The sequence below is a fragment of the Mobula birostris genome, chromosome 4 (assembly GCF_030028105.1).
Source record: "Mobula birostris isolate sMobBir1 chromosome 4, sMobBir1.hap1, whole genome shotgun sequence".
In the NCBI taxonomy this organism is placed as follows: domain Eukaryota; kingdom Metazoa; phylum Chordata; class Chondrichthyes; order Myliobatiformes; family Myliobatidae; genus Mobula; species Mobula birostris.
In genome coordinates, this window is record NC_092373.1 from 46,903,280 (window position 1) to 47,479,995 (window position 576,716).

General features: G+C 40.2%; 1 long non-coding RNA gene and 1 pseudogene across 2 annotated transcripts; both read right to left on the reverse strand.

The window, feature by feature from the left end:
• Positions 1-5,149: 5,149 nt before the first annotated feature.
• Positions 5,150-13,254, reverse strand: LOC140197020 (ubiquinol-cytochrome-c reductase complex assembly factor 1-like; annotated as a pseudogene).
• Positions 13,255-113,014: 99,760 nt separating this feature from the next.
• LOC140195900 (uncharacterized) lies at positions 113,015-345,546 on the reverse strand. Of its 2 annotated transcripts, none has more exons than XR_011885567.1 (3): positions 345,484-345,546; positions 206,349-206,500; positions 113,015-113,522 (listed from the first exon to the last, which is right to left on the reverse strand). It is a non-coding gene; the product is annotated as an uncharacterized lncRNA (long non-coding RNA). The 2 variants fall into 2 exon arrangements; XR_011885566.1 differs by lacking the exon at positions 113,015-113,522 and adding an exon at positions 128,027-128,518.
• Between the last annotated feature and the right edge of the window lie 231,170 nt (positions 345,547-576,716).

Genomic DNA, 576,716 nt, shown 5'->3' on the forward strand with positions numbered 1-576,716 from the left:
TAGACAAGTACAGGCAGGGAATGGAGGGATTTGGATCATGTGCAGTGAGAGAAGATTAGCTTAATTTGACATCATGGTCGGCCCAGCCATCTTGGACCGAAGTGTGTGTTTCCTGTACTGTTCTCTGTTCTATGATCAGAGTATATTACACCATTAATACCCATGATCAAAGTGCTCTACTTAAGGGGTTTTCGAAAAGGAAATGCAAACAATAGCAGTTCTTCAGAGAACTTAGTTCAAAATGGGAGATGTTTAATGGGCCTGATCTCTAGCCTTAGGGCTGCATTAACCTTTTGCAGTGGCACAACTTCCAAAGAACTCTAGGCCTTAGTTCCACAGCTGTCCCATGAGTGGAGGTGGCTGAAATCACGAGCAGGCCCCGAGATGTCACTGCCAGTACTGACAGACAGCATTTCACAAGGAGCTGCCAAAGACCTACTACCCTGATAAAGTTTGGAGAAAATGTTGAAACTGACTTATGTACTATTAATTATTATTTAATATTAATTCATTTGATTCCTTATTGTTAAAGTAAGGCATTTATTTAAATCTATGTTGAGCCTTCATCAATTACAAAAATAAGTTAAAATAAAACATAATTAGCTAATCTTACTTTATTTAAAGATAAGCAAATGAACAGTGCTGAGTTAGAAGTATGAGCTATGAGTGTTATAAAACTCTAGGGACAAATATATAGTGTAAGCTGTTCCCTTGGTCTCAATGGTGGCCTATATGTGCCCACATCTGCCATTCAGCATGAGTATGTAGGTGTGGGAATCTGGACTACTCTGACATTCACACTGCAGTTTGCCCTCATTTCTCAGCTGGCTGTGTTGGGAGGGGAAACAAGCTTTTAGATATCATCAACATCCTGTGAGACTTCACTGACCAAAGCCAACCTACACCAGGCACAGAAAAATATTATGATCACAGGGGTAAGTCAGAGGCTGAGTTTACCATACTTAAGTATTTTAATATCCAAAATGAAAATTATAAAACAAGACTTCTATGTTAACACCAGCTTCTCTGGATATTAGACATGTAATTGCTTACAAAGTAAGGAATAATATTTCTGAGGCCTTACTAGATATCCTGATAATACAATTGCTCAAAATATTGCCATTAATCTTCATGGATCTAAAATCACAACAAAAAAGTCTTTGTTTTTGGAATACCTGCATATCATACTGAAAGGTCTGAATGAAAGCAATCACAGATGTAAAGACTGCTAGATGAATCCTGAAGGAGATTTATAAGATATACAAAAGGAATAAATTGTTTCACTTCCTGTTAGGACCAGGGGCAAGACAAAACATCTTACAAGCAGATGTGCAAACTGGATCTGGATTAGTCTTAAATTTTAGAGTTCACAGACAGTGATGAGAAGAAACATATCATCTTCCTTATTTTGATTTGATTCTCCAGCCAGCTCACTTTACAATGCTAACTTTATCAAACATGAGAAGGCCTATGCTCATCTAATACTGCTCAGTGGTATGAAAATACTGACAGGCAGACTAACACAGAAATGGAGAGTAAGTTTTCAAGAAGTGTTTTAATTATAGGAGTAGCTATATCACAGTACAGGTTTCCCCCGCCATCCGAAGGTAGAGCGTTCCTCTGAAACAGTTCGTAAGCCGGAATGTTGTAAAGCGAAGAGGCAATTACCATTTATTTATATGGGAAAAATTTGTGAGTGTTCACAGACCCAAAAATAGCCTAACAAATCATGCCAAATAACACATAAAACCTAAAATAACTGTAACATATAGTAAAATCAGGAATGATATGATAAGTACACAGCCTATATAAATTAGAAATATTTCTCTACGATGATTGCCTGCACTGTTCTCCATAGCGAAAATCTCACGCAAGCGCTTTTGGCAGAAACACGGCGCAAGCACTCTCAGCAGAAACACTTTATCCAGTAACCTTTAAGCTATGAAGCTGCCAAATCATACCAAATAACATGTAAAAATACACAGCCTATATAAAGTAGAAATAATGTATGTACAGTGTAGTATCAGTTACCGGAATTGGGACAGCACCGAGCATACTGATAATGGTGTGTTAGGCTGAGTCATCAGAGGTTGGGGTGGTGCAGTGGCCCCCACCCTCCGGGCAGCGACCCGATACTGATTCGTGAAGCATGCAGGGGTGCAGCGGTAGCCGGGACACATCCAGCACATCTTTAAGAAAAAAGCCGAAATAAACAAACCAATTAATTAGGTGCCACCCGGCATATAACTGTCGGCCCAGATCAGAGGCGACTCAATTGCTGCATTCTCCGCGAATCGGTATCTGTCCGCGGCCCGGAGGGTGGGGTGGTGGGACACTGAGGTTTTGATTGTTATTCTTTCCTCTTCCAATTGCATCAGCTCTTCATCTATCAGTTCTTGGCCATGGGATGCCAAAACCTCTTCAACATCTTCTTCGTCAGCTTCCACAAGCCAAATTCACTTTGTCCTTACTTGGTTCACTACGATCGAAACGCTTAATTATGTCTAGTTTTACGCTAAGTGTGACACCCTTACGAGCTCTTTTAGGCTTTTCCGATACCTTAAACTCATCTTGCTAATGGCTGCTCACAGGCACGTGTTTAAGCAATGCCGGTGAGAATGCAGTTCTGAATCCGGGGGAGAGCGGCTGCTCGGGGCGCATGCTGATTTTTTTCGCGTGCTGCCTTTTATCGCACGCTGTTGTTTTTCTGCGCGCTGCTTTTTTCGTAACAGTGAAAACACCTTCTGTTAGCGAAAACAGGGGACTAATGTAGGTCTTTCGTAACAGTGAGGTTTTGTAAAGTGAACGTTCGAAAAGCGGGGGACACCTGCATTGTTTATTGATAGTCCAGTCCTGCTTAGTCTGACAATGGCTTCTAGGGTATCAAAAGTTAACATTGCTGAACTAATGAACACTTGTAAACTACTACAGGGAACAATATGGCAAACTGATGGGCCTGGTATAATGGGAACAGTTGCAGTATGCGGAGAGAGGCTGCCAACGGGTGGCAGAGATTTTTTTTACAACATGTTGTTAAAGCCACTTAAACATGCCTAGGATATCCAGGTTTCCTGACAAACTCAGCCGAGTGCATGTGATGGCGATACACACAACACAATTTTTCACCTACTATTTAAGCACACAGTACAAGTATCACACCTAATGAACTCTGGGATTAGCTGTACAGCAAAATCAATACAGGTAAAACAGTTTGCAGATAAACAAAGGTTACCCTAAGCCTTTCAGATACCTTAGTGTGAGCTGTAAGGACCTGTGGGAATATCATGTCCCGGGTGAATAGAAAGCAGAGTCCGGCAATTGACACAGGAAGTAATCACTATAGATAGCAGGATTGTGGGGCCTGCTGCTGGGTTCACCAAGGTGAAGTGTGTAGTAACTTCTACTTTGAAAAAGGCACACTCAACAACTTCATGCCAAAGAAGCAACTTTATGACAAACTTCAAAACTGGTATGTATATACACAGGCTTTCACAACCCGTACGGCATGGCAGGAACACTATATAAAGAGCCCACCGGATTTAAAAAAAATTGGAAGTAGAACCCCCCATTATCCTAATTAGTATTAACTTACTTTTAATAATGCTCACATTACAACACTTCTCCCCCCTTTAAAATCCAACATCTCAAATGTAAAAACGAGAAAATAAAAACAGTGGTGTTATTAACTTGCGTACCCCTGAAAACTTATACTAGTATCTCAGCAACAGTTTATCAATACAACACATTGGAAAATGTGACAGATTCAACATTCAATCTAACAACAACAGAAAAAAAAAGAACTGTCCCGTCAAAGATTCAGTTTGTCAGGAGGTTTACGAGTGCGCTGTGATGTGTGCAATACCCCCGGTGACCCAGCAGGCACCACTGGTGATGGTGTTTTGGGTGGGTCTGGTGTTGGGCGCATGAGAGGGGTCTGTTTGTCTGCTTGAGAATGTCCATCCTCCTCAGAGGACCCCAACTCCCCGCCAGCGGCAAAGTCACTGGTGGACATGCTTCCACCGTAGTCTGTCTCACAAATGGAAACTCCATGGAACTATCTGCCTCTGAGCCGGTATCATGACGTAGGCGCACATGGTCCTAATGCCTGCGGAAAACACGCCCATCAGTCAGCTAAACAACATAGGAGACGGGACCACTCTGCTTCAGAATAACCCCAGGCAGCCATTGCTGATTGTTTCTCACATAGACATGGTCATCCGGTTTTAACCGTCTCTCTCGTGCATGTTGATCATGTCCCTCCTTCTGCTTCTTCTGCTTTCTCTTTACATTTGCCTTCATGTCCGGGCGCAGCAGGTCCAATCTTAACTTGGGCCTACGCCCCATCAGCATCTCTGCTGGAGTACGGGCAGTCGTAGTCTGTGGCATGAGGTGGTATTTAAACAGGAAACGTGAAAGCCGTATGATAAGAGAGTCCCCTGTCATCCACTTCAGGCTTTCCTTCACTGTCAGCTAAACCATTGGAGGCTGGGTGGAAAGGGGCCGTCCGAATGTGACGAATGCCATTCTGCTGCATGAACTCACTGAACAGCTCACTGGTGAACGTCGGGCCATTATCAGTGACCAGAATGTCAGGCAACCCGTGGTCTGCAAACACTTGCCTGAGTTTGTCTATGGTTGAGGGGGCTGTGATGTTGCTCATGATGTGAGCTTCAATCCATTTAGAATGCGCATCTACCATTACAAGAAACATCTGCCCCATAAAAGGGCCAGCAAAGTCCAAATGTAGCCTAGACCAGGGGTGGTCTGGCCACTTCCATGGGTGCAAAGGAGCTGGTGGTGGCATATTCTGATTAGTCTGACATTGCACGCATGATTTTACCTTGTCCTCCAGATCCTGATCCATTCCTGGCCACCAAGCATAGGATCTTGGAAAGCTTTTCATTCGAGACATTCTTGGGTGAGTCTCATGAACTTCCTCCACAATCTGTGAACAGCCAGGGGGAGGCATGATGACCCTCACCCCCGCCCCCAGACAATGCAGCCATTCTGCAGGTTGAGCTCTATCTTGCATTTGACATAAGGCCTCAGTTCCTCTCCTTCCACGACTCTGGGCCAACCTTGTAAAAGAAAAGTCTTGACTTGGGACAGGACTGGGTCCCTCTCTGTCCACTGCCTGATCTGGGTCGCCTTAACAGGTGTCTCTGACAGCCTCTCCATTCATCAAGTTCAGGTACTGGATCTGTTTGCGGACATAATCGACCATCAGCTCCAGCTGCCTTGGGTCTTCACGTTGTTTGTTGAAGAAGAGTCTCCACAAAGATGCAGCCAAGACATGACCATCTGACAATATTCCCTCATCATACCCAAATATAACAGCATAGAAGTTTTCGGTCATAGCTCGTATGTGCTGCTTCAACACAATCGATTCGATCCCCATTGCTGCAAGTCCTCCCACATGGAGTGCACAATGTATCTGCACATATATTTGCCCTCACGACCTTCCTGTTTCATATGCAGCAGGAATATCCAGACATGAAGCTGGGTGACCAGAAACCACGAGCTCAGTGTGCCTGACAAATTGCATCCTTCAAAGAGTTCTTCGTTGTCTATTTTCCCCACACAGCACATGTACATGCGTAGACCAGCAATCTTAATTTTCCATTTGCTGTGCTTCAGAGGTCCAGTGAATCCTAACGCTTCTATTAGTTTGGTGAAGGGTCCAACTTCTTCCTCAACAGGCTGGGCTGTATCTTTCACATTGAAAAACCTTGGTGTGGAGTAACCAGCCCAGAATGGCAGCAGCTGCCCCCTATAGGTCCTAAGTTTGAGCTTTGACGGTCTAATGGGAGGCAGGTTGGACCCCCATGACCTCCTGTAGGTCTCCTCACTGATGACCGATGCAGTAGCCCCTGAATCAATCTCAAATTCAATTTTCTTTCCCCTGACAGTGACGGTGGCATAATATGGTTCAGGTGATTCACTGCATACATGCTGCAGGCACACTCTGCCTCTTCTAGATGGTCTGTGGCTGCCTGAGCCTGTTGAGCTTTCCCCTGCACAGGCTTAATCTTACCCTTTGAATTTCTGCACTTTTTAGTGAAATGTCCCTTTTTGCTACAAGCATGGCAGACAGTGTCTTTGAATTTGCAATCATTTGCATAGTGCGCCCCTCCACACCGGAAACATTCCACCCGCTTTGCCTGTTTACCAGTCTCCCTCTTGACTTGGTGCACTGTCACCGACTGCAACCCCCCATGTCCTTTCTGGATATCCTTGACATTATTAGCAGCCATCTCCATGCCTTGGGCAATCTCTAAGGCTTTCTTGAAAGTCAGCAGTAGGGTTTCCCCTAACAGCCAGCGTTGTATGGTGTCATTATTAATGCCGCATACCAATCTATCACGAAGCATGTCTTCCAATACCACTCTGAAATCACAATACTCCGACAGCTGCCGAAGCTTAACCACAAAATTGGCCACAGACTGACCTGGCTTCCTGAAACAGCTGTGAAACTTACACAGTTGGACTATCACAGAAGTTTTCGGATTGTACTGGTTCCCCACGAGCTTGACCAGTTCGTTATATGGAATGTCCCCCCTGTTTCCGCAGTGCGGCTAAATTCCTTACTAGCTTGTAAGCCTTTGCCTCACACACACTCAGGAGAATAGAACGCTTCTTAGCCTCCTCAGTAATTCCATTGGCACAGAAAAAGTGTCCCAATCTTTCTTCATACTCCAGCCAGTCCTCGAAACCTTCGAGAAATTCACCAATAGTTCCAAACATAGCCACCTGAAACGCAATGCTCCCGTTTGAAAAACGTGCTGATATGTTCTCTAAACCAGCTCTCCTCATCCCCCAAAATATATAGTAACTTCTACTTTGAAAAAGGCACACTTGACAATTTCATGCCATTGAAACAACTTTATGTCAAACTTCAAAACTGACATCCAGAGGCTTTCACAACCCGTACGGCATGGCAAGAGCACTATATACAGAGCCCACCGGAAGTAAAAAAAGAATGGAAGTAGAACCCCCCTCCCCATTATCCTAACTAGTATTAACTTACTTTTAATAATGCTCACATTACAACAAAATGTTCTATGCCTTATATGGAATATGGAAAGGCAAATACATTTATATAGTTACCTATGCCTTGATATAAATGTGATTTCAAGTCCTCTCAGATATCTTTCTTGCACTTGTTCCAGTGTAGCACTTTAAATGTCAAATTACTTTGCAAACATACTTATCCTTTTCCATCTAAATACGTTCTTATTTGCTAGCTTCTTACCTGCTGCCCCTTACATTCAATCCCTTCTTTACATAATATCATGCTGGCCTCTCATGGTCACCACTATCAATATCAAGTGACAGATATGCAAAGATAAACTTTAGCTCTTCTGGCTTTCAGAGATCATTCACATCTTTGAGCTCCCACAGGAGATTCACCTTGGCAATAGGCAGATAATGACAGCTCCTCTTAGAGCAGGTCACTTGTTAACCATGCACCAGCTCAAACATTCTCAGCTTTTAAGGGCCAGTAAAAGAGATGTTTAATTTACCATTTATAAAATCACACATCCGATGAGGAGGAGTATACGACGGAGGTGGCACGGAGGCAGAATTACCATTCTGGAGGTTGCAGGATGCTCCAAGATCTACTCAGTTGAATGCAGAATTGTCAATCAGTGGCAGCACTCAATGTATCAGGTGTTTTCATGCATCATAACAGGAATCCATCCTCTCAGAGAGTTTGGAGCAAGTGGCATAATTTTGTTTTAATAAGCAATTGGACAATTGCTAGCCATCAGACCCTCCCTGAGGACAAACTGCAAATGCCACCTCGACTGGGATGCATGATATTCATGTCTTATCTTTACATGCCCTTTCTGATCTGCGGATGATTGTGAGTAATAAAGTTTGGTAGGTCCATAACATTTATAATATATACTGGTCCATTGAAGTCAGTGAATTTATCAAAATACAAACCCTCTTTCTGCCCTGATCACTATTCGTTGTTCTGCAACTGATGCTTTTCCCTACAGATATGCAGCTGTATGTGGCAGGGACATCCCGGCAGCTCCCAAACCCAGATGATGGCAGACAAGAGCATCTCAGCTGTCAGAGAAGGGATCTGTGCTGCTGGTCCTGGTGGAACTCAGAGGGACTGAACCAGGTAGGAGCTTTAAGGAAGATAATGGCTGCCTATTACTTGTTGTGCAAAGGACTCTAAAAGGGGGCTTCATACAAGAATGAATTGTAATTTTTCAGCCCATTCAGCTCACATAAGAAAATTATTTGTTTCTATTATTTCCCTTCTAGTGCATTAATGGCTTTCAAATATCAATAGAGATTAGACAGTGAGTTATGGTGGGTGAAGAAGCAGGCTTGGACCGTGCATGGAACTTGTTGCAACTGGGCAAAGGCAAATCTGGTTGCATTTTGGCAGATGGATGAATACCTTGAGGCTCAATAAATCTTGGAGGACTCAGGACACCTCTGGACACACCTATATTGTGTGTGATTTAGTGTGCATCTTTTTCATTAGTTTCAATGGTTCAATATTTGCATTTAATGTCAGAGAAATGTACATCCTGATATCCTTTTTCTTTGCAAACATCCACAAAAACAGAGTACCCCAAAGAAAGAATGACAGTTAAATGGTAGAACCCTAAAGCCCCCCCCCAGCTCCCCCCTCCCACACACAAACATCAGCAAGGCAATAACCCCTCCACACCAGCAAAAAAAAGCAAGTATTAGTGTCCACCGAGCACTCCAGCATGCAGCACAGCATCAATAAAGACACAGAACTGTAGTTCCCCAAAGATTACTCATTCACCTGGTATTTCAACATACCACAGGCTCTCTCTCTCTTTCTAATAAGGGGAAAAGAGGTGTCCCCATTTCACAGCGAGAGGGGAGACATAACTAACAACTCGCTGAGCCATGATTTTAAAAGTCTGTTGCATCGCTTCTTCCGAGCTCCACGCCCAGAGAATCAGCCCCAATCCCAGGTCCCTGCACACACAGCTGGCAGCTAACCCGCTGCTCTTGATGTTCCGCTTTCTTCTGCCATACCCCAGTCAGGGACACCAGCCTTGAATCTGCCCATCTCCAGAGCCGCGAAAATCTGGCACCCTGAAGTTTCACTAATCTTCAAGCTACATCCTTGGTATATTAAAAAGCAGCCGGTCGTGGGACCCTGAGGGCGGTCCCATTCCCGCAGAGAACCGAAGTCAAAGTGTACCTCCTGGTCAGGGTCTTCAAAAGAACCTTGAAAAGGAAAAGAAAGAGAGATCAAAGATAGAAATAGATCTTTTTAATGCTTTCCTTCCTCCTCCTGTCATCCAAGTAGGCTGCTTCCAATCTGCACTACTGCATAATATTATAAACACAAAATAATTTGCAGATGCTGGGATCAAAGCAACACTCACAGCACGCTGGAGGAACTCAGCAGGTCCGGCAGCATCAGTGGAAACGATGAGTTGACGTTTCGGGCTGGAACCCTTCGTCAGGACTGAACAAAGAAGGAGGGGGGAGGATTTGAAGAATGCTTGTAGGTTCAGTTGAAAGTCCAGTAATTTGAAGGATAAAGGGGTGGGGGAGGGGAAGCAGGGACGTCATAGGCAGGAAAACAATGGGTAGTAGAAGAAGGAGGCAGAACCATGAGGGAGGTGATAGGCAGCTGGGGGAGGGGGCAGAGTGAAATAGGGATAGAGGAAGGGAGGGGGAGGTAATTACCGGAAGTTGGAGAACTCTATGTTCATACCAAAGGGCTGGAGACTACCTGGACGGTATATGAGGTATATTGCGGGACCGTTTCGTCGAGCACCTCTACTCCGTCTGCCAAACCCAACGCAGATTGAGGGACCACTTCATCAAGCACCTCCACTCCGTCCGCCACTACAGACAGGATCTCCCAGTAGCCACCCACTTCAACTCTGCTTCCCACTCCCATTCAGATATGTCCATACATGGCCTCCTCTACTGCCATGACAAGGCTAAACTCAGGTTGGAGGAGCAACACCTCATATACCGTCTAGGTAGTCTCCAGCCCCTTGGTATGAACATAGAATTCTCCAACTTCCAGTAATTCCTCCCCCCCTTCCTCTATCCCTATTTCACTCTGCCCCCTCCCCCAGCTGCCTATCACCTCCCTCATGGTTCCGTCTCCTTCTTCTACTATCCATTGTTTTCCTGCCTATGATGTCCCTGCTTCCCCTCCCCCACCTCTTTGTCTTTCAAATTACTGGTCAACTGAACCTACAAGCATTCTTCAAATCCTTCCTCCTCCTTCTTTGTTCAGTCCTGACGAAGGGTTCCGGCCCGAAAAGTTGACTCATCGTTTTCACTGATGTTGCCCGACCTGCTGATTTCCTCCAGCGTGCTGTGAGTGTTGCATAATATTATGCTGAGTGCAGCATATTGTGATTCTCATTCAAAAGCTGCATATTGAAAATAACTGCAATCTTCAACCTGAACTGAAAAGGCAGTGTGCCAATAGCTTATTTGGTGAGTATGTCTGTGGGTGGGTTTAAACTAAACCTGACCTGTTGCTTAAAGTTATTAGTCTTGTCTTAACGTGTAACTCTTGTTTCCAAGCAGACAGCCTTGAAATATGCTTGGTGGATGAATAGATCAGAAATAGGGGATTGCCACAGGATGAATGAATATATGAAGCTATGCATGTATTTTGGGCATTTTTGTATGTAACGCGCTGCAAGGTTTCACTGCTACTCTAATGTTTTTTTTTGTAATGTTCACTTCTGAAGTAACGGTTTCTCTGTAGCAACAATGTTTGGGTTATGGCTGGAGATAACAGGTCTGTGGATGCATGTTAGCCAATCAGGATTTTGTTGCCCTGTCTTGTGCTTCTGGAAGCAATTGATTTCGTGGGCTTTTGCCAGAGGGAGAGAGAAAGGGAGAGATGAAGAGAGAAGACACGAATGGAGAGATTTGGTAGACCGCCAGACAAGTGGAATCGGAGCGAGGGTCTGAAGGGCAGCAATGATCGGAGGAGGTCAATGGGGACCGATCGGCCTATGAGTGAGCTCCAACTTTGTGCACAGACTGTTTAATAAGATCTGGGCCCTTTTTCTTTTATATTTTGTTTCTCTACTAACCATATAGTCAAAGTAAGAGTTAGAAAGCTTAACCGTTTAATCGATATTGTGTACTGTTTGTTATTTCAGGGTACTGATTTGTAACAGGAGACACATCGCGCAGCATCCACCCAAACGAGATTTCTTAAGTTTGGCCGGGCTGAAATTGAGTGTTACAGTAGAAAGAGTGCAAACAGACCACCAGAATTTTCTTGGTGTCAATATTAAGTCTTCCTAGTTGATGTCGAGGGTACCTTGAGAGCTCATGCAGTCTCCTTCACCTGAGACATTAGCTCTAGCTCACTGATCTCAATAATGACATACTTTCGTTAGCAAGCCATCTATCACCTGCCATTCTATTTTTGGGTGGACACTTTTGGGATTCTTCAGATCTCAGTAGCAGAGCTATGAAAGGATCTCAAGGCTCAGGACTTAGGGCATTATCCACTTTCACAGCTACTGGTATGAGTTAGTCACTAGCTCCAGGAGATTGCAGCTCCTCCTCTCAAAGTCCGCAGAGACCTGCTACCATCTGCTATGATACCCTGCGCTCCCTTGGACATGTCATGGACACAGCTGCAACCTGTAAATCCTTTATACTATTTCTTACATGCTGCTGATGCTCTCTCCCTTGTCCATCTGCAGGTAGATTAGGACCGGTCTGCTTGTTGTCCTTCATGGTTCTCCTCTGGATACCTACACATAAAGTGAGCTGAAAAGTACAATAACTAGTTTTAAAATTGTGAAGTTTATTAAGTGGGATGAAATCCTACAAAAGTTTCCAAAATTTTCTTAAACAAAGGACTAACTTATTTTCTACAAATAAATGCTTCCTCAGAGTCACTCAAGATAATAGTTGAGGGGTCTCACTTGTTTCACAGGCAAATTCCAGAACAATCTGGAAATGCATGGAGCCACTGAAATTTTAGACCTGCTTTTAGCATTGTGTCCAATATGTAAGATTAAGTTTGCCAACATACATATTTCTAAAGTGTGTTTCTCTGAATCTGACATATTCAGGTTAAATCCCAAATTTTGTTTGTTTCGCACAGCTTTATAATGCAGCAACACCTTCTGGAGATTTAACAACCGTAAAGTCAGAGAGGGGAACAACAGAGAGACTTAGGCTCTGTCTCACTGAGTCCACATTGACCATCAACCACTCACCTACACTAACCTGATTCTAATCCCACGTTTGCCAAGCTAAAGAACCTCCACACTCCCACCCCCATCCCAGTTGACCCTCTCAGAGTAGTTAACGTTTCCAGTCCTTTCTATCCCAGTTCCAAACCTACTTTCTTCATAAGACTGATTTCAAACTACAGCATCTGCTCATTTTCTATTTTTGGGCTTCAGTGGAAATGAATGAACTGGAGGATTTGATAAGCATGGGTACATTACCTTTAGGTTTTCCCTATCACCAGTTAATGAATTTGCAAACAAAATACCATAGATTATTCTTCAAGGTACTGGATTACTTTACATTCCATTGATCAGGCAGATGAAATTCACATTAATGAGCCAATCAAAAGAAGAGAACTCCAAAAATTCAATTCATGTTCTGTGTCTGGAGCATCAGTCTGTGTATTACTTAGAGAAAGACCCCTGGTCAAAATATAATCAACTCTTGAAGTAGAACTTGAACGCACAATCTTCAGTCAAAAGGCCAAGGAGCTTTTAAGTATGCTACAAAAAGTTCTGCAGATGCTGAAAATCTTGAGCAACACATACAGAATACTGGGTAAGCTCAGCGGGTCAGGCAGTATCAATGGAGGAAAATGAAGAGTCAACATTACAGCCAAAGACCCTTTGTCTGGACTGGAAATTATGACGGTGGAAATCAAAATAACAAGGTAGAGGGAGTGGGAGTAGCCGAAGCTAGCAGGTAATAGCTGAGTCCAGGTATGGGGGGGGGCGCGGGTAGGTGGGTGGAGGACGGAGGTTGAAAGGGAACAATGTGAGAAGCTGGAAGGTGATGGCTGGAAAGGGCAAAGGGCTGAAGAAGAAGGAATCTGATGGAAGAGGACAGTAGACCATGGAATAATGGGAAGGAGGTAGGAAGTGATGGGCAGGGGAGGGGAAGCAAAGTGAAAAGGCCATAGGAATGAGGGAAAACAAAAGAGAATTGTTACCTGAAGTCAGAAAAGTCAATATCGATGTTAATTGAGCCTGCTTTGTTGATGGTCGGCATGTCTAAGCTGTGTAGTTTCAAAATGCATGAAAACCTGGTTGTATCTAAGGACCCAGCTTACACTTTGTAGGAGAGCCTCTTATGCACTGACTGGAAGCTTCGACAATGAACAAAGATGTAGCTAACCAAGTGCTTTTGAACTAGAATGATGCAAACAGGAGTAGCCAGTGCACTCAGACAACTTCAGCCATTCACTTGCCTCAATCCCTCCCCAAGGGAGCAGCCTGGTGGTACAGCATGAAGCAGAGTGGTAGTGCAACAGTTAGTACTACTACCTCACAGTCTTGGGCACCTGGGTTTTAATGTGCCCTCAGGTTGTCTTCCCTAAGTTTGCACTGTTCCAACTACATGGTTTTCTACTTAGCACTTTGGTTTCCTAATGTATCTTAATGATAATCTGGCTGTTAATTTATTTAGCTACTATAAATTACCCCTACTGTAGCTCATAGAGTTGTACAGCATGGATGCAGGCCCTTTGGCCTAACTGGTCCATGCCACCCAAGATACCCTATCCATACTAATGCTATTTGCCAGCCTTTGGCCTATAACATTCTGAATCCTTCCAATCCATGGACCTATTTCAATGCTGTATTTCAACTCACCTTAACCACATCTCCTGGCTGCTCATTCTACATACTATATGTACCACTTTCTGAGTAAAATAACTTGCCCCTCAAATTCCTATTAAATGTTTCCCCTCTCTACTTAAACCAATGTCCTCTAGTTTTTGATTTCCCAATCGTGGGGAAAGGATGAATGCATTCACCCTAACAATGCTCCTCATGATTTTAACTGCACCTATCAAGTCACCTCTTAGTCCCCCGCACTCCAAGTAATAAAGTCCCAGCCAGTATAGCCTTTCCTTATATCTCAGTTCCTCAAGTCCTGCAGCATCTTTGTATGTCTTTTCTGCACTGCTTCCAGTTTACTCACATCTTTCCTGTAAGTGGATGGGAGCTGATGGTTGTGACAATAGGTTGTAGGCAGATAAGTGGAGAATGATATTACTCCAAAAGCTGCGTAGACTTGTTTAGCTAAATGATCTCTTCTATGTCATAAGGAAATATGAGAGAGTGGAACAGATCTAATGCTTTAGGTAAAAAAAATCCTTCTTCAGAGTTGGAAACTGAGGAATGACAAAATTGTTCTCTCACTTTCTAATTCTGTTAAAAGGTCTTTGATTGGAATCATTAAATCTTTTTTCATTTCAATTTATGTTGCCTGACCTGCAGAGACGTTACAGCGTTTTCTTGTAGGTTAGTTGACTGCTATAACTTGCCATTTTTAGGATATAAGTGGTAAAAGAATCGATGGGGAGTTATTGAGTAAGTAAGGTAGAATAAGTTGCAGAACCTCAGCAAAATAAAAAGAGCAAGAAAGGGACAAGTGTGTTTACTCCACTGAGAACTGGCATAGGCCTGATGTGCCAGATAGTCTCATCTTCTGTTATAATAAGCTAGGAAGGTAACATTTGCTGCTCATATACATACCCAATAGTGACTTTATTGTGTACACCTGTACACACACTTGTTAATGCAAATATCTAATCAGACAATGACGTAGCAGCAACTCAATGCGTAAAAGTATGCAGACATGATAAGACATTCAGTTGCTGTTCAGACCAAACATCGGAAGGAGAAAGAAATATGATCTAAGTGACTTTAACCATGGAATGATTGTTGGTGCCAGAAGGTACAATTTGATATCTCAAAAACTGCTGATCGTCTAGGATTTTCATGCACAACAGTGCCTAGAGTTTACAGATAATGATGTGGAAAGCAAAAGACATCCAGTGAGTAGCAGTTTTGCGGGTGAAAATGTCTTGTGAATTGCGGAGGTCTGGTTCAAGCTGACAGGAATGTGACTGTAACACAAATAATCAGGTGTTGCCAGCAGTGGTGTGCAGAAGAGCATCTCTGAATGCTCAAACAAGAGAAAATCTGGAGATATTGGAAATCCAAGCAACACAACACAAAATCCTAAGGACTCAGCAGGCTAGGCAGCATCTATGGAAAAGGTTATAGGAACTTAACACATCAAACATGCTCAACACATCAAACCTTGGGCTATAACAGCATGGGCTACAAAAGCAGAAGACATGGATATGCACTTAGTGGCCATTTACTAAGTACAGGAGGTACCTAATAAAGTGATCACTGGGTTTATCTGATTGAGTGAAAGAGAAGTAGAGAAGTAGATAAGTAGGTTGTAGTTAACCTAACAGAAGTAAACATTTATTTTCTCATTCTTCTGTCACAACCTCATATCTTGTAGCATATAGTAGTGAAATTAATAATTTTAATGGATGGTTTAGATAGGTTAGGACAATAATTAACTATTGCATTATGCTGCCACTATTGTTAAGAAATGAGGGTGAAATTATAATTTTTATTTCCATTGATTTTTCTTCAAGTGAGTAATTCAATAGCAAATGAAAAATATCTACTGCCACATTCCTTCATTTCCCCTCTGGCTCTTGTCTCAATTTGCATTGCATTCTCCCAATTAATAGCTAATACACCAAATAGTTAGAACTGTACCACCATCTCCAAGTATATCAGCTGTAGTGATGGTCAAACCCCAAACTAAAGCCTGCGCTTAATAAAGAAAGATTGTGCAGCCACTTTATAGTGTGCACACATAAAACTTACATAAATTTACAAAAATCCAAAGTGAAAAGATTTATATTTCATTTTCTGCAATCCCTGCAATTGTACAAGTGTTGAAAGGCATGATCTGCAGAAATATTGTTTGATGAATGGTTTATGCTTTATACATAATTCTGCTGTACCTCACGTTTCAATTGTCATCAGCATACATTTCCATGGCTTAAATGCATTAATTAAAATGGAATTGGAATTTTGAGGTTTTGTGGGTGGAGTGGGGAAGGCGTTCTATTAATTCACCATGACTCTCTATTATGGTTATACTAGACCTTCATGATACTGTAGGTCACTGCTGAATGTGAGGTTAATTCAATTCTGCATTCTCATGATCTTGAAGTCATAATCCACCTACAGAATATTTTCACTTCTATCAACGTTCTCCTTTGGTCCCACTTCTAATAAGTCCATTGAATCCCACACACTGAACCTTTCCCTAGTTATTAAATGTGTGTTTTACATTGATATTATTTTGTTTTCTAGTATTGAAAAATAAGTGTATCAGAAGAATCTTAGATATTTTCCCAGTGTTAGTACCAGCAGGAATGAAGACCACTATTGTGGCATTTAGAACTTTGCCCAGGAAATTGCTTGTGCTGCTCCAGGGTGCACTTAAAGAAAAACTATGTTTTAATAATGCTCTCTGTTCTATTCTGAATATCAAAAACCTCGAAGACCTTGGTCTCAATACTTACCTGTGCAATTGGATCCTCAATTTCCTCACTTGCAGACCCCAGTCAGTTCAGATTAGCAACAACATCTCCTCCACAATCACCATCAGCACATGTGCACCACAAGGCTGTATGTTTAGCTCCCTGTTCTTCTCAATTTGTACTTGTGTCTGTGAGGCTAAGCACAGCTCCAATTGCATATTTAAGTTTGATAACAACACTACTGCTGTTGGCTGAATCAAAGGTGGTGACAAATCAACGTATAGGAGGGAGATTAAAAATCTGGCTGAGTGGTGCCACAACGCCAACCTGTCACTCAGCACCAGCAAAACTGAAGTGATAATTATTGATTACAATTCTAGGAGACCAGAGATCCGTCAGCCAATTCTCATCAGCAGATCAGGGGTGAAATAGGTCAGAAATTTTCAATTCATCAGCATTATCATTTCAGAGGATCTGTCCTCTGTGTCATTACAAATAAGGCACAGCAGTGCCTCTACTTTCTTAGAAGTTTGTGAAGATTTGGCATGTCATCTGAAAGATTTACAAACTTCTATAGATGTATAGTGGAGAATGTATTGACTGGTTGCACTATGGCTTGTATGGATACACCAGTGCTCTTGAACAGAAGCCTCCAAAAAGTAATATTTATAGCCCAATCCATCACGGGTAAAGCCCTTCTACAAGGAATGCTACCACAGGAAATCAGCATCCATCACCAAGGACCCCCACCAACAATGCTCTAGTCTTGCTGCTGCCGTCAAGAAGGAGGTACAGGAACCTTAGGTCCCATACCACTAGGCTGAGGAATAGTAATTACCCCTCTACCATCAAGCTCTTGAACCAAAGTGGATAACTTCACTCACCCCAACACTGAATTGATTCCACAACCTATGAACTCACTTTCAAGGACGCCACATCTTTTCAATATTTATTGCTTATTTATTATTATTTTTTCTGTATTTGCACAACTTGCTGTCTTTTGCACATTGGTTGTTTGTCATAGTTGTGTGAAGCATTTTCATTGATGCTATTGTGTTTCTTTGTTTCTACTGTAAATGCCTGCAAGAAAATGAATCTCAGGGTAACATATGGTGACGTAAAATTACTTAGAACTTTGATCTCCACCTTAGGTTGCAATAAGTTTCTGAACATGACTACTGGTCTCCTTCATTTAGACATCTAATGTGTCCACTCCAGATGAACTTCCAAAGCATCCTAAGCATTTACTAGATTTATAGATGTTACTCAAGCTACATCAATAACCAACTACTTGCCATCTACACAATCCTTTTCACCCACCTTTTCACTACCTGGACCCACTCCTGACTTTTCAGAAATCACTGGCTAATTTTCTTTGAACACTCTGAGAAGGCATCTTACTTGAAGCCAGATGTGGCTGCACCTTTCAGCTGCACCCAACTCCTTAGTCACGGCTAAATTTTGCTGTGAGGGTTCACAACCAAAAGTAATTGTTGGTGCCATGTAGCAACCCTTCAGCAATACCTCTCCAGAAAAATTGAGTTACTAGGCCAATTAGTTTTCTGTCAGAGCAATGGGTGGGAGTGAGAATTTGGAACTTGGATTATGCTTGAAGACATTTGTCTTCTTCCAATGTTTAAGGAGAGGAAATTGTAAGCTATAGTGCTATAGTAATGATGGGTGTCTGTGGGGAAAGAATAATAGAAAAATTGCTTCAATTATTAGATATTAGGATCCTTACAGCAAGGAAATGTTTACTGTGGTAGTAAAAAAATCTTTTTAATAGGAGGAATTACACTTAAAACAGATTAAGCTATTAAAACTGGATGCTATAATCCATATAACAGAGCGAATTTTAATAACAGGTTAAAACCAGAACATTGGACATCAGTATTGTACAATCTCATCAAAATTAAGTGGAAGAATGATGGATATATACACAGAAAGTCAGTCCTCATTTATACAAGCAACTCAAGCTTGACACTGGCAGCCGATCTCAAGTTTCTCAGAAACCAAGACAGCCTCTGTTTGATGCAGATGCCATTCATGTGCATATTCAGAACTTGGAGGACCTCATGCATGATTGACTTAACCCTGCAATGCAGATGTTACGTTAATTCACTTTGTGAGGGTGTGAAGCTAGAGTCCATCAAGCTCTAATAAAAATGAATTGCAATTTTGACAATTCATGCAGCCAGGGCACTGGGCTGAATTTTACAATGGTTGAGTGCATGAGTTTGGCAATAATTGGTGTGGGAAGGAGGAATGCGAGAGGACGAGGAGATGTTAGGCTTTAAATGTGCTGTTAGGGATCCACCTCAACACAGTTGCTTCTGTAGTTGCCAAAACCTGTCAGGTCAGGAGTGAGTATGCCCTTTTTGAGGAGTGGCCACTTACAATGTGTTAGAAGGTCAAATAAGGCTAGATTAATCATGTTTAGATTGGGTCCATGACTTTTGCATGCACCAGTGAAATCAGAGTGTGAACAAACAGCAATGAAAAGAACTGAAAAGCTAACAGTGAAACCTGTCACTCACCAGTATAACTTCATATAGCTTTCTGGGGCATTTCTAAAAGGCTTTGTTCACACAACTTGTACAGACAGTTATCTTTTAAAACTTTGGAGAGGAATTTCTAAACTCTGGCATCCCCCCTATGTGATCTTCACTTTGAAGCTCTTTCACAATACTACATGTGCAACTTGTGCTTTCTTGTTTCCAGCTGCAGCTTCCTACAGGCTGAGTTAGGCAACTGGATGAACTCCCAATCATTTGGAAGGCTGAGGGTTGATTGACAAGAGATGCAGGGAAGAAGTTACACCAAAGGTACAGGACACAGGTAACTGAGTGATTATCGGGAGAGGAAGCAAGGATAGGCAATCAGTACAGGGTATCCCTGGGACCTCTTCCCTCAAAAACAAGCTTATTGTTTTGGATACTATTGGGGGAGTGTCAGTCTAGCACAGGAAAGCTACAGCATTCAGGTGTCTTGCACTAAGAGAAGAGAAGTAGGGAGAAGAGGTGAGCAGTAGTGATAGGCGATTCATTGATTAAGGGGACAGACTGAAGATTATGTGGACAAGAATAAGATTCCTGGGTGGTAATGTTGTCTCCCTGGTGCCTGGGTCAGGGACATCTCAGATCAAGTCCATAGAATTCTTAATTGGGAGGGAGAGTAGCCAGAGGTAATGGTGCACATCAGTACCAATGACATAGGTAGGAAGGGTAATGAGATCCTGCAGAGTTAGATCCAGAGTTAGGTGCTAAGTTGGACATGACAACCAGGTAGTGATCTCAGGATTGCTGCCTGTGGCATGTGCTAGAGAGGCTAGAAATAGGAAGATAATACAGTTTTACAGGAGACTAAGGAGATGATGCAAGATGGAGAAGCTTCAGGTATTTGAATCATTGGACTCTCTTCCAGAGAAGCGGGACCTGTACAAACAAGACCGTTCGCACCTGAACTGGAGGGGAAACAATATCCTGCAGGGAAGTTTGATAGCACTGCTCTGGGGAGTTTAAACTAGTATTGCAGGGGGATAGGAACCTGAGAGCCAGAGTGCCAGGGCAGCTAGAGGGGTGGTTGTGGGGAAAGTGGATGTTAAGCCTATGTTTAGTAACAGGAACTGAAATGTTGAGCACAGTGGAGAAAATGTTCTGAGCTCTGTCTAGTTCAATGCAAGGAATATTGTAAGTAATGGGTAGTGGGATGGAGATACGAGTCTATCAAAGGAGGTGTAAGGAGCCCTTCCCCTCCGTTAACTTTCAGAACACCCTTGGGCAAAGTGTAGCACCTGCTTAGCACCACCAGCCCCCTTCCCGATCGGTGTCACATGAAGCCTTGGGAATAGGTGGTGAGTAGTTGGATGAGCAGCTGGTGCATATGACAAATCCTGTTTTTGCGGCCATTGATGCCAGGCAGACAATCTCTGAAGAATATTAATAATGGCCGGGGTTACCCATCTTGTAAAGACAATGCCCAGGAGAGGGCAATGGCAAACCACTTCTGTAGAAAAATTTCCAAGAACAAACCTGGTCATGGTAAGACTATAATCACCCACATCATATGACACAGCACGTAATGAACTAACGATTGTCAGTAAGGCAAGTGAGCTTAGAGAAAGAATCAGCTTGAGAAATTATGATATTGGAGCCATTAGCGAGACTTGGTTGCAGGAGGGGCAGGACTAGCAACTCAGTGTTCTGGGGTTCCTTTGCTTTAGGAATTGATTGATTGAGGCAGAAATATTAAAGGGAAAGTAGTGGCATTTCTATTCAGGGAAAATGTCACAACAGTGCTCAGATAAGACAAACTGGAGGGCTCATCTTCTGAAGCTGTAGATGACAGTGAGGAAGGCTATCAAAGATTTCAGCAAGATCTAGACCAGCTGGAAAAAATGGGCTGAAAATTGGCAGATTAAATTTAAAGCAGGAAAGTCTAATGTGTTGCACTTTGGGAGAACAAAGCAGTGTAGAACATATACAGTGAAGAGTAGGGCACTGAGTCACATGGTGGAACAAAGGAATCAGAACAGATCTTTAATTACTTGAAAGAGTTGTCACATGTAGATAGAGTCATAAAGAGAGCTTTGGACCTTCATAAATCAACATCCTGAGAACAGGAGTTGGGATGTTATGTTGAAGTTGTATAAGACAATATTGATGAAACCAAGTTTGGAATATTGTGAGCAGTTCTGGTCACCTACCTACAGGAAAGAAGATATCAAAAGAATTGAAAGAATGCAGAGAAAACTTACAAGGGCGTTGCCATGACTTGAACACCTGAGTTAAAGGAAAAGAGTGAATAAGTTAGGTCTTAATTCTTTGGAGCTTGGAAGAATGAAGGAGATCTGACAGAGGTGTACAAAGTTATGAGGGTTATAGATAGAGTAAATACAAATAGGCTCTTTCCACTGAGGTTGGGTGTGACTAGAACTAATAGTCATTGGTTAAGGGTAAATAGTGAAATATTTAAAGGGAACCTGAGGAGAAGCTTTACTCAAAGGGTGTTGTGAGTGTGGAGCAAGCTGTAAACGGAAGTGATGGTTGCAGGTTCAATTGCAACATTTAAGAAAAATTTGGTTAAGAACATGGATGGGAGGGTTATGGAGTGCTACGGCCCTGGTGCAGGCCGATGGGACGAGGCAAAATAACAATCTGGCACAGACTAGATGGGCCAAAATGCCTGTTTATGTGCTATAGTGTTCTATGATTCTACGCAGTTGAAGACAAAAGGGAACTATTGGCAGGACAAGCAATAGCAGGGACAGAAACAGCCTGCTCATCATAGACTGCCTAGAAAGGGGGTGCCAGAAGATATGCAAATATGAGATGTACAAACTGAACATAAAATACCCCCTCTCAACCAAATGCAAGTGCCTGAAGATGCTCATATTGCTGTGTCAGTTGATGGGAAATGCCTTCAGCCTCCAGGCATCAGGCACACTGAACCTGGAGATCTGATTTTATAAATTGTTGTGAAAATTCACAGTATCTTTTACATTGGGAATCCTTCCAAGGACGCTTACAGGATTGAACAGTTCCCTGCCAAAAATTATTACAAAACTTATGATTTCTTTGTCAGTGTGATCGATAATAGTGATTTTCACCGCTTTGATGTCAGTCATAATGAATGGACACTTAGTCTGGAAGTTTGGTGTGGGTCTTCTTGGATAGCATTCTGTGAGCAAATGAAGAGAAACCCCATCATTCAATCTCAGAAGCCTTCTGTCTATATGCATGGAACATTCTTTCTAAAAATGTACACAAGGTTTCTGGAAGCTAACTTGATGCTTCTATCCAGTGGCAGTTTACCCACTTTGATATTGCCTTTGATAGCTGACATGAGGACCATATTAATTAAGAGTAATATGGAGTGTGGGTGGATAAAGTTTAACACATCCACCACGTGCTCAGTAGCCCTTTATTCTATCTCAGAAGACTAAGCAGTCTGACATTCCATTGAGTTGCACAATTCAATCATCTGCACAATGTTTTGAAGGACCATTTCTTATTCTCAGGCTCTTCCTGACATTCTTTGATTCTTCCTCATGCAATAAAAAAAATGAGTCTCAGAGCAATGACTTTGTTTTATATGGATGAATAGAGGGCACTTGCTCTAAATGACACAAATGTATGGTCAGGACATAGCATAAAGATATGGTTGAATATTATGAGTGGATTGTGTGGGTCAAAATGATAAGGGTGTAATAAAAAATAAATGTAAAGAGAGTGATGTGTGTTAAGATATTAAAGGGTAGGTGGGACAATATACATGTCCACTCATCCAATATGCCAGGAACCCAAGAAATATAATATGATGTCATGGGAAGGGGGAAAAACATTGCAATATAACTACCACAGAACCATTTGGGTTTCCTGCTGTCACCAAACCCCCATAACAACACTTCCAATACTTGCATACAAAGTGAGAGTGCAGTTCTAGTAACACACATAAAAGTTGCTGGTGAACGCAGCAGGCCAGGCAGCATCTATAGGAAGAGGTACAGTCGACGTTTCGGGCCAAGACCCTTCATCAGGACTAACTGAAAGAAGAGATCGTAAGAGATTAGAAAGTGGGAGGGGTAGGGGGAGATCCGAAATGATAGGAGAAGACAGGAGGGGGAGGAATGCAGCTAGGAGTGGAACATTGATTCGCAAAAGGGATATGAGAGGATCATGGGATGGGAGGCCTAGGGAGAAAGAAAGGGGGAGGGGGGAAGCCCAGAGGATGGGCAAAGAGTATAGTGAGAGGGACAGAGGGAGAAAAAGGAGAGAGAGAGAGAGAGAGAGAGAGAAAATAAATAAGTAAATAAATAACGGATGGGGTACGAGTGGGGGGGTGGAGCATTTTTGGAAGTTAGAGAAGTCAATGTTCATGCCATCAGGTTGGAGGCTACCCAGACGGAATATAAGGTGTTGTTCCTCCAACCTGAGTGTGGATTCAACTTGACAGTAGAGGAGGCCGTGGATAGACATATCAGATGGGAATGGGACGTGGAATTAAAATGTGTGGCCACTGGGAGATCCTGCTTTCTCTGGCGGACAGAGTGTAGGTGTTTAGCAAAACAGTCTCCCAGTCTGCGCCGGGTCTCGCCAATATATAGAAGGCCACATTGGGAGCACCAGACACAGTATATCACCCCAGCCGACTCACAGGTGAATTATCGCCTCACCTGGAAGGACTGTCTGGGGCTCTGAATGTTGGTGAGGGAGGAATTGTAAGGGCATGTGTAGCACTTGTTCTGCTTACAAGGATAAGTGCCGGGAGGGAGATCAGTGGGGAGGGATGGGGGGGATAAATGGACAAGGGAGTCGCGTAGGGAGCGATCCCTGCGGAAAGCAGAGGTGGGGGAGGGAAAGATGTGCTTAGTGGTGGGATCCCGTTGGAGGTGGCGGAAGTTATGGAGAATAATATGTTGGACCCGGAGGCTGGTGGAGTGGTAGGTGAGGACAAGGGGAACCCTATTCCTAGTGGGGTGGCAGGAGGATGGGGTGAGAGCAGATGTGCGTGAAATGGGGGAGATGCATTTGAGAGCAGAGTTAATGGTGAAGGAAGGGAAGCCCCTTTCTTTAGAAAGGGAGGATATCTCCTTTGTCCTGGAATGAAAAGTCTCATCCTGAGAGCAGATGTGGCGGAGACAGAGGAATTGCGAGAAGGGGATGGCATTTTTGCAAGAGACAGGGTGAGAAGAGGAATAGTCCAGAGAGCTGTGAGAGTCAGTAGGCTTATAGTAGACATCAGTAGATAAGCTGTCTCCAGAGACAGGGACAGAAAGATCAAGAAAGGGGTGGGAGGTGTTGGAAATGGACCAGGTAAACTTGAGGGCAGGGTGAAAGTTGAAGGGAAAGTTAATGAAGTCAACGAGCTCAGCATGCTTGCTGCGTTCACCAGCAATTTTTATGTGTGTTGTTTGAAGTTCCAGCATCTGCAGATTTCCTCGTGTGTGTAGCTCTAGTCTTGACCCAAGCACTTTGAAATCTCAATATGAGAGAGCTAAACTAGATTTAGTTGGTCTGTACCACAGATTGCATTCCAAAATAATTGTAGGAGTACACATTCAGCAAGTGTTGTGTATAACACAGGCATAACTTGCTTCTATTTGTTTTTTGCTACCCTTATGATTATGGTGATGATAACGGTTGTTATTCTTCCAAAGCAGGCATTTTGCAGCTTTCCATAATGAGATAGTTGTCAATGTCAATCACTTCACTTTTCATACAAAGCCCCAACATGTTGTAGTCTCCCAGCGGCCAAGAAGGCATCTTTGCTTTTATTAAATTCTTTTAAAACTATGCCAGGAATGTTATTAAACATGTATAAGTTGCAATGTGCCTCATGCTTTAGGGTTTTTCATAATTCAAGGTGGCATATTATAATGCCAAAAAGGTTTTTTTTAAACAATTAAAAGCTTAATGTGGCAGTATGATTCACAGCTGTCAAGGCTTTGCACGGCTGATTCTGTGCCACCCCATGGTGAGGTGAGGTGTGCCAGCTGGCTTCTGTAACCTTCAATCACAAAAAGCGGAGCACACTTGCAGCAGCTGATTAGATCTTCAGGGACTTTGCACATTAAAACTCAGTGCTCTTGTCTACCACTTCTCAGTTATTTCTCACAACCCAAGTGTTGGCTGAGTTTGTTCTAGCCGACGTGTTTGTACCTTAAATTACACATCGAAATGGATGACCTTGTTCACATTAAAAAAAAGGCTTGTGGATTCTTAGCAATGCATTGTTGTGCTTGTTTAAACACTGACATCAGAGGCACTTTTGAGAGCTATTCATATCCAGACTATGTGTTTCTCTTGGATATGTTCTCTCAGCATAGAAGTTATTTATTTCTTGAGAATCCTAAGTAAAGAGGTGAAGTCAATCGTGGCTATATATCATGAAAAATATCAAACAAACAATCTTAACTGAAATTTTGAAGATGTTGAATGAAGAAATTAATGTTGTTTAATCATAAACGATTTCCATAGCATTCACATTTAAAACAGTACCATGTCTACATTTTTCTATTGGGAATCCATAGATGAATTTTCTTCTCAGCAAAACACAAACACCTTCAGCGCACTTAGAAGCACAGACATCTGTGTTAGTGAAATGTATAACCTGTAATCTTGTTTATTCCATCCAGGGAGATGCGATTGTGGATCCTCCTGACACAGTATATGGACAAGATGACATAACCCGCTTATGTTCTGAAGCTGGACTGTAGAATTTCCACAGAAGCTTGGCTCACATGAAAAATAATAAACATCTGTTCATTCCATAGCCAGGTTTCTGTGGTGAAATGTTCAAACCATACTGCAAGAGCAAAAGAGCATTATCATAATATCATTCCATACAAGGTGAAAACCTTGCAGAGTAAATCTGCCAAAACAATAGCAATTTTTTAAAAGCATATTATCACTTCCTCTGTATTAAATGAATTCCAGAGGGAGCCAAATGCAAAGTCATAACAATCAGTGATATGTAAAAAAGTTCCATTCATAAAGAGACTTATTTCAATTTTAGGATACACAAAACATTTTGAAGCAGAGGAGGATTGTATGGAATGGTGCAGACAGAATCAATGGAAGGTAGAGTCTGGGGAAAATTGAGAGTATGCAGGATAGATAAGACCCTGACATTCAGCTTTTAAATTTATCTAGTGGACTAGAAGTCAATACTGATCAAAAATTATCGATAAATTTTGGAAAATTACTAAAAAAAATTACATGAGAGAAATGCTAAAGAATGTGGAATGTGGGAGGAAATATCATAGACAATTCAGAGGTGGATGATAGTTTCAGTGGTAGATGAGCTGATTAATCAGTGGGCTAGATACAGACAGCCTTTGTGCTGGAGATGATATCAGGTTTGAAGAGTAGTTTGCAGAACAAAACTGTAAAATTTGTTCAACGTTTGGCAATGTGGCAAAGCAATCAGAAGAATAGATGTCTGCAAAGAAACACCAGATTCTGTCTCTTCTATCAGAGTGCACATTCACTAGTTTGATGGGAATGATTTAGAAATGACGAATCATAAAAGCTACAGTATGTACCTTCCTGTTTGAAAGGCCATGACAATTTTAGTGAAAAGGTAACTTATTGGCATACTTGTGAAAGGCAAAGTGCAATAAACAAAAAATTGTGACTGTACGAACGCATGCAGGGTGAGAAGACTACAAGATATCCAGTATCTCGTCAACAAACGTGACATGCACATGTTCTTCAGTATGGTCAAGATTATATACACCTTAGCCACCCATGCACCCACAGTTTAAGAGATGAAAATGGTGGAAAGGTCATCAAGGACAACAAGGCGGTCATCAGAGAAGAGGAAAGTAAGCCAAGATATCTCAGCAATGTTGTAACTGTCAACATTTTTCTGAAAGAGAAATCCAGGTTATCCCTTCAGTATGTCACAGGGAAGTTATCACAAATGTTCTCCTTAACCATCTCCTCCCAATGACTAAAGAATTAATCCCAACATTACAATATTGAATCTTTGCGTCTAGATGGACAAGATTTTTGTTTCATGTGAAAGTGAAGACAATTGTAGGAAGCAGCATCAACCACTGTATATGATATTTGATCTCAGAAAAGCTTGTAACCATCTCCTGAGAGGGATTATGGAGGATTCTTTGCACATGTAGTTATCCTCAGGAAATCATCACTGTTCACTGCATGCTCTGGGTAACATGCAAACCATAAAACTCTAATAGATCCAAGAAAGGCTGCAGATAATGGAATCTGGAGAGAGATAAAAAAAAAACGAACTGCTGAAGGAACTCAGCAGCACAAGCAACATCTGTAAACGCAAAAGGATGATCAATATTTAGAGTTAAAGCCAGCAACATATCTACCACAGAACCAATCCCAATACAGCCTGAGGTCAAAGAAGGCCTATCCTCCTTAGTCCTTCTCGCAGGACTATTACATGCACCACCATAAGATTGGAGTTGATTTACTGAATAATCAGGAAACTGATAGTCAAAGTTTGTCAGTTCCTCTCTGGAACCTAGATCCCTGCAACTTCCACTGGAGATAGAGTATGGAGATTGCAATAACACTTGTTCACATCTGGAATCAAAGCTCAAAGCTTTAATTCTTTCTTTCATTATTGTATACAAGAGAATGGCTTTTAGATTAAGAAATGAGAAAACAAATGTTCTCTGCACATCATACCACTATCTCAAAACACCATTCTTAAGCCAACTCTTTCGATCTCAACAATTAAAATCAAATATGGTCATTTCCCACCACTCAGGAGCAACATGTCATCAAAGGTGAATATCCATTAGCACAGCCTTCATCCACTTGAAAAGAAATGCTTAAACACTGAGATCCAGACTTACCACTAGGCTCATGTTTTAGTGAACAACAGCTTTCTAGATCCTCATTTTTGCTGCAATGACATGGACAAGATACATTAGAAAAGAGGAAGCACCAGGGAAGTGACACACATGAAATGCTGGAGGAACTCAGCAGACCAGGCAACAGCTATGGAAAAGAGTACAGTTGAAGTTTTGGGCCAAAACCATTCGGCAGGAAACTGACACTAAAGTTTCCTCTGCAATTTCCTTCATGTTAACAGGTAAGGTTGCTGAACTAATGTCAATATCTTCCCTCGCGTACTTAATCAAACACAACTAACATATTTACAAAGACAAGTGAGTAAAAGGGGCCCAAAAGATCATTGGGGACCCGTGTCACCTCAATCACAAACTACTCCAGCTGCTACCAACTGGAAAACAGTACGGCATCATTAAAGCCAGGACCAACAGGCTCTGGGCCAGCTCCTTCCACCAGGCCATCAGACTGATTGATTCACATTATTACAACTGTATTTCTAAGTGATATTGACTGTCCTGTTGTACATACTATTTATTACAAACTACTATAACTTGCCCATTGCACATCTAGTCGGAGATGTAATGTAAAGATTTTCACTTCTCGTGTATGTGAAGGATTTAAGAAATAAAGTCAATTCAATTCAACTCCAGTGACCAAGCCACATAGTCCACATACCCAACACCAAGCTCCTGAAGAGGGATTCCACACAAACTCTGTCCTGGTAAGTGAAGTTTTCAAAGCACTGCTCTAATCTTCCTTGAAAAATGTAAAAGCCTCACTTACTCAAGGGAATTAGATCCAAAACTGTTCAAGCTTTAAATATCCAAAAATGGACTAAGATCTGCAAATATTCTCATTGTATGTGCTTGATGCATACAATGGCAGACTGTCCACAGGTGACACCCACACTTCTGAGAGTGTAGGATGGGGATCCTGCTGTATTCCTAGAAAAGAAGGCCACATTGCTATTTTCAATAATGCGAAGTTACATCATCAGTGCATGTATCACAAAATGGTAGCTGATAAATTGTATCATGTTGATTTCTTTGCTGTTTCCTCACATAAAATTCATGAGAGTTAATTATACTCTGTATGCCCAATTTTTGGATGGAGATTTGTGAATACCGCAAGAATATATTTCTATATTCCAATCTGCTGCATATTACAGGGCTCCAGAAAGTGGGTGGGGGGGGGGGGGTGCACCTGTTAAACAAATGAAATAAGCAAATTATCCACTCACCCATCACATACTGTAAAGTACTACCTGTGTCAGAGTCTGCTAATACTACATTGCACTTAGAACTCAAAAATAGCCATAGAAGTGTAGTAAGTCACCCTTTATGTTGAAGAGCTATAAAACCATCTGTTAGCTAAACTTTAATACCTTGAGATATCGGAGCAGAATTATGCCATTTGGACCATCAAGAGTGCTCTGCCATTTCATCATGGCTGATCCATTTTCCCTCTCAGCCCCAATCTCCTACCTTCTCTCATTTCTCTTCATGCCCTGACTAATCAAGAATCTATCAGCCTCTGCTTTAAATATATTGAATGACTTAGCTTCCACAGCCACCCATGGCAATGAATTTCACAGATTTGCCACGCTCTCGCTAAAGAAATTCCTCTTCATCTCTATTCTAAAAGGATGCCTCGATTCTGAGGCTGTGTCCTCTGATTTTAGACTCCTCCACCATAAGAAGCATCCTCTCCACATCCACTCTATTGAGGCCTTTCAACATTTGATAAGTTTCAAGGAGGTCACCCCTCATTCTTCTAAATATTGATAAGGGTGGAAGAAAAGATTTCAACTAAGCTGAATATCACAGGAAAAATTAATAACATGGTAGATAAAGGGTTTTAAAAAGACAGGAAGGAATATGGATAGATAATGCATAGTGTACACAGAGGATGCCATTTTGGCTTTTGTCAGGCTTGCTTCAGTGCTGTGAACCTAACAAACATCTAACTGAAAAGACTCAACTGGGGAGCTGTAATATTGATTGACATGGATTCGGGAAGTCAGGATATCCTCGATAAGCCTTTAGAGGAAAGGGGCCAGAAATGGGCAATGGTCTGGAGGTCAAAAAGCATTTTAGCTTTTAGAGGTGTGAAAACCAGTGACAGTTTTGGAACAATGGGGAACAATAGCAGTAAAGCACATGCCATATGGTTGTAGCCTTAGAGACAAAGAGTTGCCATTATCTGAAGTCTGTCGAGAAAGAGTTGTCATTATTACTGAGAAGAATATTATTTAGAAATGCTCTTGGGAAGCTAACACAGAGGTTACACTCTGTCCACAATTGGAGGTTGGATACAACAATAGATGACCAACTGAAGCTCATTAAATAAAAGAAAGCTGCTGTGCCACTTTTTTAAGACAATCAATTCTTTAATAATTACTAAGACCCTCATGTAACCTCATGTATAGATAAACTACTGACAATCATTGCATTGACAAATGTAGTGTGAAAGGTAGACAGCATAGCTTTGTTTCTGTAATTAAACTGATACATCATCAGAAGAGTGTGTATTCTGCATACCCAAACTGATACCTCAAGTTGTTACAATTTGACAGCAAAAAAGGGCAGCCTTCCAGAATATTTCTGACAATAAGGGCAAAACTAAGGAAAAGTTACAATCTCAGAATAAGCAACATATTCATATTCCTTTCTAAATGAGGTTATATATTATGATTTTGTTTTTGAATTGAAGTCTTTTCTCTCTCCTCTCCCTACAGGTCATATCATTTTTTCTTATCAGCTTTTTGTTAGCTACATAGAATGTTCGATTTTCCAAGCCTACACTGATAAAGCTTCCCAAATCTTCCTCTGCTACGTTGCCAAATGCATTATTGCTGATCTCTGCACCCACGCTCGGCTCATCAATTGCATCAAGTTTGGCTCTAACTTCCACTCCACCCTCAAATTTGCTTGGTCCATCTCACAAACATTCTGTTTCAATCTCCAGAGCCAGATTATCTACTGACGTCCTTTACAAAGCCACCATCTCTCACGGTTACCTTGACTATACCTCTTCACACCTTGTCACTTATAAAAAGGCTATTCCCTTCTCTCAGTTACTCCATCTCTGCCTCATCTGTTCTTAGGATGAAACTTTCCATTCTAGAACGTTGAAGATGTGCTACTTTTTTTCAAAAAATGAGGGTACCCTTCCACCACCATCAATGCTGCACTCACCTATAACTCCTCAATTTCCTACACCCTCCTACAATAACAGGGATAGGGTTTCCTTGTCCTTACCACCCATCCTATAAGCCTCCACATCTTTTACATCATTCTTCATAACTTCTGCCATCTTCAACAGGATCCTAGCACTAGGCACATTTCACCACCCATGCCTACCACCATACCTCTCCACTTTCTGCAGCGATCTCTCAGTGACTTATTTATCTATTCGTCCCTCCCCATTGATTTCCTGCTTGACACTTATCGTATCCTGACAACTGAGACCAGTGCTTCACCCACCCCTAAACATATCCATCATCACTATTCAGGGCCAAGACAGTTCTTCCAAGTGAGGCGATGCTTTACATGCCTGTCTGTCGGTGTTACTTGCAGTATCAGGGGCTCCCTGTATGGCCTCTTGTATTTTGGTGAAACCTGACATATATTGGGTAATTGCTTCATTAAGTATGTTCACTCTCCCTGCTGCAAAGGCCAGGATTTCCTAGTGACCAACCCATTTTCAATTTGATTTCCAATTCACATTTCTACATGTCTATTCATGATCTCTTCTATGGCCATGATGAGGCTACCCTCAGGCTGGAGGAACAACAGCTCATATTCCATCTGGGTAACCTCCAACCTGATGGCATTAGCATTGATTTCTGTTTTTCCATTTCTCATTTTGCTTACCTTCTCATCCCGCGACAAAAACCTTCATCTCATTTCCAATTTCCATTCCTTCATTCCATGGTTCATAGAAGCATAGAAAACATACAGCACAATACAGGCCCTTTGGCCCACAAAGCTGTGCCAAACATGTCCCTACCATAGAACTACATAGGCTTTACCCATACCCCTCTATTTTTCTAAGCTCCATGTACCCATCCAGGAGTCTCTTAAAAGACCCTATCGCTTCCGCCTCCATCACTGACGCCGGCAGCCCAATCCACTCACTCACCACTCTCTGCGTAAAAGACTTACCCTTGACATCCCCTCTGTACCTGCTTATAAGCACCTTAAACCTCATGCTAGCCATTTCAGCCCTGGGGAAAAGCCTCTGACTATCCACGCGATCAATGCCTCTCATCATCTTATACACCTCTATCAAGTCACTGCTCATCCTCCGTCGGTCCAAGGAGAAAAGGCCGAGTTCACTCAACCTATCCTCATAAGGCATGCTCCCCAATCCAGGCAACATCCTTGTAAGTCTCCTCTGCACCTTTTCTATTGTTTCCATGTCCTTCCTATAGTAAGGTGACCAGAATTGAGCACAGTACTCCAAGTGGGGTCTATAGCTGCAACATTACCTCTCAGCTCTTAAACTCAATCCCACGATTGATGAAGGTGAATGCGCCATATGCCTCCTTAACCACAGAGTCAACCTTCATCTTCTTCTCCATCAACGTACCAACCACTGAAGTAAGACTCACTGGTCTATAATTTCCTGGGCTACCTCTACTCCCTTTCTTGAAGAAGGGAAGAACATCTGCAACCCTCCAATCCTCCTTAGCAGCTTTGAGTGTCCTATGGACTTGGACCCCAAGATCCCTCTGATCCTCCACACTGCCAAGAGTCTTACCATTAATAATATATTCTGACATCATATTTGACCTACCAAAATGAACCATCTCACACTTAGCTGGGTTGAACTCCATCTGCCACTTCTCAGCCCAGTTTTGCATCCTATCAATATCCCGCTGTAACCTCTGACAGTCCTCCACGCTATCCACAAAACTTCCAACCTTCGTGGCATCAGCAAATTTACTAACCCAGCCCTCCACTTCCTCATCCAGGTCATTTATAAAAATCATGATGTATAAGGCTCCCAGAACAGATCCCTGAGGCACACCATTGGTCACGGACCTCCATGCAGAATATGACCCATCTACAACCATTCTTTGCCTTCTGTGGGCAAGCCAGTTCTGGATCCACAAAGCAATGTCCCCTTTGATCCCATTCCTCCTTACTTTCTCAATAAGCCTGGCATGGGATACCTTATCAAATGCCTTGCTGAAATCCATATACACTACATTTACTGCTCTTCCTTCATCAATGTGTTTAGTCACATTCTCAAAAAGTTCAATCAGGCTTGTAAGGCACAACCTACCCTTGACAAAGCCATGCTGACTATTCCTAATCATATTATACCTCTCCAAATGTTCATAAATCCTGCCTCTCAGGATCTTCTCCATCAACGTACCAACCACTGAAGTAAGACTCACTGGTCTATAATTTCCTGGGCTACCTCTACTCCCTTTCTTGAAGAAGGGAAGAACATCTGCAACCCTCCAATCCTCCAGAACCTCTCCTGTCCCCATTGATGATGCAAAGAGCATTATCAGAGGCTCAGCAATCTCCTCCCTCGCCTCCCACAGTAGCCTGGGGTACATCTCATCTGGTCCCGGCGACTTATCCAACTTGATGTTTTCCAAAAGCTCCAGCACATCCTCTTTCTTAATATCTATATGCTCAAGCTTTTTAGTCCACTGCGAGCCATCACTACAATCACCAAGATCCTTTCCATAGTGAATACTGAAGTAAAGTATTCATTAAGTACCTCTGCTATTTCCTCTGGTTTAATACACATTTTCCCATTGTCACACTTGATAGGTCCTATTCTTTCACGTCTCATCCTCTTGCTCTTCACATACTTGTAGAATGCTTTGGGGTTTTCCTTAATCCTGCCCGCCAAGGCTTTCTCCTAATTTCCTTCTTGAGCTCCTTCCTGTTAGCTTTATAATCTTATAGATCTCTATCATTACCTAGCTCTGTGAACCTTACGTATGCTTTTCTTTTCTTCTTGACTAGATTTACTATAGCCTTTGTACACCACGCTTCCTGTACTCTACCATAACTTCCCTGTCTCATTGGAACGTACCTATACAGAACTCCACACAAATATCCCCTGAACATTTGCCACGTTTCTTCCATACCTTTTCCTGAGAACAGCTGTTCCCAATTTAAGCTTCCAAGTTACTACTTGATAGCCTCATAATTCCCCTTACTCCAATTAAACGCTTTTCTAACTTGTCTGTTCCTACCTCTGTCCAATGCTATTGTAAAGGAGATAGAATTATGATCACTATCTCCAAAATGCTCTCCCACTGAGAGTTCTGACAACTGACCAGGTTCACTGTCCTCTCCTATTAAGATTCCTTCTTCTACCTATCACTTCACAGCTTGTAGTCCTTCCTCCCCTCCCCACCTTCTGATTCTCGCTTCAGCATATTTCCTTTCCAGTTCTAATAAAGACTGGTGGCCCAAATTGTCAACTGCTTATTCCCCTCCATAGATGCTGCCTGACCTTCTGAGTTCCTCCAGCATTTTGTATGTGTTGCTCAAGATTTCCAGCATCTGCTGAATCTCTTGTGTCAACTTCCACTTCTCAGCTTCCTTACTTTGCTGATTGTAGTATTTTCAGCCTCCAGTGTCTCCAGGTATCACCTTCCACCTTCTCCCCTCCCCTACCTAGGTCTAATGGTGATTTTCTCAATTTCCTCAGCTGTCTCCAACAATCACCCACAGACACAGCCACCTAATTCACTTCTTCTCTCCCTCAACCTCCCTGTCAATTGCTTTATCACCTGGTTCCACCTATCACCCTACAGCACTTTATACCAGCCATCTCTCCTCTGCATTCTCCTCCTGATGCAGAGTCTCGTCCCCAAGCATTGACCATAACAAGAGGATTCGAGTACAGGAGCAGGGAGGTACTACTGCAGTTGTACAAGGCCTTGGTGAGACCACACCTGGAGTATTGTGTGCAGTTTTGGTCCCCTAATCTGAGGAAAGACATTCTTGCCATAGAGGGAGTACAAAGAAGGTTCACCAGATTGATTCCTGGGATGGCAGGACTTTCATATGATGAAAGACTGGATCGACTAGGCTTGTACTCTCTGGAATTTAGAAGATTGAGGGGGGATCTGATTGAAACGTATAAAATTCTAAAAGGATTGGACTGGCTAGATGCAGGAAGATTGCTCCCGATGTTGGGGAAGTCCAGAACAAGCGATCACAGTTTGAGGATAAAGGGGAAGCCTTTTAGGACCAAGACGAGGAAAAACTTCTTCACACAGAGAGTGATGAATCTGTGGAATTCTCTGCCACAGAAAACAGTTGAGGCCAGTTCATTGGCTATATTTAAGAGAGAGTTAGATTTGGCCCTTGTGGCTAAAGGTTTCAGGAGGTATGGAGAGAAAGCAGGTACAGGGTTCTGAGTTGGATGATCAGCCATGATCGTACTGAATTACGGTGCAGGCTCAAAGGGCCGAATGGCCTACTCCTGCACCTATTTTCTATGTTTCTATGTCTATGTTTCTATCTCCCTGGCTTGTCCTGCTGAGCTCCTCATGCAGTCTGATTCATGCTCCAGGTTACAGTATTTTACAGTCTGTCATGCCTCATTCACACCCGCTCTGCCTGCTCATCTCTGGCAACAGGGTATTCTTGGCAACAGTGAATACAGAGCCTCAGCGATGATCCTTGCTCAACAAGATGCAATAGCAATGTTTACGTGGCATTTAGACAGGCATGTTAACACACAGGGAATGTAGGGGTAAGACCTCATGCAGTTTAAATTAGTATCATGCTCGACACAGGCAGGGCGGGCCATATGGCCACATCCTGTTCTGTACTGTTCTATGTAACATGTTACAAACTACAATTTGCTGAAACATTCTCCAATAGATCAATGAAAGCCAGGGAGAGAAGATATAAATATTAGGCTGCTGCACAGTAGTGAGTCTCATGGTGGGGTGGATAGACAGAGGGGTCTAGTTTTTTTTCAACCAGCAGTTCAGTGTGAAGCTGTGTTGTCGGAGATAAGCTGATCTCTACAATGAAGTCAGTTCACTAAAGATCTTGAGATCATAAAACAACAATAGCCCAGTAATTCAATATTTCTTACAGCTAACCACAAAAGTAAGCAATAAATGTGTCACAGTCATAAATTAAAAATATATTGAAGAAAGGCTGTAACACTATTGTAAAGGTATTAGTGACCTTTGTATTAATTTGGATTGTAGGTACATTGTACATTATGAAAGGGTAACATCACATCGTTCATTTCCAACATCCACTGTAGATTATAAACAGAGAATATGAACAAAAAACAGAATGAAAAATAAAATGGTGGGGAGATTCTTTGGGCATTTATTGCCCAATGTTAAATTCTTTGAGCATTTATTTTCAAAGAGAGAATTATGTTTTCATTTTAAAGGTTTTTATAGTTGCTTCTAATTGCTAAAAGGAAGCAATTTATTTCTTTCCTAACTCTTTTATTTTGTTAACACCTGATGAAGCTTAAGGGCATGTCAGCCAAGATTGCTACCCTTCATTGAAAAAGCTTAAAATCCTCTCTAATGATGGAGATTTAGAATGTATAAATGGTTGTTGAGCTCCATCATACAGGTGTTCTCTGGTAGCTTTTGCAAGTAGCCATTGTTCACAATGGCAATGAGTGATTGCAGGTTACTCCAAGCCGCATATGACGTACTTCCCCCTCCCTGTAACCCACTAAATTCACACGCACAAGCACTTGGTGAAGTTTGTCAGTAATTCACTAAGATCAACATTGTTGGTTAAATTGTTCTTCGGGAAGCCTGAGGCCAATTCTAAACCTCCAACATAGGCCCAGATGAGATGAGTTATTTCACAGGAACGAGCAATCAGTCATGTTCCCATCCACATGATTCAAGTTAGTTCTTTAAAAAAACTGCTGCCGTTGAACCTCTTAAGGAATGTTTAAATCATCACGTGAATTTGAAAAAAATTCCTGTTCTTATTTCTCAAAAAAAAGACTACTGCTGTTTTGGTGATGTTTCCAGTTAATACTTTGACACTTGCAATGTTAGATCTGCTCAAAACGCTTATGGTATTTAAACATAGAGCTAATAATAGTTAGTCCAGAAGTGTCCAATCTGCTTTAGTCTCTGCAGGTACAATAGTCAGGTACTGGTTTAAAGATCCTGGTTATGAAATATATTGCCATTCTTTCATCATTATTTTATTTCAGATTTTGTGAGACATCACAGTAATAAGCTCTTCCAGCCCAATGAACCAGCATGTGGCCAATTAACCTGCTAACCTGCACCTCTTTCGAATGTGGGAGGAAACCCACATGGTGATGGAGACGACGTACAAATTCCTTACATAACAGTGGTGGAATTGAACACAAGTTTCTGACATTGTAATTGCATTATGATAACTGCTACACGATCATTATGCTTTGCATTGTGATACCAAAATCCAGGAGCGTCCTAATTTGGATCTCAAGGTGATACAATACTATCTTCTCAAGGATAGTTAAGCAAGGCCAATAAAACTAGACCTTGCCAATTCTGCTTAGTCATCTCTCCCTGTCCAGGAGTAGTAGGTCTGGTTTCCAGAAGGAATTCAGGAATAATGGACCAGAGAATCACTGAGGATGCAAAAGACTATTGTAATACAAATAACGCCACATAAGAGACATAAGGGAATGCACAGGCTAGAATCTGGAGCAACAAACAATCTGCTGGAGGAACTCAGCAGGTTAAGCAATATAAAAGCATAGAAACATAGAAAACCTACAGCACAATTCAGGCCCTTCGGCCTACAAAGTTGTGCTGAACATGTTCCTACCTTAGAAATTACTAGATTTCCCCATAGCCCTCTATTTTTCTAAGCTCCATGTACCTATCTAAAAGTCTCTTAAAAGACCCTATCATATCCGCCTCCACCACCTTTGCCGGCAGCCCATTCCACGCTCTCACCACTCTCTGAGTAAAAAACTTACCCCTGACATCTCCTCTGTACTTACTCCCCAGCACCTTAAGCCTGTGTCCTCTTGTGGCAACCATCTCAGCCCTGGGAAAAAGCCTCTGACTATCCACATGAACAATGCCTCTCATCATCTTATACACCTCTATCAGGTCACCTCTCATCCTCCGTCACTCCAAGGAGAAAAGGCCAAGTTCACTCAACCTGTTTTCTTAAGGCATGCTCCCCAATCCAGGCAACATCCTTGTAAATCTCCTCTGCACCCTTTCTATGACTTCCACATCCTTCCTGTAGTAAGGCGACCAGAACTGAGCACAGTACTCCTAGTGGGGTCTGACCTGGGTCCTATATAGCTGCAACATTACCTCTCGGCCCCTAATTTCAATTCCACGATTAGTGAAGGCCAATACACCATATGCTTTTTTAACCACAGCGTCAACCTGCGCAGTTGCTTTGAGTGTCCTATGGACTCGGACCCCAAGATCCCTCTGATCCTCCACACTGTCAAGAGTCTTACCATTAATACTATATACTGCCATCATATTTGACCTACCAAAATGAACAACTTTACACTTATCTGGGTTGAACTCCATCTGCCACTTCGCAGCCCAGTTTTGCATCCTCTCAGTGTCCTGCTGTAGCCTTTGACAGCCCTCCACACTATCCACAACACCTCCAACCTTTGTGTCATCAGCAAACTTACTAACCCATCCTTCCACTTCCGCATTCAGGTCATTTATAAAAATCACAAAGAGTAAGGGTCCCAGAATACATCCCTAAGGCACAGCACTGGTCACCGACCTCCATGCAGAATATGACCCATCTACAACCACTCTTTGCCTTCTGTGGGCAAGCCAGATCTGGATCCACAAAGCAATGTCCCCTTGGATCCCATTCCTCCTTACTTTCTCAATAAGCCTTGCATGGGGTACCTTATCAACACTACATCTACTGCTCTTCCTTCAACAGTGTGCTTAGTCACATCCTCAAAAAATTCAATCAGGCTCATAAGGCATGACCTGCCCTTGACAAAGCCATGCTGACTATTCCTAATCATATTATACCTCTCCAAATGTTCATAAATTCTGCCTCTCAGGATCTTCTCCATCAACTTGCCAACCACTGAAGTAAGATTCACTGGTCTATAATTTCCTGGGCTTTCTCTGCTCCCTTTCCTGAAGAAAGGAACAACATCCACAACCCTCCAATCCTCTGGAATCTCTCCCGTCCCCATTGATGATTCAAAGATCATCGCCAGAGGTTCAGCAATCTCCTCCCTCCCCTCCCACAGTAGCCTGGGGTATATCTCATCCGGTCCCAGTGACCTATCCAACTTGATGCTTTCCAAAAGCTCCAGCACATCCTTTTTCTTAATATCTACATGCTTAAGCTTTTCAGTCTGCTTCAAGTCAGCACTACAACCACCAAGATCCTTCTCCATGGTGAATACTGAAGTAAAGTATTCATTAAGTACCTCTGCTATTTCCTCCAGTTCCATACACGCTTTCCCACTGTCACACTTGATAGGTCCTATTCTTTCACGTCTTATCCTCTTGCTCTTCACATACTTACAGAATGTCTTGAGGTTTTCCTTAATCCTCCCCGCCAAGGTCTTCTCATGGCCCCTTCTGGCTCTCCTAATTTCCTTTTTAAGCTCCTTCCTGTTAGCCTTATAATCTTCTTGATCCCTAACATTACCTAATCCTCTGAACCTTTTGTAAACTTTTCTTTTCTTCTTGACTAGATTTATTACAGCCTTTATACACCATGGTTCCTGTACCCTACCATAACTTCCCTGTCTCATTGGAACATACCTGTACAGAACTCCACACAAATGTCCCCTGAACACTTGCCACATTTCTTCCATACTTTTCTCTGAGAACATCTGTTCCCAATTTAAGCTTCCAGTTTCCTGCCTGATAGCCTTATAATTCTCCTTACTCAAATTAAACGCTTTTCTAACTTGTCTGTTCCTATCTCTCGCCAATGCTGTTGTAAAGGAGATAGAATTATGTTGACTATCTCCAAAATGTTCTCTCAATGTGAGATCTGACACCTGACCAGGTTCATTTCCCAATACCAAATCAAGTACAGTCTCTCCACTTGTAGGCTTATCTACATATTGTGTCAAGAAACCTTCCTGAATACACCTAACAAACTCCACCCTATCTAAACCCCCTGCTCTACGGAGATGCTAATCGATATTTGGGAAATTAAAATCTCCCATCACAACAACTCTGTTATTGTTACACCTTTCCAGGATCTGTTTCCCTATCTGCTCCTCGATATCCCTGTTACTATTGGGTGGCTAATAAAAAACACCTAGTAAAGTTATTGACCCCTTCCTGTTCCTAACCTCCACCAATAGAGAATCCGTAGACAATCCCTCCATGTCGTCCACATTTTCTGCAGCCATGACACTATCTCTGATCAACAGTGTCACACCCCCACCTCTTTTGCCTCCCTCCCTGTCCTTTCTGAAACATCTAAAACCCGGCACTTGAAGTAACCATTTCTGTCCCTGAGCCATCCAAGATTCTGTAGTGACCACCACATCATAGCTCCAAGTACTGATCCACGCTCTAAGCTCATCTGCTTTGTTCACAATATTCTTTGCGTTAAAGTAGATACATCTCAAACTGTCCATCTGAGCGCGTCCCTTCTCTATCACCTGCCTATCCTCCCTCTTGCAGTGTCTACAAGCCTTTCCTATTTGTGAGCCAACTACCTCTTCTCCAGTTCAGTTCCCACACTCCAACAATTCTAGTTTAAACTCTCCCCAGTAGCCTTAGCAAACCTCCCCACCAGGATATTGGTCCCCCTCGGATTCAGGTGCAACCCATACTTTTTGTACAGGTCACACCTGCCTCAAAAGTGGTCCTAATGATCCAGAAATCTGAATCCCTGCCCCCTGCTCCAATCCCTCAGCCACACATTTATCCTCCACCTCATTCTATTCCTATACTCACTGTTGCGTAGCACAGGCAGTAATCCCGAGATGACTACCTTTGCGATCCTGCTTCTCAACTACGTTCCTAACTCCCTGTAGTCTGTTTTCAGGACCTCTTCCCTTTTCCTACCCATGTCTTTGGTACCAATATGTACCACGACCTCTGGCTGTTCTCCTTCCCACTTCAGGATATCGTGGATGCGGTCTGAAACATTCCGGATCCTGGCATCTGGGAGGTAAACTACCATCAGAGTTTCTTTCCTGCATCCACAGAATCGCCTGTCTGACCCCCTAACTATAGAGTCCCCTATCACTACTTCCTTCCTCTTCCTTTCCCTACCCTTCTGAGCCACAGGGCCGGACTCTGTGCCAGACCCACGGCCACTGTTTCTTCCCCCAGGTAGGCTGTCCCCCCCAACAGTACTCAAACATGAGTACTTATTGTCAAGGGGTACAGCACAGAGGTACTCTCTAGTACCTGACTCTTCCCCTTCCCTCTCCTGACTGTTACTCACTTGTCTGTCTCCCATGGCCCCGGTGTGATCACCCACCTATAACTCCTTTCTATCACCTCCTCGCTCTCCCTGACCGGACGAAGGTCATCAAGCTGCATCTCTAGTTCCCTAGCGCGGTCTCTTGGGAGCTGCAGCTCGACAAACCAGGTGCAGATATAGCCGTCCGGGAGGTTGGGAGGCTCCAGAACCTCCCACATCTGACACTCATTGAGCCAAAGCCCTATCACCCTGCTACCTCTCACTCCACTGCCTGCTGGATATGGCGGTCTTCTTTTTAAACTTTTCCCACTCTACTGGCTGACGTCACGCATCTGCGCAATCTTACCTCTTTTACTCCTAGTAGTAAAACTACTGCAGCTCTGGAAATTCTTAGCCATTCACCCACAGCCTTCTTGCTCCAATATGTGTGGAAAGAACCAATAACTCCTTCCCACACCTCATAATCTTTGTATTTTCATTCACTGGCTGACTTATTACAAACTTGACATTTTACAGCAGAGAAGTGGGCTCCTCAGTCCACTACATCCATGTTGATCTACCTTTATCCAATTTGCCTGCACTATCTTGGCAGCTAGCAAAGTTACAACAAGATGCTCGCTTGGTAGCCATAATGGCAGAATGAAAATATAAGTCCTGATGAAGAGCCAAGGATCAAAATATTGATTGTTTATTCCCCTCCAAAGATGTTTATTTTATTGAGTTTCTCCAGAATTTTATGTGTGTTGCTCTGGATTTCCAGCATCTGCTGAATCTCTTATGAAAATAAAGGTCTGACTTCTAAAGTACCAGTTAAAAAGAGTAAAGAGCAGGGTTATTTCAGCTATCAAGTGTTTCTCACCTTCTAACTACATTGTTCACTCTCAGATGTTAAACAATCCTCAACTTCGCACTTTAACCAAAAGTGCTGATTTACACTCTATATCAGCGGTCTCCAACCAACAGGCCGCAGACCGGTACCGGGCCGCAAAGCATGTGCTACTGGGCCGCAAGGAAACGATATGATTTGCCGATAGGAGTCAGCTGGACTTTTCCTCATTCCCAGTCACGGCCACTGTTGAGCCATTACGCACGCGGGGTCATTACCCGCGCGTCATCCATGTCAGCGCGGGAAAGAGATCAACTCCTCGAGCTTGCAAATGACGGTAAGCTGAGAAGTATGTTTGACATGACATCTCTGTTGGTATTCTGGATCAAAGTCAAGGTTAAATATCCTGAGGTAGCCACGAAAGCACTGAAAACGTTGCTTCCATTTCCAACATTTTTCTGAGAAGCGGAGTTTTCTGCAATGAATGCAAGGAAAACTAAATTGTGGAATAGACTGGACATAAGGAACCCCCTTCGAGTATCGCTGTCTCCAATCACCCCTCGATAGAACCGTCTTGTTGCCGGGAAACAAGCCCAGGGCTCCCACTGATTCAGCGATATTGGTGTGTTGCACTGATTTTATATGTTCATATGGGGAAAATATGCGCTGTGTATTTAATATCCAAACGTTACTTTAAATGTTATGATGATATTGACTTATATACAATTACAGCACGGAAACAGGCCATTTCTGCCCTTCTAGTCCGTGCCGAACGCTACTCTCACCTAGTCCCACCGACCTGCACTCAGCCCATAACCCTCCATTCCTTTTCTGTCCATATACCTGTACAATTTTTCTTCAAATGATAATATCGAACCTGCTTCTGCCACTTCTACTGGAAGTTCGTTCAACACTTACTTCAAGCTCCCCGTCCTCCCCTGATAATTGACTTATCACTATATTCATGCGAGGAAAATATGCGCTCTGTGTTTAATATTAACTTCGTTAGATAAACCCTTTCAGAAACGAAATTGAGCGTATTAGCCACTTATCACCTATATTCTGGTCGTGATTAATACCCCCCCCCCACCAAACAGAATCGCCAAAAAGGATTTGCAGGGGAAAGAAAATCGGCAGGTCACGACGCGCATGCGTACTGGTGCCCGCGCAAGGCTTCATGGTGATTGTAGTCTTTTTCGGTGTAAACACAACGTATTTGACTGCTACTCTTGTCCGTTGGCAACCCTACCCCTCCCCTCCACCCACCCGGGTCGGCCAGTCCACAAGAATGTTGTCAATATTAAACCGGTCCGCAGTGCAAAAAAGGTTGGGGACCCCTGCTCTATATTCAAGGAAGACGGGCATAACTTGTGGTCTTCTGGTTATTGGCCATCCGATGCAGACTCTTAGAAGGTGGCATGAGCTATCTTCTTAAACCAATACAGTCAGAGTGGTTAAAGTGCACCTATAAGCATAAAGGAGGGAGATTGATAATCTGGTTGCATGGTGCCACAATAACATCATCTTGCTCAATTGGGGAGCCCCATCACCCAAGTAATGCTCTCTTTTCCTGGTGAGGATGTCTTCCATGGAGCGTCATGCTCTTCCATTGGTTAACATTTTCTTCTATTGTGATAATTTCTTCATTTTTCTGGGTTGTGCTTTCATTTAAGTTTAGTGGTATGTACTTCTTATTGAAATTGCATCTACTGCCATTGAGTGCTGAATCCTGTTTTCATTGATAAAAATATTTCCTTCAAATTTTTATCTGATTGTTGTGTGAATTTTTTTATGTCAGCTATTCCTCTTCCTCCTTCTGAGGTAGTGTTAATGTAAGTGCATTAAAGTCTACAAAGTCTATAAAGTCTTACTTTACTTTGCAAATTTTCCAGATTAGACCAGGATATAATGCCAAAAGAATATGTTAACATGGGTTTAGCAGAAGTGTTTATTGCTTTTGTTATATTTTTACAATTAAGCTCTATTTGGCAGAATTTCTTAAAACTTAAGTAAAGTAAAATCTGTCGGAAATTTTCCCTTTATCGTACTGTGATCTATTTTCTTGGCTTGCTGGTATCCGAAATACATTATATTTCATTTTCATCCATCAGTTGTGTTATATCCTGCTGTTTTGATTTATATTCCACCAGATCTATTGCACCTTTCTTCATGTTTAATATTCTGCATGTTTCTAGTCCAGAGTTCATACTTACATCTTTAGAAAACAGTTCTATTATTATATTACCTTTAATGATGAAGAGGCATATATTTCAAATCTCCATATATAGGTGTCTCAAGGTGTAACTTGTCCAGTTGTTTCTGATTTAATACTGTATTTTCTTCTGATTCAGTAAATTTAAAGCTTGACAAAACCATTGTGGGCTTAGAGAGTCGCCCTGGAAAATGCTCCAGTTTATTTTAATAATGGTGGTTGTGAGAGAGAATCAAATGCTTTTTGGTTATGAATATAACAACATGAAAGATTTCTGCAATTCTGCTAAGCTTGATTTAGAATTACAGAATCCATTATCAGTTGTTCTTTACACCTTTTCATACCCTTACGTGGTTATCTAAGTGACTGGTGATTAATTGTGAGATGCATGATGTTAGAATTTTATATATCGCTTAATAGGATGATATTTTGATGGGTCGTTTGTGATTTCTCCTTTAGGTAAGAGATATGTTTTACCTTCTGTCAAAAACGTGGGCACTTTTTCAGGATTTTTAAGAAAATTGTTGATATGTAATAATAGGTATGGATGAAGGCACGTAAATTTTTAGACCAATTATTATGAATATTATCAGTACTGGTACATTTCTAGTCTGGGTATATTTTTAAAAAGTTTTAGCAGATAGTTTGTAACTTGGGTGTTTGCATTTCTTCAGTTATATGTGAGCGTGTTCTTTTTCCTCTCTAATCCAGCTGGCTTCTTGATTGTGCATAACCTTATTTAACCAGATATTAAATCAAAACTTCATTATCTCTGTGTTTGTTGGTAATTCTGTGCAAGGATTAGTGACATTTTGGTGCATCAAATTTAGTATCAATGTGCTGTATAAACCTTTTTGTTGTTTTTGAACTGATAACTCTGTTTTCTTCATCTGGTGCATTTTATGTGTATCTATTTGTTTTAGTGTATCTATCAATTCTACAATGCCTTTGTTAGATCAATTATATCTTGTATGGAACTTATATTTCCATAGCATTTCCTTAGCTTTTCACTGAACTTTCTTGCTCAGTTTCTCCATTTTATACTCCATTTCTGCTCTTAAAATTTCAATTCTGTTTCTTAATCTATTCTGCCATTTCGGTGTTCTCATTTCATTATGCAGTTTTTGGGTTTCTATTTATGTTCCCCTATTTCAAAGTCATTGCACTGTATTGCTTTTAATTCAGTGCTGTACTTTATTAAATGTAGTTCTTCAAATGTTTCAAGTTTTCCTAAATGTTGTGATAATATAATATTGTTGAGAGTATCAACAACCTTTGCAAATTTTGATTATGTGTTGTGTTTCCATTTATAGGGTCTTCTTGATTGGGTCATTGTCCATATATTCAGTTAGTGTGGTGATAAATGCTAAGACAATTTTGTCTATAAGCTCAAAATTGTTCTCTGGCAAAGATGTGATTGGTAGGTGGGAAGCCTTCAAAGGGGAAATTTTGAGAGTGCAGAGTTTGTATGTTCCTGTCAGGATGAAAGGCAAATTGAATAGGAATAAGGAACCTTGGTTCTCAAGGGATATTGCAATTCTGATAAAGAAGAAGAGGGAGTTGTATGAAATGTATAGGAAACCGGGGGTAAATCAGGTGCTTGAGGAGTATAAGAAGTGCAAGAAAATACTTAAGAAAGAAATCAGGAGGGCTAAAAGAAGACATGAGGTTGCCTTGGCAGTCAAAGTGAAGGATAATCCAAAGAGCTTTTACAAGTATACTAAGAGCAAAAGGATTGTAAGGGATAAAATTGGTCCTCTTGAAGATCAGAGTGGTCGGCTTTGTGCGGAACCAAAGGAAATGGGGGAGATCTTAAATAGGTTTTTTGCGTCTGTATTTATTAAGGAAGCTGGCATGAAATCTATGGAATTGAGGGAATCAAGTAGTGAGACCATGGAAACTGTACAGATTGAAAAGGAGGAGGTGCTTGCTGTCTTGAGGAAAATTAAAGTGGATAAATCCCCGGGACCTGACAGAGTGTTTCCTCAGACCTTGAAGGAGACGAGTGTTGAAATTGAGGGGGCCCTGGCAGAAATATTTAAAATGTCGCTGTCTACGGGTGAAGTGCCGGAGGATTGAAGAGTGGCTCATGTTGTTCCGTTGTTTAAAAAAGGATCGAAAAGTAATCCAGGAAATTATAGGCCGGTGAGTTTAACGTCAGTAGTAGGTAAGTTATTGGAGGGAGTACTAAGAGACAGAATCTACAAGCATTTGGATAGACAGGAACTTATTAGGGAGAGTCAACATGGTTTTGTGCGTGGTAGGTCATGTTTGACCAATCTGTTGGAGTTTTTCGAGGAGGTTACCAGGAAAGTGGATGAAGGGAAGGTAGTGGATATTGTCTACATGGACTTCAGTAAGGCCTTTGACAAGGTCCCGCATGGGAGGTTAGTTAGGAAAGTTCAGTCGCTAGGTATACATGGAGAGGTGGTAAATTGGATTAGACATTGGCTCGATGGAAGAAGCCAGAGAGTGGTGGTAGAGAATTGCTTCTCTGAGTGGAGGCCTGTGACTAGTGGTGTGCCACAGGGATCAGTGCTGGGTCCATTGTTATTTGTCATCTATGTCAATGATCTGGATGATAATGTGGTAAATTGGATCAGCAAGTTTGCTGATGATACAAAGATTGGAGGTGTAGTAGACAGTGAGGAAGGTTTTCAGAGCCTGCAGAGGGACTTGGACCAGCTGGAAAAATGGGCTGAAAAATGGCAGATGGAGTTTAATACTGACAAGTGTGAGGTATTGCACGTTGGAAGGACAAACCAACGTAGAACATATAGGGTTAATGGTAAGGCACTGAGGAGTGCAGTGGAACAGAGGGAGCTGGGAATACAGATACAAAATTCCCTAAAAATGTCGTCACAGGTAGATAGGGTCGTAAAGAGAGCTTTTGGTACATTGGCCTTTATTAATCGAAGTATTGAGTATAAGAGCTGGAATGTTATGATGAGGTTGTATAAGGCATTGATGAGGCCGAATCTGGAGTATTGTGTTCAGTTTTGGTCACCAAATTACAGGAAGGATATAAATAAGGTTGAAAGGGTGCAGAGAAGGTTTACAAGGATGTTACCGGGACTTGAGAAACTCAGTTACAGAGAAAGGTTGAATAGGTTAGGACTTTATTCCCTGGAGCGTAGAAGAATGAGGGGAGATTTGATAGAGGTATATAAAATTATGATGGGTATAGATAGAGTGAATGCAAGCAGACTTTTTCCACTGAGGCAAGGGGAGAAAAAAACCATAGGACATGGGTTATGGATGAGGGGGGAAAGGTTTAAAGGGAACATTAGGGGAGGCTTCTTCACACAGAGAGTGGTGGGAGTATGGAATGAGCTGCTAGACGAGGTGGTAAATGCGGGTTCTTTTTTAACATTTAAGAATAAATTGGACAGATACATGGATGGGAGGTGTATGGAGGGATATGTTCCGTGTGCAGGTCAGTGGGACTAGGCAGAAAATGGTTCGGCACAGCCAAGAAGGGCCAAAGAGCCTGTTTCTGTGCTGTAGTTTCTATGGTTCTATGGTTCTATTGTCATTAGCATTCTACAGAGGCTGTACATCTGTGTTGTTGCTGTTACAGTCAGGTTATGGAGCAGTTGTTGAAGTAATTCAATGTTTTTCAATGATTGGGGGAGGTGGCATCTTCATTATTTTCTTGTATAACAATGCTGTGTTCTTCAGGTTGGTTTCTTTCTGCTCTTGTTCAATTTCATGTTTTAGTTCATTTAACATGTCTATAAGGATTAGATTTTTTTTTATTTTCACTCTATGTTGATCTGCTACTTGTTGTGCATTTACTTGCATGAAGGGATATTGTGCTATAAACTGCTGAAGAAATTTATCCCTGTATGCTGTCATCAGTGTCAAGTTCCGTTACTTAATAATGCACACATATTATCAATATGTTTACTTCAAATGACCATTAGAATGGACTTCCACATTCTTGAAAGTCCAAAGTAAAGGATGCAGAAAATATCTGTCAGTTTCAACCAATCTATCTTCTGAACGTTGAGGAGAAAATCTTCTTCATTATAACAGCACAGAGGATGAAGGGAAACAAGTACATTGATACACTTGTACAGAAATCAGGAATTCCAGGGTCTCTGGGTGTTTGGAACATACAAGCATGATATGGCACCAGATCCAAGCAACTAGGAAGGACAAAAGAAATCTCAATGTGACCTCACCAATGCATTTGGCTCAATTCCCCATGCATTCCTCAGGGAAGCATTTGACCTCTTCCGGATACCACAGCCCATCACAACACTCTGCAGTTATGCTTCACAACAGCAGATTTTACCAGAACATGGCAGAGACTGGAAGTAGGCATTATAGCAAGTTGCACTATATCACCTCATTTATGAGCATTTGGAGAGACATAATCTGATTAGGGATAGTCAGCATGGCTTTGTCAAGGGTAGGTCGTGCATTACAAGCTTGGTTGAATTCTTTGAGAATGTAACAAAACACATTGATGAAGGTAAAGCAGTGGATGTAGTGTATATGGATTTCATCAGTAAGACATTTGGTAAGTTTCCCCATACAAGGTTCATTCAGAAAGTAAGGACACATGGAATACAAGGAGAGCTTGCTTTGTGGATCCAGAAATGTCTTGCCAACAGAAGGAGAAGTGTGGTTGTAGATGGTTCATATTCTGCATGGAGGTCAGTAGCCTGTGGTGTTCCATAAAGATCTGTTCAGGGACCCCTCCTCTTTGTGATTTTTTTAAATGATCTAAATGAAGAAGTAGAAGGGTGGGTTAATACTTTGATGCTGACACAAGTTTGGGAGTGTTGTGGATAGTCTGGAGGGTTATCAGAGCTTACAGCGGGACATTGATAGGATGCAGAACTGGACTAAGAAGAGGCAGATGAAGTTCAGACCAGATAAGTGTGAAGCGGTTCATTTTGATAGGTCAAGTTTGAAGACAGAACATAGTATTAATGGTAAGACTCTTGGGAGTGTGCAGAATCAGAGAGATCTTAGGGTCCATTTCCATAAGCCACTCAAAGCTGCCGTGTAGGTTGACAGTGTTGCTAAGAAGGCATATGGTGTGTTGGCATTCATCAACTGTGGGATGGACTTCAAGAGCCATGTGGTAATTTTACAGCTATATAAGACCTTGGTCAGACCCCACTTGGAGTACTGTGTTCAGTTCAGGAAGGTTGTGGATACTATAGAAAGAGTACAGAGGAGATTTAACAAGGATGTTGCCTGGATTGGAGAGCATGCCTTATGGGAATAGGTTGAGTGTACTTGGTCTTTTCTCCTTGGAGCAACGGAGGATGAGAGGTGACCTCTTCAAGATGTATAAGATGATGAGAGGCTTTGATCATGTGGATAGCCAGAGACTTTTTCCCAGGGCTGAAATGGATAACCTGGGGGGCAGGGAAGTAGTGGTTAAGGTGCTTGAAAGCCAGTACAGAGAAGATGTCAGGGGTGAGTTTTTCACACAGAGAGTGGTGGGTGCGTGGAATACACTGTCGACGGCAGTGATGGAGGAGGATACAATAGGATCTTTTAAGAGACTCTTGGATAGGGACATGAGCTGAAAAAAATAGAGGGTTATGCGGTAGGGTAATTCTAGGCAGTTCTAGGGTAAGATTACATAGTCGGCACAAGGCAGATACACATGGTATCGTGCTGTGCGTGTTGTGCGTGTTGCAAATACACATGGTGTGTTGTGCGGGTTGCTTTGACCCCAGCATCTGCAGAGTATTGTATATTTACACATGGTATCACAACTAGGTCTTGATGAATCTGGTAGCAGCAATCGAAACCAAAAGGATAGCAAACAATTCCTTGCCCCCTAGAATGGCTAATGCTCTGACACTAGCAGTATTCATCTGGGAAGGACAGAGAAGTCTAATAAATCTCCCTCCTAAGCCAGAAACAGGACAGATGAACATGGCTCGTGACTGGAAGATGCTGGTGGTTGTCAATAAACAGCTCATCTTTCCATCGGAGATTGCTAACACGAACCTTAGGCCATACTTGGTTTCCTGGACCAATACATTGCAGGTCATCTACATTGTGAAACTCACGGTCCCGTGGGAGGATTCAGTGGCTGAAGCATATGAGCTCAAGAGGCTACACTATGCAGATCTAGCAGCTGAAGCTCAGCGATGGGGCTAGAAAACTAAAGTTGAAGTGGGTTGTAGGGGATTTATAGCCACATCCACCATCAAATTGCTGAAGGAGCGAGGGATCCATGGTTAGACTCTATGACAAACCTTCAGAGCCACAACAGAGGCAGTGGAAAGAAGCAGTCACTGGCTTTGGATCAAGCGAAAAGACCTCTCCTGGGCTCCAAGATAGTATCAAGAGAGTGGTAAGACACAGTGGGGTGGGGGAGGTGACTCTGGGACGCCATACGTCACCATTGAGCCTTCCGGAGATGCAGTAGACTAATTGATGAAACATCGAGGAAAGAGGGTGCCCACTTGAAAGCCCCTGTGTGTGTGTCAAACCTGTGCCACTCCCAACATTAAGGCAGTCTTGAGCAAGTGCTCACAACCCATTGGCACGAGGGATATTAACACCTTATCCTGTGTTTTTTGGATTCCCTTTAATTATTAGTCATTATTATTATTATTATTTCTTTTCTCTTTCTTTTTGTATATGCACAGTTTGTCTTTTGCACATTGGTTGTCTATCTTGCTGGTGCGGTTTCTCATTGATTCTATTTTGATTATTGGTTTTATTGAGAATGCCCACAAGAAAATGAATCTCAGGCTTGTATGTGGTGTATACATACTTTGATAATAAATTTAATTTTATCCTTGAACTTTTCAACTTTAGTAGTCTTGGCTAGGGATTTTGAAGTCAGAAATTATCTTTATTCAAGCACCTGACTATTGAACCCAAACAGAGAAAAAAAAGATACTTCTAATGCCACCTCATTCAAATACTACAAATAAAGGTTGCAAAATTAATAATCAAATTAAATTAATTCCATATTTATTCTTCTTTAAAGATACATGTCAGTAAGCTAAACTTAAAATTGTTTATCCAAATGATCATTGAATGTTTACTAGTTTTTCCCATTTTGTCCTTCGTTCCCCTTTTGCTACTTTTGTTCTCTTACTCAATTTATGTTTAACAGCCTTGATTCCTTAATATGCTGAATTTGTTGTTCTTTTCACCCACTTTTTGGTTTCCAGCCTTTGTGCTGATTTGCACACAAACTTGTTTTCTTAATGATTTGCTATTTCTAATAACAATGTATAGATCTGGGTCTTAAAGACAGCTATTATCTCTGTAGTCACCTGAACAAAGGCACATTGGAAAATGCAAAGGAAAATTACCCTTAATTGGAGGCTGCTGATGTGGGGGAAGGTGAAGAGGAGATATATTTACTGGAGAATGGATTGACGATTGTAAATCGTTTTTTTTTGTGTAAATTCCTTTTCTTTCAGCACCATTCATTGATCTCATTTTGCCTGAAGAGTCTTTGGCTGATTAGCTAACAGCCTAATTCAAATGGATTAGGAAGAAGGCTTGTGGATGAAAAACCTTTGCTCATTTCCCCTCATTTCTATCTGTTACTGTTCTCACAACTTTCTACCTGAAGGCATTCTTCTGAATAGGACTATTTAACAGATTAGACAACAAGGAGTTTATCTAAAAAAATTACTTCTTGAAAATATCAGAATTAACAAGTTCTGTCAATGACCAGATGAAGTCCACAACAAATAAAATGATTTAAATAATTATATTGAAGCATCTAAAACGTGTTTGATTTAGTGCACATATAGCTTTTGACTTCAATTATATTATTATAGAGCAGATTTGCTTCCCAATAGGGATTACAAACAGAAAACACAATCTGCAAAAGGCAAAATTAAACTTTAGGAGAAAACAACTTGGTGAGAACTAACTTTTTATAATTGATATTGGGCTAATTTTCCTTCACAAACTGGCCTATAGTCAGTTCAGATCAAGTTATATTTATATCTTCTACCCATAAGAGAAAATTGCAAACAGCAAGTGTTTATTAATGATACAGAAATTAAGCAGAATATGTGTAGGATTTCAAGTATGCCCTTTATGCCCTTTATGCATTCCACTGCATCCTTAATAATGTGAGCTAGTACATGTGTGGATATCCATTGTTTTGTTTTGAGATTATTGTTGTTAGAGAGGTGTATTTATAGACTGCATGTATTGTGTTGAATGTAAGAAATACACGTTTGATACTGATGGCAAGTTTCATATGAACAAATAAGAACGTAAGAAAATAGAAAACTCCACAATAAGAAGAGGCAAACAAGAGAGGCAACCAGTTTTGCAGGTTCCTTCAGAGTACTACTTATGGGAAAACAACACCAGAATAGATATCTGTTGCTAACTTACCCCAGAATCTTTAGGACATTCTGAAGCTTAATGCACTTTCCTCTCCTCAATTCTCTTTGTCTTTCCCTTTCCGGGGTTCAGGCAACTCATGCCATGGAAACCATCAAATGCTTCTGTTTCACTCCGCTACAGCTGAGAACCATGACTTTATCTAAGGTCTGTACAGTCGGTCACATTGTTTTAATATGATTTAAAAATCTATCGCTACTTAAGATTGACAGAACTCAATTGGACACTGGTCACGGTTCCCCTTTAAGACAACTGAAAAGAGAATGCCAGAAAGGTTTAAAAGTCCATTTAAAGAAGCATGGCTTTTGACTCCCAATATCGACCATCTTGCTGACAAATGAACAGTCTCTGGTAAATAAAATCGAAGATCTCAGAGCAAGTTTGCTGAACCAGAGGGACATTAGGACCAGTTGCGTTTCTCGCTTCTTGGAATCTTGGTTAAACCTTGCCATTCCAGATGCAGCAATACTTCCTGATTTTTTTTTCAAAAATACTTTATTCAGAAATATTACAAAATAAAAATAATTACATACAAGCAAAGAAAACCATTCATTGACTGTGAGTCCTTATTCAATACAGTTATTAACAATAAAAATTTTGCATTGACTCTCTGTTCATTTACAAATGAAAGATGTTTACAGTAAATCATGCGTTTACTCTCAACCCTTGGTCAAGAGTTAAGACTTATTAACAATCAAATTTTTCAACAATAAAGGCACAATTCACCATCAAGATAGGACTGTTAAGTCTCTCAAAGGCAGAGAAGGTGGAGTATGCTTCCTGATCAACTCCTCATGGTGTACAAAGGTGGCAGTGCTGTCCCAGTCCTGCAGACCTGGAACGCATCCTGAGTATCGAGTATCATCCATTTTATCTGCTGTGGAAGATTTCAATGATCATCTTTGTAGCAGCGTACATCCCACCTCAGGCTTGTGTAAAACAGGCATGAAACAGCCTATCTTGATGCCTTCCCCATCATTTTGGGGGATTTTAACAAGGCCAGTTTGAAAAAGTTTCAAAATAATTATTACCAATAAGTGTTTTGTAGTACCAGAGGAACCAACACATTGGACCACTACTACACCACCATCGAGAGCGCATTCTGAGCTATTCTGTACCCTCACTTTGGATACTCTGATCACCTGGTTGTATTTTTGCTCCCTGAATACAGGCAGGGCCTGAAGACTGCAGCACCAGTAGCAAGGACCAAGAAGGTATGGACAAGGGAGGTGCAGGAGTGCTTACAGGACTGCTTTGAATTGTTGGATTGGACTGTATTCAGGGATTCGTCTTCGAGTCTGAATGAGTATGCCACTGCTGTCACTGACTTCATTAAAACCTGTGTGGATGAGTGTGTGCCTACAAGAACTTACATTACATACCCAAATCAAAAGCTGTGGAAGAACCAGGGGGTTCGTAGTCTGCCTGAGGGTTAGATTTGTGGCGTTCAAATCTGGCGATACAGGTCTGTACAAGAAAACCAAGTACGACTTGAGGAAGATTATTTCACGAGCCAAGGAACAATTCCAAGCGAGGCTGGAGGCGACTTCAGATGCACGTCAACTCTGGCAGGGTTTGCAGGCCATTACTTCCCACAAAGCAAAGCCAACACCATGAATAGAAGCGATGATTCACTACCAGATGAGCTCAACACCTTTTATGCTAGCTTTGAAAGGGAGAATAAAACCACAGCTATGAGGATCCCTGCAGCACACAGTGACCCCAGTGATCTGTGTCACAGAAGCCAACATTATGTTGTCTTCCTCCTGCAAAGCAACAGGCCTCAATGGAGAACCTGTTAAGGCTCTGAAAACCTGTGCCAACCAACTGGGGGGGATGTTCAAAGACACTTTCAATCTGTCATTGCTACAGTCTGAAATTCCCTTCTACTTCAAAAGGGCAACAATTATGCCAGTGCCCAAGAAGAGCAGAGTGAACTGACTTAATGACTATCGTCTAGTAGCACTCACATCTATGGTAATGAAGTGTTTTCAGAGGTTGATTATGACTGGAATTAACTCCTGTCTCAGTGAAGGCCTGGACCCACTGTAATTTGCCTGTTGCCACAAGAGGTCTAAGGTGGGCATGATCTCCTTGGCTCTTCATGAAGCGTTGGATCACCTGGATAATACAAATACTTGTGTCAGAATTGTGTTTATTGACTACAGCTTAGCATTTAACACAATAATTCCTGCAGTTATGATCAAAAGCTCCAAAACCTGGGCCTCTATACCTCCCTGTGCAACTAGATCCTCAACATCCTAGCCAGAAGACCATAATCTATATGGATTGGAAATAATATCTACACCTTGGTGACAGTCAACATTGGTGCACCTCAAAGATGTGTGCTTAGCCCACTGCTCTGCTCCCTCTACAGCTATGCATGGCTTGGCACAACCCAAGTGCCATCTATAAATTTTCTAATGATACAACCATTGTTGACAGAATTTCAGATGGTGAACAAGCAGATGTATAGGAGTGAGATTTATCAACTATTTGAGTGGTGTCAGAGCAACAACCTTGCACTTAATGTCAGTAAGACCAAAGAACTGATTGTGGACTTCAGAAAGGATAAGATGAGGGAACACAAACCAGTCCTCCTAGAGAGATCAGAAGAGGAGAGAGTGAGCAATTTCAAGACCCTGGGTGTCAAGATCTCTGAGGATCTAACCTGGGACCAACATATTGATGTGGCTACAAAAGAGTCATGACAGTAGCTATATTTCATTAGGAGTTTGAGGAGATTTAGTATGTCATCGAAGACACTCATACATTTCTACAGATGTACCATGCAGAGCATTCTAACTGGCTGTATCACCATCCAGAATTGGAAGTCTACTACACAGTTCTGAAGTAAGCTACAGAGAGTCGTAAACTTTGTCATCTTCACCATGGGTACTAGCCTTTATAGTAACCAGGACATCTTCAAGAAGCGATGTCTCAAAATGGCGGTGTCCATCTTTGAGGACACCCATCACCCAGAACATGCCCTCTTCTCATTGCTACCATCAGGAAGGAGGAACAGAATTCTGAAGGCACACACTCAGTGTTTCAGGAACAGCTTCTTTCCCCGCCATTCAATTTCTGAATGGATGTTGAACCCATGAAAACTACCTCACTACTTTTTTATTTCTGTTACTACGTATTTAATATAAAACTATTTAATATATATACTTACTGTAATCCACAGTTTTTTTTCTTTTCTATTATTATGTATTCCATGTAATGCTGATGCAAAGTTAACAGTATTCAGTGATATGCCGGTGATATTAAACCTGATCCTGTTTCTTCACTCCCTCATTATTAGTCTTCCATTTTGCTCCTTTCACTTTTCCCTGATGGATTTCAAAATATCCTAGAGATATTCTTTCCAATCAAACTTTCGTCCTTGCTATTATCACTGTTGCACTCCTGAAAAGTTACCATTGTTTATTTTGGTGAGTATGCTGTGTGGGGAGAGCTGCATGTGCATGTAAGTAAATGTCTTGAAGCTTCTGAAGAGTTTCTATGATATCGATGAACCAACCAGTTCCCCTCTACCTTCGCCCTCCTTTGTCTGGCAGAATAAATCCTCACCCTCAGCAATTTCTCCTTCAGCTCCTGCCACTTTTTTCAGACTTGATTTCCCTCACCTCTTCTTCCAACCCCCACTCTGGCCTCTAACCCCTTCTCTACCTCCATATCACCTTCCCCTGGTGCCTATCCTCCTTCTCTTTCTCCTCTGGTCCACTTTCTCCTATCAGATTCTTTCATCTCCAGCCCTTTACCTTTTCCACCCACCTGGCTTTACCTAATACCTTCAAACTACCCTACTTTCCCTCCTCCGAACTTTTTATTTTGGCATCCTCCCCCTTCCCTTCCAGTCCTGAAGAAGGTTCTTGGCCCAAAATATCGACTGTTTATTTTCATGAATTCTACCTGACCTGCTCAGTTCCTCCAACGTTTTGTATGTTACCTTAGATTTCTAGTACCTGCAGAACTTCTTGTTTTTATGACATCTGTAGCTTTACAATGGATACTCACTAACAGAAGCTCAAGACAGAGGATCATATTCAGTTGCTTTCTTTTTTTTTCCTGTCTCAATGGTTCTAGAAGAAAAATGAGTCACAGACCAAATGCCATTTTGGTTAAATATACAGGTCCACAATCCCTTATCCAAAATCCTTGGGGTCAGTTGCATTTCGGAATTCAGAATTTTTCAGATTTCAGACGCCCCCCCCCCCATAACAAAAAACACGTATGCTAAAGTCCCTTATTTAACTTGTCGCAGTGCGGTGGATTTTAAGACTCAGCGGCGCACCAAACCTACACACATCCTCCTGTATACTTTAGATCATCTCTAGATTACTTATAATACCTAATACAATGTAAATGCTATGTAAATAATTGTTATACTGTATTGTTGAGGGAATAATGACAAGAAGAAATTTTATTTCCAACAAAAACATTCAATAAAACATAAAAATATACAGCTTCAAATGAACCAAATCAAACTCATGGTAAAGGGACTTATTGGAATAAATGTAGAATGTCACTGTTACTGTCACTATAAAACTTCAGTAGCTTGTCTTTCTGTTTATTTAAATCATATACAGTGGTAGTTCCGACACTATTTTCTTCAGACAGACACACCACGATCAAGCTTCTGCAATATCTCCACTTTCTGCGTTACTGATAGAGAAGATTCCTTCTCTTTTTCTCATTTTTACCCATAGGGGTATCTGTTCTTTTTGACATTTTCACAGTGAAATTAAACACAAAGTCAACAGTGAACACAAAATATCAGCGAACAGCAAATGCACGTGTAACCAGTACGAGCGCTGAGCCACAACTGATGTCTGGCAGCCTCTGCTAGTGCTGCTATGTCACACCTGAGTGACGTCAGCTGTTGGCGAAAAAAACATTGGTTTTCGGAGTTTTTTGGATTTCAGAATTTCGGATAAAGGAATGTGCACCTGTATAATTTTGTTGGAAAATGTTCAGTTTATGTAAATGAATAGAACTTGTAAATGGATTGATCATGTGCGTAATGTATGTAATCTAAAAAGAATCTGAAATAAACCAGCCATAACTCTCTATATCTTCCACTATATTACTCAAAATATGAAGTCAAGTTGCCTTCATTGTCATATTCAAAAAAACAGTAAGCTACGGGTACACTGAAAATACTAAACACAAGATTTATCAGATACTGGAAGTCTTGAGCAACGCACAAAAATGCTGGAAAAACTGGGAAATTAGAGAGTGGGGAAGAGGAAAGAGAAATTACTGGAAGTTAGGGATCCTGCAAAGGGCAGAATCTTCTTGAATGAAATTGAATTGAATTGACATTATTTCTTACGTCCTTCACATGCATGAGTAAAAATCTATACGTTACGTCCATCTAAATATGTAATGTGCAATAATAGTAATTTATAATAATTTAATAAATAGAACAGACAAAGTAACATAAAATATACTCAAATCAGCATGAGTTAATCAGTCTGATGGCCTGGTGGAAGAAGCTGTCCCGGAGCCTGTTGGTCCTGGCTTTTATGCTACGGTACTGTTTCCTGGATGGTAGCAGCTGGAGTAGATGGTGGTTGGGGTGACTCAGGTCCCCAATGATCCTATGGCCCCTTTTTACACACCTGTCTTTGTATAAGTCCTGAATCATGGGAAGTTCACAACTACAGATGTGCTGGGCTGTCCACACCACTCTCCGCAGAGTCCTGCGATTAACGGATGTACAGTTATCATACCAGGCAGTGATGCAACCAGTCAGGAGGTTCTCAATTGTGCCCCTATAGAAAGTTCTTAGGGTTTGGGGGCCCATACCAAACTTCCTCGAACAGCCTTTTCCACCACACAGCTGGTGTGTACAGACCACGTGAGGTCCTCAGTGATGTGGATGCCAAAGACCTTAAAGCTGTTTACCATCTCAACCCCAGATCTATGGATGTCAATACGGGTAAACCCATCTCCATTCCTCCTGTAATCTACAAGCAGCTCCTTTGTTTTTGCGACATTGAAGGGAGATGTTATTTTCTTGACACCACTGTGTCACAGAGATGACTTCTTCCCTGTAGGCCACCTCATTATTGTTTGAGATAAGGCTAATCAATGTAGTGTCGTCAGCATATTTAGTTAGCAGATTAGAGCTGTGGGTGGCGACACAGATTTAGGTATATAGGGAGTAAGGTAAGTGACTTAGTACACAGCCCTGAGGAGCTCCTGTACTGAGAGTCAGAGGGGTGGAGGTGAGGGACCCCACTCTTACCACCTGCTGGCAACCTGACAGGAAGTGCAGGATCCAGCTGAACGAGGCAAGGTCAAGGCCGAGGTTTCTGAGCTTCTTGTCAAGCGTGGATGGAACTATGGTGTTGAATGTTGAACTTTAGTCCAAGAACAGCATTCTCATATAAGCATCATTCTTCTCCAGATGTGTAAGGATGGTCGAGCAGTGGCTATTGTGTCATCTGTCAATCGGTTGTGTCGGTAGGCAAATTGTAGGGAGTTTAGTTTGGGTGGTAGCAAGCTGCAGATGTAGTCCTCGAGCAGCCTCTCAAAGCATTTGCTTATAATTGAGGTGAGTGCGACGGGACAGCAGTCATTCAGATATGTCACCTTGGTCTTTTTTTGTACAGGGACAATGGTGGATAATTTGAAGCAAGAGGGCACTCTTACACTGGGAGAGGGAGAGATTAAAAATTTCAGTAAACACACCAGCCAGGTGTGCTGGACACTAGACACTAGACACTAGAATACTACAGCACAGTACAGGCTTTTCAGCCGTCGATGTGTGCTGACCCATATATTCCTAAAAAGAAAGTACTAAACCCACACTACCCTGTAACCCTCTATTTTTCTTTCATCCATATACCTGTCCAGTGCTGCGCATGTACTGAGTACTCTTGTAACTGGCCATTGAAATCGACTTTCCATTCTCATTGTGACATGCCTGTCCATGGCCTTCTCAACCGTTGTGATGAAGCCAAGCTCAGGTGGGAGAAGAAACACCTCATATTTTTTTCTGGGTAGCTTCCAACCTGATGGTATGAACATAGATTTCACTAACTTCTGGTGATTTCTCCTTCCTCTTCCCTCTTTTTTTTTTCCATTCACAAATCTGGTTACCCTCTGACCCCACCTCTTGACTTATCTGCCTGACATCTCTCCCTGGTTTCCCTCCCGCTTCCCTTCCTTCTTGGTCCACTGTTTTCTCTTATTAGATTCCTTCTTCTTCAAACCTGTAACTCGTCCAACTATCCCCATACAGATTTTTACTTCATCCCCACCTCTCCTGCCCACTGACTTCCCTCTCACCTGTTCTCCCCTATCACCTTCCAGCATGTAATCCTTCTCTTTACCCCACCTTCTTATTTTGGTTTCTGCCTCCTTCCTTTCCAGGGCTGATGAAGTATCTTGGCCTAAAACATTGACTGTTTATTCCCATTCATAGATGCTACCTGACCTGAGTTCCTTCACCATTTGTGTGCTACATACTGAAAATGCTTGCATGAAACTACAGTGGAGAGCAGGAGGCTACAGGGAATATACATTATAATTACTGCATAATATTTCCTCATTAAACAGGGGATTACCATTGAAAAACATTTCCGCTCTAATGGCGTCACCAGCCCTATAATCCTTATCGCACCCATCCTTCCTTTACATCTATTTAAAAAAACAACAAATATCACCGACTGCATAATTTAATAGTGAATGTTGAATTTGGCAACAAAAGGGTGACATGTTAGATTAGCAGTGAGAGTAATGCTATTACAATGCCAACGACCCAGCTTCAAAGCTGCCTACTCACTGTAAAGAGTTTATGCGTTCTACCGGTGACTACATTAGTTTCCTTTGGGAACTAAGACCACAAGACCACAAGACATAAAAGCAGAATTAGGTCATTTGGCCCATTGGGTCTGCTCCACCTTTCCATCATGGCTGATTTATTAACCCTCTCAACCGCATTCTCTTGCCTTCTCCCCGTAACCATTGACTCCCTGATTAATCAAGACCCTATCAACCTCCGCCATAAATATACTCAATGGCTTGGCCAATGCAGTTGCCTGTGGCAATGAGTTCCATAGATTCACCATCTCATCTCTGTTCTAAATGGACGTTCCTCTATTCTGAGCCTGTGCCCTCTGGCCCTAGACTCCCCCACTATAGGAAATATCCTCTCCACATCCACTCTATCTCAGCCTTTTAATATTTGATAGGGTTCAGTGAAATCCCTCCTCATTCTTCTAAACTCCAGTGAGTATAGGCCCTGAGCCATCAAATACTCCTCATAAATTAACCCTTTAATTCCCAGAATTATTCTTGTGAACCTCCTCTGGACTTTCTCCAATGCCAGCACACCTTTCTGAGACAAGGGGCCCAAAACTGTTCACAATACTCCAAGTGCTGTCTGACCAATGTTTTATAAAGCCTTAGTATTGCATTCTTGTTATTGTATTCTAGTCCTTACAAAATGAATGCTAACACTGCCTTTGCTTTTCTCACCACCAACTTAACCTGCAAGTTAACCTTTAGGGAATCTTGCATGAGGAATCTCAAGTCCCTTTGCACCCCTGATATTTGAAATTTCTCCCCATTTATAAAATAGTCCATACTTTCATACCTTCTACCAATGCTCATAGCCATGAACTTGCTTACACGATATTCCATCAGCCACTTCTTTGCCCATTCTTCCAATCTGTCAAAGTCCTTCTGTAGACACCCTGCTTCCTCAACAGTACCTGCCCCTCTCCTTCTTTTGCATTGTCTGCAAGCTTGACCACAAAGGCATTAATTCTTTCATTCAAATCATTGATATATAATGTGCAAAGAAACAGTCCCAACACTGACCCTTGTGGCATGTCACTAGTGACAGGCGTCCCATGTAGAAAATGCCCCTTTTTCTGACCCTTTGCCTCCTACCAGTCAACTAATTTCCTCTAATACCATGGCCTCTTATCTCCTTAAGCAGTCTCATCCTCATGTAACACCTTGTCAAAAGGTCTTCCAGAAATCTAAGTAAACAACATCCTCTGACTCTACTTTGTCTATTCTGCCTGTTATTTCCTCAAAGAATTCCAACAGATTTGTCAGGCAAGATTTCCCCTTAAGGAAACAATGTTGACTTTGTCCTACTTTATCATGTGCCTCCAAGTACCCTGAAACCTCATTCTTAATGAGGGACTCCAATACCTTCCCAACCACTGATGTCAGACTAATTGGCCTATAATTTCCTTTCTTCTGCCTTCATCTTATTGTAAAGAGTGGAGTGACATTTGCAAATTTCCAGTCCGAGGAACCATTCCAGAATCTTCTAATTCTTGAATAATAAATATTAACGCCTCCACAATCTCTTCAGCTACCTCTTACAGATTCCTAGAGTGTCATCCGTCTGGACCAGGTGACTTATCTGCCTTTAGACCTGTCAGCTTCCCAAGCATCTTTCTTGCTAGTAATAGCAACTACAATCATTTCAGCTCCCTGACACTCCTGAAAATACCTGGCATATTGCTAGCAACTTCTACAGTGAAAACTAATGCAAAATACTTAGTAACTTCATCTGCTATTTCTTCGTGCCACATTACTACTCATCCAGTGTAATTTTCCAGTAGTTCAATATCGATTCTTCCCTCTTTTTTACTCTTCATATTTCTGGAATTTTTTAAATGTTTTTTGAAATTATTAGTTAGCTTACCTTCATATTTCATCTTTTCTCTCTTATGCCTTTTTAGTTGCCATTTTTTTTTAATCTTCCCACTCAGTTTTGAAATATTATATGTCCTCACTTTTGCTTTTATAATGTCTTTGGCTTCCCTTGTTAGCACCAGTTGCTTCATCCTTCCAATAGAATACTTCTTCGTCTTTGGGATTTACCCTTCCCGCACCTTCCAAATTGCTCCCAGAAACTCTAACTATTGTTGTTTTGCCATCATCCCTGCTTGTGTCCCTTTCCAATCATCTTTGGCTAGCTCCTCTCTCATGCATCTGTCATTCTCTTTACTCCACTGCAGACCTGGTACATCTGATTTTAGCTTCTCCTTTTCAAACTCAAACCTCAAATGTGAATTCCATCACATTATGATCACTGTCTCCTAAAGGCTCCTTTACCTTAAGCTCCCTAATCAAATCTTGGTCATTACTTAACACCCTTTCCAGAATTGTCATTCTCCGAGTGGGTCCAACCAAAGATTGCTCTGAAAAATCATCTTGCAGCTATCAGTATGCTGAGATTTACATTATGGAAAAGTGGTCAGAAAGGCCAAGATGATGAGATAGCTTTGTAAGTACTGCATCGGTTTGTATAAACATGGTCTAGTCTTTATGTTCCCCTAGTGGCTATGGTGATATGTTGGTTAAATATAGGTAAAAGTCTACAAATTTCTTCCATTGGGATCCAGTTCCAACCTGATCTTCCCAATCTACTTGTATATTGAAGTCCCTCTTCACTATCAAAACATTTTCCTTCTTATAAGCCTTTTATATCTCCAATGGTGCATTGTACCCATCTCCTGGCTACGGTGCAGAGGCATGTATATATAACTCACATCAGCATCTATTTCCCCTTGTAGTTTCTTAACTCTAGCCACTAGGATTCTATATCTTACGATCCTTTGTCCTATTTTTTAAAGTATTTGATTTCATTTTTTACCAACAGAGCCTCCCCATCCCCTCTGCCTACCTGCCTGTCCTTCTGATACAATATTTGGACTTCAAGCTCCCAAATTTGATCTCCTTTCAGCGACAACTCAGTGATACCAACAACATCATACATGCCAATCTTTAACTGCGCTACAAGATCATCTTCCTTATTCCGTATACTGTGTGCATTCAAAATATGACACCTTCAGTACTGTATTCATCACCTTTTCTGATTTTACTCCATGTTATACTTCAACTCTACCCATTGACTGTAATTAGTTTAAACTCTCCCCAACAGCTCTAGCGAACCCATCTGCAAGGATATTGGTCTTGCACGGGTTCAGGTGTAACCCATTCTTTTGTACACATCATTAGTTCCCTGGAAGAGATCCCTGTGATCCAGAAATCATAAATCCCATCCCATGCTCCATCTTCTCAGCTACACATTCATCTGCTAAGTTATCCAATTCTTACCTTTGCTGGCACATGGTGCAGGTAGGAATCCAGACATCACTATCCTGGAGGTTCTGCTTTTCAGCTTTCTACCTAACTCCCTGTATTCTCTCTTCAGGACCTCCTCTCTTTTCCTAGTTATGTATTTCCTACTCTGGGTTCTTTCCACATTTCAAAAAGATACGGTCTGGCAGATTAATTTTTATAGGCATCAGTTAGTCTCATGAGACCATGGATTTGCACCTTGGAAGGTTTCCAGGACGTAGGCCTGGGCAAGTTGCCCATGCTGCAAGTTTCCCTTCTCCATGCCACCGATGTTGTCCAAGGGAAGGGCAAACACAAAGTGATCTGCAGATGCTGGGGTCAAAGCAAAACTCACAACATGCTGGACGAACTCAGCAGGTCGGGCAGCATCCACGGAAAAGATCGGTCGACGTTTCAGGCCGGAACCCTTCATCAGGACTGTAGAGGGAAGGGGCAGAGGCTCTATAAAGTAGGTGGGGAGAACACTCAATATAATAGACCTCACCAGTTCCCCACCACCACTACCCTCCTCCGAATGGCGGAACTGGTTCTCACACTTAATAACTTCTCTTTTAGTTCTTCCCACTTTCTTCAGACCAAGGGTGTAGCTCTGGGAACTCGTATGGGCCCTAGCTATGCCCGCGTCTTCGTTGGTTATGTGGAACAGTCTGTGCTCCAAACTTATTCTGGTACTACTCCCCAACTTTTCCTTTGGTACATTGACGACTACATTGGTGTTGCTTCCTGCACCCATGCTGAGCTCGTCAATTTCATCGACTTTACTTCTAACTTCCACCCAGCCCTCAAATTCACTTGGTCTATCTTGGACACTTCTCTCCCCTTTTTCGATCTCTTGGTCTCCATCTCCAGAGACAGACTGTCTACTAACATCTTCTACAAGCCCACTGACTCTCATAACTACCTCAACTATACCTCTTCCCACCCCACCACATGCAAAAATGTCATTTCCTATTCCCAGTTCCTCTGTCTCTGCCACATCTGCTCCGAGGATGAGGTTTTCCGTTCCAGGATATCTCAAATTTCTTCTTTCTTTTAGGATAGTGGTTTCCTTTCTGCTGTCATCAATGATGCCCTCACCCGCATCTCCTCCATTTCCCACACTTCGGTTCTCACCCCATCCTGCCGCCACTACAACAGGGACAGAGTTCCCCTTGCCCTCACCTACCACCCCACCAGCCTTCGGATCCAGCACGTTATCCTCCGCAACTTCCGCCACCTCCAACAGGACTCCACCACTAAGCACATCTTTCCCTCTCCGCCTTCCGCAGGGATCGGTCCCTCCCCACGGATCTCCCACCTGGCACTTATCCCTGTAAGCACAAGTGCTACACCTGTCCCTACACCTCCTCTCTTGCCACCAGTCAGGGCCTCAAACAGTCCTTCCAAGTGAGACAACACTTCACTTGTGAGTCTGTTGGGGTCATCTATTGCATCTGGTGCTCCCGGTGCGGCCTCCTCTACATCGGTGAAACCCGACGCAGATTGGGGGACCGCTTCGTCGAGCACCTCCGCTCCGTCCACCAAAACAGACAGGATCTCCCAGTAGCCACCCACTTCAACTCTGCTTCCCAGTCCCATTCAGATATGTCCATACATGGCCTCCTCTACTGCCATGATGAGGCTAAACTCAGGTTGGAGGAGCAACACCTCATATACAGTCTAGGTAGTCTCCAGCCCCTTGATATGAACATAGAATTCTCCAACTTCTGGTAATTCCCTCCCTTTCCCGACCCCTATCCCTATGTCACTCTGCCCCCTCTCCCAGCTGCCTATCACCTCCCTCATGGTCCCGCCTCCTTCTACTACACAATGTGTCTTCCCCTATTCCTTCTTCACCTTTCCTGCCTATCACCTCCCTGTTTCCCCTCCCCCACCCCTTTATCTTTCCCCTTACTGGTTTTTCACCTGGAACCTACCAGCCTTCTCCTTCCCACCCTCCCCCCACCTTCTTTATAGGGCCTCTGCCCCTTCCCTCTACAGTCCTGATGAAGGGTTCCGGCCCAAAACATCGACCGATCTTTTCCACGGATGCTGCCCAACCTGCTGAGTTCCTCCAGCGTGTTGTGAGTGTCACAGAGCAATGTGTGGTTAAGTGCCTTGCTCAAGGACCTACACGCTGCCTCAGCCAAAGGCTCGAGCTAGTGACCTTCAAATCACTAGACAGATGCCTTAACCACTTGACCATGTGCCAACGGCAGGTTAATTAATGGTTGAACAGGGTAGTGAAGACTCATTAGGCCAGAAAGGCCTGTTGCCATGTTGTTTCTCTGAATAAATAAATGAATTATGAAAAAAATATATAGATAAGTATGCACAGAATAATACCTATCAAATACATCAAAACTAGTTCCAGCAAAGCAAATCTTAGATTTAAACACAAAGATTTTTTTTCTTAAACAAGAATACCTTTAAATTTTCTTGTGCTTTTACCCCAGAGGGACGGAGGAAGGAAATGTTTTTACATGACGCCTTTCTCAGCTTCAAAATGTCCCGAAGCACTTCACAGTCAATTAAGTAGTTAAATCATTGAAGTGCTGTTACTTTTGTAAAACAAGAAAAACAGCGCCAATTTTCACACAGCTAGTTTCCACACAAAAAGAATTTAAATGATGATTAGAGAGTGTATTTATTTGTTGATTTTCATCAAAAATTAAACAAAAAGCAGCCCACAAGACAGAGCAGTTTGTTCTTCAGTTTATCATTGGTTCTGGAATATGGCTGCATATTTAGCAGCAGCACAGCCCCAGCCTTCAACATTTCCCAGCACTTAAGGATATTTATTAGCTCTGAGTACAATACATTACTAGTTTCAACATTTTATATATTGCTCTTGCACACATAAATTAGAAATTAGAGTCTGAGATGCTCTGTTTGAATTGTGTTAATCATTACTCTTAAATGGTTCTGAATATATTCCTTAGCATGTCTATGCCCAAATGTGGAATTTTGATTCTTTCAGATGTTGTCATGAAGTGTAAAACCCGTTTAAATGGTTAACCAACTTAAATGAACCTTGAAAACTTGTCAGAGCATGAAAAGGCATTGACTCTTTAAAACATTGCTGGGTGTTTCTATTTGAGGCTTATCATTCTGATTGTATCTTCCAATCCTCCAAATATTTTTGTGCAGAACCAAGTCACGTGAAAGGAAGAGGATTGTATAATATCAGCTGAAAGAGAGGTTTCATTGGAAACAATGCACAAATTTTAATCAGGTATGTAACATTTCTCATTTACTATATATTTGAGATGCTTGTGAGGCAGTCTGTCATAACTCAGGCATGACTGCTCAACAATCTGAATGACTGACCTTAATTGATATTATATACATAATTTGGCAAACTGGAAATGTGCCAGATGAAAATAAATGACAGCTTTTCTGGATAACTTTTCTCTGGTTCCTCTCAAATTTCTGTATGCTTACAGATGGTGGATAACATTTAATACATTACTTTGGCATGAAACTATGATGTATATATTGAAATTTCTGTCAATTCAACTATGTATTGCTCTCAATGTTTGATAGTTCACTTCTGTAAAATAGAAACAAGACTGTGTCTATGCAGACATTCATGTCATGATTTTCTGGGTCACAGGCTATAAAATCTAAAATTAATTACTAGAAAATGTGTATCTTTTTCTGATAGGTTAAAATGATATATTAATGCTCCATTATACCTTTGACAATATTAAATGATTCTTTTATAAATTGATCCTAGTCAGTGAACCTTGGAAACTGAGTGCATGTGCCCTTTCATACTTTTTTGTATATGCAAAAAGTGCAACATAGCAATCACATGCAAATCATGAAGTTCACAGGGGCAATTAATTTCTCATGTCAGATCCAAGAAAATCTGTACCATTCTTCCTGTCATGTACCAGGATTCATCAAAAGCAGTATTTTATAAATAATAAGCATATTGAGCAAGCAAACTGGATGGTTTTACTAGTTTTCATGGAAGGCAAGGTTCCTAGATACACAGAAAAAAATCTCCTCTTAAGGGAGATGGGACTGATTCTGGATGGAGGTCTGTGACTACTTGTGTTCCACATGGATGAATATTGGGTCCTCTGCTGTTTGTGATATGTATACAAATGACCTCAATTGAAATGTAGATGGGTGGGTTAGTAAGTTTGAAGAAGATTGATGGTGTTGTGGATAGCATAGAAGACTGCCAAATGATACAGTAGGATATAGTTTAGTTGCAGATATAGGTGGACAAATGGCAGATGGAGGTTAAACTGGCCAAATATGAAGTTTTGCACCAAAGGGTATCAAATGTAATGGGATAGTATACTGGTAATGGCAAGACCTTTAACATCACTGATGTGCGAAAGGATTTTAGGGTCCACGTTCATCATTCACTGAAGGTAGCTACATGAGTGGATAGGGTGGGAAGGAAGGCAAATGGCATGTTTGTCCTTATTCATCAAGGAATTGAGTTCAAAAGTTGGGAAGCTAGGTTGCACCATTATAAAACTGTACCTGAGCCTCGTCAGGAGTTTTAAATTCAACTCTTGATGCCCCATTATAGGAAAGATGTGGGGGATTTGAAGAGGGTGCAGAAGAGATTTATCAGGATGCTGCCTGAATTAGAGGGCATGTGCTATAAGGATACGTGGTCAAACTTAGATTGTTTTCTCTAGAATAGCGTCGCTGAAGGGAAATTTGATAGAGGCTCAACGACTATCACATGGTAGCATCACTCTACTGCGATGACGTGCTTTGAGAAGTTGCTCCTGGCTAGAATTATCAAAGATTCAAATTACATTTATTGTCAAAGAATATATACATTATACACCTTGAAATATGTTTGCTTATAGGTAGTCACAAAGCAAGAAACTCAAATAACCCAATTAAAAAAGCAAAAACCAAAACTCACTGTGCAGAGAAAAAGATAAAGAAAAGAAAACAGGTTGTGCAAACCAGAGAAGCAACACTGAGTCCCATATGCACTGCTGGAGCAGCTGGAGTAGTCCCAAGCCTTGGCCCCAGTTTTCACACCAGTGGGATATAAATGCACAGCAGCCGAATCAGTTCATAGCCTCCTCACCACGGAGAAAGGAAAGAACATTCGCAGGAAGGTGAGTGAAATCAGCTTGACCCTTGCCCCCGTACCCTTCATTTGGGCCACTAGTCCATGTAGGCCGACATTTAAATTGTCCGAGCACTGGGTAGTACCACATTCCAGGACCCAAACAGGCATCTCAATACACCTGGGCTGCCCTACCTGAAGTTGTGCTAGAGTGATCCAGACTCGCACCTAGGTTAGGTGGGTGGGCATCTGAACTCTTCCAAGATGACTCCTCTCCAAAATGCTCACGCCACCTCTAGCAGTGATACCACCAGCTCTGTCTGCAAACCCGACGGTCAGAACAAGTTGTGGCTCGTAGTGCCCCGGTACATCTCACCCCCTGATCCAGCCTTGCACCCACCTGCCTCCTCAGCAATAGTTCCCCACAATTTGTTTCATCAAAGGTGTTATAAGTAATGTTTTTAGTCAATTCTCTTGCTTATTTACCAATAAGCTGTCGCACATTTTCTGTAGCGCCACCTTAAACCAGACAACCACCACAACAGTACAATCTCATTTGCTCTCCACATGGCCTTGGACTATGCAGACCACAGCAATGCCTACATTCCTGTAAGGTGCTGTTTATTGACAGCACCTTGGCATTGAATAACATCATCCCCTGAATACTAATTGGTTATGGTTATGGTAACTCCCTGTAATTCTTGACTTCTTCATTTGGAGACCACAGATCAGTAATAGAAACATAGAAACATAGAAAATAGGTGCAGGAGTAGGCCATTCGGCCCTTCGAGCCTGAACCGCCATTCAGTATGATCATGGCTGATCATTCAACTCAGAACCCTGTATCTGCCTTCTCTCCATACCCCCGATCCCTTTAGCCACAAGGGCCATATCTAACTCCCCCTTAAACATAGCCAGTGAACTGACCTCAACTGTTTCCTGTGGCAGAGAATTCCACAGATTCACCACTCTGTGTGAAGAAGTTTTTCCTAATCTCGGTCCTAAAAGGTTTCCCCTTTATCCTTAAACTGTGACTCCTCGTTCTGGACTTCCCCAACATCTGGAACAATCTTCCTGTGTCTAGCCTGTCCAATCCCTTTAGAATTTTATACGTTTCAATAAGATCCCCCCTCAATCTTCTAAATTCCAGTGAGTATAAGCCTAGTCGATCCAGTCTTTCTTCATATGAAAGTCCTGCCATCCCAGGAATCAATCTGGTGAATTTTCTTTGTACTCCCTCTATGGCAAGAATGTCTTCCCTCAGATTAGGGGACCAAAATAACATCTCCTGCTTGCTGACAATCAACCACAGATACACCTCACACTGCTCTACTCTCTCTACACTCATGACTATGTGGCTAGACACAGCTCAAATTCCACCTATAAATTCACCAATGACACCACTGTGGTTGGCAAAATCTCAGATGGTGACGAGGAGATGTATAGGAACAAGGTAGATCTGCTGGTTGCACTCATCATCTGTAAGACCAACAAACTGATTTTGGGCTTCAGGAAGGGGAAATTAGGAAAACACACACCAATCCTCATTGAGGGGTCAGCAGTAAAAAGGATAAGCGGCTTCAAGTTCCTGCACATCATCATCTCAGAGGGTCTATCCCAGGCATAACACATTGATACAACCACAAAGAAGGCATGCCAGCAGCTGCACTTCATGACGAGTTGGGAAATTTGGTGCGTCACCAAAGACTTTTGCAAATTTCTACAGATGTACACTGAAGAGAATTGTGCCTGGTTGCATCACGGTCTGGTAATGCACAGGATCAAAAGAGGTACCAAAATGTTATACATTCAGACAGCTCCACACAGGCATAAGACATTTCACAATCAAGAAGATCTTCAATAGGTAGTGCCTCAAGAAAGTGGCATCCTTCATTAAGGACTGTTACCACCTGGGACATGCTCTCTTCTCGTTACTACCATCAGGGAGAAAGTATAGGAGCCTGAAGACCCACACTCGCCACCTTAGGAACAGCTTCTTCCGCTTGGCCATCAGATTTCAGAACAGTCCATGAACCCTTGGACAACATTACCTTATTATTCTTCTTCCTTTGTTTATTTATTTCTGTAAGGTATTGTAACTTTTTTATGTCTAGAACTATATGGCTGTCAGAAACCAACAAATTTCAATGATAATAAACCTGATTCTGATTCTGAGGTTTATAAGATTATGAGAGGCCTTGATAGAGTGGACAGCCAATATCTTTATCCCAGCTTTGAAGTGATCAATACCAGAGAGCATACATTTAAGGTGAGAGGAAGCAAGTTCAGAGGAGATGTAGAGGGCAAGTTTCTGTTGACACATGATGGTGAATGCCTGGGGCTGTAGTGGAGGCAACGCCAACAGCATCATTCGGGAGAGTCTTAGGTAAGCACATGAATGTGCAGGAAATGGGAGGATATGGACGTGGTGTGTGCAAACAGATTAGTTTAGTTGGACATTTTATTACTAATTTACTTAGCTGTGATCAACTTCGTTGGTTTAATGTCCTGTTCCTGTGTTGTACAGGTCTACATTGTATGTTCTAATAACATGAAACTATCTTTGCCCCTGAACTGGTAGGTCCACAAATTGATTTGAAACTGGGGTTCAGTCTTTTGGCTTCATCTGAATAACTGAGGAGAACAGGAGCAGCTGTTGTATCTCCAGAGGGTGTTCAACCACATGACAGTACATGACGAGTCCGCCACTCACAGACAGTAACTTGGAGCCATAAGCTGAGAACATGAAAACTTCAGTAATCTTTGTCCAGTACTTGATCCATACAGGCTGACCTATATATCCAAGGCATTATATTATACCTTGGAATTTTCAAAGATCTTGTTTAGGGCACCTGCCAAGGATCTTCAAATATAACCAGGAAGTTTACTCTGCTACTAGTTTTTCTTTCTTGGCATATTTTTCACCTGTTTCTACCTCTGCACTTTACATCTATCACAAAGGTGCAATGAAGCTTTCTTTGTTGGACTGTGGTATGTTTCAAACTTTAGAGGAGGATCTACATGTCACGGGCAATGTCTACATTTTTTTCTGCTCATTTCTAATTTTTGACAATAATTGAGAGGCTCAGCAATGATAATGCGACTGAATGTCCTGGCTTGATAGTTAGACTCCCTCTTGTTGGAATTGGCCATTGCCTAGCATATCTGTGGCACAGATACTACTTGGCACATATCAGTTCATGGCTGAATGAGGTCCTGGTCTTGCTGCATGCAGGAATGAGCTAAGGAGTGAAAATGGAATTGTACATTGTAGAAACCGCAGTGAAAATCCTTGTTACTTGTAATTCTACATCAGACCCAGTGGGTTAATAACATCTGAGCAGACTGATTACTAAACATGGGATCTAAGGCATATCTTGCAGATCTTGAAGGACACTGCCTGTTCAAAAGTTATTTGACTGAGAACATTAAATTGGTACAACATGAACGGTGACTTTGACATTCACATTTCATTAATGTAATGCACCTATGATACAATTTATTGGAGCAAATATTATGGTGCAAGTAATAGAAGTATTATCCATCGTGTCCAACGATAACAGGAAACCTGTGCAGGAGAGTTTTTTAAAGTGGAGAAGCCATTGCACTGTGGCAGTTCCACTCTCTCAACCATGGAAATCTAGGTCAAGTGGTACCAACGAGTATCTCACACTGGGGTTTTCCTCGGTTGCAGTGGATAACCATGATACCTTCTGTGCTTTGTCTGGTACTTCACTCTCCATGGAGTGTTGCAATACCTCCTTCCTGTTTGTTGGATTTCACTGTAGATCTTATCTGCCTGGTCTGCTGAAGCTGACCTTGCTTGCATAAAGGTATGTACAAATCAAATATAGTGTGAAATATATTTGTATTTTACAGAAACCTTCCAATAATTACAATTGAGTTATTTGATTGTTCAATAATTGAGCAGTTGTAAAGAACATTATTAATACTGTGTATGGCCTTAGGTGTCATTTCAAAAAGTTCTTGTTAAAATATACAAGTTCAGAGTGAAATATTAGTGTTCTCATTTTGATGTTTAATTAACAACCTTCTCAAAAATATCTGCGTTGTTTGCAATAGTTAACTACAAAACTGTGATACAATTTGACCAATGTTCCACTATTTTATTGCTTTTTTTTCTCAACACATAAAAATTCCCCAAACTTGTCACGTCAACTTAAACTGGTTTTTGAAAGAATAGATTTACTGCCATATTGTTTGCAATTTTTTTAACTCCCACATCTGCAGTGCGATGTAATTTAATATCACCCACTTTCTTTGCAGTGTGAGTTATTTCTTATCATCAGCAGGGTTAAAAATGGTTTATGTGATGTGTTCTGGCTATAATAAATGCTTTAACTGAATTTTAAACTATTCATTACCAAGTGTGAAAAAAAGCTCTATTACTTGTCAAATGCAGCAACCTTCCACATGAAAACCATTAGGAAGTGAGCAGAAAATCAAATGTTGCTTTTATGGTGATAAAGTCTATAACTCCCTACCTTGTGATCATTACATTACTTTAGAAAATTGAGAAAAATAGCAATTTTAAACAATTAATCAGCTATAATATTCATAAAGCAAATGAAAATATATATGCAACAGTGTGCAATGTCAGCAGATAATGAAGTAACACCCTAATTGAAAAAGAAATATCTTTTATATTTGCGTTTAAAAAAAAGTTACAACACATTTTCCAATTATTGTGATTAGCCATGATAATTTTTTAAATAAAATGGTTGTGGTTGAGAGAGGAAAGCACATGCAGCTTTGGAAACTGTTCCAAATGATCTCTTTTGCACATGGATTTTGATGATTGAGACTGCCACCCACTTCGATGCCAATTTGTAGAGCGTTTATCCAATTCAGATTTGCAAGGCTGAACTTGCTGTGCAAGTGTGCCCTGGGCTGCTTGATGAGGAACTGTGCTTCATGCAACATTGCTGGGATATGTGGCTGTTTCAGAACAACCTCTGACAATGAAGCAGCTGAGGAAACCTTTGTTTTGACAGATGGTAAAGTCAGGGGCATCAGACTTTTCTTTCAATAGCTCTAAATCTCTCTGACTTTCAGAAACTTTGAAAACCTATTACCAATAAATAAAGAAAGGATCTTATAAAAAACAATAAGATCACCTGAAACATTATGGCATATGCAAGGAACATAAAAATATAACTTTATTTTTACCATTTATCCCCATAGCTGTTAAGATTGTCAAGCTGAATAGGTGTGGAATCAATGATCAGATTTCCAGACATACAAAAGTTTCAAGCAAATTCATGCTCTGCTGTTTGACTCCATGCTGAGTGCAGTGATAGACTGAAGCAGCAGATTGTTAGCTGAAACCTGTCAACAAATGTGAGACATATGCATTCAAATACATGAGTGCAATCATTCCAAACCTGAAACTCATGCAGGTAAATGACAATAAGTGGCCTCAAAATTGCTACCACATACTGGCAAGATACACCCAACATTTTAATATTTGTGTAAGCTTCTAGTGAAGGCTTGTTTGAAGCATTGTTGAGCCTTTCTTGACACTCCAGGATGTGTTCTGGGGTCAAGAGATATTGTGTGTGGTGTGCACTTCTAGAAGTTTGAGATTTCTTGCAGCTTCCACTGCTGTGCTGCCGACATAAAGGGTAGGGGTGTGATTGGTGTGAGATATCCTGCATCTGATAACAATCTCCTTTGTCTTGCTGACATTGAGGAAGAGTTTATTTACTTGTCATCAGGTCTTGAGGTTCTCCACCTCCTCTCTGTAGGCTGCCTCATTGTTGTTAGTGACGACTTACACAACCACCATGTCCTTGGCAAAATTGATGATGTGTGTTCAAGTTCAATTATCAGTCAACCATGAATGAATACCTATGAATACAGCCAAATAAAATGATGCTACTCCAGAGCCAAGGTGTAAAACACAGTAGCAAAAGTCATACACAGCATAAGTCGCACACAGCACATATAAGATAGCAAATACATATAACAGAGCAGTAAAATATAGTCACACAAAAAATATATATAGTTCAAGTCCCTGAATCCATGAATGTTGCAACAGTTTGTACTTGAACACAATGCAGTTTGTCTTCTGCCAAGCAAACACTGGCGGGTATCTTCGACTCCAGCATGGACGCTGTGTCACCCTTCCAGCACTCCAGTAGAGCACCTGACTCCAACGCCTCCAGGGGCTGCTGCAAATAGGTGACATCATGGCTCGAGGCCTAGTCCTCATGATGACTGAGGCCATACACCTCCCCCTCCGCCTGTTCCAGCTACGTGCCAATAAACCAATGAATTGGATTTGCAGCTCCCCACACCATCAATATCTAACAGGGTCATATAATCACAAGAAAATGACTAATTTCCAATCTCAGTTAAGCTAAATACCTTCTTCATGCACCAATGCCTCTCTGTCACAGGCAGCATCAGGTACCACCAAGTCCAGCTCCTTTAGTTTCCCCACCAATGGACAACTCACTGATGGGGTAGGCATGCAGTACTTTAAGTTCTTAATGTCCACCAAGGGTTTGCAATCATAAAAAGAACAGATAAAAAAGAAAGTAGCATCTTTGGTTGACCCCATAGAAGCTGATGTATCCAATCAAGCTGCCATCTTTCATTTTTTTTGGATGTAAAGGGGGTGAGAGTATGGTGACCCTCAACTAGATTTCTGTAATGGCTATAATCCCAGTCCCATGTACCTACCTATTCCCCGAGTCTGCCTGCTCTTACTTGTGAGGATTCTTGCCTTAAAATCAGTTCACCCAACATCATGTTTATGTATCTTACATAATCCAATTTCTATAAAAGATAAAACAGGAATGAAAATCAAAATACAAAGAAGTGTTATGATTTAACACAGGTTTCTCTGCATATCTAATTCATGAAGCACACAGGATACTGGGCTTCCAACAACATACAATTCATACCTTCATTCTCTGTACATAACCTTGCTTTTTGTTGTGGTATTTGGCTCCTTGGAGTTAATTACCATCCAACCATCCATCAAACTCTCCCACATGGCAATAAACCCCCTCTCTCTTCAGTCAACCCATCCAACCCAATCCCTTCTCTCAGCAATTACCAACCTAAGCATTCAGACATAGGCCAATAAAATGGCAAATAACATTTGCACAACCATATTGCTAAGCAAAAATACTTAGCGCTTTGGTAGTGCGAAGGTAATTTAAAAGAAAAAACTCAGAGGATCAAATAGAATCTAAGAAAGCAACAGTTGCAGGCTGATGTATAGGGTCAAAACTCTGCACCAGAATGGGAAGGAAAGAGAAACATTTGTCTGTATATAGCATTACAAGAGTATGTGGGATAGAGACTATTTCCACCTTTCACCTACCAGCTAGTATCCTCAATGGCTATCTTTCCTCTTCTCTTTCACGGTCCTGATGATTGGCTTTAACACAAAATGTCAACTCACATTTTTCGTTTCCACAGCTGCTGCTTGACGTTTTCAGTTCATCCAGTGTTCCAGTTTTTGTTCTCGATGCCAGCATCTGCAGTTCTTTTTTTCTTCATAAAAGTGCTAGACAATCAGCACCTTACATAAGAGAAGTCTTAACTACCTTTCTTGACACTGAACAGCATTACCATTACCATGAATACTGCATGGGTGACCATTGATTAGAAAACGAACTATACAAGCTACATTAAAACAATGGCTACGAGTGCAGGATGGTGATTTTATACTGCGGCAAAAGACTAACTTTTTCATACCTTGAGGCCTTACCATCCACAAATATGTGATGAAATACTTTCTATTTGCCTTGGCAAATATGGTACTAGCAACTCTCCAGAAGCTTGATATCAAGAAGACTGCTTTGTCTTGTGAGATGAAAGCTTCAAAATCTCTCTAAATGTTCAATCCTTCCGTATCTGGCACCCACCCAATGATTGTAATGTACACCATCTACAAACTGTATCAATTACTCATGCAGGCTATTGAAGCTGCACTTCCCTCTGTCACCAAGAAGTATAGCAGCACTAGTGCCTTTCGGTTCCATTCCAAAACCCACATCATTGCTACTTGGAAGTATATCACTTATTGTTCACTGTTCCGGATTGAAATCCTGGAATTCCCTGACCAACAACACTGAGGGAGCACTCTATCCTGAAAGAAAATTTAATTCTTCATTCCAGCCAGCCCAAGGTGATCAATATCATCCAGATTATACAAAGTACATTTAAATACAGAGTTTGCATTTATCTTCAAGGCCCAATATTATTTCATTCTTAACCAAACTAATCCAATTTAGTTTTAGTTTTTGTATTTATGACTCCAATCTCCCATCTTATGTTTAGATCCTTGGTGATCCCTCCCCTGGCAGAGAATGTTATTTTTAACATATAGGCATCAGCAAAAGAAACAGCCCCTGAAAATTATAAACACAAGAGACCGTGCAGATGCTGGAATTCCAGAGTAACATATACAAAATGCTGGAGGAGTTCAGCACGTCAGGCAGCATCTACAGTATGGAAAGGAATAAACAGTTGACGTTTCTGGCTGAGGGCCTTCATCAGGACTGAAAATTGTGCTGCCAATTTCTTGTTACTTAGAAATATTTACAATATATGTCAATTTGAGGCCCCCCTGATTTATTGAAGCTTGTAAATGGCACAAATGAATAAAATGCAAATAAATAAAACAAATCGACTTTAATTTGAAAGATGATTAAAATTTGAGATATTTATCCATCATTCCTTGTTAATTAAAGGTATAATAATTTTTGGCACTAATAAAGTATATTTATTCAGCTGCATGTAGCTATTTTCTGCTAACACTCGGATGAAAACTCTGGAACAATCATTAAGTACTCCACACTAAAATAATGGTTAGAATTATGTTTTTAGCTGGACAATGAAAGTATCTAATATTGAAAAACGATTATTCATGATATATAATCTGCTGAGTAGCCTTTTGACCCAGTTATAAATAATTTACTAAACAGGGACATATTTGCAGATAAATGACTAGATAAAATTACAGAAATATCAATGTATTAATGAGTCCATTAATAAATAACACTTCAAATTTTACTCATGGAGACTTGATAGATTGGATTCAAAATAGTCTTGGCCATAGAAGACAGGGGGTTAATGGTTGAGGAGTGTTATTTTGACGGTGGTCTGTGACCAGTGATGTTTCACAAAAATCAGTGCTGGGACTGTTGGTGTTTGTGAAATATACATCAATGATTAGGACAAAAATGTAGGTGGGCAGCATTTTGACTAATATGTTAGTGGAATGATACTGAAGCTGGTGGATATAAAAGTCTTTATTCATTATGACACACTAGCTTTCTCTTGAACACCCTCTTGTGTTTCCCTGAACTCAAAAGTCCATCCTAAAAACAAAGGTAGTTCAGAACAATTTCAGTAACTACAATAACATTGTTTGCTTTGATATTTTGAGAATAACTAATGGTTACATTGAGCTACATATTTACAATGGGAACACGCTGTTAATGACAACTCTGAATGCTCTGTCCTGGTGAAGGGTCTCGACCCAAAACATCGAATATACTCTTTTCCATAGATGCTGTCTGGACTGCTGAGTTCCTACAGCATTGTGTATGTGTGTTGCCTGAATGTTCAAACATCTTTTGTAGTCTTAATGCTCTATGGAAAGGGAACCCAGCCACCCAATATTAGTGTTGCAAGGTTGATTTCTGGTATGCAACTCTAATTTATTGATAGAGCAGATATGTCTGTGATCATGTTTGATGTGTAAAGTGACAAATTAGCAGCTGGTTAAAGGTGCAAAATAAATGAGATAATGTTGGTTAGCTGGTTTGCCGTAGGCCAATTAACATACCAATTGTCTTTGATCTGGCTGATGCACATTCACTTGTAACTCTGTGGCAGGAAAGCAGTATCCATCGTCAAAGATTCTCACCACCTAGGCCATGCTTTTTTCTTACTGCTGCCATCAGGTAGGAGGTACAAGAGCCTCAGGACTTCCACTACCAGGTTCAAGAACAGTTACTAAAGCTCATCCATCAGGCTCTTGAGCAAAAAGGAATAACTACACTCACTTACCCATCCATTGAGATTTTCCCACAACCAGTGATCTCACATTCAGGACTCTTTCTCGTGTTATTTCATGTTCTTGATATTTATTGCTATTTATTTATATTTGCATTTGCAGAGTTTATTGTCTTCTGCACTCTACTTGAACTTTCACTGATGCTGTTATAGTTACTATTCTATAGATTTGCTGAGTATGCCCACGGGAAAATGAATCTCAGGTTTGTATGTACTCTGATAATAAAATTTACTTTGAACTTTGATGTCACGTTACACACTATGTTTCCTCAGTAAGCAGACTTCTCCTTCAGTTTAGTGGTCATGCTCTGGAATTAGTACTGTTAATTTACAAGTAACGCAGACTACTACTTGCAATTTATGTTAACAACTAAAGGGTGTGGTTCCTATTTGAATTAACTCAAATAATTCTGTAACTCCTGAATCCCTAAGAGGCTCACAGATAACACAATGTGGCTAGTGAGGAAGATTGTCAATAGATTATAAAGGTGCTATTAAGGACCAGGAGTCATTAATTTTCCATTGAGCTTAAAACCACATTTATCAATCTCTGTCTTTTAGTTTAATGGAAGGTGAAATCACAATTGTATTATTAGAGCTTTTTAAAGTGAATTAAATATTTTTCCTTCCAAACCTTAATGGTACAATATCCAATTGTACTAAGTTGAAATTTTATTTGCTGTACTCCCAGACTAAAGCTGCTGAACAATAAAGCTGATATTCTCAGATGTAGAATTAAATGAGTATTATAAATCTATTTGGCAAACAGCTTTTTATTTGGCAAATACAAGAGTCACACATTACTTTAGGAATACATTTGTTGTTCAGATAATATAATAAAATTTGTTTCATTATGATGCCTGTGTGTAAGCAAAATAATAAGAGGATGTTAAGCAGCATTTAATTAAGATAATATACCAGGGAGAGAAAAAAAATGTGTTTTTATAGAGGGTTTTATTTGGCCTTGGCTTCTATGTGTTATGACATGGTACATCAGGGATTTAAATGCCTATTCCAATCTTGGAAATCACTTTCCAGGTTAAGCTGGTGTATTTGTTTGCAACATGTAAGTCAATTTGTCTTTGATAGATGTTTGAGGAAAGATGAAGGGATATGGCAGGCTGGAGCTCAAACAGACCTGAAAGGATGATGGCAGAGTGCAGCAGAGGTGTCCCTGAAAAGGACATGGTAGGCATTTATTCCATCCAGTCTCCATTAGAATGTTCTGCATTTCCCTTGAGATCAACTCAGATTCTTCTAAACACGAATGACTGGAGACCTGCTTTGTTTAATCTCTCTCCTCCAACAAACTGTACCACGTCAGCAGTCATTTTGGGACCTCTTGCTGCAATTCCTTATTAACAAACATTGTAAGGGGACCAGAATTGTACCTAGCCTACCAGGTGCATTCTCACCATTGCTCTATATAATGAGAAACAGGCACCGTCACCCTTGTACCCAAATCCTCTTACAGCTTAAAGCCATTTGTATTCCTAATTGCCTCCATGTTAACATTCTGCTATTCATGCACAAATGCCCCTCCATTCCTTGAACGTCAACCTCGCAATCTTTCACCATTTAAATCTATCCTGTCTTTCTATGTTTTCTATGAATGCATTTGATCTCACCAGTTCCCCACATTATATTCCACCGACCATATTCCTGTCCGATCTTGTAGCCCATCTACATACGTTTCCAAAGACGTCTCTGCATCTTCCTCACAATCTATTCTGGCTATCTAAAATAATATTGTCAACATATGAAAAAATATCCTTATGCAATGATTTAAACACACCTGGTCTGACATTATTAGCAGTGCTAATAGGCCAGATTTCACAGGGAAATGTCAGCAATTCCCTATATATCTGCCAACATTTCCCAACATAACTACCCAAAAACTTGAGATTTTTGTGTGAATTTGCAAATATCCAAGTTGCAGGCATCTGCATGTGTTAGTATTTTCCCCTATCACCAGCTCATCATAAAGGAGGGGGCTGAAGTAGTCCTTTATCAGCTAGGTGGGGAATCGGCTCACACACTCTGCACCAGTGAGATCTGCTACTTGTGTCTTCTCATTGACTACAAATCATTAAAATAATATATTAAATATGTGCTTTTATTTTAAAATATTATTTTAAATTTTGATAAGTTTTATTGAATAGTGTTAAATGTTTTTAAACGTCAGCAACAAACAGAAATATTCAAAAGGTTTCTTTAACACCTGGCTTGGATGAGTTTTGCAGACAGGGCTTATCTTAACACATCAAACATGTGCTTCTGTTATTGCTATTGCCTTACTTATTGAGAAGAACTTACTGTAACAGATACAACTGACTACTTTCTGCATATTCTTCCTTGGCTATTGCAGAGTAACTATATTTGTAGTGCTGTGATAAACCATTGATCACAGATTCTGCAACAATATTCCAGGGTGAGTGACTTAATATTAGAAATGGACATATAATATGAATTCTACTTCTCTTTTCTTGGATGTTGATTAATATGAAGGTTATTTTCAGTTATTTCTGTTTTGTTGAAAACATCTGCAGGTTTCGGTTTGTGACACTTTTTTAAGGCTGTTTCTTCCCGGACGTTGGAGATAGACAGTTGGGTACATGAAGCTGAGGAGATTATACTTCAACATGAATGAGTTGGGCTTAAGCACCAATTTTCTTGTTTAACTTTATAACTCAGTAATTGGCTAGTCGAAGGTGAGGATAATGCTTGTACTATTAACAAGTTCAGGGTACCTTTAACAAACAGCTTGTATTACATGGTACAAATCTTGATATATTTTTGAGCCACTGCACACCAGTTCAGAGGACAGCGAGTGCCATCAGTGAAGGATATTCTACTTATAACTCCCAACAGCATCTATAAATTCGCTGATGACACCACTGATGTGGGCAGAACCTCAGATGGTGAAAAAGAGAGATACAGAGTTGAGACAGATGAGCTGGTTGAGTGGTGTTGCAACAACAACCTTACACTCAACATCAGTAAGACCAAGGAACTAATTGTGGACTTTCAGGAAAGGGAAGTCAGTCCTCATTGAGAGGTCAGTGCTGAAAAGGGTGAACAGCTTCAAGTTCTTGGGTGTCATCATTTCACAGGATCTGACTGGGCTCAACCTATTGATGTAATCATGAAGAAGGCCCGCCTGCAGCTCTGCTTCATCGGGAGTTTGAAGAGAATTTGTATGTCACTGAAGACCTTTCAGGATCTTATAGATGTGTGCTGGAGAGTGTTCTGGATGGTTGCATCAGTGCCTCATATGGAGGTTCTAAGGTGCAAGATCTAAACAGGCTGCAGAGAATTGTAAGTTCAGTCAGCGCCATCATGTGTATAAATGTCCACACCACTTTATGAGGCGGTGCCTCATGAAGACAGATCTGTTACTAAGGATCCTTCTCTTTGTCATTAGATTTATGAGTGGTTAATGAACACTTCCAGGCTATTCCTCTTCAGCATTATTTGTTTATTTATTTTTGTACAGTAACTGGTAGTAAACTTTGTGTTTTGCTTGTTCTGTTGCTTCAGAGCAACAAATTTCACAGCATATGTCATGATAATAACCTGATTCAGATTCTGATCCTGCATTGATCTGGTGGGAAGCAAACAGAGCTGAAGGCAATGCAAGTCAAAACTGAATGGCGGTTGAGTCCATTTGTACCAATGAGATACAAAGGGCCTTAGCCATTCATAATGTATGTGAAAAGACTGGAAAAGGTGCTGAAGGCAAATTATATCAAGATCCTGAGAGAAGACATAGGACAGAAAAATATAGGAGGTGAAAATTGGCATTGCAGCTGAAGGTAGGGCTGGAGATATGCGAGAAATTGTATTGACCATAAACTATATACTGTTGTTGTTGTTGTTCATCCATCGTTGTCGTCGATGAAGACCTTGACACCATAATGATGGTGTCGAGACCAGCGCTTGATTTGGATTTAAGTGAGGGAGAGTTGCGTAGCGTCAGCCTCACTCTCTCTTCTCAATTCCCATCTGGATCCAGCGGCAAGACAAAAGTCGAGACGGCTAGAGATGGGACTAGGCGCAGTGGATGACCAGGACATCTTCTGTGTCTTGTCCTGCTCTACATGTTCCACGACGCTTGCAGAGACCGCCTTCTTGACCGTTGGACCTTCCGTTGGTCTCGTCCGCTCAGTCTGCCGGAGTCTGTCTTCACATGCTGGGATAGACAACTCCCTATCTCACAGAGGGTTTGAGACCCGTCGGCTACCCTCACCTGGTTTAGCCGGCTTGTCGAAGCCGTTGCCCGGGGTGTGGCCGCTGTCACACGCAAACAGCTACGGGGAGCCATAGGTGAGAGCTGAGTGCCAGGTGGGGAGCAAAGGTGGACTAACCGCCCTGAAAAGGACGCGACATGTCCCCCCACCAGAGGTGCTACCCCTCCCTGACACCCCATACAACCCACTATATACTGTATTGGGATAATCTATATACAGTCCTATATAGGGATAAACTGAAAATAATCAAAAACATTTTAATAAAACACCACTAGAGATTTGAGAGCTACCTGACTGGCATGTGCAGCCAGGAACCACAGGGAATTGGTAGTGAACAGATGATCAGTATAAAGGCACTGGAGAATAACTGAGATTTCCAGATCAAATAGGTTTAGCAAGTGGATGAGAGAACTCAGGCAAAACTATTTTGATATGGTTGACCTACTATTTGAGGGGATGTGTGAGACAGCCATGTAGATGGAAATGGAAATTAAAATTGCAATGTTATTTTACCTGTGTGCTAGTATGGGACAAGCTCAAGGTGATGGTTATGTGACATGATCTTTTTCTCCACAGCCAAGTCACAAGAAATCCACAAGTAGGTTTGATGAGATCAATTGGACAGCGAGGAGATTCAGATGCTACTCATAGTCCTGGATACATTGACCCCAGAAGAACTACCCAATGGTTAGGAGAGGCTGTGATATGGCAATAAATCACCATTTAACACATTTGCAGCCTACAGTTTTAACTAAAGAACATGAGTGCTTAATGCGTACCGTTGTGATAGTGAGAGAAAATACATTGTGAGGTATCGCAGAAGGCAGGAGAATGTGGTTGAGAAGCCATGAGTGATAGCCAAGAAGACTCAATGGGCTGAATGGCCTAATTCTGCACTTACGTAATATGGTCTTGCAGAAAGAGGTATCTCCATCCAATATGGTGACTGTGCTACAGGTGACAACATAGGGAAGATAAATGGACTTTGACAATAATCCAGTCAATGGGCAATTGTGAGTTGAAAATAAAGCCAAGCAGTAGAATGCAGGATCTTCCTGAGAGGAGATAGTTGATAGAGACAAAATAAGTTGATCAGTTTCCCCACCATCAGAGAAGCAGTAAAAGAACCTGAAGATGTACAGTCAATGTTTTAGAAATAGCTTCTTCCCCTCCACCATCAGATTTCTGAATGGCCCATAAATGCTAACTCACTACCTTGCACTGTTTTTACATTATTTATTGACCTTTATATTTCTTATTGGAAGCTCAAGTCATTTTGTATGTGTTACACATTAGTATTGTCACAAAACAACAACTTTTCCAACGTATGGCTGTGCTCTATGAATGTAGTTCTCTGGGAAATTGAAAGAAAGTCATATGGCAACAAATGGAATGTAATGAATCCAGATGTTAGTTTGCCTTTAAAGCATAGAATATTAATAAAGGAAATTTTCTTTCAGAGATAGAAAGAAATGAAACACTGAAGATAGGCTTTGAGAATCATGGATTCACAATGCCAGCTGTTTGGATAGCAGACAGTCAAAGTTTGCCATATGTTTGTTCTCCAATGTATTGTTTCACAACAGCAAAATAAATGGAAAAAAATGCAGGCTACGTCAGTGCCCAAGAAGGATGTCATGAAATTGAGAAATCAACCTCTAGGATAAATCGATTAGGAGCAGAACTAGTTCCAAATCTAGGGCTAGTGAAAGACAGTTTATTACAGGTCATCCATGTCAAATGCATCTCAAGGACAACATAGCAATTTCAGAACAATAGATAAGTCACAAGCCTCAAAGGCAGGCTGTTCAGAGGAAGAATGAATAAACTCTTTCAACTACATAAGAGAGCCCATTCACAGAAGTTTTTGGAAAAGGGGCTGTGTTACCATGAAAGTCCACAACAAAGGCAAGGAGCAATAGGCTCAACAAAAGGTGATTCATTTAGTGGTCTCAATTTGGCCTGGCAAAGTTAATATAGACAGAAACACTGAGACTGAGTAAGTTCTGGTGAAGAGCTCAGTGTCTACATGACTCTTCCTAAATACAGAATTGTTGATTGTGTGCTTTCATATATAAATGGTTTTATTTGAAGAGCAAAATATATAGAGTACCTTTGAGGCCCCTCCACTGATCAGGGTCGACCATGGATATTGCATCCTATCTGTCTACATTGTTGGTGCAGTACCATTAGTTGAATGCAATCCAGTGCACAAGCCAGGGCAGTACTATATGGAGAGTAAATGCTGCCCATGTGACAGGCTCCACCTCTCCACGCAACTGGAGCACCAAAGGAACAGCAGAGACCGATACAGTTTAACACCAGTGGCACCGCAGGAGTTGCCAATCTGAGATAAACTCAGTGTAGGACTGACTTCAGGACTCCAGCTGTGAATTTTTCCTTAGGGTTTACTCCCGAAGCCTTCCCCATGAATGGATATAGCCACAAGGAAGCGGTGGTTTGAGATCAGAGATTTTCTTCTGCTACATAAGCTGCCAACCACGGCTAATGAGCTCCATCTGCCCAAAATGACTGGTTTTAAGGTGCCAGTAATATGCCCCTTTTCCTCTCAGTAGAAATGGTTCCACCAGGCTTATTAACTAAGCCCCTATTTGAGACGCACTGTATTTGGAGCATTTAATAGGTGGTGAGCATATCCCTAATAACACCTTGCACCACCACCCCCAACACTCAGCTATGACAACTTCAAGGTATTTTTAACATCTATTTTAAAAAAATCAATTATATACCTTTAAATATAATGTTGTAGCTTGCAAGATATTACAATTTAGTTGATAGTTACTGCAATTAGTGTAAAGGACATCCTACTTACCTATCTACCTCTATGTGCTCATGCTTGAAGCAGTACAATAAAACCCACTGATAGTAAATTATTGTCACATGAATGAAAAATGATGTATTCACTGTTTCGGTTAAAATAAATCAACATTTTGTTAAAACCAATGAAGCTGAGAGAAAATAGATACAAAGAGCAGATTTTACACACTGTTAGTGGCATGGTGGGATAGTACATTGATATTTGAAAGGACAACTCATTTCATGTTGCAGCAAGGCTTGATGAGTCCTAAACACTTCTATTTAAACAGTGTATTGTTGTTCCTTTCTGAGCCTTTGAGATGCATTGGGCAACAACCTTGCTGTTTCTTTAGCAGTTTTGTCTGTTTTTTTTTAAAAAGAGGCTGAGCTGCTAGCTTGATACTCAACCCAGCATGGATGGAAAGAGTGCAAGGAACCAGCCAGATTTGAACCCGCAAACACGAGGAAATCTGCAGATGCTGGAATTTCAAGCAACACACATAAAAGTTGCTGGTGAGTGCAGCAGGCCAGGCAGCATCTATAGGAAGAGGTACAGTCGTCGTTTCGGGCCGAGACCCTTCGTCAGGACTAACTGAAAGAAGAGCTAGTAAGAGATTTGAAGTCTGGTGCGGATGCCACCTTGCCAACAGCAGCTTGAACAGTGTATTGTAGAAAGGGTGAATAAGAAGTTTGAAGGAATAAACATGAGAAGCAGGGTTCAATAGACTGACAGTCCTCTAAATGAAATTTAATGCTCATAGTTCAAAGTTAATATATTATAAAAGTACACACTGTACATGCCACCATAAACAATCCTGAGATTAGTTTTCTTGTGTGCATACTCAATAAATCCATAATAGAATAATAACCATAATATAATCAGTGGAAGATCAGACCAACTTGGGATTCAATCCTTGTGCAAGACAAGAAACTGTGCAAATATAAAAAGAAAGAAATAGTAATAATAAATAGGCAATAAATATTGAGAACATGAGATGAAGGGTCCGTGAAAGTGAAGTTGAGTGAATTTATCCCCTTTGGTTCAATGGCCTGATGGTTGAGGAGTAATAACTGCTCCTGAACCTGGTGCTGTGAGTCCTAAGATTCCTGTACCTCCTTCCTGATGGCAGCTGTGAGAAGAGAGCATGCCCTGGGTGGTAGGGGTCCCTGATGATGGATGCTGCTTTCCTGCAACAGTGCTCTGTGTAGATCTGTTCTCAATGACAGGGAGACTTTACCCATGATGCACTGGGCCATATTCACTTCTCTCTGTAGGATTTTCCATTCAAGAGTATTGGTGTTTCCATTCCACGCTCTGCTGCAGCCAGTCAATATAATCCCTACTACATATCTATAGAAGTTTGTCAGAGCTTTAAATGTCATGCAGAGTCTTCGCAAACTCCTCAGGAAGAAGAAGTATTGTCATGCATTCTTCATAATGGCACTTACTTGCTGGGCCCAGGTACAGGTTTTCTGAAATAATAACACCAAGGAATTTAAAGTTACTGACCCCCTCCAACTCTGATCCCCTGGTGAGGACTGGCTCGTGGATCATTGGTTTACTCTTCCTGAAGTCAATAATCAGCTCCTTGGTTTTGTTGATGTTGAGTAAGAGATTGTTGTTGTGGCACCACTCAGCCAGATTTTCAATCCAGTTCATCACTACCTTTGATTTGGCTGGTGTTCATCAGCAAGCTTGCATATGGTATCCGATCTGTGATTAGCCACACAGGCAAAAGTGTAAAATGATAAGAACAGGAGGCTAAGCACACAGCCTTGTGGTGATCCTGTGCTGATAGAGATTATGGAGGAGACATTGTCACCAATCTGAACTGACTGGGGAACGGAGGATCCAATCACACAAGGAGATATTGATGCAAATGTCTTGAAGCTTATTGATTAGTTAGGGGATAATGGTATTGAATGTTTATCTGGAATCAATAAAGAGCATCATTATTTAGTTTAGAGCAAACAATGGATTTTAAGCCAATTAATCTCTATAAAAAGAGAGATAGCTCAACTCAAAATGTTCTAGTGTCTTTCTTCAAAGTTCAAAGTTCAAAGTAAATTTATTATCAAAGTACAGTACATGTAATGCCCTGGTAAAGGATTTACTGCTCACGTTGCAGGTTTTTCTGTAGAAGCAGTGTGTTCTGCTGACAGTGTTTGGATTACCATTGAAGATAAGGGATGCTTAGGAATATGTGTGTCATCCAGTCAGGAGGGTGGAACTGAGAGAAGGTGCTAGAGAATGCTGTGGGATAAACTTCTGTGATGTACACTGGTGTGGGTCGAGGTCTTTTGAGGTGGGAGTTGGAGAGAGAAGGGGTTTGAGAGAACCGGCCACAGGATTTGATCTCGTGGGAACATGTGATCCGATGGAGCCCAAGAGAGGATCTTCTATCAGGGAGCAGTGAATATGAGTTGGTGCAAAGAGTACACATCAGACACAACAGCATTTGGAAGATTTGAGCTCCACCTGTGCACATTTGACTGTTTAATTATAATGGACCCTTTTTTTATTTTTTTCTTTCTTTCCTTTAATAACTCTTTATCTAATTTAATGTTCATATATGTACACTCAGTATAATTGCATGCAATGTACAATCTGTTATTTCTTGCCAACAGACAATTGCAGGGCATGAAATCACACTGTTTTCACACAAACCAGTTTTGGGTGGGTGAGACATCCCAAGCTCATGGATTTGGCAGGGGAGAACCAAAGTCATATACATGCTTGACGTGCAGAGCCTGAGAAACGTGATTTTCTCACCATGGCATTGTGGCTGTTAGCGAGGAGCTAACGAGCCAGATTTCTAGAGACACCCAGTAAGAAGCGGTTTCATACATACGTGTCACTACATACAACCCTGAGATTCATTTTCTTGTGTGCTTTTACAATACAAAGAAACAACAAAAAAGCAAACGAAATAATAAGAAGAAAGAAATTGAACATAGAACATAGAACATAGAATAGTACAGCACATTACAGGTCCTTCAGCCCACAATGTTGTGCCGACTCTCAAACACTGCCTCCCATATAACTCCACACCTTAAACTCCTCCATATACCTGTCTAGAAGTCTCTTAAACTTCACTAGTGTATCTGCCTCCACCACTGACTCAGGCAGTGCATTCCACATGCCAACCACTGTCTGAGTAAAAAACCTTCCTCTAATATCCCCCTTGAACTTCCTACCCCTTACCTTAAAGCCATGTCCTCTTGTATTGAGCAGTGGTGCCCTGAGAAAGAGGCGCTGGCTATCCACTCTGTCTATTCCTCTTATTATCTTGTACACTTCTATCATGTCTCCTCTCATCCTTCTTCTCTCCAAAGAGTAAAGCCCTAGCTCCCTTAATCTCTGATCATAATGCATACTCTCTAAACCAGACAGTATCCTGGTAAAGGTCCTCCGTACCCTTTCCAATGCTTAGACATCCTTCCTATAGTGAGGTGACCAGAACTGGACACAGTACTCCAAGTGTGGCCTAACCAGAGTTTTATAGAGCTGCATCATTACATCGTGACTCTTAAACTCTATCCCTCGACTTATGAAAGCTAACACGCCATAAGTTTTCTTAACTACCATATCTACCTATGAGGCAACTTTCAGGGATTTGTGGACATGTACCCCCAGATCCCTCTGCTCCTCCACACTACCAAGTATCCTGCCATTTATTTTGTACTCTGCCTTGGAGTTTGTCTTTCCAAAGTGTACCTCCTCACACTTCTCTGGGTTGAACTCCGTCTGCCACTTCTCAGCCCACTTCTGCATCCTATCAATGTCTCTCTGCAATCTTTGACAATCTTCTACACTATCTACAACACCACCAGCCTTTGTGTCATCTGCAAACTTGCCAACCCAACCTTCTACCCCCACATCCAAGTCGTTAATAAAAATCACGAGAAGTAGAGGTCCTAGAACAGATCCTTATGGAACATCACTAGTCACAATCCTCCAATCTACAGCTTTTTTTTTTCCCCAGGGTGGCAATGGCTAATATGGCAGAACATACTTTTAAGATGATTGGAGGAACATATAGTTGGAGTGTTAGCGGAAAGATTTCTTACACTGAGAGAGGTAAATGTACTGTTCTATGTTTTATGTTTTGTTGCAATTCAACACTCAAGTTTCTGATTAACAGGAGCATCATTTGAGATAATTTTATAATCAAGGCACAACTATGGAACTGGTCTGATTTTCATATTATTAGATATGCAGTTAACAGCCAACTTGTAAAGTTTTAAAAACATTTCAGGCTAGTCTAAAAGAACGCAAAGTTACTGTTTTGCAAAGATCAACAATGTTACACAAAAATTAAACCAAAAGCAGTTGAAGATCAAATAACTTTAGCAAAACTTAAAGTACAGTACCAAACAGATGAAGCTCTTTTGTAACCTTTAGTTTGGTTATAATCATCTTGTGACATCAGACATATTCTACATACAAGTGTGCATGTAGACATATTCACCTTATTTGCATGCACTCATAGTCATGTTGAACTTTGTACTCTTATCTGATGTCAGGATATATGCACAATGAAATAAAGGCCATTTGTTTGTACAATGCAATACATTTGCTCTTTTGTTTGCATTACACTGATTTTTTTAATGTTTTGATTTTGGGCAAATGTTCAATTCAAACAGACTTCCTCTGCATATATGAAGCACTTACCTTTGTAAAATCTGAACTTCCAGCTACTATCTCCTATTTTATTCAGCAGGGAAATACTGGAGGAAAGTAAACCAAGCACTTTCTCTAACTATAAAACTATCAACTAAATAATAAGAGAGTAGTTTATTTCTTAAAAAGAAAATCCTAATCCTTTGGGCAACTAATCTTCAAGTATACCATGCTGAGCCCCACACAATGTGCATTATTAAACAATGTTCATGTTATTTGAACTGCTAATCTCCAGCACCTGATTTCCAACCTTTGTTTCAGAAGATGGCTTGGATTTCACATTCCCTTCCATTGCCATCGGCTACCATGGAGGACTGAGTGCCTTGTTAATTTGAAATGAAAGTTTCGCCAGTGAAATTCTTTTCTTTTGCTCAGCGTAAAATAAAACAATTTTAAAACAAGGATACAATGGGACTGGGGATTGAGGAGCAGAATCTAAATGATGGACATGGGTTTGCATGCTTCCAAATCAAAATGAACATTGTCACTTGTTTGATTTGATTTGACTTTAGTCAGCGCATCTATGTTTCTTTTAGTTGGGGAGCTGGAACTAATGTAATCCCTCTCAATGAAACGTTCTGTTCTTCAGTGTAGACTCAATGGCTATCACCCAGGAGATCTCACATCCACCATAAGTGCTTCCAGAGGTTGGTTATGATGAGAAGTAACTCCTGCCTGAGCAAGGATCTGGACTTGCTGCAATTTGCCTATTGCTGCCGAACAGGCCTACAGCAGATGCAATCTCACTAACTCTCCATTCTGCTTTGGAGCACCTAGATGACCACAAGGCACAAGTCAGGCTATGGTTTATCACCTACAGCTAGTTGTTCAACAGCATCATTACCTTGGTACTATAAACCAATCTTCAAAACCTGAACCTCCATACATCACTCTACAACGGGATCTTTAGAGCTACAAATACTATGTATAGGAGACAGTTAGACAGGCACTTAAATGGGCAAGACAAAGAAGGATATGGGCCCAAGTACAGTCAGATGGGATGAATGCAGATGTGGAGAAAAGGTCAGCATAAACATGGTAGAAAGAAATGTCCTTTTCTATACTGTAAAACTTTATTACTCTGTGACAAAACTGTCTAATTCTTTTGTTATTATTCTATGTCATTGATTTCTATTTGGTCTTGGCTAGTTCTGTAGCCAATAGAAAATTCTTTTAAAACTACATTTGGATCGTTGGTTTAAAAATCACACTTTAAATTGATGCCCGTCTCTGAACTAATAGCCATCAATTAAAAGCATGCATGTAATCCCCTTTGGACACGGTCAAGTTACTGCTTATAATATTTAAATTAGTCAATTCCAAGATGATTTTCAGTGTGATTTAAAATTAACAAGGTGTACCTGAGTTTCCCAGGCTTCTCAAGAGTTGGTGGGAAGATTGCATGGCAATTATGGTCTAATTAAAAGGCACAAATAGAAAAATCAATCAACTCCCAGTACTTAATGCTGCTTTCTAACCTCCTGCTGAGTATGGGGACTGTAAAATGTATGGGAATGAATTCAAAAGCCCCAAGTGTGAGGATGGGATTAATCTGAGTGAATGATGAATAAAAGCGAGCAGCACCTGATTTGGTGTTCCCTGCTCATTTTCTCAGATTGTAGTCAACTGGCTGGATGAATCAGCTGGGGACCAATTTTGTGAGTGTCTAGACCAGATAAAGCTTGGCTGCATTATTCAAAGCAAACATGCACCTCATAAAAGGTTGGCACAAATGGTTGGAATACATTTATTCCATGATTGTATGTCTGATTTCTGACCAATGATATACTGAAGACTGGCCAAGTGTGAGAGAGTTCAACATCCAGAATTTTCAGAGACTACCCTAGAGATCTTGTGGATAAAACTGGAAATTAGGAGCCTAGTATCTGTAACTGGCCCTCTAAATATGTGCTGCAGAGACAGAGGGAGCAGGTAACTCTTGAGTTTAATGGCAGGAGTCGAGTGCCAGGGAACAGGTTCAATGATTTTACATAAGTGTTCAAGTTCAGAAAACACATATTCAAAACATATTGCACACGCTTCACTGACATGCTTGCTTCTTTTTTTGGGTGTTATATTAGTGTAAAACCAGAAACAACAGGATCCTGGCAAACCTCCATTGAAAACCTTGTGGAGGAGATAGTGCCAGCCATCAATGGGTGGTCATTGTCATAGCTTTGACCAGTGGCAGCTCTGTCAGAATTCTTAAACCTAATTCTACTTTAATCGTTGCAGCTCCACCTCAGTGCAAATTCTCTTCCAACTTACAAGCAGGAGACAGTACTCGTGCACTTTTCAGAGAATCACAACCTTATCCTTGTTTCCCTCTCTTTTCTGGTAACCAGGAACTATAATGTAGTCCAAGCAATGAAAAAAAAGAGAGTAATGCAGTGGTAATAAATGTCCAATATCACCTGAACCTTCAACATGGTCATTAGAAAGGGAAATGTTAAAGAACAGAACGTCAATAAATCCTCAATATCCATTTCAGCATCTTTTTCTACCTCTCTTGAACATAGAAACAAGCTGTATCAGAATATGGATGGCCTGATAACCTCTAAGTGTTCTTTCCTCACCATTTTTATTTTGTTTGGATTAAAAGTTGTACTGAATATTCTTCTTTACTCTGTTAAACTACAAATGTTTTTTCACCTTACTGAAGCTCCTCTGTAACTTCTCACCAGAGATTTCATATTTCACATATCCTCTCTGCATCAGAGTTTCACATTTTCCTTTTATTTTCTGGTCTTTCTGCAATCTTCTGCTTTCTCTAAGCCTTTGCCTTTTCTAAGTACTTATCTGTCCTTTCAGCTTTGATCATATCTGTCACTATGGTGGTCTTTGACTTCTCTACAAATGAAAGCTATTACCATTAACATTACCTTCAACATTATCCGCAGGTCAACAGGAGTTGTTTATATAAAAGTGCAAGGCTACACCAGTCAGCTCTTCTTTTTGCTTAAGACTTCAAGATTAATATTTAAACATTACAAAATATTATTTTGAAAAATTATCCACTATAAAAAGTTTTCAAATATTTTACGGTATACATTGAATCTGCAGTTTATATAAAAGTCATGTTGATCTTCCTTTTTTTTCCCTAATTCTTGGCACTGGAATTGGCAGAAACAAGACTTGCAAATGAAGGTCAGTCATGACTGCATGCAAGATCTACAAGAGAGATTTAGCTCTACATTACAAGCATCACAGTTTAACAATGTGTGACTGCGAGTTTTAACGCTAAATTTTCAAAATGCAAAACAAGATTTACTTGAGTCCCTCAGAACTTAATGTAAAATTTATGAGTTTTTTTATGAATTATTTAACTGACCTACTTGATGTTATATTAAAGCTACAGCATTGTTCTTTCTTAATTTTTATGAGCAGTCTCAATTCTGTAATGATGCTTGGATCTGATCAACAATGGTTCTTGGATTGGATCAGACTTGGATCTGATCATATATGTTTCACATTTGGAGATTGCTCATATTCACATCATAGATTCTCTTGAATAATTCCAATTTTTATCATTGTTATTCTATTTTTAAAACCAACATTGAGAGAGAATTGTAACTGTAACTAATTCAGTTTTAGCAGATTGCTCCAGCATTTTGTGTGTATTATCAGACTGGACGCTGGGCAGTGGGTCAGGAAAGGGAATGTAAGTTTGTGTCCGATGGCCCTAGGTAATGTTGGACTTCATTGGAGCGTTTGTCACAGCATCCATAGCTACCACTTACTCAGAAGATCTTTGAGGATGTAGTTTTTCCTAAGATTCTATTTAACTAGTCACACCTCACATCTCCTCATCAGATAATTTCTTCACATTTACAAGAACTATCTGTTCTAAGCATTTACCCCGATTCTGTGCCTTCCATATTTCAGCCAAGCAGGTACTCCCACCTGGCTAAGAGCTGGTTGTTGAGATACAGATGAGCAAGAATGGTCGATATGAGACAGTTCACTGCCTTTAGAGAGTAATTGCGATTCCTTAGCACACAAGGTGTTACTGGGCATAGACATTCTGTAGCCAGGCAGAGGATGTTATTACAATCCAGTAATTTCTGTTCCAGTGTTTGCTTTTGAATGCTTCAATGTGATTCTATTTTAACTTCTGCTCCTACTCAATTTAATCCTTCACACAAAATACACTGCAGAAGCTGGGGTGAAAGCAACACTCACAACACGCTGGAGGAACTCAGCTGGTCGGGCAGCATCCGTGGAAATGATCAGTCAATGTTTCGGGCCGGAACCCCAAAGGGTCCTGATGGGTTCACATAGATGGAATGAGGATACACATTTGTTGTTAGAATTGCTCCCTAGTATTTAGTTTGAGATACTTTTTGTTTATATGACATACAATGTTGGAGAAACAAAATAATGAATTGGAAACTGTGGAAGAGCATTGTTGTTGAGGTAAGGTGAGACATGATGACATTTCACTAATGATGGGTGGCAACATGTTAATGCAAATCAGGAGATCATGGTTAAGTTCTTGCAGCCATTTGAGGGATGTTGAGGGGGAAGGAAAAAAATGCATTGCAGGCAAGTATTTATCTGGATGGCAGTGCAGGTGAATGCAAACAGGTTGAGAAGGATGTATGTCAATCTTGGAGAATTTGAAAGGCATTTGGTAATGTGGCTGATGGAGAAACTGATTCAGCAATTCAAAATGGATTTGCAGGCCCTGGGGCAAGGGAGAGAGCACTAGCACATTCCAGGGTTTTACGAATGAAAATAAGATTAGAGCTGGCATTATAGCTTGCCAAAATACAGCATCTCTTTTTTTTTATCTCCCTGGAAGGGATAATAGAAACATAGAAACATAGAAAATAAGTGCAGGAGTAGGCCATTCGGCCCTTCGAGTCTGCACCGCCATTTATTATGATCATGGCTGATCATCCAACTCAGAACCCCGCCCCAGCCTTCCCTCCATACCCCCTGATCCCCGTAGCCACAAGGGCTATATCTAACTCCCTCTTAAATATAGCCAATGTACTGGCCTCAACTGTTTCCTGTGGCAGAGAATTCCACAGATTCACCACTCTCTGAGTGAAGAAGTTTTTCCTAATCTCAGTCCTTAAAGGCTTCCCCTTTATCCTCAAACTGTGGCCCCTTGTTCTGGACTTCCCCAACATTGGGAACAATCTTCCTGCATCTAGCCTGTCCAATCCCTTTAGGATTTTATACGTTTCAATCAGATCCCCCCTCAATCTTCTAAATTTCAACGAGTACCAGCCCAGTTCATCCAGTCTTTCTTCATATGAAAGTCCTGCCATCCCAGGAATCAATCTGGTGAACCTTCTTTGTACTCCCTCTATGGCAAGGATGTCTTTCCTCAGATTAGGGGACCAAAACTGCACACAATACTCCAGGTGTGGTCTCACCAAGGCCTTGTACAACTGCAGTAGTACCTCCCTGCTCCTGTACTCAAATCCTCTTGCTATAAATGCCAGCATACCATTCGCCTTTTTCACCGCCTGCTGTACCTGCATGCCCACTTTCAATGACTGGTGTATAATGACACCCAGGTCTCGTTGCACCTCCCCTTTTCCTAATGGGCCACCATTCAGATAATAATCTGTTTTCCTATTTTTGCTACCAAAGTGGATAACTTCACATTTATCCACATTAAATTGCATCTGCCATGAATTTGCCCACTCACCCAACCTATCCAAGTCACTCTACATCCTCTTAGCATCCTCCTCACAGTTAACACTGCCACCCAGCTTCGTGTCATCCACAAACTTGGAGATGCTGCATTTAATTCCCTCATCCAAGTCATTATATATATTGTAAACAACTGAGGTCCCAGCACTGAGCCTTGCGGTACCCCACTAGTCACCGCCTGCCATTCTGAAAAGGTCCCGTTTATTCCCACTTTTTGCTTCCTGTCTACCAACCAATTCTCCATCCACATCAATACCTTACCCCCAATACCATGTGTTTTAAGTTTGCACACTAATCTCCTGTGTGGGACCTTGTCAAAAGCCTTTTGAAAATCCAAATATACCACATCCACTGGTTCTCCCCTATCCACTCTACTAGTTACATCCTCAAAAAATTCAATGAGATTCGTCAGATATGATTTTCCTTTCACAAATCCATGTTGACTTTGTCCGATGATTTCACTGCTTTCCAAATGTGCTGTTATCACATCTTTGATAACTGACTCCAGCAGTTTCCCCACCACCGACGTTAGGCTAACTGGTCTATAATTTCCCAGTTTCTCTCTCCCTCCTTTATTAAAAAGTGAGGTTACATTAACCACCCTCCAATCCTCAGGAACTAGTCCAGAATCTAACGAGTTTTGAAAAATTATCACTATTGCATCCACTATTTCTTGGGCTACTTCCTTAAGCACTCTAGGATGCAGACCATCTGGCCCTGGGGATTTATCTGCCTTCAATCCCTTCAATTTACCTAACACCACTTCCCTACTAACAAGTATTTCGCTCAGTTCCTCCATCTCACTGGACCCTCTGTCCCCTACTATTTCTGGAAGATTATTTATGTCCTCCTTAATGAAGACAGAACCAAAGTAATTATTCAATTGGTCTGCCATGTCCTTGCTCCCCATAATCAATTCACCTGTTTCTGTCTGTAGGGGACCTACATTTGTCTTTACCAGTCTTTTCCTTTTTACATACCTATAAAAGCTTTTACAGTCAGTTTTTATGTTCCTTGCCAGTTTTCTCTCATAATCTTTTTTCCCCTTCCTAATTAAGCCCTTTGTCCTCCTCTGCTGAACTCTGAATTTCTCCCAGTCCTCAGGTGAGCCACTTTCTCTGGCTAATTTGTATGCTTCTTCTTTGGAATTGATACTATCCCTAATTTCTCTTGTCAGCCATGGGTGCACTACCTTCCTTGATTTATTCTTTTGCCAAACTGGGATGAACAATTGTTGTAGTTCATCCATGCAACCTTTAAATGCTTGCCATTGTATATCCACCGCCAATCCTTTAAGTGTCATTTGCCAGTCTATCTTAGCTAATTCACGTCTCATACCTTCAAAGTTACCTCTCTTTAAGTTCAGAACCTTTGTTTCTGAATTAACTATGTCACTCTCCATCTTAATGAAGAATTCCACCATATTATGGTCACTCTTACCCAAAGGGCCTCTCACGACAAGATTGCTAATTAACCCTTCCTCATTGCTCAAAACCCAGTCCAGAATAGCCTGCTCTCTAGTTGGTTCCTCGACATGTTGGTTCAAAAAACCATCCTGCATACATTCCAAGAAATCCTCTTCCTCAGCACCTTTACCTTTTTGGTTCACCCAATCTACATGTAGATTGAAGTCACCCATTATAACTGCTGTTCCTTTATTGCACACATTTCTAATTTCCTGTTTAATACCATCTCCGACCTCACTACTACTGTTAGGTGGCCTGTACACAACTCCCACCAGCGTCTTCTGCCCCTTAGTGTTACGCAGATCTACCCATATCAATTCCACATCTTCCCGGCTTATGCCCTTCCTTTCTATTGCATTAGTCTCTTCTTTAACCAGCAACGCCACCCCATCTCCCCTTCCTTCATGTCTATCCCTCCTGAATATTGAATATCCCTGAACGTTGAGCTCCCATCCTTGGTCACCCTGGAGCCATATCTCTGTGATCCCAACTATATCATAATCATTAATAACAATCTGCACTTTCAATTCATCCACCTTATTACGAATGCTCCTTGCATTGACACACAAAGCCTTCAGGCGTTCTTTTACAGCTCTCTTAGCCCTTATACAATTATGTTGAAAAGTGGCCCTTTTTAATGCTTGCCCTGGATTTGTCAGCCTGCCACTTTTACTTTTCTCCTTAGTACTATTTGCTTCTACCCTCACTTTACACCTCCGTCTCTCTGCACTGGTTCCCATCCCCCTGTTGTGAACTAACCTCCTCACGCCTAGCCTCTTTAATTTAATTCCCACCCCCCAACCATTCTAGTTTAAAGTCACCTCATGTTGGAAGATTTTAAATAGAGATGACAATATCTGAGAAATACTAACATGAATAATATCAGGTAATGTAAAAGTCAGGTAAAGAATATGTATGTTCAGCACATAGGTGGAAGTAAATTGAGGGAGCAGGAGGAGGATCTCATTGCCATATAAGACAGAAGATCACACAAGGGAAGATAGGTTAGAGAACAATACAGGTGCTCATAAAGGGAGAATACAGGGAAATTTGGCTCAGCAAGCCAGCACAAGATGACAAGGTGACAGAGATAAGAAACTGGATTGTCTAAATCTCAGTGAGCTGCTCTCACATTGCAGGACATGAGGATGAAGGAAACAAGGGTATGGTTTAAGAAGATCGTTTTGTTATAAAAAGAGATGATGGATGCTTCTGGAATAGTGAGGAGTTTTGGCAGATACCATTGTGACACAAGCGATTTTTGTAAATCTAGCATAATGATTAAAGCAGCTGTCTCTGAGTTTAAGGCTGTATTCTTTGACGAAAGGGTATGAAGATAAGAGCTGTACCAGGAAGAATACTGATTTTAATGGGATGATGTTCATGAAATCTAAAGGAAATCATTTATTTGAGTAGATCAGTTGCTGCAGGAATGTCATAGTAAATGGATTGCAAAAGTTAAAGAGCAAAGAGATGGAAATTTTATAGGAAATTGTAGAGAACTTTTTTCAATTGACAAACGGATGTATGTGGTCCTAGAAAGGTAGAAAGAAATAGCGTAGAGACTGATAGAAAAAGATGATCAGAAATTGGCTTACTTGAATTGAGAATGTGGAAGTGCCAGGGTAACAAAAGATGGCAAGGTCAAGGTAATACTGAGGGAGAAAACAAAAGAGGGGAGAGCAAGTTGTGGAGCAAGAACTTGATAGATTAAGATGGAGGCTAATATTATTGAGGGTGAGACTGGTGAGTGCAGAGTCTGCAGGAAGAAAGTGTCGAAGACAACTTACGGAGAAAAATGAAGTTTTTACAAGCTTTCAAAAAATTACTCAACATAAAATGGAAAAGTAATATTGAATTTGAAACACACTTACATTGTTAAAGTTGATATTTCAAAATCAGATATCTGGGTAACAGCAAGCCCCAGGCCTTTAGTTGGCTGGGAAAGCAAAAATTGGTCCTGGAGCAGGTTTGATGCAGCACAGTAGTTAATCATGCTTTTTACTTTGAAGTCCAAGCTTGAAAAAAAACATGGGCTGCCTCCATAATTTTCCTAATAGAATAACTGTACTAATGAAAGCAGCATTGAAAAGAACAGACAGCTCAATCGGCTCTCCATTTAATGTTTATCAAACAGCATCTCTTATGCACTGAAATGACAGCTTTCCCTTTTCAGTTATTTGCTGGCATTGTAGAGGAGTTCATCTGTGAGTCAATTCATTGCATCAAGGTCAGCCTATACTCTTTGAAGCAACAATAATACATTAACTGAGATGTATTCTTAAAGAATGAGAAACATACCTGCCACCCAGCTGTCACCTGTGGGTCCAAGTAACTGTTTGCATGTGACAGTGGCCACATCCCGGTATACCACTTCAACAGGCAGGCTAAACCAGGTGAGGGTAGCTGGGAACTTCCAACCCTCAGTGAGACAGGGATATGCCTGCCCAAGTATGCAACACCAGTTCCAGTGGACTGGGTGAATGAGATCAACTACAAGATCCAACAGCCAGGCAGGCAGTGCTGCAATGTTTCTTGGAGAGTAAAGGGCATGACAAGGCACAGAAGGCATCATGGAATTCTACAGCAGCTGAGGAATTCTCCAGTCATGATGATTTTCTGTACCATTAAATCAAGATTTTTGAGGCTGAGTGAAACTGCCCTAGTGCAACGGCTTTTTCGCTATAGAGTGCCTCCTGCACAGGTTCACATCATCATCGGAAATGACGGACAACCAACACACATTGAAACATACAGTGAAATGCATTGTTTTTCATCAATGGCCAGCACAGTCCGAGAATCGCGCTGAGGACAGCCAAAAAGTGTTACCATGCTTCTGGCACCAACATAGCCTGCCCACTATCACTATTCACTATCACTAACTGTACATATTTGAAATGTAGGAGGAAACTTCAGCACTCACAGGAAACCTACATGGTCATGGAGAGAAAGTAAAACCCCTTACACTGCGTCTTTTGCTTTTGGATAGCCTACAAATGGAAATTAATTTTCTATGCATAAACTGCCTTGTTATTTTCAAAATGTATCACAAATTTCAACCTTTCCTGCACTATGCAGATCAATCCCAGTTCCTACCATTATCCCCTTAGACAAACCCATTTCCCCTGAACAATTCTGGTAAGCTCGCTCTGCATTTCCTTTGATGCCCTTGCATTTATGGTGACCAGAACTAGAGAGAAATCTTCATTAAACCAATCCTGGTTTAATAAAAGTCAATCATTGCTCCCTCCCTTCTGTACCCAGTGCAGCCACTTATGAAGCCCAATTTTAAAAACGTTTATCAGAACCTGCAAATGACTTAAAACAAATAAAAAGATGGGGAATATAAGAACAGGTTTTTTGGACCCAACATGTTATGCTCAGCTTGACCCTTCACCCATCCTTCACAAAATCATATTATAAATCCTTCTACTTATTTCTGCCTCACTTGAATGCTCCACTTTCCCATATATGCCTCCATGTTACTATATGTTAACTGCTCACTGATAGATATATTTTGACCATATTTTCCTCCTGTATTCATTTGTGAGTTATTTATATTTATCTCTTCTAAACCTGATTTTCATACAAACATGAACATATAATGTTCACCCTGTTAAATAATTTCCTAAACTTAAACATCTCTGTCAGGTCACTTCTTAGTAGGCTACTTTCCAGAGAAAAGAGCATAATATCTGGTTACTCCTATGGCCATTCTAATAAATCTTTCTTGGATCATTTCCAGTGCATTTTTATAAAACAAGGAATGGAATTATGTACAGAACCCCAGATTTGGTTTAATTAGCTTCCTGCACAAGTTTACGTATCTTTTCTAATATCCAGTTCTACTCCTTTAAGACATAACAAATAAAAATGGACTAAATACGATTAAATTCCACATTCTCCAGTTGTTGAGTTTCTGAACAATAAAATGAATATCCAGACAATTGTGAGCTGATGGGATTGAGTTTCACCAAATGTGCTCCCAGTGTGTGTCTGGAGCATTCGAAGACTGACCTATATCCGGATTCATTATGCATGTTCAGAGCACAGTCACATCACAGGATACTAAACCGAAACAAAGACCCATCTTCTGAACACTACCAGAGAAACACACAAAATTTATGACATACAAGGATAGTTATCCTATTCTGTTTGTGTTTCCTGAAAATATGCTACTCAGTTTAATTTCACTTTTGAGCACCATCCACAACTCTACAGTTATGGCTCTATATAAAAACACATCCAGGTACATTTCTGGTGAAGAGGACATGTGCCACTCTCATCTTCTCATGCAGTGAGTTCTATACCCCAACTACCCAACTATCTGCTCAGCAAATTATTTTTCTCTCACCTCCTTCCTAATCCTTCTACCAATTACTCTACAATCTCTGCCCTTCAGTCCCTGGCCTGTCTGTTAAGAGACAAGTTCCTTATTCAGTACTCTGTCCAGGACTTTTAAAACTTCATGCATCTCAATCAATCCTTCCTCAGCTCCAATCTGTTCCAAAGGGAACAATTCCAGCTTATCCAATCTTTCCTCATGACCTCAGTTTTCCAAGCCAGACTATATGTTGATAAATCACTTTTTCAGCTTTGATAAAGCAATCGTATTTTTCCTGTAGTGTGATTACTAGAACTGTGCACAATTCACAGTACACAGGTATAGGCCAAATATAATTGCATACATTTCTAACATTGATACTTCCTCCCACCACCAGCCTCCTCTTATATTATGTGTCTTAGCTAATAAGTGCTAGAATCCTATATATATTTTTAACAATCTTATTGTCCAGTACCGATATCCATGCACATACAATTCAGGAGTCCTCTGTTCTTGTAGACCAGTTATAATTGAACTATTTATTGCATATTTTCTTGACTTCTTGCCGTGCACAGTGCATTACTGCACAGTTCTCTAGGTTGAATTACAAATGCAATTTCTTCTGCCCAATTAGGCAGACAATCTGTTTTTATTCAGAATCATACAGCATGGAAACAGGCCTTCAGCCCAACTTCAGTCTATGCCAGCCAAGGTGCCAATCTATGCTAGTCCTGTTTGCCTGCCTCTGGCCTATAACCGTTTAAAATTTGCTCATCCATATACCGGTCCAAGTGTCTTTTCACTGCTATTAACATGTCTGCCTCAACAACTTCTGCTAGTAGTTGATTCCACATAGGGACCACCCTCTTCATGAAAAAGTTGTCCCTTGGGTTCCTAGTAAATCTTTCAAACCTATACCCTCTAGCTTTTCATTCCCCAAGTATAGGTAAAAAAATGTGCATTCAACCTATCAGTTCCACTCGTGATTTAATCCATCATCATAAGATCACCTGTCATTCTCTTAAGCTCCAATGAATAAAGTCTAAGGCTGCTCACCCTCTCTCCATAATGTACAACTGCAACAGAACATCCCATCTTCTGTACTCGGTGCCCTGACTAATGAAGGCCAGTATGCCACAAGCCTTCTGAGTTAATTATTTCTTCCATTCACTGTTACCTACAGAGAGAGTGAGTGAGGTGGGGTGAATGTGAAAGAGAGAGAGAGAGAGAGAGAGAGAGAGAGAGAGAGAGAGAGAGAGAGAGAGAGAGAGAGAGAGAGAGAGAGAGAGAGAGAGAGAGAGAGAGAGAGAGAGAAAGAAGAGAGAGAGAGAGGAGGGAGGAGAGGGGAGAGGGGAGAGGGGGGAGGGGGATGGGGAGGAGGATTCGAGGAGGTGGGTGAAGGGAGGGGGAGGGAGAGGGAGAGCGTGAGGTGGAGGGGGAGGGAGATTGCAATGTGGCTACAGAGATTTGAAGACTCAAGGAGTTCTAAGCAGTTCCTTCACAGGCAGACCCTTCTCCACCACTGAGAACATCTTCAAGACATGGTGCTTCAAGGAAGCTGCACCAATCATTGAAGACAATGCAAAACAAGTAATTCCATGGCATATATCAATGATAATAAAATTGATTCTGACTCTGAAAGTCGTAAACAAAGCAGTTTATGACTAAGGTGTGAATTGTAGACTGTTTTAACCCATTGGATCCTTTTAGATTATTCAAGAATCCTGGGGACCCATTGAGAAAACTCTTCATTAAATTTGATGCCTTTATATTTGCTTAACTGGATACTGGGCATGACCATTTCTCAGGTTCTTCAATGTTTTTTTTGCGTTAATCATTAAAGCTATATTTCAAGCAAAGTAATGCAGGCAAAGGATGATGTCACTTTCAAGGCTATTGAGATTCAAAAGATTTTACCATAGGCATAATGTGGAAAATCTGACAAAGTACAGACATTCTAAGTTTTTGAAACTTAATCATTTAGCAATTGGCTCAACTGGGATGTAATATAAAATGTAATCAAATATTTATCAAAATTTTGGTCGCCAAAAGAAACATCTGCAGTCTGCAGACATGATGTCCATTAGTTTGGAATTTCTGTTGCATTGGGTAAACCAGCCTATAATAAGTGAAATAACAGAAACAAAACTGCTCAACAGTAAAGCAACTATAGTCAGGTCCTGGTAATTTCAGTTGTTAGCACTGAGTGGAGCAGGAAAAGGAAGTTTTCTTTAATGATAAAAATAATTGTATTTTCCTTATATAGAATTATAATAATTTGTACAGAACAGGAAAAGGCCACATTGCTAAATAGGTCTGTACTGATGCCTGTGCTCCATCAAAACATTCTCTGCCTTTAAGCTGGAGTACAAACTTTTGGTAAAATTAGCAATTACAACAATAACTAGGCGGACAAACAAAAAATTCAAAAACATGCTCCCAAGAGATTCCACAGATGTTGAAAACCTTGAGAAATACACACAAAATACTGGAGGACCTCAGCAAGTCTGGCAGCATCTATGGAGGGGAATTAATAGTCAATGTTTAGGGCTGAGATCCTTCAACAAGCACTGATGTATTTGGCATTACCAGTGTCTTTCATGTCACATGGATCATTGCTACCCTTGACATAAGGGGGCAGCAGGGGGCTTCTGGACGCTGCTACTGTTGACAAGGGAGAGGATTCAAATTTTAGCAGAACATATTGGGAAGGTGATATAAAGAAACACCTAAAACAAAACAAAAAGAATACTTATATACTCAGCCACATATTAACTGGTAATAGTATGCTGATGGGAGCATTTGCTGTCCTCTGCAACCATTTTACATCTTTTTTACAGACACTTCCAGGGAGAGACCACGAACCTTGTTTTGATTTAAACTGAGCTCAGTTGCATCCTCGTGACAGGTGGAGTTCTCAGTTTGAACAAAAAGGTGTGACAGGAGTTTCATCAAAGAAAAGATTCCAGATGAGAAGTAGGTAAATATAACTGGTTCCCTGAGTTACAAGTTTAGGACAGTGGTGCGTGCTTCCCTGCTGGGACACACAATGTACAAACATATTCTGATCAGTTACCACCTTTAGCAAACAAATGTCAAACAAGTGGAAACTGGACCTTCAGAGGGGCATCGCCTTGGATTATCATGTTACATCTGGATATAAAACAGTAGAAAGTACATAAGTTTCATTTGGATTTAAATCACTGGAGTTGAATATCAGAGAGTTTAGATTATGCACAAAAGTTGGCCAAGTATTACAACCAGACAGAATATTGAGTACTTACCCCATAGTTTCACTACTAAAGTAATATGTTTTAGGTTCACATTACATATTACTTAAATCTTTGAGGTTACAAATGAAATCTAGCTTCTGATCACTTGTCAGGAGAAATGCCGAGAAGAGTTGATGAACATATATCAATCAGCCAACATACTGTATTCCAGGCATCAGATTTCACTTACTTATTCATGCACAATTCCTGTAGTCACTCAGCTCCAGTTTAGTGGCACTATATACATTCTGCATTCAGTCCATTATACCTCAAGCATTATCCCAATTCAGGCTTCTTCAAACAGAAGCCAGTTTCCAGATAATTCAGGCTTGTGATATCAGGAAATGGCTGAGAACACTGGTTACAGTGAAGAGTCAGACAACATCTGGTTACAGTACTGCAGACTTGGACAGTCAGACTGCTCCAGTCAAGTTTCAGAACGGGCAAATTGTCCAGATAACTCCTGTTCACAAAAAAAAGACTTATAATTAATTATTGGTGAGGTAATTGAAGGTAATATCAATAAAGGGCACATACCCTTTCATAACTTGTCCACTGAATTCCAGTTTGGGTTTCACTACATCTTTTCTACATCAGACCTCATTATAGCCATTGTCCAAAATGAAGTTAAAATCTGAATTTCAGAACTGAGGAAAGTCTTTGTATTAAGAGAGTATTTAACTGAATGTGGCAGGTAAACCAAAGTTAATTGACAGAAAGGAGAAAAAATGGCAATGGTTGGAATCATACTTCACACAAAGGAGATGGTAGCAGTGGTTCACGAATCATTCTCAGCCCTAGGAAGGATTTCAGGAGTTGCTCAGAAGAGTGTGTCTTACTCCTAACCATCTTCAGCTGCTTAATAAATTATCTTCCATCTAAGATACAGTGAGAGGTGGAAATATTTGTTGATAATTGCACATTGTTTAATTCTATTCACAGCACTCAATCAGAAAATGAAGCAGTCCATGCTTACAACAAGAGGTAGACCACATTCAGCCATGGGTTATTAACATTTACACCACTGAAGTTCCAGGGAGTGGGTGGCATGGTAGCATAGCAGCTGTAAGTTCGGGGTTCAATTCCTGCCACTATCCGTAAAGAGTTTGTATGTTCGCCCCATGACCACGTGGGTTTCTTCCAGGTACTCCAGTTTTGTCCAATGTTCCAAAGATGTACAGTTAAGGATAGTGAGTTGTATGTATGCTATGTTGGTGCTGGAAGTGTGGCCACACTTACAGTTTGCTCAGCACAATTCTTGTAGGTTTGACTTGATGTAAATTATACATTCACTGTAAGTTTCGATGCACAACCGATAAGATCCTGAGGTCCAGAATTTCAAGTCCATCAACCACGTTAAAACTGTAGTTTGGTCATAAACAGAGGAAGTTCTGCAGTTTCTGGAAATCCAAAGAAACACACACAAAATGCTACAAGAACTCAGTAGGCCTAGCAGCACCTATGGAAATTAATAAACAGTTGACGTTTTGAGCCAAGACCCTTTATCAGGACTGGAAAGGAAGGTGGAAAATGCCAGAATAAAGATGGGTATGTGAAGAATGACTCAACTCCAGGAACCCCAAAACATTCCCACAATCTAGAGAGTACAAATTAGGAGTATTGCTCCCAAAGATTCAAGCTTGTCACCAAACAGCCTATTTGATTAGAAGACCATGAAGCAGCAAAAACATTAATTGCTCACATACAGACTCCTACATGTACCACCTGTAAAATCCACTACATTTACCCCAAGGCCATTCCAGTATATATCCCAAACCCACAACCTCCACCGTCAAGGACAAGGGTAGAAAGGCATGGAACGATTTACCTTCCAATTCACATACAACATAGAAGGAGGCCATTTAGTCTAAAAGCTAGTTCCATGGGGAGCAATTAGGCACATTCATTCTCTATCTCCCTGAAACACTCAATTCCACGTCAATTTCCATGAACTGTTCTAAGGGATAATTTACAATAATGAAGCAACCCACCAGCACAACTTTTTGGATATAAAAGGAAACCAGAAAACCTGAAGGACCATATGGTCACAGTTAGAATGTGCAAGCTATTCCAAGACTGCACCTGTGGTCAGGATTGAAGTTGGGTCCTGAGACCTGTGAGGCAGTGTCACAGACTGCTGCACTTTCATTGTAGCTGGATCAAACTTTTTGGAAATCCATGTGCAACAGTTCACAAGAAGAATAGCACAATTTAAAAGCAAATAAAGATGAACAATAAATACTTGCTTTTCACATGCCACATAATGAACAAAATAAACCTGAATTATGTAAATTTCTGTATCTAACTTTCACTTGATCTATACTTACTCCTTCCCCAAAAAGCAGCAGTAAACTTGAGAATGTAAAGCAACAATGAAAATTTATTAATAATGCGAAGAATAAACTGAACCAATCAACATGTTCTGAAACAAAACTACTTTATTTGCAAACAAAAGTCATGTAGCATAGCAACCATTCAAAATAGATGCTCAGCCTTTGCCTAAGGATGTAGGACACCATTGACACTCCATCGAAATTCCCACCAGAATTCACTTCCATGCTAAAATATCTCAAAATTGTTACATCCTTTAGAGTATTCTCAGACTCATTTAAAGCCACACCGTAAGGCTGCTATAAACTAGCTGTTGATCCACCGAACCATAATCATTACATTCTTCCAACGATGCAACCTAAGTAGTGACAGGGTCATTTAGCATAAAAACTGTTGAATAAAATTACAAGCTGTCTCAATATAATTCTGGCAGTTTAGGTCTAGTAACTTGTGGAGAGTCACGACCCTACAGCTGCACTATAGCACCATGATTAATTAGAGCAAACTGCTTCCTCCACATGTTGCACAAGCTTGCTGGTTTTCAGCAATCCCATGGCAGCTCCTTTGACCAGCAGCCTGCAAGTGATTGTTAAACTCAGTTGGAAATCTTTCCCATCATTACCTCGGGCAATTTGCTTGGTTCCTAACAACTCGTGTTAATCAGATTGATCTTCCATTCTGAGCTGCTTGTTTAAATGGTTCATATGCTTTCTAATCATGTGTGTTGTGAAGTAAAAACATTATTTTACTGTGAGTGACGTTTTTAAATATTTTTTTATTATGTAACATATATTTGAAATCCCAAGTGAAATAAAGAATAAGAGGCATTGAACTAACAATACGGTGCAAACCTGCTTCATGTAAATGTGTCTGAAGTTTGATAAGAGACTATATGTATTTGTTCTCTATATTGTATGCAGTTATCTTGCAAGCAAATAAACCCACTGCTGTTTGTAAGGAGTTTGTACATTCTCCCTATGCCCGCATGAGTTCCCTATGAGTGCTCTGGTTTCTTTCCACATCCTAAAGATTTACATTTAGGGTTACTGAGTTGTAGTCATGCTATGTTGACACCAGAAGTGTGGTGATATTTGCAAGCTGCCCAGTACCATTCTTGCTGATTTGATTTGATGCTTCAATATACATGTGGCAAATAAAGCTAATCTTTAAAATCTTTAAATCATGCTTAAGTATAACTGAAACAAACAAGAGAGACTGGACAGTTTTGGTCTGTATTCCTTGCAGTCTGGAAGAAAGAGAAATACAAACGTACGAGGAAGAGGAATTCAAACATACGAGATCAACAGGGAGATGAGCAGGGTAGATGGTGAGAAGGTTTTACTAGCAGGAGGATCACGAACAACGGGTTTAGTTATAAAATAAGAGGCCAATCATTTAAACTGAGAAGTGTGGAATTTTCTTCAGGAATTCTCTGCATCTGAGAATAGTAGAGGACAGAACATTGAGTAAAATTAAGATGTAAATAAATAAATACTTGAAAGGTCAAGCAAGAACTGGCACACATGTTAAGGCTAGCATGGATGAGCCATGATCATACTAATGGTAGGGTAGGCTTGTGGGGCTAGATGGGCTTACTTTTGTTCCCATTTTCTTGTGTCTCACATATTCATCTATGCAGGATTTTAGTTAAGGGGACATCTAAATTATTTCTATATTCTTTGTATGCACAGATCTTTTTAAATATCTGGAAAGTTTAAGGTTCTTAGTAGAATATAAAAAAAAGCCAGGACCAATAGCCAATCACTTCTTCAAGTCCTAGTACAGAGCCTTATGCTTTCGAGCTGATACTCAGTATAAAACACAGAAGGTTGCACTGTAAGAGATGACAGGGAGTGTTTTAAATTACTGTCCTGAGAAATACGCAGTTCTATTCGGAACGTTGTATAACCATTGCTCACGTAGTTCAATTTTCCAGCAAGTCATTAAGTGAACACACAGAGCTTCCATTGAAAGCACTGACAGCTGTTTAAATTAACAAATCAGTATTTAATACCAATTGTAACATAGAAGTAGATATAGAATTTGTGTATCCTGGTCATTTTTTCTTAACCAATGAGTTAAACCAGCTGTTACAAGAAAGGAACTGTATGACATTTTGCTTTATACTGACCAATGATCTGTGCTTCAAATTCCAAAATGGCAGACAAACAGTATTTTTACATTAATTACATCACTCTAAAATTTTAAAAAAGTTACTTAAAAGGTTATGGAACTGCTAGATTGTTGTAAAATACTGATTCACTCATGCCCTTTGGGGAAAGAGCAACCACACCCTTTGCCTGGTCAGGCTTGTAGGTAACTACAAACTCTCAGAAAAGGGTTAATTAACCTGTGCAACAGCTTAGAAACCATTTAGCTGGTGATGAGCAATTCACAAGTTCAGTTTTATACAATTTCTTGATGATTGGCCTTGCAATATGCTCATATGATGAAGTCCAGGCAATATTCAGCAGGCTGATAAATGTCTAATAACATTCAAACCACGTAAGGGCCAGGCAAGAACTATCTCTGCAAGGTTAGTTTGGATGGAATCCAAGGAGAGTTAGTTAAATTGATACAGTTTGTTTGATGGGATAAGATTTAAAAACCTGAGGAGCATCTTTTTGCAACTTTTTTACACAAGGAGTAGTATCTATGCAAAGGTGGAATCACCTGCTAGAAAAAGATTTTGAGGCAGGTACAACAAAGACTTGTAAAATACATTTGGACAGGTACATGGATTGAAAAAGCTTAGAAGGTAATGGGAAACATTCTGGCAAAATCATTAGATTGGGTGGGGCATTTTGGTCAGCATGGAGCTTTTGGGCCAATAGGCCCTTTTCTGCACTTTATAACTTTGCTGGGAAAAGTCAAGCCATCTTCTATGATCACTATCATCAACATTCTGCATCAATACCACCCAGAAATATGACTGGATAAGTCACATAGAACTGTGGCTGGAAGAGACAGTCAGAGGCAATTACACTATAGTAAATAGCCCAGCAGACAACTTCCCAGAGTGGCAGATGGAGTTTAACTCAGATAAGTGTGAAGTGGTTCATTTTGGTAGGTCAAATATGTTGGCAGATTATAGTATTAATGGTAAGACACTTGGCAGTGTGGAGGATCAGAAGGATCTTGGGGTCTGAGTCCACAGGACGCTCAAAGCAGCTGTGCAGGTTGACTCTGTGGTTAAGAAGGCATACGGTGTATTGGCCGTCATCAATTGTAGAATTGAACTTAGGATCCAAGAGGTAATGCTGCAGCTATATAGGACCCTGGTCAGACACCACAGAGTACTGTGCTCAGTTCTGGTCACCTCACTACAGGAAGGATGTGGAAACCATAGAAATGGTGCAGAGGAGATCTACAAGGATGTTGCCTGGATTGGGGAGCATGCCTTATGAAAACAGGTTGAGAGAATTCGGCCTTTGTCTCCTTGGAGCAACAGAGGATGAGAGGTGACCTGATAGAGGTGTGTAAGATGATGAGAGGCATTGATCTTGTGGATAGTAGGAGGCTTTTTCCCAGGGCTGAAATGGCTGCCACAAGGGGGCACAGGTTTAAGGTGCTTGGGAGTAGGTACAGAGGAGATGTCAGGGGTAAGTTTTTTGCGCAGAGAGTGGTGAGTGCGTGGTATTGGCTGCCGGCAATGGTGGTGGAGGTGGATACGCTAGGATCTTTTAAGAAACTTTTGGATAGGTACATGGAGCTTAGAAAAATAAAGGGTTACAGGTAACCCTAGTAATTTCTAAGGTAGGGACATATTCGGCACAGCTTTGTGGGCCAAAGGGCCTGTATTGTGCTGTAGGTTTTCTATGTTTCTATGTTTCCTGAAGCCCATCCTCCAGCTACAGGTTCATGTCAGGAATGTGATACAGTACTATTCGCATGACCAGATGAATGCTATTTCAGCTATGTTATATTTTCTGGGACAAAACCAGCCTGGTTATATCTCATTTATTTATCCCCTTTTTATTGTTTTATGTCTAAAAGATTATTTATTTTAATAATCTATTCCGCTTAGCTCATATACACTCTTTGTCTTTCAATATGTTATTATATAAACCAATGCATTAAAAAAAATAAAATGAAATATATTATTTACTTATTTTAGTTCGAGATATATGTGGAATAGGCCCTTCTGGCCCTTCAAGCCGTGCTGCCCAGCGAACCCTAACAATCATGATTTCACGCTAATACAGTCACGGGACAATTTCCAATGACCAATTAACCTACCTGGTGTATCTTTAGACTGTGGGAGAAAACACGAGGACCCGGAGAAAACCCACGCATTCCACAGGGAGGATGTACAGAGACTCCTCACAGAGGATGCTGGGATTGAACTCTGATCTCTGACACCTTGAAATGTAAACGCTACAGCACCCCACTGTAGCATATTCTGATTTACCATAATTCTGTTCCAGTTTTCATACAGTACCTACTGGCTATTTTCATACATCATTCTTTTCTTATTCCAAAAGTATATAATGCAATCACATTCCCAAGTGGGTTATGATATGTGTTCAGAGGAACTGATCCAAAATAATCACAACTGCACTTCTTTGTGGTATGTGCTACTTGTTCAATAAATGTGGCAGGCCTTCTTAGCCATTTGCCATAGCATACAACTTGAGACAAGGACCACATAGAGTGAAAATCAATGCTATTGCAAATATTTTGTTTAAACAGGTTTATGTTTGCTTTTCATTTGCTCCAGTCTTTCTTCTTCCTTGTTCCAGCAGTTGTGTGGACTCTGGCAAATGTTGAGCAAAATATGGCATATGGCTGACACATTTATCCGATCAGATGGTGGTAATGGGGCAAAAAATAATTGCTTATTAATTATCATACCTGTGTGGATGAGAGCAAGCGTTTTAGATAGAGAGACAAAAGCAAAAAGAGCTCTACACTAGTTCCTTTCAGAATTATGTATCCAAGGAAAAAATAACAAAGTTTCCAAAAGGGTTATCACAATTGTTTTGTTATCTAACTTTACCCAAGTTGTATGGAGATTGAAAAGCCTGAATCTTACTTAGTTAACAGCTCCACAAAAAAATAATTTCAAAGGTTTCAAGGTTTCAAAGATGCATTTAACATCAATGAAATGTATACAATATACATCCCGAAATGCATTTTCTTGGCTACCATCCATGAAAACAGAGGAGTGCCCCCAAAGAATGAATGACAGGTAAATGTTAGAACCCCACAGACCCACCCCCCTGCTCTCCCCTCCCATGTGTAAGCAGTAGCAAAGCAACATTCCCCCCTCCGCCACCAGCAAAAAGAAAACATCGGCACACACCACTGTGCACTCAAGCGTGCAGCAAAGCAACAGCAAAGACACAGACTTGCAGTACCCCAAAGACTACTCGTTCACCCGGTATTCGACATACCACAGGCTCTCTCTCTCCTTAATAAGGGAGAAAGAGATGTCTCCATTTCACAGCGAGAGGGAAGACATAACAAACAATTTGCTGGTTTACGATGTTAAAAGTCTGTTACGTCGCTTTTTCCGAACTCTGTGCCCAAAGATCTCGGGTCTCTGGGCCCACAGCCAGAGATTTTCCGTCTCCCATGACACACCAATCTCCTGCCAGGACACCGACCTTCAGTCCGCCCGTCTCCAGAGCCACGAGATCCCCAAACTCGGTAGGCAAGCTAATCTCTTAGGCTGCATCTTTGGCATATCAAATAGCAACCAGTCATGAAATCCCAAGAGCAGATCCCATTCCCTCAATGAACCGAAGTCAGTGGGTAACTCCAAGTTATGGTCTTCAAAAGAACCCTGAAAGGGAAAAATAGAGATATTAAAGATGGAAATAGAGCTGTTTCTGAAGATGCAAGCAAAGGGTTCGCTGTCAGGTGCCATTGTCTCCTTTAATGTCTTTCTCGTGGGTCACCTTCTCTGAATTCAAGAAATGTATGTAACAAAGTGGAAGTTAGAAACCAGCAGAAGGCCAGACACCTGCACATCTGTCCTTCCATTCTGTTGCTGGTGCCCTCACTGACCTTAATAGTAGAGCCCAGCAGTTCTTGCACAAGGAAAAGAAAGCGCATAACCTACATGTAGTGACAGATGTACAGATATGTGCTTTGCTGACTCCTCATTATTTTACGTACTGTTTTCATTTATTTATTATTGTTGGAGATATTTAAAAACTGTTTAGTGACTTTAGCAGCAGTGAGCTATCCAAAAGCCTCCTGGACATTTTGGGGTTGGAGCCTCAGGTCTGTTTCATGAGGACTAGTTGTTGCTCATGATCCAGCTTTCGAAACTTCAAGTAAAGTCCGGTGATGAAACAAAGCAGGCTGCAGGATCTTGACTGGTGTCCCCCTCCCCTGAAAACCTTAAAATGATAGCAAAGCCCTCATATTCACTTAGCTGTTGAAGCAGTCACCTCTTTTTAATTTAGCACATGAATCTTGAGCCTATTCGTTAGAGCAGGAACTACAGTGTAGTGGGGGGAGAAAACAGGTTAGCAGCATAAAAAACCACACAACAGCCATTGTCAAAGTGTTCCTGGTGCTACTCAGTGGCAGTGGTTATAACTGCTATATTTCAAAGAAAACTTCATACTCAATTTGTATCACCTCATGTGAAGATTTAAGACACATCATTTAAAATATATGAACTCATTACCATTAAAAATAATTCCTTTCTAGTCCTGAAGAAGGGTCTCAGCTTGAAACCTTGACTGTTCACTCATTGCTGTAGATGATGTCTGACCTGCTGAGTTCCTCCAGCAGTTTGTTTGTGTTGCTTTGGGTTTCCAACATTTACAGGATTTCTCATGATTGTAATAACTGAAGCTATCAACGTTAACAAATGTTGATAGCTTCAGCAGTCAGCATGGTGGAGGTTGACATTACAGCCTCTCAAGGGTTTCCAATGGAATTCTGTGCATTGGACTTGTTCTGTCCCACCCACATCTCAAGACCCTTCTTTCACTCAATTTCACAATTCAACTCTTTGAATGTTTGGATCAGTGATCAGCTTTTGAGAATTAATTCTCCAGAAGAAGTTGAAAGGAATCTCAACAAACTTTTGCTCTGCCACTACACCCTATAGGGAGTTGACAAAGCTTGCCTAGGAAATTCTAGATCTTATGAATATTCAGCAGCTTTGATATTTTCCAGCACTTATGCTAAGAAGAAATATTTTAATGCAGAACTGCTGACAAAACTTAAAAGGTGGAGGCCTTAATGCAACATTTCCATCTGGATAAAAATTTGTGATGCTATACTCAAGCTCTCTAACACTGGTGTATATATGAATTTAGAAAAAAAGGTTCTTGCAGGATAAATGAGAATGAGTATAAACACAGCAATGTGATTTTAACCGGTGTCACTTGCTTCTAATACAAGCAGTATTTCAACTTCATGCCGCTCCTGAGTTAGTGATTACTGCATGCTGCTAGTGCAAATGATGTCGTCCACTTGGTGAGCTGGCAGAAGCAGGTCCACTGTTGTGGGTGGTGCATGGAAGAGAATGCTTGTTGTGGCAACAGCCATTGGCAACATGGTCTGGACCTGCTCTGTGGCAGTAATTGTAACTGTAGTGTTATGTTTCAAAGAGAATCTCAAATTGGCTCTTCATCCTCTGATGTATTACTGTTCCTCCTACAGGTGAGATAAATCCTGGAAAATCTCAATGGATACTGTCAGGATCTCTGTTCTTCTGCATTCCAGCAGACTCCCCTGGTCTATATTTCTCATTTTCCTTTTGGAGTAGAAACCCAAACAAGGAATAACATAGAATTTATCAAAGCCTTGAAATGAAAGTATAGAATTTGCTTTTGCTACTGGACACTCGACCGGCCCTGCACATTGTAGCAAGCTATGGATACACCAAACAATAATTTACTTCCACAAAACTTGCACAAAAGTCAATTGGCTTCAAAGGAACAACTTATAAACCTTTCAAATAGAGCAGGAACATTCCTTCTGCTGTTAAACTACAGATCTTCCAGTCGATTTGAACAAGTGGCATTAGCTGCTTTGGTGAACACCAGTTTTGGTTAGTTTTAATTTCAGAAATAATCTGTCAGTTGTGCATATTTCTGCAACACAGGAGCTTCCCAAGTGATAATACTCTTCTCAAAATGATGGTTCATGTGACTCAGGATATAAATATCAACAAGTGCAACACTTGCCAAATTGGCCTCAGATTGACATAATGCTGGCCAAGCAACTGGCACAATGCAAATGAATCACTCGAGTGTTGAACTGAAAAGGATCAATGTCTCCTGGAGTTTGCTCACTTAAATAAGCAAATAATAATAAGCTAACAGGAAGCCTCACTCACTTTACGGTTCTCATTTAACAAATTGGCAAGTTTTCATGAAATATTATTCAAATATGTCTTCCTAATAACTATAAACAGGAATATTTGAGCAACACACACAAATTGCTGGAGGAATTCAGCAGGCCAGGCAGCATCTAGGAAAAGAACGCAGTCGATGTTTTGGGCCGAAACCTTTCGGCAGGACTAGTTGATGTCTTGGGCCAAAAGCCTTCATGTGTGTTGCTCGGATTTCCAACGTCTGCAGATTTTCTCTTGGTAAATAGGAGTACAGTATTTAACCTTTCTCCCAAGAGCAAAGCACACATTTTCCAATAAGTGGCAATTTGAGTGGTTCATATATCCAAAAAGATCTAATGTAATTACTGAAAGCTCGCTTAATTACATGCCAAGTACTTTCTCAGCAGCTTTGCGAGTTTTCCCATTTTAAAATCATACAGAACAAAGGCATCTCTTTTCAAACTGGCAATGTGTTTTCCATGTTTCCTCAATGGAAATGTATTTCCAATTGGTCATGTGATCCCACAAGGATTGACTGCACATTCCTGGGAATTACACAGTTTTGGATACTGATGATGTTATGGGCGTGTGAAGGATGGCAATGAGGAGGAATAGGTTTGGGGATCAACAGCTCAGTACCTTTAATGCATGGTTCCCTGCTCCTGGATATTAAAAGTCCAAAGGATATTTTTACAAGGTTGTGCAATGTTGTTTCTCTTTTAGTATTGTATAACTTTATGCAGATACAGGAATTATTGTAATGCAGAATTATTCCTAGGTCATTTCAGAAATTGAGCCAGGTACAGGACATAGCTTTTGAGGCAGCCTTGACATGATTTCTGTATCAGCAGCACACAGGTCAATGAAACAGTCAACAGGACACTGCTTTGGAATGTATTCTCTGTTCTCTGGAGTGTGTATAATTGGACACAGGAGTGCCTGGTTACCCTAGCATATCATTGTACCGGAACACCTGACAATGACTTATTTTCATCCCATTTGTGTAAACTTGTAGAACGTGTGGTAACTGAGCAGTTGAATTACGTTTTGGGAAAAAGAGGTGATATAGAATTTTATCAGGGTGGATTTCAGAAGGGTAGAATGACATTAGATTCAGTTTTATGTTTGGAAGATGATATTAGGAAAGCACAGAAAAGTAAAGAAGATATAATAGCAGTATTTTTTGCTAGAGATGAATCATATGTTATGGAGGGGTGGTCTTTTGATTAAATGATGGAAATTATGTGCGAGAGGAAACCTGCATAATTTTTTTCTGTGTTTACTATTTGGATGGTCTATGCAGGTTAGGGTAGGAAAAGTACAATCAGGCTTCTATGAGCTAGAGAATGGGACTCCACAAGGCAGTATTTGTAGCTCTTTATTGTTTAATATTATGATTAATGATATTTTCTCTGAGATAGATACTGGGGTGGGAATATCACTTTTTGCAGATGATGGAGTTTTATGGATCAGAGGAAAATATTCAATTTAACTGTATACAGGATGCAATTAGCAATTAATAAGGTCAGACAGTGGGCAAATAGATGGGGTTTTAAGCTTTCAGTAGCTAAAACACGTTTTACAAAGAGGATCAATAGACGTCCACTTAATTTGAAATCATATAGTCAAACTCTTGAAGTGTCAGTGGTAAGATTTCTTGGCATGTGGCTGGATAATAAGCTGACATGGAAGCACCCATGTCATTAAGATAATTGACAAATGTATAGGGGCATTAAATATCCTTAGGTGTTTATGTGGGTATTCGTGTTTGCTACATGAAAATCGCTGTTGACCATATATATTTGTTTACTTAGATCAGCACTTGATTATATCTGTGTGGCTTATGGAAAGCATCATCTTCAAATTTAAAATGTTTGGATGTGAAACAAGCACAGACTTTAAGACTGTCTTGTGGCGTAGTAAGGTTATCTCCTGTTTCAGCTTTACTGGTTGAAATTGAACAATTACCCTTACAGTTGTGGAGGTTGAACATATCGGGTTAACTTGAGGGGGCACATCAATGATCACCCTGTTAAATGTACATTGGAAGACTGCTGGGAACATCACAAGATGAATGTATTCATTTTGGGGTGGCTGGGTTCTCATGACGCTAGGAATATGGGTTTGTTCAATTAATTTAATTTGTCCCACTGTAGCTTTTTCGATAACTGCACTGTTTTTTTTTCCAATGGCTTTAGTTGACTTTAGATTACATGATTTAATGAAATGCAAGGATCCTGATATGTTTGTTGGTTCATCAGTATGTTAAGAAAATTTATTGTAATATGTTAACCATTTTTAGTGATGGATCAAAAGATAATTTAACAGGGAATATTGGTGTGGCTGTTTTTGTACTTGAATGACAGGTAATGATAAAGAAATGGCTTTCTAATCACTTGTCGGCATATACTGCAGAACCTTTGGGCTTACAGTGGGTGAAGGAAATCTATCCTTGCAAAATTACAAATTGTTCAGATTTTTTTTCGGTTTTGACTAGTCTTAAAGTAGGTAATTCTACCAGTAGGTCAGATTTACTGCTGGAAGTTCTTCTAACATTATTTTGCATTCAAGGTATTGGTCTACATGTCTCCTTCTTATGATTCCCTGCACACAGAAGTGTTGAGGAGGAATGAGCGGGTTGTTTGCTTGGCCAAAAAAGCTGTTAAAAGATCATCTTAGCAAATCAGAAACTAAGGGATTGGTGGGGCTAAGAATTAGGAGATTATGGCAAACCGTGGAATAATTGGCATAAGGGAAGATATCTTTACAGGACACATGAAACTATTGGATTGATCAGAGAAGGGGGTAAGACAAGAATGGAAGGAATTATATTGACTCGAATTAGAATTGGGCATTCTGTGCTCAATTATTCTTTACAACTTTTTGAAAAACATCACTCTGGTGTGTGTGAGTTTTGTCATCATTATGAAACAGTTCAACACATTCTTTTACAATCTGAAGCATACAATGTTGTAAGAAAGCAAATGCACGCTGCTCTATAGCTTTAGGGTTGCCAGTTTTCATTTAAAAACTTTGCTAGGTTATGAAAGTGACTTTAATTTAATTCACAATAATGTCTTTCATTATGTAAAATCCATTAGACTTTCTAGGGTAATTTGTTTTTATTTGGTAAAGGATTAGTAGGGGTTTTATTTCCCATCTCTCTACATCACACTCCAGTCCAGCTGGTGGCAGTATTGGACCTTTAAGTTGGATTGCCAACCACCATTAAAAGTCAGAAGAAGAAGAAGAAGAAGAAGGAAGTTCAGTGCTCATTTGAAAGCCTACCAGCGATTTTGTCTAACATTTGCTTTGTGCTCAGTTTCTCAATCCCTTTTGAGACCATGTCTTAATCCCTGCCTCGGATACTCCAGAACTTGGGTCCAAGCCATCCTCATCAAGGACTCTCAGCACAGTGTCATTGGCAAAGTTAGCATTCTTCGACACATTCAGATTCAAGCTTCTGTTTCCCCATACACTCTAAAGATTTTTCTGGAACATCAGAAGTTGCTGGAAGACGAGCCAGTGGATTTGTCATGGAGTCAATAGGAGGGGAGGTCTGCTTCCCCTTGCCAGGTCTCAGAGTGTGGCCAATATTACAGTGGCCATCATCTGAGTGGACAGAGTCAGAGTGGTGATTTTCAGGCTTTAGCTCTTCAAGCCTTCAGGAAGAGAGGCTTCAGTCAGAGAAAGCAAAGGAAAAAAAAGCTCAAGGTTACATTTTTTATTCCTTCCCTTCTTTATATTGGTTCAGCAAGAGCAGTAGGGATGCCAGACAGGATAGTTGAATACTCCTCTTGTGAGATGTGGGAAGAAAGTGAGACCTCTAGTGCTCCTGATGACTACAACTGTGACAAGTGCAACCAGCTGCAGCTTCTAACACTCTGTGTTAAGGAGTTGGTGCTGGAAATGGATGAACTCAAGGATATTTGGGAGGCTGAAGGGTTGGTATATAGGAGAGGTAGTTACACTGAAGGTGCAGGATCACAGGAAACTGGGTGGCAATCAGGAAGGGGAAAGGGATTAAGGACCCAATACAGAGTACCCTTGTGACCATCCCCACTCAACAGCAGGTACATCACTCTGGATACCACTTGGGGTTGGTTGACCGAACAGGGGAAAGTCACAGTTGTCGGGTCTCTGCACTGAATATGCCTCTGTGACTCAGTGGAGACAAGAGGCATGCTGTGGTCAGAGGGAATTCGTTAGATAGGGGAACAGACAGGAAGTTCTGTGGGTGAGAATGAGATTCCAAGATGGTATGTTGCCTTCTGTGTACCAGAGACTGGGACATCTTGGATTGAGTCCTCAGCATTCTTATGTGGGAGGGTGAACAGCCAGAGGTTGTGGTCCATAAGACATAGAAGCAGAATTAGGCCATTCAGCCCATCGAGTTTGCTCCACCATTCTATCATGGCTGATCACAGATCCCACTCAACCCCATACACCTTCTTTCTCACCATATCCTTTGATGCCCAGACCGATCAGGAAACAATCAACTTCTTCCTTAAATATACGTACAGACTTGTCCTCCGCTACAGTTTGTGGCAGAGCATTCCACAGATTTACTACTCTCTGACTAAAAAAATTCCTCCTTACCTCTGTTCTAAAGGGTCGCCCTGCAATTTTGAGGCTGTGCTCTCTTGATCTCCCCACCCCTGCCACAGAAAACATCCTCTCCTCATCCAACCTATCTAGTCCTTTCAACATTCAAATGGTTTCAATGAGATCCTCCCACATTCTTCTAAATTTTAGTGAGTACAGGCCCAAAGCTGCAAAACACTCCTCATATGTTAACCCCTTCATTCCCGGAATTATCCTAGTGAACCTCCTCCGGACTGTCTCCAATGATGACACATCCTTTCTCAGATATGGGGCCTAAATTTGTTGACAAGACTACAAGTGCAGCCTGACTAGTGTCTTATAAAACCTCAGCATTAACTCCTTGCTTTTATATTTAACTCCCCTTAAAATAAATGCCAGCATTGCCTTCTTTACCACAGACTCAAACTGTAAATTAACCTTCTGGGAATCTTGCACAAGACTCCTAAGTCCCTCAGCATCTTTGATGTTTGAACCTTCTCCCCATTTAGATAATAGTCCGCACTACTATTCCTTTTACCAAAATGCATTATCATACATTTCCCAACACTCTATTCCGTCTGCCACTTTTATGTCCATTCTTCCAATTTGTCCAAGTCCTGCTGCAATTGTATTGCTTCCTCAGCACTACCTACTCCTCCACCAATCTTGGTATTATTCACAAATCCATCAATTCTATTGTCCAAATCAGTGACAAACAATGTGAAAAGTAACGGTCCCAATACTGACTCCTGAGGAAAACCACTAGTCACTGGCAGCCAACCAGAAAAAAACCCTTTTAATCCCACTCACTGCATCCTATATTTCAGCCATTCCTCTATCCATGCCAGTATCTTTCCAGCATCTGCCATAGGATCTTATCTTGTTAAGTAGCCTCATGTGTGGCACCTTTCCAAATGCCCTCTGAAAATACTAGTAAATGACATCCACTGCTTCTCCTTTGTCCACTCTGCTTGTTACTTCCCCAATTTCCCTTTACAGAAACCATACTGACTTAGACTTATTTTATCATTAGTCTCCAATTATCCCGAAACCTCATCCTTAATAATAGACTCCAACACTTTCCCAAGCACTGGGATTAGACTAACCATTCTATAATTTCTTTTCTATTGCCTTCCTCCATTCTTAAAGAGTGGAGTGACATTTGCAATCTTACAGTCCTCCGGGACCATGCCAGAATCAAGTGATTCTTGAAAGATCATGATCAATGCATCTGTTATCTCTTCAGCAACCTCTCTCAAGAGTTTGGGATGTAGTCCATCTAGTCCAGGTGACTTTTCCACCTTACGACCTTTGCGTTTACCTAGCACTTTTTCGTTTTCAATAGCAATGGCACTCACTCCTGCTCCCTGACACTGGTGGACCTCTGGCACCCTGCTCATGTCTTCCACAGTGAAGACAGATGCTAATTACCCATTAATTTAATCTGCCATTGTTTTCCCCTCACTACCTCACCAGCATCATTTTCCAATGGTTCAATATCAACTCCCACCTCCCTTTTATCCTTTATATGATCGAAAAACTTTTGATATCCTAATTTAGATTATTGATTATTTTTCCCTCATATTTATATTTTCCCTTCCTACATGGGGCTGCTTAACAAGCTACAAGACCATGGTATTACAGAAGAGATCCCAGCATCGATAAAGCAGTGGTTGCTTGGCAAAAGGCCAAGTGTGGGAATAAAGGGAGCATTTTCTGGTTGGCTGCAGGTGACTAGTATTTTTCCTCAAAAGTATGTGTTGGGATCAATTTTTTTCACATTAAATGTTAATAATTTTGAATGATGGCTTTATTGCAAAGTTTGTAGTTGCTACAAAGATTAGTGGAGGGGCAGGTAGTTTTGTGAGAAAATACAGAGGCTATAAAAGGACTTAGACAAATTAAGAGAAGGGGCAAAGAAATGGCAGATGGAATACGGTGTCAGGAAGTGTATGGTCATGCACCTTGGTAGAAGAAATAAAAGTGCTGAGTATTTCCTAAATGGAGAGAAAACACAAAAAACTGAGGCACAAGGGAACTTGGGAGCCCTTGTGCAGGATTCCCTAAAGGTTAATTTGCTGGTTGAGTCTGCTGATGACGGCAAAATCAATGTTGGCATTCATTTCAATAGGACTGGAATATAAAAACAAGGTTGTGATTTTGAGATTTTATAAAGTGCTGGTAAGGCCTCATAGAGTATTGTGAGCAGTTTTGGGCCTCTTTTTAGCAAGAATGTGTTGAAATTGGAGCGTGCTCACAAATTGTTCACAAAAATGATTCCAGGAATGAATGGCTTGTTATATGAAGAGCGTTTGATTGCTCTAGGCCTGCATTCAGAAGTATAAGAGGTGTCCTCATTGAAACCTATGGAATGGTGAAAGGCTGAAATAGAGTGTATGTGGGGAGGATAGTTCCTCTGGTGGGAGAGTCAAAGCCCAAAGGATACAGTCTCTGAATAGTGGGGCACCCTTTTAGAACAGAGATGAGGAGGAATTTCTTTTGCCAGAGAGTGGTGAATCTGTGGAATTCTTTGGCAGCATGCCTGAACAATTGGCGCCCTGTCATTCTCGCCTCAATTAAAAGCAAATGCTTTGAGACACTGGTTAAAGACTACACCTGCAGTATGCTACCATCCACACTGGACCCCCTACGATTCACCGACTGACGGAGTCGGTCTACCAATGACTCCATAGCTGGAGAAGAGAGATGTATAGGTTAGAATTCTGTTCCTGGACTACAGTTCAGCATTCAACATCATAATTCCCTCCAGACTTGAAAGGAAGCTCAGAGTCCTCGACCTGCACCCCACCTGGATCCTAGACATCCTATCAGATCGCCGACTGATGGTAAGGATGGGCTTCCTCACCTCTCCCCCTCTGACCCTCAAGACAGGTGCCCCACAGGGTTGTGTTCTGAGTTAATTTCTCTACTCCCTTTACACCCACAACTGTGTTGCCACACACAGCTCCAATCTGCTGATCAAATTTACAGATGCCACAACTTTGATTGGCCTTGTGAGACAGCCTACAGAGGAGACGTTGACACTCTGACAGAGTGGTGCCAGGATAACAACCTCTCCCTCAATGTCCAAAAAACAAAAGAGCTGATTTTGGTTTACAGAAGGGACGGAGACAGGCTCGCCCCGATCAACATCAATGGGTCTGCAGTTGAGAAGGTGAGTAGTTTCAAGTTCCTCGGTATACACATCACCGATGACCTCACCTGGACTGTACACACCGGCTTTGTGGTAAAAGTACCACAACTGTGTCTCTACCACCTCAGGTGACTAAAAAAGTTCAGCATAGGCCCCCAAATCCCCAAGGCTTTCTACAGGGACACCATTGAGAGCAAACGGACTGGTTGTATCACCACCCGTATGGGAACTGCACCAACCTTGATTGCTGGGCCCTGCAGAGAGTGGTATGGACAACCTAGTGCATTTGTGGATGTAAGTTTCCCTTCATTGTGGACATTTGCAGCAGTAAGTGCAGAAAGAAGGCCTGGAAGATCATTGGGGACACCAGTCACCCCAACTATAAACTGTTTCAGCTGCTTCTGTCTGGCAAAAACTACCGTAGCATTAAAGCCAGGATCAAAAGGTTACAGGACACTTTCTTTCTACAAGCCATTAGACTTTTAAATTCACATGCCTGTACATTGCAACAGAGTCATAACGCAAAGATTTTTACTCCCTCATGTTGTGCGATATATGTAAGATTTAAATAAATTCTAATTCTTGCTGTGGAGGCCAAGTCTATTTAAGGCAGAGATTGATAGATTCTTAATTGGTTAGGGCATGAAGGATTATGGGGAGAAGGCAGGAGATTTAGGCTCAGAGGAAAATTTGATCAGTCATGATGAAAAGTCAAAGCACACTCATTGGGCCAAATGGCCTAATTTTGGTCCTATATCTTATGATCTGATGAAATCCCAACTACTGAACCAGCATGGATCATTCACATTTTAAGGGCCAAGCTAACAAGATTCTCTCACTTGATTCTGCTGCTGATATTCTCCCGTTGCTTGGCAGAGACACCATCTGTGCACATAAAGTACATGAACAGTGCAATGGTCAGCACAACACACCTTATGCTCAATGACTGGACCTGGGTTGGGTCATCTTGGTTGAAGTCATCCTATCTCATCAGCCCACTGTCAGCAGGTTTAGGGCTAATATTATGGAGAGTAGACGTCCAAGTCATTTCAGACCCTGTGAGAGTATTGTCTGTATGAAAGGGAAGATTGTAGGTGAGCAAACCATGCACTCTAATGTACTTAAGTTTGCTCAACCAGACTTAGTGGTCTTCTGTTATCCGGAAGATGATTACAAACTGGCACCTTCCATCAAAGATGAGGTCTAGCTTCAAATTATGAACAAAGAATTTAGCAAAAATGACTCAGTTAAGTAGCTCTTCTTTCTTTTCGTTCTCGATGACAGCTCCTACCAAATAACAGGGAGAAGGCCCTTAGTCAACTCTTGTGCCTCAGTTGTACGTTGAGAAGGATACCAGAAATGAAGGACATTACACTGAGTTTTGGAGAGATTCCTCAAGGACAATTATTCTGAGTTAGCTCCACCAACTGATCCAAACAAAGAAGATCAATAATTGCCGAACTTTGATGTTTACCACCGACAGAAATCTACACAATTGGAATTGACTTTGATTCAAGTGCGCACTTAAAAGGCATATCACTGAAAAATATGTTCTTGCGGGGTCCAGACCTCAATAAAAGTTTGCTCAGGCTCTAATGCGCTTCAGAACTGAGTACATCACAATGATGTCAGACATTGAACAAACGTTCCACAACTTCCTAGTGAGAGAGGATTATTGAGATTACCCCTGATTCTTGTGGTTTCATGACAACCAACTTGACAACGGACTTTGGAGTACTGCAGGAGAGTTCATGTATTTGGTAAATGTCCTTCACAAGCTGTGGCAAACTCTGTCCTTAAGAGGATAACTAACGAGGGTGAGAAGGAATTTGGAACTGAAGTACAGAGATACTTAGAGAGGCATTTCTATGTTGATGATGGTCTTAACTCATTTGTCTAGTGCAGAAGAAGCAGTTAATGTGCTGAAAGAGCACAAGACGTTGGCCCAGTCTAATCTCAGACTGCATAAGATCATACCCAACAGTGCTTAGGTTATGCAACATTTCCCATCTGAAGCTACGGCCAACGTCGACGGAAATTGATCTTGTACAGGACCTCCCTCCAACGCAGCACAGTCTGGGCCTAAGATGGAACCTCATTACAGATATCTTTACTTTTCAATTCTTTCACACCCAAAGGCCCTTTACACATCATGGTGTGCAATCAACTATCAACAGTCAATTTGACGCTTTTGGATTTGCAGCCTCAGTCAGTATCCAGGGATGCTTCATTTCAAGAGCTTTAACTGCAGACACTTGTGGATGGGATGTCTCTCTCTCTCCAAAGAGAAACATGGGCTATGGCAGCAGTGTTCTTCTCTTCAAGATCTTAAATGTTTGAACATTCCAAGAACCTACACAATTCCACTATATGCGACCCAGTAGAATCAATGGAACTATGTTCCTACTGATCACAACCCAGCTGTTCATGGCACAAGAAAGCTCCAAGCTAATCGACTCACCCTCTTCATAATTATCTGGCCCAGCATTTCTTCCTGATCCCCACCAGGAGTACCGTTAAGGCTGGGGTATTTTTGAAGTCAGGATGGTTAATAACTGTATAATAAGACAGCTTTCAAGACTAGTCTCTGAGACTATCCTTCTTTTGCTAAAGACTTAATTAAATGATTATTTGACTTTTAGATTCAGTAATTAAGTTTAATATCGCTGAGGATTTATCTTGGGCCCAACATATTGATGCAATTACAAAAGGGCAAAAGAGTGGCTATATTTTATTTGGAGTCTGAGGAGATTTTGTATGTTACCAAAGACACTTGCACATTTCTACCGATGCAGCATGGATAGCATTCTAACTGGTTGCATTACCATCTTATGGAGGAGCCACTGCACAGGATCGGAAAGAACTGCAGAAAGTTGTAAACTCAGCCTCCTTCAAAATGAGATGCCTAGAAATACATCATTAAGGTCCCCTATCATCCAGGATATGCCCACCTCTCATTGCTACCATCAGGGACGAGGTACAGAGGAGTGAAGACACACACTCAATGCTTCAGGAACAGCTTCTCGTCCTCCACCACCAGATTCCTGAATGGACAATGAACCCATGAAGGCTATCCCAGTATTTTTTGCCCTACTTACTCCATTTATTTATTTTTATATACTTATTGTAATTTATAATTTTTATTATTTTGTATTGGAATGTACTGCTGCTGCAAAACAACAAATTTTCCGACATATGTCAGTGATGTTAACTTGATTCTGAATCTAACTCACCCCATGGATGCCAGACAGGGAGAGTTCTAACTTTTAAGAGGTTCCGTTCTTTTTGTATGAATATCACATTCTGTACATAAGCTATTTTTATGTCATTTCATATACAGGTTAATTTGGATTTGATTTGAAGCACACAGTAGAAAGACATCCATCTCCATCCCTTCCTTATTTGTCTTTGAAACACCAATATCTGTGAGTCTTAAGTTTTATTAATATTGGTAAACATTTAGTAGATGTATTTTGGAGGATGTATAATGTTCATTGCTTATTGTCATTAAGATGTAACCAGGTGACCACTGAATATCCATTTTTTATTGTTAAAGTGCATTTATATATTCACCTTGGTAATGCTAAAATAGCTGCCTGTGCCTTCAAGAGAAAACGGTGATATCATTTTGCATGGGTGGAATGGAACGAAGAGTTGCCATGTTCTAGAAAGAACGATGCTTGAATGTTTTAATGCTTTTCCCAGGTTTGGTGAGGAAAGATGAATAATATTTGATATTATCCATGTAAATTTGTTTATACTTGTTTGTAAATCTAGAATATCAGTAATTTGACATGTTTTACATGTGGATGCTTTAGATTTTCACAAGGAAGTTGATCAGCACTGGATAGCGTGATTGTGAAGTTCCTTTATTGGCCTACTAGTGTGAGCGAGGAGAACTCATTTCAAGGTCTAGCCTGTATGAGTTTGAAAGTTAAGCACGTGTGTATTTTTCCCCAGGCTACACAAAAGATATCGTTGTACCTCGAGTTTACTCTTGTTTACGTGGCATAGTTATGGAGAGCTGAATGTGTGCATTATCTTGGTTAAAACCATTTCAAAAGGTTCAAAGGCACAATTTAATGTCAGAGAATAGTATACAATACACATCCAGAAATGCTTTTTCTTTGCAACCATCCATGAAAACAGAGGAGTGCCCCAAAGAATGAATGACAATTAAATGTTAGAACCTCAAAGTCCCCTCCCTCCCACACGTAAGTGGCAGCGAACAACAATCCCCCTAGCCCCACCGTCAAAAATAAAGCGCACTCACTACCAGCACTCAAGCATGAGCAAAGCAGTAGCAAAGACATAGACCTGCAGTTACCTCAAAGACTACATTGTTCACCCGATAATTCGACATGATGCAGACTCTCTCTCTCTCCATTTTCCAACGAGCGGGGAGAGATAACAAACAACTCACTGGTTTACGATGTTAAAAGTCCGTTATGTCACTTTTTTCAAGCTCTATGCCTGAAGATCGCAAGGATCCCGGGTCCCCAGGCACATAGCAGATATTCCGACTCCCCCAACGATTCATGGGTCTCCTGTGGCGACGCCAACCCTTGATCCGCCCGTCTCCAGTTACTCGAGATCCCAGGCTTCTGAATCTGTGCTGAAATCTTAGGCCGAGACTTTGGCATGTGACTAGCAGCTGATTGTGGAACCCTGAGAGCGGGTCCCACTCCTGCAAAGAACTGTAGTCAGCATGTAACTCCAGGTCAGGGTCTTCAAAAGAACCCTGAAAGGGAGAAATAGAGATATTAGAGATGCAAATAGAACTGCTTTCAAAGATGCAAGCAAAGGAGTCACCGTTGGGCGCCATAACTACTTAGCTCCGTCTCCTCTATTTGTGAAATTAATTATAGTCATAGTCATACTTTATTGATCCCGGGGGAAATTGGTTTTTGTTACAGTTGCACCATAAATAATAAATAGTAATAGAACCATAAATAGTTAAATAGTAATATGTAAGTTATGTCAGTAAATTATGAAATAAGTCCAGGACCAGCCTATTGGCTCAGGGTGTCTGACCTCCAAGGGAGGAGTTGTAAAGTTTGAAGGCCTCAGGCAGAAATGACTTCCTATGATGCTCTGTGCTGCATCTCGGTGGAATGAGTCTCTGGCTGAATGCACTCCTGTGCCCACCCAGTACATTATGTAGTGGGTGGGAGACATTGACCAAGATGGCATGCAACTTAGGCAGCATCCTCTTTTCAGGCACCACTGTCAGAGAGTCCAGTTCCATCCCCACAACATCACTGGCCTTACGAATGAGTTTGTTGATTCTGCTAGTGTCTGCTACCCTCAGCCTGCTGCCCCAGCACACAACAGCAAACATGATAGCACTGCCCACCACAGACCCATAGAACATCCTCAGCATCGTCCGGCAGATGTTAAAGGGCCTCAGTCTCCTTAGGAAATAGAGACGGCTCTGACCCTTCTTGTAGACAGCCTCAGTGTTCTTTGACCAGTCCAGTTTATTGTCAATTCGTATCCCCAGGTATTTGTAATCCTCCACCATGTCCACACTGACCCCCTGGATGGAAACAGGGGTCACTGGTACCTTAGCTCTCCTCAGGTCTACCACCAGCTCCTTAGTCTTTTTCACATTAAGCTGCAGATAATTCTGCTCACACCATGTGACAAAGTTTCCTACCATAGCCCTGTACTCAGCCTCATTTCCCTTGCTGATGCATCCAGCTATGGCAGAGTAACAGTTGCAGAGAAAATGTGTATGGTGCACCCTTGAAGTTGAAACAACACCTGGGATCCTGCACAAACCCACGACTATTGGGGAACCTGAAGGTAAATGCCCATGGTGTGGGACACATTAATTGGCAGTATTAGTATATTAAGGCATCCAACAATTCCGTATCAAATTTAATACAAATTTTACTTAACTTGCTCAGTTTCACATTTAAGATCTCATTAAAACCCTAAAGGAACCTTCCATCTCGGGTGATTTTTGAGAAGGTGTTTAACTCACTGCATAGTTTTGTATATCATCACTCCAAGGGCAATCGGATTCTGTTTTAACTTATTGGCAGGGATGTGTCGCAGCTCCTTTTTGATCTCCTAATTTCCTTTTTAATGTAATACCATATCCTTTACACTCCTCAAGTATACCCCTACATCCCTTATTAATCGCATATTGTCAGAACAAATGAACTGTGGCAGTTTCCACACTGGCATGTTATTAGATGGTGTTTGATCTGGCTGCCAGCAATTTTTTAAAAGCATTCTAAAAGCAGAGAATTCTCTTGCAGTGATTAAATTTGTCTGTCTATTATCTAGACTGTTCAGGCCTCATGGATGGCATCAAGAAAACTAATTGATAAAACCCACCACTTGATGAAATTCCATTGCAGCAGACACACAAACAATGGTTCTCAGAGAAAGGAAATGAACTCAATGACCCACCTGAATAGGGCCTCTGTCACCATTATAATGGAGTGCTGCATGGTTGATTAAAAGATACCAGCATGAATGAAAGGTGGCTGAAGTGGGAAGCAAACAGCAGTGTAAGTGCCAACTAAGAACCTACTTGTGATTATTTGTGACATGTAGATCAGCTGTAGTTTCTTTTTAACAAATTGTTAATTTTTCATTTTTTTGATTGTTCACTGCTAATAGTTTATGTTCCAGAAGAAAGTGTTTTGCAGCCCATGATGAGGTCAGGACTATATGGGGATATTGATTGTTAACAGTAGGGAGGATCTTGTGTAGTGATTATAAAAAGCTTGTCCAGTTGACGCATTTGAAAACTCAAACAATTATGCAATTCCTTATTTAAAAATCATGATTAGAAAAATAAATGGGGAAGAGATTACATACCAGAAGATTTTTTTTTATTCTGATCACAATCAGAAAGTTTCACAGATGTAGAGGAAATCTCTCTTCAACAATAAAGTCAAAATATGCCATGCCAATGCCTATGTTGACACAAGTTGAAAACTGTTTTCTTTCTCAATGAGCTGTCAGCTCTGTTCATGATATGCACTCTAAATGCTCGTGGCTTGGGACACTTCAAAATCTGCTCTACTTTTAAAATTTCCCCTGTGAACATAATGTAGGTAACATTTCAACAGTTGCAGAGAAAATGTGTATGGTGTACCCTTGAAGCTGAAACACCTGCGATCCTGCACAAACCCAGCACTATTGGGGAACCTGAAGGTAAATGCCCATGGTGTGGGACACATTAAAATCTGTCCTACTTTTCAGTTTTCCCGTGTGAATATGGGCAACGTTTCTAGAGATTTGTAGAAAAAGTGTATGCTATATTCCTGAAGCTGAATCAACACTTAGGATCCTGCACTATCTCAGGACTGTAATGGAACATAAAGTTAAAGCCCTCCTTTACAGCCTTCCTCTCAGTTAAAGAATGAGTATTTTTAAATGCAGAGATTTATCCTTTCCAGTTTCTTCAATAAGTAAATTAATAATTTTTAATTAAGATTTTCATACTTTTAAATCTATAATTAATCTTTTAAACAAAAGTTTAAAGCAGTTTTGATTAAATTCTTCCTTAATACCAATCACATATTCAAGTTCAAGTTTATTGTCGTAGCAAACATACACAGAGTAGAATTGCCAGGAAGAATAGCTTATTGCAGCAGTTGTACAGCACTTTACAAACACAACAAACAGAAGTTAACAGATTTAATTTATGCATAATTTAGACAACAGAATTAACAGAAAAATGATGCAAACTGAAAAAAAAAGAAACAAGGTAGTGTTGGGGTCTTTCAGATTCGTTCAACAACCTGATGGCGAACCTTGATACGTGGGTCTTCATGTTCCATTATCTTCTAGCTAATGGCAGCATTGAGAAGAGGACATGACCTGGATGGAGGAATCCCTGATGTCGATGATGTCACTTTCCTGAGACATTGACCTCAATGTTGGGGATATCATTACCCAATGGAACTGACCAAGTCTATCACTCCCTACTGCCTCTTATGTTCTTGTGCATTGGGGGTTCCATACCAAGCTGTGATCCAAACAGGCAGTATGCTTTCCACTATATATCTTTAGAAATTTATCAGAGACATTGCAATTCTCCTTAAATTGGGTAGAGACGTTGACACATCATCTTCATGTGCTGAGCCCAGGGTAGATTCTCCAAGATGTTGACAGGAACTTGAAGTTGCTCGCCCTTTCCATAGCTAAACCCTTAATGATGACTGGTGTTTACCCAACTTCCACTCTCTAAAGTCCAAAGGAAACTGTTCTTTGGTTTTGCTGACATTGAATGCAAAGTTTTAATGACACCACTCAAACATGCTGACCTATCTCACTCTTGCATGCCTCCTCAGCACTACCCATGATTCTGCCAACAGTGGTGTCATTAACAAAATTGTAAATGGTGTTGGAGCTATGCTTAACCATACATTGATAGGTATTGAGAGAAGAGTAGGGGGCTAAGAACGAAGCCCTGAGGTATGCCTGTGTCGGCAGCCAGTGAGGAGGAGATTATGTTTCTGATCTTCACTTAATGCTGTCTCCCAGTGAAGGATCAAATTACAAAGGGAAATACAGAGGCCATGTCTTGGAGCTTGATACGTTGAGTGATTGATTGTGTTTTACTTATGGTGTTTTGCAAAGTTTTACATATTCCTGTTGTCCAGAGCAGGGTGGAGGAGCAGCAAGATAACACCTGCTATTTATTAAATTGAAGTGGAATGAGGACCAATGTCTTGAAGCACTTCATTATGGGGAGTGCAAGCACTCTCAGATACCAATTGTCAAGCTAAGTCACCCTGCTCTTCTTGAGTGTTGCAATTTTGAAATATGTGGGAACATCACACCATAGAAGGGGTTGGGCAGTACAGTTTTCTTTCAACATAAACACGAATAAGTATGCTATCAAGGCCTGATGCCTTGCAAGATTTCACCTTCCTGAGGGATGTTTCTATGAGAGCCTCCAAGACTGAGAATACAGGGCTGCTGGATACGGTGGTTGACTTGTGAAGGTACTGTATGTCATCATTCTCCCTCTGAAAATGTGCGAAAAAGGCATTAAGCTGGCCATACTCTTTATGAACATGTGCAAGCACCAATATCTCCCTGCCATTCGAAAGCAAACTCATGCCTTCTTTTCCTTGCTCCACATTGTTCATAAAGATCATGGCTGATCTATCACCTCAACTCTATCTTCTTGCCTGTCTGCATTTCCTCAGATATTAACATTCTATTGTTCTTAGTCTTGAACACACCACATTGATTTTGGATGCTCAAACAATAAAAAGAGTAAGGCACATATCCTACAGCCCAAATGATAATAAGGATACACTATATTTTGCCATAAATTATCCTGAGTCTAAGATTTCATTCTGATTTAAAAAGTCAACATTTTATTAATAATGATCATTTGAGGAAAAAACCCTCAGATCTATGAATGATCTAAAATGATACATGAAGCAAATCACATTAAAATGTGTATCCACTTACAGGTGGGAAGAACATGGAGACCAATTGCCTAAATGCTGGAGCTTTGATTTTTGGGTGATTATGCTTCTGAATAATTGTGTTTGGAACAGAATGAAGCTAGCAAACCATTATGCCATGGTTAGGTGATCAAAATCAATGCTTTGTAAGTTTTAACAGAGTGACCTCTGAAACCCCTTCATTAGCCAAGGAAATTTGTTGATTAACTAGGACATTATTTTAACATTAATGTTGCAAACATATAGCTTTTTGGAATATAATACAAGTATAATGAGCCCATTTTTTGGAAGCAGGTATTAGATAGTTCTAATAGGGACTGGTTATTTTGTCATACCAATTCTATTACTGTTTAATTATACAACTTATATTCAGGCATGGCCTAACACAGAAACCACAAAAAAAAGGATAGAAAAAGTTAAAAGAAGAAAAGAGTGCCTTGTATCTTTTGCATACACACTTTAAACTCCAAATAATTTGGACAAGTCAGAAGAGGAATGAGGTAAATAACAGCATGAGATAACTAAACGTGAATCAGTTGACTACATAACTGGTGCATTAGGAAAGCTCTTTATTTATGATCAGACTGTTACATGGAATGTTTACCATGCACTCTTGGTTTATCATCTTTCCTGGACAACGGCATATTCAACAACCAAGATGCTGAAGTGAAGGTAACACTATTGTATGCTTTGACTGAATTTGATACCAACTATATGGAATCAAATTTTTTGTCAGATTTCAATTGAAAGAAACACTGGTCCCCTAACACTGGTTTGAAGGAACCTGGAATATAGTATGGGTATCCATATTGTCACATCATGAAACATTATAAAGTAAGAAGTTTAGCCATAAATAAGCATTGTACATTTATAACAACTGAAAAATAATCATCACAGAGAATGTGGAAACCAATAGGTTTGGTTTGTTCTGTCAAAAAATGCTAACCCTCTCTGAAAGTACTGGACGAATTAGAGTTGTGCACTGAATGGAGAGAAGAATTCATGGGAATAATTAACTTTTATGTATTGGAAATACATTCATTCATGCTTTAAATTAAAGCTTTGTATTGTCAAGTTGCAAAATTCCAGAGCTGTCCTGTGCCTACAGATGGGGAAGCTGGCACTCAGCTAGAAATAACATCCTGGCAAAGTTAGCTTTCAAGTTTCCTGGCCTGGGAGCTTTTGTAGGTATTCCCATTGGCATGCAAATTCTGTTGGATATTGAATGTAGAATATGGAACAGAAAAAGGAGACCAAAAAGAGCTTTCGACAGGTCAAATTCACTTGGACTCTTCAAAGTTACACTGATAAGATTCTTATCAAGAAGCAACGTATGAAATAGCGATGTTTCAAAACAGAAATCTGTACTGAAATTTGCCACGTGCACAAACCACGACTGCAACAGAGTGCAGTGTGAAGAAGGGTATATTGTTAGGAACTTTGTGTATTGGGAGCCTTTCAAATTGTAGGTGACATATTTGCAACATCTTGCATGTTGATGCCCACCAGCTACATATGGGAAGTCACTGACTCTCTCAAATGAAGCAGATTTAGGTACATTTCATTCTCTTACCAGCTAGAGGCACGTGGAGGGAATGTATGTTTTTTCCAATAGATTGTTGGCTTCCCTAGGATGCAAGGTGCTTCTGAATGCAGGCAATATGTAGATCCTATATATGGATTCCGAGATGAACTGCAAATACGATGGATCTAGTCCATCACTGCCCAGTTGATGGGGAATATCTGTAAAATGTCAAGCTGGTCATGTATTCAGGAAATCAGGATGCTTTATTCTGCATTGGTGTATTTGGAAGGGGTACTCCTATGTGACAGTCTATTCACTATGATATGGGATTGCACCCTGTTACTCATTCTCGGGACTTGCATACAACATCTCTCACGTTGCCACAAAAACCGAGTTTATTACTGATATGACCAGGCAAAAATTCTAACATTAAGATATTTTGGAGGACTGAAATCCATTATATTTGCAGTTCTTTCCAGTATTCATGCACAGCGCAGTGCCCAGTAGAGATGTTAAAACTCCTAATGTGTGCACTATTCTTTTCTACTGTTGGATTCTGTAGTGTTTAATCCAAGGTTCTCTCAGAAGTCAAGAAAGAGGCATAAAATTTGTTGTTTCAAAATCATTTCACTAAGTGCGAATAGAACAAAGAGAATTGGAAATGGATGGTGCAGAGGTGCAGTAAGAGAAGTAAGAGAAGAAGCAAAGATGGCGAGGCAACATGGCCAGCTCTGTTTGTACCATAAACAAGAAAGTTTCCATTCAAATTTGTAGATAAGAGTTAATCAATTAGACAGCCCCCATTCATATAATGCAACACTGGAGAAGCTCCCAGAGCTTTCCAGAATATTACAAAGAACTGTAACTACTTTAGGACACACAGAACAACTGCATATACCTACTGCAACCACGAGGAAACATACTAAACAGTTCCACGTATGTAAGTAGCTATATAAAATACAAGCAGTAAATCAATTTTTAAGCTGCAAAGAAAAAAGCAATTAGTCTAATCCAACACTATCATCTCAGCAGGAAGGCCCACTATAAGCCATTAGCACTGTGCTGAGTGCTTAAGGAACAGGGAGGAAGAGGCATAAAAAGGACATGACAGGAGGAAGACAAACAAAACAGGCAGAAAAAATAAGACCATAAGATTGTAACACCATAAGAGATAAGAGCAGAATTAGGCCATTTGGCCCATCAAGTCCGCTCCACAATTTCATCATGGGTGATCCATTTTCCACTCAGCCCCAATCTCCTGTCTTACTCCCCGTATCTCTTCATACCCTGACCACTCAAGAAACTTATCAACCTCTGCTTTAAATATACATAAAGACTTAGCTTCCACAGCTTCTTGTGGCAATTAATTCCACAGATTCACTACTCTCTGGCTAAAGGAATTCCTCTCATCTCCCTTCTAAAAGGACACCCCTTTATTCTGAGGCTGTGTCCTGTAGTCGTAGACCCTCCCATCATAGGAAACATACTCTCCACATCTACTTTATCAAGGCCTTTCACCATCCGATAGGTTTCAATTAGGACTCCCCTTATTCTTCTGTATTCCAGTGAAAACAGGCCATTCATCAAACACTTTATATGACAAGCCATTCCGTCCTGGAAACATTTTAGTGAACCTCCTTTGAGCCCTCTCCAATTGCAGCAAATTCTTTCCAAGATGAGGGGCCCAAAAGTGAGGCTTCACCAGTGCTTTATGAAGTCTCAACATTACATCCTTGTTTTTATAGTCCACTCCTGTTGAATTGAATGCTAACATCACACTCGCCCTCCTCACCATAGATTCAACCTGCAAATTAACCTTTAGGAAGTCCCGCACAAAGACTTCCAAGTCCCTTTGCACCTCAGTTATTTTTGTTGTATATCCTCTCTATTTAGAAAATAGTCAACCCTTTCATTTCTGCTATCAAAATGCATGACTATACATTTCCCAACACTGTATTCCATCTGCCACTTCTTTACCCATTCTCCTAATCTGTCTGATTCCTTCTGTAGCCTCTCTACTTCCGCAAAACTGCCTGCCCCTCCACCTATCATCTGCAAACGTTGCAACAAAGTCATCAATTTCATCATCCAAATCATTGCTGGCAAACGTGCAGACTCTGGTGAATATAATCGATGATCTCAGAGCTCGGGTGCTGAATCAGAGGGACTTTAGTACCGTGTGTATCCTTTGTTTCACGGAATCCTGGTTAACACCTTCCGTACCAGATGTAGCTATTCAGATCGACGGGTTTACTGTACACCATCAGGATAGATCTATAGAGTCTCTCAAAAGCAGAGGTGGAAGAGTATGCCTCATGATCAACTCTTTTGGGTGCACAAATATATCAGTGCTGTCCCAATTCTGCTCACTAGACCTGGAATATCTGACAGTTAAGTGTCATCCCTTTTACCTACAACAGGAATTCTCTGGGGTCATTTTGGTAGCAGTATACATTCCACCTGAGGCCAATGTCAATCAGGCTTTAGATGATCTGAGAAAATGGATCAACATTCATGAAACAGCGCACCCTAATGCATTCACCATCATTTTGGGAGAGTTTAAGCAGGCCAGTCTGAAAAAAATCACTAAGCAATTACCATCAACAGATTACTTGCAATACTAGAGGAAACAACACACTGGACCATTGCTACATCACTATCAAGATTGTCTATCATGCTATTCCATGCACTCACCCAATAGCATGAATGGCAGCAATGTTTCACTACCAGATGATCTCAAAGCTGTCTATGCCCGCTTTGAAAGGGAGAATACAACCAACTACAGCTGTGAAGATCCCTGCTGCACCTGATGACCCTGTGATCTCTATCTCATAGGCCGATGTTAGGCTGTCTTTAAAGAGAATGAACCCTCACAAGGCAGAAGGTCCCGATGGAGTACCTAGTAAGGATCTGAAAATCTGTTCCAACCAACTGGCAGGAATATTAAAGGACATTTTCAACCTCTCACTGCTATGGGCAGAAGTTCCCACTTGCTTCAAAAAGGCAACAATTACACCAGTGCCTAAGAAGAACAATGTGAGCTACCTTAATGACTTTTGTCCGGTAGCACTCACGTCTACAGTGATGAAACACTTTGCGAGGTTGGTGATGACCAGTCTGAACTTCTGCCTCAGCAAGGACCTGGACCCACTGCAATTTGCCTATCACCACAATAGGTCAATGGCAGATGCAATCTCAATGGCTCTGCACAAGGCTTTAGACCATCTGGACAACACAAACACCTACAGTATGTCAGGATGCTGTTCATCGACTATAGCTCAGCATTTAATACCATCATTTCCATAATCTCAATTGAGAAGTTGCAGAACCTGGGCCTCTGTACCTCCCTCTACAATTGGATCCTTGACTTCCTAACCGGAAGACCACAGTCTGTGCTGATTGGCAATAACATCTCCTCGCTGACGATCAACACTGGTGTACCGCAGGGGTGTGTGCTTAACCTACTGCTCTACTCTCTATATACATATGACTGTGTGGCTAGGCATACCTCAAGTACCATCTATAAATTTGCTGATGATATAACCATTGTTGATAAAATTTCAGGTGGTGATGAGAGGGCGTTACAGGAGTGAGATATGCCAACTAGTGGTGTGGTGTCACAGTAACAACCTGGCACTCAACATCAGTAAGATTGTAGACTTCCGGAAGGGTAAAATGAAGGAACACATACTGATCCTCACAGAGGGATCAGAAGTGGAGAGAGTGAGCAGTTTCAAGCTCCTGTGTGTCAAGATCTCTGAGGATCTAACCTAGTCGCAACATATGGATGGAGTTATAAAAAGGCAATACAGTGGCTATACCTTGTTAGGAGTTTGAAGAGATTTGGTATGTCAACAAATACACTCAAAAACTTCTATAGATGTACCGTGGAGAGCATTCTGACAGGCTGTATCACTGTCTGGTTTGGGCGGGGGGGGGGGGGGGGGAGACTGCTGCACGGGACCGAAAGAAGCTGGAGAGGGTTGTAAATCTAGTCAGCTCCATCTTGGGTACTAGCCTACAAAGTACCCAGGACACCTTCAAGGACTGGTGTCTCAGGAAGTCAGCGTCCATTATTAAGAACCTCCAGCACTCAGGGCATGCCCTTTTCTCATTGTTACCATCAGGTAGAAGGTACAGAAGCCTAAAGGCACACACTCAGCAATTCAGGAACAGCTTCTTCCCCTCTGCCATCCGATTCCTAAATGGACATTGAACCCTTGAACACTACCTCACTTTTTTAATATATAGTATTTCTGTTTTTTTGCATAATTTTTAACCTATTCAATATACCTATACTGTAATTTATTTATTTATTATTATTTTTCTTCTATATTATGTATTGCATTGAATTGTTGCTGCTAAGTTAACAAATTTCACATCGCATGCCAGTGATAATAAACATAATTCTGATTCTGATTGACAAATAGACCCCTACCGAACAACAAAACTCATTGACAACTAACCAGAAATATGTCCCTTTACTCCCACCCTTTGCCTCCTTCCAGTTAGCCTCTGCCTTACCCATGCTAGAATCTTTCCTGTAATACCATGGGCTCGTAGCTTGTTTAGCAGCCTCATGGGTGGCAGCTTGTCAAAGGCCTTCTGAAAATCCAAGTACACAACATAGCTGATCAAGCTATCTTGAACAAGTCCTTTGAGAATGTTGTCAATACCCCATTCATTGACAGCTCCCTATCATCAACAACTGCATAATCTGCTTTCATACCAAGAGAGAAAATCAATAATTAATCTTGAGAAGCACAAGATATAAATTCTTACATTAATTATCATTTGCCAGAAGAATATGCATTGAGGAGACATTGGTGTGACAATAATGTCTTCTTCCATGGATGCTCCTGCAAAAGTCTCACAGGGGTACTCCAGCAACAACGAGAATTGTCCCTCCTTGTGATTGAGATGTTGACAGCTTCATTGATTACCTCTTGTCTAATGTGCTGTAATGCAGGGGGAAAAAACTGGAAATCTGCACAGCAAGCTCCCAAAAACAAAGTGATAATGACTGGAAAGTATGTGACTGACTATTCATAAATGTGTTTGGGTTATGTGTCTGTCATAGTGTAATATCTGGCTGCACTTATGACAGTGAAATTTGACTGCAAGATCTAGAACTGTGCTAATTCTATGAGCCCATTTTGGAGCACAATCTTGATAGGTTGTTGATAACCCAGGATGCTGTCAGTAGAAGAGGCATAAACATTTGGTCTTGCTAAGAAAATGCATCCTCAGATGGTCCTCCATGTTGGTCCATCACAAGAAGTCCACAAATACCTCTCTTCACTTCCTTTTCAGAAACAGAACCGTGTTCATATTCCACCCTTCCTCTATTGAAACCTTCAGTGATGAATATGAAATCTTTTATCATATTGTGGTATGTGGAAATGTCAGATCAGAATGATTTCCAAACATCTGACCAGCACCGTTGTTGCCAGTGCTCCTCCCCTTTAAGAGAAACAGCCTTGCCTTGAATGGCAACACACATAAAAGTTGCCGGTGAATGGACGAAGGGTCTCGGCCCAAAACGTTGATTGTACCTCTTCCTAGAGATGCTGCCTGGCCTGCTGTGTTCACCAGCAACTTTTATGTGTGTTGCTTGAAATTCCAGCATCTGCAGATTTCCTTGTGTTTGCTTTGAATGGAATGGGTTAGCTTTAAGGTTATGAGCTGCTCTTGAAATTAACCAATAGGTTTGCTGCATCTATCAGTCTTGAAATGAGCAGGCAACACAAATCTGATACGATACTTGCTCTGGAAGCAATGGACACAGCTTAATCATGAATTGTGTTTCTAGGGATCCACACAATTGAACACTTGCAGTCTCAATACCAATATAAAGTGGGATATGTAAACATGATTAAAATTGCACACAGAGAAAAAACAAAGATTAGAACATAAAAACAGGATTGAAAAGTAGATGAGACTTGTACCCAATTAAGACAAAGGAGGTAAATTTCAGATGCAGAGTACAAGATACCATTGACTTAGAACTATTGTTTAGGTGATGAGGAAAGAAAACATACTGCTTTCTTTTAGAATAGTTCTTAAATATCTGATCTATTTGCTCCTAACAGCAAAGCTTGAATTAATTTAAGATTTGATCCAAGAATTATAGTTTTGTAGGAAATGTTTTTGGTCTCGTGTTTTAAAGATTTACCTTCTTCAGAATAAAGCTGCCTGACTTTTCTGGAGTTTCCTTGGCATCAAACTTATGCCTGTAAATGAATTTCCAAGCCAAGTCTCTGAAGACATGCTGTTTGAAGTTCAAAGTTCAAATTTCAAAGTACAAAGTAAAATTTATTATCAGAGTACATACATGCCACTACATACAACCCTGAGATTCTTTTTCTGTGGGAATACTGAGCAAATCTATAGAACAGTAACTGTAAACAAGATCTGTAAACTGTAAACATCAGGAGCTGTAAACTATAAACAAACTGTGTAAATGCAGATACAAATAAATAGCAATAAGTATTGAGCATGAAATAACTAGATAAAAGAGTCTTCATATGCGTGTAGTTAAGCCCTTTTGTTCAAGAGCCTCATGGTTGACGGGGTAGTAACTGTTCTTGAACCTGGTGGTGCGAGTCCTAGGGCACCAGTACTTTCTGCCTGATGGCAGCAGCAAGAAAAGAACATGGCCTGAGTGGTGAGGATCTTTGATGATGGATGCTGCTTTTCCACATAACTTTTCATGTAGATGTGCTCAATGGTTGGGAGGAATTTACCCATGATGTACTGGGCTGAATCCACTACCTTTAGTTTGATTTTCTGCTCAAAGGCATTGGTGTTCCCATACCAGGCTGTATTGCAGCCAGTCAGCACACTTTCCACCACACATCTATAGAAGTTTGCCAAGATTTTTTTGATGACTGCTGAATCTCTGCATATTCCTGAGGAATTAGAGGTATTGTCATGGTTTCTTTGCAATTATATTTGTTTGATGGGTCCAGGACAGGTCCTTCGAGATGGTGACACCCAGAAATTTAAATTTACTCTGAACCTCTGATGATTAATGGCTCATGGACCTCTGGTTTCCCTCTCCTGAAGTTTACTATTAGTTCCTTAGTGTTATTGACATTGAGTGAGAGGCTGTTGTTATTTGACCACACAGTCAAATTTTCAATCTCCCTCCTATATGCTGATTTATCACCACCTTTGATACAGCCCAGAACAGTGGTGTCATCAGCAAACATGTATATGCTGTTGGAGCTGTACTTAGCTACACAGTCATTGGTGTTAAGTGAGTAGAGGGGGGGGGGCTATGTACACATCTCTGCGAATGCAGCCTATGCAGATTACGGGTCATCTGAACTCTATCATTCTCAATACTACTTGAAGGTGCTTTCTACTCTTTGGTAAGTGCAATTTCATCCACCATTGTTACCATAGGAATTTTGGGTCCTTGTCTTGCTTAGTAGCAGAACATGCAAAAACATATTGTCCCAGACTTTGAGGATATGACTGGAAATTGAGTGAACTTTCTACAGATAATTGCTGGCAAACGTAATACTTCCAAGTGAATGCACATGAATACTGAAGCTTTAAACTTGCTGGTATCTGTGCACTGGTGATATTTCACGAAGTGCATAAATGTCATAAATTGTCTGGGGTTGATATATATCTATAGTGCCATCAGTATAGATTTTCTTTTTTAAATGCTATTGCCTAGAAACTGAATGATGCTGGCACAGAAAGATGCACTGCATGTACGTTGAGCCAATGAATATTTTATAGTGGATACAATGCTGTGAAATTCAATAGCTCATGAGGCTTATGAATTATTGGTGCATGAACAGGCATTTTCTAAACAGTGTGCGACCCAGTGGCAATCAAGTTCAAGGGCAAAGTTCAAGGGGCAGAGCTGGGATAGTGGGTGAAATTTAGAGATTAATATATGCTTGGAACAAGCAACCAGTACAATTTGCCCGGCTCAGTTTGCACACTAAGCAATAAGAGCATGGTTGGAGTGCCTGTGGAAAAGTTGGTGTGCAGGTATGGATGCCAGGAAAGTTTGAAATCAGGGCACGGAGGATGATAGCTGTGAACTGAAGGAGTGCAAGAATTACAAATAGGAAGTTCAAGCCTAAGGGACAGCAGGTAATTACAGTACATTGATCCACAGAGATCTGCACAGATCTTTTCAAATTCCATCAGCAAGTGGAGCAGAAGTAGCCTTTCTTTGCCATGCATCAAAATCAAAGCTGATGTCACCTCTGTTTCCCTGTTTGTTTCTCACAGGTCTTGACTCTCCAGCAGCTAATAACTGGTCTTTCAGCCGAGAATGCAGGTTGTACTTAGTAACAAGCTGTTAAGGATGTTCTTCGAGTATAATGAGTTGTGTCAGCCAGGTCTTCTTCAATACAACTAGTCTGTTTTCATGGAATCCTGCAATATTGGATACTTACACTCACCAACAACAAAAAAAAAGTCTGTATCAGCAGGTCAGGCAGCAAAGATTGCATTTTGAATTGATACTGAAATTGCTTCTGATAGACTTAGATCTACAGGCTATTGAAATGATGACCTTTTAGGCAACAGAAACAGTTATTCAAAATTGATAGACAACTTTCATAATAATTACAATGGACTTACTGTTCTCACTAGTACATTTCATACTCAATATGGGCAAAAATAAGGTGCGCAGGAGTGAGATTAATGAGCTGATTTTGTGAGGTATTGGAACAATATCCTTGCAATTAACAGCAATAGGACCAAAGAATTGATTGCAGACTTCAGGAAGGGCAAATCTGGAGAACACACTAATCCTCAGTAAGGAGTTAGCAGTGGAATGCTTCAAGCTCCTGGGCACCAACATCTCAGAGGCCCTAATGTGTGCCCAACACATTGATGCAATCACAAAAAGACATGCCTTTGTTTCTTCTTTGGTGTTTGAGGAGATTTGGCATGTCACCAAAGACTTGCAAATCTCCACAGGTGTACAGTGGCGAGCATTCTGACTGGTTTCATTACAACCTAGAATGGAGTCACCAATGTGCAGAATCAAAAGAGGCTACAGAGTGTTGTAGACTTAGCCTACTCCATCACAGGTACAACCATGCCCCACCTTTGAGAGCCCTTTCAATAGCTGGTGCTTCATGAAGTTGACATTCATCATCTGGAACATATCTTCTTCTTATTCCAACCAGCAGGGAGGAGGTTAAAGAACTTGGAACAGCTTCTTCCCCTCTATCGTCAGATTTCTGAATGGTTCATGAACATCATGTTTTTCAACTTACAGTAATTTTACGTATGTACTGTACTACTGCCAAAATGTTCACAGCATACTGTATGTCAGTAATAATAAACCTGATTCTGGTATGGACAATGGAGTATATATTCAGTAAGTCAGGCCATATTTGTGGAAAGAGAAATAATCAACATTCCAGTTTGGAGACCTTTTGTCAGAATTGAAAGAGACCAGAGGAGTTTGTAGAGCTTTTGGGAGAGGAGATCTCGATAAAGCAAAACTGGAGTTCTGTAGGAGCTAAAGATGGCACCAGATGTTTTATAGACCTGGGCGACATCTTTCAGTTCATTCAAGAAACAGTTTAATTTCTTCTCTTTTAATGTCTCTTTTTTCCCTTTTTTAAGTGGCTGGGATCCTGCCTTAGCCCATGATCTACAACTGCACTCAAACAGCGGTTCCTCACAGCAGTGGGTTCTTGCTTTCGGAATTTAACAAGTGGTCTGGTATTTCCAATACGTAAGCGCGGCCTGGAAGATGTGCTCCTTCAGAGTGCGGCTCTGTGGAAGACCCAATTCCTTGCTGGTGTCACCAACTGAAGCATCGGGGAAAATGAAATATGGAGACTACAGTTTACACCGCTGCCGATAGATCATCCTTGAGTTGAGGGAACTCGTATAAGCAACGCTGCAGATTGTAACATTGAAACAGTGAGCTGTTGGTCTCCCTTTCACCTGTTGGAGGAATAACATCTCACTCTCTCCCACTCACTAGGGAGAGAAAGTGCCTGTCTCAAATATCAGGGTGTTATGATAGACAGTAGTTCTTGATGGACTCTGGATTATGGTCTCTGGGGGCTTTGCTATTGCTTGCATAGTGGGTGGTGAGGAGAGATGCATTTGCTGCTCTTGTTTGTGGGAGGAAGAGGGATGGCTTTGGCATTCTAACATTTTCTTGTCATTCGCACTTTGGGTTATTTTCCCTTCTGTTTAATGCATGTCTACAAAGAGTAAGGATTTAGGTTTTATACTGTATACACTCTCTAATATTAAATTGAACGATTGAACATTGGGGGATCTGTAAATGTGGTAATCTGGTCAAAGAGTGAGCTAGAGAGCTAGAAAGTGAGAACACGGTCAAAAGAATGTTAGACCTGTGAAATTCCGGAGAACCATCCCAGCAGAAAATACTCCACATGTAGAGAGCTAAAACAATCTGAACTAATATTACAGATGGATGACATGTACACACTGATAAATCAAGTTATCTGAAGATGTAGACTTCAAGATTATGCCCACACAGATCCAATATTTAATTCTACAACTTCAGATAACTTGATTTCTCAATATGCACCAGTCATCCATCTGTAGCATCAGCTCAGGCTATTTTCCTTCTCTCTGGGAGTGATGGTCATGCCCAGCTTTACCTGCTAAGTTTGTCCTCCCACTCTGTATTTCACAAATCCCACATTCCCTTGGCTTGCTTTTTGTCTACACAGACAGAGAGGTCAGACACTGAGTCCATTTGTACGTCCAAGGCATTCAATGCACACATCATGAGAAAAAGGACAACAAGGGAGAGTGTAGAACCACTCAATGATAAAGGGAGGAACATTTACTTGGATGCAGAAAGAGAGTGAGGTACTTAATGAGTACTTTGAATCAGTATTTACCATGGAACAGGATATGGAGGACCAGGAGATCAGTGCTGAGTGTATAAATATGTAGGGGCAATTAGAGGTCAAGGTAGAGGAAGTGTTGGATCTCCTAATGAGTATTGAGATAGATAAATCAAGTCAACAGGGCCTGATGGAATTTATCCCAGGTTAATGAAGGAGGCAAGAGATGAGATTACTCGACCTTTGTCCAGTATCTTTGTATTCTCTCTAGCCGATGGCAAGGATTGGCAAGTGACTAATGTTGTACATCTATTTAAGAAGGGAACAAGGGAAAATCCTCGGAACTATAGACGGGTGAGTCTTGCATAAATTGTAATGGAAATTGCTGGAGAAAACTCTTGGGGATTGGGTATATGAGCATTTGGAAATCCATGGGCTAATTAGGGAGAGTCAGCATGGCTTTGTGTGGGGCAGGTTGTGTCTTACTAAATTGATGGAATTTTTTGACAATGCTACGAGAGAGATTGATGAGGGTATGGCAGTGAATGTTGTCAACATGGATTTTAGTGAAGTGTTTGACAAAGTCCCTCATGGGAGGCTAATCCGGAAGACTGAGGTGCATGGGTCTGAGGCAAATTGGCTGTTTGAATTCAGAACTGGTTCGTGCATAGAGGGTTGTGGCTGAAGGGGCTTATTCAAGCTGGAGATCTGTAATTAGTGGATTTCGGCAGGGATCTGTGCTGGAACCTCTGCTGTTTGTAATGTATATAAATTACTTTGATAAAAATGTAGTTGGGTGGGTTAGTAAACATACGGATGATACCGATATTTGAAACATAGAAATATAGAAAACCTATGGCACAATGCAGGCCTTTTGGCCCACAAAGTTGTGCCGAACATGTCCCTACCTTAGAAATTATTAGGCTTTCCTATAGTTTTCTAAGCTCCATGTACCTATCCAAAAGTCTCTTAAAAGACTCTATCATATCCGCCTCCAGCACCGTTGCCAGCAGCCCATTCCACGCACTCACCACTCTCTGAGTAAAAAAAACTTAACTCTGACATCTCCTCTGTACCTACTCCCCTGCACCTTAAACCGGTGTCCTCTTGTGACAACTGTTTCAGCCCTGGGAAAAAGCCTTCAACTATCCACGTGATCAATGCCTCTCATCATCTTTGCACATCTATCAGGTCGCCTCTCATCCTCTGTCACTCCAAGGAGAAAAGGCTGAGTTCACTCAACCTATTCTCAATCCAGGCAACATGCTTGTAAGTCTCCTCTACACCCACTCTATGGCTTCCACATCCTTCCAGTAGTGAGGCGACCAGAACTGAGCACAGTACTCCAAGTGGGGTCTGACCAGGGTCCTATATAGCTGCAACATTATCTCTCAGCTCCTAAATTCAATTCCACGATTGATGAAGGCCAATACACCATATGCCTTCTTAACCACAGAGTCAACCTGCACAGCTGCTTTGAGCATCCTATAGACTCGGACCCCAAGGTCCCTCTGATTTTCCACACATCCAAGATTACCATTAATACTATATTCTGCCGTCATATTTGACCTACCAAAATGAACCACTTCACGCTTATCTGGGCTGAACTCCATCTGCCACTTCTCAGCCCAGTTTTGCATCCTATCAATATCCCGCTGTAACCTCTGACAGCCCTCCACACTATCCACAAAACCTTGAACCTTTGTGTCATCAGTAAACTTACTAACCCATCCTTCCACTTCCTCATCCAGGTTATTCATAAAAATCACAAAGAGTAAGGGTCCCAGAACAGATCCCTGAGGCACAACACTGGTCACTGACCTCCATGCAGAATATGACCCATCTACAACCACTCTTTGCCTTCTGTGGGCAAGCCAGTTCTGGATCTACAAAGCAATGTCCCCTTGGATCCCATGTCTCCTTACTTTCTCACTCAGCCTTGCATGGGGTACCTTATCAAATGCTTTGCTGAAATCCATATACACTACATCAACTGCTCTTCTTTCATCAATGTGTTTAGTCACATCCTCAAAAAATTCAATCAGGCTCATAAGGCACGACCTGCCCTTGACAAAGCCATGCTGACTATTCCTAATCATATTACACCTCTCCAAATGTTCATAAATCCTGCTTCTCAGGATCTTCTCCATCAACTTACCAACCACTGAAGTAAGACTCACTGGTCTATAATTTCCTGGGCTATCTCTACTCCCTTTCTTGAATAAAGGAGCAACATCCGCAGCCCTCCAATTCTCCAGAACCTCTCCTGTCCCCATTGATGATGCAAAGATCATCGCCAGAGGCTCAGCAATCTCCTCCCTCACCTCCCACAGTAGGCTGGGGTACATCTCATCTGGTCCCGGCGACTTACCCAACTTGATGCTTTCCAAATCTCCAGCACATTCTCTTTCTTAATATCTACATGCTCAAGTTTTTCAGTCTGCTGCAATTCATTACTACAATCACCAAGATCCTTTCCATAGTGAATACTGAAGTAAAGTATTCATTAAGTACCTCTGCTATTTCCTCTGGTTCCATACATACTTTACCGCTGTCACACCTGATAGGCCCTATTCTTTCACAACTTATCCTCTTGCTCTTCACATACTTGTAGAATGCCTTGGGGTTTTCCTTAATCCTGTCAGCAAGGGCTTTCTCATGGCCCCTTCTGGCTCTTCTAATTTCCTTCTTAAGCTCCTTCTTATTAGCCTTATAATCTTCCAGATATCTAAGATTACCTAGCTCTCTGAACCTTTTGTAAGCTTTTCTTTTCTTCTTGACTAGATATATTACAGCCTTTGTATACCTCGGTTCTTGTACTCTACCATAATTTCCCTGTCTCATTGGAACGTACCTATGCAGAACTCCACACAAATATCCCCTGAACATTTGCCACATTTCTTCTGCACTTTTCCCTGAGAACATCTGTTTCCAATTTAAGCTTCCAATTTCCTGCCTGATAGCCTTATAATTCCCCTTACTCCAATTAAGCACTTTTCTAACTTGTCTGTTCCTATCTCTCTCCAATGCTACTGTAAAGGAGATAGAATTATGATCATTATCTCTAAAATGCTACCCACTGAGATTGGTGGAGTTGTGCATAGTGTAGAAGACTGGCAAAGAGTACCACGTGATATAAATCAGTTGCAGATACGGGCTGAGAAATAGCCGATGGAGTTTCAACCAGATAGTTGTGAGGTGTTGAACATTGGTAGGATAAATGAAAACTGATGGACTACTGTTAAGGGCAAGGTCCTTAACAGTGTTACTGAGCAGAGAGTTCATAACCTCTTGAAAGAGGCTATGCAGGCCATGAGGTGTCTGAGAAGGCATATGGAATGCTTGTTTTTATTCATCAAGTTATTGAGTTCAAAAGTTGAGAAGTTATGTTGCAACTTTATAAAACTCTGGTAAGCCACATCAGGAGAACCTCATATACTTCTGGTCACTCCACTAGAGGAAGGATGTTGAGGTTCTGGAGAAGGTGCAGAAGAGGTTTACCAGGATGCTGCCTGATTTCGAGGGCATGTGCAATCATGAGAGGCTGGATAAACTTGGGTTGTGACTGAGGAGAGATCTAACAGAGGTTTATAAGATTATGAGAGGCATAAATAGAGTGGACAGAGTATCTGTTTCCCAAGATTGAGATATGTAATACCAGAAGGCATGTATTTAAGGCATTTTAAGAGATGTTTGGAAGATGGAGGGATATGAGCATAGTGCAGGTATGAGGAATTAGTGTTTGGGTGCATTTGATTTGCTTTTTAGCTGGTTTGTGGGTGAATGGCCTGATCCTGTGCTGTACTCTTCTATTTTCTAATATGTTCTCATTTCCTAACTGCTCCTATTCACTCATGTACCATATAACACTGTTTACAGCTAATCCTTATGAACACTTACCCTATCACAGACATCTCCCTCCCTCATCTTATCTGTAGCTTTGATCTTCCATTGCCACCTTTCTATTCCGACATGAAATGTTGACCATTTCCCTTCTCACAGATGCAGTCTGACCTGTTCTGCAGTTCCAGCATTTTCCATTTTTGGTTTGAGATTTCCAACATCTGCAGTTTTGCTATTGATTTGAACTTTGAACTAGTTCTGTAGCCTCAGATTTAGCTGTTCCTTTGACTGGACTGCAGCTCAGTCAGTTGCTTGTGTTGGGGAGATTTCCCTTTGATATTTGAATCCATTTCCATTAACACAGCAATTCTAAGTGCAAGCTTGAATGCCAGATTGCGTGCTCAGCAGCTTTGAATAAATCCATTAATCTACCAGTTCAAGCATTAACCAATTGTAGAAGGCATGGCATAATTATATTGCACCAAAAGTGCAAATGTATGTTATTTAATGAAAGATACTCATTACTAAGCAAAAATAAACTGCTGGTTGAACTCAGTGGTTCAAGCAGCATCTGTGGAGACTAAAGGGATGGTCAACATTTTCAGTCAAAGTCCTGTTTCAAGACAGGATATAGAGAGAAGATCACTATTATGAAAAGGTCAGAGGGAGGGGTGAGACAAGGGCTGGCAAGGTGATAGATGGTATAAGCCAAGATGGGAGATGATGAACAGATAGAGCTAGATGAGGGAGGGTGAGAGACACCTCAGAAGGTTGAGTGCAGAATTAGATTGGAAAAAGTCAGGGAGGGGAGGAGAAGTAGATGGACTGAGGGAGGGGAGAAACAAGGTAAAAGCAAACTAATGGTGGTAAGTGAGATTATGCAATAGAGGGAATGAGAACCTGGTGGACCACTGGGAGTGAGAAACAACACAAGCATTATGGGTTACTGAAATTGCAAAATCAAATGTTCATACCATTGGATTATTGGCTATGCAAGTGGAATGCAAGGCGTTCTTCATCTAATTTACATTTGGTCTCGCTATAGCAGTGGAAAATGCAGAGGACCTAAAAACATAAGTCCTTCCTTTACCTCCATAGATGCTGTTTAACAGACAGAATTCCTGTAACATAGCTTTTTGTTCCTGAATCCAGCACCTGTAATTTCTTTCATCTCCATGGTTCTCATTGCAATTTGACATTGCTTTTGGCTCATTGTCAAACACTAGTTTCTGTGATTTCAAGTAATTGAGTTTTAATTTGGATTAAAGTAATCCCCAGTTGCTGTATAATATTTTAGACAAATTGCCTTGCATGCCTTGAGAAAATTTGTCAGCATGTCATATGCTTTTAGGTTGATATATTAAATGTGCTTTTCTGAACATGCAAATCACATTCTGCATTGTCTCCTTTTCCTCCACCTATTCTCTGAAGGAAAATATTTATTCATTCATTTAATTCTTCTTTAAGGTCAGCTATACATTGTAGAGAAGCCAGTTGATTCCAGCAAGGTTAACCATGATGTCCCACTACAGATCTATAAAGATGATGGAAGATAGAGGAGTAATGAGGAAAGCCTAAAGAAACCACTCTCTTTTCCTATCAGAATTCCTCTTCAACCCTTTACCTTTTCCACCCATTACCTCCTAGCTTTTCACTTTATCCACACCCCCCAACTCCTCCACCCACCTACCTTCCCCCTTACTGGGCTTTGCCTATCACCTTCCAGCTCGTAGTCCTTCCTTTCACCCTACCTTTGTATTCTGCTTTCTCCTCCTTCATTTCCAGTCCTGATGAAGGATCTCAGCCTGAAATATTGACTCTTTATTCATTTGAATAAATCCTGGCTGAGTTCCCCCAGCATTTTTTTGTGTTTACAGCATCTGTATAATATCTTCTGTTTATGAAACTATAAATTAAATATTTTTGAATAGGCAAGTTGGCTGATGGAACCTAATGAAGGGAAATGTAAACTTATCTATTTGAGGGAAGAATGAAACTGCATGCTTTAATTGAGTTTACAATGCATTGCAGTACAAAGGAAACTGGGGGCCCCAGTGCCTGATTTTGGCTTGTTACCCAAATTCAGTACCCTGTTCCAACTTCTGTTGTCCCGTTAATCAAGAAAATAAAGTCAAAATACATTAAAGGAATTTGATTTGACCTCAAGTGTTTTTTATGCTGGAGATTGTTTGTAGTTTACTCTCTCATCTTTGTCCTAATTTCTCATTTTAGTCCTTACCACTTATCCTTAAGCTAGACTCCCTGTGACTGGGAACATCCTTATAAATGAAATCTATTCAAGTTTGTTACAAATTGTAGGCTTCCACGAGATCCACTCTCACTTTTTTTAAGCTCTGAGTAAAAGCCTAATTGAATCAAGTTATCTTTGTAGGTCAGTCCCATAGATCAGTCTGGTGAACTTGTGCCAAACTCCCTCCTTAGCAATAATGTGCTTCAGATAAGGAGGCCAAATGTGCACAGTATCCTCAAAGTACAAACTCACCAATATCGGATTTAATAGCTGAAAGACATTGCTTCTCCTGTACTTAAATCCTCCTGTTACAAAGGTTAGCCTACTATTTCATTCTTAATCATCTTTTTCACTTGAATGCTTATTTTCAACAATGGATGGAGAAGAATCAGGTCTTGTGCACCTCTTTTTCCAGCTGATTTAGATCATCTGTTTCTCTGTTACTTGTAGGCTAATAAAGAGCCTCACATTTATCTATGATGCACTGCCCAATCTTAGAACCTGGAACTCCTCTGCAAGGTTCGCGCACACACCGGGCATTACCTTTCTAAATTTTAAAGGCAAAGGGAGAAATGTAATAAGCTCCATTTGCCACATGTACAGTATATTAAAGCAGCAACGTAGTGAAGTGTGGTGTTTGCTTTAATTCAAATTAGTGAAGATTGTGTGAGGCTGCCCGGAAGTTCTGCCACATTTCTGGTGCCAGCATAGCATGCTCATAACTCACTAACCCTAACTTTACATCCTTGGAATGCTGGATGAAACTGGAGCACCTGGAGGAAACCCAGGTAGTAATGCGGAGAACATACAAACTCCTTACTGACAGCGGTGGGAATCAAGCTCTAATCTTACAACTGGTCCTGTAAACCATAGTGTTAACCACTACACTACTGTGTTACATCAGAAGACATTAGTTAATTCCTCTTCCAGATCATTGATACATATTTCAAGTAGTTGGGGTCCCAGCACTTACCAGTATGTTCCCTGGGTCACTGGGGAAAAGTCACATTCCAACTGTAGTTCTTGTTAGTCTGCTTTCCAGCAGCATCAGTACCTTAACCTCAATCCCTTTAATTCATGTAGGACCTTATTTAATAATCCAAATACACCATGTTCATTTCTATTCCCTCAACTATTCAGTGAGATATACCTGTAAATTTGTCAAGCATGATTTCTAAATCCATGTTGACCTCGTCCGATGATATCATTCATCTCCAAGTCCTCTGCTGTCACATTTTTAAGTGAAGAATTTAATTATTTTGCCCACTTCTGAAGTCCAGCTAACTGGTCTATAATTCTCCATTTTCCTTCTACCCCTAAAAACTAAATATGAATGTAAGAAGTTGAAAAACATGAGGAGCTTCTACAGAGGGAAAATTACTTCAGAATTCTCCATTCCAGAGTGCTGTGGAGATGAATCCATTAAATATGTTAAAGAGAGAGTTTGGCTTTTTTGAACAATAAGAGAGTCAAGTGATATGGAGTGAGAGCAAGAAGGTGTTGTTGAGGCCAAGGCTGAATCAGCCATAATCCAATTGAAAGGCAGAGGAAGACTGAGGATCTGATTGTCCTACTACTGCTGCAGTTTCCAATGTATTTATATTCCTAACAATAGTGACATTGTTGACTTTGGTGCAAGCTTCACCCAGTCATAGGTCAGTGTTTTCTCTTGCCTTGCTATGCACTCTCATGAAGACATGTGGTGACCTTACGCAACTGGGATTCCATTCTCAGAAAAGCACCACTCAAAAAATAATCCATTTTGCTGTGACAAAATTAACTCAAAGATATCAGGTAAAAATCATTGTAATTCAACAATACTTAAGGAAAACTATGAAACAACACATTGGATTCTAATGTCTTCATCAATGCAGAGAGTAACAGCATATGTTTATGCATGTAGAAAAAGAGGTAACAAATTATTTGCTAGGCAGCAGATTTAAACATTTGCAAGTTGGGTCTTTAAGCAGACATTTGTGTTTCTGCTTTCTGGTATTCTGTCTAGTATGATAACATTAAGAACGCACACTTGGGAACTAGGAGAACAGTATGTAAATGCATTATGTGGCAATAATAAACCCTCTCTGAAGTGCCTCCAATACAAACAAGGAGACAAAGATCTGTGCAATATTTTGGGCAATGACTATGTAGGGACCAACGATGTGGGTAGAAAGAGTGAAGGGGTACTGTGTAGTAAGTTCAGGGAGTTAGGTGCGAAGCTGAAGGGCAGAACCTCCAGGGTAACAATCTCAGGATTGCTACCTGTGCCACATGCAAGTGAGGCGAGGAAGAGAAGGATTATACGGATCAATACGTGGCTGAGAGGATGATGTAAGAGGGAGGGCTTCAGATTTTTAGATAATTGGGCTTTGTTCCAGGGAAGGTGGGATCTGTTCCGACCGGACGGTTTACGCCTGAACTGGAGGGGTACTAACTTTCTTGCAGGAAAGTTTGCTAGTGCTGCTTGGGGGGGTTTAAACTAAATTTGCAGGGGGCAGGGATCCAGAATGTGAGAGAGGATAGCGAGATGAAGTATAAAGGACAGGTGGGGACTACACGGTTCCGGAATACTAAGTGTGAAGTAGAGAAAGGTGAGGCGGAACAAGTGATAAGGAGGATACATGTGCAGAGGGATGGTCTGACGGAGCATGGAGTTAAATGTGCAGAAAGAGTAAGTAAATTTAAGAAGGACAACAAATTTCAAGGGGCGTATAGCCCGGTGAGAGTTTGGGGAGCTGGGTTATGCATAATAGGCAGCGATTTAAACAGAGGGAGGAGAAATGGGTTAAAAATTCTATATCTGAATGCGCCAAGTGTCAGAAATAGGGCGGATGAGCTTGAAGCTCAGGTGCGAATGGGTAACTATGATGTTGTTGGGATAACGGAGACATGGCTGCAGGGGGATCAGAGCTGGGAATTGAATGTACAAGGGTATACATGCTATCAAAGGGACAGAAAAGTGGGCAGAGGGGGTGGGGTGGCCCTGTTGGTGAGGAATGAGATTCAGTCCCTTGCAAGGGGGCACATAGAATCAAGAGAAGTAGAGTCAGTGTGGATAGAACTGAGGAACAGTAAGGGCAAAAAAACCCTAATAGGTGTTATCCACAGGCCCCCAAACAGTAGCATGGATATTGGGTGCAAGTTGAATAGGGAGTTAACAATGGCATGTGGCAAAGGAAATGTCGCAGTAGTTATGGGGGATTTCAACATACAGGTGAACTGGGAAAATCAGGTTGGTACTGGATCCCAGGATAGGGAGTTTGTAGAGTGCCTACGGGATGCATTTTTGGAGCAGCTTGTACGAGAGCCAACCAGGGATAAGGCTATCCTGGATTTAGTGTTGTGCAATGAACAGGATTTGATAAGTGATCTTGAAGTAAAGGAGCTATTAGGAGGTAGTGACCATAATATGATAAGTTTTTATCTGCAAGTTGAGAGGGATAAGGGCAGATCAGAAGTGTCAGTATTGCAGTTGAACAAAGGAGACTGTGGAGCCATGAGGGAGGAGCTGGCCAAAGCTGACTGGTCGGATATCCTAGCAGAAAAGACAGTGGAACAGCAATGGCAGGTATTCTTGGGAATTATGCACAAGGTGCAAAATCAGTTCATCCCCCGGAGAAGGAAGGATTCAAAGGGGGGGGGAAAGTGGCCACAGTGGTTGACAAAGGAGGTCAGAGATAGCACAGCATTAAAAAAGAAGTATAACAGAGCTAAGGTGAGTGGGAAGATGGATGATTGGGAAATTTTTAAGGAGCAACAGAACTTAACTAAAAAGGCAATACGGGGAGAAAAAATGAGGTATGAATGCAAGCTAGCTAGGAATATAAAGGAGGATAGCAAAAGTTTTTTTAGGTATGTGAAGAGAAGGAAGATAGTTAAGAACAATGTTGGGCCCTTGAAGAATGAATTGGGAGAAATTGTTATGGGAAACAGAGAAATGGCAGACAAATTTAATAAGTACTTTGGATCTGTCTTCACTAGGGAAGACACAAGCAATCTCCCAGATATATGGATGAGCCAAGGACATAGGGTAACAGAGGAACTGAAACGGATTGACATTAGGAAGGAAATGGTGATGAGTAGACTGATGGGACTGAAGGCTAACAAATCCCCAGGTCCAGATGGTCTGCATCCTAGGGTACTAAAGGAGGTGGCTCTGGAAATTGCGGATGCATTGGTGATCATTTTCCAATGTTCCTTAGATTCAGGATCAGTTCCTGAGGATTGGCAAATGGCTAATGTCATTCCACTTTTTAAGAAAGGAGGGAGGGAGAAAACAGAGAACTATCGCCCTGTTAGCCTAACGTCAGTAGTGGGGAAGATGCTACAGTCCATTATTAAAGATGAATTAGCAGCATATCTTGATAGCAGTGATAAGATTGGGCCGAGCCAGCATGGATTTACCAAGGGCAAATCATGCTTGACTAATCTATTGGAGTTTTTCGAGGATGTAACCAGGAAGATAGACACGGGAGATCCAGTGGATGTGGTGTACCTTGACTTTCAGAAGGCATTCGATAAGGTACCACATAGGAGATTGGTGGGTAAAATCAGAGCTCATGGCATTGGGGGAAGGATATTAACATGGATAGAAAACTGGCTGGCAGATAGAAAGCAAAGGGTAGCAGTGAATGGGTGTTTCTCGGAATGGCAGGTGGTGACTAGTGGGGTGCCACAGGGCTCGGTATTGGGACCACAGTTGTTTACGATTTACGTCAATGATTTAGAGGAAGGCATTGTTAATAACATCAGCAAGTTTGCTGATGATACTAAGCTGGGTGGCAGTGTGACATGTGATGAGGATGTTAGGAGAATTCAAGGTGACTTGGATAGGCTGGGTGAGTGGGCAGAAACTTGGCAGATGGCGTTTAATGTGAATAAGTGTGAGGTTATTCACTTTGAGCAAGAACAAGAAGGCAGATTATCTGAACGGTGTGGAGTTAGGTAAGGGAGAAATACAAAGAGATCTAGGAGTACTTGTTCATCAGTCTCTGAAGGTGAATGAGCAAGTGCAGCAGGCAATGAAGAAGGCTAATGGAATGTTGGCCTTTATTACAAAGGGAATTGAGTACAAGAGCAAGGAAATCCTTTTGCATTCGTACAGGGCCCTGGTGAGACCACACCTGGAGTATTGTGTGCAGTTTTGGTCTCCAGGGTTAAGGAAGGACATCCTGGCTGTGGAGGAGGTGCAGCGTAGGTTCACTTGGTTAATTCCTTGGATGTCCGGACTGTCTTACAGAGAGGTTAGAGAGACTGGGCTTGTACACGCTGGAATTAAGGAGATTGAGGGGGGATCTGATTGAGACATATAAGATTATTAAGGGATTGGACAAGATAGAGGCAGGAAATATGTTCCAGATTCTGGGAGAGTCCAGTACCAGAGGGCATGGTTTAAGAATAAGGGGTAGGTCATTTAGGACAGAGTTGAGGAGGAACTTCTTCTCCCAGAGAGCTGTGGAGGTGTGGAACGTGCTGCCTCAGAAGGCAGTGGAGGCCAATTCTCTGGATGCTTTCAAGAAGGAGCTAGATAGGTATCTTATGGATAGGGGAATCAAGGGTTATGGGGACAAGGCAGGAACCGGGTATTGATAGTAGATGATCAGCCATGATCTCAGAATGGCGGTGCAGGCTCGAAGGGCTGAATGGTCTACTTCTGCACCTGTTGTCTGTTGTCTATTGACTACCAGCAGAATTCAGTTCCAAAACTTACATTCTTTTGTGCAAAATCATCCCTAAAATAAGCTAAAATTGTGTTTACCTTCCCAATTGCTTGCACTTGTATAGGTTGGGGACTGCTTAAACATGTCTTCACTTAATGGTTGCTTCAGGATTGGATGTTATATACCATTTGTGTCTAGCACTGTGCAGTACTGTCTGGGTACCTCATAGACTAGTACTTCAGTCATTGAGATAACAGATGGAAAAAGCAAGGCTTTCTGTCCCTCTTGCTGAGTACTTCATCTTCAGAGTTTGATTCTTCATTAGTACACTGCAATGTAATTTCTAGTTCTGGTTTAACTTGATTCTGAAGGATAACATTTACTTTTTACTCATCACCATATTTCCCCACATATGAATTAGATCTCCACATTTGTTAGCATGAATAAAAGTTTTCTTAATCAATTTATTTTAATGTTTTCAGATATAAGATACACACATCCACACACAAGGACTAGTGAATACTTCCAGCATCTTCAAAAGATATGGAAAAAGACCTAGACTGTTTCAAATATTTAGTATTATTTTTCACCTTCTCTACTCGGGTGATAATGGGATAAAGTGCAAAGCTATTGGGAAAAAAAAGGCGTTACTTGCAATGCTGAAAATTGACCAATTTTTGTAGTTTAATGCATGTCATGTACTTTGCAGGAGAGAGAAAAAAAATCTGATTTCTACACAGATAAATTTGAGAATTTGATTGTGTTTCATAGACTGAACATCACTACCAATATTCTTTAAATTCTATTTGAAAATGTTCATGATATTCTTTTAAATAACAGATGGCACATATAAATGTTGGTCTCTGTTACCTTGATTACTCAATAAAAGATAAAAGAGAATCTTCAATAAAGGTAACATGATACAGAGCCCAGGTTCATTTGTTACTATTGGTTTCTCTTCAGTAGACTCTTAACTGTTCAGAGGAATTGTCAAGCAGCAATTACCTTGTAAAGCTGCTGGAAGCCTTTAGGGTTGACTCCTATAGACTTTTGCAATAAAACACATTTTAATCAATCATGGCTGAGAATTTAGTTTTTTGTAAAAAAATAGGCATTCAATAAATCATTTAAAGATAAACATTATTGACTGTTTCTTATTGAAAATCACTTTTGTGTAAAATATTCAGTATAACCTACCTCAATTTTTCCAGCAATATTGACACCATAATTGCATTTCATTATATCAAGTCTCAGGAAAGCATTGAAAAAAATCTATTAAGGTAGTAAGATAGCCATTCTATATTACACAATATGCTCATGGTAGAAGACTGTGAGGTGACAGACTATTGTTAACTACTAAACCTGAGCATGCACAATTGTAACAAAAAGTCCCACCAATCAGAATGAGGTAATAAATGATCACTTATTGAAGGTGGCTGAATAATGCATGGTAAGAAAAGTCAGTTTCTTAAAGGTTTAAAAAATGCAGCAATCATAAGGTTAAATTCTGCAACAAGAGTATGTTTTTTTTACAATTTTCAAATTTGAATTATATCTGAATGTGATTAACAAGTAAATTGCGGTCATTGAATAAGTGTACTTCAACAGATAAACTCAAGCCTATAATCTAATATGGCAGATGTACAACTTCCTCTTTATGTGTACCCATTTTCCTGAAGTCATTCCGTCAGAGAAATATTGGCTAATTCAAAAATCATTGAGGGAATTTAATGAGACATTACACAAATTGTGGCTCCATCAGAACATTAAGCTATTATACAGAAATGCTAATTGAAGCAACTGTGTTAACACCTGTTGAAATTCTGGCAGCTGGCTAAGGTGAGATTCATCGCTATATAAATTGCTTATCTTAATGTATGATATAGAAATGAATTTCACATAATATGAAGTGTGGCTGCAGCAATATTGTTGAGCTTGATAGGTTCGTAGTAGGTCGGGGTGTCAAAGGTTACTGGTGAAGGCAGGAGAATGGGGTTGAGAGAGATAATAAATCAATCACGATGGAATGGTGATGCAGACTTGGTGGTCCGAGAAGTCTAATTCTGCTCCTATGTCTTAAAGTCTTATATCTACTTGAAAAAATCTAAAATTTTATTTTGCCTTTCTCAAATGATAATGAATATAGAAAGACTTACCTCAATACACATAAGGTAGCAAGAGTAAACCATTAAATCCCTTTTTGCCCTCTCCTCTGCCCAGTAAGATATTTGCTAATTTTTAAACATGGCACCACTTCCCTATAGTAACCCTATATTCTTTTTATTTAAAATAAAATCTGAACAATATTTAATATTCTCAGTGAGTGAGTCTCTACAGCTCTCATATAGTGACTATTAATAAATTATCATCCTTTCAATGAAGATATTCCTTATCATGTCTGTCATGAATGGCCATCCCCTTATCTTGAGCAACCTGCTGAGTTCCTTTGCTGAAGGAACTCAGCAGGTTGAGTAGCATCTGTTGGCAGACAGGAGTTTTTGACATTTCAAGTTGAAATCTTTCATTAGTAAGAAATTTATTTAGTAGATGATATGCATTTCCATTCTGTGTTTGTGAAGGAGGAAATGAATGAGGTGCCAGTGAATGGGACTACTTTATTTTGGAGAGTGTCAAACTTCAAATGCAGTTGGAGCAAGTGTAGAGTATTCCATCTCACACCTAACTTTTATCCTTTAGAAGGTGGTAAGGTTTTAAAGCATTAAGTGGGGACACCCATTTTCTGATTTGCTCTTGTAGCCATGTAGTTATGGGATGGGGATCTCTCAATGTATAACTATTGGGGGAGGGAGGCGTGGCTTGACAATCATAATGCCATTGAACACCAAGGGCAGGAGAACAGATTCTTTAGGGTCATAGTTTAGAAACAGGCCCTTCAGCCCATCATTAGGGATTTCACAATGGTTCCATGTACTCTACCACCCTCAGAGTTCAGGAATGGTAGAAAGGATGAACCGAACAATCAAGAATGCCTCAGCCAAAGCTATAGCTGAGATAGAAAAGACACGGGCTGATGCATTACCAGGAATCCTGATGAGGTTGCGAGCCATGCCAAACCATACGCTTGTTCTCACCCCCTATGAACTATCGATGGACTGAGCAATGCAACACCTTTATGGGGTAAATACGGGATGTGATGAGCCTCAGGTTTAGAAGGACAGAATGACAGAGTATGTGAAAGATCGTTGTAACCAACTTAAAGTGTTGAAGAACCGAGCAAAACAGCAGCAGGTCATTGCTGATCAGAGGGAGCCAAGGGGAAAGGAGATAATCCTCCCACAGCCAGGTGACCATGCCATGGTGAGGGTGCTGCCTGAAAGGGCAGGGTTCGTCCCCAGATGGAGAGGACCACAGACAGTGCTTCTAACAAGTGACACTTGTGTCTGGGCAGATCCAGCAAGGCAGCCAGGGGAAACACTGTACTCGGGTTAAACAACTCACCTTATTGCTCCCACAGACAGAGTGGGGGAACAAATGTATCCAGTAACCATGTAATTACAGAGAATCTAAGAGATGAACACCAGCTGACCACACCAGACTTGACCACAGTTGATGGAAACACACCCACAGGAAATGCGAAGGCAGATGCTATGGAGAGTGTGACAGAAACCCTTGAATAGCATGCTAAAGTGTAATGGTAACAGTATTCTGTAATGAAGGCTAGTTGCTGAAGGTAAATAATTAGTTGAATAGCATGGAATCGAAAAGGTGTTGAAAAAAGTTGACGCGGAGTAATTTAAGTTAAAGCAGAGACAGCAGGTTCCACAACTTCGATAGCATGGCAGACTAAGAAAGATTGCACACGGCATTTGAAGGCAGTCACCCCCTGTCTGAATGAGGAGTGAATACAAATGAGCTGGGCTCTTTCAGCAGTTAGGCCAATGATCGACAGGACAGTTTGTAAGGGATGATACATGAGAGAGGTCCTTGCAGTCATTCAAATAGAGACCACCCCAACCCCTTCTTGTACATCGATGAGAGGGCCTGTGAGCCTCATGCACTTACCTTGCTGGTGCCCTTGGAAAGAAAGTTTTAGCTACCTGAGAATGAAGGGATGAAAACAAGGAAAACGATTAAGCTGCAATCGGCCAGCATCAGAAGAGCCAACAGGCATATGAATGAAGATGTATTTCTAAAGACTGTTGTTCAAATTCCTGCAACAATCTCTTTGCTTAGCATTTTGTAGGTAGCGATTAGGGATGATAGGGTAGATATAGATGTATATAAAATAATTAAAGGGGGCTCTGAGGCAGGGCATTTTTTCTGCCCTATTTGAGTAAATCCTCCTTTAAGTTGGCCTTTCCTGATACATATTTACTTTTGTCCAGGAGCGCCAAGAGGAGTGTAAGGTACAACAACCTTTGGGTTTAGCACAGTTACATTTAGCAAATGACTTTGGCAATCAGTCTTCACATCTGAATATGTATTGTGGAATTAATTTGGAATGCAGCTCTAAAAGCTGTGAATCCCAGACCAAACAATGCTGATTAAAATTCATTTGGATGTCTGTGGCGTGGGTGCAAATTGGGAGGTGCAAAGTTTCCATGTAGTTTCAAGGAAAGCATTGTGCACGCATTGTAAATATAGAATTGTCCTTTGATGTTTAGCACATAAATATCCAGCCCCACTTTGGGCCAGCAAGACCTTTTGACAGAAAGTGTCTCCATACAATGCCTGCTGTACCTTGTTTTGTCGAATAAAGAAGCTGCTTTGTATCTAACAGTACTTTTCTCCAGTGACTTCATTCATACAACAACACCCATCATGCCAGTTTAAACTAATCTTATTTGCCTGCTTTAATTCAGAACCATCTATGCCCAGTTTGAGAGATGATTTGATAAGAGCAATTGAAAGCCATAAAGATATATACAAAAATAACTTTACCTATTGGAACAGCTGAGAAACAGGAGAGAGAATTACTGAAAATGTATTAGAAACAACAGGAGTGTCACGGGAAAAAGCCTTTCATGCAATGAGTAATGATAAGCTGCAGTTCATTGTCTACAGAGTGACAGAAGCAGATTTATTCATCAATTTTTTAGGGGGACTGGACAAATAACTAAAGGAGAAAAACAATTGTAGGAATGCAAGGGAAGTGTCTGGGAATGTGACTATCTATATTTCCTTAGATATAAAGAGGTATAGCACAGGGGTAATGGACAGAAACCAATGCTCTCCCCACACTAATGCACCTTTGAACCACATGTGATAATCAGCTTTCATGAGTTAGGGTTAAAATCAGTTTTAAAGTGAATAGTGTATGCCAGTTATTCATACAGTCTTAGAATTCAAAGTGCAAGTTCTCGTCTATAGTGAGTGATAACACCTTGAAGATTTCCCAACCTTAGTGTGACTTTAGGTGATAGGGAAATGCACATGGAAACAGATCCTTCAGTACTCAGTTCATGCTGAACATCAGACATGCATTTACATTAATCCAATTTTCTTCCCATTACATTTGCATTGACCCTCCCCAGATTCTACCACCTACTTAGAAATTTGGGGCAACATACAGTAGCCGATTCACTTACCAAGCCACCAGTCTTTGGAAGGCAGAAAAAAATAGAATATCCAGAGGAAAAACATATGAACTCCATACATTAGAGATCAGGATTGAACACGGGTTATGGGAGCTGTTGGGCAGCAGTTCTTAACATTGCTGCCTTTTGTGTAAAAAATTAGCATTGAGCTGAGGCGGGAATTAGGATCTCATACTATCAGCAAGTTAAGGGTATCATTTCCATTTAACAATTCTCTTATGACAGTATTAATTATGGTGGCTAGAAAGAGCACTGAGGGATGAACATACAAATGACTGGGAACCACGGTGGTGTAGTGGTTAGCATGATGCTATTACAGCTTAGGGCAGCAGAGTTCAGAGTTTAGTCCCAGAGTTCCTGTATGTCCCCCCCACCCTCCCCCATGGAATGTGCAAGTTTTTTCCAGGTCCTCTGGTTTCTTCATACAGTCCAAAGACATACATTGCAGGTTAATTGGTCATTGTAAATTGTCCCATGATTAGGTCGGGGTTAAATCAGGGTTTTTGGGGGTTCCTGGGTGGGGAGGCTTGAAGGACTGGAAGAGCTTGTTCTGTGTTGTATCCTAAATAAATAATAAATAAATAAATCATTTGGGAGGCTTGACGAGGTAAAATGTTATGTGAAGTGCAGCTCACAGAATAACTTGTAGAACATGGATTGCAAAAATGGGGATGTATATTGTATACATTTCTCTGACATTAAATGTACCTATTGACCTATTTGTTCTCTTTAATCATTATAAAATATGTTTCTGTCATTGGGCAAAATGTTTTACTTAAGTCCCAGAAAATGAGGTAGCAATGGCTTGAATTTACAGTATTGAATGAATGAAATTACGCAGTGAAATATTGAGCTATGAACATTTAATGTACAAGGATTAATCTGTTTACTTTAAATAGGTTCACACATCAATCAAAGAGCAAAAAAAAGATATTTTATACAAGCATATGGCTTTTCATTGTCCTTCTGCTTCTAATTAGTCTGGTTACCTGAATACGTTATTGTAGCTAGTGTTTCCCGATCTTCTGGAAAAGGGAATGGAATACCTCCCTCTTATTGTTCCCATGAACAATATGATTGTTCTGAAAACTAAAACTGACTGCAGTCATTATTTTTTCTTTGACTGCATTTAGACAATGATTTGTGAGAAACTTAACTCTCCTTTCATCCTACATCATACGGTTTTCCAACCTGTTTATGTTCACTGCCTTGAATCATTCCCATCATTCTTTGAGAATGCAGCAATCACTGGTGTCCCACCATGCTTTATATTCAAACCATTGGCAGTGATATAGTCAAGATGGTAACTAAAAGATTGATTCCCATCCATCTGGATTTTCAGTTGAAGCTTGAAATGAAGGGACAGAATTTTCATTAAAATTCGGCGCAAACCAACAGATGCAAATTGGTCTCACAAGTTGCAACCTTATGCTCCACCTCTTTCTCCTCTTCCTCCACTCTAACCAACAGCTGCTGGCCCTGCCTGCAAACTTTGCGCTGTGCAGAATGGGAGCTGGGCAAGTGCAGCGATGCCACTGGTATTCACGTTGATTATATATCACTTCCTTGATTCTAAAAAATGCAGAGATAGCCAAGTGTCAGCTTACAATGTGTGTAAACGCCCATCACAGAAGTAGTTGCTTCACCGTAGTTTAAGGAGACCTGGCTATTAACTCAGGCACGGGGAGTCAACCCATATCTTCTCTCCCTCAAGTTCTATACTCTTACATTGGTTATTTCTACCCTATCACCCCAGACTGCCACACCTTTACCCTTGTCTACCAAATCAAATCTTATCACAGCCGCTCAACCTTAACTGCAGACCTGCTATCTGAACACTCTCACCTCAAACTCCACAACAACCATTTCTTACCCAATTCATTTCTGTAACGGGCTGGGTTAATCAGATCCAAACTAACTGGGTGTTCAGGAAATGTGGTAATAATCATACAAGCACGACAAAATAACTTAAGCTTAATTTATTATCATAAATCAGGCAGCACAAATAAACCATGCTAAGTACTAAGAAGTAAGCTCCAAAGATTTCAGGGCTCACGATTATCAGCCACCACTTGATTGTCGCTGTTGTCGGGGGAACCCCGAATTTCAATTTGTGAAACCACTCTGAGTCCGTCCTAGGCACCTATTGAATATGATCTTTGGTCTAGGTGATGTGGTAAGGACTAAGCGAGAGGTGCTTCAATAAATGGGGTTCAGTCCACAACACTGAGCGACATATAGAGACAGATAAATTCATGGTCTTTTGTTCTCATGCCACTAGTTCCTGAGGCTATTAACAAATCTACAGTGTAAGAATACAACCACTATTGACAAACATTTAATAAATCTACAGTGTTTTACTTGTACAGCAGCAGGCTCACAAAAAAGCTGAAGTGTCATTTGGAATTGTTCAGACTTTCATCTGATATATTGATAAAATTTAATACACCACAACACAATTTCCCCATCCCTTGAACTGAACTTTGTTTGAATCTCATGTGTAGACCCTTGCAGATGATTGCAAACACTACATCCCATATGATGCAACCAGATACTCCAGGTACTATCAGTGCACTAGCCATCCCCTCGCAGAGTTGCCATGAGATGATTAACCCAACCTCAGCACTACATGAATCTCGATATATCTAATATCTTCATCATGCTCCTTAACAGTAATTGAGAAAGCTTTTCCTTTTCATCAGCTGGTCAGAGGGCTGATTTTGAAATCTAGAGTCCATAGCTCGATCAGAAGTCCACAAGTCAAATCTCAATGGCCTGTCCTGAATTTGGAGAATAGTCTGTGTGTGTGGGTAGGTGGGAGGGAGGAAAGGGGCTTGTTATTTGCTGCTTTTTACGTTCTCTGTACTTCTACTGAGCTTTATGGGCATACTATGTTGGCACTGGAATATATGATGACATTTGCATGCTGCCCCAGCACATCCTTAGGTGTGTTAGCACCAAAGTTGCATTTTACTACTGTATGTGTTCAGGAATGAAAGGGTTATTATGTGAGGAACGTTTGATAGCTCTGGGTCTGTACTCACTAGAATTCAGAAGGATGAGGGGGGGATCTCATTGAAACCTTTCGAATGTTGAAAGGCCTAGACAGAGTAGATGTGGAAAGGATGTTTCCCATGGTGGGACAGTCTAGGGCAAGAGGGCACAGCCTCAGGATAGAGGGGCGTCCTTTCAAAACTGAGATGCAGAGAGGTTTCTTTAGCTGAAGGGTGGTGAATTTGTGGAATTTGTTGCCACATGAAGCTATGGAGGCCAAATCCATGGCTGCATGTGGATGTATTTAAGGCAGAGATTGATAGGTTTTTTATTCGACCTGGCATCGTTACGGGAAGAAGGCCGGAAACCGGGGTTGAGGAGGAGATTAAAAAAAAGATCAGCCATGATTGAAAAGCGGAGCAGACATGATGGGCCAGGTGGCCTAATTCTGCTCCTATGTCTTATGGTCTTATGTTTCAATGTACACATGGTAAATAAATTTGAATCTGAATCTAAATTTCCAAGTTGTTTTTCTCCCATACCCTCTTCAGAGCCCATCGTGTTGAAATTAAAAATTTGCTGTGGTCTCCAATTCTGTTTCTTTCAGAAAATCAAAAGCATGGAGATCTTTCATCCTAGAGATTTCAGGCTTCTGAATTTGAAGCTTTGCACTCATTTCAATTTTGCCTATAATTTTGTTTGAACTGTATATTATGAATTTTTGAAAGTTGTATTTCAGTTTTAAATTGTTTTTTAACATGTTTATACTGTTTAGTTACTATAGAAACATTGGAATTCCTATTATTCAGTGGATGTAGCAGAGTAAAACTCAATTACATTTTTTATGTGATAAAATCCAGAATTCAAATCATTAAACATAAAACAGTTCTAAAAGACTTCATGCCACTTTAAAGCAATAGGATTTGAATCATACATTTTCACAGTATAAAAATTGCAGAAATATGCAGGTTGAAAGGTAGAATTTCTGCATGATGATTTTTATGGTTAGAGAATAAATCAAAAATAATTAATATGTCATGTGCTTTCTTGACTGCAGTAATTTGGGTGGTAGCAGAAAAAGTTTGGTTCCCCATGTCAAAATAAATTCTAGAGAGACTGTTGATACAATGTAATCATAGATTTTAATATATTCAAGTAAAATTCCAATGTCTATACAAACTTCCTGACTACACCACTTAATTTCCTATTACCGCATTTCAGTCACATTTTTGTGTTAACATTTTCAATTATTAAGCTGTGCGTCTATGTTTATAACAGGAATTGCTTTTATAACTTGTCAGGTCTATTTTAAAATGACATTGCTCTGAAGACTAAGATTGCTCCAGCTATGTTGCCTTTTTAACTTCAATTTGCTTTTCTCCTTTGTCACATTCTTTGCACCTCAATCATTATGCAGCATTTTAACTTGTCTTGCTTTGTCCTGCAGTAGGTTAACAATGTGCACTGCAAGCTTCCTTCCATTTGGTATTACTTTATGTCATAGATGCCACTAGTGAGATCATAAGTAATAAGAGATGAACGGGGCCTTAAGGTCCCTCAAGCCTGCTCTGCACTCAGTAAGGTGTCTGCTGATTCTCTACTTCATCTCCTTCTTCGTAGTTATGGAAGGCATCTGTCAGCGTGGCAGAGAATACCATACTGAACAGAGTCGGGGCAAGAACACAGCCTTGTTTGACGCCATTTGTCACTGGGAAGGCCTCCGACTCGTCGCCGTCATCCAGAACTTTCACCATTATACCGTCGTGGAACTGCCGAACGATTGTGATGAACTTGCTGGGGCAGCCAAACTTCTCCATGATCTTCCATAAGCCTTCTCTGCTGACCGTATCGAAAGCCTTGGTTAGATCGACAAAGGTCACAAAGAGGTCGCTGTGTTGCTCCTGGCATTTTTCCTGGAGTTGGCGCGCAGCAAAAATCATGTCCGCGGTCCCACGTTCAGCACGGAAGCCGCACTGGCTTTCTGGGAGCAGACCTTGCTCAAGATGTTGGAGAAGGCGGTTGAGCAGGACGTGGGCCAGAATCTTCCCCGCAATGGACAAGAGGGAGATGCCTTGGTGGTTGTCGCAAGACTGGCGGTTGCCTTTCCTCTTGTAGATGTGGACTATGCTGGCATCCTTCAGCTGTTGCGGGACCTGTCCCTTTTTCCACATGGACTGGAAGAGTACAGTCAGCTTTTACACCATGACAGGGCCTCCTGCTTTGTATACCTCAGCAGGGATTGCATCGGGTCCTGGCGCTTTGCCACAGGAGAGTTGCTTCACTGCCTTCCTGACTTCATCTACTGTGGGGAGGGTGTCGAGGTTCTTGTTGATCTCTACCTGGGGCAGGCGGGCAACTACAAAGAAGGAATCCACGTCAGATACAGGACTGACGGCAGGTTGTTCAACCTTAGGCGCCTGCAGGCAGTTACAAAGGTGAAAGAGACTGTCATCAGAGACTTGTTGTTTGCTGATGACTGCGCACTCAACGCCAGCACAGAGCAGGAGATGCAGCATGAAATGGACTGCTTCTCACAAGCCTGCGACAACTTCGGTCTCACTATCAGCACCAAAAAGACCGAAGTTATGTATCAGCCTGCCCCAGGAAAGCCATACCAGGAGCCGCGCATCACGGTGAAGGACCAGAACCTCCAGGCAGCCGACAACTTCACCTACCTGGGCAGCATACTGTCTCGCGCAGTGAACATAGATGCTGAGGTCAACAACGGGATTGGCAAAGTCAGCGCGCCTTTGGGAGACTCCATGAGAACGTCTGGGAGCGGAGAGGACTTGGCCTTACCACCAAGCCGAAGGTCTACTGTGCAGTGGTCCTTACCACCCTCCTTTACGCCAGTGAGACCTGGATTGTCTACAGCAGACACGCCAAACAGCTCAACCATTTTCACCTGAGCTGTCTCCGCAGACTCCTCCACATCAGGTGGCAGGACAAAGTCCCCGACACGGAAATCCTGGAACAAGCTGGGCTGTGCAGCATCTACACCCTACTGCTGAAAGCCCAAGCCAGGTGGGCTGGACATGTGGTCAGAATGCCAGACAGCCGATTGCCTAAGCAACTGCTGTACGGAGAACTGTGTCAGGACAAGCGCTCAGTCGGGTGGCAGAAGAAACGTTACAAAGACTGCCTGAAAGCGTCCCTCAAAGGCCTGGGTGTCGACATCAACACGTGGGAGACGCTTGCCCTCGACCGTCCAGCTTGACGCAGCAAGATCAGCACAGGAGCCCGTGCAGCTGAAGTCAGGCGCATCATCGAGGCGTAACGAAAGCGTGCTGTGCGCAAGGCCCGAGCAGCATCCACTGCCACAACAGCACCCACCCACTTGTGTCCCACATGTGGGCGATCCTTCAGGGCCCGGATTGGCCTCATCAGTCACCTCCGGACCCACAGGCACCAATCTCCCATTTGACTTTGAAGCCATGGTCATCTTCGACTACGAAGGACAAACAACAACAACAACTTCATCTCCACTATCCTGGCCCAGGCATATTCTCCTGTGTATGATTAGCAAAAGGTAGACAACTTAAAAGATTCACAGTTCTCAGAGAAAAGTGTTTTCATCACATCAGTTTCAAATGACCAACTACTTAATCTGAATTATTACCCTTAATTCCAGGCTCTCAAGCTAGGGAAAACATGCATGATAAGGACTTTAAAAGATCTTACACTACTCATTCTCAATTTATTGGCTTCCTGGGAGAATCCAGAGAGTGGTACTTGATGGTTGCCTCTCTAACTAGAGGCATGTGGCTAGTGGTGTGCCATAAGCATCAGTGCTGTGTCCATTGATGTCTGTTATCTATGTCAATCATCTAGATAATAATGTGGTAAACTGGATCAGCAAATTTGTGAATGTCACCAAGATTGTGGGAGTATTGGACAGTGAGGAAGGCTATCAAATCTTCCAGTCGGATCTAAACCAATGGGAAAAATGGGCTGAAACATGGAAGATGGAATATAAACAAGTGTCAAATGTTGCACTTTAGGAAGACAAACTTTTGGGAGAACTTGCAGTGAACAGCAGAGCACTGAGGAATGTGGCAGGACAGAGGGATCTAGAAATACAGATTCATAATTCCTTGAAAGTGGTATCACGGGCAGATAGGATTGTCAAGAGAGCTTTTAGCACATTGGCTTTGTAATTTTGGCACTTTCAGAGTATTGAGTATAAGAGTTGGGGTGTCAAAATTGTATAAGATGTTGCTGAAGCCTAATCTGGAGTATTGTGTGCAGTTCTGGTCCCCCACCTATAGAAAAAAAAGCTATCTATAAGATTGAAAGAGCACAGATGAAATTTACTGGACCTTAACCTCAGTTATGGGGAAATTTTGAATAGTTTAGGGCTTCATTCCCAGAAACATAGGAGAATATGGGGAAATTCGCTACAGGTATATAAAATTGTGAGAGGTTTTGCTAGGGTAAATGCAGGAAGGCTTTTCCTACTGAGGTTGGGTGAGACTACAGGCTATGGGTTAAGGGTGAAAGGTGAAATTTTTGTGGTGAACTGAGACTGAACTTCATCTCAGAGGGTAGTAAGAGCATAGAATGAACTGCCAGTGGAAATGATGGATGCTGATTTGATTTCAATGCTACAGAGAAGTTTGGTTAAGTACATGGGTGGGGCAGTTATGGAGAGCTATGGTTCAGGTGCAGATTGATGAGACTAGGTAGAATAATAGTTTGACATGGATGAGATGGGCCAAAAAGCCTTTTTACTGTGCTATAGCACTCTAAGACTCTATGTCTCTAAGACAACTCTACCCAATTCCTTTTTAAAGATTACGTCTTCCCAGGAAACAATTCTCTAACTGAAGCTAAGTTTATCTTCTCAGGCAAAGAAACCAAATTACACTCCAGGAATGATCTCACTGGTGTACCACATCATTCCAGCTCATCTTCTCTGTTCTTATTCTAACCTCACAATAAATGCAAACATGTCTTCATAATTGATTATTTTGTTCAAATCTTAACTTTCTGTGCTCTACATAAAGACCATTCAAGTCCTTCTGAGTGCCAATATTTGCTGATCTAAAATCTGCATTCTAAAGTCATTTTGATTTGTATTCTTCCCATGGAAGAGAATGATTGTACATTTCAACAAATACTGTATTCATTGCTTACTTTCACACACAGTCAGTAAATCATAAAAGAAAACATTGGGTTTCTCTTTGATAGGAATTATATATAGAGGAGGTCCAAGGAATTGATCTATGCCATACAATAGCTGCAAATTGTTCATTCAAACGTCCAACTTCCATTTCTGTTTTCTGTATGTAAATCATACCTCAATCAATGTGTATGCTAATTCCAATCCCATGAGGCATAATTTTCTGTAACAACCCAAGACTGGGGCAATATAAGGTTTGATATAGCTAACCATATTGCATGCATTAGTTCTCTTTTATTTACCATCAAGCATATACTTGAAAAGCACTCTATAGGTTTATCTTTCTTACAAGCATATCAACTCTTCCTAATCACTCTAATTATAAACATTTTTTCCACTACAAATTCAGGATAACACACCCATATTTTTAATTTATTCCCCTTGCAATGTTTGTGTACTTAAATTTACTAACTTACAATCTGTGTAGCAGCATTCTAGAGTCTGGGAAATATTAGGAGACCAAAAACACCTTCAGTCACCATGTCAAAGCCTTACAATTTAAACCAAAAGTATCAATGTAGACTTTGGCATTATTAGTTTCTCCACTTATTTTCTTCATCAATATTAATTCCTTTTGTTCTGCCATTACAACCTTGTGTTTTCATTATTTTCTTTGAACTGTGAAGATTGATAGTTGTGCCAGTTCTCTGCTAGTCCATTATTCTATTTTGTATTTTTTTGTGTCCTTAAGAGGTTCAAATTTAAACTGATGAATTGCCCTGCATTTATAGCTCTCACAGTCTGTTCCTGATGACCACAGATATTCTCAATTCAAGTACTTGTAGCCCTATTCACATTCACATTCTGTAGTTGGTTTCGCTATCATTCTGTAATGAACAAGTGGTTGTTCTCTCACCTGAGTGCATGATTCATGTCAATCAGTCAGTTGCACTGTCACCTAAGAATACCCATTCTCGCCTTTTCAGGTCGTGAGCCAATCATCCATTTCAACTTCCGTTCCGTTTCTTTCACCTGGTTTCTAATGCTTTATATCTTATCTCTTATTAACAGTCTGTGCAACTTCTGATCCCAACCAAACTGTTCTTCTTCTTGTAAAGCTTAATGGCAGTTGGCAGTCCAACATAAGTTGCATTATTGTCATCTACTAAGTTGGAGTGTGGAAGAAAGAGACAGGAAATATACCCACCAAATCCCCACCCCTGAAAAACTCAAATAATATCAAAAAGTCCAATGGTTTTCAGAAAGTCAAACATGCGTTTGTACACATTAAGTTGGCAGTGATATTCTCACAAGCAATCCATGTTAAATTATGACTGTCTCAAAGATCTTAATTTAGCAATTAGACGCTTTTCTGGACCTCATAGGAAATACATTCAAACAATATATGCTGCACCTTTTCTTGAAAATGCACTCCTTACAAATGCCTGTATCATGCATTTTAATACTGAAGAAGGAATTATTCAGTAATATGTCCAATATGCAAATGGGTAAGTGTATCTTCTTCCCTCCTTTTATACCCATCTCCCAGTTGAGTTCCCACCTGGAGTGTACTCAATGCTTACGTAATATTTGAGTAATATTGTCAATATATAGTTTGTTAAGCATTCTTTGTATGTGCTCATAATTCATAATGTAAGAAATATGTGTAAGGCATATATCATTATGCCATTATGTCATATATGAGCGCATTATATAAAAAAAAGAAAAAAAAACTAAGTGGACAAGTATTCCTACTCCTCTGTTTTTCTTTCAATCAGTTTCTGGAGTTACAAACAATAACAGTGGTGATGAAGAAGTTTTAAAGTGAACCTAAGATGACTACTTACCTGTTAAAGTGTTGCATGTTTTTCTTTGGAAGGAGAGAAAGAGACATTTAAATAAAAAAGATAGAAAACAGATGAAATTAACAAGCAATGAGTATAGCCGTGGGTTCATAAACAGTAAGTACTGAGTGATGATAATAACAATAATAAACTAAAAAAGTAGAAATGGCTGAAAGAAAGAAAGACTCATTTGATTGCACAATAGATAACTGGATAATATATACTGAACAAATTGAGCAGCATTCTGGAGCAAATAAAATAGTCAATGAAAAATGAGTGCTGGAATTGCTGAGTACAATGTGTAGAAAAGTATACAGTTGCTTAGAAATTTAACTGCTCCAACCAAACCAGCTGAAATGAGCTTTGCTGATATCATGAACATAACGCAGGGACATTTGGAGCTGAAACCATTGAATGTTTTTGAACGCTTTAGGTTTCATAAGTAGAATCGAAGAGAAGGAGAGTCCATTTCAGCTTACTTGGGTGAATTGAAGAAATTGTCCGAGCAATGATGCTTAATGATGTCCTGAGAGATCATTTAGTTTGTGGGATCCTACATAAAAGCATTCAAAAATGGCCCCTTGCTGAAGCAAATTTACATTTCAAAGACAAGTTAAAATCACTGTATCAATGGAAACAGCTGACAGAGACACAATTGAGTAGCAGTCACGAATGAGTGTGTGTGAAGAAAATGGCAACATTTAAACAGAAACCTGCCTAGTAGAACAAATTGTGTTACCAGTATGGCAGAGGCTCACATACATCAGACCAATACAGGTTTAAAGGCAAAACTTGCAGAAAATGCAAGAAAGTAAGACACGTACAAAGAGCATTTTGGGCAGACAAAAATAAATGGACTGCCCAGGGAAGAGAAAAAATATGTAAAGTTAAGTTGCAGTTTCAAAAAGAGCACTAATCTGTATGTTGTTGATGAAAATTTTGATAATAATGACAGTGACATAGGACCAGGTTGGCCTGAGATTTACAGGAGACAAGTAATATGACTTACTCCAAAGTGAACGGCAAATTAATTAAAATGGAATTGGACACCGGTTCAGCAGTTTAAGTCATTTCACAAAATAAGTTTGAATGACATGTTAAAGATACTGAACTGAAGCCTGCAGATAGCAAACTAAGAACGTACAGTGTAGAGAGTACAACTCTTGTGAGAATGATGTTTGTAATAGTGAGATACAACAATCAAAAAGCCACATTGGGGTTTCAGATGGTAAGAATAGGAGGGCCAGCACTGTGGGGTGACAATAACAACTTGAGTCCCTGGGGCCTGATGGAATATTCCCCAGGCTGCTCCACGAGGCGAAGGAAGAGATTGCTGAGCCTCCAGCTAGGATCTTTATGTCCTCGTTGTCCACGGGAATGGTACCGGAGGACTGGAGGGAAGCGAATGTTGTCCCCTTGTTCAAAAAAGGTAGTAGGGATAGTCTGGGTAATTATAGACCAGTGAGCCTTACGTCTGTGGTGGAAACTGTTGGAAAAGATTCTTAGAAATAAGATCTCTGGGCATTTAAGAATCATGGTCTGATCAGGGACAGTCAGCATGTTTTGTGAAGGGCAGATCGTGTCTAACAAGCCTGATAGAGTTTTTCGAGGAGGTGACCAGGCATATAGATAAGGGTAGTGCAGTGGATGTGATCTATACGGATTTTAGTAAGGCATTTGACAAGGTACCACATGGTAGGCTTATTCAGAAAGTCAGAAGGCACGGGATCCAGGGAAGTTTGGCCAGGTGGATTCAGAATTAGCTTGCCTGCAGAAGGCAGAGAGTGGTGATGGAGGGAGTACATTCAGATTGGAGGATTGTGACTAGTGGTGTCCCACAAGGATCTGTTCTGGGACCTCGACTTTTCGTTATTTTTATTAATGACCTGGATGTGGGGGTAGAAGGGTGGGTTGGAAAGTTTGCAGATGACACAAAGGTTGGTGGTGTTGTAGATAGTGCAGAGGATTGTCAAAGATTGCAGAGAGACATTGATAGGATGCAGAAGTGGGCTGAGAAGTGGCAGATGGAGTTCAACCCAGAGAAGCGTGAGGTGGTACACTTTGGAAGGAGAAACTTCAAGGCAGAGTACAAAGTAAATGGCAGGATACTTGGTAGTGTGGAGGAGCAGAGGGATCTGGGGATACATGTCCACAGCTCCCTGAAAGTTGCCTCACAGGTGGATAGGGTAGTTAAGAAAGCTTATGGGCTGTTAGCTTTCATAAGTCGAGGGATAGAGATTAAGAGTCACGATGTAATGATGCAGCTCTATAAAACTCTGGTTAGGCCACACTTGGAGTACTGTGTCCAGTTCTGGTCGCCTCACTACAGGAAGGATGTGGAAACATTGGAAAGGGTACAGAGGAGATTTACCAGGATGCTGCCTGGTTTAGAGAGTATGCATTATGATCAGAGATTAAGGGAGCTAGGGCTTTACTCTTTGGAGGGAAGGAGGATGAGAGGAGACATGATAGAGGTGTACAAGATAATAAGAGGAATAGATAGAGTGGATAGCCAGCGCCTCTTCCCCAGGGCACCACTGCTCAATACAAGAGGACATGGGTTTAAGGTAAGGGGTGGGAAATTCAAGGAGGATATTAGAGGAAGGTTTTTTACTCAGAGAGTGGTTGGTGCGTGGAATGCACTGCCTGAGTCAGTGGTGGAGGCAGATACACTAGTAAAGTTTAAGAGACTACTAGACAGGTATATGGAGGAATTTAAGGTGGGGGCTTATATGGGAGGCAGGGTTTGAGGGTCAGCACAACATTGTGGGCCAAAGGGCCTGTACTGTGCTGTACTTTTCTATGTTCTATGTTGATTGGAGGTCCATCCACCATTTGCATGCATGCCATATTTCCTGGAAGATAGTCAATTGGAAGCAAATTAATAAAAGTATTGGATGATGCAACAGCAGTGTTCAAGGATGGCATGGAAAAACTCAAACATGTCAAAGGTAAAATAGTGTTAAATAGAAATACCTCATCCAAATTTTACAAAGCTCAGCCAGTTCCTTACACCACCTGTGATAAAGTAGCCGGCGAGCCAATAGATCACATGGAGGCTGGAAGAATTCTTTTCAAGGTTGAGTGGAGCCCATGGGTAATGCCAGTGATTCCACTAACTAAGAAGGATGGTCTGCCAGGACGTGTGGTGATCTTAAGGCCAGCATCAAACCAGTACTGAAAGTAAATCAATAAGCTCTGTCCAGGATAGAGAATATGTTTGCAAACCTTTCCGGAGTAAATCACTTCAGTGAAATTGACTTAACTGAGGCCTACTGACAAATGGAAATAGAAGAAGAGTCCAAGTGTTCCTCACCACAAACAGTCACAAGGGGCTGTATTGCTATAATGGCCCATTTGGGAGCAGCAGCTGCACCTACTGTCTGGCAAAATGCTAAGAACCAAGTGCTTCCCAGGCACTCCGTGTAACTGGATGACATCATTATTACCAGTGAGGAGGACAAGGAACATCTCCAAAATCTCAAGATAGTTTTAAAAAGATTAGAAGATTATGGGCTCACAGCACAATGCAGTAAGTGTGAATTATTTGAATGAAGCATCAATTACTGTGGTCTCACCATTGATGCATAAGCTTTACTCAAGTGTACTGAGAAAATTCAAGCAGTGCCAAAGGATGTGTCACAGTTAGAATCCTTTTAAGGGTTTGTTAATTACCATAACTGGTCCTTGCCAAACCTGGTTACTGTTCTCCTTCCCTTGAACACATTGCTACAGATCAGAAAGCAATAGCAATGGACAAACTAGTATGAGGTGGCTTTCCAAAGGGCAAAGGAAATGGTGATGTCAGGCACTGTACTCACACATTATGAACCACATTGTCCAGTGGAACTTGCCTGTGATGCCTTGCTTTATGGTACAGGTGCCGTCATGTCACATATTATGAGAGATGGAAATGAATGCCTCATAGCCTTTGCATCACATTCCCTTACTGCTGCAGAAAAAAATATGTACAGATTCACTGATAGGCCTTTGAATCTAGATTGGGGTGTAAAACATTTTAACCAGTACCTGTATGGGAGAGATTTTACCCTCATTACTGATCATCAAACACCTGTGTCCATTTTTAATCCACAGAAGAGTGTTCCACTAACTGCAGAAGCACAAATGCAAAGCTGGGCTCTGTTTCTTGGAGGATACAATTACAAGATCAAATTCAAGAGGACAACTAATCATGGAAATACTCAAACATGAGGAAATCTGCAGATGCTGGAAATTCAAGCAACTCACACAAAATGCTGGTGGAACGCAACAGGCCAGACAGCATCCTTAGGAAGAAGCACAGTCAACGTTTCAGGCCGAGACCCTTTGTCAGGACTAACTGAAAGAAGAGACAGTAAGAGATTTGGAAGTGGGAGGGAGAGGGGGAGATCCGAAATGATAGGAGAAGACAGGAAGGGGAGGGATATAGCTAAGAGCTAGAAAGTTGATTGGCAAAAGGGATACAAGGCTGGAGAAGGGAGAGGATCATGAGACAGGAGACCTAGGGAGTAAGAAAGGAGGAGGGGAGCGCCAGAGGAAGATGGAGAGCAGGCAAGGAGTTATTGTGAGAGGGACAGAGAGAGAAAAAAGAGAGAGAAAAAAAAAGGAAAAAAAAGAAATAAGGGATGGGGTAACAACGGGAGGAAGGGCATTAACAGAAGTTAGAGAAGTCGATGTTCATGCCATCAGGTTGGAGGCCACCCAGGCGGAGGATAAGGCGTTGTTCCTCCAACCTGAGTGTGGCTTCACCTTTACAGTAGAGGAGGCCGTGGATAGACATATCAGAATGGGAATGGGATGTGGAATTAAGATGTGTGGCCACTGGGAGAGCCTGCTTTCTCTGGCGGACAGAGCGTAGGTGTTCAGCGAAACGGTCTCCCAGTCTGCGTTGGGTCTTACCAATATATAGAAGGCCACACCGGGAGCACCAGACGCAGTATATCACCCTAGCCGACTCACAGGTGAAGTGTCGCCTCATCTGGAAGGACTGTCTGGGGCCCTGAATGGTGGTGAGGGAGGAAGTGTAAGGGCATGTGTAGCACTTGTTCCACTTACAAGGATAAGTGCCAGGAGGGAGATTAGTGTTAAGGGATGAGGGGACGAATGGACAAGGGAGTCACGTAGGGAGCGATCCCTGCAGAAAGCAGAAAGAGTGGAGGAGGGAAAGAGGGAAAGATGTGCTTGGTGGTGCGATCCCGTTGGAGGTGGCGGAAGTTATGTAGAATAATATGCTGGACCTGGAGGCTGGTGGGGTGGTAGGTGAGGACAAGGGGATCCCTATCCCTAGTGGAGTGGCAGGAGGATGGAGTGAGAGCAGATGTGAGTGAAGTGGGAGAGATGTTTTTGAGAGCGGAGTTGATAGTGGAGGAAGGGAAGCCCCTTTCTTTAAAAAAGGAAGACATCTCCTTCATCCTGGAATGAAAGGCCTCATCCTGAGAGCAGATGCGGTGGAGACGGAGGAATTATGAGAAGGGGATGGCAATTTTGCAAGATACAAGGTGGGAAGAGGAATAGTCCAGGTAACTGTGAGAGTCTGTAGGTTTATAGTAGACATCAGTAGATAAGCTGTCTCCAGAGATAGAGAGGGAAAGATCAAGAAAGGGGAGGAAGGTGTCAGAAATGGACCAGGTCAATCTGAGGGCAGGGTGAAGGTTGGAGGCAAAGTTAATGAAGTCAACGAGCTCAGCATGCATGCGAGAAGAAGCGCTAATGCAGTCATCGATGTAGGGAGTTGCCGCAGTGCCTCAGCAAGGTAGAGGTCAGTACGCCAGAAAACACCAGCGCCCCCCTTATCAGTGGGTTTTATAGTAAGGTTAGGATTGTGCGGTGGGAGTGGAGAGCATAGCGTTCGGAAGTAGTGAGGTTGGAATTGGAACAAGGTGTGGTGAAGTCGAGATGGTTGATGTCCCGTCGGCAGTTTGCAATAAAGAGATCCAGAGCAGGAGATACGTCCCAAGGAAGGATATATGGCTGTAGTAGCGGGTCTGGGTCAAAATGTGGTTGAAAAGTTGAAGGGCTGAAGAAATTATAGATGGGGAGCGGTGGGAGAGGGTTTCACTAAACTCCTGTCGAAGAGAAGACGTGGAAATACTGATGGATTGTCCTGTTTATCCATGAAATACTGGAAAAAGTTACATAAGAGGACACTCCTCCTGATACTTTCTCCAATGGGATCACATTCCACATTAAACAACTAAAGATTTTGTACCCATTCATTTCCTATCCACCCAAACCAGAAGACATTATGAATGCAGTACTCCCAATACTCTACTAATTTTGCCAATATTTGATGACCAACCTGTTGTCCTGTTACTTTAACCCATTAATAATCAATCTGTCCACAGCCTATCTTGTTCTTCAACGTTTAAAGTTCAAAGTAAATTTACTATCAAAGTACATATATGTAACCATATGCAACCCTGAACCATCAGTAAGCACTTACATTCAATTATATACTGCAATTATCAGGATACGTTTGAATAAAAAGAACTGCCTTTTCATCCAGGTATGATATCCAACCATCATGAGAAAGAAGGCTTTCAAGTAAAAGTTAGGCTTGAAGCTCCTGGAATTGAAAAAAAATGCTACATCATCTCCTTACAATGAATATTTTTGTTTTATAACTTGTTATTGATGAACTGTTTCTGAATAAAATTGTTGCATTATCACCATACTCCAACAGCTCTCTGTCAGTCAGACTCCCATTCCTGAGCAGTCATCTTCCTTTCCCCAGTAACATGTTGCTGTCATCTTCCACTTTTGCTTCCCTTCATCATCTCCTCTGTCAATTCTTGCCTATTCCTAAATCTTCATTCCATCAAAACTCTTCATTCTACTGAAACTCTGTCTTCCCCTGTTTAAATTGTTTACTGACTTATGTCCTTTTATCCATGTCCAATTAAACTTCATCCTTCAACCTTGGTTTCACCTGAAAGCTGCACCTGATCTTATAAAAGTACAGATGTATCACTGTACACCAAATACATTTTTCTGCATTACAGAGATTTGTAGATGTCGTTATTCCTGAATCTAACTATCTTGTGAATAAAGGGAGAGAATATTGGATTGTAAACAGAAAATAATCTGCAGATCCTGGAAATCTTGAGCTTCTGAGGAGGAAAATAAAGAGTCGATGTTTCAGGATCTGAAATGTGGACTGTTTATTACCCTTCAAAGATACTGCTTGACTTTATGAGTTACTCCAGCATTTTCTGCATATTGGATTGTAATTTCATGTTTGGTTATATTTTATACTAAGATTAGTGTAATTCCATTGAATTTTTTGAACACAATAAGATTTTTATGCAATAGTTTACAAAAATTTGAGTATGTCTTGGTCAGTGATTAATAACAAATCACAAACTGCCACAGGTTCTGACACTGACACTGCTTCTCCTTTCTCTGAAATTCCCAGACTGCCTGAACAGGTTATGGTATTTGATTGAATTTTTATTGAATATCTGTGGTGAAATTCACAAGGATACAGTTCTGGTCCACGTCAAATTGCACTCCCATATTGTGGACTGTGCATTAGGTACTATGAATAATTATTGAGTGTAGTTCTTTTGCATAAAGCTATGCACACAGATTTATGAATAGAAATATTTACAGTATGAAATTGCTTTTCACTTGGTAGCATGTTCATAGGCAAAAGATTTTTGCATAAAGTGGTGACCTGCTATATGAGTTTTGCTAGCTGATTTGAATGTACAAGATGATATGTTTTGGACACTTCTATTCTCTGCAATTCAGGCTTGAAGTACTACATGGTTCAGTGATAACCTTCCCCTCAACATGAGCTCTGTCACACATATTTATAAGCTCCTCTACAATTTTACCACATGACATGATCAGTCTCAGAATCAGATTTAATATCACTGGGAAATTTTCCGAAATTTGTTGCTTTGTGACAGTCATGCTTTCTTTGTAATTGCATCAATATGTCGGGCCCAGGACAGTTACTTCAAAGATGTTGACATCCAGAACTTGAAACTGCTCGTCCTTTCCAGTTCTAATCCCTTGATGAGTACTGTTGTGTGCCCCCTCGACGTCCCCTTTCTGGTCCACAATCAATTCCTCCATCTTACTGACATTGAATGCAATGTTGTTGGTGCAACATCATTCAACCAGCTGATTGATCTCACTCCTATTTGCCTCCTTGTCATCATCTGAAATTCTGCCAATTGTGGTTGCGTCTTTAGCAAATTTATAGATGGTGTTTAAGCAACACTTACAGCTGGGGAAGGGGGCAGAGTGAAATAGGGATAGGGGAAGGGAGGGGGAGGGAATTACCGGAAGTTGGAGAATTCTATATTCGTACCAAGGGGCTGGAGACTACCTAGACGGTATATGAGGTGTTGCCTATCACCTCCCTCATGGTTCTGCCTCCTTCTACAACCCATTGTGTTTTCCCCTATTCCTTCTTCACCTTTCCTGCCTATCACCTCCCTGCTTCTCCTCCCCCACCCCTTTATCTTTCCCCTTACTGGTTTTTCCACTGGAACCTACCAGCCTTCTCCTTCCCACCCTCCCCCCACCTTCTTTATAGGGCCTCTGCCCTTTCCCTCTTCAGTCCTGACGAAGGGTTCCGGCCCGAAACGTTGACTGATCATTTCCATGGATGCTGCCTGACCTGCTGAGTTCCTCCAGCGTGTTGTGAGTGTTGCTTTGACCCTGGCATCCGCCGAGTATTTTGTGTTATACATGGGGTTTGAACTCTGCCCAGCCACACAGCCATGGGTGTAGAGAGTAGAGCAGTGGGCTAAGCACACATCCTTGTGGTGTAGTAGTGCAGATCATGAGCGAGGAGGAGATGTTATTTCTGATCTGCACAGACTGTGGTCTCCTGGTGAGGAAGTTAAGATTCCAGATGCAGAGGAGTGTACGAACACCCGGGTTATGGAGTTTGTTGATTAGAACTGAGTGTATGGTTATGTTGGACACTGAGCTATAATCAATAGACAGCAGCTTGATGTAGATATTGCTATGGTCCATGTGATCGAAGGCCAAGTGGTGAGTCTGTAAGATTGCATCCACTGGAGGCAAATTGTGGCGATAGGCAAACAGCAGTGAGTCCAGGTCTTTGCTTAGGCAGGAGTTGATTTTAGCCATGACCAACCTCTCAAAGCACTTCATCACAGTAGATGTGAGTGTCACTGGATGATAGTTGTTGACACAGCTCACCCTGCCCTTTTGATTTTCACCCTTATGAAGTAGATGCAAGTCTCCAACTGCAGCAGTAAAAGATTGAAGGTGTCCTTGAACACTCCCACTTGTTTGGCACAAGTTTTCAGAGCCCTACCAGGTACACCATCAGGACCTGTTGACTGGCAGGGTCCACCCTCTCAAAAGGTGTTCTGATTTCGGCCTCTGAGACAGAGTTCACAGGGTCACCAGATGCTGCAGAGATTTGCGCAGGTGTAGTTTCATTCTCTTTTTCAAAGAATGCATAACAGGCATTGAGCTCATCTGGGAGTGAAGCATCACAGCCATTCAGGATGTTATATTTTTCCTTGTCGGAAGTAATGGCTTGCAAACCCTGTGGGAGCTGATGTGCATTCGATTCAGTCTCTAGCCTCAATCAGAATCGCATTTTTGCTCTTGAAGTCGCCTCCTGTAGGTCATACCTGGACTTCTTGTATGGTTGTGGATCACTGGTCTTGAATGCCATAAATCTAGCCCTCAGCAGGCAATGAATCTCCTGGTTTATCCATGGCTTTTGTTTTGGGTATGTCCAATAGGTTCTTGAAGGCAAACACCCATCCACACATGTCTTGATGAAGCCAATGACAACTGTGGCATATTCATTCTGATACAGAAATGAATCCCTAAATGTTGCCTATTTCACCAACTTAAGGCAGTCCTGTAAGTGCTTCTCCACCTCCCCTGACCATACTTTCTTGGTTCTCACCACTGGTGCTGCGGTCTTTATTCTCTACCTGTACTCAGGGAGGTGATTGAATTTTCCAAAAGGTAGGCATGGGATGGCATGGTAAACATTCTTGATAGTTGTATAAGAGTGGTCAAGTGTGTTGGCTCCTCTGGTTCCACAGGTGATATGTTGGTTGTAGTTGTTCAGAGACTTCTTCAGGTGGGCCTGGTTGAAATCTCTCACAATGATATGGAAGGCATCAGGGTGCACTGTTTTGTGCCTACAGATTATGATGCTCAGCTCCTCTGATGCCTGTGTGAAGTTGTCCTAAGGTAGAATGCACACCGCTGCCAGGATGATGGCAGAAAATTCTCTCAACTGATAAAAGGAATGACATTTGACCACTAAATGCTCCAGATCAGGTGAGCAGGATTGAGACAGAACCACCACATCTGTGCACCTTGATGAGTTAATCAAAAAGCATACTGCACTATATTTATTTTTTCACAGACTGAGCTGACTTGTCTTTGTGGGGAATCATGAACCATGGGCTACATCCACAATGGCGGGTGATAGCCATACAGTATTTCTGTGAAGGAAGGTATCGTCGTCGTGGCTATCCCTCGAGGACGAGGATGATGGTCTTCATTCTGTTGATCTACTTACGGGCTCTCAAGTGGCTTATGAGTCCAATCTTGCCTTTGAAAGTTCTTCCACATTCAGGACAGTTAGTTCCAGGTGGCAGACCGGGCTTTGGTTGTTGCTGCCTCTCTTTCCATTTTCTTCTCTTTTCTTCTAATTCTGCACATCTGTTGGCTTCGGAAGTTGCTGTTCCTTCTCGGATGATGGTTTGCCAGAGTTTCCTGTCCTTGGCATTGGGTTCCCAATTGTTGCTGTCGATGTTACATTTCTTCAAGTTGGCTTTTAAGACGTCTTTGAATCTATTCTGTTGTCTGCCTCTTTTACGTTTGCCATCTACTAAGCTAGCAGTGGAAGATTTGTTTCGGCAGACGTTCGTCTTTCATCCGAACAACATGACCGCTCCATCTTGGTTGGTTCTTGATGACGTAGGCTTCAATGCTTGTTGTTTTTGCTTCATTTAGCACACTGACGTTGTTTCTTCTATCTTCCCAGCTGATATTTAAGATGTTTCGAAGACAGCGTTGATAGAACTTTTCAAGTGCCTTCAGATGTCGTATACAGCAGTCCTTGACATCCTTCTGGTACAGCAATCTCTGAGATTTTCAGTTTTATTTTCCAGGGACTCTACATTCACCAGCGGTATGTTCGGGAGTGGGAGCTTAGTGCCTTGGTGTTTCAATTGTACTTGTAGAATAGCACGCCATCCCCACTTTTGTTTCTTTTTCTTAAAGGGGAACTGCACTCATGACCCAAGTCTGAGGTTCATTGATTTAAGTATCGATAAATATTTTAAACATCTTAAAGTGATGCTGCTTAGTGAAGTACCTATGGTTGTGACCAGGTTAGGTTACTCAGATCATTCCTATCACAGATACCAGAAGCTTTGGTCTTTTACTTCTTTTTTTCTCCAACAAAACCCTGTCCAATGCCTGATGAAGGGTCTCGGCCCTAAATGTTGATTGTGCTTCTTCCTATGGATGCTGTCTGGCCTGCTGTGTTCCACCAGCATTTTGTATGTGTTGCCAATGCCACCTGCTTCTGTGTATGTTCTTATCCCTTAAGTAGCACCTTCAAATTCCAGACTATCCAACCAATGTCTCATTCCATCCTGGCATTTCTCTTGTTCTTGCTTTGCATAATTAAGCTCCCTCTCAGGCCCTTGATACTCTTGTTCTTAGCAAAGCTATTACTCTCCTTTTCCCTAACATTGCCCTTTATCTCCACTCTCCTCCTTCCATGGGGCAGCAGTTTGAATGTTTTTGAGGACAACTGTTTTATATGTCCATTGTCAGACCTGATTGGATTGTGTAAAGGCCCAATCTCTCTGTGCTACAACTACTTTAAAGAACTTTCTGGGCTGTAAAATTAATAACCAGCTTCAAAATGTCACAGAAGATTTTCTATGATGACCTTCCCTACACCTCCAATTTCCATTCCAATAACAAGCAAAGATTTATTTGAATGTATTTGTCAGTCATGGTAATTAGAGAGTAGTACTGACCCTCGAGGACACAGCAGCACAATTAGGCCATTTGGCCTATTGAGTCTGCTTCACGATTCGATCATGGCTAATTTATTATCCCTCTCAAACCCATTCCCCTGCCTTCTCTGACACCCTTACTAATCAAGAACCTATCAAGCTTCACTTTAAATTTCTCCTATGACTTGACCTCCAGAGCTGTCTGCGGTAATGAATTCCACAGATTCACCACATTCTGGCTCAAGACATTCCTCCTTACCTCTGTTCTAATGGGACATCTTATATTCTGAGGCTGTGTCCTCTGGCCCTGGACTCCTCCCCTATCAGAAACATCCTCTCTACATCCACTCTATCTAAGCCTTTCAATATTCAGTAGGTATCAATGAGATCCCCCCCAATTCCTCTGAACTTCAGTGAGTACATGCCCAGAGCCATAAAATTGTCTGCATGTTAACCCTTTCATTTGCAATATCGTTCTTGTGAACCTCCTCTGGAGCCTCTCCAATGCCAGCACCCATACCACAAAAATGTCCCAACACTTCAGCTTTATGCCAAGAATGTGAATGCTTGTAAAGTGTAGAGTTATCCCATTGATTTGAATGAGTATGCCTTACCAAATTAAAGAAAATTAATGCAAGATTTTTAAAAATTTTTGCCTAATTCTTTAAAATTCATTCATTGCCACTTAACTCTGCTTACAAATGTATTTCTTTTACATTTTAAGTAATTTTACTTACTTCAGTTGCTTATGTCCATTTTAATTTTTTTTTGATATTTTTGATAATCAGAAACACAAACAAACAGGCTATAACACTTTGAGCAGCAAACCATCACAAAAATATTATGGGTATCTGGAGACAGGGCTTCTGTTTCTGCTGGATGAGGCTTGTTGTCGCATTTTACAGAACAGCCATGGCAGCTTGGCCAAGAGCTCTATTGGATGCATGGGCTGCAGAGATACCTGTGGCTCCAAGAACAGCACAGGTGGTGAGTGTGACAACCCAGTGGACTGAAAAATCAAATTCAGCTTTCCTCCTTTCCCTTTCCCCTAAGGGTGTCAAAGTTCTGCAAAGGTTCCCCTTTGTCCTGAACTCCAGATTCTTCTAGATTTTATTGCTCTCATTTCCTTTTTTTTCATTTGAACTTATCTTGCTCAATAGAATTTTTCTTCTCTTTAAAACCTGTTTTTAGCAACTGATAGTCATTTGACATTTCTTCTGGCTCCATTATGAGAGATTTCCTTTAGTGTTCCTCCTCATTAGGTACTGCAAATCCACAACCATCATTGCTTCATTCAAAAGATTAATACTCACTAATTGTTTCCAAATTTCCTGTCTCATCTTTCCCACTATTAATCTCATCCATAATTCTACTCATAACTCATCAGTTGGCTGGTGGGGTTAAAATAAGGGCTGTATGTTAGAATATCCAGGCCATCATTTGTAGACAGATGATGAACTTCTCACATTACAAATCATTGGCTGAAAATTGGCCACAGGGTAAAAGCAGGAAAAAGAAAATTAGAGCTGTGACGCTCCATGGTATACCCAAGCTTGAAGGGACTGAAAGCTTAGATAATCTAGCAATAGCTTAGAGCATGTATTTAGGTGCAAAGGAGCAGCATGAAGTGAAAATTGGTTTGGACTAGTGCAAAATGATTTCAGTCAGAGCCAGTGAGTTTATTACATTGTGCAAGTGTTGCCTAGGCAACAGTACTACCATCAAGCAGCATCTAATTATTTAAAAAATCAAAACAGAAAGTACTGGAAAAATTCAGCTGATCAGACAACATCCATGCAAGATAATTGGTTAATCTTTCATGTCCAGGACGTGCTGAGAAAGTATTTTCTGTTTTATTTTAGATCTTCTGCAACAGCAATTTAAAAAAAAAAATCAGATTTGTGATAGTTCAGTTTAAATGATCATTGTAACAGCACATGAGGATATAGACCTCATGTAGGTAAATGGGTTGATGGTGAGTGAAGAGCGTGAAAAAAGACACACGTCCTGGTCATCTGCTGCAACCAAGGAAGAGCCCAGTTTGTGATGACTACTCGTACCATTGGACTGGACTTCCGAGATCTAAAGAGTGGAACTGCTCCAGTGCAGTAGATTTTCTACTTTAAAATCTCTTCTTCCAGATTTCTTGTTGACTGTCATTCAACAGCTGCACAAATCTAACTGTCATTGCAGATATGCTGGACAAAGGGCCCACTTCTTTGCTCCATGACTTTACAATTAGCTATATTTCTTTACATATAATAATGAAATCATTTTTCCAAGAGTGGAGCAAAGAAGATCTAAAATATATTGAATGGAGGCCAGTATTGATCTCCTAGAGATACCTAGAGGGTCGAGCAGCATATGTTGGAAGGGAAGGAACTGTTGGTATTTTAGGTTGAAACCCTGGATCATTTCTGGTCACTGATCATGTCTGGTATTCAGAAAAGTGAGTTAATTTCTTCAGATTATTTTATTTTATTTAGCGATACAGTGCAGAGCAGCCCCTTCCAGCCACGTTGCCTTAGCAACCCTACAGCCCTGATCAACCCTAACCTAATTCTGGGACAATTTACAATGACCAATTTACCTATTCAGTAAGTCATTGGACTGTGAGAGGAAATAGAGCACTGGGAGAAATCTACACATTCCACAGAGACTCCTTATAGAATGAACTCCGAACTCCGGAATCCGGAATCCCCTGAGCTGTAATAGTGTAACACTAGCTGCTATATTAGCAATAGTGCCTAATCATTTTTTATTACATTTTAACATGAAAATATGTCGACAGGAATCTCCCATTCAGGTACATTGATGACTTGCTGAGTTCCTCCAGCATTTTGTGTGTGCTGCTTTGTATAATTTTGATGTTTTCACAGAAGGCTTCAGCAATATGACATGTCTTTATCAATCCCACAGCAGGTAAAGATGGCAAGAGATGACTATAAACCTGAGAAAGTCTGCAGATGCTGGAAATCTGGAGCAACACACACAAAATGCTGGAGGAACTCAGAAGGTCAGGCAGCATCTATGGAAATGAATAAACAGTTGACGTTCAGGTTGAGACCTTTCTTCAGGACTGGAAAGTAAAGGGAAGATGCCAGAATAAAAAGGAGGGGGGAGAGAAAGAGGTGATAGCTGAAGCCAAGTGGGTTTGAAGGGGCTGGAGAAGAAGAAATCTGATAGCAGAGGAGAGTTGACCATAGGAAAAAGGGAAGGAGGAGGAGGGGGACCCAGGGGGAGGTGTAGGCAGGTGAGAAGAGGTAAAATGCCATTATGGGGAATAGAAGAAGAGGGAAGGGGGCAGGAAAACTGTTTACCAGATCTTAGGGAGGAGGTAGAAGTGAGCTGTGGGGAGTAAGAGAACTATGAGTTTGGTGGCAGTGGATGGGAGTTCTCCAGAGTTGATGATGTTGGTGATGGTGTTGCAGATGGTTTACTGATTGTCCAGAGAGGGGTCCTCTTCAAGAGGTAGGTATGAGAAGTCTGAGAGTTGCCACCTGGCCTCAGGAAGGCAGTCAGTGTGCCACACTACCACAGCACCCCCTCTGTGCACTGGTTTGATGGTAAAGCTGGGTTGGGGCGGAGAGGGTGGAAGGCAGTGTGTCACAGGGCATAGGTTTGAGGGCGAGAGAGCAGTTGAATTTGAGACGGTTAATGACTATAGGTTACACAACACATACATAAAACAAGCAGCAATTTGCAATAAGTTACCAAGCAATTCCATGGTTAACTGAACAAAAAGAATTCATGACATTTGTACATCAACCATGTGAAGAGATTTCTACTTTTAGGTAATTGATAAAACAGGCATTTTATTTACCAAGTGGTTTATTGCATGATTCAACACAATGATCAGTTCAGAAGTCCTCTAGACAAGCTGTGTTTTCTTTAGACCAAAGTCAGCTTAGGTCATGATGACCGAACATAGAACATAGTCTCCCAGAGTTTTGTTAAAACATTGCTTGAAGATAGTCAATTCCTCTTTGATATATGTGCTGATTTTAGATTTATAAGTTAATGCTTCAGAAAGGCATAGTAGTCATTTATTACAACCTACTGTAATTCGCTAGATAATAACTTCTAAAAGGAGAATAGTAACTTCTTTTCACTTTTAAAAATACTGTAGGAAGAAGAAAGTCCTCAAGTTGTCCTTTAAGAACCTAAATTTGTGTTTTGAAATGTAATTATAGCCAAAGTGAATAGAGCCAACAAGCTCCCACTTCTACAACCTGGAGAGAGTTTCTGAATTAAGTCCAAAGACAAAATGCATTCAACAAGGTCTTCACAGGAGCTGGCCATTTGGCCCACAATATGCACCGAATATGATGCAAAATTAAACTCAATTTCTTATGCATCTACATGATCTGTATCCTTAAATCCCTATCATATTAGTGTGTCTATCCCAACAGCCTCTTAAATATGGTTATCATACCTGTTTCCACCACCACCCATAGCAGCCCGATCTAAACATGTCCAGGAAGTATAAAACTTGCCCACACATGTCCTTTATACTTTCCCTTCTCATATTAAATGCATGTCCTTTAGTACTGTTGGATCCGATTGCTTAATTCTTGGACCAGACTGTTTATTTTTTATTTTCTTTACAGTTTAACAATTAATTAGCTACTGGTATTTTATTTAATTACTCATATACAAGTAACTACTTACGAGGATTCCTAATGAATATAGTGTGCATAACAGTTTAATATGCCTCTAGTGTAGGGCTTCCCAACATTTTTTATGCCATGGACACCTACTATTAACGGAGTGGTCCGTGAAACCCAGATTGGGAACTCCAGTGCTTGTGGCTTATAATGTATAATTCTGGCAGCTTGTTCTGCACTAAGTGAATAAGTGTTTCCTCATTGGTTACTTTTTTCTGCTATATTGACTAAGTACTTTGTAATTGGGTTATTATTATCTATAGATTTGAATGGATTTTTCTTATTTCTGGGTATAAAATAGCTGCTTTGTGCTCGGCACCATATTTTTGAATCTTAGCTTTCCCTCTTACTGTCTGTTCAGTTTCCTCCAGTTCAAACAATTCTTAATAAAACAATAATGAAGCAACACATTTTATGCCTCTTTCCAGCCTTCTAAAAGAATTTTGGATTTAAACACCAGAATCCATCATTAGTTAACATTCCAGCTGTAGGAAGAATATTCTTAACTATCCTCCTGCCAGGCCTGTCATAATTTTACAAACTTCTATCAGTTCCTTCCTCAGGGTCCAGCACACTAGAGAAAACAACCCGAGTTTGACTAACCTCTCCTTATAGCTCATACCCTCTAATCCAGGCAGCATCCTTTCCAATTCCTCGGTAACATTAAACACTCCAAATGCCATGAATGGTGCTCTTTCTAGATGCTTTGGTTGTATTGCCTTTCTGAAGGATGAAGGGTCAGCCTGGCTTTCAGTTGTTTCTTCCAACAAGATTCCAGTTCATATTACAATTCTTACAAAAACAGATACAATCTACAGAAAACATGCTGGAAAAGCAATACTTCGGGTTCCTATTGGTCATGAGGAGAGAAACAAAAAAGTCCCTCCTCTGGTTTCTGAGGACATTGAATTGGATGGACCTGGAATCCTTGAGGCTGTTGTTGACATCAAGTTTTCTTCAGCAGGCCGGTTTGCAGTAACTGCTCATCCAAAGAATGAGATTCACCTTCAAGCCTGTATTCCTGTTGCAATTAGCTTAATGGTTGAGAAGCTACTTCTGATATGTATTGTTGGCGTTAAAGGAGAACGATTAAGAAAAAGTCCAGCTGATAAAGTTAAAAAGTCATTGCCATTTGTTCAAAACTTTGCGGTTCACTAGAGTTATAGAATTGTGGCATATTTATAAAACAAAAGTCAGTTTTAGAACTCAAAACTATATTGTCAGCAAAAGACTGCACAGTTCACTGATAACTCTGAATATACAAGTTACATTGTTTTATTGTAATTTTGAAAGGAAGCTAGTTACGTTATCAGCAGTGTCTGTGCTGTTAGTGTTGGAGTTGTGTACTTTTGACAAAAATGAGAATAAATGAATGCACAAAAAAAAATGAAACATGACTTGCTTATTCTTACAGTAAATGCCCCAACCAATGAAGACAACCATGCCATATACTTTCTTTATCACCCTATCTACTTGTGAGACCTCTTTCAGGGAGCTACAAATATGAACCCCAAGATCCCTGTGTGCATCAGTGTTGCTAAGGGTCCTACCATGAACTATATACTTTTCACTTCTATTTGATCGCTCAGTATTCAACACTTCACACTTGCTTGGATTAAACTTAATCTGCCACTTCCCTGCCCATATCTATAACTGATTTATATTTTGCACAATTATCCTTTGCACTCTATACTGTCCACAACTCCAATATTTGTGTTGTTTGTAAACTTACCATCATTAAAATCATGTATCATATGCAGCAGAGGCAATCAATCCCTTTGGAATACCAACTGTCATGTAATTCCTGCCAGAAATACACTCTTCTACCACACTCGTTGTCTTCATGGGCAAGTCAATTCAATTACTATTCAACTTAACAGCAGATTGCTTTCACTTAAATAAACAAGTCTACTTTGTTTTAATTAAGCATAGAAAACACATGATTTTTTAAAAACTTATTAATAGTCAAAAACACATAGAACCTTGCTATAGTATTGTATAGAGAAATTTTGAACTCACGGAGCAAGAATTACCAACATAAGCCTACCTCACGCCTTGCTCTTTTACTAATTTCCCTCACAAAGTGATTTGAAATGTCAAAATTTAAATGATTAATCTCAAGTTTCTATACTTTTATTAAGTACGAGACTCTTCAAATGTTTGCTGCCAATGCAGGTGAAGGATGAGTAGAACATGGTGAAAGGAGAAAAAGAGAGGATTTAAAGAAACACCAGAGCAAAGATAGACACTGGTGCAATGAGAACTAGATAGGAAGAGGTGAGGATTAAGAGTTTTGAATTGAATGCCTTGAGTGAAAGTGAAAGTAGAAAGCCAATGATTGTCATCAATGCAAGAGGAAAGATCTGTCATCACCTGAATAATTTGAACTTTACATACAATGTAGATTAATACTTAATAACCACATCTGCGCAAAGTCATCAAGGCAGCGAAACAATGCAGAGACAAGACTCAGACTCAACTTTCCACTAACAACACATGAAGCTTATGGCAAAGTCTGCACACCATCATAGACATCAAAGCTAAATGCAGCGGAGTTTACAACCTCGCTGCCTGTCTCCCAAGCAAGCTAAATCTTTTTTTACGCTCAATTCGATATCACGAATACTGAGCAACTGAGGAGACCCGTAGATGATACAACCAGCGGCTTTGTCATCTCGGAGGCTGAAGGGGACGCAGGTGTTTCCAATGAGTGGGCAGTCACAAGGCCGTGGGACCAGACGGCATCCCAGGGCGAGTACTCAGGATGTGCGCGTCAAAACTGATAGGTGTGTTTACAGACATTTTTAATCTCTCCCTCTACCAGCGTAGAGTACCCTCCTGCTTCAAAGCATCCACCATTGTCCCTGTACCTAAAAAGACCAAGGTAACATGCCTGTATGACTGGTATCCTGTCGCACTTACCTCAATAATAAGCAAATGCTTTGAGAGGCTGGTCAAGGACTACATCTGCAGCATGCCATCACCCAATCTGGTCCCCCTATAATTTGCCTACTGACACAATTGATCGACAGATGATGCAGTAGCCACTGCTCCACACATCATCCTTGCACATCTGGAGAAGAGGGATGCTGATGTGAGAATGCTGTTCTTGGACTGTAGTTCAGCATTCAACACTATAATTCCCTCTAGGGTCGACAAGAAGCTCAGAGACCTTGGCCTTCTCCCTGCCTTGTGTAGCTGGATCCTGGACTTACTGTCAGATCGCTGGCAGGTGGTAAGAGTGGGCTTCCTCACCTCTGCCCCTCTGACCCTCAACACAGATGCCCCTCAGGGCTGTGTACTAAGCCCCCTCCTTTACACACTGTATACCTATGACTGTGTCACCACCCACAGCTCCAATCTGCTAATTAAATTTTCTTACAACACCAAACTGATTGGCCTAATCTCAAATAATAATGAGGCAGCCTACAGAGAAGAAGTCATCACCCTGACACAGTGGTGTCAAGAAAACAACATCTCCCTCAATGTCGCTAAAACAAAGGAGCTGGTTGTGGACTACAGGAAGAATGAAGACAAGTTAATATCTATTGACATCAATGGACCTGGGGTTGAGAGGGTGAACAGCTTTAAGTTCCTCGGCATAAACCTCACTGAGGACCTCACGTGGTCTGTACAAAATGCATGTTTCACCTCAGACGGTTGAAGAAGTTTGGTATGGGCCCCCAAATTCTATGAACTTTCTATGGAGGCACAAATGAGAGCAGCCTGACTGGCTGAATCACTGCCTGATATGGTAACTGTACTTCCCTCAATCGCAGGATGAGGACAGCTCTGTGCATCTGTAGCTGTGAACTTCCCACTATTCAGGACATTTACAAAGATAAGTGTGTAAAAAGGGCCTGAAGGATCTTTGGGGACCCGAGTCACCCCAACCATGGTCTATTCCAGCTGCTACCATCCGGGAAACTGTATTGCAGCATAAAAGCCAGGACCAGCAGGTTCCGGGACAGGTTCTTCCACCAGGCCATCAGACTGCTTAATTCATGCTGATACAGCTGTATTTGTGTGTTATACTGACTATCCTGTTGTATGTAAATTACTATATTTGCACATTGCACATTTAGACAGAGACATAACATAACTATTTTTACTCATGTATATGAAGGATGTATGTAATAAAGTCAATACAATTCAATTCATTGTAGAAGTCAGCCTTACAGGTGATATGGTCAAGAATCAGGTTTTAACAGTGGTGTGATGAAACAGAAGGAAAATATTCTTGAATATATGTGCAACAGTTAGGACATGGTTTCTTAAAGTTGTTATAGCCAGGGGTGGTAGTTGGGATTAGCTTCCACTACCCATTGAAAGCTTCCGATGGCCTGTGTCTCAAATAGCCTCCGACGATTGAGTCCATTCCTGGCCTTCACGTGTGATTTAGCTATTAATCCCAGGGGAACTGTTTCTACTGACAGGAAAGGGGCAAAGGCACATTATTGGTGCCTTAAAACCAGTCAATTCGGGCAGATGGGTCTTATCAGCTGTGGTTAGCAGCTCATCTTGAAGGAAGTAAACTCTGACTTCAAATACCTACTGCCTTGTGGCTATACCCACTCATGGGAAAAGCTTCAGGAGTAAACCCTGAGGGAAAAAACCTGGAGCTGAAGTCCCTAAGGCAGTCCTACATTGAGTTCAATGTTGACTGACAACTCCTGCGACACCGCTGGTGCCAAACTGTATGGGTCAATGCTCTTCCTTTTGATCCATCAGCTACGTGGAGAGGGGGAGCCTGCTCCATGGGCAACAGCTTGTTCTTCATATCATACTGCCCTGGCTTGTTTACGACCTAAACAGCTGGGATGCAACATCCATGGTTGACCCCGATCAATCGAGGGCCTCAGTTGTAACATATGTTTGTCATTTAGGCTTCACTCTACAGCAGGAGTTCCCAACCTATTTCACGTCATGGGCAATATCATTAAGCAAGGAGTCTGTGGTCCCCAGCTATGCAACAATTTTGAAATCATTATTCGTATTATTTAACAAGTTCTCAACAAATTATGTCTCAGAGAAAATTAGCTTCACATACACAGCCAGGTAAAGCCTTCATTGCAATATCTTATCATGGGATCTTTGAAGAGCTGCAGGCATCCATCACAGTACATCTTCAAGTCTTGGCTCAGATTTCTTATGAATAGCCGTATAAGATCTTAAAGATCAAAATCTTCATTAATGTAAAAATACAATCTATTCCAAAAACTATTCAGATACTTTTACATATACATACTTGTTAGCAGGAGGTATCATGTTTAAAGAGTTCTGGACACAGCAGACCCCGGATGCCTCAAACTCAAGAAATATTCACATGAATTATGTGTTTTGTGGATGTAAATATAAACCTCTGTCTCCCAAGCTCTCTCTGTTGAACCTCTGCAAAAAAAAAAGCATTCTCATGGATAAAGAAGTTTTCATTCCTGTTCTACCACTGCCTAATATTCCAGTGCGTTCAACTCAGAGCAAATGAGTGTTCAATTGCTGATTCTCACTGCAAATTTCATTTGTGTTGGATGAGACTGATTGCAAATTCACATTGAAAGTGTGCTGTACAAGAGTGAGGCAGGTGGTAGCAAGGAGAATGGAGGGACATTGGTTGTAGGTTGATCAGAGCCTGTGTTTGTGCTGTTGAACTGGTGATGTGGGAAAAGAGAATTAACCTGCCATGATCCATTCTTATGTGCATAGCATGGGTCTGCAGGAATCTGTGCCTGATATCAGGAAAGGAATTAGTCATTCAAGGAGGGACAAATATTGGGTAGTGTGAATTTTTGGGAGCATAATTCAAAGGATCAAATTAATGTGGTTGCCTTACTAGAGTCCCAATTACAGCAATGTGTTATTTAAATATGATTATCCAGGAGGAGCTACTGATAATAGGTTCTCAGTGGATAAAAGTCAAATTTTCAATAGGCTTCAATAGGTATGTTTCATGTCAGAGAAATATATATGATATACATCCTGAAACTCTTTCTCTTCACTTGTAATTTTGCTTGTAATTTTCCAAACATGGGTACAGAAAATGAGATGACTAATATTAAATCAGTGTCAAGTATGCAAGGGTAACCCATGGTAGAAGCATCAATTGAAACTTTCAGAATGACAGGGAGCAACTAAATATGGTTCTTATTTTATTTCATCATGAGATTAATCAATTTTTAATCATATGATGCTTATGTAAGCAGTGTGGTGTTATTGACTACCTAACCAACATCTGAGTCTTCTTGAAACAGAGAATTAAAGATTTAAGTACTTTGTACGATTTTGCAGTATTTCCCGAATAATCTACATTTGGTCCAGTTCTATGATTATTTATAGATATCTCCTCGCTTTAAATGTATTGCGTAGCAGCTGCATAAACAGCTGGTCTTAAGTATGCACATGATCGTGAGGAAAGAAAACAGTCCGTGCAGGTGCAAGTAGCAACACTTCAAAGGATTAATCACACAGAATCAAGGTTGTTTAACTTGTTAAGGGAGTTAGACTACACTTGCATTCTTTCAACCACTCCCCTATATCCACCCTCACCAATATTCTGTTCTCAATTCATGATTTTGCTAAATCATACCATGGTACCAAAGATACCAGTCCTAGTAAAGGCTCTCAGCCTGAAACGTCAGCTTTTTATTCCTTTCCTTCGATGCTACCTGACCTGCTGAGTTCCTCCAGCATTTTGTATGTGTTACTATGGATTTCCATAATCTGCAGAATCTTTTGGTTTCTGGTTCCACTGATAATTCTATTTGCTCTTCTGAACCTTTCTTTCCACTTCCTTCACTCCCTGTCGTTATGTCTACACGGCTGCTTCATTTCTCCCAAATCTACTTCCCCCGAAATTGACAGGTCTTGGTACCATTATCATCTATACTCAGCCTAAACTGAAGATGCAATCAAAGTTTAAAAATCAAAATAAATTTATTATCAAAGAACATGTATGTCACGAGATACTGCATAACCCTGAGATTTGTTTTCCTGTGAGCATACTCAGTGAGTCCAAGAAATGTAATAGAATCAATGAAAGACTACGCCCAACATTATAGACAAACTGTGCAAATACAAAAGTAAAAAAAGAAATAATAATAAATAAATAAACAAAAAATATCAAGACCATGAGATGAAGAGTCTTTGACAGTGAGTCCATAGGTTGTGAGAGCAGTTCAGTGATGGCGTGAGTGAAGTTGGGTGAAGTTATCCCCACAGGTTCAAGACCCTGATGGCTGAGGATTACTAACTGTTCCTGAACTAGGTGATGTGAGTCCGGAGGCAGCAGCAAGAAGAGAGCATAGCCTGGCTGGTGGAGGCCCTTGATGTTAGAAGCTGCTTTCATGCAAGAGCGCTCCGTGTATATGTGCTCAATGGAGGGGAGGGCTTTACCTGTGATGCACTATATCCATTATGTTTCGTATGATTTTCCATTCAAGGGCATTAGTGTTTCCCTACCAGGCAGTGATGCAACCAGTCAATATACTCTCCAACACATCTATAGAAACTTGTCAAAGTTTTAGACATGATGGCAAATCTTCACAACCTATTAAGGAAGCAGAGGCAGTGCTGTGCTTTCTTTGTAATTGCAATTACTGTACATGCTGGGCCCAGGAAAGATCCCCTGAAATGTTAACACCAAGGGATTTAAAGTTGCTGACCTCTCCACCTCTGATCCTCCAATGATGATTGGCTCATGAACGTGTGGTTTCCTCCTCATGAAGTCAATAACCAGCTCTATGGTCCTGCTGATATCAAGCAAAATGTCGCTGTTGTGGTACCATTCAGCCAGATTTTCAACCTGCCTCCTACATACTGATCTGTCACCATCTTTGAACTGGTCTTCGATAGTGGCATCATCAGCAAACTGGAGCATGGTGTTGGAGCTGTGCTTAGCCGCACAGTCTAAGTGTAAAGTGAGTAGAGCAGAGGGCAAAGTGCACTACCTTGTGGTACACCTATGCTAATGGAGGTTGTGGAGGAGATATTCTTCTCAATCCAAACTGACTGGGGTTTGCAAGTGAAAAATTTAAGAATCTAATTGCACAAGGAGGGATTGAAGCCAAGATCTTGAAGCTTATTGGTTAGTTTTAAGGAGATGATAGTATTGAATGCTGAGCTATAGTCAATAAAAAGCATCCTGATGTATGCATCTTTGCTGTCCAGATGCTTCATGGTTGAGTGAAGAGCCAAAGAAATGGCATCAACTGCGGACCTCTAGTGCTGGTAGACTAATAGGAGCAGATCCAAGTCATTTCTCAGGCAGAAATTTCATCACCAACTCTTAAGTACTTCATTCCAGTAAATGCAAGTGCTAGTGGACAACAGTCATTGAAGCGGGTTACCATATTCTTCTTAGGCACCAGTATAAGTAAAGTCTGCTTCAAGCAGGTGAGTACCTCAAACTGCTGAAGCAAAAGGTTAAAGATATCCATGAACACTTCAGCTAGCTGATCAGCACAGGTCATCAATACTCGGCCAGTTACTCCACCTGGGCCAATTGTTTTCCGTGTGTTCACCTTCCTGAAGGATACTCTCACATCGGCCTCAGAAACTAAAATCGCAGTTTATTCAGGGGCTGTGGGAATTTGCGAAGTTTCATACATGTTTTATTGGTCAAGGCGAGCATAGAAGGCATTGATCTCAACTGGAAGCAAAGCTTTGCTGGAACCAGTTTACTTGGTTTCACTTTGTAAGAGGTAATAGTATTCAAGACCTGCCACAGCTGTCGAACATCCTTCAGTGATTCAAGTTCTGTCCAAAATTGCCACTTCACCCATTTCCAGCTCTTACCAGAGATCATGCCTGGACCTCTTGCATCTTACTTGGTTGCCAGACCTGAATGCCACTAATCCGGCCTTCAGAAAATTGTGGAACTCATGGTTCATCCAGGGCTTCTGATTGGGGAAAACACTGAGTGGTTTTCTGAGGACACATTCATCTTTAACTGTTTTTACAATGTCCATGACAACAGTGGTGTATTCACTCAGATCATCTGATGAACTTGGCCCAGTCCACCTAGGTGGCTATTTGTGTCCACCCAAGTAAGACTGACAAAATACATTTGCAATTTTACTAATAATTTTTTAATTGATTAATTATAGTAAAAGTAATTATTGCTTCAGAATAACTGTACATTCATTAAAAAATGCCTGATTAATTGAGTCAAAAAGGCCAATATTGTCTAGAGTTTCAAATAAAAGAGATGGCCACATTTGCAAAGTATAATGACCTCATGGGACCTGTAGTGTAGACGCTAAATGGATATGCATTTCAGGAGCGGACAATTCAGGTTTTCGATGAGGAAAGTTTAAATATAGGATATTCTCTACCACTGGCGTCTGCACCGTCAATGTGGATTTAGATTTCCTTGGTCATTGTACAATATTCTTAATCTAGATCCATTATCTTTTACATGTCCTAACCTTTACCTTTCATTTCCTTATAATCTATGTATTCTTAAATTACATTGTTTTTTGTTTTAGTTGAATTCCTTTCTTTATTTAAACTGGTTCATTTTCCCAGAAAATGTATTTGCTTTAATTCTGTTCTCTCGAAATACTTATATTTTGCTTCTCCTCACTTCTGCCCTCTTTATTCATTGATGCGACATCAAATTTTCTTCCTGCTCTCTCTCCTGTTGTGGTAAATCTGTGGAATTCTTTGCAACAAGCAGCTGTGGAGGCCAAGTCTTTATGTATATTTAAGGCAGAGGTTGATAGATTCTTGATTGGTGAGGGCATAAAGGGATATGCAGAGAAGGCAAGAAATTGGAGCCGAGAGGAAAATTGGATCAGCCATGATGAAATGGCAGAGCAGACTTGATGGACCAAATGACCTGATTCTGCTCCTACATCTTATAGTCTAAAACTGAAAACACTGGGGATACTCAGGAAGAATCTATGGAAAAAAAAAGAGTTGACATTTCAGGTCAGAGGTCTTTCATTAGCTATCCTCTCTACAAATACTGCCTGATCTGTTATGTGTCAGGGTTCCAACATCTGCAGTTTTTGCAATCAGGTTCCCAGAGCAGAGGACATTATTTGGATTCTTAATTTCTGATGTGTCTGAGATGTTTGTCAGGACCAGGCAATGCCTCACGAATGCATTATAATTAGAACTTAGTTGGGTGAAGGTGACATTCCTGCCCATTCTGAAGAGCATGTCGTGATGAGGCTATTATGTTTCTGAAATGAGCTCTAGATAAATTGCATAATCAGGCTATTTGTGAGGTCATGTACATCAGAAAAAGGAATCAAAAGCAGAAGATTATCATCAAAATGGAAGGGCACTACAAATGAATAAAGAATAGGGGTATTTAGGACTTCCAGAGCACGAAATACAAAAGTTAGCAGGCAGGTCTAACCAGCAGTTAAGAAGGTATGTTGATCATCATTTCCAAAAATGAGGAGGTTTTTTTTTTGCACAGGTGTACAGGGTATAGATGAGGCCACACCTGGAATACAGTGCACAGTTTTGGTCTCATACCTATAAAAAGGATACAGTAGAGTTGGAGGCAGTCCAAAAGAAACTCAGCAGACTAACTCCTACGAAGATAGGTTAGTCTTATCAAGAGGAGATAGACAATTTGGGTCTATTTCTTTGGAGCTTTGAAGAATGAGGTTTGACAGGATAAATATTGAGATGTTTTCACTGGTGGGGAGTCATGAGTAAGAGGACAGAGCCTTGAATCTCTGGAATTCTCTAATATTGAGGGTGGAGGGGGCCAAACCATTGGATTAATTTAAGGTAGCACAGGTAAACATTTAAAAGATGAAACAGTAGAGGGTTATGTGAAATATTATGAAAGAGAACCTAAGGCCAGCATGTACCAGTTATCATGTACTCATATTGAATGGAAGGGCAGGTTTGAAAAATCTGGTGGCCTACTTCTGCTCCCCATGTAGTTTAGTTAAATATTGTGTGAAATTAACCAAAGCTACCCTGTCTGCTTCTCAACAGATTTCTGCCATTTAAGATGATCCAGCAATAGGAGGACACATTGTGATTCCCAGAGAGTGGGTTCTGATAAAGAAACCACATAAGAAACCATCGGGAGCTTTATGGGACCTGTTATCAAATGCTATTAATTATCATTTGGCAGTGAAAGCAAGTGGATACATGCCAGCCACTGCAAACAAGCATAGTGGTTAATGTGCTAGTAATCTCTTGGCCATAGTCCCTACACTGCTGTGCTACAGTAAGCAAATCACTAACCAGTCAGAAAACTTCAAGCAAATTGCAACTACTGAACATTATAAAGTTTATTCCAACATTAGTTGTTGTTATATTTTGGCCAATTTTGCCTACTAATCTGCCTAACCATGATATAATCTTATGAATACTTTGAAGAATATGCACTCTTTGGTACTTCAAACCCAAGTAGTTTTTAAAAATTATTCTGTCTCTCAATTTTCAAATGCAATGATTCTAAATGTGTGATTTAGAATCGGGGGGGGGGGCGGGGGAGGAGTGGAATTGGTGGATCCAACAGTTTAATTCTTAGATTAGGCTGGTTAAATGCCATTTTCTTTCCAGTTTAATGATTAATTATCTGTTTGTATTTTAGTTCTTAATTATTCTGCATATAACAGTTTAATATGCCTCTAGTGGCTATACAAAGTATAATTCTGGAAACTGGAAGTTTCTTTGGTCTGCATTACTTGAATAAGTGTTTTTTCTTTGGTTAACTTGGTACTGCAGTATTAACTAAATGTTTTCTAATGGGTTAAATCTTATCTATGGAATTAAATGGATTTTTTCCTTATCTCTGCGGGTATAAAATAGCTAAACACAAAGCAGTGCCATTTTAATCTTCTTTGTCTTCTTTAATCTTAGCTTTCTTTTCAGTAAATCTCTATCACGGTTTATTCAATTTTCCTCCATTCTATCAACTCTTAATAAAATGATCATAAAGCAACAAGTTTTGTGCCCCCTTCATGACTTTTAAAAGTACTTTGAATCAAAAACATCAGAATCCAGCATCTTATTTTTGGATTGAAATTGATTTTTTAAAAATTGTCACATGTGCCAAGGTATGGTGAAAAGCTTGTCTTGCATACTGTTCATACAGAGAGATACTTTGCATAGTGCATTGAAATAGTACAAGATAAATTATTAACATAATGCAGAATGAAATGCAACAGCTACAGAGAAAGCACAGTGCAGGTACACAAAAGGTTCAAGATCATAACAAGGTAGATTGTGATGTCAAGAACCAATCTTATTGTACTAGGGAACCATTCAATAGTCTTATAACAGCAGGTTAGAACCTATCCTTGAGTATATTCTTTCACGCTTTTGTACCTTCTGTTCAATGGGAGAGGGCAGAAGAGAGAATACTGGGGCTTGGTGAAGTCTTTGACAATGTTGGCTTTCGCTGAGGCAGTGCAAAGTACAAATGGAGTCCATGGAGAGGAATTCAGTTTCCATCTTGCGCTGAGCTCTGTCCATAATTTTTTGCAGGTTCTTACAGTCATGAGCAGACAGATGCTATACCAAGCAGTAAAGCATCCAGATAGAATGCTTTTGAGGGTACATTGATAAAAATTGATGAGGATTAACAGGGACTCCATGAAAGAAGGTGGGCTTACAATTACCATTGTGACTGGGTGAGTAACATGCTGATCAACTGCTAATGGAAATCTTGAATTAAGATTCCTAAACTGACAAGTAGATCTTGTATTCAACCTTCCCATTTTTTTTCCAGTTAAAATTTGCTTCGGAATGTCAAATAATATCCTGTCATTTGGTTCATGTGAATGCCAAACTTTTTGGCATCCAAGTATGCATCAAAGAGCAGCAAGTTGTTATGACACAGACTCTCCCTCATGTAACATCACTGGCAGTTAGATTTAACCAACCATTACATTCAACTGTTGTAAGCAAGCTGTTGTTGTTTACAAATTGTCTGCCACATCTTCCATTCATCAATGGCACGCAGTTCAAAAATGACTGTGCGTTATTTGCTGATATCCCCGCAATAGAAAAAAAAGTAACAATACATCATGTTTTCTTTTTGCTTAAGTCAGACGTCATAGGTTTAAAGTACCTTCAACTTCCAGAAGAAAAATATCACATTTGATACTCAGATAATAAAGCACTGTGGAAATTGCAGCAAAAGAAGGGTTAAATGTGTGCTAACAAAACAGAGTGCAGGCATTTTGTACATCCTTTCTCTATTGGTAACAAGTCAAGATGATAATCTGACAAAGACAGTGTGCAGATAAGGTGCAGTCACCTAGCTGAACATAGCCCTTGAAAGCTTAACTCTTGTATAGCCTGGGAACCAAGTTCACTGAGCATATCAAGACAAGGAAGCAAATGAAGGATTCTAAGGCAACTCTTACTATTGGATAGCTACTTTACTAATTCTCAAGTATTATTAGCCTTTAACACATAAATGTAATTGGTTACTAACAACCAATGTATTAGGATTGATATTTAAATATGGAAATGATATGATTCAAAAGTGACAATGTTTCTATTGCACCAATATTTGTATACAACTGGACAACATCTCTATAAAACGGCATTTGTTTGTTCTATCTTCAGAGCACAGTAATGGCAGGGCTCATACTATTCTCCTTGCGCACGAGTAACTAAAGTGTGATTGAGGAATGAGTCCAAGTTGTCCGAGGGCAGTTAATTGGTGACAACAGAACGCATGCCATGATCAATGTGGATCAGTCCAGGTAACCTGGTAATTTTAATCTCTGATCCTGCATCACTACACACAGATATGGGCTAGAACTTGGACAGTGCTTAAGGGATTAAGATGTCATTGGCAATGAGGTCCTTTCATGGACAAGAACCAAGGTTTTATGTATGGTAAAATTGTGCTTGTACACATTCTGCACACTAAGTCCATTCTGCTGATAGTCTTGTCCTTGAGTTCCATGGTAGTGTAGCAGTAAGCATGATGCTATTACTGTGCGGGGCATCAGAGATCAGAGGTCAATTCTAGCATCCTTTGTAAGGCAGCGGTCCCCAACCACCGGGCCGCGGACTGGTACTGGGCCGCAAGGCAAGCGCTACCGGGCCACGAGGAAACGATATGATTTGGTGATATGAGTCAGCTGCACCTTTCCTCATTCCCTGTCATGCCCACTGTTGAATTTGAACACACGCGAGGTCATTACCCACGCGTCATCCATGTCGGCGCGGGAAGGAGATCAACTCCTCGAGCTTGCAAATGATGACGGGCTGAAAATTATGTTTGATATAACATCTCTGCTGGCATTCCGGATCAAAGTCAAGGCTGAATATCCTGAGATAGCAACAGAAGCACTGAAAACATTGCTTCCATTTCCAACTTATCTCTGCAATGAATGTAACAAAAACTAAATTGCAGAATAGACTGGACATAAGGAACCCCCTTCGAGTATCGCTGTCTCCCATCAACCCTCGATGGGAGCGTCTTGTTGCAGGAAAACAAGCCCAGGGCTCCCACTGATTCAACGATATTGGTGTGTTGCAATGATTTTATACGTTCATACGGGGAAAATATGCACTGTGTTTAATATCCAAACGTTACTTAAAATGTTATGATGCTATCGACTTATATAACCATATAACAATTACAGCACGGAAACAGGCCATCTCTGCCCTTCTAGTCCGTGCCGAACGCTACTCTCACCAAGTCCCACCGACCTGCACTCACCCCATTACCCCCCATTACTTTCCTGTCTATATTCCTATCCGATTTAACTTTAAATGATAATATCGAACCTGCTTCTGCCACTTCTACTGGAAGTTCGTTCAACACGTATTTCAAGCCCCCCGTCCTCCCCTGATAATTGACTTATCGCTATATTCATGCGAGGAAAATATGCACTGGGTGTTTAATATTAAATTCATTAGATAAACCCTTTTAGAAACAAAATTGAGTGTATTAGCTACTTATCACCGATATTTCGGTCCTGATTAACAGCGCCCCCCTCCCGAACAGAATCGCCAAAAACGATTTGCAGCAAAAAACGGCACATGCACGCATACACAAGTCACGCATGCGCCCTGGTGCCCGCACAAGGCTTCATGGTCATTGTAGTCTTATCAGGGTAAACACAATGTATTTGACTGCTATTATACTCTTGTCCGTTGGCAACCATCCCCCCCCCCCCCACCTCCCGGTCGGCCGGTCCACAAGAATATTGTCAATATGAAACTGGTCCGCACTGCAAAAAAAGGTTAGGGACCCCTGTTGTAAGGTGTCTCTGTACATCCTCCTCATGGAATACATGGGTTTTCCCCAGGTCCTCCGGTTTTCTCCTGTAGTCCAAGTTCAGACCGGGTAGGTTAATTGGTTATTGTAAATTGTCCCGTGATAGATTAGGGCTAGTCAGGCTTGTCAGAGGTTGCTGAAGTGGCGTGGCTCAAAGAGGCCTTTGAAAGACCTACTCTGCGCTTTATCACTGAATAAATACATAAATAATATTAATATGGATGGAGGATTTATTAACAGACAGGGCACATGATCAGAGGATAAGGTCAGGTGAAGAATGGAATGGAAGTGCTGGAGGAACAGGGATCAATGTTGCACAGATAAGTATATGAAAGCATGGGGTGGTTGAGCTGGACAATTGGACAATGTAAGGACTTAAGTGATATGAAGGACTTGGTAAGATCAAGTTTATAGAGAGCAAAAAAAAAAACAACATACATGTATAAGGAAAGCAACTCAGGTGGATGCCTTAGGTTTCTTTGCAACAGATGAAGGAAAGGTAAAAGGCTGAAAGTAAAGCTTTGGAAGCAGATAAGACATCCTTTGGGGCATAGCAATCACTGTCACAGGGCATTGTATTGGCATAAGAATTTTGGGAGTTGGTGCTGAACAGCTTGTGGCATTTCAATAGTCATAAACCACGTTCCAAGTGGCTACCATGCACATTTTAACAGTACTTTATGATAGCAAAATACAAAGGGGAAATCAGTGAAGGAGGGCACCACCCAAATGGTTGTTAATATAAAACATGGGTAATAAAGTTGAAGGCAACATGTTAACATGGGTGGATGACTTGTTAAAGGGCGGACTACAATAAATCAATCGTACTCAAGTGGGCAGGTTGTTACAAGTATGGTGACAAAGGAAACAATGCTGGCTGCTCAGCTACTCACAGATCACATTAATTACTTGGACAAGAAAAGAGTCAGTATAATGTATCAAAGTTTGCTGATGATATGAAGCTGGATGAGAAACTGATTTTCAGCAGGATGCAAAAAGGCTGCAAGGTGATATTGATGGGTTAAGTGAGTGGGCAAAAAAAGTGGCAGAGAAAGGATAATGGGAGAAAATGTGAGTATTCACTTTGATAGAAAGCACAGACAAAACAGAGAACAGGATCAGGTAGCAAAATGGACTAGGGGCATAGGATCAACTAAGATGTTATTGAATAGCAAAGGAGACTCAAGGGGTTGTCTGGTCTCCTGTTTTTGTTTCCAATGTTATTGTGTGGAGTACAAAGCCTTTGGGCTACACAATAGAATTTTTAGCCCATTACCTGCTCATTTGGCTCAATGCCATTTAAGGAACCCCTGGACAATTGACTGCACTTATCTGCATCATACGAGGAGTTGCATTCTGAAATTATGTCTGTGGCTGTGAAGCACGTTTGGATCTCTGGAAGGTGGGAAGGTGCAAAGGTGCAATGGTGCAATGTAAATGCCCTCTTCTTCCAATATCAAATACCCTGTTGCCTGTTGTCATGCCCCACAGGTTCTGTTTAAAATTCCTTTTTATGCTTCTGCTTTCAGCAAGATTTCCTTTCTTTACATTAATACCAGCTGAGTCTGCCTTTTTATTTCTGGTTCTAATTTTATGGTCTATTAGATTAATTTTCCACTTACCTTCATCATCAGAAGTAGTCAAGCCTCAGTCTGCAAATAGACCATTTGGATTTTGTAGGACTCCTTCACACTTTCCCATCTGACATGACTTTTAGTTCCCTTGTGCATTTTTGAAGAAGCACAGTCACGCCATGGAGGAACTTCTTCAAGATCTAAGGATAGACCAGAGCAAAGACGATGTAGTTAGGCCCTCTCCTCCGGCACATTTTCTTTGTAGAAGGAATTTTTGAGATTGTGATAAATACATTTGTTTTGAAATTCTGCTGTTGAATCTTAGTAATTTGCCAAAATATTCCATACAAAAATATGCAGTTATTATTTTAATTTACTTGTATTGTCTGTCTAATCTTCTCATGCACTTTTATCAGCTATGTTATCAGAGTGCAGTGGCAGATATATGACACTGTCACTATTTTAACATTTTTTCTGCTAAATGCTTCTTTTACTTATTCCGAGCATAAAAGGCACTCAGACTTACCAAGACACAGTTGTTATAAAATGATACATATTTCTGCTAAAAGGCACCAGTGTATCACATGGTTTGAGCAAAATTCTCCCTACATTTATAAATTAAGATATGGCACCAGTAGCAATCAGGTGTGAAGGTAAAAAGTAACCAGATTTCTTCTTGATCCAGGCAAACTCGATTGCTGAAGAGCCTACCTGACCATCCTTAAAGGGGCAATAGACAATCTTTATAGACAATCCTGGAATTGTTCACAAGGAATTTTTTTGGCTATGTGCAATCTGTTGCAGCCCCATGCTTTCCTCACTCCACCCCACTCCAAGACTGTCTGACATTTCTGCAGACTTCCTTCCCATTGTTTGTCCGTTGCAGGTGAGAATTCACTAGGCACCTGCATCTCACCAGCCTTTTTCACATCAGGCTCAAATCTACATTTGCTCAAACACATTTCTGCCAATGTCAGCGCTTAACATTGTTGACTTTATACCCTTTTGAACTGATAACATTCTTCCCACCCCCCACACTCACCTCCTCCACCTTCCATTTCACAATACATTTTATATTGTTATTAATTTTAAAACACAATGACTTATTTTAAGATCAAAATTCACAATTTGAACTCCAAAATTCCAGTCAACTGATGCTGAAGAGCTAGTTACAGTAGGTCCAGAATGCTGTTTGACCTCTATCCAGGGTAGCAGATGAAGCTTCATGTTTCTGACGTTAGTTAAAAAATGCACATACCTTCCTTTGAACCTTAGTTCAGGAGCCACAACTAAATTGAAATTAAAGAGGTGATAAACACAATACTGGCATCTGGGTTAAACAGAATTAAACACCACTGATCAAATTTTTATCATCATCCTTTTGAAATAATCCAAGAATGTTTTGTACTAAAAAGGGTTAAACAAAAAATATTTATTCTGCAGATGATTTGGCAATCACAAATACTCCAAATGGCTTTTATTTCCTCTCAATTTGTTTTTAATACATGCATAGCTGACCCCTGGCTAAACATTTTCAGAGTTTCTCATTTTTATCTTTCAGGAACTCCCATTCATTCCAGTAAGAATCTCACCTGGCTTTGATTTTCTCCAACTTTGACCGTCTCCACAGTACCAATTAAACAAAGAGAACACAGAAAACATTGTATATTTCTTTCTTGAGTTAACTTCTATTTTAAGATTATTTCTTAATTGAACACACATTTAAAGGTATCAAACCCCATCAAAAGATATTTGAACCAGCTAGTATTTTATCAAATTAACAGATCATTTTGTAGATTTGATGTACTTAGCCATAGGGATTATGTTTGTTTTCCCTGTATAGATTTTGCAGATAGTTTGTTCAGAGCAGTTCTTCAATGAATAGACAATGCTATTACAGTTACAGCTGCAACACACTTTCCTCTCCTCACCTCCCTCCCTCCAAGAATCTTGTATGCAAAATGCTTAAATCTAGCTATCATTCCCCAGGTTGGATTTATGCCAAGCTGGTGGAGCTGGCAGAGGAGATGAATGTGAACTTTGTGCATATTTTCAGCTGGCTTTGTGAAATTGCAAAATTATGTACACTTGCATGTTGGTGGAGCCAGATCACTAGGTTACGCTCTCCAACTATAAACATATCCCATGCATCAGAACTCAACTAAATTGAAATAAATGCTTTAGGATGAAATCTGGGCTGCTACTGTTAATAGTAAAAGGAAAAAGCACTGCTATTTGTAGGACTAGCTTCAGGGATTGAATCACCACTGTTAATGTCTCTAATGCATTTGGAATTTTTTTCTCATGCCAGAAGTTAACTTAAATCAGAAAACCATTTATGGGGAACAAAGAAAAATATTTTATGAACTATTTCTTGTAACTAATGGTTTGCAGCCAACTGAACCACTTCTCCTATAATGCTTTTCACACAGAGATTTTAAGAATTGGTCACAATTGGATTAGTAAATCGAAATGAAGGAACTTTGATTGATTGAACTGTAAATACTGCAATCAATCTAGCAAGTTTGTATTGCAGTGACACCAGATGTAGAGAAAAAGACAATACATGAAAACAGAGATTGGTAAGTAACTGAGAATTGTTGGATTTGTGAGGAATTCATTCTTATAAGTGGCTAAGCAATGCTGCATCATCCCTTAAGACCAGGTTAACCACTATGTTAAACATCACAATTATTCTCAGTTAGTCAGTAAGAATACAAATAAATTGGGAAACAAGGTAATATGATTGTCTAAGTTTTACCAAGATTAATGTTCATTTTAACAGTTGTTATAGCCAGGGTGGGGGGTGTGAGGGGGAAAGACAAAAGTAGTGGGGAAGAGCTCACATTGCCTATTAAATATTCCCAATGGTGTATGTCTCAAGTAGCCTCTGAAAGACCAAGCCCAGCCTTTGGCCTTCACACTTGGCTTAGTTACTAAGCCTGGTGGAACCAATTCTACTGCCAGAAGAAGGGGCAAAGGCAGCTTGCTGGAGTGTCAAAACCAAATCAGCATTGGTTAGCAGCTCATCTAGGAGAAGGGAAACTCTGATCCTAGCCCTCTGCTGCCTGGTGGATATACCTAGTCATGTGGAAGGCTTCGGGGGCAAACATGAAGAAAAGTCCAGAGCAGGAGTCTCTAAGGCAGTCCAACATTGAATTCAACACTGACTGGCAGCTTTTGTGATACCACTGGTGCCAACCTGTTTCTGTCACAAGGGGGTGCTGGGAACGGACCCAAATGCAAGACACAGACATTGAAGCACAAAGAACAGGACTTGACTCGAGTAGGGACGTGACAGGATTCAGGCAAGGAGCAGGGACAAGAACGCAGACTTGGGCTATGGAAAGCGGGACCAGGACTAGGAACCATGGACTAGGAGACAAAGCTTGGACTCCGAGCCAGAGACTGGACAAGAAGCCAGAACCTGGGTCTTGACTCAGGCTCGGACCCCAGAGACAGGCTCGAGGCTTGGGGTCCCAGGTCGTCGGGGCTTGGCTACGGGATCCTCGAAACTTGGGGTCCCGGGTCCTCGGAGCGCGGCTGCGGGATCCTCGAGGCTTGGGTCCTCGGAGCTCAGAGACAGACTGGGAACTAAACATGAACACTGAGCCGGGACTTATCCTTCGACAAGCCAGGACTCATCTGTAACACGACACTAACATGAGTCAGGACAGAACATAGACATAGAGCCAGGACTTATCCTAAGACAAGCTGGGACTCAACTTCTCCACACCAAGTTGGGCCAGGTCCATTTGTTGGATAACAGCAGGACAGCCAGACTTACCCAACAGAGGCAAAGACAAGACAAGACATGACCCGCCCCGCAGGGCAACAGCGAGACAGCCTGACTTATCCCACAGAGGCAAGGACAAGAAGAGACAAACACCAAAGACAAACAGATAGTTCCATCTCTGTTCCACAGTAGCTCCAAGACTCAGTTCAGCCAGCAACCTCAGCCGGCTACAGAAACAGCCAGTTCCCTATCTAGCTCGGTGTGGCTAGCAGCCACTCAGCTGGCCTGGGAAACAGCCAAATTCATACTGCACAGACTACTCCAACAAGTGGCAACAAGGGTCCATGAGGCAGTGGTCCTCCAACCAGGCCTAGAGATCACAAATAGTTTCATCAGCAAGCTGCTCCAAGGGAGACTGACAAGACAAACCAGCAGCCCACACTCAATCCCAAGGCTACTTCTATTGCAAGCCCAAAGATGGGAATCAGGTGCCAATGATTAACTCAAACAAGGGACAGCTGGAAGACCTGGAGTCCTGAGTCCATGGACCGGACCGTGAACCGGAATGCAGACTTCACGGACCGGACCATGACAGTTTCAGTCTGTCATTCCCTTGGATTCATCAGCTGCATGGAGACAGGGAGCCTGCTACATGGGCAACAACTTTCTCTCCATATCGTACCGCCCTGGCCAGTGCCCTGGCTTGCGTATCACATAAACAGCTGGGACCCCAACCTATGGAGGGACCTCATACTCAGTTTTGTGATTTTCTACAGAATGAAACATTGGAAAGGATGATTTAATTTTCAGATCTGCTTCTATCCCTATGGCAAATTTGTATATAAGTATTTAAATGAATCACATGCACAAGTGATGACTTAAGCACACAGGGGTGTAGGGAATACCTTACAATAAAATGCATTCACATCTTGGCATTACAGAGCACCTTCAAATATGTCTCAATTAGTCATGAGGATTGTCAAAATAACCTAGATGAATCAGCTTCACAAATAGATGGATTTGAGAAACTTTTCTCAGCATCCACTGAGCAGTGCTGATCAATGTTCACTCACAGGGCCCCGAAACTCCATAACCTGGGGAAAGCTCTTGAATGTTGAGGGTTTCCTGGGGGTGAACAACGAGTCAGTAAAACTGCACGGGCAGCAGCGATTACAATGAGAGAGGGGGAGTAGTAATTTCTATTAGTGAGGGGGATGTCTGAACACTGTTCAACACTCAAATGGATGAGCTTACTGATAGGGAAGTTTTGAATGCATTATTGTCACAGTTCAGCAGCGAACAGGACAAAGTGGCAGCTTGAGTGAAGGCAGGCTGAATAAGCTGTTTAGGAGAGTGCAATTGAGCATCTGATTCTATTATAGCATTTCTGGAGAGAATTTTTTAAAAAAAGATCTTTACTGGTGATTAAATTCCTGAGGTGGTAGATTGGTTTGAAACTTTGCGGGAACTGAATAGTGCCAGAAGAGAACATAAGGCGGCAATTCTACAGATGGAGGTAGACTCTGAGGCCTATCACACATACTAAATCTGGTAGCTCTCCAGAAAGCCAAGAGTTCCTTCAATTGAAATGGAGTGGGAATGTGGGAGTCAGACTGCAGAGATGTGTACTGATATACCAAGGACAGTTTCAAGTCAAATGATTCTGTGCTTTTGGTGATCTACAATGCAGTATTTATTACAATGACCCATGACTAGAATCACCATTAGTTGCACCTGAACACACATCACAACTGGCATTACTGGGAAAGGAGTGGCTAAGAAAACCCTGAGGAAAACGTTTATTATCCAGGCTGATACTGTGAAATCAAGCCTAGAACTACTCTGAAGAAATCTTAGCCACGCATATAGTGGCATAACCACCAAGAAGCCAAACCAGACTAATAGCAAACCTTGGCCAATGAGATATTCAGGTGAAAGAAGTGTAAGACAAGTTAGGGAAAATAGAGTCTTTATGTAAATTCTAAACACAAGAGATTCTGTAAATGCTGGAAATCCAGCGTAACACACACACATTTCATCAGGTTATTGGCCTGAAATGTTGACTGTTTATTCCTCCCCATAAGTGCTGCCTGGCCCACTGGGTTCCTCCAGCATTCTGTGTTTCTTTATGTAAATATAATGAATGGGCAATGCCACTCATGATATTTTCCAAGACTGATAAAACAGGTACATCAGGTAGCAGCTATAAACTTTCTAGCAAACAGTAGCTATCAGTAACAAAACAGTACCTTTATGTGAAAGTTATGTTCTTCACAGCCACAGAAGTTAGTAAACCAACAGAAAGATACACTTCTGAAATGAGTTTGTGAGCACACTCAAAGGTTGTTTTAATTTAGATTAGTGTTCAGCTATGGACATGCAAATACTTACAATAGGAGATTTAAATTGCTCCCTGATGAAGGATATCTGAAGTGAAGTTATTGTTCTGAGAAAGTGAATCTTAGATGCATTACCTGTGGAACATGTCAGCACTGTAAAGATAAAAGTGACTGACAGAAACCTCTTACATTGGCCAGATCAAAGACCTAGAAAATGAAGTACCAACATCCAAAGAGTAAAGAATGAAACCAAACCCCAAAAATCATCCCTTCGTAGATGGGGTGATCATTTCCAAGATTTCATCATCAATCTTTATCTAATTGATAATGTTCTAGTCCTTTTTCAGGCTCATTTTAAATGGATTGAATTTCAACAAGCAGAAGCATGTACAACATCAGAACATGTATGTAATTCAGAGCTGAAATTGACTTTTGAAACCAATGGTGTACAAAGAGCAGAGATATGAACAATTGACCTCATTACACATCATAAATGCCTATGAGGTATAATAATGGTAGGTATTCATTAACAACTGCACAAGAAATAAACTCCAATAGCACTGAAAGTTCTTCAGGAGTTTTTAATGAAGACTTGGACACAAAAATTTTACAAAGGTGTTTGAATTACTGTTTCCTTAATCTCCTATTCAAATATTTGTATGATGCCAAATTTTACCTCAACAATTGATGTAATGGCATGTATCAAGCACATTGGAGTTGAATACAGACCAGCTGTGAGAAGGGAATAGTAGGACGCAGGTAAAATAAAGGCAAAGTGTGATTTGCATCCAGGAAATATTGGAAAGAGGCAAAGGAAGCAATTAATGCTATATGAGTATGAGAGTACTAAAACCAATTATTTAATGTGTACGCCTGCAATCTGCATGATATATTGTGAACCTGGAGGAATAAGAAGTGACCAACCTGAAGAAGTGAATGCATCAGCAGAGATCAGAATCTATTGAAGAAATATGTGATAAGAAATTTGTTGCAAAAGTAGTTAAAGGACTAACCACCGAAGGGGAGATGCAAGTCAATGGTGAGTTAAGTCAAGATATCACATATTGTACAGATCAAGAAATCATTGCACACCTGAGATGCATACAGAACATGCGTATGGCAAAAACACACATTAGTTATTGTAAGTCTGCAATCAAATTCTTAGATAAATTCTGCAGTTCTTGCTATTTTTTAAGAAATATTAATTATAGTATTCCCAGTACCACAGCAATGGCTCACGGACCAAATGCACTCTAATCCCTTGATCCTCATTAAGTTGTAGCTTTAGGTTAGACAGTGAAAGACGTTTGATTTGCAGACGTATAACAACTTGGTGGTGTGTGAACACTTACATTCCTGCTGCTAACCGTGACACTCATTGGCTGGAAGCTTCAGCAAAGGCCACAATTTCACCAGTCGGCAGAACGATTTAAAGCCATTCTGGACCAATTAAGTGATAGGTGCAGCTACTGGTAGATGTTTTACAATTCACTCAACCCAGGGCAATGCTGAGGAATGGCACAACACAGTATTTCAAAGCTGCGCTGGAGGTAGAGGAGGTTGAAAGTAGATGATCCCTGAGCATAGGGAACCATTGAAAACCTCCAGGAGTACATTCAGCAGGTGGGGAAAGTTGCAATTTATGACAGTCTAAGGACCTGCCTGCAAGGCTGCAAAATATTCAGTCGGCTCACACAAATAATTAAGGCCAGTAGGTACTTCAAACACTGTGGCCAACCAGCTTCACGCTTTGGGTCTCAGGCATAGCTGAATGGTAAATCAATTGGATCTCGATCAGCCACCATCTGCAGTTTCCATTCACCAGGAAACATGACGAACACACACATGCTCCACCCCACCCTTGCAGATTTGGTACTCCTGCAGGTCTCTCACTGACATCCTTCAGTGTGAACCAACTGTCAGCTGCTTACCCATGACAGGCGCACCAGCCAGACACTTCACACCATAAGCACACTCACTCCTGTTTTGCAGAAACAGCTGGATAATTTCATGAAGCAGAGTCAAGCATGGCTGTATCTTGTTTTTTGCTGGACAATGCAGGCAATGCAGTCCACGTCTTTATTTGCCCCTGCTGCAACCCCCACATTAGTGTGACCAGTCCTGATGTGTGAATTCAGTTGTCCTGGGTCTCCTGATCCCAGAATCAACAGTGAAGCCTCACTATGGTGCTGTCTAAATTGCCAGATTCCTCCAGCATTTGTGTGTGTGTTGCTCAAGATTCCCAGCATCTGCAGAGTCTGTTGTGTTTCTCAGTAATGAGTAGGCCAGCAGCACAGTCAGCTCCCAATGAAGACCTGTGCCCAGAATATCCCCACAGCCCACAACTAGAGACAAACGTGGAGTGTGGGTGAAGAGGGCAGTGGCACACAGTCATAGAATCAATGAGTCATGCAGAATGGAAACAAGCCTTTGGCCCATCTAGTCCGTGCTGACCATAACTTCCACCTAAGCTCTCCCCATTTGCCAGTCTGATCCATATACCTCTGAACTTTTCCTATCAGAACCTTTCCTATTCATGTACCTATCCAGGTACCTGTTAAATCTTTCTCTTTTCACATTACCCAGTGGTGGTTGGTTGCTCTTTGGTTAGAACCTCATCTCCTGTCAAAATTTCAAGGCTTCATAAGGGTTATAACATGACACAGATTCACTCAAAAGCTTTGTAATGGTTTAACATAAAGCAGTACAGTACAGACCTTTCAGTCCACAATGTTGTTTAAGAAAAAGTTAATATATCTTTAAAAAAAGTTTGAAGTGATTATAATCACATTAACATTTGAATAAATATTCAAAACATTGTAATGAAGAAATTAATTTAGCTTTTTCTTCTTAATCTCCAGGTTAAATATCCTTATTCAAGGAAATGGTGATTCTACTTCTATAAAGGACTGCTATTCTAAAGTGACCTATTTTACTTGCAATACATCATGGTAAGTAGTGGAGAGGTTATTTATTGACTTTGTGATGTGGAATGACATAATGGCTGGCTTGAAGAACAATAGGTAATCATCATCATCATCACAAGCCTGGGCAGAAGGTAGGGCGATCCTGAGATGCTCTTTCATCAAGGTTCCCCACTTGCCCTCAACAGTGTAGTCCAAAGGAAAGCTTATGAAACAATATGTTTGGCATGAGCTTGGCTGCATGAGCTGTCAGAAGGATATTCAATGACATCCAGATGCCTTAGGGGCTCCACTCTGGATTTGTTGACGGGTTAACACCCATAGCCTTCATCACTCCCGAGGCTGCCCACAAAGCAGTGGAGCTATTTACCCATAGCTGATTCTCAAACACTAGGGCGTGTCCACACACCAGTGGGCCTACGTGCTACGTGTGCAGTGGGCAGACCTCCTCCCCGTCCTCTGTAGTTCAGCCTGGGTCTGGAAGGAGTTCAGTTTCCATGTGTCGCCAGTGAGGAGGCATCACATGAGGCTTGCTGTTGCAGAGGCTATGTACTGGCAGGGAGAGACTTATACACTTCGCTCCCCTTTTCACAAGACTGCTAACCAACGGTGGAAGCTGAAAGTAAGAGCAACAAGCACTACCCACTTCACTAACACACCAGACACATTACAACAATTATTTTAACACTATATACCTCATGACATAACATACACTCTATAACTCCTCTTTACTAAAAGGCAATGTTGAATGCTCATGCTCTATTAAATAATTTGAAAACCCAATTAACTCTGGAACAATGATGGTTTTTAAAGATTTTGATGTTGTTTTATTAATAATTGTTGTATAATTTAAAAATACAGAAAGAATCTGAAAATATATTTAAATACATTGAAGGATATCACTTTATCGCTATGGTACCAGTGTCACTACTAAATTACGGAACAGAAGAGTTTTATTTAAAGAGTCATGAATAGTATGCTGGCATTTATAGCGAGAGGATTCGAGTACAGGAACAGGGAGGTACTACTGCAGTTCTACAAGGCCTTGGTGAGACCACACCTGGAGTATTGTGTGCAGTTTTTGTCCCCTAATCTGAGGAAAGACTCCTTGCCATAGAGGGAGTACAAAGAAGGTTCACCAGATTGATTCCTGGGATGGCAGGACTTTCATATGAAGAAAGACTGGATGAACTAGGCTTGTACTCGTTGGAATTTAGAAGATTGAGGGAGGGTCTGATTGAAACGTATAAAATCCTAAAGGGATTGGACCGGCTAGATGCAGGAAGATTGTTTCCGATGTTGGGGAAGTCCAGAACGAGGGGTCACGGTTTGAGGATAAAGGCGAAGCCTTTTAGGACTGAGATTAGGAAAAACTTCTTCACACAGAGAGTGGTGAATCTGTGGAATTCTCTGCCACAGGAAACAGTTGAGGCCAGTTCATTGGCTACATTTAAGAAGGAGTTAGATATGGCCCTTGTGGCTAGGGAGATCAGAGGGTATGGAGGGAAGGCTGGTGCAGGGTTCTGAGTTGGATGATCAGCCATGATCATAATAAATGGCGGTGCAGGCTCGAAGGGCCGAATGGCCTACTCCTGCACCTATTTTCTATGTTTTCTATGTTTTATGAGGTCAGGCAAATACAATGACAAATGAAACTGGAATTGTGCATAACTTAAAGATTAAGTTGCATGTTAATTATCTGTTTTTTTTTGTGAAAATATTTGTGCACATTTTGTTTGTTGTTTGGAGCTGTGCTGAGAACTGGAACTAGAGGAAATCACTGAATTTGCATACATAATAACAAGCACTCCACTGCATAACAGCTAATTACATAAAAACACCACAGTCTTGATAAGATGTCATATACATGTGAATTAGAAATCTGATCTCAAAAACGGTGATCTTTAGATAAATATTGCACATTAATTGTACAATTTGCCCACTCAGAACACCTCATGCAGGCTGATGTTAATGTCTTTGCCAATGTAAGAGCTGGCACTAATAGCCCCAAAAATATGTTTGATCATATATTTCTGTAGACCTCCGAGATATAGAACAGCTTCAACATTAGGAATTTCAGAATGGTAGTCACAAGAAATCTGCAATGTTGGAAATCATCATGAAATGTTGCTGATTAGCATAAAGGCATCTAAGAACTAACTGAATTAACCAGGATAAAAATATGTGTATGAGGCAAGCTGAAGTGTGGTTTGAGACGCATATAGCACAAAAAAAAAATTATTATTTAATCGCGCCATTCAAAGCCACTACTATAATCTTAGGGACATCAGCAGAACAAACCAAAATTAAATAGATAAAGGAAAACCCAACATTATTTCAGTCGGATCATTGAGAAATTTGTTACTTTTTTAAAAACACATTTGAATCTGGTACTGAAACGTTTAAAATTTTATTGATAACTTAAGGTAACAATCTCAAATTTAAAACAGCATATCAATTGACTCTTATTTGTAATGATATATCAACTGCTGAGAAAAAAATAAAGCTGCTTTAAGCGCCTATGCTACCTTACATTGCAGTCTGTTATTAATTACAGGCTGACATCTGAAGTTCAGGATTGGAATTTGAGGCTGTGATAAATGCCATCTTTTGTGTTAATGTGTGTCCTGGTGAAGAATGCACCTTGTGAATGCAGACTAATACAAAGAATAACATTACTTCTCACATATTACAAAATATTTACAACCAACTCATGCATATAAACACAAGTGTAGATGGAAGGTTATTGCAGGTAATATATTATATCTATCTGTTTTTTTTTAAATGTAGCAAGATGTGCAAATATTCAGTCAAATAAAATTTATTATAAAAATAATTATTGAATTCACCAAAATTTATATTTGTATCATCTGGAAGTTCCTTCTTCCAAGTGTATATGTATGTTCTTATATGCTAACAGAATTGTGCATCAGAGTCAGAATCAAGGTTAGTAACACTGGCATATGACATGAAATTTATTAACTCAGCAGCAGCACAATGCAATACATGATAATAGAGAAACAAATAAGTCAATTACAGTAAGTATATACATGTATATTAAATAGTTAAATTAAAATAGTGCAAAAAGAGAAATAGTATTAAAAAGTGAACACGAGGAATTCTGCAGATGCAGCAACCATTTAAAAAGTGAGGTAGTGTTCATTGATTCAGTGTCCATTTAGGCATCAGATGGCAGAGGGGAAGAAGCTGTTCCTGAATTGCTGTGTGTGTGCCTTCAGGCTTCTTTACCTCCTCCCTGACAGTAACAATGAGAAGAGTGCACGTCCTGTGTGATAGGAGTCTTTAATAATGGCTGCTGCCTTTTTGAGGCACCACTCCTTTAAGATGTCTTGGATGCTATGGAGGCTAGTACCCAAGATGGAGCTGGCCATTTTAACAGTTTTCTGTACCTTCTTTCGATCCTGTTCAGTAGCTACCCACCCACCCCCATACCAGACAGTGATGCAGCCTGTCAGAATGCTCTCCAAGGTAAATCTGTAGAAGATTTCGAGTGTTTCAGGTAACAAACTAACTCTCCTCAAACTCCTAATGAAATATAGTTGCAGTCTTGCCTTCTTTATAACTGTATCAACACGTTGGGACCAGGTTAGATCATCAGAGATCTTGACACCCAGGAACTTAAAACTGCTCACTTTCTCCACTTCTAATCTTTCTATGTGTTCCTTGTTCTTACCCTTCCGGACGTCCACAATAAGCTATTTTAACTATTTCTATGATATTTTGGTTAATTGGGGCAGCCACTTAATTGGCCTAAAATGTACAGGTCCTGACGTGTCCCAATTAAGTGGAATCCACAGTAGATTTTTTTTTTTTTTGCTTATCTCAAATATACACTATAACAGATACATCTGCTCAGGCAAAACTCTGAGGATGAATACAAATTCTGATGAATTCAAACACCTATGACAGGATGCTATTTGTTGACTATAGCTCAACGTTTAACACCATCATTCCCACAGTCCCAATTGATAAGCTACAGAACCTGGGCCTCTGTACCTCCCTCTGCTATTGGATCCTCGACTTCCTGAGCGGAAGACCACAATCTGTGTGGATTGGTGATAATGTCTCCTCCTCGCTGACGATCAACACTGGCGCACCTCAGGGGTACGTGCTTAGCCCACTGCTTTACTCTCTCTATACCCATGACTATGTGGCTAGGTATAACTCACGTACCATCTATAAAGTTGCTCATGATACAACCATTGTTGATAGAATTTCAGATAGAGGCGAGAGGGCGTACAGGAGCGAGATATGCCAACTAGTGGAGTGGTGTCACAGCAACAACCTTGCACTCAGTGTCAGTAAGACGAAAGAGCTGATTGTGGACTTCAGGAAGGGTAGGATGAAGGAACACATACCAATCCTCATATAGGAATCAGAAGTGGAGAGAATGAGCAGTTTCAAGTTCCTGGGTGTGAAGATCTCTGAGGACTTAACCTGGTCCCAACATATCGATGCAGTTATAAAGAAGGCAAGACAGTGACTATACTTCGTTAGGAGTTTGAAGAGATTTGGTATGTCAACAAAAACACTCAAAAACTTCTATAGTTGTACTGTGGAGCGCATTCTGACAGGCTGCAGTTTGGTATGGTGGGGAGGGGACTATTGCACAGGACTGAAAGAAGCTGCAGAGGGTTGTAAATTTAGTCGGCTCCATCTTGGGTACTAGCCTACAAATTACCAGGACATCTTCAAGGAGCGGAGTCTCAGAAAGGCAGCATTCATTATTAAGGACCTCCAGCACCCAGGGCATGCCTTTTTCTCACTGTTACCGTCAGGTAGGAGGTACAGAAGCCTGAAGGCCCACACTCAGCGATTCAGGAACAGCTTCTTCCCCTCTGCCATCCGATTCTTAAATGGATATTGAACTCTTGCACACTACCTCACTTTTTTTTTAATATATAGTATTTCTGTTTTTTGCACGATCTTTAATCTATTCAATAAATGTACACTGTACAGAGTATACAGAATAAGATTTACTTTTTAATTTATTATTGTTATTATTATTTTATTTTCTCTTCTATATTATTTATTGCATTTAACTGCTGCTACTAAGTTAACAAATTTCACGTCCCATGCCTGTAATAATAAACCTGATTCTGACCTTGTGCAGATAATGGATTGCTTTCATAAAATGCTTTTGATGATTGCATCCTCCAAATCTTTATTTTCATTGCAACGTTCAAGGTGATTGATGATATCTTCAAATTCATTGCAGTCCCTAACTTGTTGAAATATTGAAATTGTTTCATTTTCACTCCTGGCCCTTTCTAACATTTTCAAGCCTGAATGTTTGAAACCACAGTGAGCTAAATAGATCTGAGTTCTATTGCTGCTTATTTTTCACCAACTATCAGTAACAAAAATCACTGTTTTTTGAACACAAACACGTGCAACTGATGCCATTTCGAAACAGGTCACTCTAAGCATGGTGTCGTGTCTAACGGCCCCACAGGATTTCATGACTGATGCCAGTTAGAAACTGTTCGACAACAGACTCCTGTCCCAATTAAGTGCCATAGTGTCCCAAACAAACAAAAGGAATCCCAACTATTTTCTCAATGAGCTTTTGTTCTTTAAGAGGTGTCCCAAATTAGCAATGATCCCAATTAATGGATGGACCGATAAACCAGAATCCACTGTATTATGTTTGGCAATAAAATTAAACTGAAGTTGAAACTATACAATGTAGTCATATCAGAAAGTTAGACAGTTGTAGCAATCATACTACATTCGAGTTTACCTTCCTGACAATGTGATTTTGTGACAAGCAACACACATAAAAGTTGCTGGTGAACGCAGCAGGCCAGGCAGCATCTCTAGGAAGAGGTGCAGTCGACGTTTCAGGCCGAGACCCTTCGTCAGGACTAGACGAAGGGTCTCGGCCTGAAACATCGACTGCACCTCTTCCTAGAGATGCTGCCTGGCCTGCTGCATTCACCAGCAACTTTTATGTGTGTTGCTTGAATTTCCAGCATCTGCAGAATTCCTGTTGTTTGTGATTTTGTGGTTACACAGAATTAGGTTTTGTGCAAAGCTTCAATGGATGAGTTACTATTATTTCACTTGATATCCTCCCTTTATACAGCTTTGAATATTACTGTTTGAGACCTTTTCTTTTCACTTTTTATTCTGGTTCACAGAAAAGTGTCATTTTCCGTGTAGTCTTGCAGCTTCTTTGATCTGAAATTCATACCCTTATTCATGCGCTGAATGGAACTGCATGCTGCAGTGTTAAAGATTACACTTTTACAACAATGTTTGGTAAAAGAATTTGTAAATGCTATCACTTTATATTGAGGTCCTTTTGGTTGGACAATTACACTTGGACTAAAATTACTCATGAATTCATTTGCAAGGTGCAAAATTACACAAAAATAAGGAATACTGATTTCAATATGATTTAAAATAATACTACGCAAAATCATAGCACTTTACATAACACTTAAATAGTTCCTTGACGGAATGTAACCAGGGCACATTGAAGTTATACGAAGCTGGATGGAATAGAATAGTGAACATAGAGTCAAAGAACATTATAGCCAAACTATTATTATGCCTGTTTCCATTGACTAACCCATTCACCATAGCCCTCCATACTCCTTTCAATCATATACTTCTCCAAACTTTGTTTAAATATTGAAATCAAAACCACAGCTCATTCCACACTCTCACCAACCTCTGAGTGAAGAAGTTCCCCTCATATTTCCCTTAAATTTTTCACTTTTCACCCTCAGTTTATGATCTCTAGTTCACCTGTGGAAAAAAGCCTGCTTGCATTTACCCTAAATATACCAGTCATAATTTTGCATACTTCTAATAAACTCTCACCTCGTTCACCTATGCTCCAGAGAATAAAGTCCTAACATGAAGCTGTGGATCAAAGCAGTCTTCCCACTCCTGGCATTAAAATGTTATGTTTCAGGCAAATGGCATGTTATCTGTGTATTTTCAGCATTTTTTAACACCCAAGTTACACCTGAAATAGTTTGCCACTGGTGTGAACCTTTATGCAGGTACACATTTAATTTCAAAACCCGTAAAAGGATTGCTGATGCTACTAATTTGGAAATAGCACATCAAAATAATACCATGAAGAACCTGCTCAGTGCTTTTCACAGCCACACCCTCCTTGTTCAGCCCTGACCCAGCAATGGAATTAGCTTTTGACACATCCCTACATTTTACTACTTTCTTATTTAGAAACAATAATTCTTTTTGTCAGCCCCCATAATTCCATTCTAAATATTTTATTGTATTAGAAGCTTTCAAACTTCACTGGTAAAAGTTACAGAAGGGCTACATTGGAACACAATATGCAATTAATGTGCCCCAGTTTGATAGAATGCAGATTGCACTGTCTTGTCATGCTGCCTGGTCATTATAGTGATCTTCATCACCCAAACAAATTGTATGATGTTTACTGACATATGTCTCCTTTCTTGTAGAATAACGCAATTTATAATTGGAGCAGCAACAAGTACAACAGATAACCACAGTGGACAAAGAAAGATCACCATGGAAGAAATTATGCTCATCAAAAAGTCATCTTCAGAGAACATTGTTAGCAAAGAAGCATAGAAAATAATATTTTCAACCCTAATCCTTTCTGTAATCCCCATCTGCACTTCATCCTACCATCTCTTCCAAAATTCTGTCAGTGTGTTGTGTAAGCAGACGTCGCTCACTTTCTCTCATCCTCACACCACAGCCATATCTTTATGTGAAAATGAATCTAGTACATTTCCAGCATATATGGCAAACAAACTCTTCTCAGGCTTCCAGCTGAGTATAAGTGTCGATTATAAACATGTTTTGATGACAAACTCTACCATTTTCATCAGGGTATGTCTTGTCCAGTGGTATATATACCCCCATTGTCCATCCTTCCTCATTGGTTAGTCCTCATCCAATCAGGTTTCCACTGTCCCACTTTGTTTACAATCAAATTCCAGTTTTTACTTTGAGCGAGACTTTTGTATTTGTTAGAATTCTTTTTCTCTCATTTTATTTCAATGATTTGTTTCACCAGGGTGGCCTAAAAGCCATTGGTGTGGCACAGTAGTTTTGTGCCATCAAAATCACCCCTATGGCCATTGCAAATGCAATGTTCTTTAGATCTTTATGCCTTTCTCCTTTCAATAGATAAATGTTTAAAATGGCCTGCAATCTAGAACTATATTAAAAACAAAAATATCCTCTACTAGAAATGGGAAAAGGAAAATACAAGTACCGGCTACTCATATGGTAAGTTTACTTGTGGATTGAAAGCAGAGGACTGTTGAATATGCAGAATTAAATGCTTGGCGTAGTTGTTTGACTGAGTCTCAAAGATATGTGCATGCAGTAACCATTTCAATACCATTGTGCACAATTCTTAGGTGCTTCAGAATAAGATATTTTTTGTTTTGATACCAACGTTGGATGTGGTCCAAATTAGTGACACTGGTAGATTTAGCTGACCAAGGCAGGTTCGAAATCATTAGTTTTTTTGTACTGACCACTATTGCTTTTATAGCTAAAGCAGCAGACCTAATCAGCAATGTGCATTGTCATCTGATTACACAAGGCATTGATGTGGAAGGTGGAAGAAACTCTAATTATGCACAGATATATAAAAAACTGTTAAGAACTTTTAATAGAGATTATTTAATTATGTGATAAACACATTCTGTGCTGGCAACAATATATTTTCATCTCATTCATAAAATCTCACTTCTGTTCATTCCATCATTCCTCATTTCAGCTCCTTGCCACCCAGTTTTACAGAGTCATACATAGAGTCAAGGAGTCATTGAGCACAGAAATAGACTCTTCCTCCATTATTTCCAGCTATTCTTCTCCAAAACTCTCTACAGCTTTTCAAAATTAAAGAAGGCAACCGTTCCCTTATTAAGAAATTCATGTTACCTTCTTCCTCTTTTTCTAAAGTTTCTTCCTTCTCAAAACAATGAGTATAATTTCCTTTCTAAAGTGCACCCATTTATCATGACTCCTTGTCTGGTACCTTCATTTTGCCTTATTAAAGCCATCAACTCTGAATGTGTCTCCTCATTTCTCATCATTCTCTAAGATCTCTCTCCCTTCTCACACACAGTCAACCATCACACCTTTCACCAATCCATCATCTGTCATCCTCTAAGGCACATTTGTTTCCCTTCTTTTCATTATGTAAATCCTACTTTGTGACAACATCATACAGATGCATAGGATCAGTTTTCACATGCATGTTGATGAGAACCAGCTTTACTTTACTCCCTCCTCCACAACTCAGAGTTGTTACCACTCTCTGGAATTGTCTAGTTCTGGGTGAATCAATATATCCTCAAGCTGAATGTTGGAAAGGTATAAAGTACCTTCTTCCCCTCCTGTCATCACCTCCCCATATCTGGCATTAATTATATCAATACTCCCTGACTGTTAACTCACAAATACTCATGATGTGTGGGAATTTGGCATCCAATTCTACCCTGCACACAGACTTTCCCTTTACATTTCCACCATTACTAAAACTGTTTCACTTCACCATCACATTACCCAGCTCTGCCCTTTCTATTTTTAAACCCTTCAACCATACCTTCTTTAATTCTGTCTGCACATACCAACCTCAGCCCATGTAGCACGTAGAAATAAAACCATTGACTCAAAAACATGAAATTAGAGCATGGAACATAGAAAGACACAGCAAGGTCAGGCCAATCATTCCACAAGGTTGTGCTGACACCTTAACCCACTCCAAGATTAATATAAACTTTCCCTCCCATTTAGCCTCCGCTTTACTTTCCTCCATATACAAATTAGCTGAAAGGGATCTGTTAATAGCTATCGCACAGGGAGTTGGTTACCTGCTGGGTTCTGAATGTGAGCTAAATACTTCTGCCTCTGGACTGTTTAGGGAAGAAACAGCAACTCAGAAAGGTGGAGGAGCTGGAATGTTGATAAAAATCGTAATTACAGCAGTGGGAAAATTGTACAGAACTAAACATGAGGGTTCAAGATGCTGCCAGGAGCTGTCACAAACATCCCAGCAGCAATTCTGCAACAGGAGCATGTAAAAATACATTATCTGGAGAAATGTGAAGACAAAACAATGGGGCAGGAAATACTATCAAAATTATGGGGGCGGGGAATGAATGGTGTTCACTGTAATTATGCACAAAGTGAACAGCAATTTTCAAGCAATGGCCATTCTATGATTCAACACAAAACTCCCACCTTTGCTGTCCAAGCTGCACTTCACAATAGCATCTGTCTCATTATTCAAATACATTAATCAATTTGAAAGTGCTCCACCTGCATGGCAAATACTATATATATGTAATACACAAGGAGACAACATGTCCACTTCAGTCAAAATATGCTTTTTAACAGTCTGATAAAACTATATTTATGCCAACCAATTTTGTGGGAACTGAAAATTAATTTAGAATGACAGCAATGACATAGGAGGAGGCAACACAACTCACTTAGTCTACATGACCTTTTGTAGAGGAATACCGTCAGTTCCATTTTCTCCTTCTTTTCCCATTACATTAACAATTATTCTCCCTCAAGTACCTCTTAAAAGTCATGATGTTCTATGTTTTCAGTACTTTTATGGCTGTCTGTTCTCAATCAACACTCAACAATGGTGTATCTCAGGGATGTGTGCTTTGCCCAATTCCCTACACCCATGACTATGTGGCTAAGCACAGCTCAAATGCCACATACATGTATACATGTGCTGATGATACAAACATGTTGGCAGTATCTCAGATGGTGATGAGAGGGCATAATGGAGCGGAGTGAGATATACCAACTAGTTGAGTGGTGTTACACTAACAACTTTGCACTCAACGTCAGTAAGACCAAAGACCTGATTGTGGACATCAGAAAGGGTAAGGCAAGAGAACATACACCATTCCTCATAGAGGGATCAGAACTGGATAAAGTGAGCAATTTCAAGTTCCTGTGCATCAATAACTCTAATGATATAGCCTGGGCCCAACATATCAATGCAGATATAAGGAAGGCAAGACAGTGGCCGTATTTCAATAGGAGTTTGAAGAGATGTGATATGTCACCTAAAACACTCACAAATTTCTACAGATATACTGTGGAGAGCATTCTACACCGTCTGGTATGGACGGGGGTGGGCAAGGCGCAGGACTGAAGTAAGCTGCAGAGAGCAGTAAAACCTGTCAGCTCCATCATGGGCACCAGCCTCCGTAGTATCCATGACATCTTCAAGGAGCGGTGCCTCAAAAAGGTGGCATTCATCATTAAGGACCCACCGTTGCCTTTTATAGTCATAGTCATAGTCATACTTTATTGATCCCGGGGGAAATTGGTTTTCGTTACAGTTGCTCCATAAATAATAAATGGTAATAGAACCATAAACAGTTAAATAGTAATATGTAAATTTTGCCAGTAAATTACGAAATAAGTCCAGGACCAGCCTATTGGCTCAGGGTGTCTGACCCTCCAAGGGAGGAGTTGTAAAGTTTGATGGCCACAGGCAAGAATGACTTCCTATGAGGCTCTGTGCTGCATCTCAGTGGAATGAGTCTCTGGCTGAGTGTACTCCTGTGCCCACCCAATACATTAGGTAGAGGATGGGAGACATTGACCAAGATGGCATGAAACTTGGACAGCATCCCCTTTTCAGACACCACCGTGAGAGAGTCCAGTTCCATCCCCACAACATAATTGGCCTTACGAATGAGTTTGTTGATTCTGTTGGTGTCTGTCACCCTCAGCCTGCTGCCCCAGCACACAACAGCAAACATGATAGCACTGGCCACCACAGACTCGTAGAACATCCTCGGCATCATCCAGCAGATGTTAAAGGACCTCAGTCTCCTCAGGAAATAGAGATGGCTCTGACCCTTCTTGTAGACAGCCTCAGTGTTCTTTGACCAGTCCAGTTTATTGTAAATTCGTATCCCCAGGTACTTGTAATCCTCCACCATGTCCACACTGACCCCCTGGATGGAAACAGCGGTCACCGGTACCATAGCTCTCCTCAGGTCTACCACCAGCTCCTTAGTCCGTTTCACATTAAGCTGCAGATAATTCTGCTCACACCATGTGACAAAGTTTCCTACCATAGTCCTGTACTCAGCCTCATCTCCCTTGCTGATGCATCCAACTATGGCTGAGTAATCAGAAAACTTCTGAAGATGACAAGACTCAGTGCAGTAGTTGAAGTCCGAGGTGTAAGTGGTGAAGAGAAAGGGAGACAAGACAGTCCCCTGTGGAGCCCCAGTGCTGCTGATCACTCTGTCGGACACACAGTGTTGCAAGCATACGTACTGTGGTCTGCCAGTCAGGTAATCAAGAATCCTTGATACCAGGGAAGCATCCACCTGCATCGCTGTCAGCTTCTCCCCCAGCAGGGCAGGGCGGACGGTGTTGAACGCACTGGAGAAGTCAAAAACATGACTCTCACAGTGCTCGCTGGCTTGTCCAGGTGGGCGTAGACACGGTTCAGCAGGAAGACGATGGCATCCTCAACTCCTAGTCGGGGCTGGTAGGCGAACTGGAGGGGATCTAAGTGTAGCCTAACCATAGGCCGGAGCAGCTCCAGAACAAGTCTCTCCAGGGTCTTCATGATGTGGGAGGTCAATGCCACCGGTCTGTAGACATTGAGGCCGCTGGGGAGCGGCATCTTCGGCACAGGGACGAGACAGGACGTCTTCCAAAATGCAGGAACCCTCTGGAGCCTCAGGCTCAGGTTGAATACATGGCGAAGTACTCCACATAGCTGAGGGGCACAGGCTTTGAGCACCCTGGTACTGACACCATCCGGTCCTTCAGCCTTGCTTGGGTTGAGATGTTTCAGCTGTCTTCTCACCTGTAGAGCTGTGAAGCCCATCATGGTGGTTTCGTGTGGGGAAGGGGTACAGCCATGATAGCAGAATGGGGGACTGTGAGGAGGGGTAGGAGGGGAGAGTGGAATATGTGTTGGTTGGGGGCCGACAACAGATGGCTCATGTGTGAGATGGGCAGGGGCCACACTGTCAAATCTGTTAAAGAACAGATTAAGTTCATTGGCCCTGTCCACACTGCCTTCCGCTCCTCCGTTGCTAGTTTGCCAGAACCTAGTGATGGTCCTCATCCCCCTCCAGACCTCTCTCATGTTGTTCTGTTGGAATTTCCACTCAAGCTTCCTCCTGTACCTGTCTTTAGCCTCCTTGATCCTGGCTTTCAGGTCACTCTGTATTGCCCTCAGCTCCTCCCTATTTCCATCTCTAAATGCCCTCTTTTTAGCGTTCAGGATGTCCTTAATGTCCTTTGTCACCCATGGCTTGTTATTTGAATAACAAAGGATAGTTCTTGTCGGAGCATTGCAGTCCACACAGAAATTGATGTAATCAGTGATGCACTGTATGAGCCCATCAATATCCTCTCCATGTGGCTCACAGAGTGCCTGCCAGTCTGTCACCTCAAAACAACCCTGGAGCACCTCATAAGCCTCCTCCGACCATTTTCTCATTGTCCTCGAGGTTGCAGGATTACTCTTCACCAGAGGCACGTAGCAGGGTTTTAGATGCATCAGATTGTGATCTGACCTTCTCAGTGGGAATCTGACCTTCCCACTTTTCATCCAGGCAGCATCCTGGTAAACTTTTTCTGTACCCTCCACATCCTTTGCATTCTGTATTCTCTACATTTGACATTGGATATTGCAGCTCAACTAACATTTTCTGGTTAAGTATTGGTGATGTTCATTTTGCAGTTGTTCAGTGCTGTTGGTTAGCGAGATGTGATCTTGTTTGCCTTGTTCACATAGGTACCTGATGGTCCCACAGAGAATATTGCATGGTTTCATCATCTACTCACAGCAGCTTGCATGCAAATACTCAGCAAAAGCAAGTTAATAATTAGCAGTCCTAGTTGCTATATAAGTTGTAGGTTGTAATGAGAAAGTTTAATTTACATATTGACTGGAAGGAGTTATTACAAATTTCTATAATGCATTTGGAATTGTGTCCAACTGTTCAGGATTTCTCTGTTGTACAAAAGGAAGAAGGTGGTCATCCATCTTATAGAGAGTTACCACCACCATTTTGTAGGAACTTGATACATGCTTTAATCTCCATCTGATTTAGCCCTCTGTTGAAAACCTGCAACATCTGTAAGCTGGCCAAAATACTGTTTTTATCTGACAGGAAAAACCTCATTGATATGTACAAGACAGTGAAGACATGTCAGCCTGCCATGCCATGAAGTGTTTTTATCACTTCTGCTCAAGACTTCAATGGACATCAATCTAACTAGCACTCTATTTGGAGTACTATACACATTACAACAGGAGGACCAAGCCTTGTGCAATCAATCACATACAAGGCCCATGGAGGAGCCCAAGGTCATGTGCAAAATGTGAATTTGCTCTGGATCTCTTGCCATAATCAGTGATCTTAAGGCAGCAGAAACATTGTTTAAACAACTGGGTCAGATTTGATTAGGGAAGGGGGAAATGGCTTCAGGCACCATGCAGTCCCACATTTTGGTGGGAGTTCAAGTATCAGAGATGCACATCCAGAAAAAAAATGAATTTCCAGGAAAAAGTTTTTTGAGGTAGGGTTAGGCCAGTGTTCATTTTCAAGAAAGGCTTGCTCTTGTTGTTATGATCTGTACTACTCACAATTGATATTGTTGTCTATCATGTTTTGTATGCTGCTTGACATCAGTTACCCAGCGGCCTCCATACCCAGGTGCTCAGTGATCAGATTTAAGTTAAATTGCATTGCCTGTGGCACATTTGTGTTGGAGTATGTGATAGAATTTTTAGTTTCCACTGTTGAAACTAGAAAATGTAAAGCAGAAATTATAAATTAGATTTAAATCATATAAGTAGTGAAATGCAGATAGATCAAATATTATAGAAAAAGAGGGATATATAATGATGTATATGTCTTAAAGGATTTAAAATACTATTTAATAATTTTGCTTCATATAATATTACATTTTCTGGGGAAGAAAATGCATGGCATTAATTATCAATTGCAACATCATTGAATGTAAGTCCACTGATTTATTTTCCGTCAGATTTACCAGGGAATAAATGGGAAAGTTTTCCAACTTTATGGCATTGCAATGGAGCTATTTGGGAGAGATAAAGCTTACACAGCTACAGGGAAAATGGAAATTTCTTAGACAATGTAGCAAAGGTTTTCAGTGAAAGTATTGAGAAGGGTGCAGGCAGAGGGGTAAGGGAAAGGAGTGGCTAAAGGGAAATGAAAAGTTAAAAGTGGAAGCATCTAGAAAAATGAGATCTCAAGAAGGATGAAACTGAGATATAGTTAAGACAGAAGAGCCAGATTAGAGAGAGTGAGGGAGAGAGGAATGTACTGAAACACTGTCAAAACATTTCATGCACAAGTTACTCTTCGTTGTTAAGTTGTTCAGATTTCAGCATTGGCACCGAGAGGAAGGAAAAGCTCTGGCTGACAATGGCAATATCATTGCAATGAAGCTTCTGTAATCTTGGTGCATACGTGATAGATGCCGACCACTATTAATTTATCTGTGAACTCTAAGGGGAAGCTTATACCAAATAGCCGATGTCACAAGAGGATTTGACGTTTAAGTCAGCCTGAAATATTGCATTGGCTTAGAACTTTACCTATAAGGATACAAATGAGTTAGTGTGTCATTCCAACCCAGAGGGACTGTTCAAAGAATCTACATGGCACTAGAAGCAACCCAGGAGCGAAATGTCAAAAAGATGTCCTCCATTTCATTAGTAAACAGACAGTCTTCAGAAGCATGCTTCACAAATAATTACTACACCAAACAGATCAGTATGTTATTTATTAACTTTTTTTTCAAGAGATGCAGAATAGTAACAGGCCCTTCCAGCCCAACAAGCGAACATCACACAGTTGCACCCACGTGGCCCTCTGACCCATATATCTTTGTAATGTAGGGGCAAACTGGAATACTTGGAGGAAATCCAGTGATCACGGGGAAAACACACTTTATGGGAGAAGTTACCAATAAATTTTGTCAGGAGTGAATGCCAAAATTATTGGAAAAGTAGAACATTCAGAGAAGTTAGACTAAAGAGCAAAATACACTGCTCAGGCAGAATATGTAATTAGCACTAAAGTGGACACTCAACCAGAGAAAAGGTAATATGGTGATGGTTTATGTAATTCAAAAGAAAATCAATGGAACTTACCTCAAGATGAATCCAGCAGCAACATCTGTGAGCTGTGTCACATGTACCAGAGCACAGCAACAAGCAGAAGCTTATGATGGGACCTCTACTGCTATTCAGCTGCTAGCATATATAGGGGACTGAAGCCCTGATGTGGGACAAATTCCTACAAGTATGGGGACAATATTTGGATTCTGTTCCTGGTGGTAGTGAAGAGGAACATTCTCAAGGTTTTGTGATGAAACTGGCTGGAAGAGATGAAATTGAACTGGGAAAAATCAGCTTACACAATGAAGCGTTCCACAAAATGCACTGCAGAAAAAGTTGGATAATTGTTTCTTTAATGTGTACCCTAAGAAGATAAAATATTTCATAGTGGAGGTTTACAAGAATGTAGAATTCACTCCCATCTTCACCGCTTGTGCCTGACACCTTGAAGGAAGAGTTAAGAATGAACCGTATAGCAATGTGCAGAGATGAGTGATTGGGCAGTCTCATTGTGCTTGCATCAAGGCAAGACCTGGGAGTAAGGTTATGCAGTGACTACAAATAGATAGGTTCATTTTATTTTCAAAGTATACATAAACAATACAACTCTGATATTTGTCTTCTCCAGATAGTCATGAAATACAGAAAAAAAACATGGGTGTTTTTGGAAGAAAAAACATCAACCTTCCTTCCAGCATGAAAAGAAAAACAACCAGAACTCATAAACCACAAACCCCCACACCCTTCCATGCACAAAAACTAACAGATTGACCACCCAAAAATGGCAGCTAGAACACCAAACCCCAACCTTTCTCTCGCACAGAAGCTAACAAGTCACCCACACGATAAATGGCAGCTATAACATTAAAAAAAACCAAATCCCCAACCCCCTCCCTTGCAAAAAACAGCAACAATAACATAAAACCCCTAATCCCCCATTTGCAGAAAAGAACAGTGACAATAGCATCAAGCTCCCAACCCCTCTCTCACACAAACAAAACTACCAGATAGCCTACATAGAGAAACACCAACAAGAACATCAGATCCCAAAAATCCCCAGCTCCTCCCTCACACAAAGAGTAACATATCACCCACCCACCAATCAGCAACAGGAAAGAAAACACTGAAAACTGAAGGAGACCAATAAAAACCACAGTCACATAAATCACATGGTTGTGTGTGTTATATAAAACCTGGACCTACTCCAAAACCTTGTGCTAAGGATATATTTGATACTTGATTCTTCTGTAAATTGGAATTATTCATTATACCCTAGAAGCTAGAAGTAGATCTAGTGTTGTAAGTCAGTTTCAGAGGATGTACAGATATTATAGTCAAGCCTAAGGAGTTTCAACAGCACCAGAAATTGTTCAGCGTACCATTAACCAGATTTAGGCGAGACTATGTCATCTGCTTTGTGTATGATATTGTGTTTTCAGCACCTAATGTGACAGCACGTCCTATGACCCTGAATATCAAAGTTCAAAATTCGAAGTAAATTTATTATTGAAGAACATATATGTCATGATATACATCCTCGAGGTTCATTTTCTTGAGGGCATTCACAGGAAGTAAAAAGGAATACTGTATAATCATTGAAGGATCACGCAAACAAGATGGATCAATGTGCAAAAGATGACAAACTTTGCAAATACAAAAAATATCCAAAGTAATATTAATAAATAAATAGGTAATAAATATCAAGAATATGAGATGAAGAGTTCTTGAAAAGGAGTCCATAGATTGTGGGAAAAGTTCAGTGATGGGACAAGTGAGGTTTAGTGAGGTCATCTCTCTGATTCAAGAGACTGATGGTTGAGGGGTAATAACTGTTCCTGAACCTGGAGGTGTGGGTCCTGAGGTTCCTGCATCATCTTCTTGATGCAGGCAGTGAAAAGAGGGCATGGCTTGGACGATGGGTGTCCTTGATGATGGATGCTGCTTCCCTGCAACTCCACTCCTTGTAGATGTACTCTGTCATGGGGAGGGCTTTACCCGTGATGGACTGGGTTGTATCCACTATTTTTTGCAAGGTTTCCATTAAAGGGCATTGGTGTTTTCATACCATGCCTTGAATATGCTTATGTCCTGAATACATCCACACAGAATTGAGGCAAAGCTAGCCAATTCCAATAAAGACTGGAGTCATACCTCGGCTGTTGAGCTGATGCGCAAGGCTTGACAGCATTTTCTGGGATTGAAGGAAACTTGTTCCATCATAGCTGGTTGGAAGGTAGGAGACAGGGAACATGATAAAGTGAAGATGATGCAAGAAGATGCTGGTGAAGCACAACAAATTGTTGTGGGCATCATACAAAGCTTCTAAATATACTTCTGAACAACTCTCACTGCAATGTGCCGTCTGTAATTTCCCTTTAAGTAACTTACTTTTGAACCTTAATGGACCAGTGATTTCACGATCTTCTGAAGGACTCAGCAGACCTAACTCTCAAGCATGCAGGTACGAAGCCAGAGCCAAAAGAGAGGGAGGATTAGAGAACTCCAAGCCAGACTGAAATGTTGGGGTATGAAACTTCCTCTTCCCAGAATCTTGTTAACAAATTTAGAGTTGGAGAAAAAAATTGAGGACATAAGGGCAAGATTGTTGTATCAGGGGAACTAAGGAATTTCTGTATTCTCTGTTTCACAAGACATGGCTCACTCCGGATATGTTAGATACTTTGTTAAGATCTGAGGGCTTCTCAATACCCAGGATGCACTGGACTGCTGATTTGGAGAAGGCAAAAAGATGGGGTCTGTGTTTCATGATAAACTCTTTGTGTTCCTCGGACGCAGCAGTCTGGTCACACTCTTGTTCCCCCAACCTGGAAAATCTAATGATTAAGTGCCAATCATTCTACTTACCAAGAGTTCTCCTCTGTGATCTTGACTGCAGTTTACATGACACCATATGCTGACGCTAAGTGGGCACTCATAGTACTGAGTGCCAACATTAGCAAACAAGAAACAGCTTACCCCGGCACCTTTTAAGTCACTGTTATGGTCTTCAGTCAGGCTTGTTTGAAGAAATCTCTCCCTAGTTATCATCAACATATTGCCTGCAGCACCAGGGGTACCAACAAACTTGACCACTGCTATACTACAATTAGGAATACCTAATATTATATGACCACATCGCATTTCACAGAGTCTGATCACTTGGCTGTCTTCCTCCTACCTGCATACAAGCAGAGGATGAAGAGTAAGGCTTCAGAGATAAGAACAACAAAGACGTAGTTGCAGGACTCAGAGGAGCGGCTGTGGGATGGCTTTGAGTCAGTGGACTTGGAGATCTTCCAGGACTCATCAGTGGATCCGATCAAATGCACCATGGTTGTCACGGACTGTATACACACAATCAGACAACTATGTTTCCCACAAAATCATTCAGTCTTCCCCAATCAGAAGCCCAGAATGAACCATAAGATTGGCAATCCACAGAGGGCCAGATCAGTGGAATTCAGGTCAGGAGACCAAGTAAAATACAAGAGGTCCTGGTATGGTCTGGAAAGCCATTTCAAGTGCAAAGTGACACTTCTGGACCAAACATGAACCCACTGAAGATTGCTCAGTAGTTGTGGCAGGGCTTGAATGCGATCATCTCCTACAAAGTGAAATGAAGCAACAAAGGTGACAACAAGACTTTGCTCCCAGATGACCTCAATGCCTTTTCAGCTTGCTTTGATCATCAACACTTGGAAGATTCAGAAGCTGATTATTGTCTTCAGGAGAAGGAACCCAGAGGCCCATGAACCTGCATCATAGCCTGGTAAGGAAACAGCAACACCCTTGAACAGAAAATCCTACAAAAAGTAATGCACATGGCTTATTTCATCACAGGTAAAGCCCTCCCCACCATTAAGCACATCTACATGAAACACTGTCGCAGGAAAGAAGCATCCCTTATCAGGGACCCACTAGGGCATGCTCTCTTTTCGCTTCTGCCATCAGGAAGAAGGTATAGGAGCCTCAGGACTCACACCACCAAATTCAGGATCTGTTACTACCCCTCAACCATCAGGTTCTTGAACCAAAGGGGATAACTTCACTCAACTTCACTTGTCTCATCATTGAAATGTTCCCACAAACAATGGATTCACGTTCAAGAACCCTTCATCTAATGTTCTCGATATTTATTGCTTATTTATGTATTATTATTATTTCATTCTTTTTGTTTTTGCACAGTTTGTTGACTTCTGCTCTTTGATTCAATGCCCTAGTTGGTCAACCTTTCATTGATTCTCTTACGGTTATTTCTCTATAGATTTATTGAGTATGCCCACAAGAAAATGAATCTCAGGATTGTATATGGTGACTGATATGTTTCTTGCTAATAAGTTTATTTTGAACTTTGAAATGTGTTCAGAATATGACACGATCTCAACTGGAGCATTAGATTTTTTTTCCCCTATCCAATGTCTATACCTTAGATAAAGGAGTATAATTGTTAATCCAAGCTTGCAACTTTCACCTATTGGGAGGCACAGAAAGTTACAGATATGGAAGCATGAAATTGCGTAGGAACATATTTCTGAAGGACAGGTGGGTAAGGATGAAGTCATCGACTTTGGTTCCAAGCATATTAACTTAAAACAATTATTTTAAAATTGAACCACAAAGTATGGAGTATAATGTAATTTTAGCATCCAGCTAAATTAGCCATAAAAGTCAAGTTCACAGTTATTAAATTGGCTCATATAATGCTGACCTTCACTGATAGCACATTATTTGGAGGTTGGTTCAGCAACACTATTTCTAAACTTCTCCTCGAGCTGTAATCTTATAATGAAAGATATTCATGAGTGACAGAAATATGAAGCAAATCAGATGTCAATTCCTGTGCTGATGCTTGTGTTCAACCTTCATTGCCCATTTTTCCAGATAATTTGATATCCTCCTTTTTCAAACAGCTGTCTAATTCCTTTTAAACGATAATCTAATCCCTGCCACAATGCACTTTTTACTGAACCAACCTATGAATTAACAATCCTCTGTTCTGTGACTCCCATTCTTAATTCTCTCTTTCTAGATTCTTTCAATAGAAGGCCTTGACTTGTAACCTCTATAATCCACTGAATATTGTACACTTTCCACACATAATGAGGTGTCCAGATTTCATGCCCCTTTCATTGGCTTCATTCTTAAGATTGTGTGGCTAAATACAGCTAAGTAATGCCTTTTTGAGTTCACTGTTGTTGGCTAACTGAAATATGGTGAGAGATTGGTAAATGAGGGAGATTGAAAATCTGGTCGACTGGTACCATAACAACAACCTCTCACCCAATATTAGCAAAACCCAAAGAGCCAAAGAACCAACAGCTTCATGAGGGGAATAAGGATAGAAAAGTTTAGAAGCTTTGCGGTCCTTAGTATTAACATATTAGAGGATCTGTCCTGGGGCTAATGTGTGTCAAAGCAAAGAAGGCATAATAGTGCCTCTACTCTCTTAGAAGCTTGTTTAGTTTCAGTATATATGCACAGTGGAGAGTATCCTAACTGGCTGCATCATGGTCAAGAATGGAAACACCCAATCCCAGAAATTGAAAAGGCTACAAAAAGAGGCAGATACAGCCTAGTCCATCATAGGCAAAGCCCTCTACTCCATTGAGTACACTTACATGAAGCACTGCCACAAGAGAGCATCATCCATCATCAAAGTCCCCACTATCCAGGCCATGCCCTCTTCTTGATACTACTATCCGGCAGGAGATATGGAAACCTTTGGTCCTACACTACCAGGTTCAAAAAAAAATTATTAGGATAAACCCATCAGGTTCCTAATCCGTCATGGATGTCTTCATTCAACACTACTCTGAAATGATACTACGGCCTATAGATTCACCATCAAGAACTTTTTACAAGTTAAATCCTTTACCTATTTCACTGCGTCCAGTTAGCAAATTGTTGAAATTATTTAAATTATCCTTTCTGGAGAGAGAATAACAAGATAATGAAACCTATTGTCTGGGATTTATGATTAAATACTTAAGATTGTTTGCATTGATAACATGACATCTGTGCATATGTTATTGGGTTATACGCTGCATTATGACATTGGCTAATTGGTCTGTGGCTGCCATTTAATAAATTTAAGCATAGCTGTACTTGAAGTCCACAAAAATACACAAAGTCTCAAGTTCGTCATTAACTTCCCCCTTTCTATTGCGACAATATATAAAGGATCAATTCATCATTGATCACAGGGTATGTTTGAACAAGTTATAATAAAAATGTTTGTAAGAAATTTATTTAAATAGTATTAACTTCTCTCACTCATTTTGACGGAATAATGGAGCACATTCATTAAAATAACACATCACCTGGAACTAATATTGAGATATTTATTCCTTTCTTTTGATGGTATATGCAGGAGACATTTCACAATTAAAATAATGCTGAAAATCTGATTCATTTTCTTATGCAATTTATATATTTACTTATGTTTAATTTAGATAAGAACAGCATCATCATCTGATGGGATTAATAATATCAGTAACTTCCACTTCAATTTTCCTTACTTCAAAAATGATTGCAAAGAAAATCTTATCCCAAGTCTTATTATATTTCTTCCAAAAGATGTATTATTTATTTTTAAAATACCTTAACATTAATGCAAAATGATCTTATAAAAACTAACAGTGCATTTGTGTGTTTTATATCTCATTATTCAACTTGAGAAGTAATTGTTATATGAGGTTTTAAATAATAGATGTTGAGTGATCACTGTGGTATTAGGAGCTGTTAGTTAGTAATAATTCCTAAATGGTGTGTGCTTAGCCCACTGCTCTACTCTCTGTATACACGTGACTGTGTGGCTAAGCATAGCTCAAATATCATCTATGAATTTGCTGACGATGCAGCCATTGTTGGTAGAATCTCAGGTGGTGACAAGAGGGCGTACAGGAGTGTGGTATCCCAACTAGTGGAATGGTGCCACAGCAACAACCTGGCACTCAACGTCAGTAAGATGAAAGAGCTAATTGTGGACTTCAAGAAGGGTAAGATGAAGGAACACATACCAATCCTCATAGAGGGAACAAAAGTGGAGAGAGTGAGCAGCTTTAAGTTCCTCAGTGTCAAGATCTCTGAGGATCTAACCTGGTCCCAAAAAATTGATGTAGACATAAAGAAGACAAGACAGTGGCTATACTTTATTAGGAGCTTGAAGAGATTTGGCATGTCAACAAATACATTCAAAAACTTCTATAGTTGTACCGTGGAGAGCATTCTGACAGGCTGCATCACTGTCTGGTATGGAGGGGCTGCTGCACAGGACTGAAAGAAGCTGCAGAATGTTGTAAATCTAGTCAGATCCATCTTGGGCGCTAGCCTACAAAGTACCCAGTACATCTTTAGGGAGTGGTGTCTCTTATACAGGCAGCGTCCATTATTAAGGACCTCCAGCACCCAGGACATGCCCTTTTCTCACTGTTACCATCAGGTAGGAGATACATAAGCCTGAAGGCACACACTCAGCGATTCAGGAACAGCTTCTCCCCCTCTGCCATCCAATTCCTAAATGCATTGAAGTTTTGAACACTACCTCACTTTTTTTTTAAATACAGTATTTCTGTTTTTGCACAATTTTTAAAATCTATTCAATATACAAAAAATGATTTACTTGTTTATTTATTATATTTTATTTTATTTATTATTATTATTACTATTTTTTCTCTCTCTCGGCTAGATTATGTATTGCATTGAACTGCTGCTGCTAAGTTAACAAATTTCATGTTACATTCTGGTGATAATAAACCTGATTCGGATTCTGGAAGCTCATTAGTCAGGAGACAGAATTAACTGGATTCTGGTCTAACAGCACATGAAGCATTAGTCTGTGACACTTGTTGCCCTTATTATGTTCAAGGCTTCACAGGGCAAAATGTGTCCTTAATAAAATGCAATGTGTTAAATAATTTACAAACGATAGTTTATTTTAAATGTTATTTGCAAATCAATCCAAAGTAAAAGTGCTTCTCTGCAGTTCTAAATCTGGAAACAATTCACTGGATATTGAAAATAGCATTCATGCATAAAGGAAAGAGTAGTTTTGGTCAACTCCATAGAAGAAAGAACATTCTTACTCAAGGCAAACGAAATGGAGTTCTACAATAGGACTTTACCTCCAGTGTGCTGACAGCATGGCGATTTCTTGAACTGACAGTTTCCCAACCTGTGAATAACTTGCAAATGAGGTGAAACAATTGCTGTCATTCCTGACACGTAGTTAAGTGCAAAACACTTGTCTATGATTTGACTAGATAGTCAGCTGGGTCACAATTATGACACTGTGCTCTGATATTATATTCAACAATGGTATTCTCGCTTCTTTGACAGTAACAATTAATATTTCATGCCATGACACTAATTTTGTGTTTTGTAATTCTTGGCATCACCTTGGCTTCCACTACTTTTTAGATGTGGAATATGGTAAAAGTGCTTTAGGATCTTCAAAATCACTTATTTCAAAAGAGAAACACTTTGAAATTGCTTAACTGAAATTGCAAACAATTTTCTGAAAAATGAGATTTAAATCTAATACTGATGAATGCATGTGATAATTGAGCAAAGGAGTTGGGAGAAATTGTTCAGCAGAACTAGTATGGTCCCATATTACATGTCGCCTAATATTTGTACTAGAGTTAAATAAAATTCCCACTTGATATACTGGTCCTTGTCAAATAATTGTCAGTACTCAGACACCGTGTGTTGCATATTCAAAGCTGAATCTGACAGATTTTTCTCTTAAGAGAATCCTAGAAAATGAAGACCGGGAGGAAGGTAGGCTTGTTGATAATGGGAAAAGAGCGGTGCATGAGTAGCAGAGTGACATGGTCAATAGTGCTACGTCCCTACAGTTTCAGTGACTTGGTAAAATGCTGACTACTGGTGCTGTCTGTGTCGAATATGCAAGTTCACTCTGTGAAAGTGTGAGTTTCTCCGCGTGCTCTTGTTTCTTCCTACCTCCCAAAAAAAGTGTGAATTGGCCACAGTAAATTGGTATTATAAGTAAATATCATAGCATTACACAACACAGAAATGAGCCCTTCAGTCTACCACATATATGCCAAACTTCATGTATTGTACAAGTTTCACAATATGCCAGTAATAACAAACCTGATCCTGATTCTCAACCATCTAATCTAGCTCACTCCCATATGCTCTTTGTGGAAGGATGAGTCCTCCGTGACTGCTTTGAATCGGTGGACTGGTTAGTATTCAAGGACTCGGCAGCTAACCTCGATGAGTATGCCTCGGCTGTCACGGACTTTATTTGGAAATGTACAGAGGACTGTGTGTGTCGCAAGACAATCCGGGTATTCCCTAACCGGAAACCTTGGATGAATTATGAGGTCAAGTCCCTCTTGAAGGCCAGAGCTGCGGCTTTTAGGTCCGGGGATACCAGTCACTACACAGAATCCAGGCGTGAACTCCGGAAAACCATAAAGGGCGCCAAGAGGTAATATCGAGCCAAGTTGGAAGCCCAGGCTAACCAGAGGAATGCCGGTAGACTATGGCAGGGTCTAAATGAGATCACTGGGTGCAAAGAAGAGGCTGGGAATATCAATAACTGTGGCGCTTCTCTTCCTGATGATCTTCATGTATTCTACGCAAGATTCGAACAGAAGAGGAATGTCCCGCTCCCTCCAGATGAACCGGACCTGGTGGCATTGAGATTCATCGTCACCGAGGAGGATGTTAGAAGGGCCTTCCTGAAGATAAATCCAAGGAAGGCGACGGACCCAGATGGTGTCCCGGGACGAGTTCTCCGGACCTGTGCAAGCAAGCTAGCTGGAGTGTTTGCTGACATCTTCAACTACTCCTTGCTTCAGTCTAAGATCCCCTTTTGTTTTAAGAAGGCAACGATAACCCCGATGCTGTAGAAGAGCAAGGTGGCATGCCTGAATGACTTTCGACCTGTGGGTCTGACATCAATTGCTATGAAGTGCTTCAAGCGATTGGTTATGGCACACATCAACCACAGCCTACAGGTCAACCTCGACACTTTGCAATTCGCCTACTGGAGCAACAGGTCAACAGCAGATGTCATCTCTCTGGCCCTACATTCTTCCTTAGAACACCTGGAGAATAAAGATGCATACGTAAGGCTCCTTTTCATTGACTACAGCTCTGCCTTTAATATCATCATGCCAAATAAACTGATTCCTAAGCTCCGGAACCTGGGCCTTAGCACTTAGATCTGCAGCTGGATCTTCAACTTCCTCACAGACAGGATCCAGGCTGTAAAAATAGGGGACAATCTCTCCTCTACAATCACTCTGAGCATCGGTGCCCCACAAGGCTGTGTTCTCAGCCCCCTGCTGTACTCACTGTACACCCATGGTTGTGTAGCCAAGTTTCCATCAAACTCAATATATAAGTTTGCTGATGACACTACAATTGTAGGCCGTATCTTGGGTAATGATGAGTTTGAGTACGGAGAGGAAATTAAGAACCTGGTGGTATGGTGTGAAGACAATAACCTATCCCTCAACATCAGCAAGATGAAGGAATCGGTTGTTGACTTCAGAAGGAGTAGCGGACTGCACGACCCAATTTACATCGGTGGTGCGCAAGTTGAACAGGTCAAAAGCTTTAAGTTCCTCGGGGTCAATATCACAAATGACCTGACTTGGTCCAACCAAGCAAAGTCCACTGCCAAGAAAGCCCACCAGTGCCTTTACTTCCTGAGAAAACTAAAGAAATTTGGCCTGTCCCCTAAAACCCTCACTAATTTTTATAGGTGCACTGCAGAAAGCATTCTTCTAGGGTGCATCACAACCTGGTATGGAAGTTGTCCTGTCCAAGACCGGAAGAAGCTGCAGAAGATCATGAACACGGCGCAGCACATCACAAAAACCAATCTTCCGTCCTTGGACTCACTTTACACCGCACGCTATTGGAGCAGTGCTGCCAGGATAATCAAGGACATGACCCACCCAGCCAACACACTTTTCGTCCCTCTTCCCTCCAGGAGAAGGCTCAGGAGCTTGAAGACTCATATGGCCAGATTTGGGAACAACTTCTTTCCAACTGTGATAAGACTGCTGAACGGATCCTGACCCGGATCTGTGCCGTACCCTCCAAATATCCGGAACTGCCTCTCGGTTTTTTTTTGCACTACCTTACTTTCCATTTTCTATTTATGATTTATAATTTAAATTTTTAATATTTACTATCGATTTGTACTCCAGGGAGCGGGAAGCGCAGAATCAAATATCGCTGTGATGATTGTACGTTCTAGTATCAATTGTTTGGCGACTATAAAGTATAAAGTATAAAATAGTAAGGCATTGTGACGAATGTTAAGGGGTTAATGACCTTTTTCTAGTATGTCTGTAATAACTTATCTGCGACTAATGTACACTGTGTGACTGAAATGTGCTTTGTAGACGGGATGGAATAAAAACGACGTCTGTGCTTCCTTGTTCTAAGAATCATCACATGTCTGCGCTTGGGAAAGCCTGATATACTGCCCTGAGAACTAACACTTAAAAAAATGTATAACCTCTCGAGGACATATTGTACAGCTTCACTGTTCTGTAGAATTGTAGTTTAGGTTCCTCTTTACAGCTTTGAGTGATTCTTGTCACGTACGTTTGGGGTGTAAATAAGAGTGTACTCTATTGTTAAGCAACATTCCAAGATCCCGCTTTTAGGTGCTTGGTCTCTCAATGATATCATGTAAATAAAATCCTTTAGTCTGAAGCAACTTTCCAAGTCGGCCTGATCTATTCTGTCTGCTGCTCCTGAGATATATCCGCAACGTTACCTGTTGCCATGTAAATTTTTTTGAACAAGAATTGTAAACGGCATTTGTGCTCTGCTTAGCCGCACAGTCATGAATGTAGAGACAGTAGAGCAATAGGCAAAGCATTCATCCTTGAGGTGGACCTGTGTTGATTTTCAGCAAGGAGGGGACGTTATTACTGATCTACACTGACTGTGGTATCCCCACAAGGAAGTTGGAGATCCAGTTGCAGAGGGAGATACAGAGGCCCAGGTTTTGAAGGTTGTTGGTTAGTACTAAGGGGATGATGGTGTTGAATGCCGAACTGAGAAACAGCTAGTGTCTGTCTAAATGTCTCGTAAATCCAAAACTATCTCTAATTCCACAACATCTTCTGACAGTACATTCCAGATATCCCCATTGTCTTTTAGAAGGTTACCTATCCATACCTCTTCTAATCTTATAAAGATGATAAGAGCCTCGACATTCTCTGTCGCTTCAGGCCTGATTGCCTCCTCAAACCTCTGGTATGGGCGAACTCAGATGCTACCACCTGCCCAGTTTTACACGAATGAAATAATGGGTGGTGGTATCTTGGTGCAGATAATTGGACTATAGGGAAACTAAGTTACAGGAAAAGTTAGAGGTAACACATTGCTCAATGAGCTGCCATGAACTTCATAAACTGAATGGCATCTTATATGATAGTGAATTATTAAATCTGATGGCAGAGCAGAGTCAAGCAACTGCATGCCCCAGTCCAGCTCACATTTTTTCTGGTATCATGTTTGCATCCTCCAGACTATGCGAATTCTCAACCTTCCTCACATCTACCTACAGAGAGGTTGTTTGAAAAAGCAACTCAGTATATTTGTAAAGTTTGCTAGGCAGTCCCAATTGTTCGCCCACAAGCTATGATAATGGTTCAGATTGCAGTCGGTATAATTTCCCTCAACAGCAAAGATTTGTTTTAAAGTAGATGGTTAACTAACTTCATATTTTCTGAATGCATGAAACTATTATGTAAATGAATGCTGAAATATTAACCAGAAGAATTATTAGCAAGAACCCTATTCTATGGCAAATTATGTCACTACTTTATTTGATTAATGTATATCTTAACAATTAAGTGCATTATACATTCAATAAATTTTGTTAACAGTTAAATTGACATTATTGCAGAAATTCTTTATCAAAATGCAGTGTTTGTACAGTCTGTGTAATTGGGAGAAGCTGCATCTGGGGAACAGTCAGCAATTATCTTAGGAATTCCCTTTCTGCAACTTGTTTCCTTATTTTAATTGCATTATAGAGCCATATCAGTGCAATAAAGCAAAAGGTAATATTTGTTGTCGTTGATCTAACAGATTAATGATGTATAAATGAATGTTTTGCACTTAACTATGGAAATGTTCTGACACAGCTCCATTACTGGCTGCCTTTAAGTATCTCTTTTTAAGGTTTGGATTGTTTGCAATCATTAATAGGAGCCCAAGTTCCACACAGTGTCCAGTCCTTATTCACCATGAGGTGTGATGAATCAGGCTGTGATGATATATTGATCAAAGAATATCTAATGTGTTGCTGGTATGTAACCTTTTGCTCCACCATCTGTAGGATCTCTGTGTACTGTGAATATTGTTGCTGCAGGATGAAGAAAAGTTCGTGCTCTGCTCCACCTTACATAAAATGCAGCCCAAAAATCCAACTGAGCATTAAAATAATATAGTATTATTACAATACTATGGCTGGCCAACAGCAGTCAGACTCGAACTTTGGCAGGAGCAAGACAACTAGAGTATCCCACATGCCTTCATATTCTTTACGTTTTTCACACACTTTATTTCTTCACAGCACTGCCAAATTTAACACTGCAACATCAAGTTGTTTTCCTTTTGGTGACCCCTCTAATACTTAATTTTAAACTTTTTTCCAAAATCAGGACCAGAAATTTATACACTAACTTCATGGTTTTATTTCATAGTATTTGTTTTCATTTTTGTTTCTTCTGTGATATAGATAGTACACACTTTTATAAAAGAATGGACGATCTTTGTGCAGAACATCAGTTAAGCTATGTAGTCTTGAGAGTACAATTTATACCAATATTGTTACCCTTATTAAAGAAGTAACATAGGAAATGTACTAATTCCTCTTCACATTTTGAGGCTATGTAAACGGGAAAATGCTAGAGTTTCTATCCCAAAATTCAATGGAGCTGGAGTCCAGGTTACCAGTTGAAGGCACAGTACTTCCTCACCACCACCACTGAACCCCAGAACTGGCAGACGGACTTCACAGCCTGGTACAGTAGTTACAGGCTCGCAAATGAGCAAAAGTTAAAACTGTTAATGATTTAAATGAAGCAAACATTTTTCAGTTAAAGATTATTTTTTTTCTTTACAATGCAGATAACACAGACCTCAGTAGATTTTATGCTATTTTGTTTCACTTATGCTATTTTGTTCCACTGTGGAAAGCGGCCAGTGCGTGAGTGGGCCAGTGAAGGAGTGGGGCTTTGAGACTTTAACTCGAGAGGATTCGACAAAAAGAGGCGGAGGACAAGCTTGCTCGCAGTTAGTCTTTACAATGACTCCTGAGATGGGGATGTGCCTCTCATGTGAGATGTGGCAGTCTTGGGGGAATGCCCCTCTCCCACAGAGTCACATCTGCCAGAAGTGCATACAGCTGGGCGATCTGGAAGACCGTGTAAGGAATCTGGAGCAGCACGACTCATAAGGGAGAATGAGGCAGGGAGGTAGTCACACCTAGGCTGTCGGAAGCAGGTCGTTGGGCGACATTCAGAGGGAGGAAAGCAAAGGTGAGCAGACAGGTAGTGCAGAGCACCCCTGTAGCCATTCCCCTGAATATTAAGTTTACCGTCCTGGATACTGTTGGCGGGGACGACCGACCAGGTGTGAGCCACGGTTGCAGGGCCTCTGGCACCAAGTCTGACCCGGTGGTGCAGAAGGGTGGGACAGAAGAGAGGAGAGCTGTTGTCATTAGAGACTCTATAGTCAGGGGAGCAGACAGGAGATTTTGTGGACGCGAGAAGGACACCCGCATGGTTTGTTGCCTCCTGGGTGTCAGGGTCCGGGATGTCTCTGACCAAGTACACGACATCCTGGTACGAGAGGGAAAGCAACCAGAAGTCCTGATACATGTTGGGACCAACGACATAGGCAGGAAGAGGGATGAGGTCCTGAAGTGTGAGTTTCGGGAACTAAGCAGAAGGCTGAAAAACAGGACCTCAAGGGTGGCGTTCTCAGGATTGCTGCCTGTGCTACATGACAGTGATGGTAAGAATTGGAGGAGATGGCAGTTGAATGCATGGCTGAGGAGTTAGTGCAGGGAACAGGGTTTTAGATTTTTGGATCATTGGGTTCTCTTCTGGGGAAGGTGGGACCTGTACAGATTGGATGGGTTGCACATGAACTCGAGGGGGAGCAATATCCTTGCAGGTAGGTTTGCTAGCATGGTTCGGGAGGGTTTAAACTAATTTGCAAGGGGGATGGGACCTGGAGCAATAGAGCAGTGAAAGAAGTGCATGGAGTAAAGCCAGATCTAACATATAGAGAGGCTTTGAGGAAAGAGAAGCAGAATAAACAGTGTAAAGACAGTAAGGTAGAAGGGCTGAAATGTGTATACCTCAATGCAAGAAGCATCAGGAACAAAGGTGATGAACTGAGAGCTTGGATACAAACATGGAATTATGCTGTAGTGGCCATTACAGAGACTTGGCTGATACCAGGGCAGGAATGGATTCTCAATATTCCTGGATTTCAGTGCTTTAAAAGGGATAGAGAGGGCGGAAAAAGGGGAGGAGGGGTGGCATTGCTGGTCAGGGATACTATTACAGCTACAGAAAGGGTGGGTAATGTAGCAGGATCCTCTTTTGAGTCAGTATGGGTGGAAGTCAGGAACAGGAAGGGAGCAGTTGGGAGTATTCTATAGGCCCCCTAGTAGCAGCAGAGATACAGAGCAGCAGATTGGGAGGGAGATTTTGGAAAGGTGCAAAAATAACAGGGTTGTTATCATGGGTGACTTTAACTTCCCTAATATTGATTGGCACCTGATTAGTTTCAAGGGTTTAGATGGGGCAGAGTTTGTTAAGTGTGTCCAGGACGGATTTCTGTCACAGTATGTGGACAGGCTGACCAGGGGGAACGCCATACTAGATCTAGTACTAGGTAATGAACGGGGTCAGGTCACAGATCTCTCAGTGGGTGAGCATCTGGGGGACAGTGACCACCGCTCCCTGGCATTTAGCATTATCACGGAAAAGGATAGAATCAAAGAGGACAGGAAAATTTTTAATTGGCAAAGGGCAAATTATGAGGCTGTAAGGCTAGAACTTGCGGGTGTGAATTGGGATGATGTTTTTGCAGGGAAATGTACTATGGACATGTGGTCGATGTTTAGAGATCTCTTGCAGGATGTTAGGGATAAATTTGTCATGGTGAGGAGGATAAAGAATGGTAGGGTGAAGGAACCATGGGTGACAAGTGAGGTGGAAAATCTAGTCAGGTCGAAGAAGGCAGCATACATGAGGTTTAGGAAGCAGGGATCAGATAGGTCTATTGAGGAATATAGGGAAGCAAGAAAGGAGCTTAAGAAGGGGCTGAGAAAAGCAAGGGGGCATGAGAAGGCCTTGACGAGTAGGGTAAAGAAAACCCCAAGGCATTCTTCAATTATGTGAAGAACAAAAGGATGACAGGAGTGAAGGTAGGACCAGTTAGAGATAAAGGTGGGAAGATGTACCTGGAGGCTGTGGAAGTGAGCGAGGTCCTCAATGAATACTTCTCTTCGGTATTCACCAATGAGTGGGAACTTGATGATGGTGAGGACAATATGAGTGAGGTTGATGTTCTGGAGTATTTTGATATTAAGGGAGAGGAGGTGTTGGAGTTGTTAAAATACATTAGGACGGATAAGTCCCCGGGACCTGGTGGAATATTCCCCAGGCTGCTCCACGAGGTGAGGGAAGAGATTGCTGAGCCTCTGGCTAGGATCTTTATGTCCACGGGAATGGTACCGGAGGATTGGAGGGAGGTGAATGTTGACCCCTTGTTCAAAAAAGGTAGTAGGGATAGTCCGGGTAATTATAGACTAGTAAGCCTTACATCTGTGGTGGGAAAGCTGTTGGAAAAGATTCTTAGAGATAGGAGCTGTGGGCATTTGGAGAGTCATGGTCTGATCAGAGACAGTCAGCATGGCTTTGTGAAGAGCAGATCATGTCTAACAAGCCTGATAGAGTTCTTTGAGGAGGTGACCTGGCATATAGATGAGGTTAGTGCAGTGGATATGATCCACATGGATTTTAGTAAGGCATTTGACAAGGTTCCACATGGTAGGCTTATTCAGAAAGTCAGAGGGCATGGGATCCAGGGAAGTTTGGCCAGGTGGATTCAGAATTGGCTTTCCAGCAGAAAGCAGAGGGTCGTGGTGGAGGGAGTACATTCGGATTGGAGGGTTGTGACTAGTGGTGTCCCACAAGGATCAGTTCTGGGACCTCTACTTTTCATAATTTTTATTAACGACCTGGATGTCGGGGTAGAAGGATGGGTTGGCAAGTTTGCAGACGACAATGGTTGGTGGTGTTATGAATAGTGCAGAGGACTGTTGAAGATTGCAGAGAGACATTGATAAGACACTGAAGTGCGTTGAGAGGTGGCAGATGGAGTTCAACCCAGATAAGTGTGAGGTGGTACACTTTGGAAGGACAAACTTCCATGCAGAGTACAAAGTAAATGGCAGGATACTTGGTAGTGTAGAGGAGCAGAGGGATCTGGGGATACATGTCCACAGATCCCTGAAAGTTGCCTCAGAGGTAGATAGGGTAGTTAAGAAGGCTTATAGGGTGTTAGCTTTCATAAGTCGAGGGATAGAGTTTAAGAGTCGCGAGGTAATGATGCAACTCTATAAAACTCTGGTTAGGCCACACTTGGAGTACTGTGTCCAGTTCTGGTCGCCTCACTATAGGAAGGATGTGGAAGCATTGGAAAGGGTACAGAGGAGATTTACCAGGACGCTGCCTGGTTTAGAGAGTATGGATTATGATCAGAGATTAAGGGAGCTAGGGCTTTACTCTTTGGAGAGAAGGAGGATGAGAGGAGACATGATAGAGGTGTACAAGATAATAAGAGGAATAGATAGAGTGGATAGCCAGTGCCTCTTCCCCAGGGCACCACTGCTCAATACAAGAGGACGTGGCTTTAAGGTAAGGGGTGGGAAGTTCAAGGGGGGTATTAGAGGAAGGTTTTTTACTCAGAGAGTGGTTGATGCGTGGAATGCACTGCCTGAGTCAGTGGTGGAGACAGATACACCAGTGAAGTTTAAGAGACTGCTAGACAGGTATATGGAGGAATTTAAGGTGGGGGCTTATATGGGAGGCAGGGTTTGAGGGTCGGCACAACATTGTGGGCCGAAGGGCCTGTACTGTGCTGTACTATTCTATGTTCTATGTTAATTAAGCGTTATATTTATCTACTTGTTTAGCATTTGTTTGTCCATTAATTCCCAGTATTCAATCAAGAAGAAAGAATATCTTGCTACCTCATAATCTTTTGGCCAAAGAATATTTACCTTACTGATGGATGAGTTAATTGTGTTTGGCAACCATGATTTTTCATTTGAGTTAAAATTTTGATTTTTGGATCTACTCCAGCTCTCACAATATTAGTTGCATAGGTTTATGATGGGGGAAGTTCTGTTGCAAGTCAAAGGCAAGTTTAGCAAAGTAAGTAGAGGTAAAATACATCAGCATTTTTTAAAATTTCTAAATGACCTTGAAAATTAAAACTACCTGATAATATCTCCCTACAAGAACCAACATTTTGATTGACCATTTGTTTTCAGTTAGGTTGGGGATTGCACATATATTTTCAACATATCAAAGTAATTTGCATTGTGTTCATGATAAAAGCATCCAATAAAAACAATTGCAGAGATATACATGAGTTTGTTTCTTATTTACTAGTTCAGTACACTCAGAAGCACTAAATCTATACTACAAAATTCATTTCAACTTGTATGTCAGTTATATAAAAGTTTAACAACTGTCTGATGCATTAGTTTTGAAAGAATATTTATGTGGCTAAAGCACGACAAATTATTCAAAGATAAAAACCACACTGGTGCTAATTTGGCAAACCTTGGCAGCTTGATTGGCGTGCATTTTGACAACTAATGGATCATGGGTTTTTCAGAATCAGAAACATATTTAATATCACTGGCATATGTCTGTCACAAGGGTGGGGTATTGGGAGCAAGGGTGGACCCAAATGCAAGACACATCTTGTGAGGTTAATTAAATTTAGTTTATTGTTCGATATCAGGAGAGCAAGGCAGGAGCAGGAATAGCGAACTGGACAAGGATTCAGGACTACGACTAGGCTGGGACTAAGGGTCTGGGCTAGGACTCGGAAATGGATCCCAAAACTAGAGGCGACATGAAGAGGCTACGGTATGGACTGCGAGCCAGGGACTGGGCAAGGACCCAGTACCTGGGTCTTGCCTCAGGCTCGGACCCCAGAACCAGGCAAGGACATGACATGGGCTAGGGAGAGGAGGAACATGGAAAAACAGAGCCTCAGTCTCGGGAGAGCAGGTACATGGGACCATGGACACATACACAGAACACAGAGTCGGGACCTCTCCTTGGGTACAAGTCATAGGGCCGGGACTCTCACACAGAACAGAGAGCCGGGACCCCTCCTTGGGTACAGGACATAGGGCCGGGACTCATGACTCCCCACGGGGCAACGGCAAGATGGCCTGACTTGCCCCACGGAGGCGAGAACAAGACGAGACAAGACATGACCCCCCCCCGCGGGGCAACGGCAAGACGGCCAGACCTACCCCAAGGAAGCGAGGACAGGACAAGACAAGACATGACCCCCTGCGGAGCAACGGCAAGACGGCCCGACTTAACCCATGGAGGCGAGGACAAGCCAAGACCAACACGAAAGAACACCAGACAGTACCTATCTAGCTCTGGCGATAGAACTAGACCGAGGTGCAGGTGAGGGCTGCAGACGAGGGCTAGTGGTGAGAGGGGCAGAGAAGGAATTCAGACGGGGGGGGGGGGTGGTAGGACAGGGATCACAAACCGCCAGGGCCAGGACTTGACTCAGAACTTGGATGCCGCCAGGGCCAGGACTTGACATGGTATGTAGATGCCACCAGGGCCAGGACTTGACTCGGAACTTGCATGCCGCCAGGGACAGGATTTGACTCAGAACTTGGATGCCACTCGGGAACTTGGATGCCGCCAGGGACGGGTCTTGACTCGGTACTTGGATGCCGCCAGGGCCAGGACTTGACGCGATATGTGGATGCCGCCAGGGCAGGACTTGACTTGGTACTTGAATGCCCCCAGAGCCAGGACTTGACTTGGAGCCTCTGGGTAGTGGCAAGCTATCGACTCAGCCCGGGAGCAGTAGACAGCAGTTCTTGATTCCCTCCGGCGGATTAACTGAAGGACCCACCTCAGGGAGGAAACTTTACAGGCTCGCTTTGGGGAGGTAACTTCACAGGGTTGCTCCGGTGAGGAAAGGTGAATTACCAGCACTCGCTTCGGACAGAGACTAGGCTTGCTCCAGCCAGATGACAATGGCATGCCGTACTTTGGTGACTTTGCAAAGGCTCTCGTGCCAAACAGCTGAAAGCCAGAGACTATAAACTACCGGTTCAGTCGAGAGTAAATTGCCTCCAAGCACCAAAGCCGAGGGACACGGGAAAACAGGGAACCAAAGGGAAACAGGCAGTCAACGGTCCGGATCGTAACATAAACAAAGTAAATTTAAAAGGACCCTGATCCAGACCATGACAATGTCATGAAATTTATTGATTTTGCAGCTGTACATTGCAGTACATCACAATGGAGGAAAAAACAGTGAGTTATAATAAGTGTACGCATGAAATAGTTAACTTAAATAAGTAGAGCAAAAATAGAAAAAAAAAGTAGTAAGTGTTCATGAGTTTAATATCCACTCAGAAACTGGATGGCAGAGGGAAAGAAGCTGTTCTTGTATCACTGAGTGCGTGCCTTCACACTTCTGTACCTCATTCCTGATGGTAGCAATGAGAACAAGGCATGATATAGGTGATGGGAGTCTTCATGACTGATGTCCCTTTTTGAGGTATCACCTTGAAGATGTCCTGGACACTATGGAGGCTTGTGCCTGTGATGGAGCTGACTAAGTTTGCAGCTCTCTGCTTACTTCAATCCTGTACAATAGCCACAACCACACCTCGCCACCCCCACCATACCAGATGGTGATGTAGACAGTTAGAATGTTCTCCACAGCACAACTGTAGAACTTTAAGAGTTTTTGGAGACATACCAAATCTTCTGAAACTCCTGATGAAATATAGCCACTGTTTTGCCTTCTTTCTAGCTGCACTGATATGTAGGGACCAGGTTAGATCCTCAGAGATGTTGGCACCCAGGAATTTGAATTTTCTCACTCTCTCAACTTCTGATTCCTCTGTGAGGATTGGTTTGAGTTCCCTTGTCCTCCCCTTTCTGAAGTCCGCAGTCAGCTTTTTGGTCTGACTGATGGTGGATCCAAAGTTGTTGCTGTGACACCACTTAATGAGTTGGCATATCTCAAACTTGTATACCCTCTCATTACAAGTGGCATTTGAAGTGTGCCTAGCCACACAGTCATGGGGGTAGAGAGAGAGTAGAGCAGTGGGCTAAGCTCACATATCCAAGTTGCACCAGTGTTCATGTCAATGAGGTGGAGATATTGTTTCCAATCCACACAGATTGTGGTCTACTGGTTTGGAAGACCAGGATCCATTTGCAGAGGGGGTACAGGGGCTCAGGTTCCAGAGCTTTTTGATCAAAACTGTAGGACTGATTGTGTTAACTGCTGAGCTATAGTCAATAAACAGTATCTTGACATAGCTATTTGTATTATCCAGGTGATCCAAAGCCATGTAAAGAGCCAATGAGATCATGTCTGCTGTAGATCTATTGTGGCAATAAGCATATTGCAGTGGGTCCAGGTCTTTGCTGAGACAGGAGTTAATTCTAGCCATAACCAACCTCTCAAAGCACTTCATCACGTAGGTGTAAATGCAAATTGACAATAGTCATTTAGGGCAGCTCGCCCTGCTCTTCTTGGGTACCATTATAATTGCTGCCCTTTTGAAGCAGGTAGGAACTTTTGACTGCAGCAAGGAGAGATTGAAAATGCCTTTGAAAATGCCCACCAGCTGTTTGACCTATGTTTTCAGAGCCCTACCATGTACGCCATTGGGGCCTGTCGTCTTGGGAGGGGTTTCCTTCTTGAAAGACAGCTTGATCGTTGGCCTCTGAGACAGAGATCACAGGGTCACCGGGCGCTGCAGGGATCCACATCGCTGCAGTTTTATTCTCCCTTTCAAAGTGAGCATAAAAGTTATTGAGCTCATCTGGTAGTGAAGCATCACAGCCATTTATGATGTTGGGTGTTTTACTTTGTAGGAAGTAGTTGTCACAATGGGGGATGCTGGGAACGGACCCAAATGCAAGACACAGACACTGAAGTACTAGCGACAGGACTAGGATGCAGGACCTGGGCTAGGACATGGACAAGAAACAGGGAACCCGGACAGGGAACCATGAACTAGGAGCCTGGGATTGGGAAAGTGGGACCAGGATTAGGAACCATGAACTAGGAGCCTGTGCTTGGACTCCGAGTCAGAAACTGGACAAGGACCCAGAACCTGGGTCTTGCCTCAGGCTTAGACCCCAGAACTAGGCAAGGACATGACATGGCTACAGCACAGGATGTGGCTGAGGTCATGAGGATTGAGGCTGCAGGCTGGGGTCGAGAGGCTTGAGGCTGATAACTTGGAGGCTGGAACTTAGAGACAGACTGGGAACCGTACATCAACATAGAGCTGGGACTTTTCCTTCGAAAAGCCAGGACTCATCTTTAACACAACACTAACATGAGACTGGACAGTACATAGACATAGAGCCAGGACTTATCCTCAGACAAGCCAGGACTCAACTTCATCTCCACACCAAGGTGGGACAGGTTCATCCGCAGGACAACAGCAGAACAGGCAGGCTTACCCCACGGAGGCAAGGACAAGACAAAACAGATCCCCCTGCAGGGCAACAGCAGAACAGCCTGACTTACCCCACGGAGGCGAGTTCAAGAAGAGACAAACACCAAAGAACAACAGACAGATCCATCTCTGCATTGGGATTGCGCTGATACACAGTTACAGCCAGCAACGTCCACTGGCTACAGAAACAGCCGGATCCCTACCTAGCTTGGAATGGCTGACAGCCACTCAGCTGGCCCAGGAAACGGCTGAATCCATACCGCAAAGACAGCTCCAACTACCGACAGCAAGGCTCCATGAAGCAATGGATCTCTAACGCAGCCTAAAGATGGCAAGTGGCCACTCTAGCCTTCCACCAGCAGGTTGCTGCCAAGGGATCTTGACAAGACAAACCAGCAGCCTACACTCAACCCCAAGGCTACTTATATTCCAAGCCCCAAGATGGGAATCAGATGCCTATGATTAACCCAACCATAACAAGGGACAGCTGGAAGATCCGGAATCCTGAGTCCATGGACCAGACTGTGAACTGGAAGGCGGACTTCACGTACCGGACCATGACAGTATTGGCCTGCAAACACTGCCAGAGTTGACATGCATCTGATTTTGTCTCCAACCTCATTCAGAATTGTTCCTCAGCTCTTGAAATAGCTCTCTGCAAGTTGTACCTGCTTTTCTTTTACAGACCTGGGGTCTCCAGACTGGAATACCACATATCTAGCCCTCTACAGACTACAAACCTCCTGATTCATCCATGGCTTTTGATTTGGGTATGTTCAGTAAGATTTCGTAAGTGCCTACTCATCCACACAAGTTTCAATGAAGTCAGTGACAGCTGTAGCATACTTCTTCAGATTCGAAGATGAATCCCTGAATATAGTCCAGTGTATTTGATTCAAAGCAGTCCTGTGAGTGCTCCTGTACCTCCCTTGTCCAAACCTTCTTGGTCCTCATTATTGGTGCTGAATTCTTCAGTCTCTGCCTATAGTCAGGTAGTAGAACTACAGCCAGGAGCTCAGACTTTCCAAAGTGTGGGTGTGGGATAGCATGGTAAGTACCTTTAATGGTGATGTAACAGTAGTCCAGTGTGTTGGTTCCTCTGGCACTTCGAGTGATTTGTTGGTAATAATTATTCAGAAGTTTTTCCTTGCTGGCCTGGTTAAGATCCCCCATAAAGACGGGGAAGGCATTAGGATGTGCTGTTTCATGCCTGTTGATTACATCACTCAGTTTGTCTGGAGCCTGTTTGACATTGGCCTGTGGTGGGATGTACACCACGATGGCTGAAATCTTCTGCAGCAGGTAAAATGGTTGGCGCGTGATTGCAAGGCGTTTCAGATCAGATAAATAGGACTCCGACAGTATTCGTACACCACAAGGATTTGATCATGAAACACACTCCACCTCCTCTGCCTTTGAAAGGCTGAGCCGTCCAATCTTGGTGGTGAATTGTGAACCCATCAATCTGAATCACTGCATCCAGAATGGAAAGGGTTAACCAAGACTTCTTGCAACAAAAAATGCATCTAGTCCTGATGTCCCTCTAGTAAAGTACTCTAGCTCTGAGATTTTCAATTTTATGTACGAAAGACTGTGATGGTAGGTATTTGCAGTCGAAATCCACGCTTTCTTAGACGAGCTTCAATTGCTGCTGGACTGGTTATAATCAGTGATGCTACAGATACAGAGATTGTCAAACGGTTGAAATATCTTGGCGTCATCATCAACCAAGAAGGATTAAGGCCTGAAATCCTTGCAAAGACTGCCCAAACAACAGTGACTCTGGCTAAACTAAAACCAATCTGGAGAGACAATAACATCACTCCCAGATCCAAGTTCAAACTCCTGCATGCACCTATATTCTTCATCTTCTTGTATACATGTGAATCATGGACTTCGACAAAGAACTGTAAAAGATGATCCAGGCAGTAGAAATGAGATCCTTCTGATGGCTCCATGGCATCTCCTGTACACACCATGTCGCAAACAACTAAGTACAAAGAACCGTCATCCAGCACACGAGACATTGCCAAGACCTAGTGTCCACAGTGGAGAAGAGGAAATTGAGATGGTATGGCCACATAACAAGATCAAGTGGACTCTCAAAGACTATTCTTCAAGGAACGGTGCAGGGGAAAAGACAAAGGGGCAGACAGAGGAAGAAATGGACAGACAACATTGCAGAGTGAACATTGCAAGGTCCAATGCCACCCCAACAACCCCTGACAAATCCAATTAACCATGACCTGATCATAGGAAAATTTACAATGATCAATTAACCTGCATAGAACGTCTTTGAACTGTGGAAAGAAACCGGAGATCCAGGAGAAAATCCACACATGCTACAGAGAGAACATACAGAAAGGCACTGGAATTGAACTCCAGATTCTGGAACACCCTGAGCTTCCCTACTGTGGTGCCCATCTATAGCATTGGTAACATGCTCAAAAACAGAATTATACTTCTTTAACATAGCTCACAAAGTATGGTTGCTACATTAAGTCTTAACAAAGAAAGACAAGAAATTAAATTGTGAACAATTCACTGAGACACTACTAAAAGATTCAGATGGGTTAAATAAGTGAGTAAAGATTTGTCAGATGAAGCATAATATAGGGAAAATGTGAAATTATCCATTTTGGCAGTGAAATGAATAAAAAAAAACATTATATATCTGCAAGGGATTACAGAGTCTTTCATAAAGGGAGATCCTGGTGTCCCAGAGCATAATTCATAAAAAGCTAGTGTGCAGGTGCAAAGGGAACTGCTTAATGAATGTTATCATCTATTGCTAGGGTAAATGATTTAAGAAAGAGTTGAGGTGCATTTTCTTTTGTCTCAGAGGAATATCAGATTTAGAACATTCATCCTCAAAAAGCGATAAAACAGCTTTTTTGAATATTTTTATGTTATAGGAAGACATTCTTTGTAAACAAACAAGTGAAAGATTACTGTTTAGATGAGAAATTAGAGTTGAGACTACAGTCAGGGTATCCATTATCTTATTAAATGTCAGAGCAGGACTGAAAGACTCCTCCTTCAAATTTGCATCTCCATAATGTTTTCCACAAAATTGTCATAGCTTCAGTGTTAAAAGCTTGAAGAGAAGATTTTCAACCTAATACCGGGATTTAAAACTACAACAACAAAGATGATAAATGATAAAAGGCATTCATTTTGAAGAGTCCTAATTGCAATTTTAATTGCACTCTCAAGAAGAGCACGTGTTTCAGCTTATTGACCTTCCATCAGATTGGATTCTGATGATCTGAAACATTGATTCTGTTTCTCCATGCATGGAAATTGCCTGACCTGCCGTGTTTTCCCAGCACTTTCTACCTTTATTTCAGATATCCAACACAAACCGGAATTTTGTTTGCTTTCTAAACCACGAAGTGATTATTATTTGTGATGATTTATTCTAATATGTGCTTCGTGATGAAACAGTTCAAGTATTTTGAAAGATGTTGTTTTTAGTCATATCATCTATTGAGGTTTTTTTTAATGCTATTTTTTTCTCTCTCAGGTCGGACTAGAGATATAACAGTATGTGTTACATCTGATATTTGAGTGGAAAGATGCAGTGAGATTTGATTGCCCAATGGTGTTCATGCATCATCTACCATATCAATTTTCATGTATACCTATCTCGAAAACCAGGTGAGTGGAATACATTTTGCGTTCTACAGTTTCACACTGGGTGCTGCATCTCTATAACAGAATGTTCACACAGTGGAACATTTCAAATATATCAGATTCATGTGTAACAAACCATCACCCAATCTATATTGCCCTTGCCACATGCTGGTTAGATCCTGAAAACTATTTCTCTATTTCTGAAAAAAATACAGACAACAAATTGATATAATTTGTTCTTTAAAAATTGTTGACATTTTAAAACATACTGAGATTAGCTTAGATTCACTTAAGGAAAGCCGCAGTAATAGTTACGCTGGAATTGACTGTTTTAAACTTGACCTGCAGTATTTCACGGGATGAGAATTCAAATACTTGCAGTCAGGAGTAAACAATGGACATTACTGTCTCCAGTTCAGTGTTATTATTCATAGATAAATACCAACATTGTAGAGTTGTTGTAAACGTGTGGCCTGCTCAGTACAAAGATTTTGACAGATTTCATTCTTTTCAAAATAGTAGAAGCACTAATTATCCATTTAAAACTCTTTATATTGGTACTTTATATTACGCAGTGTTTTATTAGGAAGAAATTGTTTTGTATCATAAATATTACAAGGATCAGAAACCTATAGGTCTAACTTATAAGCTCTTGTTCTGGTGGAGCAAGGTTTGTTAACTTCAAAGACCGTTTGCTTATTGAAACTTCACGTTGGTTGGGGATATAACCAGAGATCTCAGAACTGTGAAACTGCTTTCAGGAATTAACGTTCTCCCATTGGTAACTCCCTCAATCCACACGCAAAGAAAGCACACTATGAGCAATGCCAAACAAGTTGATCAAAAGAAGGAAATCTATGGTTCTCTCCATATCATAATTATTCAAATGTAGTAACTTTGAATCCAGTCATATTGGTCTATGCTGTCCAAATCAACCTCCCTGCTAGTCCCTGATGCCCTTAACAGTGATGGCATTGTGTTCCCTGTCCTCAGAACCCTAAACTCAGAAAGTCTTAACCCCTATCTGAAATAAATATCTACAAAGATCCTCTCTACAGTACGATTATACTGTATCCGCTTCCTCTTCAAGGACCAGCTTACTTCCCTGCCTTGTCTCTGTGGCGAAGTTTAGCTGCAATACCCACTGCTTGTGTGGTGGGTGCCCCCTCCTTAGGAAAAAGAAGATGCTTCCAGCTAAATAGTAGAGCTACTAGGACTTGATGTTTCAATCCCTATGGTAAGTTGGCACTCTCGATGTTGGCAGTGGGTTTGGAGTGGTGACAAGGAGGGAGGGTAGGTACATCATCGGGGTCATCAGGTGGGCACCCTCCTTCTTTGACATTTTGATGATAAGCCCACGGCGTCTCCAGAGGGCTCAACAGTGCTACCTGGCGTCCCAGATACACCCCCCTCAGTTCCATACCCTCCTGTCTTCATCTTGCAGCCCAGTTGTTGTCTTCCCTTTTAATCCAGATCCAATTGCTGCTTTCTTCTGCTGCATTTGACAAGGACTTGATTGCTTGTTGGAGGGAGTGACCCCTCACCCCCATCTTCTTAAATAGACTGGTCGTAGATGTAGCAACGAATCCGCTGCATCTCACTTCTACAGGGAAAATCTTGGTCTTCCAGCCATTCTGGGCAGCTACAGTTGCCAGTTCAGAGTACTTGGTCTTTTTCCTCTCATAAGCTTCTTCGACACCATCTTCCCATGATACTGTCAATTCCACAACATATGCCAGCTTGGCTGTTATGGACCACAGGACCATGTCTGACCGGAGTGTTGTAGCCGCAATGTCTGGGGGAAACACAAGCTTTTTTTTCCCTCGTCTACACTAATGATGTAATTTAAACACAGTTACTTGATTTTTAATGATACATGTTTGAAATTTAGGCATATAATTCTTAACACACATTTAACACTCAGAGGATTTCCAATTTATAAAATATTTCTGAATTACGAAGGATCTTCAAACTCCAAACACAAGTACAATTCTTATGGATTTGAAATACATTAAAAAACTGAAGGTTAAGGAATGAATTCTGGCTCTTCTTTCTGTAACCCCAGCTATCTGTCATTCTTATTGCCACTCCTAACAATCTCATACTTCTGATATTTGTATTCTTTTCTACTAGATGACATCATCATCTGCTTATGATGTTTTCCGGATGCTTTAGAAAGTAACTCACAAAGGGACTTAAAAGCTTCTGGCAACAGAGATCCCAAACATCCATAATTAACGCTATGAGGATTGACCTTCACAGTTCATGAACGTGCAAACTTGTAACCACGCTAGATGTGCTAAGTGACATAACCCCATTGTCTTGAGTTTGGATAATGGAGACAAGCCTCCTAGTCACTTTACTTTGAAAAGATGTGCCTCCAACTTCAAACTGATTGCCACTTGCAAATAACATTAAGAACTGGAGAATGGATCTTGTTTACAACAAAAAGCTGAGCAAAGAATATTTGTTAAAAGGTTAACTTTATCATCAACAATCTGACCCTTTGGAAGGATCTTGCCACTGTACTACAAAGCTGGGTTTAGCAATAAGCCTCTCGGGCCCTGGAAAGTAAATATCCATCACATAAATTCCACTCAAGCCCCTCCCCTCCATGTACCAATCCAAATGCCTCCTAAATGTTGCAATTGTACCCGACAGAAACATTTCCTCTGGCAGCTCTTCCCATGTACTCACTACCCTGGTGTCAAGAAGTACCAATTGTACTTCTTTCAACTCACGTCATTATTTTTCTTATTTGCCAATGCTACTGATGCATACTGCTCACCTGCTGTAACGTCTCATTTGGATGCACAAACTTGTTGGTGACAAATAACATTATAACAAGAGGAAATTTTGTTTAAAATTAAAATATAACAGAGTTACAAATAGTTCATGGTGTGAAATGGATGAAATTAGAAATAGATTAATCAACCACTACTTAATTAATGATGATACCAGCAACCATTTAGCTAGGCATTATAAACACCATCAGACAAGTGGAACTAAAGGCAGCTGGCGCTGTATGCTTCTTCCGAAACCATCTTCAATTTTTTTTTCCAAATCAAGTCAAGTCACTTTTTATTGTCATTTCGACCATAACTGCTGGTACAGTACACAGCAAAAACGACACAATGTTTCTCAGGACCATGGTGCTGCATGAACAATACAAAAACTACACTGAACTATGTAAAAAACAACACAAAGCTACACTAGACTACAGACCTACCCAGGACTGCATAAAATGCACAAAACAGTGCATTAATAAACAGGACAATATGCACAGTAGAGGGCAGTAGGTTGGTGTCAGTCCAGGCTCTGGGTATTGAGGAGTCTGATGACTTGAGGGAAGAAGCTGTTACATAGTCTGGTTGTGAGAGTCCGAATGCTTTGGTGCATTTTGCCAGATGGCAGGAGGGAGAGGAGTTTGTATGAGGGGTGTGTGGGGTCCTTCATAATGCTGTTTGCTTTGCGGATGCAGCGTGTGGTGTAAATGTCTGTAATGGTGGGAAGAGAGACCCCGATGATCTTCTCAGCTGACCTCACTATCCACTGCAGGGTCTTGCAATCCGAGATGGTGCAATTTCCGAACCAGGCAGTGATGCAGCTGCTCAGGATGCTCTCAATACAACCTCTGTAGAATGTGGTGACGATGGGGGTGGTGGGAGATGGACTTTTCTCAGCCTTCGCCGAAAGAAGAAATGCTGCTGGGCTTTCTTTGCTATTAAGCTGGTGTTGATGGACCAGGGGAGATTCTCTGCCAGGTGAACACCAAAAAATTTGGTGTTCTTAACAATCTCTATGAAGCACTCGTTGATGTTCAGCAGAGAGTGGTCGTTCCGTGTCCTCCTGAAATCAACGACCATCTCTTTTTTTTTTTGTTTACATTCAGAGATAGGTTGTTGCTCTGCACCAGTCCGTTAGCCCCTGCACCTCTCCTTTGTATGCTGACTCATCATTCGTGCTGATGAGACCCACCACGGTCGTGTCATCGGCGAACTTGATGATGTGGTTCGAGCTGTGTGTTGCAGCACAGTTGTGGGTCAGCAGAGTGAATAGCAGTGGACTGAGCACACAGCCCTGGGGGGGCCCCGGCGCTCAGTGTGATGGTGTTGGAGATGCTGCTTCCAATCCGGACTGACTGAGGTCTCCAGTAAATTGAAGATAAAGGGTTTGGTACAAATGGACTGAAATAAGTACTAAATCTATAAAAATGAAAACATAGAAAGATGCCCTATGAGTGTAAATGTACCATGACTTTTAAAACACAAGCCTCACCTGCTGATATAATAATTTTAGTAGCTCTCAATGACACTGCACAAAGCATTTAGATGAAAATATTAAATCCATCTCCATAATTTACAATGTTCAAGCAGTAAGCTCACAGAGGACTACACAAAATTAGAACTGGCATTTAGTTAGATTTATTTTTCAAGTATCAGAAACGCATTTTTCTTTTCCCCAAAATAATTAAGTAAATGTGAGACGTTAATTAAATTTTAGCATTGCAAAGACTACAAAATACAGTTATGCCCAGACATCCACTTGATAAATATATTTTCATTTATTTAGCACTCAGAAAGATGAAGACAGCCATAAATGGTTGCATGCTGTTTAATGATCCACATGCTCAGTTGTTTTAAACAGAGAAGCCAATTACCAGCTGTACATGGAAAAAGTGGCTAAATAAACAAATATAACTAACCAATATGCCCTGATGGTTGACAATATGAAAACAAGTGAGAGTTACTGAAAAAAAGGGCAAGCTTTTGTGGCTGTCAGAATGGAGTGTGTGCCACAATTTAATTCACCATGGGAAACGTTATGTGTCATACTGGCTGCATTGTTGGCTCCAACGTCTGGTCACACTCAATACTAATAGTAGAGTTTGGACAGCTTAACATGTTTGAAACAAGTAGAAGTGTTTGGAGAATAAAATGATATCTTTCAGAATTGACAGAAGGATGTTCCAATCTTTCATTCTCTGTAATAATACTGTTACTTTTGTAGCTTCTGAATGAAAAAGGATAAATATTACAGTTATATTCTTAATAAATAAGACTAATTTATTCATTTTCTGTCTTCAACAATGAAACTAGTATATTTCTTAAGCAATTATTAAGTGATCCATCTGTAAATATGTAATAATCACAAATAGCAGGAATGACCTTTGTATGCTATTGCTCTGTTTTGTATTCAGTGCATGCATTGTTTCAGAATTAACCAAAATCCTGAAAATTAAGGCATGTGAAATATACTATTATTAATATAAGCCATAAATTCTCTGAGAAAATACCTAATTGAATAAAGCATAATTGATATTGATGTGATAATTTCCCATCACCACCCACCTTATCACCACTCAAGTCAGAAATTGGGCAGAATTCTTAGAACAACGTATTTACATTCATTGCTAGGGAAGTTCCCAGTTAATTAGTGCAGCTTCCTCAGGTAGAACTTATGATTCTCCATAGTTAGGCACTGTTCATTGAGGCAGGGTCTTCTACAATTCAATGAAATCATATTAGATAAAAGCAGCAAAGTTACAGACTGACACAGCTCACAGAAATTGCAAAAAGTATTTCTGAAACATATAAATACAATTTAAGCCTTAAAAGATTAAAAAATATAAAATGCCAAATCTCTGGAAAATACTTCAATGAACTCAAGTAATGAAAAAAATCCAAATGAATTGACACTTTAACCCTAAGCTTAACCCTAACTCTCTACTAAAATCAATGGCCAAGCTTTGGGTTACTTAAGAGCAAATCTGCAAATTTCATTGCTGCTACTTCGTTCTTCTTTACGTTACTTCATGATGAGTCCAACCTCACATTGTAGTTGGGGAAACAACAAAGGGAAGAGAATCGCAATGTCAAGATTCAGTGACCATAGTTATTCATGGAAAAGCTGACAGGTTTAAATCCAAATCCCAGAACTCCCTCAAACAACAGGAATTCTGCCGATGCTGGAAATTCAAGCAACGCACATAAAAGTTGCTGGTGAACGCAGCAGGCCAGGCAGCATCTCTAGGAAGAGATCTGACGAAGGGTCTTGGTCTGAAACGTCAACTGCACCTCTTCCTAGAGATGCTGCCTGGCCTGCTGCGTTCACCAGCAACTTTTATGTGTGTTCCCAGAACTCCCTCACCTATTATGGCCAAAGGGATGGGTGAATTGATTTACACTCTAGTTCAAAATAATATTATAGAGAGAATTTCAAACCGCTTACTCGGGATGCAGGAAAAGTTATACTAATCAATATCTGTGGGGAATTGAAGGTGCATTTTAGCTATTGACTACAGCTTGGCCTTCAATAGTATGATTTCAATCAAACTCATCTTCAAACTCCTAAACATGGGGTCTGCCATAGCTATTTTCAACACTGGTGCCTCACAAAGCTGCATTCTCAGCCCCCTACTCTACTTGCACACATAACTATGAGGACAGAATCTCCTCTAACTTCATCTACAAATTTGCAGATCATGCCACCATAGTGGGCTGTATCTCTAACAATGAGGAGTCAGAGTACAAGAAGGGGAGAGAGAGCCTAATATTATGGTAACATGGCAATATCCTTTCCCTCAATATCAACTAAACAAATGAGTTGGTCATTGACTACAGCATGGAGGGTGGTACACATGCTCATTTCTCCATCAATGATGCTGAGGTTGAGATGGTTGAAAGCTCCAAGTTCCTTGGAATGGTATCGTCCACAGCCTGTCGTAGTCCAACTATATGCCCAAAAATTTCCAGCTGCACCTCTACTTCCTCAGGAGGATAAAAGCATTTGGCATGTCCCCCTTGACTCTCACCAAATTTTAACACACCACAGATTGCATCTGGATGCATTATGGCTTGGTATGGTAACTGCTCTGCTGTGACTGCAATAAACTGCAAACTGCTGGACACCGCTCGGTATATCACAGAAACCAGCCTCCATTCTATGCATGCTTCTCACTGTCTTATTTAAGCAGCCAGCAAAATCAAAGACCCCACTCATCCCAGACAATCTTTGTTCTCCCCCCACCCCATCCATGAGCCACCAGGCTTAAGAGCAACTTCAACCCCACTGTATAAGACCATTGAATTTTTCCCTGGTACTAAAAATGGATTCTTGACTCACAATCTACCGGATTATGACCTTGCACCTTATTGGCTACTCGCATTGCACTTCCTCAGCAAGTGTAACAATTTATTCTTCATTCCATTACTACAAAACTCAATACACTGTTGTAATAAATTGATGTGTGTGAACAGTATGCAAGACACGATTTTCACTGTACCTCGGTACATGAAACAATAATAAAAGAATTTGCCAATTAGCTAAAGGTTATGCACACAAAATGCTGGAGGAACTCAGCAGGCCAGGCAGCATCTGTGGAAATGAATAAACTGTCAACATTTTGGTCCGAGACCCTTCTTCAGGACTGGAAAGGAAGGAAGGTGGGGGAGCGGGGGATAGCTAGGAGGCAATAGGTGAAGCCAGGTGAGGAGGGTCAGGAAGATAAGGGCTGGAGAGGAAGGAATCAGTTAGGAGAGGAGAGTAGTCCATTGGAGAAAGGGAAGGAGGAGGGAACCCTAGGAGAGGTGATAGGCAGGTGAGAAAAGGGAGGAGACCAGAGTGGGGATTAGAAGCAGAGGGGAGAGGGAAGGAAAATCTTTTTATTGGTAGGGTAAATTAATATTCATACCTTCAGATTGGAGGCTACCCAGACAGAATATAATGTGTTGATCCTCTACCGACGGTGTTCTAATTGTGGCACACGAGGCGGCCATGGACTGACACAAATTAAAACGTTTGTCCACCGGGAAGTTCCACTTTCTGCGGATGGAGTTGAGGTGCTTGACAAAGTGATTCCCCCAATTTACGATGGGTCTCACCAATGTAGAGGAGGCTGCATGGGGAGAACCGGACTCAGTAGACAACCCTAGCAGATTCGCAGGTGAAGTGTTGCCTCAACTAGAAGGACTGTTTATGGCCCTGAATGGAGGTGTGGAAAGAGGTAAATGAGCAGGTGTAGCACTTTGGTCACATGCAGAGATAAAAGTTATGTCTATTATACAAAAACAATATTAAGGGTTATGGATTAAAGAAAATGAAATAGTGTTCTACAGTTGTTGCCAATCAAATGCAATTTTATTTCCCCAACAGGCAAGAGAAAAAATAGAAGTGCCATGGCTTTTCCCCAGGGCTGAAATGGCTACCAAGAGATGGCACAGTTTTAAGGTGCTTGGGAGTAGGTACAGAGATGATGTCAGGGGTACGTTTTATCTGCAGGGAGTGGTGAATGCATGGAATGGGCTGCCAGTGGCAGTGGTGGAGGCGGATACAATAGGGTCTTTTAAGAGACTTCTGGATAGGTACATGGAGCTCAGAAAAATAGAGGGCTATGTGTAACCTGAGGTAATTTCTAAAGTAAGTACATATTCAGCACAGCATTGTGGGCTGAAGGGCCTGTATTGTGCTGTAGATTTTCTATGTTTCAATGCAGTGCAGAGTGTGCCTAGGCACTCACTTAAGTGTTATCCTCAATACTAGTGCAAACAATTTATTAGTGCTGCCCCAAATGTGCTCTCGCTAATAACCTTTACCGATCTCATTGAAGATGGCAAAAAGGGACCAGAGAAATAGAGTGAAGCATTCTCAACATATTTTTTTTCATGCAGTCTTGGACTGAAATTGGATAGGAATATTTAAACCAACTATAAGCTTCTCAAGTGCACAAAAAAACTTGCAATATTATAAAATTAGATGTTAAGGAAAGGTATATGAAGTTTAATTTCATGGAATTATTGGCTAGGCTAGAAAATGGTCCACTTGTGTTATTAGCTGAATTCTGATGCCCCTTTCTCCTTCTAGCTCTGGATATTATTGTTTTCCTGACCTACAGCTTCTCTATCAGTGCATCAACCAGCCTCTGCTTCAGAAGTTCAAGGGAAGAGTATGTCAGTTCTTCAGCCCAGCATTTTGAGTTGGTAAGCTGTTTGCTGCTGTTCCTAATGTGTTTTATCAGCCAATGACAAAGCAATAAGCTTAGATTATCAGCACTTTGAGCCAGTCTACCTTGCTATTAAATCAGAACATATCTGATCTACATCTTAACTCCTATCTGCCTTCATTGAAGAACAAGGTTATTTTAGTTTTTCTTACAAGCCGTTCAATAGAGGACATCTCAGGGAGATGAAAATGTGACTGATCTCATATTGTGGCAAAAATTCATCTCAGTGTTTACAATGACAAGGATGTATCAACCTTAGTTAATTCCTTTCATTGTTAATTCAGACAAGCTGTTATATATCAGAGTTATCAGTTGGTTCGAATAGATTTCAAGTGGTTTTGATATCTAGTTACTAATAAACAATTCCATTTTTTGCTTCACTTGAAACTACTTCATATATCTCACCTTCATATTTATGTCTTCATGTCCTTGTGCATTAAAGTATGATAAATCATTTCTTAAGAAAAAACTTAGATTCTCATGTGACTGGTGTAAACTCCACACTTCATTGCTTCCTTCATGGATTGATAATAAGTACTTTATCTCTTTTAAATATCATTCAATTCTGAAAGACAAGTTAATTTATATCAATTAATTCATACAGTGTGGGCGGTACTGCAAAGGTTAGCTTTTATTGCCCATTCTTAATAGTACTGTGGAAGGTGATGGAGTGTTCCTGGCTGAGACAGCTGCAGTCCGTGGGCAAAGATAGGTGGAGAGGCAGGCTATGTTGCAGAAACAGGGAGTCTGCGGAAGGACTTGTACATATTATGAGAATGGACAAAGAAGTAGCAGATGGAATATAGTGCAAGGCAGTGGTTGATCATGTACATTGGTAGAAGAAATAAAGGTGCAGATTATTTTCTAAACGGAGAGCAAATTCAGAAATCTGGGGTGCAAAGGGACTTGGGAGTCAGAGGACATCACTTTAGAACAGAAATGGGAAGGAATTTCTTTATCGAGAGGGCAGTGAACCTGGATTTAATTGCCACAGGTTGCTTGGAGTCCAGATCAACGGGTATTTTTAAAACAGAGGTTGATAGACTCTTGATTAGTCAATGCTTACAGGGAGAAGGGGGGAGAAGGGAGGAGACTGGGGTTCAGAGGGAAAATAAATCAATGGTAATTGAATGATAAAACATTTAGCTGAATTCTGCTCCCAAGTATTATTGTCTTACTGAAGGCACTCTCAATTACTTTTGGTAGCAGGTACCAGGTATTCATTTATTAGTCAGTGCTTATCATTCATGCCTTTCTTACTGATCTCTCAATGCAAACCTTGAAGTTCTGTTCCTTCTTAATGCCCACCCTTCCCCTCCCACAGTCCCCTCTACTGTAATCTGCCTGCAACTCATAGCTTACTTCACTTTCTTTGTTGGCTTCACCATTGTGGAGAATGAAGCATAATCTGTAAGACTGATCCCATTCCACAGTGAACCTTAGGCTGTGATTCTTTCACAAAACTCTCTGTACATTGGCTGGTTGTGTGTACAGTTTGCACTTTTAGATACTTCTCAACTTCTGCACTTCAAACTGTACTTACATTTCTAATTAATTATGATGCATTCTGTATTAAAAATATGAGTGGTGCGGACAACCCAGCACATCTATAGTTGTGAACTTGCCATGATTCAGGACATCTACAAGGACAGGTGTGTAAAAAGGGCCCATAGGATCATTGGGGACCTGAGTTACCCCAAGCACAATCTATTCCAGCTGCTACCATCTAGGAAATGGTACAGTAGCATAAAAACCACCAACAGGCTCCGAGACAACTTCTTCTACTGGGCCATTAGACTGATTAACTCACACTGATTTGAATGTTCTCTATGTTACATTGACTGTTCTACTTATTATAAACTTCTATGATTGCCCGTTGCACATTTAGATGGAGACATAACATACTCCTCATGTATTTGAAGGATGTAAGAAATAAAGTCAATTCAATTCGATTCAATTCAATAAAGACTTGGCCTCCACAGTTGCTTGTGGTAGCGAATTCCACAGATTCACTACTCTCTGGTTAAAGAAATTCTTCTTCATCTTGATCCTCATATAACTATAATCAGCCCCTTAAAGCCAATGAGATTTAATCACACCTAATTCAATTTTGCACAGCCTTTTTGTTTGACTTCAATGGAAAATAAAATAATGTACAACAGTCAGCCAACTTGTTATTAACCATTTAACATAAATGCATAGAGACATTAACAACCCCATTGTCTTTAAGGCAGAGAGCAAATCAATTAACATTTTAAAGACTGAACTTTGAATCATTAGGAAATCATACTGACGAATGTGTACACATAATTAAAATCACATTGACTGGAATAAAAAAATAATTAAAGTTTACATATTACCCCATAGGGATGATGCCATATTTTATTTTGATGAATAATATTCAAATTTTGCATGAAGTGGTCTAAATCAAACTCAATATTCACAGGATTAAAAGCCTGGTAAAATGCATTTAAGTACACAAGTAATGCATTTCTCAATTAACTACAAAACAAACTTGTACTCTAAGTTAATTGCTTGTGTTTTGATATAACCTATCTCTATTTTGACAGTCCCTCAATCCCTCCTGTATCCAATCATAATTCCCATCCCCTGTCTATTGAAAGCTCAATCTAAGGTTTGCCTGCAATCTATTATTTTTAAAACTCCATCCATTATTTTTTGTCCATTGATCCTGGCCTTCCTCCTTAGTTTCACAAACGCAAACACGGAGTTCTGATGGAGGGACTTGGCCTGAAACGTCGACTGTTTACTCTTTATCCAACAATGCTGCCTAGCATGCTGAGTAACTCCAGCACCTCGTGTGTGTGTGGCTTTATCCTTCGTTTACTCTTTTTATGTAATCTCTACCAACTTCTTTCTTTAAAAGATGCACATACTGTATAATCTTTACTGGTAAAATAATATTCAAATGTAGTAATTACTTGAACATCAATTATTTGAGCATGGCAGCAGTTAATCAAGAAAATTATGGTGTCATACTTCAGAGAATTCTAGAATACCTTGAATTATACACACAATGTAAGTGCATTAGATGAAATAAGGTGAAATAAGTTGTTAAGAGAAACAGATCGCAAGTTATTTTACTACTTCTGTGATCTTACTGCAGTTAAAACAGCTTCCAAAGTAATGAGGGTAACTTACATTAGAATGGGGAATGACTAAGATGCAGGTGCCTAAGAGTAAGGAGATCAGATATGTACTTTAATTTCAAAAATGTAACAAGTAGAATCCTTCATGAATATGTACTTTGATTACTGCATTTTATGAAAAAACATAGGAAACTAATCTAGATTAATTAAAGACACCACATTGTGTCACAGAATAAGTAGCTTGAATATGTATAGGAAATGGCAATAGGTTATGGAAAGAAAAAAGATCATGGTCCAGTCCATTGTTCCTTATTCCAGGTTTTCTGGTTTTCCCTTTTTCTGTTGGGTGCTCTAATTGAGGCAGCTAATTCACATTTTGGGCTGGCGACATAAATAGCTCCTTGGTTCAGCTTCAGTTGCTGGATTGTTCCTGTCTAAATCCCCTGTCTGAATTCCTTCTTGGCCCCTTCCTCCTGAAGTCTTGCCCTGCAACCAGTGTCTGTAGCCTTGCCTTGCTTGCAAACCTTGCCTGCACCACTGTCAAGTTCAACTGTTGAACTTGACCGGAGCCTTGCTGTATCAGGATAAGAAACTGTCTGTCACTGTTTGGAACTCTCTCTCTGTGTCCATGCCTTTGCTAGGTAGGTCTGGCTGTTTGCCACTACCTTGTGTTGAGAACTGTTTCTCTAAGTTCTATGTATGAGTCCCGGCCCTATGTCCTGCTCCTCAGGAGGGGTCCCGGCTCTGTGTTCCATGTCTCTGAGTTCCTGTCTTCTCAAGACCAAGGCTCTGCATTGCTGTCCTCCGTCAACCAAGCTTCTGCGTTCCTGTCCTCCCAAGACCAAGTCAAGGCTTCTGGCTTTGTGTTCTGAGGTTCCGAAGTGTTCCGAAGTTGTGTTGTGTTCCGAAGTTGTGTCCAGTCTCTGGCTCAGAGTCCAAGCCCAGGCTCCCAGTTCCCAGTTCCTAGTCCTGAGTTTGAGGAGTCTTGGTATGTCACCAAAGTCTTGAGGAATTTTTTTTTAAAGATCTACCATTCTGTTTTCATCTTCATCATCTATTATGGAGGGGCCACTTCACAGGATTGGAAGAAATTGCAGAAATTTGCAAACTTAGCCAGCTCCATCTTGGGCACTAGCCTCACCAACATCAAGGACATCTTCAAAAGTTGTTGCCTCAAAAAGGCAGCGTCCATTATTAAGGACCCCCCCATCATGCCCTCTTCTCATTGCTACCATCTAGGAGGAGGTACGGGAGCCTAAAGACACACACACACAACTTCTTAGGAACAGTTTCTTTCCCACAGCCATCAGATTTCTGAATGGACAATGAACCCATGTACACTACCTCACTTTTTTTTCCCTTTTCTGCTCTCTTTTTGAATTACTTATTTAATTTATCTATTTTATATACATAGCATTTTTCATATGGAAATGTTTCATATTTTCATTACGTATTGCAGAGTACTGTTGCTGCAAAACATATCTCATGATGTATGCCAGTGATATGAACTTGATTCTGAAATACAATTTACTTAACACTCTTGAAAGATGGTTGATCATAACAGTATCCCTTGCTGCCAATAACGTATGTACAGAATAATGTTCATCTGACCTTCATTTTACTCTTCTGTACCAGTCTTCACCAGTCCTGAGGGAGGGTGTCAGTCTGAAACATCAGCTTTTAATTCCCCTCCAAAGATGCTGCTTGACCCTTAGAGATCCTCCAGCATTTTGTGTGTGTCCTGTAGGTAATTATGTCTTTAGAAGCTCGTTGTGTTCTTTGCACCTAATCATGAATACTCCTTCTCTTTGGTAACTCTGGACTTTGGGACATCAGTAAAGCAAAGTTTGGAGCTGCTGGCACCTAGGTAGAACAAAGGACCTTATTGAAAATCCTGGTAATTCTGGACAATGCTTCTCACCCTCTGCATGCCACTTTGGCTGAATAGAGGAGCACTTTTAGTAATAGATTAAGAAAACTGCACTGTTCCAAAGAACACCACGTGAGATCATTCTTACCCTTGGCCATAGGCTCTATTATGAGTCAATCTATAGCAGGGAAGTGATGATCCCCTCCTGTTAGACTGCTTGTGGTAACTTATTTTTTACTCTTCCTTACTGCTCTTCTAATAGTGGTATATTTGTATATCTGTGCACATATAATGCCACTGTGACAGTTATTTCCTTTGGGATCAATAAAGTATCTATCGATCTATCAATCTGTCTAAATCAAATTAGTTATTTCCATCATTTTATTGCCTTGCCTGACTTTCCTTGGTTACAAGATGGTATTGAATGGTAGGATGGGAGTGGAAACTGTGCAGGGGTGAGTTATAAAATTCTCGCTTGCTTGGTAGCAGGATTGCTTGTGTTGAAGTAAAGTGGAGGTGCGGTACATAAGAGGCTTTTATACGTAGATAACAAATCAGTAGACTAGTTGAATCTAAAGGCATCTTGCAATAACGAGGTCATCCTGAGCAGCATTGTCTACCACTGTTGCTGCATTAGCTACACCACATTTCCCTATCTTATAACTTCACATGTGCAGTCTCTGGGCACAATAGTTAGGTCACACAATTGTCAGTTCATGGTGATCTCGCAGCTGTACCAGGCTGGTAAACTTAGCATGAGGCAAAGAGACTTCTGGTGGGCTAAAGTAAAATGGCACAACATCTGCACAAATCATTGTTGGTGACCTCACGACAGCTGCACTTCAGAAGTATGGAAGACCTTATGATAAAAGAACACTTTTCGGTCACCTGAGTGAGATTGCTTCTATTTACCATTTAGGCCTGGAATTCTTGGAGTCCAGTCAGAAAGATAGGATTAAGTTTCTGTTCATTATGTCAAACGTCAATGATGGCAAAGTTAACTCAATCAGCTGCACCAGCAAAAGAGTCACTTGTTTGTGCATTTGTGTCTTGCCAGATAGAAGATTCTTCAAGTATCTCCAACAGAAGCCTAGAATGTTGAAAATTATTTTCACTAGAAGTGAATACCAGGTCTAGCTGTAACAGTACTGACTCCACCTGCCATATAAACGCGGACCCCTTCCTCAGACATTGACATTCAATAGGTCACAGAAATATACCTCCTTCACCTCTAGACCAAGGCTCTACTTCCCTGCTATTGCAGAAATGGTTGCTTCTTTCCCTGTGTGTGTAGGGTGGTTGCAAAGCTGTGAATAATGCTGCTGCAGCCTCTGATACTGCTCCTTATCACATCTCCTTCCCCAAAGTTCAAGGTAATTTGTTCCAGGAACACCCTTGTGATCAGGGTTAGGAAGATGTTATTGAAATCTTTAAGTGCTGTGAACAGAGCCTTTTAAAGAGATTGTCAAGGACCGATGACACGGCCGTGGTGGGTCTCATCTGTAAGGACGACAAGTCAGCATAGGTGCAGTGGCTAATGGACTGGTGCAGAGCCAACAACCTGTATCTGAATATCAAAAAAAACAAAAGAGATGGTTGTTGACTTTTGGAGAGCATGGAGCGACTACTCTCTGCTGAACATCGACAGCTCCTCTATAGAGATCGTGAAGAGCACCAAATTTCTTGGCGTTCACCTGGCGGAGAATCTTGCCTGGTCCCTCAACACCAGCACCATAGTCAAGAAAGCCCAGCAGTGTCTCTACTTTCGGCGAAGGCTGAGAAAAGTCCAGCTTCCACCCCCCATCCTCACCCTATTCTACAGAGGATGTATCAAGAGTATCCTGACTAGCTGCATTACTGCCTGGTTTGGAAATTGCACCATCTCGGATCGCAAGACTCTGCAGTGGATAGTGAGGTCAGCTGAAGGAATCATCGGGGTCTCTCTTCCCGCCATTACAGACATTTACACCACATGCTGCATCCAGCAAACAGCATTGTGAAGGACCCCACGCACCCCTCATAAGAACTCTTCTCCTTCCTGCCATCTGGCAAAAGGTACAGTAGCATTCGGGCTCTCACAACCTGACCATGTAACAGTTTCTTCCCCAAGCTATTAGACTCTTCAATTCCAGAGTCTAGTCTGACACCAACCTAAATACATACATACACACACACACACACACACACACTCAACTGAACACCACTCCACTCTCTTTGCAATTTTTGCTCATTTCTTTCTGAATTCCTGCTAAAACATTGTTTACATTGTAGACATTTACATTATTCATTATACTGTAATTTGTCCTTTACTGTGCCTATTGTCTTGTTTATTAATTATTGTACTGTCTTGCACTGTTTTGTGCACTTTATGTAGTCCCATGTAGGCCTGAAGTCTAGTGTAGTTTTGTGTTGCTTCACATAGTCTAGTGTAGTTTTGTGTTGTTTCACGTAGTCTAGTGTAGTTTTTGTGTTGTTTCATGTAGCACCATAGTCCTGGTGGATCATTGTTTCGTTTTTACTGTGTACTGTTCCTGCAGTTATGGTTGAAATGACAACAAAAGCGACTTGACCTGTGTTGACTTGATGCAGCTCTGGTGGTTTGCTACTTTTTGCATATTTGTCTGCAGTCCATTCTGTTGCAGTTGCCTCGTTGTTATAGGTAAAGTGCTGGAAACCCGGAATCCACATATGTTACAGGCAATGTATAGGAATCTCAAAACCCATAGTTAAGCTGGAAAAGGCTTCTTAATATGCATCTAACTGAGATATTAATATATTGCAGTTGACACACCAGCTCTCCTGAAGGATTCGCTCGTAAGTAGCTTAATGCAATGAAGATAAATGTGGATGTTAGTGGATTTGAACCAGCTTCCTAACATGCTGTCAATGAACTCAAATTTAAAAGCTCACCTGCTCTCAAACCCAAGTGCTCCTGGACATTGAAATTTCCCTCGTGAAATCTAGAGTTATCATTTGAACACTCACAGACATTCTGGTATTTGCATGAATACAACGAGTTCAGTTCTATGATATGCACACTTAAAGATTAGGTTCCACCCATCTGGGCAGCTGTTTGTTGAGCCACATTCAACTGCTGCAGATAGTAAGGGTTTGCTGAACTGAAGCAGTGTCTAAGAGTCAACCTCAGAGATGGGACTTTGACTGGCCCGAAGGAGCAATCCACCAACAGGTAATGGGTGTCAGAGCAATTCATTGTCTCTAACAGCCAGAGGGATTTAAACTGTTCAAAGAAACACAAGTAATTAAAACAAAACTTTTAAGATTAGAATAATTTAAACATCTTAAAATATTATAATTGATTAAAACAATAAGATAATGTAAAATAACTAAACATAAAACTTACTTGCACACTACTATAATTTGTGTTGGCATCAAGGATACAAAAATAACTGAGAATAGAATCCTAATTCTAACATTTGACTCTAGGATGTGTCCTGTGAATATTAAATTGCTGATACTGCATACAATTTACTTTTGTACAATCATATTTTTTTTTCTTGGGTCTCACTGAAGGACTCACCATTAACTCCTTTATACATGATAAATAGGAAAGGAAATTACCAGGTCCATAAGACCTACACATCCTGAAATGTTCAGAGAAAACCACATTACATTGGTCAAGGACAAATATGATGTATGTTTAACCTTACTCAATATTTAAATAAATAACTTAGTAACATATAAATTAATGCCAATGAATATTATTAAAATGTTTTCTGGATGAATAATGATAAAGACACCATATTTTATAGATAGGCTTGTATAATATTTGAGACTTGATATTGAATTAAAGAAGCTTAGATTGGTAGGCTCTCTTGTTTGATTCACAACTCGCCATTTCTGATGCAGGGCTACCTATCTAAATTGATTCATTCTCTCTCTGTAGATGATACCTAATATGCCAGGTATTTGCAGCATTCTCCTTTGTTTTAGCTTACGGAAATGTGCAACTGCTGTGTTCTGCTCTTTATGTCTTTATTAGTCATAGTCATAGTCATACTTTATTGATCCCGGGGGAAATTGGTTTTCGTTACAGTTGCCCATAAATAATAAATAGTAATTGAACCATAAATAGTTAAATAGTAATATGTAAATTATGCCAGGAAATTATGAAATAAGTCCAGGACCAGCCTATTGGCTCAGGGTGTCAATTTCACGTGGACAATCATAGTCCACACACTATCATAGATAATCATTTGTTTCTCCACCAAGTACATTTGCTTTCATGCTTCTCCTTTTCCGATGAAGGGTGGTTGTGTGGAACTGTTACCATTCTTCCCTACTTCACAGAAAGCTGACCTTCTGATCGCAAGCATTTTTAAAAATTATTATTCAAATAACTGTTGAATTCTCCAAAATTCCAAAGGCTAAGAGGTTAACCAGCACAAACGTATTGACTCTTAGGTTACCTAGCCCTCTGGAGAACAACCTCAGCTTCTACTTTTTCAAAATACAATGACAAGATTATTTTATGTATCAATATATGAACTAAAATTTAATTAAGACAGCTTTAGTGTGCAGTAATTTTAAATAATTATTTCTTTCTTTAGAATTCTATGTAGTCTATTAAATACAAACGAGTATTTTCCAGTGCAATTATCTCTAGTTTTCAAGAAAAACCGAAGATAATTACTAAGGTATTTGGAGATTCCTTGAGGCAGAAGAGCTTTGTGCTGAAAACTGAAACCTAACACCAAGTCTTTTGAGAATGAAGTTAGGAAGCCTATTTATAACCAAAGAGTGTTGGTGATGGTTTGGAATTCTGTTCCACGATAGCATAGCTGGTAGATGGTACATTTTTGTTAAGATACACAGGGAAAAAAGGCAGGAATATGCATTTAAGACACAAATCAGTCATGATATAATTGTTCAGTTAAGGTTGAGAGGATAAAAGGCCTGATTCCTGTGATTTTTTTTTTAGTTACCAATTATTTTCTGACTTTAAGCAGCACAATCATATCGACTCTTAGGTAGCTCAGCCCTCAGGAGAAAAACTCCAGCTTCTGCTCTTTCTGAATACAATATCAAAATTATTTTATGTATCAGTAAATGAACTAAAATTTAATTAAGACAGCTTTAGTGTGCAGTAATTTGAAATTGATTATTTTTCTTTAGAAATCTGTATGTTATTAAATGAAGAAAACACCTTCCACAGTGCAATCCTCATTCAACATACATTTCTTTCATGTTATTAATGGAATGATAATTTACATCTATTGAACTTGACCATCCAAACAGGCAAAATTAGTTCTTCTTACTCAGATCATGGCACACTTCCAGAAATCTCTCCTACTATATATGACCTATTCTGCGTTGTTATTGTTTTACCTTGTTCTTTCTCAATGCACTGTGCAATGATTTGATCTCTATGAACAGTATGCAAGAGAAGCTTTTCACTGTATTTTGGGACGTGACAAAAACAAACCAATCTCAATCTCAGTAACCACTGTGTCCACTTGCTGAATGACCTTGAACTAGTTTCTCTTGAAGAAAAGTGAATCAATGCCAGTGAAGGTGCAAACATACAAAGAGGGATGCACACATAATGCTGAAGGATCTCACCAGCTCAGGCTGAAATATAATGACATCAGACTCAATAGGGTGGAATTCATTGAAGAAGTGATATTAAACTGTTATGCTCAGACACTGCCTGATTTCACTGGCCTATATTTTGAAAGACTAGAAGTCCTGGTTTTGTTTTCATTAATTTACTAGGATTAGAGAGTAGAGTCCATCTTATCTGAGTTTCAGCTTTTACTGAAAGGACTCATAATTGAGATATTCACCAACTGTAATCCAAGGATATGATTTCAATCTCAGTGGCTGGCATGCAGATTTGTCCAGTCTTGCAGGCAATGATGATACACCACTTTAGTATTTAAGAAATCTGGAACTTACTTCTGCATTAATGGGGATTGAGGGAGTGGCCAGTAGTAGGAGGATCCCACAGAAGAGATCTTATTCTGCTGCATCATAGGTAAACAGTGCAGTACCAGCTGATCAAATCCATGTGCATCTACCCACCAGTCACTGTAATTAAAATGGAAGATGGATGATATCAAAAATTGACATCTACTTACATCGGGTGATAATAGTAACTACGAATAAAAAGACAGGTAAAGCTCTCCTCCGCCTGGTATGTGTGGCACTAATCCGTTATTGAATTTGTAAGGAAGAATGCAATGACTCTGTATCACAATTCCAGCAACCAGATTCAATCCAGATCTCCGGTGCAGTCTGCAAAATGTTTGCATGTTCTCTCTGTGACCACATCCTGCTCCAATTTCCTCCCACATAGCAAAGCTGTGCAGGTTGGTAAATTAATCCCCCACTTTAAATTCCCCTTGTAGGTAGATAAGTAGTGAAGTCTTGGATCATTTTATGGGCTTGTGTGGAAAATAAAACAGGTTCAATGTTACTAAGTACTTGATGTTTGTCATGAACTCAATGGGCTGTAAGGCCTATTACTGTGCTGTATGACTAGTGTGATCTTTTAAGTGTCATGATCCCAGGCAGTAGAGGCAGTCAGGTCAAACCAGCAGACAGCCTATATTGACGTTGAGAGCCAGAATGGGTTACAGCAAAAGTGATGCCCTATTCTTTGATAAATGTTAAGATTGATGATTTGTTCTGTTCACTATCCAGTCTGATTACCTGAAAGTGCAGGGGCTTTAGTTCAGAGGATCTGGGAGACACACTAAGGACTGGGTGGAGAGCACAGCCCAGATGAAGCAAAAACTGAGGCACTACCACTCAGTTCTGCTGTGCATGGACCTGGGGTACCCAACCACCAAGTGTACTTGCTGAGGTTTTATCTGTCCTCATGCCACAAAGCCTTTGCATTGCTGCACTATTGGATACTTGTGAAAAATAAAAATGAGCAGAGAAATACTTTTGACCATATATCAATTAAGCAGTGGTTTGCATGGGATGTCCTTAGGCCTCATGGAAACAAAAATGGTGCATCCTCTCGGTTGGTTCCACGGCCAAACTGTCAAAGTTATTTCAGATAATGCCTCATCAAAAAAAAAAATCACAGCTGAAATCTCAGCCCTTCTGCTCATACTGCATCATGGCAATCATCATCCATCTTTTTCTTGAATGTGTGTTTCTTAAAAAAATGTCTAGAAAGGGATATTTTTGCTAAGGTTCATCTTGAGCAACCGAGAGTGGATTGTTTCCAGTGTTGGACGATCATCATCTCAATGAAAGTCAGACTTAGGTCTGCTCAGAGATTTGAGGGACTTTCAAAGCAAGGGGCTGCCAGTAAAATGAATGCTGCTAACTGGCACATTCCAAGATGTGGGATTACATATTGAAAGACTAACATAGCTTGTTATAGAACCACAAAAGCTCTTGGGGAAAAGCTATAAGTTGAGTGCTCTCCATCCACTTGATAGCTTGTGTCAGAACTTCCAAATCCTGTCATTATTGAATGTTTAGATAGAAAAATTGATGACTTGTTTTCATAATGAAAATATTATAAGTAAATGTAATAATACGCTTAGTACAATAAATGACAAAAAATGAAGGTCCTACAATACATACAGTGGATGCCGGTTAATTGGGTCATTGGTTAGTCTTAAAGAACAACTCTTAAAGAACAAAAGCTAATAAAAAAAAATAACCAGGTTCCCCTTTATTTGGGATGTCATGCCACGTAGTTAGGACGGGAGACTCTTGCCAAACAGCTTCTAACTAGCGTCAGTTGCATGCATTTGTGTAGCTGGTACACCATACGCAGAGAAAACAGTTTTTAAATAACATCAGTTGTGAGTGTTTGTATTATGTTATACATTTTGGGCCCACAGACGCTGATTCAAAAAGCAGTGATTTTTGGTAATTTTGAACGAGGAAATTTATTGTTGTATTATGACGCTACTTCATGCAGGAAGGCATTGAGGACACTTTTTGCACTGGGTGTCTGTGCTGACTTCATTTATTTACAGTCAATCAAAAGAACACAGCAGTATACACTAGATGAATTCCTCCATCAATAACTGTTAGGAACTAATAGACAGTTTTATAGTATTGTAGCAGTATTGGTAGCGTTCTAATTTGTTTCAATTTGTATTCTTCCAATTTCTTTAAATTTTTAGAGATACAGTGTAGAACAGGCTCTTCCAGCCCAATCAGCTGGACCATCCAGCAATCCAACTATTTAAGGCATCATACACAAAACTCAGCAGGTCAGGCAGCATCCATAGAAATGAACAAACAGTTGATGTTACAATGTATCCATACATTTATTGCTAACCTAATCACAGGACAATTTACAATGACCAATTAACCAACTAACTGTTATGTCTTTGGAATATATTAAAACATATTTTGGGGGAAAAACGTAAAATGAAGAAATGATAATTTGCCAACCATTGAAAGTCAAGCTTAATTTTCCTTTTCATTGAAATCAGTGGAAGGATAGCAAGTAATCAGACATAAATAGCAGACAATTTAGCATAATCGATTTTAAAGTATCTGCTGAAGTTATCATCATCTTTTGATTTCTGTTAGTGGTATATCACACTCACACACTCAGATAAAATATTAGGCAATTGTAATGTAGCAGAAGTAATGCTAATTATTTACCCTTGTATCTGTACTGTTATTTTCTGTGTGTGATTATGGTGTCTTTCTAAATAGATGATATTTGTTTGATCATAAACACAAGAAACTCTGCCGTTGATGAAGGGTCTCAGCCCAAAATATTGACTATTTACTCAGTTTCATAGGCGCTGCCTGACCTTCTGAGTTCCTCCAGCTTTGTGTGTGTGCTGCTTTTGATATATGCTTGATTCTATTTTCATGACAACACAGTATTAATGGTATGGCTCTGAGTTAGAGAGCAAATATCCCTTACGGTTTTGAACAGTTACTTCAAAACTCTTATCAGCAAGAGTCAGAACTCATAAAAACTGAAATAAGAATGTTCAAGTGATATCGACCAACAATACATTAATGCCTATGTGAAATTATGTGCTGAGAATAAGGGAAAATTACATCACGAATAGACAACTTATACTCCGATACTCATAAACACAAATGTTTAACTTGATTACATCTGATAATGATGCCTGATACTTATGCCTTAAACTTAAAAATTGCTTTTATTCAAAAGTAATTCATTGTGTGGATCTATACTGAAAGAAATAAAACACCTAGACTGAATAGAAATGTCTGAAAACATGTTCACACAAAAGCTACAGTTAAGAAACGTATTGCATGCAGATGCATTAATGTATACAAGTTTGTTTCTGTGTTAAAACAACCAATGGCTTCAGAATATAAAAGATCTATTTCATGCAAAGAATGTATTGGAGGTAATTCTTAGAAAAGAACAAGAACAATGATAAGACTGTGATTTGCAATATGCAAATATATTTGAGAGATTTCAAAGACAAAAAAAATCACCAAGAAAATCCACACATAATCCACCAGCATCTGTTATAGAGATCAACAAAGCATTTAATTCTATCATTATGTACTCCAACAAAGGTTTCTCTATATTCAGCACAACATGCCCTGCTCAGGTCATACCGTTCACACCAAACAAGCTCGAGTGAAAAAACTGAGAAACAAATAGAGAGAAACACAGAGGGCGTATCATTCCATCATTCAATTCCTCTGAGACAGAGTCCAGATTAATGAAAGAATAAGAGGCATCCGATGCTCATTTAATGTGTGCATCTACTATGGGTTAATAAATAGACTCTGTTCTGTGCTGCACTTCTGCACCAGCAAAAGACTTGTGAAATAATGCAGTACATTACAGTATAATGTGAACTATGTCAGTTGTAATCTTAAAAAAATCAATGTGCTAGAGTTCATGTTTACATGCACTGACTGATTTATATCATGATTTAAATTCAGTCCAACATAGCAGGTTTTCTTTTTACCCTTTCAGCAGCTGATAAAATATTTTGGAAACTGCCTATCCCAGCAAATGCCCGGATAAATTGGTTGATTATTGTCCCATGTACCATAGGTACAGTGAGAAACATGTCTTGCACATCATCTATACAGATCAATTGATTGCAGCAGGGCATTGAGCTAAAACAATAACAGAGTGCAGAATAAACTGCTAAAGTATAGAAAAAAAAGTGCAGTGCAGGTGGAGAGTAAAGTGCAAAGTCAAAACGAGGCAAATTTTGAGGTCAAGAGTCCCTCTTATCGTACCAGGGAATCATTCAATAGTTAGGATAGAAACTGGAGGAACTACAGCAGCATCTATGGAGAGGAATAAATAGTTGATGTTTCAGGTGAGATTCTTCATCAGTTCTGGAATGGAAGGGGGGAGAATGTCTTCTTCTCCCTTCTGTTCCAGTCCTAATGAAGCATCTTGGCCTGTATCATCTACTGTTTATTCTTCTCCATAGATGCTGCTTGACCTGCTAAGTTGCTTCAGCATTTTGTGTATGCTGCTTGGATTTCTAGCATCTGCAGAATCTCTTGTGTTTAGGATAGAAGCTGTCTTTGAACATGGTGGTTTTTGCTTTCAGGCCTTTGTACCTTCTCCCTTTGGGAGAGAGGGTAGAGAGAATGCACAGGGTAGGTGGGATCATTGATTATGTTAGCTGGTTTACTGAGGCAGTGTAAAGTGTAGGCAGAGTCTGTGGAAGGACTGCATGGTTCTAGTTTCTGAGATGTGCTGAGCTGTGTCCACAACACTGCACTTTCTCGCAGGCTTGGGCAGAATAGTTGCCTACCAAGCTGTGATGAATTTCATGATATATTATTTGTGCCATAAAACTGGAGAAACAAGTGGAAAGTTTCTCAGCAATGCGAACAATACCATTTATTAACATGCTTTTTTTAAAGCACGTGGTTGGCAGCTCACCTAGAAGGAAAACTCTGATTTCAAACCTTCACTGCCTTCTGGCTTATCTACTGATGAGGAAGGTTTTGGGAGTAAACCCAGAGGAGAAATCAGGAGCTGGAGTCACTAAAGCAGTCCTAAGTTGAGTACAATGTTAGCTTGTAATTTCATGACACTGCTGGTGCCAAACTGTATTAGTCTCTGCCATTCCTTTGGATTCATCAACTGCATGGAGAAGGGGTTCCTGCTGCTTGGGCAACAATTTGCACTCCATATTGTAGTGGCCCGGCTTGCATATTGACTGATGGCATGTAGACAGCTAGGATGCATCATCCATGGTAAACTGCACCCCCCCCCCCAACAACAAAGGGCCTCTCTCTCTCTTACAGAGAAATATTAAGAATGAGCAAGACGAGAATTACTTAGTTTTTATTAAATTTTCCCCAATGGAGTTTTCTTAATGTACACCAGTAAATTTCCACACTTTATATTGTGTACTATTCTAATTCCATTTAAAATGTGAGCCAATACGATGTATTGCAGAACAAAGTCAAATTCCTTTGCGGATTGCTGGAACATTCATACCAGGGAGTTTTATAGCAGCCCTTTTGTGTTTATGAATGCTGCATTTATGAAGTACTTGAGCTAAATCTCAACCCTATAACAAGACTCAGTGTAACAGATTTATTCCTCCAACCTTCATCCCCAAGAGTTTGATTATTTTTATATTTAATTTCTACCACAGTATTTTACAGCTCTGTTTTATAGTAATCAACATACAAAAAAAAATTGGTACTGCTTTAAATCTAAATGGAAGCATTTGACCCATAATTACCACATGGCTCATTAGGTAGAGAAGTGAGCTTGGCAGGTTTAACCTCATCTGTTTTACTTCCTTGTTTTATTCCCCTTATACATACTCACCTGTTGTGCATTTTTACACAAGGTCAAATGCCATGAAAGAAATCAACTTTCTTCCTTTTAATACCACTACAGCCAGCAGGGGGCACACATCTATAGGCCAATGTAGGGACCTTCCCCAGTTCATTGATAACTGTTCCATTTTGTCCTCTTTTTAAACTCAGAAATTGCTATACATTTCTGGTAAACTTTTTAAAATGACTTTAAAATTTATATTTCCCACATATAAGTGAGCATCATGAGTCATGATTTACATTTCAAGCCAATATTGAGTTAACTTATAAATCCTCCTGCTGATAAACATCCAATAGTTACATCCTCTCACAAGTAAGATTACGAGAAACCCGTGGGATGCCACTCAATGCTTCCAAGGGGGTTTTAGAAACAAATTATTTTGTACTCTGAAGCCATTGATCAAAGAATATGAGAGAATGAGTCTTACACCTGCAAGATGAGGCTCCTCTACCAACCTGCCCTCAACCACCCTCAAACAACAAAAGATCAGGATGGGAGACCTTTGTGTATCTCAGGAACCAGCTCAAAGAAGGCAAACGTAAATGCTGAAGTTCAACCTTAATTTTAGTGCAGCCATGGGGGTCTTAGGTCAACTGAGCAAAAGGGTGTTTGGAGAAAAAGACTTCATCCAGACACAACTTTCATGTTCTGCAGGGTAGCAGAAGTCCCTCCTGCTGAGATGTGGACAACCTACAGAAAGTAGCTCAAACCTTTGGAGAGATACCATCAACGTTACATCTGTAAAAACACTCAAATCTACTAGAAGGATCAATAGGTAACATCATTGTCCTTTCTCAGGTCAACATAACCAGGACTGAGGACTGTAATAGACTCAGTTAGCTCTGCAGGGCAGGCTATGATATTCACGTATCCATCTTCAGGATCTCCCAGAGCTAAAACTCAGTCTCGTAGCAGGAGTTTAACAAGGATCAGGAGAAGAGAATTAAAGACCTTCTCAAAGCCTTATCTTGCAGTGTAAAATCCCCATCAACTCATAACAACTGTGGCCCATGATCTCTCAAAATGGAGAATGAACATTTATTGATGGCAACTAAAACACTGAGGCCATTCATCAGGAAGACTAAGAACCTCAGCTATAATTGGCACCAGTAATTCTGTCCTATCATTAAACCAGCGTCCCTCGTTGTCCTCAGTACCCATAGAATTGAAGTGAAAGAAGATCAATCTCGATCAAATAGGATTACCTAAGAAGCAGAAAGTTATCATCAATAAGAAATGGGAGAATTAAATTCTAAACAGATCACTGGAACAACTACTGTCTCAATTATTAAAATGATGTGATAGCAATATCAATTCTAACTGTGCATGAATGACAATGAGCATATTGCACGGTTTAGGGGTCCAAGTGGATGAATTACTTATTATGATAAGCAGCGTAGCTTTAAAAGCAACTACTGTCTCTAAATCTGTATTGACAATGAATTAGTTAATCTCTAATGCTTTTCTCTGTAATTGATTTTTTGGGGACCTTTTTGTGCTCAGTCAATGAATTTGGACCACATTTCAAAACCATTATTTGGAGTCCGCAACAGTATTAATCCTTTGTTCCCTTTCAGCTGAACATATATAAATAAAGCTTTTACAGACAAATTGTCCATTGGACATCAAAAGGCCATTCAGTACCTAGAGGCGGAGAATACAATCAATAAAATCAATGAAGTACAACACATAATGTACTTCAAAATTACAGCAAGGAAGCATTACAATGTAACCTTCAAGTTGGGGAAGAATAAACTGGAGAAAATTGGAGAGGCTGTGGTGACAATGAACTCCAATTTTCCAGTCCTCCTTGTTACCGGTGTTACCAGATGATTGGAGGACTCCTACTGTTACATCTAGCTTTCAAAATGAAAAGAAAAACCAAGCAATTACCATATAGTTCATCTATTTCAGTGGAATCCATCCGAGAAGATAAATTTACAGCACCTTCTTTTAGAAAAATCACAGATTAGTAAGGGGCAGTCGACATAAATTGTCTCTGAAAAAGCAAAGTCATTCTGAATATCTTGACTGAATTTTTGAGGAAGTTATTTTTTGTGAGGTGATCAACACTACTCTTACTGCTACTGGACATGGGCACGATTTGTTATTCGGATGGCAGTTGGAATTTAATGTCAACAAGTAGGAGAGATACATTTTGGGAAGTTAAATGAGGGAAGAACAAAGACAGTAAATAGCAAGGGCCTGGTGATAGCTTTAGAACAAGGAACCATAAGACCATAAGTTATAGGAGCAGAATTAGGCCATTCAGCCCATCAAGTCTGCTCCACCATTCCATCATGGTTGAATTATCCCTCTAAAACCCATTCTCCTACTTTTCCCCGTAACCTTTGACACTCTTTTTAATCAATCACAGATTGATAGGTTCTTCTTTTAATCAAGAACCTATCAACCTGTGCTTTAAATATTTCCAATGACTTGACTTCCTCAGCTGTCAATGGCAATGAATTCTACGGATTCACCACATGCTAGCTAAAGGAATTCCTCCCCATCTCATCTCCTTCTCTTGTATTCTGAGGCTGTGCCCTCTTGTCCTAGACTTCCCCACTATAGGAAACATCCTCTCTGGAGAGACCTACAGCTACCAGTGCACTGTCTTCTGAATGTGGTGACACAGTTAGACAAGGTAGGGAAGAAGGCAAAGGGTTTTGGGTAGAAGAATTGTCACCACATTGTTACTTCACTTGTTGAAGAGATGACACTTATAGTGTGCTATTCTGTTTGCCATACTTTAGGAAGGACATAATTAAGCCAGGTAGAAGGCAAAAAAGATCCACAGGATGTTGCTGACATTGGAGAGCTTCAGTTACAATGAGATGCTGGATAGTATAGCCCTGTGTTTCCTGGATTTAATAAAGCTGAGGTCTATAGATGTACAGAGGAGATTTATAAAGAAGCTGTAATGATCAGAAAGTTATGGGTGTGAAGGAAGAAGAGACTGAGCAGAGACTTAAAGAAAGATAAATGAGATTAGAAGAAGCTTAAATAGAGAGGAAAGATCTTTTTACCCGAACACAGAGGGGTCAAAAACCACTAGGCAAAGATTTCAAATAATTGGTGGAAAAAAGAAAGATTTTTCAGCCCAAAGGGCAGCAGACCTCTAGAACTCCCTTCCTGAAAGGACAATGGAGGTAAAATTTGTCATCACATTTAAATAATATTTTGATGTATTCCTGAAGGGTTACTACAAGATGGAATTAAAGTGGTTAGTTTTTCAACTAAAATGGTCAAGGTGAACTGAATGACCATTGTAAAGAAGTGTGCAAATGTACATGAATTGTGAAATTTAAAATGTGACTGCCACCATTTTGAAATATTAGAGAATAAATTGCTATTTAATAATGCTCATATTTGTTCTAAGTTTTCTATTATTGTAAGATTTAAATGTGACTGCCAACATCCTGGAACGATTAGAGAATAATGTGCTATTTAATGATACTCCCTCTTTGAAAAAAATGCTATCACTTGGAACAGTTAATAACTTACTGGAATTCTTTTATCTGTGGATTAATTGTAAACACAAGTTCTTAGCTAAGTAACATCTCAAATGTAAATTTTTGAACACAAAAATAATATTAATGAAATTAAGGGTGACTGAAGCTTGAAGTTAAATTACAGTTGTTAACTACATTATGAATCAATGGCATCTATTAATGTTCCTGTTGAAATAGTACTAATAAAGCATGGATTTTATACATACTATATAGATCAGATTATTAACCAATTCTTAACTAAATTAAACATTTTTAAGCAGCTTTGTAGTAATCTTATTTTCATATATTCTTACACAGTGTAAGCTAAGTTTAATACTTCTTGACTTATTCCAAATTCTTGATCATTCTGCTTAACAGGATATATATTTGGCTAACGGCTTTAATTATCTGTGACCCTAAATGTCTTGCTATCCAGACAATAGCCCTTTTAACAAAGGAATTGTCACCATGGGTGGTGCTTTTGACCTGTTGAGTTAACCAATGGGCCACTTTCCTGAAGTGTTGTTTCAGGTTTGTGAATTCTACATTGGCTGAAGACTTTGGGTCACTGTGAGATACAGTCACCAATTTAATAACGACAAAAAGATAAATAAATTTGCCTATGCTAAAGTGCGTCTGATGTGTCTCTCTCCTTCTTTCCCCCTCCCATAGCTCTCTCCCCTTCTTTAATCTTCTTGCATTAAAAGATGACAAAGAGCAAGTAACAAAGACCAAAAGCTCTCATTACACTCCAAAGTCAGCCTGATTTCTTTTTTACACTAATGAGACACTTAAGAATGTCTAGGTGCCCATTCTCTGCTATAATTAATAAATTAAATATGTAATCATTATTTGTGGTATGTGTCAAAGTACAGAATTATCTTTGTAAATATTTCACAAAAAGTACGTAAAAATTGCTAAATGAAAACCATCATTTGAGGGAACTTAAACTCTTCAACAGATCTATGAGATAAAGAAATATGTTTAATGGACAAGAATAATAAGTGTATCAGTTATAATTTTTCATGTACACTAAACTATTCTCAAAACTCCGATGCTATTATATTGTTGTAAAGCTTTACTTAAGCAACTCTATGTTAAACACACTTTGAAGTTTATCCTGATGCACTTTGAACACTTTAACGCATTTAGCTTGGAGTAACGTTGTCACTGCCCAGTGTGTGAGAAAAATGGCAGACCAAGGTTACTTTGAAGTTTAAACTTGTGGTACAACTTTCCATGAATGTACTGCCATGAACTTTGTTATCACAGTGGCTCAGCAGTTCATTTGGTAGTGTTTCCACTCATAAGGCAGTCACAATGTTGCTTATTGCTGAAGTTATGTGTATTAAAATATTCTAAGTAATGGTGTATCTTATATAAATTCCTGCTATTTTTAATATTGGTTATTGTTGACTGGTCTAGTCATATAATCTTTTTGCTATTATGTTACGATAGTGCTTCCAGAACTTTTCATTAACAATATGAAAGAAAACAAAGATTATTTTATTCCAGAGGAATTTTATACCCAATTGGTGATTTAAAGCTGTCCTTAAACTAACCCAAGATGAAAATGATAATTAATTGTTATCATATATCACTTATCGGACAGTTAATACAGACAGTTCCCTAAGGTTGTTATAGCCAAGGATGAAAGTGGAGATAAGCTCCCACAAGATATTAAATGCTCCCAAAGACGTGTATCTCAAATATCTTCTGACAACCAATTCCAGCTCTTGGCCTTCACATGTAGCTTAGCTACTAAGCCTGATGGAACTGTTTCTAGTAACCGGAGAAGGGGCGAAGGCAGGGTGCTGGCACATTAAAACCAGCCACTTTGGGCAGATGAAGCTCATCAGCCGTGGTTGGCAGCTCATCTAGGAGAAGGAAAACTCTGATCTCAAACCTCCTCTACCTTGTGGTCGTACCCACTCATGGGGAAGGCTTCGGAGTAAACGCTGAAGAAAAATCTGGAGCTGGAGTCCCTAAGGCAGTCTTACATTGAGTTTATCGCTAACTGGCAACTCGTGCGACGCTGCTGGTGCCAAACTGTATTGGTCTCTGCCGTTCCTTTTGATTCATTAGCTGCACAGAGAGAGCGAGCCTACTACATGGGCAATAGCTTGCTCTCTATATCATGCTGCCCTGGCTTGTGTATCATGTAGACAGCTGGAAATGCAACATCCATAGTTGACCTCGGCCAACAGAGGGCCGCCAAGCAGCCTTATGCACTAACACAGACTTCAGCCTTGATCTGAGATTCTTCTGCAGTTTTGTGAGTGGAATATTTTACACACTATCAGGGAAATGATCACTTTAGGAGCCGCATGAGTAAACATGTTGAGATGAGTTCAACCAAGTGCAGAGCTGTTATTTGGGATCTCTCACAATTTTCATTACATATATTCACAGCAAAATGAATGATTGTATAATTATGCCTCCCTTAGTACTAAAATTGTAACTTTATGACTGACATAAATCAAATAGTTTGCACAAGGCTAATAATCCTCCCCATTGTGATCTTTCAATTAGAAACTCCTTTCTCACTTGTATGTAATCATGTCAATTTCAGTCATCAGATGGATAGATTGTGAGCAGCAATTCTTTGATCATCTTGTGAGATTCATTCTTGAGCAAGGCCTAGAATGAAACCAGCTGGAATTTTCACCAACATGACATTTCATTCATTATGTCTGAAAGAAACTCAATTTTTATGGACATTGTCTACATCCCTTTCAAAATTGTCACTACCCAATTCATTTCTTGAAGACTAGTCCTGGCCATACTGTGGTCACAGCTTACAATCCCATCTCCCACTTCTCTTTCTGTTCTAACATTAAATCTATTGCAACTTCTTTAGTTTCATGCCCACTGCTTCAAAATTAGCTATTTGCATAAATCCAATTAGATTTCAGTCCACTTGTACTGCATTTTAAAGTTCAAAGTAAATTTATTATCAAAGTACATACTGTATCTCTCACCATATACTACTTTGAGATTCAATTAACCAATTGTCCATGTAGAGGAGAGTATAAATTGCAGGACAACATTGTACAATTTAGAGCAGGTGGCTAAGTAGTTGGTGCAAAGTCTGAGATTTGCATGAGTTACATGGATTAGAGTGGCCAGTAATCATTGTTTGAACTTGGTGAAATGATGTTATCAAGATAGATTTTATAGTTGTAACGAGGGCTGCCATTTTTAACTTCCACCTCCTCGGTTTCCTTTCTACTGTAGATGATAGATGTTTAGAGTATTTCCCACTTTACAAGTTAAAGGTTTTACTGAGCATAATGCTGTTGTTGTCCAGAATCAGCTGAAGTCTGGACTATTCGTTCTTCGGATTTGGATGTTGTGCTTTCACAGAATGGGTTCAGCACAGAACAATGGTTTTCAGCCATTTGATGCTTTGTTAGTCAAAATTCATTTATTCTCTTGCCCTCTCCCCATGGCCCTGTGACATTTCTCCTTTCATAAACCTAGCAGCTCCTTCTTGAATGCTACAACTAAATCTGTCTCCCCAACAAACCAAGCCAATGCATTTCAAACCATTGTCACTCACTATTGAAATAAAATTTCTTGTGCTAATTTTGATTATTTGCCTGATCATTACTCTATGTCACCTAGTTCTTAAACTCTCCGTCAAAGGAAACAGTTTCATTTTATTTCTGTCTCTACATTTCATGAATTTAAACATCACTATCAAATCTCTTTACTAAAAGACCATAAGATATAGGAGCAGAATTAGGCCATTTGGCCCATCAAGCCTACTCTGCCATGTCATCATGGCTGATTCAATTTTCCTTTCAGCCCCAGTCTCCTACCTTCTCCCCATATCCCTTCATGCCCTGACCAATCAAAAATCTATCTGCCTCTGCCTTAAATGTAATAAAGACTTGGTCTCCATAGCTGCTTGTGGCAAAGAATCTCACAAATTCACCACTTTCTGACTAAAGAAATTCCTCCTCATCTGTGTTCTAAAAAGATGCCCCTCTATTCTGAGGCTGTGTCTTAGACTCTCTCACCATAGGAAATATCCTGTCACATCCACTCTGTCAAGGTCTTTCACCATTCGATATGTTTCAATGAGGTCACCCTTCATTCTTCTGAATTCTAGTGAATACATGCCCAGAGTCACCAAATGCTCCTCATGTGACAAGCCATTCAATCGTGGAATCATTTTTGTGAACTTCCTTTGAACCATCTCCAGTTTCAGCATATCCTTTCGAAGAAAAGGGGACCAAAACTGTTCACAATACTCCAAGTGAGGCCTCATCAGTGCTTTATAAAGTCTGTTCCAAGGTAAACAACACTATCTTTTCCATTGTATGGATGGAAAGACACTTGTGTGGAATCGTGGTGCGGAATGCATTTACCACCATCTCTGAAGCATTTCCTAAAGTGTATGGCCTAGAACTGGTTGCAATACTCCTTTGGTGGCCCAGTCAGTTTTTATAAAGATTTGTCATGATGGGGGGGGGTCATTGCCTTGAACTGTAGATTTTGTTTATCTCTCCAATGATGCTACCTGACCTTGTGAGTAATTCCAGCTGTTTTGTTTCTGATTTCCAATTTCTGTTTTTCTTTTATATTCAGCATGACTTCTTTGCTCTTGTGCTGTTTGTTTCAGTTGATAAAATCCAGGAATCCATTTGCATTTTTTTTAAACACCATTTCCTCTCTCTCTCTCTCTCCCTGTCATTTCCAATGAACTATTAGCTGTAGAGATGGAGAAATACAGCATGAAAACAGGCCCCTGGTCCAACTCATCCATGTCCTCCAATTTTAGACTCCCCTACCTTGGGAAAAGAAAAAACAGTGACACTCTATCCTTTCTTTGTCCCTCGTGATTTTATAAACCTCTATAAGATCATCCCCTCAGCCTCCTTCACTCCAGGGACAATAATTACAGACTATCCTGTCTCTTATATCACATACACTTAGATTGCTCTGCTCTAGTAAACTTTCAGAATAATGGCCTCTAGTTTGCACAGCAGTTTTTTTTTGTTCTTCCTCCCAAGAATCAGATTTCTCAGCAATCATAAACAAGATAAAATCTGCAGACACTGGAAATCTAAGCAACATACGTAAAATGTTCGAGGAACTCAACAGGCCAGGCAACAACTATGGAAAAGAGTACAGTCGATGTTTCTGGCGGAGACCCTTCAGCAGGACTGAGATCCCCCAGCATTTTGTGTGTGCTTCTCAGCAACCACTTTTTTTTTGTTACCGCTCTACCCATTCCACTAGGCCATGCATGTTTTCTTGATGCTTTCAATGCCAAGTTTTGTGTTCTGGTAACAGAGATTTATTCTTTATACGTAATTGTCCCTGAATTTATGAGGTAGATAAAGACAACTCAGCTTGTGAGTCACATACAGATTGAACTGGGCAGGAATGGCAGATTTCTTTCTCTCAAGGATAATTCTGAATTAGAATAGTTATTAAATATTGATGGTGCTTCCAGATCTCTCCAGACACACTTCTGCAATTTTTCTGACCTGATTTATCTTTATAGTCAACAAGAGTGAGAAAGACTTGGACTGATATAATGCCTTTCAATAACTCAGGGTGCCCTCATGCACTTCACTACCAATTAAGTATTTCTGAAATGCTCTTGATGTCATTTATTTTATTTAGTGGTACAGTGTGGAACAGGTCCTTCTGGCTCTCTAAGCCATGCAGCCAAGCAACCCACTGATTTAACCCTGATCTAATCACAGGAAAATTTATAGTCACCAATTGACCTACTAAATGGTACATCTTTGAATTATGGGAGGAAACTGGAGCATCTGGAGGAAACCTACATGTTCATGGGAAAGCATACAAACTCTCTTACAGAGGACACCAGAACTGAACTCCTGACTTTGACATGTGAGCTGTAATAGTTAGAAACCCAATTCCAGCAGGGTGCCTTGAATGTTGTCTGTAGGGCAAAGGCAAAATCTCAGAGTTTCACATTCTATTGGTTACTCAGGCTTTCGCCTGGGAGTTGATACCCATTTTCTGTTGATATGCTAACCAAGTTCTGCGTATAGAGCTAATAGTCAGCTGGATTCACTGCTTTGCCAAACAACGGCCAAGATGACAGCTCAGATGGGACCTGCCTGGTTTTAGAAAGAACTTCACCTAATTTAGCGTAGCTGCAAAATCATTATTGCAGAGTAATCACTGAAGGCCCTTCAGAGGCAAACATGTCTTGCAGCCACGTAGCAGCATCACACACTGATTCCCATGAAGGAGTAAGAAATTGCAACGGGAAGAGGGAGCACCCGGGTTTCTTCAGAGCAACATCAAAGTGTGGGTAGATAAGACAGAGACCAGGAGGGATGTCCTGTGTGCTGGGAGCTATTATACAAATAGCTTGATAAGAGGAGATAATGTCATTGTCCTCCAGAAGCTAGAATGCTCAATACCATAGAACAAGATGAGAAAATGGTAAGTTTAGATGCAAGACAAATACACAAATACACACACACACACACCATACAGAGTCAACACATATGTACTGCAAAATGTCACACACAGAGACATACATTCACCAACATTGCTAACACACGCGCACACACCTACCATCCATCACATATGTACTCTCGCAACACACGTCAAAGTTGCTGGTGAACGCAGCAGGCCAGGCAGCATCTCTAGGAAGAGGTACAGTCGACGTTTCAGGACTAACTGAAGGAAGAGCTAGTAAGAGATTTGAAAATGGGAGGAGGAGGGGGAGATCCAAAATGATAGGAGAAGACAGGAGGGGGAGGGATAGAGCCAAGAGCTGGACAGGTGATTGGCAAAGGGGATATGAGAGGATCATGGGACAGGAGGTCCGGGGAGAAAGACAAGGTGGGGGGGGGGGGAACCCAGAGGATGGGCAAGGGGTATAATCAGAGGGACAGAGGGAGAAAAAGGAGAGTGAGAGAAAGAATGTGTGTATAAAAATAAATAACGGATGGGGTACAAGGGGGAGGTGGGGCCTTAGCGGAAGTTAGAGAAGTCGATGTTCATGCCATCAGGTTGGAGGCTACCCAGACGGAATATAAGGTGTTGTTCCTCCAACTTGAGTGTGGCTTCATCTTTACAGTAGAGGAGGCCGTGGATAGACATGTCAGAATGGGAATGGGATGTGGAATTAAAATGTGTGGCCACTGGGAGATCCTGCTTTCTCTGGCAGACAGAGCGTAGGTGTTCAGCAAAGCGGTCTCCCAGTCTGCATCGGGTCTCGCCAATATATAGAAGGCCACATCGGGAGCACCGGATGCAGTATATCACCCCAGCCGACTCACAGGTGAAGTGTCGCCTCACCTGGAAGGACTGTCTGGGGCCCTGAATGGTGGTAAGGGGGAGGAAGTGTAAGGGCATGTGTAGCACCTGTTCCGCTTACACGGATAAGTGCCAGGAGGGAGATCAGTGGGGAGGGATGGGGGGAACGAATGGACAAGGGAGTCGCGTAGGGAGCGATCCCTGCGGAAAGCGGGGGGGGAGGGAAAGATGTGCTTAGTGGTGGGATCCCATTGGAGGTGGCAGAAGATACAGAGAATAATATGTTGGACCCGGAGTCTAGTGGGGTGGTAGGTGAGGACCAGGGGAACTCTATTCCTAGTGGGGTGGTGGGAGCGTGGAGTGAGAGCAGATATGCGTGAAATGGGAGAGATGCGTTTGAGAACAGAGTTGATAGTGGAGGAAGGGAAGCCCCTTTCTTTAAAAAAAAGAGGACATCTCCCTCATCCTGGAATGAAAAGCCTCATCCTGAGAGCAGATGCGGCGGAGACGGAGGAATTGCAAGCAGGAGATGTGTGTTTTTTGATGTGTGTGTTTTGATGTGTGTTGCTTGAATTTCCAACATCTGCAGAATTCCTGTTGTTTACATATGTACTCTCTCTCTCTCACACACACACACACACACAGACATTCACCATACATACCTACACACACATACAGTATCTAACCACTGCACACCCATTGCTACAATAGATTCAGAGTGACAGGCAGCAGACAGCCTGTCGTGAGGACACAGACCCACTGAAATGGTGTGATATAGAGCTGGGATCTCAACGGCAACAGAATAGTTCATAAAATTAGCAACAATCATTAGCAAAATGATCTGAATATTAGCAAAATATTCAAATGTTTAATTTGCTGCTTTTTCACTGTTGTGATCATTCACATTTCACAAATGCTTCTCATTTAGGTCAAATCTTTTATGCAGAGAGAATTGTCAAAGATGTGGCAGCTGCTGACTCTTCTTTTGCCTCAAGTAAGATGTTTAGGAATGGAGTGCTACCACTACTGAGGCACCAGAGAAAATATTCATTGTTCATCTTATTACGTTTTGTGGGCTTTGGGAGGTATTCGGGTAGCCTACAGCGAGTTCTGAACTTGCCCAAATAGATCTCTCGATTTCTGGAGATCGTCCCTTAAGCAGTCACATATAGTATAATAAGGTGGTGCGATGCTTTCATTTTTTTACTCGGATCTCAAATGAAGGCCATCAATCGTTCCACAAAGCTGTAAGGAGGTGGAGTGAAGAAAACGTTAGACCCGATTGGATAATTTGTGATTGGGCAAAATAGCAGAGCAATTTTCCTATTTGTGCAACTTGATTAGGAAATGATCATTACCTTGGAAAAATCATCTTTATGCAGGAGAAATGGCCACTAATGGGTCCAGTTATTATGCTCTCAATTTACAGCTATGTACGAATGAATCTGGCACACAGTGTTCCAGTAAATACAAGGTCAGAGTCATTGGTTTTATGTCGGCATTGGTGACTGAGAACTTCTTGCAAAAATACATCCAAGGCTACCTGACCCCATCTCAAGATTTACTAGAACTAACAGCAAGTTATAACTTTAAGTTGAAATGGCAGATCTTCCTGAAACTAACATTTTGCCAGTAGCATAGTTATCTGTTGTCTGAACTCCAAAGGTCAAATGTTTTCCAATACAAATGCAAAAACAGCTGTTATGTTCACATACAACTAAAGCAGCAATCATATCAAAGAAAATAACACTTTAGAAACCTGAGGAGACCGGTCAAACTATCTGCCTGGGCTAAATTCAGTCATGTTTTAGATCAGGGATCCTTTGTATTTCCTACATCCAGCAGATGAAACAGCTGTCTAATTACTTTTGTAATTACTAAGTGGAAACATGTAGTCTTCAACTCTAATAAAATAACCATATATTATATTTTTTATGATACCGAGTATATAACTGCACAAACAAAAAGATTGACTGAAAAGAACATCACATCTGCACTCTAAGACTTAGCAATATAAAATTAATATAACATTTGTTTTTAAATCTTCCATCCACCATTTTAGTTATTCTCAATGAAAATATTACAAGGAAAGTTAATTACTTTCCCCAGAATATTTAGTTGCAACTGGGTCTTCCTGTTACCGTACTCAATCACAAGGTTGAATATAATATGACAAATGCAAAATAGACCAATAAATCCATTTTACTTGGAAAATCATTTTCAATATTTGCAACAATAGATTGTGATTCATATTTCTCACTATGGATAATAACATCCTATCAATTATCATTGAATATGTATGATACAAGTATAAAGTACTTTACCAGATTAGCCACAACATCAACATTTTTGCTGTGATCTTACGTCCTTTTATAAAACACATAAAATTTGGATTTTACACTCACTTAATTTCATATGTGTAGTTCTGCTGCAGCAGATCTTTTTATTCCAACTGTAATTAATGCTGATTCTGGATCAACTTTCAACAAGGATTGGACAAATAAGCTTCAGATATAACTAATTGAAGAAAATTTTAAGGAGTATCAAGGGACATTGAGAACAGAATCCCTTCTTGTTTGCTGAGAATCTGAAAGAAATGTGAAAACACAATAGTGCCTTCTTAAAGAACATTCAAACAATTCTGCAAATGACCTTCAAAGCCTCTGAACTGAACATGAGGACCAAAGCAGGTGGTAAGCAGATTAGCTCCTCAGAAAGTGAAACAGAGATTTTAAATTCCAAAGCATATTTCCATTTCCAAATTGTGATTCCCACTTGAAGCCAACACGAATGGTTCTGACACTGGTTGGAAAGGATCAATACGCATAGAGAATTGGTTTGCACAAATGGCCCATGGAAAAGCTCCCAGAAAGATAACTAAGGATCTGATGACAAAGGTGTGGTGAAAAAAAACACAAGTGATTGAGCATGCCTCAGACTATAGACTCTTGAGATATCTTTGTAGGGTTAAAGTGAATACTACTATTTTTCCCAACTATATAAAATCTTTGGAACATTTTTTCTCAGTCACCTGGGAATTTGGTAACTAAGATTCTTGCAACCCACGGCATTCAGTACTGATTGTACACTCTGGTTTTATCAGACCCCATTGCTAAGTTTGTAGTGAGATGTCATGAAATTTCCTGAGGAAACCTTCAGATCTAATGGGAAACTATAGTGTAACATGCCAGATTTAAAGTCATCTAAACTTTATTAGTCAAGCTGTAGTTTGCAGATGATACTTATGCATGTGTACACTGGAGTCTAAGATATTAACTGGTTGTTCACAGAAGCATATGAAAGATTGGGTGTTACAGTCAACATGTTCAAGAACGAAGGTAATCACCTGGTCAAACTGTTCACTCTCCTCTAAAGCCAGAGGTCTACAGCAAGATATTGGGAAATGTGGGTCCTCCAAATATTATGGGATCCATCTGTCAATCAAGGAGTGTAATGGTGATTTAATTCATCTCTAACATTCTACAAGAAAAATAGCTTGAAACAGCAAGAAAAAAAGTGAAGGCGTGAGGAAGGGGCAAAAAGGAAAAGAGAACAAGAGGAACAATTGTGTGGATATAAGAAATGTAACAAAGGATGAAAATAGAAGATGCAGTGAGGAAGGATGAGAAAGGCTACAGGAAAGATAAATGAAAGAGCACAGGAAAGGAAAAGAAATGTAAAGACAAAAGGAGGAAAGGAGTACATGAAAAGAAAGAGAAACACTGGATGCTTGAAAATAAAAGCAATAAATAAGTCTGAGAGGAAGAAACAAGAGAGTAGATTGAAGATTAAATAAGCAGAACTTGCATGGTACCACAGTCTATTTACAACAGAAGTACAGCTGGTCAGTTTTGAAAGCCCGATGTGAAAATAGCCATTTGAGTCAATTCCCATGGCACTGGAAGAATGCAAGCTTCTCTTTGCTACTGAAGAATGCTGTCATCCATTACCTGAACTCTAATGATCAGACCTCAACATTTCCCACTGCCTTTGTGGCATCTCCTATTCCTTTACATAATCTCTCTTCCACTGCCAGCCTTTAAATACTGACTTTCAGGATAATCTGCATGTTTCACTGCATGTCATTAGCACATTACATAAACTTTATTAATGATACCTAAACCTGAATGCTTTCTGACATTGGCTTTGAGATGGCTGACTTGGCCAACTTTCTTCGGCTCAAACTAACTCAAAAATTATGAAGCCAATAGCTGTTGTATTGAGATTAAAGTACTTCTATCACTTCTAATCTATTATCCTATTCATCAACCATTCTCTTCTATTTTGTTTGTACATTTGATTTTCTATTTATTTTTTCAGAGTTTTGTCACAATTCCAGCAATTGTTTAACCTCTAGAATTAAAAAAAATGTTCACTTTCTTACCAATTTTAATTATGTATAGGACTTTTTTTAAGAAAAGGAAATATCTTAAAGCCAAGAGATGACCTGTGACATGAAAAATTACTGTTGCATTAATCCTTGATCTGACTCCGTACTCTAGCCAATGAATGTGTTGTCAGGTGAACTCAGAGCACCACTGAGATCTACCAGTGTTCATTCTGAAGATTGCCTACAGTGCTCAAGGCCTCTTTGTGCCTCAAGCAATGGAAGCTACATTCACTTAAAATAAATTGTGTCTTAAAATTAATTTCACTTAACAGCACTTATTTTATTTAATGATTCTTTGTTTTGGCAGTTGGGTCAAGTTGCACATTGAAATGATTGGAGTTATTCACATCTCTGGAGAGGCGCCATCTATTCTACACTGATTTTCCATTACTATATAATGTGTCTGTATTCATAAGCAAAATCCAAAAGAAATGAACAGGAGAAAATCTGCAGAAATGACCTAATTTCTCTTGAAATATTAAATTCATGCATATATGCAAATACCATTAGTCACTGCAGGGGGGCAAATTCAACTTTGCTCAGCTCAATTCTTTTTGAAAAGAAACGAGCTTTAGGAAAATATATTTCAGTTGCTGTGACTTGCTATAGATCTTGTGTCATAGTCAGTGCAACATTTAGCTGCCGCGAGTAGTCAACTGAAAACAGCAAGGGACCTTATTCATACATTAAAATAAAATCTTTCATCACTCCAAGACTTTCCTTTATTTCAAAATGAACTATCAGAGCACTAGGTTCGCCTGTTTTTAAAACCGACGGGTTATGTTAAATGCCAAAAATGCTGTTGCTGTATTATTTAAAGGTAATGTCATCTACAGCCAGGCAAGTGTTTGTCTCATCACTGCAGTCAGTAAATTGAACACTTTTTCTTAGACCAGTTGGTTAGAAGAGCTTCTTGGGAATCTTACAGTATAAACTCAAATGCCCTTGAAATGGTGATGTAGATTGTATAACATAACAGCATCTGTGCAATGTACTCTGCTTCTGGAATGCTATACCAATGGAGTTAACATTAAACACCTCCTGAAACAGACTCAGAATGTGATCAGTGGGAGCACAGTGTCACGTGCTGAATCCTGCCAATCTTTTATTTCAGTAAACAAACAAAATTTATTTACTGTGCATGTGCTTATTTAAGTCTTTTAGAAATATTTCATAACTATTATGATTAAATTAAACATGATTTTTGAATATGTTAAATAACTTGAGGGTAATTTGCCCATAAAACAGGAAAAGTTGGGCCAGTTGAGACGTAAAATTATTAATAAATTTCAAGTCATATTACAGTCGCTACCCAACCATCATCAATATAATGATGGTATTTGAGGATAAAATTTATCAAAGGTCTCACATGCTATAATGCTAGGCTAACATATCAACTCCCATTGCTCACAGTCCAATAGCTATTAGGAAATAATGAACTATCCCCTGAGATATAAAGATTATTTTTTAAAATGTTACCACAAAGCAAATGCTTTTCTGTTACAATAAATATAAAGGTTTTATTCATTTCCTTACTATTCTGAGTTCAATCAAAAAGTGGTTCAAGCATTCCCTGTGGTATAATAGTTGCCAGTTCTATTCACTGGCACAACAGGCAATGAATAGCATTTGATAAGTGATATAAAGTGTTATTAAGTGATGTATTTTGCAATTCTCTACAGTATATTTGGCTTTATGTACATAATCAAACCAAACAACCTTCAATCTCCCTGCTTATCAAACTTTTATTATCATTCCTAAGGCATAAGATTGGCAACAATATCTCCTCCACCATCCCCATTAGCACAGGTGAATCACAAGGCTGTGTGATTAGCCCCCTGCTCTACTCACTTTACACTTATGACTGTATAGCTAAGCACAGCTCCAATGTCATATTTAAGTTTGCTGATGACATCACTGGCATAGGTGAATCGAAATTGGTGACGAATCAGCATATACATAGGAGAGAGATTGAAATTCTGGCTAAGTGGTGCCACAACAACAACCTCTTACTCAATATCAGCAAGACCATAGAGCTGATCGTTGACTTCAGGTGGAGGAAACTGCAGGTCCATGTGCCAGTCCACATTGGAGGATCAGAGGGTCAGCAAATTTAAATTCCTCAGTGTTATCATTTCAAAGGACCTGTCCTGGACCCAGCATATAAGTGCAATTACAAAGAAAGCACAGCTGCACCTCTACTTCCTTAGAAATTTGTGAAGACTAAGCATAACATCTAAAAACTTTGAAAAACTTCTATAGATGTGTGGTAGAGAGTGTATTGAAAGGCTGCATCACAGCCTGGTATGGAAACAGAAAATCCTACAATATGTACTTGATACGGCCGAGTACATCATGGGTAAAGCCCCTCCCCACCATTGAACACATCTATATGGAGCGCTGTTGCAGGAAAGCAGGGACCCCCACCACTCAGTACATGCTCTCTTCTCACTGTTGCCAACGGAACAAAAGCACAGGAGCCTTAGAACTCACACCATCGGGTTCAGAAACAATTATTATTCCTTAGCCATCAAGCTCTTGAACCAGAGGGGATAACTTCACTCAACTTCGCTTGCCCTGTCACTGAACTGTTCCCATAAACTATGGAGTCTCTTTACCTCGTATTTTCATTATTTATTGCTTATTTATTATTTAAATATTCTTTCTTTTTGTATTTACTCAGATTGATATCTTTTGCACACCGGTTCTCCGCATTATTAGTGTGATATTTCATCAATTCTATAATGGTTATTGGATTTATTAATTATGCCCAAAAGAAAATGAATCGCAGGGTTGCAAATGGTGACATACAGTATATGGAATGTATTTTGTACTTTGAATCTAGCACCCTTATCATTTTGGTACTGCCAGCCTAATTAGCCAATGGATGTTACTCTCATAAATATTCAAATACATTTTTATTTCAAATGTCGGAAACAGGCTTCTTCTGTGGGAAGAGAATCAGAGCTAATGTTTCAGGAAGTGAAATGTTTTAGTCTGCAATTGGTATCACTCTGGCAATGGATATGTTTGAGAATAGACTAGTCAGTGTGGAAATGGGAAGGAGAGGTTAAAATGATGTGCAGATGGAATGCAGGTTCTCAGCAAAATGATTACCCAATCTTTGCTTGGCCTCGTCAGTGTAGAAGAGGTAATGTTGCCCACATCAAATGCAAGAGACAATCTGTGTTTAATTGGAGGGGCTATTTAGGGTTCCTGGATGGTAGTGAGGGAAGAGGTGTAGGGACAAGTGTTGTACTTCCTGTGGCTGTAGAGGGAAGTCCACATAGTGGTGGAGGTGAGAGAACCATGGAGTAGTGGAGCGAGTGGACCCTACAGAGGAGAAAGGGAAGATGTGGTGGGGTGAAATGGTGAATGATGATATGGTAGGTATGGAAAGTGGTAAAGTGAAATGCAAGGACCAAGGAAATTGGGAAACGGTGGAGATGTGGGTGATGGCTCCATCAATCACAGTAGAGGGGTAACTACATTTGTTAGAAAAAGAGGATGTTTCATAAGCCATGGAATGGAAAGCTTCATCTTGAAAACGGATGGTCTGTAGAGACAGAGAAACTAAGATGTAAGTATGGCATTCTTACAAGAGACAGAGTAAGAGAAGATGTAATCTAAGCAGCTGAATGAAAAAAAGGATTTTATAATAAAGGTCAGAGATATAAAAAGAGGAAAGAGGTGTCGGAAGTGTTCTGTAAATTTGAGAGGTGCATGGAGAGAGCTTGATAAAATTGCTGAGGTCTGCCTGAGTGCAGGAGGCAGCACCAATGCAATAGTTGATATGGTGGAGAAAGAGTTGTGAAGTGGTGTTGTACTAGGTTTGGAAAAGATCACTTTCACTTATATTACCATTTTGTATTTTCTTTTATTTCATATTTCCAGCATCTGCAGTCTTTTCACATTTTTGTTCTATCTTTACATAGTACACAGTAACACAATAAATGATCCAAACCATTATACACTCTATTGTACTTAAATGGAATGGAATATATAGAAGCACTCCAGAGCCTAATCCTGCCACAAACCTACCCATGTTCTTGACCGCTGGAGTTACTGACTCAATGCTGGGTCTGACTGTACACAAGTGTCTGTATACATTTATAAAACCATGAGAGACATAGAGAGGATAGACAGCTGTCATCTTTTTCCCCAGAGTTGAAATATCCAATATTAGGAATCATGCATTTAAGGTGTAAGAGGGGTAAATTCAGAAGAGCTGTGTGGGACAACTTATTTTTAAACAGAATGGCAAGTGACTGCAATGCATTGTCAGGGGTGATAGTGAAGCAAATACAAGAAAGGCATTTGAAAGGCTCTGAGGTATGCACGTGAATATGCAGAGAACGGATGGATATGGACTTTATGTAGTCTGAGGAGATTATTTAAGTTAAGCGTTTAATTACTGGTTCTTTAGTTTAGCACAGCTTCATGGGGAGAAGGACCTGCTTCTGTGCTCTACTGTCCCATGTTATATAATGCACAGTAAGGACCCTGTCCCAGCTGCATTCCAGACCCCCCGTTTTGGTCACATGCCCTGCTTGTATTTCAGACTCCCAGCTCTCATCCTTGACTAATGACTGAGCAAACTGCAAAACCATTGGGATGTTTGGACAGTCAAATGCCTTTTTTTTTGGCTCAGCATCCAAGGTAGTTAAGCCTTTTTAAATTATTCCTTCTTCAGTGTTGAAAGTGCTATGAAGTTATTGCTCTTTAAATAAAAAAGAAACAAAAAGTAAAATATTTTGTACAACCCCAAAAGGAAACCTGCATTTATATGATTCATTTAAAATCTTAAGGCATTTAAAATGAGTTACAGGCCATGAGGTACTTTTGATGTGTAGTTACTTTTGCAATGCAGTAACACGGGCATGCCAGCTATCAATATAATGTGTCCATCTGTCTGACAAAGAAAATCATATAGCTCTGCTTGAAATGTTGCTCACAACTTTATGACATAAATGCTTCTTATGTCCCAAGTTGGCTTTTTAATGGAGCTTCAAAAATATGACCTAGTTTTCCCAGATGTTAATGGAAATCCAATGTATACTTAAGTCTTTTTAAGTTTCCTTATAGAGTTTTTAAAGCATGAATCAAAAACTATGTTGTTTGATGTTGTTTGAAGTACAATACTTTGCAGTATTGCCTTCAGATTTTTATTTTGTCTTGTAATATATTTTCATACAAATACATGCAAAATAAAGCTACCTGTATGAAAACAAGCCACAAGGTCAAGAAGTTTTTTTTCTGTTTGACAGAATTATTTTCAATCAATCAACAAACTTAAATTAAGCTTGGTAAATGAAAAATCTTTTCAAAGTCAAGAAATGAGTAAAGGATATGCCAATCAGATGTTTATATTACCGGGAGTTGTTTCTAATGGATTTTATAAACATGAGAAGTTCCAGATCTGTCACTGGAGGTATATAACAACAACTGCCCTGGGCTCCCAAATTGTCTTGATGTATGGTCACATCAGAGATTCTAATATTCAGAAATCCCACATAGCTATCCAATCCCCATAAAAGAGTAAGATGGTTACTTAAGTATTAAAATGAGGTTACTTGCCATCATACCAGCAGTCATTGGCCTGGAATTTCTTTGCTCAGGGACCAGTTTTAGTGTGTTAAGTAATTTAATCTGAATCACAATTGCTGTGATGACTAACAGAATGTATTTCAATGTTTTGACTTTTGTTAATTTATTTAAACTCCCACAGCTGACAAATGACCTTGGCAACTCACCGGAGATGGATGAACGTGTGACTGAAAAGTGATGTCTTACCTGTTCACGTGGGGGTAGCCATTAGTATTGATCTTTCTGTTAAGTGGAAGCTGATGTAAGAAATATTCCAAAGGCCTTTCCTCCAGGACACCATTAAACAACTGATCATAAATTAACAACCATCTAACTCCCTGCTACCACCTAGCATCTTGACTAACACCCACCTTCAGCACCAAATTTGTCTGACCATTCACTAATTTACACCTGACCAATCCCTCCACCAACCTACTAATTAATCATCTCCCAAAAGACACCCAATCAATCCCCCAGCTAGAACTCATAACAATCACTCCCTTATTAATCAACACCTGATGAATTCTTCTTCCAACTAGCAGTCCAAACGAACCCATCAACTACCTGTCCACACTCTCCCACCTAAGGATTACTAACCTTCCATTATCTAACACTCAGCCAACCTGTACTACCAGATGTAATAACAACCTGGCAACAAGTAACACACCAATCAACACCCTCACTCCATCCACCTAAAGCTGCCACAATCACTGCTCGGCCCCTTCACTATATCTCAGCTTAATCTTCTTCTGACTTCACAGCCCCACTAGCTTTGAACCCCTGACTGACTCAACACATTTTTAAACCCCCTCCCTACTCAATATATACTGCCACACCCAACAGTATTCCCAAATCTAAATACTACATTCCATCTCGGCCTCCCAAGACATTCTGCAAGAAACCTCACTTTAGACCTGACTTGACCCTCTTTACTTTCTTGAGACACCCACTTACCTTGCCCTGAACATCATCACCACCATCATTATCATCATCACTTGTCTGATGACACTCTTCAGCTATCACCACCTGCCTTGCCTATTAACTAACAATCAACTAACCCCTGTTAACTTACCACCAGATCCATTCCCCAATACCTAGCACATTGACTAAACACTCCCTTACCCTCTAACACCTGACCGAATCCTCCATCAACTGGCAGTCCAACTAGCCCTGTCAACCAAAAGATTGATTAGCCCCTCTCATCAACACCTAACTTATCACTTACACACTAACTAACATACCAATTCAACACTACACCAAACAATCCAACCAGCCACTCCATTACCCACCATGCCCATTAACTTCTTAACATATTTACTTCCTCACAATCACCACCTGAATGGCGGGAGGAGAAGATGGCAGCGTGCCGTGCGTGCGCAGCCCTCCGGTGAAAATGATATCGTATCTGCTAAATAGGGGCCGTGGACAATTCTGATTTGATGGAGAATGGACATGAAAGTACAGAGGAACATCCGGAGAAATTTCTGAAACGCTCGTTCACTGCTGTCATTACTGCGTGGTCGGGAATCTTTCGGAGGGTAGGCCTCAAAATCCCCGGCCTTGTCTGCTTTTGGCGACTGAGAAGGAGGTCGAATCGTTCGGGCAGAGATGGCTCTCAGTACTTGGTGTCAGAGAGCTGATCAAAGCTCGAAGTTTTTGGATGACTCAGAGTCGGATTGTGGTTGGCATGGCAGGGAGAGTTTTTCTTCCTTCTCCCGTCTGCGTGAGATATGGGACATTTGAGTAACTTTGAACTTTACTGTGCTCACGGACTTCTTCATCAAGTTATGGTATTGTTACACTGTTTGAAACTATATATTATAATTATGTGGTTTTGTCAGTTTTTTCAGTCTTTGTTTGTCCTGTGTTTTGTGATATCACACTGGAGGAAATAATGTATCATTTCTTAATGCATGCATTACTAAATGACAATAAAAGAGGACTACGTGTCTTCATAATCATAATTTCAAAACACTGTCAATCCCAATCTATTCATTCATTCATTATATGCCATTGGAGTTCATGGTCTTGGCCATGATTGTTCTTGGTAAATTTTTCTACAGAAGAGGTTTGCCATTGCCTTCTTCTGGGCAATGTCTTTACAACAAACCATCATAAATATTCTTCAGAGTTTGTTTGCCTGGTATTAGTGATCACATAATCAGGACTTGTGGTATGCAACAGCTGCTCATAGGGCCAACCACCACCTGCTTCCATGGCTTCATGTGACCCTGATTGGTGCGGCAGCTTGCCCAAGATTGACCTACAGGCTAGCATAGGGGAGGAGTGCCTTACAATACCTTTGGTAGAGATGTATCTTCACCTTGCCACCTACCCAATTCAAAATGACCATTGCCTGCCATTGGGACACTCCCTGGTAATCTTTCCCATTCCTCTGTCCCTGAGAAAGATGAACAATCCCCATCATCCCCAATAAATGCTGCTTACTCCCCAGCAATGTTCCCTCTAATTTTCAGTAGTCAGTGTGCTCAAAAATCTTATGTTGTGCAACACACATAAAAGTTGCTGGTGAACGCAACAGGCCAGGCAGCATCTCTAGGAAGAGGTAGAGTCGACGTTTCGAGCCAAGACCCTTCGTCAGGACTAACTGAAAAATGAGCTAGTAAGAGATTTGAAAGTGGGAGGGGGAGGGGGAAATCCAAAATGATAAGAGAAGACAGGAGGGGGAGGGATGGAGCCAAGAGCTGGACAGTTGATTGGCAAAAGGGATATGAGAGGATCATGGGACAGGAGGCCCAGGGAGAAAGAAAAGAGGGAGAGAGGGAAGCCCAGAGGATGGGCAAGGGGTATAGTGAGAGGGACAGAAGGAGAAAAAGGAGAGAGAGAAAAAGAATGTGTGTATATAAATAAATAAATAACGGATGGGGTACGAGGGGGAGGTGGGGCATTAGCGGAAGTTTGAGAAGTCAATGTTCATGCCATCAGGTTGGAGGCTACCCAGATGGAATATGTGTTGTTCCTCCAGCCTGAGTGTGGCTTCATCTTTACAGTAGAGGAGGCCGTGGATAGACATATCAGAATGTGAATGGGACGTGGAATTAAAATGTGTGGCCACTGGGAGATCCTGCTTTCTCTGGCGAACAGAGTGTAGGTGTTCAGTGAAATGATCTCCCAGTCTGCGTCGGGTCTTGCCAATATATAGAAGGCCACATCGGGAGCACCAGACGCAGTAAATCACCCCAGCCAACTCACAGGTGAAGTGTCGCCTCACCTGGAAGGACTGTCTGGGGCCCTGAATGGTGGTAAGGGAGGAAGTGTAAGGGCATGTGTAGCACTTGTTCCGCTTACAAGGATAAGTGCCAGGAGGGAGATCGGTGGGGAGGGATGGGAGGGATGAATGGACAAGGAGTCGCGTAGGGAGCAATCCCTGTGGAAAGCAGGGGGCGAAGGGAGGGAAAGATGTGCTTACTGGTGGGATCCAGTTGGAGGTGGCGGAAATGTTTTGCAAATGTTTTTCCTGTGACAGAAGTATGTGTGCACTGAATGCACACATGGCACAGTTTATGTAGGTTTACAAAATATTTGACATAAAACTGCACAGAATAACAACAAAATAACATACTTGTTTAAGTCACTGAGTTATTTATTCTCTCTCCTGTCTTTGTTATTTACCCATGCTTTGTAAACTCTATCTAGACTAATAGAACTTCCATCCAATTGATAGCTTTTGGTTCTCACTAATATATCCAAATGACATTCATCTAAACGGGTTCTCAGCTTGTTTTTGAGTTGATTCATTAGGCTAAAACCTTGCTCACAGTCCGCACTAGATGCAAGAAAGGTTCCCCCAATGACCATCAACTGTGCAAGGTCACAATACTGTTCATTTTGAAGTACAAATGACACCATCGGAGTAAAGTTTGAAATCAGTTTGGATTTAATTTTTTTCTTGCACGGAAAATTTGAAATCATTAAACTGTCTAACTATTACATTATTTTCAGCTAGGAAATCATGATATTTTAGACATAAGGCATTAACTTGTTCATCGCGAAATGTGAAGTCACAATCTGCAATTCCGGAGAAATCAAAAGCTGACCATTCTTGTACCTCATCTTCAGGAAACCTTTCTTCAAAATATACACAAAGACTATTTATAAAAGTCAACAGCAAACTTATATCTACTGTGACGTTTTCTTCAAGTTGTTGGCTTAATAAAACTTTAACTTTGTCACTCCACGAAACATTGTCTTCCAGATACTGCTTTCTTATCTTGTTAATTTTGCCTTGCGCAAAATGAAGTGAATCAGTCGGTGTCAGGCCACTCTTTTGCAGAATCTCGCACAGTGCAGCCAGTTCATCAAAGACATCACTTAAAACCTGTAAAGTTACTTTGTATGTGATGTTTATCAATTTCTTGTGACAGTATTTAGCCACGGGGTCATTTGACTGATCTTTTTCAATAAAAACTTATTAAGCTATCTACAGGATTTGAAACAGATCTTTGTAAACTTTATGATACAAACACTGTGCGCCAAAGATGGCTGCCGCCGTGATGCTGCTGTACAAACTGGAACAGGAAAGGTGAAGTGACGTACATTAGTGACGTGCATTGTGGTATTCGAAAAACCGACTAACTAGTTAACAGAAACATTTAGTTAAAAGATTATTTTCAATAAGTATAATTATTAATTACTACATTATTTTAGGTAACTAACCTTTTGTGCGCACATTAATTTCCTTTGTGCGCTGGTTGAAAAACGTGTGTGCATGTGCACACGGGCACAGCTTAGAGGGAACATAGCTCCCCAGTAAACCTTCCCCTAAGTATCCCGGTCTTTGACTAGCTGAAGCAAACTTCCAACCAAATGGGTCTTCAGCAGAACAAATGCATCCTTAATATGCAGAAAACCCACTCAAAGAAGTTTATGCACAACATCCAGGAAATCAAAAAGAACAAATGAATTCTTCTTGGTTTTCTGAATTCCTAACTCCATAATAGCTCCATGTTTCCATAATCTGATACATGCTCACATCCAGGCTAACACACCAAACAATATTTCAATTTGCTTTTGGTTTAAGAAGTCATTGTAACCACAAATTAAGCTAGATCATACTCCATCTGACCTATTGTCTGTTCTTACCTCCCACTGTGGCTTTTAAACCACATAGCAGACACAAGGCTCCAAATGACTCAAGACCTTGGCTTCATAACCTTGTTGTGAATGAATGAGGTCAAAAATAACAACCAGGTCAATTCATTGTACTGTCAGAGTCTATTTCATTCCATTAAATTTCTCTTATAATGTGGGACACTAAGAAAGTCTTCAAATTAACTTAAATACTGATAATAACAAAAGTTAATAAAAACTAAATATATAGGAAAATTAAACAAAAACTAATAAAGAAGATAGGTTGAACGGTGCCATGCAATATGCATAAGCTATAGCTGCTATTAACCTAAGTGCTCAGACTCAATATCTGACCTTCGGTTCAATAAATCGAGAGCCAGAGTAGAAGGCTAGATGTTTGTATATGGCTCCCAGAACATGCAATACATCTGCTCTGCAGTGTGAACTGCAGGAGACCAGAATGACCTGATGCAAATATTGCAGTTTGTCAATGGTTCTCTATGGCACTACTCACTAGTCATCAACGCAATATTGCTGATAACTGAAATGTAAGCAAAATGAGTGAACCAAGATCAATTCTCAATGAAATTCCTGCGAAAGTAAAACACAAGTTAAAGAAAAATGGTTGCTAATCAATGCATCAAGCTTCATCTTTTTGATGAACCCTGTTAAGTTTTTACCATTAATCTATACAGATTCTACACAAAAACTCCATTCCAGAAGGAAAATTAAACAAGACACCATGGTGCATATACGAGGGGTGATTGATAGGTTTGTGGCCTAAGGTAGAAGGAGTCAATTTTAGAAAACCTAGCACATTTATTTTTCAGCATAGTCCCCTCCTACATGTACACACTTAATGCAGCAGTCATGGAGCATACGGATCCCTTCTTTGTAGAAGTGGTCCACAGCAGGGGTGATTGATAAGTTCATGACTTAAGGTAGAAGGAGATTGGTTATTAACTTCAAACTTTCTGCCTAGAGGTCTTGAACCTCTAGGTGGCCCACAGTAGGGGTGATCGATAAGTTTGTGGCCTAAGGTAGAAGGAGATGAGTTATACAGCTCTCGTTACATGCACATACAGTTCAACTCTGAGTGAAAATGCAGAAAGTTTGAAATTAATAACGCATTTCCTTCTACTTTAGGCCATGAACTTATCAATCATCCCCTGCTGTGATCCACTTTCTGGAGGTCCAAGATGCTGACTTCTACGAAGAAGGGATCTGTATGCTCCACGACTGCTGGACTAAGTGTGTAAATATAGGAAAAATAAATGTGCTAAGTTTTCTAAAATCGAATCCTTCTACCTCAGGCCACGAACTTATCAATCACCTCTTGTATAACTAGACTGTCATTTTACAATCCCAGCTGACTGCATTTCACAGCAAACAACTCTTTTTGAAGGATTCATATACTACAAAATGATATGCTGTTTTTACATATCAACCAAGTCACAAAAGGCCCATCTGTACTTTTGTTTTTTGGTTTAATTTTAATTATGATTCAATAATTGCAATCCAGATCAAATAAATGTGTGGTTACAGTTACCTCAGAAAATGAAAACAAGTTCAGCAAACATAATCCCATTTAATTAAAACATTCCCTACCAAGAAAAAACAAGCTACATTCTGATTTAATAATGGCCTAAATTTTTGAAAACTTACTTCATGAATTTTCCTTTTATTTTTGTTGAGAACAATTTGCTATCACCTTTCTTACAGAAGTCAAAATTTAGATCAGTATCTTTATTAATCCTGAGCACTATTCTCATTGTGATCTTCACAGTTAATATAGTTATGATTCAAAATGAAATCCCATTGATAATTAGACCACATCACATTCATGGGAAAGAAAATACTTCTGGAAGCAATTAATGTCTGGCGATGATACAATGTACAATGATAACAGCATGGGATAATTGAAATTAAGTGCCATCATAACCATATATAACAATAAGTGGATTTACATTTGGTGCCAGGCCCATTTCTTAGATAAAATTTCCTTCTAACCAAGTATTTACTTCATATTATGGTAAGTTATTGTTTTTAGCACCTATTATTCTTTGGTCAGTGCTCAAATACACATTATTCCGAAAACTCATCATCTTGGTTTTACAAATAATTTATTACAGTAATGTTCTATGTCTACATAAATGCTTAAATTAACTTTTGGAATCCTTTAGGTGAACTTAGACTTCCATCCTGGATTTTGTCTTTATGCTAATTTCTGTTAGTGTAGACTATGGTCAATATCATGTGGACAAGGTGAATGACTTATTCCCAATGGCTGATGTGCAAGTGGAATAAATATAACCTAATTATCAGTATTGGTAGACTAGACATTAACCTTGCTCTGACTGCACACAAGACTCTGACAAGTGAGCTTGGCATGTGACAGGAAGCAATTTTGCATTCTATCAGAAAACAACACTTTCATTTCATCTAGTTCCAATTAAAATCAAAGCTATCATACTTTTCCCTTGTAGCCTTTACCTTTATTTGTTACCTTTATTAAAGGGTTGGTCATGAAAACTGACCACCCTTAGCCATTGAACCAGAATCCTAACATCAACATTTAATTACCAGCTCATTCCCCCAATTACAGATCCCTCTCAATTGCCAGAGTTACCCCTCTCAATCAGCAACTACCCTTCCTGATGTTCCAAAATCTTTCTAACATTTAAAAGGCTCAGCAGTGCTCTCTAATTCACATACTTCAATGACAGTCCAGAAGCTTGACAATAACCAGGTAAATCAACCTCTTTGATTGACCCCTCTTCCGTCACTCAACATATTCACTTCTTTTGTTATCTACATTCTTTACAATCCTGACCATCTTCAAAATGTCTTTCTAACCAGCACCTCCCAATCCTGCCAACATTACAGCCGAAAAAGACAATTACGTAGAAATGGCATACGTTTCCGCATGTTTCCTTCCAAGTTACACAGCAGCTTAACTTGGAAATGGCTTTCTTTTCCAAGGTTATAGGGTAAAAATGCTGAAAGTGCACTTAATAGGATTTTGAATATTCTTTAACACAGAGGTTGCCAAGGTTAAAAAAAAGTTGCCCTCAGCCATCTACACAAGGACAAGTGTGAACTATAAGTGTTGACCTGTTGATGAGAACCCTTTTTATGAATGAAAAAAAATCAAACTACAATTTCATGGTTGATGAGTAGAAGAATTTCCTTCTTTTGTCATTTTCTGCTTTTCTGTTGTCAACCTCCCATTCAACACAAACATTTTTTCAGTAGCATAGGAGTTACTCAAGCAAAACAAATTTCATGGAGTTACTTGGTCCCAGATAGGTTTTCGTTAATAATACAAATTTGATTCTGCAATGTTCAGAGAAAATATTAATGATGATAATAACCAAAATAAACATTGCAAGGAGCAAACTGAAATAGTGATGATTGTGGCCGTTGTGTTGATATCCATATATAAAACCACTCCTGGAGAACACACATTTGATTTGAGGTGAAACACCAAGTAAATGCCAGTTTATGGTTGAATTATCTCTCTTGTAAAGTTGATAATGTCTTATATACAGCCTTAGTATGACTCCTTGTACCTACTATTTAATTACAAATCTCTTCAGCTTTGACTCAAAGGAGAATATGTCTATTGGCTTGGTAATCACAGATTTTAAGCTTGTGAATTTCAAAATTGTTGCCCTTACTTGAATAAAAGCTTCTCATACAATGTGTGAAGTTGGTATGGTTAAATTATCACATTATAAAAGGGATGACTGGAAACACTTACCCATTCAGGCAGCTCCTGTGGTTAAACTACCTCTTACAGAAGGAAATCTAACTGTGAAATCTTAAGATTGTCATGATATTACTTTGTGGTTCAACAGTCCTTTTAGCAGCAGCTACATGGACAAGCAAGTGATACCTACAATAATCTCCAGTGTGATCTGGATCAGATCAAATTGTGAAACTCCATTAACTTGGACGTCTTAAGTGATGCTCCTCAGCAAAGACTCTGCATTCAAAGGTCCTGGCAGCCAAATTAAACTAAAGTTGATTTAATACCTCTTGGAAGTACATGGCATAACAAGTGCTAGTTTGGCCCCAAGGCTATATGCTAGGATACTATTTATTTTCAGACATTGTGAAAAATGTACATTATTGCTTTTAGTACAAAGGGTAGAAAGATATTTTATGACCTATAGCTTAATAGATGAGTTTCATTTTACCATATGTCTTCACATTACAGTTGACAAGTGCATCACACGCAGCTGCACTAATATTTTTATTCTTTCAGGAGTAGAGCTTATAGTAATAGTTGACACATGTATGTATAAGATCATCTTAATCAGAGTGACATCACAAATAATCTTTGTGTACTTGACTCCTAAGTCATCCCACTGAAAGACATTGGAATGTTAAAGAATCAACATTCTTACCATAACATTTTTGCATGAAAATCTTAGTGCAGCAAAGCATTGCTTGATTTCTTTTGCAGTGATGATATCATCATTTAATATTGGAAAGTTACATAATGCAATTGGCAGAACAACTATAAAAATGTAACTTCTGATTTGCTTGGAAAGCAATGCCATGTTGTTAGCATCCAAAACTGGGCTACTGCATTTAATGAGAAAGTGATACCCCTATGAACTACCAATTGACTTTGAATTGCTGGACAATTTTTTTCAACTCTCTCAATAGCTCAGTGAAAATGGCATTTTACTATTATTACCATGATGTTGTTGCATTTGCACAATAAATTACTCATCAAATCAAGTAATTAGCAGAATTAAGTACTTGAGAACCTAATACTTGCTATTGACTGGCAATTGCCTAGAAAGTGAACAATTTTAAGTATGGGATATCAGTCTGTGTCTGTGTTGTGTTCTACTGTATATCAGATTTTAAATACACCATATTTTTCTCCAGTTTCTGTTTCTAATTATTTTCAATCCTTCCCTTTCTCATTGTGTACCTGAATTGGGATTAAATTCACGTTCACTAATGCCCTTTGCTAATCAAACCTCTCTGTATTTATATCTCAACACTTAATTCTACCTAGCACCCACCTAAGCTCCCACCATTATATATTTCCTCATATACTTGTCTCATTCCAGATGTTCACAAAGTTTAATTTGACCAGTCAGTGCTTGAACAGCAAGAAGTCAGCAGTGACAAAGTTGCACCATTACTCAATTTCACTCTCGCAGACATCAAGTAAAACAATATATAATTTTGAGAACGACATTAGACAGGGTCGACATTTAAATTGTGGGTGCTACCGGACCCAGGGATAACATTAAGTCAATGCAGTGCTCTGTCCTGCAAAAGATGGTGACTCATAAGGCACTGCAACACAAGAGTGGGAGTAATTCCTCCTTAGAACACCGGAAGAATAAAGACACATATGTAAGGCTCCTTTTCATTGACTACAGCTCTGCCTTTAATACCATCATTCCAAATAAACTGATTCCTAAGCTCCAGAACCTGGGCCTTAGCACTCAAATCTGCAGCTGGATCTTCAATTTCCTCACAGACAGGACCCAGGCTGTAAAAATAGGAGACAAGCTCTCCTCTACAATCACTCTGAGCACCGGTGCCCCACAAGGCTGTGTACTCAGCCCCCCGCTGTACTCACTGTACACCCATGATTGTGTAGCCAAGTTTCCATCAAACTCAATATATAAGTTTGCTAATGACACAATAATTGTAGGCAGTATCTCGGGTAATGATGAGTTTGAGTACAGAGAGGAAATTAAGAACCTGGTGGCATTATACGAAGACAATAACCTATCCCTCAATGTCAGCAAGTCAAAAGAATTGGTTTTTGACTTCAGAAGGAGTAGCAGACCGCTCGACCCGATTTACATTGGTGGTGCGCAAGTGGAACAGATCAAAAGCTTTAAGTTCCTCGGGGTCAATATCACAAATGACCTGACTTGGTCCAACCAAGCAGAGCTCACTGCCAAGAAGGCTCACCAGCGCCTTTACTTCCTGAGAAAACTAAAGAAATTTGGCCTGCCCCCTAAAACCCGCACTAATTTTTATAGACGCACCGTAGAAAACATTCTTCTAGAGTGCATCACAACCTGGTATGGAAGTTGTCCTGTCCAAGACCGAAAAAAGCTGCAGAAGATCGTGAACAGGGCGCAGCACATCACACAAACCAATCTTCTGTCCGTGGACTCACTTTACACTGCACGCTGTCTGAGCAGTGCTGCCAGAATAATCAAGGACACGACCCACCCAGTCAACAAACTTTTCGTCCCTCTTCCCTCCGGGAGAAGGTTCAGGAGCTTGAAGACTCATATGGCCAGATTTGGGAACAGCTTCTTTCCAACTGTGATAAGACTGCTGAACGGATCCTGACCCGGATCTGGGCAATACCCTCCAAATATCCAGACCTGCCTCTCGGTTTTTTTGCACTACCTTACTTCCCATTTTTCTATTTTCTATTTATGATTTAAAATTTAAAATTTTAATATTTACTAATTTTAGCTATTTTTAATATTTTTAATATTTAATATTTGTAATCCAGGGAGTGTGAAGCGCAGAATCAAATATTGCTGTGATGATTGTAGGTTCTAGTACCAATTGTTTGGCGACAATAAAGTATAAAGTATAATTCCATGCTATTCTCCGACAAGATGAAAGCATTTGTGCTCCAAACCCCGCCACTCCATCAATTGGTGTTAATGGCAATCACCTCATAATGTCCAGGATATGGAATATGCAGTAGTGCACCAGGAATATTAATATGTTCAACCAGTGCTGCAGGAGTCTGCAAGAAGTGTGCTGAAAGTGAAAGTAACACACACAAGAAAGAAAAGGAATAGAGTCAACATTTTGGGCAGAGACCCTTCATCTTCTGAACAATCTATACCTCCAGTTCTGATGAAGGGAAACATCGACTCCTTATTCCTTTCCATGGATGCTATCTAACCTGCTGAGATTCCTCCAGCTGCCTGTGTGTATTACTCTGGATTTACAGCAACTATAGACTATCTTGTGTTTATGTACTGGAAGTGAAATTGCCGTTTGAGCACAGGATTGATCAATTGCATTTTGTGGGCCATACAGTTTTCATTGTACATGCTTGCATTGCATGCCTTACAAATCTTTAAACATGTTGTATGTGTATTGTCCTCTGGTTTGCTTTTGTTGTATGTTTTTGTCCATGGTCTTAGTTACACAGCTACTTCTAGTGAAATGTTGTCAGCTTTCACTTCCAGGAACATTGTGCGCATTTTATATCTAATTGTTGATGGGACATGCTGTGAGATGATGGGACATAACTGATGGGACATGCTGTGAGGTGATGTGTTCCAGCAGAGTCCCTCCCATAAATACCACACTTGCCATTCCCTGTTGAAGAATCACGAACAATCTTTTATCTGCATGACATAGAAGCCTTAAGGCAATTAGTAATGTTGCATCCTGAATTAAGCCCTATTAAAATAAAGAGGAAGTGGCTATCCCTTAGAAACAAGCTAGCAACACTGCATAATGTGGCATGGAGCCACATAAAGCAAGAAAGATATGGGTATGATGCTTAATCTATATTGACATATCATTGAGCCTGTGTAATCCCTATTCACTTCCATCACTCAGTTAGCGAGAAATAAAATCCAACGATGAGCAAATTACCTACTCCCATTAGAAAATGAGCAGCTTCTTTCCTGAGCTGGGAACACTGTGCAGATCAACTAGTATTTGTTCAGAGAGAAATTTAGATTTCAGATTACTGACATTTTGTAAAAACTGGAAAAGCAAGTAAATTGCTGTTTTAAGTTGCAGAGAAGGGAGATAATTGGTGACAACAAAATAAATAAATATTACACTGGTCCAGCATATTCTTTTAATAATTATCTTCATTTACTAGACAGTTGTGAAAGCTAGGACTCCATCCTAACACATTCAATTCCTTCATCCTCTCTCACCCCATCCTCTTTCTATGCCATTAACTTCTTATTTTCTCAGTTCTCATACAGAGTCATTGACCTGAATAAATGACAGCTTCTCTGTTAACAGGCACTGTCTGATCCAACACTTTGTCATTTATTTATTCAGTCTGTTTGCTCTCACTTCAAACTTGCCAATTTGAATTTCTCGTATTTCCAACACAGAGAATTTTACTATCCTGAGGTAGCTGAAAACAAGAATCTGCAGATGATAGAAATCTGAAATAAAAACAGAAAATGCTGAAAACATTCAAAAGGGCAAGCATCTTCTGAGGAGAAAGAAAGGAAAATAGAGTTAACATTACCAGTTTAAGACCCTTCATCTGCCGTGGGTGCTTAGCCTGAAACTGTTTCTTTTTCCACAAATATTGCCTGATCTGATGAAAGTTTCCAACTTTTTCCTTTTTAATCACTGTCCTAAAACTCTTTCCTTTTGTTATCAAGCCACTTAAAGTGTAATATTTTGTAACCAGCAAGTTCATAGCGATCAGTACTGGGTTACAACTAGTTGGTGACATTTATAAATGATTTGAAAATAATTATAAGTGGTTGTATACAAATGACACAAAACTTGTCAGAGTTATGGATAGTAGGGAAGATGGTCAAAGAATGCAGGAGGATATAGATCAGTTGGAAATATTGGTAGAGAAATGGCAGATGGACTTTCATCATCATCATCATCAGGTGCCATGTCCAGTTTGAGCTTTGACTGCTATGGCCCATACACTCCTGTTTCGGGTCAAGTGGATCAATTCATCGGTATTTATTTCCAGTTCTCTGGCTGCTGTCTCCATCAACATTGATCGAGGAAGCAAGTCTTCCTCTTGCTTTCTTCCCTTCAATCTTTCCCGTAATTACCGTGCATTCTAACTCCTTTATACAGTGTTATGTACCCCATAACTGGGTTGCCAAACCAGCAGAAATGGATCACTCAGTTGGAGTCTGGATTACTAGAACTAAGAAAGTTTTATTAAAGAAACAAGCAACACAGTACTCTTAATAAAGGATAATAAATGCAACAGTTCAGCAATGATAAACACACATGTACACAGAATTAAGATAACAGGATCAATCAAGCTCTATCGTTGTCTAGGGGTAAATGACCAGTTTCAAAGTGACACAAAGTTCAGTTCAATTTAGTTCAGTTCAGTTCGCAGTAATCGCTGCCGTGGGAGATGGACAGTGGGGGGAAGGAGAGAGAGCAAAACGAATGAATATTCAAATGGCTTCCACACAGACCTTCGACATTCTTCGCAGTCAGCCTTTCGGCGAGCCCTTTGTGATGTCATCTGAGGTCACCGACCGTGACCCCTCCGTTTCCAGATACGGTCGTTTCTCTGCGGTGAACCTGGCACCCAGGCAAGGGCGGACACACACCAGGTTCCCGCTGATCGTGTCTTTCCACCCTGTGCGTCTATGGCTTGGTCCCGCAACCAGCCTTCCAAAACTTCCTACCGACTTGTGGGAGACGCACCGCTTCCAGGGTCTCGTTACCTCGTGGTGTCGTGTGTGTCCTGCCTTAGCGAACCTGTCCCTTTTTATCCCCCTGCTGGGATATCACCTGTCCATCACTTCAAACAGTTCAGGGTTCAAAGGGGGAGCCAATCTTGACAGCTCTCCTTCCGTTAAACTCTCCCGTCCCTTCATTAACATCTCCAAATGCTGCTCCATTGTTATCCTTATCTCTCTCTCTCTCCTGAAGACAGGTGGCAGACCAACTGCTGATCCCACTGGTGCCAGCACAGGACAGCTACATCTTAATCTATGTGTATTCTCGTCACAATAGCCAAATGTGAGTTGTTGCACTTGGGGAGATCAAATGCTTAGAGACCCTGATGCAGAGAGAAATCTTGTGATACAACTCTACAGGTCCCTGAAAGTAGAAACTCAAGTAGATAGGGTGGAAAAGAAAGCAAATGGCATACTTGCATCCATTGATCAGGGCACAGAATAGGAAAGTTGGCAAATCATGCTCCAGCTATGTTGATTAGGCCATGTTTGGAATATAGTGTGCATTTCTGGCCACTGCATGCAGGAAAGACACAGAGATATTGGAGAAAGAGTAGAACAGGTTTACCAAGAAGTTGTCTGGATTAGAGAGTGTTAGCTCTAAGCAGAGGCTGGAATAACTTTGATTGTTTTCTCTTGAGCATCAGAGGATAAGCAGAGAGCTGATAGAATCATATAAAATTATGAAGCACATAGAAAGTGCAGATAATCAGTTTCTTTTTCCTAATAGGGAAATTTCAAATACTAAAGGGCATACTCTAGTACGAGGGGAAAGTATAAAGGAAATTTAAAACGAAGTGTGGTGCCTGGAGTACACTGTCACTGGGGAGGTGGTGAAGAGAGATACAATAGCAAAGCTTAAGAAACATTCAGACAAGCACAGGAACAGACATTGAAAGGGAGATATTGATCATGTGCAGATTAATTTAATTTAGAAAGTTGGTTGCCACAGACACTGTAATCAAAAGTGCCTGTTCCTGTACTGTCTGTTTCCATGTTCTATGTTCATGTGTGCATTACTTTTCTATTATACATAAATGATGGCAATACATGTTCCTGAACAAAATCAGTTTATCTTTTGGGGAGAATATCATGTAAATGTAAAAAAAAATCATTTCTTTAACTGGTAAAAATAAAATATCATTCTGGAAAATTCAATTAAAAACAATCCTAATATTTAAAACAGTAGCAAATGTTGCATTGAAATAACATATACTTCCAGAAGTTTGCTAAGTTTTATAGAAAAAGGAAACGCATTTTGGAATTGTTGAGTTTGTGGCCCTGTATTACATCAGGTGTTTGTTATGGAAAATGCCTGGTATCTTATCCCATTGGAGTCACTGGGATTAAATATGTAGCATTACGTAGAACAGGCAGTTTATCTGAGATTACTACTGTGTGATGCCACCAGAGATAAATTTCAAATTAATGGACACACATGCACATCTCCTAGCTTGTTTGGCTTATGTTCTCAGCTCTGGATTTCACCTTTATAATAATTGTGAGAACATTCTAAACAATAAATTACACAAAAATATTTTAATACATAAATCAAATCCAGCCATAACAGTTGCCAATCTACTATTACTGTAAAGTAGTGAGGATAAGAATGTAAACATTTTGTGGTGTTAACTCTTAAGTCAGCAGTGGGAAAGACTGATAGAAATTGATCTTCACTGCTAAGGTCAATTTGAAAATTTATTTAACCCATTGCAATAATGCATAATAATATCATGTCTTAGTTATATTTTATTATTTGGATGAAATGTAACTATGAATTGGAAATAATACATTAAACTCCGTAATGATTTTATTCACTGAAATTAGGAAATGCTGGAAATACACAATAGGTCAGCCCTCCTCTAAGGGAAGTGTTAATATTTCAGGTTGCAGATTTTATGCAATTCTCCTTCTTGTATCCCACTATCCTTTGAGAAAGAAGGTTGATAGCCTCATGAGTTTATGAAAGAAAAAAAAAATCTTCCTATTTTTCAAAGATCCATTTCTTCCAGATTCTTGAAACAGGCATCTACCCTGCTGAGATCCATTGTTCTTTTATGTTTCAATCAAGCCCCTCTTATTCATCCAGTGTAGTCAAGTTGAACTAGTCCTACCATTCTTCAAAAGGCAACCTGCCCCTTCCAGCTGTTAGTCAATTGGCATTCACTGAACTTCTTCCGACACATAAATATTCATCCTTAAAAAAACTGTAAACAGTATTTCAGATGTAGTCCCATCAATCTCTTGTATAACTTAAACATAACCATACTATTTTTACGTACATTTGAAACAAAATATTGCACGTACAAAGATATCACTTGAAAAATGAGTTGGCAAGTAATATTAGGCATTCATTGATTAGGAAATTTTAACTTGGTTCAGTTGTCAGTCCTCCTCAATCCATTATTGCTTCATCCAAAGTTATAACATCCCAGTGTGACTCAGCATTATTGTTGTAGCCTCATGAACAAAGTTGCCACAGAGATTAGGTTTGGAGGACTACTGCACACACATTGGTGGCTATCTGTTCTGTGGAGAGACTGGGTGTCTGGATGTAACCCATAGGCAATGTGCATTCATCATGGTTTTAATTACTGATGTTTGACATTAAATGCTTTTGTAATTAGCATTGAACTCAATAATAAACCTTGCGAGAACCTGGAAATTGTTGCATAATTAATCATTTTACACAGTTGCAGAAAGTGAGTCAAAGGTATTATAACCACTGTGGTTTTATTAGGATGATATATTCTTGTTCATGGCAATATAACATTTAAAAGTCTTCCTATTTCAGCTGTTTTCATATTTGTCCCAATCTGTTTTTGGACTCTGTCACTCATAGTAGAATTAAAATTACTTCCTTATCAATCTGTAAAAGCTGTTTGAGAAAATACAAAAGATAACATATTTTTTAAAAGTTAACCACTATTATACTTCTATAATCTTGCATGACCTTGAAAGATATTTTCATATTAAGTGGTTCAATTAGAGAATTGAAGATGAGTTTCTCATTGGTTCTTACTGCATTCTAACAATATCTAACAATGTAAATAAAAGTATTTATGCACACTTTCAGTATTAAGGGTCAGTGTTTGTGCTTAAAGCAACAGACACAAAATTGCATGAAAGTTGATTTCTCAAATTTCTGGTTATTCCAACTCCCTCCTCTCCTCCCCATTCCCGTTTCCCTCTCTCACCTAATCTCCTTACCTGCCCATCACTCCCTCTGGTGCTCCTCCTCCTCCTGCCCTTTCTTTCAGGTGTTCTGTCCTCTCCTATCAGATTCCCCCCTTCACCAGCCCTTTATCTCTTGCACCAATCAACTTCCCTGCTCTTAAGTTCACCCCTCCCCCTCTCCCAGTTTCAACTATCACCTGCCGTCTTGTACTACTTCCTCCCCTCCCCCCACCTTCTGACTCTGATATCTCTTCTCCCTATCCAGTCCTGACGAAGGGTCTCAGCTCAAAACGTCAACTGTTTACTCTTTTCCATAGATGCTGCCTGGCTTGCTGAGATCCTCCAGCATTTTGTGTGTGTTGCTTTGGATTTCCTGCATTTGCAGAGTTTCTCTTATGCCTATGCTTATTTATGTTTAAACTTAAGGTTGTTTTTGGGTCCATTCGTCATGATTTTGCTGGGATTAGGTGTGTCAGCTATGTACCTTGCAATGCTCACACAGAGCACCTCATCTGTGCCAGCTGATCTCAGTGAAGCTACAGTGTGGGTCACACCATTAGAATGCACAACTGTTAGTTAACACTGCCATAAAATGGCAGCCTGGCCATTAATGCTGCCTGGCCTGCTGCGTTCACCAGCAACTTTGATGTGTGTTGCTTGCGGATCTTACCTGACTGGGGCCTCAATACAGCATTAAATCTAGAGCACATTTTGTTCCAATAATGACATTTGATGCTACATCTGGGACTAGTAAGTTGAAATCCCTTCGATATTCCAAAATAAGTGATGTACATAGAATGAATTCTGTTGCAGAGATCAATCAGAAATGTACCGTAAGAGTAACTCTAACTTGGAAGTATGAACTCTGATTTCTGCAGAAAAGCAAAACAATGTAGACTTGAACAACAGGAATTCTGCAGATGCTGGAAATTCAAGCAACACACATCAAACGCAGCAGGCCAGGCAGCATCTATAGGAAGAGATGCAGTCGACGTTTCAGGCCGAGACCCTTCGTCAGGACTAACTGAAGGAAGAGTGAGTAAGGGATTTGAAAGTTGGAGGGGGAGGGGGAGATCCAAAATGATAGGAGAAGACAGGAGGGGGAGGGGATGGAGTCAAGAGCTGGACAGGTGATTGGCAAAAGGGGATACAAGAGGATCATGGGACAGGAGGTCCGGGAAGAAAGACAGGGAGGGAGAGGACCCAGAGGATGGGCAAGAGGTATATTCAGAGGGACAGAGGGAGAAAAAGGAGAGTGAGAGAAAGGAATGTGTGCATAAAAATAAGTAACAGATGGGGTACGAGGGGGAGGTGGGACCTTAGCGGAAGTTAGAGAAGTCGATGTTCACGCCATCAGGTTGGAGGCTACCCAGACGGAATATAAGGTGTTGTTCCTCCAACCTGAGTGTGGCTTCATCTTTACAGTAGAGGAGGCCGTGGATAGACATGTCAGAATGGGAATGGGATGTGGAATTAAAATGCGTGTCCACTGGGAGATCCTGCTTTCTCTGGCGGACAGAGCGCAGGTGTTCAGCAAAGCGGTCTCCCAGTCTGCGTCGGGTCTCACCAATATATAAAAGGCCACATCGGGAGCACCGGACGCAGTATATCACCCCAGTCGACTCACAGGTGAACTGTTGCCTCACCTGGAAGGATTGTTTGGGGCCCTGAATGGTGGTAAGGGAGGAAGTGTAAGGGCATGTGTAGCACTTGTTCCGCTTACACGGATAAGTGCCAGGAGGGAGATCAGTGGGGAGGGATGGGGGATTTGGTTATTTTCATGTTTAATTTAGAAAAAAAGTATCCAATTTCAATTGACCACTTGGAATATGTGTTAATTTCTGGTTGACTCATTATAGGAAGTGCGGAGGAAATTTACAAGGATGGTGTCAAGATTATAGAATCTGTGAGGAAAGGTTGAGCAAGCTGGGGCTTTTCTCTTTAGAGCCAAGGAAGACAAGAAGAGGCTCAATAGCGTTGTATAAGATTATAAGAGACATAAATAGAGTGGACAGCAGGCACCTTTTTCCCAGGGCTGTAATGGCTGATACCAAAGGACATCTCTTTAAGGGAGTAGGGAAAAATTTAGAGGATGTCAGAGGTAGTTTTTTTTTACACACAGAGTGGTACATGCCTGAAACGTACTGCTAGAAGTTGTGGTAGAGGTTGATACGTTAGGGACATTTAAGAGATCGGCAATGGATGAAGGAAAATGGAGGGTCTGAGCTATGTAATTGATTGTGGGGTAGGTTAAAAGGTCAGCACATCATTTTGGACCAAAAGGGTCATACTATTCTATGTTCTATGATAACATCACCTTATAGTCAGAGTCTGTTTCCCAGGATAGAAATGTCAACTATTAGAGAACATCAATTTAAGGTGAGAAGGGATATTATAAAGAATATTTACAAAGCAAGTTTTAATTTAATACAGAGAGAGGTAGATGCCTGGAACAAGCCCAGTGGAGGTGGTGGAAGCAGATACGTACAACTGCAACATTTAAGAGGAATTTAGGTTGACGCATAGACAGGCAAGGAATAGAGGAAGATGCAGTAGATGGGATTAGTTTCAATTGACATCAAGGTCAGCACAAATATAGTTGGCTGGAAGACCTGCTCCTGTGCTGTAATGTTTTATGTTCTGCAGTATTAAAAAGTCCAACAGAAGGGTCCTCTATGTGAGTCAGTGCATTCACAGAAGTCAGGAGTATTTTGGAAGATACACCAGCTCATCTGACCTTCAGTGTCACTGAGCACCAAGTCAATGATTTATATCTGAACGCTCAGCTTTATGTGACTGATGCTGCTGTCCAACTCAGCTTCATCCACTTGGAAGAAAAAAAATAAAGAGAAAGAAAGACTTAATTGTCAAATGTACATCAAAACATGCAGTGAAATGCATCATTTGTGTCAAATCAAATCAGCAAGAACTGGTCACAAGTGTTGTCACATTTCCAGCATCAACGCAGCATGCCCACGACACATTAACCCTAACAGTACATCTTCAGAACGTGGGAAGAAACCAGAGAATGTGGAAGAATCCCATGTGACATGGGCCATTGACCTGAATGGGGAAGGTAAATAAGGGCAAGTGGCTTTGTTTTAACGCTTGGTTTGAATTCTTGGTACAGGTGTCTCCCGCTTTTCGAACGTTCGCTTTACGAAACTTCACTGTTACGAAAGTCCTACATTAGTACCCTGTTTTCGCTAACAGAAGGTGTTTTCACTGTTATGAAAAAAGCAGCATACGAAAAAAGCACCTCGCGAAAAATATCAGCGCACGATAAAAAGGCAGCGCGTGCCCCGAGCAGCCGCTCTCCCCCGGAATCGGAACTACAATCTCGCCGGGATTGCTTAAACACGTGCCTGTGAGCAGCCATTTGCAAGATGAGTTCTAAGGTATTGGAAGAGCCTAAAAGAGCTCGTAAGGGTGTCACACTTAGTGTAAAACTAGACATAATTAAGCGTTTTGATCGTGGTGAACGAAGTAAGGACTAAGTGAGTTTGGCTTGTGGAAGCTGACAAAGATGATGTTGAAGAGATTTTGGCATCCCATGACCAAGAACTGATGCAATTGGAAGAGGAAAGGATAACAATCAAAGCCGAATGAGTAATGATAAAGTACGACTTTAATTTTGAAAGGGTACGTAGGTTTAGGGGATATTTGCAAGATGGTTTGAGTGTTTACAAAGAACTGTATGAGCTTAAAATGCGCGAGGCTCAGCAGTCAAGCAAGCCTTCCACATCAGCCACAGCAGACGACAAACTTTGACCTTCGACATTGAGGCAAGCAGACATAGAAGAAGATGACCTGCCTGCCCTAATGGAAACAGACGATGATGAGATGACACCCCAGTGTCCCATCACTCCATCACCCAGGCTGCAGACAGAGACCGATTCGCGGAGAATGCAGCGGTAGCCGGGAGGCACACAGCACATCTTTAAGAAAAAAGCCGAAATAATCATGCTAATTAATTAGGTGCCGCCCGACACGTAGTTGTCGGCCCAGATCAGAGGCAACGCAATTGGCAATCGCCTCTGATCTGGGCCAACAATTACATGCCGGGCAGCACCTAATTAATTAGCATGTTTATTTCGGCTTTTTTCTTAAAGATGTGCTGTGTGCCTCCCGGCTACCGCTGTATCCCTGCATGCTTCGTGGATCGGTATCGGGTCGCTGCCCGGAGGGTGAGGGGCCACTACACCACCAAAACTCGGACAACTCAGTCTAACACACCATCATTAGTGTGCTCTGAACTGTCTTCCCGATTCCCATAAGTGATTCTACACTGTACATACATTATTTCTACTTTATATAGGCTGTGTATTTTTACGTGTTATTTGGTATGATTTGGCAGCTTCATAGCGCTTGTGCCGTGTTTTTGCCAACGGCGCTTGCATGAGATTTTCGCTACGGAGAACAGTACAGGCAATAATTGTGGAAAAGTATTTCTACTTTATATAAGCTGTGTATTTATCATATCATTCCTGCTTTTACTATATGTTACTGTGATCTTATGTTTTATATGTTATTTGGCATGATTTGGTAGGTTATTTTTGGGTCTGCGAATGCTCACAAAATTTTCCCATATAAATAAATGGTAATTGCTTCTTCGCTTTACGACATTCCGGCTTACGAACCATTTCATAGGAACGCTCTGCCTTCGGTTGGCGGGGGAAACCTGTAATCAGTTATTTTAATTTTTATCAACTAAATATATTTCCACTGTATATATATTTATTTTAAATGTTTTTTTTAATTATTTCAGTCCAACTGTTTGAAATAGAAACATAGAAAACCTACAGCACAATACAGGCCCTTCGGCCCACAAAGTTGTGCTGAACATGTCCCTACCTTAGAAATTACTAGGCTTACCCATAACTCTCTATTTTTTGAAGCTCCATGTACCTATCCAAAAGTCTCTTAAAAGACCCTATAGTATCACCTCCACCACCGTTGCTGGCAGCCTATTCCATGCACTCACCACTCTTTGAGTAAAAAACATACCCCTGGCGTCTCCTCTGTACCTACTCCCCAGCACCTTAAACCTGTGTCCTCTTGTGGCAACTATTTCACCCCTGGGAAAAAGCCTCTGACTATCCACATGGTTAATGCCTCCCATCATCTTATCCACCCCTATCAGGCCACCGCTCATCTACTGTTGCTCCAAGGAGAAAAGGCCGAGTTCACTCAACCTATTCTCATAGGGCATGCTCCCCAATCCAGGTAACATCCTTGTAAATCTCCTCTGCACCCTTTCTATGGTTTCCACATCTTTCCTGTAGTAAGGCGACCAGAACTGAGCATAGTACTCCGAGAAGGATCTGACCAGGGTCCTATATAGCTGCAACATTACCTCTTGGCTCCTAAATGTTGCTAACTTGCTAGCTATCAGAGGTATTTAATAACAGTTGAGAAAGTCTTTGATAACACAGGTTGTGAAAAGGCCATCAGAATTATCTGAGGCAAGCCCTGGATCCATTGACTGAGGCGTACTCAGTACTTGGAACTGCTCCACTTCACACTGGCGGAGAGAACTGGAGCTTAACAAGATGTCTGGAGCTACAAAAGGTTAGTATAGCCATAGGAGTTTCCTGGGATTCATGATCCAAAGTTCAAAGTTCATTTATTATCAAAGTTTGTATGCAGATTGTCATCATATACTTCCCTGAAATTCATTTTCTTGCAGGTATTCCCAGTATAACAAAGAAATACATGAGAATCAGTGAAAAACTATACACAAAGACTGACAATCAACCAATGTGCAAAAGAGGACAAACTCTGCAAATACAAAAAAAGAAACTAATAATAACAATAATAATAAAAATAAAGTTAAAAAATTATTACTGACAGCATGAGTTGTAGAGACCTTGAAAAGTGCATCCACAGGTTGTGGAATAAGTTCAGCTTTGAGGTGGGTGAACTTATCCACACTGGTTGAAGGGTACCTGATGTTTGAAGGGTATAAATGTTCCTCAACCTAGTGATCTAGGACCTAAGGCTTCAGGACTTCCTTCCCAGTGGCATCAGCGAAAAGAGAGGCCGGCCATGATGGTGAGGGGTCCTTGATGATGGATGCTGCTTTCTTGTGGCAATACTCAAATTGTAGTAGTGCTCAATGGAGGGGAGGGCTTTTCCTGTGAGGAACTGAGCTGTACCCATGAGTTTTTGTTGGCTTTTCCATTCTTGGCCATTGCTGTTTCCACACCAGGCCGTGATGCAATAAGTCAGGATACTCTTCACTAAGCACCTATGGAAGTTTATCAAAGTTTTAGATGATATTCTAAATCTGCTGAAACTTCTAAGAAAGCAGAAGTACAGCCATGCCTATTTTGTAAAGGCGTTTATGTACTGGTCCCAAGACAGATCCTCAGAAATGAGAATGCCAAGGAATTTAATGTTACTCTCCACCTACAGTCTCCTAATGAGGACTAGCTCATGGACTGCTAGTTTCTTTCTCCTGTAGTCAACAATTATGTCTTTGGTTATGCTGACATTGAGCGTGAAGTTGTTGTTGTGTGGCACCATTCAATCAGATTTCCAATCTCCTTCCTATCTGCTCAAGCTCAATGTTATACAACTGAATTTCTAAAACAGGATCAACAATTGAAGGTAATATTGGGGTTGAGGAATGGAAACTGTTCCTTCTCCCTTAATCTTTTCAGCAGCATTTTATTGAAATTTTTTACGTTGCTATCAGATGAAAATTATCGTAAAATCTTTTACTGTCCACAAATGTAATCTTTCACACTGATAAGAACAGTAAGTTCTTCAGTTACTTCATAAATATTTTTTGAATTATTCTAATTCCACAGAGAAAATTGGATGGGGTATTCATGACACATATTTCATGACCTCAACATTCAAACAGGAATATACATTCCAAACAAGACAATTTCATTGCAATAAAATATTATTAAATCTAGAACTGCAAATATCTCAAGGGATAAGGCATTGCATGATCATTAGAAGACAAAACACTGAGCTTGAGACGATCTGGAGCAATAGCAAAACAAGGTCTGCCACATTATTTTTGGATCCCAGTTGTACATCAAAGAGGGTACAACACCAAGCAGAATATTCCATCTTTTTTTGTCATTAAACACATCATAAAGAAAAAAAGCAAAATAAGTGAGCCTGGGGATTTATCTCATACACAAAACCATGCCATTAGATCTTGGAATATAGACTATATTAATAAATATATTGGAACTTTGTTCTAAAACCTCTTTCTAATATTTCTAGTCCATAGCAAAAAAATGAAAACAAATGCATATGAATAGCTGCTGCTCAGTTTATTATTCATGTCCATAAGTATTTGAACTAGATACCCGTCAGTGGGAGGACAATTTAATTTTAAAATTGCTTCCTCGTTACTTATCACAAAGCTGGTAAAATTTTTCTACCTTGATACTTCAATACAAATTATTGTCTGAATTTGAACCAGTTTATATGAAGTGGTTATAAAAGATGGTTTAAATCCTGCTTTGAGTTGTTTTAAAAGCAATCATTCTAAATTCCAGACAAATTTTAGTTTAGTATATTCTTCAAGTTTTAAGCATTTTCTTTATGCTAAAATAGTCCAGCTCATCTGTTTTTCTCCCCTGTCAATGAGCTTATATTAAAAAAATGTAAGTTTAGTAGGAAACAAACGTCTGAGAAGGCTTTTCTCCACAAATTGCATGGTCTTTGACTAATTACATGCCTAATGAATGATGCTCTCCATCCCTGTAACTTCTAACAAGTTCAAACTGACCATTATCTTGAGGGAGTATGAAAATAACATAGAACATGTAGACTTCAAGACAATTTATTTATAGGAGTGTCAGACTGCAGTAATAAATTTACATGATGATATGCAGAACACTGCTGAATCAGTCATTCTTACAGTAATCAGATATATTTAAATTAATATTATCCTGATTAAAAGCTGTCTCATTACTCATTGGGATTATCCAGCAACAAAACATGCAGTTCATCTCAAAGAGACAGATACTATTCTGACAGATAACCTTATGTCAAAGCATACAGCCAGAGATGCAATTATTTTCAAATGGCGTGTCAGCTATTTGCTTACTGAACTTGCTGGAACAGCAGCTCCATTTTTAAGTGCAAGTTCAATCTTGAAGCTTGAATTTTTAAATGATTTCACAGTTTTGTACCTGATTACTTTAGTAATGGCCTTAGCTTTTTCAGTTAATCTGTTCCTTCTCATCAGAGTGATCTATCACCACATTTAACTCCCCATTTCCCAAATTGCTCAATTACCGTAATCAATCTTTTGTCTCTTCTTGTCCATAGTGTGTGGAACTCACTTAGTTAACAAACAGCTTTCATCCTACTGGACCCTCAGTATTTAGCACAAAGCTTTGTACAGAAAGAAAATAAATAGTTTATAGATGCAGAGTACTCTAAGGCACTTCACATTTATTTAATGACTTCAGTTTTAAATAACCCCACAAGATGTAAGGGTCATTACTATGAGCATCACCTATCGCTTAGAATGGAATGTCTTATCAGACTACTTCAGAGGACATCAATGTGTGACTGCTAATGAGATGGACTAGGTAGATATTGATTTTCTTCCTAAGAGGCATATGAAAGGATAATTATTTTTTACACTGGTAAACCTGGAAACTAATTTGTGTTTAGCATGGTTCCATTAGCAGCAATATGATTTCTATTTTGATGATGCTGGTGCACTGATAAACATTGATCAATACATTATGATGTATTTGTACTTTTCCTTGAACATCATAGTGCTAATATCCATATGATAACATGATCTTAAAGAAGGAAGTTAATTCCATGACTTGAAGATTCCTCTAACAAAGCAGAAATAAAGGCAATGAAGATGAAGTTAAGAGTTCAAGGGACAATCTTCAAAGGTGCTTTAGAAGACCAGATGAAATTACACAGTGAGCAAGAGATGAGGTTTGGGATTAAAAAATACAGAATTTCCAGTGTTGGGGAACTGGGAACTCTTGGAGCTTATGGATAAAGATCACATATTAGAATTGTCGAAAAAATTGCTTAGGAAATTTATGTTCCAGCATTTTGATTTTGTGCATGAGAATGACTCAATTTCATTTTTTTTAAAAAAAGAATTATACAGACAAAGTCCATGATTTTCCTTCCATGTATTCCATGAGTCCAACAACATCCAGCTTAAAATATTGTACAACATTTTAATGATTTTTACTCAGACATACATGACACACAATATCTGTAGCTGTCCAGATTTTGCATTACTCAAGGGTGACTTGCCTGAGCAGGTCCCAGTCTGGTAAACAATGGAGTTGCCTGGCTCTCTCTTAGATCCTCACCACCCTTCCCACCTTGAAGCACTCACCATACCAAAACATGATCTTTCAAAGTGGAGTTCACTGTCAAAATTAAGTTTATTATCATCCGACAAACAAGAGAAAATCTGCAGATGCTGGAAATCCAGGCAACATACACAAAATGCTGGAGGAACTGCTGACGGTTCTTGGGCCAAAACATCGACTGTACTTTTTTCTGTAGATTCTGCCAGGCCTGCTGAGTTCCTCCAGCATTTAGAGTGTGTTTATTATCAGATGTACAAGTACACGTATGTGCAGTTGCAATGAAAAACTTATCTACAACAGCATCACAGGCACAGTGCATTAAATACACAGTATTCACAAGAAAAACATAATTTAAATACAACTATTACAAGAAAGAATGTAATTAGAACCTTAGTTACCTTAGAGACTCATTAGCAATATAGGTGAAGATAACAGATATTGTTGCACTTATTCTGAAGAGTCATTCCTCTTGTGCGGCCAAAATCCATTCCTTAATCCAAATCAGGAAGAAAGAAAATTATCTGGTTATTGATATCACTGTTATTTGAAGGATCCTGCTTTGCACATATGGCCTGTCCTATATTAGCGCTGTGAATTCAACAGAGATCTTTAGGCAATCCAGAGTAAAATGTTGGAAGATAAATGTAATACTTTCTCTCTTAACAAAGTTCCCTGGTTATATCTGCTGCATTAAATTCACTCTTAATAAAATCCATCCCATTTATTCTGATGTTTAATAATCCATATTGTTTTTAATGAGGTAAATGGAAATCCAGGGAGGGGTAGCAACTCAGGTGAAGGGGCTTGTTGTGTCCATTCTAGGGAAGCTCACCCACCTTTGGTCCCCACCAGACACTCAGTTCTCACCTGTGGCCAGGAGTAGCTGTTTGCATGCTACAGCAGCCACACCCTGGTACACTGCCTTGATAGACCGATAGATGAGGGTAGTTGGTGGCCTCATACCCCTGTGAGACAGGGACATGCCAATCCTAGAATGAGAAGTCAGCTCCAGCAGACGGGGCGAATGAGATCTACAGTGAGATCCAGTGACTAGGAAGGTGGTTCTGCAACACTGTGTGGAGACCAAAGGGCATGGCAAGGCATAAAAGACACCATGGTCTTCTATTGCAACCAAGAAAGACACCAGCTTGTGACACTTATCTGTACCACTGGAGCCGGACTTCTGAGGTTGAGAGAGTGGAACTGCCCCAGTGTAATGGCTTCTCCATTTTAAAAACTCTCTCCAACGGGTTTCCTGTCATCGTCACACATGATGGAAAACCACCATTGTTTTAAACAAATTAAGAGCATTGCTATTGTGTTTCAAAGCCAAAAAAAACAAACAAAATAATGATTTAATCAAAGTACTAGTACACCTGAATGCTCATACAAAGGGCTAAGGTTTGGAGATGCAACAGACTGCAGATTCAGGTACTTAGAGATAACTGGAAGAACTCAGTAGGTCGAGCAGAAGATATGGGAGGAAAGGAATTGTCTTTGAAATTGCGTTTGAATGATAGTGGGACTACCAATGCAACCTGTACAGATTGTGTTGACAGGTTTGCTGAGAAAGCATTCAATAATATTCACTGGCTCTGTGCATTTACCTCACTAAAACCCTGTTACTCAGGTACTTGGAATGCATGTTGCTGTCACAGAGTCAGAGGGATTGATTCTGAATGGGATAGTTTTGGCCTGGCAAGAAGTACTACAAGCTATCAAGATCCATGAGACCTAAATTGGAGAGCACCATGAAAAACATGCGAAGATACCATTGTGCCACGAACCCATGTCTGTTTGATCTTGTGCAGAATGCAATATGAAGTTGCATTCTAACTTTGTTAATGTGATATAGCATCCCCAGTCCATTGCTGATCTTGGTGAACACCTATGAGTGGTTAGCATTAGTTGAATCAAGTTAGTTAGCCATGTTTTTATCTCTCAGATCATAGGTATTTTATGGCATGATCATTGGTAAAAATTATCCCACAGTAGAGGAAACTTGCTGAATTCATAACAGATTACAAGCAATATCCTTCAGACAAGGGTCCTAACGGCCTTGATAACTGGATGGGTGGAGAGAAAGAGAAAGTCATTCTTCTCACAATGTTAATTGACAGAGGAAGATGTTAGCAAAACCAGAAGTGAGGCACAAAGGACATTGATGCTGCACTGTAAAATGTTTAATGACTAATCAGGTATGATCAAGCCAAGTGACATCATCAGCTTCCATCTCTCAGCAGCTATGATGCCAACCACTACTTTTCTATGGAGTACAATTTCATCACCTAGTTTTCAAAGGTAGAGATCAAAGTTGACTACTATTCTACAGATTTTCTCCCAAAATGTGTATGTTGTACAGCATCTTTACATAATTAGTATGACTCCAATACTCAGACACAAGTTCACAGCTTATTCTCACTGCCAAAACCAAAGCAACCCTTTAGCATTGCAATGATTTACTTACACAATTCCTCTCTCAGAGCAAGAAAAAGAGTATTTCTACAATGCAGTTGCATTGAAAAATCAACTGATAACTAAAGAGCCACACTTACAGTACAATAACAGCACAAGACAATTAGAGATTTATACAGCATGGAAACAAGCCCTTCAGAACAATTCATCTAAGGTGCCTTCGTAAGCTATTCCTATTTGCCTGCATTTGGCCCATGTCTCTCTAAAACTTCCCCAACCATGAACTTGTCCAAATTTCTTGAAAATGCTGTAATTGCATCTCCTCTACTCCTTCCTTGGACAATTTCTTCTATGTACCCACCACTCTTTGTGTGAAAAAAAAATTGTCCCTCTGGTTCCATAAGACCACAAGATATAGGAGCAGAATTAGACCATTTGACCAAACGAGTCTGCTCTGCCACTTCTCTGCTCTGATCTATTTTCCCTCTCAGCCTGAATGTCCTGCCTCCCCAACCCCCCGCCACCCCTGTACCCCTTCATGGCTGAGCAATCAAGAATCTATCAACCTCTGCCTTAAATATACATTTAGACTTAACCTCTACAACTGTCTGTGGCAACGAATTCCACAGATTCAAAACACTGGCTAAAGAAATTCCTCCTAATCTCTGTTCTAAGAGGATGCCCCTCTATTTTGATGCTGTGTCCTCTGGTCTTGGACACTTGCACCATAGGAAACATTCTCTCCACATCCACTCTATCAAGGCCTTTCTCCATTCAATAGGTTTCAATTAGGTCACCCCTCATTCTTCTGAATTCCAGTGAATACAGGCCCAGAGCCATCAAACGCTCTTCCTATGACAAGCTGTTTAATCCTGAAATCATGTTTGTAAACCTCCTTTGAACCCTCTCCAGTTTCAGCACATCTTTTCTGAGATGGGGGCCCGAAATTGCACACAATATTCCAAATGAGGCCTCATCAGTGCTTTATAAAATCTCAGCATTACATCCTTTCTTTTATATTCTAGTCATCCTGAAATGAATGCTAACATCTTTCTTGCCTTCCTCAAATCCCTTTGCACCTTAGATTATTGCGTTTTTTCTCCATTTAGAAAATAGTCAACACTTTCATTTCTTCTATCAAAGTGCATGACCATACATTTCCTGACACTGTGTTCTGTCTGCCACTTCTTTGCCTATTCTCCTAATCTGTCTGTCCTTCTCTAGCATCTCTATGTCCTCACAACTACCTGCCACTCCACCTGTCTTTGTATCATCTGCAAACTTTGTAGCAAAGCCATCAATTCCATCATCTAAATCACTGACATATAATGTAAAAAAAAACAGTCCCTACACACCGCTAGTCACTGGCAGCCAAACCAGAGAAGGGTCCCTTTATTCCCCTCTTTGCCTTCTGCCAATCAATCACTGCTTTATCAAGGCTAGGATCTTTCCCTTTAAAACTTTCTCCTTTTACCTTAATTCTAGGGCCTCTGGTATTAGACTTCCCTCTCCTGTGAAGACGACGGTGACAATCCACCGTCACAACAGGTCAACTGCAGATGCCATTTCAGTGACACTTCACTCAGCTCTAGCACATCTGGACAGTGAAGATGCATACACCAGGACGTTCTTTATAGACTACAGCTCAAAATTCAACACTATCATCCCCTCAAAATTAAGCAACAAGTTCCAAGACCTAGACCTCTGTACCTCCTTGTGCAATGGATCTTCAATTTCCTCACTTACAGACAACAGTCAGTATGGATTTACAACAACGTCTCCTCTACAACAGCCCCTGCTCTACTCACTTTATACTTATGACGGTGTGGCTAAACACAGATCCACTGCCATATTCAAGTTTGCTGGTGACACCACTGTTGCTGGCAGAATCAAACCTGGTAATGAATTGGCACATAGGAAGAAGATTGAAAATCTGGTTGATTGGTGCCACAAAAACAACCTGTCACTCAATTTCAGCAATAGATTGAGCTCATTATTGATGACAGGAGGAAGAAATCAGGGGCTCATGAGCCAATGCCCATTAGGGGATCGGAGTTGGAGAGGGTCAGTAACTGTGAATTACTAGTGTTATACCAGAAGATCTGTCCTGGGACCAGCACCTAAGTTCCATTACAGGTAAGACATTGCGGCATCTCTAATTTCTTAGAGGTTTACACAGGTTTGGCATCATTTCTAGAACTTAGACAAGCTCTTATAGATGCACAGTGGAGAGTATCCTAAAAGTTTGTGGGCAGAACTGAAAAAGCATGTACGAACAAGTAGGCCTACAAATGTGATTCAGTTACACCAGTTCTGGCTGGAGGAATGGAACAAAATTCCAGCAACTTACTGTGAGAAGCTTATGGAAGGCTACCCAAAACGTTTGACCCAAGTTAAACAAGTTAAAGGCAATACTACCGAATACTAACAAAGTGTATGTAAACTTCTGAACCTCTGGGAAAATTGATGAAAAAAATAAAAGCTGAAATAAACCATTCTCTCTACTATCATTCTGACATTTCACTTTCTTAAAATAAAGTAGTGATCCTAACTGACCGAAGACAGGAAGTGTTTTCCAGGATTAAATATCAGAAATTGTGAAAAACTGAGTTTAAATGTGTTTGGCTAAGGTTTATGTAAACTTTTGATTTCAACTGTACCTACAAGACCACCTACTCTTCTGTCATTGCCAACTGCAAGCTGACATCTTCAAAAAGTGATGTCTCTAAAAGTCTGTATCCATTATTAATGACCCCCATCTTCCAGGACAAACACTTTTCTCATTACTGCCATCAGGGAGGAGGCACAGGAGCCTGAAGCCTCACACTCAACATTTTAGAAACAGATTCTACCCCTCCACCATCAAATTTCTGAATGGAAAATGTGCCTAAGAACTTTACATCACTATTTTTACTTTCTTTCACTACTTATTTATTTTTAAATATACTTTTATTGTAGTTTATAGTATATTGTATGTATTGCACTGCATTGCTGCTGCAAAACAACAAATGTCATACCATATGTCAATGATAATAAACATGATTCAGATTCTGATTCTTTTTTAATCATGGTGACTGATTTACAGTTTCGAATTGCTGAGGGAATTATGCATCAGATGGGGGCCCAGGTGCTGAATTGGGCTGTTTGCACATAGTATCAATGGAAAGGAAAATAGAATAGTTGTAATTCATGTGATTGATTATTATTGCCTGTTTTACACAAACTTGAAAATATGAGCAGGATATGAAAAAGCCTGGAATGCACATCGCAAAGTCTTGGTTCTCACAATTTATCTCAGAATAGTAGCATGGGTGAGGTTCCATGGGAGTTAGTCCTCTGAAATCTTAATTTGCACAGAATCATTATAATTTCCTCTACGAATAACATAAAACAAGGTTTGTTCAAAAATCTTGTTTTCAGCAACTAAACTGGCAGAAGTATATGTCAATTATTCACCTAATAAATCTTTGTGTTAGTCAAAGAACAGGTTGGCAATTTATTTTAATCGTAATCCATGAAAATTCAATTAAGTTTTTCATGGAAACAAATGATTATGAACAAATGAATATTCACATAGGACAAGGTCGTTCACTCCTGTGTACGCAGAGAGGAAATAGAAGATGGTTGTGTCAGGAAAGGAATGTTGCAGCCTCAAAACTATTGGAGGGCTTGTGGTTTTCAGAGTATTTTGTTTTCTATTATAATAGTTAAAACTTTAACTGATTTCCTTGGAAGTTGATTGCATATCACTTTGTCATATGGACTTAATTACTGTTTATGGTGATAGGGAAACACAGGAAATCAGTGTCAGTTTGACTTAGCCTGATAGAAGCCTGCCTACAGGTTGAGCGCATGTTGAGTCAGTGCCCCACCAAGAAGTACTGAATTCCAACCCCAAAGGACACTGAAATCAAAAACAGCAAAAACAACTGCATTGACGTGCACCATTGCACCATATAAATGAACTATTAAGATTATTAGCTTGTGAATTATATTGTAATACTCCTGAGTTTTGGATGCTTTCATTACATCAATTTTTAATTTTTTTCAGCAAACCTAAACAATCCTATTTTGAGACAGGCTTTATACCAACAATAAACAATAAGTTATGTGACTTCAGTGAGTCAAATGCAGACAGACAGTGAATCACTTAATCCATACCTCCACAACTTTGCTTGTCAACACAATACTTGGATCATGTCTGCAAGGTTGAATTTTCACAAAATCATTTACACATTACTTTGGGATTACTTAAGAAAAGCAATTGTGGTTAAAAGGAATATAGCCACATCATTCCAATCTATTCCCTCATCATTCCTTTTAAATGAAAACTAAGACCTAATTTGTCAAAGTGAATGGAAACAATTCCGCAGTATTATTCAGAGAAGCCCATCTGTGCTCTCCTGGTTCACTGACCAAAGTTCATGATGTAACCTACATCACATATACACTGTACCATAATGATTATTTAGGTCATTGCCATTATCCAATGTTGCTGACGGGATATTAGTTTCTGCACAATTTACAAACCAACAGTTACTACTCTAATGCATTTTGGGTATCGGATAAACAGACAAAATACAAGGCAATACCTTTAAAATATATCATAAAATATTACTTTTAATCATATCAAAATATCTTAATAGCTGTCACTTCCCCTTGCCAACAGACAAGAAAGATGCTTGTTTGTTGGATTAGGACCAACCATAACCCCAACCCTAATGCAAGTTCTACTTTCTGCTTTTTTCTGTGAGCCAATAGCTTTTACCAGTGCAATCTAAATACAAGTGACTGCTGAAACTCTGTATGCAACATGCAGCCTCACCATCCTGGCAAGAGCTCTTCCCCTTCACTTACAAGGTGAGAATAGAAACATAGGTGGGTACAGATAATTTTACAAATTTTAACCCTTTCTCCCAACCCTTCCACCCATCTTGATACCCCGTCCATCACCTTTGCCCCCTCATCTCCACTAATAGTTCCCCATAGCATATAATAAACATCCACAATTAAAATGATATGACAATGCATCTGAGCGATTTAGAATTAGCAGTCTTAGATCAATATGTGATCGTGTAATGTAATAGAATTATGTCACCTGTGGAACTTATTCAATTCTTAAATGCAATCGCTGGCATATGGAAACATCAATAGTTTTGCTACGACGGACAAATGAATTTTGAAGTAGATTAGTAGAGTTAATAGGACTTGATGTTCCAATCCCTATGATAAATTGGCACTCTCGATGTTGGCAGTGGGCTTGGAGTGGTGACAAGGAGGGAGGGTAGGTACCTCATCGGGATCATCAAGTGGGCACCCTCCTTCTTTGAGGTTTTGTTGATAAGCCCATGACGTCTCCAGAGGGCTCAACGGTGCTACCTGGCGTCCCAGATACTACCCCCTCAGTTCCATATCCTCCTGTCTTCACCTTGCAGCCCAATTGTTATCTTTCCTTTTAATCCAAATCCAATTACTGCTTTCTTCTGCTGCATTTGACAAGAGCTTGATTGCTTATTGGAGTGAATAACCCCTCACCCCCCATCTTCTTCAATAGACTGGTCATAGGGGTAGCCACAAATCCCCTGCATCCCACTTCTACAGGGAAAATCTTGGTCTTCCAGCCATTCTGGGCAGCTTCAGTTGCCAGTTCAGAGTACTTGATTCTTTTCCTCTCATAAGCTTCTTCGACACCATCTTCCCATGGTACTGTCAATTCCACAACATATGCCAGCTTGGCTGTTGTGGACCACAGGACCATGTCTGGCCGGAGTGTTATAGCCGCAATGTCTGGAGGAAACACAAGCCTTTTTTCCAAGTTCATGTCCATTTTCCAATCCTGAGCAACCTGCAGAATGCTTACCGCTTTTGATGTTATATGGTGCTCTAGAGGTTGACCTGCTGGTACAAATCGTGTGATGTGAACATTTCTTGCCGATGTTTGTGGGAGAGCATTTGTGGTGATTCGTCTCTGTTCCAAGATTGATAGCAGCTGTCTGAGAACTTGGTTATGCCACCAGGTGTACTGCCCCTGGGTGAGGCTCGTGGTGCATCCTGTTAAAATGTGCCTTAGTGATCCAGGTGCTTGACAAAGAGAGCAAGCAGGGTCTTCTCCCTAACACTGGTTCAGGTTCTGGGGTGTGGGTAGGAGGTCATAAGTGGCTCTGATGACAAAACTTAGCTGAGATCCCTCCACCTCCCAGATGACACGTCAGCTAAGTTTCCTCTTTTCCAAGCTCTCCTTATTAGTCCATTGGCCCTGCTTGACCATTGAGACGGCCCTGGCTTGCCGCTCTGCCTCCTCCTCCACCACAAGCCGTCTCTTCTGCACTGATGTTGCCTTGTGCCACTGAGGAGCCTTTGGGACGAGCCCGAGCCCAGCTCTCCCAAGTTGGACTTGGCCAACCACATCCCTGAAGCAAAGAGCAGACTTAGTACTCTGAACAGCTTCCAATGGGATCTATTTTCTCCCCGTTGCCGCACGGGGGCCTCTGTTCGAATAACAGTATCTTCAGATTCAGTGAGGGTCATGACCAACCTTGCTCTGGTGCATTTGAATTCTTCCTCAAGACTTGCAATTGGTAATTCTAATTTGCCGTTCCCATACAGTCCAACAGGACTTACGCATCATGGAAGACCAAGCTACTGTTTCACATGTGTGCTGATTACACTTTCCAGCTTTTCCACCTTGTTGATGGGGATTTCCTACACTGTTAAAGGCCACATAAGTCTTGGGGGTATGCCGAACTGGAAGCACCACAGCTTGAGCTTTCCTGGCAGCAAGGTCTTGTTGATGTGAGCTATGTACATGATGGTATCCTTTTTGAGTTGTTTAAACTGCTCAGTGTCCTTGAGCTTAGCATCATACCATCGGCCCAAGCACTTCACTGGCATTTCTGAAACAGTTGGGACTGGCGTTCCTTCAATATGAAATCTTTTATACGTGACTTGACCTTTGACAATGGAGTTGCTTCTGCACTTGCTGGGCTTGATCTTCATCCTCACTCATGTGATGTTTTGATGAAGCTTTTCCAGAAGTCTCTTGGTGCAGGGGACAGTTGTCATCAGTATTGTTATATCGTCCATATAGGCTCGTATCGGTGGTAACCGTTGACAAAACTGTAGCCATTTTCCTCCTGCAACCCATTTTGAGGCTCTGACAATGAGCTCCATTGCCATAGTAAAGGCCTGTGATGCTGAGAGACCCATCAAGATCTCATGTGATGCATCTCAAGCAGGCTTAGGGGCAGTATTACTCCAGAAACATGATCAGGAATGGCTAGCATGACATATGCATCTCATTCATCATCTGATCCAGAAACAAGGTATGACCAAATTGAAAAAGAATTGCTCAGCATTATGTTTGCTTGTGAGAGATTTCATCAGTTTGTGTCAGGGCAATCTATTGATGTTGAAACTGATCATAAGCCTCTGAATGCATTTTTTCACAAACCTTTAAGTGACTGTCCTTTGTGACTTCAGCAAATGATGATCAAATTGCAAAGGTATGCATTGAATGCGTCATACACACCTGGAAAATTCATGTACACAGCTGACACACTTTCCAGAGCTGTGGATCCAACAACAAAAGATAGTCACAGAGACGCTGTTGACGTTCAGGCATTTTTTGATATGATCATAGAGACTGTACCTGTTTCTACTGAAAAGTTGAAACTGCTGTGTCTTGAGACAGAGAAGGACAAAATTCTCAGTCAGGTAATACAAGTGGTGATGGATGGACGACCAGATAATAAGCATGACTGTACCTCAGAAGCACAAGGATATTGGAACCACAGATCAGAACTTTCTGTTCTGGATGGGACATTGTACAAAGGTAGCAGAATTGTGATTTCTAAGAGTCTCCATAACGAAATGCTTGGGAAAATTCAAGAAGGCCACCTAGGTATTGAAAAATGTAAGAGAAGGGCACAGGAAGTGATGTTTTGGTCCAGGATGAATCAAGAAATTGCAGAATTGGTGTCTTCTTGTCAAATATGCCTTAAATACCAACCTAGCAACCCTAAGGAGCCACTGCATCCACATCCTAGTCCTCAGAGACCTTATCAGAAGGTAGGTGTTGATCTTTTTGTAACTGACAACAAAGATTATCTATTAATAACAGATTACTACTCATTGTATCCTGAAGTGTGTGGTCTGAGCAGAACAACAGCAGAGAATGTAAATACATGCATGAAATTATGAAAGATTAGCACAAAGCAAAGCAGAAAATATACTTTGACAGATATTCTCATCCATTACCTAAACTGCACCAAGGAGTCGAAGTAAGGATAGAAGACAAAATGAACACATGGACACAGAAAGCAACAGTACTTGAAGAAGTACAACCCAGATCATACATGGTCCAAACAGAAGAAGAAGTGTTAAGAAGGAATTGCAAAGACATCAAGAAAGAACCAACTTAAGAGTTTCAGTTAACTGATGCAGACCAGACAAAACATGGAAATATCAATGAAACACAAGAACTGTGTGAACCACTTAGAAGGTCTACTCGTGTTCATAAACCCCCAGAGAGACTGATAGAGTCATGTTAAATTACGCATTTGCTCTGGTCAATGTTGCTAATTATTTTTCTTTTTAAGGAAAGGAAGATGTAGTGATGTGACGTGTAAGAATGTGATGGAGAGAGCTCTGAGCATGCGCAGGAATGATAGAAAGATCGAGAAACATGGTATTGTGAAAATGTTGTGGTGGTTGTTAGATAAAAGTTCTATTTCTTCCAGAACATGGTTCTTCATTAGTAACCCACGGTACGTGTGAATATAAAGAACACAACAATATAGACATTGAGTAGTCTGGAAAACTTGCTTGCAGTTTATTTTTAAATCCTGTTGAATTTAGCAACAAACTAAAAGAGATGACCAACTTCTGAGTGAGGAGGGGATATGCAGTTGGCAAATAACCGAAGGTAGGTGAGATGCTGTGAAATGGGATTGAAGGGGTTTCAATGTCAGTGCAAACATTGGATGTGGTAGAGACCTAAGTCAAGCATCATTGTTTGGACATTATGGGAGGGTGGAATATTAGGACAGTCACTATGAATGATGAAGAGACCAGCTGTTACTGGTGGGGTGAAAGCATAGCCAGGGGAATATTCTGCAGGCCCAAGACTGCATTAGCTAAATAGTTCCATCCAGCAATTCCCATCTTTGTTCAAACTCCAAGGAGTTAAACCTAAAATGGAGGTTAAATTTAAGGCAGTAAAACTTCATTAACATTTTTTAGGCAATGGATCCAGCTCTGGAAAACATGACTCAACTGTATAATTCCTACTCTCTCCACAACTCCAATTGTACACATTGGAGGTGATTTGTGATTTGATTTCAGTCTTTAAAATGTTTAACCCTTATAATATTCCCTTCCTTCCTTCTTTGGCTTCACCAGTTCTTTGCAACACATATGAACTAAGTTACAATTCCTGAATATATAAATTTATGTCTAGATTTAATGCACTTTGGCTTTCAATTCCCAAATCACATTTCCATTGAACAAATGTTTGCTTTAAATGGAAGATAAGGACACTCTGTGAAAATCAGTTGTAATCTGCTGTTTTTGTTTGTGATCCAAATAATTTCTTATCAGAAAATGCAAGGTGATTTTGTAGATCCTTCTGATCAGTTCAAAGACTAATCCATCAAGGCGAAACTAGCAAAAATATTCTAAACTTCAATTTGATTAAGATTTCCTGAACAAAGAATGCATATAAAAACAGGGAGAAAATCATAACATGAAAAGAATATTGAATCCTTAACCATGAAATTTCTGAGTTTTAAGTCAGTCAGTTTCTGTCCAACAGGAAATTATGTTGATCCAGAATTCTATTTTATTATTTTCATCTAAAACATCTGCAGACTGTGGTCACCATGTGCATCCTTTCTGTGTGGACAACATGAAAGGGGCAGAACTGGTAGGATGATGCTGTCTGTCTGAGCTTCTGCCAGTTTCAACTCTATTACCAACTCTGTAATGAACACTCGATTTATAAATAGTTCTTATTTAGCCAGGAACGGATCCTGTTAGTAGCTGGAGCAATGAAATACATAAAGATTTGCTTCCCTCCGGCTAAAGATCTGAGAGATACCAATTAGAATTGAGTAAGCAAAACCTTTAAAGCATGGACAGTAAAACCAAAACAATTTTAAACATTTTAACCCTTGTCTTACTGCCATCTACATTTCCTCAGCTCCATTAGACCACTGACACCCTCCCTTCAAAACATCAGCACACCCTGTCCATGTGGTCTCACAATTCTTTGTTCCTCATTGTCTGTTGCAAAAGTGATGGAGATTGCTCCTCAAAATAGGCTGATGCCCTGATCCCGACTATGGGACAGAGTCAGAAGAGTATCTGTGGAACTGGTAAACTGTCAATCCATAGTTCATATTCCTTTTGAAGAATTTTAGAGCTGTACATTATTTTGAATTTTCATGTATATAACAAGTATCTATTCACAATTTCTTGATTTATGCTATGAATTTAGAAACATTTTAATATTTGTTTTTAGATTTGAAATTTTGAATTACATTCATTGAATTACAAAATAATTTTCAGGTATATGAAATTCATCTTTATGATTTAATCAATTTTAACTTTGCATTTTCTACATTATTAATGTCCCTCAGGCTGATGTTACATTTCCTATTTTGACTAAAAGAGCACACAAGACAGTATTTTAGTAAAATACCTCAGAACTATGTAAAATTTAGAAGAAAATTTGTCTGGAAGTTCCTAGTATTTTATAGCTTATTTCAAGTGAACCCGAGGGCTTTAACCAGCTTCAGCAATTCTGACACAGAGTCGGATTAATCTTACCATTTACATTGAAAACGTCCATTGGGACACCTCATCTGCCATTTTGTGGTTTCACTTTCATACACGCACATGTTACAATATAGGCTGGACTATATATTACAGTGATTTTTTTTGTTATCCTGAAGTAGTAAATGTTAATTCCAGATGTGTGCTATTACCATTCTCAAGGTAGCAACTAGCTTTCATCCAGGAAACTTCTTTTTCCAGCACTTTCCAGACCTGCTGACATCTATGAGCGATGCTAGCAAACCATTAAGGGAGATGGGGCAATGAGCCAATCAGTCTAGAATCTCGGTTTCTAGGTAACTGGTAGTTTTACATCTTCAAATAGTCAGCACACCACATCCATGTGGTCTTTCAATTCTTTGCTCTCCATTGAATTCAATAATTTCAAATAACCAGTTCTTCACTTTGTCATCCACCTATAACTTATCTCATGTTATTTCTCTCCACAGATGCTGCATTATCTACTGGATATTTGTACTACTAGTAATTTCCAGCAGCTGTTAACTGATGCATCTCACAGCTTTAGCGTATTGTCATTTTATCTTTCTCCATCTAACCCTCATTCAGACTGTTTTACTAGAATTGTTTCATCTGGACAGTGTAGAATTTAAGAGTCATACTACAGTGCTGAACTTTTGCAAAACAGCCTCTCAACCATTTTATTCTATGCCCAACCTATGATGGCAAATATGCTATTTGCCTTCTTCACCATCCTTACTGCCTATGTTATCACTTGCAGTTAACTATGAACTTGAACTCCTAGGTATCTCTGTTCAACATTTCTTAGTATCCAACCATTGACTGTATATGTCCTACCTTTATTTGCCTTGTCAAAATATATCACATCACAATTGTCAGGATTAAATTCCACCTGCCGATTCTCCACCCAATTTTCCATCTTACTGATATCCTGCGGTAGCCTTAGATGGCTTTCCCTGCCACCCAGTACACCGACTATTTTCATACAGACTTACTAATCAAACCTCCTACAATCGCGTCCAAATCATTAATATGTACCACAAACAGTAAAGGATCGTGTGGTATGCCACTAGTCACAGACTTTTAATTAAAACTAAACTCTCCCACCACAACCCTAATGCCTCATCATTAAATTAAATTTGGAAAGAATTAGTCATCTCACATTGGATCCCGTGTTCCTTTACCATACGGGATCATGTCAAATGCGTACTGAAGTATATAAGGCCTATTTTTATCAATATCTTACTTACCTCCTCAAAAAATGTCAATCAATTCAACCATCATCTCTACCCAGTCACAGGTACTCCTTTTATATACTTGATTCCTTTCACTGTCTGCTGTTTGAAACATACAATACTTATCTTCTTACTTTTCTAGTTGTGATAAACTATTATTGACTTTAAACACTAACTGATTTTCTTTTGTCTACAGAAGCTCCCTGACCTTCTCACTACTTTGGACACTTTCTGCTTTTGTTTAACTTTTTTTGGTGGAATTAAGTGTTCTTTAATTAAATGTATGCGATATACCTTTATAAATAAGGATTAAACTTGAGAATTAAAAGAAAATAGACTGAATCTTATCATTTAAGTAATTTAAATAAGATTTGAGGTACACAGAGTGTGCAGTTTCATTAATTTAACTTGATGCATTATCAAAAGACTACGTGTGTTGAATGCTAGCATGCTCATTCTAACTCTCACAGGTCAAGGATCATTGTTAGAAAGTGGATTATTACGAGAAAGATAGAATATGTAAGGTTGTGGTGATGTCACCCCAATGTGTATCCTTCAGTACAAATACAATTAATCACATAACTTGATATCTATATCCACATACAAAGCTGATTGAGTATCACAACTGTGAAATAAGCACAATGCTTTGCCCTCATTTTCACATGTTCTCTTTGAAAATTTCAAATACCTGCACTTTGTATGAATCAGATAATTTTAACAGGTCTTCTAAAGTGTTATAAGACTTTGGCTAAGTAATTATGTCTCGTGCTAACTCGATCTAGTGTGAACATACATTATTGGACTCCAGCACTTAATAATAGTCCATGAAATATAAAGTTTGTATGCAACTCAGACTTCTGCTTTCTATGTTCATCTTTCCCTCAAAGAGATATATTTTGATAATCTCATTGTTTTCTTGGTTGAAGTACACTATAGGATCCTACACTATAGAGAGAGGCTCCCGTGGATTTAAACTAGATACAAGGGGGGAGGGGATTCAGAGTGTAGGAACAGATGTAGGGGAGAAGGAAGAAAAAGAAAATAGTAAAGTTGCTTGCATCGTTAGTGATAAACAGAGAGTAAGAGGTGGAAAATTTCTTAAGTGCATTTATTTTAATGCTAGGAGCAGTATAAGAAAGGTGGATGAGCTTAAAGCATGGATTGATACCTGGAAGTATGATGTGGGAGCTATTAGTAAAACATGGTTACAGGAGGGGTGTGATTGGCAACTAAATATTCCTGGATTTCATTACTTCAGGTGTGATAGAATCGGAGGGACAAGGGGGGAGGTGTTGCATTGCTTGTCAGAGAAAATATTACAGCGGTTCACTGGCAGGATAGATTAGAGGGCTCGTCTAGGGAGGTTAATTGGGTGGAATTGAGGAATAGGAAATGTGTAGTAACACCTATGGGGGTGTATTATAGACCACCAAATGGGGAGCGAGAATTGGAAGAGTAAATTTGTAAGGAGATAGCAGATATTTGCAGTAAGCACAAGGTTGTGATTGTGGGAGATTTTAATTTTCCAAACATAGACTGGGAAGCCCATACTGTAAAAGGGCTGGATGGTTTGCAGTTTGTAAAATGTGTGCAGGATAGTTTTTTGCAGCAATACATAGAGGTACCAACTAGAGAAGGGGCAGTGTTGGATCCCCTGTTAAGGAATGAGATAGGTCAGGTGATGGAGGTTTGTGTTGGGGAGCACTTCGGGTCCAGTGATCACAATGCCATTAGTTTCAATATAATTATGGAGAAGGATAGGTTTGGGCCCAAGGTTGAGAATTTTGATTGGAGAAAGGCTAACTTTAAGGAGATGCGAAAGGATTTAGAAGGAGTAGATTGGGACAGTTTGTTTTATGGGAAGGATGTAATAGTGAAATGGAGGTCATTTAAAGATGAAATTTTGAGGGTACAGAATCTTTATGTTCCTGTTAGGTTGAAAGGAAAGGTTAAAAGTTTGAGAGAGCCATGGTTTTCAAGGGATATTGGAAACTTGTTTCGGGAAAAGAGAGATATCTACAATAAATATAGGCAGCATGGAGTAAATGAGGTGCTCGAGGAATATAAAGAATGTAAAAGGAATCTTAAGAAAGAAATTAGAAAAGCTAAAAAAGATATGAGGTTGCTTTGGCAAGTAAGGTGAAAATAAATCCAAAGGGTTTCTGCAGTTATATTAATAGCAAAAGGATAGCGAGGGACAAATTTGGTCCCTTAGAGAATCAAAGTGGACAGGTATGTGTGGAGCCAAAAGAGATGGTGGAGATTCTGAACAATTTCTTTTCTTCAGTATTCAGAAAGGAGAAGGATATTGAATTGTGTAAAATAAGAGAAACAGGTAGGGAAGTTATGGAAACTATGATGATTAAAGAAGAGGAAGTACTGGCGCTTTTAAGGAATATAAAAGTGGATAAGTCTCCGGGTCCTGACAGGATATTCCCTAGCACCTTGAGGGAAGTTAGTGTGGAAATAGCAGTGGCTCTGACAGAAATACTTCGAACGTCATTAGAAATAGGGATAGTGCCGGAGGATTGGCGTATTGCTCATGCTGTTCCATTGTTTAAAAAGGGCTCTAAGAGTAAACGTAGCAATTATCGGCCTGTGAGTTTGACGTCAGTGGTGGGTAAATTGATGGAAAGTATTCTTAGAGGTGGTATATATTATTATCTGGATAGACAGAGTCTGATTAGGAACAGTCAACATGGATTTGTGCGTGGAAGGTCATGTTTGACAAATCTTATGGAATTTTTTGAAGAGGTTACTAGGAAAGTTGATGAGGGTAAAGTGGTGGATGTTGTCTATATGGACTTCAGTAAGGCCTTTGACAAGATTCCACAGGGAAGGTTAGTTAGGAAGGTTCAATCGTTAGGTATTAATATTGAAGCAGTGGCTGGATGGGAGACGCCAGAGAGTAGTGGTGGATAACTGTGTGTCAGATTGGAGGCCGGTGACTAGTGGTGTGCCTCAGGGATCTGTACTGAGTCCAATGTTGTTTGTCATATACATTAATGATCTGGATGATGGGGTGGTAAATCGGATTAGTAAGTATGCAGATGATACTAAGATAGGTGGTGTTGTGGATAATGAAGTAGGTTTTCAAAGCTTGCAGAGAGATTTAAGCCAGTTAGAAGAGTTTGCTGAAAGATGGCAGATGGAGTTTAATGCTGATAAATGCGAGGTGCTACATTTTGGTAGGACTAATCAAAATAGGACATACATGGTAAATAGTAGGGCATTGAAGAATGCAGTCGAACAGAGGGATCTAGAAATAATGGTGTATAGTTCCCTGAAGGTGAAATCTCATGTGGATAGGGTGGTGAAGAAAGCTTTTGGTATGCTGGGCTTTATAAATCAGCGCATTGAGTATAGGAGTTGGGATGTAATGTTGAAATTGTACAAGGCATTGGTAAGGCCAAATTTGGAGTATTGTGTACAGTTCTGGTCACCGAATTATAGAAAAGATGTCAACAAAATAGTGAGAGTACAGAGAAGATTTATTAGAATGTTACTTGGGTTTCATCTCCTAAGTTACAGAGAAAGGTTGAACAAGTTGGGTCTTCATTCTTTGGAGCATAGAAGGTTGAGGGGGGACTTGATAGAGGTATTTAAGATTATGAGGGAGATAGATAGAGTTGACATGGATAGGCTTTTTCTATTGAGAGTGGGGGAGATTCAAACAAGAGGACATGAGTTGAGAGTTAAAGGGCAAAAGTTTAGGGGTAACATGAGGGGGAACTTCTTTACTCAGAGAGTGGTAGCTGTGTGGAACGAGCTTCCAGCAGAAGTGGTTGAGGCAGGTTTGATGTTGTCATTTAAAGTTAAATTAGATAGATATGTGGACAGGAAAGGAATGGAGCAGTATGGGCTGAGTGCAGGTCGGTGAGACTAGGTGTGAGTAAGCGTTTGGCATGGACTAGAAGGGCCAAGATATCCTGTTTCCGTGCTGTAATTGTTATATAGTTATATGGTTATAAACGTTAATGCCAACTTACCTCAGTTGATATGTGAAGAGTTAAGTTTTGTTATTCAGAGAGAGATGAGTGTGTGGAACACTCTGCCAGCAGGGATGGCAGAGGCGGACTATTAGGAGCATTTATTAGATAGTCACATGGATGATGGAAAAACAGCGGGCTTTGTAAGTAGGAAGGTTAGATTGTCTTAGAGTAGGTTAAAAGGGCAGCACAACATTGTTGGCCAAAGACCTGTACTGTGTTGTAGTGTTCTATGTTCTACGTCATATAAGGAAAGTTTAAATAAAGCAGAACAAATTTGCAAGTTCACAGTCAGTGACCTCAGTTATTCACTTCCACAGAACATTGCATTATGGTATTAAATTTTCAAATAAGATGATTAGAGGTTGTCCTGTTTGGAAGATTCTTCATGAATTATGTTTCACTGCTGGTGTGTCTCATCATATCTGGAATATTACTCTTGCCATAAGCCACAACAAGTCCAATTACTCTTCCTGTGGGCTGCTCCTTATTCAACTTCAACATTCTTTTTAACTGTTCTCCAGCCATGAAATCTAAATAGTTATATTTATATATTTATATTTATATTTATATATTATAGTTTGATTGACTGTCTCTTTTTTCTTGAATCAATTAATGTGTTCTTTAGCTCATGGAACATCTTCAATAGATGCCGTTTTCCAATGAAAAATTATGACTCCTTAATGACTTAGAAATGTATTGGATTTTCACTGCCCTTCACCTTCACCACCTTTTTCACCTCAGTACCCATGCAGAACATCACCATTCCTTGAATTCTGACTGTAGCACTGTTGATTTAGATTCAAGAATGTTTGGTCTTTTACCCACTATAAAGGCCCTAAATAATCTGAATGTACCACAATTTTATTATAATAACCAGTGACAAGCAATTTTCTTTCTTAGAGACCCCTACTTAAATACATTGATTTGGTATAATTATTGCAGAAATTAAATGAAAAAAGTGATACCTCAGTTCTGCTGTTTTTCTCCTGTATAACATTTTCCACTGAAAAAACTTGCATACCTCATTAAGCCACAACTAAATCAAATAGAAAACAGGCTGTTAGTTACAAGATGTCTTGTTCTTATTGTGCAGTCCTTAGAATTGTAGTGTCAATTATTTAAAATAAAAACAAGTAATACACTAATGCTTCCACATGAAATCTCTTTCAGTTACATTCCACAGTATATCCAACTTAATTAGCTAATGCCTCCAGAAAAAAAATCAAACTAATACAAACACAACAGCATTAATTAATAATTAATTAATGGAAAATTAATTATGTGAATCAGAGGCAACACTGAGTCAGGATGTTGTTGGTTCAAGTTCCACTCCAGAGATTTGAGCAGAAAAGTCTGTGCTGACACTCTGTTGGAATACTGAGTAAGTGATGCTGTGTTCTGCATGGTTTCAGGTGCCATTTTTTTTGCATGAGATTTTAAATCAAGACTCCATCTGCCTCTCAGGTAAATGCAAAGGATTCTACGGCATTACATAGAAGAAGGGAAGGGTCCCTGGCGTCTCGGCTAACATTTATCCCTCAAGGCACATCGGTAAGAATACATTATTTGGCCATTATCACGTTGTTGCTTCTGAGATCTCACTGTTTCAAATTAGCTGTTACATTTCCTACATTATAACAATGGCCATGCTTCAATGGTACTACATAAACTGTGAAGCACATTGGGATCCCCTAATGTTGTCAAAACTGCACAAGAACCCATATTTTCTTCTTGGTTTATTTCATAGCTATACAAAATTCAGGATGAGTTCATGATGCAATTTCATAAATCTTAAAAAATCACATTTACAAAATATGTTTCATATTCAAAATCAACTCAAAAGCTTTTGCTTTAGAAACAAATATATTTGTACATGCTATTTCATGGAAATAACATCTGGGAAAAGAAATGGCATCTCCAGCAACAAGCATTGCACTTTAGAAAATCAAACTGCCAATCGAAACAAGAACTTGTAATTGATAAGAATAAATATTAAATCATGTATTGATAACATGTTCAAGTACATGGGGTCCACTCTAAACTGAAAATCATCAGGTGTAACTAACATAACTAGAGTTGCAGTGAGCAACCTATCAAAAACATAAATCTGTAACGCTACCTTTCTGCTGAAAAAAGAAACAATATGGAAGCTGAAGATAAAAAGAAAGCAATATGAAGCAAGTGTAGGAAATTCTATATTGATATGCTGGCTCAGAAAGAAAAAAAAAGCTTTGTGCTCATTATTAATCTTACAAATTGAGAAAAAGATGAAATTATAGAAAAATAATAACTACAAATTTATATGTTTTACTCATTTGATAGTTTTAAACGGAGACATGTAAAGAATTTATTTGCTTATAGAGGTTGCAGAGCTACTAGTGGCCCGATAAAGAAGTCACCTGTTTCAATAATTTTAAATATATTTATCACATTCACAAATATATCCTAATATTTCCTTGCATTCTGCCCGTTGAGGCAAAGACTGGATCTTTAGCAGGCTGTGGTACAGGTGTTGAAAGTCAACGGGTCTACTATAATACATCTTTCACTGTCACAAACTAGTTTTACAGAATTTGCGTGATATTTCATCCATTCTACCGTCTGCATGCCTTAATATAGTTGGCTCAAGAGCTTTCTCACAACAGCTCAAAATTTGCCTTTTGAACTTTTGTCTACAATGCCTTGCAGACTCAATTTTATGACTTATAACCATATAACCATTGTTACGTACCCCGTAACTGGGTTGCCAAACCAGCAGAAATGGATCACTCAGTTGGAGTCTGGATTACTAGAACTAAGGAAGTTTTATTAAAGAAACAAGCAACACAGTAGTTGAAAGGATAATAAATGCAACAGTTCAGCAATGATAAACACACATGTGCACAGAATTAAGATAACAGCATCAATCAAGCTCTATCATTGTCTAGGAGTAAATGACCAAATTTCAAAGTGACACAAAAGTTCAGTCCAATTTAGTTCAGTTTGCAGTAATCGTTGCCATGGCGATGGACAACGTGGGGGGAGAGAGAGAGAGAGAACGAGAACGACTGATCATTCAGACACGGCTTCCACTCACAGACCGGCGAGATTGCTCGCAAGCAGCTTTCCGGGCGGGTCCTTGGTGATGTCACCTGAGGTCACCGACTGTGACCCCTCCTCCAGATGCGGTCGATCCTCTGCAGTGAACTCGGCACCCAAGCGAGGGTGGACACACACCGGGTTCCCGCTGATCGTACCTTTCCACCCTGTGCGTTGTGCGGTACTTCCCACTGACTCGTGAGAGGCGCACCGCTTCCAGGGTCTCGTTACCTCGAGTGTTGTGTGTGTTGCCTTAGCGAACCTGTCCCTTTTTATCCCCCTGCTGGGGTATCGCCTGTCCATCACTTCAAACAGTTCAGGGTTCAAAGGGGGAGCCGCTCCAGACAGCTCTCTCTCTCCCCCGTCCCTTCATTACACATCTCCAGATGCTGTTTCATTGTTCCTTATCTCTCTCCTGAAGACAGGTGGCAGACCAACTGCTGATCACACAGGACAGCTAACATCTTATCTGTGTGTATTCTCCTCACACCATATAACAATTACAGCACGGAAACAGGCCATCTCGGCCCTTCTAGTCCGTGCCGAACACTTACTCTCACCTAGTCCCACTGACCTGCACTCAGCCCATAACCCTCCATTCCTTTCATGACCATATATCTATCCAATTTAACTTTAAATGACAACATCGAACCTGCCTCAGCCACTTCTGCTGGAAGCTTGTTCCACACAGCTACCACGCTCTGAGTAAAGAAGCTCCCCCTCATGTTACCCCTAAACTTTTGTCCTTTAACTCTCAACTCATGTCCTCTTGTTTGAATCTCACCCACTCTCAATGGAAAAAACTTATCCACACCAACTCTGTCTATCTGCCTCTTAATTTTAAATACCTCTATCAAGTCCCCCTCACCCTTCTATGCTCCAAAGAATAAAGACCCAACTTGTTCAACCTTTCTCTGTAACTTAGGTGATGAAACCCAGGTAACATTCTAGTAAGCCTTCTCTGTACTCTCTCTATTTTGTTGACATCTTTCCTGTAATTCAGTGAGCAGAACTGTACACATTACTCTAAATTCGGCCTTACCAATGCCTTGTACAATTTCAACATTACATCCCAACTCCTATACTCAATGCTCTGATTTATAAAGGCCAGCATACCAAGAGCTTTCTTCACCACCCTATCCACATGAGATTCCACCTTCAGGGAACTATGCACCAATAATCCTGGATCCCCCTGTTTGACTGCATTCTTCAATGCCCTAATATTTACCATGTATGTCCTATTTTGATTAGTCCTACCAAAATATAGCACCTCACATTCATCAGCATTAAACTCCATCCTCCATCTTTCAGCCCACTCTTCTAAATGGCCTAAATTTCTCTGCAAGCTTTGAAGATCTACTTCATCATCCACAACTCCACCTATTTTAGTATCATCTGCATACTTACTAATCCAATTTACCACCCCATCATCCAAACAACATTGGACCCAGTACAGATCCCTGAGGCACACCAGTAGTCACTGGCCTCTAATCTGACAAACAGTTATCCACCACTACTCTCTGGCCTCTCCCATCCAGCCACTGCTGAATCCATTTTACTACTTCAATATTAACACCTAACGATTGAACCTTCCTAACTAACCTTCCGTGTGGTACCTTGTCAAAGGCCTTACTGAAGTTCATATAGACAACATCCGCCGCTTTACCCTTGTCAACTTTCCTAGTAACCTCTTCAAAACATTCAATGAGATTTGTCAAATATGACCTTCCACGCACAAATCCATGTTGACTATTCCTAATCAGTCAGGATTCCCTGTCTATCCAGGTAATTATATGTACCATCTCTAAGAATACTTTCCATCAATTTACCCACCTTATTTTGGGATTTCTTTCTCCATGTTGTTCATCATAAATAATTAGATAGAATAAACAAAGTAATAAAAGGGGCATTCTTTCTGACTGATCCAAACCAAGTCTATGTTCTCAGTGAGCATCCCACCTTACTTCTTTGAACTACAATGCTCCGTCATCAGTTCTGAGGAAATCAGAATCCGAATAAGATTTAATGTCACCGACATATGTCATTGGAATTGTTGCTTTGTGACAGCAGTACAGTGCAAGAAATAAAAATTATTATAACCTACAAAAAAGAAGGCAAAAGAGTAACAACAAGGTTTATTCATGGGTTCCCGGACTGTTCTGAAATCTGAAGGCAGAGGGGAAGAAGCTGTTCCTAAACTGTTGTGTGTGGGTACTTAGGCTTTTGTACTTTCTCCCCAATGACGATAATGTGAGAGGACATGTCTTGGTTGGTGAGGGTCCTTAATGATGTATGCTAGTTTTTTGAGTGACCACCATTTGAATGTGGGGAGGCTTGTGCTTGTGATTGAGCTGGATGAATCTACAACCCTTTGCAGCCTCATTTAATCCTGGGCATTGGAGCCTCCATACCGGGCAGTGATATAAACAATGCATCTTTGAAAAATTGATCGTCTTTGGTAACATACCAAATCTCCTCAAACTCCTAATGAAGTATAGCCACTGCTGTGTTTTCTTCATTGTTGGGCCAGACTATTGACCCCAGAATAGCTCCTCTGAAAGGTTAATGTCCAGGAACTTGAAGCTGCTCACCCTTTCCAGTGCTGACTCCTCAATGACAACTGATGTGTCCTCCCAAATTCCCCTTCTTGAAGTCCACAATCAATTCCTTGGTTTTTCTAATGTTGGGTGCAAGCATGGTGCTACAACACCACTCAAACAGCTCCATAGATGCTTCCTGAACTGATTCTAGCATTTTTATTTTAATTTCCATTTTTCAAAATTCATATCAATTTGATTTTGTCACACGCTGAACTGATTTTCATGGGCAGAATATCCTGATGGCTGAAGTACCTGATAGAATGTATTCTGCCCCAGACAATGAAATGTTTTCCTTTTTACTTCAAAAGTAGATTTCTTTCTACTGTGGTCACAGCAACCATTCTATTTCTGTTTTCTCCACTTCACAATTCTCTAGAAGGGAGGCTTCCCAACCTGGGGTCTACAGGTCGCTTGTTAATGGTATCAGTACAAGGCATAAGAAAGGTTGGGAACCCCTGTTCTAGAACCATGTCAGGGTTTGCTAATCCTCATAATGCATTCCTCTGTGTTTTGATCATATGCTCATACATTTCCAGAGTAAATATATGGTGTGCATTTCCTGATTAAGAATGAGGATAGTTCTGAGCTTATCCAGTGTCCAGGTATGGTAATAACAAAACTTGTTATTGTGTATTTTGTCAACTTAACCACAAATACCAAAGGCTAGCTTATATTTAAAACTAATGTACACCTTGGTTAAGATTTCTACTGCTATGCTGTGAGTATTTAATTTTAGCCATTTTCTGCAAAAGTCATGTGTCCTGCTGGTAGAATGTTTTGGTTTCGGATAAAGATAAGATGCCCTGTTGTTCAACTTAGGAATGTTTTATCAGCTAATCAGTATGGTGGTTCAGGAGAAGTTTCTGGAGAGAGCAGGGCAGAGAGATGTGTGATGGATAGTAAACTGGTTTGGGGTTCAAACAGGAAGAGACAGTACTCCTGAGAGTGAGCCAGTTTGTTCAAGATGGACTTCGAGGGAAGTTTGGACTGTGACGGGTGCTTTCTTGCAGACTGTGGGTTTGGGTTTGGCACTACGAGTAATGGTTATACTCAGCTTTTGGAAGAGATGAGTTCCAATAGACGTGCACATTTGGACTGGTCTGACTGTAATGGGCCTTTTAATTTATTTTTTTCGTTCTGGCTTTCTGAAACACTCTGGTTCCATCATCTGCATAAGCCTAGGGAAGACAATTTCCAGTCCCGCCAAACGTGGGAGATTGAAGTGCGAGCCCCCCCAAATCCCCGTGTTTGTGTGGATGGTTGTGTGATTCATTACCCTGTTACAAATAACAGACTGTATCCTGCATACAATTAAAAGACTTGGCTCTATAATTCTTAATATGACTAAAGGGTTAGTAAAGAAAAAGCAAAAAAAAAGAAAAGGGTCCATTTTAATGAAACAGTCTAATGTGCACAAGTTGGAGCTCACGGTTTCCCCTTCGCTGATCCTCCTTCAATCTCCAGGGCTCCATCAAATCACAGCCCCACTCCAGGTAAACTCCTACACCTGCTTCCGTCTGGCGTCTTCTCTCTTCTCCCTTCACAAAAGCCCCAAGCCCAACTTTAGTGTCCCTCACCAGAGAAGCCTCCCCTAAATCCGGCCACCCTAACTGAATGGCACACAATTCTCCTATCTCGTATCTTCAAAAGTAACCCAAACAAGCAACTTACACACAGAACAGAAAAGCAGAACAGAGAAAAATATGAACCCTGTGAACCAGGGCATTACACTTTCCTCTCACCAAAGTAATCATGTCCCCATGACTTTGAAATAAGTTGTCACCCCAATATTAGTAACACCATTTTCAAAAGAATTTCATGTTGTCAGAACCTCCAATCCATTTGTAAAGGGTAGTGACATATATCACTAGGGGATAGCTGTAGCACTCTGTTCACCCGAGGCTGAATAGTCCAGCATATCTGGGGGTCTCCTGATTCTTTGAGACCTCCTTACTCTGTCATCTACCTCATCAGGCTCCAACACTCCATGCGATACTGCTGGTCTATCTGGCGACGCGTCCCCCATCTATCACTCATGCCCTGCTGCAACTCAGATCCCTCTGCCACTTGGCTGAGCTCCACTTCATCCCCTTCACAGTCCAGCTGAAACCCAGCCTGTCCACAGATCGTCCCCACGTTTTCACCTGCCTCAGCATCAGAAGGGTTGAGAATCTCTTCCTCAATTAGTGGGGAGTTAGCAAAAGGCAGCATATACCACAGTCCCATTTCCTCATCCTCCGAGTCTGTGTTCAGGGGTGGGAGACGGCCTAATCTCTCCTGCTGTTGGTTCTTCATTCACTCTGCGTCGCTGCACAGTCCTCTTACTAGGTGTAGGCTCCAGGTCGGGCTCTGGGTCAACCTGCACCTCTTGACCCAGAGGCAGATTCTTTACAGGCCCATTTCTATCCCTTGGTTTCACCTGGAAAACTGGTATGTTTGGCATCTGACTTTCCATCACATAGGGCGTAACCGTCCAGTAATCAGCCAACTCACGCTTCCCAAGTAGCCCCAAATTTCTTATGAGGGCTTGGATTCCCAGCATGAGTTGGGAGTACCCAACCTTTTGATCATACCTCCTCTTATTTCTTTGATTCTGCTCGGCAGCCGTGACCTCAGCTAACTCATAAGCCTTTTTCAGCTCCCTTCTCATATCAGGCACATACTTCAGATGAGTCTTTGGTGGTAGGTCTTCCTCGCCAGTCCCAAATCAAAGGTCAATGGGTAACCTCGCCTTGCGCCCAAACATCAGATAATATGGTGGGTACCTCGTAGCCTTGTTTCGTGTACAGATGTAGCAGTAGACCAGATGTTCAATATGTCGACTCTACTTGTTCTTCTTGCTCATCTCCAAGGTCTCAAGCATGTCTAGCAAGGTCTGATTAAACCTCTTGGACTGGGGATCACCCTGTGGATGATAAGTAGTAGTCCTTGACTTCTTGACTCCAAGCATGCTCAGTAGCTCATGTATAAGCCTACTCTCAAAATCCTGTCCCTGGGGAGGCCATAATAAATGAGATACTTCTCCCATAACACTTTGGCCACCGTGGACGCCCTCTGATCCTTGGTAGGGAAAGCTTGCGCATATCTGGTGTAGTGATCAGTGATGATTAAGACATTCACCATGTTGCTGGTATTTGGCTCTATTGACAGGAAATCCATATACATCAGGTCAAAGGGCCCCGCACTCTGCAAATGAAATGGTCCTCTGTATGCAGCGAAAGCATGACCTGCGGTACTCTTCGACCTCTGCTTCATTTGGGGCCAGTAGAACTGACCTCTGAGCAATCCACAGGTCTTTTCAACCCACAAGTGGCCAGAATCATCATGAAGAGACTTCAACACAATCCTCCTATACTACTCAGGCAGAACCAGCTGGGAATGCCGAGGCCGGTCCGGAGGAGACTGACCTGGTATAGGTTCTGATTCCTCAACAATCTGAGCCATTTTCTCGGTAATGGAGGCACCACAGCATGTTTCATCTCCTCTGTTTGGGTCTTGTCTCTCTTTCCAACCACTGATCAAATGGTACCGATGCCCAGGTCATCTCGCTGAGCAGCTGCCACTTCTACAGTGCTCAATTCCGTCAACTGGTTTGTCTTCAGTGCAATCAGGTTACAGTAAGCTTGTGGAATGGCGCCATCAGAAGCTCTCAATTGACAAACTACTTGGTCCTGCCCTTGCCTTCCCTCTGCCTTCACCATGGTGGAAAACTGGCACATGGCTTTCACTCCCGGGGCAGGAACGCTCTCTCACTCTTTGTCCCTGTCCAGCCCCTCATGCGTACGTCGGGACAAAGCATCAGCATCAATGTTCCTGCTTTCCGGCCGGTACTTCAGGCTGAAATCATAGGCAGACAACGCTGCCAACCACCAATGGCCTGTGGCATCCCATTTCGCCGAGGTCAGGATATACATTAGGGGACTGTTGTCCGTCCTCACCTCAAACTTGGCCCCATAGAGGTAGTCACTCAACTTATCCACCACAGCCCATTTCAAGGCCAGGAACTCCAAATTGGGTGTTGGATAGTTTTCCTCAGAGGGTGAGAGTCTCCAGCTGACAAACGCAACAGGTCTCAACTCTGTGCCCTGATCCTGATACAGGACACTCCCTAAGCCCTCTCTGGGTGACATCCATATGCAGTATATACAGCAATCAGGGGTCTGCAAAAGCCAGCACAGGCACCTGGGTTAGCAGCTCCTTCAGTGCCTGAAAGGCCTCTTCACATTTCACATCCCACCTCGCTCCAAAAGGCTCCAAAGTGCCAGGATATCCTTTACCCTCATGTCCTTTTGTCCTCTCCTCTTTCTTCTCCAAGGGAGGGTAACTACACAGAAGCTGATTTAAAGGGTGACTCACTTTTGCGTAGCACTTCACGAACCTCCAATAGTACTCACAGAACCTAAGGAACGAGTGCAAAGTGCTCACAGTCTGGAGCCTTGGCCATGTGGTCACTGCCTCTATCTTAGATGGATCCGTAGCTACTCTCCCATGAGACTATGTGCCCAACATAGCTAACAGACGTCTTGCAGAACTAGCACTTGTCCAGGGAAAGTATTAACCCTTCAGATATCAGGCAGCCCAGCACCTTCAGTAGCCTTGCTTTATGTTCCTCCAAGGTGGACTCAAACACTGCCAGGTCATCCAGATACACCAATACCTCAAGCCAGTTCATATCCCACATTGTTTTCTCCATGACCTACTGGAAGGTTGCAGGGACTCTCGATATGCCCTGGGGCATCCTTTCAAACTGGAAGAATCCCAGTGAACATATAAATGCTGTATTTTCTTTGTCGGCCTCACTCCTGGGGATCTGGTAATATCCACTCCTCAAGTCCAGCACACTGAACCACTTCACACCACTCAGACAGGCCAACACGGCTTTGATCCTTGGGACTGTATACTGTTTGGGGATGGCACGCCTGTTCAGATTCCCATAGTCCAAACACATCCACACCTTCCCATTCTTCTTCCTGGCCACTACTTTTGGGGAGGCACAGGGACTTCTGGACTCAATGATGATCCCAGCTCTCTTTAACTTACACAAATACTGCCAAATCTCTTCCACCTCTGCAGGGGCCAGTCACCACGACCTTTCTCTGAACGGGATGTCCTCCGTCACCTGGATGGTGTAATGAGTGTTCTTGGAACAACCCACATCAAACTCGTCAGTGGAAAAGACACCTTCCAGTTTCAATATCTTTTCTATCAACCTCCTCTTCCACCCCGCAGATACTGGGGGGTCCCTAAAGTTGAATGACTCAGCAGTCAACTTTCCCTTGTTTGAAGAGGGTTTCTCCCTGGCTTGTCTCACAGGGACATTAGACATTACCGTTACCAAGAAAAGATGCACCAGGGGAATTCCCCGCTTCAAGGTGACCTCCTTCAAGTCTCACCAGTACCGTAGCAGGTAAGCCCCACTCCTTTTCGTGGTCTTCCGGATCATCCACTAAGAGGGCCTCGGCCTCAAACGCCCCAGGAAATTTGGGGTTTCACATCACTCTCGCTACTTCCCCAGGCCATAACACAATGGGCTTTGTCTGGGTGAAAGACGCAGTCCCTCGTCTAAACTCATTATCCGGCACAAGGCAGCCACACGCTTCCTCAGAAGCAGCTCGAAACACCGGGTGAACGGACAAAGTTCTCAGAAAGCTCTCTCCATCTCTCTCCTTGCAGGATCCCACAAGCCTCCTCACAGTAGGAGTATTGGTCACCACAGGAATTGAAACTCCGCCCTTCTCAATGGGGTCCTGGCAAACCAGCACTAATGTACGAAGGACCTCAGCCACTCCCACATCTGCCTCTGAAAACTCCAGCTTCACTGACAAGTAACCATCGTAAGGATAATCACCTGCATTAAGGCCCCAGATTTTTGATGCTCTGAGTGACATCAATTGTAAATGCATTAAATACCAGTTGTAAAATGAACGGTACAGCAAAATCACCTGTAACCCTGTGTTAAGTGGCATAAATACCCTCCATCTGTAGCGATACACTGGAACTTGACCTCACTAACCCTTCGGGACAAGGGTTTTTTGCTTTAGGGTGTTCCTTGGTATATTGCTGGGAACGTTTTCCCCCGAGACACCAGCACATTCCCTCACTGGGTCTCTTTATAAGTTTCCCGACATCTGTCTCTGTTTAGGTACCCGGGAGCTCACTCTCTGAGGAGTTTCCCATCATTCACGCTCCTGTCTGAAGTGTCCCTCTTCACCACAGTGAGAACAGACAATATAGGCTGCTCCCCTTCTCACGGGACCCCAACTGCTAACAGCCCTCTGTGTAGTCTGTCCCCTTAGAGGGTCTGCCTCCCTATCAGCTCCATCATATGAAAACATCTGGGACATCTCAGCTCTCAACTCTGCCACAATCTCCATTACCACTCCCGGAGTTGGGCTATCTGTGGTTGCTTCAACACAGGGGGCTACTACCAAGGACTGTACCCTGCTGATGGAGCTCCCCCACCTCCATGCCTCCAACGCGTCCTCCTCTTCCCATACTTCTCTGATCAGCTCAACGGATGAGGGAAGAGGGCGCATCTTCCAAGACAGTTGGAGACCCCAAGCGATCAGGTCCTGGCTTTGGGCGACTTTGGCGATTTGGTCTCTTCCTAACTGATCCACCTCAGCTGTCTGAATGGTCCTTCTACACTGCAAGCAACTTAAGTGCCTCTCTAGCTGAAAAATGTAGACAGAAAGCTTCTCCCCCTTCTCCTGATGCATGTTCTGAAACACCGTCATAAGCTCCATTGGGCTTCCCGTTGCGCCAAACACCTTTTCCAGTGCTTGCATGTAAGCCGCAGCAGTGGCAAGGAGGTACTGCGGCTTTACAGATCTCACAACATCAGCAGCCCGTTCCCTCAAACCCTTAGCCAATCTCTGTCTGTTTACATCATCAGAACACTGCCAACTAACAACTGAGAGATCATCTCTGCTCCGCCCAAGTCTCATACTCCTCTTCCCCCTCCGGGGTGGGCTTCATTCCGGAAAAAAATTCTCAGCTTTCAATAGCTAGGACCCTCTGCCTGTGCACTGGGCCACTTATTCACCAGAAGGTTAAGGGTTGATACCAAATCAGAATTCTTACTGCTTGCTGGGGTCTCATTAGACATTCCAAATCAGACCTCTCCTTCCCTTGGCTTCACAGAAACAAGAGCACCCTGCCTTTGAAGTCTCCACCCCCAGCTATGGAAGACTCGGCTTGTGATTCAGCCTGCTCCCCAACACTCTCTTCCTCCTGGAAAGTATGGCCAGCCAAGGCACCCTCCCCTCTCCTCCAGCCCCAGTAGTACCAGGCAGTTCCAATGCTATTATGTCAGCACTAGTCTGGAATAAAACAAAGTCTTTGCCTGCCATTTTATCAGACCTCCACCCCACGATCATAACTTTTCCTAGAGCTTTAACAGTACTTAAAAAATTGAATTAACAATTCATCAGGGGTACAAATGTCTACTCCACTCAATACGGACGCATTCATTACCAGTAACCCCGTGGATTCACACCACTGCTCAACCCTGGCAGCATCCATAACACATATCGTAATCATTCTACTGGACAATAGTTTAGCACAGACTTAAACACACAACCTGTAGGATCAATGCTCAGGGCAATCACACAGCATCCAATGAAACCAATCCCAGATGAGCCTCCACATTGAAATGCTCTGGTTCCCTCAGCTGCTTAAGTCTAGGGAAGACAATCTCCAGACCCATCAAATGTGGGAGATTGAAGTGCGAACCCCCCAGATTTCCCTGTTTGTGTGGATGCTGCGGGATTCATTACCCTGTTACAAATAAGCACCACAAAATAACAGAGAATACACAGCATACAATTAAAAGATTTAGCTTTATAATTCTTAATTTGTCTAAAGGGTTAATAAAGTAACAGCAGAAAAAAAGAAAAGGGTCCATTTTTATTGAAACAGTCTAATGTGCACAAGTTGGAGCTCATGGTTTCCCCTTCGCCAATCCTTCTTCGATTTCCCCGGGCTTCATCGAATCACAGCCTACTCCAGGTCGGCTTCTACAACCTCTTCTCTCTGGCATCTTCTCTCTTCTCCCCTCACAAAAGCTCCAAGCCCAACCTTATTGTCCCTCACCAGAGAAACTTCCCCTAAATCCGACCATCCTAACTGGATAGCACACAATTCTCCTATCTCATATCTTCAACAGTAACCTCAACAAACAGTTTGCACAGAGAACAGAAAAGCATAATAGAGAAATTATATGAACCATGTGAACCAGGGCATTACATTTTCTTATGTCTATTAACTGTCTGATAAAGCTCAAAATTGGTAAATATATTCTCCTTATAATTTTAAGCAGTGTACGATCTGTTATTTCTTGCCGACCAAAAATTGTGCATGGGCAGTATTTACACACATTCGCTGAAATCAAGATTGCTTTAATCAGAACATTATGATGTTTCTATTTGATTAAACCCTATATCATACTGATCCTAGACTTGTATCATTTATGAAAGTTGGCCTTCTCACCACTGAGTTTGCTAACAAGCCAAGTATGTATATGAGCACAGTGAGCAGATTGCTCTAGTTTACAGACATTGGCCTAAATGTTCACCTATTTATTCTTTATCATTTTTTTTTTACTTCAGCCATCAGGGTATTCTGCCTGTGAGAATCAGTTCAATGCAGTTCAAGCATCCCGATGAAACCACTCACATTATGACAAAGTACACTCCCCTCCTCCTCTCATCACTGCTGATTCCCATGTAATCAATATAAACATTGTTAGATCTATTTTCTTTGATTAATGAACCAATCAATTTGTCGACTTTTCTTGAATTATGTTGGTTTATATGATTAAAGTCACACAGGACACTAACTGGTTTACTAAAGAGTAGATTCATACATTCATTTTCTATTTCTGTACCATAACCATTCAAGAAGATGAATGTGCAAATTGCATGAGGCATCCAACTGCGGAAGTTATATTGGGATATGGAAGGTTGTTTAAGCCTGGTAGACAGCAGGTGTCCATGTACTTAATTCAGTTTTTCAAAACAGAGCTTGAATGTTGAAAGCTACTTCAGTAAAAATATCTACAATTATAGAACTAAGAATTGCATGATCCACATTCCTCCACTCCCAAGGCAACCACCAATCTTCCATCCTACATAAAATCAAACACAATCCATGCTCCTTATGATCTTGTGAAGTCCCATGACCCATTTCCTCTTTGCTTTCTCATTTACATTGCCTTTGCCTGACAGCTCCACGGTTTGTAAGTTCTCGTCCTCATTTTCATGTCTTTAAAATTCTTTGCACTTCCCCGTTCTTTTTGTAAACTTTAACCTAACCTCCTTCCAAATTATTTGTGATTCTCCAATTCTACCATATTAAGCATTCTCTTTTCCAAGCAATCCACCTCCAACAATTGCTCAAACTTTACAATTTTCCTCCCTAAAACCTCAGTGCATGTCTACTTTTTTGACTTCTTTCATTTTTAAATAGCACAACATGAATGAAAGTTATTTATGTTTAAGGCCTTTGTTATAGTTTCCTATGTAGATCTTTGCATGAAGCAGTAACAGCTGCCTTTTGTCTGAAAATTTTCATAACTGAATCAACATCACCTCTGACAATTATTTCAGTCCCTTCCTCTCATATGTCAAAGAAATTCTGACTTTAGACTCAAAGATAATAATCACAGGCTTACACACAAAAAATGCTGGAGGAGCTCAGCAGGCCAGGCAGTATCTATGACAAGAGTACAGTTGATGTACTCAGTCCTGCCAAAGACGTTCAGCCCGAAACATCAACTGTACCCTTTTGCTAGATGCTGAGTTCCTTCAGAATTTTGTGTGTGTTGCTCAGATTTCCAGCAACTGCAGATGTTCTCTTGTTTATAATCACAGGCTTTGTGACTTTAAAGAATCTGTGAGCCTGTAAGGGAGCATTCTGGAGTTATGTGAATATAGCAGATATTAATTCAAGCAAAAACCAATCTGCATTTTTTATTGTAAATTGCAAGCAGTAAATAGAAGTTAAAAACACAGGCTGGCCCACAGACTAAGAGATTGCATATGCATCAGTCAAACATTAAAACAATTGGGGTTGTGTTAATTGTCCTGCAATCCAAGCATTTGTTGGTATAAGTATTTTGCACCATTGTATCTAAGTTCAGTGAAATGTCAAGGTATTTTAACATTTAGAATTTTCCCCACTGCGGACATGAAATTCAAAGGAAACATTGCCAACCCAAGGTATTGAGGTATCTAAAATGAGCTCTTCCAGGTTCAACTTACCATGGGAAAATCAGTCCACCCAGCGTGCGATACATAGAAAGCAAAGGCTCTATGATAAAGCTAGGAAATCTCGTCATGGTGAAGACTGGCAAAAGTTTAAATCCTTGCGCCGAATTATTGATAGAATCATCAGGAAAGCTTACCATCAGTATGTTAATGAGGTAATAGGTGAAAGCTTAAAGACTGACAACATCAAACCCTTCTGGAGCTTTATTAGACCTAGAAGGCAAGTAGTTTTTGGAATTCCTTCTCTCTCATCCGGGGGCTACGTTGTATCTCTTGCTGCAAACAAAGCACAAGCACTTAACCAGTAGTTTGGCTCTGTGTTTACAAGAGAAAGTTTGAATAAATTCCCCACTTTAGACCCCCGCAATACCCCAGATTTGACAGATCTCATTATAACTGTAACAGGCGTTAAGAAGCTTCTCAAGGAATTACAGCCTAAGAAAGCACCAGGGCCTGATCAAATACCAGCTATGATTCTAAAGAGTTGTGCTTCCAGTCTAGATCCCGTTTTGCAAAAGGTATTCCAGAAGTCTATTGATGCTGGGACATTACCAGACGATTGGTTGAAAGCGAATGTTCCAATTTACAAGAAGGGCGAGCATACAAACCCAGGAAATTACAGACCGGTTTCACTCACTTCCATCCCTTGTAAAGTTCTTGAACATATTATTCACTGTCACATTATGGACCATCCGGACAGACACAATGTTCTTACTCATCATCAACATGGATTCCGACAGGGCCAATCTTGTGACACACAACTTGCTGGTTGATCAATGACTTAGCAAAGATCTTTAACAATAGAAGCCGAACAGACTTGATCATACTCGACTTCAGTAAGGCACCTGACATGGTCCCCCACCAGAGATTGCTACGTAAGCTTGAACATGTGGGCATTAACAACAGTCTTCTACATTGGTTAAACATGTTCCTTGCCAACAGACAGCAACGTGTGCTTCTTGAGGGCGCAGAGTCCCCTGAATCTCCAGTAACATCCAGAGTGCCCCGGGGGACAATGTTGGGACCTTTACTTTTTCTCATTTACATCGACGACTTGCCAAATATAGTCAAAAGTGAGACTTCTTGCAAATGACTGCATAATCTACCATGAGATAAAAAATGACCAAGGTGCTCAGCTGCTGCAAAACAATATTGATTCATTATGTCAATTGGAGTGTCTTTTTCAATATTTTTATTGATTTCTTACATAAAAGAATACAGAGTACAGTAAGATATATAATATATATCGATTACAATATATTGGTAACACAAATATAGTTCCATAATCCCATATCCATATACATTAAATTTAAACATAATATTGAAAAGATATTCTTTGTTATACAAAAAAATCTAAACCCACTACCAGAAAAGAAACAACTGTTTGGTAAAAAAAAAGCAGAACATCCTTATCATATAACAAAACATATTGTTAGCCAACATCTTTGCTTAATAGCAAGTCAAAGATTTTGAAAATAATTCAAAAAAGGTCCTCAGAATGTTAAAAATATCTTGTCTAGGTTCAGAAATTGAACAACGAATCTTCTCTAAATTTAAACATGACATAACATCATTTAGCCAATGAGTATGAGTAGGCAGAGTGGCATCACAAATTAGAAGTTCCTTTATTTGAAAGTCGTGAAGATAAATTATCACTGAGCGGGGTTGTCCTCCCGGAGGACGTCTTGGTACAGGTGATCTGTGAGCTTGATCTATTTTAGGTGGAGATTTTAAAATATTCAGAAATAAATTAGCCAAAAGGTTTGCAAAAAACTCCGAAGGCTGATTGCCTTTCAATGACTCTTTAAAACCCAGAATATGTAGATTATTTCTTCTGTTTCTATTTTCTAAGTCGATAATCTTCTGTCTTAATATTTCATTAACCTTTAACTGTTTATCACAGATCTGTTCCAGGTTGTCAATCTTCGCGTCGAACGTGGTCAAAATATATTCGTTCTTTTTTATCCGTTTATTGTGTTCACTTAAAGTTTTTTGAATAGAATCCAGTTTTCCATCCATCCGTTTAAATTCAGCGCTGAGTTGCTGTAACTCCTCGGAAAGTTCATTTTTATGTTGCCGAAGTGTCACCAAAATAGATTCCAAAGTTACCGGAAGGTCCTCTTCTTTTTTAGTAGTTTTAACACCACTCATTATAAAGCAGTATTATGTTTAAAAGTAAGTTTTCAAAACAAGTTGAAAGCAGTAAATTAAAAAGAGCAGGAACACCTATAAAAGTGCTGCTACTCCATCAACAGCCAGGAGGAAAAGTCAATGGGAGTCTCAATGGCAAACGTACTTCAACTCATTGAAATGCTATGCTATGCATGTCAGCCACAAAGTTAAACCAATCAAAATGACACATAACATGAATGGACAGATTCTTGAAATAGTCACCCACCACCCATAGCTTGGTGTTGAAATTAGCAAGGATCTTAACTGGGCATCCCACATCAATCAGATTTCAGCCAAAGCAAATAAAATGCCGGGTATCCAGAGAAAAACCTCCACTCATGTAGTAAATCCATCAAGGACATGGCATACATGACACTCGTTCGTCCAAAGCTTGAGTATTGCACGGCCATATGGGATCCCCATCAAGCTAACAATAAGAAGTCCATCGAAAAAATCCAACACCATGCTGCTCGCTTTGTGTTAAGTGATTACAGCAGGAAATCCAGTGTCACCAACATGCTCTTTAACCTTCAATGGGTACCACTTGAAAACTGACGTATTAAACTATGGTTAATTTTCATTTTCAAAGAAGTTTACAACATCACTCCATCAAACATCCAAATTCGTCACAGGGTCAGTTCAACTCGACAGCAAACTGGACCTCAAATATTGGAAACTCCTTCATTCAATAAGATTTGCTACCAGTACTCCCTCTACCCAAGATCAACAAGAGAGTGGAATCATCTGCCGCCAGACCTGTGCAGTATTTCTGACATTAATATTTTTAAAGATAGACTCAACCAAATTGATTTAGGGGATCTAGACAAAAAAGCTTATTTTACAATTTAACTCCCCCGCCGTTCACACCGACTGAGTGTTATAACAGCTGTCCAGCAGTGCTTGTGCAGTACCAAGCAGAAGCAGAAGTAAACAATATCATTGTAACTATTGAAATTGCATTGAATCACATTTGCATTGCATTGGCCAAACTTAAGACAATGGGGTTGGGTTAATTGCCCTGATTCAACTGTGGGTTTAAGGAATTTGCACAATTTTAACATTATGAACATTGTTCTGTTACGTTTTCAATTAGTTTGTCTCAGCAAAGGTGTTTGAACATTCAGAGGTGACTCCTACTGTAGACATGCAATTCAAAGGAAGCATTGTCAAACCAAAATATTGAAGTATTTGTAAGTAAATTACATTGTTATGTCATTTAACTATTGAAACTGCATTGAATCACCTAGTGTTACAATTGAACTTAAGGGTATAAAATGTGATGTGCCTTGAGTTTTGGAGACTCTACCATGAGGGTCTCCTGAAGAATTCTTGCTTGTTGTGGTGAATAAAGACTTCTATATCATCAGCTTCAATTTCTCTCAGGTGACTTTTATCACAGTCACAAAGAGCCTTCCTGCCAAGATTCAACGGACGTTTAACTGAAGGAGACACCCCAGCAAGTGTAGTTTCATTCCAGTCCAACATCCAACCATGCCTCCAACTGCATCCAGGAATGGAAAGCTATATGGTATTTTTTAATCTTCTCATCGAGATCATGTGGGAATAGAATGAAATACTATCAGTTGCTTCCTGTTAAATAATTTATAAACCTGCTCATTGTAGATAGTCCCTTGGGAGTGAGAAATTTCTGCTGCCACTTCGGTGGAGGCTGAGATAGCTGATTACACCAAAGCAGAATCTAGCATCAATGGGATGGGAGATACTCAGCATGCAGTGAATGATTGAAATGGGAAGTGGTTCTTTATCTGGTAATTCCATGCTGTTAAAGAGAAATCAAAAAGAAGCCTCTTAAGAAAAATAACCAAGCTGGATTGTCATGTTTCTTGATTTTTTTGTTCATTTACTTTTTGTCCTCCAATGAGCAAGGTTGATAGAGCTGAGGAATGGATCAAGTACTAAATCGTCTAAGGCTGGTTGTGCTGGCAGCTTGAAACAAAGCCAGATGCTGTTATGTATCAAATGTTCTTCAGAACTCTATCTTTTTTAGTGTTACAGTATCCATACAGGCAAAAAAAGCATAAGTCACCCTGTGCAAAATGAAATCCAGCACAACCATAAAAGATTCAAAGAAGATCTTACAATATCCTGGATACCAGATGGTATCTTGAAAATCTAGGATTTCAAGGCTCATCAAGACTCACACATAGATCTATAAAGGGAACAGGTTGGGAGGAAATAAAGTCTTTCAATTTTGATCAGTGGGTAAGATTTTGCAAGAATTTCCATTAAGTTATTCCTTCTCTTCCTCAAGAACAAAACAAAACCAGCAACTAAACATGAAAATAATACACTCAGTATTTTAACATGTTCAAGAAGCAGAAATTGCCTGGGCTTTTTGAAGATTTTGTCATGTAGTTTAAACATAGCAATTTAAAGTGTGAGATAATATTGTGCTCCTGCATAGATAAAAGACAAACATCATAGTAGATTTAAGACACAAATTAGTATTGCCTTCCAGAAAATATAAATCTGTTTGGTCAGACTCACATTTCAAAATGACCACTATAGTGAATACTTGTAATTCCAAACACCTCTCAAATTTTACAAAGCATTATTTCCACTGTGATCTGCCAATTAAATTAACTTAATTTAGCTGAAAGGGTACTAAAAAGGTTGCAAGAAGTTGTCACTGTGGAATCGAGTTACCTGATTGAAAAATGGTTCTTATTTCATTAGGACAGTTGATACTGCTCCCTGTGATATACTACAGGTCAAAATGGCAAGTTTGCCTGCCACAAATTATGCAGTACATTATGGTGCTGTTAAAGGACCTTTCCATAAACTGCACAAAGAACATCATGCTATTGCAAAGGGAATTGACTTAAAGTTAACTTCAATAAACTGTAACTGTCTTGTAAATACTTGCCTCCACAGACTGAATGGTGATGAACAAATAGAACATAATGATAGCCTAGGAATAATTCAGGCTTTTTTGTCCCCTAATGCTGTTATTGCAGAATAGATTATAACAGATTAACTAACATTTATACTCTAGTTTTGGTATGAAAGCCAAACTTTGCTTTTTATTTTCCCTTCTCAGTTTTAAGTTGTTTTACTCTCACTGCTACTTTGGCAGGTGTTCAGAAACATATTCTCAAAGATGTGAGATCTGGCTCCTTGTATTGATTTATTCTCTAGGTTTATCCTCCCTCCATTCAAAAAAGGTTCCTATCTGTACACAACATCTCTTAACTAAGGCAAACAGTGTCAGTCTACTGTACGTCAGTTTACTCAGCTGGGAACACACTTAAAATCTTATAGAGAGTGCTAGGTTCAACCCCATTCTGGGATTTCAGCACACAATTTAGGCTGATAATTCACCTAAAAAAAATCAATGGAATGCAAAATTGTTGGAGGCATTGTCATTAGATTAGACCTTAAGATAAGTTCCCATATGTCTATTGCTGTGATTCATAAAGATGCTAAAGACCCCACAACACTATTTAACTACAAGCAAAGAGATCTTTTGATGTGCTGCTGAGCAATTCTCTTTAACCAACACTACCAGAGTCAGAGGAAACTATTCTTCATCTCAACGGTCTTGCTGAGTTCAGAACAACTATATAAGAACTAAATTGGAGATTTCTGACAGATGTTATAAAAAACTATTCATATGGAAGACTCCTTTTGTATGAATTTTCTAATAAATCAACACTGTAAACCTTTTGACATACAGAATGATGACTTTCTTTGTATTTATACCTCTGTTCAGTCTAATATTAATAACATACATTTATCAGCAAAAACAAAAAAAATTATAGAAGGGAAATGTTTCAGAAGAGAACAGACAGAAGAATTGATAGGATGGAGAGGATAGTATGTGAGATGAAGACTGTCTAAATCTGGGAAAAGGAGTTAACTCAATGGAATTTTTAAGGAAGAAATGAAGGAGAATACCTTTGGTGAAATTTGAGATGGGTGTTGGGGTCACAGCTGGCTTTTTATATAATCTGAGGTCTATCCTTAAGAATTTCAAGAAGAAGAAATAAGATTAAAATGAGAGAAGAAGTTCCAGCTATGAAACGATGCCAAAGGAACTGGAGAGAAACAAAGAAAGGAATTGGAATGGGCTGCTAATGTGCGATACATGTCTTTTTGGTTATATTGGGTTGATAAGAGTGATCGGCCAATTTGGGTAGACCTGAAACTGAAAGTTGTAAAACAGTTTTATTTAACCTCGTTATTGGGAGCTGCTTTACCTATACAATTAGCTAAAGTTGCTAATTTAAACCTATATCCTGTGATTAAATATTCTTTACAAATTTGGCTCCAGTTCCACAATTTTTTTAATCTTAAAAAATTTAAACTTTGTAGTTTAATTTATTGAATTACTTTTTTAAGCCTTCTTTGAGTGATTCAATTTTTTTACTTTGGAAAAATAAAGGTATTATTTTTTGTTTTAGATTTACTTGAAGATAGATTGATGTCTTTTGAACAATTAATTGATAAATATTCTCTTTCATACTCACACTTTCTGCAACACCAAGTTAGACATTTTTTACAAAAATATTTAAGTAATTTTCCTTAAATATTGAAGGCTGACTTGTTAGATACTATTATGAGTATGAATCCTTCGATCAAGGGTTCTATTGGAAGAATTTATAATTTATTATTACAATGGGATAAGCGTCCTTTATCAAGATTAAACAGGATTGGGAAAAGGAACTTAATTTGACTTTTATGACGGAGGATTGGAAGCGGATTTTGAAGTTGGTTAACTCTTCTTCAATTTGTGCTAGCCATTCATTGATTCAATTTAAAATTGTACATCGTTATCATTTGACGAAGGAGAGACTTTCTAAAATCTTTTCCAATGTTGATAATTATTGTGATAGATGTAAAACTGAGATACCTACACTGACACACATGTTTTGGTCTTGTTCTATATTGGAACAGTTTTGGAAGTCAGTTTTTTCAACAATTTCTAAAGCACTTAAAATTAATCTACAACCTAATAAATTAACTATGCTTTTTGGAATAATTCCTCAAAATATTCATGGTATTTCTGTGTCTGACCAACATGTTATTGTATTTGTTACATTGATATCTAGGAGCGCTATTTTGTTGAAGTGGAAGGATACATCAGCACCCACTTTGTCACAATGGTTCTCTCAAGTGATGCTGTGTCTTAGTTTGGAGAAAATTAGAACTTGAACCTTTGAACCTTTATTTGATTTTGAGAAAAGATGGGGCTCATTTGCTCGTTATTATCATTTGAGCTAATTGATAGATTTTTTCCACGATCTAATTGTAAATTTTTTGGTATATTTTCTTTCCTTGCTGGCGGTTTGATGTTTATTCTTAGAAGCTTTTTGTATGATGCATGGCTCCGGGGTTGTACACCTAATGTTTTTTTTTTCCCTTGCTTTTTCTGCATAGTAGGTTTTTTTGTTATCACAATTTTTTTTTCTTTCATTCTTTAAGTTAATGTATTTTTGAGACATTGTGTTGTTACTTCAATGTACTCATGTTATTTCTTTTGTATAATATAACAATAAAAAGATTTGAAAAGAAAAGAAAGAAAGGAATTGGAAATAAAGGCCACACTGCTTGCCAACTGTTCAGGTAGTGTATGCGTCAAAGGTAGGTTAAATATGGCAGGGAGCTATAGTACAATTATTCATAATAAATTCACAAATGGCAAGGTATTTGTGACTGATGAGTTTTTCTAACTGGAAATGGAGACAAAGCAGTGACTAGCAATGCGTCGGCAGGTTAATGGATAGAAATGGACAGGATATAGGGAAGGAAGGAAGTCATTGGAGTTAGTCCTTCCCTGGACAGAACATTATTGAAAAAGGGAATTGATTAATTGGATTACAGATTTTATAGACTGAATTATGTGAAAGATGAAGGGCCTTATTTCTGAAAGTTTGAATTGTAAATGATTTGAAATCTGCACTCAAGGAAAGAAAGTAGGAATTTGATAAATGATGACAAGAAAGCAGAGGAATAAAAACAGACTTGGACATGGAGAGAAAGGCAATTAATGTGGATAGAAATAAAAGAGGTAAAGCAATAGTACAAAAGAAGATTTTATTTATTTAGAGATACAGTGCAGAATGGGCCCTTCGAGCCACGCCACCCAGTAATCCCCAATTTATACCTAACCTAATCACAGGACAATTTAATCTACTAACTGGTACGTCTTTAGACTGTGGGAGGAAACTAGGGGAGGATGTACGGACTTCTAACACATATCATTGGAATTGAACTCTGGTGCCTCGAGCTGTGATAGCATTGTGCTGTGCTACCATGGCACCCAAGAAGTGAGATTAAATTGATAAGCTCGGAATGGAGCCATAGCCAACATAATACAAGAGCGACAGGCAGCTGGGCACAAGGTCGTTGTTTATTACTTCCATTGATCTTGCTCATCTCCTCAATTCCATGGTCAACCAACTCATTGTTCATCCTGTCAACATCTGAATCTGAGCCAAATAAACTATGCTTAATGTTATAAGAACATAAGAAATAGGAGCAGGAGTAGGCCATCCAGCCCATCAAGCCTGCCCTGCCATTCAGTAAGATCATAGCTGATCTGTCTGTAAACTCAGCTCCATCTACCGGTCTTTTCCCCATAACCCTTAGTTCCCCTACTATGTAAAAATCTATCTAACTGTATCTTAAATATATTTTGTGAAGAAGCCTCAACTGCTTCCCTGGGCAGAGAATTCCACAGATTCACCACTGTCTGGGAAAAACAGTTTCTCCTCATCTCTGTCCTAAATCTTCTCCCCTGAATCTTGAGGCAATATTCCCTAGTTCTAGTCTCACCTACCAATGGAAACAACCTTCCTATTTTTATCTTATCTATCCCTTTCAAAATTTTGTATGTTTCTCTAAGATCCCCTCTCATTCTTCTGAACTCCAGAGAATATAGTCCCAGGCAACTCAATCTCTCCTCATAGGTTAACCCCTTCATCTCTGGAATCAACCTGGTGAACCTCCTCTGCACTGCCTCCAAAGCCAGTGTATCCTTCCTCAAGTATGGAGACTAGAACTACACACAGTACTCCAGGTGAGGCCTCACCATTACCCTGTATAGTTGCAGCATGACCGCGCCCCCCCCCCCCCCCGTTCTTGAATTCAATCCCTCTAGCAATGAAGGCCAACATTCCATTTGCCTTCTGAATAACCTGTTGTACCTGCAAGCCTACTTTTTACGATTCATGCACAAGCACTCCCAAGTCCCTCTGCACAACTGCATGCTGTAATCTTTCACTATTTAAATAATAATCTGTTCTTCTATTATTCCTTCTAAAGTGGATGATCTCGCATTTACCAACATTGTATTCCATCTGGCAGACTTTGGCCCACTCATTTAATTTACCTATGTCCCTCTGCAGACTCTCCACATCCTCTGTACAATTTGCTTTTCCACTCAGTTTAGTGTCATCAGCAAATTTTGCTACGCTATGCCCAGTCCCATCTTCCAAATCATCAACGTAACTGGTAAACAGCTGCGGGCCCAGCACCGACCCCTGCGGCACCCCACTGACCACTGACTGCCAACCGGAAAAACACCCATTTATACCAACTCTGTGCCTTCTATCGGTTAACCAATCCACTATCCATGCCAATACACTTCCTCCGACTCCATGCATCCCTTTCTTATTTATAGTCTCTTGTGCAACACCTTATCGAACGCCTTCTGGAAATCCAAGTATATGACATCCAACTGTTCCCCTCGATCCACTGAACTCATTATGTCCTCAAAGAACTCCAGTAAGTTTGTCAAACAGGACCTGCCCTTTCTGAATCCATGCTGCATCTGTCTAATGGAACCACTCCTCTCTAAAATTATCCATACATCCTTATCTTCTCTATCCCTGCTCACTGCCAGATTGCAAGTCGGCGTACTTGGGGTTCAAAATCCTTTCATCGGCGAATCTTGGGTTGATACTGAAGGTCAATCAGAAGTCCAAAAGTTGAGGCTGGAATTGCCAAAGCCCTGGGAATGAAAGTCTGTGTGTGTGTGTGTGTTGTTATTGCTTGTATTGTTCTGTTGGACTCTGTGGGAATACTGTGTTGGTGCTGGACTGTGTGGCAACACTTGCGGGCTGCCTCCAGTGCATCCTTAGGCTGTGTTGCTTGTTAATGAGAGAGAGCAGCGCGCCTGTGCCTGCGCAGCCTTCCGGTGAAAAATGATATTGTATCTGTTAAATAGGGGCCGTGGACAATTCTGATTTGATGGAGAATGGACGTGAAAGCACAAAGGAACATCTGGAGAAATTTCTGAAACGCTCGTTTGCTGCTGTTGTTACTGTGTGGTTGGGAATCCTTCGGAGGGTAGGCCTCAAAATCTCTGGCTTTGCCTGCTGTTGGCGACCAGGGTTGAGGTCGAATCGTTCGGACAGAGATGGCGCTCAGTACTCGATGTCGGAGAGCTGATCAGAGCTTGAAGTTTTCGAATGACTCTGAGTCGGACTGTGGTCGGCATGGCAGGGAGAGTTTTTCTTCCTCCTCCCATCTGCGTGAGATGTGGGACATTTGAGAGACTTTGAACTTTTACTGTGTTCATGGATTTCTTCATCAAGTTATGGTATTGTTGCACTGTTGTAACTATATGTTATAGTTATGTGGTTTTGTCTGTTTTTTCAGTCTTGGTCTGTCCTGTGTTTTGTGATATCACACCGGAGGAAATATTGTATCATTTCTTAATGCATGCATTACTAAATGACAATAAAAGAGGACCTCTTGCCTTCATAATCTAATCTAATGTAATGTGAATGATGCATTTCAGGATATTTTGCAATATAAATGTGATAACTGAATTAATCTGAATCTGAAATCTGATGATCAACTGTTGCAATCTGTAACCATCTCCTTGTTACCTCAGTCCTCAAACCAATGGACCCTGGACCAGCCTCCCTCTTTTAGTTCCACAGATTTAACCTCATTCAACAGTTTATTCACCTTTTCCAATTCATAATTACTACACAACAATCAATGTTTTCTTACTGGCCTAAACTGGGTCCCAATTAAGCAAAGTCTTTATTACAATTATTATCCAGGTTTTAACAACATTCGATACACACATCCTTCCATCTGTTTAACCCTGTCCAACCCAATCACACTTAGATTTTCTTCTATCCATATTCTTCCATACTGGTGACTGTACCTTCAGCTGCAGAGGCTCTGAATTTGGAATTTCATTACCATTTGCATCTTTTCATCTTTCTTTCTTCTGGTGAGGTTCCAATACCATCAACCAAACTCGTGTTCACTTCTTCAAATATCTCATTAAATTTTGTGCTAACATTTGATTCTTGATTCCACTGATGCCATGTCACAGAGCTATGCAACATTTAAGGTACTATAAAAAGATAATTCTTGTTAAATTTCCTTCTGCAACGAAGGAACTCAGCTGGCCTGGCAATGTCCGAGAAGGAAAATGGACAGTCAATACTTTGCATCATGTGCGGGTGTCTGTGCAACTACATATCGATTAAGTAAAAGCACGCACGCGGGAGATGGCTTTAACTGGTGAATTCACACTGCAGCGAGAGAGAGAGCATGGGAGAGAAAGAGTGGGAGTGAACAATGCGCATGCGTAGATAACAGATCAATTTGTAGTGCTGAGGGCGTCATTGCTCTAAACTAAAAAGATCCATAAACTATTCTTCCTCACTCTGTAGATTAAAGCAACCTAAAATGTACATGGTAACCGGGTGACCGTTGAATATAATTTTTGTTGTTCAAGTGCATTTATGCATTCACCCTGGTAATGCTAAAATAGCTGCCTATGCCCTTAAGAGAAAATGGTGATGTCATTTTGCATGGATGGAGTAGAATGAAGAATTGCCATGTTCTAGAGAGAACGACATTCGAGTGCTTTTCCCAGGTTTGCTGAGGAAAGATGAACAACATCTGATAATATCGATGTGAATTTATTTACACTTGTTTGTAAATCTAGAATATCTGTAATTTGACATGTTTCATGACTGAATGTGAATGTAACAGAGTAATATGAATGTGTTAATCTCTGATTACATGGCGTGAGTGAGGAGAATTCATTTCAAGGTCTAGCCTATGTGTGTTTGGAAGTTAAGCACGTATGTGCCAAAGTTAATATAACTCTTAGCTAAGATGAGATGCATTTATTCATATTTTTATGTTGTGTATAAGGTACAGGTTTGGTGGGATTCTAATGTTGTTTTAGGTATTTTTTTTAGAATTGCCACTGTATTGGATTAGCATATTTTGTTTTATTTATTTTCATACTGCATACATAACAAGGATGTGGACTGAAATTAAGCTGAGATTTTAACAGCAGGAACTGTGTTTTTTAATTTATTTTGTTGTTTTTGATACCAACTTTCTGCATTAAAACATCTAAAACATAAAGAAATTAAAGACCGAAAAATGTGTTTGTTGTCCTGCATGCGTATTTCCCCAGGCTGCAAAATATGTACAAAACATCCAATTTCTCTTTCATAAACCATAATCCAAATACTCATGCTGTCACAATAACAGTCCATACCTAGCTTCATAGTTTTAAAGATTCAGTCTTTTGGGTGGTGCTCTGTTTCTCTCAGGATAACGCCTCTGGACCTGTAGAGTGGCATTGGGTTTGGTAGGTGTCTTGTCTAAGACAAATTTCTCAGTTTCTGGTGTCAAATTGCTGTCAGTGACATCATCATCACTGAGAAGTAAGTCCAGTGGCTGTAATGTGTACGTCTTGTTGGATGCAATCAACTCAGGTGTGGTGTTTGCTTGAGCATCCAGTATCTGGTCCACATGATGATCTCTATCACCCACTGTGTACATCAGTGGTCTGGTTCTTGTAGCTATCCTACCAGGTGTGCACTTGTCTTCTTGGTAATTATGCACTAGGACTTCCTGTTCAACATTGAAGCTCCCTGCTGCTTCACTTGACAACTGGTTGAACTGCTTATTCTGTAAATTCTTCCATTTCAGGAGATCTGGTTTCAGGAGATCTATGTGAGCTCTCAGATTCCTGCCCTTGAACAACATTGCAGGTGTTTGATTTGCTGTCGCATGAACAGAGTTCCAATACACAAAAAGGAAATTGTCCACCTTGTGCTGTCGAGAAATGTCCTCCTTGTCCATCACTTTAATGGACCTCTTGAAGGTCTGGATAAACATTTCAGCGAACCCATTCATTGCTGGGTGGTGAGGAGCTGACTTGAAATGTCTGATGCCATTTTTCTTGCTGAATAGCCTGAACTCCTCTGACGTGTGTTGTGGTCTGTTGTCACTCAGAATTTGTTCTGGTAAGCCATTTAAGCTCCAGCCACTTTAAGTAAGCATCTACAGCGATCAGAAACATGGAGTCCATGAATGGCCCAGCAAAGTCAGTGTGTACTCTTTGCCATGGCAAAGATGGCCACTTACACAAGTGTAACAGTGCCTGTGGCAGTGCATTTTGAAATTTTGAACTTTTTGGCATCCTGAACAGCTTTAAGCCAAGTCTTCAATCTGTTTATCTATTCCCTTCTCAAACAGATTCTCATTAGCATTAAGCAGCTGTGACAGCCTCTGGTTAGTGCTACCATTTGGGCTGCAGTTGCCTATTGATGCCACATTGAGAGCTTTGATTGAATGCCAGTCTAGTTGGATTTTTCTCAACCATTCACATCTGAAAAGTGCTAGCCCTTCACTATTCAATACACAAAGCTCTAGCTGCTGTGCTTGGCCTCAATGTGTCACATTCACTTTCAGTTTGTCTTTTGGAGACACTTCTTTCACCTGTGTAGGTCTTTAGCATCACTGAGTTTTTCTCTGATGATAGCTTAGAGAAAAATCTGTTGTAGTCAGCCACTGGAATTCTAGACAAAGCTGACCCTATATCCAGCTATATTTGCAATGTTACACCAGACACATCAATTGTGATCTACATTATATTGCAATCTGCTTCACTAATACTATGCAGTTCTAGGCATAACAGCTCATCTCTGTCAGACCCTATGTTGTCTGATTCTGTTCTACATTCGGTCACATTTGCTTAGTTTTGTGTTTGAGACTTTTCACTCAGTTGTACTTTCGGTCTGCCTTGCACACTCTCTCTATGTGACCTTGTCTGTGGCATTTTCTGCAGACTTTTTCTTTGAACCAACAGTCATTTGCATCATGGGAGGATTTTCCACATCAATAACATTTTTGGCCTTTTGCACCATTCAGGGCCATTTTGTGCATTTCACATTCTAACCCCCTTTGATTTATAGTTCTGCTGCATCCTTTGCCGCAGTCTCTAACAAGATTGCAATGTCGTTGCCTATTCTAAGACTAGGTCTCTTTCTGGTAGTAGCCACTTTTGAGTGTGTTGACAACACATGCCACATACAAGCCTGTCCCTTAATGCATCACAAAGTGTATCTCTAAAGTCACAGTACTGAGAAAGTTTGCACAGTTCTGCAATGTATTCAGAAATGGTTTCATCCTTTGACTGATTCCTTTCATAAAATCTAAATTTCTCAGCTATTACCAGCAGTTTAGGGCTCAAGTGATTTATGTAAAATTGTAACTATTTTGCCGAATGTCTTGTTTGCTGGCTTTTCAAGCAGACTGTAAAAGACTGTATGTCCTAGGTCCCATTAAGCTAAGAAGTGTGCGGGCTTTCGTTTGTTCCTCCATGTTGTTCACATTGTTCATAGTTTTGTTATATTTCTTCTATTTAATCGTACCGTGGGTTAACAGTAAAGAATCATATTCTGTAAGAATTAGAGAACTTTTATTTACAGTAATAAACAAACACATCTTAACTCGGCCAAGTGCTGAAACATTCTGGTAAGCCCCGCGCATGCTCAGTGCTGTCATGTACTGGCACATCATTGCACATGATATCACCACATCTTCTTTTCTCTAAAAAGAAAAACAATTAACAATGTTAATCAAAGCAAATATACAATTGAACAAGTCTCTATCAGTCTCTCTGTGGGTTTAAAAACACGAGTAGACTTTCTAAGTGGTACACACAGATCTTGTGTTTCCTTGTATTATTTACATGTTTTGTCTTCCCTGCATCAGTTAACTGAATCTCTAAGGTTGGCTCTCTCTTGAGGTCTTTGTGATTTCTTCTTATCACTGCTACCTCCTCTGTTTGGACCATGTATGATCTGGGTTATACTTCAAGTACTGTAGCTTTCTATGTCCATGTGTTCATTTTGTCCTGTGTCCTCACTTCATCTCCCTGATGCAGTTCAGGTAATGGATGAGAACGTCTATCAAAGTATACTTTTTGCTTCACTTTGTGTTCATCTTTCCATCTTTTCACTTGTTCACCTCCCTCTGTTCACAGAAGGCTCTTATCCATTGGCAGATTAGATCTCAAACGTCATCCCATCAAGAGCAGAGCAGGAGAAAATCCACATTCAAATGGAGTACGGAGGTAAGCTAACAAGGCTTTATAAAAATTACTTCTACTATATTTTGCTTTGTGCTTCAGAGTCATGGTCCGGTCCGTGAAATCCGCATTCCGGTCCAGTCCTGTTGCCTCTCCTCGTCCTGTAGCCACGGCTTGTCCTCGCCTAGTCCTGGAGTCCAAGCCCGAGTCAAGTCTGGGTCCTTGCCCAGTCTCTGGCTTGGAGTCTAAACTCAAGCCTCGAAGTACCCTCGCACCTTGAGGAACCCGAGCCTCGTCATGTCTTCGCCTAGATCCGAGGTCTGAGCCCGAGTCAAGACCCAGGTTTCAGGTCCTTCTCCAGTCTCTGTCTCGGAGTCCAAGCCCAGGCTCCTGATTCCAAGTTCCATGTCCTGGTTCCGCTATCCTTGTCAAGTCCTAGCCCACGTCCTGTATCCTTGTCTTGCCCAGGGCCTCCGTCATGTCCAGCGTCCCTTCTTCCCCACTTCCCTTGCTTTCTTGACTACCTAGTCCTGTTCCTTGTATTTCAGTGTCTGTGTCTCACATTTGGGTCCGCTGCCCCCATATGCCAATCAATTTCTTGACAACTCCTATCGATTTCTCCATTAGACTGAGTGAAGAATGGGCTAGATGTTGTATGAACAAAACCCCATTCACGAGCAAAATGTTTTATGTATTCACTACTGAATTGTGGACCATTGTCTTTAAAAACTTCGCCAGGTACACCATGTCCTGAAGAAACCGATTTCATGCATGTAATTACTTTTTCTGCAGTTATTCTGCCCTGACAGCACACTTCAGGATACAATGAGTAGTAATCTATTACTAATAGATAGTCTTTGTTGTTAGTTATAAAAAGATCAATGCCTACCTTCTGATAAGGTCTTTGAGGATTCGCGTGTGAATACAGTGGCTCGTTAGGGTTGCTTGGTTGGTACTTAAGGCATATTTGACAAAAAGACACCAATTCTTCAAGTTCTTGATTCATCCTGGACCAAAACATCACTTCCTGTGCCCTGCTTTTACATTTTTCAATGCCTAGGTAACATTCATGAATTTTATCAAGCATTTCTTTACGGAGACTTTTAGGTATAACAATTCTACTACCTTTCTACAATATCCCATCCACAACAGACAGTTCTGATCTGTGGTTCCAATAATCTTGTACTACTGAGCTACAGTCATGCCTATTATTTGGCCATCCATCCAACACCACTTGTATTACCTGATGGAGAATTTTGTCCTTCTCTGTCTCAAGACGCAGCAGTTCCAACTTTTTGGGAGCAACAGGTACAGTTTCTATGACCATAGCAATAAATACCTGAACATCAATAACGTTCTTGTGACTGTATTTTGTTGTTGGATCCACAGCTCTGGAAAGTGTGTCAGCCGTGTTCATAAATTTTCCAGTTGTGTATGACACATTCAACGCATATCTTTGCAATTTGATCATCATTTGCTGAATTCACAAAGGACAGTCACTTAAAGGTTTGTTAAACAATGCAATCAATTACTTATGATCGGTTTCAACATCAGTAGATTATCCTGACACAAACTGATGAAATCTCTCACAAGCAAACATAATGCTGAGCAGTTCTTTTTCAATGTGGGCATACCTTGTTTCTGGATCAGATAATGAACGAGATGCATATGTCACTGCTAGCCATTCCTGATCATGTTTCTGGAGTAATACTGTCCCTAAGCCTGCTTGAGATGCATCACATGGGATTTTGATGGGTCTTTCAGCATCGTAGAATTTCAAAACAGATTCTTTAGTAAGTACTTTCTTGAGATTTTACCATGCCTTCTCCTGTTCATGGTTCCAGCTCCATTCATCTCTCTTTTCTGTTAGCTGCCTCAATGGAGCAAGTTGTTCCAAGAGATTGGGTATAAATTTTCTCATATAGTTATACCATTCCCATAAACCTCTGAACATCCTTTTTACATTGCGGTCTTAGCATGTTCTAAGCCTGGCATCATGCTCTTGTTTAATTGATCGCCAAATAATAATATCATCCATGGATGTATCTGTGCCCTCAATGTGCTCATATAACATGTGAATGGTTTTATGGTACACTTCAGGAACTGATGCAATTCCAAAAGGGAGCCTAAGGAAACAGTATCTGGCGAAAGGAGTGTTAAAGGTACACAACTTCGAACTCGGTTCATCTAATTTGAGTTGCCAGGATCCGGAGGACGCATCTAATTTACTGAAATACTTTGCATTAGCAAACTGTGACATAATTTCTTCATGAGTAGGCAATTTGAAATGCTGTCTTTTAATGGCCCGATTCAAGTCTGTTGGATCTAAACAAATCCTCAGTTTTCCATTTTTTTTTATCAACAATGACAAGCGAATTGACCCATTCAGTTGGTTCATCAATTTTTTTATGACTCCTAGCCGTTCCATTCTGTCCAGCTCTGTTTTAAGTTGATCATGTAATGCAAAAGGTTCTTTTCTGCATGGGTATATTACGGGTTGCATTGTATTGTCAATTTTAATTAAGTGCTCTCCTGGAAGACAACCAAGCCCTTTAAACAAGTCTTCACACTCTTTCATCAAGTCACTGTATTCTGAGTCCGTGTCACCATCCAGGACTAAAATTCTTTTCACCAAATTAAGTCTTTCACAGGCAGATAAACCCAGAATTTACTGAACATTTTTTGGCACAACCACAAATAAAAGCGTGTGCACAATATTTTTGTGTGATACCTTTGCCACACATGTTCCTTTAACTGGAATGTCTGCGCCTGAATACCCAGTCACTTTTATATTTGTCTGATGTAACTTCAATCTTGGATTTAAAGCATTAAACTCAGATTCTGCAAGAACACTTATTTGCGCTCCATTATCAAGTTTAAATAGAATTTTGTTTTGATTTACTTGCAACAGAATAGTCCAGTCATTCTTACTTTATTTATTTTCACAAAGCCTATCCATATAAGATTCCTCTCGTTCAGCTTCAAGCACAGCGTTTACTTGTTTCATTTTATTTTCCTTCTTTCTATTTGTACAACAGCATGAAAAATGATCAGTCTCACCGCAGCTGTAGCAAAGTTTGTGAAACATTGATTTGGATGGTGTTCCCAGACACAGCGATCACATGACTTTTTTTCCCAAATGCCGGCTTGCTCTCTGTTGCTTTTGTCGATGTATTATTATATTTCTTGATATATTCACGCTTTTTTACAGTGTTTACAATGCAGTTTTCAACAAAAAGCTCTTCAGCCTGCATCTTTACATTCCCAGAAGCTTTGCAAATCGCGAAGGCTTTTTCAAAATTTAGATCTTGCTCTCTCAACAGCCTTTCTCTCAGTGCAATTACCTCGAATGCCACAACTATTCTATCTTTAATCAGAGAGTCCGTGAGCAATACAAACTTGAATGTTTTACTATGCTTTCTTAACTCCGTAGCATACTGATCAATTTTTTCAAAAGCTCTTTGAGCATGTGTGAAGAATTTATATCATGCATATGTTATATTACACTTAGGTATAATCATACTTCAAATCTGTCCATTATCAACTTTAAATTGAATTTATCTCCATCTTCAAAGACAAAATTACTATATACCTCTACTGCGTCAGTTCTGATTACATGGAGCAGGATTGCAGCTTTAGATTTGTCCACTTTTCTGTCAGCTCCGATTGCCTATAAATATATTTCAAATTGTTGCTTCAAGATCCTCCAATTCTCTGCTACATTCCCAGTCAGCTGAAGTTTTGGTGGGAGTAGTAAACCTTCCATATTACGGTTTGTTGTTCAAACATTTTTCTTCTCTTTTCCCGATTATCTTCGAATCTGGATTCTCCCGTATTATTCTTCCAGAAACACTTCTGACACCATGTTATATTTCTTCTATTTAAATGTACCATGGGTTAACAGTAAAGAATTATATTCTGGAAGAGTTAGAGAACTTTTATTTACAGTAATAATCAAACACGTCTTAACCTCTCCACATGCTGAAACATTCTGGCAAGCCTTGCGCATGCTCGGTGCTGTCAAATCATGTACTGGCACATCATTGCACGTGATCTCACCACAGTTCCATCCTATCAAATAAGTTAACTTCTCCGACTGAAGCCTGCACCATGTTGTTTTCACTTTAAATTTACTAGCTGTGTCTTTCACTGAGTGATATGCATGCAGTTACTCACGTGTCCCTTTATTAGCATCCATGATGGCCTTCATACTGTTTAACTCTCAATGTTTTATCCTGTAACTGTTGGTGCAGCTGGTGATATTCTCTGACTCTCAGGTTCGTATCGTCACCAATTTGTTGTGTCTCTGTAAAGAACACATGCAGGTAATAGCTTTAAGTGGGGAAGGGAGGGGGAAGGGAGAGGGAGAGGGAGAGAGAGAGAGAGAGAGAGAGAGATGGAGAGAGAGAGAGAGAGAAATGTGCATGTGTAGACAACATATCAATACATAGTGCTGAGGGGGAGAAAATGCTCTAAAAGAAATTGGTCCATACATTACATCAAGACCATTTATCTGGAATGAAACATTGACTGTCCACTTAACTCCACAGATGCTGCCCGATCAACAACTTAGGCAAGAGAAGAAGTGTGAAGTAGGAAGGAGAGCAGGAAAAGGCAAATTTCCACACCCTAATGTCTGAGCTTACAGAAATCAATGCTTCAAGAAACTCACTAGTCAGAGGGCAGTGCAATACTTAAAATAAAGTAGAATAATTCTTAAGTTATTAAACTAATAACCAAAGTTCTTTTCTATTGATTCACAGACATGGATTTGAATTCCACCATAGCTGCTGAGGAATGTTAATTCAAGTAATATAGATCTTGATTATTATTATCCCTAATAGGTAAGCATGATATTATCAAACTGCTAGTTCATCATGTCCCCACTGAAGGAAATCTGCCAACCTTATCCATTCTGGTCAATATGTGTCACTCGATTCTCCAATGCAATTGGCTTTCAATTACCTTCTTCATTCAGCAGAAATTAGGAATGGCAATCAGGCACAAAATTGCCAGGGACACTCACATCCTGTGAACAAATACAGTTTCCTTACCTATTTTTTTCTCTCAGGTATTCAAATAACACCCATTGATCGACATCGAAGTGCTTTAGAGAATGACCCACCTTTAAATCATGGTGACTATTTTAAACATAAGAAACACAGAGGAAGATCATTGTTGCAAAGCACATTTTTAGGTTAAAAATGATGTAAAACAGATCCCCAGTAATGTAGCTGACACAATTCCTTCATGCTGTGAATCAGGTTTTTCTCTGAATATAGCTCTCTCGTCTTTATCCTTTGCTTCATTGAATTTCAAGGAAATGACTGAATAATTCCAGAAACAATTAAAAGTAAATCAAAACCAATGTCCTTTGTGGTGTACATGTGCTTTTAACATTAGCAGGTTCTTTGACTGGAGTCTTTTTCAGATATTTGGAAACATCTAAAGTAAAAATCAAAAGTGTTCCTTCAGCAGAAATATACAGAATCAAAACAGTCAAAGCTTACTGCAGGAATCTGTTTTCTCACAGCTACAAACCCCCGAGTTTATAGAGCTTATCACCTGGTGGATTTTCAGTTTACCCCTGTGACGTTAGCTTTCTCAGTTGATTGACAGACTGAATTTAGCAGACTTTGTGAGGATATTTTGGGATCAAAAAGCAAACCAATGCTATTTTCAGTACACGTATGTGAATTGTGGAATACATTTTGTTTGAAAGCTCAATCAATAAATCAGACAAAACAGCTAAATACATTGAAGTACAAAGATGATTGCAAAAATTTTTAATAATGTACAAAACTGTGTATTTTACTTCTATTTTATTCTTCCTAATCTATGATCCTACAAAATTTTCATATTTGTGATCATTTGTCCAAATCATGTTTGCTGGTACCGGATGTTGAAAGCAGAATAGTGCATGAGTTTTGTATGTACACTACTGTGCATAAGCCTTAGAAACTCCAGATTTTTATTCTTGTTTCAGATGGAATGACCTCCGCAAAGCCCTGACCTCAATATCATCAAGGCTGCCTGGCAAGTAAGACAGCCAAAGTCTGCAGAACGTGGTAAGATTTCCAAGATGATTGCAACAACCTACCAGTCAATTTTCCGATAAAACAGTATCTAAGAGAAATGATGTAGTTTTAAAAGCAAAGGGTGGTCACGCCAAATTTTGATTTGATTTAGTTTTTTACTCTATTGCTCTGTACAGTATTTTTTTGATATTTAGAAAATTTCTATTTCATTATTTTTGAAGGCATCTTCACTTTACAGAGTTGTTTTACATGTGTCTTAAGACCTTTGCACAGTACTATATGTGTGTGCAATGGAAGGTCTATGATAGTGGACATCAGATCACTCCAGCTCTGGACTCATTACTGAGCTTTGCAGTGGGGCAATGAAATACAGGAGGGCAAGTCTAGATATATTTGAATGTAGTCCTCAACTATACAGTAGGGAGAGGAGGTGTAAAACTGTGATGGTTGGCATTGAAACATTGATCTCAATCACTGGAATGGGTTTGCCAGCAAAGTGACAAACTTTGGTACAGGAAACTACTTTTCTTATTTATCCCAGTCTGGGAGACCATTGCAAGATAATGGAGAATAATGAAATGGGGGAGAAGGGATAATGATTCACAAGGATAAAAGGATGTCACAGACAAGGTGATTTTACAGAGAATATGAGGTGAGATAGGAGAGTAAGCAGAAATGGATGATTTTGGGAGTAAAGATAAACTGAATGTAAATAATGGCCAGTATGCTTGGGGAAGAAAGCAAACTGATGGAGACATCAAATTTAATATCTGTCTTGGTGACAAAGAAGCCGCTAATCACCTCCTGCTTATTATTGGAGGACATGATAGAGGTGACAGGAAAGATGAATTTCAGAATGAAATTTTGGAGTGGGAATGCCCTTGCAGGAAGGATAATCCTCAAGTGGCGAGCAGCTTTGATGGACAAGCAAAAACTAAATCGAGATCATATACGGGGTGTTTCTAGATTGAAAGACAAAACTTGGATTGAAGGGAGCAGAGATAAAGCTGTTATGATAGGTGTGATCTAGCAATGGTTTTATGGGCACCAAAGTGTCAGAGATGGATACATGGGTTTGATTGTGATGGAGAACCAAAGTCTACATAGCTGCAATTTTGAGTGATCAGTTGTGGGAAACCTTTTCCAGCACTGAAAACAGGAAAAAAAGTAAGGTTGAAAGAAGAGTGATGTGAATGGAAAACAGTACAAGGAAGTGACTAATTCCCAGTCACACTATTTGTGACTGAAGGTATAACAAATGCTTGTGAGATGACATATTCAAGCAGTTGCTAGATATTTACTTGCAGAGAGTAGGGGGACATAGAAGTACAACAAGCTCAAAACACAGAGCATTAGGAAAACCCATAAATCTAGTGCCATTTTTATTGAATGTTGTAATATGAGTGGATATTTATGTTTGTTTTAGATGGTAGGACAGCATATTTCAACAAAATTATATCGTCTGCAATGAAAAATTAAACAAATTATTTTTAGGGAAAAACGGAACGGAATCTGAGCACTATACCTCGTGAATTGAAAGGACCACCCTTACTGCAAATTCCATGTGGTCTTTTTCACAGGAGGTCTGAATCACAGGGCCTGAAAAGTGGAAAACCTGGCATATTAAAGGAAGTAAAGTGGAACTGTGACACAGAGCAGACTTAATGGATGTGAGATAAAGTTTTAACTAAATTAGGTAAAGTAAATCAACCAATTATAAAATAAAGATTTTGCGGTTATGTTATAGTTCCTATGACATATTCCTAAAGCAATGTTTTTGTATTTCCCCTGGGAACTTACCAAATAACAAACAGAAACCAAGTGACTGGTACATACTTCCATGCTGCAGACCTTGTTTGCTGTTGAAGTTGGAGCTACAAATTACTTTACATAATTATTGATCGCTTGTTTTTCAATTGTTTTAAATAGCCTTTTAATCTCCCTGTTAGGACCTTGATAGCATAAACACTTAGTGACCACTTTGTTAGGTACTCCTGTACACTTGCTTATTAATTCAAATACCTAATTAGCCAATTATGTGGCAGCACCTCAATGCATAAAGCATGCAGATGTGGTCAAGAGGTTCAGTTGTTGTTCAGACCAGGCCTCAGAATGGGGAAGATCACAGTGACTTTGATCATGGAATGATAATTGGTCCCAGCCAGACATGGTGGCTTCAGAATCTCAGAAACTGCTGATCCCCTGAGATTTTCACACACGACACTCTATTTTAGAGTTTACAGAGAATGGTGTGAAAAACAGAAAAAGACATCTAGTGAGCAGTAGTTCTGTGAGTGAAAATACCTTGTTAATGAGAGCGGTCAGAGAAGAATGGCCAGCCTGGTTGGAGCTGACAGAAAGGCAAGAGAAACTCAAATAACCACACGTTACAAGAGTGGTGTGTTGAAGAACATGTTGAAGCTTGAAGTGGATGGGCTACAGCAGCAGAAAACCCCAAACATACACTCAGTGGCCACTTTATTACAGGAAGTACTTAATAAAGTGGCCATTGAGTGGAGAGTAGAAATGATTATTGGACAGTGGATTTTGGGAGCATTTATTCACCAAATCAATGAAATAAAAATACTGGCCTAAGGGGCGGGTGAGGGGGGAAGAAATTGTTTGGTGATGGTGGTGGTATTGTAGTGTGGTGGTCAACACATCTTACAGAGACAGCTGTAAGATTGGGGCTCTATTCCTGCTGCTGTCTGTAAGGACTAACCACATCAGGGTGCTCCAGTTTCCTCACACATTCTAAAGACATACATTCAGAGTTAGTGAGTTGAAGACACACTATTTTGGTATCAGAAGTGTGGTGACACCAGCACAACCCTTGTTGATTTGATTTGACGCAAACATTACATTTCACTTCACGTTTTGATGTATATGTGACAAAAAAATCTAATCTTTAATCTTTAAAAATACCTTCTGGATGCCTGATTGTGGTAGAATGGTGCTTTATTTACTGAACTAACATCTAAAGCCACTCTGATAGCAGAGCTCATATTCTACGAGAACAACTGGGGTTTCCTATTTTTAAATAATTAAATAAGTCTGAAAGGAAAGGATCATCTGATAAATTAGTAAAATCTGTCAATCATAATATCGGCTGCTCTCTACCAACTTATGAGAAATAGACAAACTTTTTCTGGTGACAAAAGAAGTGCCAGATAGCTGAATGATAGTGAAGGCGGTACCTTTATTTCATAAATGCCAACTAGTCATTTAGTGGTAGGAAGATATTTGAAAATAATCTGAGAGATGAGATTAACCTGCTGCCTGTGGAGTAGCTACGTATTTATCATGTATAATCAGTCAGCATAACTTTGATAAGTGGAGATCCTGTTGAATTTGATTGAATTTTGAGGTAGTACCAAGTAAATTATTGAGGCTAGTGTAGGGGCATAGTCATGTAGAAGGTGGGCCCAAATGGTAAGAGTCTATGTGATCCAGAGAAATTTGATAGAACTCTGGAGATTGAAGCATCAGATGGCATCTGCCTTGGATGGTGCCCCATCCTTAGATCCTGCACAAATCAAATGGCAGCAGTATTTGCAGACATTTTTAACCTCTTCCTATGTCATCTGAAGTTCCACCAGCTTTAAGTCCATAAGACCTAGGAGCAGGTTTTGACTATTCAGTCATTCCATCATGGCTGATGTATGATCCCTCTCAATCTCATTCTCCTGCCTTCTCCTTGTAACATTTACGCCCTGATTAATAGGACACTCTGATTAATCAGAACCATCAACCTCTGACTTAAATGCACCCAATGACTTGGCCTGCACAGATGTCTGTGGCAACAAATTCCACAGATCTGGCGAAAGAATCTTTTCCTCATCTCTCTTCTAAATAAACTTCCCTCAATTCTGAGGCTGTGCCCTCTGGTCCTAAACTCCCCCTCTAAAGAAAACATCTTCTCCACATCCACCCTATCCAGACCTTTCAATATTTGATAGGATTCAATGGCATACTCCCTCCCCCATCCTTCTAATCTCCAGTGAATACTGAAAGAAGAAGTAAAAAGGAATTCCCTTTAGCAGAGGTGTTGATATGCCAAGGGAAGATCTTCAGATGTGGCAGGGGAGTCTTAGAGATATTTGAAGATTTGAAGATTAAATCTGGAAAGCACTCCCTGAAGGGTGTTGGAGACAAATATTTTCTGCACAGTTAATAAGAATTTACGGTAAATGAGCACTTGAAATGCTATGCATGGGTGGTTACAGGCGCTGTTATGTAAAGATTAATACAGCTACTGTTTAATGGCCAGCACAGATAGGGAAGGCAAAAGGTGCTGTATGATCATTCTATAATTCCAGTTTCCTTTCTCCTTACACCATAAGAACATAACATTTAGGAGCAGAATTTGGCCCTTTTAGTATGCTCTACCAATTCATCATGGCTGATCCATTTATTCTCTCAGCCCCAATATCCTTCTCCCCCCCACCCCCCCCGTATCTCTTCATGCCCTGACCAATTAAGAAACAGTGAACTTCTGCTTTAAATATACATAAAGACGTGGCCGCCACATTCACCCGTGGCAACAGATTCTACAGATTCACCAGTCTCTGGCTAAAGAAATTCCTCATCTTCATTCTAAAATGATGCTTCTCTATTTTGAGGCTATGTCCTCGGATCTTTGACTCTCCCACCATAGGAAACATCCTCTCCACCTCCACTCTATCAAGTCCTTTCAACATTCGACAGGTTGCAATTAGGGCGCTCCCTCATATTTCTGAATTCTAGTGAATAAAGGCCCAGAGTCATCAAATGTCTTTCATATGACAAGCTATTCAATCCTGGAATAATTTTCAGGAACCTCTTTTGAACCTTGTCCAGTGGAAGAACATCCTTTCTAAGGTAAGTGGCTCAAAGGTGCTCTCAATACTCCAAGTGAGGCCTCATCAGTGCTTTCACATCTTTGCTTTTATATTCTGGTCCTCTTGAAATACAGGCTAACATTACACTTGCCTTGCTCACCACAGACTCAACCTGCAAATTAATCTGCACAAGGACTCTCAAGTCCCTTTGTGCCTCAGATATTTGAATTTTCTCTCCATTTAGAAAACATTCTACCCTTTTATTTTTTCTACCAAAGTTCATGACCATACACTTCACAGCACAGTATTTCATTTGCCACTTCTTTGCCCATTCTCTTAATCTGTCTCAGTCCTTCAGAAGATTCTCTACTTCCTCAAAACAACGTGATCCTCCACCTCTCTTCAAATCATCTGGAAACGTTGCAACAAAGCCATCAATTCCATCATCTAAGTCTTTGACATATAACGTAAAAAGACCTGGTCACAACTATGACCACTGTGGAAAACCACTAGTCACCGGTGGCCAATCAAAAAAGGCTCTCTTTATACCCACTCTTCTGATAAATCAAAGTACATGGTTTCTCCTTTGTCTATCCTGCTTGTTTTCCTTTTAAAAATTCCAACAGATTTGTCAGACAAGTTTTTTTATTGAGGAAACCATGCTGACTGCAGCCTATTTTATACTATGCCTCCAAGTACCCTGAAACCATATCCTTAACAACCAACTCCAACATCTTCCCAGTTACTGAGGTCAGACTAACTGGCCTAGAATTTCCATTCTTTTGCATCTCCCCCTTCTTGAAGAGTGGAGTAACATTTGCAATTTTCCAGTCTTCTGGAACCATTCCAGAATCTATTAATTCTTGAAAGATCATTACTAATGCCTTCACAATCTCTTCAGCCATCTCTTTCCGAACCCTGGAGTGTACACCATCTGATCCAGGTTACTTACCAACCCATGAACCTTTCAGTTTCCCAAGAATCTTCACCCCAGTAATGGCAGCTTCACACACCTCAGCCTCCTGACCCTCTGGAACTTCTACCATACTTTTAGTGTCTTCCACAGTGAAGACTGATGTAAAACACTTACTCAGTTTAACCGCAATTTCTTTATCGCCTATTACTACCTCTCCAGCATCATTTTTCAGGGGTCCGATATCCATTCTCACCTCTGCTTTAGATTTTATGAATCTGAAGAAACTTTGGGTATCGTCTTTAATATTAGTGATTATAGAACATAGAAAACCAACAGCTCAATACAGGCCCTTCGGCCCACAAAGTTGTGTCGAACATGTCCCTACCTTAGAAATTACTAGGCTTACCCATAACCCTCTATTTTACGAAGTTCCATGTACCTATCTAAATATCTCTTAAAAGACCTTATTGTATCCGATATTACCCTTCTGCCATCTTGTCTACGTGCCACAGATTAGGGCACAATACTTTTCCAACCTGAAAGAAACCAAAAACAAGAAGGAGCCACTGTGAGTGACTGCTGCAGGCAGGAAAGTCGAGCAGATCTCTGTGAGGATTCTCCTAAGGAATTTTTTTTTGCATCTGTGAAAGGTGGGCTTCTGTGGTGTGGAGGTTCTGATGAAATGGACTACCTGCCCAGAGCTCTCCACCCTATCTTCCTCCTGGCATCATAGCCTGATCTTAAGAACATCACTGCCTGTTTTGCTGGGATTCCAGCATCGTGACGATAATACGGAGTAACATGGTGGCATAACAGCTCATGTAATGTTTTACAGCACTGGCAATTGGAAGTTTGGGGTTCAGTTTCTGCCGCTGCCTATAAACAGGTCATATATTCTCCCCGCATCCATACAGTTTTTCTCTGGGTGCTCCAGTTTCCTCCCATATTCCAAAAAAGTCATATTGGTTAGGGTTAGTAATTTGTGGGCATGATATTTTGGCATGGAAGCATAGCGCAATTGCAGGCTGCACTCCAGCACCTCACACAGCGTTGGTCATTGATGCAACTGACAAAATTCACTGTATTTTTTGATGCTTTGATGTACATATGACTAAATAAGGTTTAACACTCTTATCTGTGTACCTGGTTTAACACAGCAAGAAAAATATTTCATTCCTTTCCCCTAAAGCCAAAGCACACCAGATAATATAGACAAGAACTTCCCAAGAACTGACAGTGTCCAAAACAATCAGCAACAAGCTTGCAAGTCACAAAGAGTACTTCAAAACAGTACAGTTGATAGGGTGGAAGATTCAAGCAGGTATGGGGTAAAACTGGATCGGGTCAAGTTGGTGGATCTACAAAGGTCTATGCTTCATTGCATAATAAACTGATGACTTAAGCTAGGACGTAGTTCAGTTTGGTAGTAAGGCTGGCATCAAGCTAGCTTGCACAGGGATTGATATGACCAATAAAAGTGCAACCTGCTGTTCAGTTTTTCAAGTGACACAAATCAACTAAAGTTATTCACTCACGATATTGAGTTGCAATTCGAAACAAATCAAAATACAAAGTGATGAGTAAACCAGTGCTGTAAGATTTCATTTCACATCCTGCAAGATAAACTGCTTAACTGTGTGTCACATGTGATCAATTATCTCTATATTATAACACGGTAATTCACGGCATGAACCAAACGTTGAGAAGCTCATTTCTCATCACAGATATTTTGGGGGTTGCCAGTTTAATATCCTAATGAACTTATTAAGGATGCACGAGGAAAGATTAAGCACAAGATACTTGCAGAGTTGCAACATCTCAGCACAATAAAGAACTGTAATTTGACTTCATTATATCAAATATTGTATTAGATCTATTTGTAAATTGCTGTGTGAAGGCAGAGAGCTGAATCAAAGTTGAGGCATGAAACAAAAGTTCACTCATTATTCAAGAATATTCTGCTTGGATGAAAAGTATTTAATAATGAACTCATTAAAATGATGTTTATCTCGGCACTTCATACAAATACTCAAGCTGCAGTATTTCCAAGTTATAACTTTTTAATTGCTCACTGCAATGGATCTCTGGAGGGTTGTAAGGAATTCTCTGCTTTCATCTGTTTTCTGCTAAAGATGGGTGATAATTTTGACTGCAATCATTTTAAGATAACTGCAGAGACCATCTACAATAAAGTTCAAACTCTACGTGTTGGCGAGTAGGTTGGACAGATTACAATTTTCAGGTGCAACTGTAAGGAACATGGATCTATCTTCCATAAAGGTATTTGTGATGTTCAATGACCATTAAAAACGTAATGGTGTCCATTGCTCCTCACATTGAACATCAGCAAGATAAGAATTGATTGGGAGTTGGATGAACACACACCAATCCTCAACGAGGTGTCAATGGTGGAAAGGGTGAAAATCTTCAAGTTCCTGGCATCAACATCTCAAGAGGATCTATCCTACACCTAACGGATTGAGATGATCACAAAAATGGCACACCAGTGGCATAACTTAATTAGGGGTTTGAGGAGATTTGTTATAAGATCAAAGACTCTAGTGAACTTCTACAGGTGTAAGGAGGAGGAGAGCCTTCTGACTTGTTGCATCATCACCACATAAAGAAGTTTCAATGTACAATATTAAAAGAGGAAAGTAGAACCTCAGGAAGGCGACATGCAGCATTAAGGACCTTGATCATCTGGGGCATATCCTCTTCACATTAATCTCTTTGGGCAAGAAGTACAGCATGAATCAGAATGCTCCAGGTTGAAAGACATATTAGCAAAAGTGCAAAACAAAATCTAGGCAGGTTAGGAAGAAAATATAACAAGTGCTACCAGAAAAGAAACAGCATCATTAACTTACACTCACCAGTCCTGAAGGAGACAGCTGCCAAATAGGTGGGGGCAAAGCAATATAACAAAAACCTATTTAATTGTCCTGAGCAGTTTACCTTTTAATGGATGCATTTTCCAGCTTATCACAGGTATAGGTGCCCACATTGAAGACCACACACGCAAATTTTTAGGAATAGTTTCTTCCACTTCACCATCACATCTCTGAACTGTGCTTGAACCATGAACACTACCTTATTATTTCTCTTCTGTATTATCAATCCTCAGTATTTTGCACATGCAATTGCCTTCCATGGAAGAATAATTGTAGGACTTTGAAATCACAGACTGAATGACATTCAGGTTTAATTCTAAGCTTTTTCTAGGAGGGCATCACTGAATATCAATAAGGAGCAATGGACGATTCATTTCATTTCTTAAGCCCAGGAATATTTAATTGCAGGATCCCATCAACAGATGCTCTGAAATCCTTTGTTTTAGAGAAGCAATCAGAACCAATAATTTTCCAAGTTGTATGGCCATGACCTGTTTAAATTTCTGGTTGGAATCTCAAAGCATATAGCTTTAAGTGTAGAAAACTAAGTAGTTCAATTACTTACACATAAATAATGATTAACTTTATAAATCAACTACTTCAAAAGACTGTGGAGAATTGTGCTGAGGTAATATAATTGTTACCGAGGTGAGAAATTAATAACCTTTCAATCAAAGATGACTAACATCTTATTTTATTTCTTAGGCAAGTGGATAAAATTCATTCACCAATTATTCTTAAAGTTATGATTATGTTCTTAATCTATAAATATTCATGTTTTCTGAGAAAAATACAAAATGTTATATAAAGCAATCTCAAAAATAGGGAGTCATTAGAAATCAGGCTAAACCTGGGAAAGGAACACAGGCTGTCCAATTGTCCTGTATCACCTGATTAGTTCCCAGTAAGATTGTGGCATGTTTGGCTACAGCGGCTTCTCCAAGTCCAACAAATGATGCAATTTTTCGTTAAGCATTTTTCTTGTTATCACAAGACCCTTTCTGTCATTGCTAATACAAAACACCTCAAATACGGTTCAGTGGTTCATTGGTGTTGCTGATGGTGGGGGTACTGTGTGGCCTTGGTTGTTGTACTGACCAGGTCATTGTGCCATGGTGTCACTTGTTACAGTCACCCAGGGAGGAGGTACCAGAGCTGTTGTTGGAAAGGTCAGAGGCATGGCAGGCAAGTTGGGTTGGGAGATGGCCCCTGCAGGCTGGCTTTCCCATCAGTGCTGTCCTTCAGTGTTCACTTTCTGCAAGACAATCCGGAGAGTCTTCGTGAGTGGGCAAGATGAGGAATTGCAGCATGCTTGTTCTTACAGAAATATGGCTCCAGGACAATGAACAATGTTCAGACCATATCATTCAGGGACTTATCTGAATATCATTTTGAGACTGTAAGTACTATCGTAACTATATACACTCTGTGATATGTATGACTACATGTATTGTCTTTTGCACCTTGGCTCCAGAGGAACACTGTTTCATTCAGCTGTATAGTGTACTGTACATGTGTATGGCTGAATGACTCAAGTATAGACATTGGAGCCTCCTTATGAGGACGTGATTCAACAAGTCAGCATGGCTCCAGATTGAGTGCCACAGGAATGATAGCATGTGAAATTAGCATGAACATAAAACAAACTCAGAATAGGATATGGAAAAACACACAGAGTCACTCCATGCCACATTATTGATGAACCTTCACTTGTCTCTAGCATTTTGCAACTTATTACAGGTGTCAGGGCCCACTAAAATGACAGTGGAGACTAGCTGATGTGCCCGAGATATATAAGACCCAAGGTATTCAGAACCACAATGACCCGATGCTTGGACCACTTAAATGTGGGGCCAGATGGATTAAAAAGGTAGGATGTCAGGACCAGAGAGAAGGTTCCGACCAGTTCTGCTTGCTGCTCAATGACATTTACTCCATTCTCCATGACACAGAGGCTGTGTTGTGAGCCTGCTGTGGCTGCTGCAGTCTGCATGTCTGCGAGCTCTGTGACGTTTTGCTCCGCTGTGTGATGAAATGAGGCTGAGACTCTGGGCTTCATGTCTATAGACTCACTTTCATTCCGAATGCTGTTGTTTGCTCTTAATGTTTGAATGATTTGTGTTTTTTTCTCTCTCTCTCCACTTTGGGTGTTTGTTAGGCTTTTTTTAAATGAGTTCTTTAGGGTTTATCATTTTGTGGCTGCCTGTAATGAGACAAATCTCAAGGTTGTATAATTTATACAGAGTTTGATAATAAATGTACTTTGAACTTTTCTAAACTTTGGACATTAACATTCTGGGATTTTGGCCAATATGATTCAATGCACATATTTATATAAAGTGGATTAGTGTTCTGAATGGTCTCCAAATATGGGTTTCAAAACATAATGCTTTAGTTTTATCACCTCTCCTTGATGGTCAATGTCATTGCTGCCTTTGAATCCTGTGCTGGAACCTGCAAGAACCAGATAAATAAATAAAGTGACTATAAGAGCAGATTAAACCCTTGGTAACTGGCACTGTACTAGTTCATTTCAAACTCCTTCACTTCTAGTATTACCTTCTGAAACCTGAGTAAAAGATCAGTGCTAAAAGACTATTCTACTGTCTGAGTATGAGGATCTTACGTGAAATGATCTCCAGCAATCTCAACTTAGTCATTAATGGGTATCAGCTAATGTAGCACTGGTTGACGAACACATTGAAAAATCCAAGATATAGGTAGTGTAGGAAACTGAAATTATAATGGTATATATAAAAAAAGAACAACCTTCTACACTTGGTGTAGTTTACTTGCTTAGAATTCAGAAGATTGCAGAAAATGTAAAGGAAGCCAAGAAGAAATGTAAAAATTGAAACAACTAGATTATTTAGTGCATGGCTTTATTCTGTACACACTACCTTTGTCAAAGAGCATAAAAAGACTAAACAAGGTAAACACTGGGTGAATCAGAACAAATATTCATTAAAGCCTGGGTGGATGAGTGTGTGCCTACAAAGACTTACTGTACGTTTCCAAAACAAAAGCCATGGATGAACCAGGAGATATGTTGTCTGCTGAAGGTGAGATCTGTGGCATTGAAGTCTGGTGACCCAGCTCTGTACCAGAAAACCAGGTATGATTTGCAGAGGACTATTGCAAGGGTGAAGAGACAATTTCAAATGAGGTTGGAGGCAACATCAGATACACAGCAACTCTGGCAGGGTTTGCAAGACATTATTTCCTACAAAGCGAAACCCAGTAGTATGAATGGCAGCAATGCTTCATCATCAGATGAACTCAACGCCTTCTATGCCCGCTTTGAAAGGGAGAATGTAACTACAGCTGTGAAGATCCCTGCTGCACCTGCTGACCCTGTGACCTCTGTCTCAGACGCTGATGTTAGGCTGTCTTTAAAGAAACTGAACCCCCCGCAAGACGGAAAGTCCCGATGGAGAACCTGGAAAGGCTCTGTGCCAACCAACTAGCGGAAGTATTCTAGGACATTTTCAACTCCTCACTGCTATGGGTGGCAGTTCCCACTTGCTTCCAAAAGGCAACAATTATACTGGGGCCTAAGAAGAATAATGTGGGCTGCCTTACTTCTATCGCTGTACTGTGGAGAGCATTCTGACAGGCTGCATTACTGTCTGGTATGGGGGAGGGGGCTACTCCACAGGACCAAAAGAGGCTGCAGGGGGTTGTAAATCTAGTCAGCTCCATCTTGGGAACTAGCCTACAAAGTACCCAGGACATCTTCAGGGAGCGGGGTCTCTGAAAGGCATTGTCCATTATTAAGGACCTTCAGCAGCCAGGGGATGCCCTTTTCTCACTGTTACCATCAGGTAGGAGGTACAGAAGACTGAAGGCACACACTCAGTGATCCAGGAACAGCTTTTTCCCTTTGTTATCCGATTCTTAAATGGACATTGAACCCTTGGACACTACTTCACTTTTTTAATATACAGTATTTCTGTTTTTTGCACTTTTTTTAAATCTATTCAACATACATATACTGTAATTGATTTACTTATTTATTATTTTTTTCTTCTATATTATGTATTGCGTAGTACTGCTGCTGCTACGTTAACAAATTTCACGTCACATGCCGGTGATAATAAACCTGATTCTGATTCCACATTGTATCAGAACTGGGATCAATTTTTTATCCTTTAGGGACAACTTATTAAAAAAATGTTAATTATTATAACAATCACCATTCTTGTCAAATACATTTTGACTTAATTACCTTAGTGACAAGACAAGGTAAAATGTGCTACAAGAATTGCTCAGACTTCACAAAATACAACAAACCAGTCATTACTATTTCTAATAGTTCATTAAGCAACTCAAAGTGCAAAGTGTGCAAATATAATCAAGTTGTCTATTTACATGATTGGAATTGTACTGAGTCATGAAACTGTGCTGGGACAATTTATAACATACACTTGCCAACTTCATTATGTCATTGAGTATGTGCATATGATCGAAGGAGAATGTAGAATGGAGATGAAATTGAATCTCTGGCGCAGGAATGAACTAATTACATCAGAAACTTGAGATAAGAATTAACATGGTGGAAATGCATACACCTTTATTCTGCAGACAGCTCTAAGCAGAGTGGAGGAAAACAATACGAACTTTGACTGAAATTGTCCCAGTTACATAAAATAGCCAGTAGAATTTCATGATGGGAGAAAATGAGCTTACAGTAGCATAATGCAAGATATTAACTATATTGGAATTTCGCTGTCCAGAGCCAGCTGTCTTCATTTTTTTTGCCACGCTCAGTTTTCTGGTGTCTCTAAAGATCATAGTGCTGTTTTTGTGAGTTAAACTTTCAACCAATATTCTCAGTTTACTTTCTTGTCCTAAATGGGGCCAGTCTTCAGTTTGTATTGCAAATGGTAAGCGACAATCAGTTTGAAGTTAAAAGGACAGCTTTGCAAACAAGTACTGACAATAGAGCAGACTTGCTGGCACTACAACACCTGTGTTCATCACTTCTTAAGAGATACATCATAAGACAATAGGTTGCTTAATCAGGCTTGTTTCAAAGCAGACTATGTTGGCTAATTTGTTTAGTTCAAGGAAGCTTTCAGGCCAGATTGATTTACCACTTAGCATATCAAATAAGTAATGTTTAGCAGTTGGAAGATTTGTGTACTCAAGGAGTCAGATTTATAGCATTAATTCTGGAATCTCTGTCTCCAGAAGATTTTAGACCACTTGTGTTAAAAGGTATCTGAAAAAAGTATCACATGTGTGTGAAGTCACCCAATGGCAGAGTTACCATACAGATATACAGAATTAAACAAACACTAGAAATGGGCCCAACTTCTTTACACCAGCTTGCCTCAGATCGTAAAATCTAGCACTTCTAACAAAAAAAACACTGGATGCTTCCTGTTGGATGTGTGCAACAATCAGACCAACAACTGATGCAACTACACCAGATGAATGAGACATATACATGCAAAATCCTCTGCTATAATGAGGAGGGAGAGTCACAAGCCCCCTTGCACTACGCCTTATGTAATTCCACCTCAGCAGCACAGAAACTTACTGCCTTAGAACAATATTTTGCTATGGTATTCCATACACTTATGGCAGAAATGATTGACTCCCTAAGAAAACAGAAAGATTCCAGCCCAGATATTGCAGGTAAACTAATAGAGTAAACCCTAGACATGGATCCACCGACACTTCAAGAAAAGTGCTGTTATGTCATCGAATGTCCTCAAGCAAGGAAACATGACATTTAGACTATTAGACTAGGACATTGTGAAAAAACATTCATTTTCAAAATGAAGACTCTTCTATATTAGACAGATATCTCATTGCACTTACCCTTTATCATCAACAAATTTATGAACTGTTACGTACCCCGTAACTGGGTTGCCAAACCAGCAGAAATGGACCACTTAGTTGGAGTCTGGATTACTGGACCTAAGAAAGTTTTATTAAAGAAATAAGTAACACAGTACTCTAATAGTAAGGATATAAATGCAACAGGTTAGCAATGAATAAACACTCAAGTACACAGAACTAGGATAATAGGATCAATCAAGCTCTATCACAATCTGGGGGTAAAATGATCAGTCTCAAGTGACACAGAATTCAGTTCAGTTTCAGTTCGCAGTAATCACTGTCGTGCTGTTGGGGAGAGAGAGAGAGAGCGAATGCTGATATTCAAATCGGATTCAACAGACCTTTGATATTCCTCACAGTTAGCTTTCGGCGCGAGCCCTTTTTAATGTCTTCTGAGGTCACCGACTGTGACCCCTCCGTTCCGGACACAGTCGTTCTTCTGCGGTGAACCCAGCACCCAGGCAAGGGTGGACACACACACCAGGTTCCCGTCGACCGTACCTTCTCACCCTGTGCGTCTATGGTTGGTCCTGCGATCAGACTTCCAAAACTCTCACCAACTTGTGGGGGCACACCGCACTTCCAGGGTCTCGTTGTCTCGTGGTGTGTGTCCCTTGCCTTAGCGAACCTGTTCCTTTTATCCCCCTGCTGGGGTATCGCCTGTCCATCAAACAGTTCAGGTTCAAAGCAACCGGTCTCTGACAATACACGGAACTGGGTCTCCTTTTCGTTAATCCCTCTCGTCTCTCTCTTATTAGCATTTTGAATGTTTCCCCCATTTGTCTCTCGCTTATCTCTCTTATCGACATCTTCTGATAACTTGGTCACAGAACATACTTACTACAAAGCTTTTAGATTCCATTTCTCCAAATTTGGCCACTATTCCACTCCATTGCTAAATGTCAAGGTAATATGACAATTTTCTGCATTACTGGTTTATATTCTGAATGGTTCAGTAAAGCCCTTGATCTGTCTTTTGCATCGGAAGATAAGATGGAAAGATGCATTGGAGCAGAAGGTAAGATAAAACAAAATATTTTCCTCCCTGATGAATTGAAACTGATGTAAATCCGATAAGCTTTGTAGAGATTTATTACCATAGACTATAAATTCTACCCAGATTTCCCATTTGCTCTTAATCAAACAGTTGTGAATAGTTTGTGCTGTGCTGCAAGTAGTACATTACAACATAAATTAGTTCTGAACCATTGGTGTCCTTACAAAACCAATTATATTTCCAATAGCCTTTGACTGCAACTTGAGAAGTGGAGTAAACAATGGAGTGGACATATCTTACTGTTGCAGGCCCATTGACAATGCTAGATTTTGGGGTTGTACTGACAACATTACTCGCCAAATAGACAGTGTTACATATTGTGACGAAGGCCCGTCACTGACTACAGACAGCACATGGTGCACTCGCTAAAACACTCATCCCCAGCAGTAATAGTGACTGGGTCTGAAACAGAGCTGCTGCTTGGAGCTGTCTCATGTAGAGGCAGCAGCAACCTGCACAGGTGTGCTGATGGTGGAGGATACCATCTTTAATTGGATAATTGAGTTAATTAGCCTTTGGTTGGTCTAGGGGGAGGGGCTTAGCAGTTGTAAGCCTCAGGTTACCAAGGCTTTGGGGTTAGTTTTCCTTTGTGTTTAGTTTGTATATAGTTTTTTTCCCAGTTTTTGTCTTGTTTTGAGGTAAATAAAAACACCTCAATTTATTTTTGTGACTCAAGTCATCTGGTTATTTTTCTTAAACAATTGACCCACAGTTTTTTGTGACACATATAGAGACTAGCTTTAATTATTGTTATGTATTTCAGTCACATGGAATTAACATCAACAGGTAAAGAAAAAAAATCAACCCTTAACAATTTTCATCATATTTTTATAAAATATAAAGAGTAAAACTGCCTGTGATGCCATGTCCTGACAGTGCTCACTCTTCCAATAGCACTGAAGCTACTTTGGTTCACTCTGAAGGTAGAGATTTCTGATGACAAACATTTTTCAGACATACTGCTATCAGAGGATCACCCATCATTTTAGGTTTATAAAGGAAATGATTCGTGGAGAAGTTTGATTATATAATCAATGTTGCATATCTCAAGACAAAAACACAAGTCCAGTTTTAAGGAATCAGTTAAGATAGATGCAACAAAAATATTTCAGAAGGACTTGATATTCATCAACAACAGCTAGAAAATAGTCAAATTAAAATAATATTTCTCAATACACTACTGGAGAAACTGCACTGATACAGTCAGATAAGCAGACACCTCCTTTCAAAAGTTTCCTTTGCAGACCCATGCTGAGCCCATGTCTGGCCTAACGCTCTGGCTGAAAGAACAGCTAAGACCTTTTCAGCTGTTGCAAATTTAACTTCTGCAGCAGCGAACACAGTGTCTGGATGGATTGACACTGCCTTAAATTGGGTTAAAGGTTATTTTCACAGTTTCCCAATAGACAATTCCCCTAGCCATAGGAATTATTGTTTTTGCAGCCCTCTTTCTGTCGAGACAATAAAGGCTGCAAGGACTGTAGTTTGGTGGCATCTGCCTTTTTTGTAACGACTCCACTAACTCTAATACCTAATCTGCACTACCATGGATTGTTTCTCCTATGTCTGCTTGCTATAAACTGCCTCATACTCACCTCTTCACGTCTTACCTATTTCTCTGGTTCATCCTCAACCCTGAGTGAAGAGCAGGACTGCCCTAATTATGTTCACTATGTTCATTATGTTCATTATGTTCATTATGTCCTGATCACTAATGTTGCATATGGGCACGCATACTTATCACCTCATCTTGAGAGGGTTTAGGATGTATCTGTCACGAATATTGGTCTAATAACACAATCCTTTGGAAAGATGAGTCAACAAACATTATTTTTCACTCACTTATTTGAATATTACATATCTACTTTCTAACATGGATAACTTTTACTAAATGGTTTTTAGGACTCTATATAATGTACTTTGCAGCTATATTGTTCATTGTTAATGATGGAATTATACTATCATGGTTTGCACATTTGATATTTATATTCAGACCAATCTGTCTTAATATATCTTGTGTGTTATGTTACACAATAATAAAAGACATACCAGGAGTAGAGAGATGGCTACCCCAGGGCATGCCATACACCTGAGAATATTTTTACCTATTTTGTTATGATGTCCTTGGAAACAGTGATGTAATGCTTGGATATCCATGGTCTATAAAGTGTTATATTGCCTCAAGGTTTCACTTAAAATTTGGGTAGAGGCATATAATGCCTATGTGGTAATCCTGCATAAGTACAATAAATAGGACCACTAGGTTATTTGTGTTATTCTTAATGTTATAAGACAATCTGTATACTTGGCTGATAAAATTGCAGGGTCTGAGGGAACAGACTGGGTAGCCCGTGCTCAGTTATAGTTTTCTGGGCAAACACAGAAGTTGGGAATATAGGTCGATCACTGACAAAGTAAAGGGGGAAGACCTGAACAATTATACACAGAGTCTAGAATTACTAAAATTGGAAGAAATTTATGCAGCAGGAATAGATGGTATCAGAATGACAAGCTACAGCATACCAATGAGTGTTCACTCCTATGGGAACGACATAAGCAACCCTTATGTTCTGACATCTTTTTCTGGGCATTCAGAATTAAAAACACAGACAGATTCTTCAACAGGAGAACTGTACATTTCCTTACCTGATTACACATATAGAGGATAATAGACAAATATTTATATTTATAAATATTTCACTATCTAATGGATGAATATAATTTCTATAACTAAAATATGAGATTACTAATCCCTAGGCAAAAAAGACAGCAACGCACAGTCAGTGAGAATCATAAATTGTTTACAAGACTTTTTTTCAGAAAATCTGAGTAATATTGTGTTAAAAGGTATTTGAAAAGATATCACGTACATGTGAAATCACACAAGTGGCCGAAAAATAGTATAGGGAGCAGTTTAGGCTTTAAAGGAATGGTCCTAGAACATCAAGAAGAATGACAGAAACATGAAGTGAATTCTGTGGCGTACAAGTGGTTTGTCTGCCGCTCGTTTGTATGTCTTTTTAGCTTATAGGAATTGCACCTATGTTATGGAGGTAGATTCAAAACTTCAAGATTCAAAAAGCTTTATTGTCATTCTAACTGTAGATCAGCTCTGCAGGGCAGAATGAGACAGCGTTTCTCAGGAGCAGTGCAATCATAACATAACAAACGCAACACTAAATAATAAACATAACAATACATAGTAAAACACAACAGCCACATGTCAGTTAAAATCAAGTTATAAGTGTCCAGTGCAAGTTAAAAGTGTCCAAAGCAGAGTCAGGTAGAGCAGCTATTTAGCAGTCTGACTGCCTGTGGGAGAAAGCTGTTTAGTAGCCTTGTGGTTTTAGTTTTGATGCTCCTGTAATGTTTGCCTGATGGCAGAAGAACAAACAGTTCATGGAGAGAGTGTGAGGGGTCTTTAATGATGTACCGTGTCTTCTGGAGGCATCGACTCTGAAAGAGGTCTTGGACAGAAGGTAGGGAGACCCCAATAACCTTCTCTGCCCCCCTAACCACCCTCTGCAAGGCATTTTTGTCAACAGCACTGCAGCTGGAGTACCAGGTTGTGATGCAAAAGGTCAGCACACTCTCAACCACGCCTCTGTACCGTATGCTTTAGAAATGGTTTGTTATTTGGATGTCTTTCATAAGATAGAAATCTTCTATGAGTGTTAAATGCATTTTTGAAATGTTGTTCAGACTTAAATGTGCATCACTAAAAATAAATGAACTTTGTTTAAACTACTTTGTTAGCTGGGAAGTACTGACTCCTTGGTAGGGAAGTGGGATCCATTGCTCAAATAGTGAGCATTGGCACCTAAACTTGCCATTAAAGATAAACAGGCAAGTGAACTAGATACTTACAGTATTACCTCCCTTTAGTGAGGGTACCTGTGGCTATTTATATTGGATAGGGCTTAAGGTGTCTTTGTTTGCGCTTAGAACTTTGTGGCTAGGAAACCCAATACAATCATAGAACATGATGCTTCATTAACTTGATTGAATGAACAGATATCTCTGAAAAGCTAAGAGTGATGTTCAGATAAAACACTTGATTTAAGATAACACAGTGAAATAAAAATGCATAATATCCACAATGGCTTCTTATTTGGATTAATGAGAAAAATAAATTTTCAACGAGCATTTTAATGAATCAAGTGTTTCGAAATGTTCTGTGGTGCCTAATTTTTGGCTCCTTGCTTTTTGCAGTGTAGTAAAGTTCAAAGTAAATTAATTATCGAAGTACTGTAAATATATATGTCACCTGATACAATCCTTAGATTTGGTTTCTTGAGGGCATGCGCAGTAAAGCTTAGAAACAATAGAATCGAGGGAAGACCACACCCAACAGGATGGACAAACAATGTGCAAAGGACAACAAACTGCGCAAATACAAAATAGAGAAGAAATAATAATAATAATAAATAAATAAGCAATAATATCAAGAACATGAGATGAAGAGTCCTTGAATGCAAGTCCACAGTTTGTGGGAACTGCTCCCTCTGGTTCAAGAGCCTGATTGTTGAGGGATAATAACTATTCCTGAACCTGGTGGTGTGGGACCTAAGGCTCCTGTACCTTCTTCCTGATGGCAGCAGTGAGAAGAGAGCGTGGCCAGGGTGATGAAGGTCCTTGATGATGAATGCTGCTTTCCTGCAACAGTTCTCAGTGTCGATGTGCCGAATGGTGGAGAGGGCTTTACTTGTGATGGACTGGGCCATATTCATTACATTTTGTGGGATTAACCATTCAAGGACATTGGCATTTCCATGCAATCAGTCAATATACTCTCCACCACACAGCAATAGAAGTTTGTCAAAGTTTTAGATGTCATCCTGAATCTTCACAAGCTTCCAAGGGAGTAGAGGCACTGTTGTGCTTTCTTTGTAATGAACTTAAGTGCTGGGCCCAGGGCAGATCCTCTGAATGATAGCGCAAAGAAATTTAAAGTTGCTGACCTTTTCCACCTATGATGCCCCAATGAGGACTAACTCATGGACCTCCAGTTTACTCCTCCTGAAGTCAATAATCAGCTCCTTGGTCTTGCTGATATTGAATAAGACATTGTTGAGTTGGCACCAGTGAACCAGATTTTGAATCTCCCTCTGATAACTTCATTCATCACCACCTTTATTTCAGCCAATAACAGTGCGGATGATATTAAAATTGGTGGTTATTGAAGAAGGAAAACTTCAGGAATGCATTTTTAGTTAGGGATAACAAATGCAGTCTAAGCATCTATTTAGGGAACTGTGAAATAATGCACTTGAGGGCAAATAAGATAAAGGAACACAATAAACTGTGGGATACTGTGTGGATGGTCATTAGGATCTTCGAGTGTATGTCAACAAAGACTTGTTATGTATATGTCTCATCTTTAAGTTTAGTTGCTTCTATTTTTGCAATGGTATTTGAGATCTTAAAGTTCAAGAAGGAGCTACCCAGTCAAAAAAAAAGCGGAAGCCTCTGTTAGTCTGTAAATAATTTAGTTTACCCTTAATGTATCAGTAAAGCAGCCTGCATAATCTAAGACCCCTCACACCCCAGATATTCTTTCTATTTGTCTCTTCCATCAGGCTGAAGATACAAAAGATTGAAAACATGTACTGGGTTCAAGGAAGTTTCCACCCCATTGTTATAAGACTATTTGATGGTTCCCTAGTTCGAAAAGGTGGACACTAGACATACCTCGTGGTCTTGCTCCTTATTTTCTACCTGCACTGCACTTGCCCTGTAGCTGTTATGCATTTTGCTGCATTGTTACTGCTTTATGTTGTTCTACCTCAGTGCACTGTGTAATGATTTGATTTGTATGATCTGTATGCAAGACAAGCTTTTCACTGTATCTCAGTACATGTGACAACAATAAACCAATTCCAAAGAATGTAATAGCTTTGCTGGTCATTTAAGTTACTGAATATTTTCAGTTCCCGAGAGAGAGAATAAGGAGGGTACTGAAACAGAAAATTAATGTGAATCTCATGCCAGAAATATGAACAAGTGAATCAAAAGCTTCAAACAAATATGCCAAGGTTGATGTTGTTTGGGGGTAAGTAATACATTCATTTACATTTAACTTCTGGAGATGCAGTTTCAAAAGTAACATTTTTAATCTAGCTTTCTTACATTTCACTTTATGTCCTTAATCCAGCCTTTCTTATCTTTATTTCAATGTAATCAATTTAATACAATACTTCAATTCTCCCTTTAATTTATATTCCTCCTCCTTCCTTTCTGTTTTTATTTTTAAATCTTTGAAATGCACTGGTTAAGGAGATACCCTTTTGTTCACCATGTACACTCAGGTACCATGCATATTGCAATCAGCAGATTATTGTTTAAAGTACTTTGGTGTTGATGCTACAAGGAACTTCATTCAAGGATGGAAATTATTAGACACTCCGCCAAAGAAAGATCTGGCCCAGTGCCACTTGTGACTTATTTGATGTTACTCTCACACCTGAGCCAGAAAAGTGCGGGTTCCAGAGACACAAGCTCAAAATGTAGGTTGACACTACTATACACGGTCGTACTGAGGCAGACATCATCATCATCAGCGATTGCTCATACTTGAGGATGATTCTTCTCCTGGTGGTTGACCTGGCCAATCCTGGGCTTTGAGATGACCGAAGAGGCCGATCTGTGATCCGCAAGTCCTATTGCAGTGTTGGCAGATGTAGGTCATTGAAATAATGGTGGATGCAGCTGGTTGGGCCTTTCCCAGTCTCTCCTTACACTGAAGCTACTTAGCCTCAGTGGCATGGTGGAGGTATTCTTCAAACTGTGCAGTCCCCTCATAGACAGTCCTTCTCCAGCTTTCCCTGTCCTGTGCTAAATTTTCCCATCCATTCAGGTTGATGTGGCATTTCCTCAGGTGGGTCTTGGTATTGTCCTTGAACCACTTTTTCTGCACCCCAGGAGTGTGCTTTGCATCCTTGAGTTGACCGAACAGGAGCTGTTTAGGGAGATGAGAGTCAGGTAAATGGATGGTCATCCAACCCATCGCAATTGGTGTTGAGTCACAATTGTAGCTATGGAGTTAATGTTAGCTTTCTCCAAGATGCTGAAGTTAGTATGCCTGTTCTTCCAGCTGACTCTCAGAATCTTTCGGAGGCATCTATAATGGTAATTTTCAAGAGATTTATATATATGAAGATATATTATATATACCTTCAAAAGCCGTCGTTCTCAGTCTGGCAAAAGCTCTGCTCACACAGCCTAGTTTGCAATTTATTTCAAGGTCAATGTTGGCTCTTGAAGAAAGAAAGCTGCAAAGACATGGGAAATGATCAGTGTTCTCCAGAAGGATGTTATCAACTTGGATGGGTAGAGGTTTAGGAGCTTGATCCGGAGCAGGTTGGTGCAGAACTTGGGTTTTCTTGATATTTAGATCAAGACCTAGGAGCTTGTATGCTCAGGCAAATTCATCCATTGTGCACTGCAGATCCTCCTCAGGGTGGCTATGATGGGTTGTTGTCTGCATATTGGAGCTCTGTGATGGAAGTACTTGACACTTTGCTCTTTGTCTTGAATTTATAAAGGTTAAAGAGCCTTCCCCCCCCCCCCCCCACATCCATCCTATAGAGAATCTGGACTCCTTGTGGGAGGCCTTGACCTGTGAGGTGAAGAAAGATTGCAATGAAAATGGCAAACAGAGTTGGGCAATATTTGACGTCAGTTTCAACCTTAAAAGGTGCTGTTTGAGAGCTACTGTTGCTCTTATATCATTGTGTAAGAACTGCAGGAACTTAAAGTATGTCTCCATGCACTGAGGCAGTACCACGCTGTAAGACATTTGGTAAAGTTCTATCTGCAGTCCACAGTAAACAAAGGATTCCATTGGCCTTGTATGGAGGACCATATTTAGTGTTGAGTAATTCTAACTTCTGTGTGAAAATTCAAGTAAAGCTGTTCAATTTTCGTTGCTGTAGCTGGAATATTTAAACAGTTCAAGCTAATATGAGCAAAGGTGACAATATTCCAAGTGAATTGTTGTTAAAATCATCTGGCTTAATAACATCTGTAAGGAAGGAACTCTGCTGTCTTTGCATGGGCTAAACTATTTGAGACTTGTAAAAATGTCAATTCTAAACTCCTCTCTGAAATAGTCCAGCAAGTCAGTAAATTCAAGGCAATTATAATCAGTATTATACATTGGCTTTGCTGGTGACACTCACATATAAAACAAAATGAAAACAATTCTTTAATTTACTGTATGCAAATGTAGTTACCATGTTCAAAGTTCTAAGTAAACTTATTATTTGTTACCCTGAAGTTCATTTTCTTGCAAGCATTTACAGTAAATAAATACAATAGAATTTTCCAAAAATCTATTCACAGTCTAAGTCTGATAAACATCAATGTGCAAAGTGCAAAATGAAGAGAAACTGTGAAAATAAAAAATATTCTGAGAACATGAGTTGTAAAGAGCCTTCGTACTTAATGTGGTTGTACTTCAAAAAGTAATGGCTGTAAAGTGCTTTGAGATGGTTATAGATCATGAATAAAGCTACAAAGAGGCACACTTTTATCTTGCATATATATTTATATAGTTAGCTGAAGGCATTTTTTATTAGCTTGGTTGACATCGTGATTATTTAGCATCAATCCCATGTATTACCATTTTACTTGATCACTTAATTACGGTTTTGAAAGAAGTTACCCGAACATTTCTGAATCTGATCAATGAACATCAACAGATGGTTAGACAGACAAACTTAATTAAAGAGAGGGAAAGAAAAAATAATGAAAAAAGCAGGAAAAACTGGTACAAATAAAAATCTGTTTTTCTTTTGCGAGACATCTATAACATTACAACCTAAGGGAATGAAACTGTACTCTGTGCCGGAGAATTTGACAAACAGTAATTAACACATCAAATGTTTAAAGGCACTTAAACCTGAAGTGACTAAATTGCCAGACTGTAGTGAATTTACTTTATATCTGACATGTAAGTAGAGAATTTGAATGTGTCTAATATCTTTGAAAGGAAAGAAAGCAACAAGAGAGTGATGAAGGGATGTCATATCTTCATCAGGAAGTTTGGTACCTGTATCTAGCATTTCACCTGTCCTCACCTGAGTTATGAGAATTGTCAATATTTTGACTGCAATCTCCACCATAGTTTTACCAAGTGACAGCTGATATATTCATACAGTTTTAGCTTCTTTATTGACATATATAACATACACATTTTTTGGATATGCTGCTCTCAATGGTAGTGCCTGAAGCAATTCAGATCCAAAATGATGAAATAATGCCTGATAGCCATAATATGAGAAGGCTGAAAAAATATGACCACCCAACTAAGCCATTGCCAAGGATGTGCCATTTGTCAGAGATGTCAAAGATCGTGAATGCTTCTTAATATGGCAGACATGCAGAAACTCTCAAAAACAAATAAACATCGAATGCTAAAAAATAAAAACGTACAATTCAAAATAATAATTTTCAACAAGAAATAACTTAAAAAAAACTTTACACCTAATGTTCCTCCATGCAGCTATTCATCTCCACTCAAATGAATGAGCTCACTGATTTCAAATTCCTGCAGCTTCAGTGAGAAGGTTTCCTTATATACAAATAGAAATTCCAAATCTCCTGACATTTATTAGGTAAATGCTAGTGGAATGGCACAGAACTGATGACATTTCCCAGCACATTCTGGACAATTGCATCTTGCTTCCTTTGTACACGTATCCTTTTGCTACTGATTAATTTGCATATGATCAGTGCTGCCATTATCTATGCCGCAAAATACCCAGGAAATAACAATACATAAAACTGCACTCAGATGATAATTTGCTATCCACTAAAGTATTGATAATTAATTTCAAGCTGGCATATAATCCTCCCAGTACTGAATAGGTTATCTTATTGTGGCTTTAAAAGTTTAATCAATAATAAACAATTACAATGAGAAATAATTCAATAAGATTAACCATTTTTAGTTACAGCATGAATTTTCACTTTCTGCTAAACAAGAAACTTAATGCCTATTATTGTAAGTGGAAATTTTGTCTCAATTCCTATTCACTGTTGTTATAAATGATTTAATCAATATGAATGCCTTTACTAATATTGATATGTTACAACTAAGCATAGATGTTGACAGTAATTTAAGGGAGTTCAACACTACCTGGCAGGAACTGGGTAGGTGGTAAAAGCACTGTTGGATAGGGACTGGTTTATGCTAATTGTTCACTGCTTTTACTATTTAACATTTTTACTAGCATTCTTTCACCTCTTAGGTAGTCCAGTCATCAGAGATGGATGACAACTTCAGAGAAACATCAGTGGTATGTTCTATGAAATAATTAGGACACCAACACTGTTTAATATCATGGAAGTCTCTCCCTGCATCAAAAGAAGTCAGAACAGCTGTGAGAGTTTGTTTTCTGCAAGCCATCAGGACCAGTCATCAACTCTAAGTATGTAGATGATTTCATGAATGTGACAGGATGACTTCTTGGGGTCAAATGATATCCTCTACATATGTGATGGATCATCTATTATTTTAAGGGGAAGTACAAGAGTTATATCACCCAGGATTGCCACTGAGGGATTAACACTTGCCCTGTCATCTATTTCTTGCCTTGTTAAACTCAATGATATTCTAATTATACATGCTAACTTCTTTTTAATGAAATGACACATTTCTTTGTTTACACAGCATTATTGGCACTGTTTTGAACTGAACTGCAATTTTTCTTCTGATGGCTGTATTCCACTAAAGTTGGTAACACTGAAATAGAAGAAATCCATTCATTCAACAACTTAATACATTAAGCTATAAATGCTATTTACAATATCATCTGCATATTATCTGAAAATATGACATGAAGAACTGATAGATAATTTACATGTATGAAATAATGAAAATTAGATTAACATAGCAACATAGTAATCTATTTCAGTACCAGCAGTAATGAACTTTCAATTTTGATTTGGGCTCATTTTCAATAAGAATCCTATTTCATTAAATGTCAGGTGATTGATATGAAAACATGTACTGCTTTATCCTTGTTTGGATTCTCATGAATATTAATAAGGAAAATATTAAGAACTGTTTGGACTTACATAAAGATGATAAATGTCTGGAGGCATTGGAAATACAGACCATTTAAATCACTAAAAGCAATAACAAAATGAACGATTCTTTCCACCACAAATGCATACAGTAGAAATCACTTATCTTGCTGACAAGAGTTTGGTATCATTTATAGAACAGTTAAATTAGTATAACATGGACCTCATTTGTTTTTGGCCACAATGTTTAAATACAAAATCGGAAAATGTTGCAGGAACCTGGTCAGTCAAGGTGGTGGTTGATTTCATCATCAATGTCTAATTTCATTGAGAGGTATCTCCTGAGGCGAATGAAGTAGCACACATTTCCTAGGGTTTTATTATAGGTTCTGCATTGTCAGGTGACAGCATTGAGAAGTAGCAAGAAGTTGGGAGAAAACCTTTATTTTGAAGATATTAATTAGAAAGCCCATTCATGTGATGCTTCACTCCCTGAAAAGCTCAACACCTTTTATGGATGCTTTGAAAAGGGAATAAAACTATACCTGTACAAACATTCACTGAATCTGATGACCCTGTGATCTTTGTCTCAGAGACTGACATCAGAACATCCTTGATGAGGGTGAATCCTCAAAAGGTGTCAGCCCTGAAGGTGTACCTGGCAGGATATTGAAAACCTATGCTAACCAACTGGCTGGAGTATCCACAAACACCTTTAATCTCTCAGTGCTCCCACCTGCTTCAAAAAGGCACTAATCATACCCATGAAGAATAGGGTGAGCTGCTTCAATGTCTATTGTCCAGTTTGACTCATATCTACTGTGAAGTGCTTTGAAAGGTAGCTCATGGCTAGAATTAACTCATGCCTAAGCAAGGGATTGGACCCACAGCCATTTGCCTAAGGCTTTAGCAGGTCTACCATGGATGCAATACCTACATCAAGCTGGTGATTATTGACTACAGCTTGGCAATCAACATCATCATCCCTCAACAATCAACAATCTTCAGAACATGGTCCTCTGTAACTCCCTCTGCAACTGAATCCTTGACTTCCTCATTAGGAGATTACAGGCAGTGCAATTAAAAGTGACATCCTCTCCTCACCAATGATCAATACAGATGCTTGCTTAGCCCACTGCCCTACTCTTTCTATGTTTATGGTGGTGTGGTTAGGCATAGTTCAACTGTTATCTATATATTTGCTGATGAGACCACTGTTTTTGGCAGAATTTCAGATGGTGATGAGGAAGTATACTGGAGTGAAAGAGGTATGCTTGAAAAATAGCATTCAACATTATCTTGCATTCAATGTTTGTGGACTTCAGGACAGGGAAGTTGGGAGAACATATGACAATCCTCACTGACAATCCTCAAGTTGGGAGAACATACACCAATCCTCATTGAGGGGTCAGTGATGGAAAGGGTGAACAGTTTCAAGTTCCTGTGCATCAACATCTCAGAGGATCTACCTTGTGGCACCAAATTTATTCAGTCATGGTGAAGACACACCAGCAGATCTACTTCATTATGAGTTTGAGGAGATTTGGTACATCACCAAAGACTCTAACAAAATTCTACAGATACAGTATACGACGGGGAGCATTCTGACTGGTTACATCACTATCTGGAACGGAGATGCTAATACACAGGATTAAAAGGGTCTACAGAGGATTGTGAACTCAACCAGCTGCATCGCATGCAGAAGCCACTCCACACTGAGGATATCTTCAAAAGACGATACCTCAAGAAAGAAGCATCCACCATTAAGGAACCTCACCATTCGGGACATGCACTTTTCTCATTACTATCATCAGGGTCTCAAGAATTATGTAGAAACCCAACATTAATTGTCCAAGGATTCAGAAGATAGTATCCGAATCAGGTTTGTTAATTCCTCTTTTGCACTATTTATTTTATATTATAGTTTATAATAATTGACTATGGCTGCACTGTACTATTGCCACAAAACAGCAAACCTTATCGCATATGTCAGTGATAATAAATAGATAGATAGACAGATATAGTGCAAAAGAGGACTATCGAGATTGTGTTCAGGAGCTCATGGACTATTCAGAAATATGATGGTATACGACAAGAAGCTGTTCCTAAAATGTTGAGTGTGAATCTTCAGGCTCACACTCCAGGTGATAGTAATGGGAAGAGGGCATAAAACAGATGGTGATGGTCCTTAATGATGGATGCCACTTCCTTGTTCTTCTCCAATAGCATTTCATTTACAATTTAATGAATTCTAACTAACATTCGACTGTGCACAGCATCAGGATTATAGTTGACAACTGTAATGAGAATCTTGACTTCTCCACTAAAAGCACCAACCATTCTAGTTTGAAGAGAATGACCCAGATATCCAAAAATCAGTTAACTACAAAAACTACATTATTCTTGCTTTGGAATCTGTACCAAGCCTCCAACGAAAAGACACCTGAAGGTGAACACTCCTGACCCCAAGGTACGAGGCTGTGTGGACTAGTATGCTGGAGGTTCAGGTACACACGATTGACCATGATTTGTATTTCACACTTCAACTCTCTCTCCAAATGCCCATTTCCAAATGTAATGTTTTTAACTACAGACGTCCCTGTAGGAGAGTTGAGCTAACCGCTACACTGCTGTGGCACCCTAATGCCAGGTAAAATAATACTCACTCATGGACTATTACCCCAATATATTATGTTTTGAGATAATCTGCAGGGATAGCATGCAAACTACTGTCACACGTATCATAGTAACTACAAAACTGCCAATCACCGATTACCAATTGCCAATTACCAGTTCTTGAATTATCCCACATTCATCATGAAAACATTGAGCTGATGATGGCACAGATGCAGACAATTCCTTCATGCTCATGATCTTGCCTCATATATTTGATAATCAGTTCCTTCAAGTTTTAGTGAACAATGCTATTCCATAGTTCTAGAGAAAGAATCCTAAAATGTCATGATAGGCAAGCAGGACTTACTCTCAAAACCAGCTTGATTAATCTTAGTTCATTCTCAGCATCAATTTATCAGAAGTGTGGCAGATCTGAGTAGAAATATTATTATGAGGTCAATCACCATATGCAGCTTTGGATAAAGATATTTTAATTGAGTTCACACATCCAATAGAAGGTATTAAAAATAATTGGATCACAGCAAAATTTTCCACATGTTTTAAACTCACAGCTTTACATCACAAAGGCATTGTTTTTTGTGCTATTCAAGCCAGGGCAATACAATAAGGAGACAAACTGTTGCCCATGCAGCAGGCTCCTCGTCTCCATGCAGCTGATGAATTCAAAGGATTGGCACCAGTGGCGTTGAAGGAGTTACAAGTCAGCACTGAAGTCAACGTATAACTGCCTTGAGGAGTCCAGCTCAGGAATTTTTCTCGGGGGTTTCTTCCCAAAGCTTTCCTCATGAGTGACCACAGCTGCAAGGCAGTGCAGGTTTGAGACTAGAGGTTTCCTTCTTCTAGATTGTTATGTTTTGTAACACTAGAAATTAATCAAAAGAAAAACACGGAAGTAGAGGAATACATGTTTTGCTTTACTTTAGTAAGGTGCACACTTATGACATGATGACATAATGACACATGCCATTAATGTATTTTTATGTATAACTCTTAATGAATTACGTAAAAATAAAGAACGATTAATCAAACAATATATTTACAATATTACTCAAAATTACTGAAATATTACATTCACAACACTCCTCTCTGCATAGCTATAAACTCCAAATCAATATAGAATGCATCTCAACTAATATACACACATAGTAGATTTTAAATTGTCCCATTTAACCACTGTAAGTTTAACTACTGTGGAGACTTTCTTACTCTTGTCTTTCTTAACAAGTGGGGTCATTCTGCTTGGCAGATGAGAATTGTGATTGTGAAACAATCTCAAGTTCTGGGGCCTCTGCTGTGGTGGTTGTAAGAGTTGATTCTGGAACTATTGGAAATGGTTCTGACAGTTGTGGACATTATTCTTCTCAAGCAATCGACTCTGCTCTTCTCAAATGATCAGTACATCGTTTCCAGATGATATCAGATACAATCTCCACTGTGCAGAACAGCAGTCCTGTTCTGTCCTTAATCTTTCTAAGTACCCACTTTTAATCAGCTCTACAGTCTCCCACCAGGGCTGCTTATCCAGGAGTAAAACTTCAAACCTCTTTGCTTGAAGAGCCCTCACTTTGTCTCAGCTGTTTGTCCTGCACACTTCTTCTAAGATTGGATTTGGGGAGATCCAAGCAGCAACAGAATTACTGGTGAGTTGTTGGTTGTGGAGTGTGCTGCTTTGCAATATGCAAGGAAGAAATTGACAAGTTTCTCATTCAGTGTTAGTGTAGTGTGTTCTGCTGACATTGCTCACAGTGATTCTTTAGACTCTGGACAAAACTTTCCACCAAGCTATTTGTAGCTGGGTGGTGCGGTGCAAATGTAATATGTCTTATTCCATTCATCTTCAGGAATGACAGAAACTGTTCAACAACAAATGGTGGTCCAGTGCCACTGGCCAAGTGTTCTGAAATACCTGTCCTTGAGAAGAGGCTTCACAACACATCAACAGTGTGCGAGGCTGTAGTGGAAGCTATTAGGAACACTTCTGGCCACTTTGCTACATCCGCTACTACCAAGAAATTTGTTACTATGAAAAAATCTACACAAATCCTCTACCAGGGAAATGCAGGCCATTTCTGGGGATGGAGAGGCGCTGCTTTTTGGCATCTTCTGGCTGCATTGGCATCCTGAACAGTACATGGCAAGCTGCTCGATCTGCTAACCTATCCCACACCACCAGAAAATGCTTTGAGCCAACACTTTCATTTGACCATGCTTAGATGACTGGCATGTAGCTCCTTCAGCACTTTAGCTCTCAGACTGAATGGTACAACACCTCTCAATCTCCACTTAAGGCAAACCCCATCAAGGGCAAGTTCATCTCAGTGTTGATAAAAATGGGTGAACTGGACTTTCTGTTGCATATTCCAGTCATTTTTAGTTGCTATGGAGACCTGAGACAGTGTGGGATCCTTTTGGGTTTCATTTTTGATCACCTCTGTAATAATAGCGAGACTTTCTACTGTGTATTTAATACTTAAGTAATATTTGTGTAATCTTGTATATAGAATATATTGGTTGATTAAACATTCTTGTTCAATTTAAATAATTCATTATGGGTTATATGTTAAAAAAAAGAGAACTGCACATTTCATCACTACAACATGATACATACTCTCCTCACTTAAATTAAACATGAAGTTAAACCTGCATTTTCAGACTCCTGTGTCTTCCTTTGAATTAGTTTAATATTTTGAAATGACAAAACATAACACTTTTGATTTGCATTAGGGAGAATACATCAAGAAGAGTGTCCTCTTTTGCAAACTTTTCAGGTATTTCCTTCTTCAAGTGTAATCGGGAAAACCATCTGCATTTCTATGATTAGTTGTCCTCTTGAATTCAGTCTTATAATTGTTTCCTCCAAGAAACAGAGCCCACCTCTGCATTTGTGCTGATGCTGTTAGTGGAACACCCTTCTGTGGATTGAAAATGGACACTGTTGGGTGATTAGTAATGAGAGTCAACTCTCTCCTATATACGTACTGGTTGAAATGTTTTACAACCCAAACCAGACTCAAGGCCTCTCTGTCAATCTGTGCAAAGTTTTTTTTCTCTGCATTGGTAAAGTAATGTGATGCCAAGGCCATGGGGTGTTCACTTCCACCACTCATAAAATGTGACATGACTGCACCTATACCATAAGGCGAGGTGCCACAGACAAGCTGCACTGGACAATGTGGATTATATTGTGTGAGCACATTGTTTGATATCATCATTTCCTTTACCTGTTGGAGAACTGCCTTGCATTGCTCTTTCTGCTATTATTTCTTCCCTTTCTGTCCTAATGAGTTCATGGGGTAGGGAACAGTAGCCAGGTTTGGCAGGAACCTGTTATAGTAATTGACAAATCCTAAAAAGGACTGCAAGTGTGACAAATCCTTTGATCTTAGGGAGCATCCACCATGTCTTGAATTTTCTTAGCACACTTATGTAAATCTTGTTCATCAATGGTGTGACCACAGTGTGTGTGTGTGTGTGTGTATATGGCCTCCATCAGTCGTGTTCGACCATGGGCACTGAGCTTCTGGTAGTCACTGGTTTGTCGAGCAGCATCGACTGTGGCTGTTGAGGCCGACCCTGGAACAGCAGGCTCTGCCACAGTTGCTGCATGTGTAGGGCGTCGTGGAATTGTTGTCCATTGTCCGCTGTGCTCTCCGTTTAGCTCTCCGCTCCTCAAACTGGCTCAGGATCACTCTTTCGCCTCGCTCTAGGTGTTGCTGAAGAGTACCTCGCCATTTGTTGCGGTCATCTGCTGTATCCTCCCAGAACTCTGTGCTGATTTTTTAGCCTTTCATGTTGCGCTTGCAGAGGTCCTTGAAGTGAAGCTGGGGTCTACCAACGTTCCTCTTGCCTGTTGCTAGTTCTTCGTAGAGGATGTCCTTTGGCAGTCTACCATCCTTCATACGACAGACATGGCCCAGCTAGCGCATTCGGCGTTGTCTTAAAAGTGTGAACATTGTGGGAAGTCCAGCGCGGGAGAGGACCTCAGAGTTTGGGACTTTGTCTCTCCAGGTCATGCCGAGGATGCGGCAAAGGCTGCACAGGTGAAAACTATTGAGTTTCCTCTCCTGCTTGGAGTAGATGGTCCAAGTCTCGCTACTACACAGGAGTGTGCTGATAACGCATGCTTTGTACACAGCAGTCTTGGTCTTTGTAGCGAGTTTCGGATACCACAGTAAGAGATGCTCATTTTAAAGGATTCATGCTTGTTGCATAAGAACATAAGAAATAGGAGCAGGGGTAGTCCATCTGGCCTGTCGAGCCTGCCCTGCTGTTCAATAAGATCATGTCTGATCTGGCCATAGATTCATCTCCACCTACCTGCTCTTTCCCCTTAATTCCCCTACTACCCAACCCTGTCTTAAATATATTTACTGAGGTAACCTCCACTGCTTCATTGGACTGAGAATTTCACAGATTCACCACTCTCTAGGAAAAGCAGTTCCTCCTCATCTCCGTCCTAAATCTACTCTTCCGAAACTTTAGGCTATGTCCTCTAGCTCTAGTAATTATTGCAATGTGCTCTAAGCGCATTGCCTTCTAAGCTTTTTAACACTTGCTTGAGATTTTGGGGATGCTCCTTGTCATCCCTACCGGTTGTCATTCAGGTAATACTGAGTGTCAGGGCAGCCTTGTAGCACCTGGTCCATCACCTTCTGCCAGAGTGCAGATGACACTCCAAAAATAAACTCATTATAGCAATAAAGTGCTTTGTGAGTTTTTATAGAGAGAAACACATTGGACTTTTCTCCCATCTCCATTTGTAATTAGGTCTCAGCTAAGTCCACTTTGCTGAAGTGCTTTCCTAAGTAAAAATTTACAAATATATTGTCTTCTCAACCTTTGAAAGAATTCCTTGAGCCTCTATGCAATCTAGATCACTGACTACTTTTCACAGATGGTATAAGGAACCAGATGAGCTTTGTAAAGCTTGGCTGTGGCATTTTCATTTGACACTATTTTATCCTTGATATATTTAAGTTCTCTAATGCCCTTCTTGAACTCTGGTATGGTATCATCCAGTATTTTTCTTAATTCACTTTCTGATGATCCTTTTAAGGGTTGAAGGGTTGGCACAACATTGTGGGCCAAAGGGCCTGTACTGTTCTATGTTCTATGTTCTTATGCATGGATGTGGTATGCAAATGGTTGATGGATCTCCAAACAAGTTATTAATTGTCTAAACGAATCATGGCCCTCCTGTTTTTAACCACATGCCAGCCCAGTGTAGGTTGCTGCTTTTTCTATTTCATTGTTATGAATGTCGTTTCCACAGGAAATATCTTTTCTCCAGTAAAGGTTCTCAGATGGGTATCTGTAGGCTTCAGTTCAGTATATTTGAAATGCTGTTCAAACTCATTTTGTGGAATGACTGAAACAGCCAAGCCAGTGTCCAATTCTATTTTAATTAATTTGCAGTTCACTTCTTGGTTAAGCCATATTAATTGTCTCCCGTTAGTTTTCACATTGTAAATCTCAAGGCTATGCAGTCCTCTGTAACTGATATCTTTCTCAGAATTTTCCAACAACAGCATTCAAATGATTGCTTATTTTGAAACTCCAACTTGACTTTTTATCTTTTTCTGTTCCCTGCGCGGTCCATTTATTTTTGTCTGCCCAACATGCTCTTTGTCTGTGTCCTACTTTGTTGCATTTTCTGCAGTCTTCTTCTTTAAACCTACATTTGTCTGGTGAATACGAGTGCATGCAACTACAATAACATAATTTGTTCAGCCAGGCCAATTTCTGTTTTGATGTTGCTATTTTGTTCACACGTACGTTCATTCCTGACTGCAGCTTAATTGTGTCTCTGTTTCCATTGACACAGCAATTTTAACTGCTCTTTTAAATATGAGTTGTGCTTCAATTAGGAGCCATTTTTGAATAACTTTTTATAAGATGCCAGAAACTAAACAAACTCTTCATGCATCATTAAGACCATCATTGAACTGACAATACTCAGACAATCTCTTCAATTTAGCCACATAAATTGAAATTAACTCCCTTCCTTTACATTACACTTATGAAACCTCAAACGTTCTACAATCGACAATGGTTTCAGTTCTAAATGTTCCTGCATTACTTTCACAATATCAGGAAAACATATTTTGACTGGTTTCTTTGGAGCAGTTAAACTCCTAAGCACGCTGTATGCTGTTCCACCAATTACACTCAGTAACACTAGCACTCACCTTGCATTGGCTATTTCACTTGCTTCAAAATATTGCTCAGTTCACTCAGTATACCATATCCAGCTGTCTGTGGTGCAATCAATTGTGTGTACCATTCCAAGGTAGGCAGTCATTTCTGCTTTTTAAAAATTTATTATTATCACCTGGAACTCACTGCTTAAAAAAACGTGAGTCTCATCCATTCCCTGCCTTGTCAGTCCCCTTGCAATGAAAAAAAATATGCTGCACTTTTTGTTTTACTCAAATGTTTATCTCGTCTTGTGAAGAAAGCATGCTACACTTTAAAAAAAAACTTGAATATCTCACTGTGCATCAACAGGTAGGTATTTGTCTTAGGTGTTTTTATAAATTTACTCATCACCACTGTTACATTTTGTAACTCAAGAAATTAATTGAAAGAAAAACATAAGAGTCCAGGATAATGGGTGTACTCCAGTTTCATTTCTAATTTACTGAGATGTGCACATATGACGTGGTGGCATAATGGCCTACACTATTTACGTGCTTTTAAATATAACCCAGAACTAATTACATAAACAACAAATAATGCTTAATCAAACAATACATTTACAATATTACTCAAATATTAAATATGTAACATAGATTAGCTCCCAACCATGGCTGATGAGCCCATCTGCCCAAAGCAACTGTTTTTAAGGTGCCAGTAACTGCCTTTGCCTCGTCTCCTGTCAGTAGAAACAGTTCTTCTGGGCTTAGTAGCTAAGCCACATGGGACGTCCAGAAGCTGGACTCAGCTATCAGAGGCTATTTTAGCTGCACACCATTGGAATAATTTAATAGGTAGTGGAAGCTTATCCCCACTACCATCCCTAGCTATAACTGCCTTAAGGAAGCTACAAGTGATTAGCTGCTATTTTATTCAGCAATATTACAGTTCAATCAGACTGCCTCTGTGTGCACTAGTAAATAAAACTATGGAAGTTTCCACCACTGGAGATGGTTATAAGACTTACTGCAAATGTACTAGTTCCATAGTGAAGCATATAAAAACTCCATAAACTCTTTTCCTTCATGAGGATCTGCTTCTCCTGATTTTTAAATAGCTATTCAACTTTAATTTGAGGATGTACTTAGTTGCTCGGTCAAGGAGCAACTTTCCTAATGCTTTCATGATCTAACAGCCCATTGGATAAATAGATGTCTTCTAACCTCAGGCACTCAATCCCAATTTTAACTGATAACTTCTCAACACTGATTTCCCATCTTCAAGTCACAATCTTTTCCTGAGCTATTCCAACAGCTTTTATTACTTTACAAATGTTATTATAAAATACTGCTGAATTATTATTAGCAGGAGCATGTAATTATACCTATGTAAGCAGCATTCATTATGAATGCAGACACAAAAAATTTATCACATGATTTATAAAAAAAACTCAATATATATAATATACTAGTAGGAACTAGTAGTGTTGGCGCATGGCCAAGTGGTTAAGGTGTCGGTCTAGTGATCTGAAGGTCGCTAGTTCGAGTTTCAGCTGAGGCAGCGTGTTGTGTCCTTGAGCAAGGCACTTAACCACAAATTGCTCTGCAACGACACTGGTGCCAAGCTGTATGGGTCCTAGTGCCCTTCCCTTGGACAACATCGGTGGCGTGGAGAGGGGAGACTTGCAGCATGGGCAACTGTTGGTCTTCCATACAACCTTGCCCAGGCCTGCGCCCTGAAAACCTTCCAAGGCGCAAATCCATGGTCTCACGAGACTAGCGGATGCTTATATATATATATAGTAGGGACTGAGTTGCAAGTGAGTAACCAGACCAAGTGAAGCTTATATTTAAACTTAGGACCTTGAGGAAGTGTTTGTATATACAGTATTTGTATAGCTGGTCACCAGAAGCTGAGACCACCAAGTTGTGGGTGGAAAGCAGGTTTCCCAATGCAGTTAGCTATAAGGCAAGGCAAACTTACTCCAAGCTTGCAGGAGGACAAGTTGAGTAGGAGGAGACAGGTGTAGCAATCCCTCCTGTATTTTTTAAAGTTGAAAGGAGAGTTATGCCGTTCCTGACCCCATCTTTGGACTTCTTTTTTACTGGACAATGATTCAATAACAAAGCCTACTAGGTACACACTCTACCCAGTGGAAGATAAAAAAAATACAATCCCCATATGCCCAGAGCATCACATCAACAGATAAGTTTACTAAAATAATTTCCGACATGATCAAGTAGAAAGAGATTAAAAGCTGAATAAACTAAAGCACAAAAGCTATTACTCTTTATAAAAAAATAAGTACCTTGCAACAAGAAACTTTTAAGTATGGTGCAGATTTGGTCAACAAATATTTTTTAAATATTACTTTATTTATTTAATTTTCAGAATATTTAGTTTATCTGACCAAATTGGCTTCTATAAGTGATGAAAGCTAAAAATCAGCTTGAATGCCATTTCTCAAATTTATTTAAGCACCCATACATAAATCTAAAAACAGTTTTTAATTGTATCCATGAGTATATTGCAAAGAGATTACTCACCAGCAATATTAATAGGAAACGTTGGAAGAGTGCAGCATACTGGACATCATTTGAAAAAGAAAAATTTATAGGTTTGTCAGCTGTTATTTTCAGACTTGATTGGCAAATGGCTGCTTTTTAGTCTGGAAGAAATTGTATAGTGACATTACACATAGAAAGTTGGTGGGGCTTTTTTTTACATTCACCATCTAAACTTGGCAGGTATGACAAGTTCTAATTCTGCAGATGACACTAAACTTGATAATATTGTGAAATATGAAGCAGGGAGTGATAGATTGCAGCAGCATATAGAGACTTTGGTACAATGGGTGGACACGTGGCAGATGAAATTTAATGCATAGAACTGTACAGTGAGAAATTCTGGTAGGAAGAATGAGCAGAGACAATATATAACAGTAATACTTGTTCTAAAAGGGTTGAAGAAGCAGAGAAACTCAATACTCTGTGCACACTAGTCACTGAAATTCACAGTGCAGGTTGAGAAAACAATAAGGTAAATATTATTTTTGGCTTTATTTATAGAAATATGGAGCATAAAAGCAGGGAGATTGTCCTGAACCTATATGAAATACTGCTCTGGCTCAACTGGAATATTGTGTTCAGTTCTGGTTGTCAGGTTATGGGAATGATATGACAGCATTTGAGGGAGACCAGGAAAGATTTATAAGAGTGATCCTTGAGATGAGAGACCGTAGTTACAAGCATTGATCAGAGCAGCTGGGAGTGTTTTCTTTAGAGAAGTGAAGGCTGAGGGGGGGGTTTGACTTTAGAATATAAAATGTGGGGAGCTCAGAGTAGATTATGGAAGGATATTCCCTTTGGTGGAGGGGCTGAGAACTTGCGATCATAGGTAAGAAAGAAAGGAGAAGAGAATTAAGAGTAATGTGAACAAAAAATATTTTTAGGCAAAATGTGGCCAGAACCTGCATGCACTCTGTGCAGATCTGACGGAAGCAAATTCCAGAGTGGCTATTAAGAGAGAATATATGAAATGCACGGTGAAGGTAAACTTGGAAAGCTATGGAGAAGAAGTCATGAAGTAGAGGGTTATGGAATGGAACTGTAGCTGCTCTGGGAGAACTAGCACAGACATAAGCAGTCAATTGGTTCCTCCTGTGCTAAAAGCATGATTCTACAATAGAAGTCATAGGTAGATTTGATGAACACAAATATGAACATCCTCACTTTTTGTCAGCTCAAATTTAGCTGTTATTTAGTAAGCAAGGCAACTAAAGAAATAAATAAACTTGCATCAATCCCAAAGCTTCAGATGATGCCAAACTGAAACCACCTGGCATTATGATCTCATGTCCAATGGTCCGCATGGACTGAAAGGAATTTCATGTTTTATTTGATGGTCCAGACTGCCTAACCCACAAGTGACATAATCCTATTTTAATTTCCTATGGGTGAATTGGGTTGATTCCAGTCAGAGGATTTCAATATAAATTCAGCTAATCAAACCAATAGGCTGACCAAACATTATAATTGCATGATGATATTACATTCAAGAATGCTCCAAGCCGAAGAGAAGGTAAACTAGGTGACCACAAGGATAACTGAGATTAAATTTAGGCAGCATGACACTGTGAATTAATATTTTTTGGATAACTCTTTCCTTACCTGATACTAATAGGAGATATGGACAGGGAATAGTTGGCACAGCTTTTTCCAGGACATATTCCTCTTCCTCAACAAAGAATTCATTCTGTCAAAACCAATTCTGCACCTTTATTCAGATGTGGAGGTTTGATAACAGCAGATGCCCAGGATGGGAGAGAGAATTGGTTTGGGGAAATCATAGGCACATTTAAGCTGAACGCTCAGTGTTGGGCTTTACCAGCCATCCCCATATCCCCCCACCCCCACAAAAAAAATTTAGATATAACTCCTTGTGGCACCTTTCTATTATTATTACATTAGTCTTACACCTACAGATTGCCAGTGTTTTGATCTTTTTTCTCTAATTTTATTAAATTATATCGGCAATTTAATCCTAGTGTTCCTGCATTGTAGCTTACTGTTCTGCACCAGTTGTATGCATGGAGGAATTCATCAAATATGATTCGATACAAAAACTTCAAAAACACCTAAGGCTTATCTTATCCAACTATGAAAATGTAACACTGCTGAGATGTAAGGGACACAACAATGACTGCAGAAAAATAAGATTTCAGAATTGTTACTGATATAATGGCATATTCAATTCAATACTTAAAAGTGCACTACAATGCTAGAAGTCCACCAAGTACTAATTAATTCAACTGGAAGTGATTGCACTATGATAAATACAAGGAAAAAAATTATGCAGACGATTGTAATCTTACCGAATGACATAAGGGCATATGTGTTTATGTTTGGAATGATAAATAGCTTCAATGAAGAAAGATGCAGTACATGGAAGTTGATATCACAGAACTTCTGAGGACGTTAAATCTCTAATATTCAAAATCAATTAGATTATGCTGAAATATTCAGGACAACAAGTAGAAGATTTATTTGCTGGCTATAATCGGGAAAGAATGAATGGATGCAATTGCATTCTGGTAGTTTAATTGGCTCACATTTAACTGAAGTGCTACTCAGATAAAACTGCATGAGCTTATGTCACCTCTTGTCCACTGTTCAAAGCAACTGGTTTAAATCAGTTTCTTTGAAACAGCTTCACTTTAGTTTATATTCTACAATGATAAATTACATATCCATATTTATTTTACTTACTGAACTCCAGCCTGCTTGGAGTGGGAGTGTGGAAATTGGGCTATTTATATAATGTGCTTGGAGAGCCAACGCAAAAACAGCATTGTCACATTTCATCTGCTGCTGCTCCAAGCTTCAGCACGGTACTGGTAGGATCATTGAAATTTTACCTTAGGAGGATTTTTCAGACAACACCAAATCATTGTCTTCCACACAATGGAAGAACAAATCTGTTGATGTCTTTATTTAAATAACCAGAAAAATATAATACTGTATTGTTGTTTAGTTATTAGAACCTCAAAACAGATATGTTTCTTTATTTACCAATTGCTTATCACTGTTCGTAGATATAAAAACTTATAAACTAGCCAAAGTGAGAGGGAGGATTCAGGGACAACAATTAGTAAGCATTGTTAAATGAAAAGCAAATATTATTTTATTGGGAATTTGAATACTTACCAAAGCCAAAAAAAAAATTGCACTTCAAAGTTGCTGGTGAATGCAGCAGGCCAGGCAGCATCTCTAGGAAGAGGTATAGTCAACGTTTCGGGTCGAGACCCTTTGCCCTAGAGATGCTGCCTAGCCTGCTGCGTTCACCAGCAACTTTGATGTGTGTTGCTTGAATTTCCCGCACCTGCAGAATTCCTTGTGTTTACGTTTTTTAAAAATAGCACTGTTGTAAAACCTACATTACTAAAGGGCGATTGCAGTATGCTTTCATTATAAGTTATGCCTTAATGTTAACAATAACATGGTTGGAATTATAGAATCGTGGACAACACAGATACTGTTAACAGCTTCAAAGTTGCTGATAGTAAGAGCAGTCAATGACCAAGGGACCTCAGCAAAGCTTGAGAGGACAGGGGTAATTGGGAGTGGTCAGCCCAGTCAGTGTTAAAGCATAGGTGACACCTCAGTCCATAACCTGCGACAAACAAACAGTTCCTTTAAATGTTATCACTCAGAAGAAAAATTTGCAAATAGGCCTGAAGTAGCTGCTACCCACACTCTTAATCTAAGTGCTTATTGAGCCTAATATTAGTTTCATATGTGCCCTTAAAACACCTCAGTGCAGCTCCAAGCATTGTAGGGTGCAGTATATTTCTGATGTAAACTGAATGTGCAAATGATACCCATCATGTTCGATACTGTAGAACACAATAGACTTCCAGATTCCGTAATCTTAAAATTAGGGACAATTAAAACTTACCTTCAATGCCAGACTCTCTAGAGCAGTGCCTGTTAGCAGCTAATTAGAACTTGAACTAATAAGACATAATGAAAACTTTAAAGCTTTGTCTATCTTTGGCACAATATTTTGTGTAAGATCTATTAAGATGTCAGTGTGCTCAGAAGCAGCAGTCACTTTGGGTCCCATCAAAGGTGTAATTGTTCAGCCTTTACATCCTTTTTATGATCACAAGACACTGCTGAATATTAAGAATATCAAGTACTGCAGGACCATTCTCCATCAGCAAGTTGCTTGATAGCAATGGATCTGGACTTATTGCATAATGTGGCTGTGTTGTTGCTTGGACTTATTGCTGGGGCAATGCATGGTGCGAATGATTGTCTTAGATGCTTTTATTGTGATTGGGAGACCTTGTGGATATCGGTAATGTAAAATACTGCAAGTCCATTTCACTGGTTCACTGGTGAGACCGAAGGCAAGGAAGCTGCATTGCCTAGGTTGTGGAAAGGACTAAGTCCTGTTGCAGCCGACCAGGGGAAGAGATGCCAGAGAAGGTGAAGAAGAGAGCAGAGGCCTCAGTGGGTGTGCTAGAATTTGTTCTGGATTATGGTGGCCCCTCCAGTGTTTGCTCAGTGGAGGAACAAGCTGGACCAGGACAACTTACCGTCAATCGATAGGCCATGCCACTCAGGAACTTAGGTTATGTAATTATTTTTCTCTGTGACTGTATGCTTTTCTGCTATTGCACTATATGTGCTATATGCAGTGTGCTTTTGGTAATGTGTTTTGCATCTTGTCCCTGGAGGAATGCTGATTTGTTTGCTCTATTCATGTATGGTTGAATGCTAATTAAACTTGAATTTGAAGATTAAGTTCATGGACTCAGATCTCTGTTTTGGATGCCACTGTCCAATTAATTTGCGCTGACTTTGTGAATTATTTTAGTTATCCTCAAATGTAGAAATCCACCTTGAGCAAACACAACAGGGGAACAAAATATTTTTTAAACTGTGGAGGAATCTCCTTGATGTACTTAGCATTGTTAAGTGGGCAGTTTTATTCTTTGCAAACAATAGACAATTTTAGTCAGGGTGAGTAACCTGATTTTATAAAATGAAAACTGTCTTGTGAAAAATAACGTACAGAACCAAGTGCTTGTTGCAGCCTGGTTAAAAGTATCAAGAGATATTATTGCATTCTATTAATCAGCTAATCTTTCAGAAGTTCTTGCAGGGCCAGTAAAAAGCGACAACGAGTGAAACCATGTTGCAAGCTGAGGATCTGTTTATAGTAAGAGCCAGTTTATATTGTGATTAATTCATACAATCATGGAACGTCGAAATGGGCCCTTACAGTGCACCTTGTCCATTCTGATCATTATGTCTATCTATGCTATTCCTCTTTGCCTGCATTAGACCTATATTCCTCCACACCTCTCCTATCCAAATAGTGTCTTTCAATGCATAAGATTGGATTAACTTATTTTGTGTTTGATACAGTTTCATCTTAAAATTCTATAATCCTTTGTACTGCAATAAATGTTTCAATGGGATAAAACAGGGCAATCTGCTGAAAACGTCTAATAGAAATGCACAGTAATAAGGTATTAGGATCTTTGGTTAATTCAGCAAAGTAGCTCATTAGTCACAGCTGATATCTATAATTAGCAGAACCTCAGATTTTCTTCACAAGTAGACTCATGAGATGTCCCTTTATTGCTGTTTGTTTAGTTTGAAATTCATTTCCATGTTATTACATTGACACAAAATGAAATCCCAGTGAGAGACCACAGGTGTGTATTGTCATTAATAGAGATGTAATATGCAGGTATGACTACCAGCTTGTCTGACAAGATAACAGAGATAATATTTGAATCTGGGAGACAGAAAGCTGGAGCTAAGCCATTGTTGCTGGATGGAAGCAATTATTAACTTCATCATCTTGGTACATGTCATCAAACATATTTTCCTGTTTCTGGACAAGCACATTTTGACACTGCATGTGCAGGTTGAAGTGATAAAGAACTAAAATGAGTTTCCATGCTCATGTTCTTGGATAACAGCATACATAAATTACAGAATCTGTGATTAGGTTAGGGTGTTACTCACAGAAGTAACTTCAAATAGTTATGACCTCTAGTTCACAGAAATCTGTTTTCAGTTTGAAATAATGAATTAAAACAGGAGGAGGCAATTCAGCCCTTTGTACTCGAATCAGCATTGAATAAAATTATGATTGATCCTGACCATCAATATCACTTGCTGGAAATAATACCATATCCTTTGATTCCCTTAATATCAAAAAAAAAATCCAGCTTGACCTAAAGATGTGTCAGATCTTAACTGAACATTAATTTTGAGAGTAAATTTGATGCAAGTGATTCGGGAAAAAATTGTATACTTAGAATCCAGCATACAAGTCCCTCCACAGCTTTTGTATGGACAGGCATTTGGAAGATGTTGAGATAGAATCAGGGTATGCAGCATTTGCTAATATCAGGTTTATTATTAAGAATGAAAAAACAAGATTTAAAATGCTTCTCCAATCTATTCCTATGGGACAACCCACCTCAGAGGCACCTACAACCGTCTGGGAACTCAGTTGGTTGCCTATAAACTAATCAGTTTACCAACAGTTCTCATGAACGGAAACCTGCTATAGTCTGGGGAGGTCGTATTGGTCTTGTAAGTATATAATTTGGTCCATTCCCTATGCAGTGCCAAGAGTCCTAATATTTTCTAAGGCTGGCTGTCACAACAATTTCATAAAAAAGAGAGGGTATGTGGTCCAAGAGTGGCAATCATGTCTCAGGCAACAGGTCCTAAGATCTCTTCCTGAAGAACTTCTTTTAACTTGAGCAGGAAAAGACTATTGGAATTATTTTTAAATGTCACTGATGACAAGAGGCATTTAAAAACATGACTTAATTTTTTTAAAATGTAGAAAAAATATAATATATTCACTTACAGTCATGTATATGTGATAAAAGGCTGATTAATAGCATTATTATGAAGTAAATTAAAGGAAAATAAACCTTCTCTTTACTTATCTAGTCAATCAAGGTCAGCCTCCTCAAATGAGGCATACATCACAGAAAATTCATGACTGGGTCCAATAGTGGAGCAAAAGGTCATATGCTCTGTCACTTGACCTCTGGTTCATCTGACTTTCGTGCTACAATGCACAGGTGCTCATCAACAACAAGCTGACTCACTGATAGCTGCTGGGCCACATTCCTGACCAGTACGCCATCCAAGCTGTTACTGTTCAACAGGACCTTCTTGGATTTTGTTTTGGGTTCTGTTCAAATGCCCTCTTCCAAAATAAGACCATTGCATATTGTTAGAACATATAGTTGGCATAGCAATGGGCTTCGGAGCAAAACCTACATGGTCGTGGGTGATTACTCCGATCTGCTGTTCATCTTCCATCCCTCCCTCAAAAACTGAGACAGTTTCATTTCGCACTTCAGCATCTTACTGATGTCTCTGCAATAATCCCACTGGAAGTTGATTTCCAGGGCTGAGATACAGAAATTTTCCTAAACCAAATTACAATGTTTAGGTTATTGCTTTGAGCAGCTGATGAGCGGATCAGTGTGTTTAATTATAAAACTCAGTGTTCATGATGATTACATAGCATATCCAGATGAATTATTCAGTCCAGTGAAATGTTTTAATTAGAAATTCTCAAGGAAAATTTCTGGACCAAACTTTGCATATCCAAAACAGGAAAAACATAAATGTTATTGCATCTCGTTATAGTAGTTAAGCCTGCAATCCTTGGTCTGTAACTCTTAGCTAAATACAGCGGACTCAACAATTAAATTGCCATTATATTGCCCAGCTCTTGATTTGTGACATTGAATTGAGAAAAAAATGTCTTCTCTCAGGACAAGAACCCAAGAAGCCAATGACTTGGCATTCATCAAATGAGGAACAGAAATGAGAAAAAGTAACTTCCCTTTGCAAGTGACAATAAATACATAAGAAATGTATCAATGAATAAGGTATTTGGACCTTTGTGTTTGCTCCAAAAACCATGAAATATCTTGAAAGGTCATAAGCATTTAGTTTTAGTTTGTGATCTCAATTCTAGGACAAGTTACTTCTGGAGATGATCTTCATATCACTTCCTACCACATTCTTTAATTCTCTCTGGGACCTTCCTGGCACCCAGCATAAAAGGCATGCCCCTGTGCTCCATATTGAGTTGTAAATCTAACAGTTGATGGAGGAGAAGTCGTGGTGGGGCGGGAGTATATGAATCTTCCCTGTAACTGTCACCCTTGAGGCTATACAGCACGTGGTTAGCATTTGAGCAGCGCTATGGCTCAGCAGAGATGACCTTTTATGGGCTGGAGGAGCAAGCTACTGATTCAGCACCTATATATTTCAAGCTTATGGGTATTGTTGCACTCAAAATGCAACAACCACTACCCAAAAACACATCTGACCTGCACTGGGATGAATGAAAACCGATTAATGGAACATTTAGAAACAAGCTAATGGACTTTTATAACACATTTGTGATACGATGTAACTACTCTATTAAGCAAAACGGTGTTAACATTTTTGTCTTGAGCTTAAGACTCTAAGGAATACCCATTTGTTTTTGTGAACACAATGTTTTAAATCTTTATTGCATTTATTTTGTCTTAAATCACAGGATTTGTTTTGTTATTTTCGTTATAAAAATCACTGCTTTCATGTTAAAATACAAGTAACACATACAAGATTACAGATTCCACCCTCCCCCCCCCCCCCCGCCACTTTTTCAGCAATTGCAGCTGTATTAATCTGTTTTTGTTTGCTTTGGAAAATATTGGAACATTTCTCCTACCTAAGTTCACAGTCCTCCCACAGTAATAATGATCTTTGATGTGAGAGAGTTTCTTTAACTATCAGGAATTCCAGATTAATTAATCTTCACATTTACTGCCAAGATCCTGCCAGTACCAGCAACCAATCTCAAAGCTGATGGCAGATTATTTTTGATCAGAAACTATTTCATTAGAAAATATGAGCTACAATAAAGTATGAAAGTAAAGTAGCTAAGTATTTCATTCAAGTTGTCTTGTACTTCTTAATGATTTCATAATATTCTGATTAGGACCCATTCATGACAGACAAGGCAATCACAGATGGCCTTTCTTTACTGCCTCACCACTAGCACACTGAATGGAAAGAGGACTTTTTGATTTCACTAATTTCTGGCAATTATTGGTGATGATCTGTGGGGCATGAACTGTTAGGCAAACTGTCTGAATCCTTCTGGCTGCGACAAAGGGGTCTATTCTCTACCAGCGAGCGCTACAGGCGACGGCATGGTTTCTTTTACATTCTTTTTTCAAGATTTTGATCTGTATCATTGCCCTTGGGTCATCTTCTGGCTCTTTATATATTAATAAGTACATCAGAGATGCTATCTCATTGAGTGATTGGCACCATCTGTTCTCCTCAATTTTAAACACGGCCACTACAGATTCAAGCCCTTAAGAAAGGCTCAAAAAATAAAAGTTTGATTAACTCTCCTAAATTAATTAACAGTTCCATCTCTTTATAATGGATAAATTTCTGTGGGATGATAACTTTCAAGATTTTAGTCTTTCTTGTGTTATCATGATATCATGTTGAAAAAATGTAGAGTTCCTCGGCATCATTTGTTCAATAACAGAGTAAGTGAAAAGGTTGATAAAGTGCAGTGATAATATATCATTTTCTAATCCAACCACAGACGACAATAGAAGTTGAGAAAGCTGTGATTGGCATTACTGATGCAAACAGTGTTTTGTTTTGGAAATGTTCACTGCATTTGGTGCCTTCCGTGTACATTTAATTTCTGAGATGTTACTTTTAAAGAAGATAATGAGATCCTTTAAGAAATAGGTCAAGGAATGATTTGAACAAGTAGATGAAGCTTAAAAAAACACTGCATAACACGACGTTGACATGACTGAAAAATGAATGCAGACCAGCAGTTACCACATAACTGCCTTCAAAACGCTAAAAGCCTGCAAAACCAGACTACTGTAGGCATATATCTTTTTATTACATGCTAGTTCATAATGTGGTATTAACTTTTGCTTTATTTTATTTTAAGTAATTACTAGGTGGGTGGCCTCTAGTATAAAAACTTAAAAAGGTCTTTTGATTCGGACTGATTATTGCTTAGGTGAACAACTTCATAGTAAAAGAGCCTGGTCCAATTAGTCAAGTGCTGTGTTAGGCAATTACTACACAGGGGGAATAATAGTGAGAAAAGGATGATAGCTGGGGACTGAAGCAATAGCCTGGCAGACAATGCAGGATCTTGACACAATAAGTGAATACATCCCTTTTGTCTCCACATAATTTGTTCAGTGCTTTTTTTTTTGCTTAAAATATAAACACTTAAAGAGTGGTTATAGACAAGCCCAGATCATGATATCCATTGACTATAAAGATCACATAAGAGAGACATGATGGTCAGAGCAATAAGCTGACTGGGAGGAATAAATAAATATAAGAGGGAAGTAGAAACATAAAACAGAATGTAGCATTGTGGAAGCATAATTGGGCATTTCTTTTATGTTAAGGACAACTTTCGATGTTCTAAAAGGTCTTTCAAAAGAATGGCAAAGGAAAAGGTGCCCTTTAATTAAAGGATTGCTATATGATACTGTGGAGATATTACAGACATGTGATAGGTTCAGTATTGTACCATAAACAACTTTCCAAAATGGAAAGGAAGGAGTTGGAGGAAGGGAAGAAACAGGATCTTTTTCGTAAGCTAATACATTCTAAGATCTGAACACAGTTGTTGCAATAGTTCTTTATCAAGACCAGTGCTCTTCTCTGCCTCTAATCCTTCTGCTGAACTCAGTATAAAGTAAATTACAAGGCTGCATACCACAATAATGTTATAAACTTCAGGAAGCTGTAATCAAAGTTATGAAGGTATACAATACTAAGGAATTGATCATCACTATTTTATATGTAGAACAAAATCATCCACTTTATATTCATGCTTTGATTTAAATTCACGATTTACATATATTAGTTTGTATTTCCTGCCAGACACTCAATGTCTTATATTCCATCAAAGCAGCCCGGATTGCCTGAAGATTTTTGGTTTCTTCCGGTCATGTGTAACATCTCAAGAAAAGATTAATTACTCAAGTGTTGTTCCCCTAGATCTTGAGGACTTCATTGAATACAATATGTACAACAAGTGTTGTTGTCTGAAATCAAATATGCAATAACCAATCACAATCTATGAAGATTAATGTGATCGATTAGGAGATAGCTCCAGATATACAGAAAATCCATTGTATGTCAACTTAGCCTGTAAACTAGTTTATCAACTACAAATGCAACATCTTCTCTGTCATTGCATTAAAAATGTTGGGTGGATTCAGATAGCAAAATAAGTAATTAATTACTTGGGAACTGATCACTAATTCATGCCTTTAAATGGCAAGTAGTTTCTGTTGAATTTTTTAACAAAGCCTCAATTCTACATAAGAGGAAAATCTATCTAGATCTCAAATGTGAACAAGAAAATCCCTGACATTCATCAACATAAATAAGAGGTAAATATTTAACGAATCTCTCAATATTCTTTCATATCAAAGATTGCAGACTCTTATGAGAAATTATAGTTTAAAATATGTGAATGGATTGCTTTACATATTTAACTATCTGCCATCTGTTCTGCTTGAAGATAGCAGATAAATTCACATTAGTTTCCATGTTAATCTAAATTATTTGCCAAAAGTGGAAACAACAAATTAGGTCAATATTAGGCCCTTTACTTACATATTCTGAAAATCAAACAGATTCAGAATCAGAATCAAAAATCAGTATAATATTAACGTCAAATGTTGAGAAACTTGTCTTTGCAGCAGCGGCTCAAAACAATACATAATAATAGAAAAAAACTTGAATTACAGTATGTACAATGCCTAAAGAAGTGTTCACCCTGCTTGGAGGTTTCCTTGTTTTATTGTTTTACAACTTTAAATCACACTGGATTTTATTTGGCATTTTTGATACTGATCAACAGAAAAAGCCTCTTTTAGACCATAAGACCATAAGACAAAGGAGCAGAAGTCGGCCATTCAGCCCATCGAGTCTGCTCGGCCATTTTATCATGAGCTGATCCATTCTCCCATTTAGTCCCACTCCCCCGCCTTCTCACCATAACCTTTGATGCCCTGGCTACTCAGATACCTATCAATCTCTGCCTTAAATACACCCAATGACTTGGCCTCCACTGCTGCTCGTGGCAACAAATTCCATAGATTCACCACCCTCTGACTAAAAAAATTTCTTCGCATTTCTGTTTTGAATGGGCACCCTTCAACCCTTAAGTCCTGCCCTCTCATACTAGACTCCCCCATCATGGGAAACAACTTTGCCACATCTACTCTGTCCATGCCTTTCAACATTCGGAATGTTTCTATGAGGTCTCCTCTCATTCTTCTAAACGCCAAGGAATACAGTCCAAGAGCGGACAAACGTTCCTCATATGTTAACCCTCTCACTCCCAGAATCATTCTGGTGAATCTTCTCTGTACCCTGTCCAACGTCAGCACATCCTTTCTTAAATAAGGAGACCAGAACTGCCCACAGTACTCCAAGTGAGGTCTCACCAGCGCCTTATAGAGCCTCAATATCACATCCCTGCTCCTATACTCTAGAAATGAATGCCAACATTGCATTCCCCTTCTTCACTACCGACTCAACCTGGAGTTTAACCTTAAGGGTATCCTGTACGAGGACTCCCAAGTCCTGTTGCACCTCAGAACTTTGAATTCTCTCCCCATTTAAATAATAGTCTGCCCGTTTATTTCTTCTGCCAAAGTGCATAACCATACACTTTCCAACATTGTATTTCATTTGCCACTTCTTTGCCCTTTCTTCCAAACTATCCAAGTCTCTCTGCAGACTCTCCGTTTCCTCAGCGCTACCGGCCCCTCCACCTATCTTCGTATTGTTAGCAAACTTAGCCACAAAGCCATCTGTTCCATAATCCAAATCGTTGATGTACAATGTAAAAAGAAGCGGTCCCAACACAGACCCCTGTGGAAAACCACTGGTAACCGGCAGCCAACCAGAATAGGATCCCTTTATTCCCACTCTCTGTTTCCTGCCAAATCAGCCAACGTTCTATCCACGTAGTAACCTACCCGTAATTCCATGGGCTCTTATCTTGTTAAGTAGGCTCATGTGTGGCACCTTGTCAAAGGCCTTCTGAAAATCCAAATATACAACATCCACTGCATCTCCCTTGTCTAGCCTACTGGTAATTTCCTCAAATTTTCTGTCAAAGTGAAAACAGATCTCTACAAAGTGATCTAAATTAATTACAAATATAAAACACAAAATAACTGATTGCACAAGTATTCACCTCCTTCAAGTCATTATTTAGTAGATGCAACGTTGACAGGAATTACAGCCTTGAGCCTCTGTGGATAGGTCTCTATCAGCTTTGCACATCTGGATACTGTAGTTTTTCCCTCGTACTTCTTTACAAAACTGTTCAAGCTCTGTCAGATTTCATGGGGACTGTGAGTGAACAGACCTTTTCAAGTTCAGCCACAAATTCTCAATTGGATTGAGGTCTGGACTCTGACTTGGCTGCTCCAGGACATTAATTTTGTTGTCACTAAAGTCATTCCCATTTAGTTTTGGCATTACGCTGGGATCATTTTCTTGCTGGAAAACAAACCTTCTCCCAAGTCGCAATTCTCTTGCAGACTGCATGAGGTTTTCTTCCAGGATTTCCGTGCACTTTGCTACATTCATTTTACCCTCTACCTTCACAAGCCTTCTGGCACCTGCTGCAGTGAAGCATCACCACTGCACGATGCAGCCACCATCATGCTTCATGGTAGGTATAGTGTGTTTTCGATGATATGCAGTGTTTGGCTTATGCCAAACATAGTGTTTACTCTGATGCCCAAAAACTTAATTTTGGTTTCATCAAACCACAGAACCTTCTTCCGGTTGTCTTCAGAGTCTCCCACATGCATTCTGGCAAACCCCATCTGAGATTTCATGTAAGTTTTTTTTTTTCCCAACTATGGCTTTCTCTTTGCCTTTCTCCCATAAAGTTGTGACCAGTGAAGCAGCCGGACAACAGTTGTTGTATACGCAGTCTCTCCCATCTCAGCCACTGAAGCTTGTAGCTCCTCCAGAATTGTCATAGGTCTCTTTGTGTCTTCTCACACTAGTCCACTTCTTGCACGGTCACCCGGTTTTCCAGGATGTCCTGCTCTAGGCAGTTCTAGACAGCTGTGCCATATTCTTTCCATTTCTTGATGATTGACTTAACTGTACTCCAAGGGATATTCAATGACTTGGAAATTTTCTTGTATCCATCTCCTGACTTGTGATTTTCAATAACAATTGCCCAGAGTTACTTGGAGTGTTTGTTTTGTCTTTATGGTGTAGTTTTTGCTAGGACATTGACCCACCAGCAATTAGACCTTCCAGATACAGGTGTATTTTTACTACAACTAATTGAAACACCTTGACTGCATACAGCTAATTTACACTTAAATAAGTATGTGACTCCTAAAACCAATTGACTGTACCAGTGATGATTAGGTGTATCATATTAAAGGGGTTGAATACTTACACAATTATTTTATATTTTATGATTGTAATTAATTTAGATCACTTTGTAGAGAGTTGTTTTCACTTTGTCACGAAAGATCCTTTTTCTGTTGATCAGTGTCAAAGAAAGCCAGATTAAACCCACTGTGATTCAATGTTGTAAAACAATAAAACATGAAAACTTCCAAGGAGGGTGAATACCTTTTATAGACACTGTGTGTGTATGTATGTGTGTGTGTGTGTGTGTGTGTGTGTATATATATATATATATATATATATGTATATACACACACACATATACATTGGAGTCTGCCCCTCCCTTCAGGCTCTGGAACCTCCCCCCTGACGGTAGCAATGAGAAAAGGGCTTGTCATGGGTGATGGAAGTCCTTAGTGATGGATCCTGCCTTTTTAAGGATTCACTTCTTGAAGATGTCCTGAGTACCACTGAGCTCCTAATTAAAAAGAATAACATTCACACACAAATTTGTAAAATCAGGTTATTATATATCGTAAATTATGTTTCAATATCCAAAATCTAAAGAAAAACTTCACAGATGTCCAACATAATCCATTTTCAAAATCTGTAACATGGAATTTTACTGAGAAGGACCAGATTAGCAGTGCAGTGGGATTCTTTTAACCTCTGCTAATGTTCTTTTAACATTTATTGAGGTCTTCCTGCCAAAAACTTAGCTTGGCCTCCAATCATCAGGGGGGAACACTGACAGCAACCCAATGTCATGTGACCTGGTGAGAAACCCAGAACAGTGGGACCAGTTCCAGGTGAGTTTGATGATTAAGAGTCCAAATCTTGGGTGTAGGGTAATATCCTTGTCCTTTGTTTAGGGATCCTTATATGTAGAAGGATGTTTTCATGGGTGTGTTTCTGCATAGAAGCAGCTGGTAGAAGCACTTGGATGCTTATGTGTTTACAAACACATAACCAAAGTTTTGCAGTCAAATTCCTAGTACACAAATACATTTCCAACATTCCTCATCTACAATTAATCCTACACAATCACCTGTATTTGAATTCCTCCTATAACTTCACCAATGTCAATTACTCCAAAAGTGAATATGAAAAATTAGTTCTTCTAAAGAAATGGAAATATAAAATATCTCAGTTATTATGTGCAAAATGTGGTGGATTTGCCCTCCCACAAACATTAATTTGTTCCAGTTAATGAAATTTTTGTTATTGATAATGTCATGTCGTTACATCAAGAATTCAGTCTTTCATGTTCTCCTGCATTGCCATGGCAACAATGCCCTTTCAAAGAGGTTAACATCGCATAGTTAGATTTTTCTAACATTTCATTACAAGTTTTTACAGTGTTTCTTTGGCCTTTAACCCTCAACAAGTAAAAATTGAAATATGACAAATGACTGAATTAGCCTGTACAGTATTGATGTTTTGTTCAGAAGTACTGAAATCATGACTGATTGAAATATACATGGTAAGAAGATATGTAATCTAGAACAAAATATATAATTCACAATATTTTTGAAGTTTTAATAAATATAACCAATTGTAAAACTGTGCAACATTTTAAAATTATAATAGCTCTGGTTCTCACAACTGAATTCATTAGTGAATCAGTGCCCTGATATTTCATAATAGAAGTGAAGCTGCCTGTCAAATTATGAGTATTGAAAATTATGTTATCCTTTCACTATTTCACATCTACAATGATCTTTACTGGATTGTACCTTAAAGTAACAATTTCAATATGCATTTAGGTTTGTGCCTCCTTATTTTGTGACACAAACAGTGGTGCTAGAGAGTTTATGAACCTTCGAGAACTTTCTCTACTTCTGCATTAATATGACCTAAATGTGATCAGATCTTCACTAGATAAAAAGATACCAATTAAATAAAAAAATAAAAGTATTATACTTGTTCATTTCTTTATTGAGAAAAATGATCCAATGTTACATGTATTTGTTGGAAAAACAATGTGAACCCTTGCTTTCAGTAACCGGCGTGATCCCCTTGTACAGCAATAACTTCAAATAAACATTTCCAGCAACTGTTGATCAGTCCTACGCATTGGCTTAGAGGAATTGTAGGCCATTCCTCCTTACAAAACTGCCTCAACTCTGGGGTGTGGGTGGGCTTCCTTGTATGAGCTGCTTGCTTCAGGTCCTTCCACAACATTTTTATAGGATTAAGGTCAGGACGTTGACTTGGCCATTCCAAAACATGAATTTTCTTCTTTTTAAGCCATTCAGTTGTTGATTTACTCTTGCCTTTTGGATCATTGTCTTATTGCATTATCCAACTTCCATTCAGCTTCAATTGATGGACTGCTACCCTGACATTTTTCTGTAAAATGTCTTGATACGATTTTGAATTCATTGTTTCCTCAATGATTGTAAGCTGCCCAGGCCCTAAGGCAGCAAAGCAGCTCAAAACCATGATGCTTCTTCCATCATGATTCACAGTTGGGATGAGGTTTTGGTGTTAGTGTCCAGTGCCCTTTTTCCTCCATACAAAGTAATGTGCATTTCTGCCAAAAAGTACAACTTTTGTCTCATCTATCCACAGAACATTGTCCCAGAAGGGTTGTAGAACATCCAGGTGGTCTTTTGCAAACTTGAGATGTGCAGCAATGTTTTTTTGGAGAGCAGTGGTTTCCTCCATGTTGTCCTTCCATGAACACCATTCTTGTTCGGTGTTTTTCTTACAGTGGACGCATGAACAGAGACTTTAGCAACTTCTAAAGATTTCTGCAGTTCTTTTACTTTTACCTTGGGTTCCTTTTCACCTCCTTCAGCATTGCATGTTGGGCTCTTGGTGTGATCTTTACAGGATGCCCAGTCCTAGGGAGAGTAGCAACAGTACTGAGTTTCCTCAGTATGTAGACAATTTCTCTTACACTGGACTGATGAACACTCAGGTCTTTAGAAATGCTTTTGTAGCCTTTTTCAGCTTCATGCATCTCTACAATTCTTCTTCTAAGGTCCTCTGAAAATTGTTTTGATCAAGGAATGGTGCCATAAGCAGATCTTCCCTGAGAAGAGCAGGCTCAGTCAGTAACCTGACTTTGTGTTTCTTGTTTATAAGGCAAGGTATCTCTATAACCCACCCTTCCAAATTGCTTTTGTAGAGGGCATTACCTCAAATGTTCACATACTTTTTCCAAAAAATACATGTAATATTGGATCATTGTTCTTATTAAATAAATGAACAAGTATAACGTTTTGTGTTATTTAATTGAGTTCTCTTTATCTAGTTTTTGGACACATAAAAATCTAATCACATTTTAGGTCATATTTATGCAGAAATAGAGAAAATTATACAGGGTTCACAAACTTTCTAACACCGCTGTGAACTGCTTCCACATTTTTTTTACTGACTGTTATTTTCAGGCCTCAATGAACTAACTGATACTTTTTTCTCCAATAGATCTGTATACCATAAACAACACTCATTAGATCTGATTCCGGCACGATCCAGTATGACAATATGTACTGTGTCCAAAATGTATGGTCTTATGTACTGTAGTACTCCCCATGTGGAAACAAAAGGGTTTTCTGTCCTGTATTTTCCCACAAATCCAAAAGAGATAATGAGGACAGGACTGGCAATGTCCTGGACAAACACAACTCTCTAAAAGGTGCACAAGGGTGAGATTATCACCCTGTTAACCCGATGATTAGAATAATTCTATAGAAGATGTGTCTGAGTAAAGACTGAGCTAAGGATTTGACTTCTGCAGTGGTTTAGCCAGGTCCTTGGCATCCATCCATGCTGGGCATTCAGGCTAGGTCTGGACATTAGGGATCAGGGAAAGCTGGGGGCATAATTGGCTGTAAAGTTCTCTAAATTGCCATCCCTGCCACTGCCTCTATCTGAGATATTGGAGGCAGATACAAGTATGTAGATTTTCACATAAAGCTGATGCTGCAAAGATGCAAAGGGAAATTGTTTTGAGGCGAACAATAAGTTTTCTGTCTTAGCAGAGTTAAAAAATGCACTTTTGAGATTAATTCCTTTCCAAAAAAGAAATGTTCATGTATTTCCTTCTGAATAGGCAGTTATAATATTTTTAGTGTTTAATGCTCAGATTTCAGGAACCGGTAAGAAGTAAGTCTTTCTATGTATTTTGCTTGTCACTTTCTTTGGATGAATTTATATAATCTCCATGGCTAGAGGAGAATCATCTGCCATGGAGCAGGGCAATGGTTTCTTCTTTTATGCCATGGACCAAACCATGAAGCATGGAGTCTGTGCCCCCAGTTTTGGAGCCCCTGTAGTTGGGCAAGTCGTGGCTCCACACATAGCAAGTTCCATCTGCCAGTTTTCTCCATTTTCGTGCTTTGAAGTAGAGTCTTGGACTAGAACCTCTAGCTAATTCTCTTTCCTAGATGCTGCATGACCTGCTGATTTTCTCCATTTGATAACATCCGTCACAGATTCATAGAGGTTGGGAGTATGGAGCAATGCTATAGCTGAAGCTGGGGAGTTGGGAGTGTGGGCCATGTTTAAGGTCAGATCCAGAACTGGAGAACATAAGGCCAAGTTTTATAGTTGCTTACCACCCAACCTGTGGGCATTTCTCATATTTATACTGTGGATTCTTAAGTGGCTTCTATTGAGATCAGACTGACCTTGATCCTAAGGGATTACACAAGAAGGAAATTCCTGGTATGCACATTATCATTAAAGCAAAACCAAGTACTCTCATGGGCAAAAATTCTGGCAGCTTGCTTCCTGTAGAGATGACCAATGCTGCATATCACAATTTTTTTTTAACTCAAAGCAATAAGAATCAGAAATTCTTCAACAATCAGTTCTTGCACAGTTCTTGTGATCTGGTAGATTAAGAGGATCAAAAACACTTCAAAACATTTTAGTTGGAAAGTTTCTATGATTGGCAGTCTTATTCAATCACTTGAGTCAATGTAAACAATTAAAAGGACTGCAATAGCTCCAATAAAAAGGGACTCACTCTTCTTTTCTAGTTTTCCAGACAAAGCAGGGCTACAACAAGTGTAATCAAGGGACTATAGAAAAATGCAATATCTGTACTGAAGAGTCTAGCCTACTTTGTCATGCTGGTGATTGAAGCAGTACAATCTTTCAAGCTGCTTTCAGCAAAGCTCTCAAAGTGAATGGGATAATTTTGATTCATTACCCTACCCATGTAACACTGCCAACTCCATCTTTGTTACTCTGATTAAACTAAATTTGTATGAAGTCGCACTCAATTTAAAACTTTTTTTCAAAAAAAATGTAACTGAAAGAAATCAACAGAATTGAAAACTAATTTTTTTTTTGCACAAAGCTGCTGTAAACTGAAAGGCCTGCTTGTATTTGTGTCCCTTGTACAGAGGCAGTACAATAATAGAAAGCCCAGTACTGCTGGAGACATAGTGAAAACAGATTACCAAGTCTGAATAGATGAGAAGGAAATTACATAGCAAAGGTACCAGGTTATGAAAGGTCACAATGTTTGATTTTCTCAGCACCTCATTTGTAAATTGAAGCACCATCAGCAAGTTTTCGGTTAATTTCTATGGAGTTAAGCTTTCAATAGTTAAACTACAAATGTCTATCATCTCTGCATCTAAGATGCAATTATTTACATGAACACAATCACTAACTAACCATGAACTACACTATAGAAAATGTTCTAATAGATTCCCATCCACTTAAGACCATCTGGGAAAAACAAATTTATTTTTTGGTCAAAAATGCTGTATGTTGACAAAAGAAGACTACATAGATTCAGGAATTTGGGAATGGTGTAAAGTGAATATTTTTCTACAAAAAATATTGAACAATTTTTCCACACAGTTTAGAAGCCATAACAAGCTATTATTAAAATTGATTAGTGTGATGTTCATCTTTTAAAAGTAAGCCCATCTTTTAAAAATAATTCTAAGTATTCAGTTCCCTTAATTTATTTTAACATAGTCAGTCATTAACTTTCATTAGCACTTGCAGTTTATTCATATGGAAAATGCTATTTTCATTTCCTTTGATTATTCTTGGAAACAAATGTCAGCATTCCAACACAAATGTGCAAAAGTTTCTTTATTTATCACATACAGTGTAATGGCATAATTTGCCTTTGATTTCTTTAAGTTTCCAAGTGCTCCTCGTCACTTGATTGTTGTTCACCATTCCTTCACAAGTTGCTCCTTGGTTTCTGGATTGAACACTTTCACAGCTTTTATGATTTCACTTTCCACCTCAGTTCATTGTGCACAATCTCCTCAGAGTTTACTACCCTCCTTCAAAACTTCTCTCTCATTATCCATCATTCTCACCACAAGCATTGTCCTCAATCCACTCATGTTATGCTCATTTTAGGCAGTTTCTCTGCGATCAAACTAAATTGTTTTCAAATATCTTTATTATATATGACCTTAGAATGATCACATTACCAGGATATTTGCCCCATTATTAAATCCACTCACACCTATTTCCTTAACGTTCTCGACTTTGAACCTACCTTATCATATCTGATAAGTCTTCATCCCAGCCTTTTTTAAAATCACTGCATGACAATTCACATGCATTCCGTCATAATAAACTTGAGATCAAACAGAAACCTATTTGCACCATACAGCTTTCATCCAGCATCTTTAGTTTGAACATTCTGAGGTTTTTCTCCAGATTCGTCCATGGCCTCACCCTTTGACAGAGTATCTTTGCCCTGATAATCACTTCCATTCATCACCATTCTGTGAATTATTTGTAATCTCCCACGTCAAGCTTCTTGAACAAGGTCAGTTTTCGTTTCTCCACTGTTGGGTGTTCTGCCTAGAGATTATAAAGACCCAATGGTCTGAAGTTCCCTCCTCTTCTCCATTGGCCATAATGGATTCTCACAAGATTCAGTACCATAATTTTTTTGATAGTATTATTTTGACTTCCTTGGGAGGCTTTATAGTGTAGGCTATACTGTAAAGCCTCCCAAGGAACAGTAAAGATAAGGTAAATGCTGTAAGCTATTGTTGCCAATGATATTTTCATTTGCTGGTGCTTTAATACATAGCTAAACTGCAAACTTGTTGTCAGCAAGACTGATTAACTCTCAATTTTGCCATTCTGATTAATCATTCCAAAGCAGATCGCCTGCACCCAAGATGTAAATCAGTGGAAGTTACTAAGTGCAGACAAAACAAAGAAAATATAATTTTGAAATTCTCTCTTTTACTAGTGTTCAGGCTTTTACTAAAGGATTTTGTGAGATGCATACACTGTCTTGGTATTGGTGTTTAGCAACAGACATTTTGGTACTTAAGATCTTTAAATATTAAGTATGAAATAGATTTTTAAAATTCCTTAGGATCCACTGACAGGATTGAAGTAATGGGTGGAGCAAGCAAAATGAATTTAAGGATGTAATCAGTTGTCATCAAGGTGGGATGTGCACGTAGTGACTCTAAACATAGCTTTTTGACAAAGCTTAAACAGGAGGGATTCTGCAGATGCTGGAAATTCAAGCAACACACATCAAAGTTGCTGGTGAATGCAGCAGGTCAGGCAGCATCTTTGTTTTTTGACAAAGCTGTTCATTTAATGATTGTGGATTCATTTCATAAAGGTATGAGATAACATTCAAGCTATGTCAATGTAACTGACAGATATATTAAATTATTTAAACATTATTTTTTCATGTTCACTTCTACAAGAAAATATATCTTAGCTAATCCAGTCAGGTTGGTAATGGTGAGACCTGAAATATGACTTTTATGTTCTTTGCTCCTTGTTTACAGCTATCCCTTGCTGTGGTGAGCTTTGTTTAAGGTGCATATCAAAAGCAAGGTTGTCTCAGCTATGCTATTAAAAAGGCCTGAGACGTTGTCAATCAGATTTCAGTAGAACTGACTTTTTCACTCATTAAGCCAATTTGAACAGAAATGTTGCTGTACACAAGTCTGTGAGGAGCCTCAAAACATTGGGAGTGCCTGTAATGAACTACTTTTGGATGACAATTGTGATGGTGGGACTTTTCGTGAATTATTAAGTAAATCACATGGGTCAGGCAAATCAACACAATTTCAAGGACTTCTTTTATCTCTGTTGGATACGTTCCTGCTGAGTGCAATGCACAGACTATTTGCATTTGACAATTTGCCACTGGTCTTTCAGGAGTTATGGAGATGGCTTCATGTGGTTTATATTCTGTAGTTTTGATTTTCAACTGATTTGATTCAAGAATAACCAGGGCAAATACAACATTCATTTTTAATTCCAATCTCTGTACTCACCTTGCTTAAACTAGGTTTAGCATTTGGAACATTGTCTACTTATGGACCTAATTAATGCATACAATTTAAGTGAGGAAAAATGAGAAGTTCTTTCATACAATTTAGTTTAAAAAAAGATGTTAAATCATGCAGGACAGATTTAATGCTGACAATGACATATACCGTTACGTTTAGTACATGTGTATAGACACTGGGTGGGGTTGAGACCATCATTTTCAATGCAACACAGATGCTGGAAGAACCCAACTACTGTTTATCATCAATATATATCGAATGTTTACAAAAATGATTTTGACAATAGTAGCAATGTGATACAATTATGCACATCATTATAGAGCTCATTAGAACAGGTCTGAACAAACAGGACAATAGGTTTAGATGCTGAAGATGGAATACCCATTGCAGGCTGGCTACATATTTGACATCCCACCCAATGTTTTATTCTACTGAGTGTAATTATACTGAAAGTTCAGTACTGTGGCAATACGATTCCCTTCAAAATTACAGTTTGCAGTTTATCTCCAAAGTCAGATTCCAATCTGAATATAGAGCAAAGTAAAGAGAAATTCCTTGGGGACTCAGACCACTTGTGCTTGAGCCTGAATGGAGTGTCAAATCTGATTTTCAAAATGTTCAAGGTTTGGACCTCCAGGCACCTTCTAAACCTCCCTGACCTTCAGTTAAATGTTTAAGGAGTAGGTATTGTCTTCTGCCAATCCTCCAAATATTTATATTTATCAGTAGTGGGGAGCAAGTTTTGTCCATGAGTGGATGTAACTATGTGTATTGCTCTTTCCTGGGCAGTATGATTAGACATCCCGCCAGACAGGAGCCAAACAATGTAAACATAGTATTTCCTGCCAGAAACCCAAACTGCTTCTATTGGCCTCAAACCAGTAGCAGCAGTGTAAATGCATCCTCAAGAGAGCCAAGGTCTCCGCTCTTACCATTGATACTGTCACTTTGAAGCAGCACATTTTGATGCCGTCTAATGTAGAAGATATTTTTTCTCTATTTTCAAGCCCTGCATTTCACTGATTTGAGCTTCTGAATTGTCCCCGTTATGTTTTGGAACAGATTAATTTTTGTTAGACCGTGTATGTTATTTTATATTTTCTTAATTTCCAATGCATTTCTAGCTTTGCTTCATGAAATAGCTTTTTAAAATTTATGCTTTGTATTAAGATTCTTTCTTTCGATCCTACTATAACATATTACTCCACGTCAGTTTGCAAATCAAAATTATTGATCCATCTATCTCACTTAAATATTTAATCTTCAATTGTGGAGATTGGAATGATTTTCAATTGTGTTTTCTATCAAAAAATGTGAAAGCAGAAAGTGAATAAAGGCATTAATGATTTCAGATTCACTGTTATCTCAAGTTCAGATTAATTGTAGCATACACAAGCATATTCTTGAACACATTAAATGCATTGTTAAAAACAAACGCTTTAATGTCTCTTAGAGAAGGCTAGAAAAATGCAAAGGAAAGATGTTGCACAAAAGCAAAGGGTTCAGGGAGTTATCAGCAGTCAGTTACATTTCAGCCAGCATCCTCATCCATTTAACAGATCCTTCATCTTCATTGCATCTGTTCCCAGAATGTGGCTTTCATTTCCAGAACATCAGATATGTCCTCCTTCTTCAAAGAACAGAGTTTCCCTTCCACCACCGCTGACGTTGCCTTCACCCATATCTCCTCCATTTCCCAAATATCCACATTCACCCTCTTCCCACTGCCTTAACACTGACGGAGTTCCTTTTGTCCTTATCTACCACCCTATAAGCCTCCACATGCACCAAATCATTCTTTGCAACTTCCATCTCCAAAGGGATCCTACCACCAAACATATTTTTATCTCCCTCCTCTCTCTGATTTCTGCAGGGGTTGATCCCTCTGTGACTCTATTGTCTATTTATCTCTCCCCACTAATTGCCCTCCCTGCACTTACCCCTGCAAGTGGCCAAAGTACCCATTCACCTCCTCCCTCACCTCCATTCAGGGCCCCAAACAGTTCTTCCGGGTGAGGTGACGCTTCACCTGTGAATTTGCTGGGGTGTTCCATTGTGTTCTGTGCTCCTAATGTGGCCTCTTCTGCATTGGTGAGACTCATCATAAACTGGGGGATTGCTTCATCAAGCACCTCCACTTCATCTGCCTAAAGCAGAAATTTGTGGTAGCCATACACTTTAATTCAGATTCCCATTCTCATTCTGACATGGCTGAACAGGCCTTCAACCTGATGGCATAAATATCAATTCCTCTTTCTGATTAAAAAAAGGTACCCTCCTCCTCCCCTCTTCTTCTATTCCTGATTTTGGCCCCTTACCTCATCTCACCTGCCTTTCACCAATCCCAGAGTCCTCTCCTTTCCTATCAGAATCCTTCCTGTCCAACCCTTTATCATTCTAACCCACCTGGCTTCACCTATCACCTTCTAGCTATCCTTCTTCTCCTCCCACACCTTTTCATTCTGACTTTTTCCCCCTTCTTATCCAGTTGCGAGAAAGGGTCTCAGCCTGTAACATCGACTGCTCATTCATTTGCATAGACGCTCCCTGACCTGCTGAGTTCCTCCAGTATTTTGTACGTTGCTCTTTATCCATTAATAAACTTGTCACCAGATTAGATATTCCACTGTATATGTTTATCCTGTTGTCAACAATCTGATTTATATACCACACAACGTACATTCCCATAAAACCAAAAGATTTTACTAATAAGAGCAAATTACATCAACCTGCACAAACTATAATTTGATGGCACAGTATATAATTTCAGGATAACAAGGATAAGGAAATTATTTCCATTATAAATTTTAATATTTTGGAAGGTACACTGTAAGTTGTTATCAGGATGTACAGAGAAATGCAAGATTTTTTATAAGATTTAAAACTTACAGAAATCATGAAATCAACTGCTGAACAAAAGTACAGAGAAAATGCAAGATTTTAAAAAGGTATCTGAGTAAGACTTGTGGGCAATGTCATCCGATCAATGGGTGCATTTTTTTTTGTTCCTATTTCATGAGGAGGCTGCACCTGAGAATAATACCCAAGAATTCTTTATATAAATTGATGCTGTTAACAGAAGCTTTATATTATTTTCGTTCATAGACAGGGAGCTGGGTTTCTCAGCAGAAAGCACAAAGGATAATAATTAATTGAGTGATGTGATTAAATGATACACAGAAGTTGATTATAAGATAAAAATAACTGCATGCTTCCATGAAAGAATAACCCACATTACATTAAGTTCCATTTACCTGTTCAAATACAGATTTTACATCAAACATAACCAACATTTTAAGGTAAATTAGTCTCAAAAGAAGATGTTTCATTGAACTGCAATCTCCAACTGGAAGAAGTAACAACAATTATTTGTTACGTGATTTTAAACACAGAATGAGCCTGAAAAACAGACTGATGTGCTGTGTTGTGTGATTAAAATGGTCCCACTGGTCACAATGCAAGTGGCAAGCAGCCTTCCAGCTGCTTACTTGTAGTATTGAGACAGCACGAGCTGCACTGTTAATTAGCTGAATGCTCAACAGGGAACTAGCATCATGAATGGCTGTGACCTTGCTGAACCTCACATCACAGCGTTAAGCAGTATTGCACCCATATTGTACTGTCTCAGTACTATTTGTGCGCTGTAGCACTTTTTATTTGCAGTTATTTTGTAAATAACACTATTCTTTGCATTTCTGGTTAGATGCTAACTGCATTTCATTGGCTTTGTATCTGTACTCAACACAATGACAATAAAGTAATGTAGGGTTCTCAGTAATATCAGCTGGACTGTTACCTGTTAATTGCACATACAAAATGGCTTCTCTGAAGTGTTTATACTAAAATGGCTTCTCGTACTGTTAACTGTTGAGCAAGGGGTTCTCTGTAACAGCATGTTTGGGTTATACTTAATGATAATGGAAATTGTATTTGTTTGCTAGCCAATGGAAGTCATGTTATGTTATCTTGTATGTATGTGCTGAGCTGAGGAGCGAGCAGAGAGGACGGACGTGTGAGGAACGGACAGCAGTTCCAGGGCGGCGGACACCGGACCTCGGGGGTTTGGAGGGTGGCCAGAGTCTCAGAAGGACGTTGTAGATGGAATTGGAGGCGTGAGCTCCAACGTATTAAAATATTACATGCACTAGACTGATAAGTTACTTATGTGGCGCCTTTTCTTTTAGCTGTTGCTACTAACCAATCACCAAAACTTGCTATAAAGTATAGTTCTTTCTCGCACTTGGTGTCTTGTTTGTTACTTGTGTCGTGGCTGATCATTGGGTTCCTCACACCGTATCTGCACCAAAGCATTTGCACTGTTTGGTGGGGTCGACAGCCATTCACCCTAGACAACGGGGTCAGTTGAGGCAAAGGCCGTTACAGTTAAATCTAAATCTAAACCTAAATCTAAAGTATAAGTTCAAGCTCACCTGCATCCCTTCAAGGGTAGGTGTGGTGCAGCTAAATCAGATAGATGTTTGACAATTGAATTTGACAGTGAAAATAATGAACAATTTTATAATAAGGGCCAAGGCAGGCTCAGAAGTTTTTGTTTATTCTTTGCACTGGAGATCTTTTAGGTGAAGATGGGAAATAGGAGAAAAAAATGGTTTACCTCCATAGATGCCTGTGAGGCTGAACAGTTTTTTTTGCTGTGAAACAGAGTGAGGACAGCCTTGGAGGTCAATAGCACAAGTCTACAGTGCAGTACCACAAGAAATGTACTAATCTTATGGGTACTTAACGGCAATAAATGCATCTTCAAATCCCATATTCTCCCTATAGCACCAGAGGCCTCAGATACTACACGGTCCAGTGCATCTACTGCAATTATGCATCAGAAAATTTCTACCAAGCAGGACTTGTACTTTGCAGTGATCTCATTCTCACATGCTCAGAGTTGTTTGTACAAACACAAAGATTTAAGAACAGGAATGGTCCATTCTGCTCTGCAATATGCTAATGGTTGATCTATCCTAGGCCTAATCTCCTGCTTTGCGCCATTTTCCCCCAATAGCACTGATTGCCCTGATCAAAAATGTATCTGCTTCCTCTTTAAATGCTCTTAGTGTTTAAATAACCACACCCTTCTAGGCTGGAGAATTCCAGAATTCACCACTTTCTTAGAGAAGAAATCTCAATGCTCTTCAGTTTTAAATGACCACACCCAATTTGTGATCACGTTCTTGAATTTAAAATTCTACCTGAGTGAAAGCATACCAAGTTTTAACCATCCTGCCTTCTTGGGATCCTATGTGCTTCGATAAGATCACCCCTTATATTCTCACTTCCAAAGAATACGGATGCAGTCTCTATCCATTGGTAAAAGGACAAACCTGTCCTCTCTTTTGAATTGTCTCCAAAGGTATATATCCTTTGTTAAATAAGAGAAGCTAAATTGTGCACATTACCCCAAGTGTGGCCTATGAACATCATGCACAAAAGTATCAATACTTCATAATTTCTAAACTACACACTGCTCTGAAGTGCTCATTACACCAGTCCCTGACACCATCATGGTACAGAAAACAGAAAAAAAAAATGATGATAGCAACTAAAAATAAACATGACATTCTGCAGATGCTATAAATCCAGAACAACAAACACAAAATGCTGGAGGAACCTAGCAAGTCCTGTAGATGGGCTATTTGAAATGTTTAGAATATAGCAACTAAACATTGTAGTTGTTGATTCTTTCAAATAGCCCATTTAGGATTTTCGATGTGCTGATGAATACATATCTAGGTATGTGATGGTATTAAATGGAGTGTATAAATGGTACCCCCTCCCCCACTTTAATATCAGTGTTTCACAAAGACTGTTTTCAGGATCTACCTTTTTTGCATGTAACCAGCAAAGAAGAACTGTGTACATGATCCATCCTTCAAATGTATGAGTGAACTTTGAACTCCATTTTGAAGTTTCAAAAATACCAATGATGGTGCAAATTAGCACAACTTAACTTACAATATAGTTCAATATGTTTGCAATATGATATTGCTATAAAGAACTCCTTATATTACACTTGCTTAATTTTCATTGGAAAGTAAAAGAGGACGCAATGTGATCAGATGACATGTCTGTGTTGGATAATTGCTCAAAAGCAGTATCTAACCCAACCAGTGAAACATGTGCAATATGCTTTGACAGTTTCTGGGTGTCAACATCTCTGAAGTTCTATCCTGGGCCCAACATATTGATGCAATGATGAAGAAGGCATGCCAGTGACTATATTCCATCTGGGGTGGCAGAGGGTTGCAAACTCAGTCAGCTCCATTATGGCTAGGCGCCCCAGCATTGAGAACATCTTCAAAAGGCAATGCCTCAAAACGATGGCATCTATCATTAAGGATTCCCATCACACAGGGCATGCTCTCTTCTTAATACTACCATCAGAAAGGAGATAGAGGAGCCAGAAGACACAAAACCAACATTTTCGGAACAGCTCCTTTCCCTCCACCATCAGATTTCTGAATGGACAATGAACAATCCATGATCACTACTTCAGTATTTTTGCTCTCTTTGTGCACTACCTATTTAATTTAATTTTTTCATATTCATTAATTTTAAACTGTAATTTATAGCATTTTTATATATTGCACTATACTACTGCCACAAAACAACAAATTTTACAACACATACCAGTGATTCCGATTCTGATTTTAAATCAGTTTGCTCATATACGGGATGTAAAATAAAAGACGTTGTCAATTGTTAATGCTTTGAGGGAAATATGTGAAATGTTGAAGATCTAGTCAAGATCATAAAGATATCCTATTGTTTTAGACACCGGTGACACTATTGTTTTATCAAATATTCAGCAGTACACATTCCTTTTGATGTGCTTAAGAAAACAAGAAGCTCAGTTCTCTCAGAGATAACATCGAAGACAGATCTAAAATGCATAACATGATGTTGAAGATTTGTTTCTCAATCATAGATCAATTTAATTACATCTAAGGCTTGATAGATTTGTGTGGCATGTTACAAAGAATAGCCTTGAGGAGACTTCAGCAATCCAAAAGTCTTGTGAACTTGCCTTAGTCAATGCATGAAGTACAATCAACATGAGAGAAATTGTTGCTGATAGTATTCCTCATGGTTCATTTCCAATTAGAGGTCAATTATATCAAACATAGAAAGTTATGGATGAGGTTCAGAAAAGACCTTGAAATACATGGTGACTGGGGATCAATATCATTTAATTTGATAACCCAGTAATGAAAAAGCTGCAGTCTTTCAGAGCTTTGTGTGATCATTGCGGATGAGATAAAGCAGATATACTGAACCCACAGAATAGCTTACCAGCACAAAAATGATTAAATCTAACCATACATGGTCTGATTTGATATTGAACCATACAAATCACAAAGGTTTGTTTCATTCCTTATTTTGTGCTGTTTATTGATTGCAGTCAGTGCGCAAGAAAGGTAATTAAATCAGCTTCAATGTTCCTTACCAGAGAGAATAGCAATAGGTAGGACCAGTGTCTTTATTGTCCATTCTGCTTTTTATTTGGGGGAACAAACACGCAGGGGGGTTCCAAATAAATTAACTAACAATCCAGCCACACAAGAACAACAATAAATTGATGGAGAGCTGTCAATAATCATGAAACACCACAGGAGCATTGAGAAAAATTACAAAGGCAATAGTAACCAAAATAAGAAATCTTTTTTTTGGAAAGTGCACACATATGCAAGCAATAAAATCCAAGATTCGTTTCAAGTCAGTAATCTAATTGACGTTCCAATGACAGTGCAAACTCACTTGCGCTTTGCACATGATGTTTATGATGTCATCTGAACCTTCCATTAGACCACTTGCTTCTAATGACTCCCAGGTATCCATTATCCAACATAAAATAATAAAAGCATCACAGTCAGAAAACACTGAGGTTGTGTTTCGACCTTTGTGCCACTAATGTGTAGTCTGTACTTCTCCCTGGGAACCAACTCAAAGCAAAAGCCACAACAAATCTTTTTAGTTGAGCACAATTCATTACAGTCAGTCAAAGGTTATGAGGTATGTAATGAGTCTATATTTATCGGCAAAGGCAAAATTTATCAGATACACTTTGAACAAAATAAATAAACCCCAAATGATTGAAGTGTAAAAAGTTATCTATTAAGTTATGTTAACTGATAAATGAAATTAGGCATAATATTAAATTATTGGTGATCTATTAGAATAACAATGTTTCGTGGAACTTCATCAATTCAGTTACAGCTTTGCAACACCATCAGGATTAAGGTGATTTGTACTATTTCTACACAGTGAGGTCAGCTTTTGTTTGTTTGACTCAGTACAGTATTCACTTTGCGATCCATTAAGGAATGGGGACATTCTGATTCACTATAGGTATAAGAGATCAAGGATAGTATGAAACATGCCTTAGATTTAAATATCAACATAATGAAATTGCAATATAGCCTGCAAAAGAACAGAACCAAATTGGACCCATTATAAATAGGTCAAAATACTGCCAATATAACATATGCAGTTGCACTTGATGGCAACTAACAGGTAAAGGTGCAGTATTGATGATTGCCTGTATCCTAGGCAAGCAGATTAATCCAAAATTGCTAGGTTTACAATCCTATAACCTCTTTTGAGAACCTTACATTTATCAATAAAACCTTGAAGAGGTGAACAAGTCAGCGAAGTGCTTAGTTTTTGAATTCATACATACTACAGAGCTGAATACGTGATAGAATTAATCAATTTGGCAACCCATTCCATCTTTTCAACTTATAAATCATCAGCAAAGTTATAGAACAAAAAACAAAATCTCCACAACCTGTTCTTCAATGTTTAGATAAAGGGTCAATAGAGTTACTTGATATCAGTCTTCCTCACTGTTTTGACCAGTTGTGATACACAAGGAATAGCTGTGTTGCCTTCAATACTGAGAAGATTTTTAGAAAGAATAAGAACATTGAGGTTCTGTCAAAAAAATGTTGCTAAGCTTCTGGATGTAAGTGGGAGAACATCCAATGGTTACACTAATACCTACCACAATCTAATATGGTTGGATTTTTCTTTGGCTAATTACTATCCAAGGGAACGCAAGTGAAATAATGCATGCAATTTTATCCAAATATTGTGATACAAATTTTAACCATGTTTTAATTCACACTAAAATTTTATTTATGTAGATATTAATTCTGATTAGTGCTTGTATATGGAACTGAAATCCTTCATAAATGGTTTGGAAATCTTTGGACTTTATATTAAAGATTAATAATAAAAAATTATTAATCATATAATGTACCAAGCCATATATCTTAATCTAGGTTTTGCTATCTCATTTCATTTGATAAAATATTTTTGAAAAGCCAGCAAAACTAATTTTACAACTTTGCAATTTTTGAAAAACTTCTCTTCCACCAAATAAATCATTTGCTTTGCTCAGGAGATAGCCGAATATTAAAGTCCATAAAGTCTCTCAGGTCAAATAGTAATATTTCCACAAAAAAAAACTCTCCAATTTTCAGTTTATAAAAATCAAAATGATCATGAGCAGAAACACTTAATAACTTACAGCCATCAAAAAGTCACAGATCTTTATAATGCCAAATTTACCTCAAATCCCACGGCTCTGTCATGCAACAGATTGGAAGACTTAAAAAAAAATTCATCACTCTTTTCCAGCATTGGTTTCTAATCCAAGTCATTCCAAACTGGGGCTTTGTGAATGCATTGTGCAGTAGAACCTTGTAAACCGAGACTCGGAATGACAGAAATTTCCAGTGACTTCTGTGTCCCTCATGCATGTGCCATGTATCCTCATTATTCCTATGCACACTCATACTCAGCAATTATATAAGCCAAGAGTTTTACAGAACAAAATAAAACAGCTAGCAAAAATAAGAGTAGGTGTGGCAAAGTATGAGGGTCTCTGCTTCCCTTCTGTATTTGCTTATTGTTTACAGTATGACTAAAATATTGTGGTTACAAATTGGAAGTTAAAAGTGTAAACAGGTTGTGGATGCTCTGTAACACACAGTTGTACCCTAGTTCAAGTATGCAGTGAATCCCATCTACCTCCGCTATTTCGTGATTTTGACTGATCAAGATGGGAAAAAAATGCAAATGGCCAAAATATCTCTGAAGTTACAAGATTTAGTCAATTACAAATTATCTTATCTGCAGAATTTCACTTGCACTTCAAAATATTCTTTGTACTTCTGTTTGTGACAGGTATATTTTTGAGTTCGTTTTGTTTTGAGAAGTTTCATTTCTTTTTGAAGATGGCAGTTTTTATTCTAACAGTTTCTCTGAGTTTTGAATTACAGTCCATTACCCACATGTCATTTGAGAATTTTAATTTTCATTTGAATGAATTGCATGGCCTAAGCAGTGAAACTATTTACTGCATGTAATAAAATACTGAGCGAGATCCTATTATGACTTGGTAGCTATGATTCAAGCAAGGTCAATCAATGTCACCAGAGACTAAGATAATAAATAACTTCTCACAAAATACTCTGGCAAAGATATAAATGGCTTTAATTCACTAATTGCAAAAGCAAGCACGGGATGATTTGTACAAAATACAATAAACTCTTTAAGCAGGAGAAAATTTTCTGTTCATTTATCTTAGCTGTTCTGTGTACTGCTAATAATCTTGAATCCTATTTCTTTTCAAGTACTTGTTTGATTTCTTTTTGAAGCCCATTGCAATTACTTGTTCTACTGCTCTAACTAGCAATTTGTTCTACATTGCAAACAGTCTCTTGGAATTCCTATTATTCTTTGATGCAAATATGATCCATTGTGCTTTGGTTCTATAAACAGCAGAATATTTTAACTCTGCAGACCTTTCATATTTAAAAGAAAATCTTAAAATAAAAGGATTAAGACTGAGGTGCTACAAGTAAGAGAAGAATCATCTCAGTATAAGTTTCCCCAATTCCCTTGTATTTCTGGAATAATTTATAAATATATACTCCAATAATTGAGCATAACTTTTAAATAGGAAAAACAAATCAACATCCAATGATCCAAATGTAGTGACACAAGGGAAATAAATAATTTTAAATTGACTGCTCTGGATTTATATAGCACATTAATGCATTGATTGCTTTATGATCTAACCTCACTTTCCTAACTCAGATAATTGGTTTATTCTCTCATGTAATCTAGGACGTTGCTAGTAAGGCTGTCATTCCTATAATAATAGGCAGTCAATTTCTTCAACTTCTACAGACTCCACAATGAAGGGATTGCTACCGTAATTATTTGTAAGTGGGTAACCAGGGAAAGGGTGCGTCTCTTTAGATGCAATTTATGTGTAGAGCCAGGCAACATGGGCAAGGTCCAAAATGAAAATTCTCATCTGCATTCTTCAAGAAGGATATGGACAAGAATGATTTTATAGAGGGTACGTGGCTAATCTAAACCAGGTCAGTATTAAGAAGGAGGATTTTGGTAAGTTATTATTTTATTTGGAGATGCAATGTGGAACAGTCTCCTCCAGCCCAATGAGCTGCATTGCCCAGCAACTCACCTATTTAACAGTAGACTAAGAGAATTTACAATGATCAACTGACCTACTTCTTGCCTCCAACTTTCACCCTGCCCTCAAGTTTACCTGGTCCATTTACGACACCTCCCTCCCCTTTCTAGATCTTTCTGTCTCTGTCTCTGGAGACAGCTTATCCACTGATGTCTACTATAAGCCTACTGACTCTCACAGCTATCTGGACTATTCCTCTTCTCACCCTGTCTCTTGCAAAAATGCCATCTCCTTCTCGCAATTCCTCCGTCTCCGCCGCATCTGCTCTCAGGATGAGGCTTTTCATTCCAGGACAAGGGAGACGTCTTCCTTTTTTAAAGAAAGGGGCTTTCCTTCTTCCACTATCAACTCTGCTCTCAAACGCATCTCCCCCATTTCACGTACATCTGCTCTCACTCCATCCATCCGCCACTCCACTAGGAATAGGGTTCTCCTGGTCCTCACCTACCACCCCACCAGCCTCCGGGTCCAACATATTATTCTCTGTAACTTCTGCCACCTCCAACGGGATCCCACCACTAAGCACATCTTTCCCTTCCACCCCCACCTCTGCTTTCTGCAGGGATCGCTCCCTACACAACTCCCTTGTCCATTCGTCCCCCCCATCCCTCCCCACTGATCTCCCTCCTGGCACTTATCCGTGTAAGCAGAACAAGTGCTACACTTACACTTACACTTCCTCCCTTACCACCATTCAGGGCCCCAAACTGTCCTTCCAGGTGAGGCGACACTTCACCTGTGAGTCGGCTGGGGTGATATACTACGACCGGTGCTCCCGATGTGGCCTTCTATATATTGGTGAGACCCGACGCAGACTGGGAGACTGCTTTGCTACGCTCTGTCCGCCAGAGAAAGCAGGATCTCCCAGTGGCCACACATTTTAATTCCACATCCCATTCCCATTCTGACATGTCTATCCACGGCCTCCTCTACTGTAAAGATGAAGCCACACTCAGGTTGGACGAACAACACCTTATATTCCGTCTGGGTAGCCTCCAACCTGATGGCATGAACATTGACTTCTCTAACTTCCGCTAATGCCCCACCTCCCCCTCGTACCCCATCCGTTATTTATTTTTGTACACGCATTCTTTCTCTCACTCTCCTTTTTCTCCTTCTGTCCCTCTGACTATATCCCTTGTCCATCCTCTGGTTCCCCTCCCCCCGCCCCGTCTTTCTCCCTGGACCTCCTGTCCCATGATCCTCTCATATCCCCTTTGCCAATCACCTGTCCAGCTCTTGGCTCCATCCCTCCCCCTCCTGTCTTCTCCTATCATTTTGGATCTCCCCCTCCCCCTCCCACTTTCAAATCTCTTACTAACTCTTCCTTCAGTTAGTCCTGATGAAGGGTCTCGGCCTGAAACGTCAACTGTACCTCCTCCTAGAGATGCTGCCTGGCCTGCTGCGTTCACCAGCAACTTTGATGTGTGTAACCTACTAACCAGTACTGCTTTGGACTGTGGGAGGAAACTGGAGCACCCAGAGGAAACACACGTAGTTCGTAGGAGAATGTAGAAATGCTTCCCAGATGGTGAAAGAGGATCTAGTGCTTTCCCTGTGTATATGAGAAATAAACACTTCTCAGGCTTCCAGCTGGATATAGGTATCAATTACAATCAGTACATCAATGTCAAACTCTGGCATCTTTATCAGAGATGATGCATGGGCATGTTTAGTCCAATGGTATTTATACCCCCATCATCTGTCCCTTCTGATTGGTTAGTCCTCATCCAGTCAGATTTCTGTTCTCCCACCTTGCTTACAATTAAATTCCAGTTCTTACTTAGAGTGAGACCATCATCTTTGTTTTTTTTTTCCTTTGGCTTTATTTCAATGGCTTCCTTTACCAAGTGGTCCCAATGTTGCTCCAATTTTGATAGTATGAATGAATGAATGAATGAATGCATGAATGAATGAATGAAAGAAATGTATTTCAATCTGTCCAAGCATAACAACGATGATCTCATAAGACAAAATTACGACAAAAAAACATAGATATTCTTTAAAATAGACCGAAAGGGTGTAGGCTGAAGCTACAGCTTATTACACCTACCCCTCTTACTTATACACCAACATATTTGACATCAATCATAACATCAAAACAAAAGATGTCATAATCTTTTAACAGAAAATCCAATTCCAAGTATCATTTATTTACATTACTCCCATTCATTTTAAATCATGTATTTTATATTTGTTCATTAAATTATTTCTAAATATTTTTTTAAATTTGTTAAGTGTGGTGCATGTTTTCAAATTCTCACATTCTCACAAACTGCTCTATAGATTCACCCCTCTGACTGAAATACAATGATTTTTTATATTTGTTCTTATCCTTTGTTTTTGAAATATACATGTTCCTCTCAAATCATGATGACAACCTCTCATTTTAAACAACCTTTGGATACTTTGTGGTAACTGTCCATTTTTTACATTATACATGATTTGTATTATTTTAAAATCTACGAAATCTCTGAATTTTGAAGTGTTTAGTTGAATAAATAGTGGATTGGTTGGCTCGTAATAACTTGTCTTATTTACAATTCGTATGACTTTCTTTTGGAGTAGAAAAATTGAATTTGTACTTGTTTTGTATTTATTTTCCCATACTTCTACACAGTAAGTCATAAATGGGATTATAAGTGAACATTATAATGTATACAAAGATTCCTGATTTAAGAAATCTTGTGCTTTGTACAGTATTATGATAGATTTTGACATTTTTGCTTTGACATAATTTATATGTGGTTTCCAGCTTAATTTATTGCAATACTGTATCAGAAAGAATCTGTCAAGTGCGGATTGGAACAGGCTGTTTTCTGGCAAAGTTGAACATGGTAAGTGGGAGGCCGTCAAAAGTGAACTTTTGAGAATACAAAGTTTGTATGTTCCTGTCAGAATCAAAGGCACGAATAACACGTTTAGGGGATCTTGGTTTTCGAGAGGTATTGAAGCCCTGGTTAAGAAAAAAACGGAAGTACAGAGCAGGTACAGTAGCATGCAAAAGTTTGAGTACCTCTGGTCAAAATTTCTGTTACTGTGAATAGCTAAGCGAGTAAAAGATGAACTGATATCCAAAAGGCATAAGGTTAAAGGTGACACATTTCTTTAATATTTTAAGCAAGAAAACTTTTTTATTTCCATCTTTTACAGTTTCAAAATAACAAAAAAGGAAAAGGGCCTGAAGCAAAAGTTTGGACACCCTGCATAGCAGTACTTAGCAACACCCCGTTTGGCAAGTATCACAGCTTGTAAACGCTTTTTGTAGCCAGCTAAGAGTCTTTCAATTCCTGTCAAAACCCACAGTAGTCTACCTCAAGAGGAGCAAGCTGAAGGTTTTGCCATGGCCATCACAGTCCCCTGACCTAAACTTCATCGAGAATCTGTGGATAGACCTCAAAAGAGCAGTGCCTGCAAGACGGCCCAAGAATCTCACAGAACTAGAAGCTTTTTGCAAGGAAGAATGGGTGAAAATCCCCCAAACAAGAATTGAAAGACTCTTAGCTGGCTGCAAAAAGCACTTACAAGCTGTGATACTTGCCAAAGGGGGTGTTAGTAAGTACTGACCATGCAGGGTGCTCAAACTTTTGCTTTGGGCCCTTTTCCTTTTTTTGTTATTTTGAAACTGTAAAAGATGGAAATAAAGAAGTTTTCTTACTTAAAATATTAAAGAAATGTGTCATCTTTAACTTTATGCTTTTTGGAAATCAGTTCATATTTCACTCACTTAGCTATTCACAGTAGCAGAAATTTTGACCAGGGGTGCCCAAACTTTTGCATGCCACTGTATAGGAAGGCAGGAACAAATAAGGTACTTAGGAGTATTAGAATTGCAAGAGCACACTTGAGAAGGGAATCAGGAAGACTAAAAGAAGACAGGAGGTTGCTCCTGCAGACAAGTTGAAGCAGAATCCTAAGTGCTTCAACAGATATATGAAGGGCAAAAGGCCAGCAAGAGAGAAAACTGGTCCTTGGGAAGATCTGAGTGGTAATCTATGCATGCAGCTGTATGAGATGGGGGAGGCCCTCATGGATTTTTTGCATCTGTATTTACTCAGGAGATGGATACAGAATCTATAAACGTGAGGCAATGCAACAGTGAGGTAATGGACCCTGTACAGATTACAAAGAAGGTGATACCTGCTGTCTTGAGGCAACTAGGATAGATAATCTCCCATGGCCTGGCAATGTGTTCCCTCTGATTCTGTGGGAGCCTAGAGCTGAAATTACAGGGACCCTAGCAGAGATGTTTAAAACATACTTAGCCTCATGTGAGGTGCCAGAAGATTGGAGAATAGCTAATCTTGCTTTGTTGTTTAAGAAAGTCTCTAACACTGAGAGGGTGATGAGAGTGTAAAACGAGCTGCCAGCACAAATGAGAGTTGCAAGGTTGATTTCAACACTTAAGAGAAATTTAGGAGGGGCTCAGGAGGACGATGGCGCCTAATGGCAACTCCTTTGTTTGCATCTTCAGAAACAGCTCTATTTATATCTTTGATATCTCTATTTTTCCCTTTCAGAGTTCTTTTGAAAACCCTGACCTGGACTTTGATTCTTTGCGGGAATGGAACCTGTTCTCGAAGGCTCACGACTGGCCGTTATTGAATATACCAAGGTCGCGGCCTAGAAGACTAGCGCACCTTCAGAGTTCCAAGATTTCATGGCTCTGGAGGCAGATGGACTCGAGGTCGGTGATTCCGCAGGAAATTGGTGTGTCGTGGGAGTACATGGAAAATTGAAAGCAGCAAGCTGGCTGCTGGCTGTGTGGCAGAGCCCTGGGTTCTTTGGTCATCAGAGCTCGGAAAGAGCAATGCAACAGACTTTTAAAATCGTATATTAGCGAGTTATTTGTTATGTTTTCTCTCTTGCTGTGAAATGGGGATAGTACTTCTTCCCTTATTAAGGAGAGAGAGAGCCTGTGGTATGGCGAATTACGGGGTGAATGAGTAGCTTTCGGGGCACTGCAAGTCTGTGTCATTATTGATGCTTTGCTGCACGCTCGAGTGCTCCGTTGGGGGGCACCAATGCTTTTTTTGCTGGTGGGGGAGGGGGTATGTCGCTTTGCTGGGGGGGGGGTTCTAACATTTGACTGTTATACATTCTTTGGGAAACTCCCCTGTTTTTGTGGATGGTTGCAAAGAAAAAGAATTTCAGGATGTGTATTGTATACATTTCTCTAACGGTAAATGCACCTCTGAAACTTTGAAATTTGGATAGGTATATTGATGGATGGCAGGGGTATGGAAGGCTATGTTCTGGGTCCAGGTTGATAGGATTAGGAGTATTAGTAGTTTGGTATGGATTAGATGGCTCAAAGGGCCTGTTTCGGTGCTACACTCACCAAATGCTGGAGGAACTGAGTAGGCCAGGCAGCATCTATGGAAAAAAGCACAGTCGACGTTTCGGGCCGAGACCCTTTGGCAGGACTGAAAAGGAAAATTTGAGGAGTAGGTTTAAAAGGTGGGTGGGGATGGAATATACAGGAAGCCACAATGGAAGCACCAAACACAGTATATGACTCAAACAGTCTCACAGGTGAAATGTCGCCTCACCTGTATATCGGTGAGACCCGACGTAGATTGGGTGACCGCTTCGCTGAGCATCTACACTTCATCCGCCAGAACAAGTGGGATCTCCCAGTGTCCACCCATTTTAATAACACTTCCCATTCCCATTCCGATATGTCCATCCATGGCCTCCTCCATAGTAGTGATAAGGGCATACTTAGGTTGGAGATACAGCACCTTATCTTCCGTTTGGGTAGTCTCCAACCTGATGGCATGAACATCGATTTCTTAAACTTACAATAATGCCACCCTTCCCCTTTCACCATTTCCCATTCCCTTTTCCCTCTCTCATGTTATCCCTTTGCCTGCCCATGGCCTCCCTCTGGTGCTCTTCCCCCTCCTCTTTCTTCTTTCTTCCATGGCCTTCTGTCTCATTCACCAATCAACTTCACAGCTCTTTGCTTCATCCCTCCCCCTCCAAGTTTCATTTATCGCATGGTGTTTCTGTCTTCCCTCCTCTCACCTTTTAAACCTACTCCTCATATTTTTTTTTCTCCAGTCCTGCTGAAGGGTTTCAGCCTGAAATGTCGACTGTGTTTTTTTTTCCATAAACGCTGCCTGGCCTGCTGAATTCCTTCAGCATTTTGTTGCGTTTCTTGGATTTCCAGCATCTGCAGGTTTTCTCTTGTATGTTTCTGTGCTGTAGTGTTCTATGACTCTATCACTCTAATTTCACTGGAAAGACAAACTTTTGTGGTTTGAGACTCATTATGTAGACACAGCTTTGTTCTAATTGAAAATATATTTGTGTGGGGGGTATGAAGTCTAAAGATGCTAAAATATAATTGTATTTTCTTTACAAAAGCAAAAAGAAAATCTGAAATAAAATCTTAGCAAGCCAGCCAGCTTCAGAGGCGATCAAAACAGGCTGAAAAAGGTCCTTAATGCTTGTTGTCTTAAACTGTTTGAAAGACCTTTAAGTTACAATAAAGTTAATTGGGAACATACATGTTTCACAAATACAATGCTTCTTCATTAACTGAACTCAATAATGGGGAATGAACAATGAATATCCAGCTTTTAGATGAAAGAGTCATATCATAAAGTTTAAGTGAATTCTGAACAAAGTGAAGACTTTGTGTCAGCTTTCACCCCAAAAGCCAAAACTTTGAAATTCTCAAACCCTTGGTGAGAACATAACCAATCTCTCGAAGTCAAATTTTAATAGAAGCAGATCATGAATGAGTGACTAATCTGTCCTCAAGGAAGCTGGTTGCTAAGTAATAACTTTTAGAACATAAGACATAGAAACTAGAACAGCACAGCACAGTTTGGGCCATTCAGCCCATGATGTTACGCTAACTAGTCCATGACCAATCTAACCGTTCCCTCCTACACAGCCCATGGCCCTCCATTTTTCTTACTCTAAGATGCCAATCTAAGAAGCTCTTAAATATCCCTATTGTATCAGGCTCTACCAACCTCCTCCGGTAGAGCAGTCAAGGCACATGCCACTGTCTATGCAAAAAAAATTACATCTCGCACCCCCACCCCTTAATATTTCCTCCACTCATATTAAATGGATGTCCTTTGGTATTGGCCATTGGCTCCCTGGGAAAAAAATGCATTGGCTGTCCAGTCGATCAATCCCTCCTATCGTCTTGTACATTTCTATCAAGTCACCTCTCACTCTCTTTTGCTCTAAAGAGGGAGGTCCTAGCTCACTTAACCTGTCCTCATAAGACTAGCTGTCTAATCCTGGCAGCATCCTGGTCAATTTCCTCTACACCCTCTTTAAAGTTTCCATATCCTTCTCATAAGGACACAAGCAGAACTAAACACAATACTTTAACTGTAGTGCATCCAGAATTTTATAGAGCTGCAACATAACCTTCTGACTTTTGAGCTCAATCCCCTGATTATTGAGGGCCAGCACACCATATACCTTCTTAATAACCCTGTCCACTTGCTCAATAACTTTGTAGGATCTATAAATGTGGGCCACAAGATCTCTGTTCCTCCACACTGCTGAGATTCCTGCTATTAACCTTGTACTCCACCTCAAAGGTCAGTCCTCCGATGTGTATTAATTCACACTTTTCTGGATTGAACTCCATCCGCCATTTCACCCAGGTCCGAATCCTATTGTAACCTATTATCCCATTGTAACCTAAGACAGATTTCCACCCTCTCCACAGCACCATCAATCTTCATGTCATCTGTAAACTTACTAACCCATTCTTCCACTGGATGTTCCTGGATCCTGGACTTCCTGTCAGATCACCGGCAGGTGGTAAAAGTGAGATCCCTCACCTCTGCCCCTCTGATCCTCAACACAGGTGCCCCTCAGGGCTGTGTATTAAGCCCTCTCCTTTACTGTCTGTATACCCATGACTGTGTCTCCACCCACAGCACAAATCTGCTAATTAAATTTGGTGATGACCCTACACTGATTGGACTAATCTTAAGTAATAATGAAGCAGCCTACAGAGAGGAAGTCATCACCCTGACACAGTGGTGTCAAGAAAACAACCTCTCCCTCAATGTCGCAAAGACAAAGGATCTGGTTGTGGACTACAAAAGTAATGGAGACAGGCTAACCCCTATAGACATCAATGGATCTGAGTTCAAGAGGGTGAACAGCCTTAAGTTCCTCAGCATAAGCATCACCGAGGATCTCAGACTGTCTTTACATTCCAGCTATATGGTGAAAGAGGCACAACAGTGCCTTTTTCACCTCAGACAGTTGAAAGAGATTGGAATGGCCCCCAAATTCTAATAACTTTCAACAGAGGCACAATTAAGAACATCCTGACTAGCTGCATCACTGCCTGGTATGGGAACTGTACCTCCCTCAATTACAGGACTCTGCAGAGGATGGTGTGGACAGCACAGTACATCTGTAGATGTGAACTTCCCACTATTCAGGACATTTACAAAGACAGGTGTGTAAAAAGATCCCGCAGGATTATTGGAAACCCAAGTCACCCCAACCACAAACTGTTCCAGCTGTTACCATCTGGGAAACAGTACCAGAGTATAAAAGCCAGGACCAACAGGCTGCAGGACAGCTTCTTCCACCAGGCCATCAGTATAGCACATGCTGACACACCTGTCTTTCTATGTTAGGTCGACTATCCTGTTGTACATAATATTTATTGGTGGCGGTGGTGGTGGCATCTGTTAGTCTCGCGAGACCATGGATCTGCGCCTGGAAAGTCTTGCTTCAGCGGTGAAGCGACGCTGGAATGTCCTCTCCAGGGCACAGGCCTGGGCAAGGTTGTATGGAAGACTGGCAGTTGCCCGTGCAGCAAGTCTTCCCTCTCTACGACACCAGTGTTGTACAAGGGAAGGGCAAAGGCCGATACAGCTTGGCACCAATGTCATCGCAGGAGTTGCCAGAACGAGGTTGAAAGCCAATGTCGGACTGCCTTAGGGTCTCCAGCTCTGGATTTGTCCTCAGGGCTTACTCCCGAAGCCTTTCCCATGAGTGGGTAAGACCGCAAGGCAGCAGAGATTTGAAATCAGAGTTTCCCCTCTCTTAGAAGGACTGCCTTCCCAGGCTGACGAGCTCCATCTACCCGGAGCACTGGTTTCAAGGCGCCAGGATCCGCCTTCGCCCCTTCTCCTGTCAGTAGAAACAGTTCTGCTGGGCCTAGAGGCTAAACCACACGAGAAGGCCAGGAGTTGGACTTGGTTTTCAGAGGCTATTTGAGGCGCATGCCGTGAGGAGCACTTTTAGGTAGTGGGAGCTTGTCCCCACTACCACTCTTCGGCTTGACAACCTTGAAACCATAATATTTATAATATTTATTATAAATTACTATAATTGCACATTTGAACGGAGACGTAATGTAAAGATTTTTACTCCTCATGTATATGAAGGAGGTAGGTAATAAAGTCAATTCAATTCAATTGTTCAAGTCATTTATTAAAGGCACAAAGTGCAGGGGTCACAGAACAGATCCCTGCAGAACACTACTAGTCATGGACCTCCACGCACAATATGCTCCAACTGTTACCATCCTCCACCTTCTGTGGCCAAGCCATTTATGGAGATAATATGCCCCCAGCTGAGGCCATATATAGTTTTATAAATGGAGGCTGAAAAATCTATCATTTCTGGAAACTAAGTAGGAAAAATGAGGCAAAGAGGGTCAAAGCCGGAGGATAAAATTACTTGCCTCATAGGCTGGAGTACTTGGAATAATATCATCTAGTATGTAGGAGGACTTTCAATAGCATTAGTATTTTTGCATATAGTTTACATGTGTTGGATCACTTCATATTGAATTGTGATTTGTGTTGTCTCTGCATGGTAGGATTAACTGAATGGTGTGGTTAAGAGAATAAGATCATCAAGAACTTAACTATATACTTCTATCAGGTGTATCAACTGCTAGCTGTTCTTCTTACCCTGCACTCATCTTCTTATTCTGGCTTCTGCCCCTTTCCTTTCCAGTCCTGATGAAGGGTCTTGACTTGAAATGTTTACTCCCCTCCATAGATGCTGCCTGATTTGCTGAGTGTCTCCAGATTTTTATGTGCTTTGCTCAATATTTCCAACATCTGCAGAATCTCTTGAGTTTTAAAGTTTGCTTGGGTTTTGTGAGATTTTAAGAGGGATGAGCAGGCAGGATTGTGGTCTGGTTGCAGATATTAATAAAATGGACCCATACCTGTCAGAGTACACAATTAAAGTCTTTGGTTTTAAATAATACACAAATGACCAAAGTAAACTTCTTTTGTGCTATGAGATGGTTAGCTTTAAAAGCATGACGGAGTTATGAAGTGAGTATGTACAAAAATGGAACATTTCATTGAAAATAAAATGACACAAATGTTTATTGCTTTCATCTGTAGGACTATTGGTGAGAGTCTGGCTGGTTCCAGTCAGATCAGGAGACTAGACAGATATGTTTAAAGTCAAGACTCTTCGTTAAGTTACAAGTTTAACAGGCGAAACAAAAGCCAAGTGACAAACATCACAGACTTTGTGACAGATTTGAGATGGACACTCTAGGTATGATACAATTTTGTAGGAAATGTTGTAGAGTTGAAAAGTTTGTGTAGTCTAAAGTATTCATCATGACAGGATATTGCTCATTGAATACATTTGAAGTTGGGATTTAATATTGTCTAGACAATGTAGAGAACAGACAGGCCAGCACAGGATTTCTAATATTGCTCAGCAAAGGCTCATGTGTTAACAAGTTGTGGCCTAGTTTGATTTCTTCTTCTGCAAACAGAATAAACATCAGAAGAATAAAAAAATTGTTGAGGTAGTACATATTATTGAACTGAAGTGCAAACTCCAAGAATCAGTTTATTATACATTTGATAGCAAGGAATATCTATAAATCTGCAAAGCAAGACCACAATCAAACTCAATCAAGCAGGTAGGTGAAGCCTACAGTGAGTGTAAAGAATATTGTGTACAGTCGGTGAGTGAAGAAGCAGGTGACCTGAATCGATCAAATGAACTGTTCATGTTAGGTCACATTTCTATATATCAATGAAGACTGAGGGAAAAAAGAAGTGTCAATAGGAATTGGCATTAGTACTGCAGTACCCATCATACATGAGCAGGAATCTAAGCAACACTGGCTCGATAAAATCAAAGGTTTACCAGCATACCCACACTGGGGAAAGGATCAAAGACACAGAGACAGGTGAGGTTAGATTGAGAATAAAAAATCTCTGTCTTCTGATTTTTCCAGGGCGAGGATCCAGATTAATATACTGGAACTAGCTATTAAAGATAAACACACAGTATGCTGGAGGAACTCAGCATCTCACACAGTTAACAACATACCGGGTAAGTTAATTGGTCATGGTAAATTGTCCTGTGATTAGGCTAAGGTTAATTGGGTTTATCAGGGGTTGTGGGGGTTATGTAGCTCGAAGGGCGGGAAGGGCCTACTCTGCACTATATTGCTAAATAAAAAATAAAATAAACAAACAGACAATGTTTCTGACCAAGACCTTTCTTCAGGACTGGGAAGGAAGGGGGAAGATACCTGAACAAAAAGGTGAGGCATGGGGAAGGAGGACTAGCTGGAAGGTGATAGGTGAAGCCAAGTAGGTGGGAAAGTTAAAGGAAAAGAGAAGGAATCTGATAGTTGGGGAGAGTGGGCCAAGGGATAGAGAGAAGAAGCATGGTTACCAGGGAGAGGTGATAGGTAGGTGAGGAGAAGTAAGAGGTCAAAGGACAAAGTGAGAAATAGAAGAAAAGGCAAGGGGGAGGGAATAAAGTTAATGAAAGGAGCAATAAATGTTCATGCCATCAGGCTGGAGCTACCTAGATGAAATATGAGGTATTATTCTTTCATCATGGGAGTGGCCTCATTGTGGCGAATAAGGAGGCGATGGACTGACAAGTTGGAATGGGAATGGGGGTAAGAATTAAAATAGTTGGTCACTGTAAAATTACGTTTGATGGCTCTGAGCCTGTCCTCCCTGGAGTTTAGAAGAATGATGGGGAATCTCATTGAAACCTATCAAAAACTGAAAGGCTTAGACAGTGTTAATGTGAGAAGATGTTTCCTATAGTGGATGAAGAACCCATACCAATCTTCATCGAGGGATTAGAAGTAGAGAGAGTGAGCAGTTTCAAGTTCCTGGGTGTCAAGATCTCTGAGGATCTAACCTGGTCCCAACATATCGATGTAGTCATAAGGAAGGCAAAACAGCGGCTATACTTTATTAAGAGTTTGAAGAGATTTGGCATGTCAACAAATACACTCAAAAACTTCTATAGTTATACTGTGGAGAGCATTCTGATAGGCTGCATCACTGTCTGGTATGGAGGGACTACTGCACAGGACTGAAAGAAGCTGCAGGAGGTTGTAAATCTAGTCAGCTCCATCTTGGGCACTAGCCTACAAAGTACCCTGGACATCTTTAGGGAGTGGTGTCTCAGAAAGGCAGTGTCCATTATTAAGGACCTCCAGCACCCAGGGCATGCCCTTTTCTCACTGTTACCATCAGGTAGGAGGTACAGAAGCCTGAAGGCACACACTTAGCGATTCAGGAACAGCTTCTTCCCCTCTGCCATCCAATTCCTTAATGGACATTGAATCTTTGGACACTACCTCATTTTTTGTAATATATAGTATATCTGTTTTTGCACATCTTTTTAATCTATTCAATATACGTAATTGATTTACTGGTTTATTTGTTATTATTATTTTTATTTTATTTATTATTATTTTTCTCTCTGCTAGATTATGTATTGCATTGAACTGCAGTACATTTGATGTAACAAATTTCACGTCACATGCCGGTGATAATAAACCTGATTCTGATTGTGATTCTGATTCGGATTCGGATTCTGAGTCTAGGGCAGGGGTTCCCAACCTTTTTTACACCACTAGCTGGAGGGTGGAGAATCTGTGGAATTCATTGCCATGGACAGCAATGGAAGCCAAGTCATTATGTATATTGAAGTAAAGCTTGATGGGTTCTTGGTTCGTCAGGGGATCAAAGGTTGCAGGGAAAAGGCTGGGAAATTGGGTTGAGAGGGATAATAAATCACACGATGGAATGGCTGAGCCAACTCGCTAGGTTGAGTGGCCTAATCCTGCTCTTTCTGTCTTATTTCTCAATGAATGAGATTTATTAACTCAAGCAAATTTAGGCCAGCATTATTCAATTTCTATCAGGCAACTCTCATTCAAGGGCAAGCTTTGATTCAGCATGGGTATTGAAAACTGTAATTTTGCACCTGATAGCAGCGTGAACACCTAACGAAAGCCAATTAAAATACAGATGTAATGCCCTGGTTAAGATTTCTACTGTTATTTACTTTAGCAGTTTTCTACAAAAGCAGTGCGTTCTGTTCGTGGGAGTGCTATGGCTTCGGCTAAAGATAAGGAACCATTTTGTCCAACTTAGGAGTGTTGTGACAGCCAATCAGGATTGCCTTGGTACGCGCTGTAACATTCTGTGCAGTGAGAAGTGATGAAAGATTCGAGAAGTTGGACGAGATCAAGCTTCTGGAGGACAGTAGTTTGGTTTGGGGTCTTTCGGCGGGAACTGTAGAGTGGGCCACAAGGGAAGATGCCACAGAATGCTGCTCGAAGGAGAGACCCCATTGTAAGAAGTGTTTTGTGCAGATGAATGGTTCCAAGGAGGAAGTGCCAATACTCCTGAGTTAGCCAGTTTGTTTGAGATGGTCTTCGAGAGAAGTTTGAACTGTGCCTTGTGTCTTTCATGCAGAATGTGGGTTCAGCTTGTGTGCACAGCAATACAACCAGCTACTACAGAAACGAGCTCCAATGTTTATGTGGACATTTGGACTGGTTTAACTGTAAGGGGCCCATTTATCTTTCTTTTCTTTTCCTATTAACTAGTTGATAAAGTTGAAAAATTGGTAAAAATACTTTCTTTATAATCTTATGCCAGTGTACGATCTGTCATTTCTTGGTGACTGATAATTATGCATGGGACAGTATTTACCCGGCATTCACCACAGTCAATGGTCCTTAGTTGGAACATCCGAATGTTCCTATTTGGTTCTATCCAATCTATACCAAACTTCGACGTGTGATACTTATGGAAGGTGGCTTTCTCACATGGTTGTTAGCAGAGCTAACTAATGAGCCAAGTTTGTATACAAGCCTGGTGAGAGGGTTGCACAAATACTCTGAGTGACCAAAATCAACAGATCTGCATTTCAAATGTTATCAATCAACAAAAAAGGGAAAATAACTTTTAACAAGCTTTTAATCCTAAACAATTCAGAATACAAACTAACGTACAAGAAATCTTATCAACACACACAAAATTCTGGACATGTCGACCGTACTCCTTTCCTAGATGCTGCCTGGCCTGCTGAATTCCTCCAGCATTTTGTGTGTGTTGCTTTGGACTTCCAGAATCTGCTGATTTTCTCTTGTTTGTTACAAAATATCTTAGCTAATTAAGTTAAATTGCATAAAATGGCATGTAGAATGAAACACTATCTGAACTGCCCCACTGCATCAGAACCTCAGTGTCTCTTTTTGTATTACAGCACTTCCAGCTTCGAATTGAAACGCTGTCAAGGCTGCGAAGCAGTTAGCTTGATATAAAATAAATCAATATTCCACTTAAGGGAAGGAAAATGATCCCTTGCTAAATGTTGTGGTACATTATGTAACTATAATTCCTGTGACAATGGAGACAGAGGTGTCATGATCTTTTTAACTGGCATTTCATCCAAAAGTAACCTTCAAGATTTTGTAGGTCTCCTTGATACCATGCTCCAAATTTGAGGATTTCTGATCTCCTTGATTATTGACTTCAGGAGGAAGAATCTCCATCACTGACCATATCTACAAGAAAGCAGCATCGGTCATCACATACCCCCACAATTCAAGTGATGCTCTTTTCACACTGCTGCCAACAGGAAAGAAATATAGGAGCCTTAGGTCCATCACCACCAGGTTCAGGAACAGTAATTACCCTTCAACCGGCAGGCTTCTGATCTAGCATAGATAACTTCACTCACATCAACACTGAACTCATTCCACAACTCATAGAGTCACTTTCAAGTCTTCTACACCTCATGTTCTCAGCATCGGTTATTGATTTCTTTGTATTTTTACTGCTTGCCTCCTTTTTCACATTTGGTGTTTGTCAGTCTTTGTTTGCCTGTAGTTTTTCATTGATTCTCTTGTATTTTTTGTTCTATTGCGTATGTCTGCAAAGCAGTGAATCCCTGACTATTATATGGTGACATGTACATACTTTGATAATAAATTTATTTTGAACTTTTGAACTTTGAGCTTTGATTTTTATTGGGCATCTCAGTGGGTGAAATAAGTAGAGCCGCACTTCATAACAGCCGAGATCCAGGTTCAATTCTGACATGAGGTGTTGTGTGTGGAGTTTGTACATTCTCCTTTTTATTGTGTTGGGTTCCTCTGGATGCTCCTGTTTCCTCCTATGAGCCACCCATGTGCAGTGTGATCAGTCAATTGACCGCTAAATGCCCCTTTTGTGTAGGTGTGTGTTAGAATTGGAGGTAGTGGGAGTTAATGAAAATGTAGGAGGACACAGGATGAAATTAATGAAAGGTTAATGGAAATGGATAGTTTATGGTCAGCATGAACTCAATGGCTAAAAACCCTGTTTCTGCACTGTATGTTTTTACCAGTCTATGACACCATGTTGAAACAGCTGAACAGGCAGCATGAAGGTACGTCGACTCCTACAGAGTTTCCTTTAACAGAGTGGAGATGGAGTACTTTATTGCAATTGATTAGGAAATTAATTTGTAGTCATAATTCTCACTTTTGGACAGTGATCTATGTATGATATTTCTTAGCAGTCAAAGACCTGAATGAGCAAATAGCTTTCCTTACTGCATGCATTTTGAAATAATTCTAATTAGAAGCATTGGCTTTATGTGCTTCAGAATGGGGGTGCTTATGAGTGTGTTAACTATTATGGTCAAACATTATTTACTTTGTGTTTAGTTAGATAACCTTGTAAATACATTGTATTTTAAGGTAGTGACAGAACACATTAAAAAGTTCAATAGAAAGCACTCTGCTTTTAACAACTGTGCAGCAGAAAGCAAAATAACATACAGAAAACAAAGAGGATCAAAAATAATTTACTTTTTATTTTCTAAATAACACCATCCTCTCTGTAGAATTACTGCAACTTATTAATTGAATGTCTCGCGAAAATGCAATTGCCTCCATTATCCAATTATGTGTGTTCAGCAAAAATCCAAAAGCTATAAATTAAAATGCATAACAAATCAATTTGTGCCTCAACAAGTCCATCAAAATTTGCTCAGCTGGTAATTTGACATGAAGTCAGAAGTGAACTGGGAATCCAAATCATCCAGTTTAACTTACAATATTTAAATTGGACCTGCTCTTTGGCTAACAATTTGGTTGCCAACATCAGATTGTAAGTCATTGTTTATTTAGATTTCCAGCAATTTTTACAAACAGTGACAATCTGATTATGTTTATTTATAGCTTGGCTTTCAATTTATTTTTTGGAAGTTGGTAAGTCATTCATTGTGAGATAAACTAATCTCTGTTTTCAAATTTCACATATTAGTGAACCACTTGTCACAGACAAACGATAAAAGTTACTTTGCTGACAATGGAAAAGGTTGGAAAATAGTAGACCAGACAAGAGACAGACCAGATTTCAGTGACAGCTCAAAAAGAATTTGTAGCATGGAAGTCATGTTACCTACCGCAGAGAACTTGATGAAAGGTGCAGGGCATGATTGTAAAATTCAAGTTAATATTCAAGAACATACAGAGCTGAAGAAAGCTGCTGTGAGGACAAAAGCTGATCTGAATAGAACTGGTGATTCAGAATCATATCATAATGAAAACAAATGCTCTATAGAAAAATCTAAGACCTGCAATAAGATATTAAGCATAGAGAAGATAATTGGCATGAAGTAGCTACTCCTCATTGATGCCTATTGCTGAAATGAGTAAGTAAGTAAATCCTATCCTTCATACTTACACATGATCACAAATTATATCATTGCTTATACAATGCACTCTGATAAGTAATGCCTTTCTGATTCTTAGCTAATCCCATAATCTAATTAAGGAGTTCTGCCTTCTCCTTTAAGGTGGATGGGCTGAAACATCACCCTTTTTCAAGTGCTGGTAATGTGTCCTTGTACCCTTGGATGAGTTAATTGATCAAATATCCATGGTGTCACGAGGCACTCATCCCCAACCTACAGATAATCAGTAGTAAAAGTAAATCAATATCAGAAATTTATTCTTCCCATGGAACTGAAGTTGTGTCTTTGCTTCCAATTACATGTTTTAAGTGTTACTGAACTTTTCTAACTAAAACAAAATGCTTGTTAGACAAAGTTCTATCGCTAAAACTTTGAATTTCTGTTTTATACAATGTTGGCATAAATATTACTGTGCTAAGATTTTCCAGTGTCTAAATCTCAAACAGAACACTTAGGCATCCTGGTTCCACTGATACTTGGCCCATTTACTACCTGTCCATTGTGATGGATTTTCCTGATGACATCTACCAGCCCAGTTGTGATATTCCAGTTTCCTGGTCATGTGTTTGCTCCATAACTGTCGATTGATTATCTGAACTTAATATCCAACTTTACTGGCAACCTGCTAATTATTGTATGTACCTATCAATCTAATTCTCCTGGCAGTGTTGAGTTCATCAACTGCTGGGGTTCGAGATTGCCAATCAGCTAATGCATATGCATTTATTCTTTCAGTTTTTTTGACATTGACTTCCTAGATTGTAAAGATTCTCAGGAGACTAAATTTGTGTATGTTGTTATGAATAAACACATTTTAAATCTCTGAAGGTGCATTTTCTGTATAATTTTGAACTTGGATAATTCAATATTCAGTTTGACAGACTGAGCCTTGTAGAATGGTGGTAGTGCAGAGGGATGTTGTCATTCATTTATTATTTGCAAATTTTATGTCTGTTAATGGACCATGACACACTTGACAGCAGATGGTATTCGAGCTTGGAAATAGCTTGTCTGTCTGTAGGAGTCAAGGGTGTGCAAGGGTTGGGAAATGTCCTTTCCAGGATCTTACCTGGATAAGTGAAAGACACAACAATCAATTCCTCTTCCCATTCTCATCTTGTCATCTCCACTGTTTGTATCTGTCAAGATTATATGGATGTGCCTGACAACCAGCATTACAATAGCACAAGTGATGCATTACATCTCAGATGACTAATTCTTGTCATATGAATTAGAATACAATGTAGTCACTCAAATTTGTGACAGTGCATTTTATTTCATTTCTTGAGGAAAATCAAAGGCAGAATAAATTGCATTAGTTGCCTATTAATGTCTCTGTTTAACAAAAATCTTTATGGCTAAAACCTCATTGTACACACTATTCCAAACAGCTCACACCCAGGATCAGTATCCTTCAGTTTTCGGGTGTCTGACTGTAAATCCAGATTCATCATGTTAATCCTTTTCCTATAGTGCTGAAGTTGTTCAGCAATTAACAGTTTCCATAACTTGTTTTTTATTTGGAGTAGCATATATTCTTCTGTGGATACTCAACAGGTTTGAAACTGAGATGTTGACAGTTTCTTTCCCCACTAAGTTCCTCCAACACATTTTTGGCTGCTCCAGATTCCAATTTCTATTTTCTCTTGTGTCTTTGTGTTTCTTTTCTATTTGCATTGTTCCTTCATTTTCTATTTGCTAAATACAGGCAGTGAAAGAGCAGATTTAATACTGGGAGACTAGAAAATTCAAACTTTAATCTGTAAAGCAGGATCTGAGCTCTAATAGAATTGAAAAGAATCATCAAGCAGGACTTTTCAATCTCCTTCTTTGTGCTATGGGTGTTCTTACATCATAGTTCTTTATGGCCATTGTTTGGAATGTGGAAAAATTTTGAGCTTCCACAGAGAACTGTCAGGTGTCTTCAAAGTGTTGGCTAAAGATTAGATTCTTGCTGAGAAATAGGGCTGCCTCACAACTAACAAGAATCACCAGTCACCCTGTGAACTTCACAGCCCATGCCCTCACTATCACAGTATCCTACAGGTTAGGACTTGAAAACCAAAGTTTCTCTGATTGGAGCTGCTGAAAGGCAGATTGTAGCAGCCATTTTTAATGGTACAGCTGAGTAACATTCTTCTCATTGTTTAGAGATCTCAGAAATTGTCCCATTCTTCGAAAAGTTTAAGTCAGTTGCAATTCTGGGGCAAGTGGAGGGCTTTCTGAGATAACAGATCTTGTCATTGTTAAGCAGTTTTTTGCACATATAAATCTTACTGGATCTAGTCCCATATTATGTCAGTAGCCAAATAATCTAATTAGTAAGTGGAATTAAAAAGAATTAGAAGATGTAACTATGTTACATCCCTTCCTATAATTCACTATCTTTATCAACAGGATTTCAACAACACAGTGATGAGGAATTTTGATATCCATCTGTTCCCATCTATCTGAGTTCTGATACTGCTCTGCTCTGTAACTGAAATAATCTCATTTTGGCACTGGAAAGACTATCAATACCGATACTGTTGCAAGTGTGAAGGAGTGGAAGTGCCTGGGAAAGAAAAAAAACCTTCCATGAACTAAGCCATCGTCTAAGATTCACCAGATCTGTCATCAACTGATAAAAGTTGGAATAGTAACAATTCATAACATAGAACTGAGAGATAATCTGTCCTCAAAGTAGCATATCATGCACCACCACTTAATTATATCTCCTCCTAACAAATACTTGACCTGCTTTATTCTGTCTATTCTAGGTTAGAGCAGCAAGCATTTCTTCTATTGAAATCCTATATCTAAATTTAAAGTGTAATCTCAGATATTAAGGCAGTTCGATTACAGGTATGAAAGTAAAATTAGAAAGGCACCTGGGAGTGATTACAAAGCAATAATGAAAATGGGGAGGATGTTGTATGACAACCTAAACCACAGGAGAATAGGCCAAATGGTTTAAAAGTGTCATCTGAATCCTGGGTCTTATTACAGACATGAAATCACTTCCTGATGTGAAGTGTGGAGCATTGTTTATATGCAAATAATTTTGTGTTTCTGTTGCAAGATTATAGGCTGATTTAGAAAAGGAATTAACTTACTTAATAGAAAAGGATAATTAAAAAGACAAGATAGCTAAATAATGCTGAATGCAATGGTTTCCCTCTCTGGAGTGAAGAGATTAGAAATGCATTCTCAGTTACAATGTGTAACTTAATCCTCTGCTGCATGTTGTATACTCCTTTTCCAAAATGCTCATTTCATTTGAATGGAAATGGATTTCAAAAGAGAAGTACAATGTTGTCACTGGTAATATTGTATGCTTTGTGGCTGCGATGAAACAAATGTCTAAATCTGATTTTGTTCCTTTATGGAAACTCCTGAATGCATGTAATTTCAATGGAAACATCAAGGTATGAGTGTTTTTATTGCTTCAGTTCAATGGCCATCAACATGTAATATTCTGATTTTAATTAATATCTCTCCTCTTAGTGGCTGTCAGGAAACGTTCCCACTGAAATTAGACTACAGTATCTATCAAAATAGAGACTGTTGAATGAAAAGTACTCAGAATTGACCATTACACAGAAGATAGAACAGAACTGCACAGTCCAGGCCCTTTGGTTCACGATGTTGGTCGTGCTGATGGTTTACCCTACTCCAAGAACAATCTAACCCTTTTCTCCAGCACATCCCTCTATTGTTCTTTCATCCATGTCGTATCTACAAGTCTCTTAAATGTCCCTAATGCCTCGACCCACGGTGATACATTCTGCACCTAACACTCTTTGCAAAAAAACTACCTCTGACATTCCCCCACTCCCCACTAAACTTCATTCCCAACACCTCATGTATTAGCCTTTTCCACCCTGGAAAAAGTCACTGGCTGTCCACTCTTATCATCTTATACACCTCTATTAAGTCACCTCTCATACTCCATTGCTCCATTGTGAATAGGCCTAGCTTACTCAACCTATTCTCATAAAACATGCTCTCTTTTCCAGGTAGAATCTGAGTAAATCTCCTCTGCGCCCTTTCTAAAGCTTCCATATCCTTTGTATAATGAGGAGATCAGAACTGAACACAATATGCCAAGTGTGGTCTAAACAAGTTTTAAAGAGCAACATTACCCTATGGTTCTTGAATTAAATTTGCTGGCTATGGAAGGCCATCACAACATTCATCTTCTTACCGAATTAATCAACTTGCACAGCAGCTTTTTGGGATTTTGGACCCCAAAATCTCTTTGTGCCTCCACTCTGCAAAGAATTCTGCCATTCTTCCAAAGTGCATCACTTCTCACTTTTCTGGATTGAACCTCAGCTGCCACTTCTCAGTCCAGTTCTGCATCCTATCAATGCCCCATTGTAACCTACGTCAACCATCTACACTATCCACAATAGCAACAACCTTTGTGTCATTTGCAGTCATTCTAGCAAACCATATGAATATTATTACCATCACATACACAAATGCAAAATAAATGTGGGAGAAGATGGCAAATTTAATGCAGCCTGGTGAGATAAGGGTATGCAACCCTTTCCTATATGATAATTTGCACAAAGTGCATCCTCGTACCCTGCTTTCATTTGAGCTACATCCAAAGTTTACAAGCGAACAACCTTTCAGTACTTAGTATACAAATCCATAGTGCAGCAGCACACACCCAGGCTTAAAAGCTTCAGTGTGTATAACATCAAATCACTGCATCTACCCAAGATGCTATTGTGCTATATAATGAACTATTAATCTAAACCTCACACTTCACCTCTGTCTAATCTGGCTGATGCAACCAATGACAAAGCAGTATTCTCTTTTATCTGCTAATACTTTCCTACTTAGGCATTATATTAAGATTTCCGAATAGTGGTTAACATAGAAATAATTGAATAATGCAATAAAAAGAAGTATGGAAAACATATTTGAGAGATTGTGAATGTAATATGCACAGAAACTGGTAGATTTCAGACAGAGACATGTGGAGGAGTCATCAAAATTGCTTAAGCAATTTTGCCTCACTTTAGGTATAATGAAATTTGGTTGATGTTAAGAATCAGTACTTCAATGATTCAGTTCTGAATCTTAAATAAACAGATTAGAAGACTATAAGCATTCTATCTTGTAAAAGTCTAACACTTGATCATTCATGAAAGGAAAAGCAAGATATAGAATTAATTTTACATATTTTATCTATGGAATCTAAAGTCTCTGAAACACAATCCTTTGGTTTAATAATAATGTTGATTAGTGATAAAAGAGATAGCTTTTTTCATGTTTTTCCTGTGCTACATTTCGGTTTGCAGCATCAAAAAAAGTCATTTGTCGAACTGTACCTGTGAATTTTTTTCCAATTACTTTCCTATTTAAGAAGTTAAGAGATTACTAACTTAGGAGAAATTCATCTTTTAAACTTTGTGCTATGAACACATATCATACAGATGGGAATTGAGTGAGAAATTTTTTTTATCCCTTGCTCAAGTTTAATCTCAGCAATCTCCCAATCACATTTTTATCAAATACTTCAGCTTTTGGGATTTCATGCATTTTCTATTCCAAACTTATCAAACTCAAAACTATTAAATAAAATGCCAGATTTAATGTATTTTTGATCATGCAGAAAAGGGAAAACTTGGGACCAGGAATTCTCATTTTCCTTAACTTATTTTGTAACTTGGCTAGATTGACCTCTAGTTGGCCAGACTCCAAAAGTCACACACCATAAACTTAGGTTCATTCAAAAAATCCACTCCCATTTCCAAATGGAAGCAGGCTGGGTTGTTGTGATCAATGTGACACGACTAATTTTCCCTTCCATGAATTTTTTTTTCCTTTCCCTCACTGTTTCCTCTCTCCCTTTTTATCCTCGTTACTAGAAACATCTATGGAAACTATTCGAATTATATCCTCATAACACTGCCTGAAATATACTGCAACCATTTTTATATGGGATTTCTCTCTAATTATGATATAGTTATGACTATGTTGCAAATGTTAAGTGATTGCAGCCATTAGTAATTTCTAGGCATTTCAACGTAACACTGTTGATAGACTGGCTATTGAATTGTCTTTTAGAGCAGAGATGTAGATAAGATGCAGAGTAAATGAGAATAACATCCAGAGTTATGGTCAAAAAGGATTTGATCAGAGGTGAGGGCTGGAAAATTGACAGGATTGATAATGAGTGATTGCCAGCTGAGGGTATAGTAAGGGAGTCCGGGTGAGGAGATGGACAATTCATGTCAGAGTTGCATAAAAAGAACTATCTTTTAATCAGGAGGGTGATCGAGATGTCAAAGGCAGAGTTTTGCCACAGTTTCTCTGAGCTGAGGAGTAACCAGTCAGCAAGAGGGATTCATTGGAAAGGGCCAATAAGAATAATGCAAGTGCAAGTGGAGCAGCCATTCTATTGAGTGTGCCAGTGTTTAGAGTGGCTTTGGCTCATCAGGCTTAGGCGAGATCAGGTTTGGCTGAGGTAGATTGCCTTGAAATTTACTCTCTCTGTGTCCTTATTTGTTCACTCCTCATCTATTCAGGCATAGTGGATTAGTGACAGTAGCTCCAAGGACAGTATTTTGTGCTCTGTGTGAAACGTGGGAGGTCTGGGAGACTGGAGGTCTCCCAGATAGACACATCTAAACCAGGTTCACCGAGCTGCAACTCCTGGGAGAACTTTTAAGGGACTGCAGCCTCAGCTCAAAGACATTCGACACATATGGGAGTACGAGGAGGTGATAGACAGGAGCTACAAGGAGGTAGTCACGCTTAGGTTACAGGAGCCAGGTGACTGTCAGGAGAAGGAGAGGAAATACACACCCAGTGCAGATTACACCTGTTGCCATTCTCCTCAATAATAAGTGTACAACTTTAGATACTGTTGAGGAGGGCAACCTCCTGGGGGAACCATAGCGACCAGATTTCTGGCGCAGAATCTGCTGCTGTGGCTCAGAAGAGCAGACAGGTGAAGAAGACTGCAATTTTGATTGGAGATTCCTTAGTCAAAGGAGCAGAGATGAGGTTCTGTGGGCATGATAGACACATCTGGGTGGTATGTTGCCTCCTATGTGCCAGGATCACAGATGTCTCAGATTGGGTCCATGGCATTCTTAAGGGCAAGTTTGAGCAGCCAGGTGTCTTGGTGCATATTGGCACCAACAACATAAGTAGACAAGGTGAGAAGGTCCTGAAGATAGATCTTAGGGAGCTAGGTAGAAAGTTGAGAAGCAGGCCATCTAGGGTAGCAATCTATGGATTGCTACCTGTGCCATGTGCCAGTAAGGGTAAAAATAGAATGATGTGGCAGATGAATGAATGGCTGAGGAACTGGTGCAGGGGACAGGGATTTAAAAATTTTGGATCATTTGGATCCCTTCTGGGGAATGTATGACCTATACAAAAGGAACGGGTTACACCTGAACCTGATGGCATCTAATAACCTTACAGGCAGATTGGCTAGAGTTGTTTGGATGGGTTTAAACCAATTTGGCAGGGGGATGGGAACTGGAGTTATAGTGTTGAGGATGAAGTAGTTAGTTTACAAACAGAGGCAAAGTGCACTGAGTCTCTTAGCCAGGAGAGGCTGATGATAGGGCAAAATAACAGTCAACAGGATGCACTGCAATGTAAAAGATGGTCGAAATCAAAAAGATGAATACAGGACTGAACATCTTATATATGAATGCACGCAGTATACAGAATAAGGTAGATGAACTTGCAGCACAGTTGCAGATTGGCAGGTATGATGTTGTAGGCATCACTTAATCATGGCTGAAAGAAGATTATAGCTATGAGCTTGAAGTCCAAAGATACACTTTGTATCAAAAGGACAGGCAGGAAGGCAGCCGAGTGGTGTTGCTCTGTTGGTAACAAATAAAATCAAAGCATTAGAAAGAGGTGACATAGAGTCAGAAGGTATTGATCATTATGGGTTGAACTAAGGGACTGCAAGAGTAAAAAGACCGTGGTAGGAATTACATACAAACCCACAAACAGTAGTATGGAGGTGGTCTACAAATTATAATGGAAGATAGAAAATTCACACCAAAAGAGCAATGTTACAATAGTCATGGAGAATTTCAGGCAGATTGGGAAAATCGGGTTGGTGCTGGATTCTAAAAGGGGAGTATTTCTATAATGCCTATGAGATGGCTTTTTAGAGCAATTTATGGTTGAGCCCACTAAGAGATCAGCTATTCTGGATTGGGTGTTACGCAATGAATGGGAAATTGATTAGAGAGCTTAAGGCAAAAGAACTCTTAGGGACAGATGATCATAATATAATTGAATTCACCATGAATTTTGAGAAGAAGAAGCTACACCCACATGTATCAATATTACAGTAGAGTAAAGGGAATTACAGAGGCATGAGAGAGGAGTTGGCCAGAATTGATTGGAAGGCACAGGATATATACATTCTAAAGAGGAAGAAGTATTCAAAAGGCAAGATGACACAACCGTGGCTAACAAGAGGTCAAAGCCAATATAAAAGCCGAACAGAGGGCATATAATAGAGCAAAAATTAATGGGAAGTTGGAGGACTGGAAAGCTTTCAAATCCCAAAAATGCAACTAAAAAAGTAATTAAGATAAAGATGAAATACAAAAGTAAGCTAGCCAATAATATTAAAGACAATACCAAAAGTTTCTTTGGATACAAAAGTGTAAAAGAGCAGTGAAAGTGGACTTTGGACCATTGGAAAATGTTGCTGGAAAGGTAATAGTGGAGACAAGGAAATGCCAGATGAACTGAATAAGTACTTTGCATCAGTCTTAACTGTGGAAAACGCTAGCAATATGGTGGAAGTCAGGAGTCATAAAGTGTGTGAAGTTGTTTTTACTGGGGAGAGTGTTCTTGGGAAACTGAAAAGTCTGAAGGTGGGTATGTCACCTGGACAAGGTTGTGTACACCCCAGGGTTCTGAAAGAGGTGGGTGAGGAGATTCTGGAGGCATTAGTAATAATCCTTCAAGAATAACTAGATTCTGGAATGGGTATGAAAGACTGGAAAATTGCAAATACTACTCTACTCTCAGGTTGGTGCTGGATACCAAATGGAGGAATTTCTAGAATGCCTGAGATGGATTTTTAGTGCAGCTTGTGGGTGAACCTACTAGAGGATTAGCTTTTGGGAGAGAGGCTAAAGAAAGGCTATTATAGGCCGGTTAGTCTGATCTCAGAGGTTGAGAAGATGTTGAAGTTGAATGTTAAGGATGCAGTTTTGAAGTACTTGGAAGCACATGATAAAGTAGGCTGTAGTCAGCATAATTTCCTCATGAGAAAATTGTGCCTGTCATACCTGTTGGAATACTTTGAAGAAATAACAGCAGGATAGACACAGGAGAATTGGTTGGATTTTCAGATGGCCTTTGACAAGGTGCCAAACATAAGCTTGTTTAACACAAGGGTCTGTTACGTACCCCGTAACTGGGTAGCCAAACCAGCAGAAATGGATCACTCAGTTGGAGTCTGGATTACTAGAACTAAGAAAGTTTTATTAAAGAAACAAGCAACACAGTACTCTAATCAAAAGGATAATGAATGCAACAGTTCAGCAATGATAAACATACATGTACACAGAATTCATATAACAAGATCAATCAAGCTCTATCGTTGTCTCGGGGTAAATGACCAGTTTCAAAATGACATAAAGTTCAGTTCAATTTAGTTCAGTTCAGTTTGCAGTAATCGCTGCTGCGGCGATGGACAGTGGGGGGCTGGGGAGAGAGAGAGAGAGCAAAACGAATGAATATTCAAAACGACTTCCACACAGACCTTAGCAGTCAGCTTTCGGGCGAGTCCTTCGTGATGTCATCTGAGGTCACCGACCGTGACCCCTCCGTTTCCAGATACGATCGTTTCCCTGCGCTGAACCTGGCACCCAGGCAAGGGTGGACACACACCAGGTTCCCGCCGATCGTGCCTTTCCACCCTGTGCGTTTATGGCCTGGTACTTCCCACCAACTTGTGAGAGACGCACCGCTTCCAGGGTCTTGTTACCTCGGGTGTCGTGTGTGTCCTGCCTCAGCGAACCTGTCCCTTTTTATTCTCCTGCTGGGGCATCGCCTGTCCATCACTTCAAACAGTTCAGGGTTCAAAGGGGGAGCCGCTCTTGACAGCTCTCCTTCCCCTTCATTACACATCTCCAAATGCTGCTCCATTGTTTTCCTTATCTCTCTCTCTCCTGAAGACAGGTGGCAGACCAACTGCTGATCACACAGGACAGCTAACATCTTATCTATGTGTATTCCTGTCACAGGGTCCATGGTACTACTAGGAAGATTCGAGCATGGATAAAGCAGTGGCTGACTGACAGGGGGCGAGGAGTGGGAATAAAGGAAGCCTTTTCTGGTTGGCTGCCAATGACTAGTGGTGTTCCACAGGGGCCTATGTTGGAACCGTTTTTTTTTATGTTATATGTTAGTGATCTGGATGTTGGAATTGATGACTTTGTTGCAAAGTTTGCAGATGATACAAAGATAGGTGGAGGGATAGGTAGCTTTGAGGAAGTAGAAAGGCTAAAGGAGGACTTTGACAGATTAGGAGAGTAGGCAAAGAAATGGCAGATGGAAAGCATTGTCAGGATGTGTATGGTCATGCACATTGGTAGAAGAAGTGAAAATGTATTTTCTAATTGGAGAGAAAATATAAAAACTGGAATGCAAAGGGACTTGCGAGTCCTTGTGCAGGATCCCCTAAAGGTTAATTTGCAAGTTGATTCTGTAGTGAGGATGGTTAGCTTTAATTTTAAGAGGACTAGAATATAAAAGCAAGGATGTAATATAAAGCAATGCTGAGACCTCAAAAGTATTGCAAACACTTTTGGGCCCCTTATCTTAGAAAGGATTTACTGAAACTGCAGAGGATTCAAAGGAGGTTCACAAAAATTATTCCAGGTTTGAATGGCTTGTCATATGAAAAGAGTTTGACAGCTCTGGGTCTGTATTCACTGGAATTCAGAAGAATGAGGTTGGCCTCATTGAAACCTATCGTATGGCAAAAGGCCTTGATAGAGTGGATGTGGGAGAGTCTAAGATGAGACAACACAGCCTCAAAATAGAGGGGCGGGTGTCCTTTTAGAAAAGAGATGAGGAGGAATTTCTTTAGCCAGAGAGTGGTGAATCTGTGGAATTCTTTGCCGTAGGCAGTTGGGGGTTTAAGTCCGTACGTGTATTTAGGGCAGAGGTTGGTAGATACTTGATTGGACAGGGCATGAAGGGATATGGTGAGAAGACAGAAGATTGAAGCTGAGAGGAAAAATGGATCAGCCATGATGAGCTGGCGGAGAAGCCTCAATGATCCAAATAGCCTACTTCTGCTCCCATGTCTTATGGTCTTATGATTGGAACTGGAAGAGGGAAATTTTTTCAGACATCATGTATTACAGAGAGATCATTAAGTCATGGTACCTGAAGATAGATAATAAAAAGCCAGATTTCAGTTTAAAACATATGGAAACTGATTGCATCCCAATGGAAGATCTGACCTAGTTCCATTGAAATGATAGAGATAAGTCAGGGATGAAGATTTTGGGTGTTAAAAGAGAAGTGGTAATATATTTTGATTACCAGGATCAGCATTATAGCATCAGGCACCAGTGTAGATGCGTCTGGCTAAGATCAATAGTTAAACCTTCAAGGTCTGGATGCCAAGTTTAGTTTTGCTGCAAACCTTAAGATGAGTTGTTAGTCAGACTACACATAAGATGGATGTTAGCTTCTGTCACTGCTTTCTGTTTTTTGTAATATGAAGTTAAAAGTTAATTAATATGATTCTTAAAAATGGAAGCTAAATTACTGTTTATTTCTTCAGTTTGTAGAATAGTAAAATTTAGCTGATCGTCTATCAGGTGTCATAACCAGCCAACACAATTGAATTTCTGTTTAAATGGACGAAGAAGCCAATACATCTTCTTCTAAATATCATGACTTCAGTGTGGAAATCATCAACTTTGATCCACAATTTGCAGGACAATGTCTAAACTCAGGGGCTAACTGAGAGCTTGGGAAATTCGGATTGTGTAGTAATATCTGTGGTATAACAAATTTAGTAGCTTTTTAAATTCAGTTTTATTTAGCAAAGAAGCAAAGAAGCTCATGAACAGGTTTTTAATATACTGAAAGGAATAAAAATATTTGTAAGTAAGCAAAATGCAGTTATTTTATCAAATCATGTAGTATTTTGATTCATAATAGAGGCCTGGTCTGAGTGTGTATGTCAGGTTAGTCTGCCAAGAATATTGGGATTCTTGTGGAGGCACTTGGGAAATATCAGTAAACTACTGCAACACTACAATGTTCAATAGCTTGTTTTTTATTCAGTTGTGGTCAAGTATAGGTACACTGGAGGCCTAATTATGGAAGCAGTCGATGATACACCTAAGAGGAAGATCAAACTTAAACTCAAATATCAGCTGCTGTCAAGTGAACAAACCTCACACATTGGAATCTAGCAAAGTATTCCTTCAATGTTAGTGCCGAAAGTCTCCCAAAATGTTCCCATGTAATAATAAAACACGTTTCTAATTTCATATAATTACATAGTCATTATAATCTAAAGTTTGCAATTTCTGTTTACCTTTCAGTTTCTATGTCAACTGCTGGGCATGATGAGTGCCACAGGCCATGGATCTAATCACAAGCAATTAGCTAACAGGGACAGGAAACAGGCACTTTGCTCCAGTCAGGATGGCGTTTACATGCAGGCTTATGTTTCTATTGCTCTTAGTGAGAGAAAACATAAATGTGAGGCTTCTGGTAAAATAAATTAATTTTTTGGTAGATATAGTTCTTTCTTACAAATATTCAAATTGAGCATATTACATAATTTTATTTTGAAAGTTATATTTTTTCCTGCTTCCTCTCCCCCTCACTTAGTTCAAAGTAAGTATTCCTTGATGCAGGTAAGTGCACTGTATTTTCAGACGGGCACACACTTCTTTTTTGTTAAATAGGCAAAATATTATTAGCATCTACAATGATGAGCAGGGGTTAGGGTTTGGGGTGGGAAGAGAAGGAGTTAGACACAGTAATGGTCCTCAAGTAGTGTGCTGTACCTGTCCTAATGAAAGTAGTTCTCATTCTTCAAAAGAGAAGTGAAAGCTGAAATGATTTAAAGCTAAGCAAGAAAGACTGTAAACATTGTTTTATTCACAGTACACTGTGCAGAAGTCTTAGGCTCATATATATGCAACTACAAATTTTGCACAGTGCTGCATTTGTCATGTGGTGTGGAGAATGAGTTTAAATCTGGCAGGAGTGAAGGATTTTGGGAATGGCAAGGGAAGGGTGTGGGACAGGGACAGAGAAGGAGTGCCGGAGACGGCGGGGGGGGTGGGGTTTGTTACCAAGGTAATTTAATTCCAAACAATTGTTTTATAGATGATAACAGAATGTCTCTCTGGTGCTTCCCAATCCTTCCTCTCCCCCTTCCCCTTTTCCCAATCATGATTCCCCTCTCCTATCCCCCTTCCTACTCTCAGCAGTCCACAACATGATAGAGATGCATATCAGAATAACAGAATAAATTTTATCATCACTCAAATATGTCATGAATTTGTTTTGTTTTTTTTCAGCAGTACAGTGCAAAAGTTTTAGGCACCATAGGTGTGTGTGTATATATATATATATATATATATACACACACACACACACACATATATATATATATATACACATACATACACTGTATGTGTGCCTGAGACTTTTGCTCAGTACTGTACATGCAGACAATCAACTCTAATATATATTGCAATGTAACATCTGTTCCATTGAAATCACATTTTAGCATGTGATGTGTTTCTGTTTAAGTCTGAGGGGAAAGAGTGGCACCATAATTTCCCTTAGTAGGTTGGTCTCTCAGAGTACCTGTTGTAACCCTCACTCACTCAAGCACCAGTGTAGTCAAACAATACCCTCAGCATATAAACCATTCTGACCTCACAGGACATGGTTATTGTACCATATAGCCTACTGTATATTATGTTGTAGTAACACGTCACTGCATGCGCCATTAGCCGCATATTGAGCATGTGCTATTAGGCACGTATTGATCTGTAGGTGTGTGTTCAGTTCGGTTTCAGTCAGTAAAGAACCCTGTTAACTTAGCTCCTGTCTCCAGCTTTTTTATTTAACCCGGCCACATACACAACGAATTGGCGATGAGGTTAATGAACCTACATCGTATGGGAACGCCATGTTTTAATTGATAACGACACTTGGAAGAAGCGAGCAAGGTATGAGCCAAGGCAGAGCGAGGCCACGAGTCTGAAAGGAAAAGGAAGCACAGCCTCAGGTCGGGAACGTCAGGAGACCAAGAGACACAGTCGGAGCCACAGCATGTCCAGCTGAGACCACAGACGGCGCTGACCCCAGGGACTGAGGGTCTGCCTGCCCCAGAAGGGAGATAAAAAGAAGCGACACACACATCTAGACAGAGTGCGCTCGTGGCGCTAGCAAAAAGGCCACGTGAGTCAAAAAGGAAAATAAGGGAAGAACGGGGCTTAATTAACATAACAAAGATGGCAATGATTGGAACCATTACAGCATTTGCTAGTGGCATTGCAGATTGGGCAACTTACATTGAAAGAGTGGAGTTATATTGTGAGGCTAATGGTGTTAATGATAAAAAGAAAGCCAGCGTCTTACTCAGTATTATAGGAGCAAAAACATATGGGCTGCTACGGAGTTTGTTAACCCCTGAAAAGCCAGCTGACAAAATGTTCAAACAAATAGTCAACATTCTCCAACAGCATTTAAACCCCAAACCACTGGTCATTGCTGAAAGATTTAAATTCCACATATGGAATCAGAGCAAAAATGAAAACATTTCTGAATATTGTGCTGAATTGCGTAAATTATCAGAACATTGTCAATTTGGAGCTGGTCTATCAGACGCATTGAGGGACAAGTTAGTGTGTGGCATGCACTGTGAAACTACACAGAAGAAGCTCCTGTGTGAAATAGACCTTACATTCGAGAAAGCGCTAAAGAGATCTCGATATCAACAGGGGACAGCGGCACGGGGTGCTTCCGAGATACAACAAAAATCTCTGGACTATGCCACAAATAAAATGTCACTGAACAGAAATGAAGAAAAGAAATGTTACCATTATGGGATAAGGTCACATGACCCTGATGATTGTTGGTTTAAAGATAAAGAATGCAGAAACTGTGGCAAACAGGGCCACATTTGCAGAGTATACAAAGCTAGTAAACAGAAGAAAAAGGACAAAATACAGAGAAACAAGAAACCCCAGAAAGGAAAATACAACAATGTGCACAAAATGAAAGAAAGCAATTCTGATGAAAATGACTCAGACAAAAGTGAATTGTCTTGTCTGCAATTTCACAGCATGAAAGAGACAGATGATCGAAGAGTAATATAGATCACTCCACAAGTGGCAGGCATGAGACTGAAAATGGAGTTGCACACAGGCTCAGCTTTAACAGTGATCTCTGTACATGACTATATATGACTGTTATCTCACATACCTCTGAAATGAACTAAACTACTGCTAAAGACTTACACAGGACAGAAAGTGCATCCCAAAGATAAAATTAAAGTGACAGTGACCTACGGAGACAAAACACAGCAGCTGAACCTCTATGTACTGAAAATTGGAGGACCACCATTGCTGGGACGTGAATGGCTCAGGAAAATTCAGTTGGATTGGCACACCATCTAGGCACTGGATCTGTCAGCAAAGGAGGGCAGCAAGACTACATCTGAAAGACTGTCACAGATACTTGCTGACTCTGAGGAAGTGTTCATGAAAGGAATAGGAACACTTCAGGGCATGAAGTCCAAGATCAAGATTGAGAAAAATACACGTCCAAAATTTCACAAAGCCAGACCAATGTCATACGCAATCCGTCCTACAGCAGAGGCAGAGCTGAAAAATCTGGAGCAGACTGGGTCCTGTCAAAGGTGGATTGGAGTGAAAGAGCCATTGAAGCAAACACTCCTGATGTGACCACATCAGCCTCATCCACAAATAAGTCTGTCATCAGTGCTGAGGACCCACCTGATGTACCTGTGGAGACTAATTCCCCAAAGCAAACGATTTAGGGCAGACGTTACTCAGAGAAGCAGAGAAGACTTGAGTTATAATTATTATAATTATTATAATAATTATTATTATTACATTACTTTGTTATAATTTCATATTATTAAGTTAGTAAGTAAACAATTGGTAGGCGTTTCTATGTTAAGGGTACACATATTTGTTTAGCATAGTGTCCCAGAGAAGAAAACAGTTGATACACTATTAAAATAAAAGGGGAGGAGTGTACCGTATAGCCAACTGTCTATTATGGGACTACTTTATGCTGTAGTAACATGTTGTTGCATGTGCTATCAGATGCATATTGATCTGTACATGTGTGTTCAGTTCGGTTTCAGTCAGTAAAGTACCCTGTTAACTTAGCTCCCGTCTCCAGCATTTTTATTTATAGCTTTGTTGTGTAACCCAGCCACATACACAACAGTTATAAAGGACATTTTTTTTTTTCTGAGCAGGAAGGAAGAACTATTCTGCAAAACACCCTCCTAGAGTTCACATAGCTTCTAGAGGTTGACCAGATGTACTTGTGCCAAAACAGATTAACATCTGCGAATAATTCATTTTTTCTGGGGATTTGTGGCATTCTCAAGCATTATCAGGGATGCATCTCACCCTAACCATAGACTTTTTACTCTCCTCCCATCTGGTAGTCACTACAGGAGCCTCCGCTCCCACACCAGGAGGCACAGGAAGAGCTTCTTCCCTGAGGCTGTGACACTGCTGAACCTCTCATCACAGCGCTAAGCAGTATTGCAACCGTATTGTACTGTCTCAGTACTTCTATATTTGTGGGCTGTAGCACTTTTTTTATTCGCAGTTATTTTGTAAATAACAGTATATTCTTTGCATTTCTGGTCAGATGCTAAATGCATTTCATTGGCTTTGTATCTCTACTCGGCACGATGACAATAAAGTTGAATCTAATCTAATCTAATTATTTTGCACTGCATGTCTAACCCAGGACAGGGATCTGAAATGGATTCACATATGCAGCTATAATGTTGACCAGTTTCATTGGAGTTTCTCTTCATTGATCTATAGGTGATAAAGTTGCAAAGGTCCATCATTCTTTAATGTAACTGATCCAGTAATACCCTCTTACATGTCTGAGAGAAAGCGATGGAAAGTAATCCAGCAATGTTATCTATTTAAGAGTCACTAAAAGTAATTTTCCTCCGTGTAATTCAACCTTAGACCTTCTTGTTGCAGATGGATTAGACCATAAGATGATAAAATATAGGAGCAGAAGTAAGCCATTCAAGTTGCTCGGCTGATCCAATTCTTCCAGTCATCCCCACTCCCCTGCTTTCACTCCATACCCTTTGATGCCCTGGCTAATTAAGAACCTATCTATCTCTACCTTAATTACACTCAATGACTTGGGTTAACTGTGGTACAAAGACCTTGGAGTATCATATCAGCAGTGACATTGCCACAAGTTTGCTTGGGCATGTAGATGTCACAGCATTGGATCAGAAAAGTCCATATTGGTCAGTCTGCCTCGTCTGCTCCTCTACTTCAGTTAATTTAATTGAAAATGAGTTGCAAAATCACTTATTTATTTTAATGAACTCTCCAGCAACAGAAACATTTCTCTTCAGAAATTCAATGTTCAAGAACTAATTTTATCCGAAAAGCAATTGCAAATTAGAGGTGCAGCAATAAAATGCTGTATGAACATTGGGATGAATCTTACTGACCCAGGATGACCACAGGTTAGCAGAGCTGCTGCCACAGTGTTCCAGTAACCCAGGTTCAATCCTGACCAGAAGTACAGTTTGAATGGAGCTTTGCACATTCTCACAGCATGAGTTTCATCTAGATGCTCCTGTTTTCTCCCACATTCAAAAGATAAGCAGATTGGAAAGGTACTTGGACATGTACAAGGCTAGGAAAAGCTGAGTGAAATATGGGTCAAATGCATGCAAATAGGTCTGGCTTAGATGGGAATCTCGGTCAACCTTGACCACTTGGGTTGAATAACCTGTTTCCATGCTTTATGACTTTATGATTCCAAGGTCGAAGTTTTTAAGACTAAGGCAATCAACACAAGCACACTCCAAGGATGCATGCCTTGTTCAAGGTTCTACTCTCTTTACACTCATCACTTTATGGTTTGTTACATACCTCAAGGAGATCTTGTGATTTTTATTTGTGAGAATGATGTAATGGTCTTTCGGAGGTCACCTGATGTAATTTTCCTGCCAATGTGAGGTCACGTGATGACATGTTCACCACGGGTATGTAAGGGAAGACCTCAGATGACGCAGTTAGTTTTTTTAGTTTTTAGTTTTCCAGCTCAAACATTAGTGTGTCTCTGTTTCTGTTGCGTATTTATGTTATGACGCAATTCCATTTTTAAAATGGAGTGTTACGTTCTGTTGCAAGGTACAATAGTGCTGGACTGGCAATTTTTGCTAGATGTGTTGATGTACCTTTTTTCAGTAGTATGGGAGAGTGAAGACTTTATCGAAATACAGGACCCGAAGGATTAAGAGAAGTTGGTATCGTTTGGCAGTTTAACAAAGGATCGACCTTATTGAGTCTTCGTTGAAGAAGTAGCGACCTGCATCGAGGATAACTCTTGTCAAAAGGGCAAGGAAGTTCATGCAAGGTTTGCTTTTTGGAAATTAAGGTCAGTTGTTTTAAGCTGTTTATTTCCTGTATCATGAATCCTTTGGACAGAACCAACAGGAAAGTCGCGTCTTTGAAGAAATCCTTCTCCAGAGAACTCTTTCCCAATTGAACATATAAATCTGTTGAATTTTCAAATTTACCATTTTAAGAACTGTATCTGACTTTACCGCTTTAAGAACTGTTTTCTCATTTAACACTTTAAGAACCAGTAACAATTGATGGTTTATTGAATGGCTGCATAGCGGTTAACTTCCGGTTAAGGTTTTCATTTTTTAAATTGTTTATCTGTGTTTAATAAATGTTTTGTTGTTTTTATATAACCTGTCTCGATTGATATTCATTGTTGCCGGTTACGTAACAGGTTAAGCAGAGCTCAGACAACGTTTCTGAACTCCCTGATAGCATCACTGTCGTTAGTAAAATCTCAGATGTCAACAAAGAGGTTTAAAGATGTGAATCAGATCAGCTGGTTGAGTGATGTTGCTAAAACGATCTTACATTCAACATCAGCAAGCCCGAGGACTTCAAGAAAGGAAAGCTGGGAGAACACATACTAGTCCTCATTGAGGTGGAACAGGTTAGCAGCTTCAAGCTCCTGGTGTCAGTATCTCAGAAGTTCTACCCTGGGCCCAACATGTTAATACAATGATAAAGAAGGCATAACACCAGTTCTACTTCATTAGGAGCTTGAGGAGATCTAGTATGTCACCAAAGACTCTTTCTATTGAACTATGATGGAGAGCATTATAAATGTTTGCATCACAGCCTGGTGTGCAGACTTTAATGCAGAGGATCACAAGAAGATGCAAGGAGTAATAGACTCAGACAGTTTGTTCACAGACAAAATCGTTCCTGCAATAGAGGATATCTTCAAGATGTAGTGCCTCAAGAAGGTGGCATCCATCACAAAGTAACCTCACCATACAGAAAAGCCGTTGTCATCACTACCATTAGGTGAGAGGTACAGGAGCCTGAGGATCACAATTAACAATTCAGAAATAACTTATTCTCCTCTGCCATCAGATTTCTGAATGGTCCATTGAGATTACCTCATTATTTCCTTTCTGCACTCTTTACTTTTTTCATGGTTATAATAATTTCATATATTTGCACTGCACAGCTGCCATAAAACAATAAACTTCACTTCATACAAATTAGTGATAATAAAACTGATTCTGGTCAAACAACACCAGTCTTTTTTTAAATATGCTTGAGATTTTCTACATTAAAAAGGTGAAAAAATGGAACATATACTCCTCACAGCAAATTTGCCAAGATGGCTTTTCAATATAATTTGAAAGTCTAAGGTGAAGTAAATTACTTACACTGATAAGGAAAGATGAAGAAAAAAATTACTTTCATTTTAATAGATTTTATATCTTGGCTTTGGCTGCATTGCTGGCTACCACCCAAATCCCATTCTCATTCCGATTTCTGCAGAAATAGCTTACGGCATTGCAGATCAAAGTAACACAGAACAGATGTTTCTCACTTATTTTTATCTCATAAAAAATTCTATATATTATTAATTGATCCAAAAAAACTGAAAACCTCTAAGTTAGAATGGGTGTGAAAAGGACCACCAGTAGTCTAAGCATATTTATTGTCACAAGGTGGGTATGATCCCTATTAGTTTCTGATTTTCTATAGTTGGGAACAGCATTAAAATACAATTTTAATTTTAAAAACATTAAAATACAAATACAGTTGCATTCACTTGATAAGTTCGGGCAAATCAAACATGGGGTGGTATTACAGCAGTCCTGGGGGTGGTGTCATTAAATATATTGTTCTGTAGTTTACAAATAGAAACTTTTTGATGCATCAGTGAGATATCATACAATGAAATCCTTTGGAATGCTCTGTGACAAGCATTGGGAAAATGTTTTGTTTAATGTATCACCTCTTTCTCATGCAGCATTTTAGTTTTTCTCATGTCTACCTAAGACACTAAATGGTGTAATCAGATTAACGTTGATTTATATACCAATTCTGTCCTTGAGCACATCAACAAGTGTGTAGATAGAGTGACATCTCAAAAACAAATAAAAGTTTTCCCAAATCAGAAACCACGGATGAACAGAGAATTTCGCCTCCTGCTCAAAGCCAGAGATTCAGCCTTCAGGTCTGGAGACCGGGAGGCTTACTGCTCAGCCAGGGCCAACCTGAAGAAGGGAATCTCCCAGGCTAAACACATATACAAACAGAGAATCAAGGAGTATTTCAACTCCTCGGACCCCCAGCGCATGTGGCATGGCATACACGTCATTACAGACTTCAAAACACCTAGTATTTGCCCCCTTCCAGCTCTGCTTCCCTCTCTGATGAGCTCAATTACTTCTACACTCACTTTGATGGAGAGAACAAGGAGGTCACCCTCAAAATGGATCTCCCACCTAGTGAACTACCTCTCTCACTTCCCACCTCTGATGTTTGCGTCACCCTGAGCAGGGTGATTGTACAGAAGGCAGCTGGTCTGGATGGAATACCTGGCCGTGTGCTCAGAGTCTGTCCAGGGCAATTGGCTGGGGTCTTCACGGACATTTTCAATCTGTCCCTGGCCCAGGCAATTGTCCCCACAAGCTTCAAGAATGCTGCCATGGTGCCAGTGCTGAAGCATTCCACTGCCACGGGCCTGAATGACTTCCACCCAGTTGCACTCACCCCCATCATTGCAAAGTGCTTTGAGAGACTGGTTCTATCACATCTGAAATCCTGTCTGCTCACTACCCTGGACCCCCATCAATTTGCCTATCGCACCAACAGGTCAACAGAGGACTCCATCTCCACGGCACTTCACTCTGCCCTGATCCACCTGGACAGCCCCAACTTTTACGTCAGAATGATGTTTATTGACTTTAGTTCGGCATTCAATGCTGTGTCCCTCTCCAAGCTGATCGCCAGACTTCGCCAAGTCGGTATCAGCTCATCCCTCTGCAATTGGACCTTGGACTTTCTGACTTACAGACACAAAATCAGTTAAGTTAGACAACCTCTCCTCTTCTACTCTCACCCTGAACACCGGCGTGCCTCAAGGCTGTGTGCTGAGCCCTCTTCTGTACTCCCTTTTCACCTATGACTGCGTTCCTGTGCATGGTCCTAACTCCATAATCAAGTTCGCAGACGACACCACGGTGGTCGGTCTGATCAGAGGGGATGACGAGACGACCTACAGGGACGAGGTCCAGCACCTGGCTGCGTGGTGTGCCGACAACAACCTGGCCCTTAACACCCAGAAGACCAAGGAGATCATTGTGGACTTCTGGCATGCTAGGAACCACACTCACGTCCCCATCTACATCAACAGAGCCGTAGTGGAGCACATATCAAGCTTCAAATTCCTTGGTGTCCACATTTCTGAGGATCTCACCTGGTCCCTGAACTCCTCCATCCTAATCAAAAAGGTGCAACAGCGACTTTATTTCCTGTGGAACATCAAGAAAGCTCACCTCTGTCCAAGGATACTGTCAGACTTTTACCACTGTACCATTGAGAGCATACTCACCAACTGCATCTCAGTGTGATATGGCAATTGCCCTGTATCGGACCACAAAGCACTCCAGCGTGTGGTGAAAACTGCCCAGCGGATTATCGGCACCCAATTGCCCACCATTGAGAACATCTACCATAAACACTGCCTGAGCAGTGTGAAAAGCATTATCAAGGATGCATCTCACCCTAACCATGGACTTCTTACTCTCCTCCCATCCGGTAGGCGCTACAGGAGCCTCTGCTCCCGCACCAGCAGGCACAGGAAGAGCTTCTTCCCTGAGGCTGTGACCCTGCTGAACCTCACATCACAGCGCTAAGCAGTATTGCACCCATATTGTACTGTCTCAATACTTTTATAGTTGTGTGCTGTAGCACTTACTTTTTATTCGCAGTTATCTTGTAAATAATACTATTCTTTGCATTTTTGTTCAGATGCTAACTGCATTTCATTGGCTTTGTATCTGTACTCAGCACAATGACAATAAAGTTGAATCTAATCAAATCTTCTCTAAAATTTTTCAGAATTAATTCATGTGCCTTGAAATATACAAGTAAGTGCTAATAGATTCAGGTGTTGTACTTTCTGATGAAGAATTTCAAACAATTTTCATGCATTTCCTGAAGAAATAAGTTTTTTCTGACTTTTCCAACTTTTAGATGGCCAGGAGATACAGAACTTTTGGGCGATCAAAACACCAGTTCACAAGGTGTCAGGCTCTGATAGTGTAACTGGTAGGACATTGAACACTTGTGCCAACCAGCCTTTCACTGCTACAATCAAAGGTTCCCAGCTGCCTCAAAAGGGCATCAATCAAACCAGTACTCAAGAAAAGCAGGGTGAGCTGCCTCAATAAATTTTGCCCAGTAATACTCACATCTACAGTGATGAAGTGCTTTGGGAGCTTGGTCATGGCAAGAATTAACATGCCTGAGGAAGGACATGGCCTGCTGCAATTTCTTACCTCTACAATTAGTCTACAGTGGATGCAATCTCATTGGCTCTCCACTCGGCCATAGACCACCTGGGCAACAGCAATACCTACGTCAGGCTGCTGTTTGTTGACTATAGCTCAGCACTGAACACCATCAACCCCTCAGTATTAATCAACAAGCTTCTGTATCTGAACTTCTATACCTCCCTCTGCAACTGGATTCTTGAATTCCACATCAGGAAACCACAATCAGAGCAGATCAGAAATAACATCTCCTTACTCAAACAAGAGAAAATTTGCATTTGCTGGAAATGTGAGCAACACCCACAAAAGGCAGGAGGAACTCAGCAGGCCAGGCAGCATCTAGGAAAAGAGTATAGTTGACGTTTCAAGCCAAAACTCTTCAGCAGGGTTTTGGGCCTGAAATTTTGACTCATCTCCTCCTTATTGATAGTCAACACAGGTGCATCTCAAAAATACATGCTCAGCCCACCACTCTACACTCATGACTGTGCAGCTAGGCACAGCTCAAATACCATATATAAATTCAACGGCACAAATGTTGTTGGCAGAATCTCAACATGTGATGAGGAGGTGTACATGAGTGACATAGATCGACTGGTTGAGTGGTATTGCAACTGTAACCTTACACTCAGTGTCAAGGAATAGATTGTGGACTTCAGGAAGGGGAAGTCAGGGGAACGTACACTAATCCTCATTAAGGGGTCAGCAGTCAAAAGTGTGAGCAGCTTCAAATTCCTTGGCATCAATATCTCAGAGGATCTACTCTGCAACATACTGATGCAATCACAGTGGATACACATTAGCAGCTTTATTTCATTAGGGGTTTGAGGTGATTTGGTATGTCATCACAGAGTTTCAAAAATTTCTACAAATGCACTATGGAGAGCATTCTAACTGGTTGAATCACAGCCAGGTATACAGACCCGAACACATAAGATCAGAAAACAAGCTGCAGAAGATATGACACAGCCATCTCTATCATAAGCACCAGCCTCCCCATCGTCAAGGACACCTTCAAAGGGTGGCGCCCATCAGAAGGGATCCTCACCATCCAGGACATGTAGTTCTCTCATTACTACCATCAGGGTGAAGTACAGCATGATTTTGATGACAGATGATCAAATTACTGGATGATACCAAGATAGGTGGAAGGGCAGGTAGTGTTGAGGAAGCAGGAAGTCTGCAGAAGGACTTAGACAGATTAGGAGAATGGGCAAAGAAGTGGCAGATGGAATACAGTGTATGGAAGTGTATGATCATCCATTTTGGGAAAAGTAATAACAGTGTGGATTATTTTCTAAATAGGGAGAAAATTTAAAAAATCTAAGGTGCAAGTAGACTTGGACTCCTCATGCAGAATTCCCTAAAGGTTAACTTGCAGCTTGGAAGGCAAAGCCATTTTGAGAGAACTAGAATATAAAAACAAGGATGTAATACTGAGGCTTTATGAGGCACTGGTCAGATCACACTTGGAGTATTGTGAGTAGATTTGGGCACCTTATTGAAGAAAAGACATCCTGGTATTGGAAAGAATCTAGAGGAAGTTCACGCGAATGATTCTGGGAATGAAAGCATTAACTTATGAGGAGTGTTTGACGGCTCTGGGCCTGTACTTATGGAGTTTAGCAGAATGAGGAAGAATTTCATTGAAACCTATCAAATATTGAAATGCTTAGATAGAGTGAATAGGTAGAAGATATTGCCTGTAGTAGGGGAGTACAGAACCAGAGGGCACAGCCTCAGGAATGAGGGACATCCATTTTGGACAGATATGAGGAGGAATTTATTTAACAAATGGGCAATTCATTACCACAGACATCTGTGGAGGCCAAGTCATTGGTTATATTTATGGAGGGGGTTTACGGATTCTCGATTAGTCAGGGCGTGAAAGGTTACGGGAAGAAAACAAGAGGATGGGTTTGAGAGGAATAATAAATCAGTCAGGATAGAATTGTGGAGCAGACCCGATGGGCTGAATGGGCTAGTTCTGCTCCTAAGTTTAATGGTTTTACTTTACCAGTTATCCTTCAATTTAGTAAATTCTGTCTTGCAGAGAACTGGCTGGACCTATCAACCTGTCAGATTGGGAATGATTAGTTCCATCACGAACTTTGAAACAGGGCTTTGTGTACCAATAGTAGGAACCATAAAATTGAGAAAATTGAAGTGAGTTTTAAGCACTAAAATTTAAAACACGCAGAACAACAGACTACCCAACTCTATCTGATATAACAGTGAGCTACTGCAAAATAAAATGCTTGGAACAAATATTGCTCCTTTCTTTAGAAGGCATATTGAGCAATGATAGGTTCCAAATGAAGTATTATTTGAAGTAGATAATCAACATATTTCTGAGCTTTACTTTGACATTTTCTGCCTCTATAATTGTCGCTGGTAGTATCCTATTATACCAAATAATGTCTGGGGAAAGTTTTAGTCACTTTGTTCTCAAAGATGTTATGTTTTATTTATGAAGAGATGACAAAACTAAAACCTATTATTCTGTTCAATTACTGACTTCATCAGCTAGATTTCAAACTTTTAAAGTGAGACCACTGGCAAATGGCAAGGGCAATAAATAAACTAATTACATATTCTACTAGGAATTTTGAGTTATAATGTTATTTTTTAATTTCTACCAGTGAAAAGGGAGCTAACCCCTGTAAGCAAGATTTTACTTTTGGCTAGAACATTATGCACAAATGGGTTTAATAAATGAAGTGAATCCTGATGGTCTACCGGTTAATATTTATTCATAGTTGTTATAATGTGTTTCATTCAATGTGTCTGAAAGTCAGAATGTTTTCAAGTTATGCCTAACTTTCACCTCCTCTGTGCACTGAATAATCCAGGTAAAGTTTTTATCTAGTCAGGACCTTCGTTGACACGCATTCTTGTTTGTATTGACAACGCTGTGTTTTTGAACTTCTGCATCACAGTAAATTAAAGCTCTTTATTTCCCTCCCCAAAAGTCCTGCCTGCTCTTTTGAGTACTCCTAGCATTTTATCCTTCAACGTCAGATTTCCAGCATGTGCAATGTTTCCATTTTCTAATTATAAGCAACAATTTCCATACTCAGAAGCAAAATCTTCCAAATCCTGTAAATCAAAACAAAACACAAAACAGTAAGCAGGTCAGGCAGCAATATTCATATGAACTATTGAAATGCCTAACGCTTCCTTATTTACTCATTTGGGAATTTACTTTTATCAAGGTCCACTTCTTTATACATGTTAGTGGATCTACTCTCCCTAAGCTCACACCAATTCCCTTCAATACATTCCATCACCACAGGAGGATAGACTGACCTGAGTAAGAGGGATTCTCATTAAAATATATCCTTTCTACATTACACCAATGAAAAGATGCCAGAACTATTTTAGATTATCAGTTATATGCATAATATTTGCAAAAGCTGCTATTCTAACTCTACACCAGTTTTATACCAAATATTTTGAATTAAAATGAAAGAGAAAAAAAAAGTAGGGATGGAAAATAGAATACTATGACTCCCTCTTCAAGTACTTCTGGTTTCCCTTTATGGCAATGATTTGAAAATAGGGAAAATTCTGATTTCATTTCATTATCTTCCTAATTAGCTGGATCTAGCCTAAGTCAATCATATTCAATGACAAAATGGATAATTGGGTTGTCAATGGAGCTGGATTAAATTTTTTGGCATGTCAATTAGATTCCTGGAGTTATGTTTTTTTGTGAAAATAGAACTATCCATTGGTTACACCTGCATTTCTCAATGGAGGTACGTAAGGCACGTACTTCTTATAAGTTAGAAACTGCCTTTACTTCTCTGCACCCTGAGCTTTGCTGGTGCATTGATCACAGATTCCAACAAGTCATTATGAACTTCTGTACTGTTCTGAGCTGAGAAAGGAAACTGCCAAGTCTACCTGTTTCCAGATTACTATCTCTTTCAAACATTGTTTAAACTTGTAAGAGCCAAACTACACACAGATCAGGACTAAATTTATGTTTCCAGTCGATTTTGGATCTATTATTTAGCTGTAGACATGACAAGATTAGTTAGAGAAGTCAGAACTGCAATTGACTGTACTTTGATTAACCTATTGTGTTTACTTCTATAACAATGATTTCAAAAATTCCAGTCATGTATTGCTCTCCAGATGGACTTTTTCTCCACTGTTTCATTTTCCAATTGAATATATCACCAAATTCTTTGTGTTTTGTGTTTTTATACAATTAACAATCTGTGCTGGCTCTATTACATTGGGTATTTCAGATATTTCCCAAAATTATGTTTATTTTGACAATCTCTCCTTGTACTGCAAAATTTGTTCTCAATTTTGACATGCTAATTAGCATGAAGTTCTTTTGTATCTTCAATCTAACATTGTGCAAAAATTCAGGACCTCGTGGGTACATGTTCACACTTGTGATAATAGTAAGGCCAAAAAATTCAATTATAAATTTAAAAAGAACATAGCAGTCTTCTCATTAGGCTGAGCCAGTGTTTAAACATCAGATATTCTATAAATCTCGGAAGAATATTCCTATGAGAAAAAAAAAGTCTCAACATGAAAGATGTGCTGTAGGTGAAAAAATAAAGAAGTTAAAATTGGGATCAAATGAAAGATAGATCTGATTGTGTGAAGATTAGAGATATGCCAGAGGACTGAGAATCAAAACTAGACACGTGAAAACCAACTTTAAATCACAATTTCCAGCTTTATGTACTTGATCATTGATTAGATCCACTGTTGTGAGCACATGATCAAGAATGACACCTCACTGCTGTATTTTGAAGCCCCAATTATTTTCTCAAATAGATACAGAACTCCAATTGCATATTCAAAAAAAGCCAGCAAGATTTGCTAGGAATTACAAGGTGAATTCCCAGTTTCCATCTGAAATTAACAGTACATTTACATTATAAGACTGTACCACTTCAATTAAAGTAATTTCATTTCAACTTTAATCTACCTATGTACAAAAAAGACAAAATAGCAGCAAAGTGATGAACTATACGAGATTCATTCATTTTTCAGTGAAACAATGGTTACCGACAGAAAAATGCTTTGCTTCCTTATATGAGCTCTCTCCTCTGTAGGATATTCAATATCTGGTGCACTGTAGCAGTATCAAATACTTCCACTAGTCCTAACATGACTAGTTATTGACATTAGAGGTAGACATGGCAAGTATTGGCAGATATGCCTATAAGTCCTTATCTGTCAGCTCAGATAATATCTATTTGAATTGTGCAGTGTGCATTTATACTATGTTTCTTTGATGCTGTCCAACCAACTGTCAACCATCAGGTAACTCAGGATTAAATAAGATCTGTCACTACAACTTAATGCAGGGAAAAGAGATTCCCCTCTACAGTCTAGAGAACACACTGATTGAAAGAATATTATGTTTTGCACAGCAGCTTTTTCAAGCTGTTGATGCTTATGCGATACCTTAGTTAAACCTACTGTTTCTTGAGTTATTTAATAAATTAATAGGGAAGTACATGGCAAAATGGCAGATGAAATAGTGTTGTCCATTATAAGTCAAGACTTTATTTCCTGACACATTAGGAAAGCCATCTCTGAAACAATGTTTGGCCTAGCAAAAGCTTTATTTTCCTTATTGCCTCTAAACCTCCATTCCTCTTACCTTACACTGTTACTGAAAGATTCATTTATCCAAGCATGTAATTTCAAATCTCATCACTGTTTTTTGTGGATGTTCTGATGAAGTGTCCTCAACCCAAAACATTAAATCTGATTCTCTTTCCGCAGTTACTGCCTTATCAGCTGAGTGTTTCCAGATCTTTTTTGTTTTATTGCAATTTGTGAAATTGAATAATTAAATCTGTGAGATGGCATTCAGAAAATTGGATGCGAAAGTTGCCAGATGGTCAAAACAAAACAAACTGGCTCATTAGAGTCCTTCAGGAAAGGGAATCAATCTCCCCTAATTAGAAGATTCTAGATGCAACTCCACAGTGACAACTATGGATGTGCAATAAACACTATTGCCAACGGCACTCATAATATAAAAATAAATGATTTAAAAAAAAGCTTAATCATTATTTACCTCCTGTATCCTTAAGTTAAGTTCCATTAAAACTCAGCATCAATGAATTGAGAAAATAAATAATATTGTTCTAATTGTGTAGCTGAAGCTCTGCATTCAAATAGGTTGGTCGTATAAAAAGATGTTACAGTATTTTTTCAGACCTTATTGGACTTGGGAATCATTATCAAGAAAGGGATGTTTATTGATCGGTATATGAACCAGATCTGCAATCTGTATAATAAAGGTATTCTGAGTGCAGCCTTTGGCTTGGTTACATTGCATGCTTTACTCCAGCATCTCATCCTCACAATTCACTTACTAGAAATAGAAGCAGGAAATGCTCAACGATAAAGCACCATTGATAGAGAGAGAAATTGCTCCAATTAATAACCGTTCATCTGAATGTGTTCTATTTGTAGCGTATTCAATATTTTAGTAATATTTGTGTAATATTGTAAATATATTGTTTGATTAAGCTATTTTTATTTGTTTACATAATCCATTATGGTACAAAGTACGTGAATGGCACACATCATTACACCACCACATTATATGTGAGTGCCTCAATAAAATAGCAACTAAACACATGAGTATCCCCAGCTCCCATGTTTTTCTTTCAATTAGTTTTTAAAAGAAAAAAATGTAACAGTGATGATGCGGAAGTTTTACAATGAACCCAAGAAGACAACCTATCTGTAAAAGCACAGTATGTTTTTTTTTCCTTTGGAAGGGAAGGGAGATATTCAAGTTTTTTTTTTTAAAAAGCAAGAAATTAGTGATAATAGTATTGAATAAATAAAGACAGAAAAGGCTAGCTGCATTAGAAAGTTAGATGTGTTCGACTGTACAACGGATAACTGGGTAATGTATACTGAATGAATTGAACAGTATTTTAAAGTAAATGAAAAGGCAATGAAAAACAAGTGCCAGTGTTACTAAGTGCAATTGGTATAAAAGCATTCAGTTTGTTTTGAAGTTTGTCTGCTGCAACTAAACCAGCCAAAATGAACTTTGTTGGTATTGTGAACGTAATGCAGGAACATTTAGATTCAAAACCATTGTTGATTGCAGAATGCTTCAGGTTTCATTAGTGAAGTCAAAACAAGGGAAGTCCATTCCACATTACATGACTGAATGGAAGAAATTGTTTGAGCAATGCCAGTTAAGTGAGGAGATCACTTCGTTTGTGGAATCTTAAAAGAAAGTAGTCAAAAACAGCTCCTCACTGAAGCATAACTTGTATTTAAAAAAGCAATTGAAATCACTGTATCAATGGAAACAGCAGCCATACACAATTGAGTTGCAGTCAGGAATGAAAGTGAGCATGAACAAAATTGCAATGTCTAACCAGAAACCAGCCTGAGCAGAGAAGTTGTGCTATTATTGTGGCAGGGACTCACATACACCAGACCAATGCACATTTAAAGGTAGAACTTACAGAAAATGTAACAAAGTTGGATACTTACAAATAGCATATCAGGCAGACAAAAATAGGTGGAATGCACAGGGAAAAGAAAAATATATTTTTTTAAAGTCAAGTTTCAGTTTATAAAGGAGTTCTAATCTGCATGTAGTTCATGAAAATCTGATAATGACAAGAATGACACAGAACTGAGTAGCCTTCTGATTTACAACGTGAAAATGAACAAGAGACACGCAATATGATTTACACAAGACGAGAATGGCAAGTTGTTCACTGGCTTGGCTGTTTCAGTCATTCCACAAAATGAGTTTGAACAGCAATTCCAAGATACTGAACTGAAGCCTGCAGATATCCAACTAAGAAATTATACTGGAGGGAAGATAACTCCTGTGGGAATGACATTAGCAACAGGGAAATACAACAACCAACAATCCACATTGGTCCTGTATGTGGTAAAAAAAAAAACAGGAAGGCTAGCATTGTGTGGATGTGATTGACTGAGACAATTACAACTTGATTGGAGATCCATCCACCATGTGCATAGAAAATTCCCTGCAACAGAGGCAACTGTGAGCAATTAATGTACTGAATGATGCTACAGCAGTGTTTGTGGATGGAATTGGAAAACTCAAACATATCAAGGGTAAAATAGTGTTTGGTGGCAATGCCACACCCTTAGTTTACAAAGTATATCTGGTTCTTTATGCCATCCATGATAAAGTAGCCAATGAACTAGATCGCATGGAGTCTCAAATAATTCTTTCCAAGTTTGAGTGGAGCCCATGGGTATCTAATGGTCTGTCGAGCAAAGAAGAATTAGTCTATCATGATATGTGGTCACTTTAAAGTCACCATCAACCCAGTACTGAAAATAGGTCCGACAGTCCAATCAGCAACAGGAGTATGCCACAGTGATAAGCTTTCTCGCACGTTGGTGTTGCTTGTTTAAAAGGAGAGCTTTCTGGGCACTCAGGCTTATTCCAATAGTCCAATCAGCAGCAGGAACAGGCCACAGTAACAAAGTTTCTCGCAGGTCAGAAATATTGTTTAAAAGGAGAGCTTTGTGGGAGTTCAGGCTTATTCTGCTGATCCAATCAGCGGCAGGAACAGGGTATAGCGATCAGGTTTCTCGCAGGTTGGCAACACGTTGAAAAGTACAAAAGTGACAAGCAGGGCAGCAATTGTTGGGAATAGGCCAGAGATGAGATTAGAAGTGTCAGGCTTTGGCTCAAAGGAGACTTTGGCTTGAAAGAGGCATTGACTCTGGGTATGCTTCCGTTAAGGTTCCTTTTGTTTTCTCTCTTACTGTACCTAGTGTAGTAAATGGCTGTTGTGTGTTCTTCATGTTGGATGTTGGAGTCCTGAGAGACCCAGGGTCTCCCAGGGAACTACATTTGCATGAAGTGCATCCAGCTGCAGTTTCTTGAAGACCGTGTTCGGGATATGGAGCAGCAGTTGGATGACCTTCAGCTTGTATGGGAGAGTGAGGAGATAATTGATCAGAGTTACAGGGAAGTAGTTACCCCGAAGTTACAGGAGGCAAGTAGCTGGGTGACTTTCAGGAGAAACAGGAATGTGAATAGGCAGTTAGCACAGAGCACCCCTGTGACCATTCTTCTCAATAATAAGTACACCGTTTTGGATACTGTTGTGGGGCTACGGTCTAGGTGCGTCTCGGATCATGTCCACAACATGTTGGAGAGGGAGGGAGAACAGACAGATGTTTTGGTACATATTGGTACCAATGACATGGGAAGGAAAAGCAAACAGGTCCTGAATAAAGAGTTTACAGAGCTAGGTAGAAAGCTGAGAAGCAGGACCTCCAAGGTGGTAAGTTTTGGATTGCTGCCCCTGCCATGCACCAGTGAGTGTAGAAACAGGATGATTTGGCAAATTAGTGCATGGCTGAGAAGCGTCAAGATCTCTTCTGGGGGGGGTAGGACCTGTTCAAAAGTGACGGGTTGCACCTGAACCCAAGGGAAATCTACATTCTCATGGGGAGGTTGATGAGAGCAGTTGGGGAGGGTTTAAACTAACTTGGCAGGGGACTGGGAACCAGAGTGAAGGGACTCAGGATAGGATGGATAGTGACAAAACAAAGATAGTGTACAGTCAGACTTACAGGAAGGACAGGCAGATGACAGGACATAATTGCAGCCGGCAGGGTGAGTATTAATACATTAGGGATGCAGAATCAAAAAGGGTAGCAAATGCATCCTTCAAAGTGGTATATCTCGAAGCACAGAGTTATAAGGAATAAGGTGGATGATCTTGTTGCACTTATACAGATTGTCGGGTATGATGTTGTGATCATCACAGAATCGTGGATGAAGGATGATTGTAGTTGAGACCTGAATGTCCAAGGTTACACGTTCTATCAAAAGGATAGGAAGGTCAGCAGAGGGGGTGGCATGACTCTTCTGTTAAAGAATGGCAACAAAGCAGCAGAAAGACATGACATAAGATTGGAAGATGTTAGATCCTTGTGCATTGAGTTAAGAAACTGCAAGGGTAAAAAGACCCTGACAACAGTTATATACAGACCTCCCAACATCCCAACAGTAGCTGGGATGTGAACCACAGATTACAACAGGAAATAGAAAAAGCATGTCAAAAGGACAATGTTATGATGTCATGGGAGATTTCAATATGTAGGTCAATTGGGAAATTCAGGTTGGCAATGGACCCCTGGAGAGTGAGATTTTTGAGTGCCGATAAGATGCCTTTTTAGAGCAGTTTGTCATTGAGCCTACTAGGGGATCAGATATATTTGATTGGGTGTTATATAATGAACTGGAGGTGATTAGGGAGCTTAAGATAAAAGAACACTTAGGAGGCAGTGATCACAATATGATTATGTTCAACTTAAAATTTGATAGGGAGAAAGTAAAGTCTGACATAGCAGTTTTCAGTGGAGTAAAGGAAATTATGGTGGTATGTGAGAGGAGTTGGCTAAAGTAAATTGGAAGGGGATACTGGCAGGTATGACAGCAGAGCAGCAATGACGTGAGTTTCTAAGAAAAATGAGGAAGATGCAGAATAGATGTATTCTAAAAAGAAAGAAATACTCAAATGGCAAATCAGAACAACTGTGGCTGACAAGGGAATTCAAAACTAATGTCAAAGCAAAAGAGAGAATATACAACAAAGCAAAAATTAGTGAAAAAAGAGAGGATTGGAAAGCTTTTAAAACCCTACAGAGAGCAACTAAAAGAATTATTAGGAGGGAAAAGATGAAATATGAAAGTAAGCTTGCAAATAATACCAAAGTGGATTGTCAAAGATTTTTCAAGTATGTCAAAAATAAAATAGAGATAAGAGTGGATGTAGGGCCACTAGAAAATGAGGTAACAGAAAAAAATAACAGGGGCCAAGGAGATAGCAGGTGAACTAAATGAGTATTTTATATCAGTCTTCACTGTGGAAGGCACTAGCAGTGTGCCAGATGTTGAAGGGTGTTCAGGAAGAGAAGTGAGTGCAGTTACTATTACGCGGAAGAAGGTGTTCAAAAATCTGAAAGACCTAAGGGTACATAAGTCACCCGGGCCAAATGAACTATACCCTAGGATCCTGAAAGAGGTAGTGGTAGAGATTGTGGAGGCATTAGTGATGATCTTTCAAAAATCAGTAGACTCTGGCATGGTGTCAAAGCAATGGAAAATTGCAAATGTCGCTCCACTCTTTAAGAAAGGAGGGAGGTAGAAGAAAGGAAATTATAGACCAGTTAACCTGACCTCAGTGGTTGGGAAGATGGTGGAGTCAATTTTTAAAGATAGGTTATGGAGTACTTGGTGACACGGGACAAGACAGGACAAAGTCATCATGGATTCCTTAAGGGAAAATCCTACCTGACAAAGCTGTTGGAATTGTTTGAGGTGATTATAAGTAAGAAAGATAAAGGGTATCAGAATCAGAATCAGAATCAGGTTTATTATCACCGGCATGTGACGTGAAATTTGTTAACTTAACAGCAGCAGTTCAATGCAATACATAATCTAGCAGAGAGAGAAAAAAATAATAATAATAAATAAAATAAAACATAATAAATAAATAAGTATATTGAATAGATTATTTTCGAATGTGCAAAAACAGAAATACTATATAGTACATAGAACAAAGAATAGTACAGCACAGTACAGGCCCTTCAGCCCACAATGTTGTGACGACCCTCAAACCCTGCCTCCCATATAAGACCCCACCTTAAATTCCTCCATATACCTGTCTAGTACTCTCTTAAACTTCACCAGTGTATCTGCCTCCACCACTGACTCAGGCAGTGCATTCCACGCACCAACAACTCTCTGAGTAAAAAACCTTCCTCTAATATCCCCCTTGAACTTTCCACCCCTTACCTTAAAGCCATGTCCTAATGTATTGAGCAGTGGTGCCCTGGGGAAGAGGCGCTGGCTATCCACTCTATCTATTCCTCTTATTATCATGTACACCTCTATCATGTCTCCTCTCATCCTTCTTCTCTCCAAAGAGTAAAGCCCTAGCTCCCTTAATCTCTGATCATAATGCATACTTTCTAAACCAGGCAGCATCCTGGTAAATCTCCTCTGTACCCTTTCCAATGCTTCCACATCCTTCCTATAGTGAGGTGACCAGAACTGGATACAGTACTCCAAGTGTGGCCTAACCAGAGTTTTATAGAGCTGCATCATTACATCGCGACTCTTAAACTCTATCCCTCGACTTATGAAAGCTAACACCCCATAAGTTTTCTTAACTACCCTATCCACCTGTGAGGCAACTTTCAGGGATCTGTGGACATGTACCCCGAGATCCCTCTGCTCCTCCACACTACCAAGTATCCTGCCATTTACTTTGTACTCTGTCTTGGAGTTTATCCTTCCAAAGTGTACCACCTCACACTTCTCTGGGTTGAACTCCATCTGCAACTTCTCAGCCCACTCCTGCATCCTATCAATGTCTCTCTGCAATCTTTGACAATCCTCTACACTGACTACAACACCACCAACCTTTGTGTCATCTGCAAACTTGCCAACCCACCCTTCTACCCCCACATCCAGGTCGTTAATAAAAATCACGAAAAGTAGAGGTCCCAGAACAGATCCTTGTGGAACACCACTAGTCACAATCTTCCAATCTGAATGTACTCCCTCCACCACCACCCTCTGCCTTCTGCAGGCAAGCCAATTCTGAATCCACCTGGTCAAACTTCCCTGGATCCCATGCCTTCTAACTTTCTGATAAGCCTACCGTATGGAACCTTGTCAAATGCCTTACTAAAATCCATATAGATCACATCCACTGCACTACCCTCATCTATATGCCTGGTCACCTCCTCAAAGAACTCTATCAGGCTTGTTAGACACTAGCTGCCCTTCACAGAGCCATGCTGACTGTTCCTGATCAGACCATGATTCTCTAAATGTCTATAGATCTTATCTCTAAGAATCTTTTCCAACAGCTTTCCCACCACAGATGTAAGGCTCACTGGTCTATAATTACCCAGACTATCCCTACTACCTTTTTGAACAAGGGGACAATATTCGCCTCCCTCCAATCCTCCGGTACCGTTCCCGTGGACAACGAGGACATAAAGATCCTATATTAAAATATAGGATATTAAAAAAAAGTGATGTAGTGTCCAAATCTTCAAAGTCCATTCAGGAATCGGATGGCAGAGGGGAAGAAGCTGTTGCTGAATCGTTGAGTGTGTGCCTTCAGGCTTCTGTATCTTCTACCTGATGGTAACAGTGAAAAAAAGGCATGCCCTGGGTGCTGGATGTCTTTAATAATGGATGCTGCCTTTCTGAGACACCACTCCCTAAAGATGTCCTGGGTACTTCGTAGGCAAGTGCCCAAGATGGAGCTGTCTAGATTTACAACCTTCTGCAGCTTCTTTCCATCTTAAGCAGTAGCCCCTCCATACCAGACAGAGATGCAGCTTGTCAGAATGCTCTCCACGGTACAACTGTAGAAGTTTTTGCGTGTACTTGTTGATATGTCAAATTGCTTCAAACTCCTAATAAAATATAGCCGCTGTCTTGCCTTCTTTATGACTACATCAATGTGTTGGGACCAGGTTAGATCCTCAGAGATCTTCACACCCAGAAACCTGAAATTACTCACTCTCTCCATTTCTGATCCCTTTATGAGGATTGGTATGTGTTCCTTCGCCTTAACCTTCCTGAAGTCCACAATCAGCTCTTTCGTCTTACTGACGTTGAGTGCCAGGTTGTTGCTGTGGCACCATTCCACTAGTTGGCATATCTCACTCCTGTACACCCTCTAGTCACCACCTGAGATTCTACCAACAATGGTATGCAGTGGATGTTGTATATTTGGACTTTCAGAAGACCTTTCACAAAGTGCCACTCATGAGGTTGGTAACAAGGTTAAGAGCCCATGGCGTTACAGGAAAGTTTCTGGCATGGTTAGAGCATTGGGAATAAAAAGGACCTTTTTTCTGAAGGACCTTTTTTTCTGCCCATGACTAGGATGTTCCACTGGGGTCGTTGTTGAGACCACTTCTTTTCATGCTGCATATCAATGATTTTGATGATGGAATAGATAGCTTTGTTGCCAAGTTTGCAGATGATACGAAGATTAGTGGAGGGGCAGGTAGTGTTGAGGAAACAGGTAGGCTGCCGAAGGACTTGGACAGAATAAAAGAATGGTCAAGACAATGGCAAATGAAATACAATGTTGGAAAATGCATGATCATGCACTTTGGTTGCAGAAATAAATATGCAGACTATTACTAAAATGGGAAGAAAATCCAAAAATCTGAGATGCAAAGGGACTTGGGAGTCCTCGTGTAGGGCAGCCTAAAGTTAACTTTCAGGTACAGTCGGTGATGAGGAAGGCAAATGTAATGTTAACATTCATTTCAAGAGGTCCAGAATACAGGAGCAGGGATGTGATGCAAAGGCATAATAAGGTACTGGTGCGGTCTAACCTTGAGTATTGTGAACAGTTCTGGGGTCCTCATCTAAGAAAAGATGTGCTGGCATTGGAGAGGGTTCAGAGGAGGTTCACAAGGATGATTCTGGGAATGAAAGAGTTGCCTTACGAGCCTGATTGAATTTTTTGAGGATGTGACTAATCACGTTGATGAAGGTAGAGCAGTAGATGTAGTGTACATCGATTTCAACAAGGCATTTGATAAGGTACCCCATGCAAGGCTTATTGAGAAAGTAAGGGGGCATGGGATCCAAGGGGACCTTGCTTTGTGGATCTAGCATTACCTTGCACACAGAAGGCGAAAAGTGGTTGTAGACGGGTCATATTCTGCATGGAGGCTGGTGACCAGTGGTGTACCTCAGGGATTTGTTTTGGGACCCCTTCTCTTTGTGACTTCTATAAATGACCTGGATGAGGAAGTGGAGGGCTGGGTTAGTAAATTTGCTGATGACACAAGAGTTAGGGGTTTTGTGGATAGTGTGTAGGGCTGTCAGATGTTACAGTGGATGTTGCCTGGATTGGGGTGCGTGCCTTATGAAAATAGGTTGAGTGAACTTGGCCTTTTCACCTTGGAGCGACAGAGAATGAGACATGACATGATAGAGGTGTATAAGATGATAAGAAGCATTGATCGTGTGGCTAGTCAGAGGCTTTTCCCCAGGGCTGAAATGGTTAACACGAGAGAGTATAGTTTTAGGGTGCTTGGAAGTAGGTACAGAGGAAATGTCAGGGGTAATTTTTTTTGCACAGAGTGGTGAGTGCGTGGAATGGGCTGCCAGCGACGATGGTGGAGGCAGATACAATAGGGTCTTTTAAGAGACTTCTGAATAGGTACATGGAGCTTAGAAAAATAGAGGGCTATGGGTAACCCTAGATAATTTCTAAAGTAAGTACAGGTTCAGCAGAGTATTGTGGGCCAAAGGGCCTGTATTGTGCTGTAGGTTTTCTTAATTTTTCTATCATATGAGGGACAGTTAATGGTTCTGGGTCTGTACTTGCTGGAATTTAGAAGGATGAGGGGCAATTTCATTGAAACCTTTTGAATATTAAAAAGCCTAGACAGAGAAGATGTGGAAAGGATGTTTCACATGGTGGGAGAATCTAGGACAAGAGGGCACAACATCAGCATAGTGGGGCATTCATTTAAAACAGAGGTACAGAGAAATTTCTTTAGCCAGAGGGCGATGAATTTGTGGAATTTATTGCCACAGACTGCTGTAGAGGCCTGGTTGTTATGTACATAAGGCAGAGCTTGATTGGTTCTTGATTGGATATGGCATCAAAGGTTATGGGGAGAACCTGGGGAGTGGGACTGAGGAGGGGAAAAAAAGGATCAGCCATGATTGTTTGGTGGAGCCTTGATGGGCCAAATGATCTTCTTGTGCAATATCCTCTGCCCAGGAAAGAGGAATTCACTGCAAACAAGTCTGCAAGGAAACACTTCAGCAAAGTGGACTTAGTCGAGGCCTACCTACAGATGGAGATAGAAGAAGAATTCAAAGTGTTTGGCACCATGATCACTTATAAAGTGCTTTATTGCTACAATAAGCTTATTTTAGGAGTAACATCAGCAGCTAGCCTCTGGCAGAAAGCTATGGCTCATGTGCTGCAAGGCTACCCAGTCACTCGGTGTTACCAGGATGACAAGGAACATCTCTCAAATCTCAAGACAAAGTTAGAAAGAATGGAAAATATGGGCCAAGAGCACAGTACAACAAGTGTGAATTCTTTCAACCAAGCATCTCTTACTGTGGAGTGAATCTTGCCTGTGATGCCTCACCTCGTATTATAGGTGCAGTCATGTCACATGATATGAGTGAAGGAATTGAATGCCCCACAGCCCACTCATCACATTCACTTACTGCTGCAGAGAAAAGTTATGCACACATTGTCAGAGTGCCTTCAGTTTGGGGTGTAAGATGTTTCAACCAATACCTGTATGTGAGAAAGTTTACTCTCATTGCTGTTCATCAATCACTAGGCTCCATTTTGAATCCATAGAAGGGCATTCCATGAACATCTGCAGCACTAATGCAGAAATGGGCTCTGTTTCTTGGATGGCACAATTAAAAGATCAAAGTCAGGAGGACAACTAATCATGGAAATGATGGACTGTCCCTTTTACCCTTGGGAAAGGAAGCAACTGAAAAATTTACAGAGTTCACTCCTCTTGAATTACATGCAAATTGAAAATCGCCCTATTATGGCAGAGATGATCAAAAGGGAAATCTGAAAATACCCCAGACTGTCTCGGGTCTACATGGCCACCCAAAATGACTGGAATGTGCAGCAGGAAGTCTAGCTCCCCCATTTTTACCAGTTCCAGGATGAACTTCCCCTTGACAGGGTTGCCTTATGCAGGGATCAAGAGTTGTTTTACCGTCCAAGCTGAAAGCTAAAGTATTTGACGTTCTACATGATGGTCATCTAGGTGTGACCAAAATGGAAGCATTGGCTTGAAGCTTTTTCTGGTGGCCTGGAATAGATCAGCAGATCGATCAGCTTGCCATGCACCATTTGGAAAACAGATTCAATTGTTAGAGAATAAAGGTGGGCAGAGCTATCTGAACCACTTCCTGCAGACCCAGAGTCAACTCCTACAACTACCATGGAGGAGATCCCAGAACCGGATATTGCTTCACAGCCACAAATCTCACCATCCAATCAAAGTGACCCCGTGTGTCAGGAAAGACATTATCCCACAAGAGTAAAAAATCCTCTTTATGCCTGAATGGGATCATTTAAATGTTTTGGAGGTACAAATCATAAACACCATTCTTAGTTGTCCAGATATAGTCAGAGACCAATTCACAGTTCACGATAAGAGAAAATCTCAAGATACTGGAAATCCAAGCAGCACATACAAGATGCTGGAGGAGTTCAGCAGGCCAGGCAGTATCGATGGAAGAGAGTGCAGTCAACGTTTCGGGCCGAGACCCTTCGGCAGGTCCGGAGAGAAAAAGATGAGGAGTAGATTTAAAAGGTGGGGGAGGGGAGGGAGAAACACAAGGTGATAGGTGAAACCAGCAGGGTAAAGGGTGAAGTAAAGAACTGGGAAGTTGACTGGTGAAAGAGATCCAGGGCTGGAAAATGGAGAATCTAATAGGAGAGAACAGAAGGCCATGAAAGAAAGAAGAGGGGGAGGAGCACCAGAACGAGGCAATGGGCAGGCAAGGAGGTAAGGTGAGAGAGGGGAAAGGGATTTGGGAATGGTGAAGAAGAGCAGGGGGTGTTTTGTTCACCTGTGAGTCTGTTGTGGTGATATGCTGTCCTCCCGGTGTGGCCTTCTGTATATCGGTGATACCTGACGTAGTTTGGGAGACCGTTTTGGTGACCAGCTACGCTCCATCCACCAGAAGAAGTGGGATCGCTCAGTGGCCACCCATTTTAATTCCACTTCCCACTCCCATTCCAATATGTCAATCCATGGCCTACTCTACTGTCATGATGAGGCCAGATTGGAGGAGCAACACCTTATATTCCATCTGGGTAGCCTTCAACTTAATGGCATGAACATCAATTTCTTGAACTTCTGATAACTTCCGGTCACCATTCTCCATCCCCTTTTGCCCTCTCTCACCTTATCTCCTTGCCTGCCCATCACCTCCCTCCGATATTCCACTACCTTTTTCTTTCTTCCATGGCTTGCTGTCCTCTCCTCTTAGATTCCCCCTTTTCCAGCCCTGTATCTCTTTCACCAATCAACTTCCTAGCTCTTTACTTCACCCCTCTCCCTCCCGGTTTCACCTATCACCTTGTGTTTCTCCCTCCCACCACCTTTTAAATCTACTACTCATCTTTTTTTTTCTCCAGTCCTGTTGAAAGGTCTCCACCTGAAATGTCAACTGTACTCTTTTCCATAGATGCTGCCTGGCCTGTTGAGTTCCTCTGGCATTTTGTGAATGTCACAATTTACAATTCTTGCTATCCCATATCTGTATAACACCTAGCTTCAAAAGTCTATCCAAGGCCTTGTCACTCATTACCATGCTGCCTTTTGGCAATTTTTATCAAGAAAAGAATCAAGTCTGATATGTAAGCTGACAACACATTTGGTGTCACCCCTCTTGACTCTACTGAAGTCTCTACATTGTCAATTGCTTTTCTGACCATCATCATCTCATGTGCAGAAAAATTCTCTGACAGAGGGCAGAGAAGGTTAAAGCCATTGATATTGCTCCTGTTCCCAAGCTCTGACTTCATTTTCTCACCATTTCCATTTTTGGTGTTAAATCTAATCTCAAAGGTGAACTACTGTTCACACCAAAGCACTATCAATATTGTGGCCTATATCCATACTGTTTTCAAACAGCTGCTGTCTCAGCTCCACTGCCAATGAAACTATGGGCTAAACAGAAGTGAAGCCAGTGAGTTTCTGGTTGGACTCACCCATGTCAAAGGAACCTTAAGGAATAGATGTGGGAGTATACCATTCCCTTCTGCATGGATGCTCTGACAGTCAAACTTACACTCAGTGGCTACTTTATTAGGTACACCACTATTGTAGCACATGGTTACTCTTGCCTTCCTGTGAGCATGAGTCTGATCATTCTCCTCTAACCTCTCTCATCAACAAGGTATTTTTACCCTGAGAACTGCCACTCACTGGATTTTGTTGTTTTTTTTTGCTTTTGCAATGTTCCCTGTAAACTCTAAAGACTGTCATGTGTGAAATCCCAGTGGATCAGCAGTTTCTGAGATACTCAAACCACCCTCCCTGCAACCAGCAATTACTCCACAGTCCAAATCACTTAGGTCACATTACTTCCCCATTCTGATGTTTGGTCTGAACAACAACTGAACTTCTTGACCATATCGGCAGTTTTTTTATGCATTGTTTTGCTGTCACCTGATTGGCTAATAGAATAACTGCAGGTACAAGCCGGTGTCCCTAACAAAGCGGCCACTCAATGTATATTTTACCTCTGTTCTTTTTTCCTGCAGTAACTCCACATCCTTGTTTTCCTTAATATCCAAAGATCTAGCAATCTTGGTGTTAAGCGCTCTCAGCTCTCTTTAAGAAGTGAATACCAGAAATTCACTTGCTACTGGACTAAGAAATACTCTCTTCTCTCTGTTCATTGCAGCTGAATATCCAGCTCAAACCAAGTCTATTCATCATGGACTATAGCAAAATGCAACGAATCCTTTATTATGCTGTTCATCAATTCAGTAAGACTTCAGAACAAATGGCATAAATTCCTATTTGCTGCTTTGGGAAGGGAAACAGTGGTAAAAATTTTATTGAGTGTCATTATTAAGAGGAAAAATACATATTGCTGCCTCAGTTACCGTACATGAAAATTACAGGCGAAGAGCACTCCAACCGAGAGTGCAATAGAGCGTTCAACTTTTTAAAATATTTAAATTACAAGGGTGAAACTCCTAACCTTGTTTATTGTCTATTTTGCTGTTGAGTGCTCTAGTCATTGTTGATGATTTACCCAACAAGAATCCAGGAACACAATCTCCAGCATTCATCAAATCTGATCTCATACCTGCTGTTTCAATCCTCATAGCAACTGAAGGTGTGTTTGACAGGGCTGGTCCAATTTAAGCAATGATAGACCTCAGTAAAAATGATTGTTATTTGAAATCATAGTTGGACTCACATAGCCCTTTTGTTTCAAATGTAAATGCAATTTAGATGGAAGACAGTAAAATATTAGTCATGTGAAAAAAAACAGTGAACCCTGAAGACTAGAAGACTACACTGATCATGAAGTTCTGTCTTTAAACTAGACATGCATCTCATAAGAATGACTCAAAGTTTATACAACATAGCCTTCTGCCCTTCGGTTTTTATTGGCAATATTCATGTCTACACATTATGATAATGTTTGACCACAGCTCATGACTTTCTAGCTTTATTCACCACGTCCATAATTATTCACCAACTAGAACTACAGGAGCATTAAAAGGCAATCAGTGAACTGACAAAAATGATTATCATTTGTAAATGATGTGGAGAGAGGTACAAAATACACTGCTGTGCATGCCAGGATATATTCCACCATATGCCACAAACAGACTTCCTTTCATCTATTGAAACTGTATTGGAACCTTTTACTATGGTAATAGCAAATAAATAGAAGGTAACTGCTTCTACTGAGTAAACTATGTCGGTGTGAACCTAAAAACTTTCCAACAAACGCTCAAAAAATTAAAACTGGTAGTAATCATTTCTTAGAATGGAACATCACTGATAATTACTTATTCTTTAAATAAATTATTGGACTATGATGCACTTACTGAAATGATCTTCTGTTAACTCTCAGGGAGTTCTTATAAAATCTGTTGGATATGGGGTGGAAGGTTGTATTATGAGAGGAAACACAGCAATACTTCCTTGTGCCATAAAAACTTATTAACACAGTATTATAAAGAGCTGAACTAACATGTATGAATGAGTACAGACCAACTTGTAACAATGTTTCTATTGGTTATGTAGCCTGACTAGGTTTAATACACAGCAATAATTTCCTTAAGCTGACATGCTTTGATTATATCACAAATATTCACTGTTAAGAATTAAAAATAAAATCATGTTCTCAAATGTGTTGAGCAAAACAAAATGATATACTATAGTGGTAATTTTGCTCTTAAAATTCATAGTCTGTCACTTATCAACCAATTCTTAAGATTTATGTGCAAATAGCATTCTCACTCCATCAGCATGTGATGTCTGCAGATGGTGCTGTCTTGGAATTTTCTGTTTAAAGACTTCAACCTCTTCTCTTGTTTCTTTTTTGTCCCTCAGGCATAAGAAACTATGCCATTTTATTTAACTTGCTGCTGAAAAACTAAGTTTGCAATCCCCACTCTATCCGAAAATTTCACCTCCAAAAATGTTTGAGTTCTCAAGTCCCTATGTATGCAAGTCAAGAATTTTTCATGTTTCATGATATCATGATGCTAATCAATGGATCTAAAGCAGGGCCAATATCAGTCGATATTGTATCAAACCAAATTTGCCACATTATTTCTGTAACACTTGTTTCAGTTTTCATGTGGTAATGTGGGCTTCACCTTGAAAAATCTTCTCACTGGAGTCAAGATAATCTTCAGAGATACTGGAAAATTGTCCATTCAAGGTGACCTAGCTCTTAGGAGTTGTGCAGCAGTATATTGCATCACTTATGCTTGTGCATGCTCAGAAGCCAAACTCCAAGGAATAACTAATTCATAGAAACAAAACAAATATGGACTTTATATTCAATATTCACAAGATAAAGATCCTACACCAACACTCACTGTATGTACAACACTGCCCTCCAAAAATAAAAGTTTATGGAAATCATGGAAAACTTGGTCCACTTCCCATATCTTGGGAGCTACCTCTTGACAAGAAAGGCATTAATGATAAAATTCACCAATACAGTCTTCTGTTAATTGAGGAAAACATGATTTAAGATCAAGACCATAGAAAGACTTTGAAGAAGTCTACAGGGCAGCAGTGATTTTCTTCCCTCTTTTATACTTCTGAGACCTGGACTACTTACTATTGCATATCAAGGCTTTGGAAAGATAGCACCAATACCGGCTGCAAAAAAATCCCTCCAAATTCACTCAAAGAATATGAGAAATAAAATCAATCTCCTCTCCCAGGACGATAACAACAGCTCCAAGTTCCAATACCTCATGGTTACACTGACCTGGCTGGTTGATTCACGCCCTTGACACCAGATTCCTAACACAGACAACATGTTCTGATCTACATTATGAAAAATGAAAGTTTCCACAAAAAGAATGCAACATCCCTACTGAGCTTTGAGAATTCCTGATACAAAACTGTCAAATCGATAGACGTGCATGTAGGATGTTGCTGAAACACTTGAGTGCATGCATTGGAAGCAGGCGGAAGTTCAAAGAACCTACTCACATATACACACTGTTGAAGGATCTGTGATTACCACATTGAATTAATTAGGCATTTAGTACTCACAAAACTAGAGTGCCAAGAAGTAATCCTCAAAGGCAAGAAACTGCCTAAAATGAAAACTTTTTTTTTGAGGAATTAGATCCCTCCCCAATAATGTGAATATGGTCCAACAGATCACCTGGAGTTAAAAACTGAATCCAACCAAACAAATGAGCTGAAATTACTCATGTTCCTGAATTTTCTCCAGGCAACAAGAGAACAACCAATGTTCAGAATTTATAAAGCCCCTTGATGGAGTAACTCACTTTTAAAGCACGATTAACTTTGAACGAACTCACTATTCATGAGTAAAGTATGTACACTTCTTCTTTTCTCCCCACAACTCATCCATAGATGCCTCTCTAGATTAGTACCAGATTGGCTTATTAATCACTTAAGTTATAAGTTGCTGACCTCATCCCACAGTGCAGCTGTCCTTATGGTTAAGCATCCCAACCACCAACAAAGAAAGAAAAGGTCAGAATGCTTGTTCTTGCAGGAAAACCTCTGTTTTAACAGATATTTTAGAAAAAATGTTAGAAACCAACAATCCCCTTTTGGGGTAGATTTTCAATGAAAATAGGAACAAGGTGTAAATAATGGCAAGAGTCAAACACATGTAGACCAGATAACAGTAGAGAAGTAAATAGAACCAACAATAAGTTCTTACCAGAAATACCACATTTTTAACATCTTTCATTATCCCTTTTGCAATCCAAGAACTGATTCTATTTTTGAGAAATTTCTCCTTAATGACTGACCTAAGATGTGCCAAGCTGTAGGAGTCCATTCTTCAAAATTTATTTCATCCCTTCACAATAAAATTAATGCTTTTGTTTTACATTTTTTTCTCTAAATACCTCACTGAGATTTATAGCTTGTGAAAGATATGAATGAAAGCTTTTCTTTTTAAGAACTTGAATATAAATATTAGAACAATAGATAGTATAGCAAAGGAAACTAGCATTTGAAAAAAAATGCTAACTGTCTCACAAAAATGGATAGTGCAAATTTGAGATTTTCTGTCTTATTAATGCATATTACTGTAACTTTATACTAATACATTCTGACCTATACATATGGAGTTTTGGCATGCCAGGGGAGTTTAAAGTAACAATATAACTATAAAGCAAACATTTACTCTTTACAACATTTTATTCTTGAGAATGCTTGGAACACTTCCTGGATTGAGCATTTTCACTCAATTAAATGAAAATACAGCTGTTAGTGAAACAACAAACGCTTATATTTTTGTTCACACTTACCAAAATAGAACTGAGTCTCCCTGGAAAAACTGACACTCCACACATAACATATGTCATTCATGATTTTAAAATGTATTGCCATTTATCTTTAAAAAAGAACAAGGTTACTGCAGTGATATTTATATAAGTTTTATTTAACTCTCCCTCCCCCCAGTTGTGAGAGTTCTAAGCATTGCCAGTTTAATACTCTGACCTGGATATTTATAGATCAGCTTAATTATCGTGTGTAAGTCTAAACCAAGCTCAGGAAATTTTTGGTTCATAAAGCATGAGGAACTAAAAAAATTAGACATTGACAGCAGACTGCAAAATGCAACAGACTGCGAATTAAAACAGAATAGGTGTCAAAATGATGTGTGTTGACTTTGTCGTGGAATCTGAGATTTGTGTATATACAAGAATGTATGCCCTCAGCAAGTTACATAAAACGTCCTCAGACCATGGTACACATAGCTCAGCAAAGATATGTATAGAGTAAATTAATGTTAGGATCTCTTCCAGATATATCCATGCTTCATCATTTAGTTACATTGTGCAAGGCAAAGGTGCATCAATTTGAATGATTACAATGTCAATTTACATAAATGTTACCTCCAACTTGGAGCCAGAGAAAATTAAGGCATAAGAAGTTTATAAATGCAACCAGATTGAAACTAAAGATCAGACAGGACCCTTGTAAAATATAAAAAGATAGCAGTAAAATACTCACACACGTAATTAGGAAGGCCAAGAAGGGCCATAAAGTGTCTTTGGCAAGCAGATAATTCCAAGACATTTTACACTTATATTAAGGGAAAGAGGATAATTTAGGAGACAGTAGGTCCACTTAAGGATAAAGGAGAAATTTGTTCTTGGAGTCAGAGCCAGTGCTAAGGTGCTAAATGAGAACTTTGCATCAGTATTTACCGAGAAGAAGTTAGAGAACAGTAAAAACAGAGTGGGGCATACTAATACGCTGGGACATTTTGAGATTAAGGAGGAGGTAGTGCTGGCTCTTCTGAAAAGCTGCGAAGTGTATAATACCACAGGGCCTGAACTCATATATCACAGAATATTGAAAGAAATAAGTGAGGAGAATGTTATGGCTTTGACAATAATCTTTGTATCCTCACTAGCAACAGGTGAGTTCCAAGAAGACTGGAAAGTGGTAAGTGCTGTGCCTTTGTACAAGAAGGTTAATAGTGATAATCCCAGAAATTACAGACCAGTGCTCAGTCCAATGAAAGGGAAGCTATTGGAGAGGATACTGAGGAATAGTACTTTTGCTCATTTGGAAAACCACGGCCTTCCTAGGAACAGTCAGCATGGCTTTGAGCAGAGCAGGTCATGTTTTACAAACTTAATTGAGTTTTCTCAGGAGATGACAAAGGTACTTGATGAAGGTGAGACAATGAAAGTCATCTATGCATATTTTAGTAAAGCATTTGCTAAAGTCCCTCATAGTAGATTGATTCAGAAGATAAAGAGTCCTAAGGGTAAATTGCAAGTTTGAATTTGGGACTGGCTGAGGGACAGCTAGATAGTGTAGCAGTAAGCATAACATTATTACAGTCTGGAAGTCAGATCAGGTTTCAATTTCCACCACTACCCATCAGGAGTTTGCACATTCTACCCATGACCATGATGGTTTCCTCAGAGTGCTTCGGTTTACTCCAACATTTCCAAAGATGTATCGGTTAGGGTGAGAAAGTTGTGGGCATGCTATGTTGGCACTGGAAGCATGGTGACCCTTGTGGGCTATTCCCAGTACATACATGGACTGTGCTAGTCATTGACAAAAAATACTCATTTCACTATATGCTTCAACATACATGCAACAGTTAAAGTTAATTCTTCCTTTTTTTACTCATAGAAGACAGCGAGGCAAACTTGGTGGAAGGCTATAATCCTGCAGAATATCTCTGATCAGTGATGTTCAAGGATTGGTGCTAAGACCTCTGTTGTTTGTGATATGTACCAATGATATGGATGAAAAGTAGATGTATGGCTTAACAAGTTTGCCGATGACACCATGATTGGTGGAGTTGTGGACAGTGTAAAAATCTATTAACATACATAAGAACTACAGATATGGATAGAGAAGTGGCATATAAAGTTTAATCTGGGTTAGAGTGAACTGCTGCAAATTAGGAAGTCAAATGAAAGAAGAAAGTATATAGTTAATGGTAGGCTCTTTAAGAGCATTAAGATAGAAAGGTTAGATTAGATTAGTTTATGAGGACACTCAGTCCTCATTTATTGTCATTTAGAAATGCATGCTTTAAGAAATGATACAATGTTCCTCCAGTATGATATCACAGAAACACAGAACAGACCAAGACTAAAACTGACAAAAAACACATAATTATAACATATAGTTTCAACAGTGCAAAGCAATACCGTAATTTGATAAGAGCAGACCATGGGCACGGTAAAAAAAAATCTCAAAGTCCCGATAGCCCCAACATCTCACACAAACAGTAGAAGGGAGAAACTCTCCCTGCCATGAGCCTCCAGCACCACAAACTTGCCAATGCAGCATCCTGGAAGCACCCGACCACAGCTGACTCTGAGTCCGTCTGAAAACTTTGAGCCTGCGACCAACCCTCCGACACCAAACACCGAGCACCATCTCTGCTGAGCACTTCAACCCCGCCCCAGTCGCCAAGCAACAAGCAAAGCCGAGGACTTGGGGCCTTCCCCTCCGGAGATTTCAGATCACACAGTAGCAGCGGCAGCAAAACAGGCATTTCAGAAGTTTCACCAGATGTTCCTCTGTGTTCTCACATCTGCCTCCATCAAATCAGAATTGTGCACGGCATCCTACTTAACAAATAACAGATATTCATCACTGGAGTGACCGCGTGCACTGCGTCGTGCTGCCATCTTCCCCTCACAGATTTATAGGTATTTATACGGACCTGGGGTCCAAGTCCATAGTTCATTGAAAGTGGCTGCACACGAGGATAAGGTAGTAAAAGTGCATTTGGAAAGCTTGTCTTCATTTGCTGGAGTGTTGAATAAAGAAGTCTTGCAGCAGCAATGTAAAACATTAGTCATACCATACTTGAAGTGTTACATGCAAGTCTGATCACCCCATTATAGGAAGGGTGTGGAGATAGTGGAAAAGATACAAAAGATGTTTATCATGATGTTCAAGCAACACACATAAAAGTTGCTGGTGAACACAGCAGGCCAGGCAGCATCTATAGGAAGAGGTACAGTCGACGTTTCGGGCCGAGACCCTTCGTCAGAACTAACTGAAAGAAGAGCTAGTAAGAGATTTGAAAGTGGGAGTGGGAGGGGGAGATCCAAAATGATAGGAGAAGACAGGAAGGGGAGGGATCGAGCCAAGAGCTGGACAGGTGATTGGCAAAAGGGATATGAGAGGATCATGGGACGGGAGGCCTAAGGAGAAAGAAAGGGGGAGGGGGGGAAGCCCAGAGGATGGGCTATAACGGATGGGGTATGAGGGAGAGGTGGGGCATTAATGGAAGTTAGAGAAGTCAATGTTCATGCCATCAGGTTGGAGGCTACCCAGAATGGAATATAAGGTGTTGATCGTCCAACCTGAGTGTGGCTTCATCTTTACAGTAGAGGAGGCCGTGGATAGACATGTCAGAATGCGAATGGGACGTGCAATTAAAATGTGTGGCCACTGGGAGATCCTGCTTTCTCTGGCGGACAGAGCGTAGATGTTCAGTGAAACGATCTCCCAGTCTGCGTCCAGTCTCGCCAATATATAGAAGGCCACATCGGGAGCACCGGATGCAGTATATCACCCCAGCTGACTCACAGGTGAAGTGTTGCCTCACCTAGAAGGACTGTCTGGGGCCCTGAATGGTGGTGAGGGAGGAAGTGTAAGGGCATGTGTAGCACTTGTTCCGATTACAAGGATAAGTGCCGAGAGGGAGATCGGTGGGGAGGGATGGGGGGGGACGAATAGACAAGGGAGTCGCGTAGGGCACGATCCCTGCAGAAAGCAGAAGGGAGGGAGGGAAAGATGTGCATAGTGGTGGGATCCCGTTGGAGGTGGCGGAAGTTATGGAGAATTATATGTTGGACTCGGAGGCTGGTGGGGTGGTAGGTGAGGACAAGGGGAACCCTATTACTAGTGAGGTGGCGGGAGGATGGGGTGAGAGCAGATGTACGTGAAATGGGAGAGATGCGTTCTGGTCTTCTGCCCGCTCTGGATCTCTTTATTGCTAACTGCCGATGGGACATCAACCGACTCGACTTCATCACACCTTGTTCCCATTCCAAACTCACTCCTTCCGAACGCTCTGCTCTCCACTCCCTCCACACTAATCCTAACCTTACCATAAAACCCGCCAATAAGGAGTCTGCACGCATGCTGAGCTCACTGACTTCATTAACTTTGCCTCCAACTTTCACCCTGCCCTCAAGTTTACCTGCTCCATTTCCGACACATCCCTCCCCTTTCTAGATCTTTCTGTCTCTATCTCTGGAGACCGCTTATCTACTGATGTCTACTATAAGCCTACGGACTCTCACAGCTATCTGGACTATTCCTCTTCTCACCCTGTCTCTTGCAAAAATGCCATCCTCTTCTCTCAATTCCTCCGTCTCCACCGCATCTGCTCTCAGGATGAGGCTTTTCATTCCAGGATTATGGAGATGCGCTCCTTTTTTAAAGAAAGGGGCTTCCCTTCCTCCACCATCAACTCTGCTCTCAAAATGATCAGTTATTACTAACATATATTTGGTGTTACTTTGATCAGGTTCTAATATAAGAAAGTCCATGCAGACCAGCTGCAAGTGTCGAGTAGTCACAATATTCACTAACTGAGCAGCTTTCTCAGGCAAGATCTTTCTTCTTATACATTGATCACATGTTTTAATCTTGTGTTCTACATCAGCAGCCATCTTGGGCCAATAGAAATGGCTTCTGACTAAATCCAGGGCATGATCAATACCAAAGTCATCGTAAAGTCTCTTAAATACCTCAGATTGAATTTTTTCAGGTAAAACAAGCTGGTATGTTGTTTTATCTCTGGTTAATCTTTTTTCTGTACAGAATTCTGTCTTTTAGCTCTGGATAATCCTTTTCTCTGAGAAGGTAGGGGAGTCTGGGGATTGTGTTACTCACTGAAGGGGATGGTTTTTCTCCAATTTCCATCTGCTTGACGACTTCCCTAATACAAGGATCTGCTAACTGGGAGTCTGTAATCTCAGCATCAGGGAGATGGGAAATAACTGGTAATCCCCCATACTGATCATTTTGTGCATAACTGTCAGGAACAGCACTTGAGTGCATCATTAAGGATCGAACATATGCAATGGCAACATCTGCGACAGGTTCTGTTTGTTGGATAAGACGACTCTCACATATAGCTTGCACAACATCAGTGCTAACTTCACCTGGTTGAAGAAGGTGCAAAGTAAAAGAACTTCAGGATGTATATCGTATATATTTCTCTAACATTCAATGTAACTTTGAAACCTTTGAAAGCTGCATCAGCAACTGCTTCTAGTTTTATCTGAGACTTAGGAGTACCATGACATGATTCCTTCTCACTCCCTCTCTTTTCAAGCTGTCTTCCCTTTTCTGCTCCTAATGCTGGATTGGCTTCATAGCAGCAAGCATTGGCTTTGTGCCCATCGTCACCACATTTGAAACAGTATCAAGTTTTTGGTTTTTCACTTGGCTGTTTGTTAGTGGTTGTGGACTCTTGTTTATCCTTTGTGTCAGCTTTTCCTTTTGGTGGCATTTCACTTGCTGTCTTAGAGCTCGGTTTTCCTTTCTGCTGTTTTGTAGCTTGTAGAACAGCTAGTTGACTTTGAAGCTCAGCGATTTGTTTAGTCAGTTGAGAAGTAATTGAAATTAGCTGTGCAACGTCACCTTCTTTACAGGTATCTGTGGTCTGAGAGTGCATGTCGTTTGACTGTTCCCAAAATGTTGTTTCATGCATGCAGTTCGACAAGTGTTTGTCTTGGTCCTAGTTGCAGCTCTAACATTGGGGAGTGATCCCAACATCCCCAACAAAACTACCTTAAGAGATGCTTGTTAACCTCAGTTTCGGCAATTCCGCCTCGCTTTACAGTCAGTGTCAATGCTTCTTGTAGCCGCTGTAGGTAGGCGGGTGGTTTTTCATTCATGTTCATGAATTTGGCACACAATTCATCACCGTCTTCCATGGTGGCAAAGGCTGAATCTAGGAGTTGTATATAATTGGTGGGTAAAGCTCCAGGGCTTGATGATGTCAGAAGCTAGTGGAAAAATACTTTCACAGACTTTCTGTGTTCCATGAAGATCAGACACACATGGGTCTTGCAAGAGCAGTTCAACACTAGCACGCCAAGTCTCATAATCCACCTCATTAGGTGGATGAGGAGTTCTACCAGAAAAGGTTCAGAGCGTTACTGGTGGATTGTCATAAGCCGTAAAGTCATTAATGGGCACAATGTGCTCCTCCGTGACTCTTTGAATATCAGGAAAGCTGAGATCACTGGGAGAAAGAAATTATCATAAGGGGCATTGGGAGCAGATCCAAATGCAAGACACAGGCACTGAAGTACTAGGAAAAGGACAAGGTTTATCAAGAAAGCAATGGGAGTCAGTAAGAACCAATGCTGCACATGGACATGGGCCCTGCACGAGACAAGGACACCAGGGCTGGGCTAGGGCTAAGACTAGGAAAGTGAGACCAGGACAGGAACTTGGAACTAGGAGCCTGGGCTAGGACTCTGAGCCAGAGACTGGACGGGGACTCAGAACCTAGGTCTTGACTTGGGCTCGGACCCCAGAACTAGGCAAGGACAAGACATGGCTAGGCTACAGGACTGGACGTGGCAACGGGTCTGGGAGGGTCTAGTAGGTTGGTGTGAAGCCAGGCTCTGGGTATTGAGGAGTCTGATGGCTTGGGGGAAGAAACTGTTACATAGTCTGGTCATGAGAGCCTGAATGCTTTGGTGCCTTTTTCCAGATGGCAGGAGGGAGAAGAGTTTATATGAGGGGTGCGTGGGGTCCTTCATAATGCTGTTTGCTTTGCCAATGCAGCATGTGGTGCAAACGTCTGTAATGGCGGAAAGAGAGACCCCAATGATCTTCTCAGCTGACCTCACTATCCACTCACAACACGCTGGAGGAACTCAGCAGGTTGGGCAGCATCTGTGGAAAAGATCGGTCAACGTTTTGGGCCAGGGTCTTGCGATCCGAGCTGGTGCAATTTCCGAACCAGGCCATGATGCAGCTGCTCAGGATGCTATCAATACAACCTCTGTGGAATGTGGTGAGGATGGGGGGCGGGGGTGGGAGACGGACTTTTCTCAGCCATCGCAGAAAGTAGAGACACAGTTGGGCTTTCTTTGCTATGGAGCTGGTGTTGAGGGACCAGGTGAGATTCTCTGCCAGGTGAACACCAAGAAATTTGGTGCTCTTAACGATCTCTACGGAGGAGTCATCGATGTTCAGCAGAGAGTCGTTGCTCTATGCCCTCCGAAGTCAACAACTCAATAGGAAGAGTTTCACTGATCTAGTTTAATATCTCTCTCAAGATTTCATTATATTCATATCACTAGGCAAAGGTCTTCAACTCACCAAGATATGCTTGAGTGGTGTCTTTTCCAACTTTCTGAGTGTAAACACTGGCTAAAGTAATTACATGGTAGGAAACATTTTGGTCGCCGCTTGCTTGTTGAGTGTACAGTAACAAGGGCTGGAGATCTTGTATTGCAGAGTCCAAATGGTACTCTACTGTGTGGGACTTGGAAAATGCTACACTAGGGTCAGTTAGATGAATAACTCTGGACTGGCAACCGAATCATATTCTTTTAGTAATTTCAGTATTTCCTCATCTTGTTCTGTCCTCTTAAGCCATTGATGAAAACAGCATTTGGAATTTTGACACCCTTTTTCTCTATGACTTCCATTTTCTTTCACTGTAAGTCTTAATTGAACAAGTGAGTTTGAACAATAAGATTCTTTTAGTGCATTGTATACTAATCGGAATGCTACTGGTTATCTAGTACACTGCCTCCTGGCTGGCTCGCCAAGTTTTATGTGACACCTTCATAGCACCGGTCTTATCTTGTGTGAATAGTCGCCACACTCCTTGCGAAAATCAAATTACATACTACTTCACTAGATGCTAGTAGGCCAGCAGAAGATTCTAGGTATCAGAAGGAGGCAGTGAATAGATACCACACACCTTTGGAAATAAGGTTTGATTATAAGAAAAAAAATGTACAAAATGTTTACATGAGCAAGAACAATTCAAATTTAAAACGTTCTGTTTAGGTTCCAAATCTTAAATATCAACAAAAGCCAAATTCCTCTTTAGTTAGAATCAGTGATATTCATTAGAATAATCTTTGATACTCCAATTTCTCTAACTAATTAGATCTAGTGTTATTCCCTATTTAAAAGTTTACAGACTAAACTTTCCTTTTTACTTATCCCTCGCTAGTTAGAAACTAGTTAGAAAACCAAATATAATTCTTATTCTCAAGTATTATAGTTAACTTCAGTTTCAGTTCCAGGCAGTATATCTACAAGTTTAAATCCGCATTCAAAAACTATATATACACAGTTTAACTCCTTTCACGACAAATCTCCCACATCACAACTTTTAAACAAAATAAATCTCATTCAGTAACTTATCAAAGTTTAGTTACTATCAGTAACATTCATTAGTATAACCTTTGCTACTCCAGTTTCTCTAACTAATTAGATCTAGTGTTATTCCGTATTTAAAAGTTTACAGACTAAACTTCTCTTTTTACTTATGCCTAGCCAATTAGAAAACCAAATATAGTTCCTATTCTCAAGTTTTATAGTTAACTTCAGTTTCAGTTCCAGTTCCAGACAGTATATCTACAAGTTTAAATTCAAATTCAAAAACTATATACATACAGTTTGACATTGTTCACGATTCTACAACATCACACTCTTAAACAAAGTAAATCTCATTCAGTAACTTAACAAAGTCTTTGCAAAAATAATCAGAAAATCAAATTCAGATTCTTTGAATGAAAACAAACTTATACATCCAACCGTACTAAATCCTCTGCGTCATTACACATTTTGTTCCCGTGCTGGTTCTTCATATTGGGTGGCTCACCAACTTGTTTCTTGGTTCATTGGAATGAAATAGTTCATCATCCACAGAAAGTCAATTCACAAACTTGTACAAAAACTTGACCAAATCCTTTGGTATGATTTTGAAGAACTAATTCCTACTACACGGCAGGGATTTTGGACACTGGTCTCTGTTGTTATTGTCTCATTAAAGCTGCTGTATGTTATAGCTGTAGCTTCAATAAATCTTTCATCGCTATTGTCTCTCCTCCATGGGACGATCCTCTCATATCCCTTTTGCCAATCAACTGTCCAGCTCTTGGCTCCATCCCTCTTCCTCCTGTCTTCTCCTATCATTTTGGATCTCTCCCTCCCCCTCCCACTTTCAAATCTCTTACTAGCACTTCTTTCAGTTAGTCCTGATGAAGGATCTCAGCCCGAAACGTCGACTGTACCTCTTACTAGAGATGCTGCCTGGCCTGTTGCGTTCACCAGCAACTTTGATGTGTGTTGTTAAGATTAACTATATAGTCTATCCAGTGCTTTGCTATTGTATGTGCTGCATTGTGTCCCATTATGAGCTTTGACCAGTGACCAAACTGGATATCAGGAGTTTGAGAGGAGGACATTTCACTCACGTCCACTGCCCAAGTAGAAAAGCGCAGCTTAAATTGATTTCTGACCAATGGTCAATCTGCGTTTGGGATTGAATAGCAATTACAAATTAAAGGGGTGCCTGTGGGGCCATCCCCCTCAACAACACTCTGCATACTGTTGACGGGGATGACTTAACACAGGAGAGTCACAGTTCTCTGGCACTGAGAATGGCTTTGTGACTCAGAAGGGAAGTGAGGGAGAAGAAGCATGCTGTGGTGATAGAGGAATTGTTAACTAGGGGAATGGACAGGAAGTTCAGTGAGCGAGAACAAGATTCCCGGATGATATGTTGCCTCCTTGGTGTCAGGGTCTGGGACATTACGAATTGAGTCCTTAGCATTCTTAACCCTTACATGTGGTTAGGGTCAAATTTGACCTGTTTTGACATTTGACAGCAGTAAAAGCACCCTAAATGCCATTTTTTTAGTCGAAATTTGATGACTTTTCCTAAAGTGACCCAAAATGCGCAAAAATGAAAATATTTAAAAATTTTATACTTTTGTACAGGTGCTACAAATTTTTGTACATTGAGGCTGTTGTGGGTCAAATTTGACCTGTATCTATTGAAATAGATTTTACATCTCTGAAACATTAATTAAGTATTAATCACCCATTTATTAAGGTCAGATAGGCTACTTATACATTCTAAATAGATCTGTAGTTCAAAATTTGGTATAGACACTTGTTATGAGGGGTTCTCGGGCCGGGTCAAAATTGACCCAGATCATACTGTGAAGGTATAGAATATGAACTGTATGTAAGGGTTAAGAGGGAGGGTGAACAGCCAGAGAATTTGGTCCATGTTGGTACCTATGACCTGAGTAGAATGAATGATGAAGTTCTGCATAGGGAATTCAGGGAGTTAGGCAGTACTCCAGAGTGGTGATCTCAGGATTGCTACCAGTGCCCCATGCTAGTAGGCTAGAAGGAGGAAGATTTTACAGTTTAACACATGGCCAAGGAGTTGGTGCAGGAAGGAGGGCATCAGATTTTAGCATCATTGGGCTCTCCCCCAGTGAAGTTGGGACCTGTACAGAAGAGATGGCTCACACCTAAACTTGGGGGACTAAATCCTAGAAAGAAGGTTTGCCAGTAGTGCACGGGGTGGGGTGGGTGTTAAGCTACAGTCGCAGCGGAATGAGAACCAGAGTGCCAGAACAGATAGTGGAGTGGTTGTGGAGACAGATGTTGTTAGAGTCATGGAGCATAGAGTCTACAGTGACAGATGTTGTTAAAACCTCAGACAAAGTCGGGAATCAAAAAGTTGAGATTAATGTTCTGAGTTGCATAAATTTCAATACAACAGGTATAGTAATAAAGCCCGATGAGCTCAGCACATGGATCAACACATGGAATTATGATAACGTAGCCATTAATGACACTTGGTTGCAGGAGGGGCAGGACTGGAAGTTTTATATTCTGGGGTTCCGTTGATTTAGATGTGATGGAGTGGGAGGGATTTAAGTGTCATTACTAGTCAGGGAAAATGTTGTGACAGTGCTCAGTCAGGACAGACTGGAGAACTCATCTAGTGAGGCTTTATGGATGGAACTGAGGAATAAGAAAGTTATGACCATGTTAATGGGGCTATATTACAGACCACCCAATAGTCCCAAGGATCTAGAGGAATTCTGTAGAGAGATTGCACACTATTGCAACAAACATAAGATTGTGATAGTAGGTTATTTTAACTTTACACATATTGACTGGGGCTTCCAAACTGTAAAAGGACTAGGTGGGATGGAGTTTGTCAAATATGTTCAGGAAAGTTTCCTTAATCAGTACATGGAAGTCCCAACTGTGGAGAATCCAATACTAGATCTCCTATTTGGGAATGAGACAGGGCAGGTGACAGAAGCTTGTGTAGGGGAACACTTTGTATCTAGTGATTATAATGCCATTAGTTTCAAGGTAATTATGGAAAAGGATAGGTGTGGTCCTCGGGTTGACTCTAAATTGGAGAAAAGCCAATTTTAATGGTATCAGAATGGATCTAACAAGTCTGGATTGGAACAGACTGTTTTCTGGAAAAGGTGTTCTTCATAAGTGGGAGGCCTTCAAAAGTGAAATTTTGAGAGTACAAAGCTTCTACAGTACTGTGCAAAAGCTTAGGCACATATATATAGCTAAGGTGCCTCAGACTTTTGCAAGGTACTGTATTTGTCAACGTAAAGTGTAGAACAATTTCGTAACAAGCCTGAGAAAATCTGCAGATGCTTGAAATTTGGCGTCCTGCCAAAGGGTTTCAGCCTAAAGCGTCAACTGTACTCTTTTCCATAGATGCTGCCTGGCCTGCTGAGTTCCTCCAGCATCTTGTGTGTGTTGAGCAATTTTGTAAATCTGACAGGAGAAAAGGATTGTGGTAATGGCGAAAGTGGAGCATTGTGTTATCAGTGTGGGACAGATAGCAGAGAAGGATTACCAGGGGCAGAGAGGTGAGATAGATGTAACACACCCAGCCCCGATACATCAGGCAAAGTCATTTGATACTAAATAATCAGTTTATTGATCATTACAGAATGTTTTGTTGGTGCTTCCTGCTCTCGCTCCTCTCCATTCCCCTTTTCCCAAACATGATTCCACTCTCTCTGCACCCTCCCCACTCTCAGTACACAACAGAATCTCATATCAGAGTCAAGCTTATCATCATTCACATGTGTCATAAAATTTGATTGATTTGCAGCAGCAGTATGGAGTAACACATAAAATTACTAGAAATACATATGTGTCTAAGATTTTTGCAGTACTGTATGTGCCTGTCAGAATAAAAGGCAGGGATAAAAGGTTTAAGGAACCTTACTTTTCAAGAGGTGCTGGGGCTCTTGTTAAGGAAAAAAAAGAGTTGTGTAGCACGTATAGGCAAATTAAAACAAAGTAGGTATTTGAGGAGTATAAGTAATGCAAGAGAACACTTAAGAAAAAAATCAGGAGAGCTAAAATAATGCATGAGGTTGCACTCGCAGACAAGGTAAATAAGAATCCTAAGGGCTTCTACAGATATGTTAAGAGCAAAAGGATTGCAAGGGACAAAACTGTTCCTCTGAAAAATCAGAACTATAATCTATGTGTGGAGCCAAAAGAGATCAGGGAGATCTTAAAAAAGAATTTTTGAATCTGCATTTACTTGGGAGAGGGACACAGAGTCTGAAGAAGTAAGGCAAAGCAGTAGTGAGGTCATGGACCCTGCACAGATTACAGAGTAGTTGGTGTTTGCTGACATGAGGCCAATCAGAGTGGACAATTCCCCAGGGCCTGGCAGGGTGTCCCTTGGATCCCATGGAAGGCAAGTGCAGAAATTGCAGGGCCCAAGAAGAGCTATTTAAATCATCCTTAGCAAAAAGTGAGGTACCAGAGGATTGCAGAATGGCTAATGTTGTTCCACTATTTAAAAATAAGTCTGTAAATTATACACTGATGAGCCTGGTATTAATATCTCTTTCACCAATCAACTTCCCAACTCTTTACTTCACCCTGCCCCCTTCCAGTTTCACCTATCACCTTCGTTTTTTCCTCCCCTCCTCCCACTTCCTAACTCGGAATCCTCATCTTTTTTTTCCCAGTCCTGCTGAAGGTTCTTGACCCAAAACATCAACTGTATTCTTTTCCATCGATGCTGCCTGGCTTGCTGAATTCCTTCAGCATTTTGTGTGTGTTGCTTGGATTGCCAGCACCTGCAGATTTTTTCTTGTTTGCGATTTTCTTCTCAAGAAAAATCTGTTTATGTGCACCATGCCCCGACCAAAACAACTTTTAGAAGAAGTATTATAGAGATGCGTGAAGCTGAAAAAAGCTGCAGAAGCACTTCTAAAGACTTAAGTGTTCATCAGTCCAGTGTAAGAAAATTTATCTACAAATGGAGGAAACTCAGTATTGTTGCTATTCTCCCTAAGGCTGAGCATCTGGCAAAGATCACACGAAGAGTACATCATGCTATGCTGAAGAACGTGAAAAAGAACCAAGGATAACAGCAAAAGGGCTGCAGAAATCTCTGGAACTTTTTAAAGTCTCTGTTCATTTGTTCACTATAAGAAAAACACAAAATAAGAATGGTGTTCATGGAAGGACACCACGGAGGAAACATTGCTTTCCAAAAAAAAACATTGATGCCTGTCTCAAGTTTTCAAAAGACCACCTGGATGTTCTACAATGCTTCTGGGACAATGTTCTGTGGACAGATGAGACAAAAGTTGAACAACAGGAATTCTGCAGGTGCTGGAAATTCAAGCAACACACATCAAAGTTGCTGGTGAACGCAGCAGGCCAGGCAACGTCTGTAGGAAGAGGTGCAGTCGACGTTTCAGGCCGAGACCCTTCGTCAGGACTTTTTGTTTTGAGACAAAAGTTGAACTTTTTGGCAGAAATACTATGTTTGGAGGAAAAAGGGTACTGCACAGCAACACCTAAACCTCATCCTAACTGTGAAGCATGGTGGAAGGAACATCATTTTTTTTTTAATTTAAGTGCAATGGTGAACAGTAGCCAGATCAGAAATGCTGATCAAGTCAACTAGTTCTCAAAGAGAAGTCTGATAGGCCAATCAGATGGTTCACTGCTGCTCAGTGATAGAACACAAAAAATCATGTGTACAATTAAGAAACATTAAAGAATAGTAGAAATACTGGAGCCATGATGATCATGATGAAGTCTGCTGGAGAGAGACATTTATACACATGCTGTCCTCCATAATTCAAAGAGATTGAAGGATAAGGTTGCAGGGTGACAAAACGTGGCAGGACCACTTGAAATGGCTAGGGGTGCTTTGCTGCCTTGGGCCTGTGCAGCTTGCAATCATTGAGGGAACAATGAATTCAAAATTGTATCAAGACATTTTACAGGGTAGTAATCCATCACCTGAAACTTAACAGAAATTGGATAATGTAACAAGACAATGATCCATAAGACAATAGTAAATCAACAACAGAATGGTATAAAAGAAGAAAAATCATGATTTGAAATCTTATAGAAATGCCATGAAAGGACCAGAAGCCTGCAATTCATGCAAGGAAGCCCACCAACATCCCAGAGTTGAAACAATGTTTTTAAAGAGGAATGGCCTAAAATTCATGGATCATCGTCTTGTTTCATTATCCAGGACGAAGGGTTTCGGCCTAAAACGTTGACTGTACCTCTTCCAAGAGATGCTGTCTGACCTGCTGCGTTCACCAGCAACTTTGATGTGTTTTACATGTAATATTGGATCATTTTGCTCAATAAGTAGATGAACAGGTGTAATGCTTGTTGAGTTATTTGTTTAATTGGGTTCTCTTTATCTAGTCTTAGGACATGTGAAGATCTGTTCACATTTTAGGTCATATTTATGCAGAAATAGAGTAAGTTCTACAGGGTTCACAAACATTCTGGCGCCACTGTAGGTTGTATCTAACCAGTCTTATAGAGTTTATAAGGAAGTTACCAGGAAGTTACCATTCAGTTTTTTGACTTCTCCAGTGTGTTCAACACCATCCGCCCTGCTCTGCTGGGGGAGGAGCTGACAGCGATGCAGGTGGATGCTTCCCTGGTGTCATGGATTCTTGATTACCTGACTGGCAGACCACAGTACGTGTGCTTGCAATACTGTGTGTCCAACAGAGTGATCAGCACCACTGGGGCTCCACAGGGGACTGTCTTGTCTCCCTTTCTCTTCACCATTCATACCTCGGACTTTAACTACCGCACAGAGTCTTGTCATCTTCAGAAATTTTTGGATGACTCTGCCATAGTTGGATGCATCAGCAAGGGAGATGAGGCTGAGTACAGGGCTACGGTAGGAAACTTTGTCACATGGTGTGAGCAGAATTATCTGCAGCTTAATGTGAAAAAGACTAAGGAGCTGGTGGTAGACCTGAGGAGAGATAAGGTACCGGTGACCCCTGTTTCCATCCGGGGGTCAGTGTGGACATGGTGGAGGATTACAAATACCTGAGGATATGAATTGACAATAAACTAGACTGGTCAAAGAACACTGAGGCTGTCTACAAGAAGGGTCAGAGCCATCTATATTTCCTGAGGAGACTGAGGTCCTTTAACATCTGCTGGACGATGCTGAGGATGTTCTACGAGTCTGTGGTGGCCAGTGCGATCATGTTTGCTGTTGTGTGCTGGGGCAGCAGGCTGAGGGTAGCAGACACCAACAGAATCAACAAACTCATTCGTAAGGCCAGTGATGTTGTGGGGATGGAACTGGACTCTCTCACGGTGGTGTCTGAAAAGAGGATGCAATCTAAGTTGCATGCCATCTTGGTCAATGTCTCCCATCCACTACATAATGTACTGGTTGGGCACAGGAGTACATTCAGCCAGAGACTCATTTCTCCGAGATGCAGCACAGAGCCTCATAGGAAGTCATTCTTGCCTGTGGCCATCAAACTTTACAACTCCTCCCTTGGAGGGTCAGACACCCTGAGCCGATAGGCTGGTCCTGGACTTATTTCATAATTTACTGGCATAATTTACATATTACTATTTAACTATTTATGGTTCTATTACTATTTATTATTTATGGTGCAACTGTAACGAAAACCAATTTCCCCCCGGGATCAATAAAGTATGACTATGACTATGAAAGCTGATGAAGGCTTCAACAAGGCATTTGACAAGGTGTCACTTAAGAAGTTAGTCAAGAAGGTTCAGTCGCTTGGAATTCAGGAGGAAGTAGTCAATTGGATTAGACATTGACTTTGTGGGAGAAACCAGAAAATGGTAGTAGATGGTTGCCTCTCTGACTGGAGGCCTGTGACTAGTGGAGTGTCACAGTGCTGGGTCCACTGTTGTTCGTTATCTATATCAATGATCTGGATGATAATGTGGTGAATTGGATTAGCAAATTTGCGGATGACACCAAGAGTGGGGTGTAATGGACAGCAAGGAAGACTGTCAAAGCTTGCAGTGGGATCTGCATCAGCTGGAAAAATGGGCTGAAAAATGGAAGATGGAATTTAATGCAGATAATTATGAGGTGTTGCGCTTTGCGAGGACCAACCAGGGTAGGTCTTATACAATGAGCTATAGGGCGCTGATAAGTGCGGTAGAACAAAGGAATCTGGGAATATAGGTCCATAATACATTGAAAGTGACATCATAGGAAGATATGGTTGTAAAGAAAGCTTTGACATATTGGCCTTCATAGATCAAAGTATTGAGTACAGGAATTGGGATATAATGTTGAATTTATATAAGACTTTGGTGAGGCCTAATTTGGAGTATTGTGTGCAGTTTTGATCACCTATATACAGGAAATAAGATTGAAGAAGTACAGAAAAAACTTACAAGGATGTTGCCAGGACTGGAGGAACAGAGTTAAAGGGAAAGATTGAATGGTTAGAACTTTATTTTCTAGGATGTCGGAGAATGAGGGGAGATTTGATAGAGATATACAAAATAATGAGGGTTATAGATAGGGTGAAATCAAGAAAGCTTTTTCCACTGAGGTTGGGTGAGACTGCAAGTAGTGGTCATGGGGTAAAGGTAAAAGGTGAAATGTTTAAGAGAAACATGATGGGAAACTTTTTAAATCAGAGGGTGGAGAAGTGAGGAATGAGCTGCAAGTATGAGTGGTTATGCAATTTCAATTTCAATGTTGAAGAGAAGTTTGGAGAGGGACATGGATGAAAGGGGTATGGAGGGCTATTGTCCCAGTTCAGATCAATGGAACTAGGCATTTCTCAATGGTTTGGCATGGTCTAGATGGGCCAAAGGGCCTGATTATCTGCTGTAGTTTTCTATGACTATGGCTCTATAAAAAGTACTTGCTTCAACTACAGACACTCACTGTTATCTTCACAGCTTCAAAATTGCCTGCCTGAAGAAATGCCCTCTATCCTCTGCTCAAAATCTCTACCATTAACACTTGTTTTGAGAGTACTTGATTCTTCCAACCACCACTATTCAGTTTCTGCCCCAAGCCATTATTTCATAATTTCGAACATTTTAACCTTGTTGTTCTAAAGCATCAAGATCGTTCTCATGCATTGTTTTTATTGACCCTTCTTGGCTTTTATGTCTTATTGTATTGATATAATAGGAAAAAACATTACTTTTCCTTTAGATCTTTAAAAACTCGAAATATTGATTCTAATACTATATGAACTTTTATGCTCAAATCCTATAGCATTTAATCAATCTTTGTTCAGAGCAATAATGAAATACATAAAATTCCAGCTGCCATTTTTAATCCAACACATCACATTAAAGCATCAGTATTATTCTGTGGATTTCTTTAATCTTCCAAGCAATTGATTTTTCTTTGACATCTTATTCACAAACAAAGGTAGAATTTTACCTATAAAATGAGGTTCTTTCCTGTCACTTCCATATATCACCGTTGATGTTTATGTAATTAGCAAGAAATAAAAAAAAACAGCCTGCAAATCTTGTTGAGATTTACAACACACTCTTGCCACAATTCCCAAAAAATGTAACGAGTTAGTCTCTATTTAATTATAATATTATGTGGATGATTTTTTCGGCATAGGGATGGCGCTGGGGTTGTTAATTGTTTATTCTGCCAGTTTCTGCAGAAGTGAAAGAATTAGTCCATTTGGCTAGGTGTTTTAGAAGACTTTTATGGAGGTAGGTATTAAGTGATGCTTCAAACATTGCCTGTAATCCAGTTTTTCAACCAGAAAGAGTTGAGGCTTTGAGCCAAGTACTAAAACATGATCCATCTGCGTAAAGTAGCAAAACATTTTAACAATCCCAGTTTTATGCCTTGCTCAACAAGTAACTTTACTGTTGGGAATAAGATGAGGTCTAAATTGCTGTTTCTCAGGTGTAGGATAGAAATGGTGGTGTCTCATTCTATTCAACCACATGTACCCATTTCATTTGCTCACATACCATATATGAGTCATTGTTTAATTCTTACATAATGTTTTTTTCAAATAACCTTGGTGGCTCTTCGTATGGAACACAACAATAATTTCAAAATTCAGTTCAGTATTCTATTTCTTGAATAAATATCCATTTTCTGAATATATATATATATATATATATATATATATATAAAAAAGTTTAATTTATTGAGTCTGGACATCAACCAAATATCAACCATCAACTGATAGGCAGCATATGTTTCACTCCTACCACTACTGACTGGTGGAGATTCATTGTTTCATTAAGGATTACTTCATTCAAACAATGACTGGCTGGTTTTCAACAGGCTTTGATTTAGAACTGAAAAAATAGGATGCTGACCATATGCAAATTCAGCAGATGAACATCAATAGTTCTTTTATTGATTACTGTTATTGGTGAAGGTTCAGGGGAGGTTCATGAGAATGATTCTGGGAATTAAACGGTTATCGTATGAGGAGCTTTGACAGCTCTGGGCCTGTGATATGAACTGAGGGCCTACATCAGTCAGAGGTGACCATGGATATTGCAAAATATGATATGGAAAGCTAACTGTAGCCCATCTAGCAAGCTTCTGCTCTCCATGCAGCTGATAAGCCCAAAGGAATGGAAGAGACCAATAGTTTGGTACCAGCATTGTCACAGGAGTTGTCAGTCAGCATTGAACTCAATGTAGGACTGCCTTAGGGATTCCAGCACCGGATTCTTCCCTCAGGGTTTACTCCTGAAGCCTCCTGCATGAGTGGTTATAGCCGCAAGACAGTGGAGGTTTGAGATCAGAGTTTTCTTTCTCCCAGATGAGCTGCCAACCACTGCTGACGAGCCCCATCTGCCTGAAGCAACTGGTTTTAAGGTACCAGCAACCCACCTTTGTCCCTTCTCCTGTCAGTTCACCAGGCTTGGTAGCTAAGCCACAAGGAGCTGGACTTGGTTGTCAGCGACTATTTGAGGCGCATGTCATTGGGAGCTTTTAATAGTGGTGGAAGCCTATCTCCACTATCACACTCAGCTATAGGAACCTCTGGGCTTGTACTGACTGGAATTTAGAAGAATGACAGGGGTATCTCATCAAAACTTATCAAACATCGAAAGACCTAGATAAGATGGATGTGGAGAGGATGTTTTCTGTAGTATGGAAGTCTAGAACCAGAGCTCACAGCCTCATTATAGAGGGACAGCTATTTCAAACAGAGATGAAGAGGACTTTTTTTTTGAGCCAGAGGGTGGTGAATCTGTGGAATTTATAGCCACCAGTAGCTGAGGAGGCCAGGTAAGTAAGGTGGAAGTTGATTGATTCTTGGGTAGTTAGGTTGTTAAAGCTCAGGGGAGATGGCAGGAGAATGAGGATGAGAGGGAAAATGGATCAGCCACAATGAAATGACAGAGCAGATTTGATGGGCTGAATGGCCTAATTCTGTTCCTATGTCTTACGATCTAATGTTGCCACCTCTTTATGGATATTTTCATGTAACTCATACAGTCAGACAGGTTTGAAAAGGTTCTTCAAATACATTAAGAGTAAAAGAATGACCAGGGAGAGGTGAGGTCCTCTTAAAGACCATCAAGGCCACCTACATATGGAGCTGGAGGTGGAGGCTAAGATTTCTAATGTCTATTTTGCCATGATATTTATTAAGGAGAATATCGTGGGTATCAAAAAAATATGGATAATAAGTAATAAATTCTTGGATCTATATATGTTATGATGAGGGAAGCATTTGCACCTAGAAGTGCATTAAGGTGGGTAGAAAGGGTGCAGAAGAGATTCACGAGGATGTTATTTGGACTAGAGAGGTTGGCTACGCTGAATTGTTACTCCCTAGAGCACAGAAGAATGAGGACCGACATCTTAGTACTTTATAAAATCCTGAGGAGTAAGGATAAGGTGGAAGGTCATAGTGATTTCTCTAGGACTGGAGAATCTAAAACTAGGGGGCACAGATACACGTTAAAAGGGGAGAGAGACTTCAAAGGGAACTGGGAGACAAATTTTTTTACACAGAGAGCAGTGTGTGCCTGGCGTGAGCTACCAGCAGGCAGGTGCAATTGCAACATTTGTGTGGGTTTATGTAGGAGAGCTGTTTGGGTGTTGTGGATCAAATACAGGCAACTGCAATTAGCAGGAAGGATGATGTGGTCAGCATGATCCAGTTGGGCCAAAAGTCCTGTTTCTCTGCTGTGACTCCAGGACTGTAATGTTGGCTAGCATTACAATAGTGTTTAGAGACAGAATCTTCCTAAATAACTGCTGCTGTACATACGGATTGTTATAGCAATATCAGAAGGCTTAAATTCCTGCAAAGGATTGTTTTGCACACATTTTTGGAACATAATGCATTCTCTTATCTACTTTTGCAACTACGAAATGAATATTGGAGGGGCTGACAGCAGCAAAGCAGTAAGATCGAGGCTGACAATGAAGTATACCTCAAAAGGTTTCTGAAATTGCAAAGAGTAGTGCACTCAGCACAATACATCATGAGCACATACATTCCTACAATCAGTATTATCTACTTGAAGCACTACCTCAAGAAGGCAACATCCATCACAAAAGATCTGCACTATCCAGGTTATGCCATCTTCTCGCAACTACTCTCAGGCCTAGGGGACAGGAACCTGAAGTCCCACATCACCATGTTCAAGAACAGCTACTTCACTTCAACCATTTTGTTCGTAAATCAATTAACACAACACGAATCACAGTATAGCAAATCGATGCCATTTTGATCATTTTGCATAACAATAGACTTTTTTGTTCCAATTGTTTTTTTCTTGTAAAAGTTGTGTATAATATGCTTAATGTGTTTTTTTTTCTTGTGAATGCAGCTTGTATGGTGCTATGTCCCTGTGACGCTGCTGCAAGTAAATTTGTCATGCCAAGGGCTTTGGCCCAAAACGGCGACTGTATTTTTTTCCATTGATGCTGCCAGGCCTGCAAAGTTCCTCCAGTATTTTGTGGGTGTTGCTTGGATTTCCAGCATCTGCAGATTCTCTCCTAATTTTCATTACATCTGTTCCTTTGATAATAAATTTTCTTTGAACGTGCACCTACGCTTTTGACAATAAACTTGACTTTGACTTTTCAACTTTAACTGTTCATAGAAGGTGATAGAAGGCATCTTGGAGGAGGTCTTCCACCATGCATATGCACAGACACCACAGTCCCATCCTTAGCTTTGCAGGGAAAGAGTGTCATGGGCTTCAGTTCTCCAGGTAGACAGTAATACTTAACCATCAACTTGTGTGATCTAGAATTCTGACAAAACTCATCGTCAGTTTGCTGCATGCACAGAAAGCAAAGTCGTCATGGATATTTTGTTTCTTGGTGCCAGGCATTAAATGTTCAAGGCAGGCTGTGAGGCTAAAGACAGATCCCGTAGCCTTTGTGAAAGCTATTATATTTTCTCAGATGCCAAGTATTAAAGATTGCAACATGTGTTCCAAGGTTGCTAGGTGAAATAAAGGTAAAGATAGGAAGCTTGCTGCACTGAAATGGGGAAGTTTTAGAGAATTGGAAAGTGGTAGATATGACACACCTGTTGCAGAAATGGAGAAAGGATGAGTTCCACTGGTCTGGTGAGTTTAATATTGGCGATGGATAAAATTTTACGAACAATATTCAGGGGAATAAATTAAAAGGCTCCAGGAGAGCTTGAATTTATAAATTGTCATAGTAGAAACTTTGATGAAGTAACAGAGAAGGCTGATACAGCAGAATCCCACACACAAGAAAATCTGCAGATGCTGGACACCAAAGCAACACACACACAATTCTGGAGGAACTCAGCAGACCAGGCAGCACCTATGGAAAAAGAGTAAACAGTCAATGTTTCAGACTGAGACACTTCTTCAGGACTGGAAAAGCTCCCGGTGCTCCCGAGTGTGGCCTCCTGTATATTAGTGAGACCTGACATAGAATGGGAGACCGTTTCACCAAGCATCTACACTTTGTTCACCACAAAAGGTGGGATCTCCCTGTAGCCACCCATTTCAATTCGACTTCCCATTCGCATTCCGCCATGTCAGTCCATGGCCTCACTGCTGCCGCGATTAGGCCACTTTCAGGTTGGAGGAGCAATACCTTATATTCCACCTGGGTAGCTTCCAACCCAATGGCATGAACATCAATTTCTCAAACTTCGGATAATTGCACCCCCTTCATCATACCCCATTCCCGTTTCTCTCTCTCACCTTATCTCCTTACCTGTCCATCATCTCACTCTGGTGCTCCTCCCCTTCCCTTTTGTCCATGGTCTTATGCCCTCTCTTATCAGCCTCCCCTTCCTCCAGCCGTTTATCTCTTTCACCAATTCACTTCCTCGCTCTTTACTTTACCTCTCCCCCTCTCCTGATCTGACCTATCACCCCACTTCTGTACTTCTCCCCCCTGACTTACACTGACTTCTCCCCTTTCTTTCCAATCCTGATGAAGGGTCTCGGCCCGATAAGTCCACTGTTTACCCTTTTCTATAGATGCTGCCTGGCCTGCTGAGTTCCTCCAGCATTTTGTGTGTGTTGCTTTTGATACTGCAGGTGCCATGGATGTTGTTTATACTGATTTAATAACAACATGGTGAAATGTCAGATAAAACACTGGTGAACAACATCAAGTTTTGCAAGTCATCAGATTCAAAGAACCGTTGCCGTAAGGACAGAAAGCATCAAGCCTTGGTCACCAGGTTTTTTCAGCCTGGAGGATGGCAGCAATGTTCTCTAAGGTCCAGTGCAACACATACATGGATTCATTTGATACTGATAAAAAAGCAAAGCAAATGGGATTTTGGCTATCGTAAATAAAGGTACTTTATTGGACAAAAGATTAGAGAAAATGTCAGAGGTAGTTTTTTTAAAAATTGTACAGAGAGTGGTAGGTGCCTGGAATGCACTGCCAATGGATGAAGAAGAGGGAGATACCAGACAGACATTTAAGAGAATCTTACATAGGCACGTGAGTGTAAGAAAGATGGAGGATTATGGGTTGCAGGAAGGAATGGTTAGATTGACCATGGTGTAAGCTCATGTAGGCTGGCACAGCATCATGGATGCCCAGTCTGTGTTGTACAATTCTATGTTCTATAATTGGAAAATTAAGAATATTTGAACAAGATTCAGTCATTCAGACTATAGAACCTATTTGTTTATTCATAAAGATCATGATAAATTTATAACCCCCTGTTATTCATATTCTATGATTCTTATACCTGACTGGAAACTACTAAACATATTCATAAAAAAATAATTGATATGGCATCCATTCCGTGTTGCAGTTTCCCCAACCATTTGTGGGGGAGATAAAGGCTTCCACATTTCAATGGGATAGCTTTAATTTTCTTTTTTTTTGGACTTCACCACCAGAGAAAATTGTTTATCTGCAGTAACACATTGCATTCCTTAATCACTTTAAACACTTCAATTAAATAGTGTCTTAACTCCCCAGGCTCAAAGGAATACAGACTCAGATTTTGCAACCTGTGCTCAACTAAATTCTTTAAACCTTGCAAATGTACAAGCATTAGAGCGTAGGCCATTTCTTCCCTTGGACTTGCCTGCTATAAATAATATAATGACTGATACAAAACCAAACTCTATTTGTCTGTCTTTTTCCCATATATCTTAATGCATTTAGGTTGTTTTTTTAAAAAAAATTCTTAGATAATTTTAAATTTAACATTAATAATAGTATTAATACCTGCTTGTAAAAGAGTTCCAACTTCTACCACTCTCTGGAAAGAGAAGTGTTACATCACTTCACTCCTGATAGTTTTGGCTCTAAGTTTTAGATGATGACTCCAAGTCCTAAAATACTTCTTCAGTGACAATAATTTCTGTCAATGCTCCCCAATCAGCTCCCCTCAATATTTTGAAAGATTCAGTCAAACCATTTCTTAATCATCTTATTTATTTATTTATTGAGATACAGCTCAAAACAGACCCTTCTGGTCCTTTGAGCTGCACTGCCCAGCAACTCCTGATTTAACACTTGCCTAATTACAGGACAATTTACAATGACTAATTAACCTATCAACCGGTAGGTCTTTGGACTGTTGGGAGGAAACCAATGTGGACACAGAGAGAACGTACAAACTCCTTACATACAGCAGCGGGAATTGAACCCGGGTCATTGGTACTGTAAAGCATTGTGATAACCACTATGCTACTGTGCCAGCCTTGGAAAAGAAATCTTTTCCTTTACAGTCTCTCCTGAACAAAAGGAAAAGGACGGCACTTATCAATTCCAAGATAACCGTATGCAAACTGGTAGTTTCATGCTACCAGTAACTTCAAACTGCACCAGTTTGGGGAAGAACACATTGTGCTAGATTGAAATACTATCTGAAGGACTCTGTGTTCAAACAGTACGCAGAATCAGCTATGTGAATCTGCAGCCAGTGCCATATTTCACTAAGTATACATCAAACCACACCATAAAATGGGAAAACAAATTATTAGTATATCATTGCTCTACAGTGTGAATAGGATGTGCTAGAATATATAGCAAAAGGTAGCATAAATTGCATTGACTGTTTACTTCCATATCAACATATTACAGTAAGAGACACACTGGATATTATGTTTGTACATTGACCTGAAGTCCAATACAGGTGAAACTTACCAGAGGGTATTGTTATAGTTTGCTAAACATTACTCACTTTCTCAGTAAATACACTAAACAGAATTCATTTCAGTAAAATTAATGCTTTTACTTATTTTGTCGACAGTGATTTGCTTTAGCCAAATTATCCTTTTTTTTCCTGTTGCTGACTGCACATATTTAACAACTGCAACATTAAGGCTTTCAAAACACTTTCAAAATGAATCTCTTTCGAAAATGGAAGGAATTAACACAATTATTGAATTTACTCATTAAAACAATTGTAATTGTTAAAATAGCAGCAAATACTTTTTCCAACTTAGAAATTTTGACATTTATAATTATTGTCTTAAATCACAAGCTCTTAACTGTGCTACCAAACTGCTACCTCATTCTAATGAAAGGAAATTAGATTCTATCACTCCCATGATTATAGTAAAACTGTATCATTTTTTAAAGAAAGGCATAGTGGTCAATACTGGCTGCTTAATTTTTTTCTCTCTCCTCACTATAGTGTTCTCTTCATAGAATTACACTAAAAACTTGAAAGGAAATCTCTCTTTATTTTTATTTACCACTAATAAACAACTTAATGTGCAATGTGGGACAAAAATCAGGAAATCTTTATTTTTACAGTGGAGTTGTATAATTGGAGCCAGCATAAGATGGGTCTGCACAGCTGGGTGTAGCAATGACTTTTAATTGTATTGTTTGTGTTATTTATGACTTCAAACGGATCTGCAGTATTGATAGATTACAAGATCGACAGCTGCAGGTGGTAGTTAGTGGTTAGACCGAAGTCTGGACCAACAAGGATTGACTAATAATTTCAACAAAAACAGAAAAGTAACAGTTGAACTTGGCAGAAAGTTGGTCATTAAATACAAGTCAGGCTTGTTAATACAGTGCCCTATCTCTGGGTAATTGTATGCATTTATAGTCAAATTGTATATTAAAGAGTCCACTTGAAATTTTTTCTGAATGACTTCTTTTCTTTTAAGGATGTCAATTAAATGAAAAAACTGTCACTTTCTGTAAGGGCTTGCAACTCATTCTGTTAGATCACTGCCCATGCAGTGAGAAAGAAAATCTATTTCAAGGGACTCAATTTAGAATTCATTGCACATTTTCCTTTGTAAATACAGTTGTGAGTTGTCTCAGAACTGCCAGATTATTTGCCTTTCTGATCAACCCCATATCCTTTAAACTTTGCTAAAACCAAAATATGGTATTATCTGATCACCTCTTTCCAATTTATCTTGAGTGATTAATTCCTTATAGTCAATCCACTGGTATTCTTTCCCCTGACTTACAATAAAATCTCAATGAGAAAATCTGAGGAATCTTTGTCTTTTGAGATATTTCATTCAAACGTAATGGTGTATAGATCTAAAACCAGCTTAGCTATTTAAAAGGACACGTTGTAGGACCATTTCTTATTGGCAAATTACACTGACATATATAGTTGAAAACATTATGATAACAAAGGCTGCAAAATAACTAGAATTTGTTATTATTACAGCAGGAAATCTGCAGCAGCATTGTGATATCCAAAGACTTGTTGCTTATTTAGGAACTCCTGAAACAACTGACAGTAATTTCAAACATACCACTGCACTGAAGTTAAAGGAAATCACCAGAACTAATGAAAATTTCAAAGTTTTCCAGCCAAGATCTATTTTGGTAGCAAGTGCACAATACACAAATTTGTCAATGATTGAAGCGGAAGGCATCATGTACTACACTTACATGAAGGAAATATTTTCTTTAATCTTTTATGCCAGCGCAGTATAACATGCAAGTCTGGGACAGGCGCTCGGTTGTGGACTGGGGTTGCTGTCAGTAGAAGGGATCAGGAGAGGGTTGGTGGGTTGGAGTGAGGATTCAGTTGGTTTAATCAGGGTTTGGGGATTACACGTTTAATGAGATAAGGAAGGGTAAGAGGCAGGATGATCAGTGACAAGTTTGCTTTGGAACAAAATGACTCACATTCTCTTGGCAACCCTTTGAACAAGCCTTGACACCATTATCAGGTATAACTGACCTGAAAATGACTGATCAGCACTAGCACTATTCATGCCAGTTAATTCCTGGTCAGTATTCTAGAAAAGAATGATACAGAAACATAACTAAAAGTTAAGTGCATAGTGTTGTTTTGGAGGTAATACTTTTATTCAGGATGGAAAATTATCCCAAGTTACTTTATAGATGTGGAATAAGAGGTAAGTGGAAGTCAAGCAAAAGGAAGTTCTAGATGGGTGAACAAAAAGATTCAACCAAGTAAGAGTCTAAGTGAAATCCACACATGTATTGCTGCTAGGTGCATACCTGTGCCTTCTAATAAAAAGTGGTAAAGCATTTGTCACATCGTCATTAAGGTAATACAAGCCAATGTATTATTGGTCTAGAATGCTGTTTGTTTAATTGTGTCATCAAAATATTTCCTGAATAATCATCCAGCTGGACTCAATCATATCTCTTAAGGATCTTCCTCAGCCCTTTTAATCAACCTTAAGAACATTTCAGTGCAGTTTTAATGACTAGCAGATGTTCCAGCTGTTGTTCACCTGCACCCAGCTCCACTGCCCAAAATACTAACCAGGAAGCAGTTTATGCTTGACTTGCACTGTGAATCTGGACAGCTTTAAAGTTAATGGTTGGGTCATTAAAGTGCACTTCGCTTAGACCACTAGGGAAATCAAGATCAATGAAGGGCATCTTGCAAACCATCATGGGAATGTACAGGAACACACAACTACCTTGTAATGAATAATCCAGCTGGGCATCCTTCTCTAGATCATAAAGGCAAATGTCCCTTAAATGTACAGAAGCATACCAAGTGGATCCAAATAAAGCAGATTGAACACCAAACAGGTTTAGGCAGAAGGTTAGGAGCAGGGGCCACAGCTTGGATCAAAGACGTAAGGCCAAAGTATTTAAAGAAAATGTTTAAGGTGGATGAAGAAATGGAAGTAAGTAGATCATTTGAGAAAAGAATTCCAGAGCATAAAGCCAAAAGTTAAAGATTCTATTGTTAATGATGAAGCAAAAGAAGTGTGTGTTGTGAGAGACTGATGGAGGAAATTACAGCAATAGGTGGAGTGAGGCAATGGGGAGAATTTTAAATAGATTCATGGACTTTAAAACCTATTTTCTGTCAGACGTTATGTTCGGTGTTAGAAAACTCTACAGCAGCAATGGTTTTACTTTAGGTCATTCAAATAAAGGTATGCGTTCAGACTTGTTGAATTTGTAAAACTGCTCAGATCACATCACTAACTTTGCATTAAGAAAGCATAGTAGTAAAGCTACAGCTGGAATCAACATTGTTTGTACAATGCATTTTCATTTCACCACAGACTAATGGAATGTAAATCCCCTTTGAATGGTTGTTTTACTGAAACATTCATGGTCACTTTTAGACTACTTCACATCATTCATAATGGAAGACTACCTCTAATTGAATATTCTTTGGAGATTCATACCATAATGAAAACAAGGATGGCTTATTGGGTAAAAAGTATAATCTTGTAAATGTGACAGCTGATGATGTGAGTATGGAACTGAGACAACCAGTGTGAGCTTTACATAAGGACCATTACCTGAAAATGCCTGAAAGCAAGTGAAAGAAACAGAAAACAAAATATTTTACTCCTCATATCTTCAAGCAAGGTGATCAATAATTTGAATAACCTCCTGAGCATACACATGCTGAATAAACATTGTCTAACACATGTGATGTATAATAGGTACTGTTCAATCTCTTGAGACAGGAGATGAGTAGAGATCCGTCTGTTTACATTGGACTCAAATCTAGTTCCTTATCAAACAACAAGGGAAACATTAATTTATAGGGCAATTATATGTGGAGCAGTGCCATGGAAATCATCACCAGCTATATGCATCATCTGCACTGATACATGTGTGGCTTATGCATTCACCAAAAGCATATTTAAATGGTCACTGGAAACAAAACAGAATTCTAAAATGAACCATTTCATTTAAATCTGCCATCTGGGAAAATCTTCAAGCAGTAATCCTAGCAATTACATCAGGATCATTTCCACCAGGAACCTCTGCTGCAGACTCAGGCAAACATTCTCAGGTCAGAAGGTGACTGCTAACTAATACACCATCAGTGGGTACTCACACCATTCGATCTATTACTAGAGCACCAACCATATTGAGAAAGTTGTAATGACAGCTAGATGTACCCCAGCCAACAGCATTTGGCAGTCCTTAATTAATCTTTTCACTAAGGAACTTTAAAACTAAAACTAACTTGTAATTTAGATCAAATAAGGTACCCAGGCATAAATCTTAGGGTGACCCACCATCAGGACAGATTTATTTTGCTTTTAGTAAGGTACACCTGGCCTTACCATTCAACAGATTCCACTTAGAAACATGACGAATGGGGTTCAGACTCAGACAGAGAAGAAACCAAAAAGAGATAGGTCATGACAGTGATAGGAAGGATCTTCAAGAAAATCCTTTTCTTCCTGCTGAATTGAAAGGGATATGCATCACATGCAGAACTTGAGTAATGAAGATGTCGGGTGATCCTTACCCCTTTTATTGAAGGAGAACGAGATAGGAAATTGGATTTTAAGTGATGACCTTGGTGGCGGAGATGCCAGTGTCAATTTCAAGGATGGCTATTGAGGAACATGCATTGACTGATGTCATTTCTCCACAATCTCAATTCTCCAAACTTCAGTCTAAAAGGTTCCCCTCCTGCCTCACAATCTGTACGTTCTTCAGATCATTTAAACTTAGCCTTTTTAAGATCATTACTGCTACTTTCTTGATAACTCTCTGTCAATGCATTGTAATCTTTAATCTACAGCCATATTTTCTTATCCAAATTTCTTGATGCACAAACAAGGTGGAGAACAAAATAAATCTCCAATAAAGAACATATTGTGTAATGAACCATTTCAGTAATCTTCCTACCATGTATTAAATCATAAGAGAGAGTGTTCTGGAACTAAGGCATAGAATAGACTTGAACTCATCATTGTTATTACGTGCCATGTTGTTTGACGTGGGCGATCATGGTCTATGACCATGACTTTTGTTGGTAAATTCTACAGAAGTGACTTGCCATTGCCTTTTTCTGGGCAGTGTCTTTGCAAGACAGGTAACCCCAGCCACCCCAGCCATTATTGATACTCTTCAGAGACCGTTTGCCTGGCGTCAGTGGTCACATAACCAAGACTTGTGACATGCACCAACTGCTCATACGACCATCTACCACATATTCCCATGGCTTCCCGTGACCCTGACTGGGGGCTAAGCAAATGCTACACCTTGCCCTAGGGGGACCTGCAGGGTACTGGAGGACCCCATACACCTCCTTTGGTAATGATATATCTCAACCGCACCACCCAGGACTTTAACTATCTGTCCAAATCAGCGCAAGTTTGATGGTACGAGTATCCATCTGTCCACTTGAACTAGTATTGAGAAGCCTGGTCTTGCTCTATCTGGATAGATTTGCTTTCTCCTTTGTCTTTGTTTCCCCCTCTGTCTGCTTCAGAACCCATTAGCTCTCCTTATAAGTGTGACCTGTTGAATGGTAAGACCTTTCCAAATGCAAACCAAACCTGGTTAAGAACTTTAAATGAAGGGCACAAGGAAGGACGATGGCAAGCTGTGGATACATACAGTAGCTGCTACTCTTAGGATGGTAGAAACCTATACGTCCTGCCACCAAGGAGGATTGCTACTCACGTGGTGGGGGTGGAGAGATGCAAGGTCTCTAATAGATTAGCAGAGGGCTGATATTTTGTTCAAAGGTTTCAAAGATACATTTAATGTCGGAGACATGTATACAATATACATACTGAAATTATTTTTCTTCGCAACCATCCACAAAAACAGAGGAGTGCCCCAACAACCGTTAAATGTTAAAACACCAAAGCCCTGCCCAGCTCCTCCGTCCCACACGTAAGCAGCAGTAAAGCAATGATTCTCCCTCCCCCACCAGCAAAAAAAGCACTGGCACCCCCACCAAGCACTCAAGTGTGCAGCAAAGCATCAATAATGACACCCTAAAGACTACTTGCTTACCCAGTAACTCGACATACCACAGGCTCTCTCTCTCTCTCTGTCTCTCTCTCTCTCTATAATAAGGGAGAAAAAAAGAGGTGTCTCCGTTTTCACAGTGAGAGGGGAGACATAACAAACAATCTGCTGATATAAGATGTTAAAAGTCCGTTGCGTCACTTTTTCTGACAACACACATCAAAGTTGCTGGTGAACGCAGCAGGCCAGGCAGCATCTGTAGGAAGAGGTGCAGTCGACGTTTCAGGCCGAGACCCTTAGTCAGGACTAACTGAAGGAAGAGTTAGTAAGAGATTTGAAAGTTGGAGGGAGAGGGGGAGATCCAAAATGATAGGAGAAGACAGGAGGGGGAGGGATGGAGCCAAGAGCTGGACAGGTGATTGGCAAAAGGGGATACGAGAGGATCATGGGACAGGAGGTCCGGGAAGAAAGACAGGGGGGGGGGGGACCCAGAGGATGGGCAAGAGGTATATTCAGAGGGACAGAGGGAGAAAAAGGAGAGTGAGAGAAAGAATGTGTGCATAAAAATAAGTAACAGATGGGGGACGAGGGGGAGGTGGGGCCTAGCGGAAGTTAGAGAAGTCGATGTTCATGCCATCAGGTTGGAGGCTACCCAGACGGAATATAAGGTGTTGTTCCTCCAACCTGAGTGTGGCTTCATCTTTACAGTAGAGGAGGCCGTGGATAGACATGTCAGAATGGGAATGGGATGTGGAATTAAAATGTGTGGCCACTGGGAGATTCTGCTTTCTCTGGCGGACAGAGCGTAGATGTTCAGCAAAGCGGTCTCCCAGTCTGCGTCGGGTCTCGCCAATATATAAAAGGCCACATCGGGAGCACCGGACGCAGTATATCACCCCCGTCGACTCACAGGTGAAGTGTTGCCTCACCTGGAAGGACTGTTTGGGGCCCTGAATGGTGGTAAGGGAGGAAGTGTAAGGGCATGTGTAGCACTTGTTCTGCTTACACGGATAAGTGCCAGGAGGGAGATCAGTGGGGAGGGATGGGGGGGACGAATGGACAAGGGAGTTGTGTAGGGAGCGATCCCTGCGGAATGCAGAGAGAGGGGGGGGAGGGAAAGATGTGCTTAGTGGTGGGATCCCGTTGGAGGTGGCGGAAGTTACGGAGAATAATATGTTGGACCCGGAGGCTGGTGGGGTGGTAGGTGAGGACCAGGGGAACCCTATTCCTAGTGGGGTGGCGGGAGGATGGAGTGAGAGCAGATGTATGTGAAATGGGGGAGAAGATGCGTTTAAGAGCAGAGTTGATAGTGGAGGAAGGGAAGCCCCTTTCTTTAAAAAATGAAGACATCTCCCTCGTCCTAGAATGAAAAGCCTCATCCTGAGAGCAGATGCGGCGGAGACGGAGGAATTGCGAGAAGGGGATGGCGTTTTTGCAAGAGACAGGGTGAGAAGAGGAATAGTCCAGATAGCTGTGAGAGTCAGTAGGCTTATAGTAGACATCAGTGGATAAGCTGTCTCCAGAGACAGAGACAGAAAGATCTAGAAAGGGGAGGGAGGTTTCAGAAATGGACCAGGTAAACTTGAGGGCAGGGTGAAAGTTGGAGGCAAAGTTAATAAAGTCAACGAGTTCTGCATGCGTGCAGGAAGCAGTGCCAATGCAGTTGTCGATGTAGCGAAGGAAAAGTGGGGGACAGATACCAGAATAGGCACAGAACATAGATTGTTCCACAAACCCAACAAAAAGGCAGGCATAGCTAGGACCCATACGGGTGCCCATAGCTATACCTTTAGTTTGGAGGAAGTGGGAGGAGCCAAAGGAGAAATTATTAAGAGTAAGGACTAATTCCGCTAGATGGAGCAGAGTGGTGGTAGAGGGGAACTAATTAGGTCTGGAATCCAAAAAGAAGCATAGAGCTTTGAGACCTTCCTGATGGGGGATGGAAGTATATAAGGACTGGACATCCATGGTGAAAATAAAGCGGTAAGGGCCAGGGAACTTAAAATCATCGAAAAGTTTAAGAGCGTGAGAAGTGTCACGAACATAGGTCGGAAGGGATTGAACAAGGGGTGATAAAACAGTGTCAAGGTATGCAGAAATGAGTTTGGTGGGGCAGGAGCAAGCTGAGACAATAGGTCGGCCAGGGCAGGCAGGTTTGTTGATCTTGGGTAGGAGGTAGAAACGGGAAGTGCGGGGTGTGGGAACTATAAGGTTGTTAGCAGTGGATGGGAGATCCCCTGAGCGGATAAAGTCGGTGATGGCGTGGGAGACAATGGCCTGGTGCTCCTTAGTGGGGTCACGATCGAGGGGTAAATAAGAAGAGGTATCCGCGAGTTGTCGCTGTGCCTCCTCTTTTTTTCACTTTTTCTGAGCTCTGCGCCCAAAGAACTTGGGTCTCTGGGAACACAGATTTCCTCCCACAACAGACCAATTTCCTGCAGAGGCACTGACCTCGAGTCTGCCCACCTCCAGAGCCACAAAATCCTGAAACTCTGAACACGAGCTAATCTTCTAGGCCACTCCCTTGATATATCGAATTATAGTCAATCGTGAGACCCAGAGAGTGGGTCCCATTCCCACAAAGAACTGAAATCAGTGTGTAACTCCAGGTCAAGGTCTTCAAAAGAACCCTGGAAGGGAAGAATAGAGATATTAAAGAAAGAAATATATCTGTTTCTGAAGATGCAGGAAAAGGAGTCGCCATTACGTGCCATTGTCTTCCAAGCTCCATCCCTAGGGCTCAAAAGAAGCAAGACTTCCCTTTTATATATATTAAAACCCCAAGTGAAATTAAATATAAAGACCATTCAGCTATGTTTTAAATAGTTTCCAATGGTCCCATAAAAGACCATAAGATCCTGTTTAGTTTCATATTTAAAGATAAGGATTTAAAGATCAAAGATTAGCTGTATTAGTGACATGTACATTGAAACATATAGTAAAAGGTGTTGTTTACATCAAGGGTGTTCTGGGGACAGTCTGCAAGTGTCACCATAGCAAAGCAACAACTTACTATAATGTGTATATCTTTGGAATGTGGGAGGAAATTGGATCAGCCTCCTTCAGATACAGATATTTGTAAGCCAGCTTGAAAACTGCATCAGGCTCTTCATGGTTGTTGTGGAATTTCAGATGCAAAGTCAGGCCTTATTTGTTAGGTCATCAGTTCAAAATAATTGACTACCCCATCTGTAAAACCAGTCAACAAGAGACACAATTTGAATTTTCTGTGAAGCAGTAGTTCGTCCAAACCTTGGACAGGTATGAAGAAGTTTGGATTGGAGTAGGTGATCTGGGAGAGGGAAAAGGAATAGTGAAAAGAAAGGGAAGGCCTAAATATATTCAGAGGGATTGGAACTAGCATTTTTTTCCCCCAGTGGCAAAAGTCTGGAATAAATGAAATAATGTTTAGTTAATTCATGAATTTTTAAAGAAAAATACTTGAGCAGTTGTCTTTGGAAATTGGAAGTATTACAACTAAGAATTCACCAGCAATAACACAGAAACAGATAACCATTAAACTTACTTGAAGTTAAGGGAATTGCACACATACTTCACAGTTCACCTAACTGTAAGAGCCAGAAACCAGTATCCCCATCTATCTTCTTTAATAATTCGGTCCTTAAAAATGATGGTGCTTATACTTCCATAGTAGTCATTAGCACATTCATTATTTTTGTAGTGTTCAGGAAACATAAATATGTAGAATTTTTCAAACAATAGGCTTTTTTTAATGTTTTAGACTGTATAATTAAATTGCCCTTGTTTGTTTCTGGTCTGTTATTTTTCAGAACCTATAAAGAGGGTAATGTGATCTTTACATTGAGCGCTGCATATTCATCAATTCTATTTACTGAAGTCACGCAGAGTTTTCTTCTAATTAGTCCTTTATTTGATGCCCTATAATGCATAGTCTGAATGAATTATAATACTTTAAAGCTTGCGAAGGCTACCTGTCTAAAGGAAATTATCCTTGGTTTTATTTAACACATGAGTCATACCTGAGACACCCACTAGATTCTAATTGCAGTGGATACACTCTTTGTGTAACATTCTCTTTTGAAGGCTATGAAAATTTAGCCTTTACTTTTTACCAACACCAGCAGTCCTTTGTATATAACCTATTAACCAGCTGGGCAGGGAAACAGCTTGTTAATTTATCATAGGATGTATCATTGCTGAAGTCCATGTGCATTTGTGTCCTTCTTAGATGTTGTCATCTAATGAATAAACCATGATTATTTGGTTCTATGTTAGCGCATTTAGCTGCATTAGCAATATTTTAAGTGTTTTGGAGACAATTGAAGCAATATTCCTCTTTTACTGAAGGAAAATAGCAAGAAACCTCCAATTAACAGCACAATGGAGTGCTTTTTTGTTTGTTTTGTAGGCATTGTGGCCGTTCCTTCAAGCACCTATGAAAGGAATGACAGCTGATGGTTTTCGTGCAATTTATCAAGAAAGGAATGTTAAGCAATATGTAATTAATTCTGATTGGTGATGTTAATTGATCAGAAGGCAGAAAGATCAAACCAGTGGAAAAACATTTCTGACCATTTGTAGTCCTACTGATAAATTGTTTGATTCCAAAAAAAGCATGAGACACATTAAGAATCATTTTAGTACTGCATTTTTATTTATTCTCCAGTTATTTTTTCATCTTATTCTGCCAGCATAATTTAAGCAAGATCATGGTTCCACCAACACCAGTAGTCCTTTGTGTCCGACTTATTTACCAGCAGGGCAGGGTACCAGCATGTCAATTTATCATAAGATGTATTGTTGCTGAAGTCTATGTGCAATTGTATTCCCTCCATTAGATGTTGTCTTTGAAAAATTACAAAAGACTGTAATCTTGTTTGACTTTTCCCTCCTGTATCATTTAACTGTTTTTCTCTCTCTCTACAACTGCTGCCTGACTTGCTGATTATATTCAGCATTTAGGTGTTATAATCTCAGATTTCCACACCTACAATATTTTGCTTTATTATTTTTTCTTCACTGATCTGGGAATACTAAAGCTAATTAGCAATAAATGTCTCCCCAGCCTCTAACACAGTTAAAGACTAAATCTCAGTAGAACTAGGAATCAAATTAGGAAAATTGCTGATCTGTGCACTGAAGCATCATGTTGTTAGGACAGTTTGGAATCAAATGAAAGTAAACTCAAGTACTAGCATTGTTAACCCTTTCAGGTCTAGCTTTTGATTTTGGAGCTTTACAAAATTTTACAGAGTGGATGACTCTTAAAGAATACTGGTATGTAATGTTAAGAGATTGCAGTAGATAATTTCTGAGGTGTTTCTTTTGAAGATCCACTGAAATTTTAGTAAAACTTCAGCAGAAGCCCCAGATAAAAAGGGGGGAAATCAGGTAGTTGACAATGCTCCTATTGAAATCCTAATTGGCATGTTAGCTATGGGTTTTTAAGTACTGATATATTCATTGAAAGTTGATCCAGATAGGATGTAACAGCTGCTAGAGGATAAAGCCAAAAATGCTCTGCCACATTAAAATGGAAAACTACAAAAGAAACATTAAGCAGATCCTACCCTCCCCTGTGATATTCAAGCACACAATATAGGATACTGAAGCATTGCAAGGCTGGTGATAGCTCTTTAGGAATTCACAAGACTGTCCAGTCACTATAAAAAGCAAATGTTTTTATTTGGAACTTAAGATCTGGATTGTGTCTCTCTTTAGATCAATTCACTGAGCAAAGGTTATTTTGGTTTGTGAAATGACCTAATCCAAAAATTATGGACTTGAAAAACTGGGATCAAATAACTTCCTAATTTGTTTTGGTGGAAGACTTTTTAAGTCCCTGCAATTAACATATCTCAACTGGCAGGAGGGATTGATAGAGGATCAGTTAGACATCTGGATCCACAGTAAAGTGACCACCAACTGCCTATAAGTAATCTTGAACTTCCAATTACTATTTGGTAATTAGTTTTACTGCAAAACTGGATTTAGATATTAGGATATGAATAACATTGACAATTCTGTGTGTTTTTCGAAACACACTTACAACAAAACGAAGTAACTAACATTAACCACATAAATTCAGAGGACAGTTAGTGGACTGTATGGCAAGTATAACAAGAGACACTTAACTTTATCTATTAAAAATATAATCTCCCTTTGGACTGGAGACTGTAGTTCATATATTCCAGTTCAAGTTCAAACTCAGTTTATTATCGCTCATCTGTACACATGTATGTCACTAAAGGAAACAACGTTCCTCCAGACCAAGATGAATAACACAGTACATATAACTCACACGCATATAGTAATATTTACCACAAATAAATTAACAAACAATAAGGTACATATACTGTATGTTACAAGTTAAAATGTAAACAATATAATGCTACTAGCACTTCATATGTGATGAGACTGTATGATGAGATTCATACATGGTGAGAGGAAGTTCAGTAGTCTTATGAACTGGGGGACGAAGCTATCTCCCATCCTAACAGTTCTTGTTCTCATGCTACAGTACCTCCTCCCTGATGGCAGGGGTGTCAAAGAGATAGTTGGACGAATGGGAGGGATCATTGACAATGCTAAGGGCTCTGTGTGTGCAGTGTGCTGGATAAATATCTCTCATGGGTAGAAGGGAGACCCCGATGATTCTCTCAGCAGTCTTCACAATCCTTCACACAGACCCGCAGTCGGATCCCTTGCAATTCCCATACTGAATGGTGATGCATTTGGTCAGGACATTCAGATAGTGCCTCTGTAAAAGTTGGTTAAAATGAGGGACAGAGGGGGAGACCCTCACGTGGTTCAGTCTCCTCGGGAAGTGGAGACGCTGCTATGCTTCCTTGACCAAAGAGGTGGTGCTGAGGCTCCAGTGAGATCGTCTGCTACGTGCATTCCCAGAAACTTGGTGCGCCTAACTCTATCCTCAGAGGAGCTGTGTATGTGCAGTGAGGAGTGGAACTTGCAGAAAAAATATATGAGGTAATAGAAAATAATAAGAAGCCAGTGATTTACATTTAGGAGCTAATAGAATGTTTTCTCTTCAATTAATTAGGTAATTTTATACTCGTGAGTAAAGTTAATTCAATCAGGACATGATCTACCATTCTAATCTACGTCAATCAGAACAGTTCCAATAAACCATTGCTGCTTTGACATGTTATTGACAGGTGGTAGCCTAATTCCTCACTGGATGCCACTGCTGTAATCAGCACCATCAACACTGAGGACAGAACAGGAGTGCGATTTATAAATCAGCAGGAGTGACACAGATGGCAACACTTAGAGCCAAGTTTATTTTTATTATCAGAATAGATCATGTTTGAAAACAATGAAAGATATTCATTCCTTTGAATCCAAGCAGCTTTGGCTGCAAACCTGCTCTCTCTGCTTGAAGCACACAATATCCCAGGACCATTTTACGGAGTAAAGACAGTTTCTTCCCCACCACAAACCATCTCCTTAAGATTGTCACCTGGTCTCGAAACTTGCATATTTTACAGGGTGGCATGAGAAGATCAAAGTTCAAAGGGTATGTATTGTCAAAGTATATTTCACCATATATAACCCCGAGATCCTTGCAGGCATACTCAATAAATCCAATAACCATCAGCTCTGTACAGCACTGGGTATGATGTCAGTACAGTTGTTAAGGTCAAGAAAGTGTGCAGATGCTGGAAATCTAAACAACACACACAAAATGCTGGAGGAACTCAGCAGGCCAGGCAGTATCTATGAAAAGGAGTAAGTAGTCAACCTTTTGGGCCGAGACCCTTCATCAGGCTCAAGGGTAAGGCCGGAAATGTCAACTATACTCTTTTTCACAGATGCTGCCTGGCCTGCTCAGTTCCTCCAGCATTTTGTGTGTGTGGCAGATTTTAAGGTAATCCAGTGCTTTGCTTGATCAATCTAGTAAAGCAAATTCTAATCAGTTCCTAGACTATTGGATATAGGCTTTACATAAACATCCAAATTTATCTGAATATTTAGCACCTAGTTGGCAGGCAAATGGAAAATTTGTATGACAGATTTTTCTTCATTTGTTACCTTCTGGTGGCTAACATTATTGCAAAGTTCAGAGAGAAATCTGTTAATGCAGGTGAAAAGTCTCTCGTCTGACATCCTGTGGCCCGGCAAGTTTTGAATCTGTAATACAGACCTGCACGAATTAACTAATTCTAACTGAGATCTAAAATTAAGATCTACATTGATCTGTATCTAATTAGCCTGCCAATACAACTCTTGCAATCTCATCCAATGACATTTCAACATTTCCAAGTTATGGAAACTTGGGGTTCTGGACCATTCTCTGCATATTTACCTAATCCAGGGAGGGTTTGTACCGAAAAGAGCTCAAGATGACCAGGGTAGGGTGGTGAGCAGCTTCAATGATCCAGCACTGTTCAGATCCCAAGGTGTAAGAGCAAAGAGTTTCAACCTGTACAGAAGTTTACATAATTATTGGAGGCTTGTGACAAGTGCTAGGTTCACTGCTACATTGTCAACCACATTAAGGATTTTGATGACAACACTAAGATGGTTAGTAAGTGTGTGAATGACACCAAATTTGGTGATGTAGTGGACAGTGACGAAGGTCATCTAACAATACAAAACATCCACATCAACTGGAAAAGTGGACCAAAGAATGGCAGATGGAATTTAACATGGATAAGTTTGGAAGCTAAATAAGGGAAGGGCTTACATAGTAAACAGTGGGATGGAAAGGGCTACCAGAAGAAGTAGCAGAGGTGGGCAAGAATACAACATTTAAAAGACATTTATAAGGTAATTAAATTGGATGCTTTAGAGAGATACATGCTAAAAGAGGGCAAATGTGACGAGCTGAACTAGGCTCCAAGGTCAGCAAAGAAATATTCGGCTGAAGGGCCTGTTTCTTTGCTGTATGACTAATGATACATTTATCTCCTGAGAAGAAAATAATTCTTCTTGTTATACTAAATTTGAAGAATAGCAACAATGACTGTTCAAGCAAAATCCAAGTTCACCAGATTTATGATTTCTGAAGACTTACTCAAGCATGACTATTCAACATTCAAAAATGTTGTGTGGCAATTCATCTGTTGAAATTCATGAGAGACTTTCAAAGCAGACAATCAGCAGCTGTTTCTTACCATAAAGCTTTCCAGGTTCTGCACGAGTGAGTAGGCAAACTTTCCACCAGACGGGGTGGAGTGATAGATGCTGTTTTGAAAATTGTGACATTGGACAAACCATTTTGTTTCAGCTCCCATTCTGGTTTCTGCCATTTCTGCTTGGGTTCAGGAAGCCACTTGCTTGTCATTACAACTTTGGGGCCCTGCTCCATTTCAACATAAAGGAAAGGGTATTGAGTGTGATGTCATCTATTTTCCATCACAAATATTAAATGCTCTGATTCATGATAGCATGGTTTCATTAAAATTTTAAATCCAGATACTGAGAAATCAACCATCCTCATTTCTACAAATATCACAATATAATCTCAACCCACCAGAGAAGTTTTATTTCTAGAATGGTTACATTAACAAACCATTGAACATAAAATGACATACAACATCTCAGCCACTGAGGTTAGGGTAACCTTCGTTCTGGAGAGTAGTTGGTGTAGATTGAGCTACTTCCCATTAATTATGAAGATTGGCACTCCTTCTATGGGAAGTTTGTTGGAGGTCTGATGCAACACAAGAGCAAGAAACATTGGGGCAATCACACAGTCTTATTTGACACCAGTTGTTGCTTTATTTTGCACTTCATCATGAGAATGACTTATTAGAGGGACAGAGAAAAATATGGTTCAAGGATATGACTAAGGCTTCCATGGAGAAATGTAGCTTTGCCAACAATTCCCAACATCTGGTTCACGAACTTCCAAAGTGGAGAAGGAACACATCAAATTTTATTCAAAACTTCAAGGCCATGCATTAAGAGCACTTAGGTATCCCGCATAAGTGACAGAAGAGGGGAGGAATGAGTCACTTCACAAACTATCACCAGACCTGTCCCGTCAGGGACCTCCTGCCTTAATAAAATAGCAAACAACATTGGTCTCTACCAAAGCCTTTCAGCAGATTAGCATTGGACAAAATGTTATTATTCAATTTTCTCCACTCCACTGACAGAGGAACTAAATAAGAGAATATTTTTATCTTGATTCATGGTGAAGCACTGAAGATCATCCATGGGCATTCTCATTTAATTACTGTAACCCTTTGGTTCCGTCAGCTGCATAAGTCTAGGAAGACAATCTCCGACCCCGCTAAACATCTGAAACTGAGGTGCAAAACCCCCAGTTTGTGTGGATGCTGCATGATTTGTTACCCTGTTACAAATCAGTACCGCGAAATAACGGACAGTACACCATACGCAATTAAACAATTTAGCTTTATAATTCTTAATTTGACTAAAGGGTTAGTAAAGAAAAAGCAAAAAGAAAAGGGTGCATTTTAATGAAACAGTCTAATGTGCACAAGTAGGAGCTCACGGCTTCCCTTTTGCCGGTCCTTCTTCGATTTCCCCAGGCTTCACCGACTCCCAGCCCCACTCCAAGTTCACTTCCCTTGGGTGTCTACGACCTCTCCTTTCTGGAATCTTCTCTCTCCATCTCCTGCCGAACAAAAGACCCAGATCACCTCGGGTCAGGCACACACTCCCCTCATTGGACAGCTCACATGTCAAAGCACCCGTTATCTCTAACCATAACCATAACCCAAGCACTGCTTCTACAGAAAGACCAGTACATTACCAGTGAAACCTTTCCCAGGGTGTAACATTATATATATATTTGTCACCTAAACATGGACAGTTTAGAGGCTGTTTCTTGAGTCTCTTTAAACTGGGTTGCTGATTTGAGGTGAGCTGACCCTCCCTGCTTGATAACAGGGGACCCACTGCCAGTGTCCACCACTGGGAAAAAAATCTCAGCAAGCTAACAAAATATAAATTTCCTGATAACACAATCAGTTCATACAAGGTTTCTGGATACTTATATATAAAATATAAGCACAATATAAAAAAGTACAAATAATTTTGTCATAATAATGTTAACACACAAGGTGGCTCCAGTGATTATAGCTAAAATATGTTGCACATAATAGGGTAAATTTCCCAACCCTGAGTCAACACACACAGTTTACACTGGAGTGTGTTCTGGCACCAGTCCTGAACTGTGCTTCTTTCAAGCATGACACCCAACAGGATGTCTGGGGATAGTAAATTTATTCTAAAGCACTTGAAGCTATTTTTTAAAGCAAGCACACTGCAATTCAACTGGAGATGTTAGTTCCATATTGAGGAAATGGAGCTGGAGACCTGTGCCAACTACCATTGAGATGTAAACTCACACACAGGTATTTTCATACAGTAAGCATCACCTTTCACACCAAATAAGAAATTCTTTGGGGTCTGTTGGAGCGGCTGTATTTGATCAGCTAGAGAGCTGGTAAAGAGTGTGAGAAAGGTCAAGTAAAGAGATAAATATGTTAGGTTTGCAACTGGGGGCTAGGAGAGAGGTTTGTGTGTGGATGAGTCATTTCAGGTGAAAGTTGTTGATTTAAGGCAATCAAGGAGGTTGCGACAGTTAGAGTGGAGTTGGGGTGTATGACACAATAGGAGAGAGTAACTAAAAAAAAGTTTAAATTGCCCTACTAGAGAGGAGTTTCCAGTGTTAATCTGGTACATGCTCAGGTGATTCCTCTTTTAAATTACATTACTGTATTACAGAACAAGTAAGAACAATTAAACTTGCTAGAAATGTCCAGTGGCAGGCTTCTTTAGAACCAGCTGAACAAACTCACCTCAAAGGGAAATGGCATCCTTGCCTATGTGGATAATCTTAAACCATACAAATGTCAGCTGTAATACATAATGTTTGGTCAAACTCTTGCAGTGGAATTTTTAAACTGGATATAAATCCAATCCATGGTCTTACTCCTCCAGTTCCCCTCGAACTGTAATGGACCTCATTATTGCTCTAAGTTTACAGCCTTCAGCCTGAACTGATTCATCCACTCACAACCTCATCTTCCCCAGTTTTTAACTGCAAGACCTGACACACTCATCTCTGCATTTGACTCTGCCACATTTCCCCTACCGGCTCACTCCAAGACCAATTGAATCTGTCCAGCAGAAACAATTAATTTCTTGGCCATTGTGAACATTGTGAATAAAAGATTACTGTATTAAAACACCTGTGTTATTTGACTTTCATGCACATAGTGTTGAAATATAATCAAGTTACACAATGAAATTTCTATAAAGGTTTATTGTATTTTGTCCACATAGCCCACTATTTTAATCAACTGAGTATTCCAAGATGATTAATCAGATTAAAATTTTTAATTTATTATTTATTGAGACATAGTACAGAGTAGGTTTTCCAGCCCTTCAAGCCATGCAGCCCAGCAATCCCCTAATTTAACCATAGCCTAATCACAGGACAATTTGCAATGACTGTGGGAAGAAACTGGATCATCTGGAGGAAACCCACACCATCATGGGAATTGAACCTGGGTCCTGGTACTGTAAAGCATGTGCTAACCACTATGCAACTGTACCATCCCAAATGATGCATAAAAGACATTTGAACTGTTCAGAATAAGTTTATTAGAAGAGGTAGGTTATGAGATGATACCTTAAAAGAAGAGAAAATTGGCAGTATTAAAAAGGGAATTTTAAAACTGAGATGGCTGAATGCACACTGTTGGGATGAATTGCATGGAAAGGTCGGATTTGTAGAAATGCAGTGATTATGTGCTGGCAGAGCTCAGAGGGATAGTCACTGTAAGGTTAGGAAGAGATTTAAAAATGAGATTTTTTTAAAAATGGGACGTGAGAGCTCCGGAATTTGATATCAATCAGTAAAGTGCAGGCATTGTGGGTGAATGAAAATTTACGAGTAAGAAATACAGAAGAGTTTTGAATGAACTAATTAAGGAAGGATGAAAAACAAATGATTTCTTGCATTAGAATTAAAAGCAGTAGAATGTTTGAATCAGAAAATAACAAGAATTGGATCAAGGTTTCAGCAGGAGATATGTTGAGGCAAGGATGGTATCACACAGTATTACAAAGGTGCAAGAATGAGTTTTTAGTTTTGAAAATGATTTGAGGTTGACAACTCACTTTAGGGACAAATAAGACACCCAAGTGGCAAACAGCCTAATTCATAGCATTATTATTTTATTCAGATGTGATGAATACAAATTAGAGTATCAGAAAAACTATAGAGTGGTATGGACCATAAGAATGGAGGAGATGGTTTCTGCAAAATATTCACGGTTCCAGCATCTTGGACCAATCCTGACTTTTGACACTGTTGGTGTGAAGTTCACAATTTCTCCCTGTGAGCATATGGATTACCCCTTGAGTGCCTCAATTTCCTTCCACATCTCAAAGAAGTGAGAGTTCATAGATTAACTGATCACTGTAAATTTTCTCTAGTCTGTAAGCAAGTGGAAGAACCTGAAGGAGTGAGAGGAAAATAAAATGAGATTCGTTTGATGGTCAGTATGGACTCATTGGGCTGAACTGCCTGCTTTCTTGCGTGTGATTCAAACATATTACAATATGATTATCATTTAAAAATAAATGGAAGGTGAAACCTTATTTAGTTTGGGTGTCCTGTGTTAGTAAGCATAAATCTGCATTGTACATTACTTTACAAGTATTAGATGCTGGAATTTTGAGAATACACACAAATATTGCCATCTAGCAGATTAGATATCAAGTATCAGTTGATCCTTGCTAAGAAAATATGGGATTTCCTTTATTTTCTTTCACCTAATCTTCTAGTCAGCACACTGCTGACAAAAGTCCATAGCGGTAATTATCTAGTGTATAATATCCTATTGCTCCAGTGGGTAGCCATACACAAATCATTTCACGGATTAGATTTCATGAAATGTGGGCAGTTATTTCCTTCCTTAAACTATCAACATTCTTAAGGTAGCGGAACCACTAGGCTCTCAGAACACAAAGGCTATTTTGTGCTTTGCCGATTATAAGAAAGCATATGTTAAAGATGCTAATGAGCACTTTTGGTCACACAGATTCCTTTTCAACTACAACAACTTCACTGATTATAGAAGAAGATGAGGGGTGACTGCTCTGGAAACCACAAGGTCTTTACTGGAAGATAAATCTGAATCCTCTGGCAAGCACACACCAAGCTAATTCTCCATTTCAAACTTCAGCTACCATCAGAACCATTAAGTCCCTCTTTATCTGCACGTTTTGCTCTTGAGATATTCTAGTTTGTCCAGTATCTTGACTTTGACCCCTTTATTCCAGTTCAGTATTCAATACAAGCCTCTGCACCACATCAAGATTTTAATCCATAGAGATATTTTTCAGTGATACAGCATAAAACCTGCATATCCGTGCACATTTGGGCGATAAACTGCACCTTCAACGATATCTATCCAGGAACTATATAACTGTATACCCAGAACCCGGGGTGGGGGGGTGGGGGGGGGGGAAGAGAGAGAGAGAGAGAGCGCGATCTCTCTCTCTCTCTCTCTCTCTCTCTCTCTCTCTCTTCGTTAAACCATGCTTGCAATAATTTTCAGGTCAATTAGCAACCATCAGGAAATCACAGAATTCTGCTTAGCAAGGATTATGTTTCCTAAGCATCAGTCATGCAGCTAATGTTTATTATAATTCCTGCAATGTATGTTTCCTCCACTTCTGGTAGGAATTTGGGAGAAACCTGCAACTTTCTCTGTTCAGTTATAAAAGAATCAGGGATACATTGCACAGAATTCCTGAATGAGGTGGAAATTGAAATGCCCCCACAGTTACTGACAAGATATCTCCCAGTCCTACTTGTCAATGGCCATAATTGTGTTAAATAATTCACAAGAGCTCCTTTCACTGATTGCAACTGAACCAAATGGAACAGTCAATGGCTTCTTGATAACCTACGACTTGCAGGGACTTGGAGCCACTCAAATTGCAGAAGTCAATAGGCTGATTAATTATGAAGAGGATTACTTTGATATACAGCAAATACAAATTTTCCCTCACTCAACTCCATGACATACTTGCTGTTCCTTGTTCCCTGGCAACTATGGAGAAGTTCCTGACCAGTGTATTAATCACCCAGATGTTACTTTTAGTGTATTCTTAGCCAACTTCATTATTTTTTTCAGGAGTTATCATTTATGTTATACACAGTGAGCTGAGAGAGGATAAATTTCAATTTCTTAGCAGTCGGCTAAGGAATTCATTCACACCAACTCAATGTCCTATTCAAATAAAGATAAGTTTGCTTCATCCAAGTAGAGCAGCTTCGCAGATATTTCTGTTGCCTTTTTTACCATTTGGAAACAACTTCTGTAAACTTTTTGATATCGCTTCCAAATTCCCCAGCACTTTGCTCCCAACATTAATTTCTTCTGTATCACAGCAAAATCATTGCAACTTCCAAAATGTGTCTGTATGGATATTTTCAACTCCATAGGACTTACTTATTTATTATTCACAGTAGAATGATGTTTTACTAAACCTGTTTCCTATGAAACTATCCTACTTAAAAGGCCTGGGCTGAAACTGCCTCCTTCATTTCATTGAGATCTCAAAATCATAGAGTCAAAGCCATGAGCAGCACAGAAATGGATCCTTTCAGACAAACTCATCTATGCTGACCAGAATGCTTCCTAAGTATGGTAATCCCACTATTTAGCATTAGGCCCATATCCTTCTATGCCTTTCTGTAAAAACCTTTGGGTTGGAAACCTTTGGATAATCTTTCCAAATGACTTTTAAATGTTGTAATTGTATGCATCTCCAACACCTCACAGCTCGTACTAGATATTCAAAAACTTGCCCTTCAGATCTCGCTAAAATTTCACAACTTATACCTTCAATCTGTGCCTTCACTTAAAACATATGTGTCCTACCTTCTTTGGCCAAGGAGGTGAAAGTCATGGTGGTTCTCACCTATCCAAATTCAACATCATTCCAGGCTTCTACAGCCGATCTTTGAATCATCTCAACTTTCAGCTCACTGCTGCATTAATCAGGTTGATCTAATTCCACACTCAGTAAGAAGAAACATGATCTACTTTTCCTTTAACCTGCAGAAACAGGCTGGGCAGGCATTTGCTGGCATAGCAGTTTCCCAAAATTAAGTCATTTAGAGACTGAACTCCAGTGATCTTCTGGAAACACTTCCCTTCTACTTCTCTGCAACCTTCACCATCTAAGCTCTTCACTGCGTTATTCATTGGCGAAACCCCCTGTAGTTGGAAGAATGTACATGTACTGGGCTTGTCCCTTTATGAACTGGCTGGATAGTTTCTGCTGAGAAACTTACAGGACATTAGAAGAGAAAGTTTCAGCATAATGCTGCACAGGTGAAGTATTGAAACGAATTGAATCGAATTGAATTGACTTTATTTTTTACATCCTTCACATACATGAATAGTAAAAATCTTTGTTACGTCTCCATCTAAATGGGCCATGTGCAATCATAGTAATTTATAATAACTTTCCATAACTTTCACAATCAGTATTAGGTTGGACAACATCTCTGCTGCAAAAGTGTAACATAGTTTCTTGGCCTGTGATTTTTGGAAGAGACATTAAGCATAGTCTTCACCTGTCCTCTCAGATGGTTATAAAACTGCACTGTTTCAGCATAATGGGGGGAATTATCATAGAGAAACACATCATGGATACAGGCCCATCAGTCCAGTGAGACCATACTGACTACCATGCCCACCCAATTTCCATATCCCCCTGAGATTTACCCCTCAATGGACCTATCCAATTGCTTCTTAATTGATATATTTAACCTGCCTCAACCATTTCCTGCAGACCATTCCATCTACTCATCACCCCCTGTGTGAAAAAGTTGCCCTTTAAGTCCCTTTTAAATCTTTACCTTCTCACTCTAAATCTGTGCCCCACGATTTTGGACTACCCTAGCACAGAGAAAAGACTGATATCATCTGCCTTACCTATGCAGCTTAGATGTTAAACATTTCTGTAAGGTCATTCCTCATTCTCCTACATTCCAAGGGATAAGTACCTAGCGTGACCAACCTCTCCCTATAACTCAGGCCCCAAATACTGACAACATCCTTCTGAATCTTCTCTAGATTCGTTCCAGTTTAACCATAGCTTTCATATAACATGACAACCAAAACTGCACACAGTACTCCAACACTTGTATCAGCACCAGCTTATACAACTGCAAACTAATGTCCCAATTCCAATACTTAATGCCCTAGCTGATGAATGCCAGCATGGTAAATACCTTTTTTGCACCCCATCTATCTATGATGTCACTTTCAGTGAACAGTACACTTAAATTCCTAGTTTCCTCTGTTCCATTACACTCCCTAGTGACCTACGATTTGTTGAACAAGTCCTACGCTAGGTTGACTTTCTCACATCACCTCACACTTATCCATATTGAAATCTATTTGTAATCCCCTTGTATTCCATAATAACCTTCTTCACTATTGACAACACCTCATAACGTTGTATCATCTGTAAACCTACTGATCAAGCTTATTACGTTTTACATCCAAATCATTTAACAGGGTCCTAACACCAACCACTGCAGCACACCACTAGTCACTGGCTTTCACCCCAAGAAACAGACTTCAGTCATTATCCTCTGTTTGCAGCTGCCAAGGAAAGGAGACACTGGAGGTGGTATGGCACAGTGTCCATGCTGGATTGGGTGTTGGGCTCTCCCGCCGGCACTGGTATCCAGTGTTCCCTCAGTGGAACTCAAGCTGGATTTGTGCATGGATGCATTCGTCTGAGAACTGCTGAGAACTGCTTGTTCCTGCTGACAACACTCATGCACCATCAGCTTGCAGGACACGTCACTCAGGGGGTCTGGGACTATATAGTTTTTTCTGTGTTACTGTATGTTCGCTGCCATCTTATATGTGCCATATGTGCCTCGTGCTGTGTGTGACTGTTGGTATGGTGCTCTGCACGTCGGCCCCGAAGGAACACTGTTTCATTTGGTTGTATTCATAGGTATTTATGCATGACAATTAAACTTGGACTTGAATTTGAGATCCCTGATATTGTCTATGAGGCACAATGTGTGTAAATTAGCTGTTATAAATTCTCAATCAAAGGTATTATATTGTTATGAAATCTCATGATGTCATGAAATGTGCTTACATAAATTCTTAGCTGCTGTTCAACACAATAAATGAACATTCATATTCTATAAACACCCTCCCTTGCTAATTACCTACTTTCAATTTGCCATTTTTTTGTATCTATTCCTACTTCCTTTACAATGCCTCTCCTTAAATCAATTGACTATAAATGGGGGTGAGTTCCACATTTTTATTTTGTTGTTTCTCTGCAATCCTTAATTGAGACCTATTAATGACTTGTCAATGTTTATCTCTTCATCATTAGGATCAGTCAGCAAGATTAGTTCACACAGCAGTGGCAAGTATCGCAACGGATTTAAGCATTTCATGGAAGTCAGCAATACAAGTTTTCTTTCAGGTTTATTTAGGCCATGAGACCATAATACATAGAAGCAGAATTGGGTCATTCAGCCTATCACATCTGCTCTGCCATTTCATCATGGCTGATCTATTTCCCTTACAACCTTATTGCCCTACCTTCGCCCGGAGCCTTTCACACCCCAATTAATGAAGAATCCATCAACCTCTGCCTTAAATGTACCAAATGACTTGGCGTCCATAGCCACCTGTGGCAACAAATTCCACAGATTCACCACCCTCTGCCTAAAGAAATTTTTCCTCATCTTCGTTCTAAATGGACATCCCTCTGTTCTGAGTCTGTGTCCTCAGGTCCTAGACTACCCCACCATAGAAAGCATTCTGTCCACATCCACTCACTCTAGGCCTTTCAACATTTGAGAGGTTTCAATGAGATCTTTCTGCTCATTCTTCTAAATTCCAGTGCATAAAGGCCAAGAGCCATCAATCCTCCGATCCTATGTCACCTCTTTCTAAGGATTTAACTTTTTTTTTAACCAACTGAGCCACACCACCCCTCTACGTACCTGTCCTTTTGATACACTGTATATTTTTCGATGTTAAGCTCCCAACTATGATCTTCTTTCAGCCACGACTCAGACCTCAATGTGCCAATCTCTAACTGTGCTAAGAAATTATCTACTTTATTCCATATGCTGCGTGCACTCAAAAATAACACCTTCAATTCTCTATCCATCATCATTTTTCTGTTTTGTTTCCCTTGTACTCTACAACTGATCCAACGATTCTATCATCTGCCTGTTTTTCCTGACAGTCTCACTTCACACAATCTCTGCTTGTAAACCAACAGGCCTATCACTCTGCTTTCCATCCCCCTGCCAGGGGGACATTTTAAAATTGTGAATATACGCTTAGCAAACTAATCTTGCACCCTTGCAAAAATATAACCTTATTTTTAAAGGGAATGTACTTAAAGGATAAAGGGTCTGACGAAAGTTCTCAGCTCAAATATCAACTATTTAGTCCCCTCCATAGATGCTGTCTGGCATGCTGAGTTTCTTTAGCATTTTGTATGTGTTGCTCAAGATTTCCAGCATGGGCTGAATCCCTTACATGCACCTGAAGGATAAGCTGTTTGATGTTATTTATAGCTGGACCATGAAAACACCCAGCGCTTTATTGCAATATGCAAGATTCTCAACAACATCCAAATTAGTCAATACTGAAAGATCATTAACTTCTAATCTTTTTCAGCTACTGTTGCCGAATTGATTTGATCCAAAACTTATATAGTCATACACTATCCTACCTATGCAGGAAGGTTAGAGGATGGCCACTAGGGAGATATTTCCATACAGGCTGATTACATAAATCTTCAGTCTGTCCATGCTCCAGCTGAACTGATAAGACCAACAAATATGTTGAAGAAGAAGAAGAAGAATTGCCCTTAACTCTCAGTGGAGTTATCAGGGCACCGTTATGACGGTGCTTCCGTAGCAAGCTATTCTTGTTTTTACGGGCCGGGTTGCTAGCTTGACACTCAACCTGACTTGGATTCGAACTCGGGAACCTTCACTCTGGAGTCCAGCGCTGATATTATTGCGCCACCAAGCGGAACAACAAATATGTTGGAAAGTATATTATTAGAGGTTGCAATACTGCATGTCCCATGAAAATGAGGTGTATCATACTGATAATCTGCATCTCCACAAAACAGCAAAGCAACAAGGACTAATATTGAAGAAGACATTTCCAACAAGAATGAAGTGGGTAAAATTGAGGGAGATCAAATGAAAGAGTAGCAAATAAATATATAGCAGTCAGAGGGAGCATACAGCATTTTTATTGACTCGTTCGGTTCACTTAGTGCATTCACAATCTCCAGTAATATCTTTCAAAGTTGTCTTAATTCTGTAACAGATGACTAATTGCATACCAGTGCCATCTCCACAATACAGATTAATAGATGCTGTTTATTGACTGTCAACGTTCAATACCATCAAAACTAATCAATAAGCTCCAAGATCTTGGCCTCAATACATCCTTGTGCAATTTCATCCTTGATTTTCTCACTTGTAGAACCTAGTCAATTCTGATTGGCAACAATACTCCCTCCATGATCTCCATCAGCACAGAAGCAGTACAAGGCTGGGTGTTTAGCCCCTGCTTAACTCGCATTACACTTATGACTGTGAGGCTAAGCACTGCTCCAGTGCCATATTGAAGTTTGTTGATGACACCACTGCCACAGGTCGAAACAAAGGTTGTGATAAAAATGCACAAAGGAGGGAGATTGAAAATCTACCTGAGTGGTACCAAAACACCAAACTCTTACTCAATGTCAGCAAATCAAAAGAGCTGATTATTGACTTCAGGAGAAGGAAACCAAAGATCCACGAAGCAGTCTTCATCGGAGGACCAGAGGTGGTTAGAGTTAACAACTTTAAATTCCTAGGTGCTATTATTTCAGAAAACCTGTCGTGGGCAATTACAAAGAAAGCATGGCAGTGCCTCTGATTTCTTACGAGCTTGCGGAGATTTGGCATAACACATAAAACTTTCACAAATTTCTACAGCTGTGTAATGGAGTGTTTATTGATTGGCTATATCACAGCATGGTATGGAAACACTAATGCCCATGAATGAAAAATCCTACAAAAAGTAGTCCACTCCATCATGAGAAAAGCCCTCCCCACCGTTGAACACATCTACATCAAACACTGTCACAGGAAAACAGCATCCATCATGAGAGACACCACCATCTTGAACATGCTCTCTTCTTGCTACTGTCATAAGGAAGAAGGTACAAGAGCCTCAGGACTCACACCACCAGGTTCAGGAACACTAATTACCCCTCAATCATCAGACCCTTGAATGAAAGGGGATAACTTTACTCAATTCCTACAACCAATGGACTCACTTTCAAGGAATCTTCACCTCATGTTCTTGATATCTATTGCTTATTTACTTATTACTGTTGTTTCTTTTTTTTGTGTGTTTGGTGTCTTCTGCCCTCTGATTGAATGCCCTTAGTTGGGCAGTCTTTAATTGATTCTGTTATGGCTATTATTCTATAAATTTATTGAGTATGTCTGCAAGAAAATGAATCTCAGGGTGACATATATTAATAGATTTGCTTTGACCTTTGAAGTATGAAAACGGTTGCAGCAGAAGAATTTCTCCAAATTACCAATTGTAAAACAAGTGATCCTTGTAACAAAGTATTGAACTAAATGTGTTATTTCAAGGAAACAGGTTTATTTTAAAGCAGTCAGATATTATATTATAGTATTTATTATATGATACTTTGATTTTGATATTTTCATTAATATTATATTAATATTCGATTTATTATATGTTCTGTTTGGATGGCTGATTCATCTTTTTTTGTTAGGAACCTTTTTTGTAGGCTTGTAATTTGTGGCTGAATTTTTTAAAATGGACAGATTTATGGATTAAAAAAAATAAATTGAATTTTTCACAAGTCCAGCAGTTAATTTCTCAGGGTTCATTTGCCAATTTCTTGTATAGCATCTAAGTTTATAAACATCTTTTCCATGTATTTTGTCCTCATTATGTTAATTAATTTGAAGAGAATGGAAGGGGTACTCTTTTTGTCGATCATTATCAGCATTAACAGGTTAAGCTTCAGTTCAGTTTGAAGTTCACCCTAAAATGATGGCATGGGTATCTTTGTCCAGAATTTGAATCAGAATTGGGTTTATTATTACTAACATATGGCATACTCTCAATGTAGGCATAAAATAGATGTGGATCTGTGATCCAAATGTCCTCTACTGTGGTGTTATGTCCCTATTTTACTTAGAAGAACCACAGAATGAAATAGTAAAGAGCCTAGTGTTAAAGGCCATGTCTGTTGAGGCATACTAATCAATGGAG